Source organism: Ceratotherium simum, chromosome 30, assembly GCF_057802395.1.
Source record: "Ceratotherium simum simum isolate JZ-2026a chromosome 30, ASM5780239v1, whole genome shotgun sequence".
Classification (NCBI taxonomy): domain Eukaryota; kingdom Metazoa; phylum Chordata; class Mammalia; order Perissodactyla; family Rhinocerotidae; genus Ceratotherium; species Ceratotherium simum.
Window position 1 is genome coordinate 37,482,229 of NC_141929.1, and position 576,716 is coordinate 38,058,944.

General features: G+C 39.4%; 5 protein-coding genes across 13 annotated transcripts; 3 read left to right on the plus strand and 2 right to left on the minus strand.

Annotated features, from left to right (window-relative positions):
• Positions 1–17,625: 17,625 nt before the first annotated feature.
• Positions 17,626–63,488, minus strand: PHKB (phosphorylase kinase regulatory subunit beta). Of its 2 annotated transcripts, none has more exons than XM_087420311.1 (8): positions 63,058–63,172; positions 61,137–61,249; positions 35,508–35,597; positions 33,555–33,693; positions 28,494–28,593; positions 23,532–23,639; positions 20,416–20,496; positions 17,626–19,252 (listed from the first exon to the last, which is right to left on the minus strand). In XM_087420311.1, exons 2-8 carry the CDS (start codon positions 61,189–61,191, stop codon positions 19,184–19,186), a joined length of 642 nt encoding a protein of 213 aa, XP_087276437.1. In that variant the 5' UTR covers positions 61,192–61,249; positions 63,058–63,172; the 3' UTR covers positions 17,626–19,183. The 2 variants fall into 2 exon arrangements, with proteins under 2 accessions (XP_087276437.1, XP_087276436.1); XM_087420310.1 differs by lacking the exon at positions 63,058–63,172 and adding an exon at positions 63,394–63,488 and having other exon boundaries at positions 17,627–19,252.
• Positions 63,489–63,644: 156 nt separating this feature from the next.
• ITFG1 (integrin alpha FG-GAP repeat containing 1) lies at positions 63,645–329,573 on the plus strand. 5 transcript variants are annotated; one of them, XM_087420312.1, is made up of 19 exons: positions 63,645–63,974; positions 65,627–65,699; positions 71,114–71,259; positions 72,427–72,484; positions 73,725–73,799; positions 86,923–87,017; positions 130,472–130,533; positions 138,095–138,176; positions 172,617–172,711; positions 174,892–175,064; positions 225,840–225,990; positions 227,489–227,597; positions 253,164–253,207; positions 274,683–274,761; positions 309,369–309,611; positions 321,991–322,115; positions 323,156–323,238; positions 326,301–326,418; positions 329,165–329,573. In XM_087420312.1, the coding sequence occupies exons 1-19, from the start codon at positions 63,767–63,769 to the stop codon at positions 329,222–329,224; spliced, it is 2,079 nt and encodes a 692-aa protein (XP_087276438.1). In that variant the 5' UTR covers positions 63,645–63,766; the 3' UTR covers positions 329,225–329,573. The 5 variants fall into 5 exon arrangements, with proteins under 5 accessions (XP_087276438.1, XP_087276440.1, XP_087276439.1 ...); XM_004443425.3 differs by lacking the exon at positions 309,369–309,611 and having other exon boundaries at positions 63,662–63,974; XM_087420313.1 differs by lacking the exons at positions 309,369–309,611; positions 321,991–322,115; positions 323,156–323,238; positions 326,301–326,418; positions 329,165–329,573 and adding an exon at positions 286,499–286,715 and having other exon boundaries at positions 63,649–63,974.
• Positions 329,574–344,781: 15,208 nt separating this feature from the next.
• NETO2 (neuropilin and tolloid like 2) lies at positions 344,782–405,844 on the plus strand. 3 transcript variants are annotated; one of them, XM_087420317.1, is made up of 10 exons: positions 344,783–345,048; positions 355,228–355,284; positions 358,171–358,311; positions 358,951–359,199; positions 364,207–364,251; positions 364,334–364,461; positions 385,021–385,249; positions 399,624–399,737; positions 400,792–401,385; positions 403,642–405,844. In XM_087420317.1, exons 1-9 carry the CDS (start codon positions 345,015–345,017, stop codon positions 401,370–401,372), a joined length of 1,578 nt encoding a protein of 525 aa, XP_087276443.1. In that variant the 5' UTR covers positions 344,783–345,014; the 3' UTR covers positions 401,373–401,385; positions 403,642–405,844. The 3 variants fall into 3 exon arrangements, with proteins under 3 accessions (XP_087276444.1, XP_087276443.1, XP_087276442.1); XM_087420318.1 differs by lacking the exon at positions 403,642–405,844 and having other exon boundaries at positions 344,782–345,048; positions 364,207–364,230; positions 400,792–402,871; XM_087420316.1 differs by lacking the exon at positions 403,642–405,844 and having other exon boundaries at positions 400,792–402,871.
• A 62,203-nt stretch (positions 405,845–468,047) lies between these two features.
• DNAJA2 (DnaJ heat shock protein family (Hsp40) member A2) lies at positions 468,048–484,110 on the plus strand. Its single transcript, XM_004443427.3, has 9 exons — positions 468,048–468,223; positions 469,571–469,630; positions 469,946–470,169; positions 472,859–472,939; positions 473,196–473,329; positions 475,169–475,365; positions 482,269–482,413; positions 482,567–482,694; positions 483,285–484,110. Exons 1-9 carry the CDS (start codon positions 468,146–468,148, stop codon positions 483,474–483,476), a joined length of 1,239 nt encoding a protein of 412 aa, XP_004443484.1. The 5' UTR covers positions 468,048–468,145; the 3' UTR covers positions 483,477–484,110.
• A 15,897-nt stretch (positions 484,111–500,007) lies between these two features.
• On the minus strand, positions 500,008–532,953 carry GPT2 (glutamic--pyruvic transaminase 2). Of its 2 annotated transcripts, none has more exons than XM_087420319.1 (12): positions 532,831–532,953; positions 532,343–532,606; positions 525,124–525,213; positions 522,784–522,892; positions 518,244–518,383; positions 515,909–516,152; positions 512,078–512,157; positions 510,222–510,358; positions 506,819–506,993; positions 504,934–505,089; positions 503,766–503,878; positions 500,008–502,501 (listed from the first exon to the last, which is right to left on the minus strand). In XM_087420319.1, exons 2-12 carry the CDS (start codon positions 532,583–532,585, stop codon positions 502,411–502,413), a joined length of 1,578 nt encoding a protein of 525 aa, XP_087276445.1. In that variant the 5' UTR covers positions 532,586–532,606; positions 532,831–532,953; the 3' UTR covers positions 500,008–502,410. The 2 variants fall into 2 exon arrangements, with proteins under 2 accessions (XP_087276445.1, XP_087276446.1); XM_087420320.1 differs by having other exon boundaries at positions 518,250–518,383; positions 532,831–532,952.
• Positions 532,954–576,716: the final 43,763 nt, after the last annotated feature.

Sequence of the window (576,716 nt, forward strand, 5' to 3'; positions counted from 1 at the left end):
GCAACCAGCAGAAAAATAATAGCCATTTTTCAATACCATTAAATAGTAAATAATATAACTTGATGTAAATGCTCATAAAAGGCCTTTATAAATTTTTAAGTGAGCCAAGTGAAATTTTCATGATACAGTAACAAAGAAAATACTAAAGTCTTCCCTTAAGACTTCCCAGTCAGGCACTGTGGGGACAATGAACAGCAATAAAAGAATTTCAGAACTGGAAAACAATAACCTCAAAGAATGTTATTAGCAGATCAAATATTTGAATATTAACTTTAGCACCTCATCTTATCATCAGTAACTTCATTCCCATGGCAGTTGAGAATCTGTAGCTAATAGTAACAGAATCAAAATGCACTTGATGTTGCAGAGAAATGGCTAAGAAACAATTAAAAATAGATAACTTAGGTCACTGGAAAGGTTTTGTGTCATACTATAGGATATTAATGGCTCTTTTCTGCTTAATTCTTAACAAAAAATATAGGAAGATTACATATCTTAAATATCACTTAATTACATGGAAAGAGAATTATTCACAATTTCAGTTCCTTGCAATTCTTGCTTTCCTCTTACAGTAATTTGGAATAATTCTGAAAGTTAAATTTTATGCTGTAATTCAAGAATGATCACTCACAATTTGCTTTTTAACTAAACATAACAATATATTTTAGTTTGATCAATGCAAATAAATCCTACTTCACAATAAGTCATTTTACTGTCCAAATAGAAATATTTGTCACAAATGGTTATTTTCTAAGGAAACAAGAGATTCCTTATATGTAATTCTAAAGTAACTGTCATACTGCATAACAGATTAAAATTTTTTAGGGGCCAGCTTGGTGGCGTAGTGGTTAAGTTTACATGCTCCGCTTTGGAGGCCCGGGATTTGTGGGTTCAGATCCCAGGCACAGACCTACACACGGCTCATCAAGCCATGCTGTGGCAGCGTCCCATGTACAAAATAGAGGAACACTGGCAACAGACGTTAGCTCAGCGACAATCTTCCTCAAACAAAAAAAAAATTTTTTTAGACAAGTAATTCAGCCATTCATTAAACTAAAATATTAACATTTCCTGATGAAACAGAAAAAGGACTCTGATATATAGGACTATATGTATATTTAACTTGCCTATCACAGTAAATGTAACTCCTTGTTTTGTACATGTAAATATAGTTGGGAAATAAATGCTTTATTATGAACAATTACTAATATTATATTCTTTTCATATAACATGTCAGATAGAGAAGTGAATTCATATTAAACAACGACTATTTTATATATTTTAGATAATTTGTATTTATTTCAGCAATAAGTGAAGTGGCCATTCCAGCTTATTCTGTCTCATGAAATTATCAACTATTTTAAAAATCTATCTGCTTTATTTCAAGTAACAACTAACACTTAGGAATATGTTTGATGGTGACACTATCCATTAATTAGGTAAAAAAATCTATACCAATACACTGTAGGCTTAAATTTTTTAAAATTCCCCAAGTTATAACATTATCCTGAAATGAGAGGCTATTGTAATAACAATTAAAAACCCATTTAATCCTACTGAACATTGTTTAAATTTCCCCATCTCCCTTATCTTCTACCAATAACACACACCAAAACAAACAAATAAAATTCAATTGAGAAAATTTCAAAGGATATATATGGAAATAGGAACAAATTTTCATGTGTGGGAAACATTTTTATCTGGTTAACAAAAATAGAATAAAACTGTTATTTTTAAAATTTCTGAGACTAGATTAGAAATGAGCTCAAGACATTATGTATATCAACCACATCTTTCTGGGTGTGTCCATTTCTAGCACCTATTCTAAATCATTTAAATTGATGTAAGCTCTTAAAGGTCCTATTTTTCTAATACTAAAAAATATGAATCCTCTCCAATGTCTCTAAATTCCACTTAGATTATAGCAGCCCAAATTAGATACAATATTGCAAAAAAGATTTGACCACTGATGAGTAATAATTTGCATTTAATTCTTTCAATAACACATCATAACCAAGATACCTCCTGAATAACACTGTAATTCAGTCTGAATTATGTGTACAAGTACCACCAACAAGGGAAGGATAAATTAACATTTGAGGTATGAAAGGTTTTAAGCATGGGAAAATTTCAAGGGGTGGAAGTAGCATGGAGACACAGAATGGTAGCAATGGTTAGACAATGAATCTGACAACTGGACTGGTCCTCTAGAGGACAATCTGTTCCCAAGAGGTTAACATTTTGTCTATTTTTAAAAATATATACATTGGTGTGTACATGGTTGGCTTAGGAGACACTAAATCTCTTATGAGACACTACCACCACCACAAAAAAATGAGGTAGGATAAGCTTTCTTTCATCAAGAAAAGCTCTCAGTTTTGGGGTGGGGAAAAAGGGATAAGGGTAATATCTCAGGGAAAGTATTTCCTCATTCTTGTACATTTACATTATGAAAATTCAATATATTGTAAATGACAGGCAAAGAAAACAACCAACCATGTGCAGTAAATAATGTAGCCATTAGCCACATTGGCTACTGAGCACTTGCCATGTAGCTAGTCCAAACTAAGATGGGCTTTCAGTGTAAAATATATACCAATTTTGAAGACTTAGCAGAAAATAAAGAATAAAATATTTTCCTAATAATCTTTTATATTTGTTACATGTTGAAATAAGGATATTATAAATATATTGCATTAAATAAAATATATTGTTAAAACTAATTTCATCTGCTCTTTTTAATGTGGCTACTGAAAATTTTAAATTACATATGCAGCTCACGTTATATTTCTATTGGACAGCACAACTATCTAGGTTAGAAAAAGAAATACATGTTTTCCCAGCCTGCCTGCTCAGCAAGAGGCAGCTTACAATAGCTCTGACCAATAAGGCGTTAAGCAGAGAAGTCTGCTGGGGACTTTTGGGAAGGCTTTTGATGTTTCTGATAAAAAGGGATACTTCTGATGAAAAGTAGCTAATATACCACTTTTACCAACCTTCCCCCTTCTTTTTGCCATAATGCCAGCAGTGAGAGCAGCCATTATGAGATAATAAAGAAAAGACAAACTGAGAAATCAAGCAGCTAGCCACCTTTACGCAACGCATTATATGAGAAAAATAAGCACATTTTCATTTAAGCCACTGTAGTAATTACCAACAGATACAGAATGAATTAGTCCAACATTTCATAATGAACTATCATTTCAGAATGTCCAGGATTAAAGATAAATATCAGTTATTCATATGACAAGCTTTATTAAGTATGACACTCTAAATTTATTCAATAACAGCCATACAGCAAACAAAATTATAAAAGCATTTCTACATAATTACTTGAGAGTTTCATTTTAGTTTTTAAAAAAGTCAAAGATACTAATTTGGACATAAGTAAAAATTCACTATGAAATCAATGAAGTGAAAAGCAATCTCAAGGTAATACTGAATTCTAAGAGCTTCTCAAATATACTGTTTAAAAATGGGTACAAATATTCAGCAAAACATTATCTAAATCGTATTACTATTATAAAAGAAACATAACATCCAAGCATAGGTCTGGCACACAACAGGAGTTCACTAAATATTTGAGAATGAATGGACAGTAGGCATTTAGTTGCATATTTCTAACACATGGTACAGAATCTCAGGCAGCCATTAAATGTGTTGTTATATAGATGGTTAAATGTTGCAGAATGGTTGCAGCATATTAAAGTTTTATTTTTTTTTAAATGCACTTAAAAAATACATTAGGATTCCTGGGTTAAGTGATCTTATAGAATGACTGAATTGCAGGATAAAAGGCTCTTTGGGGAAAAAAAGGTATAAGTAGAAAGTTACATTAAAAATAATTACAAATGGGAATTCAATTCACAGAATGGCAGAGTAAAGACCTCAGAAAATCCAGTCATCCATAAAAGCAATGAGAATACTGACAAAAACCATCAAAATCAACTTTCTCAGAACTCTGTCAATTAAACAAGAGCTTGCAACAATGCAAGGAACATTTAATCAAGAAAACTGACTGAAATCTCAGTTAAGTAGAGTGAGCTTTGGGATGTATTAAATTGCCCTATTCCTACCCCCCCTTCAGTTCTACTGTAGCCTTGGCCACACAATCATAGTAGTCATGAAAACCAGCAGACTAACAGCCACCAAAAGGGACAGAACAGGTTTGGAACTCCCCCACATCACCATCTCACTGAACTGTCACTATTTGAACTGTCTGACAGCTTCTCAGAAACTGGTACTTGCAGAGCTTTTCTTTAAATGACCTGACACAGAGCTAGCACAATGCACACAGCCTCTCCCCTAGGCATACACTGAAAATAATCAGTGGCAACTATTTAATATTGCAGCTGCCTAATAAAAAATTTTTTAAAGATGGGGAATGAGATGTACATATGGGCTTTAAAAATATCCAATATATCCCTGGGAAGCCAGAAGGCTATGCACATGAGTAGTGTTGTCCCCATAACCAGAAAAGATCTGAGATACAACAATCTCACATCTCTGGCTGACCTTGAGGCTCTACAAAATCAGGAAGTGAAGGCTAAAAGAGCGTTATATACTACCTGTGAGGGCTTTCATGTTGTGCCCCAAACATACACAGAGGACCTTGGGAAAGGCTAGAAGACCTACTGGTTGAAAGCATTAAGTATATCCTTATCTAAGCATTAACTGACCACTAAGCTAACTGAGCAAAGACATCAATAGCCACATATGACAAAGAATACAGACTTCACAAAATTTTTCAGGCAGGACATTAAACAAACAAATAACAACACAAACACAACACCAACACCAAACCTTAAAGGAAGTGGAATCTGATTTCCAAAGTTGATACATTATATTATTTTAAATGTCCAGTTTTAACAAAGAAAAATATGAGACATGCAAAGAAACAAAAAAATATGGCCCATACACCTGAATAAAAGAAACTGACAGAAAACTGTCCCTGATAAAATCCAGACATTGGATTTACTAGACAGAAACTTTAAATCAACTATTTTAAATAAGCTCAAAGAGCTAAAGAAACGCATATACAAAGAACTAACGATGATTTGGTGAGAACGACATCTCATCAAATAGAGAAAGTCAGTAAAGGGATAGAAACTATAAAAAAGAACCAAAATTAAAATTTGACTTGAAAAGAAAATAATGAGAATAATAGTATTCAATTATTATACTAAAATCACTCCAAGTTGTTCTCCAGTCATCATGAAATTATAAATCAACAACAGAAGGAAATTTGGGAAATTCACAAATAGGTGAAAATAAAACAATACATTACTAAGTAACCAATAGGTAAAAGAAGTCACAAGGGAGAGTGGAAAATACATTGAGATGGATGAAGCCAAACCCACAACATATCAAAAATAATGGGATGCAGCTAAGCAGGGTGTAGAGGGAAATTTATAACTCAAATGCCTGTATTTGAAAAGCAGAATGATCTCAAATCAATAATCTAGCCTTCTACCTTAAGAAACTAAAAAATAAGAGTAAAATAAACCCATACAAAGCAGGAAGGAAGGAAATAATAAAGACTAGAGGGGAAATGAATAAAATAGAGAATAGAATAACAGTAGAAAAATGTCAATGAAACCAAAAGTTGGTTTTGTTGATATTTTAAAACATCAATAAAACTGATGAACCTTTAGATAGACTGACCAAGAAAAAGAAAGAAATGATTCAAATCACTAAAATAAGAGGGGATATTAATACCATCCTTAAAGAAAAAAAAAAGATTTACAACCTAGATGAAATTGAGAAATTCCTAGAAAGACACAAACCACCAAAACTGACTCAAGAAGAAATAGAAAATGTGAATAGACATATAATAAGCAAAGAGATTGAGACAGTAACCAAAAATATTCCCATAAAGAAAAGCCCAGATCCAGCTAGCTTCACTGGTAAATTTTACCAAATGTTTAAAGAATTAATACCAATCCTTCATAAACTCTTCCAAAAAAGAGAAGAGGAGAGAACACTTTCTAACCCATTCTATGAGGCCATTATTACCCTAATACCAAAGCAAGACAGAGATGTCACAAGAAAAAATAAAAACAAAACAACAACAAAATACACACCAATATTCATTAAGAACATCTAGGTAAAAAATCCTCAACAAAATACCAGAAGACTGAATACAGCAACAGATAAAAGGGATTATACATCGTGACCAAGTGGTACTTATCAAGCATGTATTTTAGGTTGGTTTAAAATAAGAGAATCAATCAGTGTAATACACCATATCAATAGAATAAAAAACAAAAACCACATGAGCATCTCAACAGATGCAGAAAAAGCATTTGAAAATATCCAACACCTTTTCAGGATAGATGCATTCAAGAAATAGGAATAGAAGGCAACTTCCTCAACCTGATAAAGGCCATCTACAAAAAACTCACAGGTAACATCATATTTAATGGTGAAAGACTGAAAGGGTCCCCCCTAAGACCAGGAATAAAACAAGAATGTACACTCTTGTCACTTATATTCAACATTGTATTGGCGTGGTCTAGCCAGGGAAATTATGCAAGTAAAAGATTAAAAAGCCATTCATAATGGATATGAAAAAGTAAACTATCACTATTTGCAAATGACATGGTATTTTTATAAAGAAAATTCTCACAAATTCATGAAAACTATTAAACACAAGTTCAGCAAGGTTGCAGGATATAGGATCAATATACAAAAATCAATTGCATTTCTATACACTTGCAATGAACAATGAAATTAAGAAACTCCATTACAATAGAAAACAAAATAAAATATTTAGGAATAAATTTAGAAAGAATGAAAGACATATTAAAAACTACAAAACCTCACTGGAAGAAATTTAAAAAGAGCTATGATACTTAAAACACAAGCAACAAAAATTATATAAACTGGACTTCATCAAAATTAAAACAACCTTATGCTTCAAATGATACTATCAAGAAAACGAAAAGATAACCCACAAAATGGGAGAAAATGTTTGCAAATTATATATCTGATATAGTACCAGAATATGTTTTAAAAATTCTAAGAAGTCAAAATTAAAAGACAAGAAACAATTAAAAATGAGCAAATGATTTGAAGAGCTATTTCTTCATCAAGATATACAAATGGCCAAAAACCACATAAAAAGATGTTGAACATCAGTAGTTATACAAGAAATGCAAATCAAAACCACAGTACCACTCCACACCCACTAGAATGGCTATAATGAAAAACAAAACCAAACCAAAAACAAGAAGAAGAAGTGTTGGCAAGGATGTAAAGAAATTCGACCTTCATACACTCATGATTAGAATGTAAAATGGTGCATAACCTTTGGAAAACAGTTTGGCAGTTCCTCAAAAGTTAAACACTGAGTTATCATATGATCTAACAACCCTACTCCTAGATATATACCTAGAACTGAAAACATACCTACATGCAAAACCTTGTACATGCATGTCCATACCAGCATTATTCATAACAGTCAAAAAGTAGAAACCACCTACATTTTTAGCAATTGATGAATGGACAAACAAAATGTAGTATATACATATGATGTAATATTATTTAATCATAAAAATGGATGAAGTACTGATACATGCTACAATAAGGATGTACCTTGAAAATATGTTAGGTGAAAAAAGCCGTACACAACAAGTCACATGTTATATGATTCCCTTAATATCAAATGTACAAATAAACAAATCCATAGAGAGAGAAAATAAATCAGTGGTTTTCAGGGAGAAGGGTTAGAGAGAAATGGGGAATGACTGCTAATGGGTACCAGGTTTCATTTTATAGTGATGATGATGTTCTAAAAGTGACTGTGATGATAGTTCCACAATTCTGTGAATATAGTAAAACCACTGAATTGTTAAACAATTACTAGGCATAACAGGCATGCAGGAAAGCAAGACCAAATGACAAAACTGATGAGGAAAAATAGATTATAATAACAAATCCACAGGGAATCCATCCATACACTGGAGTTATCAAACATGGAAGTTAATATAACAATAATAATTAAGTTTAAGAAAAGAAATTTTTATAATGAGAATTTCAGTAGAAGATATCAGTCTAAAAAAGAAAATTCAAAAGTAAATTCTAGAATTAGAAAGTAGGATTCCTATAATTAAAAATTCAATTGATGGGGCTGACCCAGTGGCGCAGTGGTTGGGTTCACGCACTCTGCTTCGGCGGCCTGGGGTTCACGGGTTTGGATCCCGGGCACAAACATGCACACCGTTTATCAAATCATGCTGTGGCAGGCGTCCCACATACAAAGTAGAGGAAGATGGGCAGGGATGTTAACCCAGAGCCAACTTCCTCAGTAAAAAGAGGAGGATTGGGAACAGATGTTAGCTCAGGGCTAATGTTCCTCACCAAAAAAAACAAAAGAATCAATTGATGGGTTTAATAGCCAATTACACACATTAGAACATAAACAATGAATGTGAAGATAAACCAGCAAAAAAAAATTCGACATCAAATTAGAGATAGTAAAAAGGACAGGGAAAAGGATAGGAAAAAAGAGATTAAAAGATATAGGAGAACGTGCAAAGTCTCATGTAGTTGGTGTCTCAGAAAAGGATAAAAGAAAAAAATACAGCACATGCAATATTTGAGTAAATACCAGCTGAGAATTTTCCAAATCTTATGAAAGACATTAAGCTCAAATTTAAAAATTTCTATAAGCCCCAAGAAGGATAAACACAAAGAATAGAACAACTAATAAAAATCAAAGACAAAGAAAATATTTGAAAGATGCCAGAGAAGACAATGTTTTCATAGAAGCAACAACAGAATTACAGCTGATTTCTTAACAAAAACAATGGAAGCTAGAAGACAATGTAATGACATATTTTAAAGTGCTGAAAATAAATAATTGTCAATCTAAAATGTCCTTCAAAAATGAAATAGAAACAAAGATATTTTCAGAAAAATAAAAAGTAAGGAATGGACAATGATCCCAGACAGAATATCCCAGGAAAGAAAGATGATCATCAGAATGGTACATGTGAAGGTATACGTATATAAATGGATATACAGTTCTATACTGTTGTATACAGCAATAACATTAATGTTTTGTACAGTTTAAAATATATGTAGAATTAAAATAAGTGTCAACAACAGCACAGTGAGTGGTAGGTAGGTATGTAGAGCAAAAATGGGGTACAAGCTTTGAATGGTCTAGAAAGTAGTCAAAGTACAAATATTGAGTAGACTCTAATAAGGAGGATGCTGTGATTTCTAAAGTAATCACTAAAACAATAATAATACAACAATGCTTACAAAATGCTTACAAAAGACATACCATACAAACAAGGATACCGACGGTTTCAAAGTAAAAGAAAAAAGAAATACCATACAAATACTAACCTAATTAACACATAAAGAACATTGAGCACAACAGCATTTTTGTCATGTTTCCATGAAACACTAACCAATAATAATCCATGCTGAGTCATAAGCAAATCTCAACAAATTTTGAAAGACTGAAACAATATAGAGTACGTTCTCTCACCACCGTAGGTTTAAACTAGAAATCATATTAAAAAAAAAAAAAAACTCAGAAAATCCCCAGATGTTTGTAAATTAAGAAATACATTTCTAAATAACTCACTGGTAAAAGGAAAAACCATAATAGTGATTAGAAAATATTTTTAACTCAATGATAATAAAAATATGACATAAAAACTTTTAGAATGCAGCTAAGCAGAGAATATTTAAAGCCTTAAATGCATACATTAGGGGAACAAAAACTAAAAATCAATGATATAAGCCTCCATATAAAAAAAACCTTGAAAAGGGGTCAATTAAACATAAAGAAAGCAGAAGGAAGGAAATAAAGATATAGGTAGAAGTGAATGAAACAAAAAACAAACATACAGTAGAAAAACTCAACAAAGCTGAAAACTGGCTCTTTAAAAAGTCTAATAAAACTGAAAAACCACTAGTGAGACCAATTACAAAAGAAGAGAGATGTCACAAATTATCAAATTTAAGAATTGAAAACAGGACATCATTATAAAACCAATAGATGTTAAAATGATAAAAGGATATTATGAACAACTTTATGCCAATATATTTGAGGGTTTAGATTGAAAGAGAAAATTTTCTTGTAAAATACAACTCGACAAACCTAAAAAAGAAATACATAACGGGCCAGTAATGAGTGAGAGTTGAGATTAGTAAAATGAGTACTTAATTATACTTGGAACTTTGCATTTCTTTGAATCTCCATACAAATTAAGAACTGTGATTTAATACTTGAGTTTTCTCTAACATACATGTTTAAAGAAAAAAAAGTTAAGAAGTTATACTCGATGAATTTAATAGTGTTTTGTTTTTCTTTTTGTTTTTTGACAACACACGGTTAAGTAAAACGGAATCAGTGAAATTTGGTTTACAACACCTATGAAGATCCTGAGATGCCAAGACACCTCAGGAAAAAAGTGAGTACCTAAGAATGAAAAGCCTCTGGAAAACCAGGCTGCTTTGCAGCAAAGGAGACAGTTATGTTATCTCATTTGACGTTCACAACCAAATAATACTGGAGTACTCACAAATCTCTAACATTTCTCACACATAAGGGGCTATCAGGTTAATTTTCACATATAATTTTCCCATTTGGGATGGAATAAACAAAAAATAATAATACAGTATTTACTCTGATTTGTGCTAGGATCGATTATGCTTGCTGATTAGTTTAACACAAAAAGCTGTGAAAATTATAACATCTAAAATAGTTTTTATCATTTATATATATAAGCTACAAATTCCTGTAATTAAGATGAATAATATATGATAAAATATTCTTTCACAGACAGGACTAAGGAATAATTTATTAAGCCACAGTTGCGGTTTCCTGTGCCTAAAATGTTCATGCAAACAATACTTTTGCATAAACAGGTGTTACACTGACAACCTGTTTTCCTTCTGAAGAGTTAGAAATTTGGTACCTGCTAGGCAGAGGGTGTTTATGTGACCAGCCGGCAAGAAACACCTTGGGCAATAAGTCTCTAATGAGCTTCCAACTGTAGACAACATTTCACACATGAGGAATTAAGCATGTTCTGTGTGACTACACAGGGAGAGGACTATTGGAAGCTTGTGCCTGGTTTCCTCTGGGCTTTGCTCCACACACCTTTTCCCTTGGTTGATTTTGCTTTGTGTTCTTTCTCTGTAATAAATCTTATCTGTGACTATGACGATATGCCAAGTCCTGTGAGTTCTCCCAGAGAATCACCAAACTTAAGGGTGATCTTTGGGATGCCCCCCCCATACAGTACTATTCAGTTATTTTTAAGTTACATTGAAATAAAATATCAAAAGCGGGTTAAGAATCTACAACAGTGACATAATTAACCTGGCTCAAAGAAGCCATGCATTGATTCTCTCTAAGCAACATTTCAAATGAATATAATCCTAAGAGTGCTTCTACACATAAAAGGATTCCCACATTCTTAAAACTTTAGTTTGTGTTAAACAGTTTTTTCCACAAATTTCAAGAGTTAGTAACACAAGTCCAACGTTCAACTATATAAATTCATACAATGGAAATTAGTTATCAGAATGGTTCTTGGAATTTTTTCTCATTTAAAGTTACAAGTCCATGTGACTGTTTCACCCCTTCTTCTACCTCTTAAACAATCCACCTCCTGGGCCCCTTTTCATATTCAGCTGACATTCCTGCTTTCCATTTGACCAAGAAAACAGCAATCACAAGAGAACTTCCACATCTACCAATCTCTGCATTTACCATCATACCCACACATCTATCCATTATATTCGCACTCCTTCCTGTTACACTGTCCGAAATACTAGCAATTCTAGCTAAAAAAGACCATTCCGTTTATGCACTATATCTCATCCTACCTGGCCTATTCAAGAACTTTACTCTCATTTGTTCTTCCTTTCTGTCCTGAACAATCAAATTTTTCAATTATACTGGATCTTTCCCATCAGCCTATCTCCCACTCTAAACAAAATCCTCCCCCGACTTTTGACAAGAGATTTTCACATATTGAGGTATATGGGGTAACTATTTGGGTTCAAAACTGATTCGGCTTGGACTAAAGACATGTGATTTATGGCCTATCAAACATACATTGTACATCTACTTTAACCATTTAAGTAAAGAATGCACTCTCTTAAGATAAGAATGCATACCTTCCCTCCTACGCCCTGTATATAATCCAGTATTAGTCCCTTTGCAGACATCAGGGTCATGTTGACTTGCTAATTTGGAACTGAATATATCTTTGAAACTTTGATGAATATGTATCCTGGGCATGTTTAACATATGTTCCTTGTTCTAAAAAGTTATACGACTGTACTGAAAAACATGCTTCTCTGGAACACTTTTTTCCTTTCTTGAAAAGGCCTTCCTAGGTTATAATCCTCAGCTTGGCTCAAGTAAAATTCACCTTCTCTCTCTTATCTATAGAATGGTTACTGGTTATTTTGCGTCAACACTGTCAAAAGTGTCCTGGGTTGGAAATGAATCATGTGGTCACTCCATGAATGACCACAGCGATAAACACAATGGTCAATTCTCAGTCCTCCTCTTACCAGACCTCTGTTCATTACTGGATAATTTATTATTGCCTCCTTCTTGAAGTACTTTCTTCAGTTACCTTCTGGGGTACCTCATTCTCCTGTTTCACTGCCCTCTCCTCAATCTCCTTTGCTCCTTGTTATTTCCCATATCTGGTGTGCCCAGGACTTGGTCCTTCCCTTCTCTAGCTATACTTGCACTTCAAGTATCTCACCTAGTTCCATGGATTTAAATATCATCTGTATGCTAATGACTCCCAAAATCATATCTCCAGCCCAGCCTTCTCTCCTAGACTTCCAACTAACCTATCCAACTTCCTATGTGACACCTCTCTTTCAATGTCTAATAGGCACCTCATATTTAACATATCCAAAACCAAACTCCCAATTGCTACCCATGTCACCTCTTCTTCTCCCACCTTTTCTACTATGTCAGTTAATAATATCATACAGCTATTCAGGCCCACAACTGTTGTCTGATCTTTAATTCTTTTTCTCTCACACTATTTATCCAATCCATAAGCTAATTTTACTGATTGTACCTTTATATTGTATCCAAAATGAAATCTCTTCCACTGCCATCATGCTAGTCCAAGCTACAAACATTCTTCCCCTTGACTATTAAAATAACTGAACTAGTCTCCCTTATTCCAATCTTGCCCTTCTACAGTCTATTCTCTACACAGCAACCAAAGTAATCTCTTTAAAACATAACTCAAATTATATCATACCTTTGCCTCTAAAGCTCCCAGGGCATCCCATCACACTTGGAATAAAATCCCAGGTTCTTAGCATGGCTCCTGACTACTAAGACGCAATCTCTACCACTCTCTGACCATCAACCCCACTCCAACTATGAATACCTTCTAGTTATTTCTCAGTAACAGCAAGCACACTCAATCCCAAGGGCTTTCCACTTTTCATTTCCTGTGCCTGAAGTGTTCTTCCCCTCACGTACACATAACTTGTTTCCTTAGTTCATCCACTTTTATGGTCAAATCCTCTTTTTCAGAAAGGTCCGTCCTGATAACTCTACTTAAAATAGTTTTATAGTTTTATTTTCTATTTTTCTCCTTACACTCTTAAAAAAATTTATATATTACTATCTGACACTATACTTATATTTTATATTTAAATATTTATTAACTCTCTGTTTTCCTCACTATAATGTGGACTTCATGATGTTAGAGACTAATCTCTTTTTTCACTGCTATATTTTCACTGTTTGGTCCATTGTAGAAACTGAATAAATAACTGCATGACTCATGCCAAGATGCAGGAATGAATACAAGCATCTATACACGAATAAATCTGAAAATCCTGGGTCGCCTTGGCTGCCTTTATGACTTGAACATGACATGTGTCACTCATATCTGTACAGGATAAACAAAGATACAACACTTACAGTCAATTTAGAGAATGCACTCTGGTGCCAGACGGCTCAGTTTAAGTCCCAGCCTGGCCAATGACTACATGTGCAACCTTAGTCAAGCCACTGACTGACTCTCTGCGTTACGTCTGTTATTTGTAAAATGAAGATAATAACTGTACCTACCTGGTATTATTGTAAACATTAAATGAGTTTATATGTACGCAAAGCACTTTGGACAGTGACAGCACATTGTAAATGCTTTATAAATGTTACCTATTATTATTATTGCTACATATAATTTTGGGAAACAAGGACAATGATATCTTTTTATTTTTTAGAGAAAAATATCTATAGTTTTGAGTAACTTACTCATTTTTCTGTGTACATTGCTAATAAGCAGGAGCTAAAAATACTGCGTAACACTTCTAAAATTACTCAAAGAGATTTATTCTAACTTTTAAAAGACAGAAACCCCTCAGGTTCAGCCTGAAAACCACTTCATACCAAAATGTAGAGTCTGTAACACAGAAGTATCCATATAATAAAAAAGAAAAGAAAAATTGCTATTGAAAAGCTTCTGCACAGCAAAGGAAACCATCAACAAAATGAAAAAGCGACATACTGAATGGAAGAATATATTTGCAAATCATATCTGGTAAGAGGTTAATATCCAAAATATATAAAGAATTCATACAACTCAATAGGAAGAAAACTATCTGATGAAAAAATGGGCAGAGGATCTGAACAAACGTTTTTCCAAAGAACATGTACAGATACACAGAAGTTGGCTTCTTTCCAAAGAAGACAACCGGTACATGAAAGACGCTCAACATCACTAATCATCAGGGAAATGCAAATCAAAACCACAATGAGATATCACCTCACACCTGTCAGAACTGCTATTATCAAAAAAACAAGAAATAACAAATGTTGGCAAGGATGTGGAGAAAAGGGAACCCTTATGCACTGTCAGTGGCAATGTAAATTGGTGCAGCCACTATGGAAAAGAATATGGAGGTTCCTTGAAAAAATAAAAATAGAACTACCATATGATCCAGCAATTCCACTTCTGGGTATTTATCCAAAGAAAATGAAAATGTTAACTCGAAAAGATATATGCACCCCCATGTTCACTGCAGCATTATTTACTATAGCCAAGATATGGGGACAACCCAAGTGTCCACCAACACATGAATGGATAAAGAAAATGTGATATATATAGATATATATATAATGGCATATTATTCAGCCATAAAAAAGAATGAAATCTTGCCATTTGTGACAATATGGATGGACCTCAAGGGCATTATGCTAAGTGAAATAAAGTCAGTCAGAAAAAGACAAATACTATATGATCTCACTTATATGTGGAATCTAAAAACAAAAAACAAAAAGCAAGCTCATAGATACAGAGAACAGAGTGGTGGTTGCCAGAGGTTGGGGGTGAGGGGTGGGTGAAACAGGTGAAGGGGGTCTAAAGGTAAAAATTTCCAGTTAAGTCATGGAGATGTAATATACAGCATGGCGACTACAGTTAATGTACTGCATAATTTAAAGTTGCCAAGAGAGTAAATCTTAAAAGTTCTCATCGTAAGAAAAAAAATTCTGTAACTATGTATGGTGACAAATGTTAACTAGATTTATTGTGGTGATCATTTCACAACATAAAAAAATATCGAATCATGTCATACATCTGAAACTAATACAATGTTGTATGTCAATTATACCTCAATTAAAAAAAATTGCTAATATTTGAGAGAGAAAACATGCACACAAAGCAAAAGTCAAAACTCAGTAAATAATAACAGAATAAATAAAATACCTACCTTTAAATTTAAAAATAAAAGTCTCAGTGTTAAGAGAAAAAAAATCATAAAAAAAAAAAATCTCTCGAACAAACTTCAACTAGAAACTATTGCTTAGTGGGCTGGCTCTCAATCATACCCAATTCCTACTATTTATACCTTTGTATAGTCTCTGCCCACACTGAGTAGTGCTGACTGGTGTAACAAATTAAGATCTTGTAAAAGTGACAGAGGATGAGTTTTGAGGCTGGGTGATAAAAAACACTGTACTTCCATCTTGCTCTTGTGGATCACTTGATCTGGAGAAGCCACCTGCCATATTGTAGGGACACTCAAGCAGCTCTATGGAGAGGCCTCTTGCCAACAAGTGAGTGAGCCATCTTAGAAGTGAATCCTCCACCATCAGTAAAGCCTTTAGTTGACTGTAGACCTGGCTGACAGCTTGAGTGCAACTTATGAAAGATCCCGTGTCAGCACAACCCTACTTAGCAGCTCACAAATTTCTGACCCACAGCAACTCTGAGATAATAAATGTTCAGTCTTTTAGGACACTAAGTTCTGAGGTAATTTGTTACACAGCAATAGATAACCAATACAACAGATAACTAATACAATAAGAAAGACATTCCATGTATCACCCAATCCAAAAATATTTGAAAAGAGCTTCTAGGGCAGACGGTAGAAGATATCTTTGCAAAATAAAAAGTAAATGGCACATGAGACAGTCAGTAAAAGAGACTTTTCCAGGTCTCATGTCAAATGAGCAACTGCAGTTTTGTGAGGTATTTTTATTCTAAAACTTACAAACTAAACTTCTTCTAAAGAGTTGAACAAGCAACTGTCTGGCCGTTCCTGAATAAACAAGCCTTCACCCATGGAGGCAACACTCAACCGTACTTATCTAAGGGAACTGGAGCACGCAGGACCATTTGACAAACTTCTGCCAATACAACTGGCTGTATAGGCCATTCCAAGTATTATCCCCAATTAACGCTTATTTCCACTTAAATTTTCAGCTTGTAAGAAGAATATCTGAGGTAACTTTTCTACAATAACATGACACTGTGACTTGTGACCTATCACTAAAGGACACCAAAATTAGAGTCGTGTAACAGCATGACACTGGAGAAGGGACATTAGAAGCCATACAGACAGTTTCTCTACTTCCAGGTATAAAGATTTAGCTGATATAATTTAACACAGAGACATACAATTAATAGGTTTTAATACCTTAATTAAAAATAAGAGCAAATGCAAAAGGTAGGACAGAAAGATAAAAAGAATTATGAGTCTTTTCATGTAATGAGATTTTTCCATAAAAAGCAAGAAAACATTATCTTAAACATGAAACAAAATCTCATTTATTATACACATGTGGGGGGTATGTGGGGTTCTTTGATTTTAAATAAAGTTTTTCTGAACCCATTTCTGAATGATTCTTTTCTTGTTTCTTTTAATCTACTTCTACGAAACTTATTTATGGGAAGATGTCATGAAATGTGCGATAGAATGCCGTGTGGTAGTTCATTACTTTGCCCCCCCTCCAACAGATAAGTTCTCTCCATTAGTAGACGGAAGGACTAACTTAGGTGAACTTTATATTTAAATAATATAAAAATATATTAACTATATAATATTTATAAACTTCCATATAATATTTACAAACATATTAAAAATAAGTATATATGTTTATATATACATATATACTACTTATATGTATATTTACATATATATTTATATTTATACATATTTTAATACATATATATTTATAAACGTATTACATATATAATATTGATAATATGTAATATATACATAATATTTACACATAAACATACATATATAATATTTATAAACATACATATATAATATTTATAAACTTATATTGAAAATATTTAAGTTCAACATATATTATGGGTTTCTCTCTACATAAAGAAGAGAAAGCAAATAACAGTATCAGGACAGAACTACAGAACTTTGTCTCTTGCACAGTTTTTATTTTTAATAAAAAATCAATATCTGTGCACTACACCACTTTTATAGACACCAACGTAGACATAAAACACGACACGTGTGTGGGAAAGATGTTTGAAAATGAGTGTACACTACTGTTCCTGCCCTTAGGAAGTATGTTCCCCAGCAAGGCTCAGCAGCGCACACAATGGCACTCAGTATGTTCACAGTACCTTAGGGAGGGTACACATGATCATTAAGACAATGGCCTTTTCCTTAGGGAACTGCAATGTGGGTACAAAGTTTATAAAAACAAGAGAATCAGTGAAGATGTGATGATCAGTTGTCAAAAGAAGGAAATGGTTCATTAAAAAACCTCAAGTGCTGACAATATAATATGTATATTACATTACACATATATGTGTGTGTATGTGTGAAATGTGTGTATGTGTATATATATCCCCAAACTCTATATTCTTCAATCCTAAGAAAAATAAGGATTTTGGTGAATTAAAAATTTGATAGTAAATAGAGAAATAAATGAGTGGTAATCCCACTTCCTTCCCAGGTCCTTGGATTACTCCAAGATGTGAATGTGGTTGTGAACTAAAGAAAAGAGATAAGACTAACATCTTCCCATTCCAGGGCATTAGGTACAATTAGAAAAGAAAATGGTTCCAAGTCACACCACCTTTCAGAGGATTAATTTCTCTGAAATATCTAGATAAAAGGAACTTCATTCCCTGAAAGGTTCTATGTAGGCCCATTTACTGCCTCTCCATATGATCCCTGGCACAACATATGGAATCTCAAGGAAAGAGCTGGTGAGCAGCAATAACACATTTTATTATTCCAGGATTTTAAGTGTACATGTTGAAGTCTTATTGATATTGGCTATATAAAAATTTTATATGTACCAAATAAAAATTATAAGGCCAAGAAATAACATAAATAAGAAAAAGACTAGAAAATACTAAAACTGCTTAAGTATACTTAAGCCATATAAAACATAAAGGAAAGGTTAAAACAATATCATATTTATGAAAAATGTCAGTTGACAAATGAAGATTTAAGATTATGGTAGATATTGAGAAAGCAAAAAATAAATGCTTGGGGTTGGCCTGGTGGCGCAGCTGTTAAGTGCGCCTGCTCCGCTTCGGTGGCCTGGGGTTTGCAGGTTTGGATCCCAGGCGTGCACCGATGCACCGCTTGTCAAGCCACGTTGTGGCGGCGTCCCATATAAAGTAGAGCAAGATGGATGTTAGCCCAGGGCCAATCTTCCTCAGCAAAAAGAGGAGGATTGGCATCAGATGTTAGCTCAGGGCTAATCTTCCTCACAAAAAAATAAATTAAAAAAATATAAATAAATGAATGAATGAATGGATAAATAAATAAATGCTAAAAATGAAAACAAAATACCAAACAAAACAAAGCCACCCGTAACCCAGGCAATTTTACCACTACTATTTGTAATATTAATGGGAAATCACTTGCAACCATCAATGCTAGTTGCTACTACTTATTGTAAATGATTCTCATACTGCGTCCTGCTGGAACCTGGAATACTTCTCCCAGTGCTTTGAAGTTTCTATGGGTGAAAAGAAATGAAAAGCTAAATAAGCTGGTTCTGGGAGCTCTCCTCTCCTTAGTCAGAGTCACTCTTCTTTTATTTGTTTTACATTTTAGGATGCTTCTTAAGATTGGTCTGAAATAGGAGTCTCCCAACTCCACCTCTACTCAAAATATTTGAATACCAGTATTTCATAAAATTATAAAAACCGAGATGAAATGAAAACGTAATTCTTTGATGAATCAAATAGAAGACACCTTAAGTGGGTATTATTAATTTCTTCTTATCATCATTTCTTCTTTATTATTTATCTTCACTTATCTAAATAGACTTTACTTACTGTATTTAAAAAGCACAAATGGAAGGACGTACAGGACTATAATCTACTAGACAGCAGGACTACATGTACCAATTATAACACCCTCAGTGCAGTCCATTGATGATTTTGGTGTCCAGCATATGATACAATTATTCTCCCTGCATGGATCACAGGACAGGAATAATAACAAGTATATATACTTGTAGCATACCAACTCTTTGATGGAATTCTCATTGTATGTACCATCACAATAATAAAAGCTTTTTGCTTCCACTGTGACACATTTCAAAACATGTCAGCATGTGTGTCTGTGTGTTTGTTCAAGCATTAGTGTCTATGAAAGAAGTGCTTCTCAACTTGGATATAAATTGTTTTCAAATTTCCTATTAAGAATAAAAACATGGTATTTATCTTTTGAAAAACATCAAGAACCCTACTGAGGTTCCACAAATAAAAATAATACAATATGATAAAAGTATCTTTTTACTTTTAAAAGGATTGGTTACAAAAAGCAATGAAGTGAAAAGAGACATCATAACTCTGAGAAAATCTGCAAATCCTATTTACTTTCGTTGTTACTAAAATTTTCTGAAAGTTACAAGTTTTTATTTCAGATAACCTGAAATAGAGCCTTCATAGGAGTAAAGTTTTACAACTTGTTATATATTTTGTTCATTCTTAAAGTGCTTTGCATTGAAAATATAAAGATTCTTTGATCCAATATCCAAAATCCAGTATCTGATTATATGAATTTAAGAATAATCCATTTTTATGAAACTAAAAATAAGTTTTAAAAAGTTAAAAAAAAAAAAGATATTTTCAGAGATTAAACTCAGTACTAAAGACTTCGAGGAAATCATACCTCATCGGTGTTATAGATAATCTGCAGCCCTGAGGAAATCATTTCCACAAGGTAAAGGAGATAGAGCGACACTGCGTTTATCTGAAAACAAACAGCAACATTAAAAGGTTAAAGGAAACAACAAAAATATTATGTTATGAAATTAAATGTAAAAGCTAAACTTACAAGTCATTTGTTCTAATAGTGGCATATAAAAACTATTTCCTTTCCTATTGTGAAATAAAGAAGCTATGGATTTAGCTCATAATAAAATCCCAGCTTTGTACATAAAACTCTAAAAGCCTCAAATTCATCATGATGGTTAACATCTGATTAGGAAAATGGCTGCAAGTAGGACTGTTAGCAGGTGTCTCTATAACATTTGTTTTCAAAGATTTATTTTCAAACTCTAGGTCTAAAGTACACCTACTCTGGAATAGTTCTGCCCCTACAGGCAGCTATGTAATGTCAATCCATCTCAAACACACGTAAATGAAAAAGTTATTTGGCAAGTAAGACATTAGGACCATGCCAGTACACCATAAACAATAGGCAGTGCATCTTGAAAACAGTCTTATTTTCAGAGAATACAGAATTTATGAAAGCAACTGCAGGGACATATTAATTTTAATCAATGGTACAGCATATAATTTAAAACATATTTATGAACAAATGAATTTTATAATCAAATGTGTTATTTTCTTCTTTTAGTTTCTTAGTCTATTACAGATAGACACTATATGACCTAAACAAACAAAAAAAAAATGAAGACAAAAATATCCACTTTAACAAAAAAAGATTCTCACAGAATCCTGTATGGGACATGTAAATTGTTTCAAGTAAACAAGCAGTGAAAGATAAACACTATGACACGGACAAACCTTGAAAAGATTATCCTAAATCAAAGAAGCCAGTCACAAAAAACTAAATATTGCACAATTCCATTTATATGAAATGTAGAGAATAGGCAGATTCATACATAGAGACAGAAAGTAGACTGGTGATTGCCTAGGGCTAGAGGCTTTGGGGGAGATGGGGAGTGACTGCTAATGGGTAAAAGATTTCTTTATGGTGTGATGAAAATGTTCTGAAACCGAGTGTGACAGAGGCTGCACAAGTCTACGAATATACTGAAAATCACTGAATTGAACACTTTAAATAGGTGAATTGTATGTCATGTGAATTATATCTCAAGAAAGCTGTTATTAAATAAATAAATAGGAAGCAGCAGAAATGTTTCATTTAGTCAGGACATTGCTAACTTAAGTTAAAACAAAGAGCAAGCAAGACGTAATTTTGCTTGTCTCCCTTGACTGTCCTCCAAACCTTACTAAGTAGTTATTTATGGAAAGTTGGGGCACAAAATTATTTGTGCCTTAGAGGCCCGGGACAAAGCAGCCCTGTGTCACCAGGACCTAGCAGTGCTGGTGGCTCTCTCAGGAACCAGGATGATGCCAGACGTCTCCTGACTTCCCAGGACTCAAAGTCCAGTAGGGTGTCAGGGTCTTGTTAAGATCCAAGCAGGCCACTTTTACAAAAAGATACAGGATTCTGGTTTTAGTTTTTTTGGACTGACATAAATTTTTGAGTGACCTTTCTCAGAACATGGTGGAAAAGAGCTTCATCCCTCTGCCAGGCTCACCCAAATATATTCTTACAGCACTGACATTGGCCTGTCAGAAATGACTTCAAAGAAATTTCATTCCTATGGACAGCCATTTACAACTGCACCTCAAGCTCTCTGCTCTAACTTTTGAGAAAATATCAGCAAGTGGCAAATTGTAAAGGGACTGCCAAATAACAGGTTGACTAGCATTTACTGAACACCTACTAAGTGCCAGCCACTGAGCTTAAATTCTGGGATACAAAAATAAATGAGCCGTTATCTTCTGAAAACCCTATTTCAGATAGTAACCATATTTGTCAAAGCAAAAGGTAAAGAAAACCTAATTATGTGATAATTATAAGGAGAAGGTTAAGAAACAACATATTCATATAACACTAACTCTCCAAAGAACTGGTTACAAATAAGTATGTGTTTCTGCTGTATTGAAATGGAGACACTGCACTTTCTGTGTATGGAGGAGTCATACTAAACTAAGACATTTCAGATCTCTAGAGAGAGAGGTACTATAAAAAGGAGATACTCTTATTTTAGTAAAGAATATATGAATAATAAGTATTCTATCCTAAAGATCACAGAAACAAATGCAAAAAGAAAATCCATTAAAGATAAATAGCATGTATAATATTTGTATCCCAGGAACAAGGCAATGGGATGTCCTGCTAAAAGCAGTACACAGACCTTAAGAGAAAAAACAGTAAAAACAAAACATGAAATCCTACAGTGTTTTCTTAGCACAGGATACAGTTCAATATATTATAGAAGACAAAATTTATAGACTCCAGAAATGCCTTTTGGAATTTCATTTTAGTGGTATGTTTTTAGCTTTACTGAAAGTTGATATATTAAAAATGAACTGTCATGTAACAAAAACTTCTGATTTGCTGTTACATCACTGTCAATTGTCATTTATTCCCTAGTTCCTAAGTGTTGAAATTCTTCCAAATTTGATAACAAGTACAAGCTTCTGTCACTGAAAGAACTGTCGGATCCTTTCTTCTAGATAGTAATACTATAATTCATCCAGTTGCCCTTTTGGCTTGCGGACCAAGAACACAGTCAGATTTAATGTTCAATCACAATAACTAATTCAGTCCTTGTGGCTGGCATTTCACGTCTTTTCATGGTCAATTTTCTACTTCTACTTTGAACAATTTATGAAATCTACTTTTTTTTGTTTTTTGCTGAGGAAGATTCACCCTGAGCTAACATCTGTTGCCAATTTTCCTCTTTTTTTACTTGAGGATGATTAGCCTTGAGCTAACATCTGTGCCAATCTTCCTCTATTTTATATGCAGGTTGCCGCCACAGCATGGCTGACGAGTGGTGCAGGTCCGCACCCAGGTTCCGAACCCGCAAACCTGGGCCACCAAAGTGGAGCGTGCCAAACTTAACCACTACGCCATGCTGCCGGCCCCAAAACCTACTTTTTAAAAATTTTAAATAGTAAATAGCTTCAAATCTTCTGTGATGTAGAGTGTAAAGAAGAAAATTTGAAGTCTTCTCTTTTTACCTGAAGATGGCCATATTCCCCATAGGAGAGGATCTCATCTCCTGTATGCACATTGAAAACAGAGTGAAGACATGTTGTTGGGCGTGGATCCTGCTTAAACTGCTGAACCTAGAATCAAATATAAAATTTAAGTAACGCTAGTAACTCACATTCTCATCCAAGATTAGAGATTATAAATTATTTTTCATGAAACTTTTTAATGAGGAAAGCTACAGCTTATAGGCAGAGTACAGAACAAAGCAGAAATGTTACTTTTTCTAAAGAAACAAAACACAGATAAAACTCATAACTACTAACTGCATAGAGTTAACATGATAATTGAATACTTAACTGATATTTCACAAACAGCAATTCAAGTGTAATAGGGAACATTTTAATGTAGTAGCAACGGCTTTTGCAATGGTGTGCATCTTACTTTATTTTTGAGTCAAATAATGGCTTACTCTGTGGGACAGGATTTCAGCGATTATATCCTCCTGCACTGCTATTTGGAAATGCTTACAAGACATTCAGTGAAAAAGTGCTTCACGCCACATTCTAATTCAGTAAGTGTTCAGAACCTCAAACCTATTTCTTTCCCTAAAGATCACAAATTATAACCTATGCTCGTCGACATGTTTTCATTCCTTATACTCTCATTACTAAGGCATCAATTTCAAGAGAACCTAGGCCATTCCTTTACTTATTAATTGAACATAAAATTTAACCATTTTAGAATACTAAGTAAATACTAAATGATCCAACAGACAAACTACAAAGACAAAAAAATCCATTTACTCTTTTAGGTCCTATTAAATTCAACTTGGCAAACATTTACTGATACCAATTATAAGCCAAGTACTGTGTTAGTCTCTGGAAGTATGAATGAACAGGAACAGAGAATGAACAGAATGACACATAGCTCTATGTAAAGGCAATGATTTTCTTCTCTCTTTGATAAGAGATAAGTGATGATAATTATCTGGTGGTTATGATCTTCCCTTGCTTCACTTGGCTAAGGAGGCACAGAGAACCATATTCTCTCCTCTACCTTCAAAATTCTTCTCATCCTTAAAATCCTATCTCAAAAATCATCATCTTTTATAAAGTCCCTTCTGAACTCCCACTAAAATTCCTTTCTCTGGACTTCCACATCAGGGTGCTTATCCCTCAATGATTTCTCCTGTCTTTTATTCTTATTAGTTGTCTGTATCTCCCACTATCTTATAAGCTAGAAGCTACAGTATCCAATATGGTAGCCACTAGCTACATGTGACTATTTAAATTACAATAAATAGTATTTAGAAATTCAGTCCCTCAGTCACAGTGGCCACATTTCAAGTGTTCAATAGCCATATGTGACTACTGGCTTCTGCATTGTTTGACACAGTGATAGAGAACATTTCTATCATCTCAGCAAGTCTATTGGGCAGTACTGTGCTAAAGGGTTAATACACCCTTCCACCCCCCAGGAGCCCTGCACAAATACAGCCCTCCCTGTGATTGAAGTCAATAAAATGAAAGTCAGGACCTACGAGTAGGTAATCAGAAGTGAGAGAACAAGAGTAAAGGTAGGGATTTACATCCTCTGTCTATAAAGTAACCAAGCCATCTGGGGCCCTACCGGTGGCACAGCGGTTAAGTGTGCGCACTCCGATTTGGCAGCCCGGGGTTCACAGGTTCAGATCCCGGGGGCGCACTGATGCCCCGCTTGTCAAGCCATGCTGTGGTGGCGTCCCATATAAAGTAGAGGAAGACAGGCACTGATGTTAGCCCAGGGCCAGTCTTCCTCAGCAAAAAAAGGGGAGGATTGGTATTGGATGTTAGCTCAGGGCTGATCTTCCTCACACACACAAAAAAATGTAACCAAGCCATCCAGTGTTAATTCAGAGAAGGTGAGAAGGCTATCCTTCCCAACATCTGAAACACACATAGAAATCATTGTGGTCACTCCTTCCACACTACCATGATTATTACCTCAAAGTACTGAACATTATTCTGTACTCTTAGACAAAAATATAGTTAAATTAAAACAAAATACATTTTGCTTACTTGATAAGGATCTAAAAAGATACGGTTTTATTAGTTTAATAAAGTGATTGCTGCAGTTGACAAGGCAGTGTTTGCTATTTGTCTTCAAGACATGCAAGCAACCAGCATGAGAATTTATATTCAATCACTGTATCAGGGGAAAAGCAACTACTAAAGATGCTCAAATGGGGAATTATATAACTATGCTCTGGGTCTTAAAGCTGTTAAAAGACAAATAATTTAAAGTTTCAGAAAAATATAAGATTCAAACTCTACAGGCTTTGAAAATTAATGGGGCGTATTGTATGTGAATTATAGACAAAAAGTACTCTTGAAAGCAGTCAAAAACAAGGGGACATTAATTAGTATTTTATATGATGTCTGGCATCTGGCAAGTAAAAATAAAGAATAATTAAAGCAAAATTTTCTAGACTAAAACAAATCCTGAATAATGTTTTCTCTGCTTGTATTTTACTTGGACTTTTCCTGAAAACTTTAATCATTGTGAACACACAGCTTATCATTGAGGAAAAGGTAACTGAGTATTTACCATCTATTCTTAATTTATAGCCTTAAAATAAGCACTTAGGTGGGAAAAATCATCTCATAAGGGAATCCTGGAAGAATATATTTTACAAAATTTTAACGATTTCTCACGTATTAGAAACCACTTAGCAGCATTCTAAACAAATAAATTTTTTAAGTAGATAATTAGGGACAGCAACATTCATAGTCTATAACTCCTAACCGCAGATTAAGTCAATCTTACAAAATTCTGAATGCTTCTCCTTAAGGAATATTAGAAAAGAGAATAAATGAGAGAATAGGTATACAAACATTTAGAGATAAAAAATACCTAATATTAATAAGCAGGAATTAAGACAAGTGGCAAAACAATAATAGGCAGAAATAGATTGCTCTACATTCTGCAAATCAAGGACAACTCTATTCACAGTAACTTAAAAATACCTCTTTCAGGTAGTATTTTTAGAAAATATTTTAGGAAGCATGCTTCACAATGAGAAATCAATAAAAGTGGAGACTCAGACTTTCTAAGTCATGGTTTTACTTCAGAAGACAAAGAAGATGAGCCTTAAGTTCAAAGAGCAAATCAACACTACAAATACGCTTCACTTTAATTTAAGGCAAGGCCAAAAGAGATATACTTCACATTTTAAAACATGGTAACATTCTCTCCTGCTATGGAATCATGAAGGAAATGGTGAGCACCAACAAGAGGTGAAAGTATGGTGGGAGGCAGTGAGAGCGGTGCATGGTTCAATCACCCTGAGTCAGTCCCTCACAGTCATATGTGGAATAGAGTAATATCCTCCACTCCTACTCTAAAAGGTTATGGGGATGAAGAAAGATTCTAACAATGAAAATACTTTAACATTTGTAAAACCCTACATTTTGTGGTATGCATAAATACCTAATCCTAATGTGATCCATACCTTCTTACAACTCACACTTATTTTAATGGTCTACCATTGCACCTACATAAGGAAAGAAATCCTAATCCTTTATAGTTTAAGGAAGGAATTCAAGACAGTTTAAGTCACATTCAAGTTGTATTCAAAAGAAAACATATCTGTGAATACTGGTTAGTAAGGTTGAATAATATTTAGAAAGGACACTAACAATTGGCTAAACAAGCCACAAGAAAAATCTTCATATTACATCATTTCCTTCCTTCTGAGAAACAACTCTAATTTAAGTCTGTCAGCTTGTTTAGCAAACACATGAAATTCATGGCTCCCACAATGTTTCCTTGAGAGAAAAGTTGAATTCACACACATTAGGCATTCATGAAATGATAAATGTGAAATAAACAGTAAACTTCTCACACTTAGGAAAATAACTTTAATTTGATTAATAACTTTGATTAAATAACTTTAATCAAAATTCAATATATATAACATACTAATTTAATTCAAATATGTCAATATAACATACCACTTTTTGTCAAGCATTGAAAAACCTTTATAATAATGATTTGCAAAGTCAAATCTCAGTAGACAAATTATAGGTTTGTCACATATCTATTATCAGCTTGTGAATAAATTTACTTTTTCTGCCAACTAACATTTTCTTGTTGCCATATTCTGGTGCCGAATATAAATGATTTTTTTCAGTTTTAACTTTCAGATACAGATCTCAAGAAGAAAATGGGCTATCACAATTTTTTGATCCTTTTCAAGCATAAATTAAAACAATATAACATTCACATGATAAAAACATACAAAATATTAAGTGATCAAAATTGTCTGCATAATTACTGATGTGCATCTTTGCTAATAAATCATCAAACCTGAGGGTTGTCTTGGGGACCCATGACACAATGATGTACAGATAGGGACACTTATATTAGGATCTGGGGACACAGAGATGCAGGTAAGTAGGGGGAATATCACATTATATTTGTATAGAGCTTTACAGTTTAAAAAGTTTTATTATGTATATTATTTCTTTAATTCCCACAGTAACTCTGTAAAGTTTGCTGTTTTCTAAGTCTATAATTCCTGCCCTCTTTGCAGGTATATAAATGAAGTATTATATATTTAACATTCACTTAAGTCACAGCATTCACATGTCCCAAAGGAACTGTGATAAAGATTTTCTTAAGTAATATAATATTAGTTAGAATTATGAACATTGTGAGATTCCTGAGAAACTGAATCTTTATCAAGCAAACACCAGATGCAAAATACAAACAAATTCAAGCCTAAATAATAATTCTCAATCACCTCTCACTTAAAGTATTTCTTCAATTTCCGTATTTCAAAACCCTGGGCTGGGAAGGCAGAGGCTGTTTTAACCCACGTAGACTGCCCTAGGATGTGGTTTTACCTTTTGAAAGCACGCTCTTCTTCAGAAGATGCTATTGCTACACTGGTTAAACTAATCCCTCAGAATGACGTGAGAATTCCAGTCCACACGACAGTGTTTTACCTTATCGGCCTGACGCATATAGCAGTAGAGAATTCCTCGCATACATTTTATAGCCGAGTGCTCCAGCTCATGGGTCCTTCCCTTGTCATCATCAATGCGCCTGGGTGAGAGAGATAACTCATGAAACAAATTGGAAATGCATTTGAAAAGGAAGCAGGGTTTTTGATAATTAAGTATTTAACTATCTGGCTAATCCTACGTTCTGGCGACATCTACTAATTCTGCAACAGTGAAACTCCATTTTCCCAGCAGATGTAGAAACGCTACAATAAAAAAAAAATCCTATGATGAAACTTGTGCAGATTCCTTCTTCTTTTAAGGAAGTAAGCCAATTGCTTTAAAAAATAGCATACAATATTTTCTACATTGACTTGGCTGAAATTTTAAAGGATATTTCTATATCAGAAAAATCTACCAAAATATTTTTTAAATTCACTGTTACAAAGAAAGGCAATTTTTACTATCAATTCCTTTTGGTTATGCAATGAGCACCTGGATTCAAGGAAGCACAGAATAACATAGGCACGTGACTACTTTGCTCTGCCACGTGTTCAACAATGCCAGGGTGGGCATTTTCGTCACAGATGCCTTCAACTAAACACACACCCAGTACAAGACATGACATATTTGGGCATAAAGTTTTATGTTCTCAGGTCTTAGTTTAAAATCAATTGATGATAGTTTACATCTCTTGCTTTTAAAAAGAAAGAACAGCTAAAATCTGCCTATCACATAGGTTAAGATGTTCTTCTGTTCTTAACTTTCTTTTTTATTATGGATCAGTGACCTTCAAAAGGTGGATGATTATTACCCACTACTGAAAAATAAAAGTAGCTTATTCATTGTTTCACTAAATCTTAACTAAAATATCTGTCGATCATCCTTACTTGATAAAAAGTATCATCTGTCTCCTTAAAAAGTATACTATGATTACTTCCTGTTCCAATTGCAGATCTCATATATCACTACTAGGAAGAATGATGATCATTTTAACATAGTATGGTGAATGTCAGTAAAAAGTAAGTTTTTCGTCATTAGAACATCATCCCTCCTTTCATATGCAAACACTGCAGGAAAACTAGCATGATTTTGCTCTATGCTCCATTTTTCCCCAAGATGTCAAACACAAGTGTTTCAATAGACGCAAATTACGGCATGGATAACAGTGGACCACGCATTGATATATGGAGGAAACAGCACAATTGGAGTATAAGGAACTCACTGAAATGTTCTATGTACAATTCCTACCACATCTAAAAACAAAATAATTCAGAAAAAAATGAAATCAAGCCTTTAAAATACTCCTCTGCCCCTAATTTCAACAAGCATTAACCCACAACTAAAATATTCCAGAACACTTCAGGCACAATAACAAATCTTTCTATTTCAATGAAGTTCTCCTGTTTCTCCTTTCTTCTGCAAAGAATATGGTAATCAGAACAATATTTCTCTTCTGACTGAGAAAATAAAAGAGCAGTTGCATTTCAGTAAAAATATTTAGGCCAGTAGGATCTATTTATTATCTTTCCTAAGATTTAAAGTGAACCTCAGGACTCAAAATAACTCCTCTCTTTTCTACCAGGAACTGGCAATATTCTATGCTCTTTAGCAAGTTCTGTGGATGCAAATTCAAGTTTTAACATGATCTGAAGAATACTTTTAATTTTAAAAAATGAATAAATGAAAACTTTAAATTTAATTCTAGTCTATTTATTGATCACAAGCTATGTGCAACTGTTGATCTGATACTTCTACAATATGAAGTCTTGATTTTATATCTAAATCAGAATTCCATACTTAAAATATATAACTAGTGAAGAAAGTAGACACTTGAATCCCATCATTGATGCACTATTTCCCCATAGGCAAACCTCAAGGAAAACAAAATCAGAATATTGTGTGGTAGAAATAGCCATTTTCATTTTTCCCATATACACACATTTAAACAGTCTGAAAGTACTCTTTCAAGTCAATACTCTTTTAAAAAATGACTTAGTCATCTCAAACATAAAAAGTAAAGAAAATGAAATTCCACAATTAAACCCTAATTTAAAGTCATGTTTTTTTCTAGAAGTTATATTGGAAACAAATTAAAAACTGCAAAAAACCTACATGATACTTTTTAATATCACATGAAGGATAGGTTCAACTTTCTTTTAACAGATTTTGTATAATTGAGTAGACTCAGAAACAGTTTTAATCTGAACCATCTTAAGTAAAAATAACATAACTATTTATAAACTAATATAATTATAATAGTTATAACTATATAACAATAAAATATAAATATATTTACTTATGTTAATTATAATAAATATATAATGTAATATAATTATAATTATAAATAATGGTACATTCAAAACTACAACTTGATATATAAACGACATTTTAAAAAGTCAAACATATTAGTAAGCTTTTCTTCCCTCCTTTAAAATAAAACATAATTATACAGTGGAATTGTAATATTACATTTAAAAAAACAAACTATTTCAAAGTGTATTTTTGCAAATAAATTACTTCATTGTCTCTAATAATAAAATATTGACTATATCTAATTAATGAAATAACACCAAATTATACTCCTAAATGTGTGTGAAATATAAATGTGCAAAAAATAACCTGTTTAAGTCCTCAGTACACACACACACACGCACAAATTCAAACAGATGTGAGGTTTCATGAGATTGTCAACAAGACTGATTGAAAACTAATGCAATTAGAAAAATTAAATTACTCATAATTTTTAAAAACTAATAACTTTATACTATGTATTCACTACCAAAAAGAGGTAGATATAAATTCCTGAAGAGAAAATATTGACAGCTTAATTTTTGAGAAATTCTTCATAATGGAATCTTACATGACGTCATTGGCATTTACAAGTAGCATTAGAAACAAAAATTCCATTTATTTTACAACATGAGAATTCTCTAAACAAATCATCACAACTTGATTCTGTGAAAGTAAAAAGAGCTTCATAATAATTCTGTGATAAGTACTCTTGCATTTCTCCAAATGGGAGATACCTCTCCAAATGGGAGACATTGCTCTTGCTAGTAACACAAAAAATCTACTACTTTAACTACATAAGAAGATAAATTACCTGCGCAGTTAGTACAGTGTGTGCCCAGGAAAGAAAGGACTTTAAATTCTCTATCAGATGTTTATTTATTTATTTTTTTGTGAGGAAGATCAGCCCTGAGCTAACATTCATGCTAATGCTCCTCTTTTTGCTGAGGAAGACCGGCTCTGAGCTAACATCTATTGCCAATCCTCCTCCTTTTTTTTTTTGCCCCAAAGCCCCAGTAGATAGTTGTATGTCATAGTTGCACATCCTTCTAGTCGCTGTATGTGGGATGCGGCCTCAGATGGCCGGAGAAGCGGTGCATTGGTGCGCGCCCGGGATCCGAACCCAGGCAGCCAGTAGCGGAGCGCATGCACTTAACCGCTAAGCCACAGGGCCGGCCCCTCTATCAGATGTTTAAAGTATTCTGAATAATTTTTAGCAATTTTCCCTCAACATTTTATTTAGAAAAATTTCAAATCTATAGAAAAGCTAAAAGGATGCTACAATGAGTGAAACCTTCCACTCTTCACCTGGATTCATCAATTGCTAAAATTAGCTTGCATTCTCTATCTATAATTTATTTTCTGCACTATTTGAAAGTAAGCTACAAACATCATCATCCCTAAACACTTCAAAACTATCTCCTAAAAATAAGGACATTCTCCTACATAACAATAATATCACTATCACACCCAAGGAATACTAATACTATATTATTTAATATATAGTCTATATCGAATTTATCCAATTATCCCCAAAATATACTTTATAGTGTTTTTTTAATGCATGATCCAATCAAGGATCATACAACTCATTTGGTTGTCATATTTCTTTAGTCTTTCTCAATCTAAACATCTTCACACTTATTTTCTCATCTTTTTTGATAGCTACATTTTTTAAGAGTCCAGGCAAGTCATCTTACAAGTAGCCACGATCTGGCTTTGTCTGATTGTTTATTCACAGGTAGATCCACCTAAACATTTTGGTATGAAGTCAACATGGGTGATGTGTACATACCATTGTGTCACATCAGGAGGCACCTAATGTCAGTCTGTCCCATTACTGGCTTGACCACTTGGTTAAGGTGCTATTGGTGCTCCTTGTACTCCTAAGACCAGTAGTAGCTTGACATTTAACAAAAGCTATACTGTGCTTTCATACAATATGTAAAGAAAGGCTTGTAGTGATATTAGCAAACAAGTGTGCTGAAAGTGATTACTCAGTAGTATTTGATTTTCTTTTACAAATGCAACACATTGATGATTTAAGACAGAGGAATCATGTTCATGTGAAAGATACAATTTTCAAATCAGAAGTACATGTATGTGTCACCCTCAGAAAATTAATATTCAGAAACCTAATCTTAATATAACGGTTAAAATGTATTACTACTGACTATGTGTCAGGACCCACATTGGATGTTTTCCATATATAATGAAATAAATAAGGTAAGGAGAAATTTGGTATAGTGAAAGAATTTTTTTTTACTTTATAAATAATTATTTGACTTACAACCAGATTTAACAAGTGATACCCCAGTGAACTGCAGTGGGAAAAACACTAAACTGGGGAGGGGAAAGAAAAGGAGTCCTGGCGCTGGCTCTATCATTAACTAGTTGTGTAATTTTGAACAAATCTTTTAACTACTCTAGCCTCCAGTTTTATCACCTGCAAAATTCAATCACCATCAATTCTCTCTATGATTGAAACCAACCAGCTCAATGAAAATGGGCAGTTCATTCTGCCAAAGACTGATGCTGATTTATAAACAGAGATGAAAAATTTTGGTCACAAAGGTGTAAAATGTTAGAACTAGTCTCATATAAACCCTCAGGAAAACTAAAAGGTTTAGAGGCCAAAAAAGAGATGTGAGCAGTCACAGGTCACGCAGTAAGTCAGCAGCAGAGTCCAACGACAGCTGCCCAGTTTGTCTTGGGCGAACAAAACCCTATTACCTAGACTTGGAGTTACTAGCAGTGCACACACCAGCCCACCTGTAGGCAAGAGCCAAAGCCCAAGCCCCAGCAGCACAGTACAGACTGTCCTGGATCTTGGCCTTCCGATCATCACCGCATGTTTTAGTGGGAAAGAGACCCGTGGTTGGACTTTGATACAGCAGCAAAGTTGACTTGACTGCAATTGAAGACAAGAAAAAGAATGAATTGTACGGCCATCCATTTTCCTTGGATTTCCTCATCCTCATCCCACTTCTGAAAATTTTGTTGTTTCTAAACTCAGCTGTAGTATAAAACTTTTAAAGATGTACAAACAACTTCATGTAGGTTACTCCAGCCTAAGCGGGAATCCACCCTGCATGGAGGAGTCTTCCCACTGTTGAGGAAAGGACTCAGCTACTCAGAACTTAAAAAGCCTTTAGCAAACCCTGGTTTATGTCAATAACTGTTATAAGGCAACATCAGGTACAGAAAAAAAAAATATCAACCAAAAAACTAAGCATATTTTCAACAAATCAGTTTAACAGGGAAACATAATGTAAATGTACAACAAAGAGTGGCATGCAATCGCTCACCCCAAAGCCAACTCAACTGTTAAACAGGTCAGAATCCTATTTTTCACTAACAACTAATTTGTGCCTGGTCTTCAGAGGAATATATTCACTTTACATATTATATTGTGCAGGTTAAGGATATGTTTAACATTTCAAAACTGAATCCTATCCTAATATAACATGAAAACAGCAAGTAAGCTGATTTTGTGAACATTTCACTTAAATAATAGAAGTCTGAAATTAATGTTTTATTACCTTTTATGAAAGTCATAAAATAGAAAAATAAACACACTAAAACTACATTTCCTAAAAGTTATTTTATTCTTGTCTAATAACTATAAATGGATGACTAATGTTTTTCCCAAAAATACATTAATCTAATCTAGATTGGCATGTCAACTACTTTTAGGATAGTGTTTCAAAGGTCCAAAGCACTCTGGTCCTTCAAAGAGATCAAAGAAATTAAATTAAATTAAAAGAAATTAAATTTATCTTTCTTTTTCTCAGACTAAACTGACATTATCATTGCTTTTAGAAGATGAGGGTATTTGTTATTTTTCCCAGAGTAAAGAATTGGCCCTCATAGTCTGAAGTAAACTATTGACATTTCTTTAAAAAGGTAGTTAAATCTCTTTAGCTAGTTATGGCTACAAAGATAATAAAAGGGCAATAAAAAAATAGATAAAATAAAAATAGATAAAAGAATAGAATATATACCAGAACCTTGACCAAAATAAGTTAAATTAAGGTTTTACATGAGGTTTAAACAAAAAGTCCTTATCTTAGGGAAGACAAATAAATGAAATTTTATATTATTTGCCATACTAAGCCAAGTAAATGGCACAAGGAGCAAACTCACAAAAAATTAATAGGCATTTCCAACTTATGGTCTGATGAACAAAGAGAAGTTGCATACATACATATCTCAAAGTTGCTTACTCATATTAAAAAACAAAATTTGCCAGGCTGATCCTGACAAAAACAAAACAAAACAAACAAAAAAACCCAGGGACCTGATATTAGTAACAGTAACCTGAGATTACCTTTTGTATCTCAATGAACTAGAAATGGATATAAAAGGTTCAGAACTACCCAGGAACCATGTATAGGTAAATGAGCAATAAATACTGCAAAATCTTTGTTTGTGTAAGTATTAATCCAGAATAGCCTCTAGTTTCAAATCTGATTATGTTTAGGAAGGCTAAAAGGACACAGAGGACATGGGTGACAGTTTTCAGGGACAGATATGACTAGCTGGATTCCTTTTATAGTCCTGGTATCAATATGCAATTGGAATGTATAGCTGCCTAAGCACTGAAAGTACCCCAGCATCCAATGAGAGAACACCACCATCCACATAATGTACACAATATAACTAAGGCAGAGGAAAGCCTAGTCATAGCTTCCTAAGGACATGTTCTCCTCAGGTTTTGCTTACCAATTCTGTAATAATGATCCAGTTTATCCCACAGAGTTTCATTATCAGGTCTCGGAAGATTAATGCTTTTAAGAGGTTCATAAACTGAGCCTAAAAGAAAAATGAAAACCCATCAAATTCAGTCATTTTCATCCAGATAAACAAACAAAACTTCTAAACAAATGAAGAAGCACTACTTACAATCTAATTTTTGTTTTTATATGTAAACTGTCATATTTCATTCACTACTGGTCAAATTCTTGGTGGGGGAAGGAGAGAGCAGAAAGCACCATTGTAATAAGTATAGGAGGGTTCTAAATGTTATGGGATACCCCCCCCCCCACCCCGGCAGTGAATCCAACTAACTCACATGTACACTGGTCCTAACAACTGAAATATCACTATTACTCAGGTGGTAGTCACTAGCTCAATAATTTCAGTTCCCTTTGAGAAATATACCTACTTACATGCCCTGAAATCCAAACCTTATTCCTTATGCTCATGCTTCATTCATCAGGCAATTTTCTATCAAACGATCATACCCCAAAAGCCTCAAGGAAAAAGATAATGCCGATATGTTCCAAAATCATCCACTCCACAAATATTCAGATGGTTTTCATACTGAAATTCTCCACTTTCTCCTAGGTAGATGATATTCTTGCCTTATTATCCAGACTATAAGCAGAAAGCATTTCTACTTCTCAGCCACAAAAACTACTCCAAGGTGTTAGCAGAGCACAGTGCTCAAAAGCTACAGAATACACAATAATCATGATAATTTGCCATAAAATGGATACAGAAAATTGTTCGCTTGACTAGTGTACTTCTCAACTGCTGACTGAAAAGACATCTGAACCTTCAGCCATCAGACTAAGTACTGTCTCTCACTCCCACTAAAAGCACTCAGAAATCATAAACATCTCAAGGTCACAATTAATCCACCTCCGGTTTCAGGTAATGCATGTCATATAGTCTAACGACACAGCACAAGAGTGAACCTATAACTCACCTGGAGGGGAAATCGTGTTGGCATGCATTAAGAAGCTGTTTTTAAAGAAAATTAAAGCATTTATGTTTGCAAAATTATGTCCAGTATGCTAGTTTAAAGCCAAGGTATTAGAATCCCTTTATGTCTAGGCAGATAAACATTATGAAGGAAGTGAGAAAAGGATTTACATATTCAGACAATAGGTCCATTATCATCTATTGGAAAGAGAGATTATTTGTGGATAAAAACAGGGAATACGAAATGACCTGCTCTGAGTGAAGAGATTTTCTAAAAGAGTCTTCACAACGACACCAACCAGAATGACCCCATGGTGAAGAAGGGGTAGACCTATCAACTTAGACAGGAAAGCACTAGGACTCCTGTACAGGAGGCAAGGGCCCAGCCGTGCCCTCTGCCTCCCTGCATTCCCTTAGCTCTAGTTGGGTTTAAGTATCTGGGCAGCCTGGCAGTTGGGAAGGAATAATACAGCCATGACTTGCACATTAGGTGCCAAGCTCTGGGAGTCTACACATTCCCATTGAAGCTCATCCAATAATTAATAAAATAAAATCAGGTACAAATCATCACAAGTTTTAAATTGTGCATAGATATATATAAAGTTTAAGGAGACACCTTTGCTGGGTTGGAAAGATTGTGGATGAATAAAATGTCTGTTTTTATTTAGATCTCTATTAGTAGAGCTAATATTTTGCTTTATATAAGAAAACTAAAATCATCAAAAGTTGCACATATACTTTCATTACAATTAGGTAAACAATGCATGTGCATATGGATAAAGACTGAAACAGAATATGCAAAACTGAAATCCACCTGCATTATAATGGTAGGTGAATTTATTTTGAAAGATTGTTTTAATGACATTGTATTATGGTTTTTGGAGTGAAAAAATATTTATTTTTCAAAGTGCTATTACATTTAAGGTGATCCTCATCTCCCAAAAAAGACTAAAATGATCTGTAATCTGTGTCTCAATAAAAATCACCAATGGGACCCAGTGGCATAGCGGTTAAATTTGCACACTCTGCTTTGGCGGCCCGGGGTTCGCAGGTTCGGATCTCGGGCATGGACCTGCGCACCACTTATCAAGCCATGCTGTGGCAGGCGTCCCACATAAAAATAGAGGTAGATGGGCACAGATGTTAGCTCAGAGCCAATCTTCCTCAGCAAAAAGAGGAGGATTGGCAACAAACGTTAGCTCAGTGCTAATCTTCCTTACACACACAAAAAATCACCAGTGGAATTTCTTAGAAGTAGCAATAAATAAACAAAAGAAAACCAGATAGTTCAAGAAAATAAATAACTATTCAGTAAGAGCCAAAAGAGAAGATGTTCAAAGCACAGCAGAAAAGAGTAAAAGTAAAATCCCTAATTCACTAGGAATCAATATTTTTCATACCTTCCTATATCCTCAAAGAAAGCCCACAGTGAATTCAGAGCAGCCTGGCTAGACAAACGTTAACACTTTAGTGATCATCATAATAGTGCTTCTGAAGCAACTGGATAAAATTAAACAAGGATGTTCCACACAATATATGGTGAACAGTACCACAAATCTGAAGTCAAAGGAAAAGTAATCAATGGTTACATTTTAAACAAGAATTAGACATCTGAAAAGCATCAATACAAATAAAAATGTGCAGGAGAAAGCAAACAATGGAGCATGAATTCCCAAAGACAAAGAAAAAGAGGCAAAAGAAAACTCTAATAAATGTTTAGAGTTCAAAATGAAATGAATTTTTAAAATGTAAATTTTTCCTTCCATGTTTTTCCCATTTGAATTATGCCTATATCCAAACATCACAAAGTAAGATGAAACTTATCAGCTATCAAGTTTGTAAAATGAGTTTAAACATGTGATCTGATTTTTCACCTGTCAATTCCCCTTGTTTTAGAAAAACACAGGGCCGGCTCCGTGGCTTAGCGGTTAAGTGCGCGCGCTCTGATGCTGGCGGCCCGGGTTCGGATCCCGGGCGCGCCCCGAGGCACCACTTCTCCGTCCAACGTGAGGCCGAGTCCCACATACAGCAACTAGAAGGATGTGAACCTATGACATGCAACTATCTACTGGGGCTTTGGGGGGAAAAACTGAATAAATAAAATCTTTAAAAAAAAAAAAAAAGAAAAACACAATCTACAGCTTCATTTCAGAACACATTATTGTCAAAGAGATAAACTGCCAAAGAACAATATAAAAGCAGCAGCAGCAGAAGTTGCTGCTTGAAGAGAAATATTACGGCTTTATAATGGCAAAGAGGGCTATTTACTAACAAGAAGACTAAAGAAAGAGGTTCCCAAGATATTTCCACAAGACAAAAACAATATTAAGAAGGAGTAACAACTTAACAAAGGCATAAACTTTCTGAATTTTGCACTATAAAACACCTAGAAGGTTTCTGAGCGCTGTGAGAAGGCTCTTAAGAAATAACAAACAGCACTGGTAATTCAAACAGCAACCATTAAAAGAATAAAAGAGATGATCCAAGAGGAAATTCAAGGTAGAAGACTGACCAGCAAACCAAAACATCAATAGTCTACTATTTTGGCATAGTACTTTTTATTATATGATTCAAAGCTCTTTAATACATACAAAAATGTTATTAATCAAGACTTTGATGATCCCTGAAGGAGCTTTATCATTGTTCCATGTATGATGATAGACTAAGATAAATACCACTATTTATTCATTCAATTAATAAGTACAGTGTATGCATAAGACTCTGGACCATCCATCTAGCAGGCTACCAAGGCTTACAGATTAGAGAGAAAGGTAAGGTTTTGAATAAGGGTGACACAAAACAGGGTGGGGCGTTCCTTTAAAGACAGAGGACAGGAAAATTCAGTCCCCCTGTGGGGCTTGGAGAACAAGGAACTCCTGCATTGTAATCTCTGAAAATAAGAGCAATATCAAATAATGAATTGCCCTTTAAATATGAAGATAACAACTGAAATCTAGGAGGACATGAAGTCATAAACATATGTACATATATGCACACATACTTAATATCATAGTTCTAAAACTTATACACATCTTATGAAACAACATATTACCTACTAAAATTTTTTTTGAAGTGATACACATGAAAAGGTTTAAGTGAAGAAAGTATATCACTAACAGGTTAAATTTTATTAAAACACTGACTCAAGTATGCCTTTTCACAGGATAGAGAATTTTATTATAAATCTAAATCCATAAAAGGCCTACAGGATTCTCATTTTCTCCTTCAATTAAAATAATTTCTTTTCAGATTTAAAAAAAAAAAAGACAAAATTCCATCACCCTAAGACAGGCATCATTAACATTTTGGTACATTTCTTTCAGGCATTTCTTTAGGCAGTATATATAAACATACATACAATTTACTACACATGGAATCATAACATACATGCTGTTTTTATCATGGACATTATTCCTTTTTTTCCCTTACCTCACCTCTTACCCTCTTCTGTCCTCAATCTCAGGTAACCATACTTTTTTCTATGTTTATATAATCAAACATACACGCATAAATGAGGAGAGAGTGTTTTAGAAAAATGAGATCATGAAATAGAATCATCCTTGCAAATGCTCCTCTGGTTTAACAATACACATGGCAATCACTAAAGGCAACTATATGGCTCTTGCTAATGGCTGCTATATATTCCAGGGTGTTGACACAGCACAACCTACTCAACTATGCCCCTACCAGTGGGTATATAATTTGTTTCCTGGTTTTGCTATTATAAACAATACTGCCAAACATCCTTATACACAGATATAGCCAGTAATACGCTGGAGCCTGCAAGTACCAGCTGGAGAGAGGCAACTGTTAACTTTTCAGGAATTTTGGGAGCTGGGTATGAAACACAGCCATAACTGAAAATTAAATGATGTAAATTTACAACTAAATAATTATTAAAAACAAAGGTAATAAACATTCAAAACATTGCTTCCTGATTTATTTTACTACATTTTACTATTACATATGCTCTTGAATTTATTTGCATCTATATATCTGTACATTGGAAATAGATTATGACAGCATATTACAACACATCTCTTCCCAACTCTGCATTCAGTGATGTCACATAGAATTTAGTAGTTGTGACAAAAAACATATGGTCTGCAAAGTCTAAAATATCAACTATCTGGCCCTTTATAGAAAAAGTTTGCCCACCTCTGATCTAAATTCCCAGAAGCAGTATTGAATTAAATGATCAATGTACTTTTTACAAAATAAGGGCCAAGTGCATTTTTTAAAAAGGTATAACTCACATTCCCATCAGAAATGTAAGTGCTCCATTCTTTCAAAAGTTTTAAGTAAAGCAGCATCTCACTTTCACTTGATTTTCATTTCCCATACTATGAGTGAGTTTGAGAATCTTGTCACACCGGCCGTTTGGATTTGGTCTTCCGTGAACTGCCTACACCCTACTGCCATTTGCTATTGCTCTGTTAGTGTTTTTGTCATCAACTTCCAAGAGCTGTTTGTATATTTTGTTTGCTATTTAACATTTCTATTTCAAATATTTTCCCCTGAGCTTTCATTAGTATACTAATGTTACAGTATAAAGACTTTTAATAGTCAAATATATCTATCTTTCCTCACTTGGTTCTAGTTTTCCTTTCTGTTTAAAAAGGCAACCCCTAGGTTATACATATAGTCACCTCAATTTTCTGCTAAGTTTTTTATTACATAAAAATATAAATTTTCCCATTTAGGTATTTGATCCACTAGAAATTTGTTTTCTAAACTGCTTTTAAAGTAAGTAGTGAATTCCATACTTTTTAAAAAGATCAAATTGGTCCAATTTTTTTTTTCAGGTTACAAAATATTGAATAGAAAGATCCATTTATCCTAAATTATAAGCAGGGAACATCTCCAGTTAAGTGAGTCAACAGATCATTTCCTCTTGAAATAATACAACTTAATTTTCAAAAGCTATATAAAAACTCTAGTATCTAATAATGTAGCATTTGGCCTACTTATATTTTCTTACAGATATAACAATTTTATGCAAGATTTCAAACCTATCATGGACATATGATGTTTACAAATAGCTTAATAGTCAGCTTTAAGTGTGGTTGCATTAATGTCTCTGAAAATCCTCTTTGCTTGGAGCAACATATATTGATTTTTTGAAAGTATTCTATGTAGCACTCATTACTGGATATTGACACAAAGTTAAAACATAAACAGCATACTTTCATTTTTCTATGGGTCTTGGTTTCTAGCAGAAAAATACACAAAATTTGTGAAAGTAGAATCTTACCCCTAGGAGAGAATCAATCAGTATCTCCCATCTGCATTTTACTAATGATTCTCTAACTTCGAGAATCGAGCAAATTGAAGTTCACCAGCTCTAACGATTGCAACTTCAGAATCTTTACCTGCCTTAGCTAATAATAAGCAGCTAATTTTATAAATATAGGACATGTTAAGAGTTGTGATTTTTCAGAGCCAGGAACAACATAGACGCTAATAAACTAATAACAAAGTAGGTACAAAGAAACAGGAAAGAACCAAACTCCCTGAGCTAACATATTCCACAAGATTATCAAGAACTAAGCAGACTCTGAAGACTTTGTATTGTAAAGGGTCAAATAGTTTCATGTGGTTTGTATATTCCTTGTACTCATATACGCATGCAGAGAAGGTGAGGAGGGCAGGAAGTGTGCCAACCAGGAAGGCACGGGAGAGCAAACAGATAAGCCTCGGATGTGAACATACAAAATATATGCAAACCACATCTGTGGTTTATCAGTAAATTATTAAAACATTAGTTTTTGAGCTGCTAAGATAGCGAGGGTTTCCAGAGTAAAATAATCTATATGTTTATCCTATGTATCATCCAAATATGATACAATATATTTTCAAGCAACTTTGAAATTTAAATTACATCATTAACTTCAGATGATAGCTTCTTCATCTTCAAATTCCCTTTTACTCCTCCACTTATAAAAACTAGAAGGATACTACTATAGGAAGGACAAGGTATTCCAATACATTCTCAACTTTGTATCCCTAATGCTGGCACTAAGAGGTTCTCCATAAATATTTACTGAATTGAAGTGGGTGATCCACATGATTAGGGGGAGGCCTTCTTGAATTCCCACAGGCAGAGTTAATTGTCCCATCTTCTGCAATCTTACAGCACCTTGTAAATACCTTCATTACAGCTCTTGCTTATCACAATACATTTTATTTTCACTATTTGATTAATGTGTTATACTACATTGGAAGCTGATCAATAACAAGGACCATATATAATACATAGTATATGGCAGCAAATGTTTGGTAGGAAGGAAGGAAAAGAAAGAGAGAAGCTGACAAAATGTTTCAGGAAACTTTTGACGACCAGTTTACAACTGTATTCTCACAGGCTATCTCCTGATACTGCCCCATCCACATCCTCTGTTTAATGATCAAGTCCCATCTCTTCAGACTTTCATGATGAGACAAACTGAAAAACTTATCTTACTAACTTTAGAATGGATATAAGTTAACTTTTCTAGTTAAAAGATATACACTATACATAACTCCACACTTTATCAAGATCATCAGTAACTAGCAAAACAAAAAAACAGAACTTAAATGATTTTCTATACTGTTCAGTTCCACCATGCACAAAAATTTAAAACATTAAGGAATAAATGTGCCTCCAGTAGGGGAATGAATAAATTCTGACACCTCCATTCAACGTTTGTACCTTGAAACAGTTAAAGGAATGAGATAGATCTATTTGTAATAACATGAAAGACCAACAAAAATATAGTGTGAAAAAGTAATGTCATAAAACAAGGTATGCAGTATACTGTGTTGCAAAACTAAGCAAAAATAACGTTACATGTGTGATGTTCACAAATGTATATGCATATATAGATAACTAAGTACTTTAAAAAGCCTAGAAGAAGCCACACCAAACTTTTAAAAATAATTACTACTAGGGAGAGGACAGTGATTTTTACTATATATTCCTAATTGTCTAAATATTATATAAGAAGGTATTCATTTACTACTTGTATAATTTTTTTTAAATGGGAAAGGGAAATTTTGAATGCCTACTGCTATGCATTGTACAAGATACTTTATACACATCGTCCCATTTCATCATCCTAACAAAGCTATGAGGTTAGCATTAAATTGAGGCACAAAGAAGTTAAGTTACTAAATATCGGTCTGAATTTGAACACAGGGCTCTCTGAAGACAAACCGTATATGTGCTCTTTTCCCTATACCATGAAACCTCATAAAAATGCTTGGTTGAGAAGAGTTAAGAGCCCTTAATTCTTGCCTTCATTTTCTGCCTTAAACAACAGACTGCTCCAAAATTATATGTACATGTATACATACATTTACTTAACCCCAATTTATTATCATAGTTCTGTATGTTTAATTCTGTATGTTTCTCCATAGCAAGTTGGGTAAAACACATTTTAAATGTAAAATATGAAATGGTAAATATGAAATAACACAACTTTATAAAAATGAAGTAAAATTTGCCTATTCAACTTATTCAAATAAGATGTGAAAAGGCCATTCACTGTTCCCATTTTATTTTTAATAAAAAGGTATTAAGTTCTTCCAGTGACCTTTAAAGAAGGAGTATGGTCTATAAAATCTATTTAAGGATATTAAATCGGGTTGATGTTTCACGTGTTGACCTTACGAATACCAATCACTCAATTAGCTGTTTCATTTTCCTTTCTTATTTGTAGTCTAGTTGAGCACCTTGCCATAATGTACCACGAATTTGTACGATTTCTGTGAAGTCAGAGCTGTATTCCAACAATTCTCATCTTTCTAAAAAGTTTTTGGAACTCCTCTTTAGGGAAAAAAAAATGCATTCAGAAGTGGCAGAAGTTATTAAATGTCCTCAGCAGCAGTTGTTTCATTCACTGCTATAACCCCAGTGCCAACAGTGCCTGGTACACAGTGAGTACTCAATAAATATTTATTGAACAAATGGAATTAATATCCTCTGATATATAAAATTTTCCAAAAGTTACTCAGAATCAGCTGCAATGAATAAGATGATTCATCAGGGCAGATGAAGTTAAGTAAGACTCTCTCATCAATAACCTAGGCTGTGAACATAAAGTAATTCAACTTGTTCTATTCTTCTATTTTATTCTATTCTGTTCTGTTAGTCTATCACTCATAAAGGAGGACCTGAATGAAATCACAAAAGGATATTATTAAAAATGATTTGATCACTAGAATAAATGTGTACAGCCTTACAAGTGGGCCACTTTATAGAGCATAATACTAATCTGAACATATAAGATTCCTCAAGAGAAACCCTGAGTCATTATTTCTTACTTATACTACAAGTAAAAATTTTTTTTTTTTTTTTAAAGATTTTATTTATTTATTTTTCCCCCAAAGCCCCAGTACATAGTTGTCTGTCATAGCTGCACATCCTTCTAGTTGCTGTATGTGGGACGCGGCCTCAGCATGGCTGGAGGAGTGGTGCCTCCGTGCGCACCCGGGATCCGAACCCGGGCCACCGGCAGCGGAGCGCACGCACTTAACCGCTAAGCCACGGGGCCGGCCCTTCAAGTAAAAATTTTAAATTCCAAACTTCTAAGACTTAAATGACAGAGTCTTAGGTTAATATTAATTGAATTACACGGAAGGGGAAAAAATTCCCTATACATCATTCCCAATTTTTACAAGAAATATTTAATTTTATTATGTCTTCTGTTATTGTAGTGATGAAAACATGTGACATAGGCATTTTTCTCTCACATGTTATTCTACGCAAGTCCTACAGAAATAACACTTTCAAGCCATGCAGCATTTGAAAAATGGAACTGAACCATTTCTATTTATCATTTACACTTCGGTGAAGCCTGGTCTATATTTCTCATCTTGGCAAAGTTCAGCAATGCATTTAATATGAATGTTATTACTACTAATTAAAAATTGCCCTGATAACACTTTGTACAGTAGGCATGACTAGAGGAAGTCTTGAATGTTAACTGAAAAAAATAACAATAAACTATGAATTAGCAAAGTAAGCTGACCATGGGAATAAAAATATTCACAACCAGAATAAAACTAGAAATACTTCGGACAGACAGTATAGAGTTTGCAGATCATGAATGCTAGTTAATTTTCTTCTCATCAAAACGCAGTGAAGTTTAGACCATTGGCTAAGTAAAACAGGGGAGATATGGCACCGCCATTTCCTACCCTATACCCTCAGACTTTGGCAATTTGCTTGAAGGCTGTCCTGAGGGTATGTGTCGATGAACTGCCTTCTGTAAAGACTCACCTACAATAAAATCATTAAGTGACCAAACTTTCTTGCATGGAATCCAAGTCATATCTTTTACAAGCCAACTTTCACTCTTTAGTGAATAAGGTTAAACCCAAGGTTCAATCAAGTAAAAGAGAGGTCTGCCTGCTCTCCTCTACCCCTCCCCGTCAACCCCAAAGGGTAAAGAAACTCCTGGATGGAGACTGTCTTAAAACTCAAGAAGCTGTGGAAAGAGCATGGGTTTTGAGAACAGGCAGACCTGGCCTACAATCATAGCTATATCACTTCCAGGACTTGGGCTCTCTCTGAGCTAGGTCTTCTCATCTGTAAAGTGGAGAAAATCATATAACCTCATAGGGCTGTTGTGAGACTCAAATGAAACATTTTAAGTAAAGAAACTAGCAGAGTGTATATTAAATACTAATTGCCTTTCCTTCTCCATCCTTATGCTTTTGAACCTCCTCCACCACTTAGCATTGGACTGGTCACTAGTAAAAAAGCAAGGAATTCTTGATTAATTGGCTTTGTCAGGTTAACATCAGAATCTTCTTGATCAAAGCAAGAATGGATGCCCTCCACAGTGATTTTAAAACAGCAATTTAAATAATTAGTAATTTTTAAGAAACAGAAAAAGATAATTGAGTGGAATTTGAGCTGTAAATGTGATATTAAAGTACCCTTGGGTTGCTATACATAGCTTAGTGCCTATGTGCGCGAGCTGACGGAAACCAAGATTATCACTTTCTCTAACCACGCCAGAGGAAGGAGCATTACTTAGGGCGGAAGAGGGAGAAAAACTCCACTAGAATGTGACCCTGTGCTACATAGTAACGATGCTAACAGGTCTTCAATAAAATTTTATAATCAAAATAATAATTATTTCTGAAGCATGACTATTCAGAGCTAACCTTAATTTCACTAACAAGTCACCAACAATCTCCAAGTCTAATTAGGGCTAATTGTCAAACATCCCAGAAAAGCATGCTGTCTCTGGGGAGACAAAGCAAACTCAAGACCCTTGGGGGCAGAACCAAATCTCTCATCAAGAAGTGTAGGATGGGGTTGGCCCCGTGGCTTAGCGGTTAAGTGCACGCGCTCTGCTGCTGGCAGCCCGGGTTCGGATCCTGGGTGTGCACCGCTTCTCTGGCCATGCTGGGGCTGCGTCCCACATACAGCAACTGGAAGGATGTGCAGCTATGACATACAACAATCTACTGGGGCTTTGGGGGGAAAAATAAATAAATAAAATCTTTAAAAAAAAAAAAAAAAATATGACAGAATATTTAAAAAAAAGAAGTGTAGGATGAGTATTAGGCTGCCACATCCATGCTAACATGAAAATATTAAAATGTAAATTACTCCACCTTCCAATACATACATTTAAATTTATAGAACTGGAATACTATAATAGGCATTCTTTTAGGTCTAAGTATATTATTCATCAAGCAATACACTATTCAAACCATCTAGTTTGGCTTAAAATTCTTCATGTCTATTCTAAGTGTAGCTTAACTTTACCATATTTTTCATGGACTATTAGTTTTTTACGTAATACAAAACTGAAAGAATATAACTCTGGGTGAACACTAAGACTATTAAAATTTTGCTGTACTTTAATTTGCATTATATTTTAGTTATAAAGATTTTACTGTAGCAAAAAATTGAAATGAAAATGGAAGTCATGACAATGGATATTTAAGGTATTCAGCTTATACTACTGCAAATGAAACTAAACTACTACTGTGACATGAAACCATAATGGAAATTAGCCCTAAACTTGCTAGTTTTTTGTAGTTAATTTGAAGACAGCTTGCTGTTTCCTGTCCTTTTCAAACACAATTATATTCTATTACTTGAAGCACCTACCCTCATATTTTTATGTTCATTCTATAAGATTGCTGAATCTTATCTTATAACGATGCCTAGGAAAAAAAGACTTCTAAAACCAGTGTTTACTGGCATTATTCTGCTTTAAATGATAAGCTGCATGAGATATGCAAGACGCCACATCCCACCACCACCACCACCATCAAGGGCCTCCACAGAGATCTTCAAGCAATCAGCACTTCAGTTTCTCAAAGAAGTACTTGTGGAAAATAAATTGCGCAGGGGGAAAAAACGTCAGCTTAACCACTAGTGCTGACCAATTATGCCTCTCAACTCCATTCCATTGGCTAGGCAACTCCCTGAAAATGGAGGCAGTCATAACCTCCCAGAGCAGAACTGCCTACTGAAATGGAGACTATGGGGTCCTCTAGACATAGAAGGGATCACTAAACATAATTACTGAAATCACATACGGTAAAGAGACCAGAAGGAAATGTGAATAATATGCAGTCATTTCTAATAACATCTGCTGGAAAATTTAATTTATGTTATTAATATACAGCAATGGCTTCAAAATGGAAGCCCTAAACTGGCAACCCAAATGCACTGTCTCAGCTGAGTAAAAAGATTTGGTCCAGGTAAATCCAGGCCAGAAGTCAGAGACTGGAGTAGACTAGCAAACTGGTACAGAGGCAGAGAGCCACACTAGTGAAAGGAGGCTTGCAGAAACAGCCATGGTCACACAGAGTAAGTGTGAGATTGTGCCTAATGGGAATCAGGGATGCTGATAACGACATATTTACCCAAAGACTAAGTTCAAGATTAGGAACATGAGGATGCTTAATTGGGAGGCCAAGATCTAGAGTCTAAAATGCAAGACAGAGAAGAGATGAGGATGTTACAAAGGACGTTGCTCAACAAGTATAGTGATATAGACAGACTTTTGCTCCTCAGAGTGCACTCCATCCAGCAGCAGAAGGGCCTCGCCTGGCAGCTTGCTAGAACTGCAGACTCTCAGGCCTCATCCCAGATCTACTGAATCAGAATCTGCCTTTTAAGGAGATCCAGGACTCTGCAGAGACAGTAACTCCATCTTGTAAAAAATGAGAGAGAGAAGGGGAAAGGAGGAAAAAAGAGGGTATCAAAATCAAATAGCAGCTTTACTGTCTTAGGAAAATCCAACTCTTTAACCCTTAGAAGGTAAAACCATGAACAAACCAAAACAGCTTAACATCAAGACTACCATCTTCTTCATGGAGGCTTGCTGCAAGACCTTAAGTACTGTAACAACCCAAAGCTAACATGTCATCAACTCTGCCCAACCCCAACCAGTTCCCCATCTTGTAAGATCTGCCTTAAAATCACATAGCAGAGGTCCTAAAGCCCTGTAAATAGTCTCCTCTGACTACCCTGACAGTCAACGGCCAAAAGCCATGATATTTTGAAGCAGAAAGGAACATGAACAAGCATCAGTCTAAGCCCCTTTCTTTATGGAGAAATTTACAATTTGCTCAGGAATGCAGAGCTAGTTAAGAGCAAGATTAACACCAGAAACAAGATCTCCTGACTCCCTCTTCAGGGGTCTGATTTTTTTAATTTAATTCATTATTTTGGCCTCTATGGTGCAGAGAAGGACACAGCTCAATGTTAATATAATTTACCTGTATGCCCAGAACACCATGCTTAACTGGAGCTGTCAATACGCAACATGCCAGATTGAATATAAACATGTAAATCCACTTTTCACCAAAGAGATCAAAAAGGAAAGAATAATATAATAATCTCATTATTACCCACATCATAATAAAAACAGCTAATATTACTTGGGCATTTACCATGTGCAAAGTACTATGTTGAGAGCTTTATATGCATAATTTCCTCACAACCCTAATATGTAAGTACTATTATTGTTCCCATTTTACAGATTAAAAAAACTGAGGTTAAGTGACTTATCCAAGGTCACATTGCTGGCAAGCAGACGAGCAAGAACGTACACACTGAAGTATACTTTGTTTTTTTTTGTTTCAGGTAAAACAAAACAAAAAACAGGAGCACCTAGTTATTATTTTGGGTCTTCTCTTGAAAATTTCATTTCTTATTATGAAAACAATACAGATTCACAGCAATATATAACCTGCTTCTAAGGTAACACTTAAATCAGAAATACTGCTTTAATAACAACTGTGCCCAAAATACTAAGCTGTTTTCCAAGCAATTCAAGTATTGATCACTGCACTTTGCCCATGTCAGCGGTATAAATGAGGTATTTCCACCATCCTATACTTGCACCTGACCTTTACCTAGATTTCACTTCCTTTTACTTCTATTAGTTCAAGACAACTGCAACGCACAAGAAGAAGAGCTCTCATCTATAACTTAACTATGTAATAACTGCTAGCCTCTGATCTGAAGAGGTCTAACATGAACAGAGATTTTTCTCTAATGTGTTAACATTGTATTTAAGACTTTTACAGAAATAGATTTTATATCATTTCTTATTCTGAAAAATTGTGAACTTACTCTAGATGGCAAGATTTAGGAAGCTAATTTTTTACCTCTTCATTTAAAAGTATATCATTTTATTCTCCTTCATTACCATATTCCTGAAATCAAAGTGTCAAGTTCAAATTTCTTGGTATCTTAGGTAAAGTCTATCCTGTGATAGACAAAGACCTATTAAACTGTGTTGACCTTCTCTATGTGTGAAAGAATAAACACGCTACTGATGACTTACATTTTGATAACAATGTAGATGAATAATCTATGTGATTTCTTCCATTTTCCCTTCAGGGAAAGCAAAAGTCAGTACACAGAAACTGCTCATGGTTTCTAAGCAAGGGGCAAAGGCAGTCAGAGCCATGTAGCTTGGCCCTAGAGATGCTGTCCACAGTTCAAGAGAACAATCCAGAGTGCCCTCAACAAGTCATAAAGTTATTACACACTAAGGTCATTATTTTGTTTCATTTATTATATTTCTTTTCTGGGGCCTGCCAGGTGGCACAAGCGGTTAAGTGCACGCAGCACGGCTGCCCGGGGTTCGCAGGTTCGGATCCCAGGTGCGCACTGACGCACTGCTTGTCAAGCCACGCTGTGGCGGCGTCCCATATAAAGTGGAGGAAGATGGGCATGGATGTTAGCCCAGGGCCAATCTTCCTCAGCAAAAAGAAGAGGATTGGCATTGGATATTAGCTCAGGGCTGATCTTCCTCACACACACACACAAAAAAGATCTATTATATTTCTTTTCTGAATTTGAACCTTTTTAGACTTGACCAGTGGAAGAAATATATTTAGTATGAAAATAATATGTTCTTATTCAAAAATAGCTGGGAAATAAATTCACCAAATTTTATTTACCAAACAAAAAGGTGAAATAATTAGACAATGTAGAGTGCTGGGAAGTTCATTCTGTAGCACAATTGCACTAATTCTTTTTAGCATGATTCATTAATTCATTCAACTTTAAATCCCTAGCACCAAGCCCTATATCATGGGCTACTGATACAAAGCTACAACCAATTCAGTCTCTGACCTGAAGGATTTCATAACCTAGAAAGGAGACAGATATATAATTATCTAATAGCAATGCAATGACATCAGAGCTAAAAGAAGCATGTATAAAGTACATGGTAACCAGAAGAGCAATTAATTGAAACCTGGGATGCAGGGAAGGGGGTGTCAGAAAATATATAAAGATAAGAGATCACTGGAGCAGAATAACAGATTATGGGAGTGCACTAAGCTTACACAGAAAGGCTATTTAACACAGGGAACTTCATGATAAAGGTGCAGAGAATATAAGTGGGAGAGGAGGCTGGAAAAAGGTATCCAGAAGTCTAACAGTAGAGGATGCTGAACAGCAAATTCCAGGTCTGCATTTTATCCTTTGGATAACGAAGAGCCACTGGGGAGGTTCAGGTAAGGACATCACATGATCCAAACTTTAGAAAGATAAGTCTCTCAGCAGTGTGAAAGACCACTAGAAAAGTGGGGAGTCCTAGGCAGGCATAAGAGTCCACTTTTGGTTAAAACATTCATCCCAGGGCCTTGAATTAAGATAGTGACAGCAGGGATGCAGGGGGAGAGAATATTAAAGAAATATTTAAAAGGGAGAATAAATAGGACTGAGGAAAAGCTTAAATTTGGTACAGGTCTTTGGTACAAGTATCAATATTGTATAGTGTAATGCAGAAGGAAAAAGAGTCTAGTGATAATTTCCAATCCTCAAATAGTTTTTTATTCCTTCAAATTATAATAATTAACTGTACATCTGCTAGGATTTTTGTTTATCCTTGTGGTCACTGAGCAAATGATTATCATCAAAGCTGCAAGACTACTGAGAATTGGCATTAAGTGGATATAACAAATTAATTGAGCTTCATCGTGTTATTTCCATGAAAACAAGATAACATATCCAAACACAAGGATCTCTGAACTGATAGAAACAACAGATTAAAAACTCATAGAGGGCCAGCCTTGTGGCGTAGTGGTTAAGTTCGGCATGCTCCGCTTCGGTGGCCCAGGGATCTTGGGTTCAAATCCCGGAGGCAGAACTACACCACTCATCAGCTATGCTGTGGCGGCAACACATATACAAAATAGGGGAAGACTGGCACAGATGTTAGCTCAGGGTAAATCTTCCTCAACAAGAAAACTCATAGAAAGATTCCCCACAAAGCAAAGATAACTACTCTCAGAAATACGTAAATTAAGAAAACATGCTCTTATTTTAAATATCTCTTTATTAAAGATATTTAACATGGAAACTTCGCTGTTATCGGCAGACCATTTAAAAGATGTTTAAGACAAACAAAAGGTCTAAAATCAACTAGCTTATATGAGCCATATTTAAAAGGGACTCAGTTTGAATGGAAAAAAAATCCCATCAAAGCAGAAAGAGTATCAATAGAAATGATTAATGCTCTCTACCAACACTTAGCCTAAGACCAAATAACATTATGTTTAAATAAGATACATTTTAAAAATATATTTAGAAGTATAAAAGTTCGAAATGTCACACAGTGGGGCATGGCTCTGAATACTACACTACATCATGAGTGAAGCCTAACGATGCAGAGTGCACTTTCTCCAGAGCTCCAAGTTTCTCACTACGAATTTCCAGGTGAAGTCACCCAACCAAATCCACAGCACCAAACTGGTCAAAATCTAAGGTGCTGCCCACTTTGAAACCACTCAGCCACAGGATGCTCTATTGTTCAAAACTTATTAAATATATTGTTTTTGCTTAAAGAGAGAGGACATAGTAAGGCCATCTACATTAAAATAGCAAGGTCTATGGTCAAATTACACACACACACACGAGCTACGTGAGACATGTGCCAAAATTTCCATCCTCGAAATATATCAGTAAATGCTTATATCAAAAAATTTAAAATCAAAGATCAGAGTAAGTTTAGAGGTTTAGTCCATTGCCCTTAACTTTTGAAGAGTTAGATTTGCACAACTGCCATTTGATTATACAGATGAAAATTCATGACAGATTCATATTCAAAAGACAGAAAAAAAGAAAAAAATGTGACTCAAATCATCCTAAACCAGAAGTTGTTAAAAGTTTAAAAGTAAATTTAAAAATAAATAAATAAACAATAAGCTGCCCTATAACCTGAAAACTAAGCCACTGACTGAAGCCACAGCAAGGCAAGGTCATCCTTTTGACATAAGGATGATTTACAACTATCACCAACCATCAGACAGTTATGACCAAGCTTAAAAAGCTAATGCAACCACATAAAAAAAGAGAATCTAAATATATAGAAAATTCTTGACTGGTTCAATTGCTGGAGGAAGACAGAAACACAATAAAGAATATAAGTTAAGCACCTGATATGAGTATATTTTCAAAACATACCAGGAAGAGAACACAAATATGATGAAGGACTGTTCAAAGGTCACCTGCCCAATCCCGAGCCCTGGGCCTGTCCTTCCAGTCTGCATGCACACTTTTAGCAATAAGACTCAGTCTATAATCCAAATAACAGCATGACCGTTCATCTCTGTGACAGGACCTACACATCTGCAAAAATTCAGTTCTGACTTGAATTTTAAATGGTTGAAAAGGGGGGCCATGGAAATGGTGTGAGGTTACTGATAACAAAGGGAATACAATAACATGCTTTAGAAATTTTTATATATTAAAAACTAACAACTTATACTATGCAAGACAACAAAGAACACACGAGACACATAATATATCAGAACCTATAAAAATGGCCAATTTCAAGTATACACTTAAGAAGATTCTCACTGTGGTTTTGGAAGTCACTTAACGTACCACATCTGTTCATCTATAAAAAGTAACTTCCTCAAGAAATTTGTGAAATATGAACAGAAAGAGAAGAAAGCTATAAAATCAAGAAATTAAAAATGAAGAATAATCCTTTTTAAAGGATTAAGATATACCACAGTTGGTAAAAAAAAAAAAAAAACTAATAAAAATCTGTAGGGAAGAAAAAGAAACAAACAGGAAAACAAAAAATAGCAACAATTTTTCATCTTTTTAAAACCACTTCTAATCAAGGCAGCCAAAGCCTAACGTGACAAAAATGAGAACAAGTGTGAATTTATTAAAAACACATTATAGAAAATTACTATGAACCATCAGAGAGCATTTACCAAATTTTCAAGATCAAGTATATAATATATGCAGTACGATTTTCTTTTACTTGTTTTCTACTCATGGATTATTTTCAAATCTATTTTGGGTCTATTTTCAAGACCCCAAAATATCATAAAAGACATGTCCCAACTGCATAAGTGTTTACTAATAAATTTTTAAAAAATCCTTTTTACATTCCCATAAACTCAATATCTTTTAACCGGTAAATCAAATGTCTATATGTATCTTTCAGCCTGAACCAAGAAAAGATACAGCAGCACCTTGTGTGGTTTTGCAGATTATTCCTCAGAAATAGAATAGTCAATCTGCCACTTTAAACATGAACATAGATAATCATAATGATATGAAAATAAGATATAGATTTATAAGAATTTGCTATTTATACACACAGGAAATTTTCCTGTGTTAAATTGGGCCACATTCTAAAAGTTAGTCTCTTGAGCTAAAGATGTTATAAATGTTAAGACAGATTCTAATGCATAACAAAGGTGGCCACATTTTCTGAATCCAGACAGATGAAAGAGTCAACACCTGTGCTTTCATAGACATTCATTATTCATTATCAAATATGGACTGAGCGCCCCATGTGCCCAGCACTGTGCCCTGTGCTAAGTGTTAAACACAGAGACAGAGACATATAACACACAGCTTCTCCATTAGGCTGCTCCCTGCCTTTTTGCGACGTTCCAACTTATTTTCATAGCAGTCAGAGGATCTTCATAAAATATTACTCAGGTCTTATCACTCCTTACTTGGAATTTTCAATAGCTTTCCCTTCCACTTATAACAAAATCTAAATATCTTCAAGGCTCCCAATGCCCTGCCCATCCCACCCATCCTCTCTCTCCTATTCCTGTCATTCACAATGCTTTGTCCTTTGGCCTTCTCAGTGCTCCTCAAATACCCAGCTCTATCTATCCCCAAGATCCTAGCCTAGAAGCTTCCTCACCCCAACTTCTCACTTGACTCCTATTTCCTCCTTCAGCTCAAAGGTCACTTTCAGAGACGCTTTCCCTGAAGTCACATCCTAATCCTCCAGGAGATGGGGAGCTGACCAGTGGTGTTAAGCAAGGGAGTAACAGGATCAGTTCTTAGAAAAATCACCCAGACAGGATCTTATAGAATGGACTGGCTAGGGAGGTGGTCCAATGGGAGGTGATGGCTGTAGTCAGCAAAGTTCAGTAGGAAACAACTGGAAGAGTCCAGAAGAAAGACAGAGATGGTATGTACGCAAAACCACTGACGTCATCTTTAGTTCTGCACAGTTCCATCAGGCTGAGCTCTCTGAGGCCAGTATCATATATTACCAACTTCCTACACCTCAGAGGGGTCCAATAAACATTAGTTAATTTGAAATGAGTGAAAGAAGAGCAGTGAACACTGCCAAGGTGCAAATAATCACTGCCACTCATTTACGGAATACTAGGCACCGCACATGATGAAGAAAGGGAAGGCAGCTGTGGTTAGGAGCAGTGGCTCTGCCTGAGTCTGAACCCTAGCTATGTGAATTTATATAAGTTACTTTACTTCTCTGCGTTTTGATTTTCTTCAACAGAGATAGTTAATAGTACCTATAGCATGGCATTATTGTGAGATTTAAATGTAAAGCACTGAGAACGCTACTTGTCACATATTAAGTACTCAATAAAAACTAGCTACTGAAATTGTCACTGCTGTCATCATCAACGTTATAATCGTTATCATTAGTACCCCTACTACAACCACTAGGTACTTCACAGACATTATTTGATCTTCACACAAGAACTTATGAGGGCTATACTATTATCTCCACTGTATAAGGAGGGAAAGTAGGTGCAAAAGCGGTTCACACAGTTTAGAAGTGTCATACTGGGATTTAAGCCTAGGTGTATGAGTCCACAGTCCGTATACTAACCACATTATGACACTGTCTCTCAAAAGGGGTGGGAGGGACTCAGGTGTGATAAGGAATAGGATTTACCGAGCATTTATTATGTTCCAGGCACTCTTCTGAGCTCTAGGGATACAGGAGTGAACAAAACAGATGAAGTCTCTTCCATCATATGAGAAAGGGAAGCCAAGGAAAAATATCAAATAGTGAGAAGTACATTACAGAGAATTAAAATTAAGAATGATGTCTCTGGGCCGGCCCCATGGCTTAGCGGTTAAGTGCGCGCGCTCCGCTGCTGGCGGCCCGGGTTCGGATCCCGGGCGCGCACTGACCACCGCTTCTCCGGCCATGCTGAGGCTGCGTCCCACATACAGCAACTAGAAGGATGTGCAGCTGTGACATACAACTATCTACTGGGGTTTTGGGGGGAAAACAAATAAATAAATAAAATCTTTAAAAAAAAAGAATGATGTGTCTGAGGGCCACTTGGATTGAGTAGGAAGAAAAGGCCTTTCTAAGGAGGCTAAGTTTAAGATGAGAACTTAAAAGACAATCAAAAGGAAGAAACTACCCAAACAGCAGTATAGAGAGCTTTCCAGGCAGAAGAAATAGCTGCTACAGAGAGCCTAAATGAAAACAAAATTATGTCTTAAGGAACCAAAGAAAGTTAGCGTGGGTGGGGAGAGGAGTATTCCATGAGGAGAAGAGGGAGGCAGGCAAGAGCCAGGTGACTTGTGGTCATCCAAGGGAGGGGACTGTGGATTTTATGCTAAAAGTAATGAAGGTTCACAAGAAAGTGACATGATCTGACTTACATTTTTATAAAATTCTTCTCACTGCTGGGCAGAGAACAGACTGCAGTGAGTCAAGAATGTGAAGACAAGAAACCAGGCTATTTCAGTAGTTTAGACCAGAGATGAAAGTGCCTTAGACTAGGCGGGTAGGAGTACAGCTGGAAAAAAACAGCCAGATTTTGGTATATGTTTTTGGAGATGGAGTAGAAAGGATTTACAAACAAACTGAATAAAAAGGGTAAAGTCATGAGGAATAACCTCCATATTTTTAGCTTGAGTAGCTGGAAGAATAATGGTTTAGTTTATTGAGATGGAGAAGATTTAGGGAGGCACATATTTGGGATAGGGACAGGATTAGAAAATAAGAGTTCTGTTTTGGTCAGGTTACTTTGAGATGCCCATCTTATATATCCACTCGGAAATGTTCAGTAGGCACCTGGATCAGAATCAGGAATTCTGGGGAGTTCTTATTCTTTCTCTGGTTTCACAGAAGACTGAAGATAAAGAAAACAGCAAAAGGAAAATAGCTTTTAGGATGCACAACATCAGTATTCTGTAACAATCTAAAGTAGTGAGACAAGTCATTGTACTCTTCATGAAATCATGTCACTTATAAAATCTGAAGCATTATCTTTGCTGAGGATAATGACACAGAAAGAGAGTAAGCTTTAAGGTCAATGAGATTCATGCCAAGGGAGTTAAGCCATATCATATGGCCTCTATTTCCTAAATCTTATAAGATTATAGGGCAGGACCCAGTAAGAAGAGATCAGAGCTCCGAGCAGGATACAATTTATAAGTGCTTCTGAAAATTCCATCCTACTTCAAAGGAATTCATTGCATACCCATTGTAAGACAAAAATATCTTCTAACTATACATAAAATAATGACTGCTCTCCCTGCTGTCAGACAGAAATTTCCATGGAAACTGTCAGAAACAATTTCTTTAGACTTGTAGTGATTATTGATAATGAAATAGACTTAGAGTAAAATGAGAGCTAGACTCTGGGTAATCTGATTCCAGCTAATTGTATTCTAGCACGACAAGTTTTCTTCATCAAATGGCTCCTTTGAGCATAGATATCAAAATGAAGAGAAAGGCAACCATGTCTGTTTTTGTATAAGTCCTACTCTTAAATATTTATCAGCAATATTGTAAAAGATACATTTTTAGGAAGGATAAGATATAAAATTTATTGGGAAGCTACTAAATATCAAGTGTTTTGCATACAACATCTTATTTAATCCTCACAATAATCCCTCCAGGTAGGTTTTATTACCCTTATTTCACAGAGAAAGAAACTAAGTCTCAAAGATATAAAGTAACTTGCTCAAGATCAAACAGGTAGTAAACAACGGAGCCAGATTAGATTCAGGTATAGCTGAAAACAAATGAGTACTTTTCCCTTAGGCTCTAAAAGGAGGCCACAACCCACCACAGTCCAGGAGGCTCAGGCCTATCATCTCTTTAAGCCACAAGAACCTTTTTGATTACTTCAGCGTTAAATTAGGCTGAAAACAAGGCTGCTATATAAATGCCTAAAAAAGAAGACATTGTCAGTCATGTAAAATAAAAAGTGGAGTTTTGCCCAGAATATACAACAAAACTTTACCACGTATTGATATGCCCATCAAACCAAATTAATCAAAGCAAATTAATCAAAGAACCTAAAAAGAAATAAGTAAAGGAAAAAACTCAAGGCACATGCTGATAAACACACTTAGATGCTGATAAACTTACAGAGCCAAGATAGAGATAAGCTCATGATTCATTTGAAGGAGTAATTTTTAAAATTATCTTATCATCTATGAATAAAAGTGAAAATGCCAAGACATTCCTTACCTCATCACAAAATGCTACACCTACTATAAATAATTGAACTGTAATGCCAATGTGACTGCTATAGCTGACCAACTCTGCTAACCTAATATACTATATAACTGTAGTAGTCAAATGAGAAATGAAAGCAATCTGAGGTACTGGATGCTACACTCCTTCCCTAATAATTAGCTAATTCATTTTGGTTGTGGAATTTGCCTATAAGTTTATTGCTTGTACATTTTACTTCAAGGTTCTTTAAAGAAAAACCTGGACATCCAGATCTCTTTTTGGATTTATGCAGTCAAAACAAAAGAAATTATATTCAACCACAGCACATCCTGACACATTAGCAGTCAGAACACAACTCAAGCATGCACACACAGAAATGCAGAACACACACTAAATTCAATAAACAGCAGAAATGAAGAAAAAACAGCAGAAACAAATCCAAGAGGAATAAAGAGGGTTAAAATGCATAAAACATGCTAGGTACTTTGGAAACTAATTTTCCATAATCAAGAACTAGCTTTCATTTTTGGTAACACTGGATAGTTTCTAGCCAAAAATACCAGGGAAAAGCTCTGCTGTGAACCCAGCACATGCTTTAAAATGACTGTCAAATGAAATTACACCATAAAACACTCTCCTACAACAATAATGTCCAAGGAACTACAACAGGGGAAAACAAATCATTTCCAACATAACTGCAGTATTTCTAAATTTGTAAATAAACTACAAATGCAAATCACTCTGAGTATTTTAACAGATAAAAGTTTTAAGTATTTCTTTATAGTCATTACTAAGTTTTGGTTAGAGGAACCCAAAAGTGTAAATATTGAAAGCAGATTTTAAGGAATCAGTCTTCAAAATGGCTTGAACAATGAAGTTTGGTATTTTTCTATTTTGTTTCTTGGTGCATTCTATTTTGATTTAATAACATGGTACTGGAAAAGCTTTTTGTATATGTCTTCAAATACTTTATGTAATGTTAAAGCACAGTTCTTAGGTTTTGAAATTTTCAGGACTATTGGTGCATAAAAGCATATCTTTAGCATTCTATTTCCCCATAACTGCTGAATGACTTTGCTAGTGCTGAAAACCCACTAAGCCCTTATTACGAAAGCCCAGATGGAAAACAGAGTCTGTCGCTTAAAAGAAGAAAAGACAGCCTAAAGATTTATGTCTTCTTGGTTCTCTTAGTTCAAAGATTAAATCAGAAATCATTGGTAATGTTACATAAACTATTTTGTCATTTAGCAGATGACAACTAAAGGATCATTTTCACTCCTTAAAGTATAAGCTTTGTTTTCTCCTGTTTAATTGTATCCTTCCTTAAGCTATTTCCTATTTCTTTTCTTTAAGATTTTCCTCCTCCATCTTGCCAAAAAGAGGACTTGAAATATAAATGGAAATAAAGTGGGGAACCACTTCTGAATGCTTATGGTGAAGCCAAAAGAGTTTTCACTGTCACTGTTTGCGCTGGCTCATCTCACATTTACCTATTAATGAGTTCTGAGGCTTTAATATTCTGCTTAAGGCCTTTTAGAGACAAAGCAGCCTCTTGCCAACAGCCTTCCCCGAGTGTTCAGACACAGAACAGGTTTTAAATGGTCCAAAGTGGGTTACAACTAGCAGAAAAAAGCCCTGAAGACTTCAGTCTTCACTTCAGCTCCATGGCCACTAAACAAAGCCCTTTTCTTCTTCTGTAAAGCAAGACTGGGTACATCCAAAGGCCCCAGTTCCTAATGGGAATCCATACATGGTCTTTCCTGGATGCAGGAATCTCCTCAAAGTTGTCTTTAAAATCCTGGGCATTCATCTGGGGAGCAATTCCACAGCTATCATCCAGCTCACAAAGGGTCCCACCAATACGACAGTCTAAGAGCCACTGTGCCAACATCTCCTCCAGCCCTTACACCAGGAAGCCATGGGATGGAAGACAAAGCACATGGCCTTGAAACATAATAGTCTCAGGACCTGGGGCAAAATGCTTCAGCTCTGTGAGCTTCCCTTTCCTGTCTATGAAAATGTATATAAAAATATCTACATCATAGGGAGTTGTTGAAGAGTAAATAATTGGGACGCTGACCAAAAATTTCTAATTCATAAAAGTTATTTCCATTATGCATGAAGACAAAAATCATTTAAGAAGTTTTTTAGGTATCCAGTTGACAAGTGAGGCTCCCAGACACTGAGAAACTACCCCTGGTCAAACAGAGCGAGTGTCAAGGCAGGGGTTTCACTCTGAGCTTCTCATGCCCCACTTAACAACACAACAGGCCACATTCAGCATACTGTGCAAACTTGAGCCTAACAACAGCAGAAATGGTGCTCAGGCTTGGGCCCAAAAGAGGAAATAAAACCAAAATGATATCATATGGTGACATCAACCTTCAGAAACAAAGGTATTTAAAATTACCAGTGACCCTTTTGGGGTCTACACACTTACCAGACCTTAAGAGAGCTGGTGGAGAAGAGATGACTGCATCAGGTGAGCTGGCCATTTCAAATTGTTGACTCTAATCACAAGCGTCGCAGGCTAAACTACAGCAATTTTCAAAACTGTTTAGTGAAGGTTAGAAGCAATCAGCATTAGATTAATTGAAAGCAGTGTGAGTAGTTATTAACACGATGCACTGTGCAACTAAGGCAATAATTGACGTTCATTATAATTTTATTTTCTCTTTTATGAGTTGAAAATTTGATTTTCTTTTCTTTGATAAATTACATTTGCTTATATGGATGAGGGAGGAAATATATAATATCCACTTATTAAAAATTACATAAGAGTAGTATCCTTTATTGAGCAGAGAAGTGATTATGCTACTATGTAACAATGCTCAGAACTTTGCAGTAGCATCAGATTAGTCCAAGTTTCAAAGCTCAATTTACATACTCTTCCAAAAGTAACAACAATCAGGTTGAATGGTTTTAATGACACAGGAAGTCAATGATTCACTCAAGAAACTTTATAGTCTACACTTTACAGTTACCGGAAGAATCTGAAACCTCTACTAATTTGGAGGAATGACTTCAAATGGTATCTCTTATTCTATGACGTAAACATATAGGAACATTCCACATTTATACTATGCACTTAACTACTTTGCACATGAAACTGGATTTAAGTGACTGCATTCAACAATAGTTAAATAAAATTTGAAAATGTTTTCTCAGTTAAAAAGAGAAGGTAGGTTTTCAAAGTTTACTGTTATGTCATGCAGGAAATAAAGACTGGAGAAGAAAAATGAACCCTATGTGCTTATTAAAGGAAAAGAGAAATTGCTGTAAAAATATAAGTTGAGGGCAGAACTCAGTTCCCTGTAAGAAAACTTCAGTTACTCTCTTTGACCAGATATTATCAATCCAATAACATTTTTTATAGCCCAGATAGACACATTGTTAGTGGTCAACTCAAATATGACACAAAAATTTGAAGAAAAAGTGTGAAATAAAAATATATGTGACTATTCCAAGTAACTGTATTGACTCTAACACATACTAAGGACTACTTTTTGAAAAATTCTCTCATACTTTTGTGGTAGTTTTGCTCTTTTGCTATAATCCTGAGTAAATAAATGCAGAACTTTTTTTAAAGGTTTAAAAAAATCAGCAACAAAGATTGGGTGAATTTCTCCTGTATGGTTTATGAAATTAGATACTTCATTCAAATTTTGCACAACAGACAACTAAGAACTTCATAAATGGGAAAAGTCCAAAACATAATGGGGGCATACTAGCTGAGGGGAAAAAAAAAAACAACTCAATATCAACGCAAATGCAAAGAGAGTTTTCCTATTGCTAAGCTTTTCCACGTTCTTACGTTAGCATCTCCCAACACTGACATATAGTAACATCAGTGCTTTAAAAGGGAAGAGTCTTAGTTGAAGACTTGTCATTCCACCATGGTTCCTGTTTACAGGCACACTTTTAGCTCAAGATTATACCCAGCCAGCCAGGAATAAGGGAAGTTTCAATCCTGGCTCTGAGGAGAGTTAGCAGCCACAAGCGCTAACTTCAAAGTCGTGACTTTGCAATTTGAGCAAGTCAGTTGAGGACACTTGAGCTGTTATAACTGCCCGCGCAGCGTCTTCTGACCTCGGAGGCCTCGGGTTTGGGAGCCACAACTGGGAACCACGCGTCCAGAGGCCATTTGCCCAGGGACGGGCCCGCTTCCTTCTGAGCCCTAACTGTGCTCAATGTGACCCCCTTCGTGGCTTGAGGCCTTGTCCCTCTCGATTTCTGCCACATAGATAACTGGCTAGGGCTCAGAACTTAGGAGGAACGTAAAAGGGAGATATGAAATAAGGCAACGAGCAGCCGCTGGTTTTCCAGGACCAGATCATAGTCATATTCAACAAGGAAGCTACCTGATTTTTGAGGAGGAACACAGAGGGAGAACACACTCTCTTCCCCAGGAATGTGGCCGCCGTCTGATTTCTAAGAAGGAAAACTCCGGAAGAAGACGGCACCACTACCAACTTTCTAGGGGGGAACACACACGGAATAAAGTTGGGGTCACCGCCTAATTGCTAGAGGTGTGGGGACACATCAGGAGGAAGGCCGGGGCCGCCGCCTGCTTTCTAAGGCGAAACACGCGGGCACAGCTTGGTTCCAGGACCCCCACCAGCCTCCGGCCCAAGGCGCTTGAGGGGGAGCACCACCCAAGGTGCAGGGGAAAGGGGTGGCGCCCCAGCCAGCCAAACCTGAGCGCTTGGTCCTGGCTCTTCGCTCCAAGACCTTCCAGCTAGCTTCGGCCACGATGCCCGCCGTCCCCGCCATCCCGCTCTGGCCACCGCCCCCGGGGCCGCCTGTCAGCAACGCCGGCCGGCCCCGCCCCCCCCCGCGCGACACTGTCGGGAGGCGCGCCGGCCGGAAGTGAGCGCGAGGGCGCTCTTCAGCCTAGCTCTGCGGCCTCCCCAGCGTCAGAGGGGCAGCCCTCGGGGCGAGAGAGCGGGCAGCCGGCGGCGGCACTTACGGGCGTGGGGCTGCGCGCTTTCTTTCTCGGCCGGCGGCACGGTGCTTTCCGGCTGCCGTCAAGCGCGGCAGCGGGCCGCGGGCGGGGGTCCAGGGGCTGCCATGGCGGCGGCGGGCGGGCTGCCGAGTTCCTGGGTGCTGCTGGCGCCGCTGCTTGGGGGCCTCGCGCTGCTGGGAGTCGGGCCGGTCCCCGCGCGGGCGCTGCACAACGTCACGGCCGAGCTCTTTGGGGCCGAGGCCTGGGGCACCCTGGCGGCCTTCGGAGACCTGAACTCTGACAAGCAGACGGACCTCTTCGTGCTGCGGGAAAGTCAGTGCTTGCCCGGCCCTCCCTCTGTCCGCTGTCCCTGTGCCCCTCCCGATGTTCCCCACACCCCTTGCCCGGATGGCCGGTCCTCCTGCATTTCCCGGCCCTTCTCTCCCAGCCCGCGTCTCTCCCTTTATCTCCAGCATCCTTGACAGCTTGTCCGTTTTTCCATCTTTTCCAACGCCAGGTCCTGGCCCGGCCACCCCACAGTTTGACCCACCCCCCTAAAAGCCATGGAAACACCCCAGTTTTTTTCCCGAGAAGCCGTAAGCCTTCATCCACGCACCCCTTCCTCCCCATAGGATCACCTGCCCTCGAGAGTCCTTCCTGGTTCCCAGGAGTCTTTGTAGCTTGCCTCTTCGTTCCCTCCCAAGGTCCCTTCATTCCCTACCTCTTGACTTGCTCCAGTTTTCCTTCCCCATTGATGAACTGCAAAAGGTGCCTCTTGACAGTATTTTCTCATAGACTTCCCCTTGCCTCATCTACCTAATTCACCCCCTCCCCTGGTTGTCAGGGTCCCAGCTTTCTCTAAAGGTGCTGTGCCCTCCCAATGCCCTGAACACTCCACAGCTCACACAAGCATTTTGCAGGGACCACTGATAAACACAATGCCTCCTTGGGAAAGGATTCTCAAACTGCAGATTCTTCTCTTTTCTAAGCTGACTAGTCTTTTGCGTGCTCCTGACCCTTTCTAGCTTTTGTCACCGCCCTAGTCGTGCAGATCTCTGCTTTGTTTGCCAACTTGTGGTTCTGGAGAGTTCCTTGCCCTAACCGTCACTAAACAAAGTTTTTTGTAAATCTTGATGCTGACGATGGGCTTAAAGGGTGTGTTTAAGGTCAGAAGCGGTGTACTATTTAAGGTCAAGGCGGTGAAGGAAGGAAGTGATGTGCTTATGCAGATTTCTTGGGGCCCTTGCCTGGACCACAGAGCCTCTTGTGGATCTTGGGTATTTTTCCTGTGTTGGTATGACCCCTTGTATTGCAAGAAGAGTGCATACTGCCAAACTTGTAGCTACTCCATCCAAACTGGATACAGAGACTCTCCTCTTAACTTTAAAGATGGCTTGTGTTTGCTTAAACAATTTCAGAAGCCTGTCCCAGTGAGCACTTATTGTGCTCCAAAAATGCATCAACCTGGGGAATGGTTCCACAGAAGCCACAAGAGGAAGGTCTTGGAGGATTCAGGTTTTTCTGGTTAAATACATAATCATGTCCTTGTTACTAGTCAGATACCTACAGTAGGAGTTCCTGCGTCCTTGGTGTGATGCATTTGTGTGGTGAACTAAACAGCCTTATGAAGGGCTGCGTTCTTAGGTTTGGGGAAGGCTTGACATACAATGTAGTTATAAGGTATGTCCTTTATATGGTTCTTTTAAGTCAACTGGCAGAATCTGTTGGCTTGAATTTGTCTTGACCTATTACATTTTCATGTTCATCCTTCCTGTTTCTCTGCTGCTTTGAACGTTGAATTTGTGATAGACTGTTAAGAATCCCCATTCCACAGATTAGTAGGACTAATCTTGAGAGGGCAGATGAACTGGAGTAAAATAAAACTTTTCTTGTTGAGAAAGGTGCCCGGAAAGCTTCTTGTAACCACTGATTGGATATCTTACGGGGAAACATTTTTTATAATATCATATATTTGCTTTTTTTAGGAAATGATTTAGTCATCTTTTTGGCAGACCAGAATGCACCCTATTTTAAACCCAAAGTAAAGGTATCCTTGAAGTAAGTATGAATATGTTTGTTTCTGTAAAACAGTAGGCATTAGTGTAATAATGGATATGCAGTAGCTAGTAGGATTGTCTTTGAAAGCAGTTTTACTCAACTGTGGTGTTGACACAAAACCACTAGTTATGAGGTATGAGTAGCAAGTAATTTGTTAGGAAAAATAGTGAATATGCCAAAGTTTTAAAGTGATTTACTTTTTGCAAATGTAAATAAATTTGAGTGGATCCAGATCTGTTCCCGCATAAACACTCTTTCTTCCCTTGCAACCTGATATGCTTTCTTGAATGTGTTGGGATTGTCCCTCATCCTGAGTGTGCCTGTGGGAGCAGCTCACTCACAGCCTCATCAGGTCAACTGTGTGTTTTGTAAGAAGTGGGGGGAAGTAGTTTGCCAGTGAGGGGAAAGGTCAGTGACCTCTTCTAATTTTTTGTTTGTTTATTCACTGATAGATGGTGAGTTTTTAAGGTTGATTTTGAAGACATTTAAATCAAGCTGAGTTTTTTAAATGTTCAAATAATAGTTCTTCTTTTTCTTGTACATGACTGGCATTGCATTAAACACAGTGATCCCCATCAATAGTGAGCAGTACAGTTTTGAACCTGCAAGAAGCAAGTATTGATTGCTCTCTGGTTCGAGGAAGAAGAGATGACTCAGTGCAGACTAAAGTGGCAGCTTTTAGAAAGTCATGGAACTTGAGCTTGACCTTAAAATAAGTGAAATTTAGATGAGGGCTTTCAAGTTTGGGATACAGCATTAACAAGAGATGGCAGTAAAAACAGTATGTTGTGAAGAGGAGGCAGAAAGATTTGCCGGACACAAGTGGGGGGTACACTTTGGAGAGTTATGGTCTAAGAAGATGAGATCAGCACCAACTAGGAACCTTTGTAAATATCAGAAAGAGTTTAAACTCAATCCCATAAGAAGTAGGGAATCTTACAGGGTCTTGTTTAAAAAAGAGATGATGAAAATGGTATTTTAAGTTGGTTTACTTGTTAACCGTGTGGAGGATGAATTGGTATGTAGAAAGATCAGAGATTGCTTAGGAAACCGTTTAAAAAATTTTTGAAGCCCCCAGTGAGGTAATGAGTGCTCAGATTCTACGATATTTAATTTAACTTCAGACATATGTAAAAAAAAATTGGCTTTGAGTTAGAACATTGAGAGGAAAGTTATAAATGGATACACAGGAACTTATCCCTCTTGAGGTATGTTGCTGGGTACTGAATGTCAGCGTGCTTGGAGTAGAGAGGGAGCAGAAGTTGATAAATATTATATACAAGAAATGAACTGCCTAGAAGTGAGTTTTCTTGGAAGATTAAAAGTTAAGGAAATTTATGGGATATAAAGGACTTGAGTTCCACTAAGTTAAAAAAATAAAACCTGATTAATTTCATTTTCTTTGATTAATGCAATGTTGTTTTATACACTTAAATTTTAGAAACTATTGTTTTTATTTTATTTATTTAGAATATTTTTCAAAGTGAAAATAACTATTCTTCACCTTTCTCTCCCCTCACTTCCCTGTTCCTCTTTCAGATGCAACCGCTTTTAAAACTTTTAGCTGTTTCTTCTGGTGTTTATTTCCATATTTTAAAATAAGTTTTTATACTGTAATTTCTTAGTTATCATCTTCATCTCTTGAATTTTTTTGGCATAAATAAGGATTTAGCATCTATTTAGCTCGATCATCTTGATTTAGTTATGTCATTTTTTTTTTTAATAATTTTTTTATTTATTTATTTTTCCCCCCAAAGCCCCAGTAGATAGTTGCATGTCATAGCTGCACATCCTTCTAGTTGCTGTATGTGGGACGCGGCCTCAGTGTGGCCAGAGAAGCGGTGCGTCGGTGCGCACCCGGGATCCGAACCCGGGCCGCCAGCAGCAGAGCGCGCGCACTTAACCGCTAAGCCACGGGGCCGGCCCGTTATGTCATATTTTTTAGTTGAATCAGTAATCATTGCTTACATTTTGACCATGTAGATTCTGTGTACTTCAGAACCAAGCAGTATACAGTATTTCATTTCTGTACAGTTTTTCCCTTCTGGAGTAAATGATCGCTTTTTGAAAAATAAACTGCCTAGTTTTCTGTGTACTATCCTTAACTTCTTTGCAGATGTTCCATCATATCTGCCATATAGCTGCTGTGCATTTTTGTTTTCCCCGTTAAGTCCTCTGCACTCCTACCCAATCTGGATTCATTCTCTAGGCCTTCTGCAAAGTTACTATTTGGGGGCTTGCCCTTTGCTGTTCTTTGATCCCTGTGTCTTGGGTCCTGTGCCATTCTGTTCTTCGCTTCTTCATTTACTTCACTGGAGTGCATCCTTCAGTAAATTCCTGAGAAAGGATGCACTGTATGTCCCTCCATGTCCAAAAGCTTTTTCCACTCACCCTTAATATTTTGGTTGGCCTGTAGTCTTCTAGCTTCATGGGTTGCTGTTTTAAAATCCAATGCTATTCTTTCTCCTAATCCTTCAAATGTGACTTGTTTTTTTTTTTAATTTTGGAAGCTATTAGAGTATCTTGTTTATCTCTTTTGCTCTGAAATTCCATGATAATCTGTCTTGGTGTAGATTATTTTTCATTTATTACAGTGGGCATTAGGTGGGCCCCTTCAAGCTGGAGGCTTCTATCCTTGGGTGCTTTTTAAAATGTTCTTATATTATTTCTTTGAAACTTTTTTTACTCTCTTTCAGTAATTCCTATCAGTTGGTTATTGGACTGCCTGGGTCCATTCTTCATTTCTTTATTTTATTTATGTTTTTGTCGTTTGGTTTTGTTTTCCTTTCTGGGAGGTTTTCTCAATTTTATCTTAAGTTTTCTATTGGATTTTTTATGTTAGCTGTCATATTTTTTATGTCCAGAAAGTTTCCTTTGTTCTCTTACTGTTCTTTTCTCTTTGCATGAGGTTCTTTTTTTTTTTTTTATGGACATACTTTTTTACATCTTCAAGTGTAATTTTGAAGTTTTTTTCTGTTCCTTCTATAATCTCTGTTTTCTTCAGTAATTTATTGCTATTTGTTTTAGCACTCTTTAGTATTCACAGTTTTCTTCAAAATGCAGATGTCTATTCATATTTAACGTTTGAGTAAGATACTAAAGAGCTAATTGGAAACTCTTTGCATGGTGGGACTTGTCTCCTGTCTCTTGCCCTGTGGGTGTGTTCCTGGCTGACTGGCATCCTAGGAATAGGGTAGAGCTAGTGGCAAGGGTCAAACTGTTTCTTGTGCAGACTTTCCATTAACTCCTTGTTTTTAGCTTAAGGCCAAAACCTTACCCTCTGCTGTAACTTAAATCTCTAATGCCTGAAATTACTCAGAAGTAAACTTCTCAGTTCTTGCCTTGCTGAGCAAGAGGGAGAAGGGACCATCACTCACAATACAGACTTAAATTAAACCCATTTTCAGCCTTGTGCCTCACTCTTGTCTTCCACTGTTTCTGAGGAGCAACTTCTGAGCCTTTCCGGGGTTCTTCAGGGCAAAAAGCTTTCCTTCTTGAGCCTTTGTCTTCTGGCACTTTAGCTTATGGTTTCCTTGCCCTGCTAAGTCAATTAACATCCCTCCATCTGCTATCTCCTTTCATATCTTTGTGTCTTTGAGGGTTATACTTCTTTTTTTGAATTCATTCTATATCATTTTAGTGGCTTCTTTGAAAGAAGAGATAAATGCATGTGTCAATCTGATGTTTTTAAATGTTCTACTTCCTATTTTTACAACCATAAAGAAGCTGGGCAATTGTGGGAATAAAACCTGGTTAGTTTAAGTTCCTATCTAATCCTTTGTAATAAATTCCTATCAATTTCAGGGTACTTTCTGCCCCCAAATCATAAATGTTTTTGGACAAGTATTACTGCCGAGTACGTACAGTTGTATTACTGTACATCCATACATGTACACGTACACATGCAGAGGCAAGCACATTAAGTATAGCTTGCTACATAGTAGTCTGTGTGATTGCTATATCATCATTTTTAAAGTCCAAGTATTTTTCATGGAAAGGTTAAAGTACTGTTGGAATTCTTTGAAGAAACTGACATTACTAAAAATATTTTATTGTTATGAGGATCAGTTTTAGTGGCCGACACAACTGAATTTGAATTCTAGCTATTCCATTTAACTAGCTGTTTAACACAAGAAGCTACTTAATCACTCCAAACCTCAGTTTCCTAGTCTGTTCAATGAGAATAACAATATCTATTTCAGGTGATGAAGATTAAATTATCAGATAATAGCTATTAAGCACTTGATGTAATATCTGGGACATAGTAAGTAGATGCATTATAATAAAGCTATTATTATTGTTTTTCTTCACTATTAACCTTTTCAGTATTTTCTTCATTTTCATTTGAAATAAAACATATACATATATACACACATATTTATATTCTCAATTCCATTTAGGAAATAATTATCTATAGTCTATGTGGAAACTTGCTGTGTTGATATTTGCTCTAAGCAGAATTAAATATAAATGGAATTTAAGGCCTATTTTTTGGTTGGATCACTCAGACAACATTATGACAAGACTTTAGGATGTTTTTTGTTAAGTTTTCAAAGTTCATAATTTTAGGATTGTTTTATTGTTAAAAACGTAAAATTTGGAGGGTCGGCCCAGTGGAATAGTGGTTAAGTTCGTGCACTCAGCTTCAGCGGCCCGAGGTTCACAGGTTCAAACCCCAGGCGTGGACCTACACACTGCTCATCAAGCCATGATGTGGCAGCATCCCACATATAAAATAGAGGAAGATGGGTACAGATGTTAGCTTAGGGCTAATCTTCCTCAGGAAAAAGAGGAAGATTGGCAACGGATGTTAGCTCAGGGCCAGTCTGCCTCACCAAAAACAAAAAAGCAATATTTGTTATGTATGATTTGATAGTATATTGCCAGGTTTGGTAAAAAGAACTTAGTTTCCATTGTGAATCTTGAGCAGCTTCCAGAAATAAAATGTTTAGTTTTCACTGTAATTTTCGAATCTGCATTAAAATCCAAAATTAAATATTGTATAAACATCGTTTAACTTAAAATGACAGTGAGACTCCTTGCTGCTTTGGTGATTGGTTATGAGCCTCCATTTGTTATAAATGCTATCCCAATGTCCTGGTACCCTTGACAAAAGGGCTAAGTAAAAGGGCAGTATGAGCCAATGCTTGAACGTAAAACTCAGCTTTCTCTGGATGTATAGTTGAGATTTTTCTTGTTTCTTAAGACTCCTCGGCATTCATCCTGAGTTCTTTTGTAGACCAAAGAAGCCTACATACATAAAGAATGATAAGCTATTAAGGAAGAAAATGAAATTAATCAGTTCTGTGAAATTTTAAATCCTCCATTGAAGATATTTTTGTATAGTACAAATATAGAGGCATCCTTTTTCATCATAGCATGACTGGGTATCTTAAAATGCTTGTTTCTTCTAGGACTCACAGTGCACTGATAACAAGTGTAGTCCCAGGGGATTATGACGGAGATTCACAAATGGATGTCCTTCTGACGTATTTTCCCCAAAATCATGAGAAGAATGAATTAGGAGCTGTTATCTTCTGGGGACGAAACCAAACATTAGGTGAATTTATTTTAAGAATTTTTAATATTCATCATTGGATATTAAAGGAAAAACATGCTGGGTATTCTTAGGTAAATGTAACAAAAATATTCTTCTGAAATCAATTCAAAAATGCAATTTTTGAGTATCAGTAATTGTCTGTACAAACTTCTTTAAAAGTTCATTTTCTGAGTTTTACTTTTCAACCCAGAACTGGTCTTGGGTCAGTTCCAGAGATCCAAATCCACTCTTGCTAGGTTAAGGGAGAGAGAGATTTATTAAAGGATTTTTATGGCTTGCAGAATTATTGTGATGGCCGAAGAAAAGACTCTAGGTTGAACCTTCAGGAACGATCCCCATAGCCTTCAAGGAAGCCACTGCCTTTTTATTATCAGAAAGTGGCCAGTTGTGCAACAACTGCTAGAATGACACTGTGCCTGCTGTGATTCTCACTGCAAAATGGAGGCCCTGCACCCTGCCTCTTGATGCTCACAAATTCAGCAATCAGACATTGAAATAGAAGTGGCAGAAGCACAGCCTTCACTCTCTCCTGAGTTCTAAAACTCACAGTGTTGCTGATTGGAAGGCTTACATTTTATTCAGAATCTCAGATGAAAAGATATCTGAGAAATGCTATTTTTGGTTTCTAGTCTCCCCAGTACAGGAAAGCACAAAAACGTTAGAGTGGAGGTTGAGAGTCAGTCTACCATATCCATTCACAAACCTTCATGTCTTATCTGAGAAGCATAATAATTGTACCTAAATAGACAACTTTGTTCATGGAGCCAGATTTCAAGGCCAGAATGGGGTGGGGGGTTGGGAGGGTGCATAGACATTTTAGAGTCAAGTAGGTTTCTGTATATTGGCTTCTGTACACCAAAACCTTAATTGTCAACTGCTTTAGTGCTAAATTGAATATAAAGAAAACTCACCTAAGTGATTTTTAGATTGACGATTCAAAAGGAAGTTATCGTAATGCTAGTCTTCACTGTAGAATGAGCTCTCCCAATATATTATCTTTACAAACTTGATGTCCATTTAAGTTAGATTTATAGTATCTCATTGATGGTAATAGTTGGAATTAATTAGAAAGGAATCTTGAAAAGAATAAAGGAATATTTTTCCCTAAGTGTTGATTTAAAAAATAATATAAAATGCCTGCTAATTTGTATATTTTTTTCTTTACAGATCCTAACAATATGACCATACTCAATAGGACTTTTCAAGATGAACCACTAATTATGGAGTAAGTATGTGCTTACTTCGGTTTGAATGATTTTAAACTTACAAACATAAAATAAAATCTTTCACATAAGAAACTACTTTACTAAGACAGTAAATTCATTCTCACTTTAAAACTCATACTCTTGATTATTTGATATTTGCCTTGATGGAGGATAGAGAAAACTGAAATTCAGTATTTTGGAAAGAGAAAGCGATGTGTGTTTTTATTTTGTTTCAGTAGCTTTGAATGTGTCCATTATGGGTCTGTTTGAGTCCAGCCATGTTATTACTCAGAGAATTAAGATAACTCTTTTTGGGTAAAACTATTAGTACTTGATTAACAGATGTGAAGGGTACAGGGTTTCCTCCAGAGATTTAGAAAGGTTTCTACATTAAGGAGAAGCTTCTGTGTTTTTTTTTTACAACTCTTCCTTAGTGTTATCATTTATTTCCTCAAAATAGACTCATGTACCAGGATAAATTTAATCCAAATTTCTCTCAGGATTTTTGGTAATGAGGTAGAGATCATTTTTGAGACTAAAGCAATGTACAGCCACATTCTTAACTTCCAGTGCTGCCTTTCATATAGTTACTAAAATCATAGTCATACTTCACTACGTCAATGGCCATTAGAAGTCTAAACTATAAATCCATGGATTAATCTTCTTCAAGGCGTTCAGCTTGATTTCTTTCATAGTTGGGTTTTTTTTTCATTGTTGTTACAATATTCAAATTCAAATGTGACTTTTTATACCAGCTAGGGATTATTTTTGTGGGTTATTTTTCTAAGCACATTTAACTAAACAAGTTGGGTTATGATTCTGAAATAAGTACTGTCTTCTTATTACTCAGGGATGGGCTAGGGTATGCAGAGATTATAGACAACCCCAAAATCCCACAACAAAAGTTTATTTCTTGCTTACACCACATGTCCAGTGCGGGTGGTCAGTGATAGGCTCTGCTCTGTGCCATCACTCAGAGAGTCAGGCTGTTAGAGGCCCCATCATCTGTGGAGCGGGACCATCTGAAACACATACTCTTCGCGTTACCATGGCAAGCTTTAAGAGGGCTGGAGGGTCCAGTAACAAAAATTAAACACTTTGGCCCAGAAGTGTCACTTCTGGTGACATTTGACTACAACAGGTTTGGTGAGCATTGTAATGTCTATCACACCTCCCAAAAGTTATTTTTCTTTTAAAGCTAAGTTAGAAAGGAGAATTTAATAAAATAGCTGCTTAATGTTTTTAATGTTTTCTTTTCAGCTTCAATGGTGATTTAATTCCTGATGTATTTGGTGTCACAAATGAATCCGACCAGCCACAGATACTATTAGGAGGGTGAGTAAATATGATTATAACCGTGTAATTAATTGTACATATTGCTGGTGCAAGGACTATGTGTCTGTGTGAACTGACTGCTTTAACCATTCGGAAAAAACCCAGCTCATTGGAAATCTTTGTTGTTAAAGATTTTTAAAAGGACATTTGATTGACATATAAGCTTTCTCAAATAGTTGGATTTGATCTATAACTGCTTTCCATGTAGAGCAAATTTAATCCCTTTATCCCTCTGGAAATTAGAGATACAAACTTTACAGGTCCCCATTTAAATATTAGTATTTTCATTAGATGTTTTTAGAAATGGAACGATTTAATTTAAATAGGATGAATAGCTGAGTCTTGGATAGATTTTCCACCTTAGTTATGTTAGCTCCCACACTTTTTTGATAAGCCTTGTTCCTTCTTTCCTTTATTTGTTCAGTGAGCAATCACTAATTCCCTGAAAATGTAAACACTCCTTCTCTAAGCTCTGGAAACTTTTCCGTGTATACTTTATCCTTGACCGGTATGTGCTAGGACTCTCTTATTATCCAAGCGTGCCATTCTTAGGAAAAACTACCCGGAATCTTGAATTCAAAGAGCTCCATTATAATTCCTCCATATTTAAATAGAACTGTCCTCTTAACACAAGAATTCTTGATAGCAAGATACTTTTCATGAGATACCTTCAACTTGGTTAATTTTCTCTGTATGATAAGGCAAAAATTTAGTTTAAGAGTACAGAACACATTTATGGACTTTTTTGACTTTCTAGCAAGTATAGAGAACCACCTTCATCAGTCTGTCTTCCCCAGGTACTTGAAAATCTAGTGAATTTTCCTTCTGTTTTTTGGAGAAGTAGCGTACTTGTGTGATTCGTTTTTGAAATGTGATTCACAGGCACACAGATGAGTAAATTGTCAAAATTAAGGTGTTAGGTGGAGAAACTGTCACATTTCCTATTACTTTTTCTGAAGGTTTTCAATAAAGAATATGGGTGTTTTGATGCTAGTCATGGTGACCTCTGAAAGACTTATTGTGAATCTTTAGTAAGAAACCTGTTTTTTCCCCAAACTTGGAACGATATCTGGAGGAGGCCCCTGCTTTAGAGACCAAGTGGGTGGAGATCCTACCTGGCCTTTGTGGTGGTTTCTAGGGGGACCTGAGTGTGGGTGGGCTCAGGAAGCGCACAGGCCACTCCTACAAGGGCAAGCCTGCTCATTTTCGGGACTCCGGAAACCCTGTCCTTTCCTTTCCTGTCCTCAAAGGCAGTCTTGTGATTGGGAATGTGATGGTGACTTGTGGCCTGGTTGATTTCGTGTTAACCTCCATTTTAGTCAAAGAAATACTTGGAATATCTTGAATATGATGTAGTTTGACCTTTAGAAATTAAAACTTGTGAAACAACTATTGTTGATAATTCAAAAAGTAAAACTTCTAATATCTTTATGGATTTTCTACTTAATTTACAAGAAAACTAGAATATCATGTGATAGTGTCATAGCTTATTTACTTGTTTTGAATTCTATGTTAGATGTTTTTCTCTGATTCTTCTTAAAAAACTCCAGCTTTTGAAATTTATTCTGCCTAAAGACGTGTTCACTTTTATTTTTAATACGTTATACTTTGGTATACTTAAGTATACTGGAGTATTACTTTGGTATTTTATGATATTTCTCATGTAAACTTCAGTTACAAATTAAGCAATAGTAGCTAACCATATTGTAAGTAACAAGTTTGTGTCCAAAATATGTCCTGATGCCACTTTAAAGAAAGAAATTAGAAAAACTGATAGAAAAGAATAATAGCATTGTTCGGATGACTGTAGCCTAGTGTAGGGGAGGATGACAATTCCTCTACCCTCTACCCAGTCCTTCTGGTTGGTCTAAGAATTAAATTGACATGAGATAGAATAACAGGAAAAAATAAAACAAAGTTTAATAACGTGTTCATGGGAGACACCCAGGAAAACTGAGTAACTCACCAGACTGGCTGAAGCCTCCACCTTAAATACCATCTTCAGCTGAAGACAAAGGAGGATGTTGAAGATAGTGGTTTGGGACTTCAAAGGAGAGGAAGACCATTTACATAAAGAAAGAAATGTAAATATTTGATAAACAAGTGTTTGCTGGGCTATCTATAGACAATGTGACCCGAGAGACAGAACTTTGATAAAAATAGGCTTGCTGGTGCCTTTCTGTCTATCATACCTATTTTATGTTATACTATAGTTATCTTATGGTATTAGTTCCTTCCTGGAACAGGCCTTCTATCTTACATTCTTTTAGGCAGTTAGGGGGAATGTCAAAGTTTCTTTCAGAGTCTTTTGTTCTTAAAAGTAATCAAGCCAAAGAGACACATTTTGGGGTGGCCAATTCTGATCCCCCACACTAGCAATATCACCATTTAGACTACAGAAAGCTGAATATTTCCTTATGGGAGCAAGCATTAATATGTTACTAAAATAAGAAAATTATATTTAGGCTATACCAGTTTTATAAGTTACAGACATATGCCATATGAAAAAGCCATCAGCGTTGACATTTTTGACTAGTCATGTCACCTCTGATTAGCAACCCAATCTTATTTATCAAGAAATCTAACCTACCTTTTACAACTTAAATATTATGCTTTATGGGTATACCAGACCCAAGATTGTCTTAAATTTAATTAAATTTGGCCAGTACCTTAATTTTATGGGAAATTTGCAACGATCTTTAAATAGAGTGCTAAATGGCCTCATAGGATTGTGCTGGAAAGCCCATGGGTGTAATTTTGCCCCGTGCAGGCATGGAAATAGGAGATTGCCCACAAGTAAAACTAGCATGAATGGTTCGGCTGGAGTAAAGGTGCAGATGGTCCGTCTAAGCAGGCAATGGTAATAGGCAGAAGAATCCCTTTTAACTGGTACAGTGGGGGTTATCTGATGGCGACAGGAAGGGTGCTAAATCTACTGAGGTGCCAGAGATAATTGAAGGGTGTCAAATGGTCAAAGGTGAGACTTCAGTTTGTGCCTGAACCTCACTTTATAATGACGTGAAAGAATATAATAATGCGCCACATTACTTAGAAATAACACCTAGCTATTAAGTGTTAGAACAGCTTTTGCAGTGACATGAGGTTATAGTTAATGAACATTTTCTATAAAAGGATGTTTGAAACAGATGTTGCATAAGCATTCAGAATATTGTTTTTAGTATTGAAATGAAAACTTGTACCTGTAATTTTAATCAAAGCCAAATGTAATATTGGTCTGCTCAGATTTTTTATGACTCATATACTGAGTTCAAACACAGTTCTGGGTCAGGCCCAAGTTGTATACTTGAGAATATTAATGTAGGTATGTGACAGATAAATACTTTGCCGTACTCTGTTTACTTCATAAGTGATTGCATGAAAATTTTGAATGTAATATTAATGGCACTGAAAGCACTCATTTTTAACTCTTAGTTACATGGGTGGGTATTTTTCTTCCATTACCAGAAAAAACTATGCCTTCTATTTAAATATAGTTAGCTACTCTTGATCCAGAAGGAATACATCTGTTTTTTCATGTAACCTTCTGTCTTTTCTCACATTATAACCAATGATTGATTTATTAAATCACCCTTCATTTTTACTGCTGATTTTGTTTGCATTACAGAAAATATTGCAGATATCTATCTTAATGAAATATGATATTGTAACACTTAAATCTATTGTTTAGAAAAAACATGAAAATTTTGATGAAATTTATAACACAAAAGAAAACCAAATAGTCATCAAGGCAGCTTTTACCTTTGTAATCAGCATTAGTACTCATAATCTTAACAAAGAAAGGCGGCTTTGAGATGGTTCATATTTTCTTAGATTTCTACTAGCAACCCCTCCCTTCTCACGTTGTACACCACTTGTGCTTTGAACATTGTTGTCTAAAGGAATCTGTTAGAACTTGAGAAATAAGTTTTTTACTGGTGTTTCCATAGAAACAGTGCATCAGTTTTCTAACTTTTCTCTTTTCCTAAAGAAACATTGCTATTGGAGATAAATTCATTTACTCTCCCATTGTTGCTCACCTAAGCCTTTTTGTTTTCAAAATTAAGCCACAGAAATAGTGAAAAGCTTTAGCAGATGACTAAAATTGTATGTGCTGTGATTATTTCAAGTGGCATGTTACTCATTGGGGAAGAGGGAGAATTCCCTTCCGCCCTTTCCTTTAAGGTTCTTATGGCTGGCCAAATAATTAAAAGACAGGTTAGCAGGAGAAAAGAATACCAAGTTTAATAACATGTATACATGGGAGAAACCAGGGAAACTGAGTTTCTCAACAAAATGGCCGAGATTCTCATCTTAAATACTATCTTCAGCTAAAGACAAAGGAGGATGTTGGAGGTGGGGGAGGAGAAGGCTATATGGGGGATTACTGGAAAGCACAACAATCAAGGGTATGTAGATTTAAGTCCTCTCATTCCTTACTGAAAAGAGTTTCCAGAGATAAGGCCATCCCCCCCTCTTCAAAGTACATGGAGGGAGATACCTTTACAAATGTAAATGTTTGGTAAACAGAACTTGGATAAGAATGGGCTTAGCAATGACCCTGCCAGTCTGTCCATACCCAGAGTTAAATTCCTTTAGGCAGTTAGTGGGGGAGGTCGAATGTCCATCAGAGAAAATAATTAAGGTAAAGAGATATATTTTGGGGTGGCCAAATTTTGATCACCCACATTACTTAAGGATCTATAATTTTATTTCCTGGAGTCCCACCAGAAGCTTTTGAGGGGTCAGTTAAATGACCCACAATTCCCTGGTGATTTATCATACTGCTTTGTGTTAGGTTCTGGTTGGCAGTGCTATATGTATGTGAACTTTTGTTTGTTTCTAAGTGAATGATTTAAGATGTTATTCTCAAAGTTTACTCACTTTGCTTTTAGTGAAATCTTAAAATTTTTAGATATGTATTCTTTTCAGTAATCTTTCAGAAAGATAATCATCCTCTTTTGAGAAAAGCATAGTTTTATAATTTCTGTGCAAAGAAATTTGATAGTAACATTTATTTCATCATGAATATTGATGATATTTAAAAGTGTCTTGAATTCAGCATATTTCTATTACCATATATCAAAATTTTATTTCATTCTTTGAGGGGAAACCATTTTGTTTTATTTTGTTACTATTTGCATATGTATTGAAAAAAGTCCATTTTGAAACGAGTAGAATACTACTGAACTATACACTTAAAAATGATTAAGATGGTAAATTTTATATTATGTATATTTTACCACAATAAAAAAAATTGGAAAAAGAAAAACAAACATGGTTAGAGAAGCTGTGTATACAGAAGACTGAGTAGGATTAGTATATATTACCATTTCCATTTAGGATAAAATGAAGCCAAATAGTTTATAATTTCTGAAAATACAGGTTAAGTCCTCTTTCATTAGCATCCTATTGCATTTTTTAGAAATGTATATGCTGTTGAAAATGCCCTACAAATACTTGGTTTTTAAGTCTGGAGGCCTAGGCTCTGAGCTGCAGTTCCTGAGTTCCACAGTAGTCCTGAACAGAAGTGTAGGTTCAGCTGTGGGGGCCTGTGTTTTTCTTCAGACTGCCTGCTCTTCTGTTTATCTGCCTGCTGTAGGAGCCGGTGCTGCCAGGCACATCTCTCAGGTGTGATAGTACCGTTGTACACCCTGTGGAGGTAGGGATATTGGGACGAAGTAAGGATATGGCTCAAAGAAATCTCCACTTTTTCTTAGGAACATGTTATTTCTGAGATGTCCTTAACATTTATCTGGTCGGTCCCTCAGCCTTGAGTTCTAATAAAGGCCCAGCTTGAGTGAATGACCATCAAGTATTTAACAGGGTGACTTTTGTTCTCCAGTGATGCTGCTTTTCCCACTCTTCCACATGTCCTGCTCTTCACCATGCCCCTCCACACGAGGCGTACCACGGGGTTGCACAGGTATCAGTCCTCTGTGAGACACAGGGTTGGATGGGGAAGGAAGATAAGAAAGAAAATCTTAAACTTCCTTATTATACCAAAATAAGAAACCAAATGGTGTTGTTTCTCATTTATATACTCTATTTTTATTTTAATTACTCCAAAAGCCAGACACCAGAGTTCAATATTTACACACATTTACTGATGGATTGTTATGTCTTTTATCATACTATTTGTATTATAAGTTATTTTAGCTGTGTTACACTGCATTGCTGTAAGTTCACTAGTGATAAACAGCATGTTGCTTTACTATCTTGATTTTATAACCTATTTTATAAAAAATAGATAAATCCATTTTATCAGAATCATATTATTTTAATCTTGACTGCTTTTAGTAATCTGCTTAAAAAGTAATGTACTTTTCTCAGCAGTTTTTGTAATATTCCTTGAAACACATTCATTTGAATTGAAAAAGTGAGGGCAGGGCCAGCCGGGTGGTATAGTGGTTAAGTTCGTGCACTCCACTTCAGAGGCCCGGGGTTCGTGGGTTCGGATCTGGGCACCGAGCTACCCACAGCTTATCAAGCCATGCTGTGGCGGCATCCCACATACAAAATAGAGGAAGATTGGCAACAGATGTTAGCTCAGGGCCAATCTCCTCACAAAAAGAAAGAAAAGAAAAGGAAAAATGAGGGCAAACTCTTTCTGACAGAAAATAACTTTCATTTAGAGATTTGTTTGTCAGTGAGGACTGGCTTTGCTGATTGGATTATGTGGCAGACATTTTCCATAACTGAATGAGGTAAATCAGTAGCTCTACATTTTTTTAAAACTTTTATTATGGAAAATTTTAAACGTATGCAAAGATTTTGAGAATGGGACAATTCATTTGCATATAATGCACCTGTCAGCGAGCTACAGTTATCAACACTCAACCAGTCTTATTTCATTCACACCTTTTTCCTCATTTCTCTCTTCTAGACCCCTCTCCAGACATTTTTAATCTATAAATACTTCAATATCTCTAAAAATAAGTATTTTTAAAAATACATAATTGCAATATATTTATCATACCTAAAAAATAAGAAAAATTTGTTGATATTAAATTTCCAGAGAGCTTTTAATGACAATATATGAACAAGATTTTTTAGCATTTCTATCTATAAAGATGAAGAGTAGGAATAGACTTTATGCTGAATCCTGTCTTATTCTAGCAATGTCATGTTATTCTAATAAATAAAAGCATTTTCAATGAAATTCTAGCTGTGGTTTAATAAGTTACTAAACTATATAATATGTGTTTTCATCAATTGTACGCTAATAGTTAAAATAACCCAACCTCAAACACTTTTTAAACACTTGGATACATAAAAACAATTTAAATACTAACTTTAATTGATATACCAATTTGTAGACATACATTTCTTTGGAGACGTATGATAGAGTAATCACTAAAAAGACTTCAGAATAAAAACATGACTTCAGAATAAAAACATGTTACATCATGATAAAGCTCTGTAAGAGAAATGGAATAGAAGTACAAGTTCAAAGATGAAAGGAAAGATATACAATTGAAGAGCTTGTTCATGTGGTTTTCGTGTGTGTGTGTGTGGCTGATGGTGCATAACAACTCAGTATGGTATTTATATTCCACTGGATACATTTTTAAGAGTAATGATTTTATTTTAAAATCTGAATAATTCTATAGCTTTGAAGATTACATATTTTGTGGCTATTTAAGCTGATGAAAACATTTAGATTACTTTCTTAGAAATGAATTTAAATGTGTTAAGGGATAAATAGTTTTTCAAAATTCTTTTAACGCCTATATGTGCAAAAATGTTTGAAGACCACTGGACTAAAGAATTAGGCAGTTTGGAGAAGCATACCAGACCCATCTCCTAGTAACTGCTTGTACCTGGCTATCTTAAATAATGATAAATCAATATAGATTGATCATTGAAAAGTGGGTAGATTAGCAGTCATTTCAAAGAGAAGTTACCATAGGCAACCAAAAGCTACAGTTGACATTAATTACATTTAAATTCATCCTTTGATAAATGCTATTCTTTGAGATTAAGGGTGATGATGCCCACAAATTAGAACACCTTGATATAATTATGTTTCCTGGGGGAGGAAAAGCTAATAATTAGAATTTTCTAATTTCTATTTAGAGGTCAAGAAATGTCAACAAATAGACTCAACATGGCTCAGAACTGCCCACTTTTTCATCTCTGCTGCTTCTTCCTTTGTAATCTAGAGCAGTTTGTATTTGTGACCTTGGCCTTCAGATGGAGTTGAGCACATATATGAGAAGGTTATTGTTTATATGAGTATAGTTGCTTGAGAAATATGGTATTTGCTTATTATTATTGAAAAACTATGATGTGCACAAAGAGGAACATTAAAGGTAGAAGGAGAAATGAATTTTATTTTCAACTATAAATTTTTAAACAATTTAATCCTGATAGACAACTGTATATATATTCAGTTTCAGTCATCTTAAAATGCACCACAAAAAGAAACCACAGCTATTTCACCTTTTCCCCTACCTTTGGTAAGCATCAAAATGGTAACTAGACACTGTATATAAAATAAACTATAAGGATCAGCTGTCTTTTAAGAGATGTTAATATAAAATAGCAGAGTACAGATAGCAAGTAGAAAACTTAAAATATTGTGAAAAACTTGAATATTGATTTGAAATGTTCAAAAAAGCAAGATTACAATTAATATTCTGTCAGGAGTTGCAACCTCAGATGTATAAAGGGGCCCATTAGGAAACCAAAGTAAGTGAAGCGGTTTGGGAAGATTGGGACTTCAGCTGCTTATAGGCACTAGCTCTGTCTGAAAAGAGCCAGTTGGTTCCCAGACCTTCTGATATTTCAAGAGAAGCTGGAAATCCAGATTTTCATGTGAAATCTGATTTTTTTATTTAGGTTTTACCAGTGAATTCAGAATTTTCAAAACAAGTATGGGTATCAAGGAAATGTATCAAGGAAAACACATCATTAGGCTGAATTTGGCCCGTAGTCTGCCACTTTATGACTTCTGCTTTATCACTGTTCTAGATTCTTCATTTGAAATGTGCATTTTGTTAAATGGCTCCTAGGATAAAAATGTCACAAGTTAATTGAGATTTTCCAAAATTCCAGCTATAACTTATTTCAAAACTAAAAAATTTCTATAGGGAATGAGATCAATAACTACTCAAGTAGTAATTAAAGACAGCCACATGATTAACTTCGTTGAGCTGAACTCTGCAAAAGCTTGTGTTTTTTCACTCACTTTTGACCTGTAATTACAAATTTATTGGGAACATTAGGAAACTCTTCTGAAATGACTTTGCATTAAACTTGCCATAGAATCTCCAGCCTGAGTCTGATTATTTTGTTATTAATTAAAAATACTGTAATGCTTAGAATTTAAAGAATTGGTGAATAAATGACCTATCTTAAAAAGAAGTGAACCAGCTATGATGAAATTTGACTCAACTGCAGTTATTTTCAGCATTTCTAACCTTGTGTAGTATGAAAGAAGAACATGACGTGAATGCTTGGCACTGAATTACTTTATAACAAATGGTAAATACAATTTCTCAATTTCTTTTGGTGTTTCATTATTACCATAACCTAAAATTATGGAGGTTTTGGTTAAAATAATAAAATCAGGTTGTATGAACACTGCTTGGTTTTGTTTTTACTATCTTGTTTAGGTTACAGATGAGGCCCAGTGTGTGCTAAAAAGAGTGTGGAAATAGGTTATTGGGAAGAAGTTACTGTTTGTAGAACATGGACCCTTTGTGTAGGGAAAATTTTCTCCTGATGAACGCTTAATCTTTTTCTCAGATTCCACCTGCCAAGAACAAATTAGTCAATTGTTTCTCTCCACTTTGCAAACACATCAAAACCAAATTCACAAATAAACTTTGCTATCCAGTCAATTGGATACTGTGTTCACAATTAAATTGGACTTAATTAGCCTTAAATTGCCCTTCAAGAGATGACGTTTCTGTGCTTCCATATTCGACTGGGACATAGTACTATGAAAAAAATAGTAAATTCTAACTAGAATTAGAGAAGAATAGGACATTCTACTTGAGACTATGACTCAGTCCAGCCGGTATTTGCTGACAGGACTGTGATTCACTTCAGCCAGTATTTGGGAGCCAGGTCCTGGTTCAACATTGTAGATACAAATATCTATGAGTCAGGGGGTCTGGAGGAGCTTATGCCCTGAAAGAGATAGTTCCTCAAGTAACTTTAATGCAAACCAAAGTGCTCTTAGTACAGAAAAGTGTTAATAGGAAAACAGAGAAGAGCAAAGGCCTTTTGGAGGAAGCTGATTTGAGTAGGGCCTTGATAAATGGGAATGCCTTTGACACTCGAGTGTTCTCTACTAATGAGGAATTGTAGGGGAATGATTTTATTTAAACTTGCTCTTCCTTCTATAGTTCGTAATAGTCAACCAGTGTGACCGTCTTGGTTTTGATAATTGTACTATTGTTATCTTAGGTATTAACATTAAGGGAAACTGGATGAGGGATTTATAAAAACTTTGTACTGTTGGTTTTTTTAATGAGGTAAAATTCACATAACATAAAATCAACCAGTATGAAGTATACAATTCAGTGATATTTAGTACATTTACAATGTTGTACAGCCATCACCTAGTTCCAATAGCTTTTCATCTAGTTCCAGTAGTTTTTCCTCACTCAAAAGGAAACCCTGTACCAATTAAGAAATCATTCTCTCTTTCTCCTACCCCCACCCTTGGTAACAAATAATCTGCTTTCTGTCTCTATGGATTTGTCTGTTATGGATATTTCATATAAATGGAATCATACAGGATGTGACATTTTTGTCCGGCTTCTTTCACGTAGCATAATGTTTTAAAGATTTATCCGTATTGTACCATGTGTCAGTACCTCAGTCCTTTTTATGGCAGAATAATATTTCCATTGTATGGATATATGACATTTATCCATTCATCCATTGGTGGGTGGATATTTGCATCATTTCCACATTTTTGGCTATTGTGAAGAGTGCTGCTAAGAGCGTTCATGTACAAGTATTTGTTTGAATACCTGTTTTCAATTATTTTAGTTATATACCTAGGTATAGAAATGTAGGGTCATATGGTAATTCTATGTTTAGCTTTTTGAAGAACTGCCAAACTGTTTTCCACAACTGATGCACCATTTTGTATTCCCAACAGCAAAATGTATGAGAGTTCCTGTTTTTTCACATCCTCTCCAACGCTTATTGTTTTCTGGCTTTTAATTATTGTCATTCTTGTGATTGTGAAGTGATTTCTCATTGTGGTTTTGATTTACATTCCTTAATGACTAATGATGTTGAACATCCTTTGATGTGCTTGGTAACCATTTCTGTATGTCTAGTCTTTGGCCTTTTTTTAACTAGGTTGTTTGTCTTTTGGTTGTTGAGATGTAAACATTCTTTATATAGTCTGGATACTAGACCCTTATCAGAGATAAGATTTGCATTCCAAGGTCATGAAGATTTACCCCTATTTTTTCTTCCAAGGGTTTTATAGTTTTAGCTCTTTGATCTGTTTTGAGTTAATTTTTGGTATAAGGTGCAAATAGGGGTCTAAATTCATTCCATTGCATGGCTCCAAACTTTGGAATTGGTATTCATAGAAGATAATTATTGCTATTTTCCACAGACTTGAAAAAAAATCCATGATAGTATTAAATCATTTTTTATTATACTTAAAAAAAAAGAATTGGGGGCCAGCCTTGTGGCGCAGTGGTTAAGTGCGCGCGCTCCACTTCGGTGGCCCGGGGCTTGCGGGTTCGGATCCCGGGTGCACACTGACGCACCACTTGTCAAGCCATGCTGTGGCAGCGTCCCATATAAAGTAGAGGAAGATGGGCACAGGTGTTAGTCCAGGGCCAATCTTCCTCAGCAAAAAGAGGAGGATTGTCATTGGATGTTAGCTCAGGGCTGGTCTTCCTCACCAAAAAAAAGAATCAAAGACATAAATATAAGAGCTAAAACTATAAAGCTCTTAGAAGGAAGCATAAGGGTAAATCTTCATGACCTTGGATTTGGAAATGGATTCTTAGATATGACACCAAAAGAATAAGCAGCAAAAGAAGAAATAGATGAATTGGATTCACATCACAGGACACTGTCAAGAATGTGAAAAGACAATGTACAGAATAGGAGAAAATATTGCCAAATCACATATCAGATAAAGATGTAGTATCCAATCTATATAAAGAACTCTTACAACTCAAAAATAAAGCAGTAAATAACCCAATTTAAAAATAGGCAAAGGATTTGAATAGACATTTCTCCAAAGAAGATATATAAATGGCCAATAAGCACATGAAAACATACTCAACATCATTAGCCATCAGGAAAATACAAATCAAAACCACAAGATATTATATCATACCCTCTGATAGCTATAATAAAACAGACAGTAATAAGTGTTGACAAAGAAATAGAGATATTGGAACACTCCTACATTGCTAGTGAGAAAGTAAGATGGTGAAGCCACTTTGGAAAACAGTTTGACAGTTCCTGAGACAGTTAAACATACAGTTACCATGTGACCCAGCAATTCCGCTCCTACGTGTCTACCCAAAAGAATTGAAAACATATGTCCACAGAAAACATGTACATGAATATTCATAGCAGCATTATTTATAATAGCCAAGAGTGGAAATAAGCCAAATGTCCATTGACAGATGAACAGTTAAACAAAAAGTATAGCCATACGATGAATATTATTTGGCCATTAAAAGGACTGAAGTACTGACACATGCTACAACATGGATGAACCTGAAAATGTTCTTCTAAGTGAAGGAAACCAGACACAAAATGCTACATATTATGTTATTCTATTTATATGAAATGTCCAGAATAGGGAAATCCATAGGGACAGAAAGCAAATTAGTGGTTGCCAGGGGCTGGAGGAAAAGGAAAGTGAGAAGTGACTAATGGTTATGGAGTTTCGTTTTGAGGTGATGAAAGTGTTTTGGAATTAGATGATGGTGATGATTACACACTGTGAACATACTAAAAACCAACTAAATTGTACACTGTAAAAGAGTGAATTTTACAGTATGTGAAATATCTCAATAAAAATAAATAAATTTTAAAAATACCTTGCAGAGATTTTTCTGTTTTAGAACAACGCTTATTTTGGTGTTTGCCTTAAGAACGTTATTTATTTATGTTTTTTTAGGAATTTATCATGGCATCCTGCATTGACTACTAAAAACAAAATGCGAACTCCACATTCTCATGCCTTTATTGATCTGACTGAAGATTTTACAGCAGGTGAGTTGCACATAAATGTAAAATATTTCCTTTGAACTGCCAAAGCATTATGAGATTTTATTTACTATTTTCTTAGTAATCATTTGCTATTGAATTGAATGTTAAAACCAAAAGGTTATAAGGAAGTCACTGATATTGGAGACATGTAAAAAATACTGGATATAAAAAAATAAGTCTTTAGTTGTGGTTTTTGTTGTTTGTTAACCACATCAAAATTTGGATTCTCCACTTGTGAATTTTCAGTAATTTAGACGTGTAGCCTGATGTTTCTTTTGCTTTCCATTTAAAAGTTATTGACTAATAAATGCTATAAACTTAATTAAAAGAAAAATATTTAGCTTATGTATTAAAAAATTTCAAGGCTTTTAAAAACTTTTATCATGAAAAACTTTAAACATAGGAAAGGAGACAGAATAGTATGATATACGCACATTTAATCATGACCTAGCTTCAACAATTGTCAATACATGACCAATCTTGTTTCAACTGTACAGCCACCCGCAAGCCCCTCCCACTCCAGATAATTTCCAAGGAAATCCCAAACATAGTATCATTTCATTTGTAAATATTTCAATCTATATCTCTAAATGATAAGGTCTTTTTTATTTTTAATAATCACAAGATCATTTTCAAACCTAAAAAAATTTAACTATGATTCCTTAATATCATCAAACATTTATTCACTATTCAAAATATCCCAATGATTTTATAAAATTAGGAGCTCAACAAGGTACATACATAGAAAAAACATTATCAGTGCTGTAGAATTTCTCAAAGTCTGGATTTTGCTGGTCCATCCCCATGGTGTTAACATGTAACTCTGTCTCCCTGTATTTCCTCTAAACCAGTAGTTAGATTTGGAGCTTTGATCAGAATCAGACTCTTGTTTTGGTCAGAGATACTTCTTAGGTGTTGCTGTTTGTTTGAGCAGATTGGGAGACACATGATGTAGGTTCTCCTTCTTTTGTGATGTTAAGATTGATCAGTAGCTCCAATTTTCCTCAGTATGGACCATTCATTATAATGCTCTCCTAATGGTTTTAGCAGCTATTAATGATCATTGTAAGATCCATTATTTCAATAGGAGTTACAGAATCGTGGCACCCTAAATCTCTCAGTCCTCTAGTACATTATTAGCTGGAATTTTCTATTAAAAAAAAACAAGGAACTTCTGTCATTATTTCTTTAGTCACCTGAAGTACAGTTGAGACAAGCAGGTTAAATGCTTTATTTTTTTTTTCCTTCCTTTTCCCCAGTTTTTTCCCAGTTTCTTTTAATGTGGTAAAATACACATAGCATAAAATTTACGATCTTAACCATTTTTGTGTGTGTGTGTGTGTGGAGGATCAGCCCTGAGCTAACATCTGAGGCTGATCCTCCTCTTTTTGCTGAGGAAGATTGGCCCTGAGCTAACATCCGTGCCCATCTTCCTCCACTTTATATGGGATGCCACCACAGCATGGCTCAACAAGCAGTGCATCAGTGCGCGCCCGGGATCCGAACTGGCAAACCCCGGGCCGCTGCAGCGGTGCGTGTGCACTTGACTGCTTGTGCCACTGGGCCGGCCCCCCATCTTAACCATTTTTACATGTACAGTTCAGTAGTATTAAATACATTCATAACGTTGACCTACCATCTAATTCTTCATCTTGTAAAACTGAAACTCTACACCCATTAAACAATAACTCTTCATTCTCCCCTTTCTCCCAGCCGCTGGCAACTACTATTCTACTTTCTGTCTCTGATTTTGACTGCTTTAAGTACTTAAAATAAGTGAAATAATGCAGTATTTGTTGTTTTGTAGACTGGCTTATTTCACATAGCATAATGTCCTCAAGGTTCATCCATGTTATAGCCTGTGTCAGAATTTCCTTCCTTTTTAAAGCTAAGTAATATTCCATTGTATATGTACCACATTTTGCATATCCATTCATCCATTGATGGATACGAGGTTACTTCCACGTTTTAGCTATTGTGAATAATGCTGCCATGAACATGGGTATACAAACATCTCTTAGAGATCCTGCTTTCAGTTGTTTTGAGTATATACCCAGAAGTGGAATTGCTGGATCGTATGGTAATTCTATTTTTAATTTTTTGAGGAACCACCATCACAGCAGTTTTACCATTTTACATTCCCACCAGCTGTGTACAAGGGTTCTAATTTCTCCCCACACTTGCTGACATTTGTTATTTTCTGTTTTTTTCATAGTAGCCATTCTAACATGTGTAAGGTGGTATCTCATTGTAGTTTTGGTTTGCTTTTCCCTAATGTTTAGTAATGTTGAGCGTCTTTTCATGTGCTTAGTGGCCACCTGCTTATCTTTTTTGGAGAAATGTCTATACAAGTCCTTTGCCCATTTTTTAACTGGTTGTTTTTTTGGTGGTGTTGAGTTTTGGTTATTCTCTATTGAGAATATTACTGCCTTATCAGATATACCACTTGTGAATGTTTTCTCTCATTCTATGGGATGCCTTTTTACTCTGTTGATAGTGTCTTTGGATGTAAAAATTTTTTAAATTTCAAAAAGTCCAGTTTGTCTGTTGTTTCTTTATTGCCTGTGTCTTTGGTAGCCTATCCAAGAAATCATTGCCAAATCCAATGTAATGAAGCTTTTGCTCTATATTTTCTTGTAAGAGTTTTATACTTTTATCCTTCACATTTAGGGCTTGATCCATTTTGAGTTAATTTTTATTTATTTATTCTTTTGGTGAGGAAGATTAGCCCTGAGCTAACATCTGTGGCCAATTGTCCTCTTTTTGCTGAGGAAGATTGGCCCTGGGCTAACATCCATGCCCATCTTCCTCTCCTTTATATGTGGGACACCTGCCACAGCATGGCTTGACGAGGGATGCATAGGTCCACGCCCAGGATCCGAACCCAAGAACCCCAGGCCGCCAAAGCAGAGCATGTGAACTTAACCACTATGCCACCAGGCCGGCCTGGAGTTAATTTTTATATACGGTGTTAGATAAGAGTCCAACTTCCTTCTTTTGCATGGATATCCTGTTTTCCTTTTGTTGAAAAGGCTTGTCATTTCCTCATTGAATGGTCTTGGCATCCTTGTCAAAAATCATTTGACCATATGTACGAGGGCTTATTTCTGGGCTCTCTGTTTTCTTCCACTGATCTATATGACTATTTTAATGCTAGTACCACACTGTTGATTACTGTAGCTTTGTACTAAGTTTTGAAATCAGGAGGTATGAGTCCTCCAACTTTGTTCCTTTTGAAGATTGTTTTGGCTTTTTGGGATCACTTGAGATTCCATGTGAATTTTAGGATGAGTTTTTCTGTTTCTACAAAAATTGCCATTGAGATTTTCATAAGGATTGTTCTGAATCTGTAGATCACTTTGGGTAGTATTGCTATGTTAACAATATTATCTTCCAATCCATGAACATGGAATATGTTTCCATTTATTTATGTCTTTGTAATGATTTTTTTCAGCAATGTTTTGTGGTTTTCACTGTATACGTTTTTCACCTCTTTGGTTAAGTTAATTTCTAGGTATTTTATTCTTTTTGATTCTATTGTAAGTGAAATTGTTTTCTTAATTTCCTTTTTGGATCATTCATTGTTAGTGTATAGAAATACAACTGATTTTTGCATGTTAATTTTGTATCTGGTTACTTTGCTGAATTCATTTATTAGTTCTAACAGTTTTTTTGTGGAATCTTTGGGGTTTTCTATATATAAGATTGTAGGGGAGGAAGACAAATCTTCTACCTTCTGGGTCCTTCTGGCTGAGCTGCAAATTAAATTTACATGAGACAGAATAACTGGAGAAAATCAAACAAAGCTTTATAACATGTATACGTGAGAGAGACTCAGGAAAACGGAACAACTTGCCAAAATGGTAGAGACTCTCATCTTGAATACTATCTTCAGCTAAAGACAAAGGAGGGTGTTGGGGGTAGTGGTTTGGGACTTCAGAGGGGAGGAAGGCAATTCACATGGAGATGGAAATGCAAATGTTTGGTGAACAGCACTTTGATAAGAATGGGCTTAGCAAGGACCCTCACAGTCTATCCATGCCCAGCGTTATCTATGGTGATGGCCTGTCCTGGCGACAGGCCTTCTATCTTAAATTTCTTTTAGTCAGTTAGTGGGGGGGAGGTTAAAGTTTCCTTCAGAGTCTTTTGTTCTTGAAAATAATCAAGGCAAAGAGACATATATTGAGGTTGCCAATTCTGATCCCCCACAAAGATCATATCATCTGTGAACAGAGATAGTTTTACTTCTTCCTTTCTAATTTAGATGCCTTTTTTTTCTTTTTCCTAGTCCTCTCAGTTTTTACAAGTTTCAAACACTTCTAATCTGCTTTTGCAATTACATTTTTATACAGTGTATTAATTGCAAATGAATAAAGCATGCCTGGTGACTGCTAAACATAATAAAACTTCCTTCCTTTAAAAGTATTCCATGATGAAACGCCTAAACTTTATTTGAAAAACAGGTAGCAAAGAATATTGTATAATTTAAGCATTTTATTAATTCTGGATGATTATGAGTTTTGCTGGAGCGTTTTCAATATTAAGGTACAATTTGCAAAGTTAAGAAAATTGTAGTGCTCAAATTTAAAACATTTTAAACTGATTTAAAACAAAAAAACCCACAAATTGTACCTTTTGCCCAGTAAGTTTTTTATGGGTCTAAGAGTTTAGGTTCCTGAGTATGTGTACAGGTTAGAAAGAGAAGAGAGCGTTTAAGAAGAGAAAAGAGAGGTTATTTTTAGTATGGCCTACCTGGTATGCTAAATCATGTGGAAACAAAATAATAAGGTTTTGAGTACATTGCCATTGAAGTTGTCTTAAAAGCTTGCTTTTCAAGATAAGGAAATTCTGTAGTTATAGGCTCATTTTCTATTATCTCATTCAATGTATAAAAACACACAGATTTTTTTTCAATTCCTTTTTGAACAAATTTCTATCTTATGAGGTTTTAGAAAGTTAGTTTCTTTTAGTTGAGTAATATTAGACTTCCTTAAGCAACACTGACTTTGTATTTAAGTAATTTTTAAACAATTTTTGGATATTTTTTACAGTCAGCAAAATCTACCTTAAAAAGTTGGTGATGAAGCAAATCAGAGCCATTTTTTCATATGAGTTGTCATTTTGAGCTAAACAATCTATTATGTATAAAATGTGAAGAAATTCTCTTGTATGAGTAATCTTTTGGAAAATAACTTAAAATATTTGAGGAAATATTAAAAATTGAAATTGTTATTGTTGTTATTCAAAGCACTATCTCTGCCTTTGAAATAATTTCCACAAACAGTTATTGAGTACCTGCTCCATGCGAAGCCCTTTACCCTTTATGTGAAATACAAAGATGACAAGTTTACTTGGAGAGGATTATAAGTCTAGCCATGATATGTAGCTGAATGCAATAAGTGCAGATGAGTTACAAAATGCTATATAATAGCAAGGGAGGGAGGAGGAGGAGGTAGTCCCACTGATTCTTGGGACTGTGGAGTCCTACACAGTTGAGCTAAGAATTTGCCAAATGAGAAAACTAGTGAGTTCTGTGCTTCTCATTGTTCATAGTATCTCATGCCTTAGAAAATATAAAGCTTTTCCAAACAATAAGCTCTAGAAGAAATTCTTTAAGTGGGACTTCCTATGGGAGACAAGACAAGATATGTAATACAGTAATTGAATTCTCCGTAGCAAATTTTTGTGTGTGTGTGTGAAGAAGATTCTCTCTGAGCTAACATCTGTTGCCAGTCTTTTTTTTTTTGTTTTCGTTTGAGGAAGATTAGCCCTGAGCTAACATCTCTGCCAATCTTCCTCAATTTTGTATGTGGGTCACCACCACAGCATGACCTGACGAGTGGTGTAGGTCTGTGCCCAGGATTCAAACCCACAAACCCCGGCCGCTGATGCAGAGCACGCCGGACTTAACCACTATGCCATGGGGCCAGCCGCACCATAACAAATAATTTTCTTTAACGTTTTTATTTCTTTATTAGATTCTTTAAAATAATGAACTATGTGACTTTTAATGACTCTTATCCATTGTGTGGTTATAACATAGTTTATTTAACTAATCCCTTTTTTTTGAACAGTAAGTTTTTTGTTTTGTTTTGTTTGTTTTTTTGTTTTTTTTTTTTCTGAGGAAGATCAGCCCTGAGCTAACATCTGTGCTAATCCTCCTCTTTTTGCTGAGGAAGACCAGCTCTGAGCTAACATCTATTGCCAATCCTCCTCCTTTTTGTTTTTCCCCAAAGCCCCAGTAGATAGTTGTACATCATAGTTGCACATTCTTCTAGTTGTTGTATGTGGGACGCGGCCTCAGCATGGCCAGAGAAGCGGTGGTCAGTGCGCGCCCGGGATCCGAACCCGGGCTGCCAGTAGCGGAGCGTGCGCATTTAACCGCTAACCCACGGGGCCGGCCCTTGTTTTTTATTATAAATAGTGCTCTGGTGCCTTATTTTATATGGCTCTCTCATAAGTTCCTTAAGGAGAGTTCCTAGAAGTGAAAAAACTGGTTAAAACTGGTTTTAAAGAGGTGCACCATTGCCATGTTGCCCTCCAGAAAGGCTGTGAGCGTGCTTATTTCTCCCACCTTTGCCACATTAGAGTATTTCCTTCTTTTGTTGTTGTTGAGGAAGATTCTCCTTCAGCTAACATCTGTTGCCAGTCTTCCTCTTTTTGCTTGAGGAAGATTATCCCTAAGCTAACATCTGTGCCAGTCTTCCTCTGTTTTGTATGTGGGTCACCACCACAGCATGGCTGCTGACGAGTGGTGTAGGTCTGTGCCTGGGAACCAAACCTGGGCCACTTTTTTTTTTTTTTTTTGTGAGGAAGATTGGCCCTGAGCTAGTATCTGCCAATCCTCCTCTTTTTTTTTCCTGAGGAACACTGGCCCTGAGCTAACATCTGCCAATCCTGCTCTTTTTTTGCTGAGGAAGACTGGCGCTAGGCTAACATCCGTGCCCATCTTCCTCCACTCTATATGGGACGCTGCCACAGCATGGCTTGACAAGCGATGCATTGGTTCGCGCCTGGGATCCGAACCAGCGAACCCCGGGCAGCTGCAGTGGGCCACCTTTTTTTAAATTATTATTTTGGTGGGTGAAAAAAATGTTATTTCATTATGATTTTAAGATGCATTTCTCGGATTATTGACATAGAATTTTTCCTTATCATATATGAGCTGACCTTTTCTGTGTTTTCCCTTATGTATTGCTGACAGTTGCCAGTTAGTTAAGGCTGTCTCTTACAGAGTGAAAACTAAAACAACGTGAAACTAAATAAAAACTAAAACAAAACATGAAAACTAAAAACATAACACAAAACCCAAGTCAATGAAAGCAGTTCTGCATGAAAGCCAAGTCAGTAGCACCCATGTTACAGCCTAGACCGAGGAACAGTCCTGGAGAATCAGGAGAGATGAATGGTGCACCTGTCCTCCGTCATTCGACTGTAAATATCTTCTTTCTCAGCTGGACTTGTGATACAGATTTCATTTTATAACAAGGACCTGGATTTTTCTTTATTTTTTTCTTTATTTTTGAAGGCAGATACCTTTTCTTTAGTTATCAAATGAGGTGAACAGATGGTACGATTGATTTTCTTCATTAGAAATAAAGGAAAGTGACAGAGTCTGCTCTAGGTGATCAGTAGCCATTTCTGTTGTGCCTGGAGGGGTGGTCCAAGAGACTAAAAGCTAGACTTTATTTTCTTAAGATGGATTATTGAAGAAAATGATATGATCAGAATAATGTGGTCAGACTGATATACGGAATGTTTTGGAGTATTAAAGAACTGGAAACCTTGGAGACTAGAAGACTGTAGCATTCGTGAGTTAGCATTGCCAGTGGTTGTGTGAAAGTCCCTTGGCTAGAATAGAATAACAGAACTCTAAGCCAAAGTAGAGAATTTAGGAAGGAGCATTTGATTTGGGAGAATTTGACTTTAGACAAAAACGTATTTGACGCAATGGGTAGGATATACATGCAGGCAACCATTGTCAGTTTTGCCCTAGAGCTTGAGAAAACAAGTCAAGGTCAGAGCCTTAATTTTGGGATTCTTCTGCATTGTTGAGGCCGTGGAAATGGCTGAGCTCTGAAAAAGTGAGCTTGGAGTGATAAGAACAGAGGACTGCGAACTCATTATTTATCTTATTTGCTTTTGTTTGATTGTTTATTCATGTGTATATTTGTATCCTTTTTAAAAAGTTATTTAAAAGTAACATGATTATGGTAAGAAACTCAAACAGTTCAAAAGTTCATAAAACAGAGGCAACTGCTATTTTCAATTTCTTCTATGCACATGCTGAAATGTTCTGTACAGATACATACACACTTCCTTTTTTACCCAAGTGGAAGAAGATTTTGTATATATAGTAGTGCCTCTTACCCGCGGTTTTGCTTTCCGCAGTTTTAGTTACCGTGGTCAACTGCAGTCCAAAAGTAACACTATGTCACAATGCCTACATCATTAACCTCGCTTCATCTCATCATGTAGGCGTTGTATCATCTCACATCATCACAAGAAGAAGGGTGAGTACAGTTCAGTAAGATATTTTGAGAGAGGGAGAGACCACATTCACATAACTTTTATTACAGTGTATTGTTACAATTGTTCTATTTTATTATTAGTTATTGTTGTTAATCTCTTACTGTGCCTAATTTATAATGGTATTTTTTTTCCCCCAAAGCCCCAGTAGATAGTTGTATGTTATAGTTGCACATCCTTCTAGTTGCTGTATGTGGGATGCGGGCTCAGCATGGCCGGAGAAGCGGTGCGTCGGTGTGCACCCGGGATCTGAACCCTGGCCACCAGTAGCGGAGCGCGTGCACTTAACCGCTAAGCCACGGGGCCGGCCCTGTGCCTAATTTATATATTAAACTTTATCATAGGTACGTGTATATAGGAAAAAACATAGTATATATAGGATTTTGTACTATACACAGTTTCAGGCATTCACTGGAGGTCTTGGAAAGTATTCCCCCTTGGATAAGGAGACACTACTGTAATTGTGAATCTGTCTTAATTCAGGTATATTAACATATCAGCACATGTAGGGCCGGCCCTGTGGCTTAGTACTTAAGTGCGCGCGCTCCGCTGCTGGCGGCCTGGGTTCGGATCCTGGGCGCGCACCGACGCACTGCTTCTCTGGTCATGCTGAGGCCGCATCCCACATACAGCAACTAGAAGGATGTGCAACTATAACATACAACTATCTACTGGGGCTTTGGGGAAAAAAAAAAAGGAGGAGGATTGGCAGTGGATGTTAGCTCAGAGCCGGTCTTCCTCACCAAAAAGAAGAGGATTAGCATGGATGTTAGCTCAGGGCTGACCTTCCTCACAAAAAAAAAAAAAAAAAACCAAACATATCAGCACATGTATATCTACCTCAGTTTTTTTTTTTTTCCTCCCCAAAGCCCCAGTACATAGTTGTGTATTCTAGTTGTAAGTCCTTCTAGTTCTTCTATGTGAACTGCCACCACAGCATGGCTACTGACAGAGGATTGGTGTGGTTCCACCCCTGGGAACTGAACCCAGGCCGTCAAAGCTGAGCACGCCGAACTTTAACCACTAGGCCACCAGGGCTGGCTCCCTCAGTTTTTTTAATGCATTCATGGTATTCCATTATATAGAGATGCTATAATTTTATTAAACATTCATCTCTTGGTGGACATTTGTATACTTCTCCTTTTTGTTTGCAACAGTGCTCCATTAAACATTTTTGCATGTACATCTCTATGTTCTTGTGCAAACATGGGCATATTAGATATTCCCAGCACTTTAATTAAGGTTGTGCATGTGCATTTCTTTCCCTTAAATATTTTTTATCATAGAATATTTCAAATATACTGAAGAGACTATTTCAAATATACTGAAGAGAAAAAAGAATAAACTAATATAAATAAAGAAAACTTTTATTTTTAATTCTTTTTTTTTTTTTTTTTTTTTTTTTAATTTTTTTATTTCCCCCAAAGCCCCGGTAGATAGTTGCATGTCATGGTCGCACATCCTTCTAGTTGCTGCATGTGGGACACGGCCCCAGCATGGCCGGAGAAGCAGTGCGTCAGTGCGCGCCCGGGATCCGAACCCGGGTCGCCAGCAGCAGAGCGCACGCACTTAACCGCTAAGCCACAGGGCCGGCCCTATTTTTAATTCTAATAAGTATTGCAGTTTGCCTTCAAAGGCTATACTGATTTATGTTCCCACAAAAGTATTGTGAAAGTGCTCATTCTTTTTCCCAACATTGAATATTTTCTATCTTTTGTTTTTAAAATGTATATTTATTAATTATGGATTATTTGAGGCATACAGAAAAAAATAGATAAAACATTTGGTATTTTAAATGTTCACGTTTTTGCCAGTCTAATAGGTAAAACATCATATCTTGTTTTGATTTGCATTTCTTGAGGTATGTTATTAATGTTAAACAACTTTTCATTAATTGTTAGCCATTTGCAATTCTTTTTCTTCAAATTGTCTGTTCATATACTTTGCCCTTTTTTCTATTACAGTTTTTCCTTGTCTTATTTTATTTTATTTTTTATTTTTTTATTTATTTCTAGTGCATTTGGGTGGAGCTGTGCAAGATTCTTACCTTTCTTTCCTTACACTCCCTTTTCTCTCTTGGCTTTAAGCGTCATCTACATGCCAAAGACTCCAAAATTTATATATCTGAGGCTGGACCTCCCTTCGAGCTCCAAAGTCACATATTCAGCTGCTTGCCAGCCGTCTCGACATCTCTGTGTCTGATAAGACATTTCAGACCATGTTTCCCAAACTGCATCCTTGGTCTTTTCCTTCAAACCTCCTCAACCCATAATCTTCTCTTCTTTCTAATGGCAATTCTATCCTTCCAATTCCTCTGTCAAAATGTTGGAGTCATCCTTGCCACCTCTTTCTATCACACCCAACGTCAAGTCTGTCGGGAAATACTGTTCATTCTGCTTTCAGACTATATCCACAACCTGACCACTTTTCCCCACCTCCACTGTAACCATCCTGGTCCAAATCAACATCATTTCTCACCTGAATTCTTCCAGTTAACTGTTCCCTGCTTCCACCCTTGTTCCCCTATGATCTGTTGCAACACATGAGCTGCTATGATCCTTTAAAAATGTACATCAGGTCATGTTACTCTTCTCAAAGTTTTCGGGTGGCTTCTTTATTACATTTAGAGAACTGGCCAAAGTCTTTAAAATGGCATACTAGGCCCCATATACTTTGGCCCACCCTCATCTCTCTGACTTTCTATTCCATTTTCCCACTTGAGGCTCTGCACTAGCCACACTAACATCCTTGCTGTTCCTTAAATACTACAAAGCAAGGTCTAATCTCAGGGTTTGGGTCAAAATAACTGATTTCTCTGCCTGGAATATTATTCCTCCAGATAGCCATATCACCTCTTTCAAGTTATTTCTCCAAATATACTTCACTTCCTTCACATCTTCACTCAGACATCATCTTATTTTTCATCGAGGCCTACGGTATTCAAAATGGCAACTCTCTAGCACTTCCCTTTGCCCTTGTTCTGCTTTAGTTTTTCTCCATAGCTCTTTCACTTGCTAAAATACTGTATACTTATTATTTTTACTATATCTTCTCATACTATAATATAAACTCCATGGGGGCAGGGATTTTTGTTTGTTCTCTTCTCTCTCATTTCTCCAGTACCTAGAACAGTGCCTGGCAACAAATGGGAACTTGATGGATAGCTGTTGAATAAACAGTCAGATTTTTGGCTGCAGAACAGAATCTGAAGACAAAGCATATTTTTAAGTGCTCAGACTGTCCCCAGTGGATAGGCCTCTTTCAGCTAAAGATTTAACAGCTAACAGAGGAGGCTCCTGATGAAAATGGTGTTTGTTTGCAGAAGTTCAAACATTTATTATTGAATGGATTTTCTTTTAAAAATCCACAAAGGCTTTCTCAGAACTATATACAAAGCTTAGGAACTTTGGCTGTGGGCATTTTATGTAAGCAGATGTAGAAAATAGTGGAGACATTTTTCAAGAATTCTGTCCATTTTTCTAAAAATATAAGTTAAACCATTCCAACCCTTAAGATAGCATAAGGTTATCATATAAATCCTTTCTAAATGCATTCAGTTTGAACCAATTCAAATTCTGTTCTAAATAATAGTTGATCTTTATCAACAAAGATGAAGAGACCTGTTTACTAAAAACTGCTGTTGTTTCTGATGTTATCATTCCATTCTCTGATAAAGATAGGGCACCAGGGAGACAAAGTAATAGGGAATGTTTTGTTGTAAGCATCCTATAACTTCTCTGATACTTATACTTTATTCCTAAACACTTCTGAAAGAAACTTAAAGAGATATTAGTCTGTTGTAGCAATATTACACTTAATTATTTCATACCTATTAGTACCCATTATTAGTACCCAGGCTTAATCCAGGGATGTCCAGCCCTGCCTCACACTCTTCCCAAAAATGTCTATCAAAGTATTAATCTGCCATAATTTTTTTAGTCTTTGTCTGAAATAGGGTCAGGAATTAATAATAAAAATAATTACTACCACTTATTGAGTACATAGATGAGCCTGGCACTATTCTAAGTAGTTTATATGCATTGACTTATTTATTCCTCACAACAACCTTATGAAATAAGTTCTTTTATTAACACTGTTACCCATATTGTGAAACCAAAATACAGAGGTTAAGTAACTTCCCCAAAGTCATACCATGGAAACTGAGAGCCTTGCTGCCTCTAAACTTTCAGTTTATTATACATTTTACATAATTGTGTAGAACTGTATTCTTAACATTGTTGTGATCCCAAACCCCTTTGAGAATCTGGAGAAAATTATGGAACCTCTCCCAAGAAAAATGCCCATAAAAATAAAATTTTATGTTCATGAGCACCCGGAAACCTATCCATAAACTCCCTAGAAGGTCCCCCAGTTAAGAATGAAGTAATATAGCTCATTTTAAATACATAAACATTACAGGCATATATGGTGCAGAAAACAGAAGCCCCACGTTACCTGAACCCCTGGATATTAACGTTGTTAGCACTTTGGTCTGTGTTCGCCAGATTGTTTTTCTAAGCATATTCTGTGCGCAAAAGAAAACATATGTGATTTTACCTTTTGTTTTGTTTTTTTAATGATGTGAGGACTGTGTTAAAATGTAAAACCTCTATTCATGAGAAAATATCATTAAAATAAAATGGAAAGACAAGCCAGAAATTGGGAGAAGATATTTGCAACATATAGAACGAATCCTAAGTTGAGTTCTAAAATAGAGAACTCCTATAAATCAAGAAAAAAACAACCTACTAGAAAAATGGGCAAAAAATATGCACAGGTGTATATCACAAAAGAACAAATAGAAAAGGCTGATAAACATACATGCTCAGCATCTCTAGAAATCAGAGAAATTAAGTGAAAACCACAAGATAACATTTTACACTTACCAGATTTCCAAAAATTATTGGACTGCTTTTATTACACAGTGAAAAAATTTAAGAACTAAAACTTATACGCATTAACGTGGTTGAATCTCAGAAACAATATTGAGCAAAAAAAAATCTCAGAAGAGTAATAGCATTTAGGTAGAGTTTAAAACTATACAAAACTAAATAATATGTATTTTGTACATGTGAATGTGTAAAGTAAAACTATAGAGAGGTTAGGAAATAAACAGAAAGGAACCTTTGTGGAGGAGGAATTAGAAAAGATTCAGCAGAGACACACTGAATTTGAGTGGCAGAAGGGTAGTCTGTTAAGGGAGCAGAGGATATTAGAGTATTTATTTTATTATTCTTTATATCTTTGTTAGATTGTTGTATGAGTTACTTCACAATTTTAAAAATGATTACCAAAAAAGAAGGTCCAACTATACATACCATTTTCTAACTTCCTTTTGCTTAATTACCTAGACCATTCTATCTTAGTACTTAGATCTATCTCATCACTAAATTATATTCTCTTTACATGAATACTATATTTCTTTCAGAATACTAATTCTTGCCACTAAAGACAGATTGGAAAGGTCCCCAGTAATAAACGCTATTTACCGTATTCTGGTTTGTGAAGGGATTCTCTGTGTTCACGAGGATTTTACAAATTGTCTCTGTAGCTACCACTACCATCAGTGTATTTAACGCTTTTACTTTGTTGATTTAAAATTTGAATTTTGTTGGTTTAAAGTTTATTTAAGCTTTAAATAAACACGTGCTGTAACGCCGGTATACCATTGTATATAGTACTCACTCTGCTTTTGGTTTGCTTGTATTTGACACAGCACTCTACATTCAGCACTGACTTCTTTCGTTTTTTCTTTTCCCAGCTTTTTATTCTGAAAACTTTCAAGCATTTAGAAAATATTTAAAAGACTATTACAACTCTTCACCTAGATTGAACAATTTTTAGCATTTTGCTATATTTTCACATATATACATACATGCATGCATGCATACATATGTATGTAGAGAGAGAAAGTTTTTCTGAACTATTTGAAAGTGAGTTATGGGCATCTTGACACTTCACCTCTGAACACTTTAGCATGCATCTTTGAAGAATAAGAATGTTCTCCTACACAACCACCATAACATTATTACGCCTGAGAAAATTAATAGTTATTCCATAACATCATTTAGTAACCAATCCATATTTGCATTTTCACAGTCATCCCCAAAATACCTTTCATTACTGCTTTTCTTCCCTATTTAGGACCCAATCAAACCTTACATATGCATTTGGTAGTTATTTCCTTATAATCTTTCTTAGTCTAGCTATATATATACCCTTGCCTTTTTGTTATATATTGAGTTTTTGAAGAGTCCCGGCCACTTGTATTATAGACTATCCCTCATTCTGGATTTGTCTGGTTGTTTCCACATGGTTTTTAACTTTTGAGCACCAACTTCTTATTGTAAAAAATAGAATAATAAGCTCCAATAAGCTCTGTATTGTTGGCTTTGTATGTTTTGACAAAGTAGATGAAACCTTTTTTTTTCATTATGAAAAAAAGGAACAAATGGTATAAATAGCACAAATATTAGCTTTCTTAAAAAAATCGAAGTATCAAATATAATGAGTGCTTATTATATTAGTTGTATTGCCCAAGAGAGCAGTATATTGGCCATAAGCAGTTAGAGTCTCTTTCTGATCTTTTAAAAAGTATAAAATATCTTTGTTACTTTTTTTCTTATTATATTAGTGCAATATGTTAGTTATTATGTAGAAATAACAACAGGGAATTTCTTCCTTTGATTCAAATAGTTTGTCATATTTGTTGCATGAAGTATGATTTTTTTCCCCCATGTATTAACACACTATATTTCTGTACATGAGATACTTATATGTTGTACATCTCTTTTTTGGTTCCATATAAAGATATTTGACACTCATGTTTTATGGTTCTAGAAATAAAAACATAGTCTCCTTATATGCTTGATCAATTTGATCATTTCAGTCACTAACCGTTACAGTCAGTCTATAAAAGCTATTGAGGTCAGACAAAATAGTTGAAGTCATTGGGCATTTGGTACCAAATGGAAACATATTCCAGATATTTCTAGTCACAGAAGGGTAAGTCAACATTATTTAACAACCATGCACACAGGCTCTGGGTGGCTGGAGCCCAGGTTCTGTAGGGAGTGTTGGCCTTACAGCCAGGTCAGGCTTTGGGTTCTTCCCCTCACAACCCGGGTTTTGGGTAAATCCCTTTTGTTCTTTGAGACTCTGTCTCCTCATTTTAAAAAATGGTCATAGTATCACATAGCCTGATGCAGTGGCTTTAGAGTGTGAAATCTGGATTTTTGAAAATGTGAATATGGATTGGTTGTTAAATGATGTTATGGAATAACTATTAATTTTCTCAGACGTAATAGTGTTGTGGTGGTTGTGTAGGAGAACATCCTTATTCTTCAGAGATGCATGCTAAAGTACTCACAGGTGAAGTGGCAAGATGTCCATAACTCACTTTCAAATAGTTTCTGCTGAGAACTATAGTAAGAAAATATTTTACATTATAACCTGTGCACACAGTTACACCACGTATGTTTATAGGTATATACCTGTACGTGTATAAACATTTTTACATAACAAGGCTTAACCATACTGTGTGGGGTACACTTTACTTTAAAATGTTGATGAAATTGATTTTATGAGCCACTAGAGGGTGATGACCCTTGGTTTGAAAACACTATATAAAGATTCATTTAGGCCAGCCCCGTGGCTTGGCGGTTAGGTGCGCGCGCTCCACTACTGGCGGCCCGGGTTCGGATCCCGGGCGCGCACCAACGCACCGCTTCTCCAGCCATGCTGAGGCTGTGTCCCACATATAGCAACTAGAAGGATGTGCAACTATGACGTACAACTATCTACTGGGGGGCTTTGGGTGAAAAAAAAAAAAGGAGGATTGGCAATGGATGTTAGCTCAGAGCCGGTCTTCTTCAGCAAAAAGAGGAAGATTAACATGGATGTTAGCTCAGGGCTGATCTTCCTCCCCCCCGCCCCAAAAAAAAAAAAAAGATTCATTTAGTTTCAGATTCTGCTACCAAAATGATTCTGCCACTTTGGTCATTCAATCAGCAAACATTTATTGAACAGTAATCATGTACCTATAGGAACAAAACTGGCAGTCCCTGAGCTTGTGGAGTTTGTAGCCCTTGGGGAAGAGTGGAAATAAACAAGAAAATTTGTCATTGTGAACTGTCATCTAAGCCACAAAGAAACACATACGCAAGGTGTTTCACATGGGCCCGTGAAAGATACCAGGGAGGATCAGCTTTAAATTGGGAATGGGAGGTTGCAGATGCAAGTTCAGCTGCAACAGGAAGGAAAGGACTAAGATAACCAGAGCAAGAATGAAGGAAAGCTTCAGTGGGGCTCTTGAAACTTGTCTTGACCAGACAAATTTGAAAATTGTGCTTTAAGTCATGCCTCCGGAGGTCACTGATGATTTTTTAATGAACTAATTGTAATTAACCACATAAATAATGCTTTGCACAGATCATTTTCCCAAATGATTTTAATCTTTAACTGTCTGTTCCATTTAATAGTTATCCCCATGGTCTATCACCCTCACCTCATTTCCGGCTCAGGTCCCATGGCCATCCCTAGTCCTTATCTCCCAGAACTCCTGACCATAGCCTCCTGCCCTTTTGACTCTTATTTAACCTCTTGGCAGCATCTGACACAAATTTTCTGTTTTTATAACACTTGGCTTTCTTTTTTTTTGTTTTTGTTGTTTTTTATAATTTTATTTATTTTTCTTCCCCCAAAGCCCCAGTAGATAGTTGTATGTCATAGCTGCGCATCCTCCTAGTTGCTGTATGTGGGACGCGGCCTCAGCATGGCCAGAGAAGCGGTGCATCAGTGCGCGCCCAGGATCCGAACCCGGGCCGCCAGCAACAGAGTGCGTGCACTTAACCGCTAAGCCACAGGGCTGGCCCAACACTTGGCTTTCTTTAACCATTGTGAAACCTGGTTTTCTTTCTTTTCAGAACCCTCTGTGGGCTCCTCTTCCTCTCTCTAACCCATAGATGTGAGTAGAGCTCAGGATTTTGTCGTCAGCCCCTTCACCTTTTGCGCTAAACACTCTCTTTGGGCACTTCATTGATTTGTCCACTTACATGGCTTACATCAGTTACATCCGTTATGGCACCAACTCCCAAATTTATCTCTCCTATCCCAGATCTTTTTTATGGATTTTACCACTCCTGTAACCCACAAGCATTTCAAACTCCACATGTCCAAAATAGAACATGTTATCTTTCCCTCAAAACCTCCTCTTCCTACTTTGCTTCCTGTCTCAGTGGGTGGCAACATCATCTCCCCAGTTGTCACGCCATTTACAGGAGTTATTCTTGTTCCCCCTCTTTCTCAGTCCTCACATCCAATCAGTTTCCAGATCTTCATGATTGCCTCCTAACAACCTTTTGAAACCACTATTTCAACTACCCACGTTTAGACTACTATTATATCTTGCTTACTTTACTGTGACTGTCTCCTGACTGCTCTCATAGCCACCAGTCTCCTCCTCTTCAAGTCCAGTCTCCAGGTGGAATCCTAATGTCTAAAGTAGAGATTTGATCTTATCACACCCTTACTAAAATCTCTTAGTGGCACTTCATTACCAACAAGAAGAATTCTGTACTCCTTATCATGGCACACAAGGGCTTTCCTGGTCTGGTACCTGCCCAGTGCTCCAGCCTTAGCTCTCTCCCACCCCCATCTTTTTCTCTCTGCTCCTGCCACATGGAACTTACATGCTATTTCTTCTACCCAAGACACTCTGAACTCCCCCATCTCCTTTTACCTGGCTGACTTTTACTTATCCTTCAGTTCTCAACTGAGATCTCTCTTTTTTCTGGGAACCTTTCTCTGACCCCCAGTGTAATGGCAACCACTCTGTTATAATTGCTCGTTTACTTATCTTTTTCCTCCAGTAGAGTGTCAGCTCTTAAGGAGAGTGACTCTCTCTGCTCTGTTCACCATTTTAGCCCCAGCTGCTCACACAGTGCTGGTGCCTAGCGATACCTATTTGAATGATGAAGGAAGGAATGAAAGTGAGAGAAAGCCAGTTGCAAACAAAGTCAGTGTACCATCGTGGTTAAGAATGCAGGCTTTGAAGTCTGGCTCTTTCCAGTCCTGGCTCTACCGCTGACCAGCTAAGCAAATTATTTCACCTAAGCTTCAATTTCCTCATCTGTGAACATGGGAATGTTAATAGTGTCTACCTTGCCAGGTAAGGAATAAAATTAGAGAACACGTGCAAAGTATCTAGCACGGTGCCTGTAGCATAATAAGTTTACAATAAGCTTAGCTGTTATTTCACTCCATTCTAATATATGAACAGATAGAAATAAGAAGCAGTCTGATTATCGCTGTATTCTTTTTGAGAATAAAAGCACGCATATGTAGAGGACTACATGACCCCACTGCCAGAGATTGCTTACGTAATGTCAGTAGACACGATGCATACTATTATGTGTAGCCTTCAACCCCTGAAAATATTAGAACAAGGTAACTGACTTCCCAGTTGGATAAAAATCTAATTATTGTATGGGGTAAAACAAAATCTTTACTTGTTTAGGGAACTGTGAGCCTAACTACAGTATATTAAAAATGTACTTTATGAATGTATACTGCATGAAATAGAAGGGAAGCTTTATTATAGCTGATAACAGATGGAAAGAATGTGAGGTTTCTGAACTTTTTCTGATGGAAACTACTGTCTACTAAAGTATGTCACTTCAAGTGTTTTTTCTTAAAGAAGGAAAATAAAATGTGGCTCTCTGTTAAAATTCACTTTACAGTATTGCTCCATTTACCCTTCATCTCATTTCCACTGAATTATCTATTAAGATATGATACCAATTAATTTACTTGCACCTTGTAACATTTCTTATACCCTTGCAGTCTGTAGTCCTAGCCCTCAAAATTTGAGCTGTGAAGAGAGGGAAACACTTATCCGAGCTGATTCAAAGAACAGGGAAGAGGCTGTCTCTCCTTCCTGATCTGGAAAGTTCTTCCCATCGTGAGTTTTATCTAGTCTGATCCATGCATGTAGTTTAGAGAATTGGGCTTCTCTCTCTGATTAATGTTAACTAAACATTTTCTGGTGAATAAGTTTTCCCTACGTATAGAAAGAGCATCCTTGAAATAGTGTTAGCTCTTTAATGTCACTAGGGCTGCATTTAGTACACTGGAGGAAGGAATGAGTGACACTTTGGTATTATGGTTATCATTCTGAACAGTATGCCTACCAGCGGATTAAATTCTTTACCTGTCAGAAAGGATCTGATTTATTTGGGGGCATTATTGACTTGGTGACCTTGCTTGGTGCCTAACTTGTTTTCAGAGAGAGGAACAGAAAAGGCAACCTGAATCAAGTTAATATTTTCTTCTTAGAAACAGATTGCCTTGGTTATATTCAGGCTTTTATAAATTACCATCATTACAGAAAGTAACTGCTAACTGAAGTGAGCCAGACAAACTTATAGAACAGCTAAACACTGGTGCAAATTCAGAAGCTTGAGTTGTTAAGGATTTCCTTCTTGAAGAGGTGGAGTTAAAATGATTGAAGAGGTTTAGTGACACATGTTTCAGCTTTCATGAATATTTCCAGAATTGAGCAATACAATTTGCACTGAATTTTTCAGGAAATATTTAGATACTTCTTATATTAATTCAGGGCTTTTTTTGTTTTCCTGCCTCATGCTTCCTTCTATTTCTTTGTTCCTCAGCACCTCTAAATAGACACTGGGAATGAAGAGAGGAAATTAAAGTTTTTTATGTTTTCTCTATTTTTAGTAGTTGAAGGGTATGTGTGGCAGTGCTGTTAAAAGCAGTGTAGCTTAAAGTCTGAATTTCAGGCTAGCCTACTGTGTGTGCCTACTCTAACTGTGGGACATGATGTCTCTCATCCAGGGCCTTACTGTTCTGTTAAGGAGATGAGACATCAATGAAGCATTAAAGAGTGATTAAAGTCATGCTTAAAAGTGCTTGTAAAGTGAAAAGACAAATCATTGATAAGGCTCTAATCATATGTAAAGCCTCCCAACTTAATGACCTTTGTGTCATTTCTTTGCTCAGGGACCTTCAGTGGCTCCTATTTATCCTCTAAATTACATGCTAGGTCCTTAGCCTGCACACAGCATAACCCTAGCCTCCTTTCCAGCTGTGTCTCCTGAGATCCCCTGCTGGTATCCTAGGCTTCAGCTGAACTACTCTTTGCTTTTTCCTGAGCGTGCTCTGGTTTTCCTCGTTGCCATGCCTTTGCTTATGCTATTTCTTCTACCTCAGAGTTTCTCAACTGTGACAGTATTGACATTTTGAGCTACATAATTCTTTGTTGTGGGGAGCTGTCATGTGCATTGTAGGATGTTTAGCAGTGTCCCTGGCTGCTGCCCTCTAAATACCAGTAGTAACCAAAAATGTCTCCAGACATCACCAGATGTCCCTTGGGAGGCAAATTACACTTACAAATTATTTCTGTCCTATCTTTCTGCAAGTCTCCTACTCCTTTGAGGCTTCTGCCACCAAGCTACACCAACCACTTTTTGTTTTTTATTACTAACACCTACCAGTTTTCTAGTCTACTGGAGATATAACGCCTCCCAGACAGTTGTTTAACTCCTGCCATCACTTTAGATGATTTCATTGTCCACAGAGATGACCCAGCCCAGCACTATGACCGCTTCACCTCAGCTATCTCACTTCACGCCCTGTACCTTGTAGGTACCAGAAAATATACTGCCCCAAAACTCATTCATCAAATATCCCACTCGTCTACCAATACCTCCTGGCCTCCTAGGCTGCCTGCTCGGAGTGCCTTCCCTGCAACACTTCTTCGACCTCATTGAGACCTCTAGTCCACTGACTGACTCTGCTACTTTATGTCCACCCCCTCCATCCTCCACTTCCCGCCCTTTCCATGGTGCATCATTACAGACAGTCTCTTGGAAATACACTTCTCTCATTCTCTCACACTCAGAGGCTCTAATCCCAGGTAAACCCAGCCACCGACAGTCTTTCTCCAAGAAAACCACGTTATAATCATTGAGTTGGAAGGCTGTTCCTGATCTCAGTCTCACATTCTAAAGTCAAGCCTTCATTTTATTCTGTCTCATAGTTTCTGAACTTTGTCTTCACTTCGTCACAGTTTGAAATTAAAGTCTCCTTCCTCATCCTGATATATATCAGGTGATCCATCTCACTCCCTTCTCCTCTTCTCCTTCTCTCCTCTTCTTCCTCCCTCCCTCCTGCTACCCTTGGAGAAGAAAGCAGTGCACAGAATCAACAACCATTAACAGCTATACCTGTTCTATTTTGGCATTTAGCAATGTATTTGCTCCGAGTAGCTTCAGAGACAAATGTAAACCTCCCTCCCTCCCCACCCCCATAACTTAAGAAAATAAAAAGGGAGGGTTGAGTGTTTTCTGCTACTATCAAGGAGACTAAAGTAATGAAATATCCTTTGAATAACTGAATAGATGTAAATTGGGTCATCAGGTGTCTAAAACATTAGGCAGTCTTTTGCCAGGAGACTGATATGACATTTAGTAGCAGATTATGTTGCATGGTTTGATATTTCTTCACTCCTGCTTTCTGAATATAGATGTGTTCTTAATCTGATATCCAGGATTGCATACTGCTGATGATAGACGCAAGGCAATAATATTGTACTTTCTACATAAATGGAAGGAAGTTTTTGAAACTCAGCTTTTTTGACATTTTGAAACTGAATATTTTTATTATTAATAGAACCCTAGAATGGAAACTTTGTCTTAAAACAGTATTTGGGTAACCTTAGATACTCAGCTCCTACTGACTGTGTAGTAATGAAAATAGAATTACATGTTTTGCTTTTATTGTACGGTATTTTCCATGTATTAATGTACACCAAACAGTGATTCTTAGTCACTAAAGATTACTTTCGGGGCCGGCCCCGTGGCATAGCGGTTAAGTGCACGCGCTCCACTGCTGGCGGCCTGGGTTTGGATCCCAGGCGCGCACCGAGGTGCACTGCTTGTCAGGCCATGCTGTGGCAGCGTCCCACATAAAGTGGAGTAAGATAGGCACAGATGTTAGCCCAGGGCCAGTCTTCCTCAACAAAAAAAGAGGATTAGCATGGATGTTAGCTCAGGGCTGATCTTCCTCACAAAAAAAATATATATATATTACTTTCAATCTTTGTCTATAATTAACGGAATTGTGTTGACACTTCAGCTGTTACTAGTTACCTTTGCATGGGTTTAACTTGTAATACAGACTTTTAAATCAAGCCTGTTTGCCTGGGCTCTTCACCTGAATTAGAATGTGACACCTGCTATGTCTTTTAATCTAAGTGACAGCTTATAGCATCCCCAAGCAGCGCATATTATGCCAATAAACTTAAGTGATTGTGGTAGCTCATCATATTTTTAATACCCAATGTAATGAATATACAATAAGTAGCTTAAATTGTTTGAATTATTATCTAGTCGTATTCGACATGAACTAGGTCAGTTTCTACCCATTATAGTTGGTTTACTATGAACTTAAAGTCTATTAACATTAAATGCTCTGGACCTTGAAACTATAACATTGGTGCAGTTAAGAAGAATACAAAATTAACATTTAACTTAAGTCATTTAAAAATGTTTTGGCAAAATGTTGACGTTTCTCTGAGTAGAAATTGTCCATAGTCATAACGGACTCTCACTTCATATTGTATATTGGCCAGCGAAACAAAACTGTCTAAAAGGAAATATTTAGTTGCACCGTTCTTACACTTCCCCTAAAAACCAAGAGGGCTAATTTTCCATTAATGTTTTTTTGAAGGCTAGCTGAAATCATGGAGCGAGAAGAAACTTTAATTTTTCGTGACTGGAGATCTCATTTCTCTCTTTTAGCACCAGGGATTTCAGATATCACTCATGGAGGTCGGGCGCTTTGAGGTTTTTGAGAATCCCTTTAGTATCCATGTTTAGAAATGCAAAGTAATTACAATGTGGGGTAAAATGAGCTAAAAGCTTATAGGAGGACCTTTTACAAATTAAGAGATCATCTTTTTTTTCAATTTGATTTTTGAAAGAACCTCTGTCACTGTGCTTCTAGCAAGTAATGAGGCCTTAGCCCTTCCACTCTAGGAAAATACAAAGTGCCTGGGACACGGCATTCTCTTAGAATTCTTAAAAGTGTGCTTTTTATTTCTGTGGCCTTTACCTAAAGTGAAATACAATTTTGTTACTGAAATACACTTTAAAGCGGAATTAGTTTATGTCAGTGAGTCATAACAGATTTTAAAACAAAGCTATCAGGAGGGCAGAGCAAGCTGAGGTAGAGGTATTTTTTAACTCCTGAGAGTTGCAAGCTATCAGCTGCAAGTATATAGTATTTCCCATCCATTTAGTAATGATAATCAGTATGCCAAACACATGCACACACACAGTTTTTTCCCTTAAAAGCAGCACAGAATATATCTGCAAGATAGCTCAGTTATATCTAACTTTAAATTTTCCTATCATCTTAGACCAGAGTTAATTTTTTATGATCGTTAGAAATATAATGCAGATGAAAGAAATAAATGGGTTCTCTTACAAAAAAATTTAGAGTATGAACTACTAAACATAAAATGAGTTCCTAAAGCCTGCTGCTGTTGAGTAAATCCTGTTCCATTGCTCACAGGAGCATTTCTAGTATTACTCTTAGAATAAATGGTAATTCCAGTGTACATACCAAAGTATATAAAATGTTTAATATCCCAAAGGATGAGTCCTAATCTATTTTCGTAATTGAGAACTCAATGTACCTAAATAGACTTAAATTAAAAGCTGTATATTTTAAATGACACTGACCTGTTAATGCATTATGACTTCCTGTGATTTTGTTAATCCTCAAAACATAAAACAGCCAAATGTTTGATGAAGTTTGTTATAATTCCAAGGTCTTGTATTTAATGACTAACTTTACATTTATAGAGACATAAAGTCACTCTTTTTTTTTACAAGAATTTTTAAATTTTTATTTTTTATTTATACACTTAACGTAAAATTTACCACCTAACCTTTTTTTTTTTTTTTTTTGTGAGGAGGACCAGCCCTGAGCTAACATCCAATGCCAATCCTCCTCTTTTTTGCTGAGGAAGACTGGCCCTGGGCTGACATCCATGCCCATCTTCCTCTATTTTATATGGGACGCCGCCACAGCATGGCTTAACAAGCGGTGCGTCAGTGCGCACCCGGGATCTGAACCGGCGAACCCCGGGCCGCCGCAGTGGAACGTGCGCACTTAACCGCTTGCGCCACTGGGCCGACCCCCCACCTAACCATTTTTAAGTGTACAGTTCAATGGTATTAAATACGTTCATAATGTGTTGTTCTACCATCACAACTATCCTTCTCCATAACTCTTATCATCTTGTAAAACTGAAACTCTGTACACATTAAACAATAACTCCCGATTTTCCCCTTCCTCCATCCTCTGGCAGCCACCATTCTACTTTATATCTCTATGATTTTGACTACTCTAAGTACCTCATAGAAGTAGAATCATAAATTATTTGCCTTTTTTGTGACTAGCTTATTTCACTTATCATAATATCCTCAAGGTTTATCCATGTTGTAGTATATGTCAGAATTTCCTTTTTAAAGCTGAATAATATTCCATTGTATATGTACCACATTTTGCTTATCCATTCATCCATTGATGGACACTGGATTGGTTCCACATTTTAGCTATTGTGAATAATGCTGCCGTGAACATGGGTATACAAACATCTCTTGGAGATCCTACTTTCAGTTGTTTTGGGTATATACCCAGAAGTGGAATTGCTGGATCATATAGTAATTCTGTTTTTAATTTTTTGAGGAACCACCATCACAGCAGCTTTACCATTTTACATTCCCACCAAGAGTGCACAAAGTTTCCAGTTTCTCCCCATACTTGCCAACATTTGTTATTTTCTGTTTTTTTCATAGTAGCCATCCTAATGGGTGTAAGGTGGTATCTCATTATAGTTTTGATTTGCATTTCCCTAATGCTTAGTCATGTTGAGCACCTTTTTATGTACTTATTGGCCATTTTCATATCTTCCTTTGGAGAAATGTTTATTCAAGTCCTTTGCCCATTTTTTAATCAGATTTTTGTTGTTGTTGAGTTTTAGGAGTTTTCTATGTGTTTGGAATATTACTCCCTTATCAGATACATGATTTGCAAATATTTTCTCCCATTCTATGGGATGCCTTTTTACTCTGTTGATATTGTCTTTTGAAAAATATTTCAATATTTATGATGTCCAGTTTGTCTACTTTTTCTTTTTTGTATGTGCCTTTGATGTCCTAAGAAATCACTGCCAGATCCAATGTCATGAAGCTTTTGCCCTGTATTTTCTCATAAGAGTTTTATACTTTTGGCTCTTACATTTAAGGCTTAGATTCATTTTGAGTTAATTTTTGTATATTGTGTTAGATAAGGGTCCAACTTTCATTCTTTTGCATTTGGACATCCGGTTGTCTCAGCACCACTTGTTGAAAAGACTGGTCATTTCCCCATTAAATGGTCTTGGCACCCTTGTCAGAAATCACTTGACCATTTATACAGGGGTTTATCTCTGGCCTTTCTATTCTTTCCATTGGTCGATATGTCTGTCCTTATGCTAGTATCACACTGTTTTGATTACTGTAGCTTTGTAGTAAGTTTTGAAGTCAGGAAGTATGAGTCCTCCAGCTGTGTCCTTTTTCAACATTGTTTTGCCTATTTGGAGTCCTTTGAGATTTCATATGAAGTTTAGGAAAGGATTTTCTATTTCTGCAAAAATTGCCGTTGGAATTGTGATAGAGATTGCACAGAATCTGTAGATCACTTTGGGTGGTATTGACATCTTAATAATAGTGTCTTCTAATCCATCAACGTGGAATGTGTTTCTCTTTATTTATGTCTTCTTAATGATTTCTTTCAGCAGTGTTTTGTAGTTTTTATTGTACATGTTTTTCACCTGCTTGATTAAGTTAGCTCCTAAGTATTTTATTCTTTTTGATTCTATTTTAAATGAAATTCTTTTCTTAATTTCCTTATTGGATCATTCATTGTTAGTGTATAGAAATGCAACTGATTTTTTCTTGTTAATTTTGTATGCTGCTACTTTGCTGAATTCATTTATTAGTTCTAACAGGTTTTTTGGGGATCTTTAGGGTTTTCTACATATAAGATCATATCATCTGTCAACAGAGGTAATTTTACTTCTTCCTTTCCAATTTGGATGCCTTTTCTTTCTTTTTCTTGCCTAATCGCTCTGGCTAGAACTTCCAGTACCATGCTGAATAGAAGTGGTGATAGTTCTCATCCATGCTTTATTCTTGGTCTTAGGGGAAAAGCTTTCAGCCTTTCACCATTGAGTATGATGTTCACTGTGGGTTTTTCATATCCAGCTTTTATTATGTTGAAGCTGTTTCCTTATATTCCTAGTTTTTAAGTGTTTTTGTCATGAAATGGTATTGAATTTTGTCAAATCCTTTTTCTGCATCAATTGAGATGATCATGTGTTTTTTCCTTCATTCTATTAATGTGATATATTATATTGATCAATTTTTATATGTTGAACCATGCTTGTATTCCAAGAATAAATCCCACTTGGTCATGGTGTATAATCTCTTTAGTATGCTGCTGAATTCAGTTTTGCTAGTATTTTTTTGAGGACTTTTCCATCAGTGTTCATAAGGGACATTGGTTTGTAGTTTTTCTTCTTGTAGAGTGTTCATCCAGTTTTGGTATCAGGGTAATGCTGGCCTCATAGAATGAGTTAGGAAATGTTCCTTCCTCTTCGAGTTTTTGGAAAAGTTTGAGAAGGATTGGTATTAGTTCTTCTTTAAATATTTAGTAGAATTCACTAATGAAGCCATCAGATCTAGGGATTTTCTTTGTTGGGAGATTTTTGATTACTGATTTCAATTTATTACTAGTTATAGTCTACTCAGATTTTATATTTCTTCATGATTTAGGTTCATAGTACTCCCTTATTTTTTTTTATTTTTGTAAGATCAATACTAATGTTCTCTGATCGTTTCTGATTTTAGTAATTTGTGCCTTCCCTATTTTTATTTTAGTCCATTTAGATAAAGGTTTGTCAATTTTCTTCATCTTTTCAGAGAACCAACTTTTGGTTTTGTTGATGTTCTCTATTATTTTTCTATTCTCTATTTTGTCTATCTCTACTCTGATCTTTATTATTTCCTTCATTCTGCTAGCTTTGGATTTAGTTTCTTTTTGTTTTTCTAGTTCTTTAAGTTGTAAATTTAGGTTATTGGTTTCAGATCATTCTTGGTTTTTTTGTGTGTGTGTGAGAAAGATCGGCCCTGAGCTAACATCTGCCAATCCTCCTCTTTTTGCTGAGGAAGACTGGCCGTGGGCTAACATCCATGCCCATCTTCCTCCACTTTATATGGGACACCGCCACAGCATGGCTTGCCAAGCAGTGTGTCGGTGCGCGCCCGGGATCCAAACCGGCGAACCCCGGGCTGCCACAGCGGAGCGTGCACACTTAACCACTTGCGCCACCAGGCCGGCCCCCATTCTTGTTTTTTAATGTAAGCATTTATAGCCAAAAATTTCCCCTTAGCACTGCTTTTGCTGTGTCCCATAAGTTTTGTAATGTTGTGGTTTTGTTTTCATTTGTTTCTAAGTATTTTCTAATTTCTCTTGTGATTTCTTCTTTGAGCCATTGCTTTTTTTAAGAGTCTCTTGTTTGGTTTCCAAAATTTTCTGAATTTTCGAGTTTTAATTCTGTTGTTTATTTCTAACTTCATCCTATTGTGGTCAGAGAAGTTACTTTGTATGATATCTATCTTTTTAAATCTTAAAAAGAGTTAATTTGTGGCATAACATATGGTCTATCCTGGAAAGTCCCGCATGAACACAAGGAGAATGTATAGGCTGTTGTTGTTGGGTAAAGTGTTCTGTATATGTCGGTTAGATCTAGTTGGTTTATTTTGTTTTTTAAGTTCTGTGTTTCCTTACTTATGGTCTGTGTGTTTGTTCTGTCCATTACTGATAATGGGGAATTGAAGTCTCCAAATATTATTGTAGAACTGTCTGTTTCTCCCTTCAATTCTGTCAGTTTTTACTTCATATTTTCAAATATGAAATATTTTGTATTTTATTTTACATTTTGTTGCTCTGTTATTAGGTGCCTAAATGTTTATGATTATTATATCTTCTTGCTGTATTGAAGGTGTTATTTATAGATAATGTCCATCTTTGTTTCTTGTAGCCTTTTTTGATGTAAAGTCTGTTTTGTCTAATATTAGTGTGGCTACACTGCTCAGTTTTGGTTACTATTTGCATAGAATATCTTTTTGCATCCTTTTACTTTCAGTCTATTTTTGACTTTGGATCTAAAGTGAATCTCTTGTAGATAGCATGTAGTTGGGTCGTGTATTTTTATTCATTCTGCCAAATCTCTGCCTCTTGATTGAGAGTTTAAATCTTTTACATTTAAAGTAATTACTGATAAAGAGGGACTTTTGTTATTTTGCTGTTTGTTTTCTATATGTCATAGCTTCTTTGTCCTTCATTTCCTAAATTACTGTCGTTAGTGTTTAATTGACTTTTTGTAGTGAAATGTTTAAATTCCTTTCTCATTTTCTTTTGTGTATATTCTTTATCTATTTTCTTTGTGGTTACCATGGGGATTACATTTAACATCCTAAAGTTATAAACTCTAATTTGAATTTATACCAGCTTAACTTCAAAAATATACAAAAACTCTCCTCCTTTACTGCTCTGTCCCCACCCCTTTAGGTTGTTGATGTCACAAAATTACATCTTTATTCATTGTGTGACCAAAATCATAAATTAATAATTCTTTTAAATGCATTAGTCTCTTAAATTATGTAGAAAACAAAATATGTTGTTAGAAACCAAAGTTATGATAATACTAGTTTTTAGAAAAATGATTTTTTTAAATGATATATTATGCTCTTCTATCATGTAGAAAACAAAAAGTAGAGTTACAAACCACTGTTTCAGTAATATTAGCTTTATAATTGCCCATGTATTTGGCTTTATTTCTATCTTAATTTCATCATACAGCTTCAAGTCACTGTCTAGTGTCCTTTCATTTCACCCTGCCAGACTCCTGTGAGCGTTTCTTTCCGGGCAGGTCTACTGGTCACAGACTTCCTCAGCTTTTCTTTATCTGGGAATGTCTTAATTCCTCCCTTACCGTTGAAGGACAATTTTGCTGGATATAGGATTCTTGCAATCCTATATCCAGCAAATCTTGGTTGACAGGTCTTTTTCTTACAGCATTTTGAATATATTGGCCCACTGCCTTTTGGTCTTCAGTGTATCTGATGAAAAAATCTGCTTTTAATCCTATGGAGCATTCTTTGTATTTGATTAATTGCTTTCAAGATTCTTTCTTTGTCTTTTGTAAGTTTTGATTGTAATGTCTTGGTATGGGTCTCTTTGAATTCATGTTTTTTTGGATTTCATTGAGCTTCTTGGATGTTTATATTCATGTCTTTCATCAAATTTGGGAAGTTGTCAGCCAGTAGTTTCTCAGATATTCTCTCTGTCCCTTTCTCTCTTCTCCTTCTAAGACTCCCACTGTGTCCCACAGGTCACTTAGACTCTGTTTACTTTTCTTCAATCTTTTGTCTCTCTGTTTTTCAGACTCAATAATTTCCAGTGTCCTATCTTCACGTTTGCTGTGTTTTTTGTCTTGTGCCTTCTCAAATCTGCCTTTGAATTCCTCTAGTGAATTTTTCATTTCAATTGTACTTTTTAGCTCCAAAATTTGTTTGTGATTTCTTTTTAGGTTTTCTGTCTCTTTATCGCTATTTCCAGTTTGTTCATATATCATTTTCTTGACTTTCTGCACATCTTCCTTTAGTTCTTTGAGCATCTTAAAGGTGCTTTGTTTTAAAGTTTTGTCTGGTAGATCTGCCATCAGGTCTTTCAGGGATAGTTTCTGTTGATTTATTTTTCTCCTTTTTCTTTGTATACATTATGATTTCTTATTGAAAACTGAACATTTGACTCTAATAATGTGGTAACTCTTGAAATCATGTTCTCTCCCTTGCTCAGGGCTTGCTGTTTGTTATTGTTTATTGATTTTGATTGTTGTAGGCTCTCTTACTGCTGAGGACCCACCTGAGGTGTAAACTTAAGGTCTTCTCAGGTCTTTTCTGGGCCTGGGCCTTTCCCTGGGCATGCACAGTCACTTTCTAATTTTTCCATATATACAGTTGCTTTTTAAAGTCCTAGTCTTTAATGATGTCTGGCTCATAAATGAAGAAAAACAGACAAATGGTGGGGGTGAGGGAACTGGCCCTTTAAATCCCCTAGAAGTCACTTCAGCTGGAAGGAAGGGGGGTTACAACAATGGGGGAGGTAAAACAAAAATGGCCATCCTCCTCCTTGTCTGCACTTCTGTAATCAGAAGGAGCAATCAATGATCAGAGAACAGATACCCAATATTTAGAAGACCACGTCCTTTCTGCTTACCCTGGCTCCTGCAAACTGTGTTGGTGCTGCTCCAGGAACATGTGCATGGCTGCCTTCCGTGGAGCTGAGGGTAAGGGATGGGTAGCTGATACTGTGCTAAGAGCTGAAATAGACCAAAATTAACTGCACTTTACTATCCAAACCTTCCCCTGGAAGTTGCAAGCCTTCAATAGACTACAGAATTCCAAAATAATTACATCAGACAGATTCTGCCAGTGCAATTGTTGTGTTGATAGGGAGACAGATTCTTGGTGCTTCCTACTCCACTATCTTCCCAGAATCCTCTCCCCTAAAGTCACTCTTAACTGTGAAAAAACTGAAAAAGATCAATCCTGAAAGCACTGTATAAAAGCCACATTTACCTGTTATCTCTCTGCCACTTATTCTTGTAGGATCTCTCCAGTCTACCAGGGACCCTCTCTTGAACTCCCCGAACACTTCAACACCAGTACAGCCCCTTGGATGATGTATTGTGCATGCTGCATAGCATTATACTACTAGTTATCTAATTTTACTAGAGGAATAGAAGCTCAGGCACTCTCAAGTGTGATGTAGTCAGAAAAGGAGCAAATGCATTAGGTGGATGTGTCCTTGGCTGTTGTTAGATATCCAGGAAACTTGGGGGACCAGATAACTTTCCTTATTTCTTCCTGAGCATCTAAGCTCCAGTTATCCTAAAATGACAGTGCCAGTGCCACCACTTTTCTAGCTCTGCTTTTCTTTATATATTGTTTTGTCTTTTCCCTTGACTGGTTGGCTGATATTGCTCCTCAGAGGCTACATCTTTAGACATGTGCATAGTCACCCTAGGATAACAGTGGTTTTAGCAAGGCTCTCTGTCTCTTTCCCTGATCACACTCAGCTGTTAGGCGCCACTAATCACCAGCTGATTGCTCTATTATTTTTAACAATACCTTGGGGCATAAATTGCTCCATAGTCTGATATAATTAAGTTCAGATTCCTTTGCAGGTTAGTTTTTTAGGTCAGTGTTTTAGGTTGTGCAGACCCCAGGAAGGCTCATCTTATTTCTTCTTTCCCTAGTCCTCTCTGGTAAGCTGTCTGGTCTGTGATTTAGGTTGTTTCTTTCATGAAGCTGACAGCTTCCTCTTAATTGCTTTCCCTCCATTGGTTTTGAGTGTGCCCTTAGGCTTGAACTTCCTCCCTTTCTGTTTCAAATGAATTCAGTTTCTTAGATAAGAGCTTTGGAGCCTGCCTCTCTTCTTGAGCAAAATGTCTGAGCCATGGCTCCTGAGTTGGGAGCCAGGATAATGATGTACTCCTCTAAGTGACACATCTGCTTTAGGAGCACAGTGCAGGGTGAGAGGGGTAGCTTCTGATCCTCTTGGCTTGCCTGTCCAGCAAGAACCAACAGCCTACAAATGAGCTGGGGTGCAGGTAATCAGAGCCCCAATATTTTGAGTGTGTTGTGCCTGATGTTAATTGCCCACCCTATGAGTGGGGGCAGACTTGAAGAAGGGATTCCCTGACCTCTCGGTTACATTCTCTTGGAATTTAGCCTCTGCAACACATTGCTGGGGGAGATCAGAAATGCTGGTGCCTACCACTCCCAGGAATATATAAACCTTGATTACATTAGAGTAATAAATTGGTCTAGAGGAATAGCTTGATTGGTAGCTGGGGAGAAAGGGAGCCCTGTGTTTTTGGCTACACCTGTCTGCAGCAGAGTTTCCATCGCACTGAGCTAGGAGAGGAAGGGAAGAGAGCTGGTCATGGTTCAGATGCCACAGACTCTCACGATTCTTACTGAGTTTTAGTATATTTTCTTAAGTAAAATGTTTCTTCATTTGCTATAGGCTCTAGGAACAATTTCCATAGACTTTAAATGGTGGGGTTTTTTAAAAATGATTTTCCCCAGTTATGTTTGTTTTGCTGGGGAGCAGGTCTGCAGCACTAGCTCCTCACCTTGCCATTCGTTGCTGGAACTTTTGCGTTTAGTTGGCATTTGCAAACCTAAAAGTAGTCCATCATAATGCCACATGGTGACTTTTGTTTAAGCCTATGGCCTTGAATTTTATTGTTCACTCTTTCTGAAGGGGCTTTTTCAGGATGAATATTTATAATGGATGCTACATGGGATTATTCTGCCATGTTAGAGATTATTCCATAAATTCAATATGATAAATTTACAAAAGATCCTTAGAACTTTCGTATCTGGCTTAACAAGCCATTGCTTTCTTATTTTTGGTACAGTGTTTTAATTAGGTTTTCAGCTTTATCATTGACTTTTGCCAGTTTTACTAATATAGGCCTTGGAGAAGGTCATTTTACATTGATGTAATTAGGAGTTCTATTGGCTTCATTTACATGTAATTCCAGCTCCTTCCCCAGATTTGGGAAGTTCTCAACTATTATTTCTTTGGACAAGCTCTCTTCTCCTTTCTTTCTCTCTTCTCCCTCTGGAATACGTATAATCCTTAGTTGCATTTCCTAATTGAGTCAGATATTTGTTGGAGAATTTATTCATATTTTTTTAGTCTTAGTTCTCTCTCCTCCTCCATCTGAAGCATTTCTGTATTTCTGTCCCTCAGGTTACTAATTCTGTCCTCCATAATATCAGCTCTTTTTTTAAGGATTCCAGATTCTTCTTTTTCTCATTCATTGTGTTTTTATCTCCAACATTTCTGATTGGATTTTTTTATAGTTTCAGTCTCTTTTGTGAAGAATTCCCTCTGTTCATTAATTTTATTCCTGATTTTATTGAACTGTCTGTCTGAGTTTTCTTGTAACTCATTGAGTTTCTTTATGGTAACCATTTTGAATTCCCTGTTATTTAGATTGTAAATTTCTCTGACTTCAGGATTGGTTTCTGGGTCCTTGTCATTTCCTTCTGGTCTGGAGTGTTAATATATTTCTTCACACTATCTGATGGGGTGGACTTGTGCTGTTGCATCGTGGTAGTATCTGGTTGCGGATTCCACCTGCCACTACTGGGTGGGGCAGGAGCTGTGTTTTCTGAGCCTGCTGTGACCCCTGGCAGTTGTGCCTATCTGTTGGAAGCTGTGCCAACAGGGCCTGTCTGTGTTTGCCCGCTGGCTGCCACTGCTTTATACATGCAGGTATGCAGGAGCTCTGGCAGGGATCCACTGCTCTGGCCAACCAGCAGAGCTGGTATGCCAGGCGGGAGAGGGGGAGGGACACTTTCTTTTGCATGCACTATCCTGCGCACTTCCACTCTGCACTCACTCTCTGCCCGCCTGGGCTGCTAGACTTGGTGGGGACACCCCCATGATTGCTTAGCTGCCTCAGTGGAAGCATTCCCATGGGCTGAGAGGCAACTCCGAGAGCAAGAGCATTCCCATGGAAGGCTGCGCTTTCCCCCTTCTCCTCTCAGAGTCGAGTGCCAGCCGCCATGTGAGGTTCCACACCCTAGATCACTGCCACTCAGGAGGGAGAGGAGATCTGCTTACCTCCTTGCACTGCCTCCCAGGGCAGTCCAGCACCCCTACCTTCAGACGTATGACCTCCTGGATCTCTCAGACGTCTGTTGTGTTGTGTGACTGTCCTCTGTTGGTTTACGAATGTCCTTTTTATTGTATCATGGGGGCAGAGACTGAGGGAAGAGCACACTCCACCATGATGCTGACGTCACTCCACTAGGTTTTCAGTTTTAAATGATGAAATTTGATTCTTGTTACATTAAAAAAGAAAGGTTAAATCTCTTCTTTGTGAAGTGAGCACTCTTAACATGACCTATAAATAGTATTCTACTGTTACAACAGAGAAGAGAAGATGGAGTTAAAAGAAGATTAGTTAGAGGCTCACTGCTCACTGTATTGTTTACTATTTGCATTACAACTGTCTATGTACTTTCCATATCATTAAAGATGTACTTTTGGTGTTAACGTTAAGTTTCTTAAATTATTTCATGTAGCTATGTGAAAGGAAGCTTTAATGCATTTAATATACACTTCATTTTCATATTTAATCACTACTGTACCTGTTTCTGCTTCAAGAGAAATATATTCATAATTTCACATGTAAAGTTTAGAGACTACTTTAATCAAATTCTGTAATTTGGGGAAATTATTTACTTTTCAGAATTATCATTAACCTCAGATTTTGTACAGCTGGAAGAGGCATTTGAGCAATTTTTGTAATTGTCAAGCATACTTACTGTGTATATTACATTAATAAGATAAGCTTTACCTAATATTTCTTTTTGAATGAGTTAGAGGCCATGAGTATGTCTTGTTATTTTAATAAGTTGCTCCAAGTTGAAGTTTCTTAATGATCTGATTGTTTGGTTTTAACTTAGTTTGTGTATAAACAACTTTCTGTACTATAAAATGTCGTGTTGGTAGTGTTAGCATTTCACTGATGTAAGTAGCCTAACTTCTAAAACTAATCATGTGTTAAGTTTCTGACCAGAACAAATGTCACTTTCTCAGTGAAGTTCTCCCCAAATTCACCCAAGCAGTGAATACCTCTGCCAACTCGGTTCCCATCACACATGTTTGTAATTCTAGCAGAGCCATTGCCACGTGGTATCAGTCTGTGTCCACATCTCTTCTCCAGAGACAAAAAGTTCCTCAAAGGCCAGGAGCACACCTCGTTTCTGTTTATCTAATACCTAATTGAGTGCCAAGCACATAGCAGGTGCTTAAAAGATGTTGAATGAGTGGGTGGATATGTATGACAGAAATCTTAAAGGTCAGTTAGTCTAACCAGATCATTTTATAGGCAAGGAAATGAAGCCCATAGAGGTTAATGCTTTGATTTACTTTTTCCAAATTATTGGAATTTATTACATTTCAAGCATTTTATCACTTCACTGCTCTAGATTCAGCAAAAATGTTCCCTTCCAGTATGTTCCAGAAATGATGCGTAGAAACTGTATAGAAAGATTATCTCATTAAGGCCACTGTTACTCTAGTCTGCAGAAAGTTCTTCTCTGGTGTTAGAAAGGAAAATGAGACCAGTTAAAAAGAGAAGATAGTACACAAATCAGAAGTTTCTAGACTGGATGGCGTAAAACTGCCTATTATTAGAGGTTTGTTTTTGAGTGACTATGAGTTTAAATCATTGCAAATAACTCATTTTGTGTATTTAACTGTCTTGCCCGTGGATTTAGAAGAGGAATAATCTGCTAAACTTTGCTGACCATATGTATTGTGTTCTGCATTTCATTCTGACATAGCAGTTATCAGAGAGATGGACAGCTTCTACTCATAAATTTTAGAGTATTCATCACCTTGATTGAATCGTGCCACTTAAGAAATAAATTGCTTTCAGGATGAGTTTGATTTTAAATGTCTAGCCACAATTTTTGTGAGCAAAATTGAGGTTTCTTCTCTGACTCAAACCCCCTGAGTAGGAGCCCGTGATGTAGTAAAAATTAAGAATTCTATTAGAAACGAAACAAATCAGGAGACAAAAATACATGAGAGACACATTTGGGGGGAAAGTCCTTTAACATCAGTATAGACTAACACACAATCTTTTCATTCAAAGAAAATAAGTACTCAGACATCCAACATGCCATGTTTCACCTTCCAAAAGAACCATTTTTTGACAGTAGTGCTTGTGTAGGCAGCTGTTGAACAATTAGCAAGTATGACGTCTTTATAAATTTGTAAATGAGACCTAAGTGAACATGGTAAGAAACAATCAGATTTTGGCATGTAAGAGACCAATGGAAAGGGACTAATGAAGGCACTAATGGAAGCTTTATTATATAAACCAAATGGATACAGACTGACTTCATTGCCCTTAGAAAAAAGATCAGCCCGAATACGGTTCTAAAATTGGTATTATAAAACCTTCATTTAAGTAAATTTACTATAATGCGAGTTGATGGAAAATCTGAAAATCTTAGTGATGATTAATGCCAAGTTCCTGTTCTCCAGTTCTTTCTATCATTAAGTATTATCATCTCTAATGAATTCTTTACCTTCTGGAACATAGAGGACTATTCTAGAAGATAGAGGGTCTTCTCATATTGGAATTTTGAATTATAATGTCTGTTAACCCATAGAAACATTACAAGATTGAAAATATTAAAACTGCAAACTCTCTCAGATTCCTTAAGACCCTAATCTCATGGGATTAGAGGAAATATGACTTCAATTGAGATATACATATAACAGTAGAGTTCAAAATATTGTAGTCTTTGAAGATCATTAACTTACAATAATTACCTTCATTACATTTCTCTTAAAAATTCAATTTACAAGTTATGAAAAATAAATTCCCTGTGATAAAAATGTAGTAATTTAAATGTATCTTTTCCTCGTTTGTTAATAATCCTCCTCAAATGAAAATTATAATGCCCTTAAACATTCAACTTCAGGACAGTTAGGCTCCCATCATCATTTGCTGCCAGCAGCCTATTACCTGGAGTTTATTGTTTTCACCTGAGATTTTCGTGTACATACACAATCTAAAATAAATAAATCCAACCTTTTGTTTTCTTACAACAAAAGTGCTTCTGATAATGATTTTGTTGATGAGGGAAGGCAGGCTGGGAGCAGGTTTACTGTTTACCCAGCATTAAGAGCTTTCAGTCTTAGTATAATGTGTGCCTTTGTCACAGAGTATGGTGTCTGAGTCTCTCTGTGGCTTGTGTACACTCTATTAAGTCAGAGGTAGTCAGAGCTCTCTGCTAAGCCTAGTGAGTCTTCATTTGGGCCCCAATGTTCCAGGAGAGAGAGAAAGAAAGGGAAGGGAAATCTAGATAGAAGGTTATGAACTTAAATAGTGAAATTTTAAAATGATTCCTAGAAATTTAGACTTCTTCCTAAGAATAGTATCTTGTGAATGGGGACTCATTCAAACAAGTTCCTCATATCATCTTGCAAAATTAGTATTATTTGGCAGTATTATTGGATATTGAGAATGTGGAAAGTAGAGTTGGCTCTCTGCAAACAAACATGTAACCAAAACGGTAATCTATCAGAGGTTTCAGTCTGATACCTGTGGCTCAAATTGAGTCTGCAGATGTGTTTTTTAAATTTTTTTTTTTTTTGCCCATACTGCTTAAAATATTTTGAATTAGATTTCGATATTTTTAAAATATGGTTTTTCACATTGAAAAAATCATATTTCCATAACAACAGTGATTCCCTGGAGCTAATTAGTTGCTGTCCTCTTTGGTCAGTCATGGGCTATTTTTGGTTCATCTGAGTCCCCTACTTCCTCTTGTCTTGTCTCATCCATCCTGAGACCCTTAGTCAGTTTCTGTGCCCTGTGCCCTTTTGCTATTTGATCCTCTTGGTTGTACCAGGACCTCTTAACTTATTTAAGTTAGGGCCTCATGCCTTACAGAGTTTGAGTTGATGGCCTCTGAGCTACAGAATGCAATTAAACTGCTGCTGCGAAGGGAAGAGTTGTTGGCATTAATTGGTTTATCTTAATGATTTCAGCAGTCATATGGCCTTCAGTGTACTTTTTATGAACAAATGGAAGCAGGTGAAAAATATTTTTATTTTATACTCTAATGCTGCCCTTTCGCTAATATAAACCGGGCCTAAGAAAAACTGGACAGTACTATAGAACAGATGTAAACATGAACTTGGCATCTCCTCCTGGCTAAAGCATTGAAACAGTACAGACTATGATACTGCTTTGAACCATTCTTTCTGGAAATGTCTATAGCTTCCAGAAAATACTACAAATGTTTTATTAACTGTATTTTTCCAAAACGAACCATAGTACTCCTTTGGAAATATAGTGACTATCATCATTTAAGAATTTCTTCATGCAGGAACTCTAAATGACATTATGAATGCTTTTTAAAAATTTCCATCAGAATATTTTTCTTAAAATATTGAGACTTCACACCAATAGGATACAGTGCCAGAAATCACAATATTTAGCGTCTTTCTTCATATCATAGTATATCAAAAGGGTGTTAGGTGCCCATTATCATTAAACTTTAAACTTTGATCATAATCATAAAACTTTGTTTTGGTTTTTCCTGACATGGTTTAGTTCACATAGTCAGACTTCCAATTTAAGTTTCTAAAACTCCTAAAGCTTCCTTTTGATGCCAGCTTTAACCAGCTGGTTCTCTTCATTTGAAGAGAAGGCTGTACTGCACTTGGCAACATTTAAGAGGCATTATCTTAATCCTTTCAAGCTATGAATGGAAATAATTGAAGCATAAACCATTTAATGTTTTTGTACACACTTAATATTAGAAATTCTAATGAAAAAGGATTTAATTGAGTTTAGGGTTTATATCCTGAATTTTTTACTAACTCATAATGTGATCTTTTGTTAAGGATTATTTCTTCAAGGGAATACCAGTGATGTCAGCTATCATCATATTGTTTCAGCTATCATCGTATTTTTTCTATTAGCATTTTTAAAATTAGCTTTCAAGACAGGAAAGACAAACCCATATCCAGAATATGTGTCTACTCCTATAAAATGAATTGCTGCCACTTCTAGGGTGGAAGGGATCCAGTGTAATCACCTTGCCCCCAACTCTTTATTCTGCCCCACCCTGTACCCCATCCTTCCTACCCTGCCCCTCACCCTGTGCCTTGATCAGGCTCTCCAGAATATAGTGTCATGCATACTCTCCTGGCTCCTGCCAGTACATGTTAGCTAGGTCCTGGACTTAATTCAAGCTATAGTTCCTTTTTCCTCTACATGTCCATCACATTCCTGGCCAGGTTATCTTGTAACTTAACCCCATTTTTTGGCCTAGTGTCCAGGAGAGAAGGTGGGGCAGACTGTAGGAAGTGGGAAGCATGTTGCCTAATGGGGGCAGACACTTCTCCATCATCCTCCAGCGGGAGCAAACACCAGCCTTTAACAGTGAAGAGTGGGCCTCTTCTGCAGGCTCTGAAGGTTCAAGTGAATCTGAGGATTCAAGGTTTTCAGGTTCATCACCCAGATGTTCCTATCCCATGGGTGAAGTATCCTTCTTTCCCCACTAGGGCCCTAACCTTGGCACAGCAGACCTACTTAGGTTGAGAATTTAACCTTCTTGGGAGCTCTTCTACTCTTAACCATTATTATGTCCTGGTCGTGATCCTCAGCTTTCCTTGCTCTCTTGCTGCAGGAGATGAGAACTTCTTTATGTGACACCTAAGAGGCCCTCTGGCTTTCATGCTTAGCTGTTAATTTCTGATCAATCATGTGTAGCCTTTGTGACTTTCCTGTATTGAGCTTAGCAATAGCCATCTAATTCCACTGTCCTTATAGTTAGTGTTTACCTTATATGTCTCAAAAAGCCTAAAATCACATCCACTAGTGCCTTCTCTTCCACCAGAATACTATCCCGAGATAGCACCAGTAAAAGATCGTGTGGCTCTCTGTGCACTGCTTACCCCCAGGGAAGGAATCCTTATTGCCAGCCCCATGTTAGGTGATCCAACTCCAAAATCTTAGTGTCTGCTTTCTCCAATCACTTTGGTGTCAACTGTTGTTAGACTAGGTTCCCTGGGAAGCAGTCTCGGAGGTGGAGCTTAGTATGCAAGAAGTTTAGTTTTAGGGAGTGCTCTTATAGTCAGTACCACTGGAAGGGAAGAGAAGAAAGCAGAGTTGGACTATGATTCAGTGTCACTAAAAGCCTCGACTGACCCTGGGACCTCTGAACGTGGAATGGCTCTGCAGCGTGGTCCTGAGTTGTGCTGAGGGGATCTAGCCTGTATTCCTCTGAACTGAACAGTTATTGAATGCAGGCTAGCGCAGAAAGGGATGTGACCTTTGGCAAGGTAGCTCTTTTCAGCCAAGGCTGTTCCAAAAAGGGCTGACTACTAGGGCTGTCTGGCAGCAGCATTTCCAGCAGCTGAGGAATAAGTCCTTCACTCCTAAGAGGGGATCTGGGTGGCATGTCACAGCATCCGTTACAGTTTCATTGAGTACATTTCCTTTAATTTTTTTGTGTGAATTACTCTTAACCATGTGGGAGGGTGAGAACTTTATTGCTGTGTTGACTATAATTTTTTTCTAGTTATTTCATTCAAAGGCTGAGGCATGATTCTTCATATCGAATAGTTAATAATTAGTTGTCTCTTTTTATTTCTCTACATAATGAATCATTTATTTTTCTATAACCTCTTTACATAATTGAATAGTGAAATGAAATTTTTTTAATTTTACAAGGTACTTCCAATCTCTCATCTCACTTTACTGTTTTTCAAAGTCTTAATAAATAGCTAGTGAAGCTATGAAAATAGAATCAGAAAACATCGTGTTATAGTTCTTAAATTTTCTAAATATGAGTGAAACAATAGGAAGCTCATAATTTATCACCTTTTATGCAAATATACAGAGACTAATGCAATACCAAGAGAAAAAAATATTTTGTGGTGTTTTTCCAGGAATGGTGATAGATTGCTGGTAGCCATCCACCACTCCCCTCTAACTGTCCCTGCTTGGTCATTTGTGGTAACAGAAGAGCTCTTCCAAATCCACGAAGCTAACTGGCTTATCAAGGCAGTGAGCCTTTGATCCCTTGTTGGAAAGATGCCTCCTCATTTATTCTCAAATGGGTTAAGAATTTCAACAGTGTAATGTTTTCAGTTTGAACAAATTCACCTGTTATATTATATAATAGTATAATTGCCCCTTTTCTGGATTTTGCTTCTTTCAAATAGCTCAGAGCTTACATTGACGTGGCTCTCAGTGATTCTTAGAAATCTCTTTGGCTATTAATCTCTTATCATTTTCTTATGCTGATTATCCACATTTTCAGGTAATATATAAAGGTAATAGCTTTTAAACATGCTTAATACAGTAGTCACTGTGATCAGTCATACTTATTTTTAATGAAATGCTTTAACATAAGACCCTTCTTTTCCATAGACTCCATTTAAAGATGCTATAGATTAACTATTTTTAGACAGTTCAAGCAAATTTGCAGAAACCACAGTACATATATAGCCTGGTGTCATTTAGTTATTCAGCAGTCAGTTGAACACATACTATTTTCAAGCACATATGAACCACAAAGATATAAAAATCAATTAGGCATAACTCCTCCCTTCAAGAAGCTCAGAGAAGACTGATATGAAACCAGAATATCAAGGTATATGTAATAATTGCAGTGATAGAGATAACATAATGGGATAACAATGGAGGGAAGGATGGGGACATTTGAGCTCATTTTGAAGAATTAGTTCACCAGGTGCTGTGAGGTAAAAGGATACCACACAGAGTAAGTTTCTTGTGAGAGTAGCAGGAAATCAGCCTGGAAACGCAGGTAGGTAGGTAAGCCTTCTCTTGAGGAGAAGAGATCCTAGGAGAGAAGGAATGAGATCAAATTTGCACTGTTGTTTTTAATCATGCTGATGGCAATGTGGAGAATATGTGGAAGAAGGAGAGGAATGGGCTGTAGGTGCAGCCTCACACAATCTCGGATATTATTTGGGAGTTTTCCTAGTTGAGTATGGAAGTAAACGCTTCATCGGGAATCTTTATTTGCCAGAGTAAGGAAATTGTCTTCGTAAAAGACTACATGTCTATATCTATAGGCAAAGTATCCTTAGTGCAGGGAAAACAAATGCAGAGATATTTGTACATTGACATAAAGAGTGGTTCCACCTACTCAGTCAGGAGTTTTGAGTTCTGCTAATTATAAAAGTGAACAAATTGCTTAGCTTTCTGGGGATTCCATGAAAATATTTATTATTATAATTATTACATAAATTAGCTTCACTAAATTCATATGAAACCTTTACAGAAAACACATTAAACTGTGGATGATAGGTTTCTAAACATATTTAATGGGGAGAAAAAACTCTTTTCTTTAAAATAGTCATGGTCTTCACAACACTCTGAATAATTTCCATTTTTTTAAAGCACAAAAGAATACTGTCTTTTTCATATTCCTATGACTTAACTCATCATTTTAAAATTATATATTCACTAAGTAAAATTGCCATTGTGCAAAAATAATAAATGCTGCTGCTAGAATAAGATTTGCAGTTCACCTGGCCTTTGCATTAATAGGATGTTTGATTTGACTGTCAACCTATTGTTTTTCAAAAAATTTTATTAAAATTCTTGTACTTTTCAATAAAATAGACTTTCTTTATTTGGAATATATAAAGACAATTCTTCTGCAACTCAAAATTTGAAATATAACTTGTTCATTTAACATGAGTGCTAAAGATTCTGGATGCTGTAGTGCTGTGATTTAAAATTATGCTGAAACTTGACTTTGATATATAGGTAACTGTTTCTCCTAGGGTGAGAAAGCAAAACGTGTTTATAATCAGGATATCTTTTTAAAAAGTATAGTGTACCTTAGAATAAAAATGTCTAAGATAAAAAAGTAGTATACGTAACTGTTCTTAAAAATAAAGAATGCTTTTGAAAGACTAATACCAAATGCTCCCTTTAAATACATTTTCCTTCATTGTACTAATACAGGATCATCTGCTGTTTTTTCTTTGATGGCATTAAGCTTGTTAAAATATAATTTAAAATATGTTTAAATACAACTATATTAATAACTATTTTTATGTATTGCATTTCTTCCTCTTTTTAAATGTATACATCAGTAACAAGACTTAAAATTCTGTCATTTTCCTTCTAGATTTATTCCTCACGACAGTGTCTACCTCCAGTACCGTCCAGTTTGAGATATGGGAAAATTTGGTAAGAAATCTTTCCTTTGAAGCATTTTTAAATGATGGCTTTCAGTAAACGCACACAATTTTAGAAAATAAAATGAAAGTAATCACTTGGTTGGTTATAATAATAAATAGAACAACTTTAAGAATCTTTGGTTGCATTGCTGCATTCAAACTGCTGAATATTGCTGAAGAAAATGATTCATTCAGCATCAATTCCTCTGCAGGTTTTTAGGCACGACTGCCAATTAAACCAATCAGTCTGCCCTAATGCGCATGTTAACAGGGCCCCTGCTAGGCTGTCAGCCGTTGAGAGAGGTTACTGTCATTTAATTTGTCAGCATGATGGTTTATTGAAGAAAACTCTTTTAAAAAGACTAATTTTTTTTGCTTGACTTCAGGCTTATATAAAAAAATAAGAACAACAGACACTAAAGTCACTACCAACTTGACCAAAATTAAGGAGTCTTTGCCAATATGTTTTTTTTAATTGCAAGTAGAAGATTCCCAAACTGATGTCATGATTTTATTTTATTTAATTTTTAGCTTAATGTAGATTATGAAACGTTACTTAGTGAAGAATAGACCACTTGAAATCTTTTTTTTTTTTTTTTTTTAAGATTTTATTTATTTATTTTTTCCCCCCAAAGCCCCAGTAGATAGTTGTGTGTCGTAGCTGCACATCCTTCTAGTTGCTGTATGTGGGACGCGGCCTCAGCATGGCCGGAGAAGCAGCGCGTCGGTGCGAGCCCGGGATCCGAACCCGGGTCGCCAGCAGTGGAGCGCGCTCACTTAACCACCAAGCCACGGGGCCGGCCCGACCACTTGAAATCTTAAAGTTGAATTTCAGAGTACACAATAGAGGACAGGATTTGAGGACAGGTCAGATTGGCCTACTGAATGACATTCATCAAGTAATGGTCAAGTATTAAGCCTTACTTTCCTCACATGGGAAAACAGGTGTAAGAGTGTCCGCTTCATAGAATGTTTCTTTTTTGTTTTGTTTTGTGAGGAAGATCGGCCCTCAGCTAACATCTGCTAATCCTCCTCTTTTTTTGCTGAGGATGACTGGCCCTGGGCTAACATCCATGCCCATCTTCCTCTACTTTATATGGGGCGCTGCCACAGCATGGCTTGCCAAGCAGTACGTCGGTGTGCACCCAGGATCCGAACCTGTGAACCCCGGGCCGCCACAGCGGAGCACGCGCACTTAACCATCTGCGCCACCGGGCTGGCCCCGTAGAATGTTTCTGAAGCTTAAATGAAGCGATGTGGGTAAAGTGCCTGGCACACAGTGGACACTTACCAAATTTTAGTTTTAGATCTCTTGATGTTACTGCCTGAAAAGGGAGTTGGTCCGCTTGCCGCAAGAAATGCCAGTAGTCAAGAGGCAAGGTGGTAGGAAAGAAAGGACTTTTTATTACAGCTTGCTAGCAAGAGGGAAGATGGCCAACTAATGTCCAAAAATAACCACCTTAAGGGGGCACAAAAATCTTACAGCAGTTATATAGGCTGGTGGGTTATAGGGGAGGGGGTTAGGAATGTTCGCCTTCTGGTGTTACACACTGGAGTGCCACACCAGATCTTTCAGTTTTCATTGATGATGACTATCAGCATAGACTCTCTTTTCGGGGGTCATCACATTCCTAAGGAACTCAAAAGAACGAAGTCATTATCTTACCGCAGCTGGGAGGTAGGTGCACAAGCAGGGGTCGTAAAATCTACAGAGCAGGTAGGTCTCCTGGAGGGTGCACATCCAGCTGGGTTAGTTTGTCAGAGGTCGTTCAAAGTTACAACAGGGTTTTTCTTTTCTACAATATGGCTTCCCTTACGTCAACTGTCTCTTGAGCTGGTATCATTGATTTCCCATATGTTTACTCTTGATTGTCTTTTATTCAATCCAAATTAAACCTATAACATGGAATTTTATTAAAATACTGATGAAAAATAAGCAGATCTAAAAATAATGTAAGGTGCGAGCTTGTGGAAGGAGATTCGTTATCAGCTCTCTCTTCTGGCACAGTCAGTGATGTTGGTCATGACTCAGCTTTCTTCACGAAAAGAAACTAGGATGAGGGGAGGAGCTTTGTTTAGATGAGATCAGGGCTTCCAAATACTACTAACTACTTCTAAACTAAGCAATTTGATCCTTTTTTTTTTAATGGGGCAAGGAAAAGGAAGAAAGACATCTAAACCAGAAAGATTTATCTTTGTTTAATGCTCTACTTTAAAAATATATATATAATTATATTTGTTTTTCTGATGATGGAAATATGGTTGTTATATTCTTTTTTTTTTTTTTTTTTTTGTGAGGAAGATCAGCCCTGAGCTAACATCCATGCTAATCCTCCTCTTTTTGCTGAGGAAGACCGGCTCTGAGCTAACATCTATTGCCAATCCTCCTCCTTTTTTTTCCCCAAAGCCCCAGTAGATAGTTGTATGTCATAGTTGCACATCCTTCTAGTTGCTGTATGTGGGACGCGGCCTCAGCATGGCCGGACAAGCGGTGCGTCAGTGTACACCCCGGGATCTGAACCCGGCCCGCCAGTAGCGGAGCGCGCGCACTTAACCGCTACACCACGGGGCCAGCCCAGGGTTGTTATATTCTTAATGATTACTTAAATGAAATCTCCCACTGCTGGGGATATTTGTTTTCAGGTGACCTTGAAAACAATACCTCAAGTGGATCTTGAGGTATTAGAAAATGAGAAATTCAATCATTTTGATTAACTTGTATCCATATGAGAAAAACCTCATTATAAATAAATATGATGCATATATAAAATTATAAAACACTTTTAAGTATATGATGTCCTCTCAGCCTAGGCTCATTAAAGGTAATAAAGTGATGCAACTCAGGGCCGGCCCTGTGGCTTGGTGGTTAAGTGCGCGCGCTGCAATGCTGGTGGCCTGGGTTCGGATCCCGGGTGCGCATCGAGGCACCACTTCTCCGTCCATCCTGAGGCCGAGTCCCACATACAACAACTAGAAGGATGTGCAGCTATGACATACAACTATCTACTGGGGCTTTGGGGGGAAAAAATAAAATAAATAAAATCTTAAAAAAAAAAAATAAAGTGATGCAACTCAATAAGAGAAAAATCTTCGTGAAGAGACGAGATTTTGATTGGGATCTTTTTTCCCTTTATTATTGCCTTCTTTAAAGAAAATTAATAAATTGGCTATTGGACAACAGAGACTAAGGTTGTACTTGCTATAAAACAACTGGGTCAATAAGGTACTCACGTTAGCAGTGAATAAGTCATTAGTACAAATTAAGGGGAATGTAGACTCAAAATTAACTAGTTCAGATAAAATGTAGGCTTTGTAAAATGGAGGATCATTTTCAGTTAAGAGATTGGGCAAACAATTTGCAGTAACACGCTAACTTACCAAAAAAAACTCAAAACCTATAAAACATATTAGCTAGTAGAAGAAGAAGAGCTGCAACAAGTCTTCTCAGTGTCAGTTGTGTGCATAGCCTCAGGGTAAGTGCTCTGGGAGATAACAGAAGTGAATAGAGCTTCTAGGCCAGGAGGAGGGCTAAGATGTGAGTTTGGGCAACTCTGGGTGTAATGATGAGAGGTATAAACCTCATGCTATAGGCACTTAAAAGACAGAGCAGTTGCTTCCATTTGATCTGCCCAGGATCACCAGGGAAGGCTTCGAGAAAGAGGTGGTATTTGAAATGGCTGGTAGAGATGAGCAGGATTTTAGTGATTGGAAGTGAGAAAAAGGAAGAGATGGGCAAGGATGTGCTTGGGAAACACGAAGTATATTCAGAGCAGAAAGGGCTGTTTTGGGCCAGAACGTGAAAAGATACTGGAAGGTAAGATTAGCAGAATTGGTTTAGACAAGTCAGCAAAGGCCTTGACTTCTTTTTTTTTTTTTTTTAATTTTTTGTTTATTGCAGTAACATTGGTTTATAACATTGTAAAAATTTCAGGTGTACATCATTGTACTTCTATTTCTGCATAGATTACATCATGTTCACCACCAAAATACTAATTACAACCCATCACCTAAACTAAGTAATTTGATCTTTTAAAAATTTATTGAGAACCTTTTAAAGGTTTTAGGACTGAGTGAGATGAAGAGTGATTTCCTTAATTCCAGTTAATCTGGCTACGGCATATCAGATAGGTTTGCATGGAAAATCTGGAGGTGGGCGATAACTTAGGTGGAATTTACTATAACCTGGGAAAGAAGTGAGTGATTAAAAGAGTAAAATGTTGGGAGTGGACAAGAAGGGATAGATATAAGAAGACAGGATGACCATTAATGCGAGGGTAACTTGTGTTTTGTCCTGGTGACCAGTAACAGAAAAGACAAAATATCTCATTTGAGGCAGGAAAAAAAAATTATTTTAGATAAGAGACGTATCAAGGAAGTAGTTAGAAATGTGGGAGCAGAACTCAAGGCAGAGAGTAGATAAGTGTCATGAAGGGAAAGAGTTAAGAGAAGAATGGCAAAGCCAGAGCCTCAGACAGCACCCATGACCCTTTGTGACAGAAATTTGCAGTCTTGGCACTATTGCCATTTTGGACCAGATAATCCTTTAATGTGGAGATCTGTCTTGTGCATTGTAGGTTATTTAGCAGCTTCTCTTGCCTCTACTCACTTAGATGCTAGCAGCCACCCCCCAATTGTGACAATCAAAAATGTCTCCAGACATTGCCCAATAATCCCCTGGAGAACAAAATCACCCCCAGTTGAGAATCATTGTTTTATGTGAATAGAGATGTGGACACACAGTAGTTGTATATTGATTTGTGATCATTTTTTAATCATCATCGTATTTAATATAAATATTAAATATTTATAATTTCCATTATAAATATGGCAATTTTAATATAAAATATTAAAACACACAGGCCAAAACATAGGCAGTCATCCAGGAAAAGACACTTGTTACAAAGTAGCACTTGTGGTTGGAATTCAAGCAGAAAATGGCAGAGAGTCTCCTCTGTCAATGGCAGTGGGTTAGCTACTTCAGTGGTGGGTGTGGTAGTTGTGGAAGCAGAAATAGTATTGCTACTAGTGTTCCTACTACTACTAATAGTTAATGTTAACTACACACATACTGTGTGCATATACTGTGCTAAGCACTTTATATGGATTATCTCACTGATCCTCACAAAAACCTTGTAAAAATACATTTTTGGGGCCAGCTCGATGGCATAGTGGTTAAGTTCATGCTCTCTGCTTCGGTGGCCTGGGGTTCGCAAGTTCGGATCCTGGGCACAGACCTACACACCACTTATCAAGCCATGCTATGGCGGCACCCCACATATAAAATAGAGGAAGATTGGCACAATGTTAGCTCATGGACAGTCTTCCTCAAGCAAAAAGAGGAAGATTGGCAAAAGATCTTAGCTCAGGGCCAGTCTTCCTCACCAAAAAAAAAATACGTTTTAGAGGTAAGTAAATGATGCTTAGATTAGAACTTATTCAGACCTCAAGGCTAGCAAACAGTGGAGCTGAGAGTTGAACTAGGAAGTCAGGCTCTAAAACTTCTACCCTTAAGTCATTGTATAATCATACCAGAAACTGAATAGGCAAAAGAAAAAGTGGAGGACATAGCTGCCGCAGAACCCCTAGTGAGTTGGCCCAACTTTGATTGCAGGAATACAGTGAAGCCCAGTAAGAACAACATGGTGAAGAACGGGACAGAGTGGAGTAGATGAGTCTCAAATGGCAACCCATGAAAAAAGTACTTGCAGCTCATAAGCACAGGACTGTAGTTGTAAAAATACCTTGTAAGTGCCTGATAACTTTACATTTTGCAGAACACTTTCTGATCTATCATTCCATTGATCCTCTCCAGAATCCTGCAAGTAGACAGTACGTTTATTCCCTTCTAACAGTTGAAGAACTGAGACCCAGAGCACTAAGTGGCTGTTCCAAAGTTATACAACTTATCAATGAAAGCGGGACTGGAACCCATGTCATCTGACTCCATGTCTGGTGCCCTTTCTCCCAGACTGTTCTGCTCTCTCAGTATGCCACAGACATGGGAGGCCATCACCTGGGAAGTACTCATGTTTCTTGATGGAGATGCATCATGAGGTTATATCTGGAAACATTTCTAGATATAGTTATTAAGTGTAACAGAACTTCAGTGGAGTAATTTGTTCACTTGAATCAGTGTAATTGGTTGATATTCAGATTTATGTTATATGAGGCTGATGTATTTTAAGACATATTTTTCCATTCATTCTAGAATCATTATGTCCACTCTGTATCCAATACTGTGATCTTTCTAAAACACAAAAGCGCTTGACACTTCAGTCAGAAATTTGGCAACTTGGATACATTTCTAATGTAATCTCAAATACTTGGTAAGACTGGAGAGGAATCTTAAGATTTAAGACACTTATGTATAAGATTTCTATAGAAAAATCATTCAAAAGCTACATCATATACTTTAGTAATGATAGAGGAAACGTGTTTCTGCATGTGGATAATAGAGTATTAAACTGCTTGGAAAATTGCCTGTCACAAGACAAAGCTTACTCACTTACTCTTGGTCCTCAAGCATTTGGTCTTCATGCTTTCTGTGTAGCAATGCCTTTCTCTGTAAATGTCAGAAATGATTTCTTAAGAAATTAACTTGCAGATCTGCAGTATCCTTAGAGGAACAAAGAAGGAAAAATATTTTAAAGTTTTAAAATATTTTAAAATAATAGGTATTTTATATAAAGTATGTAGGGATCAGAGTCAGTATATCAAATAGTGAATAGTGATGTTAACGATAACAAGAGAGTGCTATATAAAACCAAGAGCTCAAAATCCCAAATTCAGTGTTTTGGTTTATTTTTCTTGTATAGTAATCTAAAATTATAAAAAGGAAGGGCAGTAATCTACAAAATGTATATTATTTTTATAAGTCAAATGTGTACTCCTCAATTTTGGAAACAGTAACTGAAATGAAGAATCTCTAATGGGTTGTCCTTTTTTGTTTAACTTAGCTGCTTCTGGTTAGTACATGCCATCTGTTGTAATTTTTTGCTCCCCTTCTCATTGATACGTAAACTTGAGTTGATAATGAATTGGCCCTTTAAGGATCAATATAATTCTCATCTCATTTGAATATCTTTTCTTAATTGTCCCCAACAGAATCTTCTTCCCTTGAAATCTATAAAACATAGTGTCTTTACTGCTTACTTGTACCACTCATGTGTTACCTTCAGAAATTCTATTTTCCTGACTTATATCTTATCTCCCAACTGGACTTTAAGCTCTTTGAAGGTAGAAACTATTTTTTATACTTCTTTACATTTCCAAAACCTTTCATGGTACTTGAAAGTAGAAGGCACGCGTTACATCTGAAATTATGATGATGATTTAGTAAAGGCTATCATACGAGAGTTGAGAGCAAGGAAGGCACTCCAGATGCACATCTTCATCAACTCACAGCAGTTTGTTTTATGATAATAGTAGAACAGGAAATTAGAATAATTTTTATGCAGTACAACAAAAGCCTTAAATTATTTATTTCCCTCCTTCATTTAAAATGCTTTGTTTCACACTTGACAAATGAATGAATTATGGTGGTCTAATCCAAAATTTTCTGCCTTTAACAGGATGGAAATTTCTCTGTCAGTACTGTATTTGAAAAACCTCAAAATATGATGGTGGTTGGACAGTCAGCATTTGCAGACTTTGGTAAGATTGTTTTTATGTTTCAAATTAATTCCCCCCTCTCTCTGACCTAGTCATATTAATTCCCCATATCAGAAAATAACTTGAGTGTCTTCAGAACAATTATAGATTTAAAAGATGCCTCTTCTAGTAATACTCATGGCATGTGGTCAATTCCTTAATACAATAAGGAGTGATTTATGACATGTATGTTAAATTACAGTTTGAATTTAAGGGACTCCTGTTTGCACGAGTAACATGCAAAACAAGGAAATCTACTATGGCTTTTCTAGAGAATACCAAATAGTAATTATTGTGAAGTCTTCACGTGTGTCCAGGTTAATGGAACAAAAAAAAATTGAAGGAGTTCACCTGACTTCTTAAACCTTAAATACTAAAAATCCATTTTTATTTACATCTTAGTTCCAAAGAAGAGTAACATCTATTATGAATTCGCCACAAGAGGACACATGAATCTCTGTTTTCCATAAGATTCTACATAGTAAATCAAGTTCACATTGGTTAGGAATTTCCAAAACATCTATGTGTCTTTCATTATTTGTCAGAGTTGTTATTAAAAGGATTTTGGTATTAGATGGGAACGTTGTCTAGATGGCCACCACCTAAGAGTTCAAAGCTCACTCCCAACATGCTTCTCCTTCATTCTGCCAATAAACACCTCAGCCCGTTCCTCAAAATGCAGGCAGCATTCCACCACATGCAGAGGCCTCAGTTTCCTCACTTATAAGGTGAGGATGACGATCATGTCCACCTCACAAGGCTATTGTGAATAACGCAATGTGAATAAAGTGTCGAAGCACAAAGTAAGAGCACAAGAAATTATTGTACAGTTTGAGTCTTTTCATTGGACTTACCTGGTTTGGTAGTTGTTGTTGCTGCTCTTTGCTCAGTTGAATAAATCAACTCATTGTTCAGTGTCTTAGAGATGAATCCCAAGGCAGCTAAAGCAGGAGGTTTGATAGTGTTAGTTGATAGAAATTTCAACATGAATCTCTATGTTGTACTGTGTTTTAGTTTTATTATATTGAATTTTACTTTGATTTTGAGCAGATTTCTGTTGCCTGCTTTATAGTCTTTAATGCAAATAGTCAAGTGATAGAATACTGTGTGAAATTACTTTTTTTTATTTGCTGATTGACTTGATTAGCCGGATTAATGACAAATCCCATGCAAGTCTCTCTCTAGGAAAAAAAAAAGTATATATACATTATGTAATTCTCAGGGAACTCTCAGACCTCCCTAAACCCCTGGCTAAGACCCTCCGAATTAAAGTTACTTGTTTTGTGATTGTGTGTTTTGTATGATAAAGTGCCTTGCTTTTAACAAATTATTAGTAGCGTTACTTAAAATTTCTTTTTAATTATGCTGACCATAAACATAGACATTTATTTGTTGGGATTTTTTAAATGTACAGAATATAGGATACAGTCAATTAAGAAATATAACTGTATTTTCTCCCATTTTTGATAATTTTAGGTATATATCAGTAAACTTTTTAAATGTATCATTAAACTTTAAATAAATATCCTACAATGCCTTTTTAAAGTCCATGAATTTTTAGTTGGGTATTATCAAAAATCAAGACTGCTAATGAGTCCAAAAAAGCAGATTGCATTGAATAAGGTTATGAATATTAATATAAACAAAATATACATTTTCCTATACATTTGAATACATCTGTGAATTGCATCCTGCCGTCCATTCTCCACTCCTCCTACTCCCTTTGAACCAAGTCAGGGGAAGTGACTGACAGCCAAGAAGTAGCATAATTTCAGAAATTTACCATTCATTTGGTAAAAAAAGCACATGCTTGAATAAATGGTGTAGCTCACAGGAAGAATCCTGTACCAAAAAGAAGTGTTTAAATGGCTCCCGGCTCACTTACCTTGTCTAGAAACTGAAGTTTTTTACAGCTATAATGAAGTTTTTAGCTGCTAACGCAAAATATTTTTTAAAAGATGTCAAAAATATCTACTCTAAACTGAGTCTGTTCTGGTATAACCAAAGGGAGGTGAGTAGGGTGGTTTGAAATCAAGCAAATCAGGAACCTTTAGCAAATAAAGCAAAGAAATACTATCCAAACCATTATAATGTTATTTTTTTATAAGACAAAGAAATACTTGCCTAAAAATCAGCTAAATAAAACACCATAGAATGTTATACAGCCAATAAAAATGATGGTTATGAAGATTCTGTTAGGAGAAAAGAACAGAACAATATGTTGTACAATATGAGCGTCTAAAAAAAGCCAGACTAGAAAGAAATATATTGAAATGATAATAATGGTTGTGTTAAAGTAGAATAATAGGTTATCTTACTCCTTGTTTTCCAAATGTTCTGTTACTTAATTAGATTACTTTAATATACTGATTTAATGATGAAAAAGTGCATTATAGAAGTAGTCAACAATGGCAAGAAAGAACCAAAGTATGTACTTAACGTGTTGTTAGATTTTTTGTTGTAGTGCTTCTCCTATCTTCTGAGTTGTGTGAACAACTCCTTTAGAGAAGGTGATGTACTTTCACACGATCTTTAACTCTTAAACAAATAAAATGCAAAACTTAGACCTCTGTTATGCTTAAAATGTGCTGAATACTATGTAAGAAAGCAGAGATTTTTAAGGTAAGGTCCTTACCTTTGAGAAATTCACACAGTCTAGTTGGGACGACAAAAGACAAATATGTAAAAAGTACAAGAATAAAAAAAAAATAACTGCCATAATATAAAAGAAACCAGACTATATTTCATTGTTAATTATGAAATTAATGCCATAGAGATGCAAAGTCTTGTGGCAATTACGGATCGCTCTAGGCTGAGAAGGGGTAGGAAGCCTCATGAAAAAGGTGAGATTTTAGACTAGAGTTTGAAGCAGTTCTGAGGTTTGGCTAAAAATATGTGGAGGCATGAAAACAGGGTATGGTTAGTAACTAGTAACCAGGTTGGCTTGAGAGTTGCTGTAAAAATGTAGAAACATATAAAAATGGACTGTGAACACACTGGATTACCAAATGAATAACAGATGAACAAATGTTCATTTTATTCTGTGAAAGTACTGGGAAGTAGTAGAACAATTTTGATCAGTTCTTCATTAATACCTTTTTTAATTAACTTCTGAAAGTAAACAAAATCTTTTAATCTGGTGGGATATTCAGAAGGTAATGCTTAGACATGGAATAGGAATTCAGGAAAGATTATTAGAATTGTTAAGATGCTCAGGATTTTTATATCAAAAGAGAAGCAGATTTAAACAGTTTTAAAATACTGGATTTTCTAGGAATGGAAACCATTCAGGGCATGCGGTGGTGAGAACATGAGCTAACTACATCAATAGATGGAGGGACAGGTGTGAGAAACTTTGCAAAGAAATAATAAATTTAGTGATTGGTTTGACCCTAGAGAGAATAAAAAAAAATGTCTCTGAACAACTAAAAGAATCATTCCTTTTTCTACCAACCTCCATAGAGGTAGGTAATCAGGAGAGAAAGCTGGTTTGAATATTAAGATACTTCAGAGTCATCACGTTAATTATGCTAATAAGACAGCAAAGCTGGAACATCCAGGAAACCTAAGTACAGGAATAAAGCCAAAAGCAAGTTTGAAAAGTCCTCTAAGACCTACGAGGTCAAGACCTGAATGAGCCCTCCAAGGAAGAGTGTAAATAGTTTGACAGAGGAATAAGGAAGGAGAAAAAGGAGTACTAAAAGGTAGTCAGAAACGATTGATGATATTAAAATGTGATGCAAGAGGATGACCAAGGCCTTTGGATTTACAGGTTAGCAGGGCACTAGTGGCCCAAAAGGAATCATTTACAGACCTCTTTAGCAGTCCCTGAGGTGTAGAAATCAGCTAATAAATAGTGGCTGCTACTGGTTAAGGTGTCATGTGGTACTGGGCCCTGGCCTCATGCTTGGGAGATCTGCAACCCATAAATGCCTCTAATAGTTAAGCAGTCATCTAGAAAACATGCTTTGTGTCTTACCCTCATATATCATCCTTTTAAACTATATGTTAGAATTGAGTCTTTTTCTACGTAGGCTCAGAACATCAAATTCTAGAATTTCTACAAATAAGGTGACATCTCTTTATTACATCACATAGGACAAAAATGTCAAGAAAATAAGATACATTTATTCTCTCAAAAAAAATTACATACGACCGGGCTTAGAGAAAACATTAATTTTATGTGCAATGCCAGATGTAGTGGAAATCAATAAAAAGCTACAAAACTGAAGGGAAAAGAGAAACCTTAACAGAATGTCAACATTTTCTATAGATTGAATCAATTTTTATCTCATAATACATAAATTTACATATCCAAATCTGATGGTAACTCTCGTGTATCAGATCATCATAAGAAGATCACACTTTATTCTTCAAGTGAAGGAAGAATACCTAGCATGTTGGTGAAGCCTGGGAATTGTCAATCAGATCTCCTAAATAATCCTATAAGAAATAAAGGAGCTAATGAAAATAGAAAACTTTGTCACCATGAGAGTTAATAACGTATTGGAAAATATCAAACCCCTTAAAGATGGTGTCATTGATGGTTGAGACCAAATCTTATTCAATTGAGTATCCCCATTGCCTAGCACAGTAGGTAATCAATGATATTTATTCAACTGAAGAGAAAGGGAAGGTAACTCCACAATCAAGTCATTTTATGAAGTCTTTATGATGCTTGGTAAAAATTCAGATTTCAATTCCAAATTAACCAAGGTAGAGCTGAAATGCTTAGTTTGAAATAACATAGCAATTGTACTTCCTCTTGTTTTACAGTTAGGTGTATTAGATAACAGTCTGACAAATTAAAATTGTTTCTTGTTAGTGCTGATCTAGAAATAAAAGTAGATCAGATGAGCCATATATGGAAATTTAGATTTTATATTTAGCCTGAATGCTAATTGATAATTGAAGGTTCATATTCTCTTTTACAAAAGAATTTTTAAAATGAAGTGCCTTCAAATAGACAGATGATGATTATATTATAAAAAAGACTGTATAGGGTCAAGTTCTAGGTGTTAGGCTTTCTGGGCTTGGTCTCATTATATGAGTCACTTAAGGCTGTCTTTTATTCCAAAGATATAATAGTGGACTTTTATTTGTTTGTTTCTTATAGTTGCAAATTGACTGCTTTTTTAAGTAGACTTTTTTTTTTTTCACTAAAAAGAGACACTGAATTTCAATTGAGAATAATTAATAAAACAGAAAAACGTTTGAGGTTTCAGATATTCTCTCTTAAATATACTACTATAGCACCTTCATCGCCAGTCAGAATTTATTAAGTAAATACAAATACAGAATGCTTTAATATATGGAACATAGGCAAGTTAGATGTAAGTGCTGGATTCAAGGAATTTGAAATATAATACTTATATTTCCTTTGAATGAATTTTATGGTACAGACATATCAGTTCAAATAGTTTAATCTGTTCTTTAAAATTGTTTAGTGATCACTTTTTCTTCCGTTCAGTTTTCTTTCTATTTTGTACTGAAAGATGTACAAGATCTTAATTATCTATTCAAAAAATACTTTTTAAGTGCCTGCTGTTGGGACTGCTCTATTCTGCATGCTTGGTATATAGCCATGAATGAAGCATCCAAGAACTGCTCTCATGGAGTTTAAATTCTATTGAGGGAGGAACGACAACAAGAAGTAAATTAGTAACTCATTTTTAGAAGGTGGTGAGAGCTTTGAGGAAGTAAAACAAAATGCTCTAATAGGAAGTGAGAAGAGCTATTTTCCATAGCTGATTGGAGGTCATATTTGACCCGAGACTTGAATGAAATTACAGGAGGTCTTGGGAGAGTATTCCATGCAGAGAGAACACCTAAGTGACACCTAAATGTTCAAGGAACAAAAAGAAGGCTGGCTCTGGGCCAGGTCTTTGGGGCCTTGTGGACCAAGGTAAGGAGTTTGGATTTTATTCTAGATGTAATTGAAAGCTTCAAGGAGACTTGTTAAATAGGATATGAGTTAACCATGCAAAGGCTGTGATAACGTGGACCAGGGCAATCACTAGGAGATGGAGAGAAGTGGTCGTATTTAGGATATATTGGAGACAAAGTTGACGGGACTTGCTGATGGATTGGATCTTGGAGGGAAGAGAAAAAGAACAGAGGATGACTTCTAGATGACTGGATGGCAACACCATTCATTGAGATAGGAAAGGCATAGGAAGAGGAACTTTGGAGTTCTGTTAAATAATAGTTCTGTTTGGGATATGTTAAGTTTGAGTTGTCTATTTGACACTAAAACGGGATACAAGTGGGAGATACAAGCTGTGAAGAGACACAGAGTTGGATATCAGTATATCCTTGTTTAAATGCTTTTTAGAAGATGGATAATGGGTAAATGGAGTACCTGCCCAAAGTATCCCACCTTTCTTTTTAACATTATACATGTAACTGTATTCCAGCCACACTGGCTTCTTTGGGTTCTTCAAACAAGCCAGGCAACAGTCCCCCTAAGGGCTTTTGCCTTTGCTCTTTCCTCTGCATGGAATGCTCTTCCTCCAGATATTCCTCGTGGCTCCCTCCCTCACCACCTTCTAGTCTTGCTAAAATATCACCCTCTCCGGGAAGCCTTTCCTGACCACCCTGTTGAAAATTGTAACCCCTCCCTCCAGCACTCTTGACCCCTTTCCACCTTTATTTTTCTCCATAGCATCTATCACTGACATACTGTGCATTTTACTCTTATATTCTCTCTAGAACATACTCCATTGGTGTGTTTTGTTCACTGCTATATCTCATGCCTGGAGGAGTGCCAGTCACACTGTAAATACTCAATGAATAATTTTGAATGAACAGTTAAATGAAAAAAATATTCTAATTGATTTAACTAATTGGTTTTTAAGAATTGAGCCCAAATTTAGGACATGTCTTAAGTACATTCAACCATAATCCTAAACCAAAACTTCTGATGAGGACTGACCTAACATTACTTTTGCTCATTTTGATTAAAGTTAAATGATTGAGCTAAAAATTGTTCTGAATCTCTAAAATAGGTGGGTGCTGATTTCAGTAGGAGACATCTGAGTCCTCATAAATTGTAATTCTTAGTCTTATATATTTCCATTTTTCTAATTCCTGAATTCTGACAACATGGATTATCTATAATATTTATATTATTTAACATTTAAATAGACTACTGTATTTGCACAGCTTCTTAATCTTTCTGGATCTTTCTAGTGCCAGTTTGTTCTGACATGATCAAAGTGAAAGCAAGCAGTTTAGACAGTTCTCCCTCTAACCTGCTGGACCCTTATCTCCCTCAGCCTGACCTGCCCTTGTCCCACCAAAGACAGACAATACTATTATAAATTTTTGGTAAAACTGAGTTATTTTATATGCACACATTGCCATATGGCACCTAAAGTGATTAGACGTTCTAGTGTAAGTCCAGTTCGTGCGTATTTCCTTTCCACTCCGTGTCACTGCGGCAGTTGCCATAGCAAAAGTGATTAGTCCCTAAGTTTCCTGCTTTCTAGCAAAGACTGTGAGGCGTCTATCTTGGTGAGTCGTGGATGCCAGATGTGATTCTGGGAAATATTTTGAATGCTTTTTGATTGGAAATGGTAATTTATATACAAATTACAAACTTGTTACTTCAGAGTCTTGATTTTATACGTACTCAGCGTTTAAAGCAGACCAGGCTGTAGTCGTTTCTTTTAAGATATACAAATATAAGGAAGAACTAGGATCCTAAATCCCTGAAGCCTTTTAAGTGCAGGTTTGTATATGATAGATTCTTGCCTTTCTTTATTCATTCATTTTTTTTTTTTCCCCCCAAAGCCCCAGTAGATAGCTGTATGTCACAGGTTCACATCCTTCTAGTTGCTGTACGTGGGTCTCGGCCTCACGTTGGACGGAGAAGTGGTGCCTTGGGGCGCGCCCGGGATCCGAACCCGGGCCGCCAGCATCAGAGCGCACGCACCTAACCGCCAAGCCACGGAGCCGGCCCGATTCTTGCCTTTCTAAGTAAGAGGTTTTTTGAGTAAAGCTATACCTGTGACATATTGTATTCTCAAAACTACACTATTGTTTTAATTTTTTTAGTGCTGCATGGTATTAGGAATGTATAATTATCCCTTTGAATATTAAATTTGAAGTACTTAAAAGATTCTAATAGGGTAATGTTATATTTTACATTATTACATTGCTGTTTTGTAATGTAACAGGTGATATTTTTAATACTTTATCTAATATAACCCACAACTTAATTAGGACACTTGTCTCTCTAAGCTGCCTTAATTAATAAAATGGATCTATGATAAGTGAAGCAACCCATATAACTGCCCTGTGAATTTCACCATGCATTTATCTCCTCGTTATTTGATTGCCACAATACTAGGAAAGTCTTATTGCAGGATCTTGCCTATTCTTAGACCTTCCAGATACATACAGCCTGAGAAAGCCTGAAAAACAATGAGATTTATTCCTCTCTGTTACATTATACCTGAGGGGAATTCCCTGCTATTAGTCAGAGCAGTATAGAAGCCTGAGAATAAATTATGAGGAGTCCAGTGTCACCTCTTTTCTAAATGTCCTGCTCCATTTTCAAACAACTCAAACTTCCATTTCAGCCCCATTATCTTCCATCTGCAACTCTGCATTTTCACTCTTTGTAAATGCCCCATCCATTGCTAAGCAAAAGCAAAGATGTGCTTCTTGGATGTGGGTAGATACACACCTCTTCAGTGCTTAACCTTTACCCACTGAAGAACTGAGTGATGGATGAGTGGATAGGAGGATGGTGGATGAGTAGTGGATGGATGGATGAAAGTGCCCTTTGTTACTTATCCCTTGTCCAGAGCAATCCATTCCCTTAGCAGCTATCACAAAGCAATCCCACTTCCCTGTTCTTTTCCACAATAGCAAGTCAGTTCCTTTTTATTCTCTGTTAGACACAGAGATGAGTGGACTTTATCTATACTTAACCTGCCACTGCCTATCATCATATTACCCAATATAGCTGATGTATTCTTAATTTAATCAATAGGAAAATTTCTGTTAATCAGTGACATTTAAGGATTTAGGAGTTTAGTATTTTCCAGATGTGTCTTTATTTCTTTTTCATAATACTTAACAGTACTTACTATTTGGTAGGAAATCTTTTACAGGAAGTGTTTTACATTTATCTCAATTAATCCTTCCAAACCTCTCTAAAGTGAGCAGTGTTATTTATCCTCATTATACATATATGGTAACAGGGGTTCAGAGAGGATAAGAAACTTGCCCAAGGGTACAGAGCTGGGAAGTGGCAGAGCTGGGACGTGATCCTTGGCTCTGTCTCACAAGCTGTGTTCTTAAACACTATACACCCCTTCTTCTGCGTTAGGTCTTAAAATGTGTGACCATCCTTGTTGATGGTCACCAACAGTGACCTCCTGGTATGCACTGTTTTAGTTTTTTAAAACCATATGATATGTTGATGGTGAATCTTCTCCTTCTGCTCCCTGAATTTTTGATAGCCTTTCCCTTATTATTTTTCGAATTTTTATACTATCTGACCATTTTCCCAAGTCATTATCCATCCCAAAAATATAATTATGTATATCAATAATTCTAGAATATATAATGCTTATGAATTCCAGAAAAAAATAAAAACCAAGCATTGGTGATTTTGCTGCAAAATTTGTAATATATTAATATCTCTTGGATTAAGACAGCTTTTCAGAATCTCTCTTTATCAAGTATAATACATTTCTAGTTATTATTAGTGTAAAGTCATTCTACTGTTGAGTTTCTGAGTACATGTGGAAGATCATTTCCTAGAAATAACTTCCTTGATCTCGCTTTGATTTTGATTTTTTCCTCTACTCCAGTTATTTACAGTTTTGCAGCCACATATCCTTATTTTTTAGTCAATTTTTTATTCAATTTTAGTCAGAATTTGTCTGATTCACTTCTAAATTATAACTCATTCTTTGAGACCAGGATCTCTCTGAATTTAATCAAACATTCTTTCTTAAACACTCACTAATAAATCTATAAAAATTCTTTATGTCCTCTCCTAGTTCATATTTTTTAAATCAAGAACTTTTTGCTTCATATTGTACGAATGATTTCTTTTTCTGTTCTTCTCCGTTGATTTAGTAGTCTTCATTTGAAAGATCTTTCTGCTTATATCTGTTGTATGTTAAGGATGTCACTTGTCTCCTACTTCTCATATTTCTTATAATCTTTTCAAGATAAGCTGCCAATTTTCAATGGCATATTTTGTGATGATAAGTGAAGGAAGCAGAGAATAGGAATTTAGTAGATCATATGTAAGACACTTTTTGAAATTAATCATCAACCTATTAAAAGTGGTGGTGTGTTTATAGAGTAAATATAATATATATTTTATTTTAAATTTATCACAAATCACCTATAGCAGTTAGTATTATTTTGCTATTAAAGATTTGTCATAGGCTTTAGATTCACATAGATCTAGATTCAAATTTTAGTTCTGGGTAAGTTATTTGAACTCTGTAACCAACTATTTCCTCATGTGTAATATGGCATTATAACTAGGTTTGTGGTAAACATAAAATAAAATGGTATTTTAGGTGCTTTAGTGCCTTTCTTGCACATAGTACGTGCTGAATAAATGTGAGCTGCAATAATAATAATATTTTAGACCATTTGCTTATAGTTTAATATCCTCTTTATTCATTCAATATGTGTAAAAAGATACAAGAGAGAGAAGGAATTTCTAGTACAACAATCCTTCTTTAGAGCCTTTGTCCTTTCCTCTCTGCTGCTCCCAGAATATCTACCTAAAATTTTTCTTCCTCTTCACTAGCCTGTACTCTTGGTTCCAGCCACCAAACCCCACGGAGTCTTACCTCCTTCATATCTCTTAAAACTGTCCTTTCCCATGGATACATCTTTAACTCATCTCTCTCCTAGCTTACTGAAAGATTATTGATCCTCTGACTCTATTCTTGTGCCTCTCCAAACCATTCTCCACCCTGTAGTGCTGCTTCTACGCAAAATAAATCTGAAATACTAAAATCCTTTAATAGACCCCCTGTGCCCTTAGGGATAAGGTCCAGTCTTCACTGTGGCACACCAGGCCCTTTTAGATCTGGCTTCTCTTTACATATCTACAACAGGACTTGACAGACACGCTGATCTATGTACAGTTCTCCACATACATCATACTCTTTTTTCTGTTTCACTTCCAGGCCTTTGTATGTGCAATTCCCTTTGCCTGGAATCCCCTTCCTCCTCTTTTTACTCACCTAATCCCTGCTCATCTTTCAGGTCTTTTAATAGTTATTTTTAACGACACTAACCACAGTAACTGACACGTAGTAGGCTCTCTGGACGTGTTTGCTGGATGGATAAATAAACTGCTTACTTGATTGATTAGATGATTATGTCAGATGGAGTTTCAAGTTAGAGTGACTTGCTAATTCCTTTTTGCTCCTGTTCTACTTACTCTGTTTTAGTGCTTGCTGTTCTCTGTTTATTTACTTCTGTTTTTCTCACTTACCTAGGAGTTCCTTGGAGACAGAGAGCATGAATTTTCACACTTATTTCAATGTCTAGAATAGTGGTTGGCACGTAGTAAACACTTAGGAAACGTTTAATGAGTAATTCCTTTCAAAAGAATATGCTTAAATAAATTCTTTTAAATTTTTAACAATTTTATTGAGGTTTAATTTGCATACCATGAAAGTCTCCTATTTTAAGTGTACAGTTCAGTGAGTTTTAATAAACTGTGATACAGTTGTGCGACCATGATGACAGTCCCAACTTGGAATACTTCCATTATCCCAAAAAGTTCCCTCATGCCCATATGTAGTCAGTATCCACTCCTATCCCCAGCCCCAGACAACCACTAATCGACTTTTTTTAATTGTGGTTAAAATATATATAACATAAAATTTGCCATTTTAACCATTTTTAGATGTACAAATCAGGTGGCATAAATTACATTCACACTGTTGTGCAACTATCTCCACTATCCATTTGCAAAACTTTCATCACCCCAAACAGAAACTTTATAACTATTAAACAATTATTCCTCATTCCTTCCTTTCCCCAGCCCTTGAAAACCTCTAATTTACTTTCTCTCTCAATGAATTTGCCTATTCTAGGTACTTCATGTAAATAGAATTATGCCATGTTTGTCCTTTTGTGTCTGGTTCATTTCACTTAGCATGATGTTTTCAAGGTTCATCCAGGTTCTAGCAGGTATCAAAACTTCATTTCCTATTTGATTATCCATTTTTCTGTTGAGAAACTGTTGAGTTGTTTTCACCTGTTAGCTATTATGAATAATACTGAAACGAACATTGGCATGCAAGTATCTCTTTGAATCCCTGCTTTCAATTCTTTTAAGTGTATACCTAGAAGTAGAATTGCTGGGTCATCAGGTAATTGTATGTTTAACTTTTTGAGGAACCAAAAACTTTTCCATAGCAGATGCACCGTTTTATATTCCTGCCAACAATGCACAAATGTTCCAGTTTCTTCACATCATCGCCAACTCTTGATATTTTTCTTTTTTTGTTATTATTATTATAGCCTTCCTAGCAGATATGAAGTGGTGTGTCATTGTGGTTTTCATTTGCATTTCTCTAGTGACTAATGATGTTGAGCACCTTTTCATGTGCTAATAGGCCATTTGTGTATCTTCTTTGGAGAAATGTCTGTGCAAGTCCTTTGCTCATTTTTTAATTGGGTTATCTGTCTTTTTAGTGTTGAGTTGCTGGAGTTCATTATATATTCTGGATGTTAAACTCTTTATATGGATATTTGAACATATATATTTAAATATGCAAGTACGATTGGCAAATATTTTCTCTCATTCTCTGGGCTGTCTTTTCACTTTCTTAATAGTGTCCTTTGATGCACAGAAGATGTTAATTTGGATAAAGTTCAATTTATCTATTTTTTCTTTTCTTTCTTCTGTTTTTATTGTCATATATAAGAATCCATTACCAAATCCGAAGTCATGAAAATTTTCACTAATGTTTTCTACTAAGAGTTTAATAGTTTTAGCTCTTATATTTAGGTTGATCCATTTTTAGTTAATTTTTGTACATGACGTGAGTTAGGAATCCACATGATTGATGTTTTTGCACGTGGAGATCCAGTTGTCCGAGAACCATCTGTTGAAGAGACTGTTCTTTCCCCATCGAATGGACTTGGGACCCTTGTCAGTTGTCCTTAGATGTGTTGTTTATTTCTGTACTCTCAATTCTATTCTGTTGGTCTGTGTGTCTATCCTTATGCCAGTACCATATTGTGGTCTTTTTTGTTTTAATTGAGATATAATTGACATATAACATTGTATTAGTTTTAGGTGTACAACATAATTATTTGATATATGTATATATTGTGAAATGATTACCACAATAATTTTAGTTAAAATCCATCACCACACAGTTACAAATTTTTTTCATATGATAAGAACTTTTAAGACCTACTCTCTTAGCAGCTTTCAAATATACAATATTAACTATAGTCAAAATGCTGCTACACCACACCCTCAAATAAATATAAAACTTATTTATAACTGGAAGTTTGTACCTTTTGACCCCATTCACCCATTTTGCCAACCCCCCCACTCCCGTGCCTCTGGTAACCACACAAATAAACAAGTTCAGTTTTTTTTAGATTCCACATATAAGTGAGATTATACAGTATTTGTCTTTCTCTGTCTGACTTATTTCACTTAGCATAATGCACTCCAGGTCCATCCATGTTGTCACGAATGGCAGGATTTCCTTCTTTATTATGGCTGAAAAAGTATTCCTATATATATAAATAATATGTTATTTATATATATTCCTATATAGATAAATGTGATATATATATATCACATTTTCTTTTTCCATTCATTCATCAGTGGACATTTAGGTTGTTTCCATGCCTTGGCTGTTGTAAATAATGCTGCAGTGAAGATATCTTTTCAAGATAATGATTTTGTTCCCTTCAGATAAATAACCAGAAGTTGAATTGCTGGATCATATGACGGTCCTATATTTCATTCTTTGAGGAATCTCCGTACTGTTTTCTGTAGTGGCTGCACCAATTTACATTCCCACCAACAGTGCAAAAGGGTTCCTTTTTCTCCACATCTTTGCCAACATTTTCTTGTCTTTTTGATAATAGCCATTCTAATAGATGTGAGGTGATATCTCACTCTGGTTTTGATTTGCATTTCCCTGATGATTAGTGATGTTGAGCTCCTTTTCATGTACTCGTTGGCCATTTATATGTCATCTTTGGAAAAATGTCTGTTAAGTTCCTCTGCCTATTTTTTAATCAGATTGTTTTCTGTTGAGTTGTATGAGTTCTTTATGTATTTTAGGTATTAACCCCTTATCAGATGTATGATTTGCAAATATTTTCTCCCATTCTGTAGGTTGCCTGTTCATTTTGTTGATGGTTTCCTTTCCTGTACAGAAGCTTTTTAATTTGGTGTAGTCCCACTTGCGTATTTTTGTTTTGTTGCCTTTGCTTTTGGTGTCAAATAAAAAAATTATTATTGATTATTCATTGCTGGTGTACAGAAATACAGCCAATTTTTCTCTGTTGATCTTTTACCCTGCAACTTCACTGAATTCATTTATTACTACATCTAGTGGCTTTCCTGTGGATTCTTTGGGGTTTTCTCTGTATAGGATTATGGTATCTGCAAATAGAGATAGTTTTATTTCTTCCTTTCTAATTTGGATACCATTTATTTCTTTTTCTGTCTAATTGCTCTGGCTAGAACTTCCAGTACAATATTGAATAGCAGTGGTGAAAGTGGGCATCCTAGTCTTGTTCCTAAACCTAGGGGGAAAGTTTTCAGTCTTTCACCATTGAGAATGATATTAGCTGTGGGTTTTTCTTAAATGCCCTTTATCATGTTGAGGAAGTTCTCTTCTATTTCTAATTTTGTGAGAGATTTTATCAAGAAAAGGTGTTAGATTTTGTCAGATGCCTTTCTTCGTCACATGAGACGATCATGTGGGTCATTATCCTTCATTCTATTACTGTGATGTATTACCTTGATTGATTTTCTTATGTTGAATCACCCTTGCATTCCTGGGATGAATCCCACTTAGTCATGGTGTATAATCATTTTAGTATGCTATTGGATTCAGTTTGTTAGTATTTTGTTGAGGAACTTTGCATCAATAATCATAAAAAATATTGTTCTATAATTTTCCTTTGATGTCTATACTGATTTTGATATCAGAGTAATACTGGCCTCATGGAATGAGTTAGAAAGTGTTCTCTTTTCTTCTGTTTTTTGGAAGAGTTTGAGAATTTGGTGTTCATTCTTATTTAAATATTAGTAGAATTCACCAGAGAAGCCACCTGCTTGGACTTTTTCTTAGTTGGGAAGTTTTTGGTTAATGATTCAATCTCTACTTGTTATAAATCTGTTGAAATTTTTCTATTTCTTCTTGAGTCAGTTTAGATAATTTGTATGTTTCTAGGCATTTGTCCATTTCATCTAGGTTATCTGATTTGTTGATGTACAATTGTTCAAACTGTTCTCTTATACTGCTTTTTATTTCTCTAAAGGCAGTAGTAATGCACCCACTTTCATTTCTGATTTTAGTGTTTTGCATCTTCTTTTTTCCTTTGTCAATCTAGCTAAAGGTTTGTCAATTTTGATCTTTTCAAAAATGCAACTATTAGTCTCATTGATTCTGTTTTCTATCTTCTTTACACTATAGTCTGTTATTTTTTCTTTTTCGTGTTTTGGGTTTAGTTTGCTTTTTTTCTAATTCCTCAAGGTACATACTTGGGTTATCGATTTGAGATCTTTCTTCTTTTTTAATGTAGGCATTAAATTTACAGCTATAAATTACCTCTGAGCACTGCCTTCGCTACATCCCGTAAGTTTGGGTATGTTACGTTTTTGTTTTCATTCATCTCTTAAGTATTTTCTAATTTCGCTAGTGGTTCTTTTTTGCCCCATTGGTTGTTTAAAAGTATGTTGTTTAATTTTCACATATTTGTGAACATTTGTGTTTTCCTTTTGGTGTTGATTTCTGGCTTCATTCCACTGTGGTCCAGGAAGACACTCTGTATGATTTCAGTCTTTTCTAAATTTATTGAGACTTGTTTTGTGGCCTAACATATGATCTGCCCTGGAGCATGTTCCATGTGCACTTGCAGAGAATGTATATTCTGCTCTTGTTTAAAGTGTTTAATACATGTCTATTAACTCTAGTTGGTTTTTAGTGTTAAGTCCTCTATTTCCTTTTTAATCTTCTCTATAGATGTTCTGTCCATTACAGAAAGTGGAGTATTGAAGTCTCCAACTATTATTGTAGAACTGTCTATTTCTCCTTTCAATTCTGTCAGTGATTGCTTCATATATTTTGGGGCTCTGTTTTTTGGTGCATATATGTTTACATTTGTTATATCTTCTTGGCAAATTGACCCTTTTGTTATAATATCCTTTTGTGTCTCTTGCAACAATTTTTAACTTAAAGTCTATTTTCTCTGATATTAATGTAGCCTCCCCATCTCATTTTGGTTACTATTTACATGGAATATCTTTATCAGTCCTTTCACTTTCAACCCATTTGTATCTTTGAATGTACACTGTCTCTTACAGATAGCATATAGTTACACCATATTTTTTTTTTAAATCCATTCTGCCAATCTCTGCCTTTTGATTGGAGAGTTTAACCTATGTATACCTAAAGTGATTACTGACAAAAAGAGACTTTTTCTGCCATTTTGCTATTTGTTTTGTATATGTCATTTAGCTTTTTTTCCTTATTTCTTCTTTCTTTTGTATGTAGTTGATTTGTAGTGAACTTTTTTGATTCCATTCTCGTTTCTTTCTGTATATATTCTATAGATTTTGTGTTTTTGTTACCATCGGGATTACATTTAAGATTACATTTAAAGTTATAACATTCTTAATTGAATTAAAACCAACTTAAGGGAGCCAGCCCTGTGGCTTAGTGGTTAAGTGCGCTCGCTCCACTACTGGCAGCCCAGGTTCAGATCCCGGGCGTGCACCGACGCACCGCTTCTCTGGCCATGCTGAGGCAGCGTACCACATACAGCAACTAGAAGGATGTGCAACTATCACATGCAACTATCTACTGGGGCTTTGGGGGAAAAAAGGAGGAGGATTCGCAATAGATGTTAGCTCAGAGCCAGTCTTCCTCAGCAAAAAGAGGAGGATTGTTAGTTCAGGGCTGATCTTCCTCACAAAAAAAAAAAAAAAAACCAACTTAACATTATATCATACAAAAACTCTGCTGCTGTGCAGCTCTGTCCATCCTTTCACTTTGCTGTCCCAAATTATGTCCTTATACAATGTGTGCCCTATAAAGAAGATGTAGAATTATTTTTATGCATTTGTCTTTTAAGTTATGTAAGAAATAAAAAGTAGAGTTACCAAAAAGAGTACAATGGTACTGGCTTTTGTATTTGCCCTGGTATTTACCTTTACCAGAAATCTTTTTTCTTTATATGGCTTTGAATAACTGTCTAATGTCCCCTCATTTCTCTCACAGAGAAGATCTAATAGTAACAGACTCCCTCAACCTTTGTTTATCTGGGAATGTTTTAAGTTCTCCCTCACTTTTGAAGGACAGTTTTGCCAGATGTAGAATTCCTGGGTGACAGCATTTTTCTTTTAGTGCTTTAAATATATTATCCCACTGCCTTCTGGCCTCCTTGGTTTCTGATGTGAAATTGATTGTTAATCTTATTAAGTATTGCTTGTGTATGATGACTTGCTTTGTTCTTGCTGCTTTCGAGATTTTCTTTTTCGGGGCCAGCCCGGTGGCACAAGCGGTTAAGTGTGCGCACTCCGCTGCGGCGGCCCAGGGTTCACCGATTCGGATCCCAGGCGTGCACCACCGCACTGCTTGGCAAGCCATGCTGTGGCGGCGTCCCATATAAAGTGGAGGAAGATGGGCACAGATGTTAGCCCAGGGCCAGTCTTCCTCAGCAAAAAAAGGAGGATTGGCAGATGTTAGCACAGGGCTGATCTCCTGACCAAAAAAAAAAAAAAGATTTTCTCTTTCTCTTTGGCTTTCAGCAGTTTTATTATAATGTGTTTTGCTGTGGGTCTCTGAGAGTATCCTACTTGGAATTTGTTGAGCTTCTTGGATTTGTAGATTCAAATCTTTCCTCAAATTTGGGCCATTTTTGGCCATTGTTTCTTCAAATGTCTCTTCTGTCTCTCGCTCTTCTTCTGGCACCTCTATAATGCATATGTTGATCCACTGATGGTATCCCACACGTCCCTTAGGCTCTGTTCACTTTTCTCCGTCCTTTTTTCCTTCTGTTCTTCAGACTCAATAATGTCAATTGTCCTATCTTCAAGTTCACTGATGGTTTCTTCTGCCTACTCACATCTGCTGTTGAAACCCTCTGGTGAACTTTTCATTTCAGTTACTGTAATTTTTGGCTCCAGAATATCTGTTTTATTCCTTTTTATGATCTCTTTATTGATATTCTCATCTTGTCTATACATCATTTTCCTGACTGCCGTTATTTCTTTGTGAGATTTTTTTAGCCATTTGAGCATATTTAAGACAGTTGTTTTAAAGTCTTTGTCTACTAAGTCTGATATCTGGGCTTCCTCCAGGACAGTTTAGTCAATTAATTTTGTTCCTTTGAACAGGCTGTCCTTTTCTGTTTCTCTGTATGCCTTGTGATTTTTTGTTGTAAAAAATCAATTCAATTAGACATTTGAATACTATAATGTGGTATCTCTGGAAATCAGATTCTCACCCTTGCCTAGGGTTCTAGGCTATAGTAGTCCATTTGTTTAGGTATTTTTCCAAACTGTTTTCACAAAGATTGTATTCCTTATCATGTACACTCACTAAAGTCTGTATTCTTTTAGCTCATGTTCCACTAATGTTCGATGGAGATGTCCTTAAATACCAGGAGCTTTAAAAAGTCTAAATACCAGGAGCTTTAAAAAAGCATAGGAAAAAGTAACACCACATATCCTAGTCTGTATATTGGCTCTGCACTGAGTCGTTCCTTCAAAACTTAGCGCAGCTTCCACTGAGTCTAGGGAGTGACCTAAGGTGAAAACTTAGGGTCTTCTCAGGTCTTTTCTGAGCATATGTCTTGCCCTGGGCATGTGGCTTTCTGAATCAACCCCCTCACCCATCCCCATACACAGGTGCCTTTACATGTCCTAATTTCCCAAAGAATCTCCCTCAGCTTTTTCTCCCATGCCTTAGGCAGCCAATTATATGCCTTGACTCATAATCTTTTGCCCCAAGCATCTGTGGTCCTTGCAGTGTTTTTGAGCAATGCCCATTGCATTTCTGGCCTGAGTTTCAAGTTGGCTGGAAAAAATACAAGCACCTTGTGTCTGTCTTTCAGTTAGCCCCTAGCCTGTGTAGAACAGACATATACAATAATTTGCAAATAAGATCTGCTCTGTTCCCTCTGGATCCAGAGTCTCACACTGAGAACACAAGCCATCACTGTTTCAGCACTGCTATCGCACCTAATAGGGGTAGGGAAAGGGCAAATGGAAGTGCTACAAAGTTTTCCTGCCATTTTCAACTTGCCTTTTTTTTAGTTCAAGAACGCATTTGCTTGGTTGCTACAAACCTTTGACTGTTTTCAGAGTCCTGACAAAGTTGTTTGTGTCAGTCTCTGCTTGTTTTTTTTTTAATGTCTGTGAAGGAACCAGAGCCTGAGCTGCCTAGCCTGCCATTTTGCTGATATCATTTGACCTACTTTGTCTCTCTATTTTTGCCTCTTTTAGAAATTTTATATAAATGGAATCATATAATATTCCTGATGTCTTACAGTTAGCATTATGTTTCTGAAGTTCATTCATGTTGTAGTATAGATTAGTAGTTGGTTCCTTTTTATGGTAAGTGTTATTCCAGTCTCTGAGTACACCACGCTTTGTTACCCATTGATGAACATTTCGGAATGTTTCCAGTTTGGAGCTATTATGAATAATACTGCTACGAACATTTGCTTAAATGACTTTGTATAGACACATGGTTTCATTTTCCACGGTTATGACTAGGAGTGAAATTACTAGGTCTGCATGGTAAGCGTATGCTTAACTTTTTATGAAGTACCAAACTGTTCTCCAATGTGGCTATACCTTTTTAAACTATTACCAGCAATGTGTGAGGGTTCCAGTTTCTCCACATCCTTGTCAGCATTTGGTATGGTCATTCTTTTTTATTGTAACCACTTTTTTGAGTGTGTAGTGGTATCTTAATTTGCCTTTTATTTGCGTTTCTCTTGTGACTGATGATGATGAGCATCCTTTCATGTGTTGCCGTTTGTATATTTTCTCTAGTGAAATGTTTATTCCAGTTTTTTGTCCATTTTTTAATTGATTGTATGTCTTATTATTAAGTTGTATAATTTTGTGTGTGTTTTAATTCTACTTCTGATGTAGAGTTCTAATTCTCTGTATATTCTTGATACAGATCTTGTATCAGATATATGGTTTGCAAATCTTCTCTCTTAGTCCATGGCTTGTCTTTTCATTTTCCTAATAGAGCCTTTTGAAGAGCAAAAGTTTTAAATTTTTATGAAGTCCAATTTATCAGATTTTGCTTTTATGTATTGTGCTTTTAGTGTCATGTCTAAGAAATCTTTGCATAACCCAAGAACAGAAAGATATTCTCCTATGATTTCTTCTATAAATTTTCTAATTTTACCTCTTACGTTTAGGTCTATGATTCATTTCAAATTAATTTTAAATAAGTTCTTGAGTGTTATATGTTATCAGCAGCATGTCTTTTTTCTTAACTCAGAGCACTGTATTATTTAAAGTATTTTCTGGGGCTGGCCCGGTGGCGCAAGCAGTTGGGTGCGCGCGCTCTGCTGCGGCGGCCTGGGGTTCGCTGGTTCGGATCCCGGGCACGCACCGACGCACTGCTTGTCAAGCCATGCTGTGGCGGCGTCCCATATAAAGTGGAGGAAGGTGGGCATGGATGTTAGCCCAGGGCCAGTCTTCATCAGCAAAAAAAAGAAGAGGATTGGCAGATGTTAGCTCAGGGCCGATCTTCCGCACAAAAAAAAAAAAAGAAAGAAAAATAAATTAATAAAAAGTAAAGTATTTTCTAATCATGATATTTGTATGTAAGGTGAGTAATATCACATAAAATGGAACCTATTTGAGGGATTATACTAATATTGACTGACGATTATTTACTTTAGCTCAGGGTGAGGAAGAAGCTGCAGGAACTTCTTGGTTGTCAGAGTTGAAGTTACAGACCCAAGTGTCAGCCTCATAATCCAGCTGACAGTTCTTCACCCACATAAAGATACATAATTTGCCTAGAAACAAGGCTTCAAGAAATGAATCATAGACCAAAAAAAAAAAAAAAAAAAAAATCTCTGAAATTACTTGCTGTAGGATTTTTTTAAGGTTCATTGCACCTTGATTCAAGTGTTTATTTAATATAGAATGAAATTTATTTTCTGTAACCATAACTCATCATACAGGGAAATAACGTCATTTTTCAGGGAACAAAGAAAAAAATATACTCCTGTGTTAAGGAGATGGTCTTTTGATGGGAGTTACATTGATGGATTTCATTGTACTTAGCAAAAACAATTAATAACCAAATAAGTGGAACATGATTGAAAACTTTTTCACATACTAACACTATTATTTCACAGCACTTACTGGTAGGCCAATATAACAGTATGGCGAATGGGATGTCTTAAAATGTTTTTGTGGATATCTGAATTAATAAGACACTATTTAATCTACAATGAAGCCATGTAGATGTGGATATCACAGTTCATTGACTTTTGAAATGTCAATTCAGGCCATTTTGTTTTTCAAGCTTTGATATTGGTTAGTAAATACTCAGTCACTGATGAAGAATACATTTGTTTTCCTGTTCAAGGAACAAAGTAAAGAGAACCAATTCCTTAAAGCAACAGAGAGGCCACTCTACTTGTTTTGTGCATTAGAAAACAGAGCATATGGACTAAAGCAACTTGCCTATGGTCCTGAAGTCAGACAGTTCTTGGTATGAATCCTAGCTCCTCACTAACTAACTTTATGAACTTATGAAAGTTACTTGACCATTTTACATTATGGTTAATAAATACAGTGTTAATATACCCTGCTAAATGAAAAATTTTAGGATGAGTGTTCATGCTCATTTCTTACACTTGAACTGATCAACTCAGGATAAGATAAAAGAGTCATATTTGAGGATGTATTCTTCATTACTGGCCACTCCCTTTAAATCCAGGGAAAAACAGTCTTCTCCAGCTGTTTACTAGGTCTCGAATTCTGGTTGAACTCTTCAAAAATCCACGTCAGTTTCAATAAGGGAAGGAGACAGCCTTGGATAATAAACTTAGATAGACTTAAATTCAAATCCCAGGTTTACCTGCCACTTACTGGCTTTTTGCCTAGGTGATTAATATCACCAAGCATCAATGTCCTCATCTGTAAAATGAGAATAATATTATTTACTTCATGGTTTTTGTCAGAATTAAATGTGATAGTGTACATAAAAGAAGCTCTACTAGGACTTAACAAATGTTAAGGAATTACCTGTTCCCTTCCTCCACCCCAAGGCATACCCCTCCTGTGTATTGGAGTGGAAAAAAATTGAGAACCACAGCTTTAGGCATTATATATTTATTAAAATGGAGACAGCTGCATGTCTAGATGTTTTCTCCCCTTTTTCTTCTGTGATTTTTGTCAGTGCTTATGAACATAATTGAAATGTGTATATAAATGTGGTAGTAAATGATGTTTCAATTATTTTATGGATGAATAACCCTTTAAATCGCTCTGGTACCTTTAGATAAACTGCTGCTCTAATGCGGAAGGTAGTTGGAAAGCCTTACATCAATACTCTGATGTTGTGTGGTGACTTATGCCTAATGAATTGAATAATTACCTGGTTCTGGCCATTCCTTTGTGAGAACCATTCCTAAATAGAGCCTGCACGGTTGAAGGAGCAAGTGAATGGAGTCAAGTCTTGGTTCTTCCTCGCCACGTGATCCTGGACAAATAATTGAACCTTTCTGGGCCTTACTTTTTCCATGTGTAAAATGCTGGAGGTAAAGGACATAATTTTTATGGCCCTTTATATATCTAACATTATATAATTTGAACTCAGTGAGAAATTAATCTAGTCAAAGTTGATTGTTATATTTTGTTGACTGATTATTTAAAATAAAGGGATTAATAATTAGGAAAATATGTGAAAAAAACACCAATGTTAGGAGGGATCCTTACACTTCTTTAGGTTGAACATTTTACTTTTAATTAATGCCTGTGAAATAATTGCAGAGATCACAGCTGCCGTAGAATTCAGTGTTAACGTTGCTTATGAACTTAGCAGGTTCATAAAGTTTGATTTCTTATTTCTCCTTTGAAAAGGATGGACAATAAAGATTTTAATCTTGAAAATGAATATCTTGTGAGAGTGGTGGTATTATCACTGTTACCAGTGTTTATTTCATCCATCCCCATCCTTCTAACAAGAAGTTCACAGCCAACCAGTGAAACAGAATTCAGCCAGAGCTAGAAAAAGTCAACACTCTTTCCGACATTCCATACAGAAGACTCTTCCACTAATATTATGAGGGGGGAAATGCACTTCTTAAACACAGGGAGCTGCCACCTGAGAGCTTGATGTCCTCATAACTTGTTGGGTATTTGTAAAGTTGCACATTTGGTTGTTATTTTAATAGCTGACCTAAATAAATTATGACCCCAGTAGAAATTATAACTACTCTACAGTTGTGAAAGAAATTAAAGATGTTCATCTTCTGAGAAAAAAGTGCTAATTAGCTCATTGATTGTACAACCAAATGCCTAAAAACTTCTAAAATACTTTTTTCATGAAAATTTTAAAATTAGCATTACTAGAATATTTATTTTGCAAAAGAATATTTCAAATTAGTCTATATATTTCTGAAATTTGTCCTTTTTTTGTACTTTAAAACTAGCCCGTTTATTTAAAATATTACCAATTATAAAAGGACCTCAAAGTTGAATCTCTCAAAGATACATATTTCAATGAAAGATGAATATAGGCAGAAGTTGTAGGAAAACCCTAATTAGTGGTTGTTATCAACGTCCATTTTAATGGGAGTCATTTTCCTCTCTCTTTGGAGATAACACCCTGCACGCTCTCCAGAAGCAGCTACCTGATCATAGCCCTTCCCCGCTTTTTTGGAGTGGTGACTCTTGGCTTATGTGAAAGCAACTATCTTTGACGTTGTAGTATCAACATTTGACAACTTTGAATGTTCATCATCCTAACAATAACTACCATTTATTAAACTTGTGTATGCCAAGCACTATGCAAATGGCAGTGGCTAAGAATATAGGTTCTGGAGTCAGGCTGCCTGGGTTGAATTCTGGCTCTGCCTCTTACTAACTCAGTGATTATGGGCAAGTTACTTAACCTCTTGATACCTTTGTTTCTTCTTCTGTTAAATGGGGGTAATAATATAGGATAATAACACAATAGGAGTTATTATGAAGATTAAAGGAGATAATGTATAAAACTTATAACTGTTTTGAACATAGTAAACACAGAGTGAATGCTTACTAGTATCACCATTATCATCATCATTTAATATTTCCAAGAAAACGTTGGGGTACTGTGTGCATTTTACAAATAAAGAAACTAAGGCTAAGAAATGGTAAGTAACTTGCCCATGGTTACACTGCTAGCAAGTGATAGCTGAGATTTGAACCCACGTCCTTCTGACACCTAAGCCCATGCTGTTAAACTATACTCTGGCCCTAGTGGAAGTGGACTCCTGATAGCATATTAGAATGTCCTGTGTGGAATCTAGTCTTTCCATTTTATGGATGAGAAAACCGAATTGGCCAAACACCTTAATAGCTGAATAATTCAAAAGCAAAATCTTTCCCATTCCTAATCCATTGACCTTTCTCCTCGCCCCAAACATGTCTGCATATCCTGAGAATTCCTTGAGACAGCTTTCATCATATGCATTCTGATTCTGATCTCTGCCCAAATATAAAATACTGGATTGTTAGCATTTAATTAGAGCTCTTGAGTACAAAGATTTCATTCTTAAATAAACTGATTTTACTTGTACTGTCATTTTATGATTCCTTATTCTTATCGTAAGAGTTGTGAGGCATTTCGCTGGCCTTTTTGCTTAAACGTGGACTTTCATGTTTAGATACATTTCTGTGCTTTTGCTGTTATGGCCTGATTTGGACGCAGGGTTGTGCTGACAGAGACTAGCAGCCGCTTTTCCCTGCCCTGTTGGGTGGGCATTAATAAAGTATAAAGCAAAAACTAGGATTTTGTTTCAGCCTCTTTTATTTTTAGAATTCAGATTATGGATTTGACTTAGCTGGTAATTTGTCTTAATGGGTTACTTTATTAGTGGGATTAAAGGCTATTGAAAGAAAAAAATTTAGTCTCTTTCATTGAAATGAGCTAGTCTTAAAATGATCCCACACACACAATTTCATGTTATACTGAGTGCACTCAGAAGTAAATACACAAAGTGTAATACTCTTTAACTATCACTCAACTCTGGAAAATAAGAATGTTTAAAGTAAGCTAATCAGTTGTGCAACAAGTAGAATGGACTTAAGTCTTTTTTTGCTGTTTTACCAACTTGGTCTTAAAGAATATATGGTTTGATTTTTTAAAATACATTCAAAAATTTTAAAGCATTATTAATAGAAATATTTCTGTTAATTTTATATGATACATGAACATTAGAGAAAAATTATACTAATATGCATAGTTAAATAAACATAGTGTTTGTTTTTGGTAAGAAAAGCTAAAAGAATTATAATTTCACAGCACATTTGATAATTAATATAAAATAATAGACATAGAATTTTAGATTTAATCATAAGACTGTTAAGAATAATCTAGTCCAAGCTTCGTCTCTTCACCCTCTTCCCATCTTCAGAAAGTATGATGACAAGGCCTTTGCCGAGTAGAGTGTGTAGGAGACGTTTCCACCATCGTATGTCTACTGGTGCCTGGGCTGGACTGGGGCTCTTGACCCCTTTACCTCCCTACTCACCAAAACACTTGGCTTTTACCTTTGTTCACAAAATAGAGCAGGGAGAACTCAGAACAGGAAGTTGAATAGATCATTACTTTGCTTTGTAAAATTCTTAATTAGGAAAAAAATCATTACAACATAGTAGTCAAAGAATTGGTGTATTCAGCAAAATGGAGAAGCATCAGCTGATGAGTATCCTGGAGACAGTATTGAAGCCTGATAGATATTTAGGTATTGAAATGACACGGAAAAATATTTTATCATTTCAATAAGAACAATAAATGGAGTTGACAAGAGAAAAAGAAGTCATCATGAAAGGCCTGTTTCATGACCAGCTACTCACAAAGCCTAAACTTAGGTTAAAGCAAGTTTGGTTAACTTTTTATATCCTTGGCCCCACTTTGCACTTTCCAGCATTACCATGTCTAATAGTAACCAGCAGCATCTTAAAGAATTACAGTTTTTCTCTTCTGATCATGTTCATATTCTTTGATATACGTGTTTCTTGTCATTGAAATTCTGTTAAGGCCGTGACACTTTGGAGACTTGTCTTCAATCACATAAGTATATTAATACTATATTTATATGAGTATAACTTAAAGATCAACCAGTATGCTATTTAACATCTGAAGCAAAGTAAGTAAACTGATGTACATGTTCATAATTCATTTATGTCATTTAAAAATGAATATTTTGGGACTCGCCCCGTGGCCTGGAGGTTAAGTTCTGTGCACTCCGCCTCGGCAGCCCAGATGTGGTTCCCGGGTGCGGACCTACACCACTCGTTGGTGGCCATGCTGTGGTTTCAACCCACATACAAAATAGAGGAAGATTGGCACAGATGTTAGCTCAGGGTGAATCTTCCTCAGCAAAAAAAAAGAGAATATTTTGAAGAAATTAGGTTTATCCCTTCCACATGATAACGTGATAATATGTTATTTTTTTTCTTGTTTTTAATTGATTTAGCACGTGTTTCTCATTGTCATAATTTGATTTATGAGCATTTAAAAAAACTAAAGAAATCTAAATGTTTTCATGCATACCCTCTATTTTTATACTATTCATCATTTATTTTAAAATTCTTAATTTTGTTTTCCTAAAAAAATATAATCTATTATATTGCAGTAGTTTTTGTATCATATTTATTTTTGTGCCATTAATTCTCTTATGTTAGTGGTGTGTTCTTCTGAAAAATATAAAGTGATATACTTCATATATTATAGTGGAAGTAAAAAGGAAATGGATTTTTGGTAAATTGTTTTTGTGTTTTAGTATATATATTTCTAGCTGTTTATTAATAACGAATCACAAAAAATGTAGTTTTATATGTGAATACATTATTTGTCATATGTCTTACATATCTCTTGATAAATGTGATGGGAAAGCTGTTTCTTCTACCTATATTCTGGGTCTATTTTAGCAAGAAATGTGGTTTTAGAAATCCTATATAGAAAGCTTTGTCTTGGGTCCCACATGTTAAAAGTTAAAGAAAGCCTTGAATTCTATTTAGAACTTTCTACCATTAATTAGTCATGCAACGTGTAGTATTTACATCTTGTATATGCTATAGCCATCCATGAGTAAATTTTCTAGATGGTGGAAGGAGTGAGTCATTTTGACTTATTCACCATTTGAGCTGTCATGACGTGTTCTACTCTATAATTCAGAAATCACTGCTTTATTTTTGTTATTGAACTCACAGTTCCAGGTTACAGATCAAAACATTTAGCCTTTCTACTTACAATTTTTTTTCTCTCCATCTGTGGAGTAACATTCATCAAATCTTAAATTGTCACTTTCATTTTTCATGACCAAATGTTTCAGTGTAGCCTACTGGAAGCACTACAGTGGGTCCTGGAAGTGAGAACTTGGAAGAAAAAGCATTCTGTCTTTCTATGAAGTTATGCATTTTTTACTGTGTTGCCCACCTATTAGACACAGAATACCACTGTCCTAAGTACATACAGCATACCACAGTGATAGAAGGGATAGACAGGGATAATGTACTCCTTTATGGTTATTTACTGCTTTACAATTTTTTCCAAATTCTTTACCCCACATTTAATTTTCACAGTGACCCCTTGCAGTAGCCAAATTATGTTCCTTTTGATCATTTTACAGATAAAGGTAAATAATACAAGAGATATTGATTTTCTTTTCTGAAAACTACGGATCGATCATTCAGTAGTGGTGTGAGATAACTGGATTTCTCCATCTGGAAATAAAGTACAGTAGGATCATAACTCACATCTTCTAGTAAACTAAATTCCAGGTGAATCTAAGACTTAAAAGTAAAAACAATAATAATGTCCCAAAGTACTGTGAATTGGAAAGGCCTTTATAAGTTATAAGCAAAACCTAGAAGCTATAAAGGAAAATGTTAATAAATCACAGACAAAAGAATAATTTTCTTGATGTAGGAAGGACTCCTACAAATTGGTAAGAAAAAGACTAACAATATCATAAATAAGAAAACTAAAAATTAAAACCACAATGAAATACCATTTTCACTTATCAGAGTGGCAAAAATTAAAATATTTGATAATTCACTTATTGGTGCAACCTCTCTGGCAAAGATTCTCAAAGCATGGTCTAGTGTATAGCAACTCTTCCCTGCAACTCTTTCAGGGGGTCCACAAGGTCAAAACTATCTTCATAATAACCTTGTCCACAGTGTTGACATTTGCTCTGATGATGTAAAAGGAATGATGGGTGAAGCTGCTTGCCATTTAGCACAAATCAAAGCAGTGGCACCAACCTTTATTAGCATTCATTGTATTCTTCACCACCATACACTCACAGTGTTAAAGAAGGAGGAGGAGGAAGGAAATAAGAAAAATAGTTTCACTTAAGAATGTTTTTGATGAAACAGCAAAAAACAATAATTTCATTAGATCTCAGCCCTTGAGTACACACCTGTTTTGAGAGGTTCGGTAGATTCGATCAGAGAGGTAAAAAGAAACTTTCCAACCCAAACGAATGGACTAATGTATATTTTATTATATAGAGGAGAGTAAAGGCGATAGTCCGCAAACAGATCCAAATAGGTCAAATAATGTGGGAAATGACACAAATCGATCGGAAAGGGAAACATCAGATCGACCGAGATAGAAGCAGATTCAAATAGTCATATAATAAGAAGGAAAAACATCAGATCTATCAGAAAGGGAAACACCAGATTGACTGAAGGGAAATAACACAAATCAACTGGAAAGAGAAACACCAGGTTGACTGAAAGAGAAAACATCAAATCAGTTACTCACAACATCCATGCCCCTGTGCCGGGGAGAGTCCCTTCAATTGACATGGCTAGGCGGGAGTCGGATCGTCAGAGGTCCTAGGCAAGGCGTCCCCTCCACAGGTGAGACTCTCACTAGGCCTCAGTTTCCAGCTGTTTATATAACATCAGTAATCTCCAGAGTAAGCAGTTACCGAGTTTGCAGAGCAAGCATTTAGTGTTCCCATCCACAAATCCTTATCAGTTGTGTACGTGCACTGTGCCCCCTGGCTATCGTCCCAGCCTGGTAGTTGTGTATGTGCATAGTTATCCCCGGTTATCGTCCCACCCTGGCACAGATGGCCAGTCCCTCCCGAGCTTCCACGTCCAAAGAGTCTTGTAATGTTACAATTTTGCAACTGTCTCCATGGGAGAAGGGCCAGTTCCCACCACACGGAAAGCAGCTTTATATTTCTTTGTGTGCTGGTGGCTGTAGGTCCATGGAACGGCCAAACATGGCGGTACTCATGTCAAGACAACGCCTTTTTAAATCTGTGTCAGGAAATAAGAAGTAAACATAAAACACTCCTGCACAGAGTATGGTGGTTGTCTTGATGAAAAGCACTGGTGCAATTGAGTTGCAAGCTGAACTAACCACTTTTTTTGTTTTGAATGTAACACTCTTTTTTACTTGAAAGAACAACTGACAAACTATGGTTGTTCAGACTTGGGGATTTGGTAGACATTTTCTCTGAAATGAACAAAGTAAGCTTGTCACTTGAAGAAAACAACTGACAGAAAGGTGCCAATGATAAAATTTGATCTTTCAAGCAAAAACTGGAACTTTGGAAAACTTTTATCTACTGCCATAAGCTGACAGTTTCCCAATACCTAAAGACTTTTTTGATGAAATTGGTGGTGATATTAACAAATGTGAATTTTTGATATTGTGTAGTGAAAAGTTTCAGCGTTTGGAAGATCTACATAACTCAGTGAACCAGTGTCTTCTAAAAGTTTGATGTGTGATTTTACAAAGTCATATATTGGTAAAACATCCATTCGAAGTGCAGGACAGACAGTATACTGGATTTTAACTAACAGAGTAGGAAAAGTTCATTGATATGGCTTTAGATTCTTCATTGCACCCGACCTTTAAGGACTTATCACTTGTTGAGTTTTGGTGGTAATATGGAAGAATATCCAGAGTTATCTGAAAAGACTATTAAAATACTTCTTCCAACTAATATTTTCATATTTGTCAACCAAATCAACAGATTGAATACAAAAGCAGTATGAAAATCCAGCTTTTTTTCTGTTAAGCCAGATAATACCACATTTCTTGCAAAATATTTTTGTTAAGAGTATAAAGGATTCTTGAGTCTAAAAAGTTTGAGAACTACTCCTCTATGGAGATTAAAATAAAAATTTTAAGTTTGTATAACTATTGAAACAATTTCCATTTTAGGAGTTTATACTACAGATATAATCTCACAAAAATGAGATAATACATGTACAAAGTTATTCATTGTTGGATTGTTTGGATTACCACAAGATTGGAAACAACCCAGTGTTTGCCCATCAATTGAGAATTGGTTGTATTGAGATATAACCATACAATGTAATGCTATATTATCTATTAGGCAGGTATAAATTTATCAATGTGGAACAATCTCAAAGATATGTTAAATCATAAATTCAAAGTGCCAAAAAATGTGTAGAGTACACTATAATTTGTGCACAATTATATGTTGTATATGTATATGCATGGACTATGTATTGAAGGATACCCAAGAAACTGCTACAGTGGTTGCCACTGTAGAGGGGAGCTGTGGGTAAGAGTGGGAGAAAGACATTTCTAAAAGTCTGAATACATCATGAGCAGTTCTAAAAAATACAAAAATAGCTGTATCTGTTCCAAAAAAATTCCTAATATTTTAAAAATTATTTTTTGGTTTCTTTCCTAAATTTACATGGCTCATTACTTATTAGGAGCTAAGCCGGGTTAAAAATCCAAAACTAACTGATCCGGGTTCTGCTTCTTTCCTTACGTTAAAATCTGCACACACTCTCATGTTGTGGCAAGACATTCACAAAAAGCAGTTGTTTTATGTGGTGGTAATTGTTTTGTTGCCGTAATGAGTTGACCTGCAAAAGAGACACAAGAATTTGCAGAAGATGACCTGGAGTCAGTCCCAAGAGGCTGGAGCAAAGTTCCTGAGGAAGGGATACATTGGGTTTTAAAGGGATAGTGGAATTTTATTAGCAAGAAAAGTATATTCTAAACAGGGAATGATGAAGACTGAAGTTGGGATACATATAACACTCCCTGGCATTAGTGGGAGACGAGTGTTAAGTACCGTAAAGTAGTGGTTCCCACACCTTATCATGCATCTGAATCAACCAGAGGCTTTATGAAAATATAAGTTGCTGAGCCCCACCCTCAGAGGTTCTGATTCATTAGATCTGGACAGGGGCCTCAGAATTCACATTTCTAACAAGTTCCCAGGTGATGCTGAGGCTGTGGGACTGGGGACCACACTTTGAGAATCAATATATAAGAGAAGTTGTGGTTTACCAAGGGATTTTAGCCTTCAAGAAAACTTGAGATTTGTAATATACTCAAGTCCTGAGGAGAGGCAGTCCAAAGCTATTAGTTCCTGGGACTTCTTTAAGGAATGTGGGCCAAGTTCACAAACTGGTACCTCCATCAGCGTGACTTTTGTCATAGTCTACTCACAAGGTCACATTATTTCCCAGAGAATTTGCTTAAACAAATCCTGGTTCCTGCCTAGTGCCTCTGGTTCATGGGAAACTTGTTTTTCTGAAACTACTTTCTTCCGTAGGCAAAATAACTTATTAAAAAGTATAAGATTCTTGTAGTCTGAGGTAAACAAAATATGCAGATTATGAAAAACAAAGACAGACTATGGGAATATTCTAGATTAAAGGAAGCTAAAGATTAATAACAACTAAATGCAGTTTCTACCCCTAGACTGGATCCAGTGTTAGAGGGGCAGAAATGCTATAAAGACATTATTAGGTCAGTGGACAAAATTGGTATATAAATAGTACATTAGATAAAAGTATTGTATCTGTGTGAATTAATGAATTGATAACTGTACTGTGGTTATGTAAGAGAATATCCCTACTCCTAGGAAATACACACTCAAGTATTTAGGGGTAAAGGGCCATAATATATGTAATTATATGCATGGTTCAGAAAAAAATTGATTTTATAGAGCACATAAGTGATAAAACCAATGGGGTAAAATGTTAACGATGGGCAAATCTAGTTAAAGGGTTTACAGGTGTTCCTTGTACTATTTTTGTTATTGCAATTTTAAGTTTAAATTACTTCCAAATGAAAAGGTTTTTTTAAAAACATGCAGGAAAGTGAACAGGTAAGATTTAAAAGTTTGTTTTCTTTAAGAGAGAGAAAATTTCCTTTGGGCGTGAAGTTGGGCTCTTTGAAAGCTTTTCGGTCACTTCCTCTAAACACCAAAAAATAGCCCTTAGAGTCAGCACAAGGAGCACATTCTCTGATTGAGTTTCAGATTTCTATGACCGTATCTATAAAATATGAATGATAATTTATACTAAAAGGCATGGTTATGATTTTATCATGTGAGTTAGTTCTATTTTTATTACATGGTTATTTGCCAGCATTAAATATCAGTTAGGTCATGATCGAAATACTTGTGGGAAATAGGAAGCTATTTGGAAGAAAGAGCAACTAGGGGAAAAGAAAAGAGTAAATCAGAATCTAATCTGAGTGTTTTGCCATTGGGGTAAAAATAAAGGGCAGAGACTTAGTAACGTTCTTCTAATTGGTCACCCGTTAATTTGTAATAAATGGTTTGACTTTTAATGAAGTCTGTGATATTACTAGAGCCAGCTTATAAATCACATTTTGTATTTAATTCTTTCTTACTTGGCTAACTCTTTTTTATTTACCTTTTTAACCATGATATATGTTGATGCCCTTGGAAAGCCTTCTTCTTTCCAAGTATTCCTGCCTAGAGTTGCATCTCTCTCTCTCTGCTTCTTTCCCAGTAGTCTGTTTATGTACTGTCAAATCACAGATGTCCTCTATACTTTCAATTATTAGTTCAACTAGTTCATTTAATGTTATACTCCTCTAAGTAAGGGTTTATTATCACAAATGATATTAATAATGAAGGTCATAAGTAATTAAACCATGAGATTAAATGAAAGAAATTCATTTTTCACTATGCTGTGCCTTTTACTTTACCTTGCTAAGATCAACTTCCATTGGCTAAATTTTCATCCCACTCAGCCTAAAATTTTTTTTTCTTTTTGAATACATTATTGGAGACCTAATAGGCTTGTTTTAGGTATATAGCTTTCTTAATATGTAAGCCTACACAAGAATATTTCTTTATTGTTAATGCTATATCTCTTTCCAAGTGAGAGCATGACTTCGGGCACACATTAAATAATACATTAAACCATAGCAAATAAATCAGTGATTAAAACAACGCAAAATCAGGTCCCAGATTTAAAATGTGACTACTCCATTGTGAATGTCCCTAGAGAGATTTAGCTCTAGGACATCAAAATCTATAAACCCCATCAGGTAGGGGCAGTAGATAGGAGGGAGCCTTAGGGGAACTGACTCCAGCTTCCTCAGTAACCTCACCTCTAGAGGTCTTTGTAGAACATTGTGCAGCTTTTTAAAAGCCAGTCGGTTGGAAAAGACATTTGTCTTTCCTTCATTTGCTTTTTTATTGATAAAAATTTATTAGTGCTTTTTAGAAGCCAGAATGCTGAGTTTTTTTTGTAACTCTTGAAGTTCATGCTTTATAAAAGACACTTAAAAGTATGTGTAAAGGTAAATTATGTGTAAAGACACATTTAAAATAAGCCATATAATAATGGATTACTATTGACCTTATTTTTTTTTCTGTGGCAGCAATGATAATTATGTAAATAAGTCCAATACACATTTTTAAAAACTGATGATTTTAACATTAAAGCCTGAAATGGGTTCTTTTTCCAACATTGGATAAATATTTAACGACAGAAAAGTGAGCAATTTAAAATAAGACACAGTCCGGGTAATAGATAGCAAGGGTCAGAGTAATTTTTTTAATTGAGTTACATTCTTTACAAAGCCATATGTCACATTCTTCAGTTTCCCCAGATTGATGCAGACTTTGGACACAGGGATTTAATCTGCCATGCAAGAGCACTTTATTTTGTGGCTGTCAATGGACTCTTGAAGTTTCTTTTGGCAGATGGAGATGGACACATGGATCACTTACTGCCAGGCTGCGAAGATAAAAACTGCCAGAAAAGCGTCATTTACTTAGTGAGATCTGGAACAAAGCAGGTATATCAGCTTGTTTTTTATTGTAAAACAAGTTAAGTTGTTGAAAAAAAATCTTCAGAGGTTAGAAAAGGTATCTGAAGAATCAAAACAGAGAGAAACCAAAAATAATTTACTGACTCCTTCATTTTAACTTAATGAAATCCATTTAGATCTATTTTTTGTTGGTTTATTGATGGAAAAAGTACTATTATGATTATTTCTGGTGAAGAAAACCCATTCTTCATCCTGTAATTAAATGATCTGTTTGCATCTATGGGCTGGGAATATGGTAAAATCCTCTGTAACTATAATAAAGGGTTATGTAGAAGAACATCGTTATCTCTTTTTAAGGCTAATCTTGCTATTATTTGTGGTGTCTAGATCTATTTCATTCTCTCATGCTGACTTTTTACCTGTAGCTTGTAGGTAAACAGTTTAGAATCTGATAGTCACAGCAGAGGATTAATATGGGAATGATAGATTGTGACATTGAGAATTTTTCCATACTGATTACACCTAAAAGGAAACCATTAATATAGTAGTAGAAATAAGCAGTTTTATTTTCTATTTGGGGGTAATAAATGATAGAATAATATTGACTTTTATAGTGCTTATAGGTGGGGAAACGTCCCATTTTGTACTAAGACACCAAACAAAACAAATCTTCATACAGTCAGCATTCTAAAAACATTTAACTGTTCCACCCATAAGTTTTGTTATCTTGAACTTTTTTTAAAGTTTTTAGTCACTGAAAACATTAAGTGAAATAACACCTCATCATTGCTTCACAGGTATAAGTAAACCTAGCAATTATAGCCTGTCTTCGAGTGACAGACTACTGAAGGAATATTTTCAAATTATACGGTCATCTCTCTCTGAGAAGATAAATGTCACAATTCTTTGGTGACTGTTAAGGATGTCACACTAATGAAAAATCTTTTTACTTTTTAGACCTTAATACATTTACCTTAACAGGAATACCTTATCCTCATTAATAAACTGTCAACATCTTCAGAAATGTGTGATAACTTGGCATTTTGTGAAATTTCTTATCTTCTAAAACAAAACCAACCTTTTTTTTTCCAAAGTCAAGTGAAACATTAAAACATTTTGATGATATATAGTACTTTTTTGCTTTAAGAAAGATTGAAAAATTGATTTAAAGATGCAAACCAATTTTTTAAAACAGCCCGTTTTCTGTAAATATGTTTTTATCATTAAGCTGTTTTTTTTCTTTTTCCTTGGCAAATTATGCTTTCTTTGGAAACCTAGAAAATGTTCAGGATACCCTGTGTTCTAAACCCTTTTCAAGAAGCCATTTTTAATATGGTTTGGCTTAGAGCCGTATAAGCGAGTCCCCTGCTTATGAGAAAAAAACATCTGCAGGCATGTGTGGCCTCATGTCGTTTCAAGCCAGCTGCGTCTGCTTCTGTCTGGCATCTCCAGGTTATGTGCCAGTATCCATACTCTTAGCTCATCAGGAGCACGTCTGTAATTTTAATGGCATGATTTCCACTCTTCAGATTTTCGATTTGCATTAGGTTATTAAAAGTGAAGATTTGGGCATTCATAAGAGAAAGGGATTTCCAAAAGCTCGTTTTGAAATTAACCTATTCTCTGTTCTTTTCTTTATAATCCATATAGAAATAAAGAATTTACGAAAAATGTAGCTTCTGGCTGTTTTGGTGACTCTGAGGATGATGACTAAATTAATTGTCATGTATAGGAGGCACAGCAGGAGAACAAGGGAGACTCTGTCATGTTCTAACTTTTTTCCTAAGCTGGTCTTCCTGAAAGTACATCAGTATTAGATGATATTACAGTTTGCTTTAATTTTAAAAAATATTCATTTGAGGTTATATTTCCACTCAACACAGATTTTAAAATGGGCAGTTCAACTATAGTAACATCAGTTCAATCCTAAGATTTCTGTGATTCCATGAAAAACCTTTTAAGGTTCTATTACCAGTTCAAGGAAAGATGACTAGTGATAAATTTTAAAGGAGACTATTTTTTTTTCCACAGTGTTAGTTACCTATTTATCAAAGTAAATTATAATACCCTACCATATTGTAGAGATAAAGAACTTAAGTAAGATGATGCTTATCTTGAGGACTTTTAATGGATCGTTTGTTTTGCAAATGGTGAATTTTTTTTCTAAAATAACCGTAAAATTTAATTCTTTTCCTCTTAATCCATAGTGGGTTCCAGTCTTACAGGACTTCAGCAATAAGGGCACACTCTGGGGCTTTGTGCCATATGTGCATGAAGAATCACCAACTGAAATACCAATTCCAATTACCCTTCATATTGGAGACTACAACATGGATGGCTATCCAGATGCTCTTGCCATACTGAAGAATACATCTGGAAGGTACAAAAATACATCAAATGAGAAATATTTGTAAAATATCTTCACTTTGACACTTTGTAAATGAATAGCACCTAAATATGGTAAAGCAAGTGTTTAAAACCCAGGGTTTCTTTTTTGTTCTTTTGAGGTAGAAGAGAATTGAAGGATAGATTTCAGTGCATCTCAGTGTACATTAAATCACTAGATGAGAAATAGCCCTATGCTTGAAAAGGAGATATGTGTCTAGGAGAACTCAGCATAATATATTCTTTGAAACATAGAAGAAGAAAAAGACATAGTGTGCATTGTAATTCTTTCATACATGAATTTACTTTTGTTGAGAAAGCATTTTGTAATTTCTAACTGATTTAAAGACTGCTACATTGCTGAGAATTAGTTCAGGGTTCATGTTTCTAATTTGAAGAGTTGCTCCCTGGAGAGTTCTGCCTCCTTTTTTTCTGCAAGTTTGAAAATCAGGTAGAGATTAAGTATGCCGATGAGAATAAAATCCACAACATGTATTTCATAAAGAGAAATTTTGAAGCCATGGTTAGTTAACTTGTTTTTTTGTTTTTGTTTTCAGAAGACAGCTGTTGTTTGGGTTTCTATTTGTATTTTGTTTTATACTGAAAACCTGATTTATCATAAGTTAACCTTTAAAATCATGTTACATGAAAAACATCTCTATTAATGACATTTTATAGACACAGCAAATGATGCTAAACAAAACAACATGGTTCGAGATTGCCCATTTTACCTCTGTGCCACCACTGACTGAAAACCCTGTTGTTTCCTTGGCTGTCCCATTGCTACTCAGTGGTCCTGTGTTTAGTCATGTTCTGTATATAGTCATGTTGTCTTAATTCTCTCAATTTTGTTTTTTATTGAGAGAAAAAAGGCAAATTTAAAATAACATTGTTCCAATAGTGTACTCTTAAGCCAATAACAATTCTATTTTTAGAATATTTTTTTGTTTCATTTATAAAGTAACACTGAAAAGGTGTTTCATGTCCTAAGCCTATAGTATGGAACTGAAAAACTTTTTAAAAAGAAACTGAAGGATACGTTATAATAAAAAATATTTGAGTAACATTTATCTAATTAAACTTTTGTCCTTATGGATTTCCAATCACTATTTTTTTTTTTTTTGGCATATAAACTTTTTCTCCAGCTTTATTGAGATATAATTGACATATAACATGGTGTAAGTATAAGGTTCCAATCACTATTATTTTTTAATTAACCAGAGTTACTAGAAAAAGTAATACAAAAAAATGCAAAGCTTGAATTTATTTTTGCCTAATATTTGAGATATTGGAAATTTTATTTTATGCATATATTAGAAAGAATTTTCCTCTAAATATTCCCCGAGATATATTAATATCATAGGTAAAATTAAATCTTAATTTTAATTTAGAGCTGCTATTAGGGTTCCATATGAAAATTTGATAAACCATATTTAAATTAACATTCTAAACCTTATTAGGTCATTTTTTAAAATTCAAAGACAATATAGATTTTAATTTGCTCAGAATAAATATGTATTTGTTTAACACTGGTACTATAATCTAGAAGTTGTGTTAATTTATCGCTTTGCCAAGTACATACGGTGCATATTTCTTCCTTATTCTGAGCGTTTAACTGAGTAGCTGTGTAGAAGAGAGTGACTCCTGGTCTTTGTTCTGACTACTCCATGTCAGCTTCTTATGATACAGTCAGAATGTTAGTATAGTTAAAGAAAAGCTTTATTGTTATTAATAAATTGCAAGTCAGTGGATGAACCTATATAGCAAAACTTGAGCTTCCAGCAGACTTTTATAGGAGATCTAAGCCTAAAAGTAGCTGAAAAAAATTAAAAACAAAGGGTTTTGGCAGCAAAGTAGCAGATTCTGAGTATCAGCCATGAGAACACCCAAAACCTGTTAAATGGTAAGTAAATCAGTTGAGGTCCAAATGTGATATATTCCTTGTTAGTTGATGCCAGGAAGAAAAACGCTTTAGTTGTAAAGTGATTTTCATGCATTTTCCTTCACAATAATTTTTATAGGGTGGAATTATCTTTCTTTTATAAATAGGAAGTGGTCCCAGATAAGTCAGACAACTTGTCAAAGGTCACAGCTGCAGTCAGGACTCTTTAAGTTCACAAAATCCGAATCCTTTTTCTTTCCCTGTAAGAAAAAATTTAGGAGGAAGGAAGAGGTAGATAAGCAAAAATTAACATATTTTTGGCAGAGGTTAGAAGTGATAATTTGGGCAGATAGTAAAAGTCACTCTGACAAGAGAAAAAAGGAGCAAGCTAAAGACAAATAAAATTCAGAAGTTTTGTGATTCCTGAAGCGGAAAACATAAGTATCTGTCTGTCTGTTCCATGGCAGTCGTTCCTCACCAAAACTGCCTGCTGTCAAAGGAGATTATGTGCAAGCATGTGGTCTCTTATGTTAGTAACTCAGAAACCAGAGGTATAATCTGGGTATGTTGGTGGTACACATTCAAGCTGCCATTATGAGAGGATGGAAAATGACCAGAAGCAAATTGGGATCTGGGACCTTGTCAAGAAAGTAATTGCTGGGGACTTCTACTGAAAGTGTTAGCTAATTATCCATTCAGTATAATCTGCATTTTCATCTTCGTCCTCAGCTTTTTTATAGAGTAGTTTAGCTTCACGTTGATACCCTGCCTTACCAAGTTTACACTGTGCTCCAGATGTTCTGCTTTAGAGAGCAAGGAGATTGCCAGTGTAGGAGCCTATAGCTACTTGAACGTTTCCAGCTACTTTTGTTTTTCATTTTCGTTGTGAAATGTATCAAAGGATTTCGTCATCATTTTAAAATAAATCATCCCTCTTACCAGTTTTATATGTTATACTTCAAATGATTCACCATAATTTTTGTTTAAAATAATGTTATTCACCACCTTTTCCATGGATATAAAAATGTGACAGACTTCCTAATTTGCAACAAAAGAAAAAAACATTCCATGACTATTCTGCCTATGAATGTTTGGTGGTAGTTTGCAAAATAAATCTTGATTTGGTATGTCACATGCCATATCAGTATTTCTGTCTCTTCAAATGTTACTAGAGAGGATTGTGTGTTTCTAACATTACAACCTATATCATTTGTCTTATGACCTAAATCATTAACTAGTCTTTAGTTAATGAATAATAACTCTGGATAGGGAAGTTATCTGCATTCATAGGTTATTGAAGACAAGCGAATATTTTTGCTTATAGTATTTTATAAAATTGCAGGTAGGGGTTAGAGCAGAGTTGTTTTCATAAAATGTTTGTTTTTCAAAATTAAAAAGGGTACTGAATTCAAGAATCATAATCACAGGCCGGCCCAGCGGCATAATGGTTAAGTGTGCGCACCACTGCTGGCGGCATGGGTTTGGATCCCGGGCGTGCACCGATGCACCACTTGTCAGGCCATGCTGTGGTGGCATCCCATATAAAGTGGAGGAAGATAGGCACAGATGTTAGCCCAGGGCCAGTCTTCCTCAGCAAAAAGAGGAGGATTGGCGTGGATGTTAGCTCAGGGCTGATCTTCTTCACGAAAAAAAAAGAGTCATAATCACTTTACTGCTGGATTTAATAAAATTCATTATTTCCTCCTAAGCAAATTATTATAAAGCCTCCAGGAGTATCAATATGTGATTTCTTCAAATCAATTTTTACAATGTGGAATATCTTATGAGGCTTAAATTTACTTTCATTTTTGTACTATTTCTGATCAAATATCTTGTTCAATAGCTTTTGTCCCTCGAATGAGAGAGAATACTAAATTATCCCAATATGGTGTGGCAGAATTAAAAATGCCAGAATATGTTTTAAAATCTTGTGTGGATGATGACTCATCACCGAAGAACTCACACTGCTGTGTTGGCTAACCTTCACTCACCAACCAACTCCAACTTCAGTAGTTGGAATATGTAACAATCATATTTTTTATACAGTAAGGTTGCCTATTCTTTTGCCCTAATGAATCCCATATTAAAATCCTTAATCCCATACTAAAATGAGAAAAAAGATCCACTAATTAGTTATGAGGGAAAAAATTATGTAGTCATTGAGCTAAAACACTGACAAGCTCTGTTAATTCCAAAAGGAGATATATTAAATATTATTTACTCTATCAGCAGTTTTTAATCAATTAATAATTACTCCTATACACTAAATATATTGGCATAACATTGTATTCTTCTATAATTTTTACGTTTCCTCTGAATCTGTAGGTATAGCCCCTTCATATTTCTAATGTTGTCTTTTTTTATTTCATTCATCAGACTTTATAAAGGCTCTATTACTTCATTTCATGTCTGTGTTTTTGTTGTTATATTGTAGTTGTCCAAAGAATCACTTTTATTTTCAATAAGCTGAATTTTTTCATAAATATTTTCTGTTTTTATATTTAATTCCTTCCTGTTTTGCTTCCTTTAGGTTTATTTTTAAGTTTTGTTTTTTAGTTTATTTCATTGAATACTTAGTTAATATAATAGGTTTTTTTCTCTTTTTTTTTTTTTTTTTTTTTTTTTGCTGAGGAAGACGGCCCTGGGCTAACATCTGTGCCCATCTTCCTCCACTTTATATGGGACGCCGCCACAGCATGGCTTGCCAAGCAGTGCGTCGGTGCGCGGCCGGGATCCGAACCAGCGAACCCCGGGCCGCCGCAGCGGAGCGCGCGCACTTAACCGCTTGCGCCACCGGGCCGGCCCCCATCTTATTTTCTAATATGTGTTTTTGAGACTAAATATTTCCTGTGTACTTGGCTTTATACCACATATTTTGATAATTGGTGTTTTCATCATTCTTTTCTGTTTTTTTTTTTTTAATTTCTCTTAACCTAAGAGTTATTTAAAAAGATGTTTTGTTTTGTTTTTTTAAACAGTTTTATTTATTTATTTATTTATTTATTTATTTATTTATTTATTTTGTGAGGAAGATCAGCCCTGAGCTAGCATCCGTGCTAATCCTCCTCTTTTTGCTGAGGAAGACCGGCTCTGAGCTAACATCTATTGCCAATCCTCCTCCTTTTTTTTTTTTTTTTTTTTTTTTTGCCCCAAAGCCCCAGTAGATAGTTGTATGTCATAGTCGCACATCCTTCCAGTTGCTGTATGTGGGACCCGGCCTCAGCATGGCCGGAGAAGCGGTGCGTCGGTGTGCGCCTGGGATCCTAACCCAGGCCGCCAGCAGCGGAGCGTGCGCATTTAACCGCTAAGCCACGGGGCCGGCCCTTAAAAAGATGTTTTTAAATGTTCACATAAATATGTTTGGGGAATTGTTTTGTATCGTCGTTTTGAGGTTTGAGTCTATATTTTTATTCTTTATTCTTAAAGTTATTACATTGCAAACATAAATGTGTCTTGTGCAATACTTTTTGAAACTTGTTGAGATTTTTCTGATAGTTTAACAGATAGCTCAATGAATGGTTATTTGAAATATCATTCATGTTAATTATGTTATTTAAATCTTCTATATACCCTTATATATTTTTTATGTACTTTTAAAGGAATCCTTTACTATGAATGTATACAGTTGGCAGCTTCTCTTTTTTCATTTATATGCTTGTAACCTTGATTATTGCATAGGGTTTTATGACTTTTGTCCTCCTCACTTTTATTGATCATGAACTATCTCTATTTTTCCATTTAATGCTTTTCGCTTTGAATTCTTTTATAATAATATAATTTCTACACTGTTTCTTTTCTCAGCATTTACCAGGCATATATTTCTATCCCTTCATTTTCAACTTTTATGTGACATTTTACTATGGAAAAAATTGATTTAAGTAAAATGCAAAAATTTTAAATGTATAATTTATTGAGTTTTGATAATGTTTATACCTGTGTAACTAGTACTTCAATCAAGATATCGCCCCAGAAGATTGTCTCATGCTTCTTTTCTAGTTAATTCTCAGCTTTATAGGTAACCAGTGTTTTGATTTCTGTCAACATAGGTTGGTTTTGCCTGTTCTGGAACCCCAGAACACCGTTGAGAGTAATTAAAGAATACCTAAAAAAAATGGAGCGAGATACCATATTCATCCATCAGAATACTCAGTATTGCTAAAATTTCAGTTTCCTCCAACTTGATCTATAGATTGAATGCCGTTCCAATCAAAATCCCAGCAAGCTTCTTGTAAAAATTGATATGCTCATTCTAATATTTGTATGAGAAAAACTAGATTAGCTAGATTAAAAAATTAAAATTAAAAGCTAGGTTAGCCAAAATTATCTTGAAGAAAACAACAGAGATGGAAGACTCATGCTACCTGACTTTAAGACTTACTATGGGGCCGGCCCAGTGGCGTAGTGGTTAAGTTCGTGCACTCAGCTTTGGTGGCCCAGGGTTCATAGGTTTGAATCCTGGGTGTGGACCGATGTACCACTTATCAAGCCATGCTGTGGCGGTATCCCACGTACAAAATAGAGGAGGATGGGAACAGGTGTTACCTCAGGGCCAATCTTCCTCACACACACACAAAAAAAAGACTTATTATGAAGCTGCAGTAATCAAGACACTGTGGTATTTGCATAAGAATACATATAGAGGTCAGTGAAACAGAACAGTTGAGTCTAGAAATAGAGCTATATATATTATGGTCAACTGATTTTTTTACATATGTGCCAAGACAATTCAGTGAGGAAGGTATACAGATGGCCAATAAATACATGAAAAGACATTCGACGTTATTGGTGATTATAGAAATGCAATTAAAGCCGTGATATAATGGCTTTCATGCCCACTAGAATGGTTGCAATTAAAAAAACCAATAACACCAAATGTTGGTAAGGTTATAGAACATCTGGAACTCTCATACATTTTTTGATAGGAATATAAAATTGCACAATTATTTTGAAAAACTCTGGCAGTTTCTTATGAAGTTAAACATGTACCTTTCCTATGATCCAGCAGTTCCATTCCTAGGTACTTATGCAAGAGAAATGAAAACTTAAGTTCACAAAAAGACTTTTAAAAGAATGTTCATAGCATCTTTATTCACATTAGTACCAAACTGAAAGCAAGTCAAAGGTCTCTAACAAGAAAATAAATAAGCAAAAGACAGTGTATTTATGCAATTTAGCAATACTCGCAATTAAAAAAAAAGATAAATTACTGAAGAAGGATAGTCAGCAACATGAATGAATCTCAAAAACTTTAGGTTAAGTAAAAAAAGGAGTACGCGATGAGAATTTTTTAAAACTGAATATATGAGTCTCTGTCTCTTAATAGTAGAATATAACCCATTCAAAGCAGCATAATTTAGTGGTTAAAAGCTTTGACTGTGGAGCTTAGATTCAATTTCTGGCTCTACAGTTTATTAGCTGTGTGATCATGGCAGGTGACAACCTCTCTGTATCTCAGTTTTAATATCTACTAATGAAAATAATAATAGTACCTACCTCATGAGGTTATTGTGAGGATCAAATGAGTTAACGTATGCAAAGGACTTAAAACACTGCATGGCACAGCGTAAGTTCTGTGTGAGTGTCTACTATTATTTTAATTATTTAACAATATTATTTTGTGGTCATATATACTTTGATTTATTCTTGCCATTTTGTTTGTATTCATTGTTTTTTCTCGGTTTGTTTCCTTTTCTGCCCTCTGTTAGATCATTCAAATTTTTCTTTTTTTATAGTTTTTAAGATGGTTTGTATATTATAAATTTCATTTCTGTTGTAGTGGTTGAACTTAAATGTTTAGTACATATATTTAAACTTTATGTTTTTATTTTTTATTTTTTTTGTGAGGAGATCAGCCCTGTGCTAACATCTGCCAATCCTTCTCTTTTTTTTGCTGAGGAAGACTGGCCCTGGGCTAACATTCCACTTCCTCCACTTTATATGGGACGCCGCCACAGCATGGCTTGCCAAGCGGTGCGTCGGTGCACGCCCGGGATCCGAACCGGCGAACCCCGGGCCACCGCAGCAGAGCGCGCGCACTTAACCGCTTGCGCCACCAGGCCAGCCCCTAAACTTTATTTTTTAACGAACTACTAGAGACAAGACAATATCTAAGACAAGAATTTAGCGTATGTTCACTTCTCTCTTCCCCCACCCCAGTCACTCCCCATTCAGTGCTATCATCACCATGTTGATATCATCCAGTATTTATTTATGTGCTTATTTTTACTTTTTTTTGCTATAATTATTTATACTTGGCTACAAAGTTTACTGGTTTCTTTGGTCACTATTGAACACTGTGTCTTCCATTCTTTGATTCATGTATTATTTTTCTAGATTAATTATCAAATAATTCTATTAGGGACCATCTGCTGACTTTTTTTGATACCTGCATGTCTTAAAATTTCTTATTTTCCTCCAACTGGAATGCTAACTTGGCAGAGTATAGGCTTCTGGGTTTAAAATCATTTTATTTTGTATCCTTAAAGATACTTCACCATTAAATTCTAATACTCACTTTTGCTAGTGAAAAGTCTGATGTTGTCTGATTGTTCCTTTGCAGCTAAACTCTTTATTTTCTAAGATATAGCTTTGTGCTTTATCCATAGTGTGCTAAAATGTTACTAGATTGAGTCTAATTGTGGCTCTTACTTCTGTAAATTTCTTTTTGTTATTTATGTGTTTTTTTGAATCTCTTGAGTTTTTTCTTGTTTACTTGTTCATTTTTTCTGAAGCTTATGTTAGAACAAACAAAGGAGCTTCTGGATCTGTCTTCCTAGTCTCTCTCTCTCATCCTCTCCCTGTCTCTCTCTCTCATCCCCTCATGTTTTTTGATCTTTTTTCTTTTGTGCTGAGTTCTAGAAAAATATTTTAGTCAACTCACTATGTTGATTACAGAATTAAATAAGACAAAATTTGAGGTTTAATCACTATAAATTACTCATCACTACTGTGAAAACAACTCAGAAGATATGACTTGCTGGCAGTGGATCAGGAGCATCATTTTTATAAGCATTTTATATGTATAGGACAGCCCATCATTAGTTACAGAGAAAGAGTAGTGAATGAAATATGAGTGTGTATGCTAGTCTTTCCAGACCAACTATGTTGATAAATTTCATTACTTATACACTATTACTAAAGATAAATTCCAATAAGCATTTTCTATATAATTGATGAGTGCATTGCTAACTTTGTTTTTGCATAAAATTATGCTATTGCAAAGTAAATTAAGCTTTTTAGCTATTGAATCATCAGCATGTACAGTTAACTTTTATAAATGGAGGAGAGAGGCTGAGAAAGGAGAAAGACATTCTGGAATAATATACTTAAATCCATTTTATTTCATTTTAATCAACTTTCTTGCAAAGTTTCATGGCCTCCAAGTAACAGTGTTCCTTCAGAAGAGCAGTAACATAGAAGATTTTCAGCTTCTATTTTTGTAATTCTTACCAGCTGTATGAATTAAACTAATGGTGGTAGAAACTGGCATTATGGAATCTATTTCCGGGGATGACAGAGTGGAAAATGGGTCTCCTAATAATCCATGAATAAGACAAGACTTAGATTCAGACCTCTCTGTTATATATGTACTTGCAGTCAGATCTATGAATAAAAGAGGAAATAAAACACAAATGGGGGGGCGGTTCCCAAATTTTTGGACAGTATTTATCCCAAAAAGAATTTAAGTGAGAGTGCATTGCGAAAGATATTTCTTCCACTATGTTGTATATCACATAAGGTTAAAAGAAAAATTTATTTCTAAATGCAGTTTAGGAGAGAGAGAAAAGAGCATGGACTTTGGACTTCAGTTTAATGCCAGTGCTGCCACTTAGGAGGTGTTTCCTTCAGCAAGGTATTTAGCCTATCTATATATCTATGAATCTATAAAATAAGGGTGGTTATACCTACTCTGCAACTTTCTTGTGAGGATTGAGTGAAATACTCCCCCGTCCCCTTCCCTCTCAAGCTTACCTTATTAAGAAACCTATATGTATTTAAACAACATGATTGTTGACTTCAGTTCCAAGATATCTGTGACAGCTAGGTGACCTCTGACCACCTATAAATCTCACAGATTATTGACAGGGAAAGGACTGATGGCTATTTTATTCGTGTTAATTTTGAGCCACAACTCCTAAACCCCGTTTAAAAGCAGTTTATTTATGTGTTAGCAAATTTAAAACCTATCAATCTAAGCATATAAATAGTTTCTTCAAACCTAAGTGGTTTAGTCATATTGGAATTTTTTTATTCAAAAGACAGTGTATTTATTTGGAAAACGATAGTTTCAGAATTATCCTACAGATCAGAATATTTTAAGTAAAGGTGGACTCAATTGACAGCTTCCAAAAGAAAATGAGTAACACTAAAAGAGAAAATTAAAATATATTAGCAAAAAGTTTTTTTCTATTGATTTCAGGAAGCAACTTAAAATTTTCCAAGTCTTTCCAGATCCTCAGTTTGCAGCCTTTTCTCCCTAAGTCCGATGGATTAAATACTCCAGTGGGTCACTGTTTTCAGTGTTGTTACACATGAATTTAAAAATAATAATAATAATAATAATAGGTCTGTGGTAGCCAAATGTATCTTTTTATGTCTGTCACATTTTCTCACTTTATGAGCAAAGAGAAAGGGACAGCCATACAGAATATGTAATATATATAAAGAATACATAATGAAGATATAAATTAGCATTATTATACATTATCTTTTTATCTTTCTCACTAAATTAAGTAGAAATAGAATTTTTAAGGGCCGGGCTGTTTTTTTACAGAGGAGAGGCTTGATTCAGACTCATTGTTTTCTTCATCCCCAGTATCTCCAATATGCAAACATACCAAATAGAAACCAGATAGCAAGGCAGCATGGCACAGTGGAATGAGAATTACCTTTGATGTAAAAAGATTTGCCTTAGAATCCTGACTTTCTATCATAATTTTCTCATCTGTGAAACGAAGCAAATACTTGTGCTACGTTACAGAGAAGTTGTCAAAATAAAAAGGATAACATATGCAAGAGGAAGCTACAAAATATTTTATGAAATTAAGCCTTTATTTTATTTTATTTTTTTTAATTTTTTTTTTTTTATTTATTTTCCCCCAAAGCACCAGTAGACAGTTGTATGTCGTAGTTGCACAGCCTTCTAGTTGCTGTATGTGGGATGCGGCCTCAGCATGGCCGGAGAAGCGGTGCGTCGGTGCGCGCCCGGGATCCGAACCCGGGCCGCCAGCAGCGGAGCGCGTGCACTTAACCGCTGAGCCATGGGACCGGCCCTAAGCCTTTATTTTAATCCTTAATTTCTTGGTAACAGATTTTTACCGCTCAAAGTAAGTATTTACAGTGTTTAAATTTGCTACATTTAGAGATTATGTTATTAAGATCTTGGGTATAGTAGAATCTCTTTTAAATATACTTATTTGGCATTACATTGCTAAAAAGAAATAAGACCAAAAAGATAGGTCTTAGCTAAAGAAGGGGCCTATTCCTTGTTAAGGGAGAGATGCTTATGAGTTTTTGTAAGACAGAAAAATTCCGATTTCTCTAGCCTGATAAATATGAACACAAGTTTTGTCTCTAACACTTCTGTTAATAGAAAAAAAACTAATACAACTTCCTGAAAAGTAGGATTCTTAACGGATCAGAATAACCTATATGTTTTAACAGAGATTGCCTTTTATTTTATTTATTCTTGTGCTTCCTTTCCAATGTTCTGCACCACAGCATTACTCTTTTAATCAGAAACATAATTTTTTTTTTTTTAAAGAGTTGCTTGGGGAAACTAGACATGGTCACGTGCATGTCATTGGCTGCCTCCTCCGAGTCTGGTATCCATGTGAAAATATCTAATGAACGAGTTGAGAGTTAGGCAGTTCTGACCTTATCAAATGGCATTATCTGGTGATAAAAAATCTGGCTGATTCTGGTCAACCAATAAAATGAGACCTGTTAAACAAAATTTGAACTGGGATCTTTGAAAAATTTGTTAGAAATATGCACCAGAAGAAGATGAAATTATTCTCTAATTGATACTCTGTCAAATCATTCAATAATTCTCTATATTCTTATGATTTATCATCATCAGTCATACAAAATATTTAGCTAAAATAAATTAGATATATCAGTAGTCCCTACTAGAATTTATTTTTACTCTAGATCAAAACAGACTCACTAAAGCGTTTATAGATTTGACTTTATTTTAATATATTAATCCCCATTTTCTCCAATTTTAATCTGTTCTTTCAGTGAAAATCTGCACCAAGAATCACTTTTGCAGTCCCACTTCTAGATACGTACCCAATAGAATTAAAAACCTATGTTTATGCAAAAATATGTATACAAATGTTCATAAGCATTATTCATAAGAATCAAAAGTAGAAACAGCCCAAATGTCCATCAACAGATGAATGGATAAAGATACAGTAGAATGTTATTCATCTCAAAACAGGAATGAAGTACTGATATATAGATCAGTGGAAGTACCACATGGATGAATATTGAAAACATTATGCTAAATTAAACAAAGGCAAACACAGAAGCTACATATTATATGATTCTACCTATTTAAAATTTCCAAAATAGGCAAATGTAGTGGATACAGAAAGAAGATTAGTAGTCACCAGGAGGTAGAGGCAGGGAGGAATTAGGAATGACTGCGAATAGGTATGGGGTTTCTTTTGGGGGTGATGGAAATGTTCTAGAATTAGATAATAGTGATGATTACACACCAGAGTGAATATAGTAAAAACCACTTAATTATACACTTTAAAATGGTGAAATTTTATAACACTTGAGTTATATCCATGGATTGTGCCATGCACATTAATTTTTTTCAAAGATGTGTATCAAAAATAGTACCTTTATTTCTCTCTTGACTCTCCAAGGAACACAGAGAATAACTCTAATGAGATTAGCAGCAGAGAAAGTGGACATAGTTTACCTGCCCCCTTGTGAAATGATCTGTCAAGTGGTTGAAGACTGTAATGAAATAGCTGTTAGGGTTTTGTTTGTTTGTTTGAAGAAAAAAATTATTAGGAGAACATTTATCTATCATCTGTGTAGATGATGGCTACACTGTACATTGCAACTGAAAAAGAGATCAGAGAAATTAAAATTGAGTTTCATCTATCAGCATTAAAACATTTGTGAGTGTGAGGAAACAATACTGTTTTCTAAGGCTACTATGTAATGAACAGAGTGTCTGCTTAAATAACTTGTATATATATATATATATATATATATATATCTGTGACTAGAGAAAAGTGGTATATCTTATAGGTACTTATTTTTTGCTAGGATTTTGGAATGCTTTGGTACTACTTCATTTTTGTTTATAAATGTATAATTGTTTCATACCTTCATTGAGATATAATACACATCATAAAATTCACCCATTTAAAGTTTACAATTTATGGCTTTTGGTATATCCACAGAGTTGTGTATCTATCACCACAATCAATTGTAGAACACCATCAATTTTTATTTTCCTAAAGAGAAACCCCATACCCCTAAGCCATGACCACCCCTCAAACCCCCAAGCCACCCCCAGCCATAGACAACCACTAATCTACTTTCCGTCTCTATAGATTTGCCTATTCTGGGCATTGACGTAAATGGAGTCATATAATACATGGTCCTTTCTGGCTTCTTTCACTTAGCATAGTGTTTTTAAGGTTAACCTATGTTGTAGCATGTATCAATACTTCTTTCCTTTTATTGCCAAATAATCTTCCACAGTATGAATATATCACATTTTATTTATCCAACTTCAAGTGAAGAATGACACAATGTTGTAGAAGGATACCAGAAATGACATTGGATTATTAGTGTATTACCACCGATATAGTATCTTATAAAAACACAAATTTGAGGAGGGAGTCAAGATGGCGGCGTAGGCAGACTCTGAACTCACCTCCTCCCGTGGACACAGCCAATTTACAACTACTCGTGGAAAAATTACCCCTGAGACAGAGCTGAAAACTGGATAAGAGGAACTCCTGCAACAACGGACAATCCTAACTGGGGTGGAAGAGGCAGAGACTCCCTTCCGGAGAGGAAAAACGCCGCCTTCACAAGCCGCCAGCTTCATGGCCGCCGGGAGCAGCTCACAGGTACGCAACCTCCCTGGAGGCGCGGGGCCCTGAGCCGGGAGCGCCCCCGCTGTGGGCATTGTGTGGACCCAGCACAATCGAGACCAGCGGCATAATATCTGACTTTGCTGCTACTAAAGCATTGGGTAGCACCCCAGAAAACCCGGTTCACAAAGAAACTAAAACTGGCTCTTAAAGGGCCCAGCACAAACTCACCCGTTTCAGAAAGCATCCTAAAATCACCAGAAAGAAAGGTGCACACTGCTTTGGTGACAAGAGACTCACCTAATAGGCCCTGAGTGCATCTCGGTGAGGGGTGAGACCTCTCCAGGGACTGGGACATTGGCGGCGGCCATTGTTGTGGCCTGGTGTGAGCGTGCTGACACAGACGCCATTGGAGTTTTCCCTGAGACCTGCTAGCCCAGGGTCTGCTCCACCCGCTAGAGCACCGATTTAATCCAGCTCAGCCAGGGCAGGCAGCCCACCCTAGAGACTGGCCCCACCTAACAACAAACCCTCAGGCAACGTGTGGGCCTGCATAGATTGGTGACTGGATTTTCTTCAGCCTGGCAACTGAGCTGACTTGAGCAGGGCAGGGTGTGCACAAGGAGCGGGTGGAGAGTGTGGGGTGGTGGCGGAGTGTGGGGCTCCCGCCGTGGAGAGACTGGGTCCACTTGGGAGGTCGGGCGCTCACACGGGCAGGACTGTGTTGACTGTGTGTGTGGACCTGTGGGCGGCAGGGCTTGTCAGCTGCAGAAGACTTGTGCTTCTCAAAGACCCACATAGGAGGTTTGCCCCACCTTCCAAAGCCTGAAACAATTGGGTGCTCCTGTGCCTGAGGCCAGCCCCACCCAGCTGCAATCCTCAGAGAGCTGACAAGAGACCTAATAGGCTAGAGGTTTACAGCAATTCTAAGGCCCTGAGCCTAACAACCTGCCACGCTGGGGGCCTACTCACTTAAAAGAAATACTGCAACACAGATGTGGTATTAGAACTTGCAGCCAACTGTGCTGGGGCTCCTCACACCTGATAAAGAGACTGAAGGGCCCACAACAACTACAAGCAGCTGAGCATTACAACAGCTGGCCAGGAGCATAACTCAGCCTCCCTGGGCACCTATAGGGAGAGCTAACAGGCCACAATAGAAGCACACGTAGCCCACATAGGGGCCACCCCTGGAACATTGAGAACTGAGGGAAGCACACTGGAAGCCTCCTAAGCCATCACTTACATAAGGTCACCTATCCAAGAGCAGGAGACGTAGCTGACCTACCTAATACATAGACACAAGCACAGGGAAAGAGGCAAAATGAGGAGGCAAAAGAATACATTCCAAGTAAGGGAACAGGACAAAACCCCAGAAAAGGAACTAAGTGAAACAGAAATGAGCAACCTACCCGACAGAGAGTTCAAACTAAGAGTGTTAAGGATGCTAACTGATCTGGGGAGAAGAATAGATGAACTCAGTGAGAATGTCAACAAAGAAATGGAAGATATAAAAAGAACCAATCAGAAATGAAGAATACAATACTGGAAATGAAAAATTCATTAGAGGGACTCAAAAGCAGAGTAGAGGATACAGAAGAACGGATCTGTGAGCTGGAAGAAAGACTAGAAGAAATTACCCAAGGTGAACAGGTAAAAGAGAAAAGAATTAAAAAGAGTGAGGACAGTCTAAGGGACCTCTGGGACAACATCAAGCGCACTAACATCCGTGTTATAGGTGTCCCGGAAGGAGAAGAGCGAGACAAGGGGGCAGAGAATCTATTTCAAGAAATAATAGATGAAAACTTCCCTAACCTAAGGAAGGAAACAGACATCCAGGTACAGGAGGCACAGAGAGCCCCAAACAAGATAAACCCAAAGAGGCCCACACCAAGACACATCATAATCAAAATGTCCAGAATTAAAGATAAAGAGAGAATCCTAAAAGCCACAAGAGAATGTCAAGTTACATACAAAGGAAACCCCATAATGCTATCAGCTGACTTCTCAGCAGAAACCTTACAGGCTAGAAGAGAATGGCACGATATATTTAAAGTGCTAAAAGGAAAAAACTTACAGCCAAGAATACTCTACCCAGCAAGGTTATCGTTCAAAATGGAAGGAGAGATCAAAAATTTCCCAGACAAGCAAAAATTAAAGGAGTTTGTCACCAAGAAACCAGTGTTACAAGAAATGTTAAAGGGACTGATTTAAGGGGAAAAGAGAAGACCACAAATAGGAAAAATTATCTATTTCCACGATTAGAACGTAATGGATACAAATGCACAAAAAGAAGTTGGATATGATATCAAAAACAAAAGGAGGGAGGAGGGTAGTTAAAGAGTACAGCTTTCAGACAGAGGTCAAACTAAAGTGACCATCAATTCTGTATAGAAGAAGTAAGGAACAGAGAAGGACTACTAAAACACTGAGGAAAAAAAAAAAAAAAAATTAAAAAAAGGCAGTAAAGACAAACTTATCAATAGCTACTTTAAACGTCAATGGACTAAATGCTCCAATTAAAAGGCATAGGGTGGCTGACTGGATAAAAAAACAAGACCCATATATATGCTGCATACAAGAGACACACTTCAGACCTAAAGACACTCACAAACTGAAAGTGAAGGGATGGAAAAAGATACTCCACGCAAATGGCAATGAAAAGAAAGCAGGGGTAGCAGTACTCATATCAGACAAAATAGACTTTAAAACAAAAACTGTAAAACGAGACAAAGAAGGGCATTACATAATGATCAAGGGAACAATCCAACAAGAGGATATAACACTTGTAAATATCTACGCACCCAATGTAGGTGCACCTAAATATATAAAGCAATTATTAACAGACATAAAAACAGAAATAGACAGTAACACAATAATAGTAGGGGACTTTAACACTCCACTTACACCAACGGATAGATCATCCAAACAGAAGATCAATAAGGAAACATTGGCCTTAAACGACACACTAGAACAGATGGACCTAGTAGATATATACAGAGCATTCCATCCAAAAACCAAAGAATACACGTTCTTTTCAAATGCACATGGAACATTCTCCAGGATTGATCACATATTAGGCCACAAAACAAGTCTCCATAAATTTAAGAAGATTGAAATAATACCAACCATCTTTTCTGACCACAACGGTATGAAACTAGAAATCAACTATAGGAAGAAAATCAGAAAAGCCACAAATACATGGAGATTAAACAAAATGCTACTGAACAACGATTGGGTTAACGAAGAAATCAAAGAAGAAATCAAAAAATACCTGGAGACAAATGAAAATGAAAATACGACATGCCAGAATTTATGGGATACAGCAAAAGCGGTTCTAAGAGGGAAGTTTATAGCAATACAGGCCTATCTCAACAAACAAGAAAAATCTCAAATAAACAATCTAACAATGCACCTAAAGGAACTGGAAAAAGAAGAACGAACAAAGCCCAAAATCAGTAGAAGAAGAAGGAAATAATAAAAATCAGAGCAGAAATAAATGAAATAGAGACCAAAAACAATAGAAAAATTAATAAAACCAAGAGCTGGTTCTTTGAAAAGATAAACAAAATTGACAAACCTTTAGCTAGACTCACCAAGAAAAAAAAGAGAAGGCACAAATAAGTAAAATCAGAAATGAAAGAGGAGAGGTTACAACAGACACCTCAGAAATACAAAAGATTATAAGAGAATACTATGAAAAACTATATGCCAACCAATTCGACAATCTGGAAGAAATGGATAAATTCTTAGAATCATACAACCTTCCAAAACTGGATCAAGAAGAAGTAGAGAATTTGAATAGACCAATCACCAGTAAGGAGATCGAAACAGTAATCAAAAACCTCCCCAAAAATAAAAGTCCAGGACCAGATGGCTTCCCTGGTGAATTCTACCAAACATTCAAAGAAGAGTTAATACCTATCCTTCTCAAACTCTTCCAAACAATTGAGGAGTGGGGAAGCTCCTAACTCATTCTACAGCTGACATTACCCTGATACCAAAACCAGACAAGGACAACACAAAAAGAAAATTACAGGCCAATATCACTGATGAACATTGATGCGAAAATCCTCAACAAAATACTAGCAAATCGCATACAACAATACGTTAAAAGATTATACACCATGATCAAGTGGGATTTATTCCAGGTATGCAGGGATGGTTTAACATTCGCAAATCAATCAACGTAATACACCACATTAATAAAATGAAGAATAAAAATCACATGATCATCTCAATAGATGCAGAGAAAGCATTTGACAAGATACAGCATCCATTTATGATAAAAACTCTGAATAAAATGGGTATAGAAGGAAAGTACCTCAACATAATAAAGACCATATATGAGAAACCCACAGCTAATATCATCCTCAATGGTGAAAACCTGAAAGCTATCCCTCTAAGAACAGGAACCAGACAAGGATGCCCACTGTCACCACTCCTATTTAACATAGTATTGGAAGTCCTAGCCAGAGCAATCAGGCAAGAGAAAGAAATAAAAGGGATCCAAATTGGAAAGGAAGAAGTGAAACTGTCACTATTTGCAGATGACATGATTTTATATATAGAAAACCCTAAAGAATCCACCAGAAAACTTTTAGAAGTAATAAACGACTATGGTAAAGTTGCAGGATACAAAATCAACATACAAAAATCAGTTGCATTTCTGTACACTAACAACGAAGTAGCAGAAAGAGAAATTAAGAATACCATCCCATTTACAATTGCAACAAAAAGAATAAAATACCTAGGAATAAACTTAACCAAAGAGGTGAAAGATCTGTACACCGAAAACTATAAAACATTGCTGAAAGAAATTGAAGAGGACACAAAGAAATGGAAAGATATTCCGTGCTCTTGGATTGGAAGAATTAACATAGTTAAGATGTCCATACTTCCTAAAGCCATCTATAGATTCAATGCAATCCCTATCAAAGTTCCAACAACATTTTTCACAGAAATAGAACAAAGAATCCTAAAATTTATATGGAACAACAAAAGACCCCGAATAGCTAAAGGAATCCTGAGAAAAAGAACAAAGCTGGAGGTATCACACTCCCTGATTTCAAAATATACTACAAAGCTATAGTAACCAAAACAGCATGGTACTGGCACAAAAACAGACACAGATCAATGGAATAGAATCGAAAGCCCAGAAATAAACCCACACATCTATGGACAGCTAATCTTCGACAAAGGAGCCAAGAACATACAATGGAGAAAAGAAAGTCTCTTCAACAAATGGTGTTGGGAAAACTGGATAGCCACATGCAAAAAAATGAAAGTAGACCCTTACCTTACACCATACACAAAAATTAACTCCAAATGGATTAAAGACTTGAATGTAAGACCTGAAACTGTGAAACTTCTAGAAGAAAACATAGGCAGTACGCTCTTCCACATCAGTCTTAGCAACATCTTTTCAAACACCACATCTGACCAGGCAAGAGAAACAATAGAAAAAATAAACAAATGGGACTACATCAAACTAATAAGCTTCTGCACAGCAAAGGAAACCATCAACAAAACGAAAAGACAACCTAACAATTGGGAGAAGATATTTGCAAACCATACATCTGATAAGGGCTTAATCTCCAAAATATATAAAGAACTCATGCATCTCAACAACAAAAAAACTACCAACCCAATTAAAAAATGGGCAAAGACCTGAACAGACATTTCTCCAAAGAAGATATACAGATGGCCAACAGACACATGAAAAGATGTTCAAAATCACTAACTATCAGGGAAATGCAAATCAAAACTACAATGAGATATCACCTCACGCCTGTCAGAATGGCTATAATTAACAAGACAGGAAACAACATGTGTTGGAGAGGTTGTGGAGAGAAGGGAACTCTCATACACTGCTGGTGGGAGTGCAAACTGGTGCAGCCACTATGGAAAACAGTATGGAGATTCCTCAAAAATCAACGATAGAACTACCATATGATCCAGCTATTCCACTGTTGGGTATTTATCCAAAGAACTTGAAAACACCAATTTGCAAAGGTACATGCACCCCTGTGTTCATTGCAGCCTTATTCACGATAGCCAAGACTTGGAAGCAACCTAAGTGCCCATCAAGGGACGAATGGATAAAGAAGCTGTGGTATATATACACAATGGAATACTACTCAGCCATAAGAAACGACGAAATCCAGCCATTTGTGACAACATGGATGGACATTGAGGGTATAATGCAAAGTGAAATAAGTCAGAGGGAGAAGGTCAAATACCGTATGATTTCCTTCATTAAGTAGTAGATAATAACAACAATAAACAAACACATAGGGACAGAGATTGGATTGGTGGTTACCAGAGGGGAAGGGGGGAGGGAGGAGGGTGAAAGGGATAATTCGGTACATGTGTGTGGTGATGGGTTGTAATTAGTATTTTGGTGGTGAACATGATGTAGTCCATGCAGAAATAGAAGTACAATGATGTACACCTGAAATTTTTACAATGTTGTAAACCAATGTTACTGCAATAAACAAAAAATTTAAAAAAAAAAAAAACAACACAAATTTATTCTATTACAATTCTGGAGGAACGTTTGAAGTCATTTTCATTGGGCTAAAATCATAGTGTTTGCAATGCTGGTTCTTTCTGGAGGCTGTAGGGAAGAATCTGTTTCCTAGCCTTTTCCACCTTCTCAAGGTTGCCAGCATTCCTTGGCTCATGGCCCCTTCCTCCATTGTCAAAGCCAACAGTGTAGCATCTTTGTATTAGAGTTCTCCAGAAAAACAGAAGCAATAGGGTATATATAGATAAATATTTAGAGAGAGAGATTTATTATAAGGAATTGGCTCACATGATTATGGAGGCTAAGTCCTAAGATCTGCAGTCAGCAAGCCAAAGACCCAGGAGAATCGATGTGTAGTTCCAGTCCTAGTCTGAAGGTCTGAGAATCAGGTGAGTTGATGAAGTAAGTTCTAGTCCAAATTGCAGCAGGCTTGAGACCCGAGAAGAACCAGTGTTTCATCTGAGTTCAAAGGCCAGAAAAGACCAATGTCTTAGCTCAGCAGTCAGGCAGGAGGAGTTCCCTCTTACTCAGCCTTTTTGTTCTATTCAGGTCTTCCACTGATAGGCTGAGGCCCACCCACGTTAGGGAGGACAATCTGCTTTACACAGTCTACCAATTTGAATGTTAATCTCATCCAAAAACACCTTCACAGATACACCCAGAATAATGTTTAACCAAATATCTGGGCATACTGTGGCCCAGTCAAGTTGGCACAGAAAATTAACTATAACAATCTTTCCTCCTTTTTGACTTCTGCTTCCAACCTTAAATCTTCTCCCCTCACCCCTGCTCTCATCCTACTTACCTTTTATAAGGAACGTTGTGGTCTTCATTGGGGGGCCATTATTCAGCCTACCGTAGTCTGCCCTCTGGCATCCCAAAGATTTACCTTTATCCTGCATGCAAAATAAGTTTACTCTGTCTCAACATCCCCAAAAGTCTCAATCCATTACAGTATCGACTCAAGTCCAGAATGTCATCTATGTCTATCAGTCCTAAAGTCCCAAATCTCATCTTGTAAATTATCTAAATTAAGCACATCTAAGGCTGTCAGTATCATTGATCGTAGGGCAAAATTACTCTGTATCTGTGGATCTGTGAAACTAGAAAACAAGTTATTTGCTCCCAGAATACAATGGTGGGACAATCATGGGATAATTGTAGGCATTCCCATTCAAAAAGGGAGAAAACTAAAGGAAAAATGGAGTTACTGGTCTCAAGCAATTACAAACCCCAACCAGGCATACTGCATGAGGTTTCAAGGCCTGCATTTAATCCTCTGTGACCCTCACCTCCATCTTTGGGCCCATGGATCATCCTTGGAGTCATCCTTTTTTTTCCGTAGAGGGTACCATGTGTTTGCAGCTGAGTAGTTTTATCAGCCTGTTTCCTACCTGTAGAATTTTGAGAGCCTTCTTTCATTTAATCCTCTCTCTCTTCCTTCCTGTCCAAAGTGGCAGTGTTTCTGCAGATATAACATTCTCAAAGACCTTGTGGGTCTCCTGTGTATGTCTAAGGGAGTCTCTCCATTTGACAACATGCTTCTCCACAAATCTTTCTTGGATAAATCCATCTCCATTTTTGGCCTCTGAGGTGGTTAAAGGGATACATGAGTCACACACCTAGTCTCTTCAGAGAGCCCCATTTGTGATTGAATACTTTGATATTTTGATCCTTCCAAGACACTAACAAAATATTGTCCAGGCATGATCTTGACATTCTCTTCAGAGCACGCTTTCCTGACAGTAAATCTGTTAATTTTTGTGTCTTTTGCAACCTGCATAGGCTGAAGATTTCCCAAATTATCAAATTCTGGTTTCTTTTTTATTAACAGTTCTTCCCTCAATTTATCTCTTTATCCAATTTATCAGTTTCCTCTCATATTTTACTATAAGGAGTAAAACCAAGTTTTACCTTCAAAACTTTTCTTCAACATCTCCTCAGTTAAGCATCCACATTCATCACTTACAATTCTGCTTTCCATATAAGTGTAGGATACAAGTCAGCTAAGCTTTCTGCCACTCTATAATAAGGATTCTCTTTCCTACAGTTTCCGATATGTTTCTCATGTCTATATGAACCCTTACCAGGAGAGCTTTTAACATCCTTATTCTACCAACTATCTGTTTATGGTGATTTATATTTTCTCTATGAAGAAACAGATTTTCTTGGTAATGTTTCTCACATCCTTCTGAGCCTTCACCATCAGTCTTGAAGATCCATATTTCTACAAAAGGCAATCTGTTCAAGGCAATTTAAGACTTTTTCTGTCATATTTCTCAAAATTGTTTCAACTTCCACCAGTTACCCAGTTTCAAAGCCGCTTTCCCATTTTTAGATGTTTGTTACAGCACCACCCCACTTCTGGTACCAAAATATGTATTAGTTTCCTTTTACTACTGTAACAAATTACCACAAATTTAGTGGCCTAAAAAAATTTATTCTACAGCAGTTCTAGAGGTCAGAATTTCTATATTAGTCTTTTTAAGGCTAAAACCATGTTATTGGCAGAGCTGGTTCCTTCTGGAGGCTCAAGTGGAGAATTCATTTCTTGCCTCTTTCAGCTTCTAGAAGCTATCTCTATTCTACTGAGGCCCACATCAGCAGATCTGCTGGCCCCACATCACCGTTTTTCCCCTCTGCTTCTGTCCTCATGTCACCTTCTAGCTCTAACTTTCATCTCCTTCCTTCCTCTCATAAGGACCCTTTTGATTACGTTGAGCCCTCCCAGAAAATACAGGATAATCTCCACACTTCAAGATCCTTAAGTTGATCACTTCTGAAAAGCTCTTTTTGCCATATAAGCTAATATATTCAGAAGTCCTGGGGATTAGGATGTTGGCATCTTTGGGATGTGGGCCATTATTCTGTCTCTTACAGGTTGTGTATTGGTATATTTTTCTCAGAATAATTGCTAATATTTACTGAGCACTGATGATGTCTCCTGGTGCTTTGCTGAGTTTAAAATATGATATTTCATTTAATCCTCAGTATTATCCCAGTAAGCTGATATTATTGCCCCATTTTATAGATGAACAAACTGAGGTTGCCATGCAATGAACTGAACACAAATGACAGCATATGGGGTTTAAATACTAAATTTTCAAAACCTAGTGGAATAGCCAAAACAATCCTGAAAAAGAAGAACAAAGTTGGAGGTCTCAGACTTCGTGATTTCAAAACTTACTACAAACAATAATCATTAGAACAGTGTGGTACGGGCGTAAATACAGAACATAGAATAGAAAGCTTAGAAATAAACTCTCACATATATTGTCAAATGATTTTTTACAGTAGTGCAAGACCATTCCTTAGAGAAAGGACAGTTTTTTCAACAAATGGTATTGGGAAAACAATATCCACACGGAAAAAAATGAAATTGGCCCCCTACCTTACACTATATACAAAAACTAACTTAAAATGAAGACCTACACATAAGAGCTAAATCTATAAAACACTTAGAAGAAAACATAGGGGAAAATCTTCATGACTTTGGATTTAACAGTGATTTCTTGGCTATGACACCAAAAGCACAGGCAACAAAAGCAAAAATAGACACGTGGAACTCCATCAAAATGATAAACTTTTGTTCATGAAAGGACACTATCAACAGAGTGAAAAGCCAACCCACAGAATGGGAGAAAATATTTATAAATCATATATCTAATAAGTTAATATCCACAATATATACTCCAACAAATCAACAACAAAAAAATTTTTTAATGGACAAGAGACTTGCATAAACATTCCTCCAAAGAAGATATACAGATGGCCAGTCAGCCATGAAATGATGCCTAACATCTTGAAGCACTAGGGAAATGCAAACCAAAAACCATAATGCAATACCACTTCACACCACATAAGATTGCTGTTATTTAAAAAAAAAAAAGGGAAGGAGGGAGGGAGGAAGAGGGAGGGGAAAAAAACATTTTGGCAAGGAGATGGAGAAATTGGAACCCTTGTGCATTTCTGGTGAGAATGTGGAATGCTGCAGCTGCTGTGGAAAACAGTATGATGGTTCCTCAGAAAATTAAAAATAGAATTACCATATGATCCAGCAATCCCGCTTCTGGGAATATATCCAAGAGAATTGAAATCAAGGACTCCAACAGGTATTTGTACCCCATGCCCATTGCAGCGTTATGCACAATAGCCAAGGTTAAAGCAACCCATGTGTCCATCAGCAGATGAATGGATAACAAAATGTGGTAGATACATACAAGGGAATGTTATTCAGCCTTAAAAAGGAAGGAAATTCTGACATGTTACAATATGCATGAACCTTGAAGACATTATGCTAAATGAAATAAACCACTCACAAAAGGACAAGTACTATGTGATTCCATTTATATGAAATACCTAGAGTAGTCAGATTCAGAGATGGAAAGTAGAATGGTGGTTACTAGGAGCTGGGGGGAGAGGAAACTGGAGGGATAGTGTTTAATGAATACAGAGTTGCAGTTTTTGAAGATTATAAAGTTCTAGAGATGGATAGTGGTGATGATTGCACAACAGTGTGGATATATGTAATGCCACTGAACTATATACTTTAAAATTGTTAAAATGGTAAATTGTGTATATTTTCCACAATAAAAAACATCTAGTAGAATATTAAGAGGATTGTCTGCATCTGCAAAAATGGTGACAATATAGTGTATGTTATCTAAGAGGAAAAATTCCATTTTTCCTTACCGTAATAAACTTGAAAATACCTAAAATATTCCTTTAATCAACTAAACTAATTTATCTGTTTTCTTTTTCTTCTATCCTAATCTTTGTGTTATTTTAGTTTGTGAAGGTATTTTTTCCTCTTATGCAAATTGTTAGAAAATAAATAGTGCTGGGCATCTTTTCAGATGTTAAAGAGAGAACAGGAACAAGAAAAGACAAAGCCCTTGCCTCTCATTGAGCTTTACATTCTGGTGGTTGGGGCTGAGGCCCTGATGCCTATTTTAACCGCTGTTTGTCAAATAAGGCATTGCCAAAGTAATAGCATTTGCGATTAAGCTGAAATGATGAAAAGGAGATAGCCACATGAGAACTACTGCATCATAAAACTTGGTTATTAATTTACTCACTGAACAAATTTTATTGAGTGTGTAACATATTCCTGGCCCCTTTCTATACTCTGGAAATAACAGCGTGAAATGAATAGAGTTTCTGGTTTCTTAGAGCTAATGTTATAGTGCAAAGAATAGACCACAAACAAATACATGTAAATGTATTATAAAATGTAAGAAATAAGGGCCATGAAAAACAAAATTAAGGAATAGTGTGACAGAGTGGGAGTGGAGGACAGCGGAAAGGCGGGAGATGATTTTGGATGTAGAAATCAGGTGAGGCCTTTTTGTGGAGGGGCTATTTGAGCAGAAACAGGAATGCAATGAGCAAGAAGCCGTGGGAATATCTAGTTAAAGAACATTCTAAGCAGAGGGAAAAGGTCCTGAAAGACCATGTTAGAGTATTCCATGAAAGTGAGTCGCTGGAGTGAATGATCCAGAAAATAATAGGAAATGAGGCCAGAGAAGTAGCCAGGGGCCAGAGCATTTACAGCTTTATGGGCCGTAGTAAAGACTTTAGATTTTACTCGAAGCATTATAGGAAAACTTCAGAGGATTTGAACAGAGGCAGGATTTCAGTTTTTAAAGAATCATTTCTAATTATTCTTGCTGCTATTTGTAGAATAGATTTGGGCAAGATTTGAGTAAGGGAGGCCAATTAGGAGGCTGTTGCACAATTCTAAGCAAGAGATAATGGTGACTTAAGGTGATAGCAGTGAAGGTGTGGGAAAGTGGCAAGTTTTGTTATGTATTTGAAGATCCAACCATCAGGCTTTCTTTATGAATTGGATGGAGAGTCTAGGAGAATGAGAAGAGTCAAGGATGACTCCGTGGTTTTTGCCCTGACTAGCTGAGTGAATAGGGGTGCCATTTCCTAAGACGGGGAGCACTAGGGAGAAAGCAGTTTGGGCACTGGAGAAAGGAATGTATAGAATCTGTTTTGAATGTGTTTTGGTTGGGATGTTCCTTGGCCGCCTCAGAGGAATTATTGTATAGATAGTTGGGTATGTAAATGTGAAGAGAGATAATATAAAGCTGAAGTGAAAAAAAAATTGGGGAAGGGTCAGCTTATGTATAATATTTAAAAACCTTAAGGCTGAATGACATAATTTAGGGAATTAATATAGATAGAGAAGGAGTCTGATAACAGCTGTAGGTCACTGCAACATTTACAAGTCAGGAACAAGAAGTAGCCAGCAAAGAAGACTAAGGAGATAGGGCCAGTGAGGAAAACCATCACAGTGTGGCTCCCAGAAGAAAGAATTTCAAGGAGTAGGAACTGATCAGCTATATTAAATGTTGCTAAGAGTCTGGATAAACTGAAGCCTGAGAATTCACCATTAGACTTAGTGATGCAAAGCTCTTGTTAACTTGGACAAGATTGTTTTCCAAGGATTAAAATTCAATTGGAGTGAATTCAAAACTAAATGGAGGCATCTAATTTCAGAGAAGATAGAATGATCAAAATGTGCCTTTTTCCTCCTAATTATAGCTAAAAATACATAAAGTGCATAAAACAATGATCATAAGACTCTTAAAGGTGGAAAAAAGAAGGTGGACTGGCTAGGGACCTCAAGACTGGAGGGACAACCCAGTGATGAGTTCCCTAGTGGTTTTTTTATATTGTTTTGCTAGTTAGCTGGGGTTTTTTGGTTGATTGTTGCTTCTTATATATCCTGGCCTGGATACTACAGTAGCCTGCAACTATGAAATAACATTGTGCCAAGACAAAACAAAAAGCCCTAAGGAAAGACTCTCAAGCCAAAGGACTGGGAAGATGGAGGACTATTGTACAACGAAAATTCTTTTACCAAACCTGCTGTTATTTCTCAGTTTGGGAGTTAGAAGTCCAAGATCAAAGTGCCATCAGGGTTGGTTTCTGGTGAGACCTCTCTTTATTGCTTACAGCCAGCCACCTTCTCACTCTTCTCACATGGCCTTTCTTCTGTCTCTGGTGTCTCTCCTTCTTCTTACAAGGACACCAGTCTCTTATCAGATTAGGGCCCCACCCCAATGACCTCATTTAACCTTAATTACCCTAAAGGCTCTGTCTGCAAATACAGTCACACTGAAGGTTAGGGCTTCAACATATGAATTTTGGGAGGACACAATTCAGACCACAGCACCCTGTCTACTCTGAATGAACACCATCACAAAGCCACTGCCCTCCTCATGGGGTGCCATGGAGACTGGGGAGTGGAGTCTTGTGGAATATGCCAACTGTATTAACAGGCAGAGGCAGTACTCTGCCCCTCCTCACCTGGTAAAGAGATTGAGGCAATGTCCTATTGACCATTCCTACCCTCCACTAATAAAGTGGTGTCCCACCTTCTCCCTCTTAAGTGCTTTGCAGACTGTGGTAATTGAGCATTGTTGACCATCCCCATCCTGCTATAAGCAAATGTCAGCAAAGAACCAGTACCCTACCACCTACCAACAAGAGACCACAGAGAGGATTAAGTAGAGAGGGAGCTAGAGAAAGAGATTCTTTAAATCTGTGTTTGAAGTCCTGGGTATGCCCCGAAGTGGCCTGTGTGTGAAAATGACCAGGGTCAACTGAGGATAACTTTTGTCAACTGAACTACATTGTGGAATACTGGCCAGGTTTCACAATGGCCTCTAGTAGCAGAGAAGCAGGGCAGACCAGAAGAGCGCTGCAGTGGCTTCAAAATCTAGACTGACATTCAGACTGAGTTGGGACATGCATTCTGACTGACTCTTCTAAAATAAAAGATTTAAATAGAAACTAGAGTCTTGTAACATAAAATGTGAAAGATATAATCCACAGTTGCTCATCATACCAAGAACAAGGAAAATCTCAACTCAGATGAAAAAAAAATAGTTGGCAGGTGTCTACAACAAGATAACACAGATATTGGAATTATCTACGGTTTAAACTGCTGCTATTAAAATACTCTAGTAAGCAATTACAACCCCCATTGAAATAAATAGAAAAATAGCAAAGAAATACAAGAGATAAAGTAACCAAAATGGAAATTTTAGAACTGAAAATTACAATAACCGAAGTTAAAAACTTGCTGAACATCTCAATAGCAAAATGGACATCACAAAAGAAAGAATCTTTGAACCTTATAAATAGAAGTTATCCAGCCTGATAACAGAGAGAATATACATTGAAAACAGAATGAACAGAGCCTTAGAATTCTGTGGGACAATAATAAAAGATCTAGCATTCATGTCATTGGAGACCCAGAAAGCAAGAAAAAAGAATGCCAGGTTGAAAAATATTTGAAGAAACAGTGGCTGAAAACACCCCAAATTTAGTGAAAGACATAAACCTACAGATTAAAGAAAGTGAGCAAACCTCAAACAGATTAAACCCAAAGTAATCCACTTATCATAATCAAATTTCTGAAAACAAATATGAGGGAAAAAAAACATGAAAGTGATCAAAGAAAAAGGCAGCATTGCCTTTAAGGGAACAATGATTCAATTAATTACGTTTCTTATCAGAAACTATGGAGACCAGGAGGAATTGGCACAACATTTTTCAAGGGCTGAAAGAAATTATTTGTAAACCCAGAATTCTATGCCTAGCAAAAATATCCATCAGCGATGAAGGTTAAATAAATACATTCTCAACAAAAATCTGAACATTTAGTCAGCAGACCTGCTGTAAAATCATTGTTAAAACAGATTCTTCAGAGGGACAGAAAATGATGCCAGAAAGAAACTTGGAATATCAATAATAAAGAAAGAACAATTAAAAGGGTAGGGTAAATACAATAGATTATTCTTTTCCTCCTGAATTATTTAAACTATGATCGTTGAAAGCAAATAATGTAACATTTTCTGCTAAGACTCTCAACGTATGAAGAGATAATATTCAAGATAATCATATGCTAAAGGATAAATAGACCTAACTGATGAGTTTTCTACATTCCAGTTGAAGTGGTAAAGTGATACTAGTGTATGGTGATGTATGTTGTGTTGTGTGTAAATGTAATTTGTAGAGCATCCACTAAAGAAAAAAATCTATACATACAGAGATACTCAGAAACACAATAGATAAATTAAAATGCTATATTTTTAAAATATTCAAATAACCAACTGGGAGACAGAAAAGGGGATAAGAATGAAAAACATTGGAGACAACAGAGGAATTAATAATATAGCCAACTTAAACCTTATCTTATGAATGCTTACATTAAATGTAGATGGTTGAAACACGCTAATTAAAAGACAGAGATTGTCAGAATGGATTAAAAATTATGACCTAACGATATGCTGTCTAGAAGACAATCACTTCAAATATAAAGATATAAGTAGCTTAAAAGTAAAAGGGTGGGAAAAGATAACATGCCAACAAATAGTCAAATAAAAACTGTAGTAGCTATTTTAATATCAGTAAAGCAGAGCAAAGAAAATTACCAGAGACAAAGAGTGATATTATATGATTATAAGAGGGTTAATTCACCAAGAAGATATTGCAATCCTAAATGTATATGATCAAACAACAGAGCTGCAAATACATAAAGCAAAAATTGATAGGACTGAGAAGAGAAATAGACAAATCCACAAATACAGTTGGAGACATCAGTACCCCCTCAATCAATAGAACCACTAAACAATGAATCAGCAAGATATAGAAGAACTGAGCAACACCATTAACCAAGAAGATCTAATTCACATTTACAGAGCACTCCACCCAACAACAGCAGAATGCAAATTCTTTTCATGCAAGCACGTGAAACATTTACCAAGATAAAACAAACCTTAACAAATTTACCTGTACAAGATATGACCATAATGGAATTAACTAAAAGTCAATAAAAGACAACAAGAAAGTCCCTAAACACTTGGAAATTAAACAACACACTTATAAATAATATGTGGGTAAAAAGTAAGTCTCAAGGAAAATTTTTAAATAATTGAACTAAATGAAAATAAGGCTACAACATCTCAAAATCTGTGGGATACAGATAAAGCAATTCTTATGAGAAAATTTATAGCACTAAATATTTACATTAGAAAAGAATAGCCAGGGCCGGCCCTGTGGCTTGGTGGTTAAGTGCGCGCGCTGCGATGCTGGCGGCCCGGGTTCGGATCCCGGGTGCGCATCGAGGCACCACTTCTCTGTCCATCCTGAGGCCGAGTCCCACATACAGCGACTAGAAGGGTGTGCAGCTATGACATACAACTATCTACTGGGGCTTTGGGGGCAAAAAATAAAATAAATAAAATCTTTAGAAAAGAATAGCCATATCAGATCAATAATCTAGAAAAAGAAAGCAAAATAAACTCAAAGCAGACAGAAGGAAGGAAATAATACAGCCAAAAGAAGAATTCAATAAAATTAAAAATAGAAAAACAGTAAACAAAGTCAGTCAAATCAAAAGCTGATTCTTTGAAAAGAACAATAATTGCTAAACCTCTAGGAAAATTGACCAAAAAAAGGAAGAAGATAAAAAGTACCAAAAACAAATTAAAAAGAGGATATCACTACAGACCTCACAGGCTATTAAAGGATAAAAGTCTGCTGTGAACAACTCTACATGCATAAAGTGACAATTTAAATATAATGGACAATTCCTTGGAAACCATAAACTAACAAAATTCACCCAAACTGAAATAGATAATATGAACCATCGTATAACTATTTAAAAAATCAATTCTTTTGATAGAAACCTTCTGAAAAAGAAATCTCCAGACCCAGATAGTTTCACTGACAGGATCTACCAAACATTTAAAGAATAAATAATTCCAATTCTCCATAATCTCTTCCAGAAAACAGAAGATGAATGAACACTTCTCAAGTCAACTGATTTTAAAAGGCTTTCATTACCTTGATACCAAACCGTACAAAGAGAATACAAAAAGAAAACTACAGACCAATGTTTTTCATGAAGAGAAATACAAAATCGCCAAAGTATTAGCAAAGTGAATCTCTCTGATTCTGCAACACCAATTGAGTGTCCAGTGATTCAGTCCTGTTCTGACACTAACTACACGGAGTTAGTGTCAGATTCCACAGGTTTAAAGGTTTAGTCTCACAAGAATGCCCTCACTTCAGACGCCAGTTGCAAGTCCCAGTCTCCAAGCTATCTGCACTTTTGTCTGACTTGCCTACAAACTCAGGAGTTCCCACAATATCACCCCCTTTCAGGTTTTATAATTTGATAGAACCACTTACAGTACTCATAAAAATGTTATACTTACTTCTACAGTTTATTATAAAAGATACAAATGAACAGCCAGATGAAGAGGTACATAGGTCAAGGTCCAGAAGGGTGAACTCCTAAGCACAGGAGCCTCTGTCCCTGTGGAGTTGAGGCACACCACCCTAATGGTACATGGATGTGTTCACCAGCTTGGAAGCCCCCTGAACCCTGTTGTTTAGGAGTTTTATGGAGGTTTCATTGTGTAAGCATGATTGGTTAAATCATTGGCCATTGGTGATTGAACTCAGGCTCCTGTCCTTCTCCCCTCCCCAGAGGTTCCAAAGCTTGGGCTTTCTGGCATCCAGCCCTCATCCTGAAGCTATTGAGGGGCCCAACAAGAGTCACCTCATTAGCACAAACTCAGATATGTTTGAAAGGTATTTGTTTTGAATACCAAAAGACGCTCCTGTCACACAAGAAATTCCTAGAGTTTTAGGAGCTCTGTGCCAGGAACTAGAGACAAAGACCAAAATATATATTTCCTATTATGCCACAGAATGCCAGCAATATATCAAAAGAATAATAACATCGTGACCAAGGGGAGTTTATTCTATGAATGCAAGTTTAGTTTAATATTCAAAAATCATTGTATTCTTCCATTTAATACTCTAAATGAGGACAAAATCATATCAGTTAAGACCTAAAAGTTGTTTGACAAAATTCAACACCCATTCATGATAAAAACTCTCAGAAATATGGGAATACACAGAATTTCATCAACTTGATAAAGAACTACAAAACATCTACAGCTAATGTTATACTTAGCGGTGAAAGACAGACTAATGCTTTCTCCTTAAGATTGGAAACAAGGCAACTATGTGTACTCTCACCACTCTCATTAAACATAGTCCTGGAAGTCTTACCCAGTGCAGTAAGGCAAGAAAAGAGAATAAAAGACATAGAAGTTGGAAAGGAAGAAATCAAGCTTACTCTATTGCAGATGACGTGACTGTGTAGAAAATTTCAAAGAAGGTAGGAAAAAAACTCATAGAATTAATAAGTGAATTTTGGAAGGTTGCAGGATACAAGATCAATACACAAAAAAATCAATCATTTATTTACCGGCAAAACAATTGGAAACGAATTAACTGCACAATACAGTTTAAAATAGAAAAATGAGGTAAAGTATAAATAAAACTTGTAAAGTATCTGTATGCCAGTAACTCCAAAATGCTGATGAAAGGAATCAAAGAAGACTGAATGAAGAGACATAACATATTCTTGAATTGGAAAGCTTAACAAAGCAAAGATATTGTTTTGCCTCCTCTATAGATTTAATGTCATTCCTATCAAAATCCAGCAGGATTTTTTGTAGATATAAACAAATTGATTCTATAATTCATGTAGAAAGACAAAAGAACTAGAATAGCTAAATCAGTTTTGAAAAAGAAGAATAAAATTGTAGGAATCACAATACCTGAGTTGAACATTTTACTATATAGCTACAATAATCAAGACAGTATGGTATTGGCAAAGCAATATCAGTAGTGAAATGACAGTCTTTTCAATAAATGGTATTGGAACAATTGGACATCCAGAGGCAAAAAAGAAGAACCACCTCAACCTAAACTTCACACTGTGTACAAACATTAACTCAAAATGGATCACAAACTTAAGTGTAAAATGTAAAAGTATAAAACTTTTAGAAGAAAACGTAGAAAATCTTTGTGACCTAGAGTTAATTGAAGAGCTCTTAGGCATGACATCAAAAACACAGTCAATACACGAACAAAATTGAAAATTTGATCTTTATCAAAATTCATACCTTTGCTTCTGCAAAAGAAATTGTGAAGGGGATTAAAAAAAACAAGCCACGGACTAGGAGAAAATATTTGCAAAAGAGCTTGCGTCTGTAATATAGAAAGAACTCCAAACTCAACAGTAAGAAAACAATAATATTCAGAATGTTGCCTGGTTTCTAAGTTTTCATGAGGATTAAATTTAGAGTAAATAAGAAATGTGAGAATGTCAAGGCTTTCATAAGTATTCACCATTTCTTAAGTTACTCTCTTATAGGCTGTACGTGGCTGTGTTGTCAATGGGTAATATTTAGTGTGATGTTAATTCCTATTAGCTGATAATAATCACTATTTCTACTCTAGTTGCTAAGTTCTTTTCCCCTCACACAGCACTTTCCTTTCCTCCGCATTGTCACTTCTGGTTTTTCCCTGCAATAGCAGCATCAAGGATTCCAAAATATCAGTTTCACAGCTTTTTTCTATGCAGAAATATTTTTTTATCTGAGCTTGAGTGTGACAGGTCTGTGAAAGAATAGCAGCCACATTGCTGTCCAGGCAGGAATTGAAAAAACAGGTCTGCCTTCCTCTTGTTCCTTCTCTTCTCTCAGGCTCTGTCCATTACACCTGGGCTTTGGGCACTTGTGCATAATGCTCTGCCATCTGAAATTTGGAGCAAAAGAGCACTTCTTGCCTGGTCTGTTCCTGAACCAGACTAAGCCAATTCTGATGTCTGGAAAGAAACATTTGTAATTGACTTCTTCCATTCTTCTTGCAAATCTCCACCACTCAAGGAAATCCTCACTTCTTATCACATTTGCTTCACATCATTCAGATACAGCTGAGACCTCTGTGAATCTCGTGTTTTGCCTTCTCATCTTTGTATCTCTCTTTTTTCCATGAAAACATGTATTATGCACTGGCACTTTTATGCACAGAATCTCCATTTGTAATCTCTGTTAAGTAAGATTGTTTGCTTTAAACAAAGACTAGAAACAGTACTCAGGAGCCATGAATGAATGGATCTAAACTTGAGCTCACTTTTGGACAGTTAGGAATATCAGGACATAAAGAGAGGAAGATATTTAAATAAATACTTGGTATAAAGTTGAAACAACTTTCTTCTACCTTATTTATTATGTGTAATTTTGTGATACACTTTAAAGGTGATTTGTTTGCCTCACTGACTAGAGGCAATTCTGAGCTTGAACTGGAAACATAAGCTCCGTCCCAAACCTAAGAGCTAAAATAAATGTGCTTGCACATCACACACAGCCATCTCCTTAGAGAGTAAGAAATATAGATAGCGTATTCTTCAAAGTACAGTTGTGTTATTGTATGTATTTTATGTATGTGTACTAATTCATCAAAATCTGCTGTGGATTTTACACTACAGCATGTCTGAATTTGGTCCAGCCACATTTCAGTTGCTTAGAAGCCACGTGTGACCTAGTGGCTACTGTATTAGCTAGCAAGGGTTTGGGCTAAGTCGTCTCATTCTTAACATCCTGAAAATTCAAATTTGGTTATAAACTTAATTTCATTTGTTATTACCATTTAAAATTACATGTTTAAATGGCCAATATCTCATTTTCTCTTTAAATTTCCAGGTATTGTATTCATTGTAAATATATTTTTATATTTAATTTTTATAATTGGGAAATAAAAATGCATGAATTATATTTCTAATAAAATAAGCAAACTGGTTTTAACATAATTTTATGTCTTTTATGACCTATGTCCCTCAACTGAATATATAATCTAGAATGTTATATATCATTGCATGTAAGCTACCACAATATTAATGATAATCACTTGCACATAGTAGACTCTTCTCATGTGACAGAGAACTACGGAGAATAGGGATAATTATATCCAACTTAATATTAGAAATGCATACAAGGAATAAATACAGATTAAGCTTTCTTGATCGTGTTTTGGTAATACCGATATATCCTGTGGTCATAACATTTTCCTGTATTTTATCATAAAAGTTAAAAAATTTTTTTTTCACATCCACGCTTTTAATCTACCTAAAATTTATTTTTGTATATTACATCAAAGGGATTTAATTATATTGTTTTCCTCTTGGATAACTGTCTCCGTATTTATTGAAGAGTCTGTTTTTTCTCCACTTATTATAATGCCACCTTTGTTCTCCGTGTACACAGTTCTGTTTCTGTGCCTTCTATTCTGGTGACTTACGTAGTTTGTCAGTCTATGTATTGATTCTACATTGTGTTAATTATTGTAGCTCTAAAATAAGTTTTGATATTTGATTGAGAAAATCTTCCCGTGTAATCTTTTCCTTTAGAATTGTCTTGACTATTCTTGTCCCTTTGTTCATAAATTTTAGCATTAATTTTTGTTATTTGACCAGAAAAACCTCTGTTGGACATTTGATTACATTGTAGTTAAAGATTGATTTGTGCAAAGTTGGCATATTTGTTATGTTGACTCTTCTAGTTCATATTTTCTTTAAATATTTTTTAGTAAATGTTTTGTCATTATGTTTTGTGATTATCTTCATAAAACTCCTCATGAAACATCTTTCATTAGATTACTCCTTGATAACTTAGAGATTTCATTGTTACTGTGAATGAGATTTTTCTGTTAATTTTCTAATGGTTATTATTGGTATGTGAGAAGACTGTTGTTTTGATATGTAGATCTTGTATTCACCAATCTTGCTTTATTCTCTTATTCTAATAGTTTGTATATTCTCTTGGATTTTCCGTGTATATAGTCATTTTATTTGAAAATAAGGATAGTTAGGTCTCTTGCTATGTAATTGGTATACCAATTGTAATTGGTATATTTTCTGATCTTGTTGCATTGGCCAGGACTTTCATTACAGTGTTGAGTAGTAATGGTGTTATCTGGAGTCATTGACTTATTTATGACCACACATTATGTTTTTATTCAAAAGAATCATTTATTTTTTAATATGTAACAGAAGCTGGCATGATTTAATAGAATACAAATATGGTGTAGTATTTTTTACTTTATATTTTTCTAATAAACAAAAATTGTAGAAATTTAGAAAGTACAAATAAAAAAATTAATTAAAATCACCTATAATCACCTAGAGATGATCACTGTTCACATTTTGGTATATGACAGAATCAAAATATAGGTTTTAAAATTGATCTAAAAATGGCAAAATTACTCTTAAAAATCCATTACATCATCCATAAGTTAAAATATATATATATGGATTTGTGTAATCCTCCCTATACATATAATATATACTGTGAAGTGAAATAGAGAATACATATGAAAATAAAATTCTATAGCCTTTTTACTATACTTCTAGAGTTATTAAACAACAGATTATGTATTAGTCTCTCAGAATGTAACAAGCATTGTACATATAGTTGAATTCAGGACGTTAAATGCTTATGGATCAGCTCCAGTATGTACATGATTTTCACCCTACTGGCTTGAGTACCTATGCTTCTGTAAGATGCAGCTCTCATATAATATGTACCATATTTTATAAATACCTACTATTGTGTATTTACTTGCTAGCATTTTTGTTTAGGCCCATAATTGACATTTCAAAAATGGTGCCCTTTGTAATACAAAAACAGCAGTTGAAGAAATGTAATAGTAAGGGAGGGGCCTGGGATTCTCACATTCCAGGAAAATATATTTTTCATTCTAAGTCCTTTCAGGAGGTGGACAACGAATGTCAACTAAACAGAGTAGAATAACAGATTGATACATGCTCAGGTACGTGTGAGAAATTTAGCAAAAAATTTATGAACATGAATCTAAGAAAGGGAAACTGCAAAAATAACGGAAATCTGATATATAAAATCCATGTTAGCCAAGCTTTTAAAATGCTATTGTTCATAGGTCTTAGAAAGTCCTTCTCTCCATTCTGAATAAGTGAGCATAAGAAACCAAGTAGAATACCAAAGAGAGAGTAGTACAAAGTTGTCATTTTTCATATGCCATTGAGTTTTAAATAGAGTTCTAAAGAGTGAAGGAGGGATCATGGACTGACTGAATTCAAGCTCCTTTTGCGTTATAGATGGGGTATTTAAACACACTTATCAGGTTTTTTCCCACAGAATGTAAATTGAACTCATGGTCTTTCTCGCTGTAGCTCCCGTTTCTCTACATCGTCAACAACTTATTATTTGTTAGCACGAGTATCCTAACGTGGGAGTCATGGCTTTATTGGTAAAATTTCCAAAAATGGTCATTGTCATAAGTATGCCATTACTTGGCATTGTTAAGGCCATCGTTACCCCGAGAACAGAGAATTTTATCTCACTTTCGAGTAATGGTAAAAAGTAATTTAGGATGATGAGCTTAATCTCAAATTGACTTGGGGTCGCTCAAGGCCAAGAAAGACCTAACAGGGAAAAAGGTTCCAGTTTTATAGAAGCACTAATTGTGTTACATCTGCTTTTTCTTTCAGAGTTTTAGTTAATTATCTAAATGTTTTGCCCTCTACTTAATAAAGAGTTTTTAATAGGTGATTATGTATACATTCCTGGTTTGATCTTATTTTAATGTATTTTCATTGATGGGACAATATCCTTTTTTTAAGGTACGTAATTATCTTAACTCAGCATGTTGTCACGCTTTTCCCAAGAAGATAAAATTGAAACCTAAATGTGGTTGGTTATTTTGTCTCACAGGTATTCAAGTGCATGGGATTTCTTACCTTTCATGAACTAATGAATATTTCATAAGTGGTTTTAGAATATGGTGGAAAAACAAAATATGGCCGGTGGCAAAACAATTTGTTTTCCTTGATTGAATTTCACTGGTAATGAATATGACTGATATTTGTCTAAAAATAATATATACAGATGAATCAGTTGTACGGAAGAGTCGCCTTGGTAGAATAGACATTTCTTTAGTAGTGTTTAAAACACTATAGATATTCTTCTCTAAGAATTGCCTGTATAGGGAGTGACTGTTAATGGGTATGGGATTTCATATTAGGGTGATGAAAATAATCTGGAATTTAATAATGGTGATGGTTATACAGTCTTGTGAATATACCAAAAACTACTAAATTAAACACTTTAAAATGGTGAATTTTATAGCATATGAATTATATCTCAATCAAAGTAAGTCAAAGAGTCAGACTCATGTAAGTCTCACTGCTTTATATATACTTTGATTTTGTACAAATATTGTACTAGACAGCATATTTACTTATCTTAACCATAACACTGAAGTTCACATTTACTGCTCACATTGAAGATTTACCATCCCTGAGGATGTCAGAAGACTGAACAGCTTCTGAAGGCATCTTCAAAGAGGAATCCCAAAATATTGTGAGCAATGACATTGAAGTATAGAGCATCACAAGGAGCTGACTTTGAGGACACAAGATTTGTGTGTGTTCTGAGATTATTCTTTTATAAAAATGAGTCATATCAACTTGTGACATTCAGTCTTTTCTTGTGCAGCGATGCAGGACTGCTCTGGGCCTTGTGAGGTGTCTCACTAGACAGCCCAGAGAAGCATTTGTCCGTCCTCAGAGTCAAGAGTCTTCTTGGGGGTAAAGTCCCTATCAAGCAGACTACGTCTCCACCATTTTCCTTTGCTTCCAACATACCTGATCATTTCAAAAATAGAGAGACTTAGGAGAAGCAGTGCTTAACCATAAATTAAGCTTTTAGGGTTATTTTTCTTATTACCTGTTAACTTTTACTTAAGAAATATTCATTGAATTAATAGCAAATTCATTTGAAGCAAATTCTGGATGCTGAGGATACAAATGTGAATAAGAGAGATAAATTGGGGAAAGGCAGACAATGAACAAGCAAATCACAAATAAGAAAAATATAAAGTAGTGCTAAACTTCCAAACTTGCTTCCAAACCCTGCTCTACCTCTGTGTGCATGAGTATGTGTGTGATGTTTTGTTGGTATTGCCAAACAGGATCATACCATTAATACTGTTTTGTGACCTGCTTTTTTCACTTATTGTGAACAGCCTTACATGTCAGTAATACAATTAATAATTGTAAAATGTTCCATTGTGTCAATTTAACCATCTTCAGTTACTGGATGCTTGGACTATCTTATAGCATAACTCAAAAAAAAATCACATGGGAAGATGTCATATTTAGCTCAAGTTCACATATTCAAAAAAATCATTTCTAATGTTGAATGACACAAGTTTCTCTCCATCACTGTAAGATATATATTTTTCATACTTCTGAGTTGTTGTTTTTATTTTAAATCTTTTGTCTGCTCCCTGAGGACATTCCACAAGGTAGAATCTTCAGCTATTGACACTTTTTCCTGTATTTGTTCCCTCAGCTGTTTCGTTCAGATTTACATCACAAGGTGTCTTAACTTCTAGGTGAATAACGCCCAGATCTTTATCTCAAACCTTGTCTTCTCTGCCATGTTGATATCGAACCATCTCCTCAAACTTGACTTGTCTAAAACCAAACTTAATCATACCTCCCCTTCTCTTCAGATCCAACTCTTCCTCATAATTTTCCTGTTTACTATAAAGAGATTGTCATGGCCCCAGTCATTTTAGCCTAGAAAAGTTAAATTAGTATTGTTTCTCCTACGTCAGGCAGGTATGATCCTCTTTAATAATGTGATTTTCAGTCTTCTTTTCTGTTATCACTGCCACCTCCCTAGCTTAAGTCACTTTTTTCTTACCCGGAACTATTGTAGCAGTTTCCTCATTGATTTCTCTGTCTCTATTTGAAATCCTCTCCATTCACTTCTGCCTCTATCCTCTGGATCTTGCTGCATCAATTATCCCCTCTCCTTTGCCTTCAAAATATTCTCATTCCACTCTTTTTTTCCCCAATCTTTATTTAAGTATATGCAAGTCTCCCCAAACTTAAAAAAAAAATTATAACTCTGGACAGCTGTCTCTATTACCTAAAATTCACCCTTAACCTGTCACAGTCTGCCTTCAGCCCACTCTGCTCTACTAAATGTCTAATTCAGTCCCAGCAACTTCTAATTGACAAATCCAGTGGACATTTCACAGTCTTGGTGTCGCCAGATTCTTGCCTACCTTTGGCTATTGATGATTTACTCCTAAAACTCTTTTAGTTCCCTCTGTATCCTCTCTAACTGTTCCTATACCATCTCTTCTGAGAACTCCTCTTCATCTTGACCACCTTAAATATTGGTGTTTCTGAGGGTTCTATTCTCAGCCCTTTGTCCTCACTTTACATGTTCTCCATCTACTTTGGCTAGTTTAACAGCCACTGGTAAGCTTGGGACTTTTAAGTTCCTGTATCTGGGCTTCACACCTGTGTATATAACTTCCCCTGGATGCTCTATCTATGTCACCCAAAACCTGAAAGTATCTTCTCTCCCCTGAACCTGTTCTTAGTGTACTGTTTATCTCAGATGGTGGTACCATCACTCACCCCATCACTAAAACCAGAAATGTGGACATTGTCCTTCATTTCCTTATCTGTTTCGTCATCTTCTCTCTCCCTTTCCCCTTATCCAACTCATCACTGCATCCTACAGTATTAACAACTGAACAAGAACTAGTATAATTTCCTAACCGATCTTTGTTCTTTCTGCATGTGTACTTTATAAGTTGTGGTATGTCGCTGAATTTCTCACTCTTAAAGTCTGAATATACTGTTTATACTGTTATCCAATGAACAAATAAAATGACACTTATATTTCATTTTACATAATAAAATACACAAATATTATAATCCCTGGAAAGAAGGTGTTGGAGTGGCTACCAAATTGGCCAATATAAGGAACACCTTTGAATAAAGATAAATTAAAACATGACAAAATCTTTTCTAACCACTTCTTTGACAGGACCTTTTAGCATCCAGTCTCACAGCCTGTTATGTTTTGCCTTTCAGTTGGCCTTGCTCTACAACAGAGGCTCACTTCCTCCTTTTATGCAAGAAACATTGACTGTCTGCCCACTGAATCTTAAATCCTAGCTGCTGTCTAGGGAAAAAATCTATTGCTTTTGTCCAGAGCTCAAGTGAAGTTTATATTGAATATCAAGTTTATCACCTCTTTTGAACATTTCTGATTGTCAGTAGTCTGTATTACAGAAACACTTCAATAATTTTTAGTATTTTGAGGGACCGGCCTGGTGGCGTAAGCAGTTAAGTGCGCGCACTCCGCTGTGGTGACCCCGGGGTTCGCCGGTTCGGATCCTGGGCGCGCACTGATGCCCTGCTTGGCAGGCCATGCTGTGGCGGCCTCCCATATAAAGTGGAGGAAGATGGGCATGGATGTTAGCCCAGGGCCAGTCTTCCTCAGCAAAAAGAGGAGGATTGGCATGGATGTTAGCTCAGGGCTGATCTTCCTCACAAAGGAAAAAAAAAATTTTAGTATTTCAAAGTGGAAGCTTTATTTTGTTAATTAGCTTGGCTGAGGATTCTGCATTTACCAATAGCTGGCAGCATGGGTTTTAGAGCATCAATTAAAAAAAAATTGTTTCATTTTTAGAGGATTCCTAATGGACTTATTGGTATTTCTTCTTAATCTGTTTTTCTTGTGTGTGTACAACTACCGTTCTTAAGGTTTACACAGAAAGATAGACATATCCCCAAACTGAAGCTCTTTTCCTTCAATTTGAGCCTAGGCTGAGAACGAAATGGGGGGATTAAGAGGCAGAGAGTTAAGGACAGTCTGGAAGAGCAGAACTCACTGGAGATAGAAATGGCTAAAGTGGACACACAAGCTCTACGAGCAGCCAGGGAGAAAATCAAACTTCAAGTTGAAGGATCCATCAGCTCCCTTTGTTAATGAGAAATAAGACAGATGCACATAGCGTATTAACAACCTAGAATAGCCCAAACTTTGTCAAGTGGTAGTGTATCAAGAAATAACATTTAGTTTATAGCCTTTGAAGAGAAATTAAAACCAGCCTCAAAAGGCTGCCCACTAGATGTGTAAATACTGGCCTACTCAGAGAAGAGGCATTTGATATGTGCATTGTACATGTTATGTCATTTAAACATTTCCCATGGGGTTTTTTAATGGGCTAAAATTTTCTGAAGTTACTTCTATTTTTTTTATTAACAGCTTTATTAAGATATAATTCACACACCATATAGTTCGTCCATTTACCATATACAATTCAGTGGCTTTTAGGATATTCACAGAGTTGTGCATCCATCACCACAGTCAATTTTAGAACATTTTCATAATGCTAAAAAGAAGCCCCACTCACCTTAGCCATCACTCTCCCATCTCACCAGCCCTAGGAAGCCACTCATCTACTCTCTCTTTCTATAATTTTGCCTATTCTGGACATTTCATATAAATGCAATCAAACAATACATGGTACTCCATGACTGGCTGTTTGACTTAGGATAATGTTTTCAAGGTTTATCCATATGGTAGCTTGTATCAGTACTTCATTTCTTTCTATTGTTGAATATCCATTGTATGGATATACCACATTTTATTTATTTATCAGTTGATGGATATTTGAGTTCTTTCTGCTTTTTAGCTATTTTGAATAATACTGCTATGAACATTCATATGCAAGTTTTTGTGTGGACATGTTTTCATTTCTCTTGAGATTTATATAAGAATGGAATATACTGAGGAGTGGAACGCTATGTTTGAGGAACTACCAGACTTTTCCAAAGCAGCTGCACCATTTTACATTCCCATCAGCTATGTATGAGGGTTCCAATTTTTCCACATCCTCAGCGGCATTTTTTGTTACCTGTCTTTTCTATTGTAGCCATCCTCATAAGATTGAAGTGTTATCTCATTGTGGTTTGCAGTTTTCTGATGAGTAAATGATATTGAGCTTCTTTTTATTGGCTGTTTGTGTATCTTCCTTGGATAATTGTCTATTTAGATCCTTTGCCCATTTTTAAAATTATTTGTCTTTTTATTATTGATATGTAAGAATTCTTTGTATGTTCTAGGTACAAGTCCCTTGTCAGATATAATGATTTGCAAAAAATTTCTCCCATGCTTTGGGTTGTCTTTTCACTTTTCTTGATGCTGTCCTTTGAAGCAAAAATGTTTTTTGTTTTGATGATGGCAAGTTTATTTTTTCTTTTGTTGCCTGTGTTTTTGTTTTGTTTCTCTCATGAAGGAGTACCATATATTTTTAACAGCTTTATTGAGATTTAATTGACATAGAGTAAACTGCATATCTTTCAAGTGTGTACATTGGTAAGTTTTGACATATACCACCTATGAAAATATCACTACAATCAAGATAGGGAGAAGATATCCATCACTCACAGAAGTTTCTTTTTAATCCTTTGTAATCTACCCTTCTCCTGCTTCCACCCTTTCCTCATCCCACAGGCAACCACCAGTCTGCGTTCTTTTTGTTTTGCTTTTTTTGTGTGAGGAAAATCAGCCCTGAGCTAACATCCACACCAATCCTCCTCTTTTTGCTGAGGAAGACCGGCCCTGAGCTAACATCTATTGCCAATCCTCCTCCCCGTTTTTTTTCCCCTTTTCTCCCGAAAGCCCCAGTAGATAGTTGTACGTCATAGTTACACATCCTTCTAGCTGCTGTATGGGGGACGCTGCCTCAGCACGGCTGGACAAGCGGCGCGTTGGTGCGCGCCCAGAATCCGAACCCAGGCTGCCAGTAGCAGAGCGCGCGCACCCAACCGGTAAGCCATGGGGCCGGCCCCCCACCAGTCTGCTTTCTGACACCGTAGATTAGATTGCATTTTCTACTATTTTATATAAATGGAGTCATGCAATATATGCTCTATGCCTGGGTTCCCTCACTCAGCGTTATAATATTGAGATTCATCCATGTTGTTACATGTGTCCTTAGTTCATTGCTTATTTTAGCTGAGGAGTATTCCATTGTATGGATATATCACAATTTGCTTATTATATCCGTTTATATATTGATGGGCATTTGAGTTTTTATCAGATCTGGTTATTACAAATACTCTGCTATAAACATGCCTGTAAAAGTCCTTGTCTGGACATAAGCTTTCATTCGCTTTGGATAAATACCTAGGAATGGAATGGCTGCGTTTTTTGGAAGGTGAGCGTTTAACTTTTTAAGAAAACACCGAACAGTACCAGTTGCTTCACATTTTCTTCAACATTGGTGTGGTTAGTCTTCTTTAACTTTAGCTATTTTGTTTGTAGTGTAGCTCTTTGTAGTTTTAATTTCAATTTCTCTAAAAACTGATGATTTTTTAATATCTTTTTATGTGATTCTTTATTAGATATATGTTTTGCAAATACTGTCTCTCATCTCTGGCTTGTCTCTTCATTCTCTGAACAGTGTCTTTCAAAGGTCAGAAGTGCTTAATTTTGGAAAAGTTCAAATTTATCGATTTTTCTTTTGTATATTGTGATTTTTCGTGTCATATCTAAGAAATCTTTACCTAACAGTCCTATGCTTTCCCCTAGAATTTTTTATATTTCTACATTTTATATTTAGGTCTGTGATCCATTTTGAGTTAATATTTGTATATGGTACAGAATATGGATCAAAGTTCATTTTTTGGTAAATTGTTCTAGCGCCATTTGATGAAGAGACTTCCTTTTTCCACTCTATTGCCTTTGATCTTTGATGAAAATCAATTGACCATATGTATGTCAGTGGGTGTATTTCCTCACTGCCTCTTCTGTTCCAGTGATCTATTGTCCATCTTTGTAGGAGTACCACAATGTTTTGATTATAAGTAGTGAATTCAGATAGTGTAACTTTATTCTTTTTTTCCCAAAGTTATTTTGGCTATTCTAGATCCTGGGCATTTTCTATGAATTTTAGAATAAGTTTGTCAATTTCTGCAAAAAAAAAAAAAAAAAGTCTGCTCAGATTTTGATTGATATTACATTGAATCTGTAAATCAGTATGAGGATAATTGACGTAACAATATTGAGTCTTCGGACCCATGAACACTGTGTGTGTGTGTGTGTGTGTGTGTGTGTGTGTGTGTGTCTTTTTATTTTATTTTTGGTCTTTAATTTTCTCAGCAGCATGTTATAGTTCTCATTGCACAGGTCTTCTACATCTTTTTTCAGATACCTAAGTATTTCATTTTTTTAAATAATTTTATTAACATCACATTAATTTATAACTGTGTAAATTTCAGGTATACATTATCATATTTCAACTTTTGTATAGACTGCATTGTGTTCACCACCAAAAGTCTAGTTTCCATCCGTCACCATACATATGTGCACCTCTACCCCTTTCACCCTCCCCTGCCACCTTCCCCTCTGGTAACCACCACTCTGTTCTCCTTATCTATGTGTTTGTTTATCTTCCACATATGAGTGAAATCATATGATATTTGTCTTTCTCTAACTTATTTTGCTTAGCATAATACCCTCAAGGTCCATCTACGTTGTCTCAGAAGGCACGATTTTGTCTTTTTTATGGCTGAGTAGTACTAAGTTGTATATATATACCACGTCTTCTTTATCCATTCATCCATTGATGGGCATTTGGGTTGCTTCCAAATCTTAGCTATTGTGAATAATGCTGTGATGAACATAGGGGTGCATGTATCTTTATGCATGCGTGTTTTCATGTTCTTTGGATAAATACCCATAAGTGGAATACCTGGATCGTATGGTATTTCTATTTTTAATTTTTTGAGAAATCTCCATACTGTTTTCCATAGTGGCTGTACCAGTTTGCATTCCCACCAGAAGTGTATGAGGGTTCTCTTTTCTCCCATCCTCTCCAACACTTGTTATTTCTTGTCTTTTTAATAATAGCCATTCTGACAAGCGCAAGGTGATATCTCATTGTAGTTTTGATTCCATTTCCCTAATAATTAGTGATGTTGAACATCTCTTTATATGTCTGTTGGCCATCTGTATATCTTTGGAAAAATGTCCGTTCATATCCTATGCCCATTTTTTGATCAGGTTGTTGAGGAACTGCCAGACTGTTTTCCAAAGCAGCTGTACCATTTTACATGTTCCCTAACAATATATGAGGGTTCCACTTTCTCCACATTCCACCAACACTTGTGATCTGTCTTTTTTTACTATCGCCATCCTAGTGGATGTGAAGTGGTATCTCATTGTGCTTTTGGTTTGGACTTCACTGATAGCTAATTATGTTGAGCATATATGTGCATATTGGCCGTTTGTTTATCTTCTTTGGAGAAATGTCTATTCAGATCCTTAGTCCATTTTTTAAAGTGGATTGTCTTTTTATTACTGATTTTTGAGAGTTTTTTATATATTCTAGATACAAGTCTCTTATCAGATACATGATTTGCAAATATTTTCTCCCATTCTGCGGGTTGTCTTTTTGCTTTCTTCAAGGCTGTTGTATCACTTACCATCAATTTTACTTTTTACCTATTTATGGCTTTATATTTAAGGTGGATTTCTTTTAGACAGCTATAGCATATAGTTGGATCTTTTTAGTCCAATCTGACAATCTGTGCCCTTTTTTTCTCATATCAGTATTGATATGGTTAGATTTAACTCTACTATCTTGTTATTTATTTTCTTCTTTGTTGTCTTTTTCCTCTTTCTGCTTTCGTTTGAATTAGTTGAGCATTTTTATGATCTATTTTATCTTTTTTGCTAACATGTTAACTATAGATTTTGTTATTTGAGTGGATGCATCTTTAACTTATCCCAGTCTGTCTTCAAACAATATTATACCACTTCACTTACGGTTTAAGAACCTTCCAACAGCATATTTCTACTTCTCCCTTTCTGGCCTTGGTGCTATTATGTCACACATTTTACTCTACTTATGTCGTTAACACCACACTCTGTTCTTTAATTATCAGTTATCTTTAAAGAGATTTAAATAATTAGAAAAAAATCTTTTCTATTTGCCTACGTATTTAACATTTTCACTGCTCTTCATTTCTTTCTGTAAATGAAGATATTCATCTGCTGTCGTTTTTCATCTGCCTGATGGACTTCCTTGAACATTTCTTATGTGCCATAAAGAAAAGTATTGACATAAATGACTATGTAAATATTATAAACCTTTTGTTGAAGGATACCTTAAATTTTAAAAAGAAAAGGATGGGGCCAAATGTTTGCAACATATAGGGGTAATAATAACAGCATATATAATAATAATAATAATAATAGCAGATATTGAATGCATGCTGTGCTATGTACCAGGCAGTATACTAAACACTTTACCATGTATTTTCTCATTTAATCCTTACAACAGCCATTTGAGGTAATTTTTACCCCTATTTTACAAGTAATTATAGGAGAATAACAGGTAAGGGGCTAAGGTCCCTAACAATCAGGGATGTCCTAAAAAATCAATAATTAAAAAAAGTATTGAAGTGCCAGTTCTCAGAAGAAACATGAACAGCTGGTAAATGTAAAAGTAATACTCAGCTTCTCTCATAATCAGGAGAATGAGATCATTTTTAAGCTACCCAACTGCAAAAATAAGAAGCAATGATACTAATATTGGCAAGATATGAAGAAGGATATACATGAACACTACTAGAAGTATAAATTGGTACATTTTTTAGAGGGCCATTTAGCTTTACCTGTTGACAGTTAAAATATGCATATCATTTGACCAGATGACTATCATTTGGAAATCCTTTTACAAATTCCCGAGGAAAAGTAACTTTTATATATGTGTGTATATGTGTATTTGTAATGGAAAACAATTGAAGACAACCTATGAGTAACAGGGTGTTAAAATGAGTGATGGCTTAGCCACAGAGTAGAGTGGCCGTTGAAAAGAATGAGCATGTGGGGAAACAGGCAGCTTGATGGGCTGCTGCTGGGAAATATAAACTGGTACAGCTTTTCTGGGAGAATTTTCAAAACAGATATCAAAAGCCCTCGTTGAGACTATTTCCCTTTCCCTCATGTGTATGCTATATTATTGAATGGAAAGAAAAACGTTGCAGAAAAATATGTATAGTAAAACCCAATTGGGTTTTTTTCTTAAGGATATGTGTATACATATTTGTATATTCCTAGAAGAAAGTTTAGAAAGATGCACACCAAATTGTTGACAATGGTTATCCCTGGAAGGGAAGGATTTCAACTTTTTAAATGTCTCTAGTACTTGAATTTTATAACTTTTGTGATAGTTTTGAATAAACAGTTTTAAAAAAGATATATTGGTTGAAATTGCCAAGAACACTTAGAGAAACAGACTCAAAAGAAGCAAGATTATTTCTCCCCATGGGTTTCCAAACCAAATAGATCAAGGTTCTTCCTTCCTAGGCTTAAATGGAATTTTATTTTATTTTATTTTATTATTTTTTTTTTTTAAGATTTTATTTATTTATTTTTTCCCCCCAAAGCCCCAGTAGATAGTTGTCTGTCATAGCTGCACATCCTTCTAGTTGCTGTATGTGGGACGCGGCCTCAGCATGGCCGGAGAAGCAGCACGTCGGTGCGAGCCCGGGATCCGAACCCGGGTCGCCAGCAGTGGAGCGCGCTCACTTAACCACCAAGCCACGGGGCCGGCCCCTGGAATTTTATTTTTAAAGCTAAGATGTTGAGCTCTACCTGTAGAATTCAGTAGAATTTAAAAGAACTGAAATTTTACAGACCCCAAGTTCCACAGTGCAAGACTAAGCTAGTTAGTAAGCAATGAGACAAGAACCATGGCGTGTGGCATTTATAATCTTTACAAACTCATAACAAAAATTAAAATGACATTTTAAATTGTGCAGCTGCAATCAGAGTTCTTGTTTTAGGTTATGTGTTGTGTATTTGAAATTGTGGCCGGAGTTAGAATATAATAGTGAGATTCACGCATTACCTTTGAAGACGGAAACCAGTGGCACACGCTCACTCAGGTTAAGCAGTATGATGCATTGGTTAGAGGAGATTGTAGAAAGGCTGCCTTTATCACATGTTCTCATGTTTTAATATAATCTCCTAATAACAAAATAGAGTATTCTTTATTTCTGTGAAATATCTAGTAAAATTATTTAGCTAAAAAGGTAGGATGAGTAAATTACCTGGAAAGAATATTACAAATTAGAATTTAAACATCAGTTATTAGACAAGAGACAAAGAAGAAATCATTATTCCTTCTAGTCCAAGAACACTGTTACTTGTTAGGTCTTGAGCAAAGTCACCTCAAAGTTTTCCAGGTAAATGTTATAATCTAGGAGGTTTTTTTCTTTGATAAAGAATTGTTATTATAAACTATTTGTGTTGGAATTTTTTATCTAGAAAAGTCAATCATATATTTAGTACATCATGCAAATTGAATATTTTGTACATAGGTTTCTTTACTGCATTGAACACTAAGAAATTTTCCTTTCCTCTAATAGAGCTTTTTTTTTCTTTTCCAAATCGCCCAGACCCAAAGTAATATTTTCATATGGGAAAAAAGAAATCTGCCTTTATAGTTTTATTTAAAATAATTATTAGAGAAAATTGAATGTAGTGAAATTTAAGCCCTTTAGCCTATTATTTTCTATGTACCTAGAGGAAAGTGAAGGAATTGTAGATATTGGAAAATGCATACAAGTGGAAGCCATTACAGAAAATCACACTATTTACAAAAGTTACTTCTGTATCTAAAGGAAATATTTTTACATGGCATGGTGTTGCACTACATAAATAAAAATGATGATAGTATAAACACTTTTCCTGAGATCTAACTGGATGACAGGAATTGTTCCAAGTACTTTGCGTTCAGTGTTTCATTTCTTTATTACAGCAATCCTGTGACATAAGTACTCTCCTTACTCAGTTTACAAATAAGGACCTGAGTCTTGAAGAGGGTAAATAACTTGCTCAAGTTTACATAGCTTCTAAATGACAGAGCCAGGATTTGAATCCAGGTAATCTGGCCCCCAAATCGAAGCTCGTAGCCTCTTTACCTGTAGAGTAGGATTCAAGAGGGAGGACTTCATAGCTATACAAAGTCAATGCTTCTTTTATCTGAGAGGTGCCTAGCAGTATCTACCCTACTGCCTGTCTGGAAAGCTGAAATTCTGTCATTACAGATTCACTGCTTTGGGTTTACAAACCTTAGGGATATCAGGCTAAATGCACGTATTCACCTGAGGAGTTATACACATCTAAAGGGACAATGACAGTGACAGTGACCAGGAGCTCAGTAGTGGAATACAGGGTTTATGGCTGTAGAGTAGCAAGGGAGGAAGGAGATATGGACTTGGAGGCTCCACATAAGAGGAGAGCGAGGCTAGCAACCAACTAGCCTCAAAGGATTTTTGCCAAAGGCTGACAAAGCATAGCCAACAATTTAAGTTTTTTATGACACAGTACAGAAGTCAATAAGATGTGGAGATTTTTTTATATTGTTTCACTACATACTGTTTACCATCCCTTTGATTTCAAGAAATACAGCGCGGCTGATGCCATACAACACTGATGTGTTATATTAATTAAACACCTTTCCTTTGTCTTACAGCAATCAACAGGCCTTTTTACTGGAGAATGTCCCTTGTAATAATGCAAGCTGTGAGGGGGCACATCGCATGTTTAAAGTCTACTGGGAGCTGATGGACCTAAATCAAATCAGAGATGCTGTGGTTGCCACCTTCTTTGACATTTATGAAGATGTGAGTTCCGAGCTCTCCTGTGTGTGTGGAGTCTAATTGCCTTCACCTTATCTCACTTCTACTTCACCCTGTTTGACCAGAAAATGTAGATGAGATAATGAAAGCAAATGAGTTAATTAAAGAAAGCCCCTTTTAATGTTAAATGGCAGAGGGGACGATTTATTGACAGCACTGGTTGATCAGTACAGTGAAATATGAAAACGCCTTTATCTCATTTTGTGCTATTTAGATTAAACCTCTAGAGAATCATGCTCTGAGACTGGGAAATGTACACGTGCACCAGTAGACAAAAGCACAGCTGACAGATAAAAGATGCTTGGACCTGCACAAGATCCCAGAAGAACGAGTTCAGTACTCTTTTAACTTGTGAACTAGAGGTAGCATATATTGTACAGATTCTCGTGGCTCTGTCTTCAGTTGCCAGGTGACCTTGTGAAAGGTGCTCAGGGCCCTGGTTTCCTCCTTTCTAATGTGAAAGCCAGTTTACCACTCAGAAAAATAATAAATTTTGATAAAAATATGTTAAATTCCAGAGTTAATATATCACAGTATATCCTTCTGAAATAACTTGATTATTTTAAAAAGTTAAATGCCCATCAGGACATGTATGTCTTCGCAACCCCATTTTTGATTTTCTTTTCTTTTTTATAAGAGGCTGATTTTCAATTATATGAATTATCCAGGTCCTTGTTTTCCTCTGTCTCTCTGCTACCAAATCTCGTATTATTTCACTTTTTATTAGCAGTTTGGAAACTGCTTGGAAGCATAAAAGTAATTGGCAAAAACATCACAAGGGAAGAATCAAGAGAATTGACTACAAATCAATTTTTAATTTCTGTACATAAAAACATCATAAATGAAATTTAAAACTGTTCTTAAATCTGGGAAATAAATTTGCTATGAAATAGTCAAATAATTAATATCCTTAATACAAGAAGGGTGTATACAAACTGATAGAAGTCACCAAAACTCCCTCTGGAAAAACAGAACATAGTCAATTTACAGAAAAAACAGAAGTAGCTAACATGAAAAAATACGGTCAATGATCAACCTCGTTAAGAGTCAGTGGAATGGAAATTTAAATGAGCACAACTTTTTTTTTCTACAAATAAAATTAGCAAAGCTTCTCCCTTTTTTAGGAGAAAGAAAATGATAATATGCAGTGGTAGCCAGGGCAGATGAACAGTACTCTTTCTCTGATGGTTGGAAATGGTTTGCAGTCCATATCATAGGCCTATAAAAATTCATGCAAATGTGACTGGAAGGAAATATGTTAAAATGCTAACAGTTATCTCCAGAGATTAAAATTGCAGATTTTTTCATTTTATTTATATTTTACTATTCAAGGTTTTATATATTTTAATAGTATTTTTATTTTAAACATCAAGATGAATAGATAAGCTTTATATATACATGATAAGCATGCCATGCATTTTCATCGTTTTTTCAGTCAGTCTAGTAGTTTCTTCTTACTTTTTTTGTATATGTTTTTTTCCAGGGAATCTTGGACATTGTAGTACTAAGTAAAGGATATACAAAGAACGATTTTGCCATCCATACACTAAAAAATAACTTTGAAGCAGATGCTTATTTTGTTAAAGTCATTGGTGAGTATTTGTTTTATATGTTTTATTATTAAATATTAGCCTTAAATTCTGTATTCTCTCTCTCTGTCAACACAAATTTTCCAAAGAGTAAGGACACTCCTACATACCTTCTGTACAACTCTCCAGATCAGGAAATCAGCTTCAGTACAACACTACCATCCTATACACAGATTTCACCAGCTGTCCCAACCATGACGTTCTTCTTTCTGGTCCAGGATTCTGTCCAGGAATACCTGTTGCATTTAATTGTCACATCTTTGCAGACTTCTTCAATCTGGAACAGTTCCTTTTCATGTCCTTATCAGTTTTAAAGAATACAGGGCTTACGTTCTCTAAGATGACCCTGTTTCCTCATTACCCAGCTCAGGTCATCCATTGTCTGCAGAAATTCCAGTGCGTGGAATTGCAGACCCGATGCTGTGCAACCTGACCATCTGGTCATCTTCATGACTACCAGGTTTATCCACTTTAAACTCACTGTTTCCCTCTTTGTACTTGATTAGTATTCTGTGGAGAGGTATTCTGATATTACTTTAATCCTTTTCCTTATCAAACCTCTACCTACCAGCTGTAGAGTCCATTGACAACTCCTGCCTAAATCGACCTTCTATATGATAGTTGTCAAAGAGTGGCTCTGTATTTTCAGCATTCCTTCTGCATTTATTAGTTGGCATTCTACTGTAAGGAAGATCTTTCACTTCTCACCTATGTATTTATGTATTCATTTATTATTATAGATCTGTGTATTCATATTTTATTTAATAAATAAAATCATTTCTTTTAATTTTCAAATTCTTCCCAATAGAAGGCAGTAGGAGCTCCTTTTGGCTGGCTCCTGTATCTTTTTGACATGTTCTCTGGCATAGCAAGATATTCCAGATTCATCCTGTACCTCTCTTGCCCTAAGTCTCGAATCTGATCTTTCTCCAAGGAGCCCTGGTTTCTTTTAGTAGAGGATGCTATTTAAAAACCAAGTTCTGGGTGCTCAGTGTGCTGGTTGCTACTGGGTTGTCATTTCTTCTAGGTTCTCTCAATGGACAGAGCTAGGAAATAGAGGTGTGGCTTCACACGGATACAACACACAAATATACACATCTACAATTATTTATACACATGCGTGTATATATACACACACACACACACACACACACACACACACACTGTAAAACTATGAATTCATACCATTACTTCCATTTCTAATCCAACACCACATTTCAGGGGTTCTTTCTCATCTTTTCTGTTTATAGATATCTTTGCTAGCAGTGAGGAACTCTGCTCGCATTTTCCTCAGTATATTTACTTATTTGTTCATTGTTCCCTACTCCTAGCCATGCTAGCCGTCTCCTCCACGTGACACCCATGTTCATCATAAAGACCCTGCACGTGTTTTATTAAGTGTATGCCTAAGTATTTTATTTTTTGAAGTGATTATGTTATTGTGTTTTTAAGTTTGGTTTCCACATGTTTATTTTTAGTGTATAGAAATGCAATTGGGGGCCGGCCCTGTGGCTTAGCGGTTAAGTGCGCGCGCTCCGATGCTGGCGGCCCGGGTTCGGATCCCGGGTGCGCACCGACGCACCGCTTCTCCGGCCATGCTGAGGCCACGTCCCACATACAGCAACTAGAAGGATGTGCAACTATGACATACAACTATCTACTGGGGCTTTGGGGAAAAAAAAAGAGGCGGATTGGCAATAGATGTTAGCTCAGAGCCAGTCTTCCTCAGCAAAAAGAGGAGGATTAGCATGGATGTTAGCTCAGGGCTGATCTTCCTCACAAAAAAAAAAAAAGAAAAGAAATGCAGGGCCGGCCCCGTGGCTTGGTGGTTGAGTGAGCGCGCTCCACTGCTGGCGACCCGGGTTCGGATCCCGGGCTCGCACCGACGCGCTGCTTCTCCGGCCATGCTGAGGCCACGTCCCACATACAGCAACTAGAAGGATGTGCGGCTGTGACACGCAACTATCTACTGGGGCTTTGGGGGGAAAAAATAAATAAATAAAATCTTTAAAAAAAAAAAAAAAAAAAAAAAAGAAAAGAAATGCAATTGATTTTTCTGTGTTGATCTTGTATACTGCAACCTTGCTCAACTCACTTATTGGTTCTAGGAGGGTTTTTTTAAGATTCCATGGGATTTTCTACATGGACAATTATGTCGTCTGCAAAAAGGGACAGTTTTATTTCTTCCTTTCAAATCTATGCCTTTTTTTTTTTTTCTTTTTTCTTATTCTGGCTAGAATTCCCATTAATGTTGAATAAGATTGGTGAGAGTGGACATCTTGCATTGTTTCTGATCTTAGGAGGAACGCATTCTCTTTCCCCATTAAGTATGATGTTAGCTATAGGTTTTTTGTAAATACTCTGTGTTGTATTAAGGAAATTTCCCCTATTTCTAGTGTGCTGAAGTTTTATCATGATTTGGTGTTGGAAGCTAGCTGTTTTTGTGTTATTATTATCACAATTGACATCAAGACAGCCATATCAGTTCATTTGTTAATGAAATGACACATGTATTTCATATAAATATTTATTACCATTTTGAAATGAGCATAAGTAGCTAAACACAGAAAAGCAACAGAATAACAAATGAGTATTGGGAGATCTCTTTTGAGAAATAAAAATGACAGAAAATGTAATTTTTCTTTGTAACCAGCAGATTCACTCTTACCTGAATGAACTAAGAGTAACTCCCATCTTGAATACTGTTGCAGCCACAGAATACTGCTATTATGAGTCTAACCATTTCTATACTTGTTATCCATATGACTGTCTTCTCTCCTTTGCCATTTTGAAAGAGGTATTATTTGGCTGTTTTAGAGTTAAAAAAAAGTTTTAATATGCTGTATATTTGGTATGCTATTAACTTATTTAGTTTGAAGTGTATTTTTTTCTCAATGGTTTTCCTTCAACTTTAATCTTCTGGATAAGAAGACAAGGAATCCATAAAAAATTTTGCTAACCCTAAATGTATATGTAGTTAGAATAACCTGGTTCAGTTAATTTAATTGAAACAGGGCTGTTGGAGTAAGAGTTTGGAATTTGATCCCTTATGATGAATTACTAAGTCAAGTACAGCCACTGACCAATGCAAGCTTTGGTTGCTAAGGGGAGATTCAACAAAAGCAAACATCCCAACATCTATTCTGTGCCCTTGGATCACTAGAATCATCCTCCTTTGTGAATGACAGCACACTCTTAGTTCCCATTTATTTTAGTACATCACGTAATCGCCTCTTCCCCCCGCTCTATCCATTCCAGGATATCTGAGAAGCACTCTGAAATCTAGATTTATTTAGGTCATTTGCTTAGCATCTCTCTCTCCTAGTATACTGTGATAGTCTAAGCAACTTGAGGGTAGTATCTGTGTCTTATTTGTCTTTAATTCCCCAGTGTCTAACACAGGGCCTGGCACAGACGAGGCCTTCAGGAAGTTTATGTTACACAAATGGCCACCTACTTTTTGGGGCACGATTGGCTATCTTACTTTAAAAGTATTCCCTCTAGTACCCAAGCAACGCTTGATGCCTCTGACCCCACATTCTGTCTCTGGAAAGCATTCTACCAAAATATGAAATTTTAGTTCAAGGACATGTTTCCACCTTTACCCCTTTTCTGATATAAGTGACGCAGCTAGTCAACAGTTCGTTTCTTAAAAAGAGAAGATTGAGCCTTAGTGATTGAGTTAACCCTGTCCTGGTTTAATCTCTCAAGTCTACCCATCTTTTCAGATTCTCTGTGACTGGAAGCTCTAACTTACTTAATCTCCCAGGCTTACAATACCAAAAATGTACGGAAAGAGTAACATGCAGTGAGTAAGAGTGGAGTTCTTGCTCATTGCCTTAATGGGATGCTGTGAAAATAACCATTTTGCTCAAACCTAGAATAAATGTTATTTGTTTGAAAAATATATTTTGAAATTCAAGTTAGTAATTCTCTTTCAAAGTATCTTCTTTCTGTTTAACGAGATAGCTGTAGGATTTGTGTCCTTGAGTTTTGCCGGTGTGCTTTAAAAAAACTATTTTCTCAAGTTTGAAGCTTTCAAAAACACACAGATTTATTACTTAGTTCATCTGAATTTGGTGTGTTCGTATGTGTATCTGCATGGATTGAAGATTAATGCTTTCTAGAACAGGTGTTAGTCATTGAGGAGCAAGGAAAAATTCAAGTGAAAGAGATCAGTTTGTATGTGGTTAGGACAAATCAAGTTCACCCTGCACTCAGCAAGTTCTTTTATTCAAGCTTTAAAGCTATTTTCATACTAAATATTCTTTGTTTTGTACTCTTAAAACCATGTGATTGAGTTTCACACTATACTTGTCACACATTGTTAGCTGGCGTGAGGGCACGTGCTGCCTTGCTGTCCGCGCTCGAGTCTGGGGCTCTTTCCTCAGGCAGAGGTTGTTAGTCCTGTGAAATAGCGGTAAATCAGAGCATGGGATTCTCCTAACAGTGAGAAGGATTCAGGTTCCCAGTTGCAATAATGGTAATGATGGAATGCTAAAGAGAGGAGGCAGTTCTCAGTGTGAAGCAGAAGCCGGTCTCACTGTTTTGGTTCTTAATTGATCATTTGGAAATTTTCCGTGTAGAAAAATGCGTCCATATACTTTAGGGTCCTCAGTCCTTCCTTGGTATTTGTTCACTTACATTTTTAAAAATTAGAAAAAGATCAGGGGCTGGCCCAGTGGCATAGTGATTAAGTTTGCCCGCTCTGCTTTGGTGGCCTGGGGTTCGCATCCCGAGCACGGACCTGCACACCACTCATCAAGCTGTGCTGTGGCGGGATCCCACATACAAAGTAGAGGAAGACAGGCACAGATTCTAGCTCAGGGACAATATTCCTCAAGCAAAAAGAGGAAGATTTGGAAACAGATGTTAGCTCAAGGCCGATCTTCCTCACCAGAAAAAAAAAAATTACAAAAAGATCAGGGAATCTTAGAGATGGGAAAGTCCTCAGAAGGCATCTTGCCCAAGTCCAACCTAAGGCACCATCTCACCTAGCTCCTGCTTGAATGCTTTGCAGTAAAGCTCACCTCCTCAGAAAGCAGCACACACTTCTATGAGTCGATTTAGTTGTTGGAACACTTATTCTGTTGAGATCAAAATGTGTATATTTAGTATATTTAGCCTACTACAGTAGGCTTTTGATAAGTATCTGTTGAATAAGAAACAATTAGTCCTAATAAAACTATTACAGTTTTTATCCTTAAAGCAGACCATAACTATATGTTGTGAGAGGTTTGGGGATTCAATTGGAGATGTAAAAGAAACTTTTCACTCCAGACAAATGCACTGAAGGTATATTTTATTATATAGAGGAGAGTAAAGGCGATAGTCCACAAACAGATCCAAATAGGTCAAATAATAAGAGGGAAAAACATCAGCTCGACTGCAAAGGGAAAACATCCACATCGACTGAAGGGAAATGACACAAATCAACTGGAAAGAGAAACATCAGGTTGACCGAAAAGAGAACACATCAGATTGGTTACTCACAACATCCATGCCTCACTGCCGGAGTCCTTTCAATTGACACGGCTGGGCGGGAATCACACGCCCTGGGCAAGGCGTCGCTTCCACAGGTGAGACTCTCACTGGCTCTCAGTCTCCAGCAGTTTTTTTATAGCATCAATAATTCCCAGAGTAAGCAGTTGCAGAGGTTTTTGCAGAGCAAGCATCCAGTGTTCCCGTGCACAAATGGTTATCAGTGGCGTACATGCACTGAGCCTCCTGGCTATTGTCCCAGCTCAGCAGTTGTGTATGTGCATTGTTTACCCTGCTTATCGTCCCAGCCCAGCAGAGATGGCCAGTCTGCCCCAGGCTCTGGCACCCAAAGGGCCTTCAAATTTTTACACATTGCAACTATCTCCATGGGAGAAGGGCTGGTTCCCACCACGCAGAAAGCAGCTTTTATATTTCTTTTTGTGCTGGTGGCTGTAGGTCAATGGAGCGGCCAAACATGGCTGTACTCATGTCAAGACATTTTTGTCCGTGGCCGTCTCCATTAACCATAAGACACCATGTGCACAGACAATGAACTTCGTACACAAGTACACAAGGCACATCCAAGAACCCAAAATCCAGTGATTATAACCATTATAAAATTATCTTGCAATAAAGGACCCAAACCAATCAAATAATCCCTTAGATAATGAAATATTATTAACTTGATCTTGCAAATCATGTACAGCATCAAAGATAACATTAGATACGGTAACACTTAGCCCTAACAAATTAGCTTGTAGATGTCCAGACCAGCCTGCATCACGGAGAGTAGTAGAAGGCAGGGTAGTAGAAAAATTATAATTAGTTTTGTGTGATTGATCAGATATAGGCTGATACTGAGAAGTTGTTTGATGTTTTTGAGACCAAACTTCTCGGCCATTCATAGTCTAGGTTACAGGTCCCAGTGGTGTAGAGCAGTTGGTCCAGCAGTGCAGGGTCAAAGGTTGTCCTACGGAGGCATTAGTTGGTATGGAGGTCTGTGACAGACATGGAGTTGCAGCATAGCATAGCGAGCACAGCAGGAATATCTATTCATGCAAAGAAACAGAATTTTTAGGAACATGATTTAATTGTTTACTTCCTGTATACATGACTATGAGTGTTGCAGGGGGCCCTTGGGCCACTACTTTTCTGGCCCGGGGAGCTGTATTGGGTGAGTGTGTCACCCACACCTTTGCTCCAGGTTTCCATCCATCTGTAGATTCAAATCCTTGCCTTCCTCTTTTAGTTAATTCAGTTGGAGGTTGTCCTTGTGACACACTTGGAGTCAGGAGGGGAAGCACCAATAATTGTCCCACTCGTTTTCCAGACTCTATAGTTAATACTGTGTCACTACCATTATATAATATAAATTTTATTTTTCCTTGGTAATCTGGATCTATAACTCCTCCTAGTACATCAATAGCTTTTGTTGCTAGTCTGGAGCGTCCTTTTAATAAACCAAAAGTGTTTTTGGGAAATTGTACCCCTATCCCAGTAGGGACTATAGATTGCTTCTTAGGGGGCAATTGAATAGAATAAACAGTGGATAAATCCAATCCAGCCGCTTTGGCCGTGGCACAAAAAGGCGGTTTAGCAGATTGAATCAATGGCCAATAGGTTAAGGTCATAAGCTCATGGGTAGTGACTGCCACTTCTGTGATCTTTGCTGGTAACAACCTTGACAGAGGAGTCTCATTAGGGCCTAGTGGCCTGTTATTTAACATATTTAGAGCAGTACTTAGATGGTTGTGCCACCCTTTTAATGAGCAATGACTGAATTTCCTCAATTGTTATTTAAGCAGTCCATTCATTTGTTTTATGAGGCCTGCAGCTTGGAAGTAATAAGGTATATGATAAATCCATTTTATATGATTTTTCTTTGTATAAATTTGAATCAACTTACCTGTGAAGTGGGAACCGTTGTCACTCTGAATCTGTCTTGGTGTTCCATAGAATTTTATGACACTCTGTTGGATGGCTGCTTTAGCCAGCATAGCTAATAAATAACCAAAATATGTATCAGCAGCAGTGCAAGCATAAACATATCCACAAGAATTTGGCAATGGTCCAATAAAATCTATTTGCCAGGTATGCGCGGGAAATAATCCCTTTTGAATATGACCTTGGTAGGGGGGTGGAACTCCCTGTTTATTTAACTGTTGGCATAATTGACATTGTTGTACTGCAGTGGCAATATCATCGTGGGTGACAAGGATTCCCCTTTGTTGTGCCCACCTGTATGAAGTTTGTTTTCCCAAGTGTCCACTCTTTTTGTGGACCCATCGTGCTAGGCCTGGGTTGTGCACTGCACGAATTTGCACCAGCTGATCAGCATGAGAGTTATATTTTTGTTTTGTAGAAATTAAAGAACTGTGAGCATCAACATGAAGTACAGTAACAATTGTGTTTTGGCACCATAATCATATGTTTTTTTATAATTTTTTTTAAGTTAAAAAAAGACTAATTTTTGCAGAAGTTTATCAAAAATATCAAAAGATTTTAAAACACTTGGTCAAATAGGAAACAATGCCTAGTTATTTATTTAATTAAGTTGACAACAGAAACAGTTAAAGGCAAACAGAGAGTTAAAACACTCAGAAAATAAAAACAAAAAGCTTAATAGAGAGACCTCAGTCCTTTTGAACATAGGAAATTATTTTAATAAAACATAGATGTTTTGTTTTTTATATAGATCTACTCAAAAGAATACCTTTTAATCTCTATATAAAGAGCAGACCAAAAGTTTAAGGAAATTACCTTTATAAGAGAGAAAGCCAAATCGTAATTTTTCATTAGCTTACTTTAGCCAACTTGACCCTGTACAAAACTCCTCAGAGTTTTACCTTTACAAACCTTTTGTCACTTAATTTTTGTATTTAGAATTTGTCCCATACTTTTTTTTTTTAGTACTTTAGGACAAATTTATATTTTTTAATAAAACAAACAAAAATATCTCTATTTTTTATACCTTTTTTATGGACAACATACATTTTGTTTTTTTTGGTATACAGACTTTCCAGAAAGGTGTACTTTTATAGAAAATTTTTAATATGCACAGAATATGTTTATCAATAAACCTAAGCATCTTTTAGTTTCTCTGAGATAAGAAACCGAAGGCAGACAAATCTATGTTTAGTAACCAATTTTTAATGTTTTATCTTATGTGGAAATGACCCAGAGACTCAATAAATTTTTATCAACTTAATTTAGCAAAACTCTAAAGCTTCAAGTTACCAAAAAGATTTTGGAAGCTGTTTTTGAAATAACTTTGTCTTTTAAAAGTTTTTGTATATTAATTAAAGATTGCATTTCATTGTGAGAGCTTTTGAATCCTCTCTTTTAAGGCTGACTCTTAAGGTGAACTCATCTGAAACAGAGGTTTTCTAGAATAGCCATTATAATTCCCAGTTATCTCAAAACTTTACTTATTTTCGCTTGTTTAGTTTCAGATCAGGAATTCCGGGGGAGTAGAAGGGGGGAAGCTCAGCGAGAGAGGGGAGAGGAGCAGCAGATTCAGCGTTGGCTGCTGGCATGTTTAATTACTTATTTTCTCTTAAAGAGGCAGTACAGTATTTCTGATTTTATTTAGAAACTTCAGAAGATTAAAATAGGCTTCCCATTAGTTGTTTAACTTTTTAGTTGGCTTTTTCCAACTGCATATGCAAATACATCAGTTTTGGTAAACTGATATTGCCCCAATTTAGCCACTCGTTTTCTGGAGTCTATAGAATATTGTGGCCATGTGGTGTTACAAGAAAAAACTGTCTTCTTCTTGGACATGGGCTCCTAGTTGAAGATAGCCCATTTAGCCAAGAGGTGGAGCAGAGAGCTTTTTTGGGGGACAGATGGAATTCCCTCCCCCCCCCCCCCAAAAATTACAAACATACAGAACAGACAGTCAAATGAGATCCCAAACAGCACAGACATCTAACAGATTCTGGGTAAAAGTCCTACAACTATTCTACTCCAGTAGGGATAGCCCTGCCTCTTAAAGAGATAGGATCCCAGATGGAGGGGAAGGGAGCTCTCGGTGTAAGCAAAAACAAACAACAAATAATTCTAGAGCCTGTTTCCCTGTGATAAGAAAATGTGCCCAGGGTTGAGCGGTGCCGGGTCACATGGAAAGCACTGGGAGCAGTCCCTAGGGCAAATCACCTAGGCAGCTGCTGGACTATTTCCCAGGACATTCCACTCAGCCCAGGGCCGCCGAGCCATGGGCAAAGAGCCTCCTGGCTGGCTCGCCAAATTATTATTGGATATATATTCAGGCTCTCTATTTGTCACATAAGAGGGGCCAAATAAAACGAGAACGCTAGGCTCATGGCAAGGAAAGAGTTCCTATTTTGGGTGACAGCCGGGACTGTAAATCTAAAACTTCTTTTTCCAAGAGTATCTTCTCCTTCTGTATTTTATCTCTATCTTCTATAGCCCGACGATAAATAGTCAACAAACACCAACCTTGCCATGCCAGAAAAGAAACATCATCTCTCTCTTTTCCACCGTCTGCAAAGCTTTGGTCACATCCAGGGGTTCATATCTCGCAGACAAACATCCCAAGATTTACATAATCCTGACCTACAAGCCCACTCCCCAGCCAGAGTGCAAAAGGGAGGGTCCTCCCATCCTGGAATTTCTTCCACGTTGGCTTCAGTTACCTTTTGTTTGAACAGGAAAGCCATCTCCTTAATCGAATCCTGCTCACAGCGCCAGTTATGTTGTGAGAGGTTCCGGGATTCGATCGAAGATGTAAAAGAAACTTTCCACTCCAAACAAATGGACTTAAGGTATTTTTTATTATATAGAGGAGAGTAAGGCCATAGTCCACAAACAGATCCGAATACGTCAAATAATAAGAGGGAAAAAACACCAGCTCGACTGGAAAGCGAAAACATCCACATCGACTGAGTTAGCAGCAGATTCGAATAGGTCATATAATGAGAGGGAAAAACACCAGCTCGACTGCAAAGGGAAAACATCCACATTGACTGAAGGGAAGTGACACAAATCAACCAGAAAGAGAAATACCAGGTTGACCGAAAAGAGAACACATCAGATTGGTTACTCACAACATCCATGCCTCACTGCCGGAGTCCCTTCAGTTGACACGGCTGGGCGGGAATCACGCGCCCTGGGCAAGGCGTCGCTTCCACAGGTGAGACTCTCACCGGGCCTCAGTCTCCAGCAGTTTTTTATAGCATCAATAATTCCCAGAGTAAGCAGTTGCAGAGGTTTTTGCAGAGCAAGCATCCAGTGTTCCCGTGCACAAATGGTTATCAGTGGCGTACGTGCACTGAGCCTCCTGGCTATTGTCCCAGCCCAGTAGTTGTGTACGTGCATAGTTTACCCTAGTTATTGTCCCAGCCTGGCACAGATGGCCAGTCTGTCCCAGGCTGCGGCACCCAAAGGGCCTTGAAATTTTTACACATTGCAACTATCTCCGTGGGAGAAAGACCAGTTCCCACCACGCAGAAAGCAGCTTTTATATTTCTTTGTGTGCTGGTGGCTGTGGGTCAATGGAGCAGCCAAACGTGGCTGTACTCATGTCAAGGCACTGTAGTAACAGAATACCTATAAACATGTTATGGTCCTGCTCAGGAAAAAGTAAACTTCTTTCAAGAATTAAGTAGTGAGACAACAAACTACTTGAAAAGGAAAAGACATGTCTGACGTGTTTCTTTAAAGTAATCCAGGGAAGATGAAACAAGATTGGCCACATGTTGTTGGCAGTTGAAGTGTGAGTGAGTGGGGTTCCTTATCCTGTTCTTTCTAATTTCATATATGTTTGAAAAATTCCATGTAAAAAGTTCAAAATCCTAAGAGTCTCTTGAGAATCTGTGGCCTGTGACTTCCTAGTCTAAGTCGGGATGGGTACCCCTGGGGAGCAGTGCCATCTAAGTACCAGTGTCCTAGGGAAAGCTTTCTCCACACTTCTCCAAGCTCAGACCCAGGGATAGCCAATTTGGTGCAGGAAGTTTTCGTTTTAGAAAACAAGATGACTTTGCATCAAAGATATTAACGTAAATATTAATAACATACTTTTCAGAAAGGTCATGGGAAATGAGATACCAATTTAAAGCAATCATTTGGGAAAAATAACCTTCTAGCTGTTTTGAGATGCCCTTCCACTCTTTACTTTGATTAGTTGTTTGCCATAAGTCAGACGGTTACTGGTATGTAATTACCCTTTCAAAGCCATCTACGATGTCCAGAGTTGATTTTGATCTAAAATTATTCTGTTACTCTATTCCTTAAACCAGCCTGTGCTAAATGCCACTGCTTTTCAGTTGAGGAAATTTGGATACTTAAGCTTTACATGTGGCTAAGGGACTGTAAAACTATCCTTCTGCCTGTTCCCCTGCTGATTCCCCCGATGCCACAGATCCACAGAACGCTTTCCATGCACTTGTGAGAAGACAGGGGACCCTGTGTGTGGCAGAATTGTGGGGTTCCCTAGCTCCCTTGAAGCAGAACTGGTTCCCAACTCTAATGTTTTTCTCTTATTCCTGTCAGCTATATTTGGAGGTTCTGCATTCTAATTTTATTCTTCTAATACTACACTCGAATTTCTAACACACATATAGGAACCTGTATTTTCCTAGCACTTTTAAAATTGTAACAGTTTTACTTCCAAAATAAGATGAGACCTTTAAAAAGTTTTTATTCCCCTGCCTGCTTCCAGATTTCGTTGAAACAATGTGGAAGTTTATTTCTGGATGATTTATTTTGTTTTACCTTTTATGCCTTCTGTTTTACAAATCCTTTCTTAACATTTCACAGCCACGTTATCAATAAACTTAAGTTTTACCAGCTTGACTGTCACCATTTTACTTATATATCACATCTTTCCCTCTCTTCATTCTAATTCCTTCTTCTTTTTGTGGAATAATTCTTCCAGTGATTTTCAGAAATTTGTACGTAGATTAAAATATTTTTGAGTACTGATGTCTTAAAATATCTATCTCTTATCCTTACGTATCAACGCTAATTTTGCTAGTATAGAATTTTGTAAATACCATTACATTTTCTTCTTGCAAATAGTATGGTAGTCTTTGAAGCTCTCTCCTTTTCCCAGGTATTCTCCGGTTTGGGTAGGGACCATTTATCTGATTGCTCACTTTGGTCTTCCTTCTTTTAAGCTGTTTTTTTCCATGTGTCTGAGAATTTTTCTCTGCTTATATTTCTAAAAAGAATCAGTGTTGGTAGTTAATATGGGTGGCAAAAGCACTTGTGTCACATGTAGTTCTGCCCAGGAGATGATTGCCACCACTCCCTTTCCCCCCTGCCCGTGCAGAAGCTCCTTGGGGCTTGCAACCTGGGAGCTGACCAGAGGTGGAAGTGAGTGAGTAGGATAGTGGCTTTGAGGTTCTCAGATAACACAGCAGAAGTGATGCCTTGTTGGTGACCTGCAGCCTGTCTGTGAGAGTCACTCGTGAGGGACACTACATGTGCACCCGACCTACCCACTCCTGTGGCCTCAGCATGGGGGTCATCAGACTCGGAGTCTGACCAGAGGTGTGCTTTTCAGAGGAAAGAAGAGAAGGAGAGTGACTGGGAGGTGCAGTTTATTAGGCAACCTCACTGCTTTGCTGGGCCTTTTTCTGTTATTGTACCATATGGGTTCAGAGGTTTGGTTTTGTTGGCAACACTCTAAGCTTCTTTAGGACCCTGTGTAAAAGTACCAGCAAATTCCCCACTTTACTTCGCTAGCAAGAACCTCCAGGTGACAAATGTAGCTGTCCCCTCTATGAGCCTTGGCACAGTTCCTCCTTGTTCCCCTGGCCCCACCATGGCTTGCCCTGTTCTCAGTTGCCGCAGCTCTGAGATTGAAGGTTTTCACTGGTCCGCTGGGGAGTCCATCCACTATGGCCCTGTTGACTCTCTGACCCAGTCAGCACTCATTGGCTATTTTCTCAATATTATTTACCTGTTTAGTGCCCTTTAGAAATTACTGAAAATATCTGCCATTGATGACTACATACTTTTATTTTCATACTTTTTTAACCACTGTAGTGATATTTAGAGAATTAAAGGAAGTAAATATTTATGTTTTGCATTAAAATGCAAATTATTTACTAAAAGTTTTTCAAGCATTTTTCCCTAGAAGCAAATATGTTTTTAAAGGTCACGCCTCTCCTGAATTTAGCAAAAATTTTAACAAATTCATATGTGTATAAAAATATACTTATGGGGCCGGCCCCGTGGCTTAGCGGTTAAGTGCACGTGCTTCACTGCTGGCAGCCCAGGTTCAAATCCCAGGTGCGCACCGATGCACCGCTTGTCAGGCCATGCTGTGGTGGCATCCCATGTAAAGTGGAGGAAGATGGGCACGGATGTTAGCCCAGGGCCAGTCTTCCTCAGCAAAAAGAGGAGGATCAGCATGGATGTTAGTTCAGGGCTGATCTTCCTCACCAAAAAAAAAAAAATATATATATATATATATATACTTATATGTATAAAAAGTTATATGTGCATAAAACATATACCTACCACATATAACATTTCATATGTTTGCACATGAAGAGAACAGGATCAAGATGATTCACATTTTACTTCATATGTTTCTGTATTTGTGTTTTACAATGAGCATACAATTTTTTAATTTAAAAAAATGCGTGAAAGATAGGTAATCAATAACAGACAAAAAGAGGTTTCATATAGTGTCTAAAATAATGTTTAAATGACAAGAATGGCTGGGAGGGGGGCCTTCCTTTATTTCACACACGATATTTGATTATGATATTTGCTTTGTATTCATGTGTCTTAAGGAAACAAAAACTAAACACATTTCCAGAGAATGAATATGAAGAGTCACCCATAATCCAGACAAGAATTTTTTATTTTGAATGCTACTCAGACCATTATACAGTATTGACCTTTACGGCTTTGACTTTATTCTCCTCATCATTCTCCCAACCTGCACGTTGGTTTGGTGTTACCGTATTTATGCATGATTATTGCTATTTTTCGGTTCTGGCATTTGTGAAAAGTAGCTAACACAAACTGAATCACAAAGCTATACGTACTTTAAATATCTTTAAGAATACATGGGCTATGACGTATAGTGTGGTTTAACATGAAGTGTCAAGATTCTAAGCATTGTCATTTTAAAGAAAACTTATGAATTGCGCATCCCATTAGTCGTGCTTTAAACTAATATAATCTGCTAATAACCAGTAATTCACATAGCTCATTAATAATGTTACTTACAGTTTTTCATTTAATTCTGTGAATAGGCTGTCTTCTTATATCGTATTAATCTTTTTAAAACAACTTTGGTTTTCGAAGTCTAGGGGTATTAGAAATTACTTTTTAGAACAGCTTATTTAAAAGAGTATTATAAAATGTTATAATAAATCTATATAGAATTTTGAATATGGTTATAAATACTAATAATTTACAAAAGTTTATGAAATGGTTAAAAATCTTTAAAATTCTAAAAATTAGGCTATGGTTCAGCCAAGATCAGCTAGATAGTAGGAAGCCATTTACTGACGCTTGAAATGAGAAACATAGAGGATACGTAAAAACCAAACAAACAAAAACAGTCCTTGCCTTCAGGAAATTCAAAGTGTTGAAAACCACAAATAGTAGGAGGCTGGAATTGTATACTGGTATCTGTCCTGTTAAATTTCCCTTTTCCATAATGGGCTCTTTTTGGGGGGAGGTGAGGGGGTCAGTGAGGAAGATTGGCCCTGAGCTGACATCGGTTGCCGATCTTCCTCTTTTTGCTTGAGGAAGATTGTTGCTGAGCTAACATCTGTGCCCATCTTCCTCTATTTTGTATGTGGGACACCACCACAACATGGCTTGATGAGCGGTGTGTAGGTCCACGCCCAGGATCTGAAACCACAAACCCCAGGCCACTGAAGCAGAGTGTACGAACTTAACCACTATGCCACCAGGCCAGCCATAATGGGCTCTTTATGTATTTTAGCACACCTTCCCAGTAGTTGTTATAGTTGCTTAAGAAAAAATGTTTTACTTCGCTCATAACCATATGCTTTTATATAGAAAAATATAATTGTCCCACTTCTAGGAAGTGAGCTTTTACTGTAATAATAAATTCTGTCTTGGAGCATTTAGTAATGGGGGGTTTTTTTTGACACAAAGGGTGGAATTTTTATTCTGATGTCACTGGGGAAATTACATTCTTGTGCTGATTTAATAGACTACTGGCACTTTTTACTTGTTCATAAGCTTGACATTATGGAGTCTTAAAATTGTAATTTCAGTGTGACATTTGTAGAAACGCCGTCAGAGTCTACCCTTTCACTTCTTTCATTATACAAGAGAATTTTAAACCATATTCCTTTTTTTTGTTGGTAGAGTTTTGGTTTGGCATTTATTTTGTTTTGCTTTCTGATTACAAAAATAAGGCAGCCTATTGTAATATTAGGAAAATCTGGAAAAGTATTTTAAAAAGCTGTGCCCTTTGCCAATTATTAGATATGAATACAGTGAGCACCGAGCACTCTCTGCTTGCTTTTGCTAGTTTCCAAAGTTGCAAGCATACCAAAAGAACCTGCAACTATGAAAGCTGATACTTTTAAATCCTGGAATCTAGAGTGATAGAATCCATAATATATTTCAAAAGACGAACAACAGTAGCTAATACTTATTGTATTTCATGTGCCAGGTCGTCTGCCAAGTGTTTTACATGGGTTGTCTCATATGATAGTACCTATGTATGATAATTTTTTTATCCTTTTTCTTTTTTTTTTTTTTGCTGAGAAAGACTGGCCCTGGGCTAACATCTGATGCCAATCCTCCTCTATTTTATATGGGACACCACCACAGCATGGCTTGATAAGTGGTGCGTCGGTGCGCGCCCAGGATCCGAACCTGCGAACCCTGGGCCGCTGCCGTGGAGCGTGCGCACTTAACCATTGCACCACCGGGCTGGCCCCTCTATAATAATTTTTAAATGAAAATATTTGAGAGTGTATAACTTTTAGAAATAGTATAATCTTACATTTTATATAAACAGAAAGCAGAAAATTAGCTTATAAAATAATGAGTTATGCTCCTGGTTCTCCTCTGCATTTCTGACTTAAGAAAGTATGTATCATCCGTGATCCAGGCCCGTTCCTTCAGACCCTGCCTCTTCAAGGCTTCCACTTTATAGATATTTTGTCATATGTGAGCAAACTTACACAAAGGGCCCTTTGAAACCAAACCGCTTCCCTCTGTGCTGGGACAGAGTGTGAAGCACCTGAAACTGCGTAATAGCAAGATCCCAGTTGGAATCCTAGAATTCAGGAGTTTTTCTAAACCTTATAAATTGTTTTATCCAACCACATTGTTTTAAAGATTATTCTAAGACTGAAGCAGAGAGAAGTGCAGTGTGTGGGTTCACACAGCCAGAGAGGGCCCTGCTTGATGGAGTCCCCTGCACCGTGTGAATAGGATGCCGGAAAGGAGCTAAGCGTGTGGTTTTGAGCCAGTGCTGGTATCAGGTGGTCACTTTGGGATTTATTCTTGATGAACACTCATGACCTGTAGACTTAGTGTAATTAATCGGATATGAACAAAAACTAACAGAAGAAAAACCTATTAACGACAGAAGATGCGCTAGTAACACGTATATAAGATACATGCTGTATTGTGTTTCTCAGCAGCATTTCATTCAGTTCTTTCTTTCTGAAGACATTATGTCTGATTTCAATCAGCTATGATTTAAACTGTGCTAATAAGCCTGTCATGTTAATATACTGAAAAATATGAGAAGTGAAAATAAAAGTTTTCTTTATACAGCCTGTACATTTGAAGAAACCTAATGTTTTTCAGATTCTTTTTTTATTTTGTTAATAGTAAGATTAGTAGATATAATCTTACTAATAAGATTCTTATTAGTAAGAATAGTAAGATAGATAGTAAGAAGTATGTATGTGAGTGGATTGGATGTGTCCCTTTTTTTCTGATGGGAAAACTAAAGGGTGAGTCACAGAGGGATTTAGTGATAAAGCCAAAGCTAAAAGTAAAATTTCACTCTTCTGTAGTATTCCTTTAAAAAGCAGTATAATTACTGAAAAGAGCTAAAGACATTTTTTCTGTCTTATGTCTAACATACAGAGCTAGTAGAGCCCAGAAACCATGCAGTCTAAGTCTGCCTTACCTGCTGCCATGTAGATGTCACATAATTTCAGGCTAAGAACAATTTAACCTTTATAATAGTTTTTGGGAGTTCTGAATTCCTAATTAAACAATATTATCAACCAGAATATTAATTAAGCTCAGGGATTAGTATTGCTGCTTCTTGAATCTGTGGTTGCAAAAACTAAGGAAATGTGTATTCTATTTGTGTTACGTAGACATCTCTTCTTCTAAGACATGTATAATATATATGACTTATGACATGTGTATGATATGTATGATACATTTAAATCTTTCATTTTGATTCTATTGCTATAATATGAAACTTCAAATTTGACAGAAGTAGTCTTGTAAAAAGCAAAAATAGAGGAAACCAATTTTTAGCTTGCTATATACAAAATGAAAGAGACTATTATATAATTTTGAGTAAATACTCTCGACTATGCTAAACAAGACACAGACATTTTATCTTGTACAGAAAATAAAATAATCCGATGGTTCATTGATTTCCCATCTCTCATAAAACTAGGATAATGTGTCTTTTTAATGAGTGTCTAGTGGCCACGTGGTCTTTCAAAAGAGTTCTGTTTGCTTTGTGACTTTCAGTAATGTACTGGCCCAAGCTTCAGTTTCCCCTTCTGGAGCAAAAAAAAGGAGGTGCGGGGCAATATACATCCAAAAGCTTTAAGATTAAACCTGAAAATAATTCTATTTCCATGAATTTATCCCAAGGAAATTATCAGAGATGTGCCAAAGATTTGTGTATAATGCACCAAAGACTTATGTATAATGTACCATGTCTATAAAGGCAATATTTAAAATAGTGTTTTTAAGAGGAAAAAAATGTTGGATTATAGAGTGGAGGAGAACCTGAATGTCCTAATGAGGAGAATGGGCCTGTGTATATATATGTATGTATCCATACATACATACATGCAGTTACGTGGTAGAAGTATATTTAACGATGTGGGAAAAGTTTGAGTTACATTAACCAAAAAGATTACAAAATTGTTTGTAGCATGACTTCATTTACTTAAAATTAAAAAAACAAAAAAAGTGTGTGTTTGTATTATTCTACTCGGCCTGCCATAACAAAGTACCACAGGCTGGGCGGCTTAAACAGCAAAAACTTTTTTCTCACAGTTGTGGACGCTGGGAGTTCCAAGATCAAGGTGCCAGCAAGGTGGGTTTCCTTCTGAGGCCTCTTCTCTTGGCTCGTAGGTAGCCACCATCTCACTGTGTGCTCTTTGTGCATGTGGAGAGAGAGAGCTCAGCAGAGCAAACTTACAACGACACCAGGCCTGTCAGATCCCCTTATGATCTCATTTACCTTAATTTCTTCCTTAGAGGCCCCATCTCCAAATACAGCCACACTCGGGGTTAGAACTTCAACATACGAACTTTCGGGGGACACAAACATTCAGTCTATGACAGTGTGATACCTTACAACAAATTGGTGACAATATCTGGATGGTTGGATCACAAGTGATTTTTGTTTTCTTCTTTTTACTTATCTATATTTTTAAATTTTTTCTAGAATGACATATGCTCAAAATATTTAGAAAAGTATATAGACACAGTAGGTGATTAGTAAATTAGTGGCTGCTTTGGGCTGGAGTGGGAATGGAGGACCGGGGCATGATAGCTACAAGGCACAAGGTTTCTTTCTTGAAGTAATGAAAATTGTGGTAATGTTTGCACAACTCTGGGAATATACTAAAAACCCTTGCATAGGACACTTTAAATGGATGAATGCTATGGTGTGTGAATTGTATCTCAATAATGTTATTACAAAAACGGGAGGTGGGGTGGGGTGTGAAAGGGGTTTTGGAAATAGATCTGTTTCTTACCACTTCCAGTCACTATACCCAGTATGTTCTCCCACATTGCACACTATTGTTTTGGCTTTTGAATATAACTCAGTTTTTCTCTGCAAGGATCTATCCATTTATGTAGCAAAGCATTTATTGCTATCAAGAGGAATCTGTCTACTTGGAAGGGGAAGATGTATGCACGTAAAATAGCTGAACAACAGTGAAAAGTGCTTTATACTCAAATGTTGAATGGAATTATATTTGCTATAAGATTCCTAAGGTCAAAGAAGGCTTCTGTGGAGATGGTGGGTGAGAACCTACTGTCTGGAGATCCGGACGAGTTAAGGGGAGAAAGATGGGTAAGATTTGGAATGATCAGAATGGGTAGTGGCATAACATTCCAGGTGGGAGGCCATGAGCACAGTAATAGAGAATGAGCAGATAGTAAGAAGGAGAAAGAGACATGCCTTCTTGCGCTATGTTGAAGATTAATAAGGGAGAATACTGATGGGCATCTGTGGCAAAGAGAAGGTTTTGTCAGTGACCCAGTAACTGCAGATAGTTTTAGTCAGAGTTCGCCAAAGAAACAGAACCAATAGAATATAGAGAAAGAGGGAGAGAGAGATTTATTATAAAGCATTGATTTATGCAATTATGTAAGCTGGCAAGTCCAAAATCTGCAGAGCCAGTGTCCCAGTTCATCAGGCAGGAAAAGCCAATGTTCTACTTTGAAGGCCATCAGATCAGGCAGGAGAATTCTTATGCAGGAGAGGGTTAGCCTTTTGTTCTATTCAGGCTTTCGACTGATTGGATGAGGCCCACCCACATTACGAAGAGCAATTCTTTTACTCAGTTTACCAATTAAATATTAATGTCATACAAAACACCCTCACAGAAACACCTAGAATAATGTTTGACCAAATGTCCGGGCACCCTGTGGCCCCATCAAGGTGATACATAAAATTAATCATCACGATTTACTATTCAAATTCTTCATCAGAGAGAGCCTATGATCAAATGTGTGGCTTAAGAAGATGCATTTTGCACCAGTGTTCAAAGGGAAAAAATAGATGTTCATAATTAAGAGGTCAGTCCTGGGGTGACCACCTAGGAATACAGTCATCTAGGTGTGAGGTGATAAGACAGTAGAAAGAAGGTCGTAGCAGTGCGTGTACAATAAGGTAAAATAAAGTGTACAGCTTGGCGGAATTGTAAACAGGTATACCCCTTACAGCCACACCCAGATCGAGATATTTACAGTACCCCAGGAGGGTCCCTTGTATCCCCCACCCAGTCAGTCCTCCCTGCAGAAGTATAACCACTATTCTGATCTTTGTCACCATAGATTAGTTTTCCCTTTTCTGAGTGTCATATACAGACAGGCATTCAGTATGTACTCTTTGTGTCTGGCTTCTTTTGCTCAACTTTATATCTGTGAGATTCATCCAACACAGTTGTAAGTAGACTCTTAGTAAACATATTTGCCTGCTTCTTGTTTTTCACCTTAGCAAGAGAGTATAAACACCCTTTCAAGTTGTCACCTGCAGGTCTCCATGTCATTCCATACTACTATAGATGTTCCACAATTTATTTAGCATGTTCTCTCTTGGTGGACACATAAGTGGTTTCCAATATTTCATAGACTTGAAACTGATGAGTTGAGGGGCTGTGTTTTTAATGTTAATAGATAATACCAAATTACCTTTCCCAGAAGTGGCAGGCATTTAGATTCCCACCAGCATATGACACTGTCTAGTTTACCACATAGTCATCTGAGAGCTCTAAATTTTTATCTCAGTAATTAATTTGTTTTTAAAATAAGTAATACATGCAAATGATGAAAAAAATACAAAAGAGTATATGGTGAAAAGTGTGTCTCCCTTTCACGCCCGTCTCCCGATGGTCCAATTCTTCCCAAAGAGAACCTCTTCTAAGTGTCTGTCCAAAAATGTGTATATGAGCATGTATGTGTATATACTTTTATTTTATATAAATGGCAGTTCTAGACTTTTCTTGTTCCACTTAACAACATATCTTGGAGATTATACCATAGCAATATAATCTAGAGCTGCCTCATTATTTTAACTACTGAATAGTATCATATAGTATGGATACAACACAATTTAATGAGTTCTTTATTGATAGATATCAAGATTATTTTCAGTCTCGTTATTATTATAAATAATGCCACAGTGAATATCTTATAGGATAAATTCATAAAAATGGAAGTATTAAAAATAATAAATGTGCATTTTTTTAAATAAACATTATTAAAATATAGAGAAAAGTATACAGAAGTACACAGGTCTGTAAATTTTCACCAAGTAAATGCATCCATGTAATTACACCCAGATCAAGAAACACATCTTACCAGCAACCAGAAGCTTCCTCATGCCCTCTTATTTGTTACAAACGCACTTCACGTAAAGGTAACCACTAATTTCCAACACCGTAGATTAATTGTGCCTGGTTTTGAACTGTATAGTATAAGTAGTTTTTATTCTAACAGATGTCTCTTCATAGAAATGGTATCAGTTTACACTTGCACCTACATTATAATTTGAGAATGCACATTTCCTAACACCTTCACCAAACCAACGGGTTATATAATTTTTGATTTTTGCCCGTTATCTAAGTGAAAAGTATTGTCACTTTTATTTTGCATTTTTCTTATACTCAGTAGAGTTCAGCATCTTTTCATGTTTAAGACCATTTATATTTTCACTTCTATGAACACTCCTTGTCCTTTTTCATTTTCTTATTGATTTATAAATGCACTATAATATATGTTAGGGAAATTAATCCTTTGTGATATATGTTGCAAATATTTTTCCTAATTTGTCATTTATCTTTGATATTATTGTTTTTCCTACAGACATTTTTATCAGTCTTTTATTTTTTTTCTCTCTGTTAGGTGTAAAATTGATTTTTTCCCAACTGGTGAGGTTGAGTGTCTTTCTTCATGGTTTTTGATTCTTTGCATTTTCTCTTCTGGATACTGCTTCTTGATATCTTTTGCTTTCTGTTGGATTATCACCTTCTAACTCATACCTAGACGCTCTTTGTATATGAGCAATAGTATCTCTTTGTAATGTATGTTTAAAAAAAGTTCATCCCCTTGTCATTAGTTTTTTTAAATTTTATGGTATCTTTTTTTATTTTTTAACAGCTTTGAGATATAATTCACACACCATACCATTCATCCATTTGAAGTATACAGTTCTGTGGCTTTTAATATATTCAGAGAATTGTGCAGCCATCACCACAATCAATATTAGAATATTTTCATCACCAGAGAAGAAGCCCAGTACTGTTTAGCTGTCACCCTCAATCTTCCCAGCCCTGGGCAACCACTACTTTCTGTACCGTAGATTTACATCTCCTGGACATTTCATATAAGTGGGATCATATAATGGGTAGTCTTTTGTGACTGACTTCTTTGACTTAGAAAAATGTTTTCAAGGTCCATCCATGTTGTAGCATACATCAGTACTTTATTTCATTATATAAATATACCGCATTTTGTTTATCCATTCATCAGTTGATAACATTGGAATGGTTTCTGCCTTTTGGCTATTGAAAAATACTGCTGTGAACATTGATGTACAAGTTTTTGTGTGGACATATATTTTAATTTCTCTTGAGATATACCTAGGAATGAAATTGCTGGGTTAAATGGGAACTCTAATTTTATCCTTTTATGGAATTGCCAGATTGTTTTCCAAAGCAGCTGGACCATTTTACATTCCCACCAGAAATGTGTGAAGGGTCCAGTTTCTTCACATTCTCACCAACATTTGTTATTATTTGACTTTTAGATTATACCCATCTTAATGGGTGTGAAATGGTATCTGGTGGGTTTGTTTTGTTTTTTACCATTATAACCATTTTTTTTTTATTGTGGTAAAAAACATGTAATGTAAAATTTACCATCTTAACCATTTTTAAGTGTACACTTCAGTAGTGGTAAGTATATTCACATTGTTGTTAAACAGATCTCCCGAACTTTTTCATCTTGCAAATCTGAAACTCTGTACCCACTTAACAACAGCTGCCCCTTTTCCCCTCCCCTCAGCCTCTGGTAACCGCTATTCTACTTTCTGTTTCTTTTCTGTTTTATTCTGTGACTACTTTAGATACCTCACATAAGTGGAATCATACAATATTTGTCTTTTTGTGACTGGCTTATTTCACTTAATATAATGTCCTCAGGGTTCATCCAGGTGTAACATATGACAAGATTTCTTTCCTTTTTAAAGCTAAATAATATTCCATTGTATGTATTTACCACATTTTGTTTATCCGTTCATCTGTCATCAGACATTTATTTGGGTTGTTTCCACCTCTTGGATATTGTGAATAGTGTGCATTTCATTGTGGTTTTGGTTTGCATTTCTCTGATTACTGATGATGCTGAACTATCTTCATGAGCTTTGTATATCTCTATATCTTCTTTAGAGAAATACCTATTCAGATCCTTTGCTCATTTTTTTAGTTGGATTGTCTTTTTATTATTAAAGTGTAAGAGTTCTTTATATTATTTGTGTCTTTGCCAAATGTAATTTTTTTTTAATTTTATTTATTTATTTTTCCCCCAAAGCCCCAGGAGATAGTTGTATGTCATAGTTGCACATTCTTCTAGTTGCTGTGTGTGGGACACAGCCTCAGCATGGCAGGAGAAGCAGTGCGTCTGTGCGCGCCCGGGATCCGAACCCGGGCCGCCTGCATCGGAGCCCGGGCACTCAACCGCTAAGCCACAGGGCCAGCCCGCCAAATGTAATTTTTATGTTATGAGTTAAAGTTTAACTTTATTTTCCTCCAAATAGCCAATTATCCAGTACCATTTATTGAAGAATCCATCTTTTCCCTCCTTTAACAAGTGTTTATTGAGCAAATACGTTGGGTTAGGCCCTGAGAAAATAAGGATAAAATGGTGCAGAGCTTACAGACTAGTTCCAAGACAGACTTGTGAGTAAATAATTACTGTTCAGCAAGATAATAGTTTAAATGAAAGTTGATGAAAGTCATTTGGGGACAAGTAGAAAAGAAGTACCAGTGCCTGCCTAGAGTTGAGGGAAGAAGAACAAAGGAGAAGGAGGAGTTAGGTCATGGAATGTTTGAGAATGAAAGAATGAGAACCAGGCACTGTGCTGGAGTAAGAAACTTAAACATTGGAAACTGTTTTTGCAAGTGTAAAACATTTATTTCACTGTGTTCTCAAGTTGTATTTAATGTAAACATACCTTAGTAAATGAGCAGGTTTCTTCTTTTGTGATGACGTATGTCATGCTCATTTCTGGGTGCCTTTGCACTTTTATACCCTGCGTAAGTATAATATTTCTATTAGAATGATTGTCATGTCACAGTCATAGAATATAAATAAGAAAACATTTTCCTCTGGATATATTGGAACTAGTATTCCTAATTACTGTTGACATAATTCATGCTTGAGCGGAACTGTCAGCTCTCTGTCTTTTAACATAGAATATTAATGGCATGTAATGTCCACGTCCTTACAAAGGTCTCACTTCAGCTGAAGTGGCAGTAATGTAGTTATGTTTCAGAACTCGTGTTATTTATATGAAGAATGTTCAGATATTCTGTCTTTTTCTTTGTGGGGATTATAGAATAAATGTGTCATTAAGTCATTTTTGTATATTTGTTGTAGTCCTATCAATTACTTTATAGTTATGTTCTCCATCATAGATACTGAGGGTGCCCAAAGTCTTTGACCCAGAAACTGACTAGATAAATGGAAAAAGTCTATTTGAGATATAAAGTGCTAAATGTTCTATTTGTTTATCTCAGTATACATTTTAATTGGTTTGCACTTGGCACTTCTCTGTCAGATTCTAAGTCATCCTTGGAATTTAGCTAACCAATTGGAAAGTAGAACCAACAGTAGGTATGGTATGATGTAACCATAATTAATTATCGCAGCTGTATATTTCACAAAATAGCAGCATCTTGACTGCTTCATAAAGACTTTTGAAATATTGGTGTAAAGTGAACAATTTACTTAATTTACTCAGATCTAAAGAAATTGAATTGGTTTCTGCTTGTGATCATAAATCAATACAGCATATTAATAGATTTTAGGGGAAAAAGATAGAGCTCACTTTAAATATAAGCTTACATTATATCAGTAATAATAGCCTTTTCCTTATTTTTTCCACAGTTCTTAGTGGTCTCTGTTCTAATGACTGTCCTCGTAAGATAACCGTAAGTAAACTGAACTCTCAGTTGTAAATATTTCTATGAAAATTCTCTGCATGATAAAAGATTTACACAAAATAGTTGTTATAGGTTATAATCAAATTGTTATTACTCTTTAGAAATGATGAAAGTACCCTTCAGTGCTCAAGGAAACTTTACTGGGAGTAAAGTACCTTGCCTAAAAAATTTCTCACCTCAAGGTTTACCTCCTTTATGAAGCCTTTTCTGATACCCTTTGAAAAATCACTACTCCTCCCATTATTTCTGTGCATACTGCTGCCATTTTGGTACATACGATACTTGATCACACTTATCTGTTTATATTAAATGCCTCTCCACACTAGACTGTAATCCCTAGAGGTCAACCATGTCATCTTTGTATACCTGGTACATAGCACAGGGTCAAGCATATAGCAGACAATTATTGAATTTTTTTGGTGTACTCTTAATATTAACTTGCTGTCTAATAGAGTTTTTCAGTGAAATAACAAAATGTGAAAATAATTAGGTTTAGTTTTCAAAATTGCCAGTTCATGTAAATTGCAATAGGAATATTACATTGTATTTGAAAGTGTGTGTGTGTGTCAGTATATTATCCCTGCTTGGGAATCAAAGTCACTCTTAGTTCATAAGGAATTATCCCCCATTAAAAGATGAGGAAACTGAGGCTCAGAGAAATTAAATTATCCAAAGTCGTAGAGCTATTAAGTAGCAAAACTAGAATACAAAGCGAGGTGTTCTGGTTATAGTCTGGTATTTTTACTACCCCATTACAGCATTGCATTAGCAACATTTTATGTCTGGTTGGGAAACTTCCCATATTTAAGACATGTGGAAACAGATCCTGACCCAGAGATTTGAATGCAGAGGTTTAATCTAGACACAACTTGGGAGCAATACCTCTGAAGTAGTGAGGAAAGCAGGATTGGTAGGAGAAGTTGGTCTGTGATGCATGGAGAGCTATGAAGCTAGGATAGTCCTTCAGAGATGGCCCAAGTTAAGGCAAAGGAGCCAGGCCTTTGTATTCCTGCCATCAATCAGACATTGCATGTAGGCAGTCCCCGGAAAAGGGTTATAATTCCTCCAAGCCAGCTCCCTTGGCTGAGAACAGTTTCTAGGTAGGAGCCCAGCTATGAGCTGTCAGCAGCCAACACTTGGAGCAACTCAGGGAATGTGTGCATCAGTCCTAAAGGGAAGGTCTGGACAGTGCATCACATGTTCACTGTGAATGTGTGTGAGTGCCACGTCAGACCCCCCCCCGCTCTCATATCATTATGAAAATGTTGATATGTAGTGGGGGAGGCCGGGAGGAGAAGGGATGTGGAGGGTGTATGGGAACTTTTTGTACTTCCCACTCAATTTTGCTGTGGATCTAAAACATCTCTAAAAAGTAAAGTCTATTTTTAGAAATTGTAAAGTGTAGATGTGATTAATCAGAGGCTCCATATTACCTTAGAGATTCAAATATTGTCTATCCAGTTAGTGAAATATTCAGACCCTTGGTTCCTCTTCCTTTCTGTCATTGACCATATCCCCATTGTGTGGCTCTTTCATTATGTGGTCAAGCAAAGAACTTTAAAACGTTGAAGTTGAACCCACTCATTTTACCCTCAAGTTCTAGCAGAAATTTTGATAGGAAAGGCTATATGATTAAGGCAGGTTGTACTTCTAAGATCAATAAAGCTCCCACTCTCTCTCTCTTGAATAAAAGCCACTTCTATCATATGAAGAACAAAATCATTTAGAACATCACGTAAGTAAAATCCAGCATGCAGAACTGTTCTTACAGTGATTATTCTAACAGTCCAGCACCTTGGGCTTTTCTGCAGGTGATATCTCTGTCTCACATTCAGATATTTACTACTTTCTTTGAAGTTCAAATTCTGTTAAACTGCCCTTCACATATTCATTTTCATTCCCTACTGGTATCACAGATCACAATTTTATGACAACCTAAAAGAAACAAATGCATGCTATACTTCCCCAGTTTTCCATATATCAAATGTATGCCCACTTGTGAAATTATTTCATGAAAAAGTGGATCTTCATATTGCTCTGACATCAGATCCATTTGATCATAGTAGAAGTGTTATTATATTAGGTATGACCCAGTGTGAGACTAAGGGAAAATGTACTTATTATATGATATTCTTTACCTCTTGAGTTAATTTGTGAGTTGAATAGCTCTTCTGCTGCCTATGTGTTCCCACCTTATACAGGCAACCTATCTGATATATGAAGAGAGGAAAGAATTATTCAAGTCAGCAACTAATCCCACCCAAATTCCTTCACCTTGTTTTGAAAATCCCAGAGTCTTTCATTCTTAATCAGCTTTAGCTGCTCACTGCCATGGCCAAACTCTGGACCTAACGTACCAGAACTGTTTTGCTTTTGAAATGTCAGTGCCATCCATTCAACTCGCTGACCATAACCTATTTTTCTAGCCCTCTCACTCTTGTTGCTCTACCTGTTCAACTTGAAGACCATTAGTCTCTTGACCTATATCAGACCACTCTTGTCTTTACCTCCCTCCTTATTTAGCTGCCATACATCAACTATCACTTCTGCCACTACCTTTAATTCCCATAAAGCACTCTCCTTCCACTTTACCTGCGTGTCAAAATTACAACCCTGGGTTAGTCAAGCTCTCTCTCTTGTTCACTCCTAGACCTCGGCTACTGGGCATTTCTGAAGAAAAATATACAGCCCTGCATATTGGCACCACCGATTCATAGTCTTCAACCTCAAATGAGTATTCATAATTGTAGCATAGTCTTATATGGATCCCTAGTCATCTTTTCTCCCACTCTTTTTCTCTGGTTGCTTTCAGGATCTTCTCTTTGTCTTTGATTTTCTGCTGACTGAATATGACATGCATAGGTTTAGATTTTTAGGTATTTTTCCTGTTTGATGTTCTCTAAGCTTCCTAGATCTGTGGTTTGGTGTGGAGATAGGAAGGCTAGAGGGGGCTGAAGTTAGGTATTTCCTTTCCCCTAGATTGGTTAGGTTGTGGTAACACTCAAGTCACTTAAGCCCTGATAAAACAGTTTTCTTTGAGGGCAGGCAGTTGTTAAGGAGAACAAAGAGCTCTGGGCATATTTCAAGATGGTTTCTCTCCCCTCCTTGTGCTAGAAGCATAAGGTTTTTTTTTTTCCCCCTCAATCTTCCCCCTGAGAATCTGGTGGGACTTCTGGAGGTAAAACTCACAGAAGTGTGGGGCTCCTCTAAGACTGCCTCCCTCCCTCCCCCGGAGTTTTGAACTCTCAGACCAGTTTACACGGAAGCTCCAACAGTCTCTCAGTCACAGTGTAAATGTTCCTACTGGTCCTGCTTCAGTCTCAGGCTTCTGCCTCTGGGCTTCTGCTCCCAGTAAGCAATGATACTCTATCCGCCTCTCTCTCCAGTGTGCCAGTAGTTTGCCCTGTGACCTCAATTTTCTGATGAATCTGAGAAGAGTTGATTTTCTGTTTCTTCTGCTTTTTTGTTGTTGTTGTGAGGACAGAAGTTACAACTTCCAAGCTCTTTACATGTTGGACCAGAAAGCAGAGACTCTCCTTGCATTTTTATCAGTATTGCTTTATTTTTCTTGTTTTATTTCTTACAGCTTTATTGCAGTACAATTGACATGCAGTAAACTGCACGTTTCATATATTCAATGTGATGTCATGACATATATACATATAACAATACATATTTTTAGTGGATATGTATATATAATATCAGTATAATGAACAATATATCATATCCAAAAGTTGTTTTGTGCCCCTTGGCTATCCCTCCTTCCCATCCTCCCTGACCCTCCTTCCCTACCCTACTGTTCCTCAGGCACCTGATAGGTTCTCTGTCAGTGTTGCTTTATTGTAAGAGTTGTTTTTGTCCATGTTACTTCCGGGCTTTTATCAATGTATCTTCCTGCATGTCGTTTATTGCTCTTTACCTTGAATTCTTTTTTTAACTTCTTTTTGAAAAATTGTAAACATCTATAAAAGTGTAGACTAGTAATAAAACCCCTTGTGCCCGTACTCCACCCAGCTTCAATATCATATGCCCAATCCTATTTCACCTATACCCTGCCTATTACTTATTCCACTCACAGCTCCCCTTAGATTATTTTAAGATAAATCCATCACATCTTATATTCTGTAGATACTTCAGTGTGTATCTCTAAGAGATAAGGGCTTTATGTTGTTGACCTTAAACAGATAGCCAGTTATTTCTCCAGCAAAAGTGAGTTTATTTGAGATCAGCAAAGACTTGCAATTCAGGACATACATGCTATGGTGAACCATAGGCAAATCTGGAGAGACAAAGGAAGGGGCCTGCTTTTATAGAGCAAAGGGGTGTAGGGAGGGGCTGTTCTAAATGAAGTTTCATTGGAAGAAAGTAACAGTTCAGAGTGGCAACAGCTTCTCACTGGCTGAGCTGTAGCATTTCTCCCCAGCTGCATTATTGCCAGGAGGGGAAAGAAATCTTCCTTCAGTAGTAAAGTAGTTGTACTTCCTGCTGGAGATGTAAATTACCTTTGAGAAAAATAAAATCCATACTGTTAAGTCAGCTATTTTTCTAATATTTTAGAATCATAAATTTATACTGCACAATTGAACTTAATATTGATTTTATCTAAAATAATATTTCTTATAAGATCTTCCAGTTTTGTTTTACCATCCAGAGCCAGTGATGTAGAGTATACTTGATCTTCACTGTAGGAGCCCCAGACCTTGAAACAAATCCTTAGACAATCAGGTACTTGACAGTGACATAAAAACCACCAAGATTTGTCAAGGCTATTGAAAAAGATAGTCTTTGAAGAAAATGACCTTGATAAGTCAACAGGCATACAGAGAACAGTTAGTTAAAAAGAATCTGTATGATACAACACCTGAACTGTACTACATCAGTATGACACATCCTAGAATAGAAAAAAAGGAGCCAAGTATAGTCCTTTTTTTACTTCTAGTATGGAAAAATTGAGAGAGCACTAATATTTTTTCATTTAACTTCTCTGAATTGTTTCAAACAAATATTAGACATGACATTTAAAAGGAAAGATAGACAACGTGTGAGAAATTTGTACTGATTTTCACACAGAAAGTGAACTTGCTAGATGATGTGGTATAGCGTTCAGCATTCCATAGGCATAGCTAATGTCTTAATCCTTTCTTAACAAAATTTATTAAATCATTTTACTAAATGTTTTCCATGAAAATATGTGTCTGCTTTATTTTAAAAAATTCAAAGAGAAAACTTCATTTTATAGAAAATCTAAGATGCATTCATTTCGTTAAGCAAGAACTCTTTACACTTAGACAACTAAGATTACCATACCACTTACCATAGGTTGCATCCTCAAAAGTGTGTCTGGAAAATTCGAGTGAAACTAAGGACCACAAAAGCAGCACCAGGTCCATGCCTAGACACCCTGACATGCCTGCTCCCACCACTTACAAACCAGGGAAATAACCCTGTGCCTTTTTCTGTTCAACTCAGGAACTCAGATGTCTCACTGTAGAAAGGAAGAAACTATCTCATGAAATTTTGAAGAACTCCATAATTATTCACTTAATATAGGAAGTTAAAAGCAATTGCTTATTTTATATACTATTAAAAGTATCCCTGTGTATATTAAGTTATTATATTTTCCTTACCCCATGTATGTGGTAAACATTTCTAAACATGAAAACATATCATCAGCTTATAAGCCTTGTGTAGAGTGATAAGACAGACAAACTACTTCTTAGAAGTTAGTAATTTCTGCCTTATTGCTTCTCCTGATGGGTAGAATAGGGGCTGGAAAACTCTACCCAGTGGACCAAATCCAGCTTGCCACCTGTTTCTGTGGGTCAAATGGTACTAGAGCATAGCCGCACTCATTCATTGACATATGTGTATGGCTGCCTTCATGCTGCGACATCGAGTCACGTAGCTGCAACACAAGACGTTGTGGCCCACAGAGCCTAAAATACTTAATATCTGCCTGGGTTTTTAGAGAAAAAATTTGCCAACTCCTGGGCTAGAAAAACAACTGCAATAGAAAGTAAAAGTTACTCTCGTCTTTCTCTAATTTGCTGTGTGTTCTGACCAGCACTCCTAAACTTTTTAAGCCAGCACTATGATTATCCATTTAATCAGATATTTTCCTTTTCTGAGATGTTCCCTCCAAATCGTTTTTAAACTATCTTTTGTGACACTGCAAAAACAGGATTCTTTCATTCGAAATGCTCTGTATTTATTGTTCAGGGTAAGACTGCTCCCCTCTTCATGGTTATTCTCTTTCTCTGAATTTAAGTCACTTGCATATTAAAATGCTAATGTTATAATAGTATAGGCCATGTGAAAACAGTTATAGAATAAATACTTTAAGATCATATTTTTCAAAGCTAAGTAAATTAAAATAAATCTAAACATTGAAGATTATATCACTATAATCTATATATGTAAGAAAACTTCTTAATGTTGAAACTTTCTCTAACTGCCTTTCAATTCTGTGAAATTTCAATTCTGTGAACCCTCATTTCACTCCTTTGCATTTGTATTGGTTGAGAAAGGAGCATTGCTACTAAAAAAACAAGTTTCTGCACCACTAAAAGCAACTGAAAAGAGTGAGACGTTGTTTTTTGTGCACTCAACAGCATCAAATCCAATCATTATACAAAGATTTAGGTTACACTAAATACTCTCACAAGCTATCAATTTTTATAAAGTATACAAAGTGTCATCCCAATAGATCACTGAGTCTTAAAGAAGGGTTCCCAACCACGAGCATCAGCATCTCCTGGGAACTTGTAAGAAATTCACATTCCCATGCTCCACCCAGACCTAGCAAATAAGAACATCTAGGGATATAGCCAATGAATCTGTATTTTAACAATCCCTCCAGGTGAATCTGATGCGTGCTAAAGTTTGAGAACCAGAGCGCTGGACTTTTAGAAAAGAGATTTACTGTAAGCTAACAACCTTGTCTTCTTACACAGCAATTATGTATACTTAGAAGTGGAACTTCATTCCAAACATACATTCTTGCGAATAAGTTATTTCTGTAGTTTTAGAATCCTACAATACATTAAAGAAGACTAGAAAGTAAATGTTTCTGGTTTTGATCAAAATAATTTTGCTCACTCAGTAGTTCAGCATAATTGAAAATGAGATTTCATTACCAAAAAAGACATTATTTGGCCAAAATAAAAAAAAATAATAGTGCATATATATTGGGCACATACTGTGTGCCAGGTACTGTTCTAATTATTTTACACACGTTTACTCAGTCTTCACTACAATCCTATGAGATAGGTACTGTGATTATCCCTAACTGAAGATGAGGAAACTGAAACAGAGAGAAGTTAAATAACTTGCCCAAGGTCACACAGAAAATAAGTGGAAGAGGAGTAATTTGAACACAGATTGTCTGACTCTAAAAACTACATTCTTATTTTCAGAATTTGAAAAGTTAATACCTAAAATATTCTCATGATGTGAAATATATGGAATAAGTCACAGGCCTTAAATTATTGTACTAGTCAGCATAGGCTGCCATTACAAAATACAAGAGAAATTTATCTTATTACATTTCTGGAAGCTGGAAGTTCCAGATCTGGGTGCTAGTATGGTCAGGTTCTCATGAGGACTCTCTTCCTGGGTTGCTGAGGGCCACATTCTCACTGTGTGCTCACATGGCCTTTTCTAGGTTCGTGTGCACGGAGAGAGCAGAGCAAGCTCTCTGCAGTCTCTTCTTATCAGGGCGCTAATGCCATCGTGAGGGCCCCCCCTCATGACCTCGCTAACCTACTTTCCAAATATCATCACATTAGGGGTTGGTGCTTCAACATATGAATTTTGGGGAGACAAACATTCATTCTATAACAATGAAGGAACTTATTTCAAAGTGTGAGAAAGAAGTTATATGCAACTTTCACAGATGTGTTGTCATCATTGCTGACTGATCTTGTAGTTTGGGCTCCTGGCAGATGAGCATTTCCGGTTTCACATAGAGGAATTTAAGATGTGTGCATAAATACTTAAATAAACTAGAGGAATTAATTGTTTCATGAATTCTTAATCCTTTTAAATTGAAAATTCCTCATCGATACTAATAATCACTCCCCAAATTATAAATTTATAAAAATCGAGATTTTCTTCAGAGCACACTAATGTAACCCAAGTATGTAAAAGGTATTAAAGATACAGCAGGGGCCGGCCCTGTGGTGTAGTAGTTAAGTGCATGCGCTTCGCTGCTGGCGGCCTGGGTTGGGACCCCTGGCATGCACTGATGCACCACTTGTCAGGCCACGCTGTGGTGGCGTCCTGTATGTAGTGGAGGAAGATGGGCACAGATGTTAGCCCAGGGCCAGTCTTCCTCAGCAAAAAGAGGAGGATTGGCATGGATGTTAGCTCAAGGCTGATCTTCCTCAAGAAAAAAAAAAGATACAACAATACTCCCAGCACCCCTGCTGTATTAGAAGAGACACAAAGTAAAAATTACTCTAGATGTAGATGAAAAACACAATAGAGGAGATAAAGACAGATCTGGAAGCCTTAACCATCAGAGCTGACAATATGGAGGAAAGACTTAGCAGTATTGAGAACAGCAATACAGAAATTCTCCAGATGGAGGAGGAAAGAGAACTAAGAATAAAAAGAAATGAAGAAACTCAGAGAAATATCCGACTCAATTAGGAAATCCAACATAAGGATTATAGGCATTACAGAGGGAGAAGAGAGGGGAAAAGGAGCAGAGAACTTGTTCAAAGAAATAATAGATGAGAACTTCCCAAACTTGGGGAAGGAGCTGGAAATACCAGTGAATGAAATAAATAGATATCCTAAATATATCAACATGAAAAACCCTCTCCAAGGCAGATAGTAGTAAAGCTGGCAAAAGTCAACAACAAAGAAAAAATATCAAGGGCAGCTAGACAAAAAAAAAATAACATACAAAGGATTTCCCATCAGGCTCTCCGCCCATTTCTCAACAGAAACTTTACAGGCTAGGAGAGAGGGGAACGATATATTCAAAATTCTGAAGAACAAAAACTTTCAGCCAATAATACTCTATCCAGAGAAAATATCCTTCAGATATGATGGAGAAATAATAACTATCCCAGATAAACAAAAGCTAAGGGAGTTCATTGCCACAAGACACCCCATACAAGAAGTGCTCAAGAAGGCCCTCATCCCTGGAAAAAAAAAAAAGAGAAAGGGGATTCAAAGTTTTGAAAAAGGAGGAAAATAGGTCGACAAAACCAGAAAAATTACGGTCCTCTATCAAAATAGATTAGCAAACACTTAATTATAAAACCAAAGATCAAAGGAAGGTAAGCACCAAGCATAAATATAACCTCATCATGTTAAACACGAACTCACAATACAAGAAGGAATAAGATGTGACAACAATAACATAGAAGGGGAAGAGGAAAGGGATCGAATTGACTTAGTCTAAGGGAATAAGAGGCCATCAAAAAATGGACTATCACATCCACGAGATTTTTTATACAAAGCTCATGGTAACCACTAACCAAATAACCAGAACAGAATCATACACAATAAAGAAAGAGAAAACTAAGAGAACCCCCATACAGAACTACCAAACTGAATTGGTAGTCTGAAACTCACAGGACGAGAAACAAAAGAAATGAAAAAGAACAATAAAATAACAACAAGCCCCCATATATCAATAATTACCCTAAATGTAAATGGACTGAACTCTCCAATCAAAAGACACAGAGTGGTGGGATGGATTAAAAAACAAGACCCAACAATATGCTGCCTCCAGAAAACACATCTCAGCTCTAAAGACAAACACAGGCTCAAAGTGAAAGGATGGAAGACAATACTCCAAGCTAATGGCAAACAAAAGAAAGCAAGTGTTGCCGTACTTATATCAGACAAAGTTGACTTCAAGATAAAACAGGTAATGAGAGACAAAGAGGGGCAATATGTAATGATAAAAGGGACACTCCACCAAGAAGACATATCTCTTTTAAATATATATGCACCCAATACAGGAGCACCAAGGTACATAAAGCAACTATTGACAAACCTAAAAGGAGATATTAACAACAACACAATAATAGTAGGGGATCTTAACACCCCACTCTCATCAATGGACAGATCATCCAGACAGAAAATCAATAAGGAAATAGTGGACTTAAATGAAAAACTTGATGAGATGGACTTAACAGATATATATAGAGGACACCATCCAGACACAGCAGATTACACATTCTTCTCAAGTGCACATGCAACATTCTCAAGAATAGACCATATGTTGGGAAACGAGGCATGCTTATATAAATTTAAGAAGGTTGAAATCGTAACAAGCATCTTTTCTGACTGTAATGCCCTGAAGCTAGAAATCAACTACAGGGAAAATACCAGAAAAGTGACAAAGCTGTGGAGACTCAACAACATGCTACTATTGGATCATTGATGAAATTAAAAGAGAAATCAAATCATATCTAGAGACAAATGAAAGTAGACTGTACCAGCTCATATGGGATGCAGCAAAAGCAGTCCTGAGAGGGAAACTCAGCAATACAGGCCCACCTTAACAAACAAGAAAAAGCCCAAATAAGCAATCTCAAACTATGCCTAACAGAATTAGAAAAAGAAGAATAAACAAAGCCTAAAGTCAGCAGAAGGAGGGAAATAATAAAAATCAGAGCAGAAATAAGTGAAATTGAAATCAAAAAAACAGTAGAAAGGATCACTGAAACAAAGAGCTGGTTGTTTGAGAAGACAAACAAAATTGACAAACTCTTAGCCAGACTCACCAAGAAAAAAAGAGAGAAGGCTCAAATAAATAAAATTAGAAATGAAACGGAGAAATTACAACAGATACCACAGAAATACAAAAGATTATAAGAGAATACTATGAAAAACTATATGCCAACAAATTCGACAATCTAGAAGAAATGGATAAATTCTTAGACTCATACAACCTCCCAAAACTGAATCAAGAAATAGAGAACCTGAATAGACCAATCACAAGTAAAGAGATTGGAACAGTAATCAAAAACCTCCCCCCCCAAAAAAAAAGTCCAGGACCAGACAGCTTCTCTGGAGGATTTTACCGAACATTCAAAGAAGACTTAATACCCATCCTTCTCAAACTATTCCAAAAAATAGAGGAAGATGGAACACTTTCCAACACGTTCTATGAGGCCAACATCACCCTGATACCAAAGCCAGGCAAAGACAATACTGAGAAGTAAAACTACAGACCAGTATCCCTGATGAACATAGATGCAAAAATCCTCAACAATATATTGGCAAACCGAAAACAGCAATACATTAAAAAGATCATACACCACGATCAAGTGGGACTTATACCAGGGACACAGGGATGGTTCAACATCCACAAATCAATGTGATACACCACATTAACAAAACGAGGAATAAAAACCATATGATCATCTCAATAGATGCAGAGAAGGCTTTTGACAAGATCCAACATCCATTTATGATAAAAACTCTCAACAAAATGGGTATAGAAGGAAAGTACCTTAACATAATAAAGGCCATATATGACAAACCCACAGCCAACATCATACTCAATGGTGAAAAACTGAAAGCCATCCCTCTGAAAACAGGAACAAGACAAGGGTGCCCACTCTCGCCACTCTTATTCAACACAGTACTGGAGGTTCTGGCCAGAGCAATTAGGCAAGAAAAAGAAATAAAAGGAATCCAAATAGGCAACAAAGAAGTGAAACTCTTGCTGTTTGCGTATGACATGATGTTATATATAGAAAACCCTAAAGAATCCATTGGAAAACTATTAGAAACAGTCAACAACTACAGCCAAGTGGCAGGGTACAAAATCAACTTACAGAAATCAGTTGTGTTTCTGTATACCAACAATGAACTAACAGAAAGAGAACTCAAGAAGAGAATCCTTGGGGGCCGGCCTGGTGGCGCAAGCGGTTAAGTGCGCGCGCTCTGCTGCGGCGGCCAGGGTTTGCCGGTTTGGATCCCGGGCGCGCACCGACACGCTGCTTGGCAGGACATGGTGTGGCGGCATCCCATATAAAGTGGAGGAAGATGGGCACAGATATTAGCCCAGGGCCAGTCTTCCTCAGCAAAAAAAAAAAAAAAAAGGAGGATTGGCAGATGTTAGCACAGGGCTGATCTCACAAAAAAAGGAAGAAGAAGAAGACAATCCCATTTATAATTGCAACAAAAAGAGTAAAATATCTAGGAGTAAATTTAACCAAGGAAGTGAAAGACCTATACAATGAAAACTGTAAGACATTTTTGAGTGAAATCAATGATGACATAAAGAAATGGAAAAATATTGGCACTTAGATTGGAAGAATAAACATGGTTAAAGTGTCCATACTACCTAAAGCAATCTACCCATTCAGTGCAGTCCCAATCAGAATCCCAAGGACATTCTTCACAGAAATAGAATAAAAAGTACTAACATTCATGTGGGGCAATAGAAGACCCCGTATAGCTAAAGCAATCCTGCATAAGAAGAACAAGGCTGGAGGCATCACAATCCCTGACTTCAAAACATACTACAAAGTGATAGTAATTAAAACAGCATGGTACTGGTACAAAAACAGACACACAGATCAATGGAACAGAATTGAAAGTCCGGAAATAAAACCGTATATCTATGGGCAGCTAATCTTTGACAAAGGAGCTAAGGACATACAGTGGAGAAAGGAAAATCTTTTCAATAAATGGTGCTGGGAAAACTGGACAGCCACTTGCAAAAGAATTTAAGTAGACCATCTTCTTTCACCATACACAAAAATTAACTCAAAATGGATCAAAGACCTGAAGGTGAGACCTGAAACTATAAAACTCTTGGAGGAAAATAATAGGTAGTACACTACTCGTCATCAGCCATAAAGGGATCTGTCTACTCAGACAAGAGAAACAAGAAAAAATAAACAAGTGGGACTTCATCAGATTAAAGAGCTTCTACAAGGCAAATGAAACCAGGATCAAAATGAATAGGGAATCCACCAGCTGGAAAAAAATATTTGCAAACCATATGTCTGACAAGGGATTAATCTCCATAATATATAAAGAACTCACACAACTGAATAACAAATAAACGAACAACCCAATCAAAAAATGGGCAGAGGAAATGAAAAGACACTTCTCCAAAGAAGATATACAGATGGCCAATAGTCACATGAAAAGATGCTCAACATCACTAATCATCAGGGAAATGCAAATCAAAACTACACTAAGATAGCACCTTACACCCGTTAGAATGGCTATAATCACCAAGACAAAAAACAACAAATGCTGGAAAGGCTGTGGAGAAATGCGAACCCTAATCCACTGCTGGTGGGAATGCAAACTGGTGCAGCCTCTATAGAAAACAGTATGGAGATTCCTTTAAAAAATTGAAAATAGAAATACCTTATGATCCAGCTATCCCACTACTGGGTATTTATCCAAGGAACCTGAAATCAACAGTCCAAAGAAGCTTATGCACCCCTTTGTTCATCACAGCATTATTCACTATAGCCAAGACATGGAAGCAACCCAAGTGTCCCTCGACTGATGATTGGATAAAGAAGATGTGGTATATATATACCATGGAATACTACTCAGCCATAAAAAAAGACAAAATCGTCCCATTTGCAACAACATGGATGGACCTGGAGAGTATTATGTTAAGTGAAATAAGCCAGAAAGAGAAAGACAAACAGGGCATGATTTCACTCATATGTGGAAGATAAACCAACACATGGACAGATAGACCTGTTTGGTGGTTACCAGGGGCTAGGGGGGTGGGGGTGGGCATAAGGGGTGGAGGGATGCACTTATATGGTGAATGACCAACAATACAACAAAAATTTCACAATAAAAAAAATTACTCTAGATCTCTTGGCACTTGCTGTAAGCATAACCATTTTTAGTACATTTTGTACTTAACATTCATAGGGAGGTAAATGGCACTATTTGGAGGGAACAAACAAACTCTGAAACATGTGGTGCTGTGACATATGGGGTTAGAAACCAAAAGACTTGTAGGCACAGGTGTCAGTCATATCATTTCAATTGGGAAGGGCAAAGTAAGAATCAAGTTACTCATTATGTACATGGGACATGGCAGCAGTTCTCAAACTTCTTGGTCTGAGGACCCCAAAGAATTTTTATTTATGTGAGTTATGTCTATCAATATTACTCTATTTGAAATTAAAACTGAAATAATTTTAAATGTTTTTATTAATTCATTTAAAAGTAACAGTAAACCCATTACCTGTTAATATAACCTATGTTTTATGAAAAAATAACTGAATTTTCCAAATTAAAAAATTAGTGAAGAGTGGCATTGCTTTACATTTTTTCAAATCTCTTTGATACCTAGCAAAATAGGAGACAGAAGATTCTCACATCTCTTTTTGCATTCAGTTTTTTTGTTGTTTTGGTTGAAATATATGAAAAAAAATTTTAACCTCACACAGATGTGGAGTAGAAAAACAGAATGTTTCCTATCCTGTTCAGATAATTGATACCATACCAAAACTCAACAAGTGGCAGTTACTTAAAGGTTACTTGTAATGTGAAATTTGAAACCTTATCAATGAACTTTTCCTACTCTGTTACATTATCCACTGGTGATTTAGAAGTCTGTTGTTTAATTTCCATACATTTATGAATTTCTCAGATTTCTTTCTGTTGTTGATTTCTAATTTAATTCCATTGTGGTCAGAGAACATACTTTGTACAATTTCAATACTTTTACATTTTTTGGATCTTGTTTTATGAGACCATGGTCTCATATATGGTTCCCCGTGGAGAGTGTTCATGTATGTTTCAGAAGAATATGTCTTCTGCTGGAGTTGGGTGCAGTGTTCTATACATATCTACTAGGTCTAGTTGCTTTATAGTGTTGTTCAAGTCTTCTAGTTCTTTGTTGATCTTCTGCCTCAGTGTTCTATCCATTATTGAAACTGGTGTATTAATAATAATGATTACAATAGTATCCAACCATTATTGTTAAATTATCTGTTTCTTCTGTCAATTCCTCATGTATTTGGGGGCTCTGTGGTTAGGTGCATTTATGTATTTTGTTTTTTGGGTTTTTTTTACTTACTAGATTATTGGTTTATTATAAAAGGATATAACTCAGGAACAGCCAGATGGAACAGGTACATAGGGCAAGGTCCAGAAGGGTCCCAAGTGCAGGAGCTTCTGTCCCCAGGGAACTGGGGCTGCATTTATGTTTATAACTGTTATGTCTTCTTGATGGATTGACCCTTTTATCATCATTAAAATGTCAATTTTTTGTCTCTAGTAACAATTTTTGTCTTAAAGTCTGTTTTGTCTGATATTAGTATGGCCACTCCAGCTCTTATTTGGTTACTATTTCCATGGTCTGTCTTCCACATGCTTTTACTTTCAACCTATTTGTTGTCTTTGAATTTACAGTGTGTCGTTTATAGATACCATATAGTTGGATTGTATTGTTCTATCCATTCTGCTAATCTCTGCCTTTTGGTGGCAGTGTTTAATCCATTTACATGTATTATAATTACTGATAAGGTAGGATTTATGTCTGCCATTTTGCTATTTTATTTCTATATATCATGTCTGTTTTCTTCCTCTGTTACACCATTACCACTTTCTTTTGTGTTACATATTTTCTAGGCTATGATTTTAATTCCCTTGTTTGTTGTACTCTAATTTTTAAGTTATTTTCTTAGTGGTTTCTCTCAGAATTACAGTTCCATCTTATCTTAGAAACAATCTAGGCCATATTAATACCTGCTTAATTTCAATAGTATAAACAGGGCCGGCCCCGTGGCTTAGCGGTTAAGTGCGTGCGCTCCGCTGCCGGCGGCCCGGGTTCGGATCCCGGGTGCGCACCGAGGCACCACTCCTCCAGCCATGCTGAGGCCGCGTCCCACATACAGCAACTAGAAGGATGTGCAGCTATGACAGACAACTATGTACTGGGGCTTTGGGGGAAAAATAAATAAATAAAATCTTAAAAAAAAAAAAAATAGTATAAACAAACTTTGCCCTGATATATCTCAGTTTACCGCCCTCGTTTGTGCTTATATTGTCATATAGATTATATCTTCATGCATTATGAGGCCAATTAAAAAACATGATTTTTTAATTCTTGCTTTATGCAGTCGTGTTTTAAATTAGATAGGAGAAAAGAGCTACAAACAAAAATATATTTATACTGTCTGGTAAATTTACCTATAGTTACCTCTACTGATACTTGTTATTTATTTGTATGGATTTGAATTACTGTCTAAGGTACTTTCAGTTCAGCCAGACTCCCTTTATTGTTTCCTTTTAGGTGTGTTAATAACAAATTCAGTTTTTATCTCACAATGTGTTAATTTCCCCTTCATTCTTGAAGGATAATTTTTCTGGATTTTAGTCTTCATGGTTGACGGTCTTTCTTTCAACACTTTGAATATATCATCCTAATGCCTTCTGGTCTCCTGGGTTTCTAATGAGAAATCAGCTCTTAATCTTATTGAAGATCTCTTGTACATAATGAGTTGCTTATCTCTTCCTGCATTTTAAATTCTCTCTTTGACCTTCAACAGTTTGACAATGATGTGTTTGGTGGGGTTTGACTATGATGTATGTTGGTGTGGATCTCTTCAAGTTTATCCTACTTGGAGTTCATTGAGCTTTTGGATGTGCAGATTAATGTATTTAATTAAAGTTGGGCAGTTTCAGTCATTATTGCTTCACATATTCTTTCTGCCACTTTCTTGCTCTCCCCTCTGGGAATCCCATTACTGTTGGTATTCTGAATGGTGCCCCATATGTCTCTGAGGATCTGTTCATTTTCTTTATGTTCCTCATTATTCTTTCTGTTCCTCAAACTGGATAATCTGAATTTACATATCTTCAGTTTGTTGATTCTTTCTTCTGCCAATTTAAATCTCCTGTTGAGCCTCTCTAGTGAATTTTTCATTTGCCTCTATAGTGACTTTTTCATTTCAGTTATTTAAGCTAGAATTTGGTTCTTTTTTGTGATTTCTATGTCTTTATTGATACTCTATTTTGGTGAGACATTGTTCTTATAATTTCCTTCAGTTCTTTAGACATGATTTCCTTTAGTTCTTTGAACATATTTATAATAGCTGATTTAAAGTCTCTGCCTAATAAGTCAAACGTCTAGGCTTCCTTTGGGGCAATTTCTATTGACTGCTTATTTTTTTCCTGTGTATGACCCATACTTTCCTATTTGTGTGTGTCATAATTTTTTGTTGAAAACTGGCCATAAAATGTGTTAAGCCTAGAAATTCCTCCCCTGAACTTGTTGTTGTTGCTGTTTGTTGTTGCTCCTGTTCGTTGTTGTTTTTGCTGTTTGTTCAGTGACTTTCCTGGACTAATCCTGTAAAGACTCTATTCTTTGCTGTGTGTAGCCATTGAAGTCCCTAATCAGCTTAGTGGTCAGCCATGATTGGATAGAGGTTTCCTTAAATCAGAGATTAGGGCCTTTTTAGGTCTTTTGTCTGAAAATAGTGTTCCTCGTGTGTGTGGTCTTCTAGATACCCAAGAATATGTCAGAGCTTTTCAAAGCACCCGCTTTGAACATCTCATTTGCATTTTTCCTTTGAAGATTTGGTCAGCTGCTCATTAGCCCAAACTGATATCACTACCTCAGGCAGCTTCAATATAAACAACTGCTGGGCCGGCCCCGTGGCTTAGCGGTTAAGTGCGCGCGCTTCGCTGCTGGCGGCCCGGGTTCGGATCCCGGGCGCGCACCGCCGCACCGCTTGTCCGGCCATGCTGAGGCCGCGTCCCACATACAGCAACTAGAAGGATGTGCAGCTATGACATACAACTATGTACTGGGGCTCTGGGGGAAAAATAAATAAATAAAATTATAAAAAAAAAAAAAATAAACAACTGCTAATGATTGCTTTTAACAAATGTTCCAGTTTGATAGGACTGTTTGCACAGAGCAAGCTCTCGGTCTGGCCAAATAAAGACAAATACTAAGAATGGAGCTTTTCAGGGACCTGCCAGACAGATCAAATAGAGACAGTTCTCTGGGGTTGGGAGTTGGGGGAGCTCCCAACCTGTTCTTCCCCCTCCATTGGATGCTGGGCTGTTCGTTTTCATAGCTACCTTAGTTGCAAAGCTGTTGGCTTTCAAGGCTACTTCAGAGCTGGGGATAGGGTAAATTTATAAATCAGGCACAGTAGGAGATTAACAACAATAACTAAATATAAAATAGAATAATTATAACAATATACTGTAATAAAAGTTACCATAGATCTTAGCAAACTCAGCATACAATTTTTTTTTCTTTCCTTATTAAGGCAAGAACTTTCACCTTTTCACTTAAAGGAAGCTCTTTACGGCTTCTCTTTGGCATATCCAAATTACCAGCATCACTATTCTTGCACTTTGGGGCCATTGTTGAGTAAATAAGGGTTACTTCAACACAAGCGCTGCGATGCCATGACAGCTGATCTGGTAACCAAGACAGCTACTAAGTGACTAATGGGCAAGTAGCATATATATCGTGGATATGCTGGACAAAGGGGTGATTCATGCCCTAAGCAGGATGGAGTGGGACAGTGTGAGATTTCATTACACTATTCAGAATGGTGCACAACTTAAAACTTATGAATTGTTTATTTCTGGAATTTCTCATTTGATATTTTCAGACTGTGGTTGACCATGGGTAACTGAAACCGCAGAAATCGAAATCACATTTAAGGGAGGACTCCTGTATTCTTATCTAGATTCAGTCGTTTGTCTTCAATAAATATTCCTCAGATCCTTGCAAACCTTTGATTTCCAGAGTTCTGAAAAAATTTATTTTGACAATTTTTTTCCAATGTTCTCATTGCTTTTATGAAGGAGATTTTCTGAGGTCCTTACTATACCATACCATTCCAGAAGTGATTCTCCCCTACTCGTACATTAAAACCCACTGGTCTCTCTTGTTCTTTGAATGACCTTTTATCCATTCATGGTTTTGTAACATAATGCGTTGGTCACTTGGAAAATACTGGTTTGCCAAGTTACACAGAAGTGTTAACACATTTCATTATATAATATTTTAAAATCACATTTGTTAATATCACCACTGATCTCATCAGAAAAGTTTTTAAGTTTTTAATGTGTCAGGCTCACAGTGGTGCATACAAGTCTTCCAAAATTCCAATTTTCATTTGGAAGCTCAGATTTTATTATTAGCAACAAATACTGTCAGTCATTTTCCTAAAAGTGACAGACTCACTTTGTCATTTTCAGGAAAATGTCTAAATACCCAAGTCTGAATAACCATGCTTTAGTGCCACTGCTAGTTACCCACCCTTTTACAGTGGAGTTTTGTGACCACCCCCAGGGATTCTTGTACCACATTGAACTACTGTGTAGAGGAATCAAATCTGGATTTTTGGACCTTGTCTATCATAGTGACTGGCCCATGGTGAGAAATGAACTTCAGCTTCAGGACTCATAATAGAGACTTGCTGACTGATTTTTTTAATTGAATATAGGGCAAGAGAGAAAAAAATGCCTAAATAAATCTGTAAAGTAAGATACTGTGGACAATAGTATGAAATTCTCAAAGTGTGAATTAGCAAAAATATTCAAGAATATAATTGGGAAATTGAAGCATTGAAAACAATGCTTATAGCCCAAGACCACCAGTCTTCCAGTATGGAGACTAGACTATGGATAATAAAGTAAATTTGAGGTTATAACACAGTAATAAATGTAGCCTCTTAAGTGTTATCTCTAAGCCTCACCGGAATGAGACAAGTTTAAAGGATAAAAGGGCATACCCTATTCCAAAGAAACAGACCTGGGACAGATGAAATAATTTATGTTAAGTATATACTATATTAGCAATGTTTGTTGCTAAGCATGCAGAGCAACGAAAAGCTCGTAGGAGTGTAAATTGGTAATACCTCTTTGGTGAAAAAATTGGCACTACCTAGTACAGTTGAAGATGCAAATATCCTCTGACTTTACAGGTCTACCTCTGGGTACATAACCCTTGATAAACATTTGCACTCATGCATCAGGTGACATACATAAAAATGCCATGTTTATCATGGCAAAAAAAAATGGAAACAAGTGTTGATCAACAATAGAATGAAAAATATTTATGCTGTAATCATACAATGGAATATTCTACAGCAGTGAAAATGAACTACAGCTACATGCTTAATCATGGATGAATCTCAAAATGATGTATTTTAAAAAGCAGGTCACAGAAGGATATGCACAGTATGATTCCACTTACATAAAAATTAAAAACAGACATAACCAAATATATGTTAACATATTTACATATATGATAAAACTATAAAGGAAAAAAGGAATAATTGCATGAAGAAGATAATTCCATAATTTAACTTCTATTAAACTATCTGTGGTTTGCTTTAAAACTGCTTATCTAAAGAACAAAGCTTTCTCTTGCCCATCTTCAAGACATTAATATAGATATAGAATTTTGGTAATTCTTTCATGGAAATAGTATGTTGTACAAAGTATAATATTCTTCTTTATACATAAAAATACTTCATTAATAAGTTTTTTTTTTTATTATTTGTGTGACATTCTTCATGAATCTTCATTCAATTAGTAATATCTTATGACTAATTCCATTCTTATATAACAACCTGTTTTGTTATGGTCATTGAAAGCACATGGATGTCTAAAGTTCTTAAAATATCAATCAGGTAATTGTAGTATCAATGAAATTAATTATTTCTTGCCTGTTATCCTAGAGGAAAATGATTTCTAGTGTATCATTAGACTATCTAAATGTCTTTATTAACTTTTTCCTACTTTATTGGGAAGAACAGTAGAATTTTGAATTCTATAAAGTATTTAAAGCATTTCTTGATCATTTTGTCATCTCTTTTTAGGATACCCATTGCAGATATTGGTTTCTTTATACCCTATTTAATTAGCCTTGATTTCTAAAGGGAATAAATCATTCTGTCAAAGTGTGAGGAATGTTCCAGAAATAGGGAACAATATACAAGTTGGAGATAAACCTCACCATTGTAACTAGGCTCTGCCAATTATGTTTTCCTTAACCAGAAAATAATGTATTCTCTAAATCTAGTACATGAGATTAAATGTGGTAAACTACTCATCAATATTTTTCATTCTATTGTAATTATTATGGATGGATTTTATTTATTTTGATACTTTAGTGGGACAATGTAAACTATGTCCAGTCCATCCCAGAAGGGAAAAGCAATGCTGTATTCAACAGAAATGTCAGAATAAAACTGTTGTAGCTCTATTCTAGATGGAACCAAAAGTAGTGAAGAAAATTTTGCTTAAAATATTCATCCTTATATAATAAAGAAGAGACAATATTAGATCTTAGAAATATCACTTTTGAAGTGTTACCTATTTATGGAAATGTTCTCTAAGTAACTGCCATCTATGCAAGACTTATATGTAAGAATGTTTTACTTTATTTGTAATAGCTTTGCCTAAAACTTCAAATGATTCGCTTACTTTCCAAGGCTTAACTATTCCTTTTTTATTGCAGCCCTTTGGAGTAAATCAGCCTGGACCTTATATCATGTATACAACTGTAGATGCAAATGGATATCTGAAAAATGGTTCAGGTAAGACGAGATACAGTATACTTAATGCATAAAAGCACCTTTAATCAATATATTGACAAAATAAACTGGATAACAAAACTTATCATGATGTTTTCACACCCTTTATAGAATTTTCACTTTTTATATTATATGTAATCTCTCTGTAGACTTACATTGGTAGATTACAAAAGGTCTTCATGACAAATATACTAACGTTAATTCCTGATATATCCCTCTTGTGATGGAGCTAAATCATTATCCTTATTTTTTAGTTGAAGTAACAGAGATTGGGAGAAATTACTTGAGTTACCTTGATCAAAGTGTGAAGTGGGGGCCGGCCCCGTGCCTTAGCAGTTAAGTACGCGCACTCCACTACTGGCAGCCCCGGTTCAGATCCCGGGCGCGCACCGACACACTGCTTCTCCGGCCATGCTGAGGCCGCATCCCACATACAGCAACTAGAAGGATGTGCAACTATGACATACAACTATCTACTGGGGCTTTGGGGGAAAAAAAAGGAGGAGGATTGGCAATAGATGTTAGCTCAGAGCGGGTCTTCCTAAGCAAAAAAAAAAAGAAGAGGATTAGCATGGATGTTGGCTCAGGGCTGATCTTCCTCACAAAAAAAAAAAAGTGTGAAGTGGTAAATTAGTTAATAAAACTCACTTTAGAAGAAGAAGTAAAAATTAGGAATCCAATCTAGACTAATCCTAGTTTTTTCATATGTAGAATAGAAGCTGGAATATTATATAGAGAGTTTTTTGAAATATGATTATAAAGAAAAGGATCTAGTTATACATTTGAATCAATAGTAAAGGGAAATGCAATCAAGACAAAAAGGAAATAAGACTAAGCAAAGGATGTCTGCTTTTGACAGACGGCTGGCTGACAGAGATGAGATCCAGACCACAGTAAATACAACTGTGATCATCTCGATTCACTAAGTAAGAAAGGGAATCCTAACATATGCTTCTTTGAGACTCCTAGAGTCCTAATCATGAAGAAGTGTAAAAGAGTTGCTGTTACTCCTCCATTTTTATGGACCAAAAAAAAGAGGAGAACTCATTATAGGGTCATTCTCATTTTATATAATAGCTGAACACGAATCAAATATACCAGAGTGAGTTTCCTTTTTGGCTAATTGTACACATTTAAGACTCAATCATACTACTGCTTCAGCACAGAAACATACCATAACACAAAACTGTTTAAAAAATTCAAGGAGAAATTGACAAACACAGTTATAGTCAAATACTTTAATATACCACTGTCAGTCAAGGAAACTTAAAATAAATAAGGATATAGACTATTTGAACAAATCACTTATGTTTTAATTCAGATACGTATTAAACTGTGCAAAAAAGGTTCAGGACCAGCTGGTTTATCTTTTATCACTTAATTCTTTTAGACTTGCAAAATGCAGATAATTTCAGTGCTAGGTAAGATGTTCCAGAACATAAGAAAAAAAGATGAAATAACTTATTTCATTTCATGAAGCTAGTATAATTTAGGCAGAGCCAGCATACTCAAAACCAAAAACTTAGCTCACTGGTGAGTTATCAGTGAAAAATGCTAGCTAAAATACGAACAATTTCAATTCATCTGTATTTTGAAAGAATTGCTTACTTAATACCATCAAGTAGGTGATTATCTCAGGAATGCACTGATGGTTTAAAATGGGGGAAAATCTCTTTATTATCATAACAATAGATCAATTTTTTTAAGCCCTGTCTTCCTCTTTTTTTTTCATATAATGATACATTGTGTAAATCGTTCCATGTCTGTTCATATAGCTAGTACTGATTTGTTTTGGGATTGTTTTGTATGGTGATACAATAACTACTTTAGACAGTCTTCGGTTGTTTATTTTTTTCAATATAATACAACAGTAAAGATCTTTGTGCATATATTTTTTGTGCAATTAAATGAATAATTCTCACTTCATAGAAAAAAATCTGGAAGAATATTCATCAAATTGTTAATGTTTATCTGGGAGCAAGATTTCAAGAGATTCACTTCCTACTTGGCACATTTCTGTAACTATTTACTACTTTCAGTCTTTTAATTTAATTTTTAAAAAAGATAAATTTTGTAGCAAATCAAAGCATATCAAAACTATTAGTTTAATTAAAATTAGATGTAGAAAATATTTTTTAAATCTGTGATTGTTGATTCATTCAAAAAAAATATTTACTGAACTTCTACTGCAAACCAGATGTTGGCACCTAGTAGGATATCTTACTAGATGCTGAAAATCCATTCAGCAATATTCACTACCCATTACTATTTTTTTAAGTGAATGGAAGATTATTTCCTTAGCATGATTTCTTTTTAGTCTACCCCAAAACAATAATGGAACATTGGATTTATTCTTAGTAAATTAAGTATTTATTTCTTCCCTGGATTGGGAAGGAATTTGTAAGTCTAAAAGCAAAGGAGAAAATATCTACCAAAAAGATAAATGAAGTTGAATTCACAAATCAAATGAATGCATAAATTTCCTGGTAAAAAATCGTGAACAAAAATAAAAGGCAGTAGCAAACTGGGAAAATCCAAATGTCCAACAATAGAGAAATAATTAATAAATTATGCCATTTTATAATAATTTCTAGTCTACAGAATATTTTAAAGTAATTTTTAATGAAGTGAACAGATGTTTATGGCATAACATTTGGGAGGGAGGCACATCTGCGTATATAATCCAGATTGTGTGTGTGTTTTTAAGTGTACCTACGTGTAGGAAAAATATAAAAACAAAATGACATATAGAAATGTTACTATTGGGGGCCGCCCCTGTGGCTTAGCAGTTAAGTGCGTGCACTCTGCTACTGGCGGCCCAGGTTTGGATCCCAGGCGCACACCAATGCACTGCTTGTCTGGCCATGCTGAGGCCGCATCCCACATACAGCAACTAGAGGGATGTGCAGCTATGACATACAACTATCTACTGGGGCTTTGGGGGAACAAAAAAAAAAAAGAAATGTTACTATGATTATCTCTTGGTTGTAGGATTTTCTTCTTTATATGTTTTTCGCATTTTAGTTTACTACCCTGATTATATTTTGCTTTTAATTTAATAAATAAATTAATAGGGCCGGCCCTGTGGCTTGGTGGTTAAGTGCACGTGCTGCGATGCTGGCGGCCCGGGTTCGGATCCCGGGTGCGCATCGAGGCACCACTTCTCCGTTCATCCTGAGGCCGAGTCCCACATACAGCAACTAGAAGGATGTGCAGCTACGACACACAACTATCCACTGGGGCTTTGGGGGGAAAAAATAAAATAAATAAAATCTTTAAAAAAAAATAATAAATAAATAAATTAATAATAAATAATAGTAAATATATTAAAATGTTTTATATGTACACTATATTTCATGCATAAATACATGTTCTAAACAGGGAAGTGACACTTTATTTAATTGATTTAGGAAGTACTGTTACGAAAAACCTGCCCCAAATCTTAAAAGGATGAAAATTCCTAGTTTAAATATTAAGCATGTTGAAGTCTAAAGAAATATTACTTTGTTAAATCATACCTTCCCACCCCTCCAGCCCCACCAGGAGAGAACTTTCCACTCTAGGAAGAGAGTGACCGCACGCTTATGTGTTTCAGAAGCTACAACTCTGGTTTTCTTGTAGAACAGCTAAGGGTCACTGCTCATTATGGGTCATGAAATTAATTTAGTGGCTTATGATGAGGACTTTTGATTTAATAGAGTAAAAGAGAACGATAGAAAATATCAGAGTACACCACAAATATAATGTTAAATATTGTTTCATAAAAGTTTTATTTTAGGGGTTTGTGTGTATTTCTTACTGAGTGATGACATAAAATGTAGTTTTTATTGTGGGTTGTGGTCAAAAAAGTTTGAAAGCTACTGCCAGAGACAATAACAAGCCTTGGTGTTATTCAAAAGAGCCCTGGCCTAATTATCGTTTTGCTTATAGATGGATCTTATCATTGTTACCAAATACTCTGTGGTCTTATTCTCCTTCCTAGCAAAGCCTGAATAGTCAAATGTTACTAGAGGGTTACATTACAGAGTCGTCATTGATTTTCTAAATAACTGATAGTTCCTAACAGATCAAAAAAAATTAACTACATTTATCATGAGTATTTTAGGAGCTAAACTCCTCTGGTTTTGAATCTAGGATTTTGTTTACTACTCTTTTAGATTAGCCAGAGATCTGCAATGGGGATCCATAGTCCCCAAACAATATTTGATATAAACTTAGTAGATTGAGGCATGTTGGCAAAATTGTGTGAACTAGTGAGTTGTTGGTTATTTGTGAATAATAACATTATTAGACCAAAAATTGTTTTTCTACTGCTTAAATTACCTATTTGGTCCTATTATTTGGCCCTATTATTTAAATCTAAAGGGAAAATTATTTCCCTTTAGTCCTGTGAGGTTACTATTTGTTAACATATCTGAGAAAAACATAAGTAACACTTACCTTCTATGCACTCTTCAACACATGCCTCAAATATAAGAGCTGTTAGAATGTATGGCAGGCTGAGAGAACGGCACGTCTAAGGGCAGAGAAGCATTTGGATTAAGGTATAACAAAATTCATATTGACGGAAAACATTAGATTACTGAGGAAAAGGATTTGTTGTAACATATAATCACATTGTCTTTCTATAATTTTAATTACAACGGTTCAGATTTCTTCTTTTTAATCAATAGTTGTCAATTACATCTTCCAGTGTCAAAAAACATTTTATTCTTTATGTTCATTTCTCACATATATATTTTGTGAAATTATCTTCAAAGTATAGTCATGTGGCATTTATCCACATGTAACTATTCATTAGAGTTTTTTTAGTCCTGAATCATTTTATTTTAACCACTCATCACATTTTAAATTGTCATACTCATAGTTCAGCCAAAAATTTTAGCTTGAGCAATAATTAATTGGGCATATTTTTGTGTCAAAAATCATAATTCATAACAAAGGAAAATGGCAAGAGTTGTTATGCCCTCCTGGATTATCCGTGACATTCTTCTCTGAAAGAATGAATTCTTGCAAGAGGAATCATTCCCTTACCTTAATCTCGCATCAACCAAAGATCTGGCAGGAATACCAAAGTAAACAGAGATAAGGATGGGGGATTTGGCTAGCGATGGTGATTTTCTTTCACTGAAATGAAAGAGAGGGCGAGAGGGAAGATAGGGAATAACTCTAAGCAGTAATTGATATATCCTCTTGATATAATTACAAGCATTGAATAAGTGAATGAATGAATGAATTACAAGAAATACAGAAAGTCTGAGAAACTGTAAGAAAGTTTGCAAATTATTCAGCTGTTCGCAATTAGAAATCCCATCTGCACAGATGCAAATGAGTCAGTCATATTCTGGAAAATCAAAAGAAAGAAAACCAGAAATTATAGTGCCAGCAAAAACAAAAGATTTGCTTCATGAAATTCTATTTACAAACTGATTTCTAATATAGTATTACTAAGTCTATACAGATCTTATTACTGAAAGAAAAACTGCCAATAACAACGACTTTGGGAACAGAAAGTGGGAGAAAGAATATAATTTGTCTATTCTTTGGTCTTTAGCAAATGTTTTGTCATTCCACAAGTTGTAAATAATTCAACAAACCCTGTCTACTGTGCAAGTATATTTGGTCCAAAGGAATTTGATTACAATCTCATTTGTCACCCAGTAATACCACTGATGTATTCCTTCTCATTGCCTTAATCGTACTTAAAGACTTAACTATTTTCAGTATCCATGTTTTCCTCTAACTTCATGCACAACACAAACCATAGAAAGCTATTATATGCTACAATAAAAGTTGAAATTCACTAATATTTTATGTATACAATGTCTGTAACAGGAAGCACTCAGTACACATTGAACAAATGCAAGAATGAAATAAAATTCTAGAGATGATTTTCTCATGCATACGTAAATAAAATATTGCCAATACAAGGAATAAGTTGAGTCTAAAATTGAAATAGAGTAGTATTTGAAGAAAAACTAAATTCTGCATCTCCCTAATTAATTTTTCACCACTCCCTATCTTAAATTTGTTAGAAATACAGTATCAGGTAAAGTCAAAAAAGTAAATTTAAAGAAGAGATATACTGATTTAATTACATATTTTATTTTTAGCAATTTACTCATAGGTATTTACTTTTTTAAGCTAGCTCTACCCTGAAACAAATTCTAAATTTTTATTCTCTCGTATGCTTTTTCCATTATTAATCTTGAGGTTTTAGACCAAAAAAACAACAGGAGAATTAAAAGCCACAAACAGCAAATATATTGTACAGACCCATAATTAGATTGTGCCTACTCAGCATAATGCCTCCAGCTCCCCACACTGCTCCCACAAAGACCTAAATCATGGATCAGTATTTTCTCATCTTTCCGTAATCCCTGACATTGCTCATTGCAAATTTAGATAACAATTGTCTGAAGTAACATCAGAGATTAGCTTCTAGAATATTGAGATCTCTTAGAAATCTAGTTGTAGAAATTAATCTTTCTAAAGCACAGCTCTTTTTATATCCCTAAGTGGCTTCCTACTGCCTGAGAATCAAGGACTTCCATAATTGAACCCTAAATTATCTACCAGGCTTATCTATCCCTAATTCCCTTTATGTATCCTACACATACCCAGCTTCATTTCCAGTATGTCTTGCTTTCTCCACTTCCAAGATCAATGCCTTTGTTTGCCCTTTCAATGTCTACCTCTTCCCCATCCCTACATCTCAGAACTTCAAATATGACAATACTAGCACTATCCCATCATTCTTTCACTAACCCCACTCCCAAAACGGGAAATAAACTCTCTTCCCACCAAATCTCAATAGAACTTTATGTGGTACCTCTCTTACAACACCTGCCACACTCTACCTTGTATCAAAAGTATGTCTCTGTCTTATCTCCCCTGAGACTATAGACTCATTGAGGACTGGTTTTATACCTAATTTTGTTTATATGTGCATTTCCCATTCTAGAACACCCAAGTATTTGTTGAATGTTTACATAAGATCAGTACAAAGTCTTCGATTTCTTTATTTTTTTTTTCAATTTCTATATAGATTACATCATGTTCACCACCCAAAGACTAATTAGAATCCATCACCACACACATGTGCCTAATCATCCCTTTCACCCCCCTCCCTACGCGCTTCCCCTCTGGTAACCACCAGTCCAATCTCTGTCTCTATGTGTTTGTTTGTTGTTGTTTTTATCTTCTACTTATGAGTGAGATCGTACGGTATGTGACTTTCTCTCGCTGACTTATTTCGCCTAGCATAATACCCTCAATGTCCATCCATGTTCTAACAAATGACTGGGTTTCATCGTTTCTTATGGCTGAGTAGTATTCCATTGTGTATATATACCACATCTTCTGCATCCGTTCATCCTTTGATGGGCATCTAGGTTACTTCCAAGCCTTGGCTGTTGTGAATAATGCTGCAGTGACTTTAGGGGGTGCATGTAACTTTACACATTGGTGTTTTCGTGTTCTTTGGATAAATACCCAGCAGTGGAATAGCTGGATCGTATGGTAGTTCTATTCTTAATTTTTTGAGGAATCTCCATACTGTTTTCCATAGTGGCTGCACCAGTTTGCACTCCCACCAGTCGACTATGAGAGTTCCCTTTTCTCCACATCCTCTCCAAAACTTATTTCGTGTCTTGTTAATTATAGCCGTTCTGACCGGCGTGAGGTGAGATCTCATTGTAGTTTTGATTTGCAATTCCCTGATAGTTAATGATGTTGAACATCTTTTCATGTGCCTGTTGGCCATCTGTATATCTTCTTTGGAGAAATGTCTGTTCAGGTCTTTTGCCCATTTAAGACCCATTTCTTTAAAATAAGATTTAAGACGGAAAACTTGAGCAGAAAGCTTAACCAAAGTAGATCATAGTAACAGTTATATGAACAGTTATAACCATTCATATCTGGTTATAAGCAGATTTTTTTCAAATCTAATATAAAGTAGTGGAAATAGTTCATAAAAATAGAATTAAAATTAATAGATCTGTGGATGTTTATTATAGTTATAAAGCCCCTACTTTGTGCTGGGCACTATTCCAGACTCACTACATGTTCGCTCATTGAGTTTCACAGTATCCTTGTATGGCAGCCCTCATTCTACAGCTGAGCAAACTGAGGCTCTGAGAGCTTAAGTAATTTGGCTGTGTCATTCAGCTGTTAACTAGCAGAGCTGGATTAAAACTCAAAACTGCCTAACTATAAAACCTACACGTTCTTAACACTACTCCAGTATTTTTAAATGTCATCTTGTGGAAGGTTGAGGTATCCTAAAAAGAGTAAGTTATCCTTAACAGTCTTTGTTTCATTTCTGTTTAAACCATGGTAACAATGTAAAGTGAAATGATGACTACAATTTAACAAACACAAACTGCTTTTTTATGATGTTTCTGTTTCTTTTTTATTGCTTTAGACTTATGATTTTTGTACTTCATGATCTTGTTTTTTTATAATGATTTCAGAAACAACACTTAGATAATGAGTACATTCCTTGGCTTTCTGGGAGGTTGCTGATCCTACTTTATTTATTTAGTAGTTGAGTGATAGTTAAAAGAGTCTGTCAACCCAGTGATTCTAACACATTGCTTGATGTTTGTTCCTGAGGGATATCATCATGATTTTTTATGACCAAAGACTTGAGGGCTACTCCTAAGTAATAATAGTAGCCAACAGTGATTAGTACTTACTTTGACCAGGCACTGTGCAAAGCATTTTACATGGATATTCCCATTTATAGTATTAGGTGTAAAATTTCCTGTCAGCTACATATATTGCATGAAGTTTTTAAAATTAAAATACACAAGAATAAAAAAATACTGTAGTGTCATAATAGAACATATATTGATAGATAGAAGAGAAAATTTCCCAATACAGTAAGTTAAAGTTATGATCCTGGTGTTCTGCTCTTGCATTTCTTTCTTCCTTGATTTAGATGAAGATAGATTTCCATTTTCTTAATACAATCTGAAGAAGACAATAGATTCACCTTAAAACGTCTAATATTTTTTTTGTGTGTGTGTGTGAGGAAGATCAGCCCTGAGTTAACATCCGATGCCAATCCTCCTCTTTTTGCTGAGGAAGATTGGCCCTGGGCTAACATCTGTGCCCATCTTCCTCTATATGGGATGCCACCATAGCATGGCTTGACAAGTGGTGCATCGGTGTGCATCCAGGATCCAAACCCGCACACCCCGGGCCGCCGAAGCAGAGCATGCGCACTTAACTGCTACGCCACTGGGCCAGCCCCAAAACATCTCATATTTCTAACATTCTTCATTTAACACCAAAGAAGTTACATTTTTAACAGTTGAGACTATAATTAAATTTAGTCATTTTAATCCAAGAACTTGACCATATTTACAATTAAAATGTATGAATAGATTGTTTTATTAAATGTGTCCTTTTGACTATCTTACTTTTAGTATCTTTAAGCCTTTTTCATGTAAGCAGAACTACTTGTTTTATTAAATGTGTCCTTTTGACTATCTTACTTTTAGTATCTTTAAGCCTTTTTCATGTAAGCAGAACTACTTCTAAAAGTTTTTCCATAATACATAGTACTGGTAGTTTTATTATACAAAACAGAAATAACAGTTTACTTATATTCAAAAGTTAAAAAATAGAATACTGACTCATGGGGGAGAACACTAAGAACCAAATAGTGTTCTCTGCCAAATGTTTTTATGAGGCTATTGTTATTTTTTTATATTAAACGAGGTAATAGGAATCACTTGTTCTTTAATCAATAAATATTTTAGAATTTGTTAGTGATATCTGAATAATTTAATAGATAACACAGAATGGATGTTCACTATTAAGAATTAAATTCTCTCTCTCACCGAGGAAGATACCATTTAATACACTCAAGTAGTTTAGGGAAGGAGGCACTAATGGTCTGAAGGACTTCTTGCCATAAAACAGAGCAAGAAGGTTATTCCACAAAACTGGCAAACTCAGGCTTAGTTTTCAGATTAGAAAACTGAGTATTAAGAACAAAAAGAATACAGGTTAAAACCTTGTACGGTAATTAACATTTTTAAATGTCTGCCATTCCTTCACTGATACAGGCTAATTGATATTCTTTAATGTTCTCCTAGCATTAATTCTTTTCATGCTCTACCCTGTGAATGAGTAGTTATTTGAAAGGCTGCTACGCAGTTGTAACTATTAAATGAAATATAATAAGAAAGCACTTAGATACTGCCTCAAGCAGAACTCTTAAATCATACGGGCATGCTCAACAACAACAAGAAAAACAAAAACAATTAGAAAGTGATCATAGGACTTGAATAGATATTTCTCCAAAAAAGATATACCAATGGCTAATACGTACATGAAAAGATGTTCAACATCATTAGTCATTAGGTTACTGCAAATCAACCTCACATTCACAATGAAATTCCACCTCACACTCATTAGAATGGCTACTATCCAAAAAACAGAAAGTAACAAGTGTTGGTGAGGATGTAGAAAAATTAGAACCCTCATGTACTGTTGATACTGTTGATGTGCTATAGGCTAAATGTTTATGTCCCCCCAAAATTCATATGTTGAAATCCTAATGCCCAATGTGATAGTATTAGGAGGTGGGGCCTTTGGGAAGTGATTAAGTCATGGGGCAGACCCCTCACAAATGGGATTAGTGCCTTATAAAAGAGGCCCTAGAGGGTTCCCTTGCCCCTTTCACCATGTGAGGACACAGCGAGAAGGCACTGGCTATGAACCAGGAAGCAGGCTCTCACCAGAACACAACCATGTTGGCATCTTGATCTTGGACTTCCCAGCCTCCAGAACTATGAGAAATAAATTTCTGTTGTTTATAAGCTACCCAGTGAGTGGTATTTTGTTATAGCAATCTGAACAGACTAAGATATGGTGGTAGTGTAAAATGGTGTAGCTGCTATGTAAAACAGTATGACAGTTCCCGTAAAATTAAACAGAGTTATTGTATGATCCAGCAATCTCACTTCTAGGTATATACCCAAAAGAATTGAAAGCGAGGTCTCCAAAAGATATTTGTACACCCATGTTCATAGCAGCATTATTCACAATAGCCAAAAGGTATGAGCAACCAAGTGTCCATTGAGAGATGAATGGATAAACAGAATGAGGAATATACCTACAATGGTATATTATTCAGCCTTAAAAGGGAAGGAAATTCTGACACATGCGACATTATGCTAAGTGATATAAGCCAGTCACAAAAAGACCGTATGATTCCACTTATATAAGGTACCTAGAGTAGTCAAATTCATAGATACAGAAAGTAAAACGGTGCTTGCCAGGGAGTAGGACAGGAGGGGAATGGAGAGTTATTATTTAATGGGTACAGAGTTTCAGTTTTGCAAGATGAAGATTTCTGGAGATGGATAGTTTCTGGAGGCGGTTGCACAACAATGTGGATGTACTTAATACTACTGAACTGTACACTTAAAAATGGTTAAGATAGTGTGTTAGGGTTCTGCAGAGAAACAGAACCAATAGGATTTGTCTACACACACACATATATGTACATATATCTGGAGATACAGGAATTAGCTCATGCGATTATAGAGGCAAAGAAGTCTCCTGAGTCTTCCTGGAGAACCAGGGAGCTGGTGGTGTAATTCAGTCTGTCTGAAGGTGTGAGAACCAGGGGAGCTAATGTCTGGGCGCAGGAGGAGATGGATGTCCCAGCTCAAGCAGAGGGAGCAGACTCACCCTTCCCCCGCCTTTGTGTTCTCTTCAGGCTCTCTTCAAGGACTGGATGATGCCTCCTGCATTGGTGAGGGAGATCTTAGTCAGATGCTAACCTCTTCCAGAAACACCTCACAGACACACCTTGAACTAATGTTTTACCAGCTATCTGGGCATCCCTTAGCCCAGTCAAGTTGACACAAAATTAACCATCACAGATGGTAAATTTTGTTATGTGTATTTTACCACAATTAAAAATAAAAATAAAAAGCCCTAAGGAAATATATGAGGGTGATTCTAAGAAGACTCTCTGGTCCCATTTAGAAATGTAATTTTGTTTAACTTAGACATCATTAGCCTTTTTATCCTCAAAAAAGCTTATCATGACTTGTGACACCCACTTGTCATAGCTAAAACTTGTCAACCACACCTATAGAACTCTGCCGAAGATGCACCCTTACTAACCAGCTGCCATCATGAAAAGTTCAAAACAACTAATTTATGCTCTCACAGGCTGAAAGTCTTTGAGTCATTAGTTGCCTTAGCCAATCCAGTAGACACTTTAAAACTATGTGACTTTACAAGCTCAGAGTATATTCTAAGGTACATATCATCTTTTTTCCCCCCTAAAGTGCTTCTGCAGATATTCAATAAACTCAATAACTTAGCTAAGAGAAATACTTTCATACTTTGATAGCTTCTATTTTTGTTAACATTTGTTTATCTTTCTCATAGTTCTTTTATTTCTTTACTTGTCTGACTGTTGTGCAAAGGAGGTATTCACACACTCATCATTTGTGCCAATAATGTAAAAGTAAAATAAAGTTTAATGAGAAATGACAGGTAGAAAAACAGCAGAATGCCTGGGCTGCAGTCCTCTCACTGTCTTGCAGTAAGGCACACTTGAATCAACTGTAGTGGGATGCACCTTGGGAAATACTCCAGCAGAAGATAAAATGTCCAGGAAATGTAAAATGATCTGTGGCATTTTATAATTTATATGGATATTGGAAGACAACGGGGAATATCTAGATGAAAAGAGAGCTACCTGGTTAAGGAAAATGACCTTGTTAGAAAGGAGGAGCCTCTGGAGCTAAGCTTCAGTTATTAGCCCGTTCTTTTGTTGATCTAACTGACTTGCTGAGCCAGCTCCCTCCTAAGTTATCAAAAGGTAGGAGAAAATGAACCCAGGACCATCCAAATTTGCCTCTCCCATCTTCCCCTTAAAATATAAGCTCCTCAATGTTCAAATCTTTTCCTAATTCATCTTTCTGTTTGCACTGCTGTAAAGTGCCTGCCGACTGAATATTCATGAGTTTTATAGTCTATGTCAGGATTTCTCAAATCAGCACTATTGACGTTTGGGGCCAGGTAATTTTTTGTTGTGGGGACTGCTCTGTTTATTATAGGGTGCTTAGCAGCTTCCTTGGCCTCTATTGACTAGATGCCAGTAACACCCCCCAGTCATGACAATCAAAAATGTCTCCAGTGGCCACCCCCATGGACTAGTGGTTAAGTTGGGCACGGTCCGCTTTGGCAGCCCGGGTTCAGTTCCTGGGCGTGGACCTGTACTAGGCGGCGGCCGTGCTGTGGCGGCAACCCACATGCAAAATATAGGAAGATTGGCGTGAATGTTAGCTCAGGGCGAATCTTCCTCAGCAAAAAAAATAAAATAAGTCTCCAAAGAAGAATAAAGCAGGCGACATCACGGTTCCTTATTTCAAGCTATATTATAAAGCTGTTGTAATTAAAACAGTATGTAACTGGCATTAAAACAGACACATAGATCAATGGAACAGAATTGAAAGCCCAGAAATAAAACCATACATCTACAGACAGCTAATCTTCGACAAAGGAGCTAAGAACATACAATGGAGAAAGGAAAGTCTCTTCAATAAATGGTGTTGGGAAAACTGGACAGCCACATGCAAAAGAATGAAAGTAGACTATTATCTTTCGCCATACACAAAAATTAACTCACAGTGGATTAAAGACTTGAAGGTAAGACCTGAAACCATAAAACTCCTAGAAAAGAATATAGGCAGTATGCTCTTTGACATCGGTCTTAGAAGGATATTTTCAAATACCATGTTTACTCTGGCAAGGGAAACAAAAGAAAAAGTAAACAAATGGGACTTCATCAGACTAAAGAGCTTCTGCAGGGCAAAGGAAACCAGGAACAAAATGAAAAGGCAGCCCACCAACTGGGAGAAAATATTTGCAAATCATGTATCCAACAAGGGGTTAATCTCCAAAATATATGGAGAACTCAACACAACTCAACAACAAAAAAAACAACCCGATCAAAATGTGGGCAGATGATATGAACAGACATTTTTCCAAAGAAGATATACAGATAGCCAACAGGCACATGAAAAGATGTTCACCATCATTAATTGTTAGGGAAATGCAAATCAAAAGTACACTGAGATATCACCTTACACCTGTTAGAATGGCTGTAATTACCAAGATAAAAAGTAACAAATGTTGAAGAGGATGTGGAGGAAAGGGAACCCTCATACACTACTGGTGGGAATGTAAACTGGTGCAGCCACTATGGAAAACAGTATGGAGATTTCTCAAAAAATTAAAAATAGAAATACCATATGACCCAGGTATCGCACTACTGGGTATTTATCCAAAGAACTTGAAATCAACAATTCAAAGACACTTATGTACCCCTATGTTCACTGCAGCATTAGTCACAGTAGCCAAGATGTAGAAGCGGCCCAAGTGCCCACCGACTGATGATTGGATAAAGAAGAGCTGGTATATATATATACAATGGAATACTACTCAGCCATAAAAAAGACAAAATTGTCACATTTGCAGCAACATGGATGGACCTTGAGGGTGTTATGTTAAGTGAAATAAGCCAGACAGAGAAAGACAAACACTGTATCATTTCACTCATATGTGGAAGATACACAACATGGACAAAGGGAACAGATTAGTGGTTACCGGAGGAGCAGGGGGTTGGGGGGTGGGCATCAGGGGTAAAGGGACATATGTATATATGGTGACAAATAATAATATACAACTGAAATTTCACAATGTTATAAACTATTATGACCTCAATTGAAAAAAAAAAAAAAAAAAACAGGCACATAGACCAATGGAATAGAATAGAGAGCCCAGAAATAAATCCCTGCATGTATGGTCAACTAATATTTGACAAGGGAGCCAATAATACTCAGTGGAGAGAAGACAGTCACTTCAATAAATGGTCTTGGAAAAATTGGTTATTCACATGTAAAAGAATGAAACTAGACCCCTATCTTACACCACTCACAAAAATTAACTCAAATGGATTGAAGACTTAAATATAAGACTGGAGACCATAAAAATCCTGGAAGAAGACATAGCAAAAAAGCTCCTTGACATGGATCTTGGCAATGATTTTTAGGATATGACACCTAAAGCACAAGCAATAAAATAAAAAATAAACTGGGACTACATCAAATTAAAAAGCTTCTGCACAGCAAAAAGAAGTGATCAACAAAATGAAAAGACAACCTACGGAATGGGAAAAAAAATATTTATAAACCATGTATGTGATAAGGGGTTAATATCCAAAATACATAAAGAGCCTGTACAATTCAATAGCAAAACAACAAGTAATCCAATTGAAAAATGAGCAAAGGATCCAAATAGACGTTTTTCTAAAGAAGATATACAAATGGCCAACAGATACATGAAAAGGTGGTCAACGTCACTAATCATCAGGGAAATGCAAATCAAAATCACAATGAGATATCACCTTGAGCCTGTTAGAATGGCTGTCTTCAAAAAGATGAGATAACAAATGCTGGCAAGGATGTGGAGAAAAGGGAACACTTGTACGCTGTTGGTGAGATTGTAGATTGGTACAGCCACTATGAAAAACAGTATGGAGGTTCCTCAAAATATTAAAAAATAGAACTACCATATGATCCAGCAATTCCACTTCTAGGAATATATCTGAAGGAAATGAAAACAGTACATCGAAGAGATATCTGCACCCCTTACAGTAGCCAAGACATGGAAGCAACCTAAGGGTCCATCCACAGATGAATGGATAAAGAAGTTGTTGGCGGGGGGGGGTGTTTACACACATATATATACATACACATACAATGGAATATTATTCGGCTGTAAAAAAGGAAGGAAATCCTGCCATTTGTGACAAAATGGATGGACCTTGAGAGCATTATGCTAAGTGAAATAAGCCCAACAGAGAAAGACAAATAGTGTATGATCTCACTTATAGGTGAAATCTAAAAAAAAACCACCTCAAACTCAAAGAAGAAGAGATCAGATGTATGGTGACCAGAGGTAGGGGGAGGGGGAATTGGAGGAAGGTGGTCAAAAGGTACAAACTTCCAGTCACAGGATAAATAAGCACTAGGGATGTAATGTACAACAGGATGACTATAGTTAACACTGCTGTGTGGTAATTTGAAAGTTGTTGAGAGTAGATCCTGAGTTCTCACCACAACGAAAAAACTTTTTTTTTTCTTTTGTATCTGTATGAGATGATGAATGTTAACTTACTCTGGTAATCATTTCACAATGTATGCAAGTCATATTACTATGCTGTACACCCTAAACTTATACAGTGCTGTATGTCAATCATATCTCAATAAAACTGCAGGAAAAAAATGTCTCCACATATGATCTCTCCACCTAGTGTCTAGGGTTTTTAGTTATACTTACCAGGAAGAATAGGGAAACATATATCTACTACTGTAGTCTCTTCCCAGAAGGGAAGGTTCAGCCTGAGTGATTCTGATACAGGAGAAAAACTAGTGGGAAAAACTTTCTTGCCTATAAGTTTTGTCTTCTGAGTTTGACCATGCCGGTTTCTGTTGCCACAGTTGAGGTTTAGCTTCTCAAATAAGAATGGCAGGGGTAGAGTGGAAGAGTGGGGGAAGACACAACAGCCTCAGACTTGTGTGTCTTGGCATTAGTCAAACATGGTTCATTTCACAATATCAGGAGAATTCTATTGAATCAATGTTCCAAAATTCCTTTTTAAAAAAGTCTTAACCTTACTTTCATGACATAGCCGCCTTGGTTTCTTGCACTTGCATCTTGCACTTTCTAAACTTGTGGAATAAAATAAATACAGTCATCTATCTAGTAAAAGTTTATGCAATGCTGCCAAGCAATTTGTTTATTGATTCGTTCATCTCATTCGTGTACGTGAGAAGGGGAATATGATAATGTACAAGGATAATGTATTATGGAGCCAAAAATGAAGGCATTTCTGATTAATGAGCGATAGTACTCAAGTTTTATAGTATTCACAATTTCATCTGAAATCTAGTAATTGTGTGGTAGTGTGTTTAGAGTTGCAGTGAATTAAACTCATTTTATCAGGAGCAGTACCTGAAAGTGCAACTGGTTTATTTTCTATCATATACTTTCAGAGCAGAATGTTTTAACATCATTATTCCCATATAGTTGTTTTGACTAAGGTAGAAAATATTAATATGAGCATAGTAACATTTTCAGCTAATTACCTAGGATGAAAAACAAGTACCTTTATATATGTATCTCTATCCACTGATATCCATGATTGACCCCTAAATTAAATGAAAAAAAATTAATATAGTATATCATTAACAACAGAAATTATTTTAGCAATTAAAATGGAAAAATGGAATGTCTACATGGAAAACACCTAGGAAAGATATGTACTATTTTATTGTTAAGCATGTTTTAGGCATAAAAGTGTTTTCTTACTCTATTCACATAAACTAGAGTTTTCTCATTAGCCATATTTTTTTTTTAAGGTGAAATAAATGGCTTTGACTCTAAGGCAGATTACTAGTATATAAATCACAACTCTTTCTGTTGGTTTTTAGCATAATTACTGCAACTTGGATGTAGTTTACATAGTAGATCAGAGCTACCATAAAATCCATCAGTGTTATCTACAGCCTAAAAAGTAGAAAATTCTTAAGAAAAATGTCACCACCACCAGCTATAAACATTAAAGGATCACTTTGAGAACCTTGAAATAATTTTAGTTAGTTCTGTGCGTGTTTTTAATTACTGACACTGCATTCAAAGTATTGGGCCAGACCCCCTGATGAGGATATGAAGATAAACAATACAAGGTCAGCCTTTTCCCTAAAGGGCTAGGGAGAATACTGTTGAGATTTGTTAAAAACTTTCAGCCATTATCAGAAAATATTATAACATGATTAACTATAAGACAAATTAAAATGTACTGAATACTTATGTGAAATAAATTTAAGGGGCTTTATTTTTTTGCTGACTTACAGCTTCATTGAAATAGTATTTCACAGATCCTCAATTCATTCCACCAGCCCCTCCAGCCTTCCTGTCTCACCTAAGCGGGGTAGGGGGGAGTGGATGGAAAACTAAGAACCATTGCTGAAGCTCACATCCCAGGGACACAGGCCCACTGAAAGACTGAGGTTTGCTCATAAAATTACAGAATTCCTCCCCTCCCCAATACCTTATCCCCACACACACTGCTCCAGTGTAATAGTAGTAGGTTACAGTTGAACAAGCTTCAAGAGCAGACACTATCTAAAGAGGAGTTCTTAATGAAACCCAAGATAACAAGGAAGACAAAAACAAGGACACTAAAGGGATTTGAAGGCTCTGGCACCAACAGCTATAACAGGCGTTAAACCAGCCCACCTTGTAGCCAGATTAACATAAAACCTCACACTAAAGGGCTCAGTTCCTATAACATCATATCCATCATATCTGGTGCTCAATGAAAAATTACAAGACAAGGAAAAACTTAGTCTGAAGAGACAAAGCAAACATCAGAACCAGACTCAGATGTGTCAAAGATTTTGGAATTATCAGACAGGAAATTTAAAATAACTATGATTAATGTGTTAAGGGCTCAAATAGAAAAAGTGGACAACATGTAAGAACAGATGCATAATGTAGGCAGAGAGGTGGAAAGTCTAAGAAAGAATCAAAAGGAAATGTTCGAAATCAAAAACACTGAACGGAAATGAAGAATGCCTTTGATGGACTCATCAGTAGAGTAGACATGGACAAGGAAAGAATTAGTGAGCTTGAAGACATGTCAATAGGAATTCCCCAAACTGAAATGCAAAGACAAAAAAAGAATGAGGAAAAAGCCCCCCAACAACTGAGGGACAATTTCAAAGTGTGAAATATGTGTATAATTGAAGTCTCAGAAGAAGGAGAAAGAGGAGAGCAGAAGAAATATTTGATGTATTAATGGCCAAGAATTTTCCAAAATTAATGACATATACCAAACCACAGATGCAGGAAGCTCAGAGAACACCACGCAAGGTAAATGCGAAATGTACGCCTAGGCATATCATAATCAAACTGCAGAAAACCAAAGACAAACTCTTGAAATAAGCCAGAGGAAAAAATACCTTACCTTGCCTATAAGGGTAAGAATTACAACTGATTTCTTCAGAAACTAATGCAAGCAAGAAGAAAGTGAAATATTTAAAGTGTGGAAGTGTTGGGAAAAAAATCACCAACCTAGAATTCTATATCCAACAAAATTCTTTTAAACATGAAGGAGAAATAAAGGCTTTATCAGACAAACAAAAACAGGGAAATCATCACCAGCAGATCTGCCCACAAGAAATGTTAAAAGAAATTCTTGAGGTAGAAGCAATATGATAGGTCAGAAACTCATATCTGCATAAGAAAGGAAGAACATCAGAGAAGGAATAAAGAAGATAAAATAAGCCCTTTTATTTTTCTTAGTTGATCTAAAAGGTAACTGTTTAAAGTAGTAAGAGTAACAGTGTACTGGGTGATTATAGCATATGGATAAGTGATATGAATGACAGCAATGCCATAAGAGGTGGGAAGGAGGAACTGGGAATACTCTGTTGTTTATTTAAATTGGCCCTTTCCTGGAAATGACAATCAGGAGTCCTTCCTTACCACCAGCTTTGTGTGATAACCTCTTTCAGTGAAACAATAGTGGGCTATAAAACTTGACTGTATCTTCAAAGAAGAGTGACTTTGCAACACCCCCTCCCCCAAATTTATAGAGAACTAAAGAAGACATGAGGTTAAATGAGGGTAAGAAATATTAGGAACTGATTAAGAATATACTATTCTTACTATCTATAAAGAAACTTCTACGGACAAATCTATAAGTATGAGCAAGTAAAGACACAACAGCAAGAGAATAGAAATTGCTAAGAGCGTGATTCAAAATTGACAAGTGAAAAGTTCAAGAGTATTAGAATCACTTGTAATATATGTGTTGTCTAAGGGTGGGGACTATGCATGTAGACAGAAAACTCCACAGTGATCCTGGTTTTCTCTGAGAAGATTTATTTTATTATTATTCAAAAAATATGTATTGAACATCTAAGTGCAAGCTGTAATCTTAGGCACTTTAAGAAGTATGAAATATATTCATTGTCCTCAAAAAGTCAACAGTTTATTTGGAGAGAGAAAACAAGGAAAAAAGAACATGATAAGCTACTAATGAAAGATTTATCAGAAGACTAATGACTTTCTGGAAGATGATTGACTTCACTATTCACCGGCCCCTTCTTCTATGAGACTTAGATGTCTAGAGTGGAGTCTTAACAAAGAACTAGGATTCCATATCATTACCACCTAGAAACTTGATACCCTGGACCTTATTTGCCTGGATAACTGAGCATGACACTTTGCCCAGTGCTATGAATGTACAAAAATATTAAGACACAGTTACTGCTATCAAGAACTTTATATTTCAGGAGCTAAACATATATATTTTTAAATATCTTCTTAAATAATGATTACAAAGCAATAAGTAAGTGTCAAATTAGTGGCAGCAGTAAGTGCTATAGGAGTTCAGAGAAGAAAGAGACCATTGTGGACTGATTGACAGGTTAACATTTTGTGAAGGAAGTCTTCATTTGAAGCATTGGTACAATACGGATCAGAAGAAGTTAAGAAGAAATGTAGAGGTAGCATTAGCAAAGTCAAAATATGGGAAATGTAACTGTATTAGAAGCAACACAAAAAGGAAATAATTTGACCATCAATAAAGAAAATCTTGTTCTGGTTTTATCTTGTTCTGGGTTTTGAAATCTATTGTATACACAAAAGCTATATATTTTGAAGATTTCCTTTTTGTTTTCTTAAGTGTGTTGAGGAAAAACTCTAGTATCCTAGTCAGATGTTCCTATTGGTTTTATTTAGTTGTTCTAGTATTTTTGCATAACTTGGCAAATGACCTGGAATTTAGTATAGTCATTGTTCTTTACACAAAATATTTGTTTGGTTTTTTTTGTGTGTGTATGGGTGAGGAAGATTAGCCCTGAGTTAACGTCTGTTGCCAATCCTCCTCTTTCTGCTGAGGAAGACTGGCCCTGGGCTAACATCCGCACCCATCTTCCTCCACTTTATATGGGACACCACCACAGCATGGCTTGACAAGCGGTACGTCGGTCCGGGCCCAGGATCGGAACCTGCAAATCCCGGGCCACCGCAGCAGCGTGTGCAAACTTAACTGCTATGCCACCGAGCCAGCCCCTGTTATTTTTAAAGTTATTTTAGTGAGCAGTTTACTAACCATTATAACACATTTTACTTAATTATGTGTATTCACAAAAAGAAGTAGTTGAGAATATGAATCCTACTTAATTTATTTCAAGATTTTATATTTTTAAAAAAAGCAATAAACAATCTAAAATAGGCCTGATGGCCTATTTCTTGAAATATATTTTAAAAGAAAGAAAAGAAAGAAAGGAATGAATGAGTGAATGAACAAATGAAAGAAAAATCTCCTTTTACCATGTTGGGGACTTCCAGTTTCTGGTCCAACATGTAAAGGGCTTGGAAGTCATACTCTCATCCTCACCCAAAAAAAACAAAAAGGAACAAAATGAAAATCAACAACTCTTCTTAGATCCCTCAGAGAATTGAAGACACAGGGCAAACCACTGCCCCCAAAACAGGAAGGACAGGCAAATACATAGAATCGCAGCTTACCAGGAGCAGAAGCCACAGCTGGGGCCAGTAACTGGCAGGAACACTTGAAGGGTAATTGACTAATTGCTGGAGACTGAGTTCACACTAGTTTAAGAGATTAAAAACTGGGGGCCCAGCCTTAAAGGACCCAGACTTTCATGGGTTTTACCTCTAGGAACTGCACCAGGTTCTCAGGGTCAAGATCTGAGAAGAATCCCCTTGTACTTCTGTCAGCGGAGGAGGGGAAGATTCGCCCTGAGCTAACATCTGTTGCCAGTCTTCCTTTCTTTTTTTCCTCACCAAAGCCCCAGTGCATGGTTGTGTATCCTAGTTGTAAGGCCTTCTAGTTCTTCTATGTGAGCCGCCACCACAGCATGGCAACTGACAGACCGGTGGCGTGGTTCCACGACCAGGAAGCGAACCTGGGCCGCTGAAGTGGTGAGAGCGCCGAACTTGAACCACTAGGCCATCAGGGCTGGCTCAGAAAATAAACATTTTAAAATACTCCCAGAGCTACTGTTCTTCTTAACAAAGGCCTACCCTCAAGGGAAATTATTTTACCAAAGCCTAATCAACTTGGGTCTTACCAGAGCCTAAATGACATGAGGGAAATGAGATACCAACTCTAGCCCCCTCTAGTCTTCCTGTCTCACCTATGGGGATGGATGGGGGTGGAGGGGAAGGGACCTGAGAAGCACTTGTGAAGGTCATAGCCGGGGTCACAGGCTCACTAAAAAACTGAGACCTGATCCTAGGACTCTAGAACATTTACCCTCCCCCTACAGCCTACCACCACAGCAGTCGGGCTCCCGTATAACAACAGAGGGTTACAGCTGAGCAAGGCTCAGGCCCTATTTAAAAAGGAGTCTCTGAGGAAACCCAAAGATAAGGGAAGAGACAAAAACAAGGACACTAGAGGAAGTTTTAGCCTCTGACTCCTACAGCTACAGCGACCAGTAACCAGCCTAACGCATAGCCAGATAAACATAAAACCTCATACTAAAGGCCTGTTTACCTTAGTTCCTATTACTTGATACGTCATGTCCGGCTTTCAGCAAAAAATTACAAGGCATGCTAAAAGGCGGAAAAAAAAAAAACCAAGAAACAGTTTGAATAGACAAAGCACGCATCAGAACCAAACTCGGTAAAGACAGAGATTTTGGAATTATAAGACCAGGAATTTAAAATAACTATATTTTTAATATCCTAAGTGGTCAAATGGAAAAAAGGAAAGGCTAGAAATCAAAAAACACAGGCTCAGCAGCAGCTTGGCCGTGGCCAAGGAAAGAATCAGTGAGCTTGAAGATGTCAATAGAAACTTTCCAAACTAAAAAGCAAAAAGAAAAGGAATAAAAAATAGAGTTTACCGTAATGAACTTTGAGGTGTCAATTGCTGTACTACTGGCCCCAGTGACTCACAGTACAGTCCCCTCTCACATTGACTCTACTTAACCAGGGGGCCATCAGCAAACATGACACAAGCAGAACCTTGATAAGCTCTTACACTTTGAGGCTTGCCCTCTTGGGAGGCTGCCCTGAGATTGCATGTGAAGAAGCCCAGTCTAGTCTCCTTGAGAACGAAAGACTATAGGGAGAAAGGCCTACTTAGCCATCCCAGCTGACCTGCCAGCCGAATGCAGCCACGTAAGTGAGCCAGTCAACACCAGAGAAACTGCTCAGCTGACCCATGGAATTATGAGGAGTGAAATGGTTATAGTACTAAGACACTAAACTTTGGGTTGATTTGTTATAAACAATAAATAATTGCTAAAAGGATCGTATTCTGCTTTGCTTAAGAGCCAAATATGAAAGCATTTACAGAGATGGACTTGTCAATGTTAATAAAAAGGTGTGTTTGGGAAGTGCAGGCGTGAGTAGACAGGAAAGGGAAAGAGATGTAGAGAAGCAGAAGGTGAGAATTTGAGTTTAAGAGAATATGCTTACTGACAGTCACAACTTGAATCACATCCTCCAGAAAGACATTACAAGTGAAAGAAATGACTTTGGTAAAGGAAAAATTATAAGATATTTTTGTGTTTTATGTCTATTGATAGCCAAGTAATTGCCCCCAGGTCTCGCCAAGTTCACTATCATGTGACAGCTACCTAGTCTAATGAACATTTATTGTAACATCACATGTTTCAGTAAAAATATCCTATCTTGCAATTAGGGACTAAAAAAACCTCCTCTCACCTTTGGTTTGTAAAGTACCTGTGTGTCTTTTATCTCTGTTTCAGAATTAAGCAGTTTTTGTGCGTTTTGTTGCTACTAAAAGACAGAGCTTATAGCAAAATGCCATGGCCCACTGGTTTGCTCTCAGAGAGGTACAGATCTCCAGCATGGCAAATAACGTGCACTAAAGCATAAGCCAAGCCGAGCTTTCCCCTGTAGCTCCTTTATACCACGTTGTCCACTTTGGAAACCATAGTTTATCTTATTAATACAGAGAATGAGAACTGAAACGTAACTGCACATAACCTCAGAAGAGTTTACCTCCCTATTGCAGCTCTGTACAGGAACACTGACCATTAACTTAGACCTCCACAGGCAGTAACGCCAATGCAGTCTGGCTTTAGGAGAGTTGTGGATTTATTTTATTGTTTTCCTTTGCATTATTTTTTACATGTATTGGCCGTGGCTTTTTTTTTCCCAATTATTTTATTGAAATCATAAAGGTTTATAACATTGTGTAATTTCAGGTGTACATTATTATTTATCAGTTTCTGTATAGACTGCATCATGCTTACCACCAGTAGTCTAATTTTTATCCATCACCATAGCTATGTGCCCCTTTACCCCTTTTGCTCACTCCCTAGCCCCCTTCCCCTTAGGTAGCCACTAATCTGTTCTCTTTGTCCATGTGTTTGTTTATCTTCCACATATGAGTGAAATCATGCAATATTTGTCTTTCTCTGTCTGGCTTATTTCACTTAACATCATACCCTCAATGTTGTTACAAATGGGATGATTTTGTCTTTTTTATGGCTGAGTAGTATTCCATTGTGTATATATACCACATCTTCTTTATCCATTCATCTGTTGATGGGCACTTGGGTTGTTTCCACATTTGGCTATTGTGAATAATGCTGCAATGTAACATAGGGGTGCATAAATCTCTTTGGATTGTCGATTTCAAGATCTTTGGATAAATACTCAGTAGTGGGATAGCTGGATCATGTGGTAGTTCTATTTTTAATTCTTTGAGAACTCTCCATACTGTTTTCCATAGAGGCTGCACCAGTTTGCATTCCCACCAGCAGTGTATGAGGGTTCCCTTTTCTCCATGTCTTGCACTGGCAGTAGCTTTTATCATTCCTTCATTAGATGTTCATGTGCATTAAGCTATAGAAAAGCAGTTATCAAATTCAAACTACTCACTTCCTCAAAAAGTTAAACATAGAGTCACCATATGAACCATTAATTCCACTCCTAGATATATTACCAAGAGAATCAAAAATATATGTTACACAAAAACTTTTACATGAATGTTCACAACAGCATTGTTCATGATAGCCAAAAAGTAGAAACAAACAAATGTCCATTAACTAATAAATGGATAAACAAAATATGGCATATCAATACCATAGTATATTATCCAGTTATAAAAACATGAAACATGCTATATAACATGGATGAACCTTGTAAACAGTATTCTAAGTGAAAGAAGCCAGGCACAAAAGGCCACATAGTATACAATTCCATTTATGTAAAATGTCTAGAATAAGCAAATCCATAGAGATAGAAAGCAACTGGGGAGGGGTTTCCAGGGACTGGGGGAGGAAGAAATGGGAAGTGACTGCTGATGGGTACAGCTTCCTTTCTGGGGTGATGGGAATGTTCTAGAGTTAGTGATGACAGTTGTACAACCTTGTGACTATACTAAAAACCACTGAGTTGTATATACTTTAAAGTGCTGGATTTGGGCCGGCCCCGTGGCTTGGCGGTTAGATGCGGGCGCTCCGCTGCTGGCAGCCCGGGTTCGGATCCCGGGCGTGCACCGACGCGCCGCTTCTCCGGCCATGCTGAGGCCATGTCCCACATACAGCAACTAGAAGGATGTGCAGCTGCGACATGCAACTATCTACTGGGGCTTGGGGGGGGGGGGAAATAAATAAATAAAATCTTTAAAGTGCTGGACTTGATGGCATGTGACTTATTTTTCAACTTAACAGAAAAAAAGGAAAAAACAACTACTTACATTCTAAATTTAAAATTGGGAAGTAGGTTGACCGATAAAGCTTGAACCAGGGGTCCAAGCGTCCTGATTTATTCCAAAAGAAAAATTAGAAAAACTTCCATGAAAAACTGGTTTTACACTATTTTTCAGGAACTAATATCAAGTTGAAATTCAACCTAAGGAAAAAAACAGAAAATGAGGAATGATTATATAGTAATCAAAATAACAACTAACATTGGTATAGTGCTTTACCGTTTCCAAAGCACTTTTATATACATTAAAAGTTAAGTACTGTTGTAATTGCCTCACAAAATCCGTGCAGTAGGTGGTATTGTAATTCTAATTTTATAGACGAGGAAACATTCAAGTTATATTTTTCTGTTGTATCTTTAAGCATCTCCAGGTCAAGATTTGTCTCTTTTTCATCTCTAAAAGACATACAGTGTGCATTCAATAAATGTTTGGGTGAATGAATAGATAAGTAAGGCTTAGGAAGGGGAAAGGACTTTCTAAAGGTCAGACAAAGCAGTGTTAGAATACTGTCTTGGCATGCAAATCCTGTGTGCTTTCCATGATACCACATCACAAGTCTCCTGTGTTAGGGAACACAGGTGTTCAAGTTCCAGTCTTTAAGCTCATATCATGTTATTATTCAAAGCCCAAATGGATGTCTCCCACAGTAATCATTGATATGGCATATGATTAGACCTCAAGGGAAACTAAACAATTGTACAAATTACACTTTGTTATTTACTACCAAACCTTCAGGTTAGTGCAACATTTACCAAATGCATGTTGTGTGTCAGCCACTATGCTATGCCCTAGAAATAGGGCATAACAATGAATAAGCCATTAGACTAGAAGCACCGAAGCACCTCTTTTCGTGGAGCTATTTTGAGTCTAGTAGGAGGTTCTCCCACTTATTTCAGCACTTTATCCTTGTCAGTTCTCTAGAAGCTGAGTTCAGATATAATTCAAAATATTCCAAAGGAGTAACAGTCAAATGTGAGTGCATTTTTATTTCTCCATTATAAGCCACCCGTCAACTACCAGGAAAAGAGGCCAAGAGTTGTTTTAAGAAGTTTTCCGTAAGTAGCTACAATCCTAACTTCTGAAAACCAGGAATTTAGCATTTGAGCATGTAGCCTCACAAATTCCCTATATACTGTTCACATAGGATAACGCGAGATCTTTAGTCTGGATCCACAGTCGAGAGCACCTAGTAACACCTAGTAATACCTTTTAAAAGGTATTAACCACTTTCTCTACATGGATTCTGCCTTTCTATGAAGATAGCCTATTTCTTGTTCTTAAGCTAATTACTAACTAGGACTATTAAAAACCAGGAGTATTTATATAGTGACATTAAATTAATACACATCTTAGATTTGTAATTTGATCATAGATTGATTAAGATGCTCCTCTCATCAACAGAGTGCCTGATAGACAGTCATAAGCAACATAATGACATTTCGGTCAATGACAGACCGCATATACGATGGTAGTCCCATAACACTATAATGGAGCTGAAAAATTCCTATCGCCTAGTGACATCTTAATTTCGTAAAATCGTAGTACAACACATTATTTACGTGTTTGTGGTCATGCTGATGTAAACAAACCTACTCTGCTACTAGTTGTATAAAAGTATAGCACAGGGGCCAGCCCGGTGGCGTAATGCTTAAGTTCAGCGCACTCCACTTCGCAGCAGTCCATGGGTTCAGATCCCGGGAGCAGACCTACACCACTCATGCCAAGCTGTGGCAGTGTCCCGTACACAAAATAGAGGAAAATTGGCACAGATGTTAGCTCAGGGCCAGTCTTCACCAAAAAAAAAAAAAGTATAGCACGTACGGTTATGTACAATACCTAATACTTGATAATGGTAATAAACGACTATGTTACTGCTTGTGTATTGACGTTTTATCGATATTTTTAGGAGTGTACTCTTTCTACTCATAAAAAAAATGTTTACTGTAAAAGAGTATGCCATGTTACACCAGCAGCAGCCTCATTCAGCTCGTGTTTACTGCGTCTCTTGATTGTATCATTTTCTCTTGTGCTTGATTTAATCTCATGTTGTTTTGTTCATCATGGTCCCTAAACATACAAAATCCACTGCTAGTGTTGCCAGTAAGAGGCCACATTGAGTGATTGACCTGGAAATGAAATTGAAAGTTATTAGGTAACTACGAAGGTGGAAAATCAGTGATGGTTATTGCTCACTGGTCAGGCATGTCCCGTTCCACCATAGCAGTAATCTTAAAGAACAAGAACAAAGTGAGAGAAGCTGTTAAAGGATCTGCTTCATTGCAGGCTATGAGACTAAATAACAAAAATTCAAGGGCCTGTATGAGACAGGGAGAAAATTTTTGTGTGTTTTTAATTTTTTGTTTATTGCAGTAACATTGGTTTATAACATTGTAAAAATTTCAGGTGTTCATCATTATACTTCTATTTCTGCATAGATTACATCATGTTCACCACCCAAATACTAATTACAACCCATCACCACACACATGTGCCCAATTATCCCTTTCGCCCTCCTCCCTACCCCCTTCCCCTCTGGTAACCACCAATCCAATCTCTGTGTTTCTTTATTGTTGTTATTATCTACTACTTAATGAAGGAAATCATACGGTATTTGACCTTCTCCCTCTGACTTATTTCACTTTGCATAATACCCTCAATGTCCATCCATGTTGTCACAAATGGCTGGATTTCATCGTTTCTTATGGCTGAGTAGTATTCCATTGTGTATATATACCACAGCTTCTTTATCCATTCGTCCCTTGATGGGCACTTAGGTTGTTTCCAAGTCTTGGCTATTGTGAATAACGCTGCAATGAACACAGGGGTGCATGTATCTTTACGCATTGGTGTTTTCAAGTTCTTTGGATAAATACCCAACAGTGGAATAGCTGGATCATATGGTAGTTCTATCCTTGATTTTTTGAGGAATCTCCATACTGTTTTCCATAGTGGCTGCACCAGTTTGCACTCCCACCAGCAGTGTATGAGACTTCCCTTCTCTCCACATCCTCTCCAACATATGTTGTTTCCTGTCTTGTTAATTATAACCATTCTGACGGGCATGAGGTGATATCTCATTGTAGTTTTGATTTGCATTTCCCTGATAGTTAATGATTTTGAACATCTTTTCATGTGTCTGTTGGCCATCTGTATATCTTCTTTGGAGAAATGTCTGTTCAGGTCTTTTGCCCATTTTTTAATTGGGTTGGTAGTTTTTTTGTTGTTGAGATGCATGAGTTCTTTATATATTTTGGAGATTAAGCCCTTATCAGATGTATGGTTTGCAAATATCTTCTCCCAATTGTTAGGTTGTCTTTTCGTTTTGTTGATGGTTTCCTTTGCTGTGCAGAAGCTTTTCAATTTGATGTAGTCCCATTTGTTTATTTTTTCTATTGTTTCTCTTGCCCGGTCAGACACGGTGCTTGAAAATATGTTGCTAAGACCGATGTCGAAGAGCGTACTGCCTATGTTTTCTTCTAGAAGTTTCATAGTTTCAGGTCTCACATTCAAGTCTTTAATCCATTTGGAGTTAACATTCAAGTCTTTAATCCATTTGGTGTTAATTTTTGTGTATGGTGTAAGGTAAGGGTCTACTTTCATTTTTTTGCATGTGGCTATCCAGTTTTCCCAACACCATTTGTTGAAGAGACCTTCTTTTCTCTATTGTATGTTCTTGGCTCCTTTGTCAAAGATTAGCTGTCCATAGATGTGTGGGTTTATTTCTGGGCTTTGGATTCTATTCCATTGATCTGTGTGTCTGTTTTTGTGCCAGTACCATGCTGTTTTGGTTACTATAGCTTTGTAGTATATTTTGAAATCAGGGAACAAACCTCCAGCTTTGTTCTTTTTTCTCAGGATTCCTTGAGCTATTCGGGGTCTTTTGTTGTTCCATATAAATTTTAGGATTCTTTGTTCTATTTCTGTGAAAAATGTTGTTGGAACTTTGATAGGGATTGCGTTGAATCTATAGATTGCTTTAGGAAGTATGGACGTCTTAACTATGTTAATTCTTCCAATCCAAGAGCACGGAATATCTTTGCATTTCTTTGTGCCTTCTTCAGTTTCTTTCAGCAATGTTTTATAGTTTTCCGTGTACAGCTCTTTCACCTCTTTGGTTAAGTCTATGCCTAGGTATTTTATTCTTTTTGTTGCAGTTGTAAATGGGATGGTATTCCTAATTTCTCTTTCTGCTACTTCGTTGTTAGTGTATAGAAATGCAACTGATTTTTGTATGTTGATTTTGTATCCTGCAACTTTACCATATTCGTTTATTACTTCTAAAAGTTTTCTGGTGGCTTCTTTAGGGTTTTCTATATATAAAATCATGTGATCGGCAAATAGTGACAGTTTCACTTCGTCCTTTCCAATTTGGATCCCTTTTATTTCTTTCTCTTGCCTGATTGCTCTGGCTAGGACTTCCAGTACTATGTTAAATAGGAGTGGTGAGAGTGGGCATCCGTGTCTGGTTCCTGTTCTTAGAGGGATGGCTTTCGGTTTTTCACCGTTGAGGATGATATTAGCTGTGGGTTTCTCATATATGGTCTTTATTATGTTGAGGTACTTTCCTTCTATACCCGTTTTATTCAGAGTTTTTATCATAAATGGATGCTGTATCTTGTCAAATGCTTTCTCTGCATCTATTGAGATGATCATGTGATTTTTATTCATTTTATTAATGTGGTGTGTTACGTTGATTGATTTGCGAATGTTGAACCATCCCTGCATACCTGGAGTAAATCCCACTTGATCATGATGTATAATCTTTTTAACGTATTGTATGCGATTTGCTAGTATTTTGTTGAGGATTTTTGCATCCATGTTCATCAGTGATATTGACCTGTAATTTTCTTTTTTTGTTGTCCTTGTGTGGTTTTGGTATCAGGGTAATGTTAGCTTCGTAGAATGAGTTAGGGAGCTTCCCCCACTCCTCAATTTTTTGGAAGAGTTTGAGAAGGATAGGTATTAAGTCTTCTTTGAATGTTTGGTAGAATTCACCAGGGAAGCCGTCTGGTCCTGGACTTTTATTTTTGGGGAGGTTTTTGATTACTGTTTCGATCTCCTTACTGGTGATTGGTCTGTTCAAATTCTCTACTTCTTCTTGATCCAGTTTTGGAAGGTTGTATGATTCTACAAATTTATCCATTTCTTCCATATTGTTGAATTTGTTGGCATATAGCTTTTCATAGTATTCTTTTATAATCTTCTGTATTTCTGAGGTGTCTGTTGTAATTTCTCCTCTTTCATTTCTGATTTTACTTATTTATGCCTTCTCTCTTTTTTTCTTGGTGAGTCTAGCTAAAGGTTTGTCAATTTTGTTGATCTTTTCAAAGAACCAGCTCTTGGTTGTATTAATTTTTTCTATTATTTTTTTAGTCTCTATTTCATTTATTTCTGCTCTTATATTATTTCCCTTCTTCTACTGATTTTGGGCTTTGTTTGTTCTTCTTTTTCCAGTTCCTTTAGGTGCATTGTTAGATTGTTTATTTGAGATTTTTCTTGTTTGTTAAGATAGGCCTGTATTGCTATAAACTTCCCTCTTAGAACCACTTTTGCTGTATCCCATAAATTCTGGCATGTCGTATTTTCATTTTCATTTGTCTCCAGGTATTTTTTGATTTCTTCTTTGATTTCTTCATTGACCCAGTCGTTGTTCAGTAGCATTTTGTTTAATCTCCACATATTTGTGGCTTTTCTGATTTTCTTCCTATAGTTGATTTCTAGCTTCATACCGTTGTGGTCAGAAAAGATGCTTGGTATTATTTCAATCTTCTTAAATTTATGGAGACTTGTTTTGTGGTCTAATATGTGATCATTCCTGGAGAATGTTCCATGTGCATTTAAAAAGAACGTGTATTCTTCGGTTTTTGGATGGAATGCTCTGTATATATCTACTAGGTCCATCTGTTCTAGTGTGTCATTTAAAGCCAATGTTTCCTTATTGATCTTCTGTTTGGATGATCTATCCGTTGGTGTAAGTGGAGTGTTCAAGTCCCCTACTATTATTGTGTTACTGTCTATTTCTCTTTGTATGTCTGTTAATAATTGCTTTATATATTTAGGTGCACCTACATTGGGTGCGTAGATATTTACAAGTGTTATATCCTCTTGTTGGATTGTTCCCTTGTTCATTATGTAATGCCCTTCTTTGTCTCTTTTTACAGTTTTTGTTTTAAAGTCTATTTTGTCTGATATGAGTACTGCTACCACAGATTTCTTTTCATTGCCTTTTGCGTGGAGTATCTTTTTCCATCCCTTCACTTTCAGTTTGTGAGTGTCTTTAGGTCTGAAGTGTGTCTCTTGTATGCAGCATATATATGGGTCTTGTTTTTTTATCCAATCAGCCACCCTATCTATGCCTTTTAATTGGAGCATTTAGTCCATTGACGTTTAAGGTAGCTATTGATAAGTATGTGCTCACTGCCATTTTTTAACTTTTTTTTTTCTCAGTGTTTTAGTAGTCCTTCTCTGTTCCTTTCTTCTTCTATACAGAATTGATGGTCTCTTTAATTTGACCTCTGTCTTAAAGCTCTACTCTTTAACTCCCCTCCTCCCTCATTTTATGTTTCTGATATCATATCTAACCTCTTTTTTGTGCATTTGTATCCATTACCCTCTTATCATGGAAATAGATAATTTTTCCTATTTGTGGTCTTCTCTTTTCCCCTTAAATCAGTCCCTTTAACATTTCTTGTAGCACTGGTTTATTGGTGACAAACTCCTTTAATTTTTGCTTGTCTGGGAAATTTTTCATCTCTCCTTCCATTTTGAATGATAACCTTGCTGGGTAGAGTATTCTTGGCTGTAAGTTTTTCCTTTTAGCACTTTAAATATATGGTGCCACTCTCTTCTAGCCTGTAAGGTTTCTGCTGAGAAGTCAGCTGATAGCCTTATGGGGTTTCCTTTGTATGTAACTTGACTTTCTCTTGCGGCTTTTAGGATTCTCTCTTTATCTTTAATTCTGGACATTTTGATTATCATGTGTCTTGGTGTGGGCCTCTTTGGGTTTATCTTGTTTGGGGCTCTCTGTGCCTCCTGTACCTGGATGTCTGTTTCCTTCCTTAGATTAGGGAAGTTTTCATGTATTATTTCCTGAAATAGATTCTCTGCCCCTTTGTCTCGCTCTTCTCCTTCCAGGACACCTATAACACGGATGTTAGTGCGCTTGATGTTGTCCCAGAGGTCCCTTAGACTGTCCTCACTATTTTTAATTCTTTTCTCTTTTACCTGTTCAGCTTGGGTAATTTCCTCTAGTCTTTCATCCAGCTCGCAGATCTGTTCTTCTGTATCTTCTACTCTGCTTTTGAGTCCCTCTACTGAATTTCTCATTTCCAGTATTGTATTCTTCATTTCTGATTGGTTCTTTTTTATATCTCCCATTTCTTTGTTCACATTCTCACTGAGTTCCTCTATTCTTCTCCCCAGATCGGTGAGCATCCTTAACACTCTTTGTTTGAACTCTCTGTCAGGTAGGTTGCTCATTTCTGTTTCACTTAGTTCCTTTTCTGGGGTTTTGTCCTGTTCCCTTACTTGGAATGTATTCCTTTGCCTCCTCATTTTGCCTCTTTCCCTGTGCCTATGTCTACGTATTAGGTAGGTCAGCTACGTCTCCTGCTCTTGGATAGGTGACCTTATGTGAGTGATGCCTTAGGGGGCCTGCAGTGTGCTTCCCTCAGTTCTCAATGTTCCAGTGGTGACCCCTATGTGGGCTACGTGTGTCCTTCTGTTGTGGCCTGTTTGCTCCCCCTGTAGGCACCCAGGGAGGCCGAGTTATGCTCCTGGCCAGCTGTTGTAATGCTCAGCTGCTTGTGCTGGGGAGCCCCAGCACAGTTGGCTGCAAGTTCTAATACCCCATTTGTGTTGCAGTATTTCTTTTAAGTGAGTAGGCCCCCAGTGTGGCAGGTTGTTAGGCTCTGGGCCTTACAATTGCTGTAAGCCTCCAACCTTTAGGTCTCTTGTCAGCTCTCTGAGCATTGCAGCTGTGTGGGGCTGGCCTCCGGCACATGAGCACCCAATTTTTTCAGACTTTGGAAGGTGGGGCCAACCCCCTATGTGGGTCTTTGAGAAGCACAAGTCTTCTTGTGACAAGCCCCGCCGCCCACAGGTCCACACACACAGTCAACACAGTCCTGCCCCGTGTGCGCGCCCCGACCCCCCTGAAGTGGACCCAGTCTCTCCACGGCGGGAGCCCCACACACTCCACCACCCTGGCTGAGCTGGATTAAATCAGTGCTCTAGTGGGTGGGGCAGACCTGGGCTAGCAGGCCCCAGGGAGAACTCCAACGGCGTCTGTGTCAGCACGCCCACACCAGGCCACAACAATGGCCGCCGCCAATGTCCCAGTCCCTGGAGAGGTCTCACCTCTCACCGAGATGCACTCAGAGCCTATCAGGTGAGTCTCTTTTCACCAAAGCACTATGCACCTTTCTTTCCAGTGATTTTAGGTTGCTTTCTGAAATAGGTGCGTTTGCGTGTGGGCCCTTTAAGAGCTGGTTTTAATTTCTTTGTGAACCAGCTTTTCTGGGGGTACTCCCCAATGTTTTAGTAGCAGGCAAAGTCAGATATTATGCCACTTGTCTCGATTGTGCTGGGTCCACAAAATGCCCACAGTGGGGTCGCTCCCCGGCTCAGGGCCCCACTCCTCCAGGGAGGGCTGCGTACCTTTGGGCTGCTCCCAGGCGGCTCTGAAGCTGGTGGCTTGTGAAGGCGGTGTTTTTCCTCTCCAGAAGGGAGTTTCTGCCTCTTCTACCTCAATTAGGATTGTGCTTTGTTGCAGGAGTTCCTCTTATCCAGTTTTCAGTTCTGTCTTGGGTAATTTTTCCACGAGTAGTTGTAAATTGGCTGTGTCCGCGGGAGGAGGTGAGTTCAGAGTCTGCCTACGCCGCCATCTTGACTTCGTCCCCCCAGGGAGAAACTTTTAATGACCCGAATGGAAGACCAGACACAGAAGCATATCCCTCCCAGCACGGTGATGATCATGGCGAAAGCAAAAATCTTGTTTGCAATGTTGAAAGAAAAGGTTAGATCCTACTACAACATTGAATTCACTGCTAGGCCTAGGTGGTTTAAATCATTCAAAAATTGTTATTCATTACATAATGTGCAAGTGAGTGGTGAGTCTGCAAGTGCTGATGTGAAGGCAGCTGAAAAATTTTTTGAAATTCTAGGTAAGCTGATTGTGGAGGAAAATTACCTGCCAGAGCTATTATGGATGAAACCTCCCTATTCTAGAAACAGGTGCCTGAAAGAACTTTCATCCTTAAGTAGGCCAAAGCAATGCCAGGCTTCAAGGCTTTTAAGGACAGGATAACAATAACAATCTAGCTTGGGGGCAATGTTGCAGGCTACAAATTGAAACTCTGTGTGATCTGGCACAGTGAGAACCCCAGGGCCTTCAAGCATATGAAGGACCACACACCGCCAGTGTACTACAGGGGCAATAAGAAGTCATGGATGACCCAGCTCCTCTTCCAAGATGTCCTCCATGGCATCTTGGAATTGCCATGCCATGAAATGGAGAAGTACTGTTTGGAGAAAAACATACCTTTCAAGATTTTGCTTATTGTTGATAATGCTCCCAGACATCCTCCTCTTTTTGGTGATCTTCATTCCAATATCAAAGTGGTGTTTCTCCCTCCAAATACCACCTCTTTGATCCAACCAATGGATCAAGGAGTTACAGCAGATTTTAAGGCCTACTACCTGGAGGACCTTTGCCCAGGCTACTGCTGCAACTGAGGAAGACACTGAGAAGACACTAATGCAATTCTTGAAGGATTACATCTGTGACTGCATTAAGAACCTTGCTTGGGCTTGGGGTATGAATGGCATCTGGAAGAAGACATTCAGGAGGTTCATCCATAACTTCAAAAGATTTACCAAGGATGAGGAGTTGCAAAAATCAACATGGCTGTGGTTGAGATGGCAAACAACTTTAACCTAGGTGTGGATGAGGATGACATTGAAGAGCTCCTTACTTTGGTTTTTGAGAGATTGACTAATGAGGAGTTGTTGGAACTGGAACAGGAACTGAGGAAGGCACTGATGCAATTTTGGAAGGATTACAACATCTATGACTGCATCAAGAACCTTGCTTGGGCTTGGGGTGATGTCACCAAGGACTGTATGAATGGCATCTAGAAGAAGACACTCAGGAGGTTTGTCCATGACTCCAAAGGGCTTGCCAAGGATGAGGAGGTTGCAAAAGTCAACAAGACTGTGGTTGAGATGGCAAACAACTTTAAGCTGGGTGTGGGTAAGGATGACATTGAAGAGCTCCTAGAGGTGGTTCCTGAGGAACTGACTAATGAGGACTTTTTGGAACTGAAACAGGAACACATAGCTGAAGAAGAGGTAAGAGAAAAGGAAACTGCAGGAGAAGAAAAAGAAGCCCCAAGAAAATTCACAGTGAAAGGTTTAGCAGAAGCTTTTGCAGACCTCAACAAGCTCCTTAAAAAGTTTGAAGGCATAGATCTCCAACACTGAAAGGTTTCCATCAATAGAGAGGAATGTTCATGCTACATATCTGCTTACAAGCAATTTGATGATGAAAAACAGAAACAAACCAAGAAAACCACCATGAAGAGTGACACCTACTCAAGAAGAGCCTCAGGCAGGTCCTTCAGGAGGTGTTCCATGTTACCACAGGAGACGACAGCTCTGTGCATGTCACTGCCCCTGAAGACCTTCTGGGGGACAAGATGTGGAGGTGGTAGACAGTGATATTGGTGATCCTGACCCTGTGTAGGCGTAGGGTAATGCGTGTTTCTTAATTTTTAACAAAAAAAGTTGAAAAGTGAAAAACAATAAAAAATTTTAAAAACAGAAAAAAGCTTATAGAATAAGGATATAAAGAAAGAAAATACTTTTGTACAGCTGTACAATGTGTTTGTGTTTTAAGCTAAATGTTATTACAAAAGAGTCAAAAAGTTTAAAAAATTAAAAAGTTTATTAAGTAAAAACGTTGCAGTAAGCCAAGGTTAACTTATTATTACAGAAAGAAAAATAGTTTTTATAAATGTAATGTAGCCCTAGTGTATATTGTTTATAAAGTCTACAGTAGTATTCAACAATGTCCTAGGCCTTCACATCACTCACCATCACTCACTGACTCACCCAGAGCAACTTCCAGTCCTGCAAGCTCCATTCGTGGTAAGTGCCCTATACAGGCATCCCATTTTTTATCTTTTTTTTTTCTTTTTTTGTGAGGAAGATCAGCCCTGAGCTAACATCCAATGCCAATCCTCCTCTTTTTTGCTGAGGAAGATTGGCCCTGGGCTAACATCCATGCCCACCTTCTCTACTTTACATGGGGCACCTCCACAGCATGGCTTGGCAAGCAGTGCATTGATACCCATCCAGGATCCACACCTGCGAACCCCGGGCCGCCGAAGTGGAGTGCGCACTTAACTGCTGCACCACCGGGCTGGCCCCCATTTTTTATCTTTTATATTGTACTTTTACTGTACCTTTTCTATGTTTAGATATACAGATACTTACCATTGTGTTACAACTGCCTACAGTATTCCATGTAGTAACATGCTGTACAGGTTGGTAGCCTAGGAGGAATAGGCTCTGCCATACAGCCTAGGTGTGTAGTAGGCTATCCCATCCAGGTTTGTGTAAGTGCACTCTACGATGTTCGCACAGCAACAAGATCACCTAATGACACATTACCCAGAACGTATCCCCGTCGTAAGTGATACATGACTGTATAACAAGTGCTTAATATCTATGGAATAAACAAACTAATTAATCACAAACACAGTAAGTCATTAGTGAGAATCCACTTACACTAGAAACTAGATTTTCCCAAAGTCCAAGTAAAATGATGTGCCTTAGTCATGTAAGCCAGAGAAAGATTTTTACCATCAAGCAAAAAACAACTGCTTTATTTCTTTTTTTCTATGTGCATAGCCATCCATTTAATTTAAATTAACAAATTTTAAAACAAAAACAAAAAGAAGCTATGATTTAGTAAATGTTTTAATTGCCGTGACTATAGCCTAAAAGGTATCGAAATTTTAAAATTAAATATCAGGATTTTTGTTCTTCTCAGTCAAAATTTCTTTTGCCTTCTCCTCACCTTTCAAATCTATTTTGTCCTCTCTTTTTTCTCACTTCTAAATTCTGGTGTCAGATTACAATGTGCTATTGGGAAGTACAGGTTAGCCTGTTGACAACAAGTAGCCTTTTCACAATTACTGTGTCCTGTATATAGGAATTAGCTGTCTCTCCCTATGGCTGGCTAAACACTTCAGCAATGAATTTAAGTGTTAAAGATGATCACTGTTTTAATACATTTTATCACTTGCTATCTTTGGCTACTATTCTATCTTAGTTGATTTTTTATTGTTAAAAAAGTGGTCACTGGGGGCCGGCCCCGTGGCGTAGCGGTTAAGTGCATGCACTCTGCTGCTGGTGTCCCGGGTTCGGATCCCTGGCGCGCACCGAGGCACCGCTTGTCCGGCCATGTGGCAGCATCCTATGTAAAGTAGAGGAAGATAGGCACAGATGTTTGCCCAGGGCCAGTCTTCCGCAGCAACAATGAGGAGGATTGGCATGGATGTTAGCTCAGGGCTGATCTTCCTCACAAAAAAAATAAAAAAAAGTGGTCACTGGTATATTACCAGAAATCATCCTAGTATAACAGCTATGATATTTTATATTATCCAGAATATTCAGGGCATTGGGGGTCTCAGATCAAATCAAATATTTTGATAAGAAGCCACTAAGGTCACTTTATATTTTTAATTGATTTCCGCAAAATTAGAATACATATATTTAGCATCTAACATACAGATTCTTTTCTGTAAAGTTTGCATGTAAGTTGTTTGAAACTTGGAACACTTTTTAAATATCAGGAAAAGGATTATATTATCAGAGTAGACCCTAAACACCAATTTAATTGCTAGACTTTTTCTGGCTAGAGTATCTGATTTGATAAACATTTACAGTGAGCCTTATCATATTAGATAACACAAATTACCCGAGGTTGACATTTAGGTACAAAAGACTGTGATAATTGTTAGAGCTTGGAAGATTTTAATAGCTGTATCAGAAACTTACTCTGTCAGCAATTAAAACAGACTAGCAGCAAAGGAAAGCAAGTGATAATATATTTTTAAATTTTTAATTTTATCATTTATCCAAACCTTTTTAATCCATTGATTTTAATAGAATCCTAATCACTCTTGATAACTTCATGAGAAAAAAATATATCAGTAACGTGGAACAGTCTCGTTCTCCATTCCTTTGCCTTGCTAGGAAGAGAGATCATGTATCGGTCACCTAATGAGCAAAGAACACATTGATTAAGGGAACATCTCTCCCTTACAGTGAAAAGACTCACGGCAGACGTGACAATATACCAGAAGCATGAGTCTTTTAGGCAGTTATAAAATTGGAAACAGACTATTAAACAGTACATGCCAGTTAGTAAGAGGAAACACTACTGACCAAATCAGTTTTATATCGGAGTCCCTATATAATGAAATATAGTTAATATCAAATCTATTGATGAACATATTTTTCTTTCAAAGTCTTAACTTTTTCTTAACCTCTACCACTCATGTTATTATCCAGCTTAACACCCTCAAATTTCCAAATCCCCTCACAGAGAAACAAACATTGTCCCCTAGGTGATATTCTCATATTGTTTTCTTAAAGGAAAATATAATTTAACACACATACCACGAACAAAAGCATGATGATGTTTCTTTTAGCATCCCCCCACAATCAGAATAGTCTTAAATTTTTCACTGCCAGTTATGACCCTTTTAACTATCGGGAATGAGCCAGAGAACCTGAGCTTATTCTGGTGTAGGTCAAGGACTAGTCCATATCCAGAGCATTGTCTTTTTCATAATCATATCCTGTTTGGATATAACTGGATTAAAGTCTTCCTCAGCAAGTTGGTGCCCATCATAGAAGAGCAGCAAGATAAACCAGCCTCATCTCCAAAAGAATTGCTTAATTCTTAATTCTATCTCACTCCATATAAAAAAAATTAACTCAAAATGGATCAATGACCTAAATATAAGAGCTAAAACTATAAAACTCTTAGAAGAAAATATAGGGGTATATATTCATTTTCTCGGATTTGCCAATGGATTCTCAAATTTGATGCCATAAGCACTAGTAACAAAAGAAAAAATAGTTTGGACTTCTTAAAAAAATTAATGCTTTTTGTGCATTAAAGAACATTTTCCAGAAAGTGAAAAGGCAACTGCACAGAATGGGAGAAAAAATTTGAACATCTTATCTCTGATAGAATTCTAGTATCCAGAATATATAACGAACTTTTACAACTCAACAACAAAAACAAACAACTCAATTTAAAAATGGGCAAAGGACATTTCTCCAAAGAAGATATAAAAATGGCCAGTAAGTACATAAAAAGATGTTCAGCATCATTATTCATCAAGGAAATGCGAAATCAAAACCACAGAGTTACCACTTCACAACTGCTCACATGGCTTTAATGAAAAAAATAGAAATAACAAGTGTCAGTGAGGGTGTCAAGAAATAAGAACTCTCATACATTGCTGATGAGAATGTAAAATGGTGCAGCCACTGTGAAAAAAAGTATGACAGTTGCTCAAAAAATTAAACATAGAATTACCATATGATCCAGCAGTTCCACTTCAGGGTATATACCCAAAATAATTGAAAGCAGAGTCTCAAAGTGATATTTGTAAATCCATGCTCATAGGAGCATTACTCATAATAGCCAAAAGGTAGAATCAACCCAAATGTCTATCAATGGATGAATGGATAAACAAATCAAAGTATATACATACAAGGAATATCAGTCACCCGTAAAAAGGAATGACGCACTGATACTTGCTACAACTTATATGAACCTTGAAAACATTATGCTAACTGAAAGAAGCCAGACACAAATGTTCACATCATGGATGATTCCTTTTATGTGATAACATGTAAAATAGATAAGTCCATAGAGACTGACAGCAGATTAGAGGTTACCGGGGAGAAGGGAATGGGGAGTGATTACTTGATGGGTTTGGGGTGTCTCTGTGGTGTGATGAAAATGTTTGGAAACTAGAGAGAGCTGGTGGTTGCAAAACATTGTGAATATACTAAAGGCTGCCTAATTTTATACTTGAAATGGTTAATTGTACATTATATGAATTTCACCTAAAAAATAATGATAGAATGGAGTGAAATGAGTGCTTTCATTGAAAACTAGTGAAAATGTAAAGTAGTACAACCTCTTTTTAGAAATCAGGTTTTCTTTTGTATGTCATTATCCAGGTGTCCCAACACAATTAGTTGAAGAGACTATTCTTTCATCCAAGGAATGGTCTCCCTACTCCTTGACCCAGTATTCCATATCTAGTATGTAAGGAAATAATCCAGGGGCAGACAAATATTGATATATAGAGATGTTCACTAAGGCATTATTTATAATAGTGAAAGATTAAGAAAAATCCTTAATATCCAACAGTATATGATTAATTTTTTAAATGATGATATAAGAGGATATTATGTAGGCAATAAAATTATGTTTTTGATAATGTCTGTGTAGATATAGTTTTAGAAAAATAACCTTAAAAAGTATATGTAATAATATGTCTTTGAACTGTGTTATCCTTGGTTTTCCCTTAATGGGATTTCAGTGTTGCAATAATATTTCTTTCTGCTTACATATTTTTAAAGAGTTTTAATGACATGAGAAAATACTCAAAAAATAGTACTGAGTGAAAAGCAATAATACTAAAGTATGCTAACGTGTTTATTTGTGCATGCACGTGCCTAGGGAAAAAATTACATGATTAAAAGTATGCTAAAAGGGCCGGCCCCATGGCTTAGCGGTTAAGTGTGCACACTCCGCTACTGGTAGCCCAGGTTTGGATCCCGGGCGCGTACCGACGCACTGCTTCTCCGGCCATGCTGAGGCCGCGTCTCACATACAGCAACTAGAAGGCTGTGTGACTATGACATACAGCTATCTACTGGGTCTTTGGGGGGAAAAAAAAAGGAGGAGGATTGGCAATAGATGTTAGCTCAGAGCCGGTCTTCCTCAGCAAAAAGAGGAGGATTAGCATGGATGTTAGCTCAAGGCTGATCTTCCTCACACACAAAAAAATAAAAGTAAAAATAAAAAAAATAAACGTATGCTAAAATATAATAATTATGTCTTCATTTTGATATTTGGATAATTTTATTTTCCTTATTTTTAATAGTTTTAGGTTTTCTTGTTAAACATACAATTTTAATTTGGAATTTATGTTCTATGATCTTAATAGAGTACTGCTGATAATTGTTTCTTATTTTGGTTCTTTTCAGTCAGGTAATTATAGGAAAATAGTTTGTAAGTCTAGTTGAGTGTCTATTAAGTCGGTGTAATGAAATCCATATATATTTAATTTTTAGTTAATCTATGTAATAATAAATTTTATGTTAATAAAGACAGCTAACATGTATTGAGTATTTACTGTGCGGGACACTCTTCTTTTAAGCATTATCATTCAGTCAGCATAACTCCATGAGGTGGACTAATTCTACAGCTCATGCAATTCACTATATTGCTTTATAATTTCACATACATTAATTTTTTTTAAATGCCTATTTAAAAATTCCTGTCTTATTAATGTAAGAACTACATAAAAATCAGATATATATGCTTCCCAATAATTTCATATTTCTGGGTAACCTTAGTGATGTTTAGCAGAGTCCCACTGAATATTATAATATTTAGATATTAATTAACCTTGTCATTTAAATGTTCAGTTTAATTATGTGGCAAATACCTAGCAAATATATACACTCTTTAAAAGTGAACCATAATAGAGAGAGATTGACTTTTGGAATGCCAGTGTGAGGACTTCATGAACCTGCTCTACCAAAAAACAACAACAACAAAAATACTGGCCAAACACTAATATCAACCATTTCAGAACTCTGGAAATTAACCAAAGTCACAGAATGGACTGAGTATCATCTGTTCAAGAGGAACTACTAATCCTCAATAAGATAACAGGGTCTCTGGCGTTTTACCTTGGGGCTGTTCCCATCCACCTCCCTTCTCTCCTGAGAGGCGCAGCAGCCATGGAAGCCAGCAGCCTCACCGGCAGTGCCAGGACTGACCTTTGGAGCTCTGTTAGCATTCCCATCTGCACAGCACTGTCAGGATTTTGTCTAAACTAGCAACTCCCTAGGAAATCTCCATTCTCAGGATGTTGGGGCTATTTGATTTCACTCAGAGTTCAGCCCAGCAGGGAAAAAAAGCCTATCCCCAGGGCATTACCGACAAAAACAACAATCTACTGGCAAAGCCTACATACCCAAGCTTATGATTTCGGGTGTAGTGAACAAGAGACTGGCCAAAATATAAAAGGAAGTCCTGAGGAACTAGACAACTGTAGGCAACTTTGAAAAGCTACAGCATATTCTTGGGGATCTAGAAGACTGTGAACATGCCTAGAAAGGAAACTACTGCATTCAAATACTTAGCTCCCTTCTGCCTGACCTGGAGGCCCTGTGTTCTATAAACTGCCTGAAGTTTGAAGGCATGCCTTCACATAAATCCCTTGACAAAGGGTGGAAGACATATAGGCAAGATATTTAAGGAAATCTTATGACCAATCATTGGCTGACCACTAAGTTATACTGACCCAGGTATGCCCCCTAGGAAGCCAGGTGTAGAACAAGGACTTTAAAAATAAGAAAATAAAAGAACTTCGTGGCATTATTTCCTAATAATAGAATTCATCCAGGAAATCGATTAGAATTCATAGATTCTATAGTATTCATCTATAGCATTCATCCAGGAAAGTCACTAAACAAATGAGCATCAACAACACCAACAAAGAAAAATCAACAAACCCTTGGGGGGAAATAGGTAGTACCATAGTTGTTATGTTATATAAGAAGTCCAGTTTTCAACAAAAAATTATAAGACATGCAAGGAAACAGGAAAGTATGCCACATACATATTACAAAAAAAAAGAAAAAAACAGGAAATGTGCTGGAAGATGTTGGACTAAGTTGACAAAAAGTATAAATCAGCTATTATAAATATGTTGAAAGACCTAAAGGAAACTAGGATTAAAGAATTAAAGGTAAATATGACAACTATGTCTCACTAAATAGAAAATATAAATAAAGAGATAAAGATTATTTTTAAAATTCAAATAGAAATTCTGAAGTTGAAAAGCAGAGTAACCGAAATGAAAAATTCAGTAGAGGGCTCAACAACAGATTTGAGCCAACAAACGTGAATATAGATCAGTTGAGGGGCCGGCCCCATGGTGTAGCGGTTAAGTGCGCACGCTGTGCTGCTGGCGGCCCAGGTTCAGATCCCGGGTGCACACCGATGCACCACTTATCAGGCCATGCTGTGGCAGGTAGTGCCCCATATAAAGTGGAGAAAGATAGGCACAGATGTTAGCCCAGGGCCAGTCTTCCTCACCAACAAAAAGAGGAAGATTGGCATGGATGTTAGCTCAGGGCTGATCTTCCTCACACACACAAAAAAAAGTGAATATAGATCAGTTGAGGGTACACACTCAGATTTACAGAAAGAAAAAAGAAAGGTGAGCAACCTCAGAGACCTGCGGAGCCACCATCAAGCATATCAACATATGCATAAGGAGAGTCTTAAAAGGGGAAGAGAGAAAGAAAGAGGCACAATAGATATCTGAAGAAATAATGGCTGAAACCACCCAAATTTGATGAAAAACATTAATCTGCACATCTGAAAAGCTCAACAAACTCCAAGTAGGATAACCTCAAAGAGATCCACACTGAGACACATAGTCAAACTGTCAAAAAGCAAAGAGAGACACAACTCATCACATACAAGAGAGCCTCAATGAAATTAACAGCTGACTTCTCATCAGAAACCACAGAGGCCAGAAGGGAGTGCTGAAAGAAAAAAACGTCAGATCAAGAATTCTATATGTGGCAAAGCTATCCTTCAAAAATGAAGAATTTTAGACATTCCTAGATAAAGAAAAACAGAGAATTCATTGCTAGCAGACCTACCCTACAAGAAATACTAAATGGAGCCGTTCAGGCTGAACTGAGGACAACTGGACAGAACCTCGAATCTACACCAATGAGTAAAAAACAACAGTAAGACTATAGATATATAAAATATGGTATATGTGTTCTTGTTAGGTAATGCCTCTTATTTCCTATCTGATTTAAAAAACAGCTGCATAAAGTAATAACTAGAAACTTATGTTGATGGGCTGATAATATATGTAAAAATATAATTTGTATAACAGTAGCACAAAGTAGGGGGAGCGAAGTTGTCATATGTACTAGGAATTAAGGGTTTTCTTAAGTTAATATGCTAATTGTAATCCCCAGGGCAACCACTAAGAAAATAACAAAAAACATATAATAAAAGAAGCAACTAGGGAATTAAAATCGTATACTAGAAAACATTTAACAAAAGAAAGCAGCAATGAAAGCACAGCAGAATTAAAAAGGCATAAGATATATAGAAAACCAATAGCAAGTGGCAGGCGTAAATCTTACCTTATCAGAAATTACATTAAATGTAAATGGAATAAACACTCCTATCAAAAGGCAGAGAATGGCAGAATGGATAATAAAATATGACCCAACTAGGTGCTATCTACAAGGGACACACTTTAGATTCATAGATACAAATAAGTTAAAAGTAAAAAGACGGGGAAAATTATACCTTGCAAAGAGTAACCAAAAGAGAGCCAGCGTGGCCTTTCTAACACTGGATAAAACTAGATTTTAAGACAAAAATTGTTACTAGAAACAAAGAAAGACATTTTATAATGATAATAAATAGGTCAGTCCATAGGAAGATGTAACAGCTATAAAGAAATATGCATCTAACAACAGAGCCACCAAAACACGTGAAGAATTGAGGAGAGAAATCGATAATTCAACAATAAATAATTGAAGACTTTAATACCTCATTTTCAGTAATGGATCTAACAACTAGGCAGAAGATAAAAAGGAAAGAAAAAATGACACTATAAACAAACTAAACCTAACAGACATGTAGAGAACACGCTACCCAACAACAGCAGAATAGAATAAGCATTCTTCTCAAGCACACATGAGCATTCTCCAGGATAGACCATATGCCAGGTCAGAAAACAAGCCTCAGTAAATTTCAAAGGATTGAAATCATCCCAAGTATGTTCCCCAACTATCATGCGATGATATTAGAAATCAGTAATAATTTGGAAATTCACAAGTATTGGAAATTAAAGAACACACTCTTAAAAAACCAAGGGGTCAAAGAAGAAATCACAAGGGAAACTAGAAAATACTTTAGGTGAATGAAAACAAAAACACAATATACCAAAATGTATGGGATGCAGCTAAAGCAGTTCTTAGAGGGAAATTTACTGCTGTAAATGGCTATGTTCAGGAATAGGAACAATCTGAAATCAATAACCTAATCTTCCACCTTAAGAAACTAGAAAAAGAAAAGCAAACTATGCCCAAAACAAGCAGAAGGAAGGAAATAATGAGAGGAAATAAGTAGGGAATAGAAAAACAGAGAGAAAACCTATTAAGCCAAAAGATTTTTTTTTAAGATTAACAAAATTTTACAAACCTTTCGACTAACCAAGAAGAGGAGGAGACTCAAATTACTAAAATCCAGAATGAAAGAGGAGACTGCTACCAACCTTACAGATATAAAAAGGAAGCTGCACAAATTGGCAAGAAGCACGTGACAAGAAGCTCAGCATCATTGGTCATTAGGTAAATGCAAATAAAAGCCACAATTAGATACCAGTTCACAACCACTAAAATGGCTCTGATCAAAAAGACACAGTGCTAGCAAGGATGTGGAAAAATTGGAACCCTCATACATTACTGGTGGGAGTATAGAATGGTGCAGCCATTTTAGAAAACCTAAGTTGACACAAAAACTTGTGTATGTTCAACTGTTCACAGCAGCATTATTCATAAAAAGACCATCCATTGCATGATTGCATTTATATGAATCTCCAGAATAGACAAATCTGTAGAGAAGGTAGATTAGTGGTTACCTACAGCTGGAAGGGTAGGGGTTAGAAACAGGAGTAACTGCTAATGGGTATACGGTTTCTTTTTTGGGCAATGAAAATGTTCTAAAATTTGATTGTGATTATGGCTCAGCAACTTTTAGAATATACTCAAAACCACTTAACTGTACACTTTAAGTGGGTGATGTTTATGGTATATGAATTATATCTCAATAAAGCTGTTTTCTTTAAAAAGCGAATCATTTATATTAATGAACTGGACATTTAATTTCACATTTTTATCCTTAATAAGTTCTAGCACATACATTTTTTAACATTTTTATCATTTTAATATTTGATGAAAGCACTGTTTCCAAAGATGTCTTCTTTTCTTTTTCTGGTTTTTTTTTTTAATAAATTTAGCTGGACAACTCAGCCAGTCGGCATATTTGGCTCTCCAACTACCGTACAATGTACTTGGTTTAGGTCGAAGTGCAAATTTTCTTGATCATCTTTATGTTGGTATTCCCCGTCCATCTGGAGAGAGGGTGAGTAAATTCAATTGAATTCAAATTCAAATAACAGTAGTCCCCCCCTTATCTGCAGTTTCACTCCATGGCTTTAGTTACTCGAGGTCAACTGTGGTCCAGAGCAGATCAGCCGCCTCCTGACGTATAGTCAGAAGGTCAGTAGTAGCCTAACACTACACTAGGTCACAGTGCATACGTCATTCACCTTACCTCAACTCTTCACGTAGGGATTTTATCATCTCACATAATCACAAGGAGAAGGGTGAGTACAGTTCAGTAAGTTATTTTGAGAGAGAGAGAACACATTCACATAACTTTTATTACAGTATATTGTTATAATTGTTCATTGTATTATTAGTTTTGTTGTTAATCTCTTACTGTGTCTAATTTATAAATTAAACTTTATCACAGGTATGTATGTATAGGAAAAAACATAGTATATATAGAGTTCAAGGCTATCCACCGTGTCATCCACTGGGGGTCTTGGAACATATCTCCCACAGATAAGGGGGGACTACTGTAATTCAATTTTTTTAATGCCCTTTAAAGAATAAAAAAAAATGATTGGTAGTGACCTATCCAAGCCTATCTTACATAGAGCACATCATAATTTGAAGATATAGTTTTCCACCACCTATCCCATAAATCTCACGACTTCTTATCCTTCTTTCCTGCTTTTTCTCCTTATCATTTTCACCATCTAACATACTATAAATTATTTGTTTTATTGTCAGACTCCCCCCTCCACTTGAATTTTAGCTCCAAGCAACATTTGTACAAAGCAATTTGCACAGTGCCTGCTACATAACTGTTCAATAAATATTTGTTGAATTAATGAATCCCTGAGACAGAAATATAATCCTTCCCTGAAAAGATCAAAAAATTTTTGCCAACAGGGTCAGGGCCCTATTTTGGGCTTAATATACATAAATTTAGCTTAATCCATACCTAGGATTTCAATTAATCAGAGAGGACTTAAGCTTTTTCCTTACTTATTTAGAATAAGAATTGTTTTTAGAGTGTACTGGATGTAAAATGTTCTTAAATTCTTTTTCTAGTCTATACGAAAACAAGAGTGGACTGCAATCATTCCCAATTCCCAGCTAATTGTCATTCCGTATCCTCACAATGTTCCTCGAAGGTATGTCCTTGCTTGAACTGAATTTGGTAGAAGTACTGTCAACTCTGAGTCATAGATACAGTTACATCTTTTGAAAACCCTTATTCCTGCTGTGTTCCCATGAGTGCCATCACTTAATTCGCTTAAAGCAAACTTTAACATACCTACACAAAAGGTCCCTGACATTTTTCATGAAGAACAAATTAAACCTTAGTGGAAAAACAACAGGTTAACTAATTAGGGGTTTATACACTTATACATACTCTGCTTAAATAAACTGGTCTTCAGTTTACTAGCTATAAATTCTAAAATTTTAGGATGCTGAATTTTTTACTAAGCATCGATCTTTTTAATAAATGCTTTGAGAAGTGGTATATATCCCACAGTGGTTAGGCACAAATTTTGGAGTCAAACAGATCTAGGCTAGAAACTCAGATCCACTGCTGACCAGCTGAGATTGGGAGCTAGCCCTTTGTCCTGAGGGTCAATTTCTGCATCTGTAGAATAGGAGATAAAATACTGCATTATAAGGATGAGGATGAAATACAGTGCCCAGCATATAGAAAGTTTTCAGTGAATGGTAGGTATTTTTATGCTTATTAACAGAATATATTCCTTTCATAATATAGCATTTAACTCTAAATCTTTATCTTTGTTCTTTTTCTTCAAATTACTAGATTGAGTCCATCTTTTTAAAAAAATAGGTGATGAAGATACTTACTGACATTTAAAATCATTGGGAAGAATAGAACTTGTTCTTAAGGCTAGTCTGATATCAATATGAAAAAATAACCAAAGAGAAACAGTTTAATGTATCTACAACTCTGTAACCAGTGGGGTCCTGATTGTTACATTTCTTCTCAAAACACAGGCTGTAGATGGGATGTATTCAATAGTTTGCTAGAATCAGCTCAAGCCACCTCATGAGCTGACTGGATGTATCTCTTTCCAACTCTCTTCAGTGAGTTCACATTAAAATCAGCTATGATGGGAGTATTTATACCATGAAAATTGGCAAGTGCCAGTCAGGGGTTTGTTTGCCCCCAGAGAGCCAGTTTACCAGCACACCACTGTATGTATTTTATGGTGGATTTATGGGCTGTATTGTGTGTTTGTTAGTTTTCTATACATGAAATTTATAATAAAACTAGAAAATCTGCATCATGAGTAAGAAATTATATAAATTATGGTACTTCTATATGGAGCAATATCATGACATAGAACAATATCTTAAAATAGGTGGTAAGCAAAAGACAATAAAAGGAAAATGCATTGAATATGTATAATAAGCACCCATTTTTTATTTTAAAAAGAAAATATCTATGCATATGCTTATATATGTATAAAGTATCTCTGGAAGAATATGCAAGAAACTCATAAGATGACTGCTTCTGAGTAAGAAACTGAGGACTGGCCTTTTGTCCAATTTTTTCCTCATCAAATTCCTATATTCATGGGTTTTTTAAATTAATTTAAAAAGTAGAACCACCAAAAAAATCTCATGAACTTTTTTTAAGTATGAAGTAAGGTACTGAGAATGCTAACCTCAACTAATTAACAGTATTTGTTTTCTTACTCTTGAATTTCTGGAAAATTCTGTTATAGCTTTCTTCTATAATCTCAACATTTTTCATGCTTCTCTTGCTTTTTCTGAAGAAATAGTCTTCTTTTTTTTAATAATTTTATTTATTTATTTATTTTTTCCCCCAAAGCCCCAGTAAATAGTTGTATGTCATAGCTGCACATCCTTCTAGTTGCTGTATGTGGGACGCGGCCTCAGCATGGCCGGAGAAGCGGTGCGTTGGTGTGCGCCCGGGATCCGAACCCGGGCCACCAGCAGTGGAGCGCGCGTACTTAACCGCTAAGCCACGGGGCCGGCCCACTGAAGAAATATTCTTTTCAAATTTATGTACATAATAAAACCCAAATTGATTTTAGTTTGAGGTGTATTTTGAGATCTATTGACTAGAGGTTAATTTATGGATCAATAAATTTTAATTATCCCAAAATAAGTCAATTTGCTTGTTGCTACTTGCTATTCATCAGAATCATCTTACCTTTATTAAACTTTTAAAATGAAAATATATCCATTATCTATTTTCAGGGAGAACAAAAAGTTCTTTGTGTATGACCACCTGCAGTGTCGGTGACACAGACCTCAGTTTTAGGCTTTTCAAGGTTTTCATGACCTATATTATATGGACTGTTTTAGAAAAAGAGCTGATGATATTTATGCTAAAGTCTGTATATTGCCATTAACATTGAGGGACTAAAAGTGATTTTGTAAGAAGTCTCACATCACTGTAGTATGTAAACCCTACAACATGACAAAGAAATGGTAGAAGTTTTGCACAAGCCATCTATCTACACCCACTTGGACATATGGTTGTTTTAGTTGGTCAAAATACATATGTGAACCAGGGTAAAAAATAAGCCGATACAGAAATGTTATCGAAATCATGTGACTGCATAACCTTAGAGTTCAGCGTTTCAAATTCAGCAAGTCAATCAAGATGTAAAAACAATGTCTATTATCCAAAGTACCCTTGATAAGTTTGCTTAAGAATAATTCTCACAGGATCAATGAAAAATACTGAAGCGTCTCATCAAAAATTCTATTCTATTTCAGTTCTCTGAGTAAAATCTGAACTCTGCAGGATCAATATTCTTAGCCCTATCTAAATTTAATTGCTTTTGGGCCGGCCCCGTGGCTTAGCGGTTAAGTGCACGAGCTCCGCTGCTGGTGGCCCGGGTTTGGATCCGGGCGCACACTGACACACCGCTTCTCCGGCCATGCTGAGGCCGCATCCCACATACGGCAACTGAAAGGATGTGCAGCTATGACATACAACTATCTACTGGGGCTTTGGGGGAAAATAAATAAATATATAAATAAAATCTTTAAAAAATAAATAAATTTAATTGCTTTTGTTTTATTTATAATGAATAGATAGATGGGTAAATGAATTAATGAATGAATTGACTCTTGGATTTAATAAGCTGTTTTGCTTTTTGATCTCAGTAGAATTTTGTTATTTTTAAGTTAAAATGTGTAATTTTAATTCTTCTGTTTTCTTCTACAGCTGGAGTGCCAAACTCTATCTTACACCAAGTAACATTGTTCTCCTTACTGCTATAGCTCTCATCGGTGTCTGTGTTTTCATCTTGGCAATAATTGGCATTTTACATTGGCAAGAAAAGGTTTGTTCATTTAAATGAAACATTAGCTTTGGTTAATTTATAATAGTAATATATTGCTCTTTAAAAAACCATATTTTAAACTTTCTTCACGACTCAGATTTTCTGATTTTTCAAATTCTGTCTATAATGTCATCTTATTGATAATTTCTTTTATCCTCTTAAGTTATTAAAGTCTCTTAGCAATTCATACAAATCATAGGAGAAGACTATTTTAAAACTTTGATGTTGTTCAATAGTAATAATGTGATCACCCAAAAGTTACCAGGTATTGAGAATAACTTAGAAACAATTTCATAATGGCTTTAAAAATAATTTTTTTAAATGAGCCTCTGTTCATCTACTTACAGAGCCATGGACACTTTTTTCCAGGAATAACAGCTTTCTCTTTATAAAGAATTAGAACACAGAGAGGTTAAATGATTTTCTCAAGGTTTAGGTTGGAAGTAACAACTAAAGTAATAAACATCTTTTCCATCTTTTAACTATTCTTTGCACTAAACTAAACAGATTTCTATTCTGTAGTGTAATACCCTAAATAATAATTAAAAACAAAACTCCAAAAATGTAGATTTTCTATACAATGTTTATGAGAAAAAAAGAAGCTATTACATAAATTTATTAGCAGTTATATATAAATTGAAAAAGCCAACTTGTATTTGTATATGAATATATATTAAGTACATAACTAGCAGGTTCCAACAATGTGCCCCAGAAAAGGCTTCTTTGTATCACAAAAGTGTTTTCTTTTTTTACACGTACTCTCTTTGGATTGTCATGCACATCATAATCATTTTTTGTTAACTAAAATTACCATCTGTTTTATCTTAGCTGTTTTAACTTATGAAAAAGAGAACATGTTAATTGTCCTGATAAATGTTCATAGGTTTGTCCCTCAAAAAAATCACTCCTGTACATATCAAAAATGATAATGTAAAGCTACATATTCAGTTAATTTTAGGATTGCAACTTAAGAGGTGAGATCAAGGGTGATCCTATGTACTTCTGTAGAGAAGTGTCAGAACACAGTCTGAAATATTACACAGCTCTAGACCTATGAAGGAAAGGAAATTAATTTCATTCATTTCTCAAGAGATCTGATTACGGGATAAACGCTGTGGACCTAACAGTAATGCTGCAGTGGCTAACAATTAAACGTTTTATGTACAGATGTGGATTTGACCACATAGACTGCCCCTGCAGCACTGTGGCTCTCCTGTCTCTTCAACCACTTCTCTTTCACCTGCACTGGCTGCTCCTCTCTGCCGTTTCCTACCCAGAGTGTCTTCCCTAGGCCTTCTTCTTTCTACACTTTCTCTGCCAGTTCCATCTAAAATCCTGGCTTCAGGTCTTACCTCAAATGTCTGCAGCCCTCCTCTCTCTCTAAAGGTCTCTTCCCCCATTTCCAGGGACATCTCTACCTGGATCACTTACAAGCACCTTAAACCAGTACAGTCATGTGTCCCTTAATGACGGGGATACATTCTGAGGGATGCGTCATTAGGCGATTTCGCTGTTGTGTGAACATCATAGAGTGTACTTACACAAACCTAGATGGTATAGCCTACTACACACCCAGGCTATATGGTACTAATCTTATGGCACCACCATCATATATGTGGTCCATCATTGACCGAAACGTCATTGTGTGGTGCGTGACTGTACTCTAAAGCTTTGTCTCACTTCTTTCTTACTTATCTACAGGATTTGATCAGTTGCCCTATTGATTCTGCCTCCATAAGAATCTCTGCAGCTGACTCCACTTCTGCATTCCTACTACCAATGCTTTAGTTCAGCTCCTTGTGATGTCCTACCTGATCTCCCTGATTCCATTCTCTTCCCTTTCCACTCCATTTATCACATTGCTGCTGGATTACTCATCAGTAAGTTTAGCCTTAATCATGTCACTCCTCTGCTCAGAAACCTCTGATGACTACCTGCTGCCCAGTAAGTGTCAACTGCCCAGCCTGGCCTTCATGGTCCTTCCATGTGACTCCACCCTGTACCCTTCCAACCTTGTTTCTTACCAGTTGCTTTGACACATGCCCTGCTCCTGCCAGACTTCCCAGGATTTCTCCTCTTCTACCCCCAGCTTGGAATGAATGCCCCTGCCCCCATTTCCATAAAGACTATCTTTTCAAAGCTTTCCCTTTCCCCACCCCAACCTAGAAGTAATCTCTCTCTCTGAATATTGGTAACATTTTTCACTTTTTTATCCTGAAACCCACTTATTCAGTATGTTTTGCTTTGTCCTTTCTAGGTTTTAAGTTCCTTGAGAACAAGATACAAATCAGGTTTTTTTAATCCCTCAAAATACCAAACACAGTACTTTGCTGGTAGCAGAGGGTCAATAAATATCTGCTAAATCAATGAGTTAACCCAAAAATAATGTACTTTAATATAATTAGTTTATATTCATTTAGTAACATCAGTGTTAAGAATGGGAAAAATCTAATTGTTGATTCCATCCTTATAGAATCTAAAGTTTACTCCTACTTTCAAATAAATAATAAATGATAACAAAGTAAGGAACATTTCTGGTTGGTTTTTAAATTCAATTTAGTGGATCATTAATTATAAAATAGCTACTGTAAACTACAAAAATATTTCATAAGATTATTGCATAATAAAATCACACCTTATATCTAATTGCTGATGGCTTTTTTTTTTAATCACTTTATATTTCAGAAATGAGTCTTTTCCTGTCATTCTCCTATCATTTATAAACTAGTCTAAAATTCTTTTTCAGAAAGCAGATGATAGAGAAAAACGACAAGAAGCCCATCGGTTTCATTTTGATGCCATGTGACTAGCCTTTACTATTACATAAAGGCAACGGAACAGCTATTCACTTGATTAATTGAAATACTAAATTTGGACTGTAGAAGAAAATAGGAGATTTTGAATATTATTTATAAATGATGCATCTCTTGGTAATTATTGGAAAGTGTTCAAATAAATATGGTCTGAATGTGTCACAAGATCTTTTTTTAAAGCACTTTTTATACAGTAATTTGGGTTCTTTATTCAATTGTGCTGTACATTTTTGTTTCTTTGTGGAATGTGTTGCATGTACTCAGGTGTTTATGTATTTATAATCTTATTAGAATAATGATGATGGGAAAAGACATGTGTAAATAAAAATATTTAAATGAGCAGGTCTTTTGTGTTCCACTTGGTCTTGCTTCTTCTTCTAACGATGCAAATTATACTTTTGTGAATGTGTCACAGTTAAAGTTACTAACTCATCTTCATCATAGCAGGTCAGGGGTCTCTCACTGATGGCATACCAGCCTAGTGACTGAGTCCTCCGGCTTCGGAATTGCAGTCAGACAGACCTGCCTTAAGCTTCTGGTTCCACCACTTACAAGCTGTTTGAACTTAGCTAGCTAATTGCTTACCCTCTGTAAGCCTCTGTTTTCTTGTTTGTAAACAGAGCTAATACTACTACTCACTCGAGTTATTGTAAACATTAAATGGGATGATGTATGTCGAGTGCTTAGCTTGGTGCCTAGCACAGAGTAAGTGCTCAATAAGTGGTAGTTGTCATTATTACTACTTTAGATAATTTTTTTTTACAGAAGTCTACAACTAATTATCAAAGTATATAGACTCAATAGAATTTTATTTTCAGGCATGAGGAAATCATATCCTTTGGAAACCTAAATTCTTGGTGGTTGACATCTTATATAAAGATTTATTACTTGTTCATAACTAAACATTATAGTACCCTCTAAGAATTAATGTGCCCTAAAATCTTTCATTTGAACACTAATCCTTATGTGGTAATGAAGAGCATTTGATTTCTTGAAAGGAAACTACTTTGGATAGCATTTGGAAATACAAATCTTCAATCACATTTCCATTCTCAGAAGCTTGTAGGAGTCTATAATTTACATTCAGACCTCAATGCAAATTTTTGTGAACTTCACCTCGCCAAAAAGTTACTTTAAGACTTAATCTATGGGCCAGCCCCACGGCTTAGCAGTTAAGTGCGTGCGCTCTGCTACTGGCGGCCCGGGTTCAGATCCCGGGCGTGCACTGACGCACCGCTTCTCCGGCCATGCTGAGGCCACGTTCCACATACAGCAACTAGAAGGATATGCAACTATGACATACAACTATCTACTGGGGCTTTGGGGAAAAAAAGGAGGAGGATTGGCAATAGATGTTAGCTCAGAGCCGGTCTTCCTCAGCAAAAAGAGGAGGATTAGCATGGATGTTGGCTCAGGGCTGATCTTCCTCACCAAAAAAAAAAAGACTTAATCTAAGATCAGGAAAAAAATTTATATAATCAGTGTTAATAATTTTCTAATATGCAAATGGACGTGATAGCTATAAAACACAAAAACTTATCTGAAAACAATTAATTTTGTTCTTCATGTGATTTTGTTTCTTTACAGTTCACTGAGAATGGCATGTGTATAAGTGGTTTACTTTGTGTATCTAAGCATGTTAATATGTCTTCTTAATAAATATTCTGTATTGAAACAAAGTATTTTGGTGAGTCTGTAATTATTTTGGAGCATGAAGACGCCTCAGAGGTTATAAGGTCGAAATCACTTCTCTGGACTGTGAGACAGAGGTAAAGTGACTCACCACTGCCTCCTTGTGAGCGGGGCAAGATAGGAGTCTCTGACCTCTGTACTCAGTTCAAGTCACTCAAGAGTTATCCACCCGCACAGCGTGCCAGTTCCACACTGTGCCTAAAGACAGTTAGGCTTAGTATGTATCAGTTGATATAGCATGAGTTTTAAAACTCACTTGGAGTCAGGGTCTTCGAGGAATAGTGCTGTAGGCAAATAAAACGTTAATGACAATTAAAAATACAATCAGTGACATTATACTATGTTTCTGTATCTTGATGCCAACCTCCAGATGCAACATCAGTGTCATTTTTTAAGGGGCAACAGATGAAAAATGTGTCACAACATTGAGAGTCAAATACAAAGACCTTTATATTAATTTTGAATATTTTAGTGGAAAAAGCACAGGACTTTGAGGTCAGACAGATCTGGATTCAGAGCCTCTCTCATTGTGTTACTTTTAGTCACTTTACTTCTTTGAGCTTTGGTTTCTTCCTCTGTAAAAGAAGGACAGTGAGTGATACTTTCCTTAAAGGACTGTTTTGAGTCTTAAATGGCAATATGTACATAGAAGGTGCTTGATAAGTGCTGGTTCTTTTCTTCCCTCCCATTTCCCATTGCAGTGACAAACAATAACTTAACAGTTTCTGACCTTCTTCCACCGATCTATAATCCTCTTTTGGGAAACAAGGAGGACTAATTAAGACGGTAAAAATTACAGTATTTGTAAATACTATAAATACATTGTTAACACCATTTATTTGGACTAGCCTTTTATATTTCTCCATCTACCAGCCAAAAAACTTTATATATTCTCAGAAACTTAATTCCCAAAATAGTTTCTCACTCCTAGAGGGCCTCAAGATTAAAGGTAACAACTTTTAAACATACTTTCCTCACCATCCCACTCTTGGTAAGGAAAGGTAAGGGCCTGTTATGGGCAGAGATACCTCGAGATTCACCCTCAGATTTTACAAATCTGTGAAGAGCATCTCTACTCACGGGCAGTGGTTACTAAACCATCAAAGGGAAAAAGATCTTGGCTTCATAGATAGCTTTTTCACCCAGAGAAATGCTATAGCAAAATGTTTCAAGATATAGGAAAAATAAGATCACTAAGATTACATAATAAATCTTAGATTTCTACAAGGGTCCAGTGGATTGATAATGGTAACTGCAAGAGAAAAATGAGTTTTAGTCCATGTTTTAAAAAATAATTTTCCTTTTGTTCTTTAGAAGACCTCTAAGAAATAATGAAAGTCAGGAAATATTAATCCTTACAAATAGCTAGAACTACTCAAAAAAGAAACTCAAAAACTTCTTAAATTGTGTCCAACAGACCCTGATGGTATCCCGAGGATTAAGCTAGGACACTTAAGGGCTAACTCCTCAGTATAAAGGTGAACTGAAAGTTAACCAGCCCTTGTGATAACTTGCAGCCCGGCCTTACATCACCTGGCTAGTTATCTTTAAAGACTAATAAAATAGATAATAGATTAGGGAGTGCTCTTGATCAACACATGCAGAGAGGAAAGGAAGATTGGGCAGAGAGAAATCGAGTTGTGATCCATTCTCAGTGGAATGCTTCATACAACCCTACGGTGAGTTTTGAGATAGGATGAGCTCTCCTATGTCCTAACCTGTCTCAAGTTAGGGTAAGAAGGCTAGGTCCATATACCCCCACATTAATCAATTATTGGCTACCAGCTGCCGCGAGAGCCTCTATCAAGAAAAAGAAAGCAGCCACAGATAACCAGTATCAGAAATGAAAAAGGAGAGATAACTACAGATAATGTATGTATTAAAACAAAAATAGGAAGACGTTAACAATTTTATACCAATGAATTTGCAAGTTTAGCAAAATAGAGCAATGCTGTTAATGTGGTGTCCAGATCCTCCTTCAAGAATAAAGGATTTATCCTAATTTCTGCGAGTCCCTTCAGTAGTCAGCTGTCAACCCCCTTTGGGGACTGTGTCAACTGAAGAAAGCAGACTCACTCAAGATCACTCTGCTGTTCTTGACATAAAAATCCTAAATGTGTATAAACTAGGTACATAAAGCAAAAACAGACGTGAGGAGAAACAGACACACCCCCACTTTAGGTTGGAAATGTAAACACTCCTTTACAGTGACTGATAGAAAAAGTAGACAGACAATCACAAAGCTTAGAGATGACCTGAAAAACACTATCAATGAACCTAACCTAATGGATATTTATAAAGCACTCCAACCAACAACAGCAAAATACAGAGTCTTCTTAGGTGTAGGTGGAGCATTCACCAAGACAGGTCATATTCTGGACCATAAAACAAACCTCACCAAATTCAAGAGAACAGAAATCATACAAAGATTTTCAGACTAAAATGGAACTAAACTAGAAAGATACCTGGAAAATACCCAAATATTTGGAAATTAATGTACTTTTAAATAACGTTGGGGTCAATGAGCAACTCTCAAAGGGAACTTAAAAATATTTTTAACCAAATAAAAATAAAAATACAACATAAAATTTGTAGGAGACAGAAAGCAGTTTTTAGAGGGAAATTTATAGCATTAAATGCATATATTAACAAAGAAGATCTAAAATCAGTAACCTAAGCATTTACCTTAATCAACTAGAAAAAAAGATCACATTAAATCTAAAGCAAACAAGACAGAAAGAAATGATTAGAGGAGAAATCAATGAAATAAAAAGGTGGTTCTTTGGGGGCCAGCCAGGTGACGCAGCAGTTAAGTGCTCGCGCTCCGCTGCAGCGGCCTGAGGGTTCGGAGGTTCAGATCCCAGGCGTGCACCAACGCACCACTTGTCAGGCCATGCTGTGGAGGCATCCCATATAAAGTAGAGGAAGATGGGCACGGATGTTAGTCCAGGGCCAATCTTCCTCAGCAAAAAGAGGAGGATTGGCATCGATGTAGCTCAGGGCTAATCTTCCTCACAAAAAAAAAAAAAAAAAAAAAAGGTGGTTCTGTGAAAAAGATCCATAATATAGATATACCTCTAACCAAGCTGACCAGGAAAGAAAAAGAATAGACATAAATAACCAATGTAACAAACGAAAGAGAAGACATCATTACTGATCCGACAGACATTAAAGGGATAATAAGGGAGTACTATGAACAAATCTATGCCCATGAATTCAATAAATTAGATAAAATGGATCAATTCCTTAAAAGATACAAACTACCAAAACTCACCGAAAAATAAATCAATAAACCCTATCTATGTTTAAAAGTTAAATTTTTATCTTAAAAAACAAACGTTCCACCAAAGAAAACTCAATGGAACAGATGGTTTCACTGGCAAATTTTACTAACACTTAAGGAAGAAATAATACATACTCTACACAGTGTCTTGCAGAAAAAGAAGAGGAAGGAATACTTCACAACTCCTTTTATAAGGTCAGTATTTCCCTAATACCAAAACCAGACAGTGACATTACAAGAAAATAAAACTACAGGCCAATATCCCTTATAACATAGATGCAAAAATCCTCAACAAAACATTAGCAAATTGTATCCAGAAAGATATAAAAATATAATATACCAGGATCAAGTGGGTTCCAGCTCAGAATGCAAGACTAGTTCACTATCCATAGGAAAAAAAAGTAATATAATTCACCATATTAATAAATCAAGAAAACCATCTTACCTCTCAATAGACACAGAAAGGTAATTTGACAAAATCTAACATCATTCCTGATTTAAAAAAAAAAAATTCTAAGCAAACTATGAATACAACTTCCTTAACCTAATAAAGGGCATTTACAAAAAATCTACAGCTAACAACATACTTAATGGTGACAGACTGAATGCTTTCTCCCTAAGATTAGGTACAAGGCAAGGATGTCCTCTCCCACTGATACTCTTCAACATAGTACTGCAAGTCTTAACTAGAGTAAGAAGCCAAGAAAATAAAATAAAAGGCAAACAGATTCGGAAGTAAGAAATAAAACTGTCCCTATTAGTAGATGACATTTAGTCTAGGAAATTCCCAAGAATTTATACACACAAACACACACACACACACACACACACACACACACAAAACTCCTAGAACTAAGTGAATTCAGCAAGTTCAGCAGGATACAAGGTCAATACAAAAAAAAAATCATATTTCTATGTAAATGCAATGAGCAATTGGAAATTGAAATTTTTTAAACTACCATTTAAAATAGATCCAAAAAATGAAATTCTTATGTAGAAATATAACAAAACATGCACAAGATCTGTATGCTGAAAACTACAAAATGCTGATGACAGAACTCAAGGAAGACTTAAATGTAAAGACACTGTGTTCATGGATTGGACGATTCAACCTAGTAAAGATGTCAAAACTGCCCAAAGTGATCTATAGATTTCATACCATCCCTACCAAAATCCCAGCAGTATTTTTTGTGGACATAGACAAGATTATTGTAAAATGTATATGAAAGAGTGAAGGAAGTAGAATAGCTTAAATTAATTTTGAAAAAGAAGGCAAAGTTGGAGGAATCAAACTCCCTGATTTTAAGACTTATCATAAAGCTATAGTAATCAAGATAGTGTGATATTGACAAAAAGATAAACACATAGATCAATGCAACAAAATAGAGTCCAGAAAAAAACCCACACCAATAAAGCTATTTGATTTTTGACAAAGGTATAAAAGTGATTCAGTGGAAGATGGTCTTTTCAACAAATAGTGTTAGAACAATTGGTCATCCATATGCAAAGGAAAAAAAAAAAAGAACTTTGACCTAAACCTCATACCTTATACAATAATTAACTCAAAATGGATCATAAATTTATTTATTTATTTTTTAATTAATTAATTTATTTTTTTCCCCCAAAGCCCCAGTAGATAGTTGCATGTCATAGATGCACATCCTTCTAGTTGCTGTACATGGGACGCGGCCTCAGCATGGCCGGAGAAACGGTGCGTCGGTGCGCACCCGGGATCCGAACCCGGGCTGCCAGCAGCGGAGCGCGCGCACTTAACCGCTAAGCCACGGAGCCGGCCCTGGATCATAAATTTAAATGTAAAATGTAAAACTATAAAACTTTTAGAAGAAAACATTCAAGAATATCTTCACGAGCTGGGCAAAGAGTTCTTAGAAATGACATCAAAAGTTATGATCCATAAAAGAAAAAAATTGATAAAATTGACTTCATCTAAATTAAAAAACATTTTCTTTGCCAAAAGCACTTTCAAGAGAATGAATAGACAAGCTACATATGCGAAGAAAATATTTGCAAATCACATATCCATCAATGGACTTGTATCCAGAATGTATTAAAGAACTCTCAAAACTCAACACTACACAAACAAATAACCCATTTAAAAGTGGGCAAGAACTTGGACACTTCACCACAGAAGATATACGAATGGCAACTAAGCATGTGAAAAAGTATTTAAACATCATCAGCCATTAGGGAAATGAATATTAAAACCATGAAAAGATACTACTATACATCTATTATAGAAGCTAAACCAAAAATATTGACAATTCCAAGTGCTAACAAGGATGAAGAACAACTGGAATTCCCATATACTCCTGGTGGGAATGCAAAATGGCAAAGCCACACTGGAGAACAGTTTGGTAGTTTCTAAAATCAATTCCATTTTTATATATCAGCAAATTAGTCACAAAATGATTTAAAAACAGATAACATTTATAACAGCATCAAATTAAGTCAAGTACCTAGGAATCAATATAACACAAGATGCGCCACATCTCTGTGGGGTAAATTATAAAACTTTCCTGAGAAACATTAAAGAAATCTTCAATAAATGCATGTGTGTATCATGTTCAGAGATAGGATGACTTAATATTGTAAAGATCTCAAATCTTCCCCAACTCCACTCAATATCCCAATGGGTTTTTGTTGTTCTTGTTGCTGAAATTGATAAGCTGTTTCTAAAATATATATGGAAATATGAAGCACCAAGAACAGCCAAAACAATCTTGAAAAAGAACAAGAACTTGCTCTGTCAGATATCAAAACAATATAACGTCATAATGATACAGTGTAGTATTAGTGAAGAGACAGGTAGATGTGAAATGCAAATTTACAAACTTTTAGTATTTAACATACATAAATAACTTCATGATCCTGAGGTAGGATCAAGTCACAAATACACTATAAAGGAAATGTTTGATGTGTAGGAGTACATTAAAATTAATAACTTCTGTTCATCACAGACACTATTAAAAGGGTGAAGAGACAAGCCATAAAATGAAAGAAAATATTTTCAACATGTATAACTGATTAGTATCCAAATTAGAGAAATTCTACAAAATGATTTAAAAAGACAGCCCAGTAAAAAATTGGGCAAAAGTTTTGAACAGGTCATTCACAAAAAAAGGAAATTCAGGTAGCCAATAAACATATAAAAAGGTGTTCAACCTAATTCATAAGGAAAATGCAAATTAAATCCTCAATGAGGGGCTGGCCCGGTGGCGTAGTGGTTAAGTTCGTGTGCTCCGCTTTGGTGGCCCGGGGTTTGCAGGTTCAGATCCTGGGCACAGACCTACGCACAGCTCATCAAGCCACGCTTTGGCAGGCATCCCACATAATAGAGTAGTGGAAGGTGGGCACAGATGTTAGCCCAGTGCTAATCTTCCTCAGCAAAAAAGAGGAGGATCGGCCACACATGTTAGCTCAGGGCTAATCTTCCTCACCAAAAAACAAAAATAAAAAAACATCACTGAGATACCACTACACACCCACCAGACTGACAAACAGTATTAACAGCTGACAATAACCAAATCTTGGTGTGGATGTGGAGCATCCTCTTAGTGCGACTTTATAAAAAGTGGTATAATCGCTTTATAATGCAGTGGTTGCTTTTACTTTTATTTATTGCAGTTGAAGATATGGATACTGTCATTCCACACAGCAATTCTACCAGGATATAGGTATAAACATAGCAGCAATGTTCATAATGGCCAAAAACTAGAAACTGCCTAAGTGTCCATCTACATGGATTTTTATACGATGAAACACTACACAGCCATGACATTTAATGAAGTACAGCTTTACATAACAGCACAGACTAATCCTACAAAAGTAAGCAAAAAGCAAGACACAAAAGCATACAGCATGATTCTGTTCATATAAAGCTCAAAAATAGGAAAAACTAAACTATATTGTTTAAAGATGCTTTTAGAGGTGGAAAACTATATTTAAATGGATGAAATGATAAAAGTCAGAATAATGATGAACTCTAGGGAACTGGGAGAAAACTATGATCAGGCACAAGCACACGGGGGGCCTCAGGGTATAGGTGCAATTTTACTTCTTGATCTGGATGGTATGTACATGGCACTTAGCTTTATAATTAAACTGTACATACATATATGTTTTAGGCACTTTTTCAAATATGTATTATATTTCACAATTTTTTTTTAAATCTTATAAAAGTTTCCCAAAGATCTTTTTGTAGATCACATATCTAGAAATACGTTTCATTACAAATCTTAGATTATATATTTTACAATGCAAAAAAATAGTTTGAGATTTGTTGCTAATAATTGCAATAATTTAGATACACCTTCCTTACAAATACAAGAATTCAACACCGACATATAGTTGAATGCATGCATTCTAATCACACTAGTATTAATAGCATATGTATATCAAGCAGCACAAATATTCACAGTCCATCAAGCTCTTAAGTTGAACATATAAGAAAGTTCTATTATCTAGCAAACATTACCAAATAACTATATCAAGAATTTTACACTTTAATATTATGTTTTCATATTGTACCCAAAAACTAGCATTCATTTCAGCTTGTAGTAAACAGGTTTAAGCATAAAGTAAACAGATCTCCTTTCAAAATGGGATTTGGGCTTTTAAGAAAAAGGTACCATATATGTTAGCAATGTTATTCTAAGAAATATAATCAGGACTTTTGTTAGTTTTTCACAATCAAATGAAAGTAACTGGATGACCAGAAATTTTCCTGATAAAGTTGAAATACTTTAGTACTGGTAGTAGGCAATATTTCTTAAAAATCTTCTTGCTCTGGAATTATATGAAGCACAATTATGGAAACAGGTTTAGGTGACAGGGTTACTGAAAGAACTGGTTTTGAGTCCCTGGAGGCGGGTCTTCTTCAACATCACTAACACAGGAATAATTTTGTTTCATGAGCATACGGACTGAATTGTGTCCCCTCAAAGTCACATGTTGAAGCTCTAACCAACCCCCAATGTGATGACTGTCTTTGGAGACACGGCCTTTAAGGATGTAATTAAGGTTAAAGGCGGTCATAAGGGTGGGACCTTAATGCAATCTGACTGGTGTCCTTACAAGAAGAGGAAGAGACATGAGCAGTTTACAGCACACGGAGGAAGGGCCATGTGAAGACACAGCAAGAAGTTTGCAGTCTGCAAGCCAGGAAGAGAGACCCCACGAGAAACCAACCCTATCAGCACCTTGATCTTGGACTTCCCCAGAACTGTGAAAAAATAAGTTTCTACTGTTTAAGCCATCCAGTCTGTGGTATTTTGTTATGGCAACCCAAGCAGACTAATATGATGAGTCACAAAAATTAAAAATTTTCCTTTTCCTTCCCTAAAAAAAGCCCTACACTTGTAATAACAATAAAATCTTCATACACTGAGATCCTATGATTTTTTTCACTAAATTTCACCATCATTGTAGCCATATCTGCACATTGTAAAAAAAAAGCAGTGTGAGACCCCCATTTTACTTTACTTCAAACAGATTTTCTGTACATCAGTTTGGTTATGTGTAAATTCCTCTATCTTCCTTAGTTATATCTCTGTATTAGTCTGCTGGGGCCGCCATAACAAAATACCATAGACTGAGGGGCTTAAGCAACATTTATTTCCTCACGTTCTGGAGGCTGGAGGTCCCAAATCAAGGCTCCAGCCGACTCCATTCCTGGTGAGAGCGCTCCTCCTGGCCTGCAAACTGCGGCCTTCTCACTCTGTCCTCACAGGCCATTTCCTCCACGCCTGCGCTCTCGGTGTCTCTTCCTAGGACACTAATCCTATCAGATCAGGGCCCACCCTTATGGCTTCATTCAACCTTAGAGGCCCCATCTCCAAATACAGTCATGCTGGGGTTTAGGACGTCAACAAACAAATTTTGAGAGAACACAACATTCAGTCCATAACAATCTCTAAACACAACAATCTGCCTTCCTAGGCTATGATTTAATAAAATGTTAGAGCTCCCAAACTCAAGCAAAAAAGAGAGACAACATGGGGCCGGCCCGTGGCTTAGTGGTTAAGTGCGAGCGCTCCGCTGCTGGCGGCCCAGGTTCGGATCCCGGGCGCACACCGACACACCGCTTCTCCGGCCATGCTGAGGCCGTGTCCCACATACAGCAACTAGATGGATGTGCAGCTATGACATACAACTATCTACTGGGGCTTTGGGGGGGGGAAATAAATAATAAAATCTTAAAAAAAAAAAAAGATCACACTCCCTGATTTCAAAATATACTACAAAGCTATAGTAACCAAAACAGCATGGTACTGGCACAAAAACAGACACACAGATCAATGGAATAGAATCCAAAGCCCAGAAATAAACCCACACATCTATGGACAGCTAATCTTTGACAAAGGAGCCAAGAACATACAATGGGGAAAAGAAAGTCTCTTCAACAAATGGTGTTGGGAAAACTGGACAGCCACGTGCAAAAAAATGAAAGTAGACCCTTACCTTACACCATGCACAAAAATTAACTCCAAATGGATTAAAGACTTGAATGTAAGACCTGAAACTATGAAACTTCTAGAAGAAAACATAGGCAGTACGCTCTTCCACATCGGTCTTAGCAACATCTTTTCAAACACCACGTCTGACCGGGCAAGAGAAACAATAGAAAAAATAAACAAATGGGACTACATCAAACTAAAAAGCTTCTGCACAGCAAAGGAAACCATCAACAAAACGAAAAGACAACCTAACAATTGGGAGAAGATATTTGCAAACCATACATCTGATAAGGGCTTAATCTCCAAAATATATAAAGAACTCATGCATCTCAACAACAAAAAAACTACCAACCCAATTAAAAAATGGGCAAAAGACCTGAACAGACATTTCTCCAAAGAAGATATACAGATGGCCAACAGACACATGAAAAGATGTTCAAAATCACTAACTATCAGGGAAATGCAAATCAAAACTACAATGAGATATCACCTCACGCCCGTCAGAATGGCTATAATTAACAAGACAGGAAACAACATGTGTTGGAGAGGATGTGGAGAGAAGGGAACTCTCATACACTGCTGGTGGGAGTGCAAACTGCTCCAGCCACTATGGAAAACAGTATGGAGATTCCTCAAAAAATCAAGGATAGAACTACCATATGATCCAGCTATTCCACTGTTGGGTATTTATCCAAAGAACTTGAAAACACCAATTTGCAAAGGTACATGGACCCCTGTGGTCAGTGCAGGGTTATTCACAATAGCCAAGACTTGGAAGCAACCTAAGTGCCCATCAAGGGACGAATGGATAAAGAAGCTGTGGTATATATACACAATGGAATACTACTCAGCCATAAGAAACGATGAAATCCAGGCATTTGTGATAACATGGATGGACATTGAGGGTATAATGCAAAGTGAAATAAGTCAGAGGGAGAAGGTCAAATACCGTATGATTTCCTTCATTAAGTAGTAGATAATAACAACAATAAAGAAACACATAGGGACAGAGATTGGATTGGTGGTTACCAGAGGGGAAGGGGGGAGGGAGGAGGGTGAAAGGGATAATTCGGTACATGTGTGTGGTGATGGGTTGTAATTGGTATTTTGGTGGTGAACATGATGTAGTCCATGCAGAAATTGAAGTACAATGATGTACACCTGAAATTTTTACAATGTTATAAACCAATGTTACTGCAATAAACAAAAAATTTATATAAAAAAATAATAAAAATAAAAAAATAAAAAAAAGAGACTACAAAAATCTGCTCAGTACATAAGCACTGAGATAAAACGCTGCTTTTTTAAATGATTCATTCTTTTTTTAATACATTTTTTTAGTATTTTTTAAAAATAATTTTATTTATTTATTTATTCTCCCCCCAAAGCCCCAGTAGATAGTTGTGTGTCATAGTTGCACATCCTTCTAGTTGCTGTATGTAGGACGCGGCCTCAGCATGGCCGGAGAAGCGGTGCGTCAGTGCGCGCCCGGGATCCGAACCCGGGCAGCCAGCAGCAGAGCGCGCGCACTCAACTGCTAAGCCACGGGGCCGGCCCTAATGATTCATTCTAACAGTAAGTCAATCTCACACACCATTCTAGTGCTACAGGGGCCTTGGTCAGAGAAAACCAAATTTAAACTACAGGAATGACTCTGCGGAGTCAGAGAGACCATACTAATGCCTGGAAGACCAGGTAGGATGCAATGAAAGCAGAGTCCTCAATCACCTGGGAACTGGCAGGTAATCTGGGAACAGACTGGGAGCTACTGGGGGGTCTTCCGGGGAAATAATAATTCAAATACAGAGCTCCCCAGCTGAGAGATTTGCAAACTGCTTTCCTTTTGATTTAGTTAACATATGGCCACACAGTAGTCTCAGCTATGATCTGTGCTTCAACACATTCCTTGAAAAATCTACCACAGACAATTACACCAGTACATCCGAAAGATAGGTGTCTTAAAAGGGAGCCACAAAATGAACATTCCCAATCTACTCCTTGGGAATCTACTCCCCAGCCAACACACTAGAGGAGAAAGGACTTTTTAGGTTTCATCAAAATGGCACTACCAATAAGAGCTACCAGGCTAAACAAAAAAGTGCTGCATATATCCTCTTTAAACTACTACTCTAACCACTCCCCTTTTATTATATCCTCAACTCCACCACCAGATTCATCTTCCCAGAACTCCATCCTCCACTATTAAAATTGTGCCTGTGGCCTCCTGAATTGCGTACAGACTCCTCTGCCTAGCATCCATCAAGGACCTCCACAGTCAAAGCCCACTATCTGCAAGCTTCTTTAACTGCTACCCAACGCAACATCTGCCCCAAGTGCCACGCTCACCCTGCTCGTTGCCTGCCGGCAAGCTCTCCTGCCTTGTCTCCTCTCCACCTGCCATCCATAGCCTTCCCTTCTTTGCTTCACCTCCTCACAAAGCACTCTCTGACGACACCACACACACTGATTCTTCAAGTCAACACCCGCGCTTTAGGAAGCTATAATGTTCCAGAAGCTGAGCTGGCTCCTTCCTCCCAATCCTTTTTGTCCACCATTGCCTGTGACTTAGATTTAATACTCTTATTATTACTGTCCAGTCTCCCAGTATGTCACTTTATTGTATTTGTGGAAATTCTCTTGAATGTTTTATTTCCTAGTTGCTTCTTTTGTGCAATCTCGATTCAACTGTAGGCGATTTGTCCTTAGGAACTCAAACATACGCCTCTTTTATATGTCCCACTGTGCATGGTAAAGGGCGTTATTGATATTGACGTTAAAGACGTTTTCACTTGTAGACCTTGTGAACACTCGCTTTCGTGCCTTTCTTGAAGGGATATAAGGACAGGGAGAAGAGCTTGACCTCCCTGGAAGAGTTTTTTCGGTTGCCTGACATTGTCCCTAACTATAACTTGTTAGGAAAATCTTTATGGCGGTCCTACTACAGATCAGGCACAGGCATCAAGCTTCTATCTGCCACGGCAGGGCCGTGACCGCGCAGCTGCCAGCACCTAGCACTGTTTTCTGCACGGTAACAAGCGCGTGTCGAGCGAATACACCAGCGTAGCCTCGCTGCCCTCAAGCGGCTTCCCTTTTGATGGCGGGGGTAAACGGCGTACAGGTGAGGAACACACACACACGCAGGTGAGCAAGGTCACTTCGGGGCGTCATCACGACTACCGAGAAGATAAAACAGGATCGTGAAGACCGCATACGAGCAGGAGTCTGCAGTTTGGAGCGTTTCATCGGCGGAGTCCGGCGGCCGCCTCAGCACGGCTCAGCGGCTGAGGGGCAGTCTCCGCAGGACGAGCTCCCGGCGTCACAGCCCTGCTCCCTCGCTCGCTGCTGGCTCCGGACAAGCCACTTCACCGTCCTGGCCTCGCTGTTCCCGTCCTCTGTCGGTACCTACCGCAGGCGGCGAGTCTGAGGGTCACACGAGGTGACAGGTCAAGTGCTCGGTACTGCGCGTGGCGGCCCGGGCAGCGGTCCGTCAGCGTGAGTGACCGTTCCCGTCGGGCAGGTGGAAACCTCGGGCCCCCGTGCTCCGAGCCCTGCCCAGGTCAAGTGGTCGAGAGGGCTGAGCTGGCCAGACTTTTGACCTTGACCTGAGGTCCCAGGAGGCCGAGGATCCCGGCCCCCTGTCCGTCAGCGAGGGCGGACGGAGGCGGGCGGGCGAGGGCGACGGGCCCGGCGTTTCCCTCAGGCGGGAGCCTCAGGAGCTCGGACCCGCAGGAGCTCGGACCCGCTGGCCCGCGCCCCGCGGCGGCGGCAAAGGGCCCGGCTCTCCCCGGGCCGGCCTCTCGGAGCGGCGGTTCGGGGCCGAGCGGGGCCGGTCAGCGGCGCCCGGCCCTCCTGGCCCCGCCCCCGCCCAACGGTCGCGGGCGGGCACCGCCTCCCCGGGGCGCGAGGCCGCGGGCTAGCTCAGCCTGCGATTGGCTGGGAGGGCGAGGGGCGCGGGCGGGCGGGGGCGGCGCAGGCGCGGAGGGGGCGCCAGCACGCGGCGCTCGCGCTCCCCCCTTAAATGAGCCGGGCGCCTGCCCGCCGCTCCAGTGGGTCCCGCGCGCTGCCAGCCTCGTGTCAGCGCGGCTGGGCTGCGGGCCGGTCGATGGGACGCGGCGCCGCGGAGCGGAAGGCGGCGCCCGTCGGGGGGCTCGGGCCGCGCGGGAGGCCGCCGGGGGGCGCGGGCATGGCGGGCCGCAGGACCTGAGCGCTGCCCGCGGGGAGGCAGCCGGGTGGCCGGCGATGGGGACGGAGCGGAGCTGCCATCGCGCCGGGCCGTGAGCGCCGCCTCCTCGCCCGCCCCGGCCCCTCGCGGAGCGCCGGCCGCCCGGGAACATGGCCCTGGAGCAGCTGTGCCCGGCCCTCAAAGGTAAGCGCGCGGGCCGCGGACGGCGCCCCCTGCGGGCCGAGCCCGGCGTCTCGAGCCCCTGCCCGGCGGGGCCCGGCGCGCCTTTGTCTGGTGCGGGCGGACGGCGGAGCCTCGCGGTGCCAGCCGGCCGCGGGGGCCGGGGCCGGGCCCTCGCGCCTCCTCCTCAGCATCGCGCACATCGCGTCGCGAAGTTGTGGGGTCGTGGCGGGGGAGCGAGGCTGGTCTCGCAGCGTTCGGTGGCGGAAAGTCAGTCCACGCCGACAGTGAGAGCCGCGGCCGGGGCGGCGCCGGTCCCCGAGAAGCCCCGCGGAGGCGGGCGGAACGGCCGGTCCACCTTTTGCGGCCGCGGGCTGCGGCACCACTGCGGCCGGCCCGGCCCGGCCCGGCGCTCCCGGACCTCGGGGCGCCCTGCGCCGGCGATTCTTGTACTGGGAGGTCACACAGTCGGCTTGCCGAGTGCACAGAGTCCAAATGTGTCAACTACAGCGGCTGTGCATCTTCCAGGAGGTGTTATTTTAGATTAAAATTTATATACATCGATCAGTAAGGTGTTCAAAGTTGCTTCTGAAAGTCGCCCTGAAGAAATGGTTTTTTCAGTCCTCAGAGGACAACAGCACCGCCGATAAAGGGCTCCGCTTTCCCCCTACTGATTTGAATTCAAAACTGAATTGCTGCATATTTGTCATGTTATTAAGTATTTTTTCTTGTATAGGGGAAGGAGTTAAGGCATTGCACTGGCAGTGTCATGTGTCGCTTGTCATTGTGTCTTGATCTTTGTACAGTGACAAATGTTGGTGTTTTCCCCCCGCCGTAGTAACACTTGTTTCAAATTTGTTTTATTAGAAAATTCAGTATAATTTTACTTTTAATTGGACAAATTATCAGTTCTCCAGATATTCCTAAATTCATAGTTGAGATTCCAGCAATTTAAAATGTTTAACTGCCCAATTGCACACTTATGTATACAGTTTGTACTGAGGTAACCTAGGACTTTGTAGCTGCTATTTCCCAGTCCCCCCATAAATTCTTAGTGATTCCCTCATTATACTGTATTAAAATTTAAAACTCTGAAATTAATTTCGTAGTTTTTCCTATCTGTAACTTTAGTTTATATAGCCATTCTTTGAAAATTAAGGTTTTGTTTTCCTCTTTCAAAATAAACCATATACACAGTGGGATTTTTCTTAGTGCTCCTTCTCCGGATTTTTTCCGTTGTTCTGATTGTCGTGGGGTTGTCAGCATCATAACGACAGTTCACCCGCGTAGCCCCCTGGGGAGAAGTCCCGTAGATCTGTCGTACAGCTTTTCCTGCAGAACTCGACGACGCTGAGCCGGGTAGGACGCAATCGCCCATGCTCCTCGAACGGTGGACGGATTCGCAGCCCTCTGCCTTCGCCTTTGTCGTTGGTGCACACTGCCCTCTCTGGCCGCCGCGGTGAGGCATGTGGTGGTTGCACTTGCAGGAAAGGATTCTGTGGTGATGGCCGAACTGCAGCGGCAACAATGTAGTAACTGGCTTTTTTGTTTTCTTAGTGTTACCCAACCTACACAGTTTTTACATGCTGGAATATTTTTAAAGCTCAAACTAAATTGTTATTGTTGTTTGTAGCCTGCCTTAGAGAGAAAGCAAGCTAAGTCTTTTAAGTTTATGTGTATGTGCCTGTAAATATGGGGAATTGGTCTGTAATGATTCAAGAAATTAACAAAAGTTGATTCTGAGAAGGGAATCTGGAAAACTGAAAGAGGAGAATGAAGGGAAGACTTACATTTCACTGCACACCCATTTGTATCACTTGATTTTTTTTAACCAAATGCTTGTGTTACCTATACAAAAATTGACATTTTTAAGTTTAAAAAATTACCTTTTAAAAAATATTGGCTCTTCCCTGTGCTGCCATTCATTGCGTGCCCCACGGCATGAAAAACAATCCCTTAAGTATCCTGGAAGGTGAATTGCTTCAACATCAAAGAGGTTCTTATGGGAAGCAGTCATTTATCATTTACATAATTGTAGATATTACCTACCAAAAGCCTTGTTTGGAATATTACAGTCAGTTTCTACTAAAACAAATCAGCCATAAGAGTCTGAGATTTTAAGTAGGAAGTACTTTTCTTTAAGATGCTATTGATTCTTTTTGTTTTACTTCCAGCAGGGAGAACAAAAGGACAACTCTACTAGGCTTTTTAACCCTTCATATATTGTTAAAACAATAATTCACTTTTAATTATTTATGATAACTCTAGGTCTTATAAAATTTGACTTACCTTTTATCACAGTTAAATAAGCATCATAGTCACGCGAAAATATTATTTTAGGATTATAAACCTATGTTTTTACTGTTCTTATTCATTCTGCTGCTGGCTTCAGGAGACTCCTATTAGACTCAGTTACATTTAAATCTGTATAAACTGTGGTTAAGTTTATGGTATAATGAAGCATAAAGCTCTCCTGGCGCTATATGCTAAAAATCTTATCTGAGACTGACAAATATTGATTCCTGTCCTTCATTCTTATGTCTCATCCAAGTAAGTAAACTACACGGAAATAAGTACTGTACTGAAAAGCTGTCCTTTTAATAGTGTAGTTTTTAAACACAGACTTGTTAAAAATGAACTTTTTGGCTTTTTCCCCTAGGAGTTGGAGAAAATGTTTTAATGCTGACAATTGAAAAGTCTGATAAAACGGTGCTTTTATTGTAGTAAATCCTCAACTAGAATCCACTTTACGTTTTGAAACCAAACTCACATTTTGGGAAAAACATGCAGTCCTGAAATACACACCCATGTACATTACAAAACAAGTTCAAATCAAAGCTACTTTCAGTCCTTTTGGGAATAAGATAAATAAAAGACTATAAATAAAGTTCCTATCTAAAATTTTAAAACAACAGTCCAAGTTCTGCTCTTGGTTACTGCCTATTCAGCACAAGTCTCCTATCATTTTTAAATTTATGCTCCTGCATAATAATTGATATTTAAAAAAATGTGTCCCTGAGGCACTTTGAGATCCCAATAATTACGGTCTTTGAGTTGGAAAGGGGAATCCTAAGAGTTGATCTAACCTGTGGTTTCCAAACCTTTCTTAACAGCAGAACTCCCTCAAAGGAACCCTCATGAGGGGATACTGAAAAAAAAAACAAAAACAACAGATAAGAGCCAGATTGCTCTAATTGCTGAGGGGGCTCGCCTTGTCAGTCGCTCCTCAGAGTGGTCACGAAAAACTGAACACTTTTTAATGTATCTGTTATATCACTCACAAAATTACAGAGTGTGCTAAGCTGAAAGTTCAATTCTTCCTAGTCAAAATGACATTAAAACATGTTGGTTTAAATATGCCTAGAGTGATATATTGAAAATTACAGCACTAGTGGGTGAGAGGATATCACATACTCTTCAAAATGTGACCTGGCTGTGTTCCAATTTGATGGTTGTTGCGGTGGATGTCTAAGGAAGACTCCTGTAACCAGAGCATACAAAACTGCCAACTCAGGGGCATTTGGCTAACAAGGAGGTTGTCACATCCTGCAGGAGAGAGAAAGTACTTCTACAGTTACTCTTTCTTATAAAAGTGATTGGCACTGTGATTAGCATCCGTAGGCTGAAGTGATCCCAAAGGTCACCAAGATCCATCTGCTTTCTTAGCTAATAAGTAAAATTGAGTTTGATTAAATTTAGGTAGTTTTTTGTTCTTAGGAACATAGTTTATAGAAAACAAGTTACTGCTACCTCAAGTGGTATGTAGACTCGAATGGAACTCCATTCTGCTTTCACTACAGAAAATAGTAAGGAGCAGGGAGACCAGTAACGTGGTTGTTACATTCTGGCATCTACCAGTAACGTGGTTGTTACATTCTGGCATCTCATGATAGATTGAGCAAACCTTATGTTTACCACTTAGACGCTTAAAGCAGGAAGGCTTAGAAAGAGGCGTGCTTAATTAGTAACAAAGGTAAATTGAGCCAGCTTAAGAAAAGTGAGAGTAGTGGCTGGGTGTCTGAATTGAAAATAACCTTTTCCTGTCCCCTGATTTATGCGCAAATAAAAAGAAGCTGGGTCATATGTGTGGCTACTGTTAACCAAGATGTGTGCTTGTTAATTTGTTAGTGCAGGGCTCTCTGTACTATACGGTGTGCTTACAAAAAAGATAAAATCGGCATCATGCTTAGTCACTTCAGGGATTCATCTGGTTTTTATTGAGTGCTGTTGTGGGCAGGCAATCTTCTAGTCCCTAGAGATGCATCAGTGAATCAGACAGACAAGGCCCCCCTTTCTAGTAGGAAGAGACAGATAATAAACAAGCAAGAAAATACCAGGTAATATAAACAAGCAAGAAAATACCAGGTAATATAAGTAATAATTAAAGTATTATTTATATAATAAAACAGGATGAAGGAGAAGGTGTGAACTTCTTTAGAAGTTGGGGAAGCCTCAGAGGACCTGAACGACAGGAAGGAACAGCCATGCAGAGAGATGCTAGGCAGAAGGAATAGCTAGTCCCTAAGGCAGGAATTAACTGGGTGTGTTGCAGTAATGACAAGAAGGCCTTGTGTAGCCATAGAGAGCAATTGGAAGGTCAGAGAAGTGGCGGGTGCCGGATCACATCGGACCTCTGCAGTCAGAGTAAGGAGTACAGATTTCTTCTAAATGTAATGAGACTCTCGGAAGATTTTATGAAAAGCTGTGATGTGATCTGATTTATGTTTTGAAAGGATCACTGGCTGCTGAGTACAGAACAGACTATAGAGGACTGGCAAAAGCAGTCAGTTATCTCCCAATATCCATTTTACCCTTCAGCAATTCTTTGAATCACCCAAAATAAAGACTAGATTTTCCAGCTTTCTTTAAGGTTAGGTGTGGCCATATGACTAAATAAATCTGGCCGGTTAGATATGTGTGCACCTTTGTGGAAGTGGTGGTGTTTTTGTTGTTGAATTAAAATTTTTATTTTGAGGTTATTGTCGATTTGGGGCAAGTGTTTTTAAAGGAAGAAAGAATGTCCTATGTCATTTCTTCATTCTTGCTGACTCTAATGCATACCTGGTAGTTGTAATGAAGATATAATGGCTGGCACTCCAGCATCCATGTTGGACCATAAAATGACCTTGGAAACGAAAGTCATACACAACTGAACAATAAGGTAGGAGAAACTTAGGTCTCTAGTGATGATAAACCCTTCGTTCTAGCCGTTGATAGTTTTCTTACTGCCACAGTTAGCCTGACAGAGCAATATACTCTATCTTGTTTAAACTGTTAGTTTAGATTTTTCTATTACTTGTGCCAAACCTAATGCTAACATCATAGGAGTGTGCAAAATCAGTGAAAGAAACAAAACCAGATGGAGATAGAGAGCTGTTGAATAGTCACAGGAGTAAAAAGTCTGAATGTATCAGATAAAGTTAATCTTGAAAGAAAAAGCGGGTTTTAAACTGAATTTTGTAGAGGCAGAGGGAGGTCCATGCAAGTGCAGATGTTCAGAAACAAGTATTTGTAGGGGCATCATAAGAATAGGTAGTAAAGCATTCACCAACATTTCCGAAACCAACTCGTCGCCTCCTGTTTGCCCAGCCTCTACCCTGCCACATCCATCTTGGCCAGAGGAGGAAGCAGGCAGCCTCTTGCTGTTTCTTGCAGTGTACTGTCATTCTCCTTTTGCAGTGGTCCTCAGGCCAGCAGCTAGCATCACTAGGGAACTTGTGAAAATGCAAGTTCTCAAGCGCCTACTGGATCAAAATCTCTGGAAGTAAACTACCCCGCAAAGTCTATGTGTTCATAAGCCCTCTGGTGATTATGATGTACACTGAAGTTTGATCATCACTGTCCCGGGGATTCAGGTCCCAAACCTGCAAGTGCTATTTGTACATTTTTAAGCCTTGATATATGTTGCCATAATAACCTCCAAAAAGCCATGCCAGTTTACAGTCCACTGGCAGTATATGTCGGTTTCCTATATCTTGACCAACACTAGAATCTGCATTTTTTTTTCATATTAGTAAGGCTGAATTTCTGTGTTGTTTTGTTTTCTGGCACATTTTTCTGATGGCATAATCTTTTCTTCCCGGTTTATAGTTTTTATTTATGTTTCTTTATGTGTTTATTTATGTTTAGTAAATGAACGTGTTCTCCATCCAAAAATATATACATAATTCGCCTTTTTTTTTTTTCCAATCTGGTATTTATTTTTCTTTTTAGCTTGAAATAGGGATCTACTTTCCCCCCCAAGTAATGAACAAGTTATCCCAGAACCATTTATTAAAACTATCCTTTCACCGAGAGTTTCAAGTACCACTTATATCATAATAGAATTTAGGATATATATGTCTGTTTCTGAGCTTTTCCTTTACTTCCATTTTCTTATCTGTAAGCTCCTTAAGAATAAGGACCATGTCTGCTTCGCTCATTGCTGTATCCCCAAGGACCAACTCACTGCCTGTAACACAGTGGGTGCTGGATATGTTTTCCTTGGCCAATATAGAAAAATCTTCAAGATGAACATCAGAAACATTTTAAGTCCCCCCCAAAACTAAGATTTTGATTAAAGTATCATTAAATGTATGACATATTGGGAAGAATTGTTACCTTTACATTGTTTTACTATCCGGTACGTGTTACTTCTCCATCATATTAAATTTATTTACTTATTTATTTTAGTCTTACTCTCTTCCCTTAATAGGTGTAATAATTTTCCAAGTAATTCTCTTGGGACTCCTAGGTTTTAAATAACATTATCTATACATAATAATTTAGTCTCCTTTCCAGTATTTAGCGCATTGGCCAGAATTTCCCCTATTAAGTAACAGTGAAAAGAATAAACCTGATCTTGATTTTTACAATGGAAAGTAGGGCCTTTACACTAGAAGGCTTGGGGACAAGACTCGGTGTAGGCTAATGTGACGGTGATTCAGGATAAAAGGAGCAGCTTTGGGGATTTGTATTTAACACCTTGAAGAGTACCTGTCTTTATATTTTAAGCCTTCATTTTTAAGTTAGGTCTGTATACAGGTTGTCACAAGGCGTAGACTGGACTCCAGAACCAGAAGTGATAGCATAAATGGTGGGCAGGCACTGCCTTTCTCAAGCATCAAGTCACAAGCGGTTCTCTGCATAACCAAACTGTGTAGTTATGGTGTTCAGAATTTTTATTTTGGCGTGGGTTTCTACCTTAAAGAATTAATGCCTTCCAGGGTACATTGTCTTTGAATTCAAAGTATGTGAGATGTCTGGGTTTGAGAGATTATTGATTGTTTTGGTAAGAGAAAGAAGGGAATGGTGGCACGTAGATGGGGACTAGAGACAGAACAGAGCACCACAGCACTGCTTTAGGGACTACATGACTTCAGTGTTGGGCATTAATGGATTTTGTTTTAATATCTCAGTCTGATTATAACAAGCGATTTACAAAGATCCTGTCATACAACTTGGAGGAAACCATGTTTATTATGATATAGTTGTGACTGTTAATCGTCCTAAATTCTGTATCACCAACGACTGTATCACTGCATATTTCTGTCCCTAATTGTTGTGCAGATTTGCCCAATTTATAAATAAATATCATTTTTATATTCAGTGGCACAGCTCATTTGGTTGATTGAGTTGTGAATAATTTTTTTAAACATTTGGGAAAAAAGAAAATTGTGAGCAGCCCTCTAAATAAAGTAGAAAAGAATAATAGGTTTATTTGGTGTTGTAATTTTATTTTTAATATGATTGTTCTACCTTAGTTGTATATTCTGTGCAGGTTTCATAAATAAGATATTTGTACAACCAAAGTTTCATTGGTCATTATAGAATTTTCATGGCACAGTCCATCTTTTTGCTCTAGTTTTACTATTGTTCTCCTGGTTTCAGTTTTTTTGATCTCTTACTTGTCCTGTGTGCCTGGCTTTGTGTTACTTGTTTACATACAGTGAATTATAAACGTGAGAACTGGTAAGTTGTTATGCCTGTGATTCAGGAGGAAAGGTAACACTGAGCACAAAATTTTGACCAGTTGTGTATCATCTGCATGGTATGCCTTGGGAAATAGTGTCCTCTTACAAGATAAATTGATACAAATGGATGTTATTTGCTGAATTGACGGTTGTCTAATATTACCCTAGGTTTTCTTTTTGATCCTAAATCTTCTGTTTTTAAAAATATATATTTTAACATTCCATTCCTCTAACTCTGATCCAGTGCAAAGATGTGAAGAGTTTGAAAGGGTTGTTCCTACATAACATGAGATCTTCAACACTACTAGAAACCAAAGAAAGGAAAAGGGGAATTCAAGTTGTTGAGAGAAGACAGAGGAGACAAAGGTCAGCAAGGATACAGGAAACCAAAGATGAAGAGGTCAAATGATCAGATTATAAGATGTAAACAACTGAATGGCAAGAAGTCTCATACATTGGTAACTTTGCGTAGTAGATACTCAGTATGTGCTATTGAGTGAACAGTGGCATGACCATCTACCAGTCACTTAACTAGCAACATCTTCAATGCCTCCATCTTCCTCACTCCTAAGATCCTATAAGTCACCTTTGCAGTTGACTCTACATCTGAATCAGGTTATAAATCTCTCCTCCTTTCCATTTCTACTACCACTGCTCAGCTTCAAGACTCAATCATCTTTGCTTCCTAAATGACATCCTCTCTTTAAAAGTTTGGACTCCACACAACCATCGGGATTATTGGTCTGAAACACAGATGTGACAAGGTCACACTCAAATTTAAAAACCCACAATGGCTTCTCACTATAGTCAAGAGTCCAGACTCTTGAGCGTGGCGTCCAAGACTTTTTACAGTCAGATCTCATCCTACTAATTCTAACTGGTAGATCACTTTCCCTTCCACATGCTAACCCACCGTACTGTATCAGAGTTTGTCGACACCTCCTGTAGATAAGTGCTCCTGCCTCCCTGTTTTTGTCTAAGCTATTTCTTTTTCCCTCTCCTGGGTTGAAGACCTGTAAGGTCCAACTAGAGTATAATCACCTGCCTTCTCTGAAGTTCTTTTAACCCCCAGCAGATTGGTTCCCTTCTCTGCTTCCATTATGTTTTCTGTATAACCCCTGTTAAACTCGTTTTCACCTCGTATTGTAGATTATCTTTGACAATAGAGTGAGTCCTCCTTAAGGATAGTAGTTTGTCCTAATATTTGTCATTTATTTAGCAGAATGCATAGTACATAAAAATTGCTATGTTCATCATCTCTTTTAATCACCACAACAACCCTATGAGGTTGGTGCTATTAATACAACATCCTCATTTTACAGATAAGTAAACTAAGCTGAAAAGGCCTCACAGCTGGTACACGGCAAAATTTGAATCCCAGCCTAGATCCGTCTAACTCATCAAGTCCATACTCTTACTATTTTGCTGTATGTCTCCTCCCACATCTGTATATCCTCCGTGCCTGCTATCCAGTGGGTAGTCTCTAAGTGCTTATTGACTGAATAAATAATAAAAACTCCAGTTCACACAGGAGTTTGGGTAAGCTGGTCGTGTGATTTCCTCTGAAAGGGAGAATGAAAGAGATTGGTGCACCATTCGTAGAAATAAAATGTTCAAAAGAATCTTCAGAACACATACATACACCAAATAATTCAATACGTTATTGATTGGGTCTCAGAAATGTGCAACTTGGGGAAAAAAAGCTTCATTTTCTGAATATGCTAGCTTTTGTACCTCAGGACACAGCATAGTACTGCACAGTATACAAGGTCTCATACTGGTTTCTGGGAGACTGCTGCCCCCTTACTGCTGTCTCTGTTATGAGCGTGCTCACAAGTCAGATAATCTAATTGAACTTTTACTGGCATAATACATTGCAGAGCTAGCCATAATGCATGTAAAGTTTTGAGATATGGAGTACAGTAAATATAGGAATAATTGGGGTCAGCAAAATTTGCAAAAAAAGTATGTTTTTTTAGTCCATCCTAAATTGAAAAATGCTTTAACTGCCATATACTATTAGTGCTTGTATAAATGTGTACAATATCAATTATGGGTTTTTCTTGAGTTGTCTTAAGTGTAAAATAGTAAATCAGAACATAACATTTAACCCTTAAAAATCTTGCGAGTGAATGTTAGTAAGAAATAGTGGTTTTAGTTAATCCTTTTTTGTCATCTGATTTCCCTTATAAACTTAGTAAAATGTAATATAGATTCAATTTTTAACTTCTCTGTTTTGTTATTTTTCTAGTGTTGTTAATAACAATACTTGTAGTGGAAGGGATTGCTGTGGCCCAAAAGACCCAAGGTAAAGTCGTTACAATGATAACTTTCTGTATGTTCAGGACAGTGGGTGGTTTATTTGAAAGGATTGCAACTTTTGAATACTATTTCCATAATCCTTCTGGGGTGTTCCAATGACCTAAGGCTTTCTGAGGCCTGTCAGCCTCAATTTAACTGTGTTCAGCTGCAGTTAACTAGAATAAATTGTCAACATAAGGTCTTGCCCTGATAAATTTTAAAAATTGCCATCACTAGTAGCTCCTAGCACACTATGGATTTTATCCACAAATTAAATGAGATTCATGCTTTATCACTAAGCAAAAATAAAAATCCTTTTTTCTAATGTAGACAAATGAAACATTTCCATCAATATCTTATTCAAACCCTTTGGACCTGATCTTATTGTCCTTGTTTAGGAAAGAAGATTACCTAGTGGTTTGGTTTTTTGTTTGTTTGTTTTGGTGAGGAAGATTGGCCCTGAGCTAACACCTGTTGCCAATCTTTCTCTGTTTACTTGAGGAAGAGTGGCCCTGAGGTAACATCTGTGCCAGTCTTCCTCTATTTTGTATGTGGGACGCTGCCACAGCATGACTTAATGAGCAGTGTAGGTCTGTGCCTGGGATGCGACCTCGGGCCACTGAAGTGGAACGTGCAGACTCAACCACTATGCCACTGGGCTGGCCCCTAGCTAGTGTGATTTTTGAACCAGATTTTCAAGTCAGAGGTTAGTACATTTCCTATATACCTTATTTATTTTTTATTTTCATCAAAGTTATACATACACATGACAAAAATCAAAGCATTCTAAAAAGTTAATTAGGAAAAATCAGTCCCCTGTCCAACCCTACCCCCCTTCATGCTCCACGGAGATAATGACTCTTTTTGCTGATTCTTTTGATATTTCCCTGTATATTTCTAAATAACATACTCTGCTGTTACTTCTTTATTATTTCAGTTTTAGGTATTAGATAATGATTTCCCAGCATTGGAGATGAGAATCTAGCTCCTTCATGCACCCACTCTTCACCCCCAGCTGTATACAGGTCTTCTTGTACTTTCCATCTGTGCCACCTGTCTCAGGAGTTATAATTCTGGTTACATCTGTATTCAGGATTTACATTGTCACTCATTGAGCTTTTTCAATATGAAAATTCTGTCTTTCAGTTTAGAAGTTTTTATTTCTTTTTTTGTTTAATTTTTGTTAATTCCCTTTTCTCTATTTTCTCTGTTCTGTCTTTAAGGAACTCCTGTTGTTTTTTGTTTTCTTTTATCTTTTCTGTTTTCCAGCTCTCTTTTTACTCTGTTTTCTTCTCAGTAGTCTCTACTGGGACTGCCTCAGTTTTATCCTCTAAACTAGGAATTGGAAAACTTTTTCTGTAAAGGACCAGATAGTAAATATGTGAGGCTTGGCGGGCCTTACAGTGCCTGGAGCAGCTTCTCAGCTCTGCTGTTGTGTGGAGGCAGGGATAGAAGTGTGCACGTGGATGGACGTGGGTCTGTTCCCGGGAGGTCGTGTTTACAGGAACAGGCAGCAGGCCAGGTTTGGCCCAGGACCACAGTTTGTGGACCTCTGCTCTAAACTGTCTACTAATTTTTTCATTTCTCCTATTTTTAGAAGCTTTCTTTTGTTTTCTGAATATTCTTTTTTTAGACTATCCTTGTTCTGTGGATATACTCTCTCGTTCTCTGAGGAGATTAAATGATAGTTTTGTTTAGTGTTATTGGGTTTTTAGTATTTTTTCTGCATAATCTTTGTTTCCTCAGAGTTGCTTTTTTTGTTTGTTTTTTAATCTGTTTTTCATAGTAGAGGCTTTACTCAAGTGTCTGGTGATCCCTGAATGCTCCGATTTATGAGAGGAGCACTAAAATCTGATCATTGGCTGCAAGTGTAGATAGGGCTTGTTTCCTGCAGCCCACACTGTTGAGGGACCCAACATCGGGGAGCCCCTGAGTCTGCATCCTGGGGTCTTTTTCTTAGACCTGGGGCTGATTAGATTCCCCAGGGAAGACTCTCTCCATTTTCTGCTTAGAAGCTCTACATCTGACCAAGAGGCCTCTGGGGAGTTGAGTGAGGGAAGAGACTGGGAGCATCATTCAGTATGTTAATATTCACCTAATCTCCCTATTTTCAGGGTGGTGTTTTCACCCTTGGCTGTGCCTGATGTCCCCTAGTCCTGTGACCCTGTTTTACCTTTGGCAAAGAAATAATCTCATTTTTTGATGTGGTGATAGAGCGGCAGCTACCTAGACTTCTGGAATAGGGGAGGGTATTAGGAATCAAATTGATTCTAAACAGACTTTTAACCAAGCCTCATGTTTTTAAAAAGCCCAACTTCACCACTCTCCCCCACTTCAGAGATACCTACTACTGCCAGTTGTTACTGTTGGTTCTTACAGATTTATGCCCTAAAAAACAAAAAATTGTTTACTGTTGTGTAAGTGGAGTTTGAGGAGGGAGCAGAGCTAAATACATGTATTCAGTCTATAATCTTTAATCTTTGAATCTTATTTGACTTTTGTGTTAAACTAAATATAGATGTACTGTCCAGAGATAAACTCCTGGGATCTTTTTATTTTTATGTCACACTGAATTTAATAGAGTTTTACTGATTTATCAGATTCTCCCACATGGTTTTGCCCTTGTAAAATCTAAGCATTTTATTTCTCTGCTGTCTTACATGGCAGGCTCGTCTCTAGCGGCAAGTTCTTCCAGTAAGCACAGCATACAATCTTACCTTTCCTTCACTTCTGCAGTATTCAATTTGTTGTGCTAAATTTGATAGTGGTTCTTACAAAATTATATATATGTGTAACACAGAGTGCGCAATTATTTGGGGAAGTTGTGGGGGAAAGAGAAGAATGATGTTCTCTTTGCTGTAATTAATGTTTTAAATGCTATTTTTCCCCTAAGATGGACAAAATATTGGAATCAAGCACATTCCTGCAACCCAGTGTGGCATTTGGGTTCGAACCAGCAATGGTGGTCATTTTGCTTCACCAAATTATCCTGACTCATATCCACCAAACAAGGAGTGTATCTACATTTTGGAAGGTATTTGACCAATATCTATCTTTTATTGCATGAATTTTTACTTTATTGTAGAACTAAATACGTTGGTAAAATGCCCTGTTTAAACCAGTTTGAACAAAATTTAAACATGTATTTGAATTAAACTCTAGTAATTATAGATATTTACGAATACTGAACACATTAACAAAATAATAGTTGAAATTTTATAGGAAATTTGAATCTCCTAAAATATAATTCAACTAGTTGCATCAGTATATATGATAAACTTCTCTGGTAAGAAACTTAAACTTACTGGCATCTCTTATTAGGCTTTATGCAAATTTATGTCCATAGTTACAGTAGTTGTTCCTTTCATTTCTTCTGTTGATCATGGTACATCATATCTCATGTACTGAGCATTAGCTTCTCGATTCTAATTTTAATCAAGTACATTTAACTAATTTAATATATAGCATATGCCAAAGAGAAAGATTACTATAGTACTACAGAGTGGCAGTATTAATAGTGTAAAATGTAGCATTTGTGATGAATTTTACATTCTCATTATGATCCTCATCTCTGACAGTAACAGCACGTTTGTTTTGCTTTTCTCACTTATGTCAGGGCATTTATACTCTTTCTTATTTGTGTTGCCCTGATTTGCTTACTTTTATTTTCTAGCTGCTCCACGTCAAAGAATAGAGTTGACCTTTGACGAACATTATTATATAGAACCATCATTTGAATGTCGGTTTGATCACTTGGAAGTTCGAGATGGGCCATTTGGTTTCTCTCCACTAATAGATCGTTACTGTGGTGTGAAAAGCCCTCCGTTAATTAGATCAACAGGGAGATTCATGTGGATTAAGTTTAGTTCTGATGAAGAACTTGAAGGACTGGGATTTCGAGCAAAATACTCATTTATTCCAGGTAATGAAGTTGTCTTTTCAGCGGTTAGGTCTCACTCTGGTTTTAGAATCTTAAGGCTAGAAAAGAGATAATTTAGTAGAGTTAATCAAATCAAGGCTTTAAAGAAATTAGCAAAGTCAAAGGCAAGTCAGTCCATGAATAAATAAAAACTTAACGAAAATTGGAAATAGAACTATATCACTTGAATTTTGAAGTGTATAGATGGTATCACATTTTTTCTTAGATTTCTTCTTTGTCATATATCAAGGCCAAAAACAATAAAATAAATACTTTTAAAAAATAATTGAAAAAAAATTGTCTTATTTTCATAAATCCTACCAAAAATTATTTTGGCAGGTTTTTTCCATTGGAGTGATTGAATTAACCACTCTTCTGAATAAATAGTCTGTAGAAAATATTAAGCAGTAGAAAGAATACTGCTCTACATTGGAGGCAGGAGATCTGGGTTTGGATCCTCTCTCTGCCGTGTAATAACTGTAAGACTTTTAAGCACAGAGTGGTGCCTGGGAGTTGCTGTTGGTAAAGTGGGAATGCCTGCTGTATTAGTGTCCTGAGGCTGCCATAACTAATTGCCACCAACTTTGCGGTTGAAAACAACAGAAATTTATTAAGCCAGAAGTCCAAAATCCAGCAGGCCGTGTTCCCTCTGGGAACTCTAGGGGGGAATGCATTCCTTGTCTCTTCCAGCTTCTTCTGGTGGCTGCCCCAGCATTCCTGAGTTTGTGGCCACATGGCTCCAGTCACTACTTCCATCTTCACATCACCCTCTCTTTTCAAAATTCTTAACTTAATCACATCTTTTGCCTTGTAATATTCACTGTTTTTTTTTTACTATATAAAGTAATATTCACAGGTTTTGAGGATTAGGATATGGACATATATTTGGCAGAGGGGGGGCTCCATTCAGCACACTCTACCTGTCTTACTTACCCCATGGGATGTGAGAACACTTGAAGACCTGCAAAGCCCTGTGCAATGTAAAAGTATGATACTCCTAATGTGGAAACACAAAGATATATGAGTTACTGCTCCTGTCTTCAAAGAGCTTACAAACTAACAAGATGAAAAAGTAACTTAGTGTAGCAATTATACAATCTTTTTGCTTTTGTGTTTTCATGCAAGAAATTTAGTTGAAAAAAATTAAAACATATCCAAATGGAAAGAAAAAATATCCATAATCTTACCACCCTATATATAAAAAACAAGTATTAACAATTTGCTGTATATCTTTTCAGATGTTTTTCTATATCTATTTATTTTGTTTTACATAACTGAGATCATGCTATATATACAGCTATATTACCTGCTTTTTTTGCCTGAACAACATAGTCAACTTTTTTTTCCTATCAGTAAACATACGGAAATTTTTAAGTGTTGCTTCAGTATTTACCTTCTTAATGCCAAAAGGACATTTTCAAGAAGTAAAATTTCTCTAGTAGACTTTATTTTTTAGAACAGTTTTAGATTCACACAAAACTGAGCAGAAAGTATAGTTACCATGTACCTCCTACTCCCCGCCCCCCCCCCCCCCACAGCTACCTCCAAAATCAACATCCTGCACCAGAGTGGTACGTTGTTATAACTGATGAACCTCCGTTGACATCATTATCACCTAAAGTCTGTAGTTGACATTAGGGTTCACTCTTGGTGTTGTACGTTCTGTGTGTTTGGACAAATGTATAATGACACATGTCTACTGTTACAATATCATACAGATTACTGCCTTAAAAATCCTCTGTGCTCCACCTGTTCTTCCCTCCTACTCAACCCCTGGCAGCCACTGATCTTTTTACTCTCTCCATAGTTTTGCCCTTTCCAGAATGTCCTTTAGTTGGAATCATACGATATGTAGCCTTTTTAGATTGGCTTCTTTCCCTTAGTAATATGCATTTAAAGTTCCATCGTGTTTTTTCATGGCTGGATAGCTCGGTTCTTTTTGGTGCTGAATATTTCATTGTATGGATGTACCACAATTTGTTTATCCATTCTATTGAAGGATATCTTGGTTGCTTCCAAGTTTTAGCAATTATGAATAAACCTACATCCATATGCAGGTTTTTGTGTGGACAAGTTTTGTGTTTTTTTTTTTGGTCCAAATTTATTTATTTATTTATTTATTTATTTAATTTATTTTTTAATTGATGTTTTAATAGTTTATAACATTGTGAAATTTTGGGTTGTACATTTTTGTTTGTCCATCACCATATATATGTCTCTCTTCACCCCTTGTGCCCACCCCCTACCCCCATTGCCCCTGGTAACCACAATACAGTTTTCTCTGTCCATGTGTTGGTTTATATTCCACATATGAGTGAGATCATACAGTGTTTATCTTTCTCTTTCTGGCTTATTTCACTTAACATAATACCCTCCAGGCCCATCCATGTTGTTGCAAATGGGACGATTTTGTCTTTTTTATGGCTGAGTAGTATTCCGTTGTATATATATATACCACATCTTCTTGATCCAATCATCAGTTGAGGGACATTTAGGTTGCTTCCACTTCTTGGCTATAGTGAGTAATGCTGCAGTGAACATAGGGGTCCATAAGCCTCTTTGGATTGTTGATTTCAGGTTTGTTGGATAGATTCCCAGTAATGGGATAGCTGGATCATAGGGTATTTCTATTTTTAATTCTTTGAGGACTCTCCATACCATTTTCCATAGAGGCTGCACCAGTTTTCATTCCTACCAGCTGTGTATGAGGGTTCCTGTTTCTTGTGTGGACAAGTTTTTAACTCATTTAGGTAAATACTAAGGAGTGCAATTGCTGGGTCATATTAAAATTTGTCGTTTTAATTTTTGGTGAAATGGATGGTGGTGATGATTGTACAACATTGTGAATGTACTTACTGCCACTGAATTGTACACTTAAAAAAATTAAAAGGGTAAATATCATATATATAAATATTTTACTACAATAAAAGTAAATTTTAAAAAATTACAAACAGGTGCCTAAAAAGAAAAACTTAATTTGAAAGTTCAGATAGGACCTAAGTATACCAAACTGCCAGAGTGAGAAAACTGCTAGTCTAAAATGTCTCAGAATCTTTAATTAGCCTGCAAAACCTATTTCAATACAGAAGTTTCTTTTGTGCAACTGGGTGCTCAATTCTTGTTAAAATTGTTTTTAATTCCAGATACTTTAGGCATGGTTATCAAATTACATACTGAAAAAAGTAGGGGGAAAATTTTTAGCTCAATTTAGGATATATCTCAGAAGCTGTTCTTTTTTAACTTAATAAATTAAACCCAAACTTGCTAAGAAGGAGTAACGACACTTTAGCTGTTTTGCAGAGAAATGTCAAAGAGAAATTTGAATCTTAAACAGCATTGGAGTAAAAACTCATAGGAGCTCTCTGGCAAATGAATCCGAATTTCTTCATTCAGGCAATAATTCTAGGATGTTGTTGTTACTACATTAAAATTTCCAGAATTATCCCAGTTACTTCCAGGAAGTAGCAATCCATTAGAGCCTCTGCCTCAGCAAATATTGCCAGTAGCTTAGAGAATTTCATTTAAAAGACACTAATTTCTCAGCATTGTTAATAGGCTTCTTCCAGGTTTACCAATCCCCAGACAAAATTTATTTTATAAATATGACTTTAAATAACTAGGCACACACATAATTTAGCTAATTATGCATTGTTTCTTTATTTTAACGTGCGGTTTTTTTCTTCTTTTAGTTGTAAAATTGTGGAATCCTCACATTATAGAGGCAACATGGTAGAGTAACAAAATTGTCCAGACAATTGGAATCTAGTCCTGCCTTTGCCATTATATGACCTAAGAAAATAATCTCTCTCTGATTCAGGTTCCTCATTTATAAAATGGAATATTAGATAATCTTCCTGATGTTACTGTCATTAGTATAATATTAAACATAATCTATGTAGAAAATCTGAAAATTTATAAACTATAAGTGCAAATGTAAGGTAATATAGTCAAGAAATCCTAAGCATTTTATTATAATTTGTCTATATTTTAACCATAAGTCATATAAAGTTGTGTGTCTCATGATACATGAATAATAGAGGAAAAGAGCTACTTTTCTTCAAAGTAAGAATCTTTACATATAAAATTGCCTGATTTTGTTTTTTAATATCTAAAAACATTCAGTTAATTTAGAACATTGTTTTTGATGTCTGTTCTTTTCTTTCAGGTCTAAAGTGGTTTGCCAAGATCTGATTCATATATAAGATTTTGTAACATCTTTTTGATGCTAAAAGTATCAATTACTCTTGTATATCACCTAGTCATCTTTCTTTTTTCCTGCCATTATGAAAAAACACTTACTAGCTACTATTTTTTGTGTGTGTGTGCGGTAAATTATACATAACATGAATTCACCTTTTTTAACCATTTGTAAGTGTATAAGTCAGTGGCATTAAGTACGTTTACAGTGTTGTGCGACCATCACCACTATCCATTTCCAGAACTTTTTGTCATCCCAAGCTGAAATTCTGTACCCATTAAACACTAACTCCCCATTCCCCCTCCCTCCAGCTCCTGGTACTTACTGTCTCTATGAATTTGACTAATGTAATCTAGGTACCTCAGTAAGTGGAATCATACAATATTTGTCCTTTAGTGTCTGGCTCATTTAACTTAGCATAATGTTTCAAGGCTCATCCATGTTGTAGCATATGTCAGAATTTCATTCCTTTTTAAGGCTAAATAATATTCCATTGTACTGTATTTACCACATTTTGTTTATTCATCCGTCAGTGGACTGGCTACTGCTGTTGATGGAGCATTATGAGTTTTTAGGTAGCATAAATCAGTTACTTGTGATGGGATCAAAAGTATAAACATTATTTTAAAAACATCAATCCTATAAGGGAGCACCTGAATATGCTCATAAATAACCAGTGAACTGTAGTCTCTACCAGTGAAAGCTTTCTCTTGCTTTGCTGTTAAACTTAGCATTAAGCCTTAAGACATTAAGCCTTAAAGTAACTCTGAAATATCTCAATGCCAATGACTTTCTTCTTTTTTCTGTTACAGATCCAGATTTTACTTACCTAGGAGGTATTTTAAATCCCATCCCAGGTTTAGTATATTACCTCTTTTTCCTCATAACATTCTTATCAGTCTTATTTTCCTTTGAACATCATTCATCTGTTCTTTCTAGATTGCCAGTTTGAGCTCTCAGGAGCTGATGGAATAGTGCGTTCTAGTCAGGTAGAACAAGAAGGAAAAACGAAACCTGGGCAAGCAGTTGATTGCATATGGACAATTAAAGCTACTCCGAAAGCTAAGGTATTATTATTTATTGAGTCATTTCAGAGAAGAACATAATGAGACTTGATTTGTATAATATGTTATTTTGGTTCATGCAGATACTTATTGGTTATATAAACGGATATTACAACTTTTTAAAAATTAACTTTATTTCACTAACATTATTGGGCACCTCCTAAGATATCAACATTTTTATAGTTAAACTACAATATAAATTTCAGAAATATCACACATTAAGATTCTTATTTTACGAATTTTAAGATTCTTGAAATCTGTGTATTCCTAATTAGAGAGTGCAGGTATTGATCACTATGATCATAGATTCATAAAAAACTTTATGAGAAGGAAAAATAGGCAACAAGATGTTAAAGTGTCTTGTCAAAGGTCTCAGAGTTGGTCATAGCAGTGTCAAAACCAAAACACAAATGTATGAAATCTTAGTTCTGTATTCTTACCTGCTGTCTTCTGCTAATTATGTAGAGCTTTTACTGCAATAAGTATCACAGGGAAGAATGTTTTTAAATAACTCTGACAGATTGAGACTGGTTGCTAACTGTTTTTGCTTTTAATTTACACTTCTAGGGATATTAACAGAGTTAAAATTATATTTAATATGTATATACATGAAAAGAGAAAAGGGAGTGAGGGTAAGAGAACGAACCTTTAAAGAATTATGAAAATCAAATTTAGAGTTAGGATAATATGGTGGATTAGATTACCTGAAAATCTACCTTTTACAAAACACCTGGAAACACTGGATAAAATATAATGGGTATCCTTTTAAAAACATAACTCCAAAAAAAGAAGGTAATTCTGGGGCCAGCCTGGTGGTATAGTGGTTAAGTTTGTGCACTCCGCTTTGGCGGCCTGGGGTTTGCAAGTTTGGATCCCGGGTGTGGACCTAGGCACCGCTTATCAAGCTATGCTGTGGCGGGTGTCCCACATATAAAGTAGAGGAAGATGGGCGCGGATGTTAGCTCAGGGCTAATCTTCGTCACAAAAAAAAAAGAAAAAGAAGGTCATTCTTATGGACTAGAAATAAAGAGAGAGAACTATAAACCAGAGCAATAAACTGAAAGCTGAGATTGATAGTACAAATGCCCCTTGCTGATTTTAGTACCCAGGCGTAGCCATGCCAGGAGCTTGGTGTTAATACCCACGCTGAGACAGAAAAAGGCGGCCTGTGGTTCTCGTGACCTTTGTGAGATCCCTCACACAGAGCTGGAACCCTCAAAGGGAGATGATTGCCATAAATAGTAGATTAGGAAAAATCTTCCACTGGCACAGGTTAATAACAAAGGAGCTTAGCTTTCTGGGCTCAGTCTCGGGATAGCAGTGAGGCTGGGATTTCCCCTAAAACTTTATATACATAGAAACCTGTATTTGTTAGAGTTTGGGATGTGAATTTACATTCCCTGCTAAATCCAGGAACCACTTAGCCCAAAAATTAACAAAATGGTCCTGGCCTGATAAAGCCTTTTGTGGCAACTAGCAAAAGTAAATACAAAATAACTATGGAGGCTACGGGATTACCATAGATAAAACACTGCTGAGGTAAACTCACAACCCAAAGTTAGAAAACACGTAAGCGAACAACCCACACTGTGAGTGAGTTAGACATAACAGACAGTGAGAAGTTTCTTAGAATTTAAGTGTTTTAAAGATCAAGGAAGAAATCAAGGATGAGAAAGTAAAATGACCAGTTACACTTTAAAAGTAACCAAATAAGACTTCTGCAAGTAAAAAGTATAGTTATTGAAAGATCTGGGAAAATTACCCAGAATGTAGCTTGAGGGTAGGGGGAGTGGCAGTTTATTAAAATTTTCAAGAACTGACAAAAAGAGTTGATACACAGTGACTCCCAAAGCAAGAAACAAAAACATTTTGACGCCCAATTGCACTAGGCACCACAGACAATGAGAGAATCTTTAAAACAAGTAGAGAGAGGGGGGCTGGCTCCATGGCGTAGCAGTTAAGGGTGCGCTCTCCACTGCTGGCAGCCTGGGTTCGGATCCTGGGTGTGCACCAATGCACCGCTTGTTAGGCCATGCTGTGGTGGCATCCCACATAAAGTGGAGGAAGATGGGCACAGGTGTTAGTCCAGGGCCAGTCTTCCTCAGAAAAAAGAGGAGGATTGGCATGGAGGTTAGCTCAGGGCTGACCTTCCTCACAAAAAAAACCATAATAAGTAGAAAAGAGAGATTGCCTACAAGGAATAACATCAGAATCATCAGTATCAAACTAGAAGCAGGAGACAATAGAATAATATCTTCAAAACACTGAGGAAAAATAAATGGCAATCTAAAATTGTATATCCAACTGAACTATCATTCAAGAATGAAAGCAAAATTAAGGTATTTCTGGGCAAAAATAATAAATGGATCAAACACTACAGTTAAAATCCAAATATATCCTGGGGCCGGCCTGGTGGGGCAGCGGCTAAGTGCGCACACTCTGCTTCAGCAGCCTAGGGTTCGCAGGTTCGGATCCCAGGCGCACACCAATGCACCGCTTGTCAAGCCGTGCTGTGGCAGCACCCCATATAAAAAACGTAGAGGAAGATGGGCACAGATGTTAGCCCAGGGCCAACCTTCCTCACTAAGAAAGAGGAGGATTGGTATCAGATGTTAGCTCAGGTCTGATCTTCCTCATCAAAAAAAAAACAAATATATCCTGTTTTAAGATAGCTACAGGAAATTTTGAAAACACAAAAATCGGAAAGAAATACCAGACAAATACCAAAAGAGAGCTGATATAGCTATTAAAATAGAAATCAAGAAATAAATAAAACTAATTCACAAGGAAGATATAATTTTAAATTTTATGTATTAATATAGCCTCAAAATGTACAAAACATGAACTGACAATTGCTGAGGAAAACTAACAAATCCACAATTATAGAGGGTAATTTTTTTCAGCTCTCAGTAATATATCAAGCATAGAAAAATTTAGTAAGGTTCAGAAGATTTAAACAACACAGTATCCCTAATGGGACATAGTATCTTATTCCCAAGATACAGAGAATACACATTCTCTATAAGCATGTATAAGTGAAACATTTAAAAACTGATCTGTATGCTAGGCTAAAAAAAGAAGTCTGAAAAATACCAGTGCTTGGTATCATGCAGAGCATCCTCTAACAAAAAATACAATTAAATTAGGAACCAGCAACCAAAAGATAACTTTACAACTCCACATGTTTGGAAATTTAATAATATACCACTTAGTAATTCATAGGTCACAGAAGAAATCAGGTTGGAAATTTGAACACATTTGAAACTCAATAATAATGAAAATGCTGCCTTCCAAAACTTGTGGGATGCAGCAAAAAGTACTTTGAGGGAATTTATAAGCATAAATAGTTCCTTTACGAAAAGAAAAACATTTAAATTTAATGAGCTAAGATTCAACTCAAGAAGTTACAACGACCAAAAAAATCCAAAGGAAGTATAACAATAAAAAAGCAGAAATAAATGAAATTAAAAACAAAGTTACAAAAGGAAAGAATCAACAAAACCAAAAGTTAGCCCTTTGTAAAAAATAATGATAGGCATACCTCTGGCAAGATTGATCTGGAAAAAAAGAAATAATATTAGAAATGGAAGAGGTCATACGTAAATCAACTAGAGCAGAGATTGAAAACTATTGTGAGACAAACTCTGAAGAAGACCTGCTGAACAAAAGAAAAAAAAACCTCGAGTGTTTCTTCTATAAACAAATGACAACAGGAAAACAGCAGGGGAACCTACAGATTCAAAGAAATGTAAAAGTCAAGTAAACTTCTGGATTCAAACACTACAAAAGGAGGGGAACATTAGGAGACAATTAAAAGTCTGAACACCAAGTAGTATTTGATATTAAGAAATTATTCAGAGAAGTCAAGATGGCGACGTAAGCAAACTCTGAACTCACCTCCTCCCGTGGACAAAGCCAATTTACAACGACTCGTGGAAAAATTACCCCTGAGACAGAACTGAAAACTGGATAAGAGGAACTCCTACAACAAATGACAATCCTAATTGAGGTGGAAGAGGCAGAAATTCCCTTCTGGAGAGAAAAAAAATGCCCCTTTCACAAGCCGCAGCGCTTCATGGACGCCCAGGAGCAGCCCAAAGGTATGCAGTCCTCCCTGGAGGAGCAGGGCCCTGAGCCAGGGAACACTCCTGCTGTAGGCATTTTGTGTACCCAGCACAATCTAGACAAGTGGCATAATATCTGACTTTGCCTGCTACTAAAACATTGGGGAGTAACCCCAGAAAAGCTGGCTCACAAAGAAATTAAAACTGGTTCTTAAAGGACCCACGCACAAATTCACCTGTTTCAGAAAGCAACCTAAAATCACCAGAAAGAAAGGTGCACAGTGCTTTGGTGAAAAGAGACTCACCTGATAGGCTCTGAGTGCATCTCAGTGAGAGATGAGACCTCTTCAGGGCCTGGGACATTGGTGGCAGCCATTGTCGTGGCCTGGTGTGGGGGTGCTGACACAGACACTGGCAGACACCATTGGAGTTCTCCCTGGGGCCTGCTAGCCCTGGGTCTGCCCCACCCACTAGAGCACCAATTTAATCCAGCTCAGCCAAGGCAGGCAGCCCACCCTAGAGACTGGCCCCATAAAACAAGACCTCAGCCAACTCTGCACCTGCATAGATTGGTGACTGGATTCTCTGCAGCCTGGCGACTGCCCACTTCAGTGGAGCAGGGTGTGCACAAGGAGCGGGTGGAGAGTGTGGGGCAGTGGTGGCATATATGGGTCTCCCGCCGTGGAAAGACTGGGTCCACTTCAGGAGGTCGGGGTACACACACAGGGCAGGACTGTGTTGACTGTGTGTGTGTGGACCTGTGGGCGGCGGGGCTTGTCAGCTGCAGAAGACTTGTGCTTCTCAAAGAGCCACATAGGGGGTTGGCCCCACCTTCCAAAGCGTGAAACAATTGGGTGCTCCCATGCAGGGCCAGCACCACCCAGCTGCAATCCTCAGAGAGCTGACAAGAGACCTAAAGCCTGGAGGCTTATAGCAATTATAAGCCCCAGAGCCTAACAACCTGCCACGCTGGGGGCCTACTCACTTAAAAGAAATACTGCAACACAAATGTCCTATTAGAACTTGCAGCCAACTGTGCTGGGGCTCCCCATACCCAATAAAGAGACTGAAGTGCCCAGTACAACTACAAGCAGCTGAGCATTACAACAGCTGGCCAGGAGCATAGCTCAGCCTCGCTGGGCACCTACAGGGAGAGCAAACACGCCACAACAGAAGAACACAAATAGCCCACATAGGGGTCACTCGTGGAACATTCAGAACTGAGGGAAGCATATTGCAGGCCTCATAAGGCATCACTTATATAAGGTCACCTATCCAAGAGCAGGAGACATAACTGACTTACCTAATACGTAGACACAAGCACAGGGAAAGAGGCAAAATGAGGAGGTAAAGGAATACAATCCAAGTAAGGCAACAGGACAAAACCGCAGAAAAGAAACTAAGTGAAACAGAAATGAGCAACCCAACAGAGAGTTCAAAGAGTGTTAAGGATACTCACTGATCTTGGGAGAAGAATGGATGAGCTCAGTGAGAACGTCAACAAAGAAATGGAAGATATAAAAAAGAACCAATCAGAAATGAAGCATACAATACTGGAAATGAAAAATTCACTAGAGGGACTCAAAAGCAGAGTAGAGGGTACAGGAGAACGGCTCTGCGAGCTGGACGAAAGACTAGAAGAAATCACCAAGGCTGAACAGCTAAAAGAAAAACAAATTAAAAAGAGTGAGGTCAGTCTAAGGGCCCTCTGGAACAACAACAAGCGCACTAACATCCATGTCATAGGTGTCCCAGAAGGAGAAGAGCGAGACAAAGGGGCAGAGAATCTATTTGAAGAAATGATAGATGAACTCTTCCCTAACCTAAGGAAGGAAACAGACATCCAGGTACAGGAAGCACAGAGAAAACCAAGCAAGATAAACCCAAAGAGGCACACACCAAGATACATGATAATCAAAATGTCCGGAATTAAAGATAAAGAGAGAATCCTAAAATCCGCAAGAGAAAGACAAGTTACGTGCAAAGGAAACCCCATAAGACTATCAGCTGACTTCTCAGCAGAAACCTTACAGGGTAGAAGAGAGGGGCACGATATATTTAAAGTGCTAAAAGGAAAAAACTTAGAGCCAAGAGTACTCTACCCAGCAAGGTTATCATTCAAAATGGAAGGAGAGAGAAAAAGTTTCCCAGACAAGCAAAAATTAAAGGAGTTTGTCACCCAGAAACCAGTACTGCAAAAATGCTAAAGGGACTTATTTAAGGGGAAAAGAGAAGACCACAAATAGGAAAAATTTTCTATTTCCATGATAAGAGGGTAATGGATACAAATGCACAAAAAAGAGGTTAGATATGATATCAAAAACATAAAATGTGGGAGGAGGGGAGTTAAAGAGTAGAGCTTTCAGACAGAGATCAAACTAAAGAGACCATCAGTTCTGTACATGAACCCCATAGTAATCACAAACCAGAAACCTATAATAAGTACACAAAAAACTGAGAGAAAGGAACCCAAACATAATACTAAAGAAAGCCATCAAACCACAAGGGAAGAGAGCAAGAGAAGAAGAAAGGAACAGAGGACTACTGAAACACTGAGGAAAAAAAGAAAGTTAAAAAATTGCAGTAAATACATACTTATCAATAGCTACTTTAAATGTCAGTGGTCTAAATGCTCCAATTAAAAGGTATGGGGTGGCTGATTGGTTAAAAAAACAAGACCCATATATATGCTGCATACAAGAGACACACTTCAGACCTCAAGACACTCGCAAACTGAAAGTGAAGGGATGGAAAAAGATACTTCACACAAATAGCAATGAAAAGAAAGTTATGTCAGACAAAATAGACTTTAAAACAAAAACTAAAAAGAGACAAGGGCATTACATAATGATCAAGGGAACAATCCAACAAGGGGATATAACACTTGTAAATATTTATGCACCCAACATAGGAGCACCTAAATATATAAAGCAATTATTAACAGACATAAAAAGAGAAATAGACAGTAACACAATAATAGTAGGGGACTTGAACACTCCACTTACACGAACAGATAGATCATCCAAACAGAAGATCAGTAAGGAAACATTGGCCTTAAATGACACACTAGAAGAGATGGACCTAGTAGATATATACAGAACATTCCATCCAAAAACTGAAGAAGACACATTGTTTTCAAATGCACATGGAACATTCTGCAGGATTGATCACATATTAGGCCACAAAACAAGTCTCCCTAAATTTAAGAAGATTGAAATAATACCAAGCATCTTTTCTGACCACAACAGTATGAAACTAGAAATCAACTATAGGAAGAAAATCAGAAAAGCCACAAATATGTGGAGATTAAACAAAATGCTACTGAACAACAATTGGGTCAACGAAGAAATCAAAAAATACCTGGAGACAAATGAAAATACAACATGCCAGAATTTATGGGATACAGCAAAAGCGGTTCTAAGAGGGAAGTTTATAGCAATACAGGCCTATCTCAATAAACAAGAAAAATTTCAAATAAACAATCTAACAGTGCACCTAAAGTAACTGGAAAGAGAAGAACAAACAAAGCCCAAAATCAGTAGAAGAAGCAAAATAATAAAAGAGCAGAAATAAGTGAAATAGAGACTAAAAAAATAATAGAAAAAATTAATACAACCAAGAGCTGGTTCTTTGAAAAGATCAACAAAATTGACAAACCTTTAGCTAGACTCAACAAGAAAAAAAGAGAGAAGTCTCAAATAAGTAAAATAGAAATGAAAGAGGAGAAATTACAATGGACACCTCAGAAATTCAAAAGATTATAAGAGAATACTATGAAAAGCTATATGCCAACAAATTCAACAATATGGAAGAAATGGATAAATTCTTTGAATTATACAATCTTCCAAAACTGGATCCAGAAGAAATAGAAAATTTGAATAGACCAATCACCAGTAAGGAGATCGAAACAGTAATCAAAAACCTCCCCAAAAATAAAAGCCCAGGACCAGGCGGCTTCCCTGGTGAATTCTACCAAACATTCAAAGAAGACTTAATACCTATCCTTCTCAAACTCTTCCAAAAAATTGAGGAGTGGGGGAAGCTCCCTAACTCATTCTACGAAGCCGACATTACCCTGATACCAAAACCAGACAAGGACAACACAGAAAAAAGAAAATTACAGGCCAATATCACTGATGAACATGGATGCAAAAATCCTCAACAAAATACTAGCAAATCACATACAACAATACGTTAAAAGATTATACACCATGATCAAGTGGGATTTATTCCAGGTATGCAGGGATGGTTCAACATTCGCAAATCAATCGATGTAATACACCACATTGATAAAATGAAGTATAAAAATCACATGATCATCTCAATAGATGCAGAGAAAGCATTTGACAAGATACAGCATCCATTTATGATAAAAACTCTGAATAAAACGGGTATAGAAGGAAAGTACCTCAACATAATAAAGGCCATATATGAGAAACCCACAGCTAATACCATCCTCAATGGTGAAAAACTGAAAGCTATCCCTCTAAGAACAGGAACCAGACAAGGATGCCCACTGTCACCACTCCTATTTAACATAATACTGGAAGTCCTAGCCAGAGCAATCAGGCAAGAGAAAGAAATAAAAGGGATCCAAATTGGAAAGGAAGAAGTGAAAGTGTCACTATTTGCAGATGACATGATTTTATATGTAGAAAACCCTAAAGAATCCACCAGGAAACTTTTAGAAGTAATAAGGGAATACGGTAAAGTTGCAGGATACAAAATCAACGTACAAAAATCAGTTGCATTTCTATACACTAACAACGAAGTAGCAGAAAGAGAAATTAAGAATACCATCCCATTTACAATTGCAACAAAAAGAACAAAATACCTAGGAATAAACTTAACCAAAGAGGTGAAAGAGCTGTACACGGAAAACTATAAAACATTGCTGAAAGAAACTGAAGAAGACACAAAAAAATGGAAAGATATTCTGTGCTCTTGGATTGGAAGAATTAACATAGTTAAGATGTCCATACTCCTAAAGCAATCTATAGATTCAATGCAATCCCTATCAAAGTTCCAACAACACTTTTCACAGAAATAGAGCAAAGAATCCTAAAATTTATATGGAACAACAAAAGACCCCGAATAGGTAAAGCAATCCTGACAAAAAAGAACAAAGCTGGAGATATCACACTCCCTGATATCAAAATATACTACAAAGCTATAGTAACCAAAACAGCATGGTACTGGCACAAAAACAGACACACAGATCAATGGAATAGAATCCAAATCCCAGAAATAAACCCACACATCTATGGACAGCCAATCTTCGACAAAGGAGCCAAGAACATACAATGGAGAAAAGAGAGTCTCTTCTACAAATGGTGTTGGGAACACTGGATAGCCACATGCAAAGAAATGAAAGTGGACCCTTATGTTACACCATACACAAAAATTAACTCAAAATGGATTAAAGACTTGAATGTAATACCTGAAACTATGAAACTTCTAGAAGAAAACATAGGCAGTACGCTCTTCGACATCCATCTTAGCAACATATTTTCAAGCACCGTGTCTGACTGGGCAAGAGAAACAATAGAAAAAATAAACAAATGAGACTACATCAAACTAAACAGCTTCTGCACAGCAAAGGAAACCGTCAACAAAACGAAAAGACAACCTAACAATTGGGAGAAGATATTTGCAAACCATATATCTGATCAGGGGTTAATCTCCAAAATATATAAAGAACTCATGGATCTTAACAACAAAAAAACTAACAACCCAATTAAAAACTGGGTAAAAGACCTGAACAGACATTTCTCCAAAGAAGATATACAGATGGCCAACAGGCACATGAAAAGATGTTCAACATCATTAACTAACAGGGAAATGCAAATCAAAACTACAATGAGGTATCACCTCCCGCCCGTCAGAATGGCTATAATTAACAAGACAGGAAACAACAAGTGTTGGAGAGAATGTGGAGGGGAGGGAACTCTCATACACTGCTGGTGGGAGTGCAAACTGGTGCAGCCACTATGGAAAACAGTATGGTGATTCCTCAAAAAATTAAAGCTAGAACTACCATACAATCCAGCTATTCCACTGCTGGGTATTTATCCAAAGAACATGAAAACACCAATGCGTAAAGATACATGCACGCCTGTGTTCATTGCAGCATTCTTCACAATAGCCAAGACTTGGAAGCACCCTGACTGCCCATCAAGGGATGAATGGATAAAGAAGAGGTGGTATATATGCACAATGGAATACTACTCAGCCATAAGCAATGATGAAATCCAGCCATTTGTAACAACATGGATGGACATTGAGAGTATTATGCAAAGTGAAATAAGTCCAAGGGAGAAGCTCAAATACCATATGATTTCACTCATGAAGTAGTAGATAATAAAAACAACAAACAAGCACATAGAAACAGAGATTTGATTGGTGGTTACCAGAGGGGAAGGTTGGAAGGAGGAGGGCGAAAGGGGTAATTAGGCATGTGTGTGTGGTGATGGATTGTAATTAGTATTTAGTGGTGAACATGATAACATGATGTAATCCATGCAGAAATAGAAGTATAATGATGTACACCTGAAATGTATACAATGTTATAAATCAACGTTACTGCAATAAACAAAAAATTAAGATCCAAAAAAAGAAAAAAAATTATTCATTTGTTTGGTTTGGTAATAGTATTGATGTTATTTTTGTAAGTGGTCTTTAGCAATACGTATGGAACTATTTACACATGAAGTGTTATCTCTGGGATTTGTCTCAATATGTGAGAGGCCAACGTGGGGAGGGGTATAGATAATGCAAGATTGGCCGAGTTGATCATTGTTAAAGTTAGAGGATGGGTACATGGGTTTATGTACCATTTTGTCTGCTTTTGCATGTTTGGAATTTTCCGTAATCAAAGTGTTTTAGACCATAAGAGAATATTATGAGTAATTTTTTGCTAATAATTTTGTAAACAGTCTCAATGGACAATTTCCTGAAGTATATAATGTATGTGTGTATATATATATTTACATATATATTTTTTACCAAAATTAAATCAAAGTAATAGAAAACAAGAATAAACCTTTACCAAATTAATGAAATTGATTTGGTACTTTTAAAATATGTTGAGAAAGACCGACCAGATTAGATTTTACCAAATACTCAAGGAACAAGTTATATAAACTGTTTCAGAAAACCGAAGAAGAAAGACCATTCCTCAACCTATTTCTATCAAAACTAAATAGATAGCATGAGAGAATTATAAACCAGGACTATTTATAAAATGGAGGGGGAAAAAAGACCCAAAAAACTAAACAAAGTTTTTTAGAAATCATGACCAAGATGGGTTTATCCTAGGAATTCTTGGATAGTTTCATATTAGAAAATTGAATGATATAGTTTACCATATTAACAAATTAAAGGAGAAAATCCAGATATATCAATAGATGCAGAAAAAATATTCAGTAAAACTTAAAACCTATTGTTAAAAAACTCTCTGTAATTCTAACATAGGAAGATACAACTTCAGCATGATGAAGAAGTATCTAGTAAACGCTAAAACAAACATCATAATTAACGGTGAAACCTTAAAAACATTTCCTTTAAGCTCAGAAACAAGTTAAGGATGTCTGTAGTCTATATTTTATTTGGTAGTATTCAGAAATCCTGGTCAATACGACAAGATCAGAAAAAGAAAAAGTTAATCAGTTATAAAATCAATTGCTTTTCTGTACTACAGCCAAAAGCAGTTTGAAAGTAAAACTTTTTAAAAGACCATTTACAATAAAAGCAAATCATTAAGATACCAGGAAGTAAATTTTTAAATTACGTTGAAATACGGAAAAGAAGGCCTACAGAAATGGAGAGAGACATCATTTTCATGGGTGAGAAGATTAAATATCACAAACATTTTCATTGTTCCCTAATTAATCTATGTATATAAAATAATTCCAATATAAATCCCAGTAGGGCTTTCTGGGGAACTTGGCAAGCTAATTATAAAGTTCACATAGAAGAGGAAGGGATCCAGAAGAACCATGAAAATTTTGAATAAACAAAGTGGGGTTACTTATCCTTCAAGGTAAAGTTGGGGTAGTTGCACAGAGTGCAGTTGTCACTGGGATGTACAACTAATAAAACTGAATAAAATATCCAAAAGTAGAGCTACACATGTGTGGAAGCTTGGCATACAGTCGTGTCGCTTAACGACTGGGATACGTTCTGGGTATGACATTGTCATTCGGTGATATTGTTGTGTGAACACCATAGGGTATACTTACGCAAACTTAGATGGGATACCCTACTACACACCTAGGCTGTAGGCTGTAGCCTATTGCTCCTAGGCTACAAACCTGTATGGCATGTTACTCTACTGAATACTGTAGCCAGTTGCAACACAAAGGTAAGTATGTGTGTAGCCAAACATAGAAAAGCTAGAGTAAAAGTAACAGTATAAAAGATAAAAAATGGTACCCCTGTATAGGGCACTGACCGTGAATGGAGCTTGCAGGACTGGAAGTTGCTCTGAGTGAGTCAGTGAGTGAGTGGTGAGTGAGTGTGAAGGCCTAGGACATTACATTACTGTAGACTTTATAAACAATATACGCTTGGGCTACATTATATTTATAAAACATATTTTTCTTTCATAATAAATTAGCTTGGTAGAACTTTTTTAGTTTATAAACTCCTTAATTTTTTTAACTTTTTAACTCTTTTTTAATAACAGCTTAAAACACAAACACATTGTACAGCTGTACAAAAGTACTTTCTTTGTCCTTATTCTACAAGCCTTTTTCTATTTTTAAAATTTTTTTATTGTTTTTAACTTTTTAAACTTTTTTGTTAAAAATTAAGGCAAACACACGTTAGCCTAGGCCTGCACAGGGTCAGGATCATCAATATCACTGTCTACTACCTCCACGTCTTGTCTCCCTAGAAAGGTCTTGAGGGGCATGAACACATGGACCTGTCATCTATGATAACAATGCCTTCTTCTGGAATACCTCCTGAAGGACCTGCCTGAGACTTTTCTTGAGTAGGTGTCACTCTTTTCGTGACGGTTTGCGTGGTTTCTTTATTTCGTCATAGAATTGCTTGTAAGCAGATACGTACTATGAACATTCCTCTCTGGTAATGAAAATCTTTCAGTGTTGGAGGTCTATGTCTTCAAACTTTTTAAGGAGCTTGTTGAGGTCTGCAAAAGCTTCTGCTAAACCTTTCACTGAATTTTCTTGGGGCTTTTTCTTCTCCTGCAGTTTCCTTTTCTCTTATGTCTTCTTCAGCTATGTGTTCCTGTTTCAGTTCCAACAAGTCCTCGTTAGGCAGTCCCTCAGGAACCACCTCTAGGAGCTCCTCGATGTCATCCTCATCCACACTCAGCTTAAAGTTGTTTGCCATCTCAGCCACAACCTTGTTGATTTCTGCAATCTCCTCATCCTTGGTAAATCTTTTGAGGTCATGGACAAACCTCTTGAGTGTCTTCTTCCAGATGCCATTCATACAGTCCTAGGTGACATCATGCCAAGCCCAAGCAAGGTTCTTGATGCAGTCATAGATGTTGTAATCCTTCCAGAATTGCATCAGTGTTTTCTCAGTGTCTTCCTCAGTTGCAGCAATAGCCTGGGCAAAGGTTTTCTTCAGGTAGAGGCCTTAAAGCTGCTATAACTCCTTGATCCAACCAATGGATCAAGTGGTATTTGGAGGGAGAAACACCACTTTGATATTAAGATGAAGATCACTAATAAAAGGAAGATGTCCAGGAGCATCATCAACAATAAGCAGAATCTTGAAAGATATGTTTTCTCCAAACAGTACTTCTCCGTTTCGCTGGCATAGCAATTCAGGAGAGCATCTTGGAAGAGGAGCTGGGTCATCCACGACTACTTATTACTCCTATCGTGCACTGTAGTACTCCTGTGTGCTGCTTGATATGCTTGAAGGCCCTGGGGTTCTCGCTGTGCCAGATCACAAAGGGTTTCAATTTGTAGCCTGCAACATTGCCTCCAAGCAATTATCCTGTCCTTAAAGCCTCAAAACCTGGCACTGACTTGGCCTCCTTATGAGTGCAAGTCCCTTCAGGCGTTGGTTTCCAGAATAGGGAGGTTTCATCCTTATTGAATATTTGCTCTGGCAAGTAATTTTCCTCCACAATCAGCTTATCTAGAGTTTCCAAAAATGCTTCAGCTGCCTTCACATCAGCACTTGCAGACTCACCACTCACTCTCACAGTATGTAGTGAATAACAATTCTGAATCGTTTAAACCACCCAAGCCTAACGGTGAATTCAGCATCGTAGTTGGGCCAGCCTTTTCTTTCAACATCGCAGACAAACTTTTTCCTTTGGCTGTGATCATCCTGGTGCTAACAGGGGTATGGTTCTGTGTCTAGTCTTCAATCCAGGTCATTAGAAGGTTCTCCATGTCTAGAAAAGGCCCTTCTTGAATTTTTGTTAGTCTCATAGCCTGCAATGAAGCAGATCCTTGAACAGCTTCCGTCACTTTGTTCCGGTTCTTCAGGATCGTAGGTATGGTGCAATGGGACATGCCTGACTGGTGAGAAGTAACCATCGCTGATTTTCCACCTTTGTAGTACCTAATCACTTTCAATTTCACTTCCAGGTCAATCACTCAACGTGGCCTCTTACAGGCAACATTAGCAGTGGGCTTTATATCTTAGGAGCCATGATGAACAAAACAACACGAGATTAAATCAAGCACCAGAGAGAATGATGCAATCAAGATATGCGGTAAACACAAGACATATGAGGCTGCTGTTGGAGTAACACAGCATACTCTTTTACAGTAAATTTTTTTTATAAGTAGAGTATATTCTAAAATAATGATAAAAAGTATAGTATAGTAAATACATAAGCCAGTAGCATAGTTGTTTATTATCATTATCAAGTATTATGTGCTGTACATAATTGTACATGCTATACTTTTATACAGCTGGCAACACAGTAGGTTTGTTTACACCAGCATCACTACAAACACGTGAGTAGTGCATTGCACTATGACATTACGATGGCTACGGTGTTACTAGGGACACCTAGTAACACCTACTCTAACACCTAGCTGAAAAAGAAATTTTTCAGCTCTGTTATAATTTTATGGGTCCACCATCGTATATGCGGTCTGTTGTTGACCAAAACATTGTTAGGCAATGCATGACTGTAGTTGATTTTTTTTACGGAGATACAAAGGCAATCCAATGAGAAAAGGTAGTCTTCAACAAATGCTGCTGAACAGTTGGACATCCATATGCAAAAAGAAATTTATGGACCTTGACCTATACGTAATACTTTATACAAAAATTAACTCAAAACAGATCGTAAACGTATGTATAAACTTATAAAACTTTTAGAAGAAAATCTTTATGACCTTCTGTTAGACAAAGAATTCTTAGATATGACATCAAAGGAGAATCCATAAAAGAAAGAAATTGAACTTTATTAAAATCAAAACTTTTTCTCTGTGAAAGACACTATTGAGTGAAAAGGAAAGCCACCAACTGGGAGAAAATATTTGCAAATCACTGGTCAAAAGGCTTTTTTAATCCAGTACTGAAAACTCAACAATAAGGAAACAACCCAATTTAAAAATGGGCAGAAGATTTGAACAGACTCTTCACCAAAGATGATTTAGTCATTACAAAAATGCAAATTAAAACCACAATGAGATAGCACTATACCTGTATTAGAATAACTATAACTTAAAAAAACTTGACAATACCAAGTGCTGGGAACTATGTAGAGCAACTAAAAATCTGATAACACTCCTAGCAGGAATGCAAAATGATATAGCCACTTTGAGAAACAGCTTGGTGGTTTCTTATAAAGTTGGCTCGTGATTCAGCAGTCTCCTGGATGGGTACTGAGGAGAAATGAAAATGTTTACACAAAAAAAACTGTACATAAATGTTTATAGCAGGTTTATCCATAATAACCAAAAACTGGAAACGGTCCGAATGTTCTTCAGCTGTTAAAAGAATAAACTGTGTTAAGTCCATACAGCAAAATCTATTCAGCATAAAAAGGGACATACTTTTGGTACCTGCAGTAACGTAGAAGAATCTCAAATGCATCGTGCTACGTGAAAGAATCCAGACAGATACATGCTGTGTGATTTTGTTTATATGAAGTTCTGGGAAAGGTAAAACCAAAGTACCACGAAAGGTCGTTGGGTGCCAGGAATCAAGATTGGAGATGAGTTTTGACTGCAAAGGAGCAGCACAAGAGAATTTTTGGTGGGGTGATGGAACTGTTCTCGGTTATGGTGGCTGTCACGTGACTCTGCATTTGTCAAAGAATTTTACAGTATGTTACTTGACATGACCGAGTGTCAGCAAGGATTGAGTAACAGAAGCACTCTTAACTTGCTTTAGAGGGATAAATTGCTACAACCACTTTGGAAAGCCGTTTGGCATGCTCTGGTAAAGTTGAAAATAGTCATGTCCTACAACATGCAACTACACTTCTAGATACATACCCAAATGAAATCATCATACATGTGCATAATGAGAGTACAAGAATGTTTGTAGCAGTATTATTGAATATTTTAAAAAGTGGGAGCAGGGGCTGGCCCTGTGGCATAGCGGCTAAGTACGCCCGCTCCACTGCTGGCAGCCCCAGTTCAGGTCCTGGGCGTGCACCAGTGCACCGCTTGTCAGGCCATGCTGTGGCGGCATCCCACATAAAGTGGAGGAAGATGGGCGTGGATGTTAGCTCAGGGCCAGTCTTCCTCAGCGAAAAAAAAAAGGATTGGCATGGATGTTAGCTCAGGGCTGATCTTCCTCACAAAAAATAAAAGTGGGAGCAAACTAACTGTCCAAAAGGATAGTGAATAAATAGTGATCTATTTCTACAATTGGTAAAAGATTTTAAAGTTACAGAACAATACTGTATATTTTTGTAGACACATAAACACGGAGATACAAAAACGTGCACAGGCCAACCCCAATGGCCTACTGGTTAAGGTTCGGCACGCTCCGCTTCAGCAGCCCTGGTTCAGTTCCTGGGCAGGGAACCAAACCACTTGTCTGTCAGCGGCCATGCTGAAGCTGTGGTGCACAGAAAAAAAGAGGAAGGTTGGCAACAGATGTTAGCTCAGGGCGAATCATCTTCAGAAAAAAAAAAAATGCATGGGACTTATAAAAATCAAACTCTGCATTAGGGTATGTAGGAAAGAATGAGAACACAGGAGGCTTCAGCTATATTTGTAATACGTATAGTTTTTTTTTTGACAATATTTAATAGAGTATTTAAGTGAAATTATATTTCTTAGATTCTACATTGATAAAATTTTCAGGAGTGTTACCTGGAGTGTTGAATATTGGAGAATGTTACTTCTAATAAAAGTAAATCAATTTTTAGAAATTAAACAGAAATATATACAGTTGACATGGGAATTGGATCAGGTTTGTTAAGTGTTAAATGAGTAAACAGATGATTTTATTTAAGAAATTTAAAGGAAAAAATGTTAAAGACCACCATAACCCTTAAATACTCAAAATGAGATAAACTAGTTAATGGGGGATGTTCAAGAAAAATCCATTTATGTATACAAAAGAAGTTATTGGTGTTTGAGTATGCAAGTAGTGTTTTAGTCCACTTTTATCTGTGACCTTTCCATAGAAATAGTGGCTTTCTGGGCCAGCCCAGTGGCTTAGCAGTTAAGTGCACGCACTCCGCTGCTGGCGGCCCGGGTTCGGATCCCGGGGGCGCACGGACGCACCGCTTCTCCGGCCATGCTGAGGCCGCGTCCCACATACAGCAACTAGAAGGATGTGCAGCTATGACCTACAACTATCCACTGGGGCTTTGGGGAAGGAAAAAAAGGAAGAGGATTGGCAATAGATGTTAGCTCAGAGCTGGTCTTTCTCAGCAAAAAGAGGAGGATTAGCATGGATGTTAGCTCAGGGCTGATCTTCCTCACAAAAAAAAAAAGAAATAGTGGCTTTCTGGGGATTTCATTGCATTTCTGTTGGGGCCTTTGGGGATTCCAATAAATAACATCTCTTTTCCCCACTGGAGTTTCGAACCAGTTGAGAATGTGAGGATTCAGAATAGCCGCTTTATTACAGTAAGGGCTAGGGAAAGCAGCTTTGTGAGAGAGTCAAATTAGACTTGCTAATTCCTCTCCCACCAACTGCACCTCCACTTAAGTCTACCCTGAACTATCCCATTCCAAGGGCAGTTTGCATCTGCAAAAGAGATCTGCTTACTCAGGTCACTGTTTCCTACTCGTCCAGGGAAAGAGGAAAGGAAAAAAGAGACCCAATTCCTCACCATCCAGGTAACATTCTGCCTCCCTGGGGAGGGGAGGGTAGGATAAGAGAGCAGGAGTGTTTACTAAAAGATCTCTTCTCATGCAGGCTGAGTGAGAGAAGAGTAGTTTGTGCCCTCCAACCATTTCAATTTGTCAGATTCATATTGTTAGGAATATTTTCTGAAAATTAATTGAACTAAACTACAGTATTTAACTGTTTTCACACTAGAAAAGAATGCCATTCTTATCATATGACTTACCTTAAAACTTTTGACTTTTAAAAATTTATATCTTTAAAGAGCATTTACTGTGACTTGTACAATACCGTATTTCTTTGGATTAAAAAAAAGCAGAGAGAGACAGGCCGGCCCGGTCGCGTAGCAGTTAAGTGCACGCGCTCCGCTGCGGCGGCCCGGGGTTCACAGGTTTGGATCCCAGGCGCACACTAACACACCGCTTGTCAAACCATGCTGTGGCGGCGTCCCATATAAAGTGGAGGAAGATGGGCATGGATGTTAGCCCAGGGCCAGTCTTCCTCAGCAAAAAAAAAAGAGGAGGATTGGCATCGGATGTTAGCTCAGGGCTGATCTTCCTCACAAAAAAAAAAAGCAGAGAGTAAATACTTCAGACTTCTTGATTGTTTTCCTGATATTTAGCTGTACGAATTCATAGTTTTATAAACGTAGTCATTACTTTCTATGAGCAAGAATTTTACTGGATATGATTAGCATATGATCCTTTTGTTGGAAGACCTTACAGTCTAATGGAGAAGACAAATAATAACAGAACCATGGACAGAGTGTTTTAGTTATATAAATGATGGAGAAATTAATGAGAACAGATGATATATTGGAGAAAACATATTGCTTCTGTTTCAAAATACATTTTGAAAATTCTTTGAAGTTTTGAAATGGAAATCCTATTTCATTACCAATTTTCTACCATTCTCATGGAAGTGGTAAACGTTACTTGGTCAAAATGTAACGTTTTTGAGCTATATTTTTTTAGTTGTTTGCTCTTAGTTTTATGCCATCAAGGTATTTCAGGGGGAAAAATCTGACATTACATTTTTCTTTTATGAAACCTCTTAAATTAAAGGATGAAGGTGGCATCATATTGCTGCTTTAGAGATAGCAACTAGAAAGTGAATGGTCATCAGATGTCTTCAGTGGCAACCAAAGGAAATCTTTATTCTTCACTCACTAAAATTTTATTTTAATTATAGAGTGAACTGTGTGTGTGTACACACATGCATGCACACAGAAGGCATCCCAGGGAGTGGGAAGAAGGCGCTCTTCAGAGTCAGACCAACCTAAGTTCATATCTCGCCCTGGGTAACCTTGGGCAAGTTCCTTCATCTCTCTTGAGCCTTAATTTCCTCCCTGCCCATAAATGATACCTACTTCATTCAGTTCTTTTAGAGATTATACTCAAAGTCTTTCTAAGCCCACAACTTAAAGATTAATTCTCAAGGTCTTTCAAAGCCTACAATCTAAAGGAAACCTTCAAACAAGAATGGGCCAAGCATATTTTAAGAAATAACTTAGTGCCAGGTACCAAGCTGCCTTATAAAATTTGAAGAACGAGGATAATAAATAAAATAGAATACTAGTAGTGCTGATTTTGATACTATAGTTCAAATCTTCCTGACTGAAAATGTAGAATTTTTATTTATGGGGTAAAATCTGAAAACCACTTAAGTGTGCAATAGTCAGATAGTGGGTAAATAACAGGACATCATGGGAATGATTATGGTTATGAAGAGTATAGATAGGATAGAAACAGTTCATGTGTTAGAGCAAAAGCAGGGTATATGTATCTTACAAGTAAGCTTATTCTTGTAAAATGTGTAGGTTTTAAAAATGTGGAGACCTGAAAAGAAACTCACCAATTAATCACAGTGATTGTTAGAGTAGTAGAAATATGAATGATTCTTTTATTTTCCCAATTTGTCAGTACCATGAGATTGCTTTTATAAGAAGGCAAATGTGCAATACAGTCATACCTCATGGAGCAAAAGGTTTCCTCTCTTTGTAGACGGAACACAAAGTTTAGGTTCCTTATTAGTGCTTGGTTCCATTATTAAGACAACCAAAGAAACAGACCATTAGACTTAGTTCTTTAAGTACATAGGCATCAGCCTTTTATCTATTGTTTTTCTGTCAGCTGTCATAATTCAGTTCAGTCTTCCATGTTGACTGGGTAATAGAACAACAAAATTCAAATTAATGTGTCTTTTTAAAAGCAGTGTTTTCTTTGTTTTAATGTTACAGATTTATTTGAGGTTCCTAGATTATCAAATGGAGCACTCAAATGAATGCAAGAGAAACTTCGTTGCAGTCTATGATGGAAGCAGTTCTATTGAAAATCTGAAGGCCAAGTTTTGCAGCACTGTGGCCAATGATGTAATGCTTAAAACAGGAGTTGGAGTGATACGAATGTGGGCAGATGAAGGTAGTCGGCTTAGCAGGTTTAGAATGCTCTTTACTTCCTTTGTGGAGCGTAAGTAAATAATTCCTATAGCATTGAGCTCTTTTACATAATTTTCATTCATTCAGAATACAATTATTGAGTGTTTCCTTTCGACAAAGACTGCAAGTCACAGAGGATGTAGAAATAACTAAATCTTAGTCCCTATTCTCAAGGAATTTACCGTCGTGGGTGTAAAAAACATGTTAATACATAAATGCACCACTACGTTATTATAAAAGTGTAAACACATGATAGGGAATGCCGAAGGTGGAGACTTCTCTCAAGATTTTCAAAATTAAAAATAATTATGAGTAGTATTAGTTCAGTTTGGTGAATAATTATGAATCCACCAAACCATGCTTACCAAGGATTTAGACAGGCTATTTTTTTTAACTTTTTATTTTTAAATAATTGTAAGTTTATAGGAAGTTGTAAAAATAGCACAGAGTTCTCATATGCTCTTCACTCAGATTCCCATTAACATCTGACAAAACCATAGTAAAGCTGAAAATTCACACTGGTAGAATATTATTAACTAATATGTAGACCTTATTCAAATATCACTAGTTTTCCCATTAATGTCCTCTTCTGATCCAAGATCCAGCGTTGCATTTGGTTGTCGTGTCTCCTTTAGTCTCCTCCATCTGTGACAGTTCCTCAGTCTTTAATGACCTTGATGCATGTAAAGAGCACTGGCCAGTTGTTAGTAGAATGTCCATCAGTTTGGGTTTGTCTGATGTTTTCTCATGGATTCAGTTGAGGTTATGCATTTCTTTCAAGAATACCAGAGAAATCATGTTATTCCTTTCTCAGTGCATCACACCAGTGAGGTAGGGGTATAGCATGTTTTATCTTAGGTTTACTTTGACCACTTTCTTAAGGTGCTGTCTGCCGGGTTTCTCCACTATAAAATTGCCAATTTTTTCCTTTCTAATTAATAAGTCTCTTTGAGACTATGCACACATCCTTTTGCTCACTGATTTTAGCATCCATTAATGGTTTCCGACTATAATAGTTATTAATTGTAGTGTTTACCTAACGATGGTTTTCTGTTTCCATCATTCCTTCTACACTTATTAATTATAATTCTACTGTGAGGAAGAGCTATTCTTTTTCCCTCATCTGTTTATTCAGTTGTTTATATCAGTATGAGCTCATAGATATTTATTTTATTCCATTATTGTATATATATTATATTATTCTATTACTAATATCATTTTGTTGCTCAGAGTCCTAGCTTTGGCCATTGGGAGCTCCTTTAGGTTGCCTCCTATATCCTTTCGGTGTGCCCATTATTTTTTTAATCACTTCCTTACTTTCTGTTACCATGTGATGAACCAGGCTCAACTTATGTTTTCCATGCCCCAGTCCTAGAACCAACCATATTTCCAAGAAGTCCTTTTCCTTCTCTTGCAGTGAGAAACCTGGCTCTAATTATCCACAATATATTTGTTCATTTGTAATATACACATAAAGTAATTTTAGAATTGCTAACCCGTATCCCTGTTAGAAATTTCCTAACAGAGGTATTATTTGTGTACAGTTCTTTTTGTCGTTAGCCTTACTGTCAAAATACGGGTTTCCAGTTACATAGGTTGGTTGTTTTCCTCCCTCCTTTCTTTGTGGTTATGTAATTCATTTGTAATACACTTACATTCATTTGTGACTGTTTTTATTTTGTGTTCCCCCCACTTCATGGTTACTTTAAATTGTTCTTATTTTTGGAATACCTGGAATATTACCATTGTTTCCGGAACGCTGTACAAAAAAGCTATACTCAAAGTATCCTTCCCCTTGTGTACCTACTGTCCTGGTCCCATTCTCCTCTTCTTTGCACTCCATTCCTGCCCACGTTTTGTAGGTAACCAATCATATTAGTTCCTGCTGTACCCTCTTTGTATTTCTTTTTGCACAAATGAGTTGATACATGTGTATTTCCTTGTATCCCCTTTTTGCTTACATGAAGGAAAGCATATTATACTCTTTGCACTTTGCTTCTTTCACTTAACAGTATATCCTAGAGATCACTCCATATCAGTTCATAAAGATCATCCTTATTTTTTATAACTGCATAGTAGTACATTATATATACATACTTTGTTCAGTCAGTCTCCTATTTATGGGCATATGGGTTATTTCCAATATTTTGCAATTATAAGCAATGTTATAATAAATAATGTTATGCATATGTATTTTCATATTCTTGGAGATGTATCCTCAGGGTAGATTCCTAGAAGTGGGATTGCTGACTTAAAAGGTAAGTCATATGTAATTTAGTTAGGTATTGCCAAACACCCTTCCATAAATGTTGTATCTTCTTTTAAAAAGTTGTGGTAAAACATGCATAACAAAATTTACCCTCAACTATTTTTAAGTGTACAATTCAGTGACATTAAGTACATTCACAATGTTGTGCAACCATCGCCATATCCATTTCCAGAACTTATGTATCATTTCAAAAGGAAACTCCATACCCATTAAATACTAATTCCCCATTTCCCCCTCCCTCCAACCCCAGGTAACCTCTATTCTACTTTCTGTCTCAATGAATTTCCCTATTCTAGGTAATTTCCCTATTCTCATATAAGTGGAATCACGCAATATTTGTCCTTTTGTGTCTGGCTTATTTTATTTAGCATAATGTTTGTAAGAATTCCAGTCCTTTTTAGGGCTGGATAATATTCTGCTGTATGATTAATACTGCATTTTTTTAATCCATTCATCTGTTGATGGACACTTGAGTTGTTTCCACTTTTTGGCTATTGTGAATAAAGCTGCTATGAACATTAGTATGCAAGTATTGTTTGAGTCTCTGCTTTCAGTTCTTTGGAGTGTATATCTAGCAGTGGAATTGCGGGATCATATGGCAATTCTGTATTTGAAGTTCTGAGGAGCCACTAACTGTTTTCATAGTGGCTGCACCATTTTACATTCCCACCAGCAATGCAGCAGGGTTGGTCCTCATCTTCGACAACACTTATTTTTATGGGTGTAAAGTGTAGTTTTTTCATTGTGGTTTTGATGTATATTTCCCTAATGATTGGTAGTGTTGAACATCTTTTCACATGCTTCTTGGCCACGTGTATACCTTCTTTGGAGAAATGTCTGTTCAGTCCTTTGCTCATTTTTGGATTTGGTTTTTGGTTTTTTTGTTAAGTTGTAGGAGTTCTACATATATTCTGGATATTAATCTCTAATCAGATATATGATTAGCTAATTTTTTTCCCATTCTGTGAATTTTCTTTTCATTGTCTTGTTAGTGTCCTTTGAGGTACAAAAGTCTTTTATTTTAGTATAGTCCAGTGTATCTTTTTTTTTTTTTTTTTTTTTTTGCCTATGCTTTAGGTGTCATATTCAAGAAATCTATGCCAAAGAGAATATCATGAAGCTTTTCCTCTATGTTTTCTTCTAAGAGTTTTATAGTTTTAGCTCTTACATTTAGGTCTTTGATCCATTTTGAGTTAATTTTTTTATGTAATGTAAAGTAAGGGCCCAGCTTCATTGTTTTGCATGTGGCTATACAGTTTTCCCTGGACCATTTATTGAAAAGACTGTCCTTTCCTCAGTGGTCTTGGCACCCTTGTCAAAAATCAACTGACCATATATGTGAGGGTTTATTTTGGGGCTCTCTATTCCATGGGTCTATATGTCTATCCTAATGCCAGTACCAACTGATACTGATTACTGGAGGTTTCTAGTAAGTTTTGAAATCAGGAAAGTGAATCTTTCAACTTTGTTCTTCTTTTTCAGGATTGTTTTGGTTACCATGGTCCCTTGAGATTCCGGGAATTTGGGGATAGGTTTTTCTCTTTCTGCAAAAAACATTGTTGGGATTTTGATAGTAATCACAATGCAACTGGATTGCTTTGAGTAGTATTGTCATCTTAACAATATTAAGTCTTCCAGTCTGTGAACCCAAGATGTCTTCCCACTTATTTGTCTTTTTTAATTTCTTTCAGCAGTGTTTTATACTTTTCAGTGTACAAGTCTTGCATCTCTTTCATTAAATTTACTCCTAAGAATTTTATTCTTTTTGTCATAAATGGAATTATTTTCTTTTCCAGTTGTTCATTGTTGGTGTACAGAAATGCAACTGATTTTTGTGTGTTGATTTTATATCCTGCAACTTTGCTGAATTAGTTTATTAGTTCTGTGTGTGTGTGTGTGTATTTGTGATTTTAGGGTTTTCTACGTATAAGATTGTGTCATCCTCAAACAGAAATAATTTTACATTTTCCCTTCCAATTTGGATGCTTTTTATTTGCTTTTATTGCCTAATTGCTCTGGTTAGAACTTCTAGTACTATATTGAATAGAAATCTACATGGACATTCTTGTTTTGTTCCTGATCTTAGGGGAAAAGCTTTCAACCTTTCACCAAGGAGTATGATGTTAGTTGTGGGGTTTTCATATATGGCCTTTATCATGTTGAGGAAACTTTCTTCTATCCCTAGTTTACTGAGTGTTTTTATCATGAAAGGGTGTTGAATTTTGTCAAATGCTTTTTCTGGTTCAACTGAGATGATCATGTGGTTTTTCTCCCTTAATTCTACTAATGTGGTATATTACATTCATTGATTTTCATATGTTGAACCGTCCTTATGTTCCAGGAATAAATCCCACTTGGTCATGGTGTATAATCCTTTTAATATGGTGCTGCATCTGGTGCTGGTATTCTGTTGAGGATTTTTACATCAATATGCATAAGGGATATTGGTCTGTAGTTTTATTTTCTTGTAGTATCTTTGTCTGGCTTTGTTATCAAGGTAATGCTGGCCCATAGAATGAGTAAGAAGTGATTCTTCCACTTCAGCTTTTTGGAAGTTTGAGGATTGGTGTTAATTCTTCTGTAAATGTTTGGTAGAATTCACCAGTGAAGCCGTCTGATCCAGGGCTTTTTTTTCTGGGGAGGTTTTTTGATTACTGATTCAGTGTCCTTGCTAGTTAGAGATCTATTCAGATTTTCCACTTTTTTATTCAGTTTTGGTAGATCATGTGTTTCTAGGAATTTGTCTATTTAATCTAGGTTGGCAGTTTGTTGGCATACAGTTGTTCTTAGTATTCTCTTCTAATCTTTTTTATATCTGTAAGATCTACACTAATGTCCTCACTTGCATTTCTGATTTTAGTAATTTGAGTCTTTTTATCTCTGTTTTTTTCTTTTTATCTTAGTTTAACTAAAGTTTTGCCAATTTGGTCGATCTTTTTAAAGAACCAATTTTGGGGTTTTTTCTTTATTCTCTATTTTATTTATCTCTGCTCTAATCTTTATTATTTCAATACTTCTGACAAAGGTGTAGAACTTTGAGTTTAGTTTACTCTCCTTTTTCTAGTTCTTTAAGTTATTGATTTGAGATCTTTCTCTCTCTCTTTTTTTTTTTCTGTGAGAAAGATTAGCCCTGAGCTAACATCCACTGCCAATCCTCCTCTTTTTGCTAAGGAAGATTGGCCCTGGGCTAACATCCGTGCCCATCTTTCTCTACTTTATATGGGGCACCTCCACAGCATGGCTTGACAAGCAGTTAGTCGGTCCACGCCTGGGATCTGAACCTGTGAACCCCAGGCCGCTGAAGCAGAGTGCACGAACTTAACTGCCATCAGGCTGGCCCCTCTTTCTGCTATTTTAATGTAGGCATTTATAGCTGTAAATTTACTTCTTTACAGCTTTCACTGCTTCCCATAAGTTTTGGTATGTTGTGTTTTCATTTTCATTTGTCTCAAGGTATTCTCTAATTTGCTTTGTGATTTCTTATTTGACCCATTGGTTGGTTAAGAGTGTGTAGTTTAATTTCCACATATTTGTGAATTTTCCAGTTTTCTTCTGTTATTGGTATCTAGTTTCATTCCATTGTGATTGGAAAAGATACTTTGTATGATGTCAGTCATTTAAAGTTAAGATTTTGGGGGGGGGCCTAACATACATTCTATCCTGGAGGGTATTCCATGTACACTTGAGAAAAATGTATATTCTCTTGTTGTTGGGTCAGGTTTTCTGTATATGTCTGTTAAGTTCAGTTGGTTTATAGTGTTGTCAAGTCCTTTGTTTCCTTACTGATCTTCTGTGGTTGTTCTGTCCATTATTGAAAGTGGGGTATTGACATCTCCAACTACTATTGTAGAACTATCTAATTCTCCCTTAAATTCTGACAGTGTTTATTTGTTTCTTATATTTTGGGGCTCTGATTTTTGGTCCGTATATATTTATAATTGTTATATCTTCTTGGTGAATTGACCCTTTGTCAGTATATGGTGTCCTTCTTTGTCACTTGTAACAGTTTTGACTTAAGTCTATTTTTGTTTGATATTTGTATCACCACCCCAGCTCTCTTTTGGTAACTGTTTGCATGGAATATCTTTTTCCATCCTTTTACTTTCATGTCTTTACTTTTTTTGTCTTTAGATCCAAGGTGTCTCTTGTAGAGCGGTGTATAGTTGGATCTTGTTGTTTTATCTCATCTGCCAATCTCTGCCTTTTGAATGGAGAGTTAATCCATTTGCATTTAAAGTAATTACTAATAAGGAAGAACTTCCGCCATTTTGCTATTTGTTTTCTATATGCCTTATAGCTTTGTTGTCCCTTATTTCCTTCATTTCGGCCTTCTTTTGTGTTTAGTTGATTTTTTCTAGCAACATATTTGAATTTCCTTTTGTGTGTGTTCTTGAGATGTTTTCTTCGTAGTTACAGTGGAGATTTTGTCTTTTTTATGGATCGCTTAAGTCTTTTAAAAGTCGTCTTTGCTATTTTTTGAGCATGTGGGAACTTTTTTATATTAAAGGATGTTTTAGGTCATGTATAGACACTGACCCAGCTTAAAAGGAGAGAAACCTTCCTGAGAGATTTTAGGAGTCTTCCCTTAAACTCCTGATAATTCAGATGAACAAATCCTTACAAGCAAAAATTGGTTCTGCTGACTTTGTGTCTCCTATAAAAGTCCAAGTGACTGGTCAGAACCTCCTAATAATTATTTTGTTGCTTTTGCTTATCCTAAGTGCAGATCATATTACATTAGCTTTGACAAAAAACTGCTTTCAAAAATGCCATCGTGGGAGCCGGCCTGGTGGTGCAGCGGTTAAGTGTGCTCACTCCGCTGCGGCAGCCTGGGGTTTGCAGGTTTGGATCCTGGGTGCACACCGACGCACCGCTCGATAAGCGGTGCTGTGGCAGCGTCCCATATAAAAAGTAGAGGAGGATGGGCACGGATGTTAGCCCAGGGCCAGTCTTCCTCAAGAAAGAAAAAAGGGGAGGATTAGCATCAGATGTTAGCTCAGGGCTAGTCCTCCTCACCAAAAAAAAAAAAAAATGCCATCATGTTTTTGACTTGGTTTGAATGACTCTTAACTTTAATCTACATTTGGGCAGAGCTGATTAGCCTCTCTTGCCCACAGTCATCTCCCATATGAAGAAAATTTCCATTTAAAGACTCATCCGAACTACCCACATATAGTTGTGTGTATATGTTTGCATCACATATATTCTGAAAATAAGTGGTATATCTTATCTATTGTCCTCATGAGAGAAACAAATATTTTAACTTGTATATCATAACCAATGAATATGATATAATAAGGGGCTTGATTTTTGAAAATCCAAAGTTTGTAAATACAAAGGTGTAACAGTAAGATATTATTTGATATTTTTCTTGAGAAATTTGAGAATTAATAATTTTTGACTTATAATTTCAAAATATTATATTATTCCATGGATTCTATATTAAAATCATGATTGTATGTGACCATATAGAGGCTTTATTTTAGCTGAACTCTTCTATCTATAATTTTAAAGGACTTTATGAGTTCCAGAAGGTCAGTTGGGTTATGAAGCCAGTTTGGCCAACTAGCCTTTCTACCTGGCTTCCATTCATTTATTTAACATTTATCATACGAGGTCCTGTGTTTGTTGTGAAGATACAAAAATGGATGAAACAGTCCTTGTCCCAAAGGATCTAATGGTCACTTAGGTGAGGTGACATACATGCATATGAGGCAAATACAGGATTCACTGTGACAAAGACCATTGAGACAGAAAACAAAGTGCTTTCATATTAAATATCCAAGTTAGTTTTAGCAGGCAGCATCAATTATGGAGCAAGTAGTCCTTGAGGGTAGGTCCTTTGAGTTTATCCTTGAGGGTAGGTAGATTTCAGAAGGTAGAAATGTTAATTGAGGTTGTTATCTCCAACAAAGGCAATAGAATGAACAAAGGCATAGAACCAGAGCTAATCTGGGCCACAAGAAGTAGTGGAAGAGAGAACAGAGAAATGAGCCAGAAAAGGTAAAGCAGAATTCGAAGGCCTTTAAATTAAAGGCTAAATTTAGACTTTATGTTACAGGCATTGCGGGGGTTGAAGGGTTTTGTGCTACAAAATGCATAATCAGAGCTGTGCTATAGTTGGGGCATGGAGGCTGCTTCCAGAGTCAAGGTGGGAAACCAGGAAGGACTGAACCAAAGCAGCGACAGTGAGGATGAAGAAGACTTGTGGAGATAGAATCAGCACGACTCGGTGACTAATCAAGAATGAAAAGTAACAGATAATGAGTCAAAGATACCTACGATTTGGGGTCTGACTGGATCAGAGGGAGCAAGTGAGGGGTTATTGTGGATAGAGGAGTTCCTCAGGCAGTTGAAGTGCGAGAGCTCAGCAGTGGTGTTTGCCGTGAGTAAACTGTGCTGCTGCTGCCTGTTGCCCTGTGGATATACCCTCAGTTTATTTATCTTTTTTTATTTAATTTGGGAACTTTTCAAATTTGAAAAATAAAAAACAACTATACTATACAAAGACTGTTTCACTATTTCAAATAACTATAAATCAGTGCTTAATACAAAGATATAGTTAGCAAGAAAGCCTTTTAGCCATCTTTTTCCTCGATTTATTTGTTCCTAACATCTGTACCTACACCATCCAATACAGTGTCCATCAGCCACATGTGGCTATTGAGCACTTGAAATGTGGCCAGTCTAAATTGAAATGTGCTATAATTATAAAAGTATATCCCAGATTTCAAAGGCTTGGTATGAAATAATGTAAAATATCTTATTAATAATGTTTTCTATTGATTACATGTTAAAATGAGACTATTTTACGTATTGTTGCAGGGCTCGCTGACACCACCCACATGTTAGGTAATTTCCTAGAAGGATGCAGCCCATGTTTGTACTCGCAGCTAAGGTTTATTACAGTGAAAAGATACAAGATAGGATCAGCCAGGGGAAAAGACTGTCTGAGTCTGGAGAAATTCTGTCACAGACTTCCTTGTGCTTGCTCCCTCCCATGAGGGAAACGCTGAGCATGCTCATTTCTCCAGCAAAAAATGCAAGAATGTGTACAGTGTTTCTGAAGCCCATTAGAGACTCAGTGCTCAAGGTTTTTATTAGGAGCTGGTCACATGGGCACTCTCTGCCTTGAATGTAGCAAACAACTAGACTCACAGAAGGAAAGCAGGTATTTGGCATAAGTGACATTGTTAACACAAACTCTTGGCTCTGTGAAGTCCTGTACCAGTCAGGGAATGAAGGAAAGCATAGTTCCCAGATGCCCACTAAGGGCCAACCTTGCACGCAGACCCTTCTGCACGTAGCTTCCTTGGTCCTGCTATATTAACTCTTTTCTGCACAGATATATTGGGTTAAATAAACTATTAGTAAAATTAATTCCACCTGTTTCTTTTTAAAAACGCTTTTTAATGTAGCTACTTGCTCATGTTTTTGGATCGCATATTTTGGGCAGCACTGGTCTAAATCTTACATAAAAAATTCTTCTCTAATGTGTTTTAGTTATCTTCTCTATATACATGAATGATTTCTCCATTAGTACAGATTTGATAAGTAAATAGGTGAAAAGCCTTCTTCAAGTGATGTCTCTACACTAATCACTGAAAGTAAGACTGAGTCGAAGGCTGCAATAGACTTAGCTCCATATCCCAAATGTAGCTTTATCACCCAAGAACAAGAAGAAAACCACCTTCCAAAAAACTGTGTATGAAATCAAAATAAAGGATTTCATGAATTTTTATAAAACGTTAAGTCCCAGTTTGAAAGTCTCCTTGTGATAAGCACATTTGAGAGCTCCAAACAGTACATTTTTACATACTTATCATTAATTCAAATTGTTAAACTATTTCTTTTGTTCGTCTCTGAGCTTTTAATGATTTCTAATTGTTGTGAATCCATCCATGAAAACAATATTTCAGAAGAGTTTTATATAAATGCACTAATTCTGCATCAGAGATTCGCCTCATATCTACCCATTGTAGATTGCAGATGTGACTAAAATAGTATAACTTGGCTAAAATGAATGATATAGAATAGCAATCAGGATATGTTTAACTTCTTCCCAAGCACCGAATGCTAATGTATACCTCACTCTTTAAGAAAGGATATGGTTTTAGGAAAATAATTTCTAGGACTGGATCTGTGAAAGCAGCAGAAGATATTTTTGTTAGAATAAATCCATAATGTGATTTTCAGTGACATATTGCCTACAGGCCCCCTGCAGGCTTAGTTGAAAGTCAGAACCAACTTTCAGCATCTCATCAAACTGCCACATCTCATCAAAAGTGGAGGGGAGCTGAAATCTCAGCCCCCCTTCTTTTTCCACACCATGACCCAGTAGTGAGTAAAGAGGGAAAGTAGAGAGTCCTCAGGCTGTAAGTAGAGAGCAGTTCATAACTGGCTCTATTTTTGCTATTATCTTTGTCTCCTGCTTATAAAGACTTAGAATTCAGCCATTTTCTATAGTTTTGAATTGAAGCATGTCATTAGCATCCCATGTCAATAACTGATACTTTGATTCTCATTATAAAGAGCTATGCTTGTACATAACATTTAATAATGAAATCCATAAAATTTAATAGATTGTAATTATAAATATAACACATTTCTACAAAACCTAATCTGATAGTATCAGTGCTGCTTTATAATTGCTGTAAATAATGTGGAGAGCAATTGTAAAGAACTCTATAACTGAGGGTATTTTCCACTCACTAGTCAGTCAGTGAGAAACACTGAGCACTGTCTTTTTTGCCACTGTTGAAGCTATAAAGAGCCATCAAAATGCAGTCACATAATGTTCTGTGGATAGACTTTAAGAGCTAATGATAGTTGGACTCAGAAAATCAGAATACCTAGAAGCCACAGTGCTGTTTATAACCTCATTCAACCTGTCTTGAAAATAGCTTCTCTTCCCTGTATTCCCATTATGAACTGGATAAAATAGGTAAAATTAGAATTCAACATGTAGTATGATACAGTATGTAATAGAATTATAGTATGATAAACAAAAAACAGAAAACCCTAGTTTTTAGAAATGAGGAATTCAAAAATGCTGTGTGTTCTTTAGGCTGTTGGTTATATTTTAAAATGCACATATTTGTGTAATACACAACTGAGGTGGGTACACTAGCTAATTTTGTACTTAAAAAAAATATTACCATACATCTTCATTGGCTTTTCTGTCCTTAATCTAATGGCTTATTTCTGTAACTAATACTTATTCTCCTTATGGTGAGCTTTGAAACCATCAAGCATTTTTTAAAAATCATGAAATACTTATTTTATTAGTTTAAATGATACCATTTTGGCAGGTTAACAGTCTCTGAACAAATTATTTATTAGTTATACACATTGTTCTGCATTTAGGTTAAGAACAGAAGTATCAACATGATTGAGACCACTGATTTCATAGTCTCCTTAGGTTTGAGGAGAAGTCTGAGATGGCCTGTAGTCCATCCCACTCCCTTAAAAAGAGGAAGCTCAGACGGGGAGGTTCAGTATCTTCAAGTATATAAGTGAACCAACAACAGAAACAATTCCAGTTAATTAGCAGTCCGTTGTTTTTTCCCCTCTCTGCTTCACAGCACTGTTTCCCAAGTTATTCACACTTCTTGGCTATTTTAGACTTCTTTATTTAGCGACCTAGGGATTATTATATTTGAGCTGTAGTGGATGAGTACTCAGCAAATTAGCAAGCTTAAAAGTTTAGTGTGGGAATATGTAATCGTATGTAGATAAAAGTCGTGCATGAACTCATTTTAGCGTACAGTGGGGTGGGAAAAGGGATAAACAAATCCTAGTTCATAATAATTAACCACAGATTATTAACCTGCTGCACTGGAACTTGGGCGAATATTACGTTTTGGGGATTCTGCCTTAAAGTGAGATGATGTTTGCTCTCTAATAGCAAAGCAATTTTGGATGTTCTCTATTCACCTACCTTTATCAGATTATATTTTAGGGTTTTCTGGGGGGCCCAATAAATAGTACCTGTTTTTCCAGCCCATGTTCAGCACCAATTGAGAAATAGACACAGGGTCAGGCAGGTGGCTATACCAAGCTATTGGTTTTATTACTGACATGCAGTTGGAGAATGTGGGTAGGTATTCCAAAGCTTCCTATGACTGTAACCTAAAAAGAGAGCCTTCTCTTTAAAGGGAAAGAAATACTAAATTCATGGCTATTATTTTAATGAGGTTCATTGTATATTTATAAAAAGAAAGATAATATTTGGGGGAAAACTCCACTTATTTATTAGTCCTGTAAAATTTTAGGAAACTTTTAAAAAGAAGATATAAAAAATATGGGCTGGCCCCGTGGCTTAGCGGTTAAGTGAGCACTCTCCACTGCTGGCGACCCGGGTTCGGATCCCGGGCCTGCACCGACGCACCGCTTCTCCGGCCATGCTAAGGCCGCGTCCCACATACAGCAACTAGAAGGATGTGCAGCTATGACATACAACTATCTACTGGGGCTTTGGGGGGAAAATAAATAAATAAATAAAATCTTTAAAAAAAAAAATACTTGAGGTCTGTTAGTATAATATAGAGCAATATTCAGTACTCCTTCCTTGACTAAATATGTATTTTCTGAAAATAAAAAATGTTGAGTTTTTAGGCAAGAAAGACATTTTGTTTGATTATATCTTTGAAATCAAAATGGTTAGTTGATTTGGGGGTCGGGGGCTTCTGTCTTAATTAACCTCTACAATCTTTTTTAGTGGGAGGAAAAAATAAGCTGTTCTACTTCTTGACTTTCAGATTTTTCTGTGTCTTTACACTGAAATACATGATATTACTTGTTGGTAATTCTGTCTCCAGTCTAGGACTTTATTTCCTAACAGAAGTAAACACGCTGAATCATATTCTAGCATAACGAATGTTCACATATACAAGGAGAAGTGCTAATTAGAGGAGTAGATAGATGTGACAGGAACAGGAGTCACTAGCTACCTAGAAGAACTGAGAGGAGTCTTCACAGGGCAACGTGTGGGGTAATCTTGAAAGATGAGTAGGTGGTCACCAGGAAGGGAAAGAAGGAGACATTTCAGGCTGAAAGAATAGCTTTTTCAAAATATGAACTTACATTGTATATACTCCATATATCTTTATTGTTTTAAAAAAATTTTTTTTAATTCCGAAGAGTGGTTTGTTTCTTGTGGTAAAATCTACGTAACAGAAAATTTACCATTTTAACCATTTTTAAGTGTATAGTTCCATGGCAGTAGGTACATTCACACTGTTGTGCAACCATCAGCACTATCCATCCCCTAAGCTTTTTCATCATCCCAAACTGAAACTCTGTACCCGTTAAACACTAATTCCCCGTTCTCTCCATCTCCTGGTAACCTCTGTTTTACTTTGTGTCTCTATGAATTTGACTGCTCTAGATACCTCATATAAGTGGAATGATACAAATTTGTCCTTTTGTGTCTTGATTTATTTCACTTAGCATAATGTTTTCAAAATTCATCCACGTTGTAGCATGTCAGAATTTCATTATGAAATTTCAGTTGAGTAATATTCCATTGTATGTATATACTGCATTGTGGTTATCCATTCATCCATCAACAGACATTTGGGTCATTTCCACCTTTTAGCTCTTGTGAATGATGCTGCTGTGAACATCGGTGTACAAGTATCTGTTCAAGTCCCTGCTTTTAGTTCTTTGGGGTATAGACGTGAAATTAGAAGTGAAATTGCTAGAGCATGTGGTAATGTATGTAAACTTTTTGAGGAAACGCTGTACGGTTTACCACAGCAGCTGCACCATTGTACATTCCCACCAGCAGTGCATAAGGGTTCCAGGGTCTCCACATCCTCAACAACATTTTGTTTTAACGTTTTGAAAAAATGTACCAAACTATATACTAGTTCCATAAGAACCATGACAAATAAATTCATATTGTCTTGATTAAAAATGACGTTTTGGTGCCCAAACATAAGTAAAAGTTTACATGAGTCAGCATCAGAATATTAGCCTTTGTCTTATTGTTTGTGTAGTACAGAGTGTACTCATAGAAAGGCCTTTGAGGTAAGATATTGACTTTATAAGACTGAGTGTAAAATAAATCAAGATGAGTTCATAATCTGTATGCTTTCTGTTCTTAGCAACAAAGTTTTCTTTTTTTCTACAGCTCCCTGCACAGGCAGCACTTTCTTTTGCCATAGCAACATGTGCATCAATAACTCTTTAGTCTGTAATGGTGTTCAAAACTGTGCATACCCTTGGGATGAAAATCATTGTAAAGGTGAGTCTGCTGGTGAAAGCCTACCTTTTTTAGAGAAGAGTGGCCATTGCCTTTCATTTAAGAAAGACTTAAATTGTGCTTTTCTACAACTGTGCTTAGCATAGCTGCTTTGGCAGAAATGGAGGCATATAAATGTTCCTCTTAAATGGATCGTAGATCTCTGGGATGTGGTAAAAGCACAGAAAAATACTCTCAACAAAAGCATTTTTTTAATTATATTTTTGATCTTAAGGTGTACAAAAGTCCATCATATTTCTTGCCCTTATTTTCTTAGTCATTTGTATTGTAAAGATACCTCATTCTCAAAAGAATTTAGAAAATAACCTAGAGTATTGTTTTTTTTTAATTATATGGAAATACTATTTAATAAAAATCAACTGATGGATTCAGTCTTACACTATAAAAGCAGACTCATTGTAAGAACTGCTTTTTTTCATTTCATAAAACATCCCATGCTATATTTCCAGTGTATACTCCCTAAAAGATAAATATGGCTTGTGGTAATAGTTGAATGTCTACAAACTGGTTATCAAATCACTCTCTCAGTACTAAAATTTATCTGCCTTATATTCTCCAAGATTTCAATAAATACCTTATTATGAAAAGTTGATGTAATCTGATATGGCTGTTTAGTATGATCATTCTAGTTCTCTTTTCCTGTTGGCCATCAGTAGAAATACTGTGGGGTTACTTCAACGTGGCAGTTGGTCAAACCCACCATAGAGCACAAAGCTAAATTTGAAGGAACGTGAATATTTGTTTTGGCATTTTCTATATGCCATGTATCTAATTTGATGTGCAAAGTGTACGCATTCATGTACCTTCTGAGTAAAGAACCAAGACCTTTTTTTTGTAATCTAGCCATATTGTGATTGGTTAGTTTAACCAGAATTTACAGTAGGATTGTTTTGTTGAAAAACCTAACTTTAAACTGTATTCTCTCTGGTGTATTTGACCCGAGTGTTCTGCATTACCTAAAAATACCTTACCAATTTGTGACAGGGCTCATTAATTAATTTTGAAAGCCTCAACATTTCTCTTTCTTTTTCTGCAGAAAAGAAAAAAGCAGGACTTTTTGAACAAATCACTAAAACTCATGGAACAGTTATTGGCATTACATCAGGGATTGTCTTGGTCCTTCTCATTATTTCTATTTTAGTACAAGTGAAACAGCCTCGAAAAAAGGTCATGACTTGCAAAACTGCTTTTAATAAAACTGGATTTCAAGAAGTGTTTGATCCTCCTCATTATGAACTGTTTTCACTAAGGGACAAAGAGATTTCTGCAGACCTGGCCGACTTGTCAGAAGAACTAGACAACTATCAGAAGATGCGGCGCTCCTCCACTGCCTCCCGGTGCATTCACGACCATCACTGTGGATCACAAGCCTCCAGCGTCAAACAAAGCAGGACCAACCTCAGTTCCATGGAACTTCCTTTCCGGAATGACTTTGCACAACCACAACCAATGAAAACATTTAATAGCACCTTCAAAAAAAGTAGCTACACTTTCAAACAGGCACATGAGTGCCCTGAACAGGCCCTAGAGGACAGAGTAATGGAGGAGATTCCCTGTGAAATTTATGTCAGGGGGCGAGAAGATTCTGCACAAGCATCCATATCCATCGATTTTTAATCTTCTAATAAAGGTGACATTAATTATTAAGTATGTACGTATGCAACCTACAGAGCACCCATACTGTTTTCAGCAGCCAACCCTTCCCTCCTGTCAAAACTAGGAAGACTTTCATTTCCCATTAACCTATTGTAATGGTGAAGTTTTAGCATCTCGGGCAGTCTATATATGTTAAACCAACCAAGGGACTTACTCCATTCACTGAAAAAAATAATCATCATCTAATGCTTGGTGTCATATAAACAAAGCACCAGTTAAATAGTATTTGAAGAGAGGAGGGTTGTGTTGAGCTAGGTTCAGGCTGCCTGTTAGTTTTAGCAACAGGAATACTGCTCTTGATTGGTACAGCTTTGTCAATATTTTGATCCCACAGTAAGCTTAAAAATAAGATTTTTCTTTACATTCCTTTTATTTTTCTTTTCTCTAAATTTAATTTGTTTTATAAGCCAGTAATTTTACCATTTCAGTTTCTTACATAAATATGAGTGGTTAATGTACTACACATATTTCAATATAGGCATCTGTTTTAGAATTTGTCAAAATGTAACTAGTTACTGTGGTTAAATGCCAATTAAGATCCAGAGTTATGTTTTGTCCATCTGTTTCTTCTTGACTAATTTCTATACTGCTGCCTTTTAATTGCTGGATCCTTAGTCTTGATTTTCTGGGAGAAGTAGATGATATGATTTATCACCTTTAAGTCATATTTTGTCTTAAGTTATACTAGAAAAATTTCATAATCCTGGGATGTATGCACTATTGCCAGTTATGACTTAAAAACTTGGAAAAGATTAAAACTTCTGGAAATCCTTTGAAATTTCTCAAATTTGGCCACATTCAGTGATAGCCCATTCATTCTTATGAGCAAAGAGTCATTTAATTTTTGGGGGGAGTTCTATAATTATGTTTATTTCCATTGTTTATCACCAGATCTGTGTTTCCTATTATTTTTATAAAAAGATTATTTAGTTCTCTTTGTATTATTGGTTTTTCTTATGGCATATGGTAGCCAAAGTTGTATGAGAGTTAAAGGAAAATTCTTAAGAAACTGTATAAGCCTTTAGATTGCTTCTTACTTGGGACAATACATTTTTCTAGTTCTTACCAAGAATAATAACTTCCACTTTTTTTTTAAACTGCACTTTTGACCTTATTTTTTTTTATGGTATATAAACAATAATTTATAAACATGATGTAAAAACCCATTGTGTTTTCTTAGACTTTTGATATTATTTGATACGGTACAAACTTTATTAAATCAAGATTCAAGACCTACATGGCAGATTTCTTTCAGTGTTCACGTTAGCAGCCTTGCGTACAAATATGCTGTGATGGAACTGTACACTATAACTTATTGTAAAGACCTTGGTAATGAGTACATAAGCTTTTTGTTTCCTTTTGTTATTGCATTTAGTTTATGATACATTTTCCACTGTCTGATATTTATTGTTCTAAATCACTACACAAATCTTTTATTAAAATATACATTGTTACGTGACTCTTCAATCATATTATTTATGGCACTGAGATTTTTGATTTTAAGATATTATATGGAAAGGAATCTGTTTATTGAATTATAACTAATACAGACATGTCATTTAAAAAAGGTAAATTCTCATTTTCTGTATTTTTTGTAGTAAATTCTCAATGAAATGAGAAAGTGAAGTTTTGCTGGATTTCGTTAATTCTTTAAATATCACATCTATGTGTTTTCTCAGATTAGTGAAAACTGTGACCTTCAATATCATACATACATATAATACTTCTTCAAAATGTTTCTTTTATCACATTTTTTATTTTTTGAAAGTATGCAATATCCAGGAGATAGGAAAATCTACACAAAGTATATTCATGATTTAAGTTTTTTTAAAGTCAGCATAATTTCCTGTTTTAAAAATACAACTTAGGAAGGTAAAAAGACTTAATGAATGTAGTATTCAATGAACTAATGAACCAGAGCCAGATTAGATAGCTAAATTCTTTCAATAGCTTTCAGTAGGTTGAATAGGCATTCTAGTAGGTAACACACCAGACAGCATTTGAACAACGTAGTAAATACTTAATGTAATAACAACTGTGATCTCATTCTTCATGATGATGAAAGGAAAATTAGCATATTTTCTATGTAAAATTATAAAAACAGCTGTTAAATCCATCTTTAATATCTAGATCATGGTAGAAAATAATGCAGTATGGTTAACTACATTGGCTATAGTCATTGTAACTATATTTTTATTTTTTAAATTTGTATCCTGTTTTCTTTTGAAAGGGCGTGAAGAGGCCTACAAAATAAAGAGCCTTTAAAGAAGACATTTAACATTAAAACGGCACAGAAGTACATGGTTTCATGCAACTCAGCAAGTAAAGTTTGGAAAACAAATTTGGTTCTAAATTTTCTGGCTGCTAAAACACATGAAATAGTTTTTGTTTTTCACAGGAGAAAACCCAGACTTATCTACAGAAGCCAATTTTCTCTTAAACTAAAGAAAGAGAGGGTCTTTATAGAGGACAACATTTCCTGAAAATATAAAAAAGATGGAAAATGCAGAGAGAGGTCCTGACGGTAAATCTTAGCCCAGTGAAGGTACATCTTCATGTAATCTAGGAACATAGTTTCTGGTCAGTCTGTCTGTAGGGATAGAACCAGATGAGCCAGACTCAGAATACTGTACATTATACACCTTCATTGAACTATAAATGGATATTAGACTTCATTTATTTCTTTAACATTTGGCAGAATACTATAGGAAGAGAAGAGAATGGAACTAATAAATTTAAGCCATTATTACCAGCATAATGCTAATTGCCTAATATATAGTCTTTCATCTCTGAGGTCAGTGAGAAAACTTTACAATTGTTTACTAAAATGAAAGCCATAAATTTTAGTAATGGAAGATGGAAGGTAGCCATCTTGTGGAAGTGATTACACCCTTCACAGAGAATATAGTACCCAGTGTTAAACCTATCTTAAAATAGAAAATGGAAATGTGGAGGGGGAATCAGGATCAGCGTTCGTTACACCTCTACAATATCGTCACATTATCTTTTATCTGTGACACAGTTGATCCTGAATTTAACACAAGATATCAGTCCCCAAGTGCCCACAAATTGCAGGAAACCCACTAATCCCAACATCTCAAGTGTGTCAGAATAAAGTGTGGTGTATCTTTTGCGGGAGGAAATGTTCAACCTAAAGGTTTAACAAAAAGCAAAGGACTTTCCACATTTCACATCACAAGAAATTAAAAAGGCTCCTTTAACTTTGACTTGTTGAAAACTCTTGTGTCATTGTCTTTGTCATGTTTCATATAATTATTAGGCATTAAAAGGTCCTCCTAAATGTCTGCTTCTAAGCCTTTTTATAGCTCTGCTGTTATGTGATGAGAAGGATGCTTCCTTGATTCAGGAGTGTGTCAGCTAATGAGACAGAATGGGAAAAGCCTAGTTGTGATTCCAGGAATAATTCTCAATCAAAAGAGATTATGCTTTCTTGCAAAATGGTGTCTGCTATATTGTTCATGTTACTTTATTTCAAGTACTAAAAATAACATGCCTTGGATCAGACTGATTATAAGGAACCTTGAGTTTTTTATTTTTTGAAGATCCAAGAAAGATTATCTGGTCCAACTTGATTAATGAGAAGACTGAAGCCCAGAGAGAAGTGAGTACTCGTGTCTCAGAATCAGTCCAGTGCTCTTTGCTTGCTGTTTGCTCTCCCTGCTTTAGCTGGCTAGATGTTTTAAAAGTCAAGCAGGTCTAAATAGCAGCCCAGGTGTTCCATGTAAGCTTGTCAATCATTCTGATTTAAAATGTAATTCATTCTATAGCAATTTTTTTAAAGTATATTTTACTTTTTTTTCTTTATCTGTGTAACTCTGTTATTCTACAATTTTATTGCCATGATTTCTTGGCACCTGCAAACTCTGCAAGACAGTTACTGTGAATTCTTAATAAACAATGGGTGGTAACAGTTTATAGCCTTGACACTAGACAGAAACTGCTTCAGTGGTTTGCTTTTGTGATCTTTTGTAAATCTAAAGGAAACAATGTATACTCTAGAAATTAAACATTTGTGTGCTATATCTGGAAAGTTTGGAGAATGATTTGAGTTCTGAGCCGTTATAAATATAAGTTGACCTCAGATATCTTCTTTAGCTCCCTGCAAAATCATTTGTCCATGTTTTATTTACCTCTACTAATAACATTCAAAATTATGAATTTGCCTTTTCTTAGTAACTTTTTTATATATTTCTGTGATTGGTTTAATGACTACAAAAGCCCAAAGAAGCTAATGAATTGGGTGTGTGTTTAGTATGTACCGTCTTGAGTAAAATTTTTTTTAAAGCAATGGAGTTTTCTGTCAGAGATGAACTTCCAAACCATATAAGAATTGTCATATGCTTAACCCTGGATTTGGTGCTTCACAGTAAAAAATTTGACCCTTGAACTGGAAATAAAAACTTGTGTTTTGATTTCCTTACTTACCTCAATTTACAAAGTCTCTAGAAGTGGCAAAGAATCCTTATTTCCTTCCAGGGTAAAGTTGACATATCTTATGCAGTAGCTTCCAAAGTAAAATCATAGTTATGATAAAAATAAATAAATAAAAAATCCTCAGACTATTAGACTTAAAACCATTTTACGTTTTCAAATTAATTAATCTTCAAGTGAAGATGAACTGAAAAAAAAAAGGTGAATATATTCATAGGATCCCTGCAGGATCCAGAGTTGCATCTGGTCACCGGGTGGCAGCGAGGACTTCCACAGAGTGGGCTGGTGGAACCCACTTTCATTTTGAGGAGCAGCATGCGTCAGTCACAGCCACAGATCAGTAAGGAGAGATGAGTAGATCTCACAAAAGGTGTACACTGAGGAGAAAGCCAAAGGAAGGCAAAAACTCCTCTGAGTTTTACAGTCACAAACACAGATGAAGGAGCAAAGGAAGAAGAAAGAAAAAGGTAGCTAGCTACCAATGGTCTGTCTCTGCAAATAGTTCAAGAGCAATTTTACTTTCTGTTATTTAGGATGAAGAAACAGCTTTTAGCTAAAAGTGCTCTCACTTTTCAAGCTTTGTCAGACTCTGTAACATCTGATGCCAGCAGGCCACTGAGCCAGTACATACTTTATTGAAACATTTTGGGTAGCTGCTGATTGCTAGAAGGAATTTTCATCAGAAATTGAGGTATTGAACCATGCTTTTCAAATCTTGTTCTGTTCTTCCATTGATGGCTTTGTCGTATTGTGTTAAGTGGTGTTTCAGAGAAGGATTCATAAATTTTGAAACAAAAAATAGTCATGTGAATCGTAGGGGAGTTTTTTCTATACCCTTGAGTTATTTTATCACTGTATTATGTGTAACTTCTCAGAAAACAATTTAGCTCTGAAAATGTGCACAAGTAACAGTGAACTTGCTGCACCTGGCTCAAATATACAGCCTCTGCCTTTCACATCCATAGTCTTAACTTCCTCAGTCATTAGTTTTTACTGTAAAAAAACAAAGCTTGAGTAGGAGGCTTCTAAGACTGCTCCCAGCGATCCCTGCCTCCTGGTCTTTACAATCTTGTGTCCTCCCTTCCCCCTGAGAGTGAGCTGCTTCTAATGAATAGAATACAGCAAAAGTGACATGTCACTTCCAAGATTAGGTGACAGAAAGATTCTGGCTTCTGTCTTGATCACTACTCTTGTGCTTTCCGGCTTTGATGAAAGCCAATTGGCATGTTCTGAGATGCTCTGTGGAGAGGCCCGTGTGACAGGAAATGGGAATTTCCAGCCAACACCTAACATGGTGGATGGCATGTGAGCGGGTCTGGAAGGGGATCTTTCCCTACTGGAGCCTTGAGATGACTGCAGGCAACACCTTGATTGCAGCTTGTGAGAGACCTTGAGCCACACCCAGATTACTGACTCAGAAACCCAAGATAAAACGTGAAATTTTAAGCTGCTAACTTTTGGGGTTATTTGTTATGCAGCCATAGGTAACTAATACAAATCTAGAAAAGGACAGTGGCGTATCCCAACTCCACTCCTGGGGTAGGAGTAGTTGATGGAGATCTAACGTGATGTTTTATGTTTGCAGAAAACCTGTCAGAGGGGCCAGCCCTGTGGCGTAGCAGTTAAGTGAGCGCACTCCACTGCTGGTGGCCCAGGTTCGATCCCGGGCACACACCGACACACCACTTGTTAGGCCATGCTGTGGCGGCGTCCCATATAAAGAGGAGGAAAATGGGCATGGATGTTGGCTCAGGGCCAGTCTTCCTCAGCAAAAAGAGGAGGATTGGCAACAGACATTAGCTCAGGGTTGATCTTCCTCACAAAAAAATAGAAAAAGAAAACCTGTCAGAACCATGGGCACGTCATCCTGAATCTGGCAGCATGGAGTAAGGAGAGCTGGTCTTCCTCCTGCATGAGTACCCGTGAGCTGTCTTAGCCTCTCTAGCCACAAATAAAAACTTAACTAAATCCATTCTCTCTCTCAACTACTGCAAAAGATATTGAAATTTGATTCCACATTTGAAATGTAAATTAGGTTACAATTAAACCCTAGCTCTGGAATAGTGTCCCTTTTAAGTCACTCATCAAGTCTCCTTTGAGTAAGATGAAATTATCTAAAAATGAAGAAAGGATAAAATTCTATTTAGATTCTATATGGTATTCCCATAATTCAGTCAACATCTTTCATATTTCCAATCACATTAACAGTTTCCCAGACTACAGGGCTAGTTACAACTCTATCATTACACGGAAAGGTGACAACTGATTTAGAAAGCAGTGGAACCCCACTCCCCCAAAAAGATGGAAGTGAAAAAAGAAATAGAAGATTTCATGCCCAGAACCCATCCTACCCCCAAAATGAGAAGTGTAACCAAGACATTTCTATACAGTGGTTTTTCCATTGTGATGAAAAATAGATTTCCTGAAATAGAATGCTTTTTTTTGCTTTGCTTTGCTTTGCTTTGGTCAAAATGATCGAAAGACAAACTCAGGGGGCAGGCCCGGAGGTGCAGTGGTTAAATTTGCTCGCTCTGCTTCAGCGGCCTAGGGGTTGCAGGTTTGGATTCTGGGTGCAGACATACGCACTGCTCATCAAGCCATGATGTGGCAGGCATCCAAGATATAAAATAGAGGAAGATGGGCAGGGATGTTAGCCCAAGGCCTATCTTCATCAGCAAAAGAGGAGGATTGGCAATGGATATTAGCTCAGGGCTAATCTTCCTCACCAAAAAAAAGACAAACTCAGGAAAGTTTTTGTTCCTGAAATTGTTTTCAATAGCTGGCTGACAGCCACAGCTACCTGCTATGAAGATAAAATTGTATCTTTAATTGTTTCTGTGTATGAATTTTTCCTTTGAATTTGAAGCTGCTATTGCTGACATTGTGTTGCCCCATGGGTATAATTGTGTCCCAAATCCTTCTCTACTATGAACGTCTGACCTTCGCCTCTGGAAATAGAACAGCACCTTTTGCTTGGGAAGCTCCACCTGTTCCCTGACCTTTGCAAGAGAGGCAGCAAGTGAATCTAGTCTCCGTCCTGCCATTGTAGACAGCAGGCAGTGACTGTGCTGCTGGGAGCTTTTCCTTCTCTTCTGCAGGGTTGGGAAAGTACCTGCCTGACCACTGGAAGTCTTGTGGATATCCTCTGTTCTTTCAACATCAGCATACCCACACCCACACTTTCCAAAAACCTTCCTGCCCTGCTATTACTACCTCCTTCTTGGGAATCTGGTGTTTTGTTTTGTTTTCCCATTACCCACAAATGCTCACAGACTTGTTAAGGAAATACTAGAACACCAAACCAGGTTCTCTGAAGAAACTCCCAAGTTTGTCAGTGAAAATGAGGGAACTTCCCTGAGTGGCGCAGGTCAGTAGTAGGCTGAGAGGTGTACTGAGAGACTGCATTTTTCAAAAGCCATGTCTTAAAGGACGTGCCAGGGAATGCTTCTATTTTAAGCTGGCATTCTCACCGGAAAAATAGCTTGCTTCTCTTCCCCTCATCAGGTAGGCAAAGAAAGTGATTGCACACTGTTTTGACTGCAGGTTTACATAAACCCACAATTCGAGAGCACTGATTTGTTGGACTGTAATCTACACGTTAACACAAGGAGCCGCACTTAGGCAGCGTGCCGGATGTGTAAAGTCGGAATTTAATGACGATATTTCAGCAGCAGCCCCAGAATTTAGTACAGTACCACTGTCGAATGCTAATGTGCCCCTAGCAAGAAAACAAGAGGACAGAAACAGCTGCTTTCTGTTACCTTTTTTGTACCTTTCTTGGAGATGGAGAAACTGAAAGCAATTAACTATTTCATGGAAACTTCATCTCATGAAACTCCACTCAAAAGCAAACTTTGGTAGTTGTTCCATGTGCATACCACTTTATCCATCGAGCAAAGGAAAATTAATTTTTAACACTTTAAAATATTAATTATACTGCCTATTTATGAAGTTTGTGTTTTTCCTGAAGACTTTATCAAGCATTTTTACTTTCTTAAAATAATTATGTACATAAGAAGTACTGTGAATGAAGTCACCATGTGATGACATCATTTCTGCTTCTCATGATTTACAAAATGAAATTCCATTTCCTTTTAAATAGAGGGGAGAAGGAGAAAACCTAACTTTTGAAAAAATAAATTTTCTTACCCTAAAGAATGAGATTTCTTGAACTTAGCACTATTAACATTTGGGGCCAGGTAATTCTTTATTATGGGGGACCTGTTCTGTGCTTTGTAGGATGTTTAGCAGAATCCCTGGCCTCTACTCACTAGGTGCCAATAGCACCACCCTGATTTGGGACAACCAAATATGTCTCCAGATACAGCCAAATGTCCCCTTGGGGAGGAGGGGGTCAGAATCAACCCTGGTTGGAAACCACTACTATAGAGAGATTAAAGAGGTTTAAAAAAAATAAATAACCAAAAGCCCTTGAATTCTATTTTAAAGAAATGTTTCATACTTATGAAAAGACATAAAGAATAGTGAGCACCCACATACCCAGAGCCCTGCTTAATCTCTCCCAGTTTCACTTCCCTCCTTCCCACCCTGTCCCTCAGAGGTCCTGGATTTGGTGTTTATCATTCCCAGATATGTATTCGTCAGGAGTTGTATACTCTATTTCTTACTTTCATGACTCACCTTCATATTTTCTCATGTATGCATCAAGTTGAACAGTAATATTTCTAGTCTCTCTTTCTCTCTTTCTTTTGTTTCTGAGGAAGATTAGCCCTGAGCTATCGTCTATGCCAATCTTCCTCTATTTTGTGTGTGGGTCACCACTACAGCATGGCTGATGCATGGTGTAGGTCCATGCCTGGGATCTGAACCCTCGAACCCAGGCCACCAAAGCAGAGCACACTGAACTTAACCACTGTGCCATAGGGCCAGGCCCCTCTAGTCTCTTTCTCTCTTTTTTTTTTTTTTTGTGAGGAAGATCAGCCTTGAGCTAACATCCACGCTAATCCTCCTCTTTTTGCTGAGGAAGACCGGCTCTGAGCTAACATCTATTGCCAATCCTCCTCCTTCCCCCCCCCTCAAAGCCCCAGTAGATAGTTGTATGTCATAGTTGCACATCCTTCTAGTTGCTGTATGTGGGACGTGGCCTCAGCATGGCTGGAGAAGTGGTGTGTCGGTGCGCGCCCGGGATCTGAACCCGGGCCACCAGCAGCGGAGCACACACACTTAACAACTAAGCCACGGGGCCGGCCCCTCTAGTCTCTTTCTGAACAAAACAAGAATCATATCATGCATTGTCTCCAGTCATCCCTCTTCCATCTTGTATGTTATTTTAGTTCTAACTTGTTTTTTATATCTCCCCCCGAATGGTCAATATTTTTGTTTTTAACTTCTCTCTATGGTTATCAGTTCATTTGTTCTTCATACCTTCTTGCATCATGGACCTTACATCTGGAATCACTTTCCTTCTGCTCTTTGGAAGATATTTATCGACACTCTGCATAGTGATCTGTCCAATTTTTGCTTTTCTGAAAATCTCTGTATTTCCTCCTCATTATTATATGACAATTTATCTGGGTATCAAAGTCTACATTGACGGTTATTTTCTCTCAGTGTTTATTTCATGATGATCTGGCTTCTTTTATAAATCTAAATTCCTTTTTCTATAATCTGTCTTTTCCTCTTAACTGATTTTAGAATATTCTCTGCTGTTTTGCTGTTTCACTACAGCATGTCCACATATGGATTTCTTTTTATATTATTCTTGTGATTCCATATGCTTCTTGAATCTAAAGATATCTTTTATCAGTTCTGAAAAATTCTATCTTTCATGTGTGTTAATCTCTCAGTATTTCCATCTCTTCATATTTTTCCATGTGCTACATGTTCTCTTTAGTCATATCTAACTTCTGTTTAACTCATGATAGTTTTCTTGGGTTCCAGTGAGTACTTAACTTGAATGATTATGTTGATTATTTCTAGAAATTCTATTTAGTTCTTTTATAAATCTCCCTGCTCTTTTTTGTGGTATTTTTCTTTTTCTGTTTTTTAATTCTCTTTTCTCTCTTTAACTATTTTATACATATTTTATATTCTGTATTCCATAATTCCAATACCTAAATTTCTTTAGGGTTTTAGTTTTTTGTCATCTCTGCTGACTCATGCACATGGTACTTGGTGTTCTTGGGTAGTTGTTAATTTTCTTTTTATTGTGAACACATCTATGAAAAGGCTTTATATCTGTGGGAATGTGATGAAGACTTGTGTGACTATATTCCCTCCAAAAAATCTGCATTTGCTTCTATGAGATACCCCAGGGTCCTTTCACCCCAGGATAACTTTAGATTAATTTTCATATTGGGATTTTCAAAAACCACAGATATTTTAAATTATTTATTTATTGAAGCATAATTTACATTCAATAACATGCATACAATTTAAGTGTCTAGTTGGATGAGTTTTTATAAATATATGCACCCATGGAACCAACATACCAATCAAGATATAAAACCTTTCTGTCACCCAAAAGATTCCCTTGAGCCCTTTCCCTTAATCCCTAGCAACCACTGATTTGCTTTCTTTCACCATAGTGTAGATTTATATTTCCTAGAGTTTCACATAAATGGAATTATGTGTTATGTACTCTTTTGTGTCTGGCTTTTTTCACTCAAGATATTGTTGTTCCCATTAATCTATGTTGTTGTATGTATCAATAGTGCATACCTTTTTATTGCTGAGTAGTATTCCATAGTTGAGGATACCCCAATTTATTTATTCCTTTGTTGAACGTATTGATTGTTTTCAATTTGAATGCCTCTGTGTACGTTCATGTACAAGTCTTTGTGAGGATATATGTGTTCTCATGTCAATATCAAAGAGTGGAATTGCTAGATCATATATAAGTACATATCAAGCATTTTAAGAAATTGCCAAATTGTTTTCCCAGAGTTGTTGTACCATTTTACAACCTCACCAACAGTGTATGCGAGTTCCATCTGCTCTACAGGCACACAAACACTTGGTATGATTAATCTTTTTGATTTTGACTGTGTTAATCTGATATCACATTGTTTTAATTTGTATTTCCCTGATGACTAATGATGTTGTATATCTTTACATGTGCTTTTATATCTTCTTTGGTCAGGCTTTTATACAAATATTTTGCCAAATTTTTTTAAATTAGGTTGTTTTCCTGTTATGGAGCAATAATAGTTCTTTATATATATATAAAACCACAGATATTATAAATTATTTATTAATTTTATTGGAGTAGAATTTATATCCAATAAAATGCATACAATTTAAGAATATGTATATGTATGTATATATATGTGTGTGTGTATGTGTGTATTGTGAACGTCTCCTGGTTTTTATTCTCCTTTCTTTCTTTAAACATTTTAAATATATTTTATATTCTGTATTCAATAATTTCCTTGTCTAAATTTCCAGTTGTTTGTCACTGATAAATAGAAATGCAGGTGATTTTTGTATGCTGACTTTATACACAAGCTTGCTAAACTCACTTATTCTAGTAGCATTTTATAGCTTCCCTGTATGTATTTTCTATGTATGCCAATATAACATCTGTGAATAAAAGCAGTTTTAGGGCCAGCCCCAGTGGCCTAGTGGTTAAGTTCATTGTGCTCCACATAGCAGCCTGGGTTCAGTTCCTAGGTGCGGACCCACAACTCTGGTCGGTGGCCATGCTGTGGTGGTGGCCCACATACAAAATAGAGGAAGATTTGTCACAGATGTTAGCTCAGGGCAAATCTTCCTCAGCAAAAAAAAAGCAGTTTTACATTATGTATGTATTTTATTCCTTTTCTTTGCATCATTACACTGTTTATGACCATCAGTAAGATGTTGAATAGAAATGGTGAGAGTGGATAGCCTATTATTGTTCTTTTCTTAGAGGGAAAGTATTCAGTCTTTCACCATTTAATATTATTTAGATATACATTTTTCATAGATGCCTTTTATCAGGTTGAGGAAGTTCCCTTCTATTCCTAGTTTGCTGAGAGATTTTATTACATATAGGTGTTGAATTTTATTAAGTGCTTTCTCAATTTTATTAAGTGCTTTCTCAGCGTCTATTGAGATGATCATATGATTTTCCTCTTTTTTATATGGTAAATTAGATTGATTGATTTTTTAAATGTCAAACCAATCTTGCATTCCTGGGATAAATTCACTTGCTCATGGTATATTTTACTTTGTATATACTGACAGATTTAAGTTCTAATATTTGTTAAGGAATTTTTGTGTCTGTTCATGAGGGATCTTGATTTGCAAGCTTTCTTGTGATGTCTTTGATTGGTATAAGGGCAATGCTAGCCTCAGGAAATGAGTTGGGAGGTATTTTACTTCCTCCTACATTTTCTGATTTTTGTGTAGTATTGGTATTATCTCATCCTTAAATGTTTGATAGAATTCACCAGTGAAGCCATCTAAACCTGATATTTTATTTGTCTGAAGATTGTTAATGGAAAATTCAGTTTTAAAAATTGATATAGGGCTATTTAGTTTTTCTGTTTTTTCTTGAGTCAGTTCTCGAATTCAAGGAATTTGGGCCCTTCATTTAGGTTGTTGATTTTATTGGCCTAAAATTAGTCATAATATGTCCTTATTATCCTTTAAATAGCTGCAGAATCTGTTGTGATGCCTCCTCCTTCATTCCTGATATTAGTAATTTTCATCTTCTCTCCTTTTTTTCTTATCAGTCCAAGTAGAGGTTTGCAACTTTATTGATCTTTACCAAGGCCCAGCCTTTGCTTTGATTTTCTCTATTGTTTGTCCATTTCCTATTTTCTTGATTTCTGCTCCTAATAGTTTTGTTTTCTTCTTTATACTTGATTTGGGTTTGTTATTTTTCTAGTTTCTTAAGATGGAAGCTTAGATCGTTGGCTTTAGACTTTTTTATTATTAGCAATGTTTCTATTATTGATTTCTAATTTAATTCTTTTGTGGTTAAAAAACACACCTTGTCTGATCTCTGTCATTTTAATTTATTAAAACTCATTTTATGGGCCAACATATGGTCTCTCTTGGTAAACATTTCATGTTAAATTCAAAAGAATATATGTTCTGTCCTTGTTGGGTGTAGTGTTCTATAGATATCATTAGGTCCAGTTGGTTGATAGTCTTCATTGCTTTATTTAAGTCTTCTATCTATCTGTTGCTTCTCAATCAATTATTAAGAGAGGTGTTTTGAAATTTCAAACTATAACTGTAGGCTTGCCTATTTCTCCTTTCACTTTTTTCAGTTTTTGCTTCATATATTTTGAAGTTCTGCTATGTGCATACTCATTTAAGATTTTCTTCTTATTGAATAAACTCTTTTGTCATTAAAAAATTACCCACTTTATCCCTGACAATGTAACCATTGTAGACCAGCACACTGTAACCCCAGCAATGCAGACCATTAACATTTAATGTAGTCATTGATATGGTTGGTTTTAATTTACTATCTTGCTGTTGTTTCCTGTGTCCTGTCTCTCCCTGTCCTCTGTCCTGTCTGCTCTTTGTTCTCCTTTTCCTTTCCTGCCTTCTTTTGTATTAGGCTTTTTTTTTTTTCATTATTTCATTTTATCTTCACTTGATGGTTTATTAGCCATTACAGCTTTGTTTCTTTTTTAAGTGGTTGCTCTAGGGTTTTCAATATACATCTTTAACTTACACGGTCTACCTTCAAATAATTTTATTTCACTTCACATGTAATGTAAGAACCTTACACTAGTAGCATTTCTCTCCCTCTTCCATCCTTTCCACTATTATTGTTATACATTTTATTCTACTTATGCTCTAAAGCCCACAATACATCATTATTACTTTTGCTTTTAGCAATCATCTTTAAAAAAATGTTAATGAAGGGAAGTCGCTTACATTTACCCACATATTTACTATTTCCTTCCTTTGTGAAGATCCAAGTGTCTATCTGTATCATTTTCTTTCGGCCTGAAGAACTTCCTGTGCCATTTGTAGTACAGGTCTCATGGGGTTTGTTTGAAAGAGTATTTTTGGAAAATGTGTTTGCTGATTATGTAATTCTAAGATGTCAGATTTTTATTGTGTTTCAGCATTTTAAAGATAGATTTTTATTGTCTTCTGGCTTGCATCATTTCTGAAAGGAAGTCTGTGACATTCATTTTTTCTATATAAAAAAGCCTCTTTTTCTGACTGCTTTTAAGATTTTCTTTTTATCACTGCATTATGGTAGGGTCCAAAACTTCTGCTTCTAGACCCCTTGGAGCTCTAGAAAGGCCCAGTGGTGCATTGTTTGGAAGTCTTGGTTGCTTTCTTGTTCAGATATGACTGGTTGACTGGTCATAGTGAAATTATCACAGTGGCATTTATATTTGCAAATGCTGACAAATTAAGCCAAAAAGTCTGTGTGGGCACTTTCACATTTTTATGTAACTATGGGAATATTCAAAAAACATCCTCTTCCCAATGTTAAAGAGAAACAGAGCCTGACAATAGTTAAAGCAGTAAAAACAGATTTTACGCAGGAACTATTGCAATAGAGGAAAAGAGACTTTGGTATAGAACTGGGCTCAGCTCCAAATACAGCATGGATAAGTGGAGATTTATAGTCAGGAGCAGGATGGGGGTCAATGGATGGAAAACTACTAAAAGGAAACCTCAGGGGTAAGGGGAGATTCTAGTTAAAGAGACTTAACAGGATTCTTGCTGAGGGCAGGCCGAGGTGCTCAGACCTCATCTGGATGATTGTGGGGGGTAAGGAATTTGATCGGAGATTGAGGTTAATCAGATATCGAGGGTGGAGGGATTCTCTCTAAACTGGCTTAGCAAGATTCTTGCTTCAACTGGGCAATGCAGGCCCAACAAGAATAGACGCCAAGGCTGAGGCCTAGAGACCTTAGAGGAACCTGACTAAAGTTTAGTCAAAGAGGGAACCTTGGTCACCAACAACAGCAGAATACACATTCTTCTCAAGTGCACATGGAACATTCTCCAGGATGGAACACGTGCTAGGCCACAAAACAATTCTTAACAAATTTAAGAAGATTGAAATCATATAAACAATCTTTTCTGACCACAGTAGAATGAAACCAAAATCAATAGCAGAAGGAAAACTGGAAAATCCACAGAAATGTGAAATTTAAAAACACACTCTTTTTTTAATTGAAGTATAGTTGATATACAATATTATACTAATTTCAGGTATACCACATAGTGATTTGACATTTATATACATTACGAAATGATTACTAGTAACCACATGTCACCATACAAAGTTATTACAATATTATTAACCATATTCTCTATGCTATACATTACATCCCCATGACTGAATTATTTTACAACTGGAAGTTTGTACTTCTTAATCCCCTTCACCTATTTTGCCCAGCCCCCCACCCCCTCCCTTCTGGCAAACAACACACTCCTACATAACCAATGGGTCAAAGAAGAAATCACAAGGAAAATTATAAAATATCCTGAGACAAATGCAAATGAAAACACAACCTACCATAACTTATGGGATGCAGCAAAAGCAGTGCTAAGAGGGAAGTTTAGGGGCTGGCCCAGTGGTGTAGTGGATAAGTTTGTGAATTCTGCTTCACCGGCCTGGGGTTTGCAGGTTCAGATCCCGGGTATAGACCTAAGCACCACTCACCAAGCCATGCTGTGGCAGCATCCCACATACCAAAAAAAAAATGGAAGAAGATTGGCAGTGGATGTTAGCTTAGGGCCAAGCTTCCTCACCAAATAAATAAATAAATAAAATAAGAGGGAGGTTTATAGACATAAATGCTTACATTGAAGAAGAAGAGCTCAAATTAACTACCTAACTTTCTTGACACCTCAAGGAACTAGAATAAGAACATACTAGACCCAAGGTTAGTGGAAGGAAAGAAATAATAAAGATTAGAGCAGAGATAAGTGAAATAGTAAAAAAAAAAAATTCCTCTTTTATTTCTTATCAATTTTGTGAAACTGAAAACCCTAAATGGGTCACAACTCTCTCAATCTTTTTATCCTGGAAAGTACATACCACAAAATATATTCCTTTCAGTTCTATCTCCTCACTTTGATGATGAAACGCTAGACATGCCCCAGCATCCATTAAACTGCCCTTGAGCCCCTTATTCCTTGTTTTTTTCTATGCTTTTCTTAAAGGAAATCTAAGGATACACTGATCTTGCCGCCAAATAAGGTAATGAGGGCTCAGAAAAAATAAAAGGACACATATAAGAAACAACGAATGCTGGATTTACTGGCACTGAAAGGACTCAAGTTAGAAGGCTTTCTAAACTGTTCAGAGCACTTTTCTGAAGGAGGAGATGGACAACCTGATGAGAAGGTGGGCAGACTTCCCAAACAATGGAAAGACAGATTGCAGGGGGATTCCTCAAGCTGGCAATAAACTGAGAGCCTGTCTTGTCTCTGACCAAATGTGACCTGCCCTCTTCCCCCACCAGCCTCCCCAGGGATGAACAATTCACCCAGGCATGTTACAAAAAAAACCTGTAATGATAAAGGGAGCAGGATATGGATGCCACATTATCTAATTCTGATTGCTCAGAATATGCCTGTATACTTTCATACACATCCAGACTCCAGGATTTCACACCATTACATCTTTTCGTAGTGCTGAGCTGGAGATGAAAGGAAATAGAACAAGCTCCAAGGAAACCAGAAGAGATGAAAGGATCACAGTTTCTTCAAATAACTCCAAAGACTTGAGAAACTCAAACTCTGCTTGATGGATTGAATGTCCCAGATCATATCAGCAATCAATAAGACCGAGGACAACTCCAGAGAGCCTTGAATAGGAAATCAACAAGCCCTACCCCCAAAAGATTGGGGTTCCCTTTATCTTGGTCAGCGCACTGGGAGTACCACCCACTTGGGGAGAATGTTCCATCTCATCAGGGACAGAGTGAACAAAATTACAAATGATTACACAACTGCCTTCCCACCTTTATAAGCAAAGCATTTGTATTAGTCAGGACTCTTTGACTTGGAAATAACAGCCTAATATGCTTCAGTTAAGCAAAAAATGGAAATTTATATGGCTCACATGGCTGGGAAGAATACTGGGAAAACTCATGAAATTCGAAAGTTCTGCGAGAACCAGGGCTTCAGGGGCTGGAACCTGGGACTGGACATTCCAGGTGCATCTCTGCATGTATCTGCTGCTCTTGGTGTTGATCTCATTTTCCCTCCCTGTGAGCAGGCTTCCTCCACGCGGCAAGTACATGTTTACAGCCCTCCAGCACTTTTATTCCAAGGGCAAAAAAGTGCCAGTGGGCCTGGCTGAGATCACTTCATGATTACTGAGCCACTTTCTGAGGCCAACGGGTTGGGATACTTGATTGGCTAGGTCTGGATCACTTGTCTACACCTGTGGTTTGGAAGAGGTGGGGCCAGATAATGTGACTGACAGCCCCCTTCAAATCACCTGGAGTGGGAGAAGACTTCCCCAAAGAAGAAGGTGCTCTTGCTGGAAGGGGAGAGGAGACATAGCTGAGCTGCTGTGGTCGAACATCACGCTCAGTCCGCTCTTACATGCTCTTCATCTTTGATCCTCTCACACTCCCTGTCCAAATGGCTCAATATAATCTCCTGGATGCTAGCTTTGCTTTTAGGGCATGGAGTGGGTAAAAAATTGTCCCCCAAAACTAATGGATGGTACCCCAAAAGCCCAGAATTTAGATGAGAAGTTGCCTAAGGAATTCAGCAGGGAAAGAGTTGGGGCAGGCAGCATGGCAGCATGGAAAAGGCATAAGATATTAATAAAATTTAATATTTGTTGAGCACTTACCAACATTTACTAAGTACTTACTATATAACAAACATCGCTCCACCTTTTCTTCACAACACCTCTACTTTACAGGCGGTAGCTGAAGGTTAGAGAGGTTAAGCAACACTCGAAGGCCACACAGCTGACTGGCAGAGCCAGAGCTCCAGAGCCCCTACACCCAACCAGTTTGCTATATTGCCTCCCCAGCTAAACTACAAGTCAAGAGACTTGGGTTTAAAATATAAACGGGCGAGTGTATTGGGGCGGGTACTTTTTACTTGCATATATTTTCTAGATTTCCTTTCATGAGCATATATTACTTCTATAATTAAAAATAAAAATATATTGTACAGTAAACAGAGAAGCCTGGGCTATGGCTGTAAATCAACCCTTAACTCACTGACCCTGAACCTTTCTTTCCCCCAGGTGGGCCTCCAAATTCCAGATCACATGGTTGCTAACAGCTCCTGGGATTCTTGTCTGACCTCCACTTCCAGGCAAGTAAGAGGACCAGTTTCTGGAACTAAGAGTGGGAAGGCTGGACCCGTAGATGCAAAATGCAGAACAAAGGGGAACTGGGTCAGGGTGGCCTAAGAAGCCAAAAAGTTCCAGGCATCTAGTCCAAGGCGTTGGGAAAGGACAACAACCCGGCGTGAAGGAAGAGTTGACAACAGAGCCCAGGCAAGACAGCCCAGCCAGTGCCAGGAGAGACTCCCATTCAGTCCACACAGAGGCTGAGACTGTGCACATCCGTGGACTTGGCCCTCCCTCCATCTACACCTCTTTCCTTTAGGGAAACCCCCCTTACCTCCTGCATGCAGTCTTGATGGGACTGTCAGTCAAGGGGCCTGTCCCTCCTGAGCAGAGTGTTAGAAGGGCTCAGGACAGGTGAAGTAGATTCTTCCCTATGGGGACACCTCACTGTTTATGTCACACTCCCAGAGCTGTGCTAGTTCCTGTCCATCCCAAAGATTTCTTCCATTTTTACTTCAGTTAAGTGTTTGCTGAAGTTAGCCAAAGTCAGTTTCTCTTGTTTGTAACCAGAGAACCCTAAGAGATACAACTCTCTTTCTTCCATTGGATAATATAATTTTGCTCTTTCAATTTTAGAGTCAATAACCATTTACTGAGTACTGCTGAGTTCCGAGATCTGTGCTGAGCACTTCCATACCTATCCAGGGAGAAAATCTGTCAGTGCAGACTCAGCCATCCAGGATCCAGTGCTGAGTAACATCTGGATGCCTGACCGAGTGCTTGACAACAGGAGGCGAGTATCCAGCTGGAGTCTGTGTTTCTGAGCTGGCCAGCTTACCATGTCCTTGCTCTGATCAGATCCCAGCACCCTGACTTGCCCACACTTTATGGCCCAAACGGTGGATGCCTGGCACCACCTCCCTGCCTATGCCTGACTGTGGCTCCCGGTCCCTCATTTTCTCTCTGGCTTTTGGTCTCAGACCTCTGCTTGAGGCTGCTGCCCTTCCTGGCCTGCCTTCTGGCTTCCTCTTCAACTGTGACTTAAATTTTCATTCCAACTGCCAGGCATAAAGGATCCTATACTGAATAAAATTGTCATGGTCCCTGTCCTCATGAACTTAGCAGCTCTTAGAGAAGGCTGATGTTAAACAAGCAATTAAAATAAAATATGATGAGTGATGTAGAGGAATTAGAAGGACCTACAGGAGCACATGGCAAGGCCCTAAACCTAGTGCAGTGCTCAGGGAAGTCCTCCATGAACACAAGTGAGTTTAAAGAATGAATGACGAGGGCCGGCCCCGTGGCTTAGCAGTTAGGTGCGTGCGCTCTGCTGCTGGCGACCCGGGTTCAGATCCCGGCCGCGCACTGACGCACAGCTTCTCCGGCCATGCTGAGGCCGCGTCCCACATACAGCAACCAGAAGGATGTGCAGCTATGACATACAACTATCTACTGGGGCTTTAGGGGGAAAAAAAATAAATAAATAAAATCTTAAAAGAATGAGTGACGAGTTCAAAGCAGAATATGTTGAATTTGCAAGACCTGGAGAACATCCAGGTGACTGTCTTTCACTTTGGCTTGTGTGGGCTTCTGCTGCTCTGGGCAAATACCCTCCCACCCAGACCCAACCCAGTGCCCAGGATCCCAGCAACACAGGCCTGAGGATCCCATCCTCATTAATATTGAAGCCGGGTACCTGAGGATTACTGTAAATATTCAATAAGAACATGATTACCCTTCGACCTTGTTCCCAACACAGACACAGATGAAAAGAAGTTAATCTTGTTAATTTGTTGCTTTCTTGTTTAACCTGAAGGGTGACTCAAGGGTCACAACGATTTATGAGCTTGTTTTGCAGAAGAAAAAGAATGCCTTTAAGGAAGTTACAATCACCAGATAACCAGCCCCCAGCTGCCATTGATGCCCAGAAGTCTGACTGCCCAAGGGCTTATCTGGAGTGAAAGAAACTGGGGATTTTCCCTTTGTTTCTCCAGAACTCCTCCTCCCAAGCCCTTTAGCGTATAAAGACTCCCTGCTGTCTTCTCTTGTTAAGGTGGATTTGAAAGAACCTATCCTCCCACCTTCTCATTTTGGTCAATTCAAATAAACTTTTCTCCATCTCCAAGCACCTTGATGTCTCAGTGACTGGCGTACTGCACATCGGGCACATGTATTTGAGATTAAGAGATTCAGTGTCAAGTTCACTTTGAATGTGAAACAGGCACAGACAGGTTTGTCATTTGGGAGGCCCCAGGCCAGCTAAAGAGATGAGAGTGTCCCGCCCCCCAAACAAGAGAAGCTTACTGGAGGAGGCTGATAGCAGCAAGCTCTGCTTGTTGGTGCCTCAGGGTATTAGAGAAAGGTCAGCTGAGTTGTCCGAGAAAGCTTCATTCAGCACCTAGCAAGTAATAAAGGAGCAGTAAATGTTATTGATTGATTGATGATTGTTCCCAGGGCTGGGCCACACAAACAGAAGGTATCTTAACTGAGGCAGGCTTAACACAAGGTGGCCTGCCCTCAGACAGCACTGGGCCAAAGAAAGGGGTGAGAAGCCCAGACTGAGAGGGCAGACCTGCAGGAGAAGCCCTGGCCTGTGAAATCTGCATAGAGACTCCTCCTCCTCCGTCTCCTCCCCTGGCCTGGTTTTAACTCTCAGTGCAGCCAGTTTGTCTCCTGTTTCTTTCCACTCCTCCTCCCTCTGGGCACAGCCTTTTCTCCTCCTATGACAATGCTGATTCTCCATCCTCCTAGCTCCCTAGAAGACAGTCACAGGCCTAGGTCCTCCCCGAGTCCTCCCCTTAAGGATGGTGCCACCTCCTTGCTCACCTGAGCCACAAGAGAGTCTCTGAGGAAGTGCTTAAGTCTCCCACTGAGAGCATTTACACATAATCTTCCCTTTATTTATTGCTGAGAAACTGTATTCATACTGAAAGCAATGTGATAAGAGGGAAAAGGTTTTTTTTTAAAAAAAGGTTACAAAAATATCAGAACTGACAGTTGCACACTTGACAGGGGTGAAGAAATTTAATTTTAGATGTAACTCAAAGCAATACTTGTGAGTTTTCCCCACACCAACACAGAGCTGGAAAATGAAAACGGTGCGCGGCTGTGGCCACAGACGGAGCTCTGGTGCCCTGAACCGGTGACCAGCCTGCCCGTCCCACCAGCAGGCCGGCCTCATCTATCACCCGCTGGGCATCTCGCATCAAAGCACCTAATTTTCTCAAGCCAATGCCACCGCCTGATGTTGGAACAGCCAGTGGAGGAAGTGACACTGCTGGGATCTTAATCTCACTTGCTGGGGGGCAGGGAGGAGTTGGCCCCCTTTTCCAGGCCACTGCCCTCCTGGATCAGAGGGCGGCCCAACTTTTCCTCTGCCATAGGCCTTTATGAATTATTTTAATAATCTTTCATTACAGAAGCAAAACACATGAATTTTAGAAAATGAGACAATACTGACAAGCAAAAATGAAAATAATACATTGTTAAGCACTAAGAGATTACCACTAAGACTCTTTAGGATATATCCTTCCAGATTTTTTCTGTGTATACATATGTACATTGTTTTTACCAAAATGAGGTCATACTAAGCCTATTGATATTTTTTCTCTCAACTTTTATTTTGAAAAATTTCAAACCTATGATAAGTTGAAGAACTAGTGTAATGAGTATCTGTAAACATTTCACCTAGATTCATGAATTGACACTATTTTGCCACATTTGTTTAGTCTCTGTCTCTCTCTACTCCTGATATATGTAGATTTCCATGTAGATATGTATGTATCTAGATTGAGATGTAGTATCTATGTACCTATATCCAGTATACAGATATCTATACAGAGAGATCTATATAGATAGATAGAGCAACACAGATAGATGTATAGTAATCATTGGAGAGTAAGCTGACCCTCATCCCCTAAATACCTTAGCATGTCTCCTAAGAACCACCTACACCCCCGCCGTAGAATTACCCCACTAGAGAAAGTTAACACTGATACAGTGCTGTCATCTAACACACAGCCCAGAGTCAAAGTGCCCTTATCGCCCAGTACTGTCCCTTGCAGTTGGTGCTGCAGGTCAGGTTTTCCAGAAGCACACATCGAGATGGAATTTGGGGTGATGTTTATCAGGCATCGATGAAGTGGAAGGAAGCAGGACTGGGCAGAGGAAGAAGTCGAATTGCCACACAGGCCTGACAAAGCCTCAGTCTACCCAATGGGGAAGCTCTGGAGGGTGATTTGCCCATCAGAGTGTCCTGTATGGAGACAAAATGGGCTCCATAGTCCCTCCCAGATCAGCCACTCCATGGCTCTGCCCTCGGCCGAGGGTGCCTCCAGCTGAAGCAGATCTGAAGGTCTCTGCAGTCAGGCAGCGAGTCTGAGGGGAGGTCTGGGGGGCACGCCTCCATATCTTCCAGAGCCAGACTTTTTTTCCTTTAAAATCTGGGTCTAATCAAGGGTCACTTGTTGCAGTGAGTTGTCATGTCTCTTCAGTCTCCTTTAAATTATAACATTTCCCTACCTTTTTTGTCCTTTATATGATATTAACATTTGGAATGACCCCATCACTTGTTCCATGGAACATCCTTCAATTTGGATTTGTCTGAAGGGGAGGTTCCTAACCTACTTTGTTCGGTCAGCAGTCTGCCCCCCACTTTAATAAATGTTCACGTCATGGAATACGCAAACAACAGTCAGGTTTCCCAACTGATTACAGCCACTGCATCAAACCAGTGTCCCATCCAGGCCCACAAATTGCACATGGTAGTTACGTTCCAGGTCTCTCTTCATCTAGCACAGTATTTCTTTTACGTGAGAATACTGGGTGGAGACCCTGGACCACTCGCCTACAGAGTGCCCCGGTCCCTGAGCTGTCTGGTTGCTTCCATGTGGTGTCACTTCGTTGGGTCCTCTACTTGAGGAATTCAGGTTAAACATTTTGGGCTCTCATACGTCATAGGTGTTGTTGTAGACTTTGTGAAACACACATGATCTGAGTGATGGACACTGTGGGCCTTGAAACAGGGGTCTTTTACTGGGTTTCAGATGCTCACTACTCCCCTCTCCTATGTTCACTATTGCTGTCCTCCTCTAGTTATTTGCAGAAGGGAACATGCCCCCCGCACCCCCAGCTCCCCAGCAGAGAGCATCGGAGCTGGGAACGAGGTGAAGAGGGCCGGGAGGAGGCTGCTGGAGGCAGGGGAACCGTGATCTCATCCTCACTCCACCCTTCCCTTTCCTTGTGACTTAGGAAAGCACCGTGACCTCTCCTCTCATACTGAAAACACAGATACAACATTCCTCGCCCTGTCTAGACTGGGGGAAGTGATCAGGATCCATGGAGTGTAGATGTGGAAGTGCCTTTTAAACTGGAACACATAAGGTGTGAGGGACTCTTCACACCAGGAGGTGGGACAGGGGTAACTGCTCCTGGCAGAGAGGCCTGGAATTGCAGTCAGGCCAGGCCATCTCGTGTTGGACAGCAGCCCTCAGGGTCAGAGGCAGCAGCCCACACATGCCGAGGAGACCGCACAGCCTGGAAGCCACCACTGCCAGCAGCTCTGCCACCGGCAAGGAGGCCCGGAAAGAAGCCCAGCCAGGGCCAGCAGGACAGTGACTTTACAGACTGGGTATAGAATGACTGGCTGGGAGCAGCAGTGTCAGGTCTTGGGGCCCAGGGGAAAGTTCATTCCTCCCGCTACTCGTAGTTCTATGGGGTGGAGCAGCTTGAAATGGGGAGCTGCCGATATCTGATAACCAGGCCTTCTGGTGGTTAAATATTGTGAATATTATTCCTTCCTTGAACAGCTCTTTGAGGGGTTGCAAACTAGCGACTCCTTGGCCTGGTCAGACATGTTTGATTTAGCAAGTAGTGTTGTTGCTTTCATACGAACCTAAATGCCACTAGGCTCTCTCCAGTTTGCCGTAGGCACCACCACTCCCTATTGTCGCCATTCAGTCCTGTGCTCAGTTTTATTACCTGCCGGCTTGTACTCCCTGCCCAGCCCCAAGAGGAACTGAGATTGCAATCGCAGAGGTAGGTGCTCCTCATTTTAACTCTTGCCTCCCACGCCAGCAGGAGTGGTGGCTCCAGTCGAGAACTGAGACCCTGGTCCCCAGGAGAGGGCTGCTACTCAACTAAGTGCCTCTCGGCTGTACTGCCGCTGCCTGTGGTCCCACTGCTGGAGATTCATCCTTGAGGTTAATGCAAACTCCCTTGGGAGAGGAGGAGGCGTATTACCTCACTAACAGCCTGGTACAAAGTGGGTAATCAAATACCAGAAGAGAGAAAGGAAAGAAATTGGCATCTCCTAAGAGTTTGCTCTGTGCTAAGTACTGGACATACCACCCCAGGCGGCCTCCCCAACACCGCCATAAGATAGACGTTGTCCCCATTGGACAGACTGGGCTCCAAGACGCATTCACTTCCCGTGAATTGCACACACAGTAAAGCACAAACCAGTTTTTGATCTGAATGTGAAGTTGTGTTCCTTCCTGTACCCACACCATGTCTCCCTGAGCACCTACTATGTGCAGGGCCAGGACTCAATACAGCCTCTGTCCTCACTTGGCTCTGGCCTGGTGTGTGCACTCTTACCCTATCTCCCTCACCCAGAACTCGAGCTAAGATCTTCAAAGAGTGGCAGTTACCATTGGCAGGACATGGGACGCTTTTAGGTGAAATGCAACATGAACTATTTTGTTTCAATAGTTACATATTTAATATAAAAATATAGCCAGTTCATCAAATACATGGTTTCACAGACCTGCTTCAGATGAGGCCACAGTAGTTGGTCATGTGAAGGGCTAAGTAAAGGCCAGGACACAGGAGAGGAAATTGCTCTGCGTAACCCAGCAGGGCCACTGTGGTCCTTCCAGGCATGAGCACAGGGGCAGAGCGTCCCCACTCCATCTCCTCTGGGCGCCTTCCCCCTCCAGATGTTGCTGAAAACAAGACCTCTTCTTCGAGTCCAGGACCAACTCCGGCTCACTCCTGGCCCCATCTGGTGACCCCCAAGCCTGTCTCCAGCCCACGTCTCAGGTCAGCTGATATGGCTCAGGAGGGTGGCCAGGTCTCTCAGGTCTCACCACTTCAGACACAGCACAGAGGCCGAGGGGGAGTGAGGGCACAGGAAGGACCTGCTCCTACCCTGCACCCTGTCCAGAGGGGTCACCAAGAGCTCGCCACTCCCAGTCCTGGAACCTCATCAGCAAATACACACACACCCCAGCCCCTACCATCAGCACCTCCTCAGCAGCCACAGTGCAATTAGGGCAGCATTCTGGGAATTAGACACTCTTTGGAAAGGAAAATAGCTATAAATGATTAAGAGCAATTTTCTTGGCAAGAACTCATCAGGAGGCAGAGATTTCACTTAATTAAAAGAAGAAAGCAGGGCCTTCTCTGGGCTGGGGCGTCACTGCCAAGCCGACCCCAGTGCCCCACAACTGCGATTCCCAAAGCCCTTTGCAGCCAGTTCCTTTCCCCAGTGCTACACCCACCGAGGAGCAGGGCCAGGGTTGAGGGGAGAAGAATGAAAGATAGAAAGACAGAGGCAGAGAGAGAGGCCCCTTAAAAAGTCAGCTCAGAGGAGAGGCCATGTAATCAGACTAAGAAGAGCTAACGTTTCTTAAGCGCTTGCCTCGCATGCACCAGGCTTTGTTCAAATCTCTGTACAATATCAACTCATTTTACCCTCAGCACGACGCTGTGGGGTAGGTTCTGGTATTTTCCATCCCCATTTTACAGACAAAGGAACTGAGGCTCAGATGAGATAAATTATCTGCCCCAGGTCCTACTGGTGAGAGATAGAGAGAAGGTCTACTTCCTGTTGAGATTTTGGAAGTTCTAATGGCCTAAGCATGCCCACTTCTGCCCAGAATTGCACCATTAAGAACCCCATTCCTTTAAGACCAAACTCATCAAAAATATCCTACTAAAATAAAAATAGTAACCTCATTTTCAGTCCTGAAGACCTCCAGGCTGAGCGTAGGATGGAGCTAGGGCACGAGTTGGGGCCCACACCACCCAGAGACACCACATAATCCTGGGACTTCACATTACCCGGAAGGGCAGTCTGAGAATCAGGGATTCTCAGAGTTCTGGGGGCACTCAAAGGGAAGGTGAGCCAAAGACCCCCACACCGCAGACGCCATGGCTGTGGCCCCCAGCAATCACGCAGCGTTTGCAGGTGTCTCCCCCAACCAGGTCCAGCCGTGGCTTCCACTGGCCGCCGGCTCCCTTGCAAACGAAAAACATGCCTGCAGTGCTCAGGGAGTGAGCCAGGAAGAGACCCCAGAAGTGTAGCTCATCAGTCATGAGCACGCCCTTTGTTCCCTCCCACTGTGAGGAAGACGGAGACCATGTGCTGTGCTTCTCCACGTTCACTGTGCCAAGTGTGGGGTGAAGTGGGGTGCCCCAAAAGATGTAAAAACAAGGAGAAAAGTCACTAAGAATTAAATTGTGAAATTATCTCAGAGAAAACAGAACCATGTGTTGTCACCCTATAGAGACAGATGGACCCTCAGTCAGCCAGACCAACCATAACCTGATTACAAGTGCTAAAGACAAAGCTTCTGTCACAGGGGCTGGCCGGCTCTGAGAGGACAGGAAGGGGGAAGTCAGCAGAAGACACAGACCACGTCCTCCTGAGCAGTGTCGAAGGGAAATTGTGGCCCCATTTCAGGGAATTAAGAATAAGAAATGCTTGACCTGAGGGGCTCTAGAGGAAGGCAGGACCACACTGGGGGCTGCCTTGGCCACCATTTCCCAATGCACGGTCACTGGAATCCCTAACTGACCCCTGTCGCTGTGTGCCCACCATGACCCCTTCTGATGACCAGGTCTGCCACGTCACTGGCCAGCAGGGAGGGAAGGCACTGGTCAGGCCACACAAATCTGTCTGGCAGTTGTAATTCTCACTGGTGATTGATCAGTGGATATACGATTCTGCCTCAGTCTCCCAGGGCCTTGGAGGTGTGAGTCGGGTTCCCTAGTCCCGTGTACTGGGGATGCTGACCAGGTGGAGACTCTGAGCTTGGGAGACTGGGGGTCAGACCAGGACTGTGGTGAATCCACCAAGGGAAGAACCACCGTATGGATTGAGCCTCTCCTCTTAGTGTTTTAATGCACATTCCACTAGAAACTTCTACCCAACATGGGTGCTTGGTATTGGGTGGAGGAGTGCACAGATGGACAGACAGATGAACAGATGGACAGAGAGGTGAACAGCACAGTTACTGCAGGACGAAACCTCATTCCTGGCTCCAGTGCTGAGCCTTGCCCATCAGGATGGACCATCTCTTTGGCTGTGTCTCTGTTCTTTCCTCTCCCCGCTGTGCCTGGCCCAAGGCTGGCACCAGGGGGCTGCTCCCCAAGTTCTCACTGACCACTGGAGCTGGAGTCCAGCAGCACGGACAGGTCCAGTGAATTCATGCAGTAGGGAAGGGCCCTGTCCTCCTCACTGAGGGGCCCTGAGTTCGCCCTTTCCGGCTCTGGTTAAGTGGGAGGGGATGGGATGAGGGGCACGTTCCTAAGGACAGTGATTGAAAGCCACATCCCCCGGGCAACCCTCTTCCGGTGCTGTCTGTGGCTTCCTGGCGCTGGGAGATGGGTACTTTTTAGAATTTGTTTGTTTGTTTAGTAAGCAGCATAAAGAAGTCTCAGCTGAGCTCTGGGTGCTGGCTTGTCGGTCAGGACGGGCACACAGCCCGTGAGCCGTGCCTCCCCAGAGCCATTCTCAGCGGGTGCCTGACAACAGCTCACCCAGAGCACAGCCTGGTGCCGCAGGACCAGCTTCTCTAACCATGTTCACTGTCATGCCCCATATGGTGCTCCCGCCCTTCCCACTGCCCCTTCACTGTTCCCGGGGCTGCTCCAGGGTGGGAGGAACTGGGCCTCTGGAGCTCAGAGACCATGATGTCAGTCCAGCCAGGGCTGCTCAGTACAGTCGTGTGCCTCATACCCCAGACCCTGGCAGATGGGGTTCTGCTGTCTGCCGTGCGCCTGCAGGACTGAGTTCACCCAAATGTGCCGCACGGGCTGAGGGCCTCAGTCAAGGGCCTGCGGTTACTCAGCTCTGTGAGCTTGGGGAAGTCCTGGCATCTTCTCTGAGCTTTGCTTTCCTCGCCTGTCAAGGGGGGTAAGAGTGACCTTTGTTCTCCCACCCGCAGGGCTTCGTGAACGATGGAGACTTTGGCCCATTTGGGGAGGCGTCCTCCACCGCTCCCCGAGGCCACACCCTGAGCTGGGTGCCAGAGCCCGGCCCGCCTCTCCCGGGACCTGGGGGTGCTTTGGGACCCTGCCCCTGCTGTGTCTGTCCCTCCCTCATCCTTTTATTTCTCCGTCAAGACCTCTTCTCAGGTTGCCACTAAATTTTCTTTATTGATTGATTATTTTAAAATTACTGTCAAATAATCAATGGTCCTGGTTAAAAAAAAAATCCAACAGCTCTCTGAGGTAGCAGATGAAGAGGCGCGGTTTCCCTTCCCCAAGCCCCTCGGTCCGGCACGTCAGAGGGAGGCCAGGGTTGCCCACTCCGCACCTGCAGCTGCGCCCCGGAAGCTGGCTCCGGGTTCTCTCCAAACAGCCAGGCACGACACCAGCCCTCCTGGGGGTGTGGGGGGGCCCGCCCTGCCGCTCACCGACATCGAGTGCACACCCCCCAGCACAGACCTTCCCACTCCCCGGTCATCTGTGGGCAGCAAGGTCAGTACCAGAGCACCTGCTGGGTGCCTGAGACTGCCCCGCATCCTCCTGTCGGCCAGGCGATGGGGGCTCCAGGCGCTGCGCCTGCGAGGGAAGCTGACCCGGGCGGGCTGACCGCGTTTTCTGAAACGTCAATAAATCACAGATCTCTGCCTGACTCACCAGAATAGATCCAGTCACTTTAGAAACTAATCCTCAGAAAAGCTTCACCCCCGCCCAGCGTCGTTCCCTTCCAGCGGCAGCTGCCAACTATAACGGCATCCCCCGCGCGCCCCAGGCCTCTGGCCCCGGGGGACGTGGGGCTCTCTCTCGGGTCTTCCCAGGAGGTACACCGCTGCTCAGGGGCCTGGCTCCTGGTCCAGCCCCGTCCCGACTGCAGCGTGATCCTGGGCAAATCTCCTTCTCCTGACCACAGTCTCCCCGTCCTGACTAATCAACGTTGACCTCACCGAGCTCCGCGCGTCACCTGTAACACGTGTGAGTCCTAACAATCACCCCGGGAGGTAGGTACCTACTGTTTCGTCCTCTTTTTTGTCACGGCTTTAGAAACCTGAGGCTCAGAGAGGTCAAAGAGCATCCCTAAAGGTTACAAGACTAGTGACGGCAGAGCCGGAGTTGGAGCATCCGCAGCCTCCCCAGCCCCTGCTGGCCGCCTGTTACCCACGCCTCGGCCGCCTGCTCAGGAGGCTGCAGGGGGTTTCCTTGGCCCAGTCGGAGCCTGGAGCCTTCTCTTCACCAGAGGCTTGGGGAGTGGGGGAGAGACCCTGAAGAGCACCCGCTGGATTCCTGACATGTGGGGAGGCCCCGGGGTGGGCAGGAGAAGGCAAGGGACATCTCCACGCTGATTCATGGAGGGAGAGCCCCCAGGGGCATCAGATCCAGCCACAGTTGAGGCCCGGGGCCAAGGCCAGGGGCAGCTTCATGGACGCCTGTGCCCCGCCCACCCCTCCAACCCCAGATGGCTGTGGCGTCATCTCTCAAAAATTCAAAGCCCCAGACGGCCAGCTCTGCCAACTTGCGTGGAGCACGGGGTGGCGTGTGAGCCTGCGCCACACTCGTGCGGTGATTTGGGCCTTCAGCTGAGGACTCAGCTTCAGCGCCACTGGCCCTTCGCTGGGGTTCCTCTGCAGGGCGCGGGACCTGCAGGCCCCACTGCCAGGGGACAGCAAGAGCTAGAGGCCTGCCAGGGCTGCCTCCTGTCCCCCAGTACATGTCCCAAGAGGAGAGGCTCAGGAGGCCCTGGACACTGTGGTGAAGAGGAATGGGATTCCAGTCCCTGCCACACCACGCACTTCCTGGGGGACCTCGGGCAATGTCCTAGCTTAGGACTTGTGGTTTCAGGAGACAGAAACCTAAATCCAACCAGCTCCAGAAAAAGGGGGTTTATTGGGAGGATACTGGGGCTTGTCACCTCCCACGTGCCTCAGGGACAAGTGGAATGAAGGATTCAAATACCACAGGGTGCTGCCCACTCCTCCCTGCCATGCTGCATCTGCCTTCCTGACTTCCTCCACGTATGAACAGGGCTGCCATGGCTCCAGCCATCACCAGAGGATGATGCTCCCATGCGTTAGTTCCAGCCTGTCAAATCCCAGAGAGGGGCTTTGATTGGCCAAGCTCGGGTCAGTAGCCCATTCTTGGCCCAATCAGGTTTGCCAAGGGGGCAGGGCCACATGACAAAGGCAGAGCCACTGGGGCCCCCCTGTGTGTCCAGACCATTCCCAGAGAAAGAGACACTGGGGACCAGGAAGCTGCTCCAGTTGGTGTCCGTTATGCCTCTGTGAGACTTCATTTCCTTGCCGGTGAATGGAGGCTGATGCTGGTGCCTTCTTCGTGAGTGGCTGTGAGATATTCATTAGGTAGTGTGTGTGTAAAATGATGGTGCCTGGAAGTACCCAACAACGACTTGCTTTACTATTGTTGCTGTTGCTGTGAATAGAAGAATTTGCTCCAGCCAAGTGAGGACTGAGGTTCCCGAGGAGAAGGCTGCAGGTACAGGCCTCAGCTGCTGGTCCTGCCTGCACCCCCACTCTCCTGTGGTTGCTCACCACCCCCAGTTCAGCAGGCATACGGACACGCCTGAGGCAGGCAGAGAGGACGGCCGAGGGAGGCAGCTTCCAGGACAGCCCCCTCGCCTGCTGTACGCACCTCCTCAGGTCTCAGTTTCTCTGTCCAGCCAATGGGACAATAACCCGGCCTTGCTTTCCTCTGCTCCAGTTGGGAGGAACAAGCAAGGAAACGTGAGTGGAAGGAAAAACTTTGAAGTCTTATTAGCACTTCATTGTTGTTATTAATTATCCTCTCCAGACAACTGCTGGGATGCGGATCCGCGTTTTCCTCACATTTTCTCTAATGGCCATTACAGTGAGGGGAGCCAAGAGGACTTAATTTGCGGATGCCAGCTACTAAATTATGCAAAACCAGATCTGATAATGAATTTCGCCCCTCTGGCTGCTGGTGCTGATTAGTGTTTCAGGTGCCTTGTTGGAGGGAGCTGGAGGGAAGGGCGCGGGTGCTCACCATCCGTCCTCCGCAGCCAGCAGCCATCGCCTGCACACGCCCCCTGGACAAGGGCCCCCTCAGACGTGACTCTCATCTTGAAAGGCATCAACGGGCTGAATAGATTGTTTGGCAATATAAGTGGTTTTTGTTTTTTTCAGTTTGAATAGAATCAAATAGTTTGTCTCAGAAGGAAGGAAAAGGCAACCATTGAACTAAATGTAAGCCCACAAATGACCTCTCTCTCCACTCTATTTCTGATGACTATTTATAGACTCAAGTCCCGGCACTGCAAAGGAGGGACACTTTCCTCCCCCCATCCTCCACGCTCCTGCCCAAGCTCCGTGAGGATGATGGTCCTTGGGGAAGCTCAGGTGAGGCTTTGGAGCCCATGGCCCTGCTTGGCATGCCCACACCTTCTCACCAGCTTCCTTCTGAGGACAGCTGCTTCTTCCCCTCCGACTACGAGCTCCTCCGGGAGAGGGGCAGGCTCTGCGTGCCCAGGGCCCGGCCGAGGGTGGGCACAGGGCAGGCCTCATTGTACGTCTATTAGTTGGCAACTTAACTTCCTGGCAAGTTGAGCAACACCTCTGGCTTACTTAGGTCAAAGAAGGTAATTTTCCAGAAGGATCCAGGCAGCTCAGAGAGGAAGAGAAAGGCCTGAACAAACTTTCCCAGCCTTGGAAAGGGCAGGAGCTAGGGCAGCCTGGGGACCCAGGGGACAGGAACTGTGTTTTTAGGGCACAAATCCTCTCCAGATGATTTTCGACCAGCTGGTTCAAATCCCACAGCACCACGCTCACTGCGCGACCTTGGACGAGCGTCTCAATCTCTCTGGGGTTAATTTACTCTGTGAAATGGGGATGGCAAAGCCTTCCTCCCGTCTCTCACAGCTGTTGTGCATATAACCAGAATGCCAGCTGCAGTCTTGCTGTTCTCTGAAATTTAAATTAAATTAGCTGAGACCTCGCATCCCTTGTCAGCGGAAAATCCAGTGCTTTCCCTCAAGATTTCTGTGACTCCTTGGGGATGGTTGCCCTTGGGCCGCCTCCTGCCCCTGCTGTTGCTTCCAGCTCACTCGTGTCTCACTTCTGGGACTGTTCTTGTGTCTCTGCTCAGCGCTGACGCCGACGTGCAGCTCAGCCCCTCCCGAAGCACCGGCACCGGACGTTAGATGTGAGGAGTCCTTACTGAGCTGGGCATGGGGAGAGGAGGTTTGCACTGCTAACCACAAGCACCCATAGATGGCATACTAGACTCTGTTTTCAAACACACAGGGAGGCAGTGTCCCTAGCGGTTAGGACTCCAGGAGCCGGCCCACGTAGGCTCAAATCCCAGTACAGCCAGTTACTATGCATGTGACCCGGGACAAGCTGCCTCACGTTACTTTCCTGCAGAATGGAGGATTAAATGCTTTTCTCAGGTGAGTCTGTGTGCACTTGTGAGAGAATTAAGGACAGTGCCCAGGACAGAGTCAGTCCGCGTGAGGGTTACTGGTTCTTGTTAAGAAATCAGCCTCACCATCTTGCACCGCCCTGCGCGCTCCGCCTCCTCCCCGCTCTCCTCTCCCCCACCCCCACCCCAATCTCCTGCATTTCTTATGTGGAGCAACTGGATGACCTCTTTGCTTCACTGTCACCTTCCAAACCAGGACATTACCTTCCACTCCCAAATTGTTTTATCAAAGAATCTCCTCAAGTTGGTGTCCTTCTTTACAAGAGCCAGCCCTAAAAATAAAAAATTTTTCATACTCAATGCATGAAGATCAGATAAAGGTGAAAGTGTTTTGAAATCTACAAAGTACAGCCCATGTCCTAAGGGTTAGTAAACCTGTTTCTATTGTCACCCACCGTGGACAAGCCTTCCTTAAATATGTCTAAGCTTCTCTTTGTGTTACTGGCATCCATCTCTGAGCATTGTTTGTCTTGTGAAAAGTATAAGATCCTACGGATTTCCCTGAAACAATCCTTTTCAGGCTCAAAAGGAACTCAGTCCCGTTATCCGGGACAAATCCATCCCTAACTAACCTTTCACACTTTTTAAACTTTGTATGGGAAAATAATTTAGATACAGAGAGACATATCATTATCATTCACATCTGCATCACCAGTCCCCAGCCCAAGACACAGAGATGCCGCTCCCAGGAGCACCCCTGTGTTTCCTTCAGTCACGGCCCCCACGGGGTGAGCACCCTCCTGTCCTCCAGCAGCATACGTCAGCCATGCCCACCGTGTACTTCATGGGGACAGTCATGCCATGCATGCTCTGCTATGTCTGGTTCTCTCTCACAGATTCACCCGCATGACTGCTTGTGGTTGCAGATCATCATCCTCATTGCTGCACATATTCTGTCGTGTGGAAACACCACACTTCATCCATCCACTGTTGATGAACTGGGGAGTCTCCCGCTTTGGGGCTGTCACGACTAGCACTGCTTCGGACATTCTGTTTTCCAGCACACACAAGGATGTATTTCTGTTGGGTGTCTACCTAGGAGTGAAATTGCTGGGTCCTAGCGTATTCATGTGTTCATTTTTAATAGAAATTACCAAATGGTTTTCTTGCCCCCCTCTCTTTTGAGTGTCTACTCTCAAATCACATTCTATAAAGAAGAGCTGGCAAGTAGCTTGTTCCAGGTCGCACACCTATGGAACATGCTACAGGTAGCACCAGGATTTGAGCCTACACTTGGAGTCTGAGCTCTTAACCACTAGGCTACACTGCCTCCCTGTGTTTCTGAGGACAAAGAGTGTAACATGCCGTGTGAAGTTGTGTGTATTTTGCAATTCAATCCTCTGGAAGGGGGGCCATGAACTTAGAGGAGCAGAATGTTTTATAACGGGCAATAGGCGTGTCTGCTCGTTGCTCCAGAAGCAAACTCTACTGCTTGCTTCTAAAGTTGTTTGTCACACAACATCCTAGAAAAGATCATTTGGAACAAAGGCAGCCAGAGCCTCTGCTCACGAGATGTGCAGGGATCCGAGAGACCCATAGAGGGTGGTCTCCTAACGCTCAACTGCTCCAGCCTGGAGCTGAGCTCCGGCACCTCCAGCACCTGCCGCCTCCATCACCAGCGAGACACTGGGCCTGCCCAGAGCCAGAGGACCTGGAGGTGGCCTGTGAGCAGCTGTGAAGCCAGTCTATGCCACGCCTGCTGGCCTTGGCCAGACTGTGGGCTCTGCGGACACCAGCTGCTACCCTTCTGGAGTCACACCAAGGCCTCCGCCCAGGCCTCCCGGGGCGCCCACTCTCTCCTCTGCACTTGCCTCTCCCTCTGTCATTCTCTGCTCTCCTGTACCCCCCTTTCTCATTTTATTTTATTCTCTCTTCATTGCCTCTTCCCCTTTCCTTCTGCTTGCTTTCTGCGGATCTCTCCTACTTTCTTTCTCTCTCTTCTCTCTTGATGATTTTATCTCTGGGGTTGTAGGCAAACTTTAAAATACAAATTAAACAAATACAAGCCATAAAGGTGAGGAAAGAAGCAACTGAGGCTCACTCACAATCCCCTGCCCATAGATTGTGAACATTTTGGACAACATCCCCCAAAGTTTTCTCTCTACATCTGTCCACATGCGCCACGTGCCTACCACCAAACTGGACACAACACAGATGGAGTGCATACCTCCTCGCTCCTCCAGGGAAGGGGAGGCCTGTGGAGGGGCCAGGAGGAGGATGACTTTCTCCCCTTTGAGAAAAGGAACGAGAGAGACCCTGGGACCATGGCTGGCTGCCCAGGGCCTTGACCGTCCAGGACACCAGACGACCCTGAATCCCCTCTCCTGGCCATTCTTGTCAGCAAGGTGAGGCGGAGGGGCAGGTCAGGGAGAGAACTTAGCTGTGAGGGTCCTCGGGGATGGGGCCTGGGGCAGAGACCACATCTGCTCACCCAGCCCTCAGCAGGCTTCCATGAGAAGCCTCCAGATGGTGGAGCAGAGGCCAGATTGGAGAGTGCACATGTTGGGGAAGGGGTAATATGTCTGTGTGTATGTGTGTGCACACACACACAAATTTTCAGCTCTGGTCCCAGCAGCTGCTGGGGGACCCTGCCACGGCCACCCAACTGTCTTTCCTTTGACTGAAATCTGGACTGATTCCCATTCTTGGATGTGCCTCAACCCTTGGCCCCACCCACGCTGGGCTAGGAGGGCAGGCTGGCCGGATGGACTGGGAGGACCTATGGGGTTGGTGGGGGCAGGTAGGTTGTTTCTAAATTTTCACTGTTACAAACAATGCATTTCCAAGCTTTTTGAAGTACAAGGCTTGTTACAAGAAATTCAGACAGTAGCCAAGATCGTCAAATAATGTCTGACACTCTCCCTCAGCCTGGCCCCACTCCAATTCCACTCCTGGCAGAGGTGACTGCTGAAAATAGTATGGTTATTACCCACTCAGAGTTATTCTTCACATAGACAAAAATGGGAGCCCACATGAAATTTTGTTTGTTAACACACCAGTCCTCAAATTTCTATAACTTCCTTTTTTCACTCACCCAGCAGGGCCTCATGGGCGTTTCACAGGTCAGTGCATACAGAGCTGCCTCATCAGCAAGCAGGGCCGCTCAGAGAGGAGACCCGAGTCAGTGTAATAAGACTTGGGGGCTAAGAACCCACAAACCCCCATGATGACCTACAAGAGCTGAGCACTGCTCACAGCCCTGATCAAGAGAAGGCAAGTTCCAGAGTTAGAGAGCCCTGCACTCAGAGCCACCCCCACCATCCCCAGCTATGTGACCTTGAAGAGGTCACTTAACCTCCCTGGGTACCTATCTGTCATGCTGTTGTGAGGATTAAGTGACAATCTGTGCAGAAGCCATGACGATTATCTCAAAAAAGAACAAGTGATAAGGACGGGCACCGCCTTCCATGGGCCGGAGGTGCGGAGCCTTTTCACCCCGTCGAAGAACATACAGCTTCTTTCCAATTTTTCCACAGTTAACTCATTTATTTCACAAACAAGATCACTTTCTCCTGCTATGTTCTTCAGATCACTGCACTTGAAGCATTTGTCTGGAGAGGCCATGCTGACCCACTAGCTGTGGTCACCTTGGGCAGCACTGGAGGTCTCTGAGCCTTGCTTCCTGTCTCGAAAATGGAGAAAAATTACTCCCATCTATGCACCTGCGCTCGGTTGCCTAGAGAACGAATGAGAAAGTTCTCGTAAAAATGCTTTGTAAACTCTGAAGCTCTGAGGACCCTCGAAGGAATCTTGGAGTGTACAGGTCGTGGCCCCACTAGCACATTCTCTCCTGGGAGGGTGGAAACGGTGGACTCAGTAAATGCTTGTTGAACAATGAATGAACCTTCTCACCTGAAAATAAGAAAATTTAAGCCCTAGGGTCTCTCGAGCATTTAGGGAGGGGAAGAGGAAATGCGGATCACACCCAGAGTGTGTTGTCTCTTTTCTTCTCTCCTCCCCCCTGCTCTTTTCCTTTCCTTCCTCCCTCCCCCCTCCCTCCCCCCTCTCTTCCCCTGTTTCCCCAGCTCCCTCTGAGTGGCAGGCCTTGCATTAGGTGCTCTGCATACACCTCTGGCCTAAGAAGGCATGGTCCTTGCTCTCATGGGGCTTTCAGGAAGACCCGCCGCTGTCAGAGAAGAGGGGATGTGCCCGCAGTTTTCTCTTTGACTTGGTTTCAGAGCAAAGATAAAGGGAACCTCTGCCCCACGTGAAACCCAGTGTGTTTTCCTCCCTGCGGTGGAGGAAAATCATTTCACAAGCCGGCCTGCCCTCTGGTGGCCAGAGCTGGGGACCGGCTGTGCTTATTCCTACTCACAAAAATCCTTCCCGCAGAGAAGGAGCCCTGAGCCCAGCCCGGCAGTGTCACTCTGCGCTCGTTCTCCCTGGCCTCCAGGGGCGATCCCTCCCTCAAGGTCCCCCTCCAAGACCACCTCCTGCTGGCACCTTCCGCCCCAGCCCACATCAACTCGGTATTCTGGGTGGTACTTGGCAGTTCCCGCCTTGTAACCGTGTTGCTATGGACATGTCCCCTGTCTCCCACAGAACAGAGGTTCTCCAACGCAGACCTTGCCCCATCATCTCATCCCCGAAGAGTCTGACACAAGGCTCTCTTCACGGTGGGTGCTCGGCCATTTCTGACGAATGGATAAAAGAATTTCAGATAAACCAGAGCAGGCATCACTGGGAGGGCCTGGGTGGAGCGCCTGGGCCTGTGGGTGCCCTAGAGGCTGGGTATTAAGTTGCCAGATGAAACACTGCACGGCCCAGTTCAATTTTAATTTCAGATAAACAACTAACCATTTGTTTTAGTATAAATATGTCCCCAATATTGCATGGTACATACTTAAACTAAAAATTTTTTCTATTGTTTATCTGAAATTTGAATTTAAATGACATCCTGTATTATTTGCTAAATCTGGCACCCTACTGAGTGCAGTAACGCCACAAGGAGCCCGTGTGGGCAAAGTGGGGGTGGGGTGGGGGGAGGCTGGACAAGCAAGCCCCAGAGAGGCTGGGGCAGGGCGGAGGGGCGGGGTCTAACTCCACCTTGGGGCCAGAGAGAGGAAAACAGTAATGCAAACTTCACATTTTTACATCCACGTCAGGGGGGCGGGTGAAAACAGGGAGAACTTCACCTGTCCTCACGTCTCTGCTCCAATGTCCCCCATCCCAGTCTCCCCTCCGCCCTCCAACCACCAGAGGCTTGCCCTCCAGTGTCTTCAACTTGTGTCTGCAGGACACACCAACACATACCACACCCTTAGGGCAGAAGCTGGTCTCCTTCTGTGCTTCCCCCAAGGCACCCAGAAGGTATCCATATCGCTGTCAAATGAACGGATTAGAGAGGAAAAGTTATAACCTGGTAGCACCTGTCTGCGCTGTTTGCCAGCTCTTTCCTCATCGGTAAAACCAGGCCTAGCTTGTAAGATGGTTACCTGACGTGAAGTCCCCAGAATGAGGCCTGCCCACACAGTCAGTGCTCGCTAAACGTGAGCTCTCACCTTTATGATTATCACCGGCATCAGCACTGACTTTTCTCCTGGAATGGTACTGCGTTCCAGCTCTTTCCCACAATTGATGCCACCTGTACCAACCACAAACCCTTGGGGAGATTTCCTTCACTTCCTGAGCAACGGTTCAGGCTGGTCCCACGAACACCTGTGATGTGACACTCCCTCAGCGAGACAGTCTCGTGGCCCTGTTTCCCCAGGACCGTGGTGACGCGGCTATGTCTCTAGCAGTGTTAGAACCCATTTATAGTGATTTATGGTAATTACATTGGACACGAGTTTGAGGGCTATGAGACCTCTTTATTTGGCTGAGAACATCTGAAGCATGAAGCTGCATGAGACAATCAGCACCAGGACATTAGGAAACATCCCTGTATTTGGAACCAATTTAGAGTGTCATCTTTGATACCGTGGATTATCCATCTTCGGATTCCAAGTCCTTGGTGCCTGTGTTCTCCTGCTCCACCGTCAGGACAGCAGAGGCAGCAGGCCTGCCCTGGGGTTGGGCAGCCAGGCAGGTACCAGCCCCCAGGAATTGAATTCCCAGGGAACACCAGGGTCACCTAACACTCAGCTTTTTCACCATTATCCTCCCACCTCCTGTTTACAGCAGGCTGCGAGGACAAATGGAAATGCCATCTAAAATTCTGCCTCATTGTCCCCTCTTCCTCCCTTTAGTCGCAGAGCGAACAGGATGGCCGGAATGCCACGGGTCCTGCACACACCAATACTGTATACCGGCTGGTTTTGACCGGTGTTCATGCTGAACCTGATGTTCAACATTTGAGTAAAACAGCCATGAAATTATAATAAATAAGAATCTCTCAACCTGTGATTTTGCCATGCCAAAATAGCTGGATTAAAAAGTAAAAAATTAGGGGCCAGCCCCGTGGCATAAGTACGCATGCTCCGCTGCTGGCGGCCCCAGTTCGGATCCCAGGTGCGAACTGATGCACCGTTTGTCAGGCCGTGCTGTGGCGTTGTCCCACACAATCCCATGTAAAGTGGAGGAAGATGGGCACGGATGTTAGCTCAGAGCCAGTCTTCTTCAGCAAAAAGAGGAGGATTGGCATGGATGTTAGCTCAGGGCTGATCTTCCTCACAAAATAAAGAAATTTAAAAAAAAAAGAAAATAAAATAAAAAGTAAAAAATTAATTAATGAACAGGCCAGATGTTTAATTTTCCAGAATGACAAAACACATTCATCTGCCTTTTCTCCACTTTCTGTCTAAATGTCTTCGAGTAAGTAGATATGCACTCTGGCTCTTTTTCAGATGTTGAGCCTGCCCACGCCACAACCCAGGAGATGGTTTCATGTGTTCACATTCTTTATAAGCACAAGGGAAGTGAAAAGATTCTACCCAGAAAGACCTGAAGCGCAAGGCTGATCCATCACGGCCTGAGCCCGGGCTGGGACTGCCCCTGCCGCGGGCTCAGGGGTCCCTCCCCTGTTCCCAGGGCACCCGGAAGATTTCTCTCTCTAAAAGTGAGAGCAGCAGGGGCCATGTGATTCCTTTGACCTTCGTTTTAATGAGAAAGCCCAATAAGGAAGCAATTACTGGGCCAAGGAGCCCAGGGCTGCCTGGTCCCGGCAGGTCCGATTCACTTCTCTTTGTTTGGAAACTCGGATTGACTTGAATGATGAGAAGTACAGCGGCTTCCGGGAGCCTCTCTCCACACTAATGGAGCCTGGACACCCTTTCTTTAAATAGACATTGAAATATGCAAGAACACCTGTGTCAGCCAGACGCCCACGTACTAAGTTTTGGATACTGTAACCGCTTCTGGTAATTAGCTTCTGTAAAACTCTAGCCATTTCACTGTCTTCATTTGGGGGGAAAATTCATTGTTTTAATATCCACTGGTAAACGTAGGGTTTTATTTGCACAAAGAAAACGCATAAAGCAGAAACTGGAGATAAGGATGGAAGACTATGTCAATGTCTGTACAAGTGATTTTAGAACTTCCCTCTCCCTCTCTTCCCGCCTCTGCCTCGGCTGGGGGAGTGCACGCGGGGGAGAGCGCGCGGGGAGTGGGCGCGCGGAGTGGGGGCGGGAGTGGGCGAAGGGAGTATGGGGGGGGCGGTGCGGAGGGCGGGGGAGTGCGGGGGGGGGCGGTGCGCGAGGGGTCAGCCTGACACGGATGGTTTTAGACCATCCGCTCTCTGCTCCCACCACGGCGGAGACAGGAGGCCGCTCACAGGAACCTAGGGAGTGATGGCTCCAGCCTCCTCTCTGGAGAGACGGCACAACCCTGGAGGGCCTTAAGGGCAGTGTCCACCTGACTCCCTGGTCCTGAGGCCGGGGTCTGAGGAGGAGGGGCTCACGGAGCGGCTTTCTGCTTTAGTTAGCTAAGTGCCCTAAGTGCTGTCCCGTGGCCTGGCCCCAGCCTGTGGACAGTGGATAGCGGGTGTCTCAGAGCCCTCTGCACTCCCTCCCTTGGCAATTTCATCCACACCCATAGCCAGACATTTCCTCCAACAGTCTTCTTTTATTTATTTATTCATTTATTTTGCTGAGGAAGATTGGCCTTGGGCTGACATCTCTGCCCATCTTCCTCTACTTTATATGTGGGATGCCTGCCTCCGCATGGCTTGATAAGCAGTGTGTAGTTCTGCGCCAGGGGTCCGCAAAACCTGGGGCCACCGAAGTGGAGTGCACGAACTTAACCACTATGCCACTGGACTGGCCCCTCCAACTGCCTTCTTGACATCTCCACGTGGAGGAGTCAGGCTCAACACATTCAAATCAAACTCAGGTGCTTCCCCTGCCTGCCCCCACCTGCTCCCCTTCCAGTGCGCTCTGTCTCCAGGAGGACCCTCCAACCTCCCAATGCATAAGCCAGAAACGTGGAAGTCACCTCGTGTCTCCTTGGAGACACCACCTCATCCTCAGCCCCTATAGCAGATGCTAGTGGTGTCTGGCCCGTGTCCGTAAGGACAGACCATGTCTGTCAGTGGCACTGCCACACTTCCAACTGCCAGGATCTGCATGAAGAAGCCAGAGAAAGCCATTATTCCTGGGCAAGGCAGGCTGGAAGCGCCAGGAAGTTGGAACTCTCCAAGAGCAGCCTTCCCAGTGACCGATGACTCCTCATCCCTCTGAGATGTATGTTTTACCCCATTTCACTGAATTTCCTGCAGGATTAAGCTCCAGTTCCCCAAAGGCAGGATGGGCTTCACGGACATGCGGTATGGACAGCTGAATAGTGCCCCCTGTGCTTACAAGGCTGGTGCTTGGCTGAATACTCTGCCACCATCATTTTGAAATTTTTAATAATTTATGAGCAAAAGGCCTCACATTTTCACTTTGCACTGGGCCCTGTAAATTATGCAGCTGGTCCTGCCCAAGGGGCAGCTGGCTTGAGAAGGCACTTCCTTCTCAAGGCACTTGCTTCCTTCCTTCCCTGTCTCTCTTTCCCACCTCCCTCTCAGTATCTCCTGACACTCAAATAAACGACATGAACTCAAATCCTTGTCTCAGGGTCTGCTTCTGGGGAAAGCAGATCCGTGACCCTTCCATATCAACTTCTCTGGAATTCATCCACTGCCCTCGGTCTATCCTCACCTCACAGTGACACTCACTTTCCTGGACCACTGCAGTGGCCTCCCAACCCTTCTCGCCATGTCCACTTTGCTCCCTCCAATTCCTTCTCTGCAGTAGCCAGAGTGTTGTTTGGTTGATTGGTTTGAATGTAAAGCTAATCTTGTCAGTTTCCTGCTTGAAACATTTCAAGGGCTAATTGCTGAAGCTAGGTGATGGTACACAGGGGTCTGTTTTCTTCCTCTTTCTGCTTCTGTATATATTTTTTAAATTCCATGATAAAAGTTAAATTAAAAACAAAATCTCAGTCACTTCCCATTCTTTTATGATAACAGACAAGATCACCGGGGCCCGTGAGGCCCTGTGTGGTCTGGCAGCCCTTGCTATTTTGCTCTCGGCACAGTGGCTATTCTGGCCTTTCTTTTCCTCAGATGCACAGTGTTTCTCTCTGCCTCAAGGCCTTTCAACAGGCTGCGCCCTCTGCCAGGAATGCCCTCTTTCTTCATACTCCTTGCTCCCCTCCAATATCTCTGTCTAGTTATTTAACCTCTGTTTCTCGGTTTGTCCTCATCTGTAAAACAAGGATGATAATAGTACCTACCTCATAGGGTTTCCTCATAGGATTGTTATTAGGATGAGAGTGTCTGCACGAAGCAAATACTCAATAAACACTAGCTATTATTAGTGTAAAAATAGCCCTGCCCCCTCCAGGATCTGAATAACATTGACAACCCAGGAGCCTGGCCGTGTCTATCCCGTGGCTCCAAATGCCCTGGACTTGCCTGGGTTTCTGCCCTGAGGAAGATCCCAGCCCAGCAGTCTTGGGGACGGCGCCTGCAGGCCACCCTCCACTCAGTTATGGTGAGAATCAAGTGAACCTGGAAGATATTGAGGGCGTATGAGCATGAAGCGAGATTACCACAGGCTTGGGGGACCCAAGACAAGCGATGGCCCTCAGTGAATCAGAAGCCCTGAGGCTCGTGCCAGCCTGCTCAACTGGTTCCATCCAGCTGCTGTTGGCCTTCGACTGGGCGGCCACACATTTAATCAGGTTCAACCTGAGGTTGTCAGAACTAACCTGGATGTTAAACCCTTCCTCTCTGTGATTCAGCCAGCTTCTTGACTTGCTATGTGGCCATCTGATTATGGTGTAATTGGGTATCGTCATGTCCACAGAAATCCCAAAGGACATCATCTGCTGGAATTAGGAAGGAGAGGGCAGCCCACAGTTACTGCCATAGACTGAACGTGTGTCCTCACAAAATTCATGTTAAGATCCTAATTCCCAATGTGACGGTAGTAGGTGATGGGGCCTTTGGGAGATGATTGTCATGAGAATGGAACCCTCGTGAATGGGATTAGTGCCCTTATAAAAGAGACCCAAGAGAGCTCCCTGCCCCTTTGGCCATGTGAGGTTACAGTGAGAAGACCGCCGTCCATGAACCAGGAAGCAAGCCTCACCAGACATGGAATCTGCCGGCACCTTGATCTCAGACTTCCCAGACTCCAGAGCCGTGAGCAGTACATGTCTGCTGTTTAAGCCACCAGTCTGAAGTATTTTTGGTACAGCAGCTCGAATGGACTGACAGTTGCCAAATGCCCAATAATGTCCAGCCTCTGTCCCAACCCTTGGAGACATTTGGCATCTCATTGATTCACCCCAAAGTTACTCTTCTTAGAGGTTCTGAGGCTCAGAAGAGTCTAGAAACTTGCTCAAGGTCTCACAGGTAAGATTCAAAACCAGACTGCCTGGCGCTGAGCCCAAACTCTTTCTCCAAGTTCCAGTGATTCCCAAACTCAAGGTTCCTGGACCTCATTCTCCCACCTCTAATTCAGCAAGTTGGGGGCTGGCCTGAGAATTCATTTTTTAAGTTTCCTGGGTGACTCTGAAGAATCAGCTGGGTTTGAGAACCCTAGGGAGCCCCTGTATTTCCCCAAATCCAAACAAAATGCCCCCGTGAAGCTCAATTTGAGACCTTCGCCCAATTTTACTACTCGATTTAAACAATGAGTTAACCAGTCTATTTTAAACCATACCTGTCATTTCAAATCAAGCCTTTTAACATCTCAATATACAAAGTTCTTTATTTATTGACTAAATCTCTGTCCCACGACAGCGTTTATTCTGTGACTGCGTGCACTGTAGACCCCTCTCGCCCCGTGCCCCCTCACGTGGTAACCTCCTAGAGGCAGGAGTGGAGCATCTGTCATCTCACTCCGCACGGAAGACACTGAGTGCGTGCCTCGGCCCAGCACAGGTGGCTCGATAGGAAAAGACGTCTGCCTTGCTGTCCTCCAATTTCACAGCAACGACTTTGGCTCCTAGAGTTCTGTAGGCTCCTTTCTGGCAGGAAGATTAGACCAAGAACTGCATTAAAGATACAGTTCTATGCCCTCCAAGGCAGTAATAGACTGGAATCGTGTCGGAGCTTTCTAGAGCAGAACCGTCTCTGCAGTCAGAGCTGTGAGTCTGAACCAATTCGGAAGCGAAGTTGCTGCTTATAAGAAGGAGACTCAGCTCATAAATAGAGTTTTATGAACTTCTTGCCCTGCTTCTGATTTTAGTAGTGGAGCCTGCTAGATTACACTTTGAACAAATGCCTTTCCCAATTCAAAAATTGGGCTTACAGTAAGAACCACTTTTAATAATTCAAGGAGTCTATCTAAATAGTAGCTTATTTCATATAGACTGGATTTCTCTCTATTCAAATAGTATAACCCTCTTGTTCCACTACCATCCAAAGAAAGCCTTAAGGAGCAATAACTAATTTAATAGCTAAAATAAATGTTTAAATCCTCTGCTTAAAAAATAATAATATAGTTATTATTATATATATAATATATACATTATAATAATAAGATAAATACTTAAACATTTAAAAATAGATTGCTGGTGTTCCTGATGAATCTCTTTCCTTCAGAATTGGCCAGAAAATATAATTCTGTGTCCCACAGAATTAAAAAGAAAAAACTGCTGGGAAAGGCAGATAAAATGATTATGATACTATAAATGATGCCAAAACATTTTAATGAAGAGCAGAATTTAGTCAATTAACTCTAGTCTACGCCATGTCAAGAAACCTGTTTGATCTTTTCCCACTGAATTGTGGTTTTTCTTAATAAGTTGATTCAATTTGCCTGCTTGGCATTAAGACTGTATGTGTATCAACTTCTGTTAGTGCAATTGACTTAATCCCTGCACACATGGCAAGGATGAATAATGTGTGGAATGTGGTAGCCTTGCTTGTCTGGACATCCCATCATTTGGCCCCAGGGGCCAAAGACACGCTGGGTAACTGCCCAAGGATTTAGCCAATGTGGCCTTTTTGTTAGAGTTACTAGACAGACACTATAATTGCATGAACCAAAGGCACATTGAGAGAGGGGCACACCTGAGCCTGGGGTGGGGGCAGACAGAGAGGTTTCACCAAGAGGAGACTTTGCAGCCACGTCTTGAAGGATGAATAAGACGGCAAGTGGCAGATCATATTGTTTCAGGGACCATATTAACCAACTAACTGATTCACTTCATTATACACTGCAGAGCCTCTGTGCTGTTGAGTCCCTTCTCCTTGCAAACGTTCTTCTCCTCTAGAGGAAAGTATTACTGGAGGGAGATTTCCCCTGGCACGCATCCTCAACTTTCCCTTTCTCAGTTTCTGAGGCTGTCTTTGCTAACCCAGTGGACTGGTCTGTGAGCACGACACTCTGTGGGCAGCCATCTTGTCAGCTCAGCTATGTCACTTGTCCAGTACGTGTTTCCAGCCCCTCTAATCTTTCCTCCCATGTCAACCCACAACCTTTTAATCCAGTGTCCTGTGCAGACCAGGGGGAGAAGGCATCCAGTGGCCACCAAGCCTTGGGGGATGGTGCACTGTGGAGGATGCTTCAGGGTAGAAAGAGTTTGGGTGGCCTGAGTCTTTGTCCAGGCATCTGGAAAGCAGTGACCTCTTTTGTCAGGGCTACCCAAAGGCCTTCCTAAATCCTTCCAAATGGCACTCTTGGTGTATGGTGGGCTCCTCTTTAAGAACACTCAATTTATGAAAACCTGAATTCACAAAACAAATACCTCAAGGGCACATCCGGTTTACTCACCCTGCTCAGCATTCAGGGTGCTTCTTTTTTTTTTTTTTTTGTGAGGAAGATCAGCCCTGAGCTAACATCCACGCCAATCCTCCTCTTTTTGCTGAGGAAGACTGGCTCTGAGCTAACATCTATTGCCAATCCTCCTCCTTTTTTTCCCCAAAGCCCCAGTAGATAGTTGCACGTCATAGTCGCACATCCTTCTAGTTGCTGTATGTGGGACGCGGCCTCAGCATGGCCGGACAAGCGGTGCATCGGTGCGCGCCTGGGATCCGAACCCGGGGCCGCCAGTAGTACAGCGCACGCACTTAACTGCTAAGCCAGTGGGCCAGCCCCAGGGTGCTTGTTCAATCTGGAGATTCATGTATTTCATCAGCTCTGACTATTCTTTTTCCATAGAGTCATTTCTCACATGGCTTATCTCAGTTCTCAGGGGCACTATTGACACTGTGTCTGCCGATATTCCCTAATGGTGCAGCAATTTCCCACGTGAGCTCATCTCTCCCAGGCGTGGGTGTGTGTATGCACATGTGTCCTGTTGGCTCTAGCATGTGGAAATGACCCCACCAAGCAGGTTTGAGCTTGCCTCTGCTGAATACTCAAATATTTCACCTGTCTGAATTAGTTTTTAATGTTAATTTATTGGCTCTGTATTGCTACAACAAGCAGGAAGAGTAAATTTGGGTTCCACATTCATGTGTGGAGTAGGTTTGGGTTTCAGCTTCTCAAGGAGGTCTTTTTTTTTGTTCATCCAGAGCCCTGACAAGATAAACTCCCATGCTTGAGTAGGTGGGCAATGTTTTTGGTACCCTAATCACAGAGGTGCAGCCATTGCAGACCCCGGTTTATCCAGGAGTCAGTTCTCGCTCCCCGGCACTTGTGGCTGGAGGCGTGTCTCCTGTCCTGCTGTGGCCAGTAAACTGTGTGGGCCGATATCCAGGTCCACTGTCTCCTGGGCCATCACGGCCACTTGCACGGGCACCACTCTGGTGTGAGCTCCCTTCATTGTTGGCACCTGGAAAATTCTCTTTATTTTGAGGCTGACTTTGGATTTGAACTTTTTAAAAAGACATTTTAATCTGTTTACAGCAACAGGGAGGTCCGCATTAGTTCATTATATCATATTCTGAAACCCAAATTAGAGTTTATATATATATAAGACACATATATATGTTTTTTTTTCCCTGAGGAAGATTTGCCCTGAGCTAACACCTATTGCCAATCTTCCTCTTTTTGCTTGAGGAAGATTCACCCTGAGCTACCATCTGTGCCAATCTTCCTCTATTTTGTACATGGGTCGCCACTATAGCACAGCTGCTGACAAGTGGTATAGGTCTGCTCCCCGGAACCAAACCCAGGCTGCTGAAGCAGAGTGTGCTGAACTTAACCACTAGGCCAGGAGGCCAGCCCTGAGTTAATATTTCAAAGGTAAGATTATAAGCAAAAAATATTAGAGTGGGCCATAAGGACCTGTGTAATTGTTATATTGAGCTTCCTGACAGGCAAAGGGAAATGGGAGATATAGAAGGTTCTTTTTAGCAAAAAAAGAAGAAAATGTCTCAAGTATAAGAAAAAGTTACCTTTTACCTTACTAAAATTAAACCCTGATCTTCCAACATTAGACACGGAAGGAGACTCTCTGGTGGGGAGGTGTAGCCAGCTACTGCTGCTCAACATATGTGCATGATGCTTAGAGTTTTTACTTAATATAAAATTAATAGATAATCATTGTAGAAAATATGGCAATTCCAGATAACCAAAGAAAAAATAAAACTCTCGGTTACTTGACATTCAATAAATCATAACCCTGGTTTGTGGCATATCCATGCACCTGCAGAATACTTAGAAGTGACACACAGAATCAGGACTCTAGGTTGTCTTCTGAACCCTCAAAGAAAGGCAAAAGCTTGCTAAGGAGGTGTAGTGTAGTGGGCTAGGTAAGTTCACCTCTTTGCACCTCAGGTTCCTCATCTGTAAAATTGGGGTAGTAACAGTACCTACTTGAAGGGTTATGAAGACTAAATGAGTTAATAAATGTAAAGTGCCAGGTACATAGTAAGTGTAATACAAAGATCTGTTATTATCTATAGAAATCATTTTAATGTTATAGCTCAATTCTTGGAAGATTGATAATACTCTTAAGTCACATTTGGTAACTCTCACTGATCTAGAAGAGTTGATCAACCAGGGCACTGCCTTCCTTGACCACGTCAGATAGCAGGAAATTTGCTCTACTTGGTGTTGTAGAGGCATACATTAGAAAGGATGGTTATGGGCCTGCCCAGTGGCGCAAGTGGTTAAGTGCGTGCGCTCCGCTGCAGCGGCCCAGGGTTCGCCAGTTCGGATTCCGGGCGCACACCGACGCACTGCTTGTCGAGCCATGCTGTGGTGGCATCCCATATAAAGTAGAGGAAGATGGGCATGGATGTTAGCTCAGGGCCAAGCTTCCTTAGAAAAAAGAGGAGAATTGGCATCAGATGTTAGCTTAGGGCTGATCTTCCTCACCAAAAAAAAAAAAAAAGAAAGAAAGAAAGGATGGTTAACATCAGTATGAACTCAAGTGTAGCTTAATATAGACACAGGTGGACAGATACAGAAGTAAGTATAGAGTGTGTGCATACATTGGTTAGTACGCATCTATATTTTTCCTAGCTCAGCACATCCTCAGTAGCAATGAGCCCTTCCAATATTGAGATCTTGTTTTCTAAACACCATTCTCCAACAAAAGAAACCAGGATTCCTTGGAGAACTGGCTGATTCTAGGTCTGGAGCAGGAAAAATACAAGATAAGTCCAGAGCATCTTGTAATGCCAGAAAGTACTCAAAAAAACCAAAAGATGGGAACATGCCAAAGGGACACAGGAGTCAAACTGAAAGAGCTCCCAATGGCCAAGGCTGGAACAATCTGAGCAACAAAATAAATAATAGCATTGAATTATAACCCAAAATATAAAATAATATATGAGTCAATACTGATATACACAACTAATTGAATAAATAAGTAAATAGGGGAGAAGAGATAAATCTCCCCTGCAGAACAATTTATATTGATAACATCCCACCAGGAAGTGATGCTTAATCTCCCCCCACCCCCAGAATGCGCTGCACTTAGTGATTTTCTTCCAAAAACAGAGTATGGGAGGGCAGGAGAGTAACTCTACGGTGGAGAAACCTGGCAAATGCCCGCTGAGCCAGGTGATCAAGGTCAATGTCATCAATGATAAGTCATGCTGATAGCACGTACTCCCACAGGATGTGACGAAGAGGGCACTTCACCTCTGTGATGTTCGTCCTAAAACCCCACAATTCCATAACTGAGAAAACAGACAAACCCAAATTGGGGGACAGTCTACAAAATACATGACCAGTAATTCTCAAAACTGCCACGGTCAGGAGAAGGAAGACTGAGAAACTGTCATAGAGCAGAGGATGGTAAGGAGGTGTGGTGACAAACATAATGTGATGTTCTGGATGTCACTCTGGAACAGAAAAAGACATCAGTAGCGAAATCAGAATAAAGTCTGGAGTTTAGCTAAATAGCAATTTACCACGTTGGTTGACCAGCTGTGACAGCTGTACCACGGCAATGTAAGATTAACAATAGGGAAGGCTGGGCAAGGGGGCTATGGGGACTCTCTGTGCTATCTTTGCAACTTTTCTGTAAATCCAAAACTATTCTAAAATAAATAGTTTATTAACTCTATCCTCCTCCTGAAAAGAGGATGGCCAAGTGTTTGTTTCGTTCAGGGTCTCTGCTCAGTTAGAGACGCAGCATGGTCTGGTCCTTATTTGAGTGTCTAGGTCTTGAACAAAGACTGTGGTAGGGTGGATCAATCCTGAGCGTCCCTATTTCTCACCATTTATCGGTGTCCTTCCATTTATGGCTTTTCGGCCATTTTTCAATTCCTGTAAGGATTTTTATCTAAGTTATATTAAAATAATTTTAAAAATAATTTTGAAACATCTATCAAGTGCTTAGGTACCTCGTTTCCTTCATACATTTATTTTATAATTCAAATGGAAAGAACCATGTTATTCTCCTCAAGTGGTTCGAGGCCATATAGTCCTAATGTGTTTGTTATTCACAATCCCATTGTCTTCTAGACTTTAGCACATGATTCATTATTTTATTTTTAAGATCAGAAAGTAGAATCCAGAATCCCTCACTTATCAGTTCTTGAAGAACAACAGAAATGATTGCGAAGCAACTGCAAGTTTGAAGTATGATGGAAAGACTAATAATAAATCAATACTACATTTGTTAATTTGCAAAGATTTGGAGTGGATTTTTTTTTAATTAAATGGAAATTATAGAGAAAAACATTTTAAATCCCATTAGTACCTCAGAGGCATTTCCTCTGCCCTTAGTGGCTGGAATGCATCCAGATTTTCCAAGGGCTCCTGTAGCAGCTTTTTCCACATCCTTTTGTAAAAGATACTTTCCCCCATGTGCAAATTCTTTTAGTGCAAATTTTTGCTCTATTCTTATTCTCTGAAGAAAGGAGTCAAGATTGCCACCATCTGGAATGAGTTTTAATTTCTCACTCTTTTTCCTGGATTACAAATAATTTCTCGGGGCCGGCCCGGTGGCTTAGTGGTTAAGTGCACGTGCTCCACTACTGGCAGCCCGGGTTTGGGTCCCGGGCACACACCGACCCACCGCTTGTCCGGCCATGCTGAGGCCGCATCCCACATACAGCAACTAGAAGGATGTGCAACTATGACATACAACTATCTACTGGGGCTTTGGGGGGAAAAAGGGAAAAAAAAGGAGGAGGATTGGCATGGATGTTAGCTCAGGGCTGATCTTCCTCACAAAAAAAATAAAAATAAAAAAAACAATTTCTCTACTGTCTGTATCAATTTTATATATGTTGTCAAAACTTGCCTAGAGAGTCTCATGGTTTCATTTTTATAACAAAAGGAATGTGAACCAAAAAGTCTAGAATAGAAGTTGCAACCTGGTGACCCAACTTTGGTAGGTCCCATAAAACTCAAAAAAATCAAACAATTTCACATGAAAATCTAGAATTCCATATTCTCTTGAAACAGCATTCTGGCAACATGGCACTCACATTTTCATCTGGCTACATTAGCTGGACCTGAAAAGGGGCTTCCGCGTCTAGTCAAGTCCTCCAGAAAGCCACGATCCTCATCAATCCAAACTGTAAGACCCTCAGTTTACCCAGCAGGATTTTCTTCAAAGTGTCATAAAGAGAAAGAGAAAATAGCTAAAGATATGAAGCAAACCGAACCTTGTACCAACCTTCCGTAAAACCAGCTTAAATTCATCACTTGACACATTTTTAGAATATGTAATAAAGAAATTAACATTTTATTATAAGTGTACTACTTTTGGAATAATACTCTTGAAGCTGCCAGCCAAAATTTGAGGTTCTTGGTACTCATGGCCAGAAACAAAGTCATTTCCCAACCAGCACCCAAGTTGGCAGTTGCTGCAGGAGTCTGTGCAGTCCCAGTCAGCTTTAAATTACATGCTGAGTATTTCCCTAAATTTGAAGTGTGATTATGACGGGCAACATCAGTTCTCAGATGATGAAGAATGATCAGCGGTGCGGAAAGAGGGAAAGACATGAGTGCCTTTTCTTTTTTTACCATAGTGACAGCACAGGCAGAGAGATGCGAGACTTTGCTGCTAAGATGAGAGAGCCCTCTCAGGGCAGAGCAGCACAGACGTGGCAGAGACGCATGCCGTCATCCCTGACTTCTTAGACTATGGTGGACATGGACGTTTTAATGTCTATGCCATGAACAAAACTATACATATTTTCACTTTTTTCCTAAAAGCTTAGTCTATGATAATACCATACAGCAAAAAAAGGAATTGATTACTTTTTTCAACCGAATAGAATATATATCCTGCTTTTTCTCTGTTGATTATAATAAAATTTATTTTGTCTTAAGTATTGCTAAGTTATCTGCCACATCTCCCAGCCCTGAACCAAGAGCCATATGCATTATGTGTTGGACTCACGATCTTTTATATCCCTCTGTTTAAAGTCAGCAGGACTTGGAAGAGAGGTATTTGGAAAGTTAGGTTGAAAGCAGGAAACCAGAAAGGCCAATTGTCCAGAAGGTAGAGAGGATCTGTGTGAGCTGGGGAGACAGGTGGCTGCACCTCCCACCCTGAATTTTTCCTCTCCCAGGACCAAAGACTTGATCCAGGCCACTTTCTGGGCCTGGCAGCTCAGCCTCCTGCCTGGGCCTTCTCAGCTGTTTGCCTTAGGACTTCTCTCCTCAGGAGCAGACAAAGAACAGATTCTACTGTCCTCTGGTTCAGGCTTGCTAAGTACCCTGCCCCTTTTAACCCTATGAAGTGGAGTAGAAAAAGACCAAACTTTAGCAAGTAGAGGCCTCTGCAAAATTAAATGCAGACCAGATGGAGCATTTCTAATGAATTTTTCTTTACATAATGTAACAAGAGGGGGCTGATATGCTGGGGCCAGATGGGGCCAGACGCAGATGGAGCGGAGGGCCAGCTGGGTAGCATCCCAGAAGAAAAACCTAAAAGAAATGCTTAGAGAGTAATAACACTTAGCAGAATAATGGCCCCTTTCACCTCTTTGCTGTTCACCCTCTCCCCATCTCCATCTATCCCAGACAAAGACAAAAGATGCCTTAACTGAGGACTGGTAGACTGGGTGGGGCAGAAAAGAGAAGTGGAGGGAAAGCGATGAAGGTTTAGACACAGGTGGAATCTGGATAAAGGAGGCCCAGTGCTATCTGGTGGACAGTGCAGAAGGAAATATACTAAAACCTGAGAATCTGAGAGCATACAGGCTTGTGTCCCGCTGCGTCGGACAGTTGCAAAACTCCAGGGAGAAAACGGCGCATAGGAGTCTAGATGGATGCAGCTGTGGAGAGACACAGTTATTCCCAGACCTAGGCAGAGCACTGGAAGCAGCAGCAGAAGGGCCTTGACACCATTCACAACAGTGTGGACCCAGCTATGCAACCTGAAGGGATCAGGCAGATGGGGGGAGGGAGGGCTTCATGGACACCTGGTAGGCGGCACAGAGGACACACCCCAACTTCCTGGTGTGACAAAACCCCCTAGAGCTCAGACGCAACCACAGGAAAGGGGGAACTCCACGTTTCCGCAGCCCCGGTCAAATAAGGGTCCTAGGTAGAAATCGATTTATAGAACAACAGAAAAAGTTCTTTTTCTTGCACAGCTCAGTTGTGTGTCCACTACAAAATGTAAATTGATCTGATTTTTGCCAAGGATGACAGCATTGTGAAGCTGAAATCATAAAACTTTCCCTGCCACACACAGCTGTGGTCAACATGTCTGAAATTAATAATGCACGGTGTTGTACTGCTTATTGGGAGTGAGTGATTTACTTTACGATCTAAAATTTAAACCTTTTAATATGCCTCCCAAGAGTTCATCTGATTTGGAAAATTAAAAAGGAAAACTAAACAATGAATAAGAGTACAGAAAAAGCAGAAACTGTTTTACTGAATTTTTTCTGAACTCTGCTTTGGCCAAACAAGGTAAATTAGTAAACCAATCTGTTTCTGGGCACAATTTTTATTAAAATTTGGTGAAAATGGGAAACTGTGCATTCTATGCTCATAATTGTGTATAAAATGGGGACATACACGCTTATATGTGCATAGAAAATGTCTGAGATGATGCATAAGAGATCGTTATTAATAGAAACTGCCTCCCGGGGAAGAAGGCTAGTGGTCTGGAGTGGGAGAGAAATAATTCTTTACTTGTGAATGTATTACTTTAATTTTAAAAGCAACATCAGCAATTAGTGAAAACAAAAGCCAAAGCTGTTAGGAAGCCACAGTTATTCGAGGAGTAGGTAGAGGAAGCTAGTGAGCTAGGAGAGCAGGACAGAGCCGGACACCAGGATTGGGAGCATGCAGCTCCCACAGTTCCTAATTCCAGGTTTCTGGTGGTGGTTCCTAGTCTTGGATCCCAGGGGTCAAACCTTGTAAATCTTTATAATAAAACCTTCTTTACTTGAGTAAGCTCAAGGGGGTCTCTGTCTCTTGCCACCCAAAGAGCCCTGACATCACCAATCTCTTGAGAAGGAAGGCTGATTTGAAAACAAACATCTAGATCAGGTACTCCCAGCTCATCTGCTTTCCCTATTAGCAATGGAAAGGAGTCTGACTCACATTTTTTACACTGTGTTTTTCACTTTTTATGACTAAGGCAACAAAGTTGCGTCTCGTCTGCCTTCTCTTGGTCAGGGTTCTAAGAGATGGGCTGAATTCTTTACCATATGGCTACTAGGCTCTATTCTGGCAGATCTTTATTGTTATTAATATGATGATGCATTTTATTTATTAATATATTTCAATTGAAAGTGGATTTTGTGATCTTGGTGATCCATTTAAACCTTTCTAAAGTTAAAAGAAGGTAGAACGTGTATGGTAACTGAATGGGAATTACCTGCTGAAATATCAAATGTTTACTTTCAATAAGACTGTCAAAAGAAGCTGCTTTCCTGGGGGGGGGAAAAAAAAAAAACCAACTAACCAACCAAGCCCACTAAATACATTCCAGCCTCAGGGCCTTTGCACCTGCTGTCCCCTCTACCTTGAAGGCTCTTCCTCAAAGAGCAGCACAGCCAGTTCCCTCACCCTCCCTCTGGTCCCTGCTCAATTGTCTTCTGTATAGTGAGGTCTTCCCAGGCCACCCGATGTAAAATAGCTTCTCCCACTCTCAGGCTCATGCCTTTCCAGCATTCTCTAGTCCCTTTCTCAGCTTTATTTTCTCCTTAGCTTTTAGCACTATTAGATACTCTTTAATTTGTTCTTTGTATGTCTTCCCCCTACTCCTAACTGAAATGCAAGCTCTATGAGAGCAAGGGATTTTCTGTTTTATTCATGAATGTATCTCTAGTCTCCAGCACAGAGTGTGGCACAGAAAGTGCTCAACAAAACTTTGTGGAAAGACTGAATTAAATCACAATGACTGGATGTTGAAGAGGACACACCAACGGGTCTAACAAAATTGCTAGACATTTTCCACACATACTTGCTCCTGTGCATCTGAGATAAATCCTTTTGCTATATAGATGACACTTACAAAGCCAAATCAAGTGGCCACACATTAGAAGGGATACTAGGCCTGGTGAGCATAGATTTTACCTCTATATACACAGTATCCACAGGTCCCACTGAGATGGTGTTAATGCCACAAGGGCTCTGTTCTTAGACCAAATTTGAATCTTCTACATGATGAGGGATTAGGGACACATATCTTAGTCTTTCGAGATAAAGGTGATCGATATTCTTTACAGCATAGCTGAAGTTATAAAGATTAATGTATATAAAATTTTATAAATATGTCCTTCTCAGAGAGATCTGTTTTTTAAATACTCCACATATTTCCTGGATGACAAATGCTTCGAAATATTTAGGAATATTTAGGAAGAAACTTGTCTGCTAGGCAGAGTTCAGTTCTTTCAGTAGGAGAATCTGAGTTAACAACCGCTGGGGATGGAAAGAAAGTGAGGAAAAGGTTCCTGCTGCCTTTCCGTTAACAGGTATTATAGGAAAGGTGGGAAATGAAAGAGGTCCAGAAAAATTTATTTGTTTTCCTTCAAAGTTGATATAACTCTGGTAACCAGTCACCAAGTTGGATCTGACACGTAGGTTTAGAAGTCACTTCATCTGCCGGTTTAAGAGCAGACAGGCACTAAATGACATGAGTGGATGGAAACGAAAAAGTGGAGTTCAGGGAGAAGTAAGAGAGAGGTTGTTTGTGATGGGAGCAACTGGCAGGATGAGGACATTACAGGATAAAGACTGTAGTGCTGGGGCAATGGGGAGGTGGGACCTGAGTGTGTTCAGGGCCACTTTTGTGCTTTACAAACTTCTTAAAACAGATAGAAGGTAAAAGTTCTCAGTTAAAAGAAATCAAACTTTTTACAAAATAAATCCTCAAATGCACAACTTTTAATTGATAGAGGATATATTAATAATACAAGTTCAATAGGAATCTAAAGAGATTTTGATCGAATTACAACATATAAGAAAAAGCACAAGAGCAGATGTTTCTAAGCAGAACTCTAGTATCATTTGCAATGTGTATCTTTAACACAAAAACCTTTGTGCTTTATAAACAAAAATATTTTTAAATAAACTCATATGGAAAATGCTTGGGAACATACATTCAGAAAAATTCATTGGCTCAGCAAACACGTATTCAGTGTCTACTCTATGCCAGGTACTTTGCTAGGAAATACAGAAAGACGAAAGCCACAAACCCTACCATCAAGAGCCTAAAGCTGACTGCGTTAGACATGCAAGGAGCACGGAATTCAGTGTAGTAAATGCTAGGCATGCACATGCACAAAAGTCAAGAGGTTGGTTGGGGCATGCCACTTTACACTACCTTTTTTCAGGGAGTTTTATATTTTGCTTTACATACGTGAAGAGTGTTTCAATGCAACATACTATGTTTGCAGATACAACCCAACACCAACTGCATGAGCATTTGCCCACGTTGGTCCTTACCCTTCCCTCCCTTCTTTCACACCTCACAACAGATTCATAAGCCATTACTTTCTGTGTTGCCTTCAGAATCGACCCAGAATTCAGCCGCTGCTAAACATCTGGCACCAATAACACCTGGACATCTCTTGCCTAGATTGTTGCAATAACCTCCTAACTTCTGCCCTTACTGCTTTTCAATCTATTCTCAATGCAGCACGGTACCCTTTAAAAATGTCCATCCTATCACATCCTTCCCTACTCAAAATCCTCCAGTGTCTTCCCATCTTACTCCGGGTAATAGCCAAAGTCTGTACAATGAACATAAGGCTCTGTGTGTCCTGTCTTACTTTACCTGTCTGACCTCGTCTCCTGACTGCTCACAAGAAGCACACGCCTGCCTCAGGGTCTGTACACCTACTGTTCCTTTTGCTTGACCTAGAATGCTCCTTCTGCACATATCTGATATCTCCCTGCCTTGCTTCCTTCAGGGTTTTACTTAAATGTCACCATCTTAGAGAGGTCTTCTCTAGCCACCATATCTAAGATTTCAACACTATACCCTTCCCCCAACATCTCCTATTCTCCTTTTCTGCTTTTACTTCTCCTTAGCATGGATCACTATCTCACTTTGTATTTTACTTACTTGTTTACCAACTAGAATATAAGCTCCACGAGGGCAAGGATCAAATCTGGGTGGTGTTCACTGATTTTTTTCCCCCAAGTGCCTAGAATAGTGCCTATATAAATATTTCACTTTATATTTGTGAAATGAACAAATGGACGAATATATGAATATTTTATACAAAGAATTCATTTATTCATTCCACAGATATTTGACTGCTTACTATTGACAAAGATTCTCTCATTGACCAAGTTCTACTCAGACTCCCCTGAACTCTTTTTCAATTATGCCTGACTTTTGGACTTCTGCATTCATATCTGCATTGTTCAATTTAAACAAGAATCCTGATAAATCAGTTTAACCAGAATCCCTCATCCTCTATATCTGATCAGCCTCAATATCTGATCAGGCTCCTCATTCTCCACCATCCCCCAGATGATGTCTGATCACCCTGGCCTGCCTTCAGCAAGAATCCTGTTAGGTTGGTTTAGCCAGAATCTCTCCTTACCCCTGAGGTTTCCTCTTAGTATTTTCCATCCACTGACCCTACCCTGCTCCTTGGCTATAAATTCCCATTGCCCATACTGTATTCGGAGGTGAGCCCAATCTCTCTCCTTCACTGCAAAAGTCTATCCCAGTGGTCCCTATACCTATCGTGATGGTCCCCCCTTGAGTAAAATCTTCTTTAGCATGCTTTAAGTGTCATTTGAATACTTTTTTTCTTTAACACTATGTATAAAGCACTTTTTAAAGTAGAGGAGATAAAACAAGCAAGAGAGAGATAGTTCCTGCTCCGGAGAAACTTACAAAAAAGTAGGAAGGAATCTTTAAACTACTTTCACACACAGAAAACTTACTGCACAACAGGACAAGGGGACCATGGTCCTCGAACTGTGCACAAATCTACAGATAGCATTTCCTTTACCCTTACAGAGCATCCTGGAACCTAACAATTACAGTATTGTTTACCTCCCATCTCTAAAGAGCAATGAAATCCTTCATATGAGTGGTAAACCACATTCACTCCTCAACGTCCATCCAACCCTGGAATTCAACTGCTGGAAAACACAGGCAGCGCTGAAGCTGTCTTCACAGGGCATGGTCTCTGAGGAAGAGGCCATGCCCATTCTACACTACGTGGCAAGAGTGAGCATCCAGTGAGTTAGCTGCTGTTGTGACTGACGACCACCTCATCAAAGGAGAACAGCCATGAGTCGTGGCCTTTGTCAGACCACTTTTAGAGGAGTAGTCACAACCAATGTGTAGAACTTCATTAATCCTGCTAAGAAAAGAGATAAAAGAACTCTTAAGAGTTCTTTTCTACATTCATATTTGCTTGACTTGCAGGAGTTGAGGTGTAGCACTTCACTTCAGGCCACCATTGAAATGATGGCTTTCTACATAAAGAGGGCTGTTCATTCATGACCCTTCTTAGTCTGCCAGTCCACTAATATGGCAGGAAAAAAGTATTTAAATGGCTTATCTTTGGTTTGCTGAAAGAAAATTTCAGAATGGGATCTTCTTTCCAAGGAGACACAGACTTGAACTACGATCATTTCAGTGAGTTTCACCTCTCATGGAGATCTTCCTAAAGAGTATTTTACCATGCTTTCTTTTAGAGGAAAAGAAGATGTCCATTGCCAAGGCCAGCAGTCCTCTGGATTTCTTCTGTGTATTTTTCCAGTTAGACCTGAGTAGCTTGTTTCTTTAGTAGAGAAAATCTGCTAGCCAAGTGCACAGCTAAAGCACAGCTAAAGTAATGTCTCTATTATGTTGACCTAGAATCTGTAATTCAAAGCTACTGTTCTTACAATTTTGAGATATCTTTCCCTGAATCATAGGAGAAAGCTAATGACTTCGAGCTCAAATGTTAAATGCTGATGCTGATTGCTGTTGGCTTTATATAGTCCCTTGGGAGCTCTTTAATTCCAGGATATTTAAAATTAATGCCTAATGTTGTAAAGAAAATTTGAAATTTTCTTTTGATTAAAACAACTTCCTTTAAAAATTAAACTATCAAAAATGAATTAAAAACTTGATTCAGCCTTGTAGAATGCTCCTGAAGAATCAGATTCTATTTTCTAAAAGTTGGGAAATAAAGAATAACTTCTAAGGCATTTTCATCTCTGGCATAGATACATATCTTAATTACCAGATAACAAGTGTCCATCTATACAGAACTAATTGAGTGAGTCATGGTACCTCCTCACAATTGATGCTGCTGTAAAAAAGAATGAGGAAAATCTCTATGTATGGATGTGAAAGGACTTTTAGGATTCATTAGGCGACCAAAGCCAGTGCAGAGCATTGCATATAGTATTCTACTTTTTATATTAACAAAAAGTAGAGATAAGAATATAAATTCATATTTGCTTGACTTGTATAAAGAAACGGTAGGAAGACAAGTAAGAAACACAGGCAATGGGGGTAAGGTAAACAGCAATGGAGAGGACAGGGGTGGAAGCAAGATTTCTCTTTGTATAATTTGTATATAGTTTAAACTTTTGAATTACATAAATGTATTAATAAAAAATTTTTTAAAATCTTAATTTCCTTGTAAGCAAGATGTCTACATTTATAGACTCATAGGTCTAAGAAATATGCAAGTTGAGATAGATAAAACTGTGAAAAATAAGTTGTTACTGAAAGTCATTTAGTGAAATTTTTCTAAGGTAGATTAAATCAAATTCTTCTTTTTTTCCTTTTTCATTTAAGAAACTGATCAATTCTTCAGATCCAGAAATTTAAAGAGAAAGTATTAGGGCTCTTGATTAGGCTAGAATTGGGAAAAAACTGATATCTTTTAATATAATTAAAGTTCTGTAATAAATCATCCCAGGGTTTGTGTAGCCAGATCACACCAGATTTGAATCTGTTTTAAAGCAATATTGGCTGGTACTAGAAGAAGTTTAAATTCCTGTGGATTGGGTCCAAAATTATCATAAGCCTAAAATTCTTCCTCTGTGCCCTCTGGAATTCACTGTCCATCAAAATTCCCACAGCCTCAACTCCTTCCCTGAATGTTCCCTTTGCCATCTTGTTTAAACAGAAATCTGTAGCCCTCAAACTGTGGCTGTTTTTTCTCCTTACCCTTGAGCCTGGAGGGTGACTTCAACCAGTCCCCAGATTTTGAATGCCATCACAGGATAACTGCTGCAGAATTTCTATCCCAGCCCTGACCTCTTCCCTAAACTCCAAGTGATTAGGTCTGATTCCTTAGTATACATCTCTAGATATTGGAATTTCAAGTTTAACTTGCCAAAACAGCAACCACCAAACCACCAAATCTGCTCCTTTCTTAGTCTTTTTCATCTCTGTAAATGACTCTATCACCAGCTTAGTGCCTCAAGTCAAAAATCCAAAAGACATCCTGATGTTTGTCTTCTTTCCAATATCCAAATCAAATCCATCAGCAAGTCCTATAGGACCAGGACCCATAATCCATTGATAGTACCACATTCTCACTATAATCCCACTGTCAAACATTATCATCTCTCCCCTGCACACCCGCAAAGTCCTTGCTCCATTCTCACTAATGGTCTCCACTTTGCTAAATCTGATCCTGGTGTGTTTGAGAGATTGCTGGGGTCAAAGGATTAGAGTGAATGGAAAGATAGGTGGTAAGAGTGAGTGGGATTAAGGAGAGTTTGACAAGGACAAAGTCATAAAACCATGGGAATGAGTAGCTCCATGGGATTAGAGGACAAGATCATTGGCTGTGAGTTCCAGTGAGAGGCCAGGGTGTTGGAAGGATCATTTATACATATATTTCAAGCCAAGAATTAAGACACTAGTGGAGTTGGAGAGGGGGTGAGTCAAGAGCTAAAATTTTTGAGAAATAAGGGGGAGTGACTCTAGGGGTCAATAAATGGACAATGCAATGTGGGGTAGTAGGTGATATACTCTGGTGACTGGAGAGTAGAAGCTTTATGTTTTTAGGAATGTGGGAGAAAGTAATATCTGGAAACAGCAATGAGGATCACCCACCTCACCTCCAGGCTTTAATTCTAAAATATATACCAAATCTATTTACTCCTCTCCATTTTTACTGTTGCCACCCTAGTGCATGCTGTCTATCTTTCTCTCTCTCCTGTATCCCTGCAATCGAGCTTCCTAATTGGCTTCGTTGATCTTTCACCAAAATTTTATTTTGTGCATCTTTGATGCTGTGATTTGTTTTAACCTGATGAAATTCACTGAGAAAGAAGGTGCCCAATAGAAAATTAAACTGAATCCCAGATTGTGACTACTTTGATGACTAAGTCAGAATTGAATGAATTGTGTGTCTTCTACTCAATTTTTTGCTCTTTTTTAGCTATGATTTCTTTTTTTTTCTGGTTAAACAATGTTGAGATCTCTTAGCATTATATCTAGGAGAAAGATTTGATACTTAAATGTCACTACAGATTTTGGATGATTTTCCTAATATATATTATCAATTGTTTAATAACAATTATTCTAACACTTAAGGCAGGGAAATTTTATTAAGCAAATTCATAACTTTAAAATACTTTAAGGATTGTATGCCAGAACAAAATCATGTGTTCCTCATGTGTGTGAGTGACAAAATAAAATTATTAACAATACTCTAGAAATGTATCCTATGGAAGCAACTAAAAATATACACAAAAATTAGTCTATAAGGCTGTTTATAGAAGCATGTTTACACTGTTAAAAAAAAGTGCAAGCAATCTAAATGTTCAAAAATAGAATCATCTTAGACTGTTTTAAAAAATAATAGTGCCCTGCCCTACTTCTGATCAATTCAGTCAGGACCTCTGGGAGCAGAGGCCCAGGCACCAGCATTTTTAAAAAGTTCCTCCAGGGGTTCTAATGTGCAGTTATCGAGTGAACTATCTTAGGTGAATTTACCCAGTCTTATGTCTTTATACACCATCAACATGTTGAGGGAGTCCCAAATTTACATCTCCAGCCTGGGCTGCCGCCCCTCCCTTCTGACTCCGTTCTTATAAACCCAACTGCTTACTCAACATGGCTCTTTGAACGTCTAATAAGCATCTCTAATTTAATGTGAACTCTTTTATTTTTACCCCACTCCCATTTCCACCCAATGTTTAATTCTGTCAGCTCCAAGTTCAAAATATATCCAGAATACAACCATCACTCACCAACTCCACCTTCTCTACCTTGGCCCATGTCATCTCTTGCCTGGGTTTTATTGCAATAGCTTCTTAACACAGCTAGCAGAGTGATCACTTTAAAATGCAACTTAGTTTATGTCTCTCCTCTAGTCAAAACCCTTTTAATGGCTTCCCATCTCACTCAGAGTAAAAGCCAAAGTCTTTATAATGGACCTGATTGGGTCGCCCACAGCCTCTTCTGACCTCATGACCTCTCCTTCCACTATCTCCCTAATTTGCTGTTACCCAGCCATAGTGGCCTCCTTCCTCTAATAAGCCTGGCATGTTCTTCTGCCTTAGGGCCTTTGCAGGCCCACTGCCTGGGAAGTTTTCCCAAATATCCTTATAGTCAACTCCTTCACTTCCTTTAGATTGAAGTTCAAATGTCACTTTATCAGCGAAGTCTTCCCCAAACACCCTAAAATAGTATCCAACACCAATACTCTCTATCCCTCTTTTCTCCAGAGCACACATTATCATCTGATATACTATGTGTTTACTTGTTTGTTTACTGTCTGTCTTCCCCACTAGGATGTAAATTCTGTGAGGGCAGGGTTGTTTTGTTTTGTTTATCACTGTATCCCTAGCCTTGAACAGTGCCTGACACATAGTGGGTCCACAATACATATTTGTTGAATAAATGAATATATAAACATATTTTCTCCACTATTTTTTTCCCCACACAAATGGTTAGCTAGCTAAACTTATCCAGTTTCTCTGCTTACTACACCATTGCAATTTATAAGCAAATTGAACCTTTACAATGTGCTAATTGACATGGAAGGGTTTGACATGACAGGGTTTGACAAGTTAGCAGTGGGGCTATAAATCATATACACTATATGCACATGTATATACACATATATATGTCTATCAATGTATGTGTACATATATATATGTACATGTAAACACCATATACAACCATCCTGCTCCATCACTGAACAATCCAGTTTAGGAACTGCAAGGAATTTAGAGATTATCCAGTGACCCAAACCCCGCAATTTTTTCTTTCCAGAGTACCATGAATCATCAATTCTGTGGTCCTAATAGCCTCATGACAAGAGCCATTAGCATATTCTTCTGTATCCCCTGAAAAAATATTTCAACTAGCTTCACCTGCTCTGTACATTCAAAACTAGTTAGATAAAAGGCAGAAAGCAAAACTACTGTCTGAACTGCCTGAATCATATATAGAGGGCTGGCTAAGGTAATGGATTACATGGTTCTGTATTCAGTTAGTTGTGAACAGTATGAAAGGCCCTAAAAATATTGTAATTCATATACTCCCTCCCTAGTCCTTATCTACCTCCTCCCCACTTCAACCCCACATAGTCATACAAGTAGACCAAATTTTCAAAAAGGCACTGAACAACAATATAAGCCTGGCAGAAATCTGAAATCACTCCAGCCTTGAACTTTAAATCATTTGCCTAGTGAGAGCAGCCCTCAGTTGCACTGTGACTCAGCATTTTAGGGTGCCTGAGACATGAAATGAGATAAAGGTCTTATTCCCTTCATGGCATTAGCTAAATTTGGAGCTAAAATAAATGAGCTAATACCTTAAAAAGAGAAAGTCAGTGGCTGAAATGTTACAGTGCTCACACCGACATAGGTTAGACTCAACATGTGATGATAGGGGGAGAGCATGTGTCAGCTGAATCACACAGAACTGTTCCGAAATAACTTGTTGACCTATAAAATTAGCAAATAACAATGCTGACTACAATTAACACTTAGAAATGGAGAAAATATTGTAAATAAATGAAAACAAAATAAAAATATGAACTGTGATGACTGGTATAGAGTCAGGTAAAAAATAATTTAAAGCTAGGGAGGGAATTCACTTAGCTACTCTTGACTAGAATATCAAAAGCTAAAATTGAACCAAGTGAGGATTTTTATTTCCCCTTGCAAAAAAAAAAAAATTGAGTAAAACTGAAACAGAAAAGTCCAGCTCTTTTTGACTCTTTATGGGCAGAAAGAAAGGTGAAAATAAGAGAAACTATCTGAAGGTTCCAATAAAGGCAAAGTTTTCAGTTCATATTCTCATGTGGAGCTGGAAGTGACGGAGGAAGAAGAGAATATGGTAATTTGCAAGCAGAGAGATCTAGAGGTGAGATCATGAAAAAGGACTGAGGGGCATTCCACACAGGCAACGGGGGGGAAGCCGGGGAATCCCACTAGGGAAGCCAGGAGTTTAAATGAGTAAAGACAATGAGTAGAGATGTGGAGACAGCCTACAGGCAAATGGGCAAAAAACAACTGCTAATACTTAGTTTTAGCTCCTGTTCTAACTACTCTATATGTATTAACTCTTTTAATCCTCAGAACAAGCCAATGATATAAATACTATTAAATCCCATTTTACACGTGAGGAAACAGCCTCAGAAAAGTAACTTGCTCAAGGTCACGTTAATAAGTGGCAGAGCCAGGCTACCAACCCACACAATGTAACTCCACCACAACTTGATACTGCCCCTTATGAACATCTCAAAACGCGAAAAGGAAGTGGGGAAACGGAAATTATTGAGGCCTTTAGTGCATTCAAACCCAGATCTTGTGGGGCACAGAAGAATTCCTTCCCCTAAATAACCTACAGCCTATTAACGGAGTTCAGACTCACACACCAAAATACCCTTCAAACTGCACATCAGACCTCTCTACAAGGGCACCGGCCAAGAGTAGCAGCAACTCAAATGAGACAGCAGTGTCCATCAGGTTGTGGAATCAAGGAAGACTTCACAGAAAGAGTAGTTTTTCGGACAGAATTTCAGGAAAAGGGAAGAGTTAAGTGGAAGAAGCAACATGACTCCCTATCAGTACTCCCCAGCGTTTTCAGGACACACGTCAAACTCCTGGGCATGGTACTCAAGGCCCTCCTCAGGCAGGTCTGGAGGAACACCAAAGGAGAGAGAGCATCCCGAGCGAGATGCTTACGCTGGAGTCTCCAACAGTCCAGGTTCCAAAGGATCAGAACACCTTCTTTCTGTCTCCATAAACCCTTGGTGGGTTGAAGACAGGCACTACGGCTCACTCTTTTCTAACACTCCCCTCCCTGGCCGGGCGTCTGCACATGGTAGCCCGTGGCAGGCGCACAGCACACATTTTCTGAAGCGAATGCAAACCAGTGGCCATCAGTCCCCAGTGTCCGTGCGCCCAGTCTGCCCTGGCCCACCCAGACCTCCGGTGTCGCCTGGTCTCAAAGCTACCCAGTAGGAGACTGAAACACTCGACCAGATGCAACGGGCGCACCTTGGTTTGGCTCTGGATGCCGCAAACCAACCGTGAAAGACATGGGACAATGGTGAAATCCTAAACACGGACTAGCAATTCGATGAAGGAATTAATTTCATTAGCTGTGATGATGTCTGTCTTAAGAAGTCACTTGCTGGATACATATACTTCGGGTACGGAGTGGGGGCGACAGATGGAACAAAATTGGTAAAAGGTAGCTAACTGCTGTACTCGTGGGAGTGATATACTACTTTCGGTGAATGTTTGAAAATTTCCTAAAACACACACACACACACACACACACACACACACATACACACACCCCGAGGGCTGCTGTCGCCGCAAGCCCCGAGGGAAGCAGACCCAGAGGGCCCACCGCGGCGTCTCAGGTTCCGAGGACGAGCTCCGCGAGCGGGCCTCCCGCCGGGCTCGACCCGGCCGCGGGGCGGCCTCTTCAGCCCTCAGCACCCTCCAGCAGCGCCTGCGGAGAGAGCCGAATCCCCGGCGAGCGCCGCGCAGAGGCCCTCCTCAGCGTCCGCCCCGGCCCCGCCGGCACCCCGAGAAGAAGCGCGCACTTCTCAGGCTCCGCCACCACGCACCGCCCTAGCGGCCGCTCGGGGGCGGGCCCCGCGCAGCGACGTCACGGCGCGCCGTGCGCCGGGTCGAAGTTCAGCCCCGCCCCCGCTTCCCCCTCGCTGTCTCCTCGGCCTGCGCCGCCGCCGCCGCCGCTGTGGGCCCGGCTCCGCTCCGTCCGCTCCGCCCGCTCCGCCGCTTTCTTCCCTGCGCGCTGCCGGCCGGCCGCCATGGCGAACGTGGCCGACACGAAGCTGTATGACATCCTGGGCGTGCCGCCCGGCGCCAGCGAGAACGAGCTGAAGAAGGTATCGGGGAGTGCGCCGGCCAGGCAGGGTGTGAGGGCGCGGGCCTGCGCGCTGGGGCGGCCCACGAGCCGGCGCCGGCCGCTGCGGCCCCGGCCGCGGCACTCCGGCCTCGGCTGACCTTGGGCCAGCGGCCCCGCCCGTAGATGCAGCAAGTCAAACCCACCCCTGCGCAAACGCCGAAGACGCTTCCTCCCTCCTTCCCCCGGCGCGGCGCTCCCCGCGCGGAGGTCACCACCTGGAAAAACAGGTTGGACCGAGGCGCCCGCGCATCCCGGCCGGGAGAGGAGCTGTCCGCGCCGGGGCCGGGCCCGCGCCGGTGCGGGGCCCGGAGGGCCGGGCGGTCGGGATGGGCGCTGGGGCCGCGGCCGCGGGAGCTGCGCCCGCCCTCCGCTCGGGGTCCGGCGGTGGCGGGGGTGTGCGGCGGGCATGGTTCTGTGGGCAGGTACCCAGACGTTCGGTGCCCGCAGAGGAGCCCGCCGTGCCCAGCCAGACGCCGGGGCGCGCCGCCTAAAGATAAATAGAGGCCTCGCTATCGCTCTTCGCAGTGCTGCGACTCTTTGGTCTCAGGATTGCAGAGCCCTGGAGGCGGCTGATCCAGCCCCACGGCATCCTCCCGGAGCCCAGGGCATCCGGGTTGCCAGGCTGGGAAAAGGAGACTGGTCCTCCGGCGGTGGGACGGTGGAGGTGGAGTAGCGCGGACTTCCTGTGCCCGACCGGAAGTGCTGGTCCGCGTTATGTAACGCGTGTGTCTGGGGTGCGCGCTGGGGCTGCGTCCCCCCGCCTGGTGCGTGCCGCCCCGCGGGGCTGAGGGCGCCCCAGCGATGATGACCCGGGTTAATCTGCCGTGTGAAGGTAGAACACGGCCTGGCAGTCTTCTTGGCTTCCCTTATGTTGCGGAGAGGGAAGGCAGGAGCTGTCCTGAGTAGGAGTTCTTGCCTTAGTTTCATTTTTAGTAATAATGCTTTGCAGTTTGTAAAGCTGAACCGTCATTTCTTTACGTTCGTTGGAGCCTTTTTGGTCTAGTTACTGGCCATCAAAAACGTTTGACAACAGTGGAAATAGAGAATTTTTCAGTATTTTGGTTTTTTCCAAAGAAAAAATTGTTCTATTGTTCGTATCTGACTTGAACCTATTTTCAAGTATAACTACTGTCTGCTCTGTTATATCAAATTAGTGAGTAAACAATATTAAGATGGAAAATGCTAAACAATTCCAAGGAATGAAAGATACTTGTGGAAGCTTATGATTTTAGGACATTGCTTCTCAGAAAAGTGGATATTAGGTTAGTACTCACAAATCTTTAAACCGGTCTTTGTATGTAACCTTTTTTTTAATCCTTTATTACAGGCCTACAGAAAGTTAGCCAAGGAATACCATCCTGATAAGAATCCAAATGCTGGTGACAAAGTAAGTTAAGATATTTGAGATTTTTTTCCCTGAAATTTCAGTTTTAAACTTAAATTGCTCTCTTTGAAAAAAGGAATGTTGTAAGAAAAGTCCATCTATGTCCATAAAGCCAAATTTTTATGTTAAAGAGTATTTTGGTTTTGCAATGGGAATACTAACATTCTGGGCATTGGTAGGTAGGAAATAGGAACCAGAATCAAACTAAAGGTGACTTGCAACTTTTATTAGAGTTACGTGGATTCTAGATTCCTGTAGCCTTTCCTCTCTCTTCTCTTTGAAAATTCAGTTGTTTTCATTTTTACTTTTTCTTTATAGTTCAAAGAAATAAGTTTTGCATATGAAGTACTATCAAATCCTGAGAAGCGTGAGTTGTATGACAGATATGGAGAACAAGGTCTTCGGGAAGGGAGCGGCGGAGGTGGTGGCATGGATGATATTTTCTCTCACATTTTTGGTGGGGGATTGTTTGGCTTCATGGGCAATCAGAGTAGAAGTCGAAATGGCAGAAGAAGAGGAGAAGACATGATGCATCCACTCAAGTAAGTATCTTTTTCTTTTTTAAAAAAATATTAAGTGCTTTGTTTTCAAGTAGTCATATTCAGTAGAGGAAAAAGTATCAAAAAATGTTCCATCCCTCATCAGAAAAAAAAAATCTTCTATTTGCCTTACTGTCCTCATTGGGTGATTAAATTGAATTTGATAGCCTGATGCTTGTATGTTGCTACAAATTTTAAAGGATTGTTGGTGTTTTTACTGCGTAGGAAGATGATTTTGTTATAAGCTTCTGAGGCTGCTTGTTACTATATGATTTAAAATTTCAATTATGAAGATTCTTTTCTTTGACGTCTGTAAATCTTCCAAGTTACTTTTTATTTAAAAACTTACAAAGTAAGTGACTGTCTGGCTAGTTTGTTTACATGTTACAGTCACTCATTACTTGATCCTCAATGTGAACTCTCCTAAAGTGGTTGCCATGGAGCTTGCTGGCTTCAAGCCTGACATTAACCTGCCAACATATGAATGGTGCCTGACCTTGATCTTAGACTTCGAACCCATGAATATGAACCCTCTATAATATGAACATAACTATTTCAGTTTGCAAAATTTGTGAAGTCTTTTATCTGTTAATTTTTTCGTGAACCAATGATGATTTTACTAGTGAATGCCAAAGAAAGTTCAGTGTTTATTTAAAATATTTAATATTATCTAGTTTATACATTTGAGTAGATTAGAGGAACTACTCTGTTACATTGTTTGAGTCTCATTCTTAAATTTGTTTGTATTTTAAAAGAATTTATCCTCAGAAATAAATTATCATTTGGATATCATTCCAAGAGTGATATTCGTGCTCCGTGGGTTAGTTCTTCCATGTTTTTGTTTGATGTAGAAATGGTCTGAGAAGTAATAGGATTGAGAGAGTGCTTGCTGTACCTTATAGTTCTTCATATTCTCTTTAAAAATTTTTTTCATACTATACAGTAGATGCAGTTTAACGTTATTTAAAATTTTCCTGTTATTATAGCATTTCATTTTGAGTGGCTTTATAGGATTCCAGTCCGTGATTTATTTAATCATTCACCTTTTCTGTAGAATGTTGCCAGTCTTTTTCTATAATAAATAGTGCTGCCTTGAGGATCTTTATATCCAGCTTTGCCACTTCTTGGCAGAGATTCCCAGGCAGGCGTCAGTGTTTTGAGGCTAATGAAGACAACTAAATTGCCTGGATTGTGCCAGTTTAGCCCCACTGGTGAAGAATGCCAGCTTCGCCAGACCATTAACCCACATTTTTCCTTCCTTGGCCATGTTTGTTGGAATGAGGATTTTTCTGGCCTCTTAGATAATGGTTTTGCATACTAATTGTAATTTAATATGTAGGGGGTAAAAGACCTACCTATTGTTTTTTGTAAATGACTTGGTTAAAGGTTCTTTTTTTTTTTAAGAGAAATAGGGCGAGTTTTACTTGAGCCAGAGTGAGGATTATAACCTAGGAAGGCCTTAAAAAGTGTTCTTCGGTTAAAGGTTCTTAATAAGGAGTATAAAAGACAGGTGCAACCAATTGCTTTTATCCAATTGCTTTTATCCAAGGTTAAGCCGTAGATATGCTGTTGTTTGGAAGTGTTGGTAATGTTTTGTCTGTAAGTGTTTTGTTCTCATACTACATAGAATGTATAAAAGTTTTAGCTTAAAATAACAATTTTGAGAAAGTTTGAATACTACAAAATAGTACAGGTGCTTTGCAAAATACTTTAACTATGTTTTTGTTTTTTACTACTAAAACAGAACTAGAGTTTTACTACTAAAGGAGATTTAAAAACACAATGAGAAAGGTAGAACCAAATTAAATGCATTGCTGCCAGATCCTAAATGAATAGTATTTTTGAGACTTTTGATGTACATAGATTTTTTTTGAGATTAGTGTGGAAATGAATGGTCCTATAAATCAAATATGTTATATGAATAAAAGTGAGTTGTGTTTTGCCAGTTGTATGTTTTTAATAGGCTTTTTAACTCAACCTTTTTGGGTTGTCAACCCCTTTGAAAATTTGGTAAAAGTTGTTCAAATACACAATTTTGCTTATAATTCAGTGTGTTCTTCAGACCTCTAAAACTTGTAGGCTCTCTATTGAAAACCTGTTCTTTTCCTCTCTGTCGCACTGTAGATAAGGGCACTTTTTTTTTTTTTTTGTGAGACATATGCAATCTAAATGCTTCCTATGAGTTGTAATATAACTTTGTAGCCTTTCTGAATTGTCCTTGGAGGGAGCAGAGCCTTGTAATAGAGCATGGACTCTGGAGCCAGGCTGCCTGTGTGATCTTGGGCAAGTTACTTAACCTTTCTGTGCTCAGTTTTGTCTTGTAAAATGGAGACAATAATTGTACCTTTTTCAGAAGATTCGATTAGGTGGAGGGCTCCTGCCTGAGGCTAGAAGAAGGTTGTGATGCTTGAGTTTGTGCAATTATCAGCTTTCTCAGAAAATGCAGTGTAGCAGACTGTTGGCCTGATCCTGTAGGTTCTGGCTTTGAGCACCCTATATACTGTCCATAGCCATAAAATCTTCCTGCTAATTTAAGTCACAAAATAAAACCTTAGGTTGACTTAATGTAAGATGTTTTTGAATTCTTTGTTTTAAAAGATTAGAGTGAGATTTGCTATATCAATTGTCACTTATATCTTGTATTTAAGAGAACTTGGCAAAATTTGATTGAACCTCATTCTTTTTTCCCCAGAGTATCTTTAGAAGATCTGTATAATGGCAAGACAACCAAACTACAACTTAGCAAGAATGTACTCTGTGGTGCGTGCAATGGGTAAGCGTGTGTTTTGGTTTATGATGTAAATTTCATCTGTTCTGTCATTGGCACAGTTAGTCTACACCAGGTAAAAATTGTTCATGATTTAAAACTAACTACCCAACAAAGAACATTTTCTGATACGTCTGAAAGTCAGTTTAAATACCATTCATTGGGAGTTGAAAATGAGGGTGAAAAACACAATTCCTGTTTATCATGGCCTATTGGAATGGTCTATGGGCAAAAGTTTAATTTATACTTTCTCTTGCTTTAGCCAAGGTGGAAAGTCTGGAGCTGTTCAGAAGTGTAGTGCCTGTCGGGGTCGAGGTGTACGCATCATGATCAGACAGCTGGCTCCAGGAATGGTACAGCAGATGCAGTCTGTGTGTTCTGATTGTAATGGAGAAGGTACGCATGCCAGTGCTTCTCTGCTCTTATGTTGAAATGAATTGGGAATGCAGAAATTGGAGAGGCTTGCGATTTTTCTTTTTTAACGTGTGTTTCTATTTGTCTTACTAAAGAAAAAATAGAGAGTTCTAAAAGAAAAATGTGAAATAATTATTCCATTATGCATAGGCCCAATGAATACAGATAAACAGTCAATTTGTATTATGTTCAGTGAAATGTTAGTCTTTTTTAATTCCAAAAAGACTGGCAAAGTTTTTTGTCCCTTTGTATTTTCAAAGGTTATATTTGATAAAGAGGGAGACAGCAAATTGTTTAGTTATCATTCTGGTAAGTGGAGGATTTTACTGTAAAGCTTTAGTTAGTTTTTAAGGGTAGACATTGGGATTGATGCTCTTCCCACAGAAGTAAATGTTTTAGGCTTTGTGGGCAGAAATGGTTTTTAAACCTACTACTCACCTCAACCCTAATTTTAGCACTTTTATAGCCACAGACAATATGTAAACAAATGGGCGTAACTGGCTTCTAATTAAACATTACAAAAACAAGGGCATGTCCAATTTGGCCTGTGGGCCTTTGTTTGCCAACCCCTGTTCTAGAGCAGTGCTATCCAATAGGATTTTTCTGCAATGATGGAAATGTTCTATATATGCAGTGTCTAGTACGGTAGCCACTAGCCACCTGTGGCTATGGAGTACTTGTAATGTGGCTAGTGCGACTGAGGAACTGATTTTTTTTTTTTTTAATTTTAATTAATTTAAACTTAAAACTAAATAACCACAGATGGCCTGTGGCTACCATATTGGACAGCACAGTTTCAAATTGCTTTTGAGCATCCTTTTCCAAATTGCTTCTGGAAGTGATGAGATAATTTGGAGAAGCTGCGTATTATATTCTCCTGCTAGAGAGTCTCAATGCATTTTACCTTATTAAAGTTTCTAATAATTCCCACTATTAAGAAACCAAAATTGACTGAAATCTTTTCTCATGTACCATTACCACTTTTAGGAACTGGTGTTTTGTAGAACATATTTTGCAAAAGCAGTGTTCTAGAAACAGTCCCTGAAGTTATTAATTATACATGTCATCTAAGCAGTAAAGTGTGCCAGTAATCAGCCATTAGAAATCAATGCTATTTTTTCACAGTATACTATGTATAACTTGAGTTTTACTTTATTATACCACAATAAAATGTTTCAAAAGAGTGCATAGAAGAGAAAAGAAGCTGTGTTATCCTAAACATGGTAGGGAGGTACTCAGTGTCAGCTAAAGTTCAGTCAGCTCCAGTTGATTTTGGATAATTCTCAATGATGCGTACCTCAATAAAAGGAAGGTCCATGATGGGGGACACCTGAGCAGGGTTTAGTCTGTGAAATAAATAAAATCCAGTACCAACTATACGATGTGATAATGAGCCATAAAGGATATTTAAATTTTTATTTGGGTTGTGTCTGTCAACAGAGTTAAACTTAAATGAAACTAAGACTGAAAACAAAATAATGAAGAAACACTTGTAGAAGCTTCAGCATCTGACTAGCCATTTCGTTTCCTTGATCCTTAGGCTTTATTTTACCTTTAGGAAGTAGAGTCAGGAGCCAAGAAAGTATTGTTGTTTGAGGTACATTGCAGTCTGAAACGAGACTGGGTAGCTGGGTCCTTCAGTACCCTGTAGTAAGATGTGAGTTTTTGTTATGAGGAATGATACTTTAAAGAAAACTTTAGGTAGCAATTAAAAGAAGTTCAGAAAATTTCTTTAATGAATAAAGGCATTTTCAAGACCTGTCTTACTTAAGAGTACAGTATAGTACTCTTGCTGGAAGTTTGAATGACCTCTCTTTGCAGGAGAGGTAATTAATGAAAAGGACCGCTGTAAAAAATGTGAAGGGAAGAAAGTGATTAAAGAAGTCAAGATTCTTGAAGTCCACGTAGACAAAGGCATGAAACACGGACAGAGAATTACGTTCACTGGGGAAGCAGACCAGGCCCCAGGAGTCGAACCAGGAGACATTGTTCTTTTGCTACAAGAGAAGGAACATGAGGTAATCTCCTTTTTGTTTGTTTTATTGAGAAATGGGTCTTGGGCCGGCGCTGTGGCTTAGCGGTTAAGTGCATGCGCTCCGCTGCTGGCGGCCCGGGTTTGGATCCGGGTGCGCACCGACGCACCGCTTCTCTGGCCATGCTGAGGCCGCGTCCCACATACAGCAACTAGAAGGATGTGCAGCTATGACATACAACTATCTACTGGGGCTTTGGGGGAAAAAATTAATAAATAAAATTATTTAAAAAAAACACAGAAATGGGTCTTGCATGCAAGATACAGCTTAGATCTGTTTGGGTTCGCTGGAGTAACACTGATCATAGATGAAGTTGTTATTGTTAAGTGGTTAGGCTGAGTTCATAAGAGCTGTCTGGTTTGTTTAGTACAGGCATACTTCAGAGATATTGCAGGTCACTTCCAGGCCACTGCAACAAAGTGAGTCACACGAATTGTTTGGTTTCCCATTGCATATAAAAGTTATGTTTACACTGTAGTCTGTTAAATATGCAATAGTATTATGTCTAAGAAAACAATGTACATACCTTAATTAAAAAATACTTTATTGCTAAAAAATGCTAACCATCTTCTGAGCCTTCAGCAAATCATAAATCTTTGCTGATGGAGAGTCTTGCCTCAGTGTTGATGGCTGCTGACTGATCAGGGTGGTGGTTGCTGAAGGCTGGGGTGGCTGTGGCAATTTCTTAAAATAAGACAACAGTGAAGTTTGCCACTTGAGTGACTCTTCCTTTCATGAACAATTTCTCTGTAGAATGTGATGCTGTTTGATAGCATTTTACCCACAGTAGAACTTCTTTCAAAATTGGAGTCAGTTCTCTCACTCAAACCCTGCTGCTGCTTTGTCAACTAGGTTTACGTAATATTCCAGATCCTTTGTTGTCATGTCAACAGTCTTCACAGCATCTTCACCAGGAGTATATTCCATCTCAAGAAACCACTTTCTCTGCTCATCTACAAGAAGCAACTCCTCATTCGTTAAAAGTTTTTCTTTTTTTTTTGTGAGGAAGATCAGCCCTGAGCTAACATCCATGCCAATCCTCCTCTTTTTGCTGAGGAAGACCGGCCCTGAGCTAACATCTATTGCCAGTCCTTCTCCATTTTTTCCCTTTTTCTCCCCAAAGCCCCAGTAGATAGTTGTATGTCATAGTTGCACATCCTCCTAGTTGCTGTATGTGGGATACCGCCTCAACATGGCCGGAGAAGCAGTGCATTGGTGCACGCCCGGATCCGAACCCGGGCCGCCAGTAGCAGAGCATGCGCTCTCAACTGCTAAGCCACGGGCCCGGCCCCACGTTAAAAGTTTTATCATGGGATTGCAGCGCTGCAGTCACATCTTCAGGCTCCACTTCTAATTCTAGTTGCCATGCTGTTTCCACCACATCTGCAGTTACTTCCTCCACTGAAGTCTTGAACCCCTCAAAGTCGTCGATGAGGGCTGGAATCAACTTCTTCCAAACTCCTGTTAATATTGATATTTTGACCTCTTCTCATGAATCACGAATGTTCTTGATGGCATCTAGAATAGTGAATCCTTTCCAGAAGGTTTTCAATCTACTTTGCCCAAATCTGTCAGAGGAATTACTATCTAGGGCAGCTCTAGTCTTACAAAATCTATATTTTAAATAATAAGACTTGCAAGTTGAAATTACTCCTGATGTTTTTACAGCTGATCCATGGGCTGCAGAAGGGATGTTGTCGTAGGCATGAAAACAACATTAATCTCATTGTACATCTCCCTCAGAGCCCTTGGGTGACCAGGTGCATTGTCAATAAGCAGTGATATTTTGAAAGGAATTTTTTTTTTCTGAGCAGTAGGTCTCAGCAGTGGGCTTAAAATATTCAGTCAAACATGTTGTAAACAAATGTGCTGTCATCCAGGCTTTGTTGTTCCATTTATAGAGCGCAGGCAGAATAGATTTAGCGTAATTCTTAAGGGCCCTAGAATTTTTGGAATGGTAAATGAGCATTGGCTTCAACTTAAAGTCACCAGCTGCATTAGCCCCTAACAAGCGAGTCAGCCTGTCCTTCGAAGCTTTGAAGTCAGGCATTGACTTCTCCTCTCTAGCTATGGAAGTCCTAGATGGCATCTTCCAATATAAGGCTATTTCATCTACGTTGAAAATCTGTTGTTTAGGGTAGCCACTAATTATCTTAGCTAGATCTTCTGGGTAACTTGTGCAGCTTATGCATAAGTATTTGTGCTTCACCTTGCCTATTATGTTATGGAGATGACTTCTTTCCTTAAACTTCATGGACTAACCTCTGCTAGCTTACAGCTTTTCTTCTGCAGCTTGCTCACCTCTTTCAGCCTTCCTAGAATTGAAGACAGTTGGGCCTTGCTCTGGTTTAGGCTTTGGCTTAAGGGAATGTTGTTGCTGGTTTGATCTTCTATCCAGACCACTAAAACTTTCTCCATATCAGCAGTAAGGCTGTCTTGCTTTCTTATCATTTGTGTGTTCACGAGTGGCACTTTTAATTTCTTTCAGGAACTTTTCCTTTGCATTCACGGTTTGGCTGACTGGCACAAGAGGCCTAGCTTTTGGCCTGTCTTACCTTTCGATGTGCCGCCTTCACTAAGCTTAATCATTTCTAGCTTTTGATTTAAAGTGAGAGACTTGTGACTCTTCCTTTCACTTGAACACTTAGAGGCCATTGTAGGGTTATTAATTGGCCTAAATTCAATATTCTATCTGAGGGAATACGAAGGCCCAAGGAGAGGGAGAGGCATGGGGGAATAGCCAATCTGGCTGGTCAGTGGAGCAGTCAGAACACACACAACATTTATCAATTAAGTTTGCCATCTTAAATGGGCACAGTTTGTGGCGCCCCAAAACAATTAGAATAGTAACATCAAAGATCACTGATCACAGACACCATAACAAATAATGAAAAAGTTTGAAATATTGCGAGATTTACCGAAATGTGACACAGATGTGATGTGAGCCGATGCTGTTGGAAAAATGGCACCAAAAGACTTGCTCGACGCAGGCTTGGCACAAACCTTCAATTGCAGTAAAGCAAGGTATGCCTGTAGACCAACAAGGCAGGTGTAGTCAGAAGCACTGTAGAAGGTCATAGCTCTGCCACTGCACTGTACCCTTAAGTAATCCTATTGTCTCTACCCCATTTTCCTTGTTTATGAAAATACGGGCATTGGACGGGGTGATCTAAGTTTCACTGTGAAACTCCTTTGATGGGTGGTAAGTGGCCAGGGCTTCAGTCGCCAGTGCTGCTCTGTTGATTTGTTTTACATATCAGGTATCCAGTTGAGCTTTTCTTGACATAAAATCTTCTGCCGTTAAAAAAAAATTTTTATTTTAAGATTTCTGATTGAATATGTATTGTATCTGTTATGTACAGGGCAAAATGAACCAGTCTGTGTGATCTAGTATATGTTATTTTGATTATACTATTGCACCTATATTTTTTAATGTGCTGTATAACATACTGTAGATCTTTATTCATGAAGAATGTGTCTGGAGCTCTTCATGAAACACCCCTTTAGTATAATCACCCAAATTCTTGAATATTGAAGCATTTGACAGGGTTCTGGCTTCGTACTTGATCACATTGACTCGAGTTCTTCTGAAAGTCTTTACTTGTACATCACAAGTCAACCACTTTTTTAGTTTATGCTAAAATTTTCTCCCATTTGATGGTGATTTCTAGAAATAAAGTAAATTTTAAAAATCACTTCAAGTATCCAATAGAGAATAAAGCCATGTTGAGTTGCAGATTCTGGGAATTTGATTAGATTCCTTCCCTCACTGGGTTGTGACTTGCTCTCCTACACTAGTTTTTCTCAGGGTATACTAGTCAAATTTCTTGCCTTAGCCAAGCTATAAATTACTATGTGGTTCTTGGCCCTTCGTGGATATTGCCAAATCTACAAATGGCAAGGGTCTCCTAGATTGCTAAAAAATAGGAGTAATTTCTACAATTCTGCCTTAGGGTCTTGTAGGTTGAAATATTTTAACTCTTACAAGATTCTCTGTTAACTGGCATTTTAGCCACTTCCTCATTTGTTTAATTTTGCCTTCCATGAACAACACCATACAAGGCATAAAAGACAGAAAGATAGAAAGACAGCCAAGTAAATGAGACGTTTATAATCTGCTTGGTATAGAGTAAATATATATTGTATATATATTTAATATATATAATATAGAGTAAAATGTATTATAAGATGGTGCAAACAGCATGTGGGTATTTTCATTGATATATCATTGGAACAGTTTGAGGGCACTTATCAAATGATGTCTGGCAGTGCAGCAGAGGGAGGGTAGTGAGGAAGTAAAGAAGTAATGCTTATTTGGAGGAGAGTAAAGATGGTGTTTTTGAGTTTTTGGCATGTCAAACTGATGGTGAAACCTTTTTTTACCACTAAGTTCAGTCTTTAATGTTGCTATATAATTAAATTGGGATTTTTAAAATAAAGAGCACTGGATTTGGAGACAAGGGACTTAAGTTCTGACTCTCATTTATTAGCTTTGGCTTCCTGGGGCTTGGCTTTGCTTGCTAAAAACAAAGATAGTCCTCCCTCAGAAGGATGTTGGAGAATCAGATGAGGGAATGAATAAGCTGCTTGTCTTTCTGGGGCTGTAGGGAGGTGTTTGGAAGTAAGTTACTTCTTAAAACTGTTGGCAGCAGTGGAATTGCATGCAATTTCCAACAGACAGCAGATGTAACAGGTTGTCTCAAGTAGAAAATAGAAGATGGTAAAGGTTAGAATGGAAGTTCATCTAATAAGAGGTCACAGGTTCTTCCTTCTTGGTTTTATTATGACCAGTAAAATAAATTTGAGCCCAAAATGAGATTTAGGCATCTTATTTAATTTATACCACTGAAAATATTAACCCTCTGAAGAAAACTTGACTAGTTTGAACTAGTTCATGAGAAAGCTTGTTATTTTGTTTTGGGCTTTTTTCCCCCCCATTCCTAACACTTGTGCTGAAGGAATTGTCAGGCCATGAGGTTAGGGTGGGTGCTGTAGCTGAAACACAGTATAAATCTTCTGGTCTAAAAACGTTCGATTTTGAGAGTGCTATACATTACGTGTATTCATCTTTCTGTATAAGTGTTTGTATATTTTGGTGATCTGGCTACCATTGTGCGTTTGTACAGCAAAGAACCACAGTATTTGGTGATGTTAGTCCCTCCTCAGTACTCTATACGTTTTTCTTTCAGAAATTATTATAGCTTCTAAGTGTTTTACTGTCTGGTTCTTGGTAGTCCCTCCTCATTAAATCTTGTTTTCAGAAATTCCCTGACTGTCCTTGCTTTGTTTATTCTCCATTTGAATTTTAGCATCAAATTGTCTAGCCTACCCACCACTCCCTCTGGTCCCCTCCCCCCAAAAAACAACTGTGGTATCATTTTTTTATTAGAATCACTTTAAGTTGAGCTCTCCTATCCAAGAACATGATATCCTTTCTTGCTCTCTACTTCTTATATAGCTTTCAGCAAAGGATATTTGGTTAAAGATGGTTCTTACAACACTAATATTGTAAGATTTTCAGAAATCCTAGCATTTTATAGTTGTAAAAGCATTGGGAAGTCCTGCATGAAAGAAATCTTATTGAAATTAATTTTCCCACCCTTTGTGAGAAACACTTGAGTAAATGTACATAGATATGCATTCAGTGGTTCTCAAACTTTAGTGTACATTAGAATCATAAGTGTCCTGGTGCTGCTGAGGCTGCTGGTCCAGGACCACTGGTCAAGATAAGGGTTTGAGGGGCCGGCCCCGTGGCATAGTGGTTAAGTGCGCACACTCCTCTTCTGGCGGCCTGGGTTCAGATCCCGGGCGCGCACTGACGCACCGCTTGACAGGCCATGCTGTGGCGGCGTCCCACATAAAGTGGAGGAAGATGGGCACGGATGTTATCTCAGGGCCGGTCTTCCTCAGCAAAAAGAGGAGGATTGGCATGGATGTTAGCTCAGGGCTGATCTTCCCCCCCACCCAAAAAAAAAAAAAATAATGGCTTGAGATGAACTTTCCTTCATGGGTAGAATTAGGAAGGTAATTTAGGAAAAGAAGATATGTTTCAGGTTTCCTCTTTTCCCTGAATGAACTGGCCAGCATTATTCTTTGGAAGACAGACTATCTTATTGAAAAAAATCTAGGTAACCTTCACTGCAGTTACTTTTGTTTCATCTTAAATTTCAGAAGTTAAGTGTAGATACTTGTAAATTCTAATAAGCAAAAATTACAAGTCGGGCATGTGTGAAATTGGATGTATTTTTCCTACACATGGAAAGCTCAGAACCATTCTTGTTGTTTATTGAATAACCTTTGCATTACCTAGTCCGTAGGCTTATAAGCCAGCTTGAGCATTTGGTGTTTGATTTACATCTAAAATTCAAAGCATCTAAGCAAGTTTTGAATTTTAGGTGAGATAAAACTTGTTTGTGTATATGTGAAGCATGGCATTGGCCTCTTGACTAGCTTAGCATTACATATTGAGCTTTTTATGTTAAACTTGGACCCTCCCCTTCCCGTGTTAGGATCATGTCTGGGCAGCACTCCAAGGTGAACCTGTCCTACAGAATCCCGCTGGGCCTGTTACACCTCTTTGCTCAGAGGCAGGGTCAGGGAATGGGCCTTAATTGCAGAATATACCTTGTTCTGTTTTTGGAGCCTCAGCTGTGCCTTATAAGCCATTGTTTTCCCAATTCCATTGCTTTTCTGATAGAAGTTTTTAGCATATTACTTGAGATTAGCTAGGTTTCCTTATATGAATTTAGGGGATTAGGGGTGGTGGCGGTTTGGCTTTTGCAATAAATGGTAGAATTAAGGTTTTGAAATTGATTCAAGGAACACAGCACAACAGAATATGGCTCCATAATTTTTTTTAAGAAATGTTTTTATGTGCTTTATTTGTAGGTGTTCCAGAGAGATGGGAATGATTTGCACATGACATATAAGATAGGACTTGTTGAAGCTCTGTGTGGATTTCAGTTCACATTTAAGCACCTTGATGGACGTCAGATTGTGGTGAAATACCCCCCTGGCAAAGTAATTGAACCAGGTAAATCTTGATTTTTGTCTGATCCAGGATTTCATGTGTTCTTTTACAATTTGTAATTTTTTATAGTAGGTGAATCTCAAAAGAATATTATTGAGCGCCTTTCTTCTTCGGTAAAATTCTTAATAGTTTTTCTCTTGATGACTTAAATAATAGGATGTGTCCGTGTAGTTCGAGGTGAAGGAATGCCACAGTATCGTAATCCCTTTGAAAAGGGTGATCTTTATATAAAGTTTGATGTGCAGTTTCCTGAAAACAACTGGATCAACCCAGACAAGCTTTCTGTAAGTGTTCTCTCAATTTAAGCAACAGATGATTGAAAGTTTAGTAATGGTTGTGTTTCTTTGTCATCTTCCATTTGTTTTTCGTGCTAAGATTAGACTATACAATTTATAAAATTTTACTTTTTAAGTATTTGAGTGATTAATGGGCTGTCCTAGTTGCTACTGAGGTGAGGATTGCTGGTGTAAACATTTATGGGGCCAGGCAGGGGATGGTAAAGGAGTAAAGCGGACTGGGTGTGAGGTGGTGGTGGGAAGATGGGGACTCCCTGGCAAGCAGATCCCTCACCTGAAGATCAGGGCATCTCCCAGCTTAGCATATGCTGGTTGTTCCATGCAGGAAGCCATGTCTCGTGTGAAATTTTCCAGTGTTTAAATATTGGCAACTAACTCCAGGCTTTTTTTGTTTTCTAAGCAATAGATGGGTTGCACAAAAGATGTCTGCATATTTTGCCTATGGGTCATCAGTTTGTGGTCTCTGGCTTAAAGTGCGAACTTAAACTCTCAAAGGAGCATAACACCTTGGATTGTATCAAAAGGGGGTGTTGATGAAGATCTTACAACTAACCTTATTTTTGTTTGTTCTAATGAAGGAACTAGAAGATCTTCTGCCATCTAGACCAGAAGTTCCAAACATAATTGGAGACACAGAGGAGGTGGAGCTTCAGGAATTTGATAGCACTCGGGGCTCAGGAGGTGGTCAGAGGCGTGAAGCCTATAATGATAGCTCTGATGAAGAGAGCAGCAGCCATCATGGACCAGGAGTGCAATGTGCCCATCAGTAAACTCTGCAAACAAATTGCACAGGTGGATTTTCTTTCCACGTTTGCCTGGTTTGTTTCCAGCCGTGCAGCTGGAGTGTCTGGTCAGTCCAGATGAACTGATGGACATCTGTTGGTCTATGTGTAACTTTTAAAATTGGTATAGTATCTACAGAGTGTATAATTTAAACTAACCACAGAGCTTTACATCTTCATTTCGACTGTTCTGTAGCAGAATAAAGCACTTGAAAGGAGACAAGACTCCCTTTCACACTTGGGTTATAAGTTTCAGTCCTGGTATCTGTGCTTGATTTTTATCAGTTTTGTGTAGATTTTATGTTTCATATTTTAAATTCAGATCCCATATTGTAAAGTTTGTGTACAATTTGTCCTGAAGCTTTGTGTTTGGCTGCACCTGCATAAGCTGCTACAAATAGAATAAAGAATTTCATAGCCTGTGTCTATCATTTAGATGCATGGAAAAATGGGCTTTGCACACAATGGGTTTGGAGCTGACTGGGAACAATGGAAAAAATAACAGCTGTGGTTGTAAAGTTTTTTAGTTTGTTTTTTTTTTTTTCTGTTTTTGGTTTTTTTTTTTTACCATCTTGTGAAAGGTTTCTGAAACGCGATAATAAAAAGCAGTTGGTGTAAATTATTCTTTGTGTCACATTTTTAGAAGGAAGACATATTTTGAACTGTAAAATGTATCCTTAAATGGGAGAATGTATGCTTAGTTTTGGTTCTTAAACAGCCTTTAAAAACCCATTGGCCTGAAGCTTATGCCTCAGGTACATGCCCATTTTATAGTTTTAAAAGTTGAAAGAAAGTTTGATATGTTGGTAGAAACAGGCTTTATTGGCTTCAATTGATGCTTTGTGTAGAGTCAAGGACATCTGAGTTATATAACTCATAAGTTAGGATCCTGAGCACTGGGGCCAGGTTAACCTAGCTTCTGTATCTCCCCCCCACCCTTTTAAAAAATAAGGTAACAGCAAATCAATATTAGAACCATGTCTGCCTAGAACCTGTTAAAATGCTCTGTTTTCATTAAATGTTAAGTTCAAGATTCTCTGTCTCCATTAAGTTGAATATTTGAGATTGGGGGAAGCATTGATTATTACTAATGTTTTATAGAAAAATAAGACTCTTAGGCTGATATGAGAAAAATCAGGTAAAACTACTATGAAAAGGATGTTGTGTTGCTCTTCTTTCCATCTTCTATTACCTTCTTTTCATTCCCAGAGTAGATATTTTTAGAACACACTTTAATTTTAGGGAAAAGAGACAGCAGTTGTAAAAGAACAAATGGGGGAAAACTGAAAACTAAAAATTTTAAATGTATTATGCCATCCCTGAGCCTAAATATAGTTCTTGTAGTTTATTTCTAGGTCTGCCAGAACCTGAATGAAAAAAAAGTGTCCTGGCATTAATCAAGGCCTGTGAGGTTTAAATTATTGCTCTATCCAGTCTACCTCCATTGTACAAAAACTATTTTACAGCCAGCCTGGGCAAGATTCAACAGCATAGTAGTTTTGTATCCAAGGGTCCTTCCCCACAACCACATTAAGCGTAAGAAATGCAGTGGCAATATAAAGTTTGTAGCCTTTCCAATAAAGGTTTATAAAACATTAGAATTGTTCAGTGTAACTTTCTTTGAATTCTTCTACCGAGGTTTTTTGACTATAGCAAAGAAAACCATAAGGAAGGAGAGTAAAACCGTGTTAAGATCTGTTATTTCACTCAGTCTACTTGCTCTACTTTGTAGAGCACCTGTCTAGAAAATAAGCGTATATAGTGTAATCAACACAAAGAATCTTATAGAATAGCTTTACTGAAATATAATTCATATACGATTAAATCTATCTTTTTAGAAAGGTATATAATTCAGTGATTTTCATTGTATTCAGAGTTTTGCAGCCATCACTGCTATGTAATCCCAAAACATTTTTATCACCCCGGAAAAGAAACCCCAAATCTATTAGCATTCACTCCCCATTCCGTTCCCCAGACCCTGGTGCAATCACTAATCTAGTTTCTGTTACTAAGGAGATGCCTCTTTTGGACATTTTATATAAAATGAAATTGTAACAATATGTGGGTTTTTGTGACATGTTAATTTTGTATGTTTTCAAGGTTCATTCCTGTCATAGCATGTATTGGTACTTTATTGCCAAATAATATTCCATTGTATGGATAGACGTTTCTTATCCATTAGTTGGTGGACATTTGGGTTTTTTCCATTTGGAATAGTGCTGCTATGGCGTTCACGTACAAATTTTTGTGTGGACATGTTTTCCATTCTTTTAGAGATATACCTAGGAGTGGAGTTGCTGGGTCACATGATAGGTCTTTAATCTTTTGTATGCCACACTTTTCCAGAAAGGCTGCAGCATTGTACAACCCTACCAGCAATGTATGAGGGTTTCAGTTTTTCCACGTAACTGCCAACATTTATCTTTTTTATTATAGCCATCCTAGTGGGTATGAAGTGGTTTTGATTTGCATTTGTCTAGTAACTAATGATGTTAAGCGTCTTTTCACGTGCTTACTGGCCGTTTGTATATATTTGGAGAAATGTCTATTCAAATCCTTTCCCTATACTTTATTAAGATTTTCTTAGTTTTTACCTTTTTCTGTTCTAGGATACCATATTACATTTAGTCCATATCTTCATAGGCTCCTCTTGGCTGTGATAGTTCTCCGATTTTCTTTTTTTTTCTTTTTTTTTTTCTTCTTTTTTTTTTTTTTTTGTGAGGAAGATTGGCCCTGAGCTAACATCTGCCAATCCTCTTTTTGCTGAGCAAGACTGGCCCTGGGCTAACATCCGTGCCCATCTTCCTCTACTTTATATGGGACGCCGCCACAGCAAGGCCTGACAAGCAGTGTGTCGGTGCTCCCCTGGGATCCGAACTGGAGAACCCTGGACTGCCACAGCGGAGCGTGTGCACCCAAACCGCTTGCGCCACCAGGCTGGCCCCAGCTTTTCTTTGTTTTTGATGACCTAGACAGTTTTGAGGAATACCTGTCAGATATTTTGCAAGCTGTCCCTTATTAGTATTCTAACAGTACTAGTTGCAGGAATGAAATCAGTATAATGTTTAAAAGAAAAACCTATTTCCTCTGCTCAGCACTTCTGACACTACCTCGAGTTAGCGCAGACCCCAGAAGTTAAGAGCTCAGTCCCACATGACTGCCCTGACTTCAGACACCACATGTCCCGAGATGTCTCCTGCACTCTAAAATCAACTGGTTAGAAATCAGGGTACCCACAGCCCCTTCCTCAGGTTTGATAATTTGCTAGAATGGCTCATAAAATTCAGGAAAACACTTACTAGATTACCAGTTTTTTGTAAAGGATACAACTCAGGAACAGCCAAATGGAAGAGATGCATAGGGCAAGGTATGGGGGCGTGATGCAGAGCTTCCATGCCCTCTCTGGCACGTCACTCTTCCCGCTCCTTGATGTGTTCACCTACCTGGAAGCTCTCCAAACCCCATCCTTGAGGGTTTTTATGGACGTTCCATGACATAGGCATGATTGATTAAGTCATTGGCCATTGGGGATTGAGCTCATTCTCAGCCCCACTCCCCTTCCGGAGGGGTGTTTGCTGAAAGTTCCAACTCTCTTATCATGTGGTTAATTCCTCTGGTAACCAGCCCCCATCCTCCAAGAGTCACTTCATTAGCATAAACTCAGATATAGTTGAAAGTAAATAAAAAAAGACTCCTCCCACCCACTCGGGAAATTCCAACAGTTTTAGGAGTTCTGTGCCGGCAACTGGGGACAAAGATCAAATACATATTCATTATTCTATCACAATACCACAGTGTTATTTCAGTGAAACACTTCAGCACACATGTAGCATGTTAAAAACTCTGTAAAGGCACATGTATAACAGTTGTTTCTACAAGTACTACTTAGGTGAATGAACCAGTATGGTGCTATTTCAGTGAAATATTGAGAAACCTTGCTCCCACCATCTGCCAGCCATTTGCTTAGTTCAATTCTTGTATCCACGTACAGTGTATCAGAATTGTTAACCCATGCCCACGCGGGCAACAACTTGATCAACTAGAGTGTGGTGCTAAATATAGTTTCTTTTTCTTTAATTTTACAGACTCCAATTCCAAAGGTAAGGAGGTCAGCGCCTCCCCACCCCCTTCAGTGAGACTGTTTCACGTGTTGTGTAATATAGTTAGATTGTGTGTTGCATTCTGCATTCCATCCTAGGACACCCCCTCACCACCTCCTAAATAGTTTTTAAGAATCTGCATACATTAAGGGTGAGTCTGTGCTGTAACGTTCAATGTGTTTTGACAAATGCATAGTGTCATATCTACTATTATGGTGCCATACAGAGTAGTTTCACTACCCTAAAAAAATCACCTGTGCTTCACCTATTCAACTCCTCCCCTGTCCCCCTCCTGAACCCATGGCAACTGCTTCTTACTGTTTTGCCTATTCTAGAATTTCCTACAATTATAGTCATATAGTATGTAGCCTTTTCAGACTGGCTTTCACTGAGCAATATGCATTTAAGATTCATCCATATCTTTTCCTTGTGTGGTAGCTCATTTCTTATTATTGTTGAATAAGATTCCGTTGTACGGAGGTACCGCAGTTTGTTTACCCTTATTAGACATTTGATCTGCAAATATTTTTTCCCATTCCATGGGTTGTCGTCATTTTCTTTATAGTGTCCTTGGAAGCACAAAGGTTTTTAATTTTAAGTCCAGTTTATCTACTTTTTCTTTTGTTACTTGTGCTTTTGGTGTCATATAAAGAATTTTAACCAAAATTGGTAATGTGGGAGATGACCTGCAGTGTTCACTGTGGTATAGTAGCTGCTTTACGTGCCACAGTCATCTGGCCCTGGGAGCAGGCACGACATTGTAGACGCTGTCTAGTAACGATCATTTCCCTGGGAAGCCTACAGGAAGTCACCGTTCAACAACTGTATCAGTTAGGTCTTGTGTATCTTGCCCCAAGTACTGATTGTATCCACTCATTTTCTTGCCTCTCCCTGCCAACCATTTACTTATGCCACAGAGTAAGTTAGATCCATAAACCTAGACTTCCTTTTCTGGCATGCTACCTTGGAAGCTTTATGTTCTTTCAGTGTTAAGTAAACACATTTTAGATTGATATAAATAGCTGGAGTTTGATTACAAAGAGATGCATATAATCTAATAATTACTTCAAAAGTCTTGTGATTAATTCACGTCCAGTTGCAAGGGATTTTTCCTCAAAAAAAAAGGACACCGGAAGACCTGACTTCTCAGCTATAGGAAGAAAAGGACCTGAGAGCTCTTGAGCAGTGGTAGGTGGAGACCCTTCAATCCATGATGTATTTTACCCGTCTATGTGAACAGCTAATCCCCTCGTGATCTACAAATTATTTTTTTTGTTAGGAGGGCTGTACGTGATCATTAAAAAATCAAACATTACAGAACTATGTGACTTGGAAAAATGAATAATCCATTCTCCCTCAAATCCCATACTCATGAGTCTATCAATAAAAACAGATTAGTTTGTTTTATTTTGTTTTGTTTTGAGGAAGATTGGTCCTGAGCTAACATCTGTTGCCAATCTTCCTCCTTTTTTCCTTTTTTCTCCTCAAAGCCCCAGTAGATAGTTGTATGTCAAAGTTGTACATCCTCCTAGTTGCTCTATGTGGGACACCGCCTCAGCATGGCTTGACGAGCGGTGCATAGGTTCACGCCCAGGATCTGAAGATCGCACCCTGGGCTGCTGAAGATTAGTTTTTATGCAACTACTTTTACCAGTTTCTCATGTGTAGGTATGTAAAAATGGATACAACTTATTTTACAACTTTTCTCTGGTTTTATTATTCCTTTGCTATCTTTGCATACTAATATATAAAGATCAATATCTTTTTAATGATCTCAAAGTTCTGTTCGGATGAAACATTATTCAATCTTCTATTGATAGATATTTGGATTGTTTCCAATTATTTCTTATTACAAACAATGATATGGATAACATCTTCATAAATATGTCTTTATGCATTTGTACACAGTGCACAGATTACAAAGTTCAGCTTATAATGCGTAGAACACTGGCACATAGTAGAACCTAAATAAATATTTATTGACTGAAGAAGTGCCTCTTGATCTTCTGAACCAAATCTAAGATCTGGAGGGTCTGAAATAATGACCTATATCCCTAAAAAGGAACTCTACAAAAATAATATATGCCTGTGAGTATACCAGAATCAGGGGACAGAACCAAAATATGTTTAAAATGAATATAGTCCAACAGTGTTAGACACCAGTGATTTCTCAACCTCTTCACCAACAAGGACCTCATGATGAAATATTTTGCTTGCCAAACAAGTTATGATTAGTCATGCATCACTTAAGAATGGGGACACGTTCTGAGAAATGTATCATTAGGCAATTTTGTCATTGTGTGAACATCATAGAGTGTACTGAAGGGGAATAAAATTTGCCACCCCAAAATGTGTCTCTTCAACATGAGGATTATTTTAGGCTGATTATTTTTAAGAAACGAAAGACTCAGAAAGCTTTTCTTGTTACCTCCCCCTTAACTGCCTAAAAGAATTCAGATTAAAAAAACCTGTCTCAGAGCCAGCCCTGATGGCCTAGCAGTTAAAGTTAGGAGTGCTTTGCTTTGGTGGCCCGGGTTTGGTTCCCAGGCACGGAACCACACCACTTGTTTGTCAGTAGCCATGCTGTGGTGATGGCTCACATAGAAGAGCCACAACTTACAACTATACATAACTATGTACTGGGGCTTTGGGGGACAGAAAAGAAGAAAGAAAGAGGAAAATTGGCAACAGATGTTAGCTTAGGGCACATCTTCCCCTGCAAAAAACAAAACACCTGTCTCAGGAAGCAAGCTATCACCTTAGCATAACAAGAAGTAAGTGGTAGACAGGGAGGAACCTAGAAAAGCTTGTTTGTTGGGCTCCCCTCTGTGTTCTTCTGTTTCTGTGTGGCCAAACACTTGTTTTCCAAATGTTTGCTCCTTTTCACCTACCTGTGAATTGCCCGCCTTCCCTTTAAAGTCCCTGATTCTCCCCCATCCACTCAAGATCCTCTTTTGTCTTTATCTGAGGATGGTATTTAAGATGAGGGCTTCAGCCATTTTGGCGAGTTATTCAGCTTTCCTGGGTTTCTCCCATGTATACATGTTATTAAACTTTTGTTTGTTTGCCTCCTGTTAATCTGTCTCATGTTAATTTAATTCTTAGCCAGAATAACCTAGAAGGGTAGAAGAAAACTTCTTCCTCCCCTACAGTACTTACACAAACCTAGATGGTATAGCCTACTACACACCCAGGCTATAAGGTACTTATCTTATAGGACCACAGTCACATATGCAGTTCATTGTTGATCGAAACTTACATTATGCAGTGCATGACTGTATTGAATTTTTTTTTGCTGAGGAAGATTCGTCCTGAGCTAACATCTGTTGCCAATCTTCCCCTGTACTGACATTTTTACTTTATTAAGGCACACTTTTCAGTCATGAAAGCTATGATGTAGCTCACAGTAGAACCAAAGCCATAAAATGGGGATCTATATTTAGAGTGGTCTACTTAACTTTAGAGGACACAAGATCCAGTCAAGGAGAATGCCTGTGTAGACCACCTGCTGAGACACCACAGGTCCTTTTTCAGTGAAACACCCAACTAAAGACAGCCCAGGATGAGCCATATGTACTAATCCTGATGTCACCGGGAACTGGGCTTCCCTTATGGGCAACTGATTTCAGCTGGACTCAAGTATCCAAGGTTCTGGCTTTGCTCAGGCATCTAAAGGTGGATTCTACAGAGCTCACTGGGAGGGTTGAGCTAGTCCCTCGAAAGCATAGCTAATCCCTTGTCTCCAACCTTCTCGATGACCAGGCTCTCCAAACAAGCCTGTCAATATGGGTAGCAGTGGCATAACGAGACAGCATGATGACACCCCATCCCATTCTCATTCTTACCCCATTGGTCCAGGGATGTCTTATAGCTAAAGCTCCTTAGGGTCTAGGTTCTCTCTGGCTTGATCTTACATATTTGTCAGTAGCTAGATACCCAGAATCATCATCCTGGGAAAGATAGACAGTGTTGGATCTTCCCCATGTATCCTGAGAGTCTAGAGATGTCCACTGTAGTGGCCTCCCTATAAGAATTTATGCTTTGAATGATTCATTTTCTTGCTATCAAAGAAGACATTCAATTATTGGTTAGGCTCTTGTCAGAGCTGATGCTTCAGAGGTGGGAAAGTTCCAAGACTTCAAGGATGGAGAAGCAGTGCTCCACTGGCCAGCTCTGCCATCACTCCTTTAGAAATCCTCTGACTTCTTGTTTTCAGAATGGCTTCGGTCTCAAAGAGTTTGTCCACAGAGTTTCCTTGTCCTTCCTCATATTTACTTAAGAGGATTATTGACTACATTTGTTCAACACAAGATTCCTCGAACTATTTAATATTCAGTCCACATAAAATCTTTAGAAGGCTTTTGCCAATGGTATACATTTTTATTTGACCAAGACATTCCAAAGAATGAGTACATAATGGTTAATTAGTGTGTGGTTAATGGTTAATTAATGACCAGTACATACTTACATCTAAGACATCTTGTGATTGCAATTCACAAAAACATACCAGCATTCATAAGAACTGAGGCACATCTGGTGGCGGAGTAGCCCACAATACATTATCTTGTATCATTGAAAGTCCAAGAGTCTTGATTCATGGACAATCATGGGTCCAGAGATCTGCCTCAGAAATTAGAGTTGGCACAAAAGAAATCAGCTTATAAAGAAGTAAAATCTCAGCACACAAGCCCCCCAGCATGCAGCACATCCTTCTTTAAGGTCCCGAGTTTGAACTCCTGATACAGTAGATATACAGAGAGAAGGAACCTCTCTTTGTTCCATCCACATAGATGGGATCCCTGGCCCAGGCTAGTCACCTCATTTGTTTGCTAGAAGAGGACAGAAAAGGCAGACTATGTCAGGCATGTTAGGGGCTTATAATGGGCATTTTTTGTATTTTGGCTACCTTCATTCAATCCCCTCTCTTTGGGTACTTATCCTCTGGTTTTCCTCTCAAGCCAGGGGTCAGCAAACTACAGTCCATGGGTCAAATCTAGCCTACCACCTGTTTTTGTAAATAAAGTTTTATTGGAACGCAGCCAGACTCATTCTTTTACATATTTTCTATGCTGCTTTTGTGCTACAAGAGCAGTGTTGAGCAGTTACAATAGAGATCAGGGAGGCCTAATATATTTATCATCTGGCCCTTTGCAGGGAAAGTTTGCCTCCTTCTGTTCCAAGGCACCACTACCTTCCTCACTCTCAGTTCTTGTGAATTAGAGCCAGTTTGAGTTGGGTTTTCTGTCACTTGGCAACCAATTGCGTCCTACCTGACACAAGGGTGCCCCAGCACAAATCACTCTATCTTCTAGCACGGCTTAAAGCACACGCCCAGAGCAACGGTCCATTCCTATCACAGAAGGACAGGAACTATGTTCCTTTGACCAGAAGCTGCCACTTGTTTTCTGTCAACAGTATCAAATATTTGAAATTGAGAGTTTCCCAGAGAATCCCAGGTGTATGGTCATCTGGTAATGCCTCATTTATATATATATTGACAGTGGAAAAGGACAGATATATATATATATATACATTTGGGGAGAGAGCAATAGTGCTGTGGACCAACAGGCTTAGCAAGATGGAAGCTTGCTGCCTCCACATCTCAAGGTGTGGGCGGTGTCGTAACAGCCAACCAACATCGTGGAATGATTGATATGTGCCAGGCTCAGCACTCAGTGTTTTACATGTGTTATATTATATGAAACCTACAATCCTGTAAGGTAGAAAGTATTATTGCCCCAGTTTATAGATAAGAAAGCCAAATCTCAGCGATACTAAGGAATCTCAGAAAGGTCACATGGCCAATAAGTGATGAAGAGAGGATTCCAATTCAAGTCCAAACTGCAGCGCCCATGCTCCTCAACTCGATGCTATCAACCCAGTCAACAGCCCCTGCAAAGGGGCTCCGCTTGCTCCACACTCCAGCAAGTCCTGGGCAGGACTCTCATTGGCCTGGTGTTGGTCATATGCTATCCCTGAACCCATCACCACTGCGGTCAGGGTCACTGAGCCTGGGTCACACGCACAAGTGTGAGCCTGAGGTGGGGCCATTCTCACCTAAATTACATGACCTGGGCAGTGCCAGTACCACCATTTCCATATAGAAAGACTTGAGACTGGAAGGTGACAGCATTTTATGTGTTTGGGAAACCTCAGTTGTTCACATTTTGGGGGGAAGGAGGGCAGGGAGAGGCAGGGAGTTGGTGTTGCCTCTACTCCTGGCCTCTGTGCTTCCGTCCTTTTCCACTGTCATCTATGACCAGCTCCCAGGCGTGCTGGGCAGTCATCCCTAGAGCACCCTTTCTGACAGAGAAAAGTGTGTCTATCAGGGAAGGGACTTGTGGGGCAGCTCCTGGGCCCAAGGAACACTCAATTAAGATCTTGACAACCTCTGAGGCAAGTCAACTATTAAACATCTTGATTTCCTTGCCTCAACCTGGTGCGAGAGTCTGAGGGAGATCTCAAAGCCAGTCAAAGGTCAAACAACCTCAAGGCTGCATACAAGAAGAGAATGTACCAGAAAGAATCATCTGACGACTAAAACCTGCGCAGTGAGTAATAAAGAAATAACACATTCTCCACTGACTAGACTGTGGTGTGCATACCCACCCCACCCACCACATACCCCCGCCAATGCACAGACCTTCTAACCTGAGATAGTCATACAACTGGCATATGCCCACAATGTTTATTTAATCCACCGTTGTCCGTCTTAGTAAGAGAGTTTCAAAGATGATGGGCTCTGTGAAGTGTTCCCAGGTACCAGGCATTGCTTAGGAGCCGTGTGCCTAGGTGTTTTGCACTTTCATCTTACAAAGCTGAAATCTGACACTCGAAATGGGCTTGGCTGCCAAATTAGAGGGCAAGCGTTTGCTTTTATAAAAAACACTGCCCTTGGGGATCCCATAGGTGACCAGCTCCCCCTGGTGCCTAAACATTTTTTCCTCTGGAAATTTCCTTTCTAGGCCTTTATCTTAGGGGAATGATGGCTGTGTAACAAGATTCAATACAAGAATGTTTGTTGAAAGATTGTTTATGATTGTGAGAAATTGGAAATTACCTGAACATCCCCCGTCAAATTGTGTTAGATCCATTCAAGGCATAGAAGGTTGTAAACATCGTTGTAAAGAGTATTTTATGACATTGTTAATTGTATAATAGAAAATGCATTCAATATGTGCTGTTTTTAAAATATATGCCTGCATAACTGTTCTGATAGGATATACACAAAGTTGAAAATAATGATTTTCTCTGCATTTGAGGTTTATAGGTGTTTAAAATGTTTTTATTACAAAAATATACACAAAAGTAGAATATAATGAACCTCTATATATCCATTCCCCCAGTTCATTAATTACCAATATTTGGCCACATTTGCTTCATCTCATTTTTTAAACTGACCTCTCTCTTCTGAAATATTTTAAAGCAAATATCAAACATCACTGAATTTTATCTCCACATCCTTCAACATGCATCTTTAAAAAGGACGTTTCTTATGTGTTTGCAATGCCATTATCATACCTAACAAAATTAACAATAAACCCTTTGTATTCTGCACTACCCAGATTATATTCATATTTCCATGAGTAACGTTCTTTTTTTTCTTACCCGTGTTTTCTAATTTTTTTTCACAACAAACACATCTATTATTAAAAAGCAACAATTACAAAAATTTAAAAATCCCTTGATTTACACATTTTTTTTCAGGAACATCTGATTGTATTAAGCAATTAAATACTAAATCTGATGGGTCCAGCAATGCTCTAAAGACAAATAAGGGCTTGCAACTTTTCAGCAGCTTAATGATTCTTAAGAATTATTCTTAAGGATTTGCCAGCTTATGTATTTTAGGACAGAACAACATTATGGGGAAAAATCCTGTGTCTTTTAAGACAGAAACAGAGAAATGGAGACTGAGAGATAGAGAGAGAGAGAGAAAGTGAGAGAAACGGATTTCCATAATCAAATACTATTTCAGTACAGTGCTATCTCAAGGTGACCCAGGAGGCCCTGCTCCCTGCTCAAGATCCACACTGCTTTCTCAAGCGGTCAAGCCAGCCCCAGCCTCACCTACTGCTCTGACAAAACTGGCAACAGTTGTGAGCAGCTGTGGTCACACCATTTCCTCCTCCCCTTTAGTAAAAATCAAGCTAAGCAGTTGTTTGAGCATCTATAGACCAGATATATATAACTTTATTATTATTATTATTTTTTCTATGCATGTACTAACATGCTTTGTCTGTAAGCAACAGAAACTTAACTGCAGTTAATGTGGGGAACAGGGAGGATTTGTTGGCTCTTAGAATCCAAGAAACCAGATAACCAAGCCACGGGAAGGGCAGGGATGTAGCTGGGGACTTTCAAAGCAACTGAAGAATTTCAGAGTGAAACATATGAAGGCCTTTGGGTCGTCTGATTCTCTTTGAACATCAGTTTTTTTGTCTTACTGAAGACCCCTTTTTCTCCCTGAGACAAGACCCATGTTTGTCTTTGGGGCGTGAGTTTCATTGTTTTGGTTTTTTGTTTTTGTTTATTTTTTTTAATAATTTCAGACTTGGGAGAATTAGACCCTGTGTTTCAAGTTAGAAAATTCTGTAATGGACTTATTGACCCATCCACAGAGCAGGGTGCAGACTCACCTAAGAGTAAGGCAGCTCCTTGGCTTGGAGGAGGGAAGAACATTTCAGGAGACGGAGAGGGTGAGTGTGGATCAGACAATTCTTGACTTCTCAGCTTTGGTATTCTGTCATGGACAACCAAAGGAATCCTAACGTACACACTCTATTCCCTTGAGTGGAGTTTTGACACCCAACGTGGATCATGATACTGACCCAGAAGATTGAGGGCATCTTGCTTTAAAGTTTTAAGTCAGAAGTGGCAAACAGCAGCTTACCTTAACCATAGAGGGACAAAGGCTCACAAAGGTCCTATGGGGGAGGACGTGACCACATGAAAATACCAAGGAGTCCAAATGATCCCAGGGCCTAACCAGCACCAGTGGGTCAAGATGGCCCTGCACCAAAACCAAACATCCAGTTACACTTGAGCTGTGAAAAGTGATTTTTTTTTTTTTGGTGAGGAACACCAGCCCTGAGCTAACATCTGACGCCAATCCTCCTCTTTTTCACTGAGGAAGACTGGCCCTGGGCTAACATCCGTGCCCATCTTCCTCTACTTCATATGGGACGCCACCACAGCATGGCTTAACAAGCGGTGCATCGGTGTGCACCCGGGATCCGAACCAGCGAACCCTGGGCTGCCACAGCTGAGCGCACGCACTTAACCACTTGCGCCACCGGGCTGGCCCCTGAAAAGTGATTTTTAAGTTGGACCTACTTCATAAAGACTAGTGTAAATGGACCCAATGCCTTTTTATTTCAGAAACTGTGACTGAAAAAAAAAAGTTACCACTGACAAAAAAAATATCTAACCAGTGTGCTTTGCCTAGCAGAATATGTTCAGAAGTGTTGGGAAATGGTTCTGTTGCCTCAAAGTGTCATTCTCATATTGTATCCAGCATATCGAGGGCATATTTTCCCCTTCAGGTTAAATGTTTATTGAACATGCATCATATATCAGCACTGCTCTAAAAAAGAGATAATCATGGAAAGTGCTCAACAAATGAGGCTACTTGCCAGGAGCTATGCTAAGTCACACATACACACATTTTTTTCCCCCCATTTACTGCCCACAATTATCCTATTATTCCATGAGTGGATATTATTAGCCCCATTTTACAGATGATAACACTGACGTTCAGTGATCCCACCAGCTGGTAAGTGCTGGAGCCAAAGTGTGTACCACTTTGGACTCTGCCCTGGGGATGAGTCCCTTGAAGTTCATGGAAAACACCCACTCCTAAGAATATTCCACACAAGCCTAAATTCAAGGGTGAGGGAGGGGAATACTCTCCTTAGGTAAGGATGTTTCTTATGTGGCATTATCTTTAAAAACCAAAAACTGTATACAATCTAAATGCTTTGAGTGTAGTTAACTCAATGACCATCCATCCAGAGAACTGATGAAGAAGGCGCTGGGAAGAGAACTGACGAACCAACCACATGGCTCACCAGGCACCTTTATTACCACGTTCGAATGCTGAAGGGGGAAAAGTTAGGATCCAAAACCACACACATACACACACACGTCTCCACCACATAAACGTATTCTCAGGAAAAGGACAGTGAGAAAATCTCCCAGAACATTAGGCCTGATTAACTCTGGTTAGAGGATTACAGGGGATTTCAAATTTTCTTGACTTTTATTTTCTAGCTTTTCCACACGAGCATGTTTACTTTGATAATCAGAATATTTTTTTGTATTTTACACTTTTGTGTAATGTACACTTTTGTGCTCTTTGTTCTAAGTATCACTAGGATTCTTGATGTTTTTAAAGTTTTGAAATTTAATATCTTCAAAAGGACTTCGAGAGGATGCCCCAGTATTTGCATTCAGAGCAAAGACAGACGAAATTGGGGAGGAGACAAAAAATGTCAATATGTGTTTTTTTTTTTTTTTAAGTGAGAGAATGAAATCTCAGTATGAAACTCTAGCTGACCCGGGCCTCTTAAGGAAGAGCGCTGGGTGGGTGTCTGGCAGTAAGTTTCATCTTCCTCTTTCTTGGGGAGGGGGGTTTCCTGGCTTGGGGGCATGATGAAGGCCAAGGGAAGATACTGGCAGACCTCAGAAGGCACAGAGAAGACGTGGGTAGATGCACCCCCACAACTTGGTAGAGAACAGCATCATCCCCTCCTCTGATGTCTCATCCACATACTTCTTTGAAGCCCAGCACCGCCGGGTGGACAGGATGTGAGCCCCAAACTGGCCGGTGGCAGTTCCATCTGTAGGTTTTTTGAGGACAGTGATCACATCTTATTAGCCCTTGACTCCCCATTCCCTAGAAGTCTGTGGCTTATGCTGGGTCCTTATCGAATGTTTGCTGAAGGCTTTCTAGGTGTGTTACAGCAAACTCAATACCAAAATAATCTAGAATAACTTTCTCAATCCCCACCTACTTAATAAACCCTACGTATAATAAATTACAGCAAGTTTAGTTTCCCAGACAAGACGTGTATGTTCCCGTGTCTGCATGGTCAGGGAAGATGCAGAGCATCTCCATGCCTCTTGGTTATCAACCAGTAATGGCTCAACCCACCTTGAACACAGCATTCCCTCCCTTAGCCCTCTCTCAAGAGCCACCTGTGGCAAATGTGGCTTGTTGGTGCAGCACCACCTCCAACCCCCTTTCCTACAGGGTGGGGGGGCAGCTTCTTCTCCAATGGCTCTGAGGGGGCTGGCGATTCTAAGCCCCTTTTCTACCTCACACTCTGTGCACAGGGCCAACCAAAGGACTCTATTCTCGGGACCACAGAAACTGGCTCAGGGAGGGGCACATGGACCAAGGTAGCTGGTCCCCCCATTCCTTGGGGGGCTGCCCCCATGGCTTACCGGTTAAGTGCGTGCACTCCGCTACCGGTGGCCCGGGTTCGGATCCCGGGCGCGCACCAACGCACCGCTTCTCTGGCCATGCTGAGGCCGCGTCCCACATACAGCAACTAGAAGGATGTGCAGCTGTGACATACAACTATCTACTGGGGCTTTGGGGAGAAAAAAAGGAGGAGGATTGGCAATAGATGTTAGCTCAGAGCTGGACTTCCTCAGCAAAAAGAGGAGGATTGGCATGGATGTTAGCTCAGGGCCGATCTTCCTCAAAAAAAAAAAAAAAAGGTCATTCCCTGGAATCTTCGGCGTGGAGCTGGTCAAGACGGGCTTTGCATTAACAGAGTGACCCTGAGAACCAAAGCCAGCCTGGAGCCAGTTTCCCTCCAGGACGTCAATCAACTCTCACACGAGGCAATAAATTCCTCTTTTCCACTGAAGCTACTTTGAGTAGGTTTCCATTTCTTCCAACTGAAAGAGTCCTTTCTTTGTTTTCCAAATTTTCTTTAAAACATAAAAATTTTAGTTTTGGGTGAAAAATAGTTTTGAATTCCAAAACCACACATGAAAACTGATGTGGATCTGGGAAAGTCGGGGGCAATGAATGAAATCCCTCGTATAGGCGCTGCCCCCGTCCCCACGGGCCTCCCAGTGCTGCTTCTGCAGCTCCCCCAGCCCTGGAAGCAGCTGTTAGTTATTTCACCTCCACGAGAAAGCCAAGGTCTGTATTCATTTTAACTACATTCTATTTCAATGAATCCATGAAGTTTTCCCACCTCAAGTGACAAAAAGCAGCTCAGGGTCCTTAGGGTTGACATCTAAGAAGAAACAGAAACTGAGAAGCTGTGACTGAAGTTTGTAGTATTTGGGGGAGAATGTTCATTACATAGCGTTAGGAACATAAGTTACAGAGTGAAGATGTACAATTAGTGAAGTCCACTTGATTTTTAGATTTAAACTATGAGGAAAGTTAAACACAGTTACCATTTTGGACATGTACTTTATTGTTTAGAAATTTCCAGCAGAGCCATCATTAAGTACCTTTGTCAAGAGATGCCTATGAGAATCTAGATTGGAAAACAGGGACAGGCGGGCCTGTCAGCTCTTCCTGCAAATCCACACACCGTTGGGACAACCACCAGCCGGGCCTCGAGGTGCACAGCAATGGACCCCCTGTGGTACAGCCCAGCAGCCCCCAGGCGCGGATCTAGATGAACGACAGGAAACTCCATAGGTGTTGATTTCAAGTGCAATCCAGACAACAAATGGCCTGCTCTGGTGGGGCCCAAATGAGACACCAGAATAGAATCTGCAGAAAATCAAATCTGTGGTGATCAGCATTCCTACCTGAATGAAGTTAACCTCCTAAACCAGCTGACCTTATGATGTTTTTATTCATTTATTTTAAAAGCAAACCAAGTGTATACGGCATCTTTTAAAAAATCATGTAAATGTTTGCAAAGTTTTTAGGGGTTATTTATAATCTAAAGAGATTTATAAAAAACTACTGGACTTGTTAAGACTACAAATACTAAACCCATCTCCCCCATGAAAAAAGCAATTGTTACAAAAATATAAAAAATATACTAGCTTCTACTATTTAACCTTTCCACCGAAATCTCACTACTCTGGGACACATCCTGGTTTATATACTGTCAACAAGCACACACGCAATTTTCTCAATTTTTTAAGGATGGAAAAGTCCCAGAACATTCCCTTTGTTATTGGAGACTGTGGTTACTTCCTTCATGGGAACTGCAACGCTAGTGAGTGAGGCCAGTGTGAAGTTCCCTACTGTGTCCCCCGCATGAGCCCAGTGTGGAAATTACAGCACAGGAGGCTGCTTTCAGAGCTCATGCCTTCAGCTGTCTCGCTCCAGCTCCTTCAATCCTACTTGAGACTTGCTGGGTCCCCAGACTCCTGAGCTGGCCTTGGCTTCCCTAACTGACCACTCGGGAAGGCCAATGGTAGGAGGGAGGCTCTTGGTGAAGGAGAAGAGGGCACTCAGCCTGCTGCTGCCCGTAGCACCCACTTTCTGGGACTGTGTGTGGGGCCCCCTACCCAAGTTTGCTAACGCCAGGGAAGCTACAGCCTTGGCGGACTACATCGCTCCAGCCTGGAGAGCTGACTGATGCTACAGGAGAGTCTGCAGACCCTGGGAGGGAAGCTAGCAGCAGATGTGGAGGCAAAACACTTTGCATTAAGTTAAAACACTTTTATCAACTTCGAATCAGATCACATGTATTCTTCCATAGCAGCCGAGCTACCAGGCACTTGGACCAAGTAAGAGCTAGGGAACAGACCAAATACAGTTTGAAAAAACTCCACAGACACTATGGGAGGGGGAGAACGGTGGGGGGCATTTTGACTATCAAGTCCTTGAGGATGCCCCTCCCTCATTAGCATATTTTCAGTGTTTCCTTGTCCCTGCTGTCGCCAGCTGGGGGCGACGTGTGTTCAGTCAAGCTCGTGGGAGAGACTGGTAGCTGGGTTACAGTGGGATGGAGCCACACGCCACCAGGCAGGATCCCTCCACAGGACTGGGATATTCCTTGTCTGTACCTTGTGTCCCTGGAGTCCAGGGGGCCTCTCAGATGGGGGTCCCAGCCTAAATATGCTCAAGAGGACCCTTCACCCCAGAGCCCTCACGTGTGCGGAGTCCCTACTCCCTGCTGCGTGCTCCCAAGTGGAGACCCGGTTCAACTCAGAGCCTGGCTTGCACCACTCCTCTGCTGCAGGGGCCCCTGACCTTGCCACAGCCCGCAGAGCCCGCCACAACCTAGCCTGGTATCCAGTCCAGCTCATGCACTGCAGCCTCACCAGTCTCATCTGAGAGATAGGCTGTCTGCCTCCAGGCCAGAGGGTGGGCCCCTGGGAGCCTCCAGTGGACTTCCAGGGTCTCCTGTTGGAAGGACTAGATTTTCACACCGCTAAGGGTTTTATTTCACAGATCACGTGGTGAGGTTGCTATTTCCAGTCCTCACCACGGTTAAGTCATATTTCCCAACACCTTCTTGTTTCTCCAGATCTGAAACATCTCACCCAATACACCCTGGTTGGTTTAAACCCCAAATGAACTTCCAGAAGTAACAACAGATTCAGAGAATGCCGGCCACATACGTTGAGCAAGTCCCCTCTACTTTGGTTGCATCAAAAAAACCGGTCTTCTGAGATATCCCCAATTCACATTTGCTCAGAAGAGAAGTGCTCCCACATCAAGGCACAAAAGAAAGAAGTCTCCTGGGGCAAAATGACAACGAAAGCAACCAGTGACCTTTGTGAGGCCTGAGGCAGAGTTGCTGGGGAGGCGAGTTCAGTCTGGTCTGGGTGAGCATCAGGAGGAAGGCCCGAGGACCGGTCTCGCTCTGGGGCCTGAGGAGCCCTCACGCGTGCTTCTCCAGGAACTTCATGTGAAAGTCTTTCACCTTCTGTAGAACTGTCTTCAGCTTATCCACTGGAGGGAGAATGGTCATCCTGTCAGGAAAGAGCACAGCATCAGCCTGGACACAAGCTGCTCCAGAAGAGGGGACAGGAATGCACCCAGCAACTCACTCCTTCACCTGCAGGTGCCCAGAGGTGTGGGCGAGCCGCGCGGGGACGGGCCCGTGTTGTCCGCGGTGATAGCTCCAGCCCCAGGAAGGCATCCGGCATGTGCTGAACCACTTTCCCCCGCATTCATACATGTATTTTTCACCCAAGTAATTCACGTGAACAAAGAATAAGCTGGTGGCAGCATTCCAGCTCACTAAGACACATCCCCCATCATCGCAAAAGGCTGCACAACATTCTGACCAGTGAAGAGAACTTCTCTAGAGCATGACTTGGTATTTCCTACAGACACTCAGTGAGACTTCACTCCTCCTAGCTGGCCTTTTTCATCTCCAGCAGTCGGTCTCTTACAGTGGGAACCTCGAGAGATAACTCTCCCTCCAAAGGAATTCCCAAGTTGCCATGGTAACCAATTCCCCCTCCAATACTGTCAATATGCTTTCCAACCCTAGGGGCTGCCCGTGAGATTTAACCGCTTTCTGAACGAGCCAGGAATCACTGAGGTGAACCCAGCTAGGATGGCAAGGCCAACCGCACACGTATGTCCGTCCAGGGCACACCGCCCACGACCTTGACCGAGTCAAGACTTGGCTCCAGGTGCTAACTAAGCTCATGACATTTCTTTTTTTAGCATCTGCTGCAGGAGACATCTGAGAGCACGGTGCACGGAGAAGGTGCTGTTCTCAACAGAACTGGCCTCCAGCTCGCTCAGCTCTGGGAGGCCCCGTCTGGGCAGGGGTGGAGTTGCGCCCCGGGAAGCACGTCACGGTGAGTGGAGCTAATTCCCCTGGGTTTGGGATGCGGCAAATTGGCAGGCTCTTGGTGCAGCTACTGAGCACCTGGCCGCTGGACGCTGCTGTCATGGAGTTGAAAAGGGACAGGGAAACAAGAAGAAAACACACCGCGGGAACAGTTCAGACGGTATGTGACAGATGGAGGCGGTGCTGGGGGACAGGGTGGTCAAGGAGATGACCTTGGAGGCCACCCAGTTTTCCTGAACCCCCGGGCACTGGGTCTCAGCTTCGCCCTGCAGCAGGACAGACGGGGGTGGGATGGGTGGGGGTGTATCTCGGGGGAGCGGCAGGGCTGCACACACCTCAGTCCCTGAAGCAGCCTGTGCTCTAGGTTAAGAAGCCAAGTTTCCCAACACACGTCTGGGAGCAGCCCGGGTGCAGGGAGGAAGTGGTACCTGAAGTGGTAGGTGCCTTCCCTCTGCCCGAAGCCGCTGCCGGGCACGACGCAGATGCCAGTCTCCTCCAGGAGCTTCATGCAGTAGAACATGTCAGGGGCCATCTTATGGGCCTGTGGGAGCAGGGCAGAACTTAGGATTCATTCCGTGCTGCACAAACACATTAAAAACTCAAAGCCAAATACAATCAAAACAGCAGGTTCCTTCCCATGGCAGGGCCCTCCCCCGGCCTCCCCTCCCCTTCCTGCGAGGACCAAGGCAGGAGCCGGACGCCGCTGGGAGCTGGTGTGGGAACAAGGAAGCGAAGGCTACTTCAGGCTGCTGTGGGCTGTGGCGTTTCTGATCCCCACCCGGGAGAGCAAGGCTACTTCCCGTGCACCCTGCCCTCGGCAGCTGCTCCGTGAGCGCTGACGGTGGCCTCCTACCTGCCAAGGCACACGGCCCTCCGACAGTGGGGCCCTAGGCTCTGCGCCCGGTGGCACTTGCAGGGACCAGCTTCTCGGGCACTGTTGACAGTGCTGCTCACAGCTGGCTCTGCACAACCTGGGGAGCCTGTCAAACAGATTCTCGGGCTCCCACACCAGGGATTCGGATTCAACAGGTCTGGGGGGGCCAGATTGAGGAGGTGTGGGGGTGTCAGGACACTTTCAGAAACACTGCTCTGGCCCCTGATCCTCAAGGTAGACTCTGCGGGACCATCGGAGAACTTGCTGGAGTTGTGAAGCCTGGGCCCCTCCGCAGGCTTCCTGAGCCAGAAGCGGGGTCTGGACAAGACCCTGGGTGGTCCGTGACCACACTAGAGCTTGAGAAGCAGTGTTCTCAGGCACAGTGGCAGGGGCGGAGGGACGCTCTCAGTGCTCCCTCACGTCTCTTCAGTTTTAAATGCATCACATCACACCTGCGCACCTGCCTTCAGCGCACCCACATTAACAGAGCCTGGAGCGGCGGGGCTCACCCGGGGCCACCCCCCTGCCCCGTCCCTGAGCACACCGTCGGGGCTGGGCCTCCGGAGCCCGTCACTTTGATGCAGTAAGCACCATCTGACAGAGCGGGCCGCAAAGTCCAGAGCCTCTAGGGCCAGCACTTTTGCTCCCCAAGGCCTGAAGCAGCCCCAACCCCGCAGTCCCCAGTGAACTGGTGAGAGAGCTGGCCGGCCGGCGCCCCAGACCTGAGCTGCCTCCACGGCTTTGGTGGGGATGAAGATCCGAGGAAAGGCGTACATGGCACCCTGCAAGGGGTTGCAGTGAATTCCTGGGACTTGGTTAAACAAGTCTTCTGTCAGCTTAGCTTTCTTGGCCAGATTACCCAGGACGAACTCCTTCTCCTGATGAGACAGAGAGAGCACAGGAGTCAGCATCTCTGGACTTCACAGAATGGCCCCAGCCACTGGAACTTGTCCCTTCAGCACCGGGGTAACAGGGCAGACTGGCGAAAGGCGCATTTGCATGCACACGAGCACCACAACCCAGGGAGCTGGGTGCAATGCACATCCCCCACAGGAACTTCTTCCACAGACGCTCAGCCCAAGAGGCTACTGTGTGCCCTGGGGTGTGGGGCACACAAGTACACGGTGGGGGGGGGGGCAGGCCACAGGTAGGTCCTGGGGAGCCTGTGTCACGGGTTCCATTCTTGTCCCAGGATGTCATTCCTGAGAGCGAGAAAAACCAGTCCCTGGGGCCGGCCCCGTGGCGTAGTAGTTAAGTGCGTGCGCTCTGCTGCTGGCAGCCCGGGTTCGGATCCCGGGCGCGCACCGACACACCACTTGTCAAGCCATGCTGTGGCGGCGTCCCATATAAAGTGGAGGAAGATAGGCACAGATATTAGCCCAGGACCAGTCTTCCTCAGCAAAAAAAAAAAAGAGGGGGATTGGCATGGATGTTAGCTCAGGGCTGATCTTCCTCACAAAAACAAAACAAACCAAACCAAACCAGTCCCCGCCCATCAGTCTGAATGGACTTGGCCCTGCACAGAACACCCTAGAACATGCTTCCAGGAGACAGCCCTCCCCCCCTCTCAATCTCTGTGGTGTACACGGGGCACGTGACAAATGAGTGACTGGCTCAGAGCTGGACATGTGTCGAAAGCTGGAGCAGAGTCGGTCCAGGACTTCTGCAAGGACTGCCGGGAAAGGGACACAAAGGTGTGGCCTGCGGACGAAGAGATAAAGAAAACATACCATACGCACACAATGGAATATCACTCAGCCTAAAAAGGAATGGAGTACTGACACCTGCTACAACACGGACTACCTTGAGGACGTCATGCTGAGCGAAATAAACCAGTCACAGAAAGACACACACTGTCTGATCCCACTCATATGAGGTCCCTGGAGTAGTCAAACTCACAGAGACAGAGAGTAAAACAGAGGTCACCAGGGGCTGGGGGGAATGCGGAGTTAGTGTTTAACGGGTACACAGTTGCAGTTTGGGATGATGAAAAAGTTCCGGAGATGGATGGTAGTGATGGTTGCACAACAACGTGAGTGTACTTTATGCACTAAACTGTACAGTTAAAAATGGTTAAAATGGTAAATTTTATGTTCTGTATTTTACCACAATAAAAAAAGAGGTGAACCTGTGAGCCTGGAACAGGTAGGAACTGACCTCTTGGTCATGAGACCCATAAATTCCTTTTTCGTTTAAACTAGTTCAAGTCCGGTTTTTGTCTCTTGCAATCGGAAGGGTCTGACTGCATCACTTTGTGCTGCGAGGACGTCCCGGTGGGCCAGAGGCACGCCCCTGGCCTGGAATCGATGTCACGTCCATTTCCTCCCTCGGTTTAGTAACAGAATCCCCGCAGGGTGTTCTCGGGACCCAAGGCCCTTCCCTCTGGGTGCCTGCTCACGCACAGTGCTCACAGGCGAGGAGGGGAAGGGTGCACGGTCCCTCTGCTTCAGAACACAGCCCAGCTGCATCCTCAGACTCAAGCTCACGGGGGTGGGTCAGGCAGCAAGAGGAACTCGGCGCACCTCCTGGAGGCCATCCAGAGAGACTAGCTGGGGTGACCCTGGCCGCAGCAGCAATACAGACAAGCCACAGACACAGCCGACTCACCCTGCTGAACTGCTCGAAGGACTCCTCTCCCGGCACCGGGGGGTTCACGACAATGTCCATGGCAGCCTGCCCGGACACTGGTGGGCACAGACGTACTGAGAGCAGCTTTACCAGCTGGCCCTTGATCTCAGGGTGCAGGTTGATCACCTCCATGTAGCCCCCTCTGTAGCCACACCTGGAGGGTTGAAGAGGGGGCAGGACCCACCAGTTACAGAGAAACCTCAACTAAGTGCAATCCGGCTGGCCAGAACCTCCTGTAACCATCCCCATGCCCAACACTGAGTGGCCAGGTGTGGCTGAGTTCTTGCCAATGGAAGGCAAGTGGAAGTGATATGTGCAAATCCCACATCACTTCCTTACAAGGAAACAGCATGCTCTCTCCCACCTCTTTCCTTTTTCCCACTTCCCGGGAACTGGAGACACTGGAGCAGCAGCCTCAGTGCTAGAGATGGACGCCATGTGTTGAGAAGACAGAGCCGCCCCACCAGCCCCAGTCCTTGAACGACCTTGTAGAGCAGAGCCCGCCCTGGCCCTCCCCCGCCTTTGCACCGTTGTGTCAAAGAGAGACACACTCGCACCCTGTCTGAGCCACTGTACTTTTGGGCATCTTCGTCACAGCAGCTTAGCCTGAGCCCCACCTGACGCCCTAGCCCCTGCTCCAGAGGGGCACACGACTCCCCAGCCCTCTCCTGCACAGGCCCCAGGGGGCACACGATGCACTGGTGTTAACGAGTGTCAGCCTGAGGACTTTCGCCGGAACTCTTTGCTGCCTGAAAACAAAGCCAACCCAAAGGAGAGGAGAGCTGAGCAAGAAAATGAGAAAAAGCAAGAAAGCAGAGACAGAGTCCTGCTGACATCTTTAAGTCCCTGATTTGACTTTACTCCTGGACCTTTTACCAACATGGATTAAAAAAAAACGCCTCTTCAATGTAGGCCAGTGCAAGCTGTTTCTGTTACTTATTGCCAAAAGGCTCCTGACTGATAAAGAGTCAAATTACATGAAAATAAGCTGAGATCATGCAATGAGTTAAAAAAAAAAACAAATCGGCCACACTTTCTGGAGCTGTGGCTGCTTCTCTGGATGGTGACTGACAATGTGCAGACCAACGGCCTCAGGAACGCGGGCACCCTGAGGCAGGAACCTGATCCAACCTCCCTCTGCCTACTGTACCCCTCAACCGCAGAGCACCTGACATGGAGAGACTCTCACTACAGCGCTTCTGGGGTCAGGCTGCCGAACTCGACTGGCAGAGCAGATCCCCATCTGAGCCCACGACTGGACTTTCCAAGGCAGAAAGAGAAATTCCGGCATCTCCGAAGCTTTCCAGTACGAAGGAGGAAAGAAAGAACTTTCTGCTTAATCCTTTGCTGATGTGCAGAAAATCCAATTGAGCAAAACAGCCTGATCCTAGGTAGTCAGGATCTGAGGGCAACAGGTCAGAACTCAGGACACCAACACCCAGGAGACTGACTGTGAAAACAGTCATCAGTAACCCAGATGGAGGGGTGGACAGGCATGTGAGAAACACGCTTGAGTTTGAAAAACGAGTTAAGAGAGAACAGATTTGTTTAGGAAAAGAGCTACACAGCACGTGAAAATCTAGCAAGAGCCCAGCACTGCTACCGGGTAGACAGAAAGACCGGTGTAAATTGACCCTGCCCACACCAAACAAAGCCAAGATCAGCTGGGCAATCCCCCAAGAGGACAGCTCCTCTCCAAGCTTCATGGTTACACTGGCCTCAGCTTAAAAAACCAGAGCCCTCCCCCCCATGCCCGGCACAGAGCAGAACCCCCACAATGTTGGGGATGGATGCTCTCAGCTGTAAACACACTGGTGTTTCCTTCTCGGCTCCTTTGCAGGTTCCTCCTCTCCTCCCCCAGTTTCTGAGCAGTGAGGGCCACGCCCAGTCCTTGGACCTTCTCTCATCTACCCTCACTCCCCCTGGGACATCAGGCTCAGAGTTCTATCTAACCACTCAGACACTGACCTCTCCCAATCTTAAATCTCCAGCTGGATCTCAGCTCTGAGCCACAGACTCACACATCCATCTCTGTCTGGACGTCAAATGGGCATTTACAAATTTCACATGCCCAAAACCAGCTCCTGATCTTTTCCTCAAAGCGGCTTCCCTCACTGCCTTCCTCATCTATCGATGGCAACTCCATCCTTCCTGTTGTCTGAACAAAACACTTGAGAATCATCCTTGACTCCTCTCTCTCACGCCCATCTTTTCCATCAAGCAACTCCTGTCAACTCTACCTTCAAATACATCCAGGATCCAATGTCTTCTCCCTATCCCCGCCCTGACTGGGACCTCTTGCCTGGACTGTAATAGCCGCGTGACTTGAGTCCCCACTTCTGTCCCTGTCCACATTACACAGCAATCAGAGAGAGTCTAGTAAAACATAAGTCATGTGAGGTCACGCCTCCATTAAAACCCTCCAATGGCTCCCATCTCACTCTGAGTAAAAGCAAAAAGTAACCTAAGTAGCCCAGATGATCCGGCCTCCTAACTTCTTTGGTCTCAACTTCTGCCACTTTCCCCCTCACTCATTCCTTTCCAGTCCCCTGGTTGCTCCTTGAACAGGCCTTGCATGCTTCTACCTCAGGGCCTTTGCACATGCTGTTCCCTCCATCAGAATGCTCTTCCCTCAGATATCTGCATAGCTCCCTCCCTCCCCTCCTTCATGTCTCAACTCAAAAGCCAACTCCTCAGTGAGCCCATCCCCACCTCCTGGCATTGCCATCTCTTCTCTAATTATTTCTGCCCACCTGACACATGATTTTCCTCATTTGTCTACTGCCTCTCTCTCGTCACTAGAACACAAGCCCTGGGCGGGCAGGCTCTGCTGTGGTTTGCTCACTGCTGTAACCTCAGTGCTCAGAGGAGTCCTGGACTTGCCGCGGAAGCTCAATCAATATTAGCCGAATGAATGAATTCGGAAGGGAAGCCGACTCTTTGGCCCTTGAGGTCACGAGTGCTAAGGCGGGATGTGTACAGGGCTTTTGCACACAGAGCCGGCCCGCTGGCCTGTCAGCACTTGTCCACTCAACCTGCCTTCTCTGGCCACTCAGGCTTTGGTCAATGTCGGAGCAACAGTGACAGGGCTGGCAGAAAACACCAGTGTCAGGGCTGCCGTGAGGCCCTGTTGGCATTTCATTTCTCCAGTCTGGTTTCTTTCAAGCATCGCCTTATTTTAGACAAGCCCTCGCACAGGGCTGTCCTCACACCACTGGGCTCCCCCCGGGGAGGTGCGGCATCTCTCCTCCTGCTTCTCAGGGCAGCAGAGGCTGTGGATAAGGGTGGCCTGCTCTGCCCAGTGGGTCGACCGCGGGGCGGGGCAGAGGAGCGCTGGGACCGCAGGCCCAGGCGCAGCGGGAAGAAGTGGAGGGCAACATACTCGCCCATGTAGCCCTTGGAGGTGGAGTGGAAGGAGGCGAGCTCCACGTTGCTGGAGTACTCGGGCCCCATCTCGTAAAGCACCTTCTTAAAGGAGTGGAAGCTGCAGTCCGGAGAGTACACGTTGTCCTGGTACACCTGCGGGAGAGGACAGGCAGGGACAGTCACCAGAAGTCCCGGAGGGCTGAGCCCGCAGGCTGTGCCGAGGGAGGGCTCAGGGGCTCAGGGTCAACCCGCAGCCAGGCTGCGTGCCGTGAAGCCCAGCTGCTGATGCCGCTTCCAGGGACAAGCCAGGACGGGCCCAAAGGAACTTTCCAGAACAAGCAAGGAGGAGAGGACTCAGGCTGGACACCCACTTGATTTCTCCCACATTCTCCCCAACCAGTCTCCAGACCCCTTTCTACCTCATCTGACAGTGACGATACCCAGGCCTCCCACCTGCCCGAGTGAGCTTTCTTCCTGAAGGGCGATGTTCTTCCCCAATAAGACGGTGAGGGAAGCAGTTCCTGCACCTGTGCTCCGGCTGCCCTCGAGGAGCCAACCGTGTGGCTCTCTCAATCCTCTGGAACACTTGCCTGGTTTGGAACTGTTTGTTTTTCTGTCCACCCTCGCTGTCCGTCTCTCCCACTAGACTGCAGACATGCGCAGCACCCCCACTCGCTGTATTCAGTCTACACTCAGCGGCCAGCACCCTGCTTGGCCCGTGGAGATGAACGCCCCACACCCATGGCAATCAGGGGACCAGGCTCTCTGGGGCACGTGGGTCTTGGGAGGGTCAGCCCAGCTCCACCTTCAACAAGCCAGGCAGAGTCCTCCTCCTCCTCCTCCCAGACCCAAAGGGAGGAGGTTTGTGCACCACGTCATGAGGAAAACCATGGGTCACTCTGCTGCCCCTTCTCTCCTTTAGAAATGAAGATTTTAGACCCATCTGCTATTAATTATGGCAACAATTTGGTGGGTAAGGTGTGTGTGTGTGAGGAGTGGCAGTTGCTAAGGAGCAAAGAAATCCAGTTAGTGTACCAGAAGCTACGACTAACCAGAAATCATGCAGAAATGAAGATGAAATGAAAACAAGATTGGACAGGTCTTCAATTTCTTCCCTGCAAAGCAGGAAAAGAATGGGCAGGCCTCGGCTCCAGAACTGGGGTTCCAGGAGCAGCAGCTATGGGGTTGAGATTCCCCTCCTCACAGGCTGCTGTGGGAACTAACGAGATGGTGGATAGGGAAGCACCAGGAGGCACAGGATCACAGCATTGTGCCCACCCAGCACCCACTCTCCCTTCTTAAGAGGCCCTCGATTTGCCCTGAGGAAACACCCCTCCCCTGTCTCTGTCTGGAGGTTTGGGAGGACAGGGCCAAGACCCCACCCCTCACTCAGGGCCAAGTTGCATACTGCAACCACCAGGCCTCAGTGACGGGTTCAGCAATGGGGGTTTGACCCAAGCTGCACCAATGAGGCTCAATTCTGAGACCGGGACTGGAACCACCAGGAAGAAATGTTCTCTTTCTAGGCTGGGAAGATAGCAGGCCTGTGTGTGAGGCCAGTGTAGCAGGACAGAACGAGAGACATTAAGGCCCTGGGTCTAGACCCACACCTGTGAGCCATCATTTTTTTATTTCTTAAGTTTCAAGTGGTTTGGGTTAGACTCCTGAAACTTATAACCAAGAGTCCAAACCAATCTAGGGATGATTTAGGTTACAGTCTTATAGATTGTAACACTGACCATGCTCATCCTCGGTTAGAATCTTTCCTCCAACACCTAGAAAGTTCTCTCTGGCTACAGGACAGTCAGGCCTGGGTCTCTCCCCGGAACAGAAAGCTCACCCTCACCCTCCCTGAGCTGGTGTTGGTCTTACCTCATCAGCCAGGAGAAAGAGCTTCTCTTCCCAGGCGAAGTGAATCACATCTTCTATGCACTTTCTGCTTTGCACCTGACCTAAAAAATCCCCAAACAGAATCAGAATGTAGGTTGTAATGCTGTTTAAATCGTCCCTAGGTAAGAATCCCACCCAGAATGACTCAGGTGTCCTGTGTTCCCTCATGACCCTAAGGGACCACCCTCCCTCGCTGCTGTGTCTGTGGGGGTGTAGGCAACCTCCAGGGTCGGTCCCGCCTTCTGACTTGCTTAAGCCAGGTATGCAGAGAGAGTAGTGTTTCACACCCAACTTTCTTGTTATTCTCATGAGAGGTGTGTTGGGGGAGGGTGTGTTTGTCTGTCTGTCTGTCTGTCTGTGCTGGAAGACAGGAAGGCAGGGAAGCGTCCTAAAGAGCAGGCAAATAAAACTGGAGGCGTTCAATCAATGAGCTCAGCTCCCCTCCATCCCACGCACCAGCAGCGGCCGGTGGGGAGCCGGCACGGGCTCATCTCCTCCCCAGAGAGGCACCAGAGCTCCTCGAGGCAGGGACAAGGTCTGCAAGGCCCATCGTCCATCCTCAGAGCCGGTGCTCAGCAGGCGCTCAATAAACATTTGCGGAATCAGCGCTCCATGAACGAGCCTGCACACCAGCCTGGCGTCCGCCAGCGGCTACATGGAGCTATGCATCGCTGACGAGGAGGGGAAGCATCCGCAGTTTCCCTTTCAGGGGCTCCCCCGTGAGGGCCACTCAACACAAACCATGGAAACACTCACCACCCGTTTTAGAAAAATGAGTGCAAGCAGCAAAATACAACCCGTCAGTTCACAGCAAAGGCCATGGGTTTAGGTGGGGAGAGGAACCAAAGCAACCAGGTGGAAACGGAACGTTTTCCCAGCATCACCCGAGACCGACGTTAGCGTGGCACTGGGAATGCCCAAGGATCACGTGTTCTCTGGAAAGGCACCTCTACGGTCAGCCCGGCTGACTTCTTCAAAAGGCTGTTTCTTTACTATACCTATATGTGTATCTATGGATATTACATATATCTACGTGCATACGTATGTATATATGTGCACGTTATTTATATATACGTATATACATTTTGATGCAGAGCAGTATGTAAAGTATGCTACCTTTTTGTTAAAAATAAAAATACCCATATTCCTGTCTAGGCAAGAATATGTCTGAAAAAAATATACAGACCTGTCTTATAAGAACATGGTATGATGCAGCCAGGATTTCAGACTTGAACTGTCTAAGCAATGAACCAATTCCTTTACTAAGGGACCAACTTTTCTCCTGCCAAGCAGGCACCACCCAGGCTTCCTATGAAGAAGCTCAGGTTCTGGGGTTCCAGAAGGGCGGCTGCCCTGGATTCTACAAGGAACCCGCCACTGTGCCCAGAGGCAGACCCGGGCTGGCTACCCGGGGGCAGAGCCTGCCTGCAAACACTCCTGGCCTTGCCCTCCCATGCCTGCGATCCCACAAACTATATTCTGTTAGAATGAAAGAGAAATTTGAGCACCAAGAATATCAAAACCATGTGCACATAATGCCATGGGGAGTGCAAAGGGGAAATGAGACCCCCACACAATGTCCCTGACGTGTGCGAGGCAAGCTTGAGGACGAGGACAGGGCTTACTTCCCTCCAGTGCCTGGGAGGTCGCAGCTCTCAGAACACGCCTGCTGAGCCAATGACGGACAAGACACGCAGCGGTGGAGGAGACGGGAGTCATACACGGCTTTAGAGGGGCCAGGGCAAGGCTGTGCCCAGCATGGGGAGACATGGGACCACCTCACGGAGAGGTGGCTTTGCTCTAGGCCCTGAAGACTGGAGAGGGGTCTCCCAAGTGCCTCTCCCCAGAGGCTGGGCCGAAGGAATTTCCCACAAACTAACCGGAATATCTGTTGCTTGTGCCTGCCCAGCACCCTTCCCTTGAGTAACAGAGCTCAGCTGTCCCATGGGAACTCCTCTCTCTGCACTCCAGCGAGCGGCCTGGGACACAGACCTGCCAATCACAGTCTGAGTGATTTGACTGGTTCAGGGATGGGCAGGTGACACGAGTTGAGCCAACAAGAGTCTGGCCTGGGACTTCTGTTGAAACTATGGGAGATGCTCTCTGCTGGTGGGCTATGGCCGGAGCTGCTGAAGGCCACTCCAAGGACGGATCCTTCCTGAGGACTCTGACGCAGAGAAGAGCAGAGCTGGGAAATGGACTGAGGTTTCTACTCACAGTGACACTGATTCAAGTGTGCTGCTTTACCCTGGGACTTTACAGTTCCAAGAGCCACTCCCTTCAGTCTTGAGCTAGGTTTCTGTCTTAAAACCCAAAGAGCCCTGGCTTAGTATGCCAGTCCATATTGGCACCTTTTAGCCAAAGTGGTCACAGCGTGTGGTCTAGACAAGACACATGGTCATCACAGGTAGGTTTCTATTTTCCATGCCCCATCTTCCAGTAGCTGACTGATTTTTACACATTAAGATAGAGCAAAACCAGCTGCCCCCTCATAGTTACTCTTTAAAAATTACTTATATTAATATACACTCACACGAATCCTTTGCCTAAAACAGGAAAGTCTCCGGTGCAGTTATTTCTTCCCAGACAGCCGAGTGAAAAGACGTATGTGAACACTTGGCCAAGAAGTTACTGACCGTCTAATATAAACTAGGTATACAGAGTATTTCCTACGATGTAGGACTTGCTACTCCAAGAGTGGGGCCAGCAGCATCAGCATCACCTAGGAACTTGCTAGAAATGGAAATTCTCCAGCCCTACCCCAGCCCAATTACATCTGAATATCAGGGAGTGTGGCCCAGAGGTCCGCATCTTAACAAGCTCTAGTTTGAGAGCCACTGTCCTCGGCAGTGCTTCTCATCTTCAGCTGCACAAAATATTGATGCCTGGGCCCATCCCCACAGATTCCGGGATGTGGCCTGGCCTTTGGCGTTTTTAAAGCTCCCTGTGAGATTCTGACGTGCAAGCAGGATTGAGAAGGCAGCTCTGCCATTTTCCTCCTGCATCAGGGTTAGAACCTTCCCCCCTTCCCCCAAGCAGTTGTCAATAAAGCAGACTCAGCGCCAGCGGCACCCGCTCCCTGCACTCGGGAACTCAAGTGGTGCTCTCAGCTGACCAAAGCATCACTTGATGCTCCCAAGAAGCAGATTCCACCACCAGCTCCCAGGCGTTCTGGCCCTGACCCAATTTGTCCTAACAAAGGAGAGAGGAGCTCTTGTTCTCGGCATCCAAACACATCCGGAGCACACGAAGCCAGCAGCCCAGAAAGACCAAAGCAGGCAGGACTGTACCTTTTTTTTTTTTTTTAAAGAAAAATACGCAAAATTAGGAGGGCTTTTCAACTTCTGGAAATTGGTTTTTTTGCTTCGCTTTTGTTTTTAATATGGCATTTCCTTTCCAGGCCTCAAAGTACATGCAATGCTGTGTCAGAGAAAAACAGAAAGCACACACCAGCATTCTGAAAACTGGTTCAGAAAAACAAGCAGGAGGAAAGGTAGAATGAGGCCTCTGATTCATGGAGACGGCTTGTGTGTGAGTAACCTCAAGGGAGAGATTCTTTGCAAAACGCAAGAACAGGAAAAAACTGGTTCTAATAACAATACAACCCTGCCCAGGAAACTGCCAGCATCTGCTCACCTCCTAGGTGGCCTGCGGCAAGGGACATGGCTTTCTGTTAGCAAATCTGGAATTGGGCTGGGAAACTGGGAGCAAAGAGGACTCCTGGCTATTTCTCAACTCTGTAGTGTCCAGACACCCAGCGTACCGGCCGCTCTGCCCCGCCCCAAGACCCTGGCGAGGAAGGGAAGCGCAGACCTGTGGGGTTCCCGGGGTTGATGATGCACAGCACCTTGGGGTCACAGTGGCCTTTGGCCTCCCGCACAGCCCGCCGGAGCTCATTCACGTCCAGGGCCCAGCAGTTCTCCTCATCCAGGTAGTAGTTCACCTGGACGGCGCCGAGCTCCGAGATGACTGCTGAGTAGAGGGGGTACTGCGGGATGGGGATCAGCACCCCCGTCCGTGACTTGCCGCCCCCGGAGACCAGGATCTTCAGGATCGTCTGCAACCGAGAAGTCACACCTCACAGGCCACCGCCACCGCACGCTCGGGGAGCAGGGGCAGACAAGCCCAAAGGCCCCAACGCCCACCTCGAGTGTAACCCCATGTGCGGTGCTTAACTTCCCTGAGTCTCGCTTTCCTCATCTGTAAAACGAGGGCTGCTGTGAGGAATAAGCCAAGTACAATGCTTCGAAGTTCTTAGCACAGTGCACAGCAAGTAGTTCAAGACTCATAACTCTTGTTAGCATTTTCTAAAGAGGTCTTTTAAAGCAGTAGTCCACAAATGGCCCTGGCTCAGAATTACTCTGACCTCACCCCTCAAACGCATTCCGTGTGTCTAGGGTGGGGCCCAGGAATCTGTCCTGTCAGTAATTATCCCTGCCCGGGGCCGACAAGGAAGGGATTGTTGAAATGCATGAAACATCCATCTATTACCACCAGGTGGCACTTCAACCTAGCTGTTTCCAGAGCCGGGCCCCCCGCCTGCAGGATTCCTGAGAACCCGGGCCAGGGAATGCTGTGGGGTCCGGGCAGAGATGGCAAACATTTGTTGACTTAATAAGCCAAAACCCTCTTCGGGGAGAGTCCCCACCTTACACAGGGGCTTAGGTTGTTTCTCAGGCTCAGTGCCTTGCTGCACTAAAAAGCACAACGACTTGATTCTTGTCATCAACTCCTGAGGACGCCTCCCTGCCCTCCTCCAGGACCTCTGCCTGTTCCCGGCTTCTCTGGGAATTGAGAGGGGCCCTACAGCAGAACACAACAGAAGATGCCACGGTTGGGGGGCCTGAGCCCCAACACTGGAATCCCAAATGCCACAAGAGGCTCACTTAACGCAGGCAGACTACTTAATGGGCCTCAGTTTCCTCACAGGCTCCAGGAGGAGTTGGATGCATTTGAAAGGCTTTGGGGAAGGGTTAAGGCATTCAACAAATGTCAGGAATAAGGGCACTGGGGGTCAGGAGACGAGACGAGGACAACCCCATTAAAGGAAGGGGTCAGACAGCGCTCGCCTGAGAGGGAGAATAAGTGAGCTGAGGGCACCCAGCACAGATCAGGCGCTGGGAGGAGCCTGCCGACAGGGCATGGACAGCAGGCCCCGCAGACCCAGCACTTCAGACTCCTGCCATGCAGCCACTGCTGCCAGCCGCTCTTCACCGGCCATAGCTGACACCGCCTGAGCCCCCTCTTCTCTGGCCTCCTAGACGCCCCCTCACATCTGCCATCCCCCTCGCTGCCAAAGTGATGACTTAAGAACATGAATCTAATTATGTCCCCGCCTGCTTCAAATCCTTCAGTGGCTCCCTACTGCTCTTAAGACAATGACCCAAATCCTCAGCATGGCCTCTGAGGCCCCATCTGCCTCTCCAGCCCATTCCTGGTAAGGCCCTCACCATGTGCTCGTCCACCCTGCCTCTCCATTTCCGAACACACAGCCTCCTGCCAGCCCCAAGCCTCTGCACGTCCGCCTCCTGCTGAGAACACGCCATCCCTTGCCTCCCCATCCGTGCCTACGTATCCTCCAGATCTCTATCTGCTCAGCCTTCCTTGAAGAAACCTTCCTGCCCCTGCCCCCAGGGCAGAGTCCCTGCTGCTCTGTCCTGTAGCACTCTGTCCTCTTCACCCAGAAGAGAAACTGAAAGCTTGTGAAGTGACACTTATTTATATGATATTAATGTCAGTCTGCTCCAGCACTAGTGTGTAAGCAGAGGTCAAACATGTTTGGTCCCCCTGGTTTCCTCGGCACCTGGCACAGCGCCTGGCAGAGGAGGAACACCAGTACGTGCTGAGTGAGAGACAGACCAATGACGCCAGAAAGACGGGCACCCTTGAGTGCCCCGTGACTCCCCTACAGCTGGACATGTTGGTGTGCACTCTGGGAGAAACTTAGGTTGCAGTCGTATCCAGGTTCATGAAGACTGAATGAGGTAAGGGCAGCAGGCTACCAGGGAGGGGCAGACAGCAGGGACCAGAGGGTGGCCAACCCCTCCTCCCAGGCCTTCTCCCTGCCAGCGGGCTCACATGCTCGGCCCTAACATGCAAGGCTGTTCTCCGTGTGGGCGATCACCGGATAACAACGAGCCACCCTCACACGCACAGAAATGCCGTCACTGGCTCCAGTGGTCAGGTAAATGTTGTCTGGGTCCGCAGGCACACCGCCATCTCTCCTGGTGATGTAGGCAGCCACGTCTTCACGGATGCAGTTGACACCCTGGCTAGCACTGTAAGACCCTGTAAGGCAGCAAGCAAGACAGTGACTAGAGGCAGGATGCCCGGCTCCATGGAGTCGGTAATGTCCACGTAATTAACTGGGGGGGGTTGGGGAGGTCTTGGTGGGGTCCAACTCCCACTACTCTAGGCTCTGGAATTGTGGCAAGCTCCTTAACCACCCATCTGGGCTTCATCCGCCCATCCTCTCATCCATCCATCCACTCACTTATCTACCCACCCACCCATCCACCTGCCCATCTGTTCATCCACCCACCCATCCATCCACTCATCCATCCATCCACCCGGTCTTCACTGGGAACCTACTGTATGTCAAGCAGTATGCTAGGTCCTGGCTTCTAATGAGTTAAATGGTGCCCACAGCTATTTTGCTCACCCTCTTGGGATTTACACACAGTCTTGACAGTAGAGATCATTACAGCTGGGATCGCTATGCTTTTATCACCATCGCCTACACATGGGTCCACAGAACTTGAGGGAATGGGTCAACCCAAAATGGCACCACTGCCAGCCCAGGAGTCCGGAGCCCTGACCAACAGGAACCACATATCCCTGGGGCTACTGGGCATGACCGCCCTACTCCCACCCCATGTCAACAATATCCTCAGGCTGCCATTTTTGATTAAAATCCAGAACACCATTTTTATGAAGTTCAAGAACAGGCAAAGCTAATTTATAAGGCTGGAAGTTAGAACAGTGCTCGCCATTTTAGGGGTGGGGGCACTGACAGTAAGGGACACACAGGAGCCTTCTGCAGTGCCGGAAATGTTCAATATCGTGATCTGGGTGGGGTGACAGGCCTCTACATGTGCAAAAATTATTTAAGCTGTACATTAATATGTGTGCATTTTACTGTCTGTTTCAATAAAAAGTTTTTTAAAATGTTAGGCCACTATGTTTTCAGAAAGAAATTGAAAATAGGTACTCGCACATGCACAAAATCTCTCTGGAAGGAGACCCAAACTGGTGAGGCGAATTCTCTGGGGAAGGGAACCAGGAGGCTGGGGATCAGAGGAGGGGGCCAACTTTTTACTCTATATTCTTTTAGATTGTTTGAATTTTATACCACATTTAAAGAAAACAGCCTATTCCTTCTCAGGCTACTGCAAAACCACCACCAGGAGGCAGCCTGGGGCTCTGGAAAGTAGCCAATTCTCTGGGCCTCAGCACATCACAGTCCTGGCCCCGCACCCAGCAGGTGCAAAGTTTAAGGCTCCTCTGAAAAAGCACCAGCCGGGCTCTGCCTCAGCCTCTGTGCAGCATTGGGCTCACCCTTCCCCTCTGACAGCTGTGAAATGGGTGGGCTGGACCAGTTCTCTAAGGTTCAAATAGCAAACATTAACGTGTAGCAAATCTGGGTGGTGGGCACAGGGTCTTCTGTTACATTATTTTGGGTATTCTAATGCATTTGAAATAGTATGTAAATTGACAAAGTGGGGAGGTGCAAATGCTGGTGTTAGAGAATCCTTCCTCCACTGGGGGACGGATTTGATGTCTCTGAGCTCCCGCGCTCAGAGACCCTCCAGTGCTCCGTATTTCCCCTGCCTTCTTTCAAGGCCCTCCCCTCCACGGGGCCCACCCCACACCAGCCAACCCTCCTCTTCTTCCTGCCTCTAGCTCACCCGCTTCCTTGAATTCCCAGGTCTACCCCCACTGGCAAGCTCCCTGCTCCTGCAAGCCACAGATGCGCCTTTTCCTTTAGATCTTCTGTTACGCTCCAAATCACACTGATCCTTCAGAGCTCAGATCCAGTCTCTCAAGAGGGCTTGTCCTAAAGACTGGCCCCCGCCCCCGCCAGCCTCTCTCCCGGCCTGTAATTCCTCCAGTTATTTCATTTTATACAGATGAAGCCCTGCCTCCTCACGTTGACTGTAAGTTCCTTGAAGGCAGGGACCATTATCTATTTCTTCTGTGCATCTCTGCTAGAGCATCTATCCCCCACCCCCACCCCACTCAGGACCCACTGCCCTGAGACTGATGGCCACCTGTCCCCCACAGCCTACAAACTGGCACCATCACCACTGTCCAACTCCCTAGCCTCATCGCACACCACCACACCAGACCCCTTCACTCTGTCACACTCAGTTCTTGAACCTCAGGGCCTTTGCATACACTATTTCCTCTGCCTGGTATCCATTCGCAGGTTCTCTCTTACTCATCCTCCACACGAATTTGTATGCCACTTTCTCCTTAAACCCTCCCTCAACATTAGAATCCTTTGTAATAACCTAACAGCTCGCTGCTCTTTCTCCAAGAACTCATGAAAACTCGGGATTATGTTTTTGTGTGAATTCTTTTTAATGTTTCTTTCTCCCAAATCTGACAGTGAGCTTCGTGAGCACAGAAACTCCATCCGCCTTGTCCACCAGCGTCCCGCAGTGCCTGGGACACGGCATGTGCTCAGGGAGGGGCTGGACAAGGGCACATAGCTCCCACCTCCCCAGGTGTGTCTAGGTTTCACCTCAATACCTGAGAACTGAATTACCCATCAAACAGAAAATAAACGAAGCCCCAGAAAGAAGTAATTTTAAACGGCATGATAAAAACACGTCTGGGTGAGCTCTAAGCCCTCGTGTACGCATGTAACAATCCCCCCTCAGGTCAGGGTGGCCCTGAGGCATCATGACATTTTCCTTTTCCTTTGCTTCTGTGGGTAGGTGTTCAGGCCGCCCAAAGCTTAGTCCCCAAGGCTTAGTCAACGGACAACACTGCCTCACGTGTCCCTGCAATGGGCAGGGCCTGGTGGTGACCCCCAGGGGCAAGGCTTCTCCATACCTGACAAGGGGCTTTAGCACCCACGTCAACCTTCCTCGCAAGCCCAGGAGGTGAGTACCAAGTACTCCTGGTTCAAGGAGGAGAGCGGCTCAGAGAACACCTACCTCACCTGTCCTCAGGAGCTCCTCAGAACTCAGCGCAGGTCCCAAAACCCCCCCACCATCCTCTTGCTACGACACCCAAGAGAGGACTCACACGGACATGGCCTCCCACCCTGACACCTGCAGCCCTGGCTGACATAGCGTTTCAAAAACTCGTTGATGAGGCTTAGTAGGTGGAACAAAGATCCCCTCCCCCTTCCCCAGACATTCACGGCAGACACGCAGAAGGCAAACGCCCTCTTTCCCCGCCTCTCCGTGGCGGCTTCCAGGAGCCTCAGGCCCGTGGCCATGGGGTTTTGAGAAGCACCTTTGTCCTCTGGGCTGGGCAGAGGGTGCAGAAGGAAAGGAGCCTGGAGGCCTCTGGCCTGCTGGGGTGCTCTCTGCCAGCTTGTGGTTAAGCCTCGCCACACAAGGTGCTGGCCCACACCCCATCCAGGCTGGCAGGCAGGAAAGCAAGGGGCAGCTGGCCCCTTCCCGAGAGGGACAGCAGACAGGACAGTGCCCAGACTCAGACAGCGGGCTGTGGGGTGACCACAGCAGGAAGGTAAGCACAGGGCTCTCAATAAAGGGACAGAGCAGAGAAAGGGGAGGGGAGAGGCAGGGAGACGACAGAGAGGCCAAAGGTGGCTGATCCCCTGCTGAGCAAGCCACAAGAATCCCTGTCCCACCTTCTAGAACATTCAAGTGTGTGTCCTAGAAAAGCTTTAAGAAAAACTGTTTTCTTCAGGGCAAGGGAAGCCGGATCCCCTCTGCAGGCCCTGGGTGAAGGAATGGGGCAAAAGTAAACAGAGAAAAGAACATGAGATGAGAACAAAGAGCAAAAGGCCCAGGCAGGAGAGAGAATATCATTTTCACACACAGGGCCACATTCTGGGGCCTCCCTCCTCCGAGCCCTCTGGGGCTGGGCGTGCTCCCTCCGTGAGGAGGCAGAGTCGGGGTGTGGGCTCCCAGCAGAGAGGAGCAAAGGCCGGGGTGATGGGAACACAAGGAGATGGAGGGGGGATGGCACGGGCAGAACAGAGGGAACCACCAAAGGGGCCAGAGGCATCTCCCAGCACTCCCCTCCCCACAGGTGACCGCCACCTCCCAGGCCACGCAGGACGTGTGTTCGGAGCTTCGGGCTGCAGAGAGGCGAGAAGGCTGGACAAAGCTGGGCACTGCTTCCACTTGGCCCCCGTCGCTATGGCCAGTCACCGGGTTAAAACCTGCTCTGACAGAGGGCTCAGCTGTCAAAGGCGGCCCTCAGGTGTAAAACCAAAATCCAGCCAAATGCAGGCACTTGCAGCTGAAGTGCCCCAATTCACCAAAAGATGGCATTGACCTCGTCAGCTCAGCAAACAGGAGGCCAACAGAGCTCGGATGAGAAGGGGAACACTATTTTTCATTTACTCTGCATGTCAGCCACCCCACACACATTCACACATTCACTCACACGCATAACCCTCCACTCGGGGCTGGGGCCGAGGCCCACACCGAGAACACATGTTCGTTTCATGCCCTCTGGGATCTGGCAAGTCGGGGCCTCACCCAGGCTGTTCCCGCCACAAGCCTGTAGGATCCGCCGGGCTCGTTTCTTAGCATCTTCTGGAAAGCTGGGGCTATCCAGCAGGTTTGGGTAGGTGCAGAGTGCCATCACCTGGGGGAACAGAGGCACAGGCTGGGCTCCCAGTGCCCCCCACCCAAAGCCCCAGGAGGAGCGTGAAGGATACTGGGCCAGGGAGGGCGTGACGATGACAACTCTGGGGGACACTGCTGCAGCAGGCCTGGGTGGGGAGGACGACAGTGGGCTTTCTGCAGCAGAAGGGGAGATGGTGAGAGGTGGGGCACATTGTGACCTGGGCTTGAGGCCCCAGGGTGGTCTGCCAGAAGAGGAGCCAGGGAACAGAAGGAGGCTGCTGCTCAGCCCTGGCCCCAACTCTTCCACAAAGGATGGTGGCTCACACACTCAAGGCCACAAGAACCAGGGGTCTCCGGAGCAGGGGGCCAGCGCTGAGCAGGCAGGTGAAGCCCCAGCTGACAGCAGCAGGACTGCACAGACTCTCCCCCATGCCCCGGGCCCTCCTCCTCATCCCTCACCATCACTCACTTTCCTGGCCAGACCTGGTCAGCGCTCTCATCTCCATAACAGAGAAAATCACCCTAACCTCACAAATTAAGAGGATTAAGCAAGGAAATGTTTGCAGAAGTGCTGGTAAAGCCTAGCTCGCCAGGCAAGTCTCAGCTGGCAGCTTATGAGCCAGGCCAGGAGCACTCAGGGGGTCGGGCTTATGGCTCTGGCGCCAGCTTGGTGACTTTGGGCAGGCGCAGGCTTCTTGGAGCCCATCTTTTCTTCACTTGTACGGTGGGCAGTGACCCGGACTGCCCACCTCCCAGGGGCACTTGGGAAGCTCAGAGGAGGTGCGTGAAGGCTGGAGGAGGCCGGCACCAGGTGGGAGGCTGGGCCTGCCGTGGCCCGTGGTGGGGCTGGATTTGGGAATGCATCAGCCAGCCAGAAAAGGCTGAGGTGACAGGAGCCTGCTCGTGCCCTGAGGCCCAGGCGTGTGTGGGGAATCTCTGCTGGGAGGGGTCACTTTCGGCCTCTCCCCTCCAAAGCTACGTGCTTCCAAGACAAGCTTCCAGGACAGCCAGGCCCCTGACCTCCTCCCACCTCCACTCCCCTGGCAGAGCCGCTCTGTTCAGTCTCCCCTGTTCTCTGTTTGCTCTGACCCATTTCCCCACCCTGGGCCCAGCTCAGGGCCTCTGACACTCATGGGAGCTGGCCTGCTCCTGAGATCAGCAGCGGTGGCCAGGGGAGGGAGGTGCAGCAGACGTTCCTCAGGTCAGTGCCGGCCTCGGCTCTTCTCCCCCAGGCCCTGTGTGCACTCCCCGAGGGGCTGCAGGCTGAGGACCCCAGCCCCTCCTACCCCTCTGCCCAGAGAGTGGGGCAGGGTGGCCCCTTTGTGCCAGCCCCTGCAGCAGGAGACACGAACAGGGAAAAGGGCACTGGGGGGCTCAGCTTCGCTGCCGGCCCCAGCCTAAGAACCTGAGCCACATACAAGGACCATACTTCGCTCCAAAACAGGCCCCAGTCCTCCTGGAACAAGCTCTCCCCACAGCCGGCCTCCAGCCTCTGTTCAGGTGGCCCTAGGGCCCTCTCCCATCCTGTTGTTTTTCCCTCCAGCCCACCAATCCCATCATGTCAGCCCACGCGGCATCCTTGTAGTCAGTGCTCAAACTGAAACCCTGAAACCTGCCTCCTGGAGATCTCAGGAGTGAGCCGGTCACACGGGCAGGCAGCCTGGAGAGCAGCAGCTGACTACGGCTGCCATGCACCATGCTCTCCTGCTGGCCATGGGCGAGGCCTTTACCCCCTCATTGCCCCACAAGGCCCCCAGCAGTCCTCTGAGGCCATTCTCTGACGATCCCCACTTGTTCAAAGCCACCCAGCTGCTAAGCAGCAGAGCCAACACTCAAACCTTGGGTGTCTCACTTGGGAAGCTGTATCTGGACCCCCACACGCCACCTCCCAGCCCACTGGGCCTCTTCCTCTCCTGCCCACCTCTCTGTTGCCCTCACCCATCAAGCTTGAATGCAGCACCCAGGACCACGCACCGGGGAAGAGCAGCCCTGGGCCTCGTACACCAGAGCAACCCCAACATGGGTTCAGGAGCTTGAGACCACTTTGGAAGGGGAGGAGGCTGAGGGAGAGAACAAGGGCACAGCAGGCACTGCAGGGGCTGCTACCCCAACGGCACCCACTGTGGGATTCGGTGCCTGCTGTGTCCTGAGGGGGCCTGACAGGCAAGGAGGCAGAGGTGGGAGGAGATGGCCCTCCCACCCCCGGTCCCCTGCTCTCCCAGGGGCCTCTGCTCCTGAGGGCCAGCTTACCTGTCGGAGGAAGGTGATTGGCTGCTGGCCCATGGCCTGGGCGTCCCCAATGTTGGCACGGATGACCTCCGTGAACGGTTTTTTGATACCCTGAGCAGAGAGAAGGCAACAGGTGGTTAGAGACTCTCAGACCGTAGATTCCAGAGGTCACGCAGTGCTCCCACGGGATATTAATAAGCAACCCTATTTTCAGCCTTATCAGGTATCAGACATAATGCCAAACTCTTGACATGCCTGACTCCATTTAACCTTCACAACCACCCGTGAGGAAAAACCAGTATTAATCTCATTTACAGATGAGGAAATTGAGGGTTCAAAAGGTTAAGCAACTTGCCCCAAGTCACATAATTGATAAACACAAGTACTGGGACTGAAGCCAGACTCAAAGATGACTCTTCTTAACCACTGTGCCCCCCGTATCCCACTTTCTGAGAAGGCTGGAAGAGCTTCCCCGGGCCGCTGGAGCACCCAGGGGCAGCCGCAGGTCCGCAGCCTGACCTTTGCCTCACAGGGATGTCTAAAGGAGGGCCCTGTGCAAACATGGTGGGAGGGAGCAGGGGTCAGCAGCGGCAGAAGCCAGGCGTCAGGGAGAGGAGCCCACCCTTCCGGCCCACCCTTAAGCGCAGCTCCCCGACAGCCTGAGTCAACGGCCAGGGGCACTGCAGCCACCTCTCCTCCGGAAAACACATCAGCAGGGACCTCACAGGTCTTCCCTTGCAACCTTGGCTTTGAAGAACGAAGAATGAGCCCTGGGCTAATTTTCACATTTTTTAAAAAAAGCATCAGGGATGAAAAGACTGGCTGAAGAGTAAAACTGAGGTCACTATCTGAGCACTGTGTTTAGCACAGAAGAGAGATCACACGGCGAGGGGGAACTCAGAGACCCCAGCGAGGGCGTCACTGGGAGGTGACTGAAGTCCACCCTTGCTGCTGCAAAGGAGAAAATGCAGTTTGGATAGAGGAAGGTGGGGACCTGGAAACGTGGGAATTCCACACAGCTGCCTGATAAATCCAGAATTAGCCACTGGAAGAGTTAGAATCAACAGCAGGTTCAAGGACCTCCCAGGGCAGCTGAAAGGATTATCTGAGACAAACAGTGTGACAGCACTTGGCAGAGTACAAATGTCATCATCTTACAAAGCCGGACCAGGAACGAGGTCGCGAGGGTCATGACAGAGGGAGGTGGCGGGGCGAGGAGGTGGCAGTGCCAACGGGTGGCCTGGGTACAAGGCCTGGCCACCTTCCCGTCTCCAGCTGCCTTTTCCCCAAAGGCACCCTAAATACAAGTTTTAAAGATACAATTCTATGGTTGTGACATTTGTCTTTTTCTCCATTTCACACAATATGTGAATAAAAGCAACTTTAGAAAACTTTCTTTTTTTAATCAGTAATATACACCTTAAGTAAAACCAGTGGGCTTAAGGGATGAGAGCAGCTGCCAACCAGTCTTCCCGAACCTCATTTGCTGCCCCTCAGCCCCTCCCATACAAAATTCTCCAGCTGCCTCTGGAGTGACGACACATGGGGGGCTGAAGAGGGCACCCCAGAAATAGCCCTGGACCTTCAAAAACAGGGCCCTGTAACTCTCCAAAAGCTGTTCCTGGGGGGAAATGAGGCCTTTTAATTCCCTTGTGCCCCTTCTACCAAGTTCTTGAGGGTTGGGCAATATAGAAAGAGGTTCCTGGGGGCTTGGAGAAGCAGCCAGTGTCCAGAGGGCCAGTGCCCCCCACTGCTCTGGGGCTAGGCCAGGGATGAGAGCAGGCACCCTGGAGACAGGCTGTGGGGCGTGTGTCCTCAGGGGTCATCCCAAAGGCAAGCACCAAGGATGGGGATGTGGGAGTGACCCAGGCCACTGTGTGCAAAGCAGCAGGCCTGAGCCACCCCTTGGCACTGGCCTGGGCTCCTGGCACAGGAGCCTCTGACAGTCTGACTGAACTGCCACAGCCCCCCAGGCCCAGCCAGCTGAACGCAGGTGATTTCCATGGTGTGGCACAGTCCATTCCCCGGTAGGGAGTAAATTTGTCACAGTCGAGGGCCAGGAAACAACATACAGCTGCGGGACCTTGGCCAGCCCAATGAAGGGAGAGAATACTGCCTGGAACAGAGCCCTGGATGTCCCTTTCCCGTGCCCTCCCCCTGCCCTGCTCAACCAAGGAGGGGCCTGCTGACAAGAAGCCTGGGAACACTGAACATCCCCTTTCTTGGGTCTGGGTGCCCGCAGACCCCAGACACTCTGCTATGATTGATGAGCTGCGGGGGTGGGAAAATGGCTCCCTTGAATGGGCAGGGGACCAGCCTACCCAGAGAAGGGCCTCCATACAGAGGCTGTTCTGGGCAGAATCCTGCATCTAGGCACACGAGGTCTACAAGGGCTGGAAAATACCAGGGAGGCAGGGGCAGACTCCTGCCCACAGTGACTCATCCAGGCGTGGCAGGCACACTCAATGGTGACCTGGCCTCGGCCCAGCCCCCAGGAGCCCACCAGGTCAGCACGTAGCATCCTAGTTCCCTCCCACACATCCTAGAGCTCTCCTTTCTAATCCACTTGCACCCATCCTGCCCAGAGACACCTCTCTGTGGGGTAGAGAAGAGGTCCTACCCAGGGGGGCTCCCTTCCCACCATTCAGCTCAAGTAGGGATCCGGGGAGCAGGTCCCCAGGCCCTGGGGATGGCGTATTTCAGAGAGCATTAGTGGGGAGAAGGAGAAAAGAGTTATCATTGTCCTTCCCAGTTGACAGGCCCAGCATTACCCTGAGAGTCAAGGGGACGATGGATGATTCTAACAGGCTCAGGCAGTTTCCTAGAGCAAGGGATGGCTTGTCATTTCATGTGACAGGTGGGGGGAAGGCCTGGTTGGATGGTTACTCCGCAGAGAACCTCCCTCTCATTCAACAACTACTTATGGATCACCCATGCCCCGGGACGGCAGTAAGACAGGAGGGGCCACCACCCTTCAGAGCCCAGGCTGGGCATGGAGGAGGGAGAGAGGGCCTCGTGCAAGGCCCCAAGGCAATGGATGGACCGGGGCAGGCAGGAAGTCCTACAGAGAGCTCCAGAAGGAGGACCCAGAGACTGACTCCAACTAGTCCCCATGGTCCCTGCAAACAGGTACCTTTCACAGCTCAGGAAATCGAGGCTGAGCACAGGGTCTGGCCCCACCACGTGGAAAGACAAGTGAAGCTAGAGAACCCAAGAACAGGATGAAGAAATCAGGCGGGAGGAGCTCCAAGGGCCGAGCTTCCTAGCCACTGCAGCAGGGAAGGCTGGGTGTCGGCCCCTGGGCTCTGGGGGTCTGTGAAGGGTCAACCGTAGAAGCTGAAAAGCAGGGATGAAAGTTGAAGGGGCTCCAAACAGGATAATTCATGACAGCAAGGCCGAGGCAGGAGAGCAAACCCGGCAGAGCAGGTTCCCAGACCCAGAGAGACTCAGGAGGAAGGCAGGGAAAGAGGGACCCTTGGCACTCCTCCCCAAGGAACTCTCCTTAGCATGAGAACAAAGACTCTTAAGAGTTCTAATTCGCTTCTAGCTGCACCATCACTAACATCTGAAACTAGTCTTTAGGAGAGAGAAATGGACCCCATTTTGCAGAGGAATAAACTGAGGCCAAGGTGCTCTGAACGACTTGTCTGAGGCCCACAGCACATGAAGGCAAAGCCCAGGATGCAGGTCCGTGGTGACCTGGGCAGGGTGGGCAGGTGGAGGGTTCATCCCATCAGAAGCCTACACTACAAGTTTCTTTATTTTAAAGTAGCATCTAAACTCTAACAAAAATGACCAATGAGCTTTCACCACCTGTGCTCAGCATGCCCAAGGCTTCCAGTCTTGGCTCTCTGCTAACTGGAACCCTGAACTCCAGCACCCTCTGTTTCTCTCTCTGTTTAGAGGCAGCACACACTGAGTTAACAGTACAGTCACATGTTGCTTAACGACGGGGACGCGTTCTGAGAAATGCATTGTTAGGTCATTTCCTCATTGTGCAAACACCATAGGGTGTACCTACACAAACCTACATGGTAGAGCCTACTACACACCCAGGCTATATGGTCCTAACCTTATGGGACCACTGTCGCATATGCGGTCAGTCCTTGACCGAAACGTCGTTATGTGGCACAGGACTGCAGTAATCAGTTTTTCCTTCTATTCATGCATGTTTTGCTCCAACAGTGCGTACTTTCACTAATAGAAATAAAGTCATCCCTCTGTCTCCACTTGTGCCAACCTCCTCCCCTCCTCCAATAAAGCAAAGGAAGAAGAAGCAGGTTGAGGAAGAACTGACAGATCTTTTCCAGACTCCTACTAATTGCAGCTTATTTTAAGTGCTGCCCCCAATGAACATCGGGATCTGAAAAGCTGACAGGTTCTCCCTCTTGGAGCTGCTGTCAGGGAGAAACAGGGCTTACCTGAGAGCACACAGACTAGCTGGAGGAGGCCTCAGTGAATGGTCCCTGTCACACCCACTTAGCCAACCTCCCCTCCACCTTCAGGCTCTCCTGAGCATTTTCCACTCCTACCACAGAAGCAAGAAGGATGGGACTCGCCCAGCAAGCCACCCCAAAGTCAAACACCAGCCCACGTGTCCAGCCCAACAGCCGGTACTGTTTGCAGAGCACCTGGCAAAATGATTCGGTAAGGCAGCATCAAGGCCTTGGTACCACTGGGAGCCATCTCAGGGTCCCCAGGACACCTTCAGATGGACAAGGAGGTACAGAAGTCAGGGTAGGGGGGAACCCGGGGCCCACCAAGCCACCTCCCTTCATTTATACACTAGGGAAACCAAAGTCCAGGGGGATCTGAGATTCACTCCAAGTCACCCTACTTCCTACAAATCCTTGCCCATCCCATTTCTAACCAAATCAAAGCCTTTATAACATCAGTCATTTTGATCACTACAGTTCGAAACAGAGGTAGAAAAACAGAGGTCAAGCCAAGCCAAGTGAAAAAAAAAAAGAAAGAAATGACTGGGAAAATACAACTGTCTCAGAGGGGGCACTGTTTAAGCTAGCAAAGCAGAGGGCGGCTGTCTCCCAAGAATGAAAGGTTTCAGTGAGGCTACGCTGGCTTGGCCGGGGCCGTGTCTCCAGCACCTAGAGCCAGGCAACTGAGACTCAGCCAAGTGAGAAGAGAACAAGAAGGGACGAGCTTGAATGAAAGCACCAGAGAACGCAGGTGGACAGACAGAACGTCTCAACTGACTCAGGGGTAGGGTATAGGGGTGTGAGGCATCTGTCCCAGAAATCATAGGGTGTTTCTGCCCCAAAAGACCAAGAAATTTGTCCACCTCAATCATTGAGCCATAACCTGCTGGAAACCCTCCCTGGTTCCCCACTTCACACCAAAACTTTGCACCATAAAGCTCTGAAGCTGGTACACAAGACGCTAGTCCACCTTTTCCATCTCATTCATCTCCCATATCCCTTTGCCAGTGCTCTCCAAACAGCACCAATCCCTTTCCCCAAAGGCCCAGAACTTCCCAACCTTCTGTCTTTGCTCACAGTCCTGCTCCAACCTGGACTGCTCTCACATTTTCTCCACTTGCTAAAAAATCCTATCAATCCTTACAGAGTTTGGGGAGGAAAGGCTCAGGCCCAGAGAACAATATGGCGGTCAGCTTCCTGAAGGCAAAGACAGCGCCCCTTTCTGTCCTCATCATCCTCATACTTCATGGAGCCCACACCCAACTTGCTATTTAGCAAAAGGTAGAGATAATCCTTGGAATCCAAGAAATCAGCCGTAAAGTGATAGCCCAGGAACAACTTAATCTCAGCTTTGTTTTAACAGGGGGACTGTTGTCTCAAGGAGGGCCAGTTGCGGTCTGCCAGATATCAACAAGAAGCAAAGCAACAAAAACCGGTGTTCTCTGCCCCTGAACCACCTCTGGGCCAGGAAGGCATAGAAACCCAGCCAGCCGTTGTGGATCAAACTTTAAACTTAGCCCTGCAAGAAGTCAGAGGGAGACGCTAGACTCTGACTTGTCCAGCTCACTGTTTGAGTCAGCAGAACTGGGTGTCCCAATGAGGTCTCAGCCAGCAATGAGCTCATCTAATCTCCAAAGTCCCCGTGGGAATGGGGACCAAGTGTTGTGGTCCCCCCACGACTTCCTCCCATGCATTCAAGGGACACTAAGTGACCAATTCACCCCTGAGACATCCAATTCTAGTGCCTCTAAGGGCAAGATCAAGGAACACTCCCCCACCCCCATTTTGGGTTAGAACTATCTTGAGCAAGCAGCTGGGTGACTATTTCCACAGTTCTTATAGATCTTAGGAGTATTTACTTTTTTCACATTACCCCTCTCGACTCCGCCTCCTGAATTCCACTCAGATTAGAACTCTGTCCTACAGGGGCATCTCCTACACCCACCCCAGCCACCCCTCTTGTAGGGGGGCAGAAATCACTTCTGGGTGTGTGGTCACTTTACACACAGCTGTGAATTCAAGCCAGGATCCCAGCCAGCCAGCCACCAAGACGAAGAAAGTCCCAGGGCCATGCTACCAAGGCCCAAAAGGCCCAAGCCTCTGACTACCCATTGGGGGTGACTGTGTCCTCAGAGAACAAAATGTGGCTGTCAATCAAGGTTCCAGAAGAGGACTAAAGGAAGGACTGTGCAGGACCCCCTCCACACCCCTACTCTTGTCAGGGAACCATTCCCGGCAGAATGACCCAAAAGGTATCAGAGAGAGAAAGAAAAAGCTTCGGGAACAAACGCAAGTCTCCTCAGAGACTCCCTGCCCTACTACCTAAAGTGATCTCCTTCCCACCACTGCCATCCAGCACCCCCATTTCACAGCTCCTCCATTTTACTTCCTTCAAAGCACTTATTCACTATCTGAAATTTTCTAGTTTTTTCTTTACTGCTTGTTGCTGTCCCCCCTCCCCCGCAGTGGATCTTGGTTCCACGCGGGTAGGACAGCCACATAACGAGCAGCGCCTGGCACTCCGGGTCCCTCAATTAAAATTGATGAATTCAGTTCAACAAGTGAACCGTATCTGAAGGCCTTACTTCGTGCCAGGTGCCGGGCACTAGTGGGTGAAGGGATGGGAGGAGGGCATTCTCCTGTTTTAGCCAAGCTTGGCCGAAAGAAGGAGCTGGCCACGGGGATGGAAGGCGGTCCCGCGGGGGGACCCCAGCAGGGGACAGCTGCTGCTCTTCCCCCCATCAGCGTCCCCTGCCCCCTCCGCCCGGCCCTCCAGCCCCGGGGTCCGCGGCGCCCGCGCTCACCCGCTGCAGCTCGTTCTCGATCTCGACGGCCTTGAGCACGATGGGTCCCCGCACCGCGTACTCCACCGCCTTCACCTGCGGGTTCATGGACTCGAGCGTAAGGATGCGCTCGCGCCGGCTCCGCTCGGGCCGCACCTTGAGCACCGCGGAGGCCTCAGCGGCCGCGCTGCTCTGACTACGGCTCCAGGGTCCGGGGGTCCGGGGGCAGCAGCCCCGCCGGACCAGCGCCGCCGCCCGCTGCATAGCGCGCCCGCCCAGAGAAACCTTGGCACAAAAAGAGAAAGAGAACGAACACGTCGCGCACAGCCCAAGGCCGGCACCTGTCCCCCAAGCCCAGACAAGGGCTCTTTCAGCGAGCGGTGCCAGCCTGGCTCCGGGGCTGGGTGCCCATCCCCCGGCGACTCGGACCCTCCACGCGCCACTGCAGAGCCCAAGCGCTGCACAACCGGGTTCTGCAAAGGCTGCGCCCAAGGCATGCATGTACGTGCCTGTCGCCGCCCGGCCACTCCTCGCCGCGCCCGGCTAGCGCGCACGCCTGGAGCGGCTCCCGGGCTCCGGCGCCCCCAGCCGCATCCCAGCGCCCGGAGTCCGCACCGCCCGGCTCCCTGCGCTCGCACACCCACCGCCCGTGAGCCCACCCCGCGCCTGCCCGCTGGCTCCTGGGCCTTGTAGTTCCCCAGCCTGTTTCCGGAGCAGGAGAGGGGAGTTGGCTGAACTACAAGTCCCATAGTGCCCCGCGCTGGCCCGATCGAGGGCCGGGCAGGAGGCGGGAGTGGTCGCTTGGCTCTGCCGGGGCTGGGCGGGCTCTTTGTCCGGGCAGAGGGGATGGGGAGCCGGGCGGGGCCCAGGCAGGGGCTGTCCTCTCAGCCTTCTGCGAATTTAGAGGTATTTGCAGCTTCTGCCTGGAGGCTCATCCCGCCTCCCACTCCCTCCGCCCCCCACCCCCAGCACCTGCAAGGACGCAGGCTGAGAGATGGTGCAGTCCTCGCCCCGAGTTTCATCATCCAGGGCCTGACGGTGGCAGCGGCCGCTCGCCGGGGGCTGGTAGGAAGTGGGGGTTAGGAGTTTGGGACTTGACTGCCACTCTTATCCCTCTGAACGTCGGTTTCCTTGTCACGAAACGGAGATCTGCCCACAGCCTGTAAGGGTGGTGAGAATTAAAGGACCAGCACCTGGCGTATACCAAGTGGTCAGGCTTTTCCTGACCGCTCCGTCTGGAGCCCTCCCCCACCTCCATTACTTCTTTTTGTTTCCTTCAAGGCGTCTGAAATTATCTTGTTTAGATACTTTCTACTGGCGTTTGGTCTACCTCCCCCGTTAACCATAGAAGCTCCAGAAGGTCAGGGCCGGCGTTTTCCCTGTTGCGTATTCACAGCACCTCTAAGGGTTCCCGGCACGTAGTAGGCAGTCAGTAAATATTTGTCGAAGAATGAATGCTCAGCACAGAGTAGCTGTTATTTTTGGCAAAGATATCTCCGGGCAAAGGCACTCTGGCTCAGCCAGAGCGAGTACAGTGCGAGAGTTGGACTGGAAGACATCGAAATGGACCGAGAGGGTGTGGAGAAGTCACCCTCTCTGGGCCCCAGATTCTCTATCTGCAAAAAAAATTGGATTAAATGACATCTGAAGTCCCTTCTGGTCTTGGAAATTCTGTATCTAGGTGTTTTCAGGCAGAAAAACAGTCCAGAGCTCCCTCACCCCAACAAAAACACTCACATTGGATTTGTGAAAGTAGGGGGCAGGAGGCACGTAAAAAACACAGCGGTGTAGGGGAGAAGGTACTACAAAATCTAGGTTTGAGCATGTTACTTAGCCCTTGTAAGCTTCGTTTCTCCATCTGTAAAATGAGGTAACGTACCTCATGGGGCTGTGGGAAAAGTTCAACGAGGTAACTGTAAAAGCTAAGAGTTTGGAACCTCGTGCTGTGGGTTGCTCTTTTTCATCCTTGTCAAGAGAATGCCATATACTTTGATTAAATAATTTGATTACTGATAAAGGGAAAAAGAGGGTGGGAAGAGCAACAGAAACCCAAGATCTCTCTGAGTGTTCCTATGTTGGCAAACTGGTTTGGCTCACTGAGGGCCCTAGAAAGATATTTGGGCTTCTTATCACTGGTTCCACCCCCAGCACCTGTGTCTACACTAGCTCCTTCCCAGCCTCTGTCTCAAGGGCCAGGTATTTAGTCTCCAGGTAAAAGACTCTCCCCCAGGGAGCTTAGCTTCTCTAAGGACTGCACTGCCATCAATGTCACATTCTCACCCGCTCTGCCCAGTTGGGTAGATATACACCCCCACACTCTCCTCCACCTCCAAAACACACTTAACCTTGACCTGCATATGAGGTAAACACAGTCCCTCACTGTTCACCCACGACTTGGTGCACTTCCTGCTGTCTCCACTCCTGAGCAGGAGGGACAGGGGAGCTGGGAGGGAGGGTAGGCATAGAGAGGTAAGCACAAATCATTTTGCACAACTGGGAAAAACAACGCTCAGAACACAGCCCATCTACGTGGGTTCCCACGTCATCATTGCAGAAAACAAGTAGTGCCCCAAATATGTCCTTTGCCAACCTGTCCTGATTGCATAAGAAGAAAGCTCCCTTGCTTTCTTGTGCGCTACACTTGACAATTGCAAAGTACTTTCTTGCCTGTCACTGTATTGAACCTGATAGACATCAATGAAGTAGAAAGGGCAGGCATTGTCCCCATTTTACAGAGGAGACTCAGAGAGATGAAGTGACTTGTTGAGGTGGCACAGTTAAGTGTAGAGCAGGAGCTGTGGCTCCTAACCCAGTGCTGCAGCCCATCCACACAGGGACCTGGCTTATGGAGCTCTCTGGGTGTGGATATCTGAGCTGCCCATCACAATGCACCGAGCCCTTAAGAGACTTTTGGGTGGTAATTGTGATGATGATGGTGGTAACAGTGTGAACTCTGCCTTTATTTTGCCCTCTAGACCAGATTGGGAAGGGGCAGGAGCGGGCTTCTAAATATTGAATATAAAACCTGATTGAAATGGTCATGATGCCCTCCCTGTGCGCTGGAGGAGAGCTTCAAGTACACAGCAAGCTCTTGACGGCCCACACAGTTGGGAGAGTCATATGTTGGCAAGACATGGTGCCAGTCTTCATTCCTTACTGAACAAGTTCGTACTGGGCACCTACCATGCGCCAGGTACTGGAATGAGCTCTGGGACTACAGTGAGTCACACAGACAGTCCCTGCTCACACAGAACATACAGTTTCTTAGGGAAGGCAGATATCAGTTAGATAATCGCACACAGAAATGTCATTTCAAACGGTGATAACTGCTGGGGAGAAAAGGACAGAGTTTTATGAGCACGTAGAGCCCGGGGGTCTGAGGGAAGGTTTACCAGAGGAAGGGGCCTGGCGGGATGATAAGGGATGGCAGTACCGGTGGGTACAGTAGACATGGAGATGTGCCCTCACTCCTCAAGGGCGAACTTGCCTTCAGCCAAGTGGGTGGGGTCAGCAGACAGCCCCCACCTGTCAGTGCCTTCAGGGTCTGCCTCCCCTGCACAAAGCCACCTTGCTGCCACGCCCTCCCTCCAGAAGCCTCTATTCAGTGACTAAGCAAGACTCGGGGGGGGGGCACTGGAGCGGTGTTTGCTCCAGGACTTCCCTAGGAGGTTGGCTGAGGCTTTGGCAGGCCTGCGTCACAGGTTTTCTTTCTCGGCCTGATCCTGCTTCCTCTTACAGGAGTGGATCCTGATATCCATCTTGTACTTCACACTCTGTCTCAGTGTCAGTGGTGAGGCGGACAGTATCCCAGGCCAGGGGCCACTGAAGGCTCACAGGTCTGAGGAACTCCAAGAAGGCTAAGGTGATTGCAAGCACAGTGAGGGAGGGACAGGGCTGGAAGACAGGGGTCAGAGGGGAGCGGTGTTAGCACAGGCAGGCCAGGTCCTGGATGTAAGAATTTTGTTTTTCATCCTAAAAACAGTTAGAAGCCTCTGGAAGGCTTAAAGTAGGGGAGTGACATGATCATATTTATGTTTAAAATTCTGCTTCATGGAGGATGAGTTGGAGGGGGGCAATGGAAGGTACAGGAGGATGAATTATAGCACCAACAAGGTCCAGATGAGAAATGGACAGGCTCTTCTGCATCCCCAGAACCTAGCATGTTCTCAGAATTTTTGTTGAGTGAATGAATGAGGAAGTAGATTATATAAGGTCCATGCTTTGCAGTCCAGCAGGAGATAGGCAGTGTGTGGCTGAGTGTGGTAAGGGCAGCCCTGAGGAGCGCAGAGCAGCCAGCCCTTGGAGTCAGGGAGCGCCATTCCACTGAGCGGGGATGATGAGGAACTTTCATAAATAACCACCGAGCAGAACAGAAAGTGAGAGGGTCTTCCGAGAAGAGCAAATGGGCACTGTGGGGCTTCAGGGAGAGACAGAGGATCTCCCAGAATGTCAAATCATGCTCAGGCTAGGTGCTGGGTGACTCAAAGGTAACTCTTACTCCCTTGCTCCCAAGGGACACTTGGGGAGCTGGGGAGAAGTTAGTGCTGTCAGTAATCAAATGCCTTGGCTAATGGTCCAGGACAGTGTTCTAAAGTGTTGTCCAAGGATCCCCTGTGTGTTTGCTTAAAATGCAGATTCCAGGGGCCTGCCTGGTGGCGCAGTGGTTAAGTGTGTGCACTCCGCTTTGGCGGCCTGGGATTCGCAGGTTCAGATCCCAGGTGCGCACCAACGCACCACTTGTCAAGCCACGCTGTGGCGGCGTCCCATATGAAGTAAAGGAAGATGGGCACAGATGTTAGCCCAGGGCCAGTCTTCCTCAGCAAAAAGAGGATTGGCATCAGATGTTAGCTCTAGGCTGGTCTTACAAAAAAAAATTGCAGATTCCAGAGCCTTGCTCTAGACTTGCTTGTCCTGAAACTCCAGGGGTGGGTTTGCCCAGAGGTTTCCTTTAATCAGGATTCTGATGTGCACTGAAGTTTTTTTTGTTTTTTTTTTTTTAAAGATTTTATTTATTTTATTTTTTCCCCCCAAAGCCGCAGTAGATAGTTGTATGTCATAGCTGCACATCCTTCTAGTTGCTGTATGTGGGACTCGGCCTCAGGATGGACGGAGAAGTGGTGCCTCGATGCGCACCCGGGATCCGAACCCCGGGCCACCAGCATCGCAGCACGCGCACTTAACCACCAAGCCACAGGGCCGGCCCTGATGTGCACTGAAGTTTGAGAACCACACAGACAGGGCAAGGCTGGGCGGTATCATGGTGGGAAAAGCCCAGATCAGGGAGTTCTGAATTCTGATTCTAAAATTGTCACTAATCTGGTGTGTGGACTTGAGCCAGTGCTGTCCCCTCCTTGGGCCTTAGCCTCATCAGCTGCAGAGCTACCTGCATTTCTACCTGATTTCTGAGTACTGGCTCTTCTGAGAGCTTGAAGACATTTCAGCCTCCCCTCCCAACCCAACTGACGCCCCCAGTCACAGCTACAGCCTCTGCTCACTAAGCCTCAGTTTCCTTACCTATCAGTGAGGTGATGGCTGAGAGGATTAAAATGATATTTTTCTTGTGGGTATTTGGGTAGATTAGAAAGTCTGAGAGGATAAACACTCCATTGTTAGTGGTGGTTATCTTTGAGTGGTGGGATTACTGGTGACTAATTTTTCTTTTTGATTAATGTTTTAAAAAATAATAATAAAAAATTAAAATAAATTTTAAGAATATAAACATGGAATTACCATTTGATCCAGCAATTCCACATCTGGGTATATACACAAGGGAACTGAAGGCAGATATTTGCACACCAGTGTTCCCAGCAGCATTATTTACAATAGCCAAAAGGTAGAAACAACCCAAATGTCCATCAACAGATGAATGGATAGACAAATTATGGATGAAGAAAATGTAATGGAATATTATTCAGCCTTTAAAAGGAAGGCAATTCTGACACACGCTATAAGATGGAGAAACTTAAAGACATGCTAAGTGAAAAGGACAAAGGCATATTATGCAGGCACAAAAGGACAAATATTGTATGATTTCACTTATATCAGAGGTATCTAGAATCGTCAAATTTATAGAGACAGAAATTCGAATAGATTACCAAGGGCCAGCAGAGTGGGAACGGGGTGTCATTGTTTAATGGGGACAGAGTTTCAGTTTGGGCTGATGAGAAAGTTCTGGAGATGGATGGTGGTGATGGTTGCACAACAATGTAAAAGTACTTAATGCCACTGAACTGTACATCTAAAAATGCTCAAAAGGGTAAATTTTATGTTATGTATATTTTACCATAATAAAAAAAAAATAATGAACAAGGATTTCCTGTGTAATGCAAGAAAATTTTAAAAGGGAAGCAATGTAAATCTTAGAATGCTTATGGCCCTGTTTCAGGGATGGCTACTGAGCCGTTTCCGGGGTGTTAGGAGGCATTTGCTTGAGCGTCTCTCTCCCTGTCTCTCCTATCCTTGCCGCTCATGTTTTCCTTTCTAGATAAGGGCCTCATGTTTTTAAAGTCAGCCTTGAGTTTTTAGGGGAAAGTTAGGGGGCCTTCATTGAGATCCTGCCTGCTCTGAGTCTCTTTGAAGCAAATTATCGCCTCTCTAACAAGCAAATATTGGTTGAGGTGAGCTAAGAGCAAGCTTTCAAAATGATGTGCGAAGTGGGTTAAAGATAAACTGCGATACAAAGCCAAGCGCGACACAGACCACTGGCTCGTTCACCGTAAGTGTGATTTGTGGGGATTGAGACTGAACACAGACATTTCACAAAAGCAGCATTTACCGTTCAGTATTTCACCGATAACATTTCAAAGCAGAGGCAGGCACGCTGTGGTCTTAGCAGCTGACTCAGCAAACTCCAGGAGGGGCTGGAGAATGAGGAGAGGCAAGGGTAGAGGAGCGAAGGAGAGAGAGCCAGTGCAGAAGCTTCAGGAGCGAATACTATGTCTTTCATTCAGTGTGTTTGTTGTTCCACATGCCTTGATTTCTTGCTTCCTGGCCTTGCAGGAATGGGAGGACTCTGACTGTACCTCTGCCGTGGGGGACATTTGGGAAAGACTTCAGAAACAGCATAAGGGACTCACATAAAGAGATCCTTAGCAGCAAACTCAATGACTTCAGCTATTCATGCCCTAAAACACAGACAAAATATTAAGCAATGGCTCAAATCAATATTTCTAGCTGGTTTTCCAGGTTTTCCCGGATATTTTCTTCATGAAGCCACAGAATCTTTCACCAGAGAAGCTTGCAAAATAGTTTCAGGACCTAGGAATTTAGAAAAAATATTTATGCAATACCGTCAGCCCTTAGGCTTTGTAGTTCTCATTTATTCTTTTAGTTTTTGAATTCTAGTTCTTATTCATTCTTCAGGCCGCTCTGTGTTTTAAGAAAGCAAATCTGTTTCTTATTTTATGCCTGGGGTGATGGGCACAAATATTTACCTAGAACGTTATCTATGATTTGGGTTTAGTGCCAGGGTGGCCTGGCACAAAGCTTTCTTTATTAGTAATCTTATTAAAATTATAGCTAATATTTATTAAGCATTTTTAATGTGTTGGGAACTGTGCTAAGTGGTTTACTGCATCATCTCTCACAAGCCTCAGAACAACCCTATGACATACTTACTACTGTGATCCCCATTACACAAATAGGAAAACTGATGTTCAGAGAAATTGGGCTACTTGTGAAGAGCACATATCTAATAGGGGGCAGAGCTGAGACTTGAACTTAGGACGTCAAGGGCTAAAGGCTCAGTCCCATGAGACTGTCCTCACTTCCAACACCAGCCACAAGTGGAGTTCCGAAGCTACCCACACTTCTGCCCAGACAACTACAAACTCAAGGATTCCTATGATGCGCCCCCTGCCCCTGCCCCCAGGCTCAAGTTCAGTGATTCTCTAGAATGACGCATAGAACTCAGGAAAATGCTATACTTATGATTACAATTTGATTATAAAGGATACAACTCAGGAGAAGCCAAATGAAAGAGATGCATAAGGCAAGGTATGGGGAGGCAGTGGCACAGAGCTTCCCTGCCCTCTCTGCGTATGCCATCCTCCCAGCACATTCATATGTTCACCAACCCACAAGCTCCCCAAGCCTCTCTGATCAAGAGTTTTTATCAAGGCTTCGTTATGTGGGCATGATTGATTACATCTTGACCATTGATGATTGACCTCGATCTCTAAACTCATTCACCTCCCTGGAGTTTGGGAGGTGAGGCTGAAAGCTCCAACCCTCTAATCATGTGCATGGCCAGCCCCTCCCTTGACACTATCTAAGGGCTCACCTTGAGCCACCTTGTTAGCACAAACTCAAATATAGTTAAAAGGGGCTCATTATGAATAACAAAAGACATTCCTGTCACTCAGGAAATTCCAAGGGTTTTAGGAGCTCTGTGCCAGGAACTGGGGAAAAAAACAAATGTATTTTTTATTACACCACAACAGCATATTGTTGAATCCTGTCTTTTTAAAGCCATTCTGCCAATCTATGTCTTTTGATTGGGGAGTTTAATCCATTTACATTTAGTTACCGATAGGGAAGGACTTACTATTGCCATTTTGTTATTTGTTTTCTGTATGTCTTATAGTTTTTTCTGTCCCTCATTTCCTCCATTACTGCCCTCTTTGGTGTTTAGCTGATTTTTTTTGTACTGACATAGTTTGATTCCCTTCTCGTTTACTTTTGTGTATGTCCTATAGATGTTTTCTTTATAGTTTCCAAGGGAATTGCATATAACAACCTAATATTCTAACAATCTATTTTAAACTGATACCAACTTAACTTCAATCACATACAAAAACAATTTCTTTATAGCTCCACCTTCCCATACTTTCTGTTATTAATGTCACAAATTACATCTTTATATATTCTGTACCCATTCATATAAGTTTATAATTATTTTTTATGCTTTTGTCTTTTAAATCCTTTAGAAGAACAAAAAGTGTAGTTACAAACCAAAAGTACAGTAATGTTGGTTTTAATATTTGTCCATGTATTTATCTTTGCTGGAGAACTTTATATTTTTGTATGGCTTCAAGTTATTGTCTAGCATCCTTTCATTTCAAGTTGAAGGACTCCCATTAGCATTTCTTGCAGGGCAGGTCTAGTGGTAATGAACTCCCTCAGCTTTTGTTTATCTGAAATGTCTTAATTTTCTTCCTGCTTTTGAAGGACAGTTTTGCTCGACATAGAATTCTTGGCTGACAGGTTTTTTATTTCAGCTCTTTAAATATATCATCCTACTGCCTTCTGGTCTGCAAGGTTTCTGCTGACAAATCCTCTGATAGTCTTATCATGAATCTCTTGTACTTGATGAGTCGCTTCTCTCTTGCTGCTTTTAAGATTCTCTCTTTGACTCTGGCTTTCAATAGTTTGATTATAACGTGTCTCAGTGTGGATATCTTTGGATTTATCCTATTTGGAAGTTCAGTGAACCTCTTTTTTTTTTTTTTTTTTTATTTTTCATTTTTATTTTGAAGTAACCTCAAACTTACAGAAAAGTTACAAAAAGAGTACATACCTTTGACCCAAATTCAGCAATTTTAAAATTTGCCGCATTTCTTTTATTATTGTCTTTCTCTACACACACACACACACACACACAGAGTTTATTTTCAGCACCATTTGAATGTAAGTTGCATGTTGCATACATCATGCCCATTTACCTCTTAATTCTTCATGTATTCCTGTGAGCTGCTCCCGGCGGCCGTGACGCTGGCGGCTTGTGAAGGCGGCGTTTTTCCTCTCCGGAAGGGAGTCTCTGCCTCCTCCACCCCAGTTAGGATTGTCCGTTGTTGCAGGAGTTCCTCTCATCCAGTTTTCAGTTCTGTCTCAGGGGTAATTTTTCCACGAGTAGTTGTAAATTGGCTGTGTCCACGGGAGGAGGTGAGTTCAGAGTCTGCCTACGCCGCCATCTTGACTCCGCTTCCCAGTGAACCTCTTGAATTTGTATATTCATGTCCTTCCTCAAATTTGGGTTGTTTTCAGCCATTATTTCTTCAAATAATCTCTCTGCCCCTTTCCCTCTCTCTCTCCACTCCTCCTACGAATCCCATAATTCTAGTCCACTTGATGGTGTCCCATAAGTCCCATAAGCTCTGTTCACATCATTCTTTTTTTTCTTTTTCCTACCCAGACTTGATAATTTCAAATGGTCTGTCTTCAAATTCACTGTTTCTTTCTTTTGCCTGTTCAAGTCTGCTGTTGAATCCCTTTAGTGAAAATTTCAATTCAGTTGCTGTATTTTTCAGCTTCAGAATTTCTATTTGGTTCTTTTTTTATAATTTCTGTCACTTTGTTGGTATTCTTACTTTGTTCATATATCATTTTCCTGATTTCCTTTAGCTCTTTGAGCATATTTAGGACACTTATTTTATAATTTTATTTATTTATTTATTTTTCCCCCAAAGTCCCAGTAGATAGTTGTATGTCATAGTTGCATGTCATAGTTGCACATCCTTCTAGTTGCTGTATGTGGGACGCGGCCTCAGCATGGCCGGAGAAGTGGTATGTTGGTGCACGCCCGGGATCCGAACCCGGGCTGCCAGCAGCGGAGCGTGCGCACTTAACCACTAAGCCACGGGGCCGGCCCCTAGGACACTTATTTTAAAGTCCTTGTCTAGTAAGTCCAATGTCTGTGTTTCTTCAGGGATGGTTTCTGGAGATTTATTTTGTTCCTTTGGGTAGGCCATGTTTTCATGTTTCTTTGTATACCTTGTGATCTTTTGTTGAAAACTTGGCATTTGAAAAAACGAGCACCTCTCCCAGTCTTTGCAGACTGGCTTTGTGCAGTGGAAGACCTTCATTAGTCAGCCTGGTGTGAAGGCTTAAGGTCTCCTTGGGTGTTCTCTGGGCATTGGTCTTTTTTTTTTTTTTTAAGCTATCTTTATTTGATGCTTTTTTGTGTGTGTGTGTGAGGAAGATTGGTCCTGAGCTAAAATCTGTTGCCATCTTGCTCTGTTATTTTGCTTGAGGAAGATTGTCCCTGAGCTAGCATCTGTTCCAATTTTCCTCTGTTTTGTATATTGGATGCCACCACAGCATGGCTTGACAATTGGTGTGTAGGTCCATGCCCGGGATCCGGGCCTGCGAACCCTGGACTGCCAAAGTGAAGCATACAAACTCAACCACTACACACCAGTCTGGCCCCTGGGCATTGGTCTTTTCTGAGCCTGTGTATGTGCTTTTTTCCCAATTCTCCCATATACACAGCAGTTTTTAAGTGTCTTAATTTCCCCAAGAGTCTCACTCCTGTTTTTTAAAGGGGTCTTAGCTGTTCTATTGTATTCCTCAATCAGTAATCTCTTGCCCCAGGCATATGAGGGTTTGTAGTCCCCTTTTGGATTTCATGAACCATGCCTACAGCTTCCCACAGCTTATCCTAGCCTGAGATCTGAACTGTGCCATCGTTGGCTATCTGAGCTCCAAGTTAGGTGACACAGGGACCAATCAGACAGCTCCCACACAGGTTAAAATGTTGAAAATTGGGTCCACTCTCCTCTCTCTGGTTCATGGAAGAGAACTGGAGACTGGACTGCTACTTTGCCTAAACCACTCTGTGCCACACTGAGCAAGGGGTGGGGCAACAGCAAGTAAAAATGCCATGAAACTTCCTTCCATTTTGAATGTGGCTTCTTCTTGGGCATTTGCTTGGTTGTTGTAGGTTTTCGACTGATTTTCAGAGCTCCTATTAAGTTATTTTAGCCAGTTTCCAGTTGTTTATTTAATGTTTCCATGGGGGAAATGAGGGCCTAGAGCTTTCTAGTCCACCATCTTGCCGATGTCACTCTAAGCATCTTTTTAATAATGCCTGACCATAGTAAATTCTCTGTGGTCTCCACGAGGTAGGTAACAGGTGAAGTGGGACAAGCCAGGGCCTGGTCAAGACAGCAGGGATGCTGGCGTCTTTGTTTCCTCCATGCTGAAAGAAGGCCAAAATGTCAGAGCCAAAGGTCCCTTGCAGTTACCCAGCACCCACCCCCATGAAGATAGGGACCAATGGGGCTATTACTGCTGCCCAGACCATCAGCCAATTGAGATCTGAAATGAAGTGTTTCTCTCTCCTTTCCCAGGAATAAAGTTAGCTGCCCATATTGAAAACAGCTTTACAATGTGCTATGTGCATTCCCTTTTGTTCTCTCATTCAATTTTCCAACCACCCTGAGAGGTGGGTGCTATTAATCTGTTGTGCAGATGAAGAAACTGGGCCTGAGAGAGCTTGAGATTTCTTCTAGGTCATGCGGGTTATCTAGTGGCAGGGTCAGAACTTCCAATTGGAAACCTATGTCTGTGCCATGATGCGATCAACTGTAATTCTGCCCATGGCTAAAGTCACATATTCAATGTGGAGTCACCTTCTCTGCCTCCATGGACAAAGGGCGTGCTACATTTTCTTAAAGGTGACAGGGTGAGGGATTGGGGAAGCCAGATCCCAGGATACAAAAGGAGTTCAGACCTTTTAGGACCATTTCTGATGGAAGATACAGCAGTGATGCAAGTTGCAGATGAATGAGGACAGGGGCTGCTGGTCACAGGCTCCTTCCTTATAAGTGCAAAGAAAAGTGTCAGCTCTCAAGCTAAGAGCACCATTCACAAGGAAGAACTTGCCATATTTCTATACTTGGAGAACAAGCACCTTGGCCTTCCAGCTGCAAGGCCCTGGTTCTGGGCCCCCAGCTTTTCTTTCTTCCTCAGACTCAGGCACTGTGCTTCTGGGTTAGATACTTGATTAGACACTTTTGTCCCCTTTCTCACTGCCTCAGGACACAGAGGACAGGGGATCTTGGCTTTTGAAAAGTTTGGGGAAACAGAGCAGAGAAAAATAATATATATGAGAAAAAGGCAAATCTTACAAGGACCCGATGATCTCGTACTAGTCCAGAGCACCCAAGTACCTACTGTGGTCAGGGCCTTGCGGAAGTCAAGAGAGGCTGTAGCCAATGCCATTATCTGGGGGTCACTTTAATTCAGGCAGAAAAAAGGCCAAAGCAGGCTACAACAATTGTGGTATCCTTTTATTTATATATGTATTTAATAAATTTTTTTATACAAAATTTTTCAAACTCGCACAAAAGTAGGACCCCTTCTACCTACCCACTAGATTCAACAACTGTTAACATTTTTGCCGTATTTGCTTTATCTATGTATAACAGGCTTCATCAAATCAAAGATGCCAATGATTGTAAGACACCTTATTTTATGCAACAATAAGAAAGAGAAAACACTGCCATATAGTCGTTAAGACACCACCAATTTTTCTTTTTTCGTGAGGAAGATCAGCCCTGAGCTAACATCCATGCCAAGCCTCCTCTTTTTGCTGAGGAAGACCGTCCCTGAGCTAACATCTATTGCCAATCCTCCTCCTTTTTTTCCCTTTTTCTCCCCAAAGCTCCATTAGATAGTCGTATGTCATAGTTGCACATCCTTCTAGTTGCTGTGTGTGGGACGCGGCCTCAGCATGGCCTGACAAGTGGTGCGTCGGTGTGTGCACGAGATCCGAACCCGGGCTGCCAGCAGTGAGTGCCCGCACTTAACCACTAAGCCACAGCGCCAGCCCCAAGACACCACCAATTTCTAAGATACTTTCTAATTTCAGGAATATTAAAATGTAAAAAAAAAAAGTGTGTCTAAAGAGTGTGTATTATATAACTCCATTATATGACGTTCTAGATCAGCTCTAGTTCTAATCTATGGTGAAAGAGATCATCAGAACTGTGGTTCCCTCAGTGGGAGGTGGGAGAGGGGATTGATTGGGAAGAGGCAGGAGGAATTTTTCTGGCCTTTTTGTCTATATGCAAAATACAAAATATTCTGTATTTTGATAAAGTAATGACATTTGTCAAAACTCATTTAACTATAACACTTAACATCTATATATAAGATGTAATACTGTGTGTATTATACCTCAAGTAAAAAATTAAAATACCAAAATGTGACTTGGAATCAATTTTTTTTTTTGCGAGAGCATTTTAAAGTAAATTATAGTAAATTCTTCAGCATGCATGTCCAAAAAATAAGAATATTCTACTACATAACTACAATATCATTATCTTAAGCATTAATACAATACCATTATATCGTACCTAAAAATTTAACAATAATTCCCAATATCATCCTTAGTCCATATTCAAATTTCTCTAACTGTAATTGTCTATTTTATTTTTATTGTTTTTAAACTTTTTATTATAGAATAAAACACATATACAGAAAACTACACCAAACATACATACAGCTTAGTGAACTACTGTAAAGTGAACACTTTTATATCCACCACTCCGGACAAGAGGTAGAACTTTGCAGCCACCTCAGAAGCCATCCACATGCCTCATCTCAATCATAACCACCCCTTTTTCAAAAGGATCACAATTCTCAGCAAGATTCCCTGAGTTTTTGCATATCAATAATAGGTTGTTGGTTTCTGTGCCCTTTATACTCAGTTTAGTTGAATACAAAATCTTTGGCTAACATTTTCTTTCCTTGATATCTTAAATATATGACTCTATTTTCTTCTAGCATAAAGCATTGTTGTTGAAAGTCTAATGAAAATTTAATTTTCTTTCCATTATAATTCACTTGGCCTTTTTGTCTAGATGCATAAAGGGCCAATTTTGCTCTTTTTCTTTAAAGTCTAGAACATGTCATGGTGGTCATTCTGGGTCAATATTTTCAGGTACGAGATGCTCCTTTTCAATATCTAATTTCAAATCTTTATTTCAAGAAAGTTCTCTTGAATTACAATTTTTAGTATTTGTCACGTTGTTCCCTTGGTTTGGTTTTCTTTTGTAGTTACTCCTATTATAATATGTTGGATCTTATGTACAAGGCTTCAATATTTGTCACTTTCTCTCAATTCCTTCTTCTTTCTTCTTTATTTTTAATTTTAAAACTTTTCTGTTTTTTTCACCTTCTGTTTCTCATAAGGCATTATCTGTAGTATGGAATCATTTTTGTTTTCTTTCTGGTTTATTTTTATTTCTGAAATAACTTATTTATTCCTGAGTTTTATCACTTAATTGTCATATTTTTCTAGTTCTGATTTATGCTAATCTTTGATATATCTTTTGAAATGTCTTTTAGCTAGTTTTGAAATACTAGTTTATACTGCTCATCAGTTTTGTGTCAGGGAACTTGGTCAACTGGCTTTAAAAGTCCATGTTGTCTACACTGCTCCACCCCCTTCAGAGCTTATCAGAGACCCCTTGTATCATTTGATATTGGAAAAACCCCTGTCACTTCAACTGCTTTGCTCAAATCAGCCCACTCTGCCTTCCCATGAATACTTTTTTGCTGGCCCATCAGATGCCCTGTTTCTTCCCTCTGCTTTCTCCTGCATAAATGTGGATGTTATGCAGATGTTATAGTGTTGGTGGTGGTGGTCCTCACTCTCTTATACTTTGGAGTTTTGGGGAGACACCTTATTATCTGGCCTTGTTGTAGATGTTGGCTATAGTTTTTGGTTTTACCATCTAGTTGCTCTGTGTTTTTGTTTGTTTGTTTGTTTCTTTGTTTGTTTGTTTTTGATGGGGCGAGGATTCAGGGAGGATAAGAAACTATGCCACTGCTGTGCCTTTCCAGAATTCTCAGGGAGGGAAAAACAGCCAGGAGAGCTCAGGAAGCAAATTATTTTATTTGCTTATTTGCTGCCAGGCCAGGACCGTGTGCCATGTTCCTAAACCACGGTTAGGTGTGAATAGGAGAAGATGGTTCCCAGGAAGCAAGGTATATTTTTTAATTCTATACCAAAGAAGCAGAAACACAACAGGTGTTCACTACAGTGTTTCCTAGAACGTTTCATTTGAGGGGTTCCTCTCATTAAAAAAAAAGTATGATAACACTCATCTAAAATAATCCAATTACATGACTTGTCCTTTAACCGTATCTATTTTAAAGTTAATTTTTAACTGTATGAATAATTTACAAACACTTTTCTTCCTAAGAGAGTAACACATTGGAAAAGGCTAAAGTCCTCTCTGGCCACTCCTCAGTGACCCAGGTCCCCTGGCTACTTTTTGATGCCTGGCTAACTTTGCCCCGTCTCCACAGACTTTTGGTTCATGACTCTGTCCTGCCAAGGGAGCATTTAAAGTCACTTTAACATTAACCAGAGTTAAATGTAATTTTGAAAGTGAATCCATTAACAGCTATTTTGGCGGATTATCTATGCTGTTGTTGTCCTCCATTGTATAAAAATGTAAAACGTGAGAAGGGTTGAGAATTTTAGGAATTTAGCTCTTTCTCTGTTCTTTAGCTTGGTGAGGGCCTCCAGGCATGGTTTCATCTTTGATCAGCAAGCTCACCATCGTAGCATTGATAACGAATGGGTTTTTTGGCTCAGCAGCTTTCACAAGGTTTATTGAGATTGTTTTGATTAGGAGGCATTATGATTCAAGTTGCAGAAAACCGTGCTCATATTGACTTTTAAAAAGGGATATATTGGCTCATGGAACCAAACAGCATGGAGGTGTTTGGCACTTCAGGAGTCACTGGATTCAGGGCTCTCACATCAGGTCATGGCTATACGCCTTGCCCGACTCCAGGGACCCTGATATGCTGTATGGCATGAGTCCCACACCATGTACACTCTTGGTGACGCCCCTGGAATCCTGTGCTGTGGGTCCCTCTCTTTGTTCTGCTTTCTCTGTTTGCTGACTCCTCCTTGGCGGCCTCCCTTCAGAGCAATAAGAGGGCTGTAGTAGCTCCTCTCCCCACCTCCTGTCACCAAAACCAGGAAAGAACAGAGAACTTCTTTCTCCCAGAATTCCCAGGAAAAGTCCCCTCATGACTCCCTGGCTCTGAGAGGATCACAGGCCCAGCCCCTGTGCCAATCATTGAGGCCAGGGGAATGCTGATGTGCCGATTGGCTCATGACTGGTCAAGTTTAGCAGCTTCTTCAGAACCTCTCGAATGAAGGGGGAAGGAGGAGGGGATCAGGCTTGGTTAACAGAATGGGGCTGTGACAAGGGATAGCTCAGCCTGGCTTCGATGGCACCCCCCTCTTATAAGAGAGCATATCACGGTGGTTGAGAGCATGGACTGCGGAGCCAAATGACCTTGGTTCTAATACTGGCTTTACCATCAAGGGCTATATTACCTTCGGCAGTTACCATGTGTCTTTGGGCCTCAGCTTCCTCATCTGAAAAGTGGGGGATGATAGCACACACCCCATAAGATTGTTGTGACATAAAATTGATTAAATATGCATAAAACACTTAGAACAATGATTGGCGTGGGTCTAGATAAATCTTTGCCCTTATTGAGAGAGATTAAATGATCCTGTGGAGAGTATAAGGGAAATGCTCTGTACAGCAAGTCCTGAATAAAGGGCAGGATTCCTTTGGCCTAAGGCTGTGAGATACGGTGACCGGAAGTGATCCCTTTCATCAGCTCATCCTTCTCAGCATGAAATAAGCATTTCCATGCTGGAGTGTGGTTTGCGTTGAGGAGACCTGGGCATGAGGTCACAAATGTTGGAATGCCATTAAGGACAACCCATTGTGAGATTTGATTCACAAAACTTGTCCTAGAACTTTAGACTCTGATTCATGATTTTGCTGACAGCCTGGGGAGCAGCAACTGCTTCAATCTGTGACGGAGCACACTGATGTATAAACCATTTATAGCTCTCCTCTTCACTTAACACAGCTGTGCCACAAATGACTTCAGTCGCAAGTAGAGGGGAAATTGGGGACTGTGATTGAACTTCACAATGAAGCGTTCACTACCCTTTTCAACAATGCTTTCTTCATAAATCCTAATTGCCAAACATGGCAATTAAGAGAAGCCTGAAAAACAAGGGAGGCTTGTGTTGCAGGCCTTCTTTTCAAACTGCTAAATGTTGAATTCTCTGTGCCTGTGTCTGGGTCTGGCATCTGATTTCCTTCCACAGCCTCCTCCCACCCCTTTCTTAGTAACAGTCTCAGATCCTGGCAGCAGAGGGCATGTGAAGCTGGGCACATTTTATTCTACACAGACAAGGTTATATATTTTTTTATTTATTTTTTTGTGAGGAAGATCAGCCCTGAGCTAACATCCATGCTAATCCTCCTCTTTTTGCTGAGGAAGACCGGCTCTGAGCTAACATCTATTGCCTAATCCTCCTCCTTTTCCCCCCCCCCCCCCCAAAGCCCCAGCAGATAGTTGCACGTCATAGTTGCACATCCTTCTAGTTGCTGTATGTGGGACGTGGCCTCAGCACGGCTGGAGAAGTGGTGTGTCAGTGCGCGCTGGGGATCCAAACCCGGGCTGCCAGTAGCAGAGCGTGAGCACTTAACCGCTAAGCCACGGGGCCGGCCCCAGATAAGGTTATATAAATCTTCCTGTTTGAAAGTAATTTCTTTTGCCCTTTATTTCTTTTGTGTGCCTTTAGGAGTCTGCTTGGATTCCTAATAGCCCGTATCCCTGGCTGGCTTTGTTCTCTGTTTCAAGCAAAACATATTGCTTCCAATGACTTTCGTCCAGACACTCACATGTTTATTGAGGGCCTACTATGTGCGGTCACCCTGCCCGGTGCTGATGTAATTAGACACCTTCTCCATATTCTTTTTTGTGTGTGTGTGAGGAAGATTAGCCTTGAGCTAACATCCGATGCCAATCCTCCTCTTTTGTGCTGAGGAAGATTGGCCCTGGGCTAACATCCGTGCCCATCTTCCTCTACTTTATATGGGATGCCACCACAGCATGGCCTGACAAGTGGTGTGTCAGTGCGCGCCCAGGATCCGAAACTGTGAACCCCGGGCCTCTGAAGCGGAGTGCGTGAACCTAACCACTGTGCCACCGGGCCAGCCCTGAGCTTCTCCATATTCTTTTACGCTAGTTTTTTGTCCAAAAATTCTACTTTTGACACTGTTCCCTTTAATTTTTCTTCTTTTTTTAAAAGGGCATTGGCTTAGCTAAAAGACCTAGTCCAATATATTACCCCCTGTTCTGGAGGGCTAACAGATGAGACTGAGGCTGTCGAGTTCCCCTAGAATACATCAGGCTCTGTTACATTTTCTTGTTTTCCAACACACTTCTGAGGGCGCCCTCCTCCTCTCCTTCTCATTTTACTAAAGTCAGGCCAACACCCTGACTCTTCAGGGAAACTTTCCCGGGTCCCTCTGATTTACATCTTCCTACTCCAGGCTCCCTGAGCCCACCATTCTTGGAGAAAGCTTTGCAGTTGGACTGTGAGCGTTGATTTACTTGTCTGTCTCCCTCACCAGGGTAGAAGCCAGGCACGGACCATGTCTGATCAGACCTACTATCCCCAGCGTCTAACAGATAATTATCAAAAGACTGAAGGAACGCATATTTACTGAGTACCTACCGTGTACCAGTCACTGCACTAGGCGCTAGGGACACCGAAGTCTTGTCTCTTTGAAGATTATAATCTAATAGAAAGATACACACCAGGTAAATAATCACACAGGTCACTATGTGATCTTGAGCTGATAGTGCTGTGGAGGAACAGAACAGGCTTTCAGGAGGTCGCGTGGCAGGAGGACTGAGAGGTTGGGTGAGCAGGGCTTTTACCTGGGTGGGAACAGAGAGGGAGAACTGGAAGTCTTTCAGGAGGAGATCCTCAGGGGTACTGAATGAGTCAACAGACGAATGAATGAGTGGAAGGAAAAGGAAACCAGCAGCCAGGTCATCATGGCATCTGCTGACTTGGCTTGCCTTGTGTCCCTTCTTCAGGTGACAGTACCCTGATTTTCTTTCTTGGGAATCCAAGCCTCCCTCATTCTCATCCTGACCTCTGCCTCTTTCTAGCAATGGACACTTGACCTACTCGAATTGGGTATGTCATCACCCAGGCCTCCTCCCATGTGATTAGTCTATGGATGAATTTGGACCCAAGTCAAGTCTGGGAGTCTTGGCAGAACTATGAAGAAAGACACGCATTTCTTTCAGCATTTGGGAGTTTGTGCTCAAGAGAGAAGGGAAGAGATAGATGGAGACAAATAGATTACTGATGATTGTTTTTTGAGCACCTGGATCTAGCCATTCCTGAAAGTCATGTGGATATAGTTGTGTCTAAATTCACATATGTATGGCTCTTAAAGCTGTTGACTAAACAATTCTTCCATCTTTTTATTTGGCTCAAGCTCATTTTCACAGGGCTTCAGTTACTCACAACTAAAAATGTCTTTATTAATACAATGATTTTAACTAATGTCACTCATTTGCTAAATCCAAAGGAGGTGGGGGAGGCCAGCTAAAGCAATTGTGGAGGTCATTTAGCCAGGAGGAAGGGCAGGCCAAACACACTAATATTTCCTGCCCCAGGAGGGGTTGCTCCTAAACCTCTATATTCTACAACTCTTCCCCAGACACCCAGCCCCTTGGGTCTGCATCAGTGTCTGAGTATCTGGCAACAGATGCCCTGAGGGAGGCCGGTAGAGGGAGACACAAATTGGAACCTTCCCAGGCCCTGGCAGGGCAGGGAGGCCCAGGCACCCGAGGTGCTGGAAAACCACAAGCTGCTTCTGTGTTGGAGGAATGTGGAACAACGCTGATTTAAGAGTGGAGAGCTGGCAGGCGAACTGGCTTTTGCAGAACTGTGGATCATGAACCTGCAGGGCCAGGCAAGCTGAGACTGTCAATGCCTCCTGTGAGCAACAGCACTGGTGGGTCATGGCTGCCATCTAGTGCCAGATGTCACCTTTTACAAGTTGTTTACTGGCTGTTTCCAGCTAGAAGGCCTTTTGAGGGCCAGTTAGAGGGAGGAGGTCATTACCTCTGCCTTCACATCAGGAAAAACCTCAAAAGCAGACTTTCAATGTTATCTCTAATCCAGCTTATTTTACGTACAGTCCCAGGGCCAAATTGACTGGATGGAGAAAAGGGGCAATAATTTCACAGTGTTAAACTTGAGTTTCATTCCAAACTTCTAGGGTATTATGAATTTTATGGATAGATTAGATATACAGGTAGGGATGGATGGATGAATGGATGGATGGATGGATAGACAGAGAGATATAATTTTAAACAATAACTCCTGTAACGGTCATATTTATGATTCAGGGTTCTGGCAGGAAACAAGTAGCACACTCCAAAGGGGTGATTGGGAAGAGTTTAATGTAGGGCTACTCACAAAGAAGTGGGAAGGGACTAAAAGAAACAATCAAGACCGGGGAAGTGTGCTCGAGTTAGTGACAGTAGGGAGCAGCTGCCACCCATAGGCCTGATGGAGAAAAAGAGGGAGGGGAGCTGCTCTACAGGAGAGGGCCACCTGACAGGTGCTGAGGCCTCAGGTGCTGGTTCTTGGTTGGGTTCCTGAGGGGCACGCCCTAAGAGGAGGATTCAAGTGTAAGTGATTTATTAAGGAAGTACACCCAGGGCAGACGGGAGGTGGAGTGGGAGAAGCACGGCAGAGAAGGTGAGAAAGCCAGGCAAGCTATGATTACAGGCAAACTCCTGTGGAGGGTAGCTTCAGCCCGATCCTGTAGGGGAACTTTAGAGGGTAGGTTATGTCTCAGGAGGTCTGCCTGGAGGCAGAGGCTTGGCAGTCACTGGTCAGGTGGGAGGGGAGGAAAGGAAGCAGGGAGTAACTCCAGGCACTGAACGGTCCACATGTTCAGTGAGGGTGAAGTGCTAACTCTGGGGCTCTGAGAGCACTACCTGTGCACAGCCAGAGGCGCTGGTATTAGAAGAGCACACTGAAAATCAGTACAGAGGCATCCAAAGGGAGGCAGGTGGGGCAAGGACCTCTGCTTCAAGGAGGGATAGGAGCCTGTGAGACGTGATGTGTCAGTTGCCTCCTGAAGGAGGAAGATGCTGAGATGGACCTTCATCTCTATCTCCAAAGACGGACTTTTGGGAGTACAAGTGGTTTGTTTAAGGGAGAGGGTAACACCTGTGAATGATAAATGGGGAACCTCAGAGCACAATCAGGTTTAACGTTCTCAGCCCATCCCACGGGAGCTCTGGAGCAAACACTGCCCTTTAGAGGAGTCATGTATTGGGCAGAGGTGACCAGACCCTAGTACCCCTTGCCATATCCAGTCATTGGCTGGTGTTTGGCCAGGAAAGGCATGGATCCTGAAGGTGGTACAGCTGGAGGCTGTCAGCTAATGGTGCTCCTTGCAGCTGAATGGCAAGTTATTTTAGAAGGGAGATCCAAATGGGGCCCCCACAGCTGCCACACTTAATGAAATGTAGGGTGTTTGGTTGTCTCAGCTATCTCCTCAACACCAGGAAGGAAGAGCCTGCCTGCAGGGAGTACAGAAACCAGGGGTAGAAGGCCACACCTGTTTTTCTCATTACCTGAACGGTTCTTTGTATTTATTTTTGTTATTGTGGTCCTTTGTAGACTATTCCTTTGTGGAAATATGTAAAGTTTATAACAAAATAAAAGAATAAACATGAAATGAGGGGCCTTGGTGGCTCACATGAGTGCTTAGATCCAGCTATGCCTGAAGCCCATCATGTGCTTTGTTTTTTTGGTTATGTGAGCCCATACATACCCTCTTTGCTTAAGCCATTTGAGTTTGGGGTTTTCATTTCAGTAAAGGAAATATTCGTGATTAATACACTCCCTGAGCTTCACTTTCCTCAACAGTAAAATGGGGCTCATGACAGTACCTTGCCGGGTTTGGGGAGGAAGAGGCAGGGCAGGCCAGTTGGGCTGAGTTCAGTGCTCAGTCAAGGCTGGTACCCATCTTGGACCATCCAGAGGTACCCAGCTGCAAAGGGGGGCTGGCCTCTTGAGTCGCTTTGAGCCTGGGGCTTTTCTGCAGTGAGTGCTCCCTGACCCAGTGCGCTACTGGCCATGTAGGAGGAAAAGAAAACTCTCTTTCAGGCCAAGGTGAGGCTTCTCACCCTCTTTCTCTTTAAATGGACAGTTCTTTGTATTTATTTTTGTTATTGTTTATAGACTATTCCTTTGTGGAAATATGTAAAGTTTATAACAGAATAAAAAGAATAAACATGAAATGACCACATTTGCAGCATTGTGATGATCCCAAAGCTTTTAGGAAAAAAACAACAATAAACAAACAAGAAAGAACTAAGACCTCTCATTTATAACTCAGGAGCTATTTTTGGTTTTCTTGAAGGAAGTAAAAATTATATTAAAAATTAAAAAGTTACTACCTTAGAGACGGGCACCTCCACATCCTAAGGATTCTTGGTATAAGGTGGAACGTTTATCGATCTTGACTGACTCTATTTATGGAAGACTTGTCTTAAACTGTTTGGGGAAAAATTGAGAACAAGAGAGTGCTCTAGAGGGATAAGTTTGGGAGGGTCGGGGTGGAGGGGGTCCAGATGGGGACGCGTGTGTGTAACCTGATAATCGCTTTGCGCCATAGCAATTCGCGCCATAAAATGTAACTGTTTAAATGTTTTAAATTAGCCAATCATGTAAGACTGCGCCAACCTTTTCCCGCTTTGTGCTCCCAAACCCTGTATAAGAATTTGCCCTTTAAGGTCCAGGGTCGACTCCTCTGTCTCCTGCGAGAGATACGTGTCGACCCAGAGCTCCGCTTAATAAACCTCTTGCGTTTGCATCAAGCTCGGTCTTCTGTGTCTGTGGGTCCGCGCCTTCCCGAGACTGGAGTTGGGATTTCCTTTTTTGGGATCCTACATTTGGGGGCTCGTCCGGGATCTACGCGGTCACCCCAGACTCCGAAGACCCCTTGGAGGTAAGCCTGAGTGACTGGGTGTGTGAGTGTGTGCGGCGCCGCGAAGCATTGTTTTGGTTTCGGTATCAGGGCAGCCGCCGCTTCGGGCTGTGAGGACCGAGCGGCTGCAGTGGCAGACGTGCTGGGAACTGCAGGCTGCAACCCTGGGGGACGCCCTAAGGGACAAGGGGAGTCGGGAAAGCCTGACCACCCCTCTTCAGGTGGAAAGAGAAACAACACTCTTTTTCCTAGGGAGGGCACAAAAGTCCCTCCCGTCTGAAACCGCTTTCGGTTGGGTCATAGAGACGCCAATCGGGCGGAGTTGTCTGTGTTTTGTTGTGTCCTTGGTGTTTGTCCTGTTTTTGTTTATCACGTGGACCTCGTCTTACGGAATGGGACAGACTATGACGACCCCCCTCTCCTTGACCTTAGACCATTGGACTGAAGTGAGAGCGAGGGCGCGCGACCTGTCAGTAGAAGTAAAGAAGGGACGCTGGCAGACCTTTTGTGCCTCCGAGTGGCCCATCCTCAATGTGGGATGGCCTCCCGAGGGGACGTTTGATTTAACTATCATTTTTGCAGTAAGGACTATTGTTTTCCGGGAAGGACCGGGGTCCCATCCTGACCAACAACCATATATCACGGTGTGGCAGGATCTGGTGCAGAACCCACTCCCGTGGGTTAAGCCATAGGTAAAAGCAGAAAAACTAAGCCCCCGAGTCCTGGCGCTGCAGGATGCGGAGACACGGCAAAAATCGAGATCAACTCGAACAGCGGAGTCAGAGACCCCCTCGGCCCCTCCCTGGGGTCTACCCTGAGATTGAGCTTCCCCCCGAGTGGCCCCCTTTCTCGCCTCCCCCTTACCCTTCCCCCGCTCCAGGATCACAGTCAGGGCAGAGGACAACTGGCTCGGGTCCCTCCGCAGGAACCCGAAGCCGCCGCGGAGCCACCCCGGACGGGCCTGACACCACGGTGGCGCTCCCGTTAAGAGAGTACGGGGCTCCTGCGGGACCCAACCAGCTGTCACCCCTTCAGTACTGGCCTTTCTCTTCCTCAGACCTGTATAACTGGAAGAATAACCATCCTCCCTTTTCAGATAACCCCACCGGGCTGACCGCCCTGATAGAGTCTTTGATGTTCTCCCATCAGCCCACTTGGGATGACTGTCAACAGCTCTTACAAACCCTCTTCACCACGGAGGAGAGAGAGAGGATCTCGCAGGAAGCGAGAAAGAACGTCCGGGGCACCAACGGGCAGCCGGCAACGGCAGCCGAGGCGGAAGAAGGGTTTCCGCACAATCCACCCGACTGGGACTACGGCACGGCTGAAGGTAGGGAGCGGCTGTCCATTTACCGCCGGGCTCTGGTGGCGGGTCTCCGGGGAGCCGCAAGGCGGCCCACCAATTTGGCTAAGGTAAGAGAGGTTCAGCAAGGACCCACTGAACCCCCCTCCGTTTTTCTGGAACGATTGATGGAGGCTTATCGCAGGTATACGCCCTTTGATCCGTCCTCGGAAGGGCAGAAGGCCTCTGTCATTATGGCCTTTATTAGACAATCAGCCCCAGATATAAAGAGGAGATTACAAAGACTAGAGGGGCTGCAAGACTATGACCTGCGGGACATAATAAAAGAGGCCGAAAAGGTGTATCATAAAAGGGAAAATAAAGAGGAAAAGCGGGAAAGAGAGAAAAGGGAGGCTGAGGACAGGGAAGACAAAAGAGACAGGAGACGGGAAAAAAAATTTAACTAAAATACTGGCCGCAGTGATTAAAAAAAAAAAAAAAAAGGGAGTCGACAGGGCCAGATCACAGACAGTCAGGGAACCTGGGCAGCGCCCCACGACCGGGCTCACGCAGACGGCAACCCTTGGACAAGGACCAATGTGCCTATTGTAAGGAGAGAGGACACTGGGCAAGGGAATGCCCCAAAAAAAAGGCCGCACCCAAGGTGTTGTCTTTAGGAGAAGACGAAGAATAGCGGGGACGGGGCTCGGGCCCCCTCCCCGAGCCTAGGGTAACCCTAACTGTTGAGGGGACCCCTATGAGTTTTCTGATCGATACTGGAGCTGAGTATTCAGTACTGAAACAACCTTTAAGAAAATTAAAAACTAAAAAGACTCTGGTTGTTGGAGCCACTGGGCAGAAACAATACTCATGGACCACTTCCCGGACAGTGGACTTGGAGAAAGGAAGGGTGTCCCATTCCTTCCTAATGATTCCTGAATGCCGGACCCCGTTGCTAGGTCGAGACCTTTTAACCAAGCTGAAAGCTCAAATAGATTTTGCTCAACCTCGGCCTACAGTATCCTGGTCCGCACCTACCACCATGATATTGGCCCTGGAGCTAGAAGAAGAATATCGGCTCCATCAGCGGCCTAAGCCTAGAGCTCGGCTCAATATCGATAAGTGGCTGACCGAATTTCCAACGGCATGGGCTGAAACCGGGGGACTGGGGATGGCTGTGGGAATTCCCCCAGTCGTGATAGATCTCAAGGCCGGAACCCTCCTGATAAGGGTGCGCCAATACCCGATAAGCAAAGAAGCCAGAGAGGGAATCCGCCCCCATATTCAGAGGCTGCTCCAACAAGAAATCTTAGTTCCTTGCCAGTCCCCTTGGAACACCCCCCTCCTGCCTGTAAAAAAGCCTGGAACTAATGATTATAGGCCGGTCCAGGATTTGAGAGAGGTAAATAAAAGAGTGCAGGATTTACACCCTACGGTGCCAAACCCATATAACCTACTCAGCTCCCTCCCCCCATCGCGAAAATGGTACACTGTCTTGGACCTGAAAGATGCATTCTTCTGCCTACGGCTTCACCCAAAAAGCCAGTTACTTTTTGCTTTCGAGTGGCGCGACCCTGATATGGGGATCGTTGGACAACTGACTTGGACGAGACTACCTCAAGGTTTTAAAAACTCCCCTACCCTGTTTGATGAAGCCCTCCACAGGGACTTGGCTGATTATAGGGTTAAAAACCCTCAAGTGACTCTTTTACAGTACGTGGATGATCTACTATTGGCGGCGGAAACCCCGGGAGATTGTGAAGAAAGAACCAGGCGCCTCCTGGCCGAGTTGGGTGAGTTGGGGTACCGGGCGTCAAGAAAGAAGGCACAGTTGTGCCAGGAAGAGGTAGTCTACTTAGGCTACACACTAAAGGACGGCCAACGGTGGTTAACCGACGCACGGAAAAAGACTGTGACCCAGATTCCTGCCCCAACCTCCGCTCGCCAGGTAAAGAAATTCCTGTGGACAGCCGGCTTCTGCCGATTGTGGATCCCTGGGTTTGCTACCCTAGCTGCTCCACTGTACCCATTGACTAAAGAAAGTGGAAACTTTGTCTGGACTTTAGAGCACCAGAAGGCTTTTGAGACTCTAAAACGGGCATTATTAGAAGCACCCGCGTTGGCCCTACCAGACTTGACCAAGCCTTTCACCTTGTATGTAGATGAAAGAAAGAGAATCGCCCGGGGAGTCCTAACTCAAGCCCTTGGGCCCTGGAAGCGCCCGGTCACATATTTATCAAAAAAACTGGACCCGGTAGCTAGTGGATGGCCCTCCTGCTTAAGGGCGATCGCAGCCACCGCCCAGCTGGTGAAAGATGCAGATAAGCTAACTCTGGGCCAACAGATAACTGTGGTAGCCCCCCATGCCTTGGAAAGCATTATCAGACAGCCTCCAGATCGATAGATGACCAATGCCCGAATGACTCACTACCAAAGCTTGCTCCTAACTGAAAAAATCACCTTTGCCCCACCGGCCATCTTAAACCCGGCCACATTGCTGCCCGAAGCGGATGACAAAATGCCCATTCACCAATGCGGCGACATCCTGGCATCAGAGACGGGGACCCGACCCGATTTGCCAGATAAGCCATGGGCTGGGGCCCCTAATTGGTACACCGACGACAGCAGCTTTATGGCAGAAGGTAAGAGGATGGCTGGGGCCGCCGTGGTAAACGGGGAAAAAACTCTGTGGACAAGCAGCTTGCCGGAAGGGACTTCTGCACAAAAGGCTGAGCTTATCGCCCTGACACAGGCGTTGAGGTTAGCTGAGAATAAGACTGTAAATATATACACGGACAGCAGGTATGCCTTTGCTACTGCCCATGTCCATGGGGCTATTTATAAACAAAGAGGGCTGCTTACCTCGGCCGGAAAAGATATCAAAAATAAAAAAGAGATCCTGGGCCTCCTAGAGGCTATACATTTGCCTAAAAAGGTGACAATCATCCATTGCCCAAGTCATCAGAAAGGCACCGACCCCATAGCTCAAGGGAACCGCCTAGCGGACTTGAAAGCCAAGCGGGCGGCACTAGGACCTATGGTCCTGGCTCTCCAGGAAGCTAGGGTCAACAAAACTGACTCCGATGAAGAACTAACTAAAGAAAAAAAAGTCCTTTCCGTTGCAGAAGGGCGAGAATATCTATCACATCTACACCGGCTAACCCACTTAAGCCCTCAGAAACTAATTAAAATTATTGAGGCCTCCCCGTACCAGGTACCAGATTTGAAGAAGACGGCTAAAAAAATTTATAAGGATTGTAGAGCTTGCGCTCTCACAAATGCTGCAGTTACCAAATACCGCACTGGACACAGACTCCGGGGAGACAGGCCCGGAACCTATTAGAAAATAGACTTTACTAAAATCAAACCGGCCCGGTATGGAAATAAATATCTTCTAGTATTTTTAGATACCTTCTCGGGATGGGTAGAGGCTTTCCCCACCCGAAAAGAGACTGCCTCTGTAATAGCCAAAAAGATATTGAAAAAAATCCTCCCGAGATTCGGGATCCCAAAGGTAATTGGATCTGACAATGGTCCTGCATTCGTTGCCCAGGTAAGTCAGGGACTGGCCAGTCAACTGGGGATCAATTAGAAATTACATTGTGCTTATAGACCCCAGAGCTCAGGCCAGGTAGAGAGGATAAATAAAACAATTAAAGAGACCCTAACTAAATTGTCCATAGAGACCGGCGGTGATGACTGGACAGCCCTCCTGCCCTTTGCCCTGTTCCGCGCCCGGAACACCCCACAAGGGCCCTTAAAACTTACACCCTTTGAGATTCTCTATGGAACCCCTCCCCCCTTGGCACAAATAGGGATGCATGACCCTGACATCATACCTTCTATACCTTTGTCAGCCCGCTTAAAAGCACTTGAGGCCGTCAGGCGCGACATCTGGAACCAGCTAAAAGAGGCCTACCAGCCTGGTGATCTGCTCATCCCGCACCAATTCCAGGTCGGGGATTCTGTCCTTGTGAGACGACATCGGACGGGGTCGCTAGAGCCACGTTGGAAGGGGCCCTACGTGGTGCTCCTCACTACGCCCACAGCAGTCAAAGTAGACGGTATAACCTCTTGGGTTCACGCCACACACATAAAGAAGGCACCCCAGAATGCAGCAGATCTCTGGAAGGTAAAAAAGACTGATAACCCTCTTAAGTTGCGTTTGCGTCGTGGGAACAGCGAACAGCTTATCCAATCCTAACCCCCACGCTCCTCAACTGCTCACGTGGCAAGTCGTCTCCCAGGTAGGAGAGATAACCTGGTCAACCAGGAAAACTGCCCCCCTTTGGACCTGGTGGCCAGATCTGCACCCCGACCTTTGCAAACTGGTCATTGGCGCCCCCGATTGGGACCTAAAAGGGTATACGGATGACGGCAAGGCCCCTTCCCTCCCATCCCCTCCGGGACGCCCTAGATTAGATCCCTTTCAGACCGGAGGGTGCGGCACTTCCGACCGCCGGAGTATGTTAAAGACAGTGCCCTTTTATGTGTGCCCCGGTTACCACCGACCTCGTTCAATTAACTCCCGGTGCGGGGGCAAAGGAGACTTCTACTGTAGGGACTGGCACTACGGCCTTAGTCACAGGAGAAAGGGGATTAACTGCCTTGAGCAATGCTGTAGATGAAGACCTCAGGACCTTAGAACAGTCCATCTCTAAACTAAAAGAGTCCCTCACTTCCCTGTCTGAAGTAGTGCTCCAGAATAGAAAAAGATCAGACATGAGGCAGCAAAGCAGGGAGGCGCAACAAAGCTGGTTTGAATCCTGGTTCACTAAGTCCCCCTGGATGACGACCTTACTATCCTCCCTAGCAGGACCCTTGCTGATTCTTTGTCTACTTTTAGTTTTCGGACCGTGTGTTTTCAATAGAATTACTGCTTTAATAAGAAAAAGGGTCAATGCAGTGCATGCTATGATGCTCCAACGCCATTACCAAGCTCTCCCATGCAATGAGCCACTGATAGTAGACACCGAAAACTAAGTTCTAAGATTAGAACTAGGGACAAAAAAAAAAGTGGGGAATGAAGGAAGTAAAAATTATATTAAAAATTAAAAAGTTACTACCTTAGAGACGGGCACCTCCACACCCTAAGGATTCCTGGTATAAGGGGGAACGTTTATCGATCCTGACTGACTCTATTCATGGAAGACTTGCCCTAAACTGTTCGGGGAAAAATTGAGAACAAGAGAGTGCTCCAGAGGGATAAGTTTGGGAGGGTCGGGGTGGAGGGGGTCCAGATGGGGACGCGTGTGTGTAACCTGATAATCGCTTCGCGCCATAGCAATTCGCGCCATAAAATGTAACTGTTTAAATGTTTTTTTTTTTTTTTTTTTTTTTTTTTTTTTTTAAAGATTTTATTTATTTTATTTCTTCCCCCAAAGCCCCAGTGGATAGTTGTATGTCGTAGCTGCACATCCTTCTAGTTGCTGTATGCGGGACTCGGCCTCAGGATGAACGGAGAAGTGGTGCCTCGATGCGCACCCGGGATCCGAACCCGGGCCACCAGCATCGCAGCGCGCGCACTTAACCACCAAGCCACAGGGCCGGCCCCATGTTTAAATGTTTTAAATTAGCCAATCATGTAAGACTGCGCCAACCTTTTCCCGCTTTGTGCTCCCAAACCCTATATAAGAATTTGCCCTTTAAGGTCCGGGGTCGACTCCTCTGTCTCCTGCGAGAGATACGTGTCGACCCGGAGCTCCGCTTAATAAACCTCTTGCGTTTGCATCAAGCTCAGTCTTCTGTGTCTGTGGGTCCGCGCCTTCCCGAGACTGGAATTGGGATTTCCTTTTTTGGGATCCTACATTCTGAGAGAAATGGGAAATTTTATAAAGATCTGCTGAGATTCCCACCACTTTTGTCTTCTCCCACGAAAAATGCAGCAGCTTTAAAAGGCTCCTTGGTAGAGACTTTGTGATCTGAAGGTTAAAACAATGACAGGAGTAGAGGTGGGGCTGCTGCATCTCATTTCTCCCCATCTCCCTGAGGAAGCTCGCATCCTAATTACACGAGAGAACAAAAAGTGGCTTTGAATGGCCACTTTGTTTCATCAAGTACTTAATACCTGTTATTAAAGAAGCTCCTGCCTGATCTAATTGCATATTGTGAGATTAGAGCACCTACAGCCACTTTAGCAGCACACACGAAAGATCTTGAGCAAAGTTAGAAATAGCATCAAAGGCAGTGAAAAGTAGACTCCCCTGGTACCCGTCCTGGTTCTTACTTTCTTTCTGTCTTCAAGTCAAGGGTAGACTAGATAACCTCTATTGATCCTTCTCATTTTTATCAGAGTCTGTGGGACCCCAAAAGCCCACCTCTTATGTCACTTCATTTGTGGAGCCCTCCCCAGTATGCCCTTATTTAGGCAGAATTAGTTATTGCTTCCTTCGAGTACCAGCATCCAGGATGGCCGCCAATGGCCCCTGCTTCCTGGGACACATGCCCTTATTTAGTCCCCTCCCTCACTGAATAAGGTTGACCTGTGTAACCAATAGGATGTTACAGAAATGATAGTGTAATTTCTGAAGTTAAGCCATAAAAGACATTGTGAATTCTTCTTCTCTCTTGGATCACCCGCACTGTGGAAGGCCAGCTGCCATGTCATAAGGACATTCAAGTCGTCCTATGGAGAGGCCTGCATGATAAGGATCTGAGGCCTCCACCATCAGCCAGTGTGGAGGTTTTAAAAGATGTCCACAAATTCTTTGATACACCTTCCTTCAAGAGGTAGAGCTTAATTCCCATCCTACCCTTAATTCCTTGAGTGTGGACTGGACTGTTTGACTTACTTCTAATGAGTAGAATATAGCAGACATGGTTTGTGACTTCTGAGACTTGGTCATGAAAGGAATTGCAACTTTACCCTTGTTTTCTCTCTTAGATCACTTGATCTGGAGGTAATCCACTGAAATGTCACGAGGACATTTGCACATCCCTGTGGATAGGGCCACGAGGAGAGGAACCGGGGCCTCCTGCCAACAGCCATGTGAGGGAGCCATCTCCGAAGCATATTCTCCAGCTCTAGACAGCCTTCGGCCTTCAGACGCTGCAGCCCTGGCTGACAGCTTGACTGCAAACTCTTCATGAGAGATTCTGTGCCAGAACCCAGCCAGTTAAGCTGCTCCCAAATTTATAATCATTTCAAATTTTAATTAAGCTTAAAAATATACAGTTTAATATAATTAGCTAAATGAGGGAAGGAAAATTTATTTTACTTATTTTTCACCCTAATATGACAAAACAAACCCTACTCTTTTTGTTTTGTGTTTGTTTTTTGTTTTGTTAGTGAGTCCTGTGAGCTGTTCTAGCAAATTATTGCTAGAGGGGATTGTGGGAACCCCCAATTTATAGCTGATTGGTCAGAAGTAGAGGTGGTTACCTGGGACTTACGACTGGCATCTGAAGCAGGGGTGATCTTATGGGACTGAGCCCTTCACCTGTGGGGTCTCCAGGTAGTTAGTGTCAGAATTGAATTGAACTGGAGGACACCCAGTTAGTGTCCAGGGAGTTGGAAAATTCGTTGGTGTGGGGAAAAAACCCACACATACTTAGTGTCAGAAGTGGAAAACACCACAAACTATATGATTCCATTTATTTGAAATGACCACAATAGGTAAATCCATAGAGACAGAAAGTAGATTGATTAGTAGTTGGAAGGGGGAGGGAAGGGAAAATGGGGAGTGACTGCTAACAGGTAGGGGGTTTCATCTGGACTGATGAAAATGTCCTGGAACTGGATAGTGGTGATGGTTGCACAACTCTGTGAATATACTAAAAACTACTGAATTGTACACTTTAAAAGGTATATGAATTACATCTCAGTAAGCCTGTTGCTTTATTTTATTTATTTATTTATTTTGTGTGTGTGTGAGGAAAATCGGCCCTGAGCTAACATCTGCCAATCCTCCTCTTTTTGCTGAGGAAGACTGGCCCTGGGCTAACATCCGTGCCCATCTTCCTCCACTTTATGTGGGACACTGGCGCAGCATGGCTTGCCAAGCAGTGCGTCGGTGCGCGCCCAGGGTCCGAACTGGCGAACCCCGGGCCGCCGCAGTGGAGCGCTTGCACTTAACCGCTTGCGCCGCCGGGCTGGCCCCTAAGCCTGTTACTTTAAAAAGGCCAACAGTAGCAGACTTCAATATTTCCCACACAAATATTACTACTTTTCAGTCTTCACATAAAGTAGTACATAAGGTTACTAAGATCAAAAAAAATCATAGGATTGCATGTCATTTGTAAGAGACTGCATCAAAGATATTTGCTTGGAAGTATTGGGTGAACGTGTGGCAAAGACTAATAGAAAAATAAAGCTAGCAAAATATTTTTCATTGCAACTTGATAAATACACAGATATTGCTAAGATGTGCAATTTGAAAGTGACGGTGATATAAAGAAAGAATTTTTTGCCACTTCTCTGGTCACAAACAAAAAGCTCTGAAGTGGACACAACCGTGAAAGATGATACTGTCAACACATGCGGCTAGAGTTTAAGAATGTTGTAGAAGTATGTTTGGATGGCACAGCGGCAACAGGAAAATACCCTGGAGTAGGGAACCAGATTAACGAGGAAGGATCAGAGTATGAATTAAAACACTGATTCCTTCATTAAGAAAATCATGCTGTGAAAAAAATGTCAGCTGAAGTAAACAGTGCACTTAGGGATGTAGAAAAAATTGTGAATTATGTAAAAATGAATGCATTAAATTTGAGATTTTTCCTTTTATTAGGGGACAATATGGAAGCTGATCATAAACAGTTGATATTGTACACCATGATAGCTTGTAGCAAGTCTCCAAGGATGGCCCCTAGCGAACCAGGCCTCCTGGTATTGACAGTCAATCATCATTTGTGAATTCCATATTTGCAAATTTGCCTACTCACTAAAATTTATTTGTAACTTCAGATCAATACTTGCAGCGCGTTTGTGGTCATTCGCGACATGCTCAGAGTGGCCAAATTGGAGTTGGCTGATGTGCAAATTCCCAGCTGAGGTTGAACAAGGTGACACTCTGTCTTCTTGTTTCAGCTCTCATAGTGTAAACAAGTGTCTTTTTTGTGGTCTACTTAGTGATACATTGTTTGCATGTTATGCTGTCTGTTGGTGATTTTGCTGTTTAAAATGATTCCCATGAAGAGTGCTGAAGTGCTGTCTACTCTACCTAAGCACAAGAAGGCTGTGATTGCCTTATGGAGAAAATGCATACAGGTCAGACAAGCTTTGTTCAAGCATGAGTTAGAGAGTGCTGTTGGCTGTGAGTTCAACGTTAATGAATCAACGATATATAGTAAATAAGGTATCTTTAAACAGAAACACACATATAAAAGGTTATGGATTACTCAGTTGACAAAAGTGTGACCAGAGGCTTCAGGAACCTAACCCCGTATTTCCCCTAGGAGCAATTGTTTGGTATTCACTAATTCAGAGTTCATGGTGACTTTATAGAACTTAACTACTGCAAATAATGAGAATCAACTGTACGTCCTTGTGTAGTTCCCTTTCATGGCGAATATGGCCTGGCCGTGTGTTACCAATGGAATACAATGGAAGTGATTCCACATGACTTTCTGAGCCCATAACAGCCTCACAACTCCCACCTCGGACTCTGGGAATACTTACTATTGGGGACCTGTGCCACCACGTAAGAGGTGTGACTGTCTTACTGGAGAGACCATGCAGAGAAGCCCTTGGTCTAGGAGGGAGAGGAGCCCAGTGGATTCCAGCCTTCCAGCAATCCCAACCCAAGGCACTGGGCATTTCAGTGAAGTAGCTTGAACCTTCCAGCCCAGTGCAGGCTCCGGATGAATACTGTTGAGTGACCCCAGCTGACCTATCCCAGCCCTTCCTGACCCACAAAATTGTGAGACAGAATAAAATGGTTGTTGTTTGAAGCCACTAAGTTTTGTTTGTACAGAGCAATAGGTAATTGGAACATATGCTGGAGTATAATGACCTGTAGAGGGGACATGTCCTGTCAACAATGCTTGAGTTATGGAATAAACTATTAGTATTCTGTGAGACAAAAAATTAATTTGGGGAATTCCACTTCTGGGATGGCAGCATGAGGGGCTTAATGAACTCACTACTCAGAGAAACAAGAATAACTGGTGAAAACCATTTAAAAAACCCAAAACCCAACCATTTAAAGTCTCTGGAAATTGTCCTAAGGGCATAAAGCAAATGAAGAAACATCTATTCAAGAAGATCTACTAAAACTCGTGAAGAACAAGTCTGTGGCACTTGAACCCCCCCAGTTCAGCTTGAGGTAAGCACTACTCCGGGCAAGTGTGGCCAAGACGACAGGGCTTCACCTCCCCTCAGCACCCAAAGAGGGACATAGTATCTCACCGAGAACAGGGCACCAACATATTTCACCCTCCTCACCTCCCGGTTGAAGTGGCTAAATACCTGGTGACTGAGTTTGGCCAAGAGGTCAGAGGCTCCCTTCCTCCACACAGCTTCCATTCATAGGAATTGAGAATCATATCTAAGAAACCATTGCCTAATCCAAGGTCGTGAAGATTTATGTCTATGTTTTCTTCCAAGAGTTTTTAGCTCTTGCGTTTAGGCCTGTGATCCATTTTGTGCTAATTTTGATATTATATATTGGGTCAAACTGGATTCTTTTGCAGGTGGATGTACAGTTGTCCCAGCACCATCTGTTGAAGAGACTGTTCTCTCCCTATTGGATAGTCTTGGCACACTCGTCAAAAACCAGTTGACCATTAAGTGTGAGGGTTTGTTTCTGGATGCTCTATTCTGTTCCATTGACCTATATGTCTATCCTTGTGCCAGTACTGCCCTGACTTGATTACTGTGGCTTTGTAGTAGGGTGTTTTTTGTGTGTGTGTGTGTGAGGAAGATTGGCCCTGAGCTAATACCTGTTGCCAATATTCCTCTTTTTGTTTGAGGAAGATTGTCGCTGAGCTAACATCCACACCAGTCTTCTTCCACTTTGTATATGGGATGCCGCCACAGCATGACTTGATGAGCAGTGTGTGGGTCTGTGCCTGGAGTCTGAACCTGCGAACCTGGGGCCGCTGAAGCAGGGCACGCGAACGTAACCACTACAACATCAGGCCCGCCCCTACAGTCGGTTTTAAATGTGGAAATGTGAGTCTTCCAAATTTGTTCTTCTTTTTCAAGATTGCCTTGGCTATTTGGAGTTCCTGGAATTTCAGTATGAATTTTAGGATCACTCTGTCAATTTCTGCAAAGAAACCAGCTGGGATTTTGATAGGGGTTGCATTGAATCTGTAGATCAATTTGGGAAGTATTGTCATCTTAACAATATTAAGTCCTCCAATCCACAAACATGGAATGTCTTTCCATTTATTTAGATCTTTAATTTCTTTCAACAATGTTTTGTGGTTTTCAAGTATAAATTTTGCACCTTTTTTTTTCTTTGGTGAGGAAGATCAGCCCTGAGCTAACATCCATTGCCAATCTTCCTCAGCAAAAAGAAGAAGATTGGCCCTGAGCTAATATCTGTGCCCATCTTCCTCTATTTTGTGTGTGGGACACCACCACAGCATGGGTTGATGAGCAGTGCATAGGTCCGTGCTCGGGATCTAAACCCACGAACCCCGGGCCACCAAAGTGGAACGTGCGAAATTAGCCACTGTGCCACTGGGCCAGCCCCTAAATTTTGCACTTTTATAAAATTTATTTCTAGGGGCCCGCCCCGTGGCTTAGTGATTAAGTGAGCGCACTCCGCTACTGGCGGCCCGGGTTCAGATCCTGGGCATGCACCGATGCACTGCTTCTCCGGCCATGCTGAGGCTGCGTCCCACATACAGCAACTAGAAGGATGTGCAACTATGACATACAACTATCTACTGGGGCTTTGGGGAAAAAAAGGAGGAGGATTGGCAATAGATGTTAGCTCAGAGCCGGTCTTCCTTAGCAAATAGAGGAGAATTAGCATGGATGTTAGCTCAGGGCTGATCTTCCTCACACACACACACAAAAATTATTTCTAAATATTTCATTCTTTTTGATGCTATTGTAAATGGAATTGTTAATTTCATTTTCATATTGTTGATTGCAAGTATGTAGAAATAGAGTTGAATTTTGTATATTGATCTTATGTCCTGCGGCCTTGCTGAACTCGTTTACTGGTTCTGATAGTTGTTGCATGGATTCCTTAGGATTTCCTACATATAGGATCATGTCATCTGCAAACATAGATATTTTTACTTCTTTTCTAACCTTGGTGGCTTTTATTTTTTATTTTATTAATTGACCTGGCTAGAACTTCCAGTACAATTTTGAGGTTCCAACTTTTTAAAGATAAGAACTTGTCAGTCAGAATTGCTTATTTTTCTGATATGTTCAGCATTGTTAATGATCCTAATATTTTACTTCTTCCTTTCCAATTTTGATGTCTCATTTCTTTTTCTTGCCTAATTCTTCTGGCTAGAACTTCCAATACTATATTGAATAGAAGTGGTGAAAGCAGACATTCTCATCTTGTTCCTGATCTTAGGGGAAAAGCTATAGACTGAAAAGTCTTTCACCATTGAGTATGATGTTACCTGTGGATTTTTCATATATGGCCTTTATCCTGTTGAGTACATTTCCTTCTATTCCTAGTTTATTGAGTGTTTTTTCCTTTTTAAAAATTGTGATAAAATATACATAACAAAATTTACCACTTTAGCCATTTTTAAACATACAGTTCAGTGGAATTAAGTACATTTACCTTGTTGTGCAACCATCACCACATTCCATCCCCAGAAGTTTTTCATCATCCTAAACTGAAACTCTGTACTCATTAAACAATAATTTCCTGATCAAGATGGCAGCATAGGTCATTCTGGACTTCAGTTCCCCTTACAAGAGACCAACTAGCAGCTATCCATGCACAAGACACTATTTTGAAAATCCTAGAGTGTGAAAGTGAGGCTGAAGCGCCCCTGAAACATAGAGACTGAGAAGGACTGCATTCGAAGGACAAAGGGAACAGCTACACTCTGATTGCATCACCCCACCCCCAGGCTGGCACAGTGCCTCACTGAGAGGGCCCCCTTGAGCCTACAGTTTCACCAGTGGGAAAAAGAGAGCTCAAGGTGGGCATCCAGCTCCTCTAGTGTTGTGGGTTGTTTCCCAGGAGGCCCAGTTAGGTCTCACCTCACAGGGACTGCAGGGAAATCTGCAGGGCTTGACCACTGGAGATCAGATTGAGATGGAGAAGGGGGGGGTTATAGCAACCAGCACTGGGGTCTTGGCAGACTGTGCTCCTCCTTGCACCAGTGCCTGAATGGAGATCCCAGCCAGTGGCTTTGCCTGTCTGCAGAGCCAAGCTGTCTGGCCAGGGAACTTGGTGTGCAGTTCTGCCTGATTCAGTACCGTAAACCATGAGCCATGCCCACCTTGAAGCCTGTTCTGCTGCTCCACTCAGGCAGGGAAGCTAATCCGTAGTCTTGCCTACTGCTGAATATAGCCCTCAAACCCACCTGACCTGGAAACCTAACCAGAGCACCTGGGAAGCTCTGTAGCCCATCCTACAACCCCACTTACAACACACCCCAGCAGAGACCCCAGCTAGCAGCTCTGCCCATATGCAGAGCTGATCAGGTGGCCACATCTGACCAGGGAGCTTGGCAGGCAGCTCAGCTGTATTTGGATCCCCAGCTATTGGCTGTAATGGCTGTGGAGCAAGTTGTGCAGCTCTGCCTGGGCAGGGAGACAGATTTGCAGCCCTGCCAACTGCTGAGTATAGCACCCAGTTCCACCCAAATAGGAAGCTGGACTAGATAATCTGGGCAACGTAGAAGCCCATCCTATAGCTGCACTGGGGCAAGGAACCAAGCTGTCCTATGCAACTGTTCCCAGGCAGTGGAACCCCCAACTGCAGAGTTTTGGCAGTGGCCTTGCCCAAATAGAGACACAGATACCTTGCCCCATCTGCCCAAGGAAAATACCAGTTGACATTCAGAACCGCAAGCTGAGCTGACTGGTGCAGGGCTGTCTCTGCTGAAGTTAGTCTGTAAAGTCTGGAAGAGGAGATAGCTTACTCAAATGTGCAGATATCAATGAAAGGAATCAAGGATCATGAATAATCAGGTAAACATGACACCACCAAAGAGACTAATAAAGTTCTAATAACTGACTCTAAAGAAATGGTGATCTATGAACAGTCTGACAAAGAATTCAGAAAAATCCTCTCAAAGAAGTTTAGTGAACTACAAGAACAGACATACAGACAACTAAACAAAATTAGGAAGACAATGCATGAACACAACAAGAAATTCAACAAAGAAATAGAAACCATCAAAAAAAAAGAAAAGAAAAGAAAAGAAAAAAAGAACCAGACAGAAATCCTAGAGCTGAAGAATACAATGACTGAAATGAAAAAGTCAATAGAGAGCTTCAACAACAGACTTGACTAAGCCAAAGATTGTGAACTAGATCAGTTGAACTAGAAGACAGGTAATTTGAAATTATCCAGCCAGAGGAGCAAAATGAAAAAAGAATGAAAAAGAATGAAGAAAGCCTATGGGACTTATGGGACACCATCAAGAGAAGCTATTATGGGAATGCCAGAAGGCGAAGAGAAAGAGAAAGGAGCAGAAAATATATTTAAAGCAATAATAAATAATAATAATTTAAAGCAAAAATAATAAATAATGTTGAGGCCTGCCTGGTGGCGCAAGTGGTTAAGTGCCCGTGCTCCGCTGTGGCGGCCCGGGGTTCACCAGTTCGGATCCTGGGCACGCACCGACGCACCTCTTGGCAAGCCATGCTGTGGCGGCGTCCCATATAAAGTAGAGGAAGATGGGCATGGATGTTAGCCCAGAGCCAGTGTTCCTCAGCAAAAAGAGGAGGATTGGCAGATGTTAGCTCAGGGCTGATCTTCCTCACCAAAAAAATAAATAAAGTAATAATGTCTGAAAATTTCTCCAACCTGGGGAGAGAAATGAACATCCAGATTCATGAGGCTCAAAGGATCCCAAAAAAGTTGAACCCAAAAAGGACTACACTGAGACTCATTATAATTAAATTGTCAAAAGTCAAAGACAAAGAGAATTTTGAAAGCAGCAAGGGAAAATGACAAGTCACATACAAGGGAACTCCATAAAACTGTTGTCAGATTTCTCAACAGAAACTTTTCAGGTCAGGAGAGAATGGGATGATATATTCAAAATATTGAAAGAAAATAACTGTCAACCAAGAGTACTATATCTGGCAAAATTGTCCTTGAGAAATGAAGGAGAGAGAAAACATTTTTCCAAGCAACAAAAGCTGAAGGGAGCTCATCACCACTAGGCCCGCCTTGCAAGAAATGCTAAAGGGGGGAGCCAGCCCCGTGGCGTAGCGGTTAAGTGCGCCTGCTCCACTGGTGGCGACCCAGGGTTCGGATCCGGGGCACGTACCGATGCACTGCTTGTCAGGCCATGCTGTGGCAGCGTCCCACATAAAGTAGAGGAAGATCAGCACAGATGTTAGCTCAAGGCCAGTCTTCCTCAGCAAAAAGAGGAGGATTGGCGTGGATATTAGCTCAGGGCTGATCTTCCTCACAAAAAAAAAAAAGAAAAAAAAGAAATGCTAAAGGGAGTTCTTCAAGCAGAAATAAAAAGTGCTAACTAATATCATTAAAATATATGAAGGTAGGTGTAAAACTCATGGATAATGGTAAATAGAGTCAAAGTCAGATTCTCTCACATTGTAATGGTGGTGTGTAATTCACTTACCACTCTACTTTAAAAGTTAGAAAACAAACATAGTAAATAACGGTAACTACAGTAATTTGTTATTGGATACACAATATAAAAATATGTAAATTTTAATATCAATAACCTAAAATGTGAAAAGGTGAAGTAAAAGTGTAAAGCTTAGGAATGCTAACAAAGTTAAGTTGTTCTCAGCTTAAAATAAAGTTTTATAAATATAAGACATTTTATGTAACCTATCATGGTAACCACAAAGGAAAAAACTGTAGTAGTTAGACAAAAGATTATGATAAAGGAGTCAAGGCATACCGCTACAAAAAGACATCAAGTCACAAAAGAAGACAGCAAGATAAGAAGCAAGGAACAACAGATCTACAAAACAGACAGAAAACAATGAACAAAATGACATTAGTACGTCCTTACCTATCAATAATTACTTTAAACATGTGTATTAAATTCTCCAATCAAAAACACAGATTGGCTAAATGGATTAAAAAAAACAAGAAGAAGAAGATCCAACGTGTTGCTTACCACATACCCACTTTAGCTTTGTGTATTTTCCCTAAAGCCCCAGTAGATAGTTGTACCTCATAGCTGCACATCCTTCTAGTTGCTGTATGTGGGATGTGGCCTCAGCATGGCCGGAGAAGCGGTGCGTGGGTGCACGCCCGGGATCCGAACCCGGGCAGCCAGCAGCAGAGCGTGCGCACCCAACCGCTAAGCCAGGGGGCTGGCCCCACTTTAGCTTTAAAGGCACACATAAACTGAGAGTAAAGGGATGGAAAAAGATAATTCAAGCAAATGGTAACCAAAAGAAAGCAGGGGTAGCTATACATATATCAGATAAAATAGACTTTAAGCTGAAAATGGTTAAAAGAAACAAAAAATGTCATTATGTAATGCTAATAGGGTCAATCCATCAAGAAGATATAAAAATTGTAAATTTTTATGCACCCAATATCAGAGTACCTAAAATATATAAAGCAAATTACTAACAGAAGTAAAAGAAGAAATACACAGCAATACAATAATAGTTGGAAACATTAATATCCCACTCTCAACAATATATAGATCAATTAGGCAGGGAATCAATAAGGAAACAGAAGATTTGAACAACACTATAGACCAAATGGATGTAACAGACATATACAGCCCAATCCATCCAACAATGTGTACAGAATACACATTCTTCTCAAGTACACATAGAACATTTTCTAGAATAGATCATATGTTAGGCCACAAAATAAGTCTTAGCAAATTTAAGACTGAAATCATACCAAATATCTTCATTGATCACAATGGTGTAAAACAAAAAATCAATAACACAAGAAAACTGGAAAACTCGCAAATACTTGGAAATTAAACAACACACTCCTAAACAACCAATGGAAGAAGAAGAAATTAAAAAGTATCTTGAGACAAATGACAATGGAAACACAACTTACCAAAACTAATGGGATGCAGCAAAATCAGTTCTAAGAGGGAAGTTTATAGCTATAAACACATATATCAAGAAAATAGAAAGATTCTTCAAATAAACAACCTAACTTTACACCTAAAGAAACTAGAAAATGAAGAACAAACTAAGCCCAAAGTTAGCAGAAGGAAGGAAATAATAAAGATCAAAGCAGACATAAATGAAATAGAGAAAAGAAAAACAATAGGAAATATCAATGAAACTAAGAGTTGGTTCTTTGTAAAGATAAACAAAATTGACAAACCTTTAGCTAGACTAACCAAGAAAAAAAGAGAGAGGACACAAATCAATGAAATCATAAATAAAAAGAGGAGACATAACAACTGATACCACAGAAATACAAAGAAAGGATCATAAAATACTACTATAAACATCTATATGCCAACAAACTGGACGGCCTAGAAGAAACTGATAAATTTTTAGAAACATACAACCTACGAATACTGAATCAGGAAGAAATAGAAAATCTGAACAGATCAAGAATGCGTAAGGAGATTCAATCAGTAATCAAAAACATCCCAACAAAGAAAAGCCCAGGACCAGATGGTTTCACTGGTGAATTCTACCAAACATTTAAAGACTTACTGCCAATCCTTCTCAAATTTTTCCAAAAAATTGAAGAGGAAGGAATACTCCTAAACTTCTTTTACAAGACCAGCATTACCCTGATACCAAAGCCAGATAAGGATACTATAAGAAAAGAAAACTACAGTCCAATATCCCTGATGAATATAGAAGCAAAAATCCTGAACCAAATACTAGCAAACAATTTTTAGCAGTACAATAAAGGATCATACACTGTGATCAAGTGGAATTCATCCCGGGGATGCAAGCATGGTTCAACATCCTCAAATCAATCAATGCGATGCATCACATTTATAGAATGAAAGATAAAAATCATAGATCATCTCAATATATGAATAAAAAGCATTTGACAAAATTCAACATCCATTCATGATAAAAATCTCAACAAATTAGGTATAGAAAGAATGTAACTCACCATAATAAAGGTCATATGTGACAAGCCTACAGCTAACATCATATGCAGTGGTGAAAAGTTAAAAGTTTTAAGGTTAAAAGGTTGAAAACCAAACTCTTAGAAACAGAAAACGGATTGGTGGTTGCCAGTCATGGGGGGTGGGAGAAGAGGGAAATGGGTGAAGGTGGTCAAAATGTACAGACTCCCAGCTATATGATAAGTAAGTTCTGGGGTGTAATATGGTGACTATAGTTAACAACACTATATTGTGTATTTGAAAGTTGCTAAGAGGTCTTAAAAGTTCTCATCACAAAAAAAATTTTGTAAATATGTGGGGTGATGGATGTTAATTAAACTTATTGTGATAATCATTTTGCAATATATACATATATCAAATCAATGTGTTGTACACCTGAAACTTATATAATGTTCTATGTCAATTATATTTCAATAAAACTGGGAAAAAAATAAATCCATAAAAAAATTTCCTGCTGCCTCTCCCCCCAGCCCCTGGTAACCACTGTTTTTCATTTTGTGTCTATGGATTTGACTACTCTAGATATCTCATATAAATGGAATTATACAATATTTGTCTTTTTGTGTCTGGTTTATTTCATTAAACATAATGTTTTCAAGGTCTATCCATGCTGTAGCATATATCAAAATTTCAAGTATACAATACAGTCTTATTAACTACAGTCTATAAATATAATTATTAATATAAAAAATATAATAACTATAATTATTAACTATCTATGGCTGTGGATACATTAGATCCACAAAACTTATTTGTCTTATAACGGAAGCCTTGTACCCTTTGACCAGCATCTCTCCATTTCCCCCATCCCCCAGACCCTGGTTACCATCGTTCTACTCTCTGTTTCTATGACTTAGACTTTTCTTTAGTTTTGTTTGGTTTTTTAGATTTCACATATAAGTGAGATCACACAATATTTGTCTTTGTCTGGCTTATTTCACTTAGGATTATGTCTTTTAGGTTCATCCATGTCGTTGCAAATGGCAGGATTTCCTTCTTTTTCATGGCTGAATAATACTCTATTGTGTACATATGTATACCACATCCTCTCTATCCATTCATCTATCAACAGACAGACACTTAGGTTGTTTCAACATCTTGGCTATTGTGAATAATGCTGCAGTGAACATGAGAGAGCAGATATCTCTTTGAGATACTGATTTCATTTCCTTTGTACATATGCCCTGAAGTGGAATTGCTGGATGATATGGGAGTTGTTATTTTAATGATTTCAGGAACCTCCAAACTGTTTCCCATAATTGCTATACATTATGTACATTATTACATTCCCACCAACAGTGTACAAGGGTTCCCTTTTCCCCACATCCTCACCAACACTTGTTATTGC

Coding starts and splice junctions, on each gene's coding strand:
- NETO2 (XM_087420317.1), top strand. CDS start 345,015: ATGGCCCTGGAGCAGCTGTGCCCGGCCCTCAAAG. Junction 364,252..364,333: donor TATTTTAAATCCCATCCCAG/GTTTAGTATATT, acceptor TGTTCTTTCTAG/ATTGCCAGTTTGAGCTCTCA. Junction 399,738..400,791: donor GGATGAAAATCATTGTAAAG/GTGAGTCTGCTG, acceptor CTTTTTCTGCAG/AAAAGAAAAAAGCAGGACTT.
- GPT2 (XM_087420319.1), bottom strand. CDS start 532,585: ATGCAGCGGGCGGCGGCGCTGGTCCGGCGGGGCTGCTGCCCCCGGACC. Junction 522,893..525,123: donor CAATCACCTTCCTCCGACAG/GTAAGCTGGCCC, acceptor CTGTTCCCCCAG/GTGATGGCACTCTGCACCTA. Junction 512,158..515,908: donor CAACCCCGGGAACCCCACAG/GTCTGCGCTTCC, acceptor GGGATTTTTTAG/GTCAGGTGCAAAGCAGAAAG.
- DNAJA2 (XM_004443427.3), top strand. CDS start 468,146: ATGGCGAACGTGGCCGACACGAAGCTGTATGACATCCTGGGCGTGCCG. Junction 482,414..482,566: donor TGGCAAAGTAATTGAACCAG/GTAAATCTTGAT, acceptor CTTAAATAATAG/GATGTGTCCGTGTAGTTCGA. Junction 482,695..483,284: donor TCAACCCAGACAAGCTTTCT/GTAAGTGTTCTC, acceptor GTTCTAATGAAG/GAACTAGAAGATCTTCTGCC.
- PHKB (XM_087420311.1), bottom strand. CDS start 61,191: ATGGCCAGCTCACCTGATGCAGTCATCTCTTCTCCACCAGCTCTCTTA. Junction 35,598..61,136: donor ACCAGCTCTCTTAAGGTCTG/GTAAGTGTGTAG, acceptor TTTTTCTTTTAG/GCTCAGTTTATGAACCTCTT. Junction 20,497..23,531: donor GGGAATATGGCCATCTTCAG/GTAAAAAGAGAA, acceptor GTTTGTTTTCAG/ATAAACGCAGTGTCGCTCTA.
- ITFG1 (XM_087420312.1), top strand. CDS start 63,767: ATGGCGGCGGCGGGCGGGCTGCCGAGTTCCTGGGTGCTGCTGGCGCCG. Junction 71,260..72,426: donor GGGACGAAACCAAACATTAG/GTGAATTTATTT, acceptor TTTTCTTTACAG/ATCCTAACAATATGACCATA. Junction 227,598..253,163: donor TTATTTTGTTAAAGTCATTG/GTGAGTATTTGT, acceptor TTTTTTCCACAG/TTCTTAGTGGTCTCTGTTCT.